Source organism: Mesocricetus auratus, unplaced genomic scaffold, assembly GCF_017639785.1.
Source record: "Mesocricetus auratus isolate SY011 unplaced genomic scaffold, BCM_Maur_2.0 Super-Scaffold_100008, whole genome shotgun sequence".
NCBI classification, from domain to species: Eukaryota; Metazoa; Chordata; class Mammalia; order Rodentia; family Cricetidae; genus Mesocricetus; species Mesocricetus auratus.
In genome coordinates, this window is record NW_024429192.1 from 9589762 (window position 1) to 10166477 (window position 576716).

General features: G+C 41.8%; 6 protein-coding genes, 2 long non-coding RNA genes and 1 other non-coding gene across 16 annotated transcripts; 5 read left to right on the plus strand and 4 right to left on the minus strand.

Moving 5' to 3' along the window:
- Positions 1-9780: 9780 nt before the first annotated feature.
- On the plus strand, positions 9781-9914 carry LOC121142081. Its single transcript, XR_005879094.1, has one exon.
- Positions 9915-10694: 780 nt separating this feature from the next.
- On the minus strand, positions 10695-49409 carry Map3k7cl (MAP3K7 C-terminal like). Of its 3 annotated transcripts, none has more exons than XM_013116165.3 (5): positions 49023-49409; positions 46490-46598; positions 33124-33185; positions 23119-23234; positions 10695-11847 (listed from the first exon to the last, which is right to left on the minus strand). In XM_013116165.3, the coding sequence occupies exons 2-5, from the start codon at positions 46557-46559 to the stop codon at positions 11667-11669; spliced, it is 429 nt and encodes a 142-aa protein (XP_012971619.1). In that variant the 5' UTR covers positions 46560-46598; positions 49023-49409; the 3' UTR covers positions 10695-11666. The 3 variants fall into 3 exon arrangements, with proteins under 3 accessions (XP_012971619.1, XP_040606475.1, XP_040606476.1); XM_040750541.1 differs by lacking the exon at positions 49023-49409 and adding an exon at positions 48761-48996; XM_040750542.1 differs by lacking the exon at positions 49023-49409 and adding an exon at positions 48635-48747.
- A 42963-nt stretch (positions 49410-92372) lies between these two features.
- Positions 92373-103614, plus strand: Cct8 (chaperonin containing TCP1 subunit 8). Of its 2 annotated transcripts, none has more exons than XM_005073852.4 (15): positions 92373-92529; positions 94035-94125; positions 94673-94752; positions 96081-96230; positions 96962-97142; positions 97244-97305; positions 98244-98381; positions 100207-100385; positions 101265-101331; positions 101403-101490; positions 101577-101692; positions 102160-102231; positions 102311-102475; positions 102731-102850; positions 103301-103614. In XM_005073852.4, exons 1-15 carry the CDS (start codon positions 92470-92472, stop codon positions 103376-103378), a joined length of 1647 nt encoding a protein of 548 aa, XP_005073909.1. In that variant the 5' UTR covers positions 92373-92469; the 3' UTR covers positions 103379-103614. The 2 variants fall into 2 exon arrangements, with proteins under 2 accessions (XP_005073909.1, XP_040606477.1); XM_040750543.1 differs by lacking the exon at positions 92373-92529 and adding an exon at positions 92920-93059.
- A 309-nt stretch (positions 103615-103923) lies between these two features.
- Usp16 (ubiquitin specific peptidase 16) lies at positions 103924-132710 on the minus strand. 4 transcript variants are annotated; one of them, XM_005073855.4, is made up of 18 exons: positions 132554-132710; positions 129446-129547; positions 125659-125834; positions 123119-123222; positions 121348-121451; positions 120011-120195; positions 119590-119685; positions 116679-116809; positions 116328-116415; positions 115135-115213; positions 113672-113763; positions 113111-113167; positions 111584-111757; positions 109540-110194; positions 108117-108211; positions 107277-107363; positions 104352-104508; positions 103924-104262 (listed from the first exon to the last, which is right to left on the minus strand). In XM_005073855.4, the coding sequence occupies exons 2-18, from the start codon at positions 129504-129506 to the stop codon at positions 104138-104140; spliced, it is 2466 nt and encodes an 821-aa protein (XP_005073912.1). In that variant the 5' UTR covers positions 129507-129547; positions 132554-132710; the 3' UTR covers positions 103924-104137. The 4 variants fall into 4 exon arrangements, with proteins under 4 accessions (XP_005073912.1, XP_005073911.1, XP_012971648.1 ...); XM_005073854.4 differs by having other exon boundaries at positions 120011-120198; XM_013116194.3 differs by lacking the exon at positions 132554-132710 and adding an exon at positions 132286-132436 and having other exon boundaries at positions 120011-120198.
- A 49-nt stretch (positions 132711-132759) lies between these two features.
- On the plus strand, positions 132760-143889 carry Rwdd2b (RWD domain containing 2B). Of its 2 annotated transcripts, none has more exons than XM_013116240.3 (5): positions 132760-133039; positions 140631-140857; positions 140944-141011; positions 141135-141497; positions 142557-143889. In XM_013116240.3, the coding sequence occupies exons 2-5, from the start codon at positions 140651-140653 to the stop codon at positions 142789-142791; spliced, it is 873 nt and encodes a 290-aa protein (XP_012971694.1). In that variant the 5' UTR covers positions 132760-133039; positions 140631-140650; the 3' UTR covers positions 142792-143889. The 2 variants fall into 2 exon arrangements, with proteins under 2 accessions (XP_012971694.1, XP_012971695.1); XM_013116241.3 differs by lacking the exon at positions 132760-133039 and adding an exon at positions 137101-137827.
- Positions 143890-147558: 3669 nt separating this feature from the next.
- Ltn1 (listerin E3 ubiquitin protein ligase 1) lies at positions 147559-201923 on the plus strand. The gene is made up of 30 exons (XM_005073857.4): positions 147559-147745; positions 153945-154148; positions 155123-155221; positions 155669-155899; positions 156669-156721; positions 158057-158237; positions 160255-160428; positions 161541-161731; positions 163402-163537; positions 165421-166227; positions 166492-166533; positions 169542-169728; positions 170241-170477; positions 172081-172234; positions 173205-173349; positions 174226-174412; positions 177536-177695; positions 178631-178735; positions 180579-180721; positions 182505-182640; positions 182810-182954; positions 184238-184451; positions 184803-185040; positions 185685-185759; positions 188347-188533; positions 194737-194908; positions 196238-196458; positions 197027-197221; positions 199218-199385; positions 200126-201923. Exons 1-30 carry the CDS (start codon positions 147611-147613, stop codon positions 200186-200188), a joined length of 5385 nt encoding a protein of 1794 aa, XP_005073914.2. The 5' UTR covers positions 147559-147610; the 3' UTR covers positions 200189-201923.
- Positions 190584-194740, minus strand: LOC121141906. Its single transcript, XR_005878852.1, has 2 exons — positions 194610-194740; positions 190584-190819 (listed from the first exon to the last, which is right to left on the minus strand). It is a non-coding gene; the product is annotated as an uncharacterized LOC121141906 (long non-coding RNA).
- Positions 201924-202116: 193 nt separating the features above from the next.
- On the minus strand, positions 202117-218028 carry N6amt1 (N-6 adenine-specific DNA methyltransferase 1). The gene is made up of 6 exons (XM_040750545.1): positions 217848-218028; positions 216096-216182; positions 215415-215505; positions 210181-210264; positions 207947-208088; positions 202117-206609 (listed from the first exon to the last, which is right to left on the minus strand). The coding sequence occupies exons 1-6, from the start codon at positions 217979-217981 to the stop codon at positions 206503-206505; spliced, it is 645 nt and encodes a 214-aa protein (XP_040606479.1). The 5' UTR covers positions 217982-218028; the 3' UTR covers positions 202117-206502.
- Positions 218029-219401: 1373 nt separating this feature from the next.
- On the plus strand, positions 219402-460951 carry LOC110341611. The gene is made up of 4 exons (XR_002383580.1): positions 219402-219440; positions 228126-228298; positions 456957-457191; positions 460745-460951. It is a non-coding gene; the product is annotated as an uncharacterized LOC110341611 (long non-coding RNA).
- Positions 460952-576716: the final 115765 nt, after the last annotated feature.

Here is a 576716-nt window from a genome sequence, read left to right on the forward strand (position 1 = left end):
GGCTATTTAAATTGTTTATCTGTTCTTTATTTAATTTTGGTAAATGACATCTATCCAGAAAATTTCACTTAAATTTTCAAATTTTGTGGAGTACCTGATGGTTCTCTGGATTTCCCTTGGTATGTCCCCTTTTCATTTCTGATTTTGTTAATTTGCGTGCTCTCTCTCTGCCTATTGGTTATTTTGGATAAAGGTTTGTCTCTCTTGTTGATTTTCTCAAAGAACCAATCTTTGTTACGTTGATTCTTTGTATTGTTTTCCTTATTTCTACTTTATTGATTTCAGCTCTCGATTTGATTATTTCCTTGCGTCTATCCTCCTGGGTGAGTTTGATTCTTTTTGTTCTAGAGCTTTTAGTTGTGCTGTTAACTCTCTAGTGTGACTATTCTCCAGCTTCTTCATGTGGGCACTTAGTGTTATGATCTTTCCGCTTAGCAGTCTTTTCAAAGTGTTCCACGCTGGGCGTTGGTGGTGCACACCTTTAATCCTAGCACTTGGGAGGCAGAGGCAGGCGGATCTTTGCGAGTTCAAGTCCAGCCTGGTCTACAGAGCGAGTTCCAGAACAGCCTCCAAAGCAATACAGAGGAAACCCTGTCTTGAAAAACCAAAAAAAAAAAAAAAAGTGTTCCATAAGTTTGGGTATGTCATGTCTTCATTCTCATTGAATTCTAGGAAGTCTTTAATTTCTTTTTTTATTTCTTTATTGACCCAGGAATGGTGCAATTGAACATTGTTCAATTTCCATGAGTCTGTAGGGTTTCTGCAATTTGTGTTGTTGTTGTATTCTAACTTTAAAGCATGGTGGTCTGATAAGATACAAGGGGTTATTCCAATTTTTTTTGTACCTGTTAAGGTTTGCTATGTTGCCAAGTATGTGGTTGATTTTAGAGAAGGTTCCATGTGGCACTGAGAAGAAGGTGTATTCTTTTGTGTTTGGATGGAATGTTCTATAGATGTCTGTTAAACCCAATTGGGTCATAACTTCTGTTAATTCCTTTGTTTCTTTGTTAAGTGTCTAGTGGTGAGAGGGGTGTTGAAGTCTCCCACTATAAGTGTGTGAGGTTTTATATGTGATTTGAATTTTAGTAATGTTTCTTTTATGAATGTGGGTGCCTTTGTATTTGGTGCATAGATGTTTAGAATTGTGACTTCATCTTGATGGATTTCTCCTGTGATGAATATGAAATGACTTTCTTCATCTCTTTTGGTTGATTTTAATTTATAATCTATTTTATTAGATATTAGGATTGCTACACCTGCTTGTTTCTTGGGTCCATTTAATTAGAAAATAATTTTTTAACCCTTAACTCTGAGGTACCATCCGTCTTGAAGTTCAGGTGTGTTTCTTGTATGCAGCAGAAGGATAGATTCTGTCTTTGTATCTTCTCTGTTAGCCTGTGTCTTTTTATAGGCAAGTTAAGACCATTAATATTGAGGGATATTAATGACCATTAGTTGCTCATTCTGGTTTGTTTTGTATTTGTTGTTGTTGGTGGTATTGTGTGTGGATTTACACCCTATTTTCTTTTGGCTGTTGGTAAAGTGGGATTATCTACTGCCTATGTTTTTGTGGGTGTAGTTAATTTCCTTGGGTTTAAGTTTTCCTTCCAGAACTTTCTGTAGGGCTGGGTTTGTGGATGTGTATTGTTTAAATCTGGTTTTGTCATGGAATATCTTGTTTTCTCCATCTATAGTGATTGTAAGCTTTTCTGGGTATAGTAGTTTGGGCTAGCATCCGTGGTCTCTTAGTGTTGGTAGAATATCTATCCAGGACCTTCTGGCTTTCAGAGTTTCTATGGAGTAGTCAGGTGTAATTCTGATAGGTTTACCTTTATATGTTACTTGGCCTTTTTCCTTTCCTGCTCTTAATTTCTTTATTCTGTATGTTTGGGGTTTTGATTATGTGGCAAGGGGACTTTTTTGTGGTCTACTCTATTTGGTGTTCTGTAAGCTTCTTGTACCTTCATTGGCATGTCTTTCTTTAGGTTGGGAAAGTTTTCTTCTATGATTTTGTTGAATATATTTTCTGCCCCTTTGAGGTGGTTTTCTTCACCTTCTTCTATACCTATTAGTCTTAGGTTTTGTCTTTTCAGTGTCCCATATTTCCTGGATATTTTGTGTTAGGAATTTGTTGGACTTAAGATTTTCTTAGGTCAATGAATCTATCTCCTAGTGTATCTTCAACACCTGAGATTCTCTCTTCTGTGTCTTGTATTCTGTTGGTTATGCTTGCATCTGTAGTTTTTGAGCGTTTACCCAGCTTTTCTATTTCCAGAGTTCCCTCAGACTGTTTTTATTTTTTATTGCCTCTATTTCAGCATTCAAACCTTGCACTGTTTGAATTGTTTCTTGCAATTTTTTGAATTGTCTTTTGCTCCATTTCTTGAGGTTTTTTGTTTGTTTTTTCTTCCATTTCTTTAAGGGATTTTCTCATTTCCTCTTTGAGGGTCTCTATCATCTTCACAAAGTTGCTTTTAGGGTTGTTCTTTGCTGCTTCATCTGTGTTGGGATATTTAGGTCTTGCTTGTATGGAGACCCTAGACTCTGCTGGGATCATATTGATCTTTCTGTTGTTGACTGTGTTCTTATTCTGTTGTCTTCCCATCCTTTCTTCCAGTGGGTACCAGTGGGGTGTCTCCATCTCCTGATGGGTATGGGAGCAAGGTTGTCTTCCAGTGGGTACAAGCAGGTCCAATACTCTGATGGCTCTCCTCTTCCCGAGGGTGAAGGCAGGACTAGCACCACAAGGTTGGCAGACTCTGGATGGGAGGTTCTGCCAGGATGGGTTCCCTGTGTGCAGACCCCAGGCCTCAGGAGGCTCCGAGCAGGGCCTTGTTTATCTTCTTTGGTCATAGCTTTGCATTCTATTTTACAGAATAGGTTGTTAATTGTTTAGAACTTGAGACTTGAAAAAATTTGATCTTGCTAGAGATGTGATTGATTGGAATAAAGTGTGGATTATATTGTCTGGCTTTATCTTTAAAAAAAAAAGGCCAAAAACTCAAGGCCACCATATTTCCCATTAGCTTCAATCAGGGGCAAGTACATATCCTGACATACTTCCTGCCCATGTACCTCCCACCCACATGTGATCAAGCACATCTGGTGCAGATGAGCCAAACCAACACAGGACAAACAGGAACTTAACTGTCTTAACTGAAAACACAACTTTTAACCTACAGGGCATATTTTCCTGTTTGATTTCACAGCACATTGGCCACTTAAAAATGCATTTCAAATGAACAGTAAGGTCTTAAGGCAGAGAGATATATCCCAGGCAAAATTGGGGGCATAATTGTACTAAAAGCATTAGCTATTGTCCCTGTAAATCCTAGGACTTCACTGAACAGCCTGTGGTTTCTTTGGCAACCCTACCCTGATGTCCTGAAGAGCATCTGCTTGCTGTCTTCATTCAGACTGGTGTATTTGACAAGGCGCTACTGCTAAGTCTGTCACAGGATCAAAAGTGACAAGCCTGAGCATCTTGCCTTTTTGTCTGCTTTGCTTTGCTTCTTGCAAGTGTCTCCTTCCCCTTGTAGTCTTCCTAACTCAGCCTCCGTGGTGCCGGAACTCTAACGGACACACCGCTGGACACAGCTGGGTCCTGTTGTGGTTCCTTGCCACTGAAGACAGTCCCCTTGTTGGAGTTGGTCCGTGCTATAGTGCCAAGTCGAGTAGCTGCTTGGGTTTAGCAACCAGGCTCCTGGCCCTCTTGCTTCTTGTTGGGCTTGGCCAATGGGAACCACCCAGAGAAGACGGCAAAGGGCAGGAATGAGACAGATATTCATCTCCTTTTCTCTTTGCAATGCCCTGATAAGCTGCAACTCTGCTCCACCCAAGGCCACGTTCTGGAGGCCAGTCAGCGCCAGGCCAGGGTGGGGTGGGGAACCTCTCCCCGTAGACACAGCTCAAGCCCAGCCCTCATGCAGCTTCCTCCTTTGTTTGCCCTTGAAGGTCAAGAAGCTTTCCCTGGTGGCCAGCCCTAGCCCTGGGGCCTTGCAAGCCCCAAAGCTTGCACAGCTCTTCTGATTTCCCTGGCTCTACGTCCTGTTCTTTAAACAGTCCCTCCCTGGGGTTGTCCTTGATCACCCCTTGTGATCACTCCTCCCCCTAACCAGACCCTGAATTTCCTGATGTGACATATGGACAACCAAGATTCCTGATCTCAACCTCACTCCTAAATCTCAAACTCACTCCTGGTGTTGGCAGAAAGTCACATACTGGGTTTCCAGAGCCTGGATGGCCAAAAAGAGGGCCCCCCCCCCGCCCTGCCCCATTTCTGAATGAATCAGAGACCCACAAATGCCCTTTCCATTGCATAGGCTGAATACAAAATGTTGTTACTGTGCTGGCCAGGGTTGTCACCAGCATCCTCAATACTAGACTGAATGGCTGCTGTTACCTTGGAGGTGGGGACCAGTATATTTTTTTAATTTTTTTATTCATTTTGTATACCAAGCACAGTTCCCCCTCCCTCCCCTCCTCCTGCTCCCCCACCTTTCTACAACCCCCCTATCCACTCCTCAGAAAGGATAAGGCCTCCCATGGGGAGTCCACAAAGCCTGGAGACCAGTATTTTTAAGTGCGGTCAATGAACATCTCTACAGAAAAGGAGAATGCTTGCCTGTAGACCTCATGACAGGCGCAGGCAGGGGTCAGGGTAGGAGAGTGAGCCTTGCCTCATGCCTGGGGTCTGAGATCAGAGCAGCAAAAGTTCAGTGCCCCTCGTCAGAATGCAGGAAGGCCTGCGATGTGGTTGTGAAGCTGTCAGCAGGCACTTAGACATGAGGCAATTTACGTGGAAAACTAAAACAAACAAAAGAAGCCATCTGAAAGTTCTCACCCTTACCCCCACACTCTCCACTAACCAGCTATTTTAATATAACCAAATCGCTGTAGTATCTGTGGCATTTTGGGGATTGCTGGGATTGTGAGTCATATCCTTTTTTACAGGAATGGTGGGGGAAGGCGGCTTCTTCAGCACTTACTCCGTTTATGAGATGCGAGCAGCAATTAAGAATCTGGGGGTGGGAGGAAGGTGCGGAAGGGCGGGGAGGGGGCATCTCTCATGCCCCACAGTCTCTCTATCTTTGCCTTCTCAGGACTGATCTGAGAGAAGAGCCACTGCCCAGGCGCGCTTGGTAACATGGTAGTGGCCTGCCATCCTGGAGTCTTGTCTCGGCTACAGAAGAAACTTTGATTCCTCCTTGGACACCCTGACTCAGTCTCTAATCGAATGTCATTCCTGACCGTCCTTGAACACATTACCTGTGAAAGTCCAACTCCTGAGGGGAAAAACTCCGTGTGCCAGTGTGTGTGACTCACGCGATCACCCCATGGCACAATCAGAGCCTCAGCAAACAGCCCTTGTAAAAGCAACCTTTATCTGCCGGCCTTCGGAGCTGCTGGAGCCGGACAGGCATGAGAGACATGAACACGGAGTTTCCAACATCTCACAGCAACACTCTCCTTTCCCCCAAGGCGAGAACTTGCTTTTACTATGAGAAATAAAAAGAGCGCCCCCCCCCACTTAGTAAGAAGAGGACGGGGGGGGGGAGGGGGCAGAGCAACCGAGGGGCAATGCCGCCAGCACTGGGGTGTTTCCTTAGCCCAGGCAGGCTTGAGTTCACCGGCACGGGATGACCTCAGACCCATCTGCACCTTTACACTCTTGTACCTGGGCTCATGTTTGATGGCGTCCGTGTTCCCGGCTCTGATGATCATCACTCTTCAGAAACAGCAAAGATGACAGCTGGGTGGTGGGGGGGGGTAGGGTGGAATCCCATTTGGGAAGGCGGGAATTTTTATGAGCAGCAAGACTATGGGTATGTCCACATGTAGCATGCTAATGGAAACAACAGAGACAAACCCAAGTCTGTTGCTCTACTAGGCAGTGTGGTATTGTTAAAGGCCGGTTTGTTCTCTTCTAAGAAGTGTACTCGGCAGGCGGATCTCTGTGAGTTCGAGGCCAGGCTGGACCGACAGCCTCCAAAACAATACAGAGAAACCCTGTCTCGAAAAACCAAAAAAAAAAAAAAAAAAAAAAAAAAAGTGTACTCGTTAAATGTCTCTACAAAATTCACGTCAGTTCGGTCTTCTGCCTGTCATCCCTCCCTCCATCAGAATATATGTAGTACAAATATGGCCTTTTAAGTAGTCTAAAATGAGGCAAATTATAAAAGGAAACCCTTAAAATCTACCACCCTAGCAGTGACCATGTTATCTTTGCAACGTAACACATTTAAATTCTCGCATAGTGCCGCTTTGATGTTAGGATTAAGACCAAGCAAAGCAAAAACAAACAAAAAACTCCCCCGCATTGGGAACTTCAGACGTGAAATGTGGTTTGATCAAATCCATCCCCCATTTGATGCCTTCCAGTTCTTCCTTCCCTCCCAACTTCCAACAAACAAAAAGCATGGAGTCGCTTCGGCGCCGCCCATGCGCACATGGTGGAGAGCCATCTGTGGCGAGCCGTCAGTTACCAGTGGCTTCTCAGGCAGTGAGTGGCTCAGGCAGGCCACTTACTGCCATCTTCTAGTTCCCGCCTTCACCCTCAGCCACACTGCCCACCTCAGTCTCTAACGCAGCGCTGGGCCTTTGCATGTCTGTGGGGTTTGGGGATTTTTTTTTGTGGTCTGGAGCTTCTCTGCCTCTGTAGCTCTTACTCATCCATCAGATCTTATCTCGTTACTCATTGCCAAGCCATCAAAGATCCCTCATCTCATCCCTACCCCCTTTTTATGCGCACTCATAAATGCTATCTTTTTCCTGTTTGGCTCTTAACCCCGCTTGGCATATTCCTTATCTTTTGCTGCTCAATCAATCACCCCAAAATTCAGTGGCTTAAAGCAACAAGCATTTACTGTCTCGAGCTTCCCAGGAACCAGGAGCTGGAAGCAGCTTGCCGGGTGGTTCTGGCTCAGTCCCTGATGAGATGCTGGCAGCCTGTAGTCCCCTGAAGCCCTGCCTAGGGCTGGAGGCTCTGCCCTGCTCACGTCTTTGGCCATTGTCAAGGGCATCAGTTCCGACTCGTGGGGCGCTCCCCTCCCACACTGATTCTTCACAATCCAGCAGCATACTGACCCCGGAGAGAGGGACAGGGAAGGCATAATACCATGCCTTCTGTGCTTTGTCTTCAAGCCTGGTGACTCCCTAAATACTTATCAAAAAGTTTTGTAGACTAAGAATTTCTTAGGAATAGGTGCTATGATAAAGAGAGGGGAACCTTGGTGGATTCCAAGGCAGGCAAGGGTGTGTAGGTGAAGAGACAAACACACCAGACAGACAGAGCTTAAGTGAGGAGTTTTATTAGGAAGGGAAAGGGGGGAAGGAAGGAGAAGAGAGGTAAAGAGACGCAGAGACAGAAAGTGGACAGAAGAGGGAGACAGGAAAAGTCCTGCCTGCCCCCAGGGGGACAGCAGGAAAAGAGAGCTGGAGAGAGAGAGAGAGAGAGAGAGAGAGAGAGAGAGAGAGAGAGAGAGAGACAGAGAGACAGAGACAGAGACAGAGACAGAGACAGAGCGGGCATAAGTGGGCAGGGGTCTTTCTTTTAAGGGGTCCTTTGTACCTGTGTAGTGTTGGAACCCTGGGCTGACTAAGGTAAGCCTGAGTGCATTCTGCCGGGTGAGAGGGGCGGGCCAGCATAATGCCTGAATCCTTACAGCAGGACCCCCCACACCCGCCACGCCCACTGTTCTCTGCCAGAGGACTGAAAGTGCGTAGGTATGTGTAATACTGAATGGATGGGGGAAAGAGGGATGAGTTGGAGGAGGGAGGGATGGGAGGCAAGAGAGATGGGTGTGTGTGGATGGCATGATTGGAAGTGGGGGCGGTGTCTTTGTAACTGAATCCCAGATCTAGAGAATTTTGTGTAAACTATGGAGCCTTAGTTTTGCTTTGCAGTCTCTGATGCGGCCGTATTTGTTACGTAATAGATCTGGGGGCAGGGGAGTGAGTTGTATTTGAATTTCAAGTCCATTCTGTTCCTTGTTTGTACAGAACTGATACTGTACCCAAGCCCTCTGTGACTTAGAGAAACAAGCTCTGCCAGTTCGGATAGACTTGACCGCTAGCCATGTTTGATCACATTCCTTTCACTTCTGCACAAACTAAATGGCCCACGGATAGCAGATCCTTTAGTAGAGCCATTGGAAGGCATGATGAGGTTTTCATCTTTAATGCTAGCTCGAAGGCAATCACCTTCACACTATGACTAATAAGGCCTCTGAGTTGATTTTCGACGTTCTGCAATATTAACAATATTGCTATGTTAGGAGTTCTTTTGTTCTACCTTTCCTCTTTGAGTTGCTGGGGATTGGTGGCGGGGTCTCACTCAGTGCCAGGCAAGTACTACCCTGTGGCTTTGTAATGGGAAGATGGCAGATTCTCAGTGATCTGAGGTTGGCAGGTAATATGCTAAGTAAGGTTTGTGGGAAGTTGTCAAAAGAATGACAAACTCTGCCTTGTAAGTTTCTCAGACATGCAATAAAATAGGTGATGCTTTGTAGATGGTAGTTTCTGTCCCGCCCAGTCCCGCCACCTTTCAGTCCCAAATAAACACACAGACACTTCTATTAAACTGTTTAGCCTATTGCTCAGGCTTATTATTGGCTAGCTCTCTCTTAACTATTAGCCCATCTCTATTAATCTGTGTATCTCCACATGGTCTTGGCTTACTGATGATGCCCGGATCTCTTGCTTCCTCAGCAGCAACATGGCATCTCCCTGACTCTGCCTATTACCTTTTTCTTTTTTTTTAATCCCTGTTTGGATTTCCCACCTGGCTAAGTCCTGCCTGTCCATTGGCCAAAACAGCTTTATTCACCAACCAATAAGAGACACATATGCTCACAGCACACAGAATTTCGTGTTTTAATAAACTGGAACTACTGAAAACACATACATTCAGGGCAGAGTTTGCTTCGGAGGAACAAATACGTATATTTTGGAAACATTCGGTAAAGGTTCTCATTGAGACTAGCAGGGTTTCAAGTGCTATCTGTACAATGATTCTGGGCCATACATAACCCCAGTGACATCCTGCGGTGGTTTGAATAGGAATAACCCTCATAGGTTCATAGATTTCAATGCTTGGTCATTAGAGAGCGGTGCTACTTGACAGGGATTAGGAGGGGTGTGATCTTGCTGGAGGAAGTGTGTCACTGGGGGTGGGCTTTAGGGTTTCAAATGATCAGGTCAGACCCAGCATCTCTCTTCCTGTGCCTGCCAATCTGGGTGAAGCGCTCTCAGCTCCTCTCCAGCACCACGTCTGCCTGCACGCTGCCACACTCCCCGCCATGGTGACAATGGACTAACTCTGAACTGTAAGCCAGCCCCGATTACATGGTTTCCTTTATAAGTGTGGCTGTGGCCACGCTGTCTCTTCACTGCAATAGAACACTGACTAAGACACATCCCCACAGTTTTACCTGCTCTGCTATCCCTCCTGCCAGAGTGGGGGCTTAGGAGCTGTTTCCCTGCCCCTCGTCCTCTGCATTAGGTCACGACTGCTCGAGTCCTACAGATGTCTGGGGTGGCTGAGCCCAAACCCAGTGCGTGAAGCTTAGTGAGTCACTCTTCTCCTGCCCCTCTGGGAGCCCTAGAACTGTGGACATTTGTTAAGATCTCCTTCCTGTTAGTACTTCTAAGCTTCACAGTTACTACAAAACAAACAAAAACAGCGTCGAGACAGAATCACAGAGTTTTGTTTGTTTGCTTGCTTGCTTGTTTATTTTTGCTTTGGGTCAAATATTAAGGCAACAAAAAGTGTTGCTGTTGGGTCTTTTGTCCATTGGGCTGTGGGGACTCACGTTCCTCCTCAGTCAGGGCTGGAGGCCACGATCAATCTGTGAGGAGAAGCTTCATAAGGACTTCCATGAGCAGGCAGCCTTGTTTTCCAGTCTCAGACATTGAAGAAAAAAATATTAAAAAAGGTGTTCCGGCTTCAAAGCGGTAAAGACCTACAGAAAAGCTTCATTGCTGTACGAGGGAGGGAGGAGGCCTCATAGCTTCTGAACCACACATGAATCAGCCCCTGGTTACCCAGTCTGTGCCCAAGATCCCCAGTGATTGGTTAAGCATGAGTAAGCATCACTCTTTTTCCCATAGACATGATACTGAATAGGATAACTCTTCTTAGGGATGGCTGCTCTGAGTGTGGTATCATTCTTGGGCTCTGGCCTTCATACCAGTATTGTCCTCTACCCCAATTGTGCCGACCAAAGAAAAGGGGCTGCAAAATGGCTCAGCGGGTGACTGCTGCCAAGCCTGAGGACCTGGGTTCAATCCCAAAGAGCTACAAGGTAGAAAAAGAGAAGTGATCCAAGAGTTGTCCTCTGACAATCACATGGGCCCATAGCCCTTGTGCATGCATGTGCACACACGCACACACATGCATGCACACAAACACACAGGTAAAAAACATACTTTTCAAAGGAAAGAAATGTCTCTAGACACTGTCAAATAACCCGCTAGATCGGCATCATGCCTGGTTGGGAACCACTGCTACATCTATGGTCAGTCATGTTAGCACCTCACAGTCAGTGTTAGTGCTCGGAATGTTTTAGATGTGGACCCTAAATGTTTGCCTGGGAAAGGACTTCACTTCTTTTTCAACGCATACTGCAGAGAATAAATTCTAACCATGGCAACTCCTAGCACAAAGGGCTTAAGAACGAGGCACGACACAGGGCTGCACTTTTGATCCATGTTTAATGAAAAAGAAGTCATGTAAATAGAAACGGACACAGGACAATGGGTGGGAAAGTGTGGCGGCTGGTACGAAGGGAAATCACTTTACCCCTGAATTCGCAAGCACATTCCTGTCAGTTACTACTGATCCAACACATTTCCAGAAACCCCACACACGGCAAGAGCTGTGTCACTCCACTGATCTTCCACAGACATTCAACCAAGTAGTGTCTGAACAGTTTCTTTCCACTTTCCCCAGGCCCAGATCCCCAAGACACACACAGCCATGGTGAATGTACCCAGTGTGTGCTCACACAGAGCAAAGAAAGTGCAGCAGCCCTGATTCTTTATAACACAGCTAGTCAGCACTGGCCAGTGAGCTTTGGGTGTGGGCGCAATGTCTGCTAACATTTTCATGAGAAAGCACTTAGGCTACGCAACCATTTATTCTTAGGGCAGTCAATCACTGGAGAATTACGTCCGACTCAACCAATTTCAGTTGTTCCTATGGTTTGTCGTTGAGCAGACTTGAAATATGAAAAGTCATAAAATTTTTAAATGCACGGATATGAAACTACAGTGAACATCCTACCGGCTTGTTTTATGACTCATGGTTTTCAGTGGGACCAGTCAATATTCTGTTTTTTATTATTTTCTACTCTAATGTACAGTATGATCCTATCTTTCTAAATAAGAAATATATATATATCTATAAATCTTTGGAAAAGAACTCTGATCTCTGAAAATATACACTGGTGGTGATAGCTTTGCATTAACGACCTCGCTTAAAATAAAATATCCCTCTCTCAAGCTGGAAGCTAGGCAGCACTAAACTCATTCTAGACATTTGCCATGTGGGTGATAAAGAGAAGCAGTAGATTTTGCTCTCTGTCCCTTTTCAGATACAAATCTCGTTGGCCAGCACATAGCACAGCAGCCAGCAACCTCGTATGCCCACATTCCATCAGCTGGCGCTAGGAGGACCCTTGCCTCTTCTGATACTGGATTCTGAGCTTTTCCAGTTGTTCCACACACTGAGACTGGGCCATCTTCAGCGTCCGGTTCTCCTCCGTCAGCGCCTCGAACTCCCGAACCAGCTGAGCAGCGTCCTGCTTCTCCTTTTCTGCCTGGTCCAGCTTGGCAATGAGCTCCTTTCTGAAATTCAGGGCACAGGGCGGGAAGGACAGGCTTCATGGCAAACATACCCAGCCATCCGCCCTCCACACTCTAACTTCTTGGTGTGTATGTACCCTTCTGGCCGCCAATGACACGCCTTTCCCTTTCCCTCCTGCTTGCTTTCTCTTCCCTTTTCTTGAGGGATCTCCATTTCTTTATTAGCTTACAAAGCGGCACGTTCCCTTCACATGGGGTTTGCATACATTTCTCACTCTTTCCTCATCTCCCCACGCTCTTTCTCCCTCTGTACCCTTTGTCCCCCAGGCCCCTTCCACTTTGTTCTGTTGTCTTCTCCATGCTTCTCTTAAAGCCTCTTCCTGCACTCTCATGGGCCACTTCCCAGATGCCTGGCCGTTACGTGTTTTCATCCTCCTGGATGTGCGCATTTAACAGTTAGAAACTAGGACTCACATATAGTGTTTGTCCTTCTGAATCTGGGTAGTTAGGCCTCACATACAGTGTTTGTCCTTCTGAGCCTGGGTAGTTAGGACTCACATACAGTGTTTGTCCTTCTGAGCCTGGGTAGTTAGGACTCACATACAGTATTTGTCCTTCTGAGCCTGGGTAGTTAGGACTCACATACAGTGTTTGACCTTCTGAGCCTGGGAAGTTAGGACTCACATACAGTGTTTGTCCTTCTGAATCTGGGTAGTTAGGACTCACATACAGTGTTTGACCTTCTGAGCCTGGGTAGTTAGGACTCACATACAGTGTTTCTGCCTAAGGCCTCTGACTGATCTAATAAAAAGCTGAATGGCCAACAGTGAAGGAGGAGGTATAGGCAGAACTTCTGGGCAGGGAGAGTAACTAGGAGGAGGAATTTAGGCTGGGAGAGGAAAGAAAGGGAGACGCCAGGGAGCCGGGCGGTGGTGGCACACGCCTTTAATCCCAGTACTCAGGAGGCAGAGGCAGGCGGATCTCTGTGAGTTCCAGGCCAGCCTGGTCTACAAGAGCTAGTTCCAGGATAGCCTCCAAAGCCACAGAGAAACCCTGTCTTGAAAAATAAAAAAAGGGGGGGGAGACGTCAGGGGCCAGCCAGAGAGGTATGGAGGAAGCAGGAAAGTAGGACACACAGAGTGAAAGAAAGGTAAAAAGCCCCAAGGCAAAACATAGATGAATAGAAACAGATTAAATTGTTAAATGAAGTTAAAAGAGCTAGAAGGACAAGCCTAAACCAAGGCTGAGCATTCATAATTCATAATAAGTCTCTGTGTATTTATTTGGGAGCTGGTTGGTAGCCCAAAGAAAATGCCAACTACATGATTTGTTTTTTGTTAAGTACAACAAATTAAGTTTTGGCTGCTTAAAAGACAAAACAGCTATGCATTTCTGTTTCTGAGAAAGCAAAAATCAAAGTTTAAAAAATTGCAACAAGTTATTGAAATTATCATTTTGCAAAGGAAGGAAAAGACCATCAGTTACTAATGCAGTCCACACTAAGGCCCTGCCCTCTGTCTTGTGGGGGGAAGCTACTTTGTCTCTTACTGGATCTTTGTCCTTGGAAGGCAGTGCTTAGCTTCCTCTGTTTCTGTAGATCTCAGTTTAACACATAACAAGTAAATATTCATGAGGGGTTGGAGCTGGAGTTCAGTGGCAGAACACTTACCAGCCATGCTCAACGCCCTGGGTTTGATCCTGAGGATTTTATTTTCCTTGTCTTTCTCTAGTCCCCACACTCATACAGTAGGCATTGGATCCAGGCCTCCCATGGGTCTGCTGATGCTCAAATAAAATAGCATAATATTTTTATGTAGCCTGCACATGTCCTTCTGTGTATTTAACTCTGGACACTTTACAATGCCTAACACCACGTGCATGCTATGTAAAAAAAATAAAATGCTATTTTGTATTGTTTGAAAAATGGGACAAGAAACACACTCTAACTACATAGCATCTTGATGTACAGTTGGTTGGATCATGGATGTAGACCCCCTGCACAGGAAGGACCACATTCCTGAAAGTCTCTTCTCTTTCTTCTTACACTAACCTGATACTATATAAGATAAGCAGAAGAATGGAAAGTATATTTCTACAAATAATAATATTCATGATTATATTGGAAATAAGTCAGGGTGACTAGAGCAAGAACATTTTCCGATCACAAACCCTGTCTGTAATGCTCCAATAACCCATAAACAGAAGATGGCCTGACTTTCATGTTCATTTATATCGCCTAAACCATTTGAGTATTTAAGACTATTAGTTAAAAATTACATGTGATGATGCATGCCTGTAACCCTGGCCCTTGGTGGCCTGAGGCAGGAACTTGTGGTCAGCTAGGTCACCTAGAGACACCCTATCTTAAGAACTAAAAGGAAAAAATTACTACTAGTTAAAACACAGAGAGAGAGAGAGAGAGACAGAGACAGAGACAGAGACAGAGACAGAGAGATTTAGAGAGATTTGAACACAAATCCAGACTATTTTAACAAATGCATACTCATTCATGAATTATGTACGTGTTAGTGTGTTCTGTATATTATAAAACATACTCAAACATGGATGTGTGATGAGATAACATTGGATGCTAGAACAAGTGGGTTAAAGAGAAGCTGACGAGGAGCAAATGTGTTCATATGTTCTAAAAGGGTAGAAGAGTGGGTAACGTCTTCAGTAGAATTACTACTGAGGAGAAAGACAGGTGTCTCATGCCCTGGGAGAAACATGCATTATATCTGTGACCCCGCCCACCCAACCCAAAATGCACACAATACATCTAAACATGAGGAATATTAGACAATACAAGAAAAAAATATCCCTCGTTGTTCAGAAAGAACAAAGTACATTTAGGGAAAGTTTTAATAGTAAATCCAGTAAAAGACCCATTTGGTGTTTTCAGTATATTCAAAACCATCAAAATGATCTCCAAAGGAGCTAAAATTAAATCAGAAGATGAGCAAAACCAGCATGGTTAAAGAAGGATCTAGCAGGACCGGGGTTGGGGTGGGGGGGAACACACAAGTTCTTCAGCTCCAACTGATTTCCGGGTCTTCAAAGATGTTTAAAATAGAACAGGCTCCCAATAAATACTTGACGAATGAATAATTGAAGAAAAAAATGAACTTCGGGGAAAGATGATTTATATCTTAAAAGAAAGGAAGCCTAACTCAAAGTACTCCATCTAATCAAAAAGCCGCACAGCTAATAAGGAAAGGCAGCCATGAAGCCCATTCTGATCACGCTCAGTGCTCTGTGTCCCTGAGCACGGTTAAAGCAGAAAATGCCGATAATTAATATTGATTAGTAAAAGTTCTCTTGCAACTATCTTAAAGAAATTAACGAGAGAGAAGAAAACAACAAAGCCTACATGGGGTTGAGAAAGAGAACTGCTGAAAATCCTCCACGCCCTAGGTCATCCCTGGTCTGGCTAGGGTCCCCTCCCCCCTTTAAATTACCATTTAGTTCTAAATAGAGTTCTGCTTTCACTGCATGGTCTGGGGGTGGATAGTACCAGGTCTACAATAATTGTCCTCCTGAATCCTTGTTTGACTTCAGTTAATCCCTCATGCCATCTGTCTGTCTTCTGTTTTGCTTTTTAGAGATGACCAACCACAGAATCACCGACTTTGTAACTGCAGGTGAGACCATCTAGTCCCATCTCTCTGCAATAGAGAATGTCAATAACAATTTCTTCTTTACTACAATCAAGAAGCCCCGGCTGATAGGTTTCCAAATTAGCTTCATGCAAGTAATTATATAGACAGCCAATAAAAACCGGCAAGATGTCTGCTGTCTCCTGTTTGGGACTTATTTATTTAGACACATTTATGTTCATCCATTAGCAAGTCATGAGTAAGCCTTAGCACACCAAACTACTGAAACTGTTTTATACACCTATGATTCCAAGAAGAATCATTATTTACAATGAGGTAAAATATGGTCCCGACTTTTGATTTTTCAGGTTACCACGTCTATCGCTCATTCAATGTCATAGGATGTGGGGTAGAGGGTCATAGCTATAGGAATCTTACTTTGATGCTAAGAACCTGTAGCATAACTCTATGTGATGCATCTCAGCAGTCTGAGGGCCACACCTGTAGGATCTATCACAGATCATCAGATGCTCTCAAGCTAAGCCACAGACCTGGAAAAGTTTTACTTGTGAAGAAAAAAGAGAGAGAGAGAAGTGAAAGTCTTAGTAAAGAGAAAGATGAAAAGAGTGTGGAAATTAATTTCAAAATGTAGGAAATTCTTTAGGTTCCAAAAAGCTGATTCATTGATGGCACAAATATTTTTGTGATCTTGAAAGATCACCATTGGGGTGGAGAGATGACTCAGACATTAAAGGCTAGGCTCACAACCAAAAATATGAGAGTGGGAAGATCACTATCAAGGTCCTCCGTGCTTGCAAAATTAACTGAGCATTTTGTTTTGAGAAAAAGTTAAAATTCTAGACGGTTTGACTCTGAGGAGCTAACAGGGTACACTTTATTTAAAAAAATATTTTGAATCCGTGGTTTGGTGGTACTTGCGTGTTCAGAGACCCATGTTTGTATAGGAGAGAAAAAGCAGATGCCTCAAGATGATTGAAGGATCTTACCTTCTTTTTTCATGATGGAAAGATGACAAATGGTGCTGAATTGAGGATGCCAAAATTCAGTCTGTCGACGGCACTGAAGGCTCATGAATAATAAATGCGTACATGATACTAAGATATGAGGAGGCAGACGGTGTGGGGTGAGACTGAGTCTAAGCAAGGGTTTGTTCAATTTTAGTATGACTGACAATGAGGCCTGAAGAGTCTACCCTAGACAATGGCCTTGGAGGAGCCTTAGCATCATCCTTAGCTTTCACTCACTAGATTCTGGATAACAACTTCCTCACATGCTGGCTGTGAAGACGGACATTTCTCTAGATATTAGCCAGGTCCTGGGCTGGAGATGGGAGATGAAAGGCCCCTTGTGAGAAACACTGCGTGAAATAAAGAAAGCTGAAGGACTCGCTCTGTCAGCCACCGCCCGTGAGCTTGTCCTGGGATGGGGATAAAGTAAAAGGCAAGATGTTTCCTTGTTCTCCTTCTCTGCAGATTGCGTTGGTGCTGCCTCCTTGGTAAAGGAAATAACAACCATGGACTCAGTAAGTGTATATGAATGCCATGTCCCTTTTAACAAGTTTCAGGCAGAGGGTAAGAGAATTCTAGTCAAGAGACTGGACAGCCCTGGGTTAGATAGTGTTAGAGACCCAATTGTTATGACTGGGGCATTATGACTGGAATATTGATATTCAACAAAAAATAGCTCTTTAAATGAAAAAATCCTTTTGTCCCTTCCTCTGCCTCCTCAAGCAAAGCTTTCAGGGTCCTCTAGTCACTTGCGCAACAAGTATTACGTCCAAGTGCAGACCAGGCAGTGTGTTTATCCTTGCTCGTGGGTTGGTCTTGAGAACCACATACTCACTGCTGGGAAATGGCCTCCAATTCCACACTTTACCCAGGAAGTAACCTGCACAAATCAGTTATCATGAGAAAGACAATGCATGTCTACGCCGTGTGCCTGCCTACTACTACAAACACCTGTGGGACACACCACTCTTACTGTTTCTTTATGACCATGAAGACCCAATTTCTACACTGAGTAAATGTGTAAGACCCATATGCCTGGAGTACAGTAAGAGATTGTTCACACCACACAAACTTTTTTTCAAACCTCACCCCCTGAGTAGAGTGGTTCAGGTAAAACTGGACTTTCTCTGTTCACTCTGTAGACAGTAACCTAGTGATATCCTCTCCATCCCCAAACTTTGAGAGACTTCCCCAGAACTTGACCTAAAAATATTTCTTCGAAAATGATCTAAGACAACAAATGTTTCTATTTAAACACAAAAATCTCTGTTAGCAGTTTCAGAATGAGTTCAATACCACGATGAAACGAAAACAAAAGGAGGGCGATTTTTACATTAAAGTTTTACAAGTAACCTGAGTACCCCTTCCCACATTTCAGTATTCCCCTAGATAAGCAATTGTTCTCCATAATCACTTTACATATTTTAATAAGACATAAGCATGCAGGTCTTAAAATGTTTGTAAGTTCCCAATACAAAAAACCCCTTCTAATGCTTCACTTGAACCCACTGAAGTTGTATGATCCTTTTATGCAATGACTAAAAAGAAAACCCTCTCAAAATTGGGCAATGTATCTAAATAAATATTTCCCCCAAGAAAACAGAAATGGCCCAGAAGTGCTCAAAAAGTTGTGCAACATCACAGCCATCAGGGAAATGTAAATCAAAACCACAATGACACATCATTTCCATCTACTAGCACGGGTATCATTGGGACAGAATTAGCACACGCAGATGTGTGCAGCAATTAGAACTCTTCACAGATGTTTACACTGGCATTACTCAAAACACTGAACAGTACAAACAACCCAAGTGTACATTAACCAACGAAAGGCATACAAGATGTAGACAGTAGGATATTACCCTCAGATAAAAAGAACAAAGCACTGCTGTGTGACACATGGACGGACTTGAAACATTACTCTCCGAGAGCCACATCAAAATATATTACATGATTACATTCACTTAAAAAATGGCCCAGCATCATTTGTAATAGCCAGAACTTGGAAGCAACCTAGATGCCCCTCAACCGAAGAGTGGATAGAGAAAATGTGGTGCATTTACACAATGGAGTACTATTCAGCAGAAGAAAAAAAAAAAAACAATGGAATCCTGAAATTTGCAGGCAAATGGATGGCACTAGAAGAAACCATCCTGAGTGAGGTAACCCAGTCACAAAAAGAGAAACATGGCATGTACTCTCTCATATATGGATTTTAGACATAGATCTGGGGAGTGCCAGCCTACAATCCCATGGCCAGAGAGTCCGGGAAACAGAACCTTCATTCAGTGGCTGATGGAAGAAGAGGCAGACTCCCACAGCTAAGCGCTGAGCTGAACTCTAGAAAGCCAGTAACAGAGAGGGAGGACTGATGACCAAAGGGATTAAGACTGGGCTGGTTTAACCCCCAGAAACAGCTGACCTGACAAGGGTTAACTCTTGAATCCCAGTCTGATGCCTGGGAATCCAGCATGGGACTGATCAAGCCCCCCTGAATGTGGGTGTCAGTGAGGAGGCCTAAGTAATCTATTGAGCCTTGGGCAGTAGATCAGTATTCATCCCAAGTATACACGTGGACTTTGGAATCCCATCCAACAATGTGAGATGCACTCTCACCCTGAACTCTTGGGGGAGGGTCTAGGCCCTGCCCTGGATGAAATGACAGACTATGGACACCCCAATGGAGGGCCTCACCCTCCCTGGGGAAATGAGGGGGTATTGGAGGGGTTGGGAGGAGGGCGTGGGAGGAGGGGAGGGAAAGGGAGAGAGACCTGGAATTGAAATGTGAAGCAACCTTGTTTCTAATTTAAATTTAAATTTAAAAATAAAAAATAAAAAAATAAATGGCCCAGCAGCAAGCTGATAGGCACAGGAAACAGGTTTGTTTGCTAAAATGGCTAGGAAAGAGGGACTGCTCAAGACTACAAGGTTTCCTTCTGGGCTGATAAAAATCACCTACAACCATGGAGACAGCTACACAACCCTGAAACACTGCAGAGCCCTGAACTGCCGGACAGAAAAGTTCATCTTCTGTAAGGATCCTTGTCTGGTACCGTCCGTCTCCTTGGGGTGGTTCATATCAAGATGGGAGAACCACTTTCTCCACCAGACAAGATAGGATCATGTCTAGAATTCAGCAACCTTTATAACAGGTTGTAGTTTAATCGTGTATTTTAAATCATTTCTATCAATCAGTGCTAGACTTCTAAAGCTACATGATGTACAAAAGAAGCTACGTATACTGTATGAAAATTCTTAGAAGTTGCATCAGAAAGATATGTCATGTTATAGTATATGCAATTATAAGGAATATTATCAAATGCAAAATATCTAGATGTCCAACTAACATAAGAACTGACTCTATATATCATTGGTCATAAGCCAGAAGTAAGTTTAAATAAATAGGACTTATCCCATGTTGAGTAATCCGTGAAAAGGTTTGACTATCTTTTATCCACCCAACGAACATGCATGGTTACAGTTCTATCAACTCTTCGCCTCTCGCTGTAAGTTCTCCCAAACTTGATCCAGGGAGACCTCCTCTGGAGAGATGAGAGAAGTTCAGTCTCAAGTTCAAACATTAGGCTGTGCACTGCACAAACAATTCCAATAAAGAAGACATCTCTTGTAAAATACTTTAGAATCTTTGCGTCTCACTTGCATGAGCCAGTTGTCAAAGGCATCAAAGTCGGCCACACTTTATGAGTGTTGGGAGAGAAATTCCCATCCGAATCATTTTTCAATGGAATGCTAATTGCTTGCGTCAAATCCATATGGCCTGATTTATCCTGCTTGAAAACAAAGACCTCAGAAAAGAAGATCTGTTATAAAAGGAACCACTGGTTCACTACAGCGTCATGAAAAACAGTACAGCTAACAGTCCTTAGAGGATGGGTTCCACACAGTGATGACTCCAGCCACAGTTTGTGATTTAACAGTTGTCTTAGTGACCCTTACGAGCATCAGCTCCATATTTTAAATACTGGACCAAAGCAACACAAAGAGAATGTGTTTATGCAGAGGACAATACTGAACCTATAATGGGCTACCTTAAATCAACCTCATTCATATTTGACATTTATGATCAGCTCCGTGGTGGATGAAGAGGACACAAAGAGATGCTAAAGATAGCAAGTGTGTGGCTGCCCGCTGGGGAGACAGAGTACCACAAAGACAGCATAAACTTAAACACGGTCACTGGTAGAGCTAACCTACTGAAGGCTCAAAGGGTCACTCGGCGGCTCTTCCATTGCTGAGGAAAAGATCTGATCACCAGGGGCAAGGGCATGGGCTTGTCTCACTTATAGGAATTGCTGCAGGTGGGGCAGACACAGACAGGACCCAGCTCCATCCTGGGAGAGAATAGACCTATGCAGTTGAGGCAGGGTCAAGGTAGGGAGTTCTAGAGAGGTTCCTAGGCATATTATGGCAGGTGGTGAAACCCAGGCCAGACTTGGGTGTGGGGACTGGGAGCCCAGGTCAGTTTGTAGGATGCTTGCCTGACACGTAGGAGGTTCTGGGTTTGACTCCCAGCACTTCATAAAACAGGTGTGGCAGCACATGCCTATGATTGAGCCCTTAGGGAAGTCAAGGCAGGGTGACCAGGAGGTAGGCCATACTTGGGCATATAGTAAGTTTGATACCAGTCTGAAACCATAGGACTGCCCCCCTCCCCAGAGAGAAGGAGCAAGGGAGGAACAGAAGAAGCAGAAACTGCCATTAATGTTAAACACAAAGAGAGAGAGAGAGAGAGAGAGAGAGAGAGAGAGAGAGAGAGAGAGAGAGAGAGAGAGAGAGAGAGAGAGGGGGAACAATTATAATATTATACCAGCCAAGATTTAAATCAAAAAATCTTAAGCCCAGATAGAAGAACTGGGAATGGAGAAAAGGAAACTTAAGAAACTTATGAAAGAGAAAAAAATAGTAAAAGATTTGTCCTTGATCTATATGTAGCCAACTAGAGAATTCAGATACAGTTGATGAAGGAATAAGGTCAGAAACACACGTGTCCTTGAGTGCCTGGAGGTGGGGGTGCTCCTTACCTCTTTGAGGTCCTGGAAGGTTATATAAAGTTTGTCCCTTAACTGGCTAGCTGAAACCGACTTAACTCTTTCTTACTTGGATGCTGTGGTGATACCCACCGCTTATCATTTTTCTCAACACAAGCAGCTGGAACAAACCCTGACATTAGCCATTCTTACGTCATTATCCTGTTATATTTCCAAATGCAGCACCTTAAAAACTTTTAAAGTGGGTGATTCTCACATTGCCTGAAATAAGCCACAGATGAGGTTAAATCAAATAACAAAGTCCTCCAGAAGCTGCAAACTGGAGTTTATCGATAAAGATGAACTACGTGGAGTTTATCGATAAAGATGAACTACCTGGGTGGGCTTTTCCTAGGGAAAACTATTGTGCCATCACAGTTTGCGTGTGCACAAGTAAACAGAGCCCAGGAAATACACTCACGGGCTGCTGATCCTAAGTCCTCCTGTGGCTACAACGCTGGACACTCTCAGAAGTCACACTGTGCTGACAAATGCAATCTAAATAATCTGGACAGCTTATTTAGACTCTACAAACAAAAACAGAGCCTTGGATTTTAAAACTTGTGTTTTCTGATTTCTTAACAGATTTTAATCCCAGATGGCCAAAAGTCACAATTTTTGTGACTGAAGTGAAGCAAAGCAGGGAATTTAGAAAAGGCTGAGTTGATTTGGTAAATGCAGTAGTCTGCTTACCAAATCCACAATGTGTAGATGTACAACCTCTATACTGCAGTCTTCAAGAGTCCTAAGATTTCCTTAAACGAAACACATTTCACCTTTCGCTTAGAAATTAAGCAATAAATACATTGTGTCACTGCAGTAAGATGAAGGGGATGAAGAAATATAATGTTAAAAACTGCCCTGCTTGAGAGTTCTGTTTCATGCCCAGGCAATAATGTGTATAGCATTTAGGTGTACATAATGGACAAGGCTTCGGGAACTCAACAGAGAGACATGCTTCTGTAGGTCTGTTTTAATACGATCAACTCTTATTAAGATGTGTAAATACTACCACCAGATCTCCCTGGTAAGTGTGTAAAAATGGAACTGGCCAGTGGATGGAGACACCGTGTTTACTTTGATGCTTTTCAGGAATAAAAAAGTTAGAATCACTGAGGACAGATGCTGGCAGAACTGAATGCAAATAAAATGGGTTTTGTGAAACAGTCAGTAAAATTAAAGTGCTCTAATTAATTGAATTGTATAACTTTCCACAGCAGACCTGTAATGATAATAAATGCTATCAGGATAAAAACTTACTAGAACTATAAAATGTAATTAGTCAACTAATACGTTTACATAACTCTAAAAGGGCTTTTCATTTAATGTGGGACCTCTACTGTTTAAACATCAATTAAAATTCACCCCAGCCCAAAGTGCCCTGAGGCTCTGAGTAGAGCCATGGGACATGGCTCTGGATGGCGTTTTGGCAGTTTTTAATTTCTTCAGCTAAAATCTCTCATTTAAAAAACAATTAGGCCCTGAGTGGAAGCATGCCCACAGCTCTCTTCCCTAGTCCATAGGCAGAAGCCCTTGGTCTACCGAAGGGCTGGCTATGGCTTGTTCCTCCAATGCCCTCCCTTCCCACCCGCCCACCACAGTCTTTGCTCGGCAGAAGCGACTGGGCTGGGAAGGACTTACTTCCTTTCCTCCAGCAAGGCGATCTCCTTCTTGACCTCATGGTACTCCTCTGCTATTTGGCAGTGCTGTTTAAACACCTGCATGGATTCTGCGGAGTCGTGACACGGCGGCAGAGGCTGCACAAACAAGGAGAAGCAGTCAGTCCACCGAATCGGAGAGCAGCACGGACAAGGCACGCTTTCTATTTGAGGGAGCCGGAGAGGCGAGATGATGGGGCTGACACTGGCTTCCCTGTGGCGACCATGGGCATCTTGTCCCAGAGCACTGAGACCGGCTACATGTCGGCTACCTGCCGTGTGTGGATGAAAAATACGTTTCCCACTGATCTGTGATTCTCCTTGGAAATTGTAAACTGCTTTAGAAAAGATCGGGGGGAAATACTCTAGTTGTCTGCTTCAATTCCCCTTTTTGTCTACGCCCGTGGTCCTGAGACACAAGCCCAGAACAGCTCTCTTGTGAGAAGCGGCTCAGCTCCGAGACAGGCTGCTGGAGAGTAGGGAGGAACAGACCCCTAGACCCTGCTTGTGACACATGAGGTTGAACAGAGAACACATTTGCGTTTCTTCTTTCCTGTCATTGATGAGGAAAACAGGTCCACGGGGCGAACTTTTCTACACACAGCATGAGAAAAGTTCCAGCCTCCAGAAATCGTTTTGGTTTTTTTTTTTTTTTTGGTTTTTTTTTTTTTTTGGTTTTTTTGTTTGTTTGTTTGTTTGTTTTTTACGAGACAGGGTTTCTCTGTATTGTTTTGGAGTCTGTCAGTCCAGCCCGGCCTCGAACTCACAGAGATGCGCCTCCCTCTGCCTCCCGAGTGCTGGGATTAAAGGGGTGCGCCACCACCGCCTGCAGAAATCGTTTTTTAACTATAACTGCCATGAGTTTTTTTGTTCTTATTTCTACATCAGCAACGTGTAATTTAAAACACTGTTGCCTGGAATAACAGTTAATTGTCTTTTAAAGAGTTTTTAAATCACCCTCTAATTACTTACGGGGAAAAAAAAATCTGAGAAGCATGGACGTTTGTTGTTGAACTAGTTCTTTGGTCTTGTCTGTCACTGTGATCTATGTAGGTAAACTGTGTAAAGTGTGAACGGATAGGTTTCTTACCTCACCATGTGGTACCACATGCTCAGACACACAGACGTCTCTGGGTGTCACACACATTCGGTAAGTAACAGCAATTCAGTTAAGTGTGTGCTCAGCCTGATAGCTAAGAGGATCCTTCTCCTCGAGGAAGTGAAATTCTAAGTAGACATTGGCACATCACACAGAACTTTGCTAATATGCGCAATGAATACATAATGGTCATAGTAGTTCTACAGTGTTCTCCAACTCCGATTAGGACAAGATTTCTCCACTCATGTGAAGTCCTCGCTGTCACTTCATTCATGTGGGACCTAGCGGCAATCGCTTCGTGTAGTGTCTTTCCCCAGATCCTTATGAACACATTAACACCAACCCCGCCCACTGTCGCTGCTGTCCTTTTTAATACGGAAATAATTGGAAAAGCAGGACACAGCAGTATGACACTATGATTCACCCTAGGAGGCGAGGCCATTGCCAAAGGGATTCAGAACTCCTGGCTCCTCCAGCCTGTGTCCCAGAAATTGCAACCCAGTCGCCCATTCTCACCTGTTCCCCTGGCAGGTCACCAGGTAACAGAGTAGAACAACAGCAACCTACCCCAGGCTCCCGAGCCAAGCTTTTAAAACATCTGTGCCCTGCTAAAGGACTTGCCTACTGGCAGCCACGAGGTCACACATGCCATCCTGCCCTCATGAAGCCACATTCGTTAAAGCGGGATTCAGCACGTCCCTTGCCACCTGCAAATTCAGCAGCTACCGAATGTCTTGGCCAAAAGAGTCTAACATTCTGCACAAATGGCTCTGCGTGTCTGGGAGAGCAGAGAAGGCAGCAGTCAAGGCAGGGCTGTCCTTTCCGCTGTGCTTTAAGAAGAAAACTGAGGGCTGGAGAGGTGGCTCAGAGGCTGAGAGCACCGGCTGCTCTTCCACAGGTCCCGAGTTCAGTTCCCAGCAACCACACGGTGGCTCACGGCCGTCTGTCGTGAGATCTGGTGCCCTCTCCTGGTGCAAACAGAACACTGTTCGCATAATGAATAGAAAACTGAAAATCACCAGCGCACTCCCTTCAAGCAAGGGCGGTCCCTCCCTCCTTCCTTCGCTTGGCGCCTTGCCATTCTTTTAAATAACTGGGATTTCCACCCCTCCCCATGACTTTGGTTTTGTGGGGGTTTTAATTTTATGCATTTTTCCCATTTACTTGCGTGTTTGTCTGTGCCCCACATGCATGCGATGCCTGAGAAGCCAGAAGGCACCAGATGCCCCGGAACCCGACTTAGAGCCCGCTCTGAGCTACCCTGTGGATGCTGGGAATGGAGCTCCCATCCTCTAGGAGAGCAGCCACTGTTCTTAAGTGCTGAGCTATTTCTCCGGCCCCTTTCCCTCTCTTTTCATTTGCACTTTAGCGTGCTTCCACTAAGCGACGTCTCTAGGCCTTTTGCACTTTTACTTTTGGACAGTATCTTGCTGACTCGCACAAACTAGCCTTGAGTTCACGCACTGTGTGTCCCAGGTGATCCTCAAACCGGTCTCCTCAAGCTTCAGCCCCTCAGGCAGCTGGGACTGCAGGTGTGCGCCACCGCATCTCGCTAACTGGTACCTGGTAATTGTGGAAACTGGATATTGTATTTTGGAAGAAGGGGGAGGCAGTCCCTCTGTGGGAGAGAGGAGGAGCACGTGAGGGTCATGGGAGGGGAGACAATAACCAAAGCGCGTTATGTATATCGATGAAAACGCCATAATGAAGCCTATTTTTTTAACAACTAATATCAGTTCTGAAAACTATCTGAAAGGCTATTTTTCTTCACCTAGGCTGTGCGGTCATACTACTAGACATGTGGGACTAGCTAGGCAGCTGAACTGTACACTGGGGATTGCCGTCCACGTGAACGCAAAGACAGATTTCTGTGAGCCTTTTCCCCCATCCCTGGCCATCTGAGACGCTCTCCTCCCAGAGTCTGCTGGCTGGGGCTCACCTCATTTCTACCCCGCTTTTTGTCTTCCCTGACCCTTTTGCCTGGAAACTTCATATTTCTTACCACTTTAAAATTTCAAGGCATTCATTCACTGCTAACCACAAGCGTTGCTGGGCAAATCAATACGTTTGCTTGGTCAGCAGAATCAACTGTCATCTGAAGACAGCAGACATTTATGCCAGCCCAGAAAATTCACTGAAGAATTTGTTTACTTGCATGCGGTTTGCATTCCGGAAGAAATTCCAATCGATGAAAGTCTTATAACTAATGCAATCTAGGATAATGGTGTGCTCCTCTGCCTCCTAATACTCATTGCCAAACTTTTTTTTCTAACAGGTTCTCAGGTCACCAAGTTGGCCCTGAACTGAACGTGTAGGAGGATGACCTTGAGTGTCTGATCTCCCTGGCCCTACCTCTGTGTGACACCACACCTGGTATATGCAACACTGGAGACTGAACATGCTTTGCTATGCAAGCAGGGTACCAACTGAGCTCCAACCCCAGCCCCTCTATTGCCCCATAAAATAGATGTGTACTGCTATTAGGTTCTCACGGATGGCAACTCTCTTTGACCTTCTCAGAGTTCCTCAAAAGAGGAGGTGATGTGACCAGCAGCGTTCACTAAATTAAAATTCTGCCTGAGGAAATACATTCCTAGCATCTAAGCACACAAATACGGTGCAGAGTTTAAAAACAGAGCTACCAACTCTCAGCTGAGGGCCATCCCATGCCAAGGCGTGAAGATGGTATCTGCAGAAAAAAAGAAGAAAAAGTCTCTGGAGTTGATCAATCCCAAGTTCGTTATGAAAACCAGAAAGTTCACGACTCTGAAGATGAGCAGATGGAAGAGAGTGAGACTGCTCATCCTTGCCAACTGCCCAGCTTTGAGGAACTCTGAAATAGAATATGATGCTATGTCGGCCAACACTGGTGTCCATCAATACAGTGGCAGAGAAACTGAACGAAACACAGCGTGTGGGACTACTACAGAATGAGCAACTTGCTGCCATGAGACTCATATCAGCACAGGCTGGAGAAACGCAAACCAGGGATGTTTCCAGTGAAGACTTATTAGAGTTTGTTTAGAAACAAATGAATATCTAAAATTTAAAGCAAAAACAGAATTATCAATAGACTTAAGTAATGGAGCATTTAAACCCAGGCGCGTATGACTTAATTGGGTTTTTTTTTTTTATCCTGCTTAACACACTTAGTTTAAATTGAAAACTAAAATATAATCTACAAGAATCCCTGGAAAAGCTAGACAAAAAGACAAAACAAAAAAATAATTAACTTTGGGGAATAAAAGTAACAGTTTCTGCCAAGTGTGGTGCACACCTACAGTCCCAGGACTTGAAGCTCAGGGAACCAAAAGTTCAAAGTCATCGTTGGCTACTTACTGAGTTCAGTACAAAACTGCTAGATAAGACTATTTTTTAAATGCAAAACAATAAAAAATGCAGTTTTTATCCCCAACACTTGATTTAAACCATTTCCATTAGAGGGATTTTCATTGAACTCCCATGCTAGGTGAGGGTGAACAGTAAACTAACTATGCCTTTGCTTTCGTCTTACATCAGGAGACACTTCCCTTGTTATCCTCTCTTTATTATGCTGGCTCTCTGCACTTTGATGCCTCCAGTCCACCCTCTTGTCAAAGGGATGAGGCTGAATTCCAAAGGAATCCCAGAAAAGTGAACAATGAGAAGGTACGGATATTCTCAGCATCCTAGAACAGCCCGGGAAGCAGCCAGCGGCAGAGCCCATGACTAGCATTTGGGAAGCCCTGGGTTCAACCTCTGGTAGCATGCCCCTCACCCCCACTCCCCATCACCGAGTGCAATTGTCTAGGATTCTAGAGCATAGCTGCTGTGTTATCATAAAAACGGCTCCAGTCTCTCTCCCCCCGTGAAGGTCTCCTACTGGAGTTTGGAGGGGGTAAATAAAGATGTTCTCCCAGCCCTGCTTCAAGCCAGCTTTGAAACACATGTTCCCAAGGCACAGATTGGGGCTTGGATGAGGTCAAAGCCTGGGGCGGTCACTTCCTCTTCACCCTGTTTCCTGAGAGAACGGAGCTTGCAAAGGCTTTAAATTACACCGCAGAGTCTGGGGTAACCGTCACGGCCACTGGAACCCAGCCCAATCACCAGGACTAATTTAACACGATGAAGTAAGGGAGAAACCAAACCGCAGGCTCCTGTTCCAAGAATGCGGCTTGAACCACACCGCACCATCTCAGCCATCGGTTCACAGCCTCCAGAAGTGTATTCCATCCTTTGGAAATGAGCCCGTGAGAAAGCATGCGGCCAAGCCCTCAGCAAGGGGCAAAGCCGGCTTAAGCGTTTCCGTTTTCTGCTTGGCTACTTCAGAAACTACTGGCCCTGTCCACTTCAAAAGCGCAAGAATTGAATTCTCCTACACCAGCTTCCCACGCAGAAGATATATTTAGGAAGCCAAACATTCTACAGTGGTTGAGTAGAGTTTGTATTTATTCCGTGATTCTCAGGATCACCTATTTGCTGGGAGAATAGGGGCTACACTCCATTTTAATGTCTCTCAAAACTAACAAGCATTGTCTGCTAAGTCTATGAGGAGAAACCTAGTCCAGGCTGGAGGAAGGAGGATCTAGAGTATATTCAATTATGGTCACTCAAATTTTATTATTTTAAGACATTAAGGGTTTGAAAGAATGTTATAGTAACTGACACTTCTACAACACAAACAGCAGAGCCTAGTAAGTGCTGAAATTTAGTAAGTGCTGGAATTTATACCATGCAACTTACATATTATACAGCTTTGTGTAAAACACATTTACATCCTTTCTGTTGGCCCAGAGGATATAAAAGAGAAAAGTAACTCAAGAATTCTCAGACTTTTCCAACAAGGTATATCCTACAAACCACTGACCAAGCTTTCAAAAAATTACTTTGGCAAGGCTCCCAAACATCTATGTATGTTCTCTGAATGGTCACCAAATCCAAAGGATACCCTAAGACATTCATCGATGTGTGGACAAGAGAGAACATGTTGGCTGCTTTCACTGTTCTACCCCCAGCCTTTCCCACCCATAGTTCCAGGAGGGTATTGAAGACATCATGGGGACAGAATCCAGGGATGCTGGGCTCACTTCATCTTTCAACATTTTCATTTCCCAGGTGTCAAGTGATATACTTAGGCAAGTACTAAAAGAAGTTTCTGGAGCGGCTGCCCGGTAGTATGACACTCAAGGGAAACTGAAATTGTCTATTTGTAGAGGTGACATCAGATTGTTGGGGACTCACTGGACCCTGTCTGAGAAAAGGCGAGTTCAGCGTGTACCACAGAGACACCTGTCGCTACCATCCCATCGGAGGAGAGGATGAAGGCTTTGAAGTCTTTAGAGAGGTCATGTTTTCCAAATGCCTGATGAAGAGGGCTTCTGAAGGAACCCAGAGGTGCGCATGCATCTTTGGTTTTGCTTTACACACATAAACATAAACAACAACCTCGAATTTTTCATTCAACCAAGAGTTTCATCGCGAAGACTATTTGCATTGACTGAGTAATTTTTTTCCAAGTGCTCCATTAGCGCTCCTCAGTACCATCTGTCATTCCTACCTCAGTGTGGGACAGCTACTGTTAACTCCAGGTACTGGCTGATGAGAGCGCGTTTTGGGGAGTGCAAGCTTTGAGTTAAACCATAGTGATCAAAGCATAACTCTTCTACTTGGGCTGTAGCATGGACTTGGTCTTGCCTTGGACCATGAAAAAAAGTCATCATCTTTCCAGGTACAGAAAAGAGAGAAGCCCGTCAACACTGTTCTAAATAGAAGAAAGCCACTATTCCCTAAAGTACATTTTCATTCACTCTTGCAGTGAACATAGAATTCCATCTTTTATTCTGTCTAGATCATCTAAACCTGCTGCACCAAATATTGCTCCTCATACCCACAAGGGGTTTGGAAACTTAGTCCCAAGAAAGGAATGCAAAATTAGCCTCCCACCTGTCCTTCCGCAGAGGCTCAGGGCCTAGAAATGAACATTACCCTGAGGTCTCTGACCCAGAATTTTGCATTAATAGAGACATCAAGAGAAAGGTTTGTCATTGCTATTCTTGCCCAAGGCTTTTTTTGGCTTCTGTGAAAATAGAAGCATCACGAATTACATGTTCAAACATGTCCACATTCTTGGCAAAGCAACAGAAAAATCTTGGGGGTCAAATCAGTGATAGAGTATCTACCAAATAGATACTTTATAGCTGCACTTTATAAATTACCAAGGAATGTGCAGTGGCTATCAGAAAGTCCCAGCAAGTTTTACAAGGTACTTCTTGAACTACATCACAGTAACCTTGCCAACCAGAAACAAAACAAAGCTCAACTTATCAAACTAATTTAAATAGCCCGTGTGTTCCACAAAAAGGACTAAGAGAAAGATCAGCAAATTGATTTGCACCAAAATTTGACCTCAAGTTTCTCATGTATAAATTGAGAATGGAACAGTTAGCTTCTATAATTATTGTAAGAACCAAATTAGATCACATGAAGGAAAATGGCCCTTGCCTGCTCCAGAGTCGACTTGCGGTAGTGAGACCTCATTCTGGGGTTTACAAAGAGAACTGGTAGTAATGTCTAGCATTGTTTGTTCTCTGCTTGGTGAGTTCTTAAGTCTCCTGTATAGTGACACCCACAAGGCCCTTTTTTCTCACTGGTGTTTATTTTTGAATAGTGGATTACAACAGTAAGCAAAAAAAAAAAAAAACAAGATAGAAGCACTCAAGTCTAATTCTAAAGAAGACCTCTTCCATGTAAAAAAAGGATGGTTCTAGACAGGGGTAGTCCTAACCAAAGTCTTGAGAGCTGGTATATGCTAATTACAAGCTCAACCTCATCTCACTTCTGACCCCAGGAAGAAGAGATATCAGAACCACATTGAAGGAGAAAATCAAAACCCCTAAGGCAGAAGCCATGCCTACCCCATCAAAGACAAATAAAGATGGAGGTTTCTCACTGGAGTAAAATAATTAAATAGGTTTAATTTCTAATATATGTCATTCAAATGGATGTAGTGATGCTCTAACAGAAAATTACCTGGATGCTCACCAGGGGTGCTGTGACTGAGCCACAAGCTAAGGAAGACCACTCATATTCTAAGTGGGAGGAAAATAGTTTTTCCAACACCACACACGCCAGGAAAAACAGCAACAAAACCCTTAGAACTCATTATCTACAATTTCATGGGGGAACAGGAACCTGAACTGACTTCCTGATTTATTTTCAAAACACGTTGACCCCTGTTTTCACATGATTTCCATTTTAATAAGACAGCTTTGAGGTGTCAGTATAACAAAGGGGGAAATATTCCCTTCACAATCCCTGATGGACTACCAGTAGTTCATACATAGACAACCCCTGGAGGACAGCGCTCAAGGAATGCCATGTGTGGTCTGTGAATAACTGAATGAAAAGGAGCCTGGCAGAGGGGACACTGGACAGATCTCCGTCCTGAAAAGACGCTGGACCAGTGTGGGAGTAAGCAGAGCAAAGTTAGCCATCGACGACCAGAGAGCCGGGCTGAAGAGCCTGCGTAGAGCACAGAGGAACAGGAAGATGTAGCTGACCGCTGGGGAGGGCATCCTTGGGATTACAGCACCGTCTCGTGATGCCTGTGTGGTAACCATACTACCTTCCCGCCTGCTATGCGATCTTCAGTGAGACCTGCATAAGTGCTCATGGTCTCTTAAGCAGGCTGGCTGCTGGAAGGAAGTAATGATAGCCCACATCTGAGTTGCTCTGTGTTGGTTCTGATGTGCTAACCTAGCAGCTAGGAGAAGTGACTGCTCTTCTAGAGGACCCAGGTTCAGTTCAACCACATGGAGGCTCACAACCTTCTGTAACCACAGTTCCAAGGGATCTGACAATACTGGCTCAAAGAAGAACAGACAGGTGTGTAAGCAGAAACCTTGTATACAGAAACATTTACATTAAAAATCTCCTTTGCCTGATGCCAGAATATTACATCTAGAAAAGTTAAAAGTAAATGAGCCTCTTTAAAAAGAAACTTCCAGCCAGGCAGTAGTGACATACACTTTTAATCCCAGCACTCAGGAAGCAGTGACAGGTGGGTCTCATGAGGTCAGCCTGGTTTCAGGACAGTCAAGGCTACACATAGAAACCTTGTCTCGAAAGAAAGAAAGAGAGAGAGAGAGGAGACAGGATAGGAGAGAGAGAAACATTTCAATGTGTTCTACTGATGTGGTCTCCTGGGATGACCTTTTCATATGTCATCTAGAAACTATTTTCTAATAGGCTGGACCAACACTTTACTGAAGGTTTTAATTCCCACTTGCTCATTCTATTAGAGCAGTTCTCAACCTTCCTAATGCTATAACTCTTTAACACAGTTCCTCATGCTGTGGCATCCCCCATCCATAAAATTATTTCATTGCTACTTCATAAGTGTAATTTTCCTCCTGTTATGGATGCTAGTGTAAACATCTGATATGCAGGATATATGATATATGACCCCAAAGGGGTTGTGACCCGCAGGCTGAGAACCACTAGAAGTTGTCATAGAACCGGGAAAGAAGCAGATAGCAGGAAAAAAGTATTATTCCAAAGACTTGGCAATATGGCAAATTTTCTCTGCAGGGTCTAATACTAAATCACTAAACCCAAAATGGAGCTAAAGTCCCATGGCCCGGAGACACCGTAGCCAAGGAAGGTGGGAGCAGGTGCATTCTCAGCTCCAGCTACTTCACTCTGAGCATCTGAAATCCAAGAATCACAGCTGGATAAGCAGGGCCATTCCCTAGCTGCTTCTTTCTGTCTGACCTTGGAGCTCTGAAATACACGTTTGTGACTTAGAAGCCCTCCACCCTTTGTATCAATCCATCTTTCCCACTTAGAGGCTTCCTGGTTCACTCTTTGTGGCACTCCAGGAAAGCAGGCGTATGTTTGCAGAATCCTTACCTGGAGCTGCTGCTCTAGCTCTGGGAAGACCAAAGGAATGGCATCTTCAGACGATGCATCATCTAAAACACGAGAATACAATGGTTACCCAGCATGCCCTGTACCTTCTGAGTATCACCCTCCATCTTCTGTGACCATGGAGGCATAGGGGAGCTTAACTGGCCTGACAGAGCTTTGGGGAGAAAGAGAGAGGTGGGAGGGAGGGAGGGAGGCAGGGAGTCAGGGAGGCAGGGAGGCAGGGAGGGAGGGAGGGAGGGAGAGAGGGAGGGAGGGAGGGAGGCAGAGAAGGAGGCAGGGAGGGAGGCAGGGAGGAAGGGAGGGAGAGTCCTCAAATGTCTACTCTCCTAGCTCTCCAATTTAAAAAGGCTACTTAATACTGTCACATCAGCCCAAACCAGGGGATAGGCATGAAAGTGTTTTTAACATGGTGCTAATGGGCAGTCAGAACAATGTCAGTGTGGAGGAGGACATGTGTGACAGACGGCAGCCTCACTCAGACAGTTTTGCCCTTCACAAACCACCATTTACAAGCAGCTCACTCAGGGTTTCTGTGTGTAACAGCCAGCCAGCAGCCCCAACTGGGACTCTCTCCCTGTAGTGTCAGGGCAACACTGACAACCTGGAGCAGAATCCACAGCTGTGTCTCCAAACTGGCCTGAGCCCACACAGCTATGGCACCTCTGTCCTCAGCGGCCTAAACATCCCCTCAAACAAACATTGAAGCAGCTTAGTTAACAGTAAACAGCTCCTGCCCCTTCAAAAGATACATCCTTGGAAGCCTGTGAGGAACCCTGGCAGGAACGTTGCCTCAGATACACGTTACCCAAATTTCTTCAAGAACAGGGTGCTAATCCAGCCTTGGTGCTTCGTTAAAAAAAAAAACCAAAAAGATCTGTTTGCCTAGAGAACTGTGGCTCCATGGGAACATTGCCTATTCATTTCCAAACCCTTCTCCAGTACATGCCTGAGAATACAACACACACACACACACACACACACACACACACACACACACACACACACACACGCCACTTCAAGTCATAATAAAGCAAGGAAATACATTAGTTTTTATATTCTCACTAGCATGAGCAAATTCACTGGTAAAACTAATTAATGATCATTTTTAATTAATTAGGTCATACACAGTAAAGAGACAGGGCAGTCATGGTTGCTATCCACGGATATTTATTTCCATGACTCCTCATGGATAAAAGTCTGAAGATGCTCACCTCAAAACCTTTATATTAAATGGAGTGTTTGCATATAATTTAAATGTGTCCTCATGCATACTTTCATCTCTCTGTAACTCTTAACACAATACAATGTGATTGCTGTTGAAGTTATTGTACTATACAGGTTAACGGGTAACAAGAAGAAGTCTATACTAGTTCAGTACTATATGATTTTAAGGTTTCCCTGCCCTTGGTTGAATCCAGATACAGAACTCACAAACACACAGGGTCAACTATATCCTTTCCCAGCTCACTGAGAAATAAAATGTAGTAAATACACAGGGCATTTGTGGCTTCTGGGGGATTTCAGCTCTTTGAAGGCATGGAAGACAATCACCAGAGAGAGGAGTTAAACAGGGGTAGTAGCAACCTCAACCAAACACCTCAGGGGTCTAGTCACTCAGCAGCAGATGGTATATTTTGGTCAAGAGTACTGAAATAATACTCCCACTCAAAAGTGATCCAAAATAACAGCAATACATCACCAACATGGGACTGATACTCCTAAACACGAGCTTCAAAGAAGGGTAAAGCCTGTGCCCCTTGGATACTCCCTTCCTATAAGAATAAGAACACCAAATTCTAGCCAGTTCCTCTGACTTTCTCAATCCACACCATCACTGGCCAAGAAACTGGATGAAATTATCACAGCCTGACACACTGTAGAGAAGCCTTCCACTATGATGTTTAGAAGACCAACTAGGGTCTTCAGGGCATTCAATTTGCTTTAGTATATTTTCAAAAGCCTAGACATCGTGATTATTTGAGCTCATCGGGTCCAGGACCAGAGTGATTTGGCACAGTAGATAGGAACATATTGTACTTTGGCATCCCAACCCTGATTACCACAGATGAGGAGGCAACAGGAAGGAGAAACCACTTCCATAAAATAAATACAAAAGACAGGGCATGCTAGAATTCTAGGAGATACTGAGGACTGGTTCTCAGGGCTTCCTGACATGTAAGTCATCCTGCCCACTATGCAGTCAGTCATACTCCTTCTTGCTTCATTATAAAGTTTAGAAAAGAGTGGAGGAGAGTTATCCATTCACTGCACTGCCATATTGTAAACAGCCAATTCCTGATATGACCCAGAATGAATGGAGTAAGGTAGAAATCAATGTCTTTATACGCAGCCACCCACGCTGAGACACATGGCTTGCGACTGGACCTCTTCGACTGAAATGAAAGTCTAATCCGACATAATGGATGTTTTACAGACAAGTAGAATGGAGGCAAGACGCTTGCTTCAGAACGGATCAAGCTGGATCAACCCAAGCAGGAAATAGCAGCGGAAACAAGAAAGCCGAAGACAGATGCAAGGAGTCTACCAACTCTGAAAGCCAACCGGCATCTCCCGCTCCATGCCATCTGCTTTAGCTGGCAGCCTCGCCTGCCAGAAATTTCAGGGCTTGAGAAGCTGCTTACAGAGCTACTCCGTGCCGGTGTGAGGGGTGTTTACTTTTAAACAGTGGCTGCCTTCTTTGACTGCTTTTAAAAATAGGCAAATATTCTAAAAGCAGAATGATGAATCACAGGACTGGGCCCAAAGGAAAGCAGGAAGGTGACTCAGACAGGCTAGTGGCACAGCTGTTGCACAAACACTTGGCCAAATCGTCGTAAGACATTTCCACTGCAGTGATGGATCCCAGTCCCTGAGAGTGCTCAAGTTTACTGTGACAATCCCAGAAGCACACGGCAGACTGCACAGTAGCTACACCAAGAGACCCCTGGCATAGTTAAACGCTATTTTTTCCCCAATGGAGAGAAAAAGAGCAGTTACTAGATACATTTATAATGGGACGAAATCCCCAAAGAGTGGATTTTTATTATGACTTAGCTGCAAGGTGTTTTACCGTCTACTGTGTGTACAGTAAGGACTCAGACTCAATGCTGAATTGGAAAATCACCTTATCCTAGTTTTTAACGCACTGAGAAAATAATACCAAAGCAATGTGAACTCCATAGACCAGATGAAGATGGGGTGAACCGCAGTGGTAGACTGTTCATCTGGTGAGCATGAGGGCCTGTGACCAATTCCCAGCACAACCTAACGGAAAGAGCAACCAAAGTCTGTCCTAAGGAATTTCTTCTTTCTTTTGAAAAAAGCTTTCAAACATTTTCGTCTGTTTGGTGTACCGGTGTTTTAACTGCATGTGTGTCTCTGTAGCACAGGCATGCCACAGAAGCCCACAAGAGACATCTGATCCCCTGAGATGGGCATTACAGATGGTTGTGAACCACCATGTGGGCTCTGAGAACTGAACCTGGGTCCTTTGGAAGAGCAAGGCAGTGCTCTTCACCTCTGAACCATCTCTCCAGCAAGAATAAGATACACAAAGCAAAGAGTTGGAAACGAGAGAAAAAAAGAATGTTTAATACACAGATGTTCACTGCCTGTTCGGCAGTTATGATGACTAAGCCAACGTGGTCCTCAAGCTGGAACTTTCTTGTTGGTTTTCCAGCCACACTGACACCACAGGGCATTTTGTGATGGGCTCATCTCAGCATCTATTGAGCAGCTGATAGTCGGATTCCAAGGGCATTCTTTTCAGATTCCCTTAGACCATTTTACCTATGCTTCTCCATGAAGCAGATAAAGGAAGTCCACCGAGCCTGTAAGACTCGATGTTACCTAGGAATTAGCTACTCTGTCTGAGTTATGACAGAATGCTGAGCTGAAGGGGCTGAGCGGGCGTCTGGCCCAGTCCACTGAGAGTGGAGTGAGGAACAAGCCCGAAGAAGGAGGAGCTCTATAAAACACCATGACTAGTGGCCTTGGGAGATGAGGTGTCTCCCAGCCCAGGGATCTTCCCACTGTACCAGTCTGTGGTTCACCTTCTGGACAGTGATTTCCCAGACTTGCAGTTCATAAACCAGAACAAATAGTCCTGAAATATTAGACTAAGTCATACCTTAGATTGCACGTAGGGTTTTATTTGACTTGTGAAGATGATTCACCAGTTTGCCTGTGCATCAGAGAGAACGTTTCAATATAAAAATGAAATGAACTTAGAATCAAGGAGTGGCCATCATATTGGTTTTAGCTTTGTATGCTAAAGCAATGTATTCTAAAACCCCACTGTTACATCTGTTTTTATTTTGTTTCAAGTGAGAGACGTGAAAACCCAATTAAACAGTTTTGCAAACCAACATTTAAGAATTGCTATCTTAAATACTCTCTTGATTGGGCAATAATTTTACTGGACTTTGGGGTCAATTATTCCTGCACAGACACTGTTTTCATGATAGATGTAACTGGAGTATAGACTAGAAGACACTAAATCCTTGTTATGAAGACCTCAAGTTTTCAAACAGGGAGCCCAGAGGGTCCACATTTAGAAGATGCTCCCAAGTCCATCCCACACCTCATACAGAACACAACAAGCTGTCCTGTTCTGAATCCTCTGAAAAACTCTATTTTGTGGGCTAGGGTGTTAGTATAGTTGGTACAGTACTTTTTGTGTAGGCACAAGGGTCTAAGTTTGATCTCTAGAAATGTAAAGGGATAGGCAATATGGCTCATGTCTGTAATCTGGGTACCTGGGAATTAATGAACTTCAGGTTCAGTGAGGGACCCTTCCTAAAAGAATAAAGGCAGACCAGGTGGTGGTGGCACACACCTTTAATCCCAGCAGGTCTCTGAGTTTGAGGCCAGCCTGGTCTACAGAGCAAGTTCCAGTGCTACACAGAAAACCCTCTCGAAAACCAAAAACTAATAAATAAAGTGGAAAGCAGTAAAGAAAGATCCTGGGTACCCACCACTGTCCTCCCCGCACACACATGCACACACATGCACATATGCACCCAGACGTATCTCTGCACATATCTAAATTAGCATTTTTATACCACACACAACACAAACCAACAACACAACACACGGATCATACCACACATACACCAGAAAGGCAAGACTGGGGCTGGAGAGATGGCTCAGTGGTTAAGAGCACTGGCTGCTTTGCAGGGGACCCGGGTTCAGTTCCCAGTACTGACATGGTGGTTCACAAACACCTGTGTGTTCTAGGAATACCTGTAATTCCAGGGATAAGTCTAGAGCTAGGAGACCCAGGGTCCTCTTCTGAGCTTCTAAGGCACCTAGCACACACATGATCATAGGTGTGCACGTAGGCAAAAATACCTACATACATAGTGAGTGCGGGTCTGTGTGTGAACTGAAGTCCACCTTAGGTGATGAACGTGAGCAGCTGGTATGATTTCTTTGAGAGTTGGTTTTCTTTATGCAAATGGTCAGAGTAACCTGTTTTGGAGACTTGTTATTGATGAAGCAATACACATGTCAATGACTCTTTCACATCTAGGAAATAATCATTAAGAAGATGAGTTCTTGATATAATTGAGTTTCATTCCCATTCCTTCTCCTTACAAACCCAACCCCTGAGCGGAAACACGGCAGATGTGTGTGTGCAAAGGCGTTGGGGACATTGTCATCGAAGACAAAGAAAGCATGTGGGTCAAGGTCTCAGTTTACCTCCTTCTCCCCTGACAGTTGAGGGGGCTTCCCAGGCGTAGTCTGCGCCTCAGTTCTTAGGATTTACTTTCTTTATCTAACCCTGAATGGAAGAAGTTATCTCTCCTCCATTCCCCCAGCAAAGCAGACACTTCCTTCATGAAATGTCAGCTGAAAAACTGAACTCATACAGAAGAGTTCTTTAAGTAGCTTCATTTAAAATGAAGATGGTTCACGTATTTCTGATCAACAACAACAAAAACTTTTTAAAAAATGGATACCCGGATACCCCAGCTCTTGTCAGAGCATCGAAGCTTCAAGTTGTATCAAAATATGTTTTAGGTTTTTGCTTCATGATTACCAAATGCTGCATGTGAATTTCATAATCTGTGCTGGGTTCTCAGAGCCGGAGAACTAAAGGCACAACATGAGAGATGGATGGGGTGGGCACAGCGACATGGTAAAGAGAGAAAGTTGGTAGGACAGCCAGTCACTGCCGGCTCTTTACCACCAACAAACACCCTGTGACACCGCGCAGGAATAAACAGACGCTGTTTCTCTGCAGAGGACTCGATGCAGCTTACAGCAAATTTTGCTTCTCAGAAGCACTCGTCTGCTTCCTGATATGGTCTCTGACAGGCTGCTAATGCCATCTTTTTTTTTTTTCCTTTTTCTTTCAGAATGTCTTGATGATGATCGAAGCACGATCTTGCTCAGACTGTTGGTATTCAGTTATCCAAGGGCATCAAAGGCAGCAGATAACAGACAGCTGGCCCTCTCTATATACATGTGTACATGTGTGTAAGTTCCCACACCTGGACGTTCAGCCAACCGCAGACTGGAAGCATGGGAGGAAAAGACTTGTGTCTGCATTGACATGTTGCTATTTCCTAAGTAATAAATATGGCAGGTGTTTACACAGCCTTCACACTGTATCCAGTGAAGTATCCAGAGATGAAACTTGGGAGGTTATACACAGGCTGTACGCCGTTTTCCAAAAGGGGCTCAGGCATCTGAAGAATTTGATGCTTTGGGTGGGAGGTCTGGAATCGAGGACCTCTGAAACCTCCAAGAGAGGACACTTACTGCCCAGCATGCCACCAAATACATCTTCACCTCTCCCTTTCCCTCCTACCTCCAACAGCTTACCAGGAGCAACCTGCCCACCCCCCCCCACTCCCATCCCCACCCCCCCGACTGCCGGGGAGCTCTTTGATGTCAGGGGCATTCATGCTTGAAAAACAAAACACTACAGGGTCTTTATTATCTAACTTGAGCTTTCCTGGAACTTGTGGAAATCTTCCTGCTTCCATCTCTCGAGTGCTATAGTTGACCGGTTCATTAGTTCCTCTCATTGCATGGACCCTACTTCTGACTGGGTAGTGATGCAAAAACACCCAGAACCTGGCTTTGAAGTGCTCCTATTTATTCATTGCTGGTTTGGATCCCTTAGGCAACATTTGCACAAATGGTTACAAAATCTCTATGGCATTGCTAGCGATATGAAACCGAGGTGACAACATGAATACAAACGTCCGCACCCCACAAACACCCGCTTCCTTTAGAGCCTTTCTTTGAAAACTTATGCCACAGACTCCAACCAAGATAAATAAAATCTACTTGCATCTCAAAGAATTTTCAAGGACAACGATGAACTGGGAGCAGCTGTAGATACTGTATTATCGATTTCATACGTGTGTAGTGAGTCTTTAAAGTTAGCAAATGGGTGCCGCGGTGCTTCTGTCCTCTCTGGGTTTGTCAGGCATCCAGAATTCTAGAACTTTCTCTTTTTGCTCTCTACTATATGGATAGCTGGAACGATTGAAGAACAGACTAGCGATAAAAAAAAAATAAGCCCCAGTATTCACTGTGGGTAGAAGTAACTAAGGTAAGTAAGTTTCCAGAGTCTTCCTGGGGAAAAGAGATTGGGTGTAGAGAGAAGAAAGTACCAGAAACATTCGGGCCCTGTGGAGAGAGGGGGATATAATATCCAAGGTAGGGGAAGTTGATGGGAGGAGACAATGGCAAGGGACACTGCATCTGAAACAGCCTGTCGGCTGGCCAAGCACACCTGGACCGAAGACCAAGCACACCTGGACCGGAGAGCCACCGCACCATGTCAGGGTGCATGCGGCGGCACCCTGTGTGAGAAGGCATGCAGCGGCACCTTGTCGGGGTCTGTGAGGCAGCACCATGTCGGGGTGCATGCGGCAACACCGTGTCAGGGTGCATGCCGCGGCACCATGCCGGGGTGTATGCAGCGGCACCATGTCGGGGTGCACGCAGGGCGCCATGTCGGGGTGCATGCAGGGGTGGCCGCTTCAGCTATTCCCACTGCTAGACATAACACTGGATTTTTGAGATAAAAAAATACTTTTAGAGACTCTGATATAGTGGGTCCTGGATTTTTATACTAAATCCTGTGTGGTTAATTTGTGCCCTAATGTGAAAATCCTAACAACTTACTTTTTTTTAAACAAAACATTAACAGCTCCCAGTCTAGGCTGATGCCAGTATCCTTGGAGAGAGTAGGGTAGAGAGAATGAACACAAAGTTGAAATGTATATGAGAGCATGTCACTCTTGTAACTCAGTTGAAGATAACGGAAATTCTGTATCCTAACATCTGCCCAATTCTAACTTCTCTCTCATTGGAAAGGAGCCTGTGGCCAGGTGGTGGCGGCACATGCCTTAAACTCAGGAGGTGGGGGGGGGGACTCTCTGTGAGTTAGAGGTCAGCCTGGTCTGATCTACAAAATGAGTTCCAGGACATCCAAGGCTACACAGAGAAACCCTGTCTCAAAAAAAAAAAAAAAAAGGAGCCTGTGATGTTCATAATAACTCAAGGTGAAGGGTTCATATTTCAGTGCATTCGCTATTGTGAAAACTAATCCAGTGGCGAGCCTCATTGAGGAAGTTAACATTTTGGAATTCCTGGTTTTGGAGATAATATTGAGCTTACTGAAGACAGGAATAGCCGCCTCCAGGAATTACAATTATCTAAGTGTCGTTTAGTGAAGGGCTCTGGCGGCGGCCTGGAAAAGGTGGCTGCACCTTATAGAACTCCATGTATTTCTCCCCAAAGCCCGCTTCTGTAGTGTAAGCCCTTGCAAGCCTGTGGCTCGTTTTCTGTCAACAAACAATCACCAGTTCTCACTCCCAAAAGCCAAGCTGTCACCCAGCTGTTCCAGTCCTTCTTTTAAAATCTTTTCCAAACTCCATCATTTCACCCTAAACCCAGACTCACATCCCTTTGTTTTGTTATAGAACATCTCTCCCGTTTACTCTTCTCTCCACATTCTGGACCCTGCTACCAAATTTCTACCCTTCTGTTACATCATGAGCTTTGAAGATTGAGAGGGAAACTCTGGTCTATGACTGTCTAAGCAGGGATCCTCCAGGGATCTCTTCTGCTCAGAGGTGATACGATCCCACGGCACAGCTTCTGTGCTAACAGACTGCGGTTTGGTGTTTGCGGAACACACCACGCTCTTCCTGACTCTTGGGTTTTACTCATGACTTCTACATTAGGGAAAAAAGGGAGGGGGCTGGAGATAGGTTTTCTCATGTGTGGACTCTATACCCAGAGATGGTGTCTTTCTATAATCTGCCTTTCAGCCCGATTTTATTGGCAGCTCTTTCAGACGACTCTGACAATTTCTCTAGAGAAGATGGGTGGTTAAGCAAATCACAACCTTCTAGATTTATGGAAGGGGTCATGCCTTGCCCCGCTGTGTGCAGCCTAACAGCCTTGGCAGAGTACTGAAGGCATAGGAAATAGGAAAGGCCCAGCTTCTTAGACATGTGATATAGCGCTAGCCACTCACTGGATTACCAATGCCCCAAGCAACAGCAGGCAGCTACACTGTGAGGTGTATCTTAGTGTCAAAAGCAGTGTGGAATGCCCATAGGACACATTCTCTGTAGCAGTTTTTATTTGTCTTGATATTCCACAATCAGTTACTGTAACTATGGGGTTACAGTACAACTTGAATATTTAATTTGTGTCAAGCACTTTGCTAAATGGCTTCGCCTCTAATGTGATGCTCCATTCTTACCTCCACAGGCAACTGAAGGAAAACTGAATTCCAACAAGGCTGAACAGCTGGCTTTATAATGATGAAGATAAGCCTCTAACTTCCAAACCCCTAAACTTCTATATTAAATGTCTCGGGAATATATGTCAAAATGGATGCAGTGCTCGCTATATTAGTCCCACGGGAAATGAATGCTTGGGGGCTAGACAGACGGATCACTGGTTAGGAACACTCTTGGGGGCTAGAGAGATGGGTCACCGGTTAGTAACACTCTTGGGGGTAGAGAGACGGATCACCGGTTAGGAACACTCGCAGTGCAATCGTGAGAACCAGAGCTCTCATCCCAGCCCTCCCAGTACACTGTGTCCTGGAAGTGCCTGTAGTTCCGGCTCTAAGAGATCCAGTATCCAGTCTCGGTTCAGCACACACACACACACACACACACACACACACAGGTGAACAAAACAATGGGAATGAGTGGATACATTTTACACACGGATAAAATTGTCAAACAAATGATCTTCAAAAAAGAAACAAATACCAATATTCACAAGCAGAGATGTCTCCCTGTCCCTTTGACAATAGTAAATCCAACAGTGAGGAATTACCCCTCAAAAGGCCAGGTTCCCTCCCCCACACATTTGCTATTGAAGTATAGGGTATTTCCCTTTTTTTTCTTCCTAAATAGGTGGCCCACAGGAAGCACACAGTGGAATTCAAAAGGCATGTATAGCTTGCATGATGGCAAATGTTACTGTGTGCCTGTGGGACGCTCTACACACTCCTTATTCAAGAATTCAGAGGGAGTGTCCCAAATATCTGCAAAACAGCCTTTGGTGAACTGACAATCCTGTATGCATGGAAAAGTTCCAAGTCCTCAGTTCTGTGGGACCCTTGAAATGCTGCATGTCTGGTAAGTATAAGCACATAAGAGGGCTTTTGCTTCTTCCGTAAAGAGATGTAGTGAATCTCTAGGAGTAATACCTTCATGTATGCATTCCTTTTCTTAATATTTTTATTTATTCTTTGATAATTTCATATATTTATACAATGTATTTTGAGCATATCCATCCACCATAACTTCCTCCAAGTCCCCCTAGTGTCCCCAACCCATTTCCCTCACAATTTCATGTCCTATTGTTCTTGTTTTTCTAAACATGTGTTCTTGATAGATGCTCTCAGGTGATATAATCAGGCAAGGCTGAGAAGCACTGAGAGCTGCCCTCTGCCTTAGATTCTATAAGCAGACAGCCTTCCTAAACAAATTAAAAAGCATTGATCATAAAGCTAAAATAGCCATGGTAGTTTCTTTTTGTTGGTTTGGTTTGGGGTTTTGTTTGTTTGTTTTGTTTTGTTTTTTTTGAGGCAGAGTTTCTCTGTGTAGCCCTGGCTGTCCTGGAACTCTCTCTGTAGATCAGGCTGGCCTCAAACTTAGAGACCCTTCTGCCTCTGCCTCCCTATAAGCCCATAACTATCTTTTTGTGGAAATAGAGGGTAAGAATTACTTAAAGTGCAAACTGTTTTTAAAGAAATCTATTAAGAAACATGAATTTCAAAAGTGGACATTTTGAAAACACTTAGAATTTTAAAAATAGACTGAAAACAAAATTAAAATGTATTGGTTAAAAATGTTCAAGATAAATTAATTAAAAAATGTTCACGAACTCTCAGGTAGGATCAAGAGAACTCAAAGACTGTGCCAGAAGAATCTCAAGTTTCCATTTTGGACGTCAAAGAAGAGTTTATTCGCTCAGCCCAAGGATAAGACTCACTTCTCTGTTTCTTTTCTGGTGTGGCACATTTCTTTGTCTTACTCAAAATTATGTAATACTTTTACTTGGTTGGGTAAAGCAAATTTATGGACTGAAATTTTTTGTAAACCGGTTTATTATAATGGGGCATGTCCCACTCCAATGGGACATGAGTAGAAGGGAATTTAGATTTGTTTCTTCTGCATTATAAACTTGCATGTGTGTGTCTTGAAGACTACTCATTGTATACAGAACATTCCTTGAAATTTGGAACTATGAAGTGCCTTACAAACTGGAAGGAATTGTTTTTTACACTTTTTAGAGAAGTAACAAGGCATAATGAAGGGACTTGGATTTCTAAGTCTAAGGACCTGTGTTTGGATAATAACCCCATTATTTAACTTACAGTGTGGTCTTGAGGCCCCATCATTCCAAGGCTCATGGCTACGTTGTATGGTTGTTTAACACAAATAACAAAGATGAGTTCCCAGTGCAAAGAGAATCAGAATGGTGGTGTTTATTTCTATGTTAGAGTGGATCTTCCTCGTGTGGAGGTCACTCCTCACCAGTGTCTCACAGAATAACCCTTGAGTGGGAGACACGGTACATCGAAACAGGTCATGGTTAGACTGCCAGAAAAACACACAACAGAGGGCCAACGTTCCACCTCTTCCTACTCTGGCACATCCCTCCATTGGTGACCATGGTCCAGGAAAGTTTAAGGCAGATGAACAGCTGTATAATCACCCAGCAAACGGCAGCATCACACCACAATTTCCAGAGCCAAATTTCTTACTTTACATTATCTTGCAATGATTCTGTCCCTTTTTCACGAATTAACTGTGCGGGGGGGGGGCAGAACCTTGGGTGTCATTAGTCAAGTGCCACCCACCTTGTTCTTTGAGACAGGTCTCTTGCTATCCTGGAACTCACTGGCTAGGCTGGGCCAGCAAGCCCAGCCATGCTTCTGTCTCTACCTCCCCATGGCTGGATTTGCCAGCACGCCCCCAGCTTTTTCACAAGTCTTTTAGGGAACCGAACTCAGGTCCACATGTTTGCGTGGCAAGCACTTTACTGGCTGAGCTATCACCCGGTGATAATTTAATCTTTAAAACATAACCCCTATGTGGACAGCACAGTGAAGGAAAAGGAGAGTATCGGAGAAAACAAGACCCCATTCTCAAAAGACCTGAGGCTTAAATGGTGATGTTTGACAGATGACGTTTAACTAGAGCTGATGCCAACGGTCATAACCCAGACCTTCCTTTCACAGCCATTGTGACCTCCCAGCACTTGGGCCCCTCGTTCAAGGGTGGTACAGTTCTGTATGTGTGTTACGAGGTCACTGAGGGGAGCCATGACAAAGGGCTCTAAATGTGGCATGCTCACCTCAGACCTTACTATTTAGAGAGGTGGCCCCTCCTCACCTGTCCCATTCATCATTCCCGGCGAAGTCTGTTTATTTAGCCGGAAGTATAGGAATACCAGCGAGAAACCAACATCACACACACGTGGCTGGAATGGGAACGGTGACATTTTTATATTATCTAACCAGCTGCCAGCTCTTAATAAGCATTTCCTCAAGCCATTCTTACAATGACACCATTGTCTATCCTTAGAAATTGCTATAGCTCTATGGTTCTTACCTACAAGAATGCTGAAAAGGGGAGAGGAAGAGGAGTTAAAACACCCCAATCAAAGTGGTGGTGGGGGGGACTGCCAGAGGTATTTCTGGAAGCCACAGTCTAATACTGTGTGGTGGAATATCACACGCTTCTCATCAGGTCACGCAAACATGCAATTTTAGACATTGTCCATGGAATCTCAAAGTGCGGTGAGAGTTCTGGAGGGCAGCCCTCTCCCCTGGAGCAAACTGTACCTGGGGCATCATTGAGACTAAAGGCGATGCGTACTGGTCTATCTGCAGGTACCCTGGCTGCGCTGATCATGTGGGCACCCGAGGCCCGGCCTTCTCCTGGGGCTTCCAGCTGTAAGGACAAGAGATAGCCATTGTCATTTTGCCCAGCACTGTACTTTGACACCCCATAGATCCTCGGAGCTTAGAAGGGGAAGTTAATAGGTTGCCTTCCCTCACATTGTAAATACCTAGCCCGTTTTAATTTTTTAAAGGCTTCTACAAAAACTACTTTGGTAATAGACATCCAGGATGAATGAAATACGTTTTTTTTTCAAATACAGTTTTTAAAATCTCTACTTCATATTTTCAATGTCTCTTCCCATTGGTCAGTTTAATCCTGGCTTTGAGGCTCACCTATAATGCTTTTATTTATGGCAACAATATAGAAAAGACACGGTATTGATAGACTGACAGAAAGATTTAGGCTTGGCTACTTTTCCATGCTTAAGAACCAAGTTAGGGAGTGAGGAGATGTCTCAGATGGTGAGCAAGCAGAAGGATCAGAGTTCGATACCCAGGTAAAAAGGAGGGGGCAGGTGCACGCTGGTGACTTCAGTGATGTAGCGACAGAGACAGCCGGGTCTCTGGGACCCCCAGGGCAACTAGCCTAGCCTTATTGGCAGCATGCCCCAGGCACTAGTGAGAAACAGGGTCTCACAGAACGAAGAAGGCAGGTCCTGAGGAACGACCACAAAGGTTGACCTGTGTCTTCTACATGGGTGTGCATACCTGCATGCCCATGCACACACACACACACACATACACACAGTCTAAATTAAATGCAAAGTTTTGTTTAGGCAGCAGTAAAGGATCAACATAATGGAATCGTTTAAAGCAAATCCCAAGCCATTCTAAACCCCCTTTACAGTTGTAGTATCTGATGACCTCGAAATCTATCAAACGTTTATGCCTAAGGCTTCACTTCTTAACAGCAGGATACGATCCAAACAAAATGTATCCGTGGGGCACACACCTATAATCACCAACCTTTGGGTGTGGCTATGGGAGGATCAGCTGACCCAAGGTAATATTTACTAAATAGTGGGTTTGAAACCAGCTTGGGCTACAGGAAGCCCTGTCTTTAAAACAAAACAAAAAAACCAAAGAAATGCCATGAATGTTTGGCTCAACCTATTAAATTATTATTTAGCTAATAGACTTAGAGATAATGAGTGGGAAAAACATCCTTTGCATAAGATGGCAAGAGTAAAAACTGTTCTTAGGAGAACTTAACCCAATTAGACATGCAATAATTTGATGTTCAGTGGAACTGAGAAAACATGTTATAATAAACAAATTATATGGCTTTTTAATACATATATTTAATATTTCTATTTTTGGTCATGCCTCCTCTAAACTCTTCCCCATGTCATGTAGGCAGAAAAGCAAAAAAAAAAAAAAAAAAAAAAGAACCCTGCATGATATGTTAAGGAAAATGTCTCCAAAAATGGCAAAATATAAATAATGTCTTTAGCCATCCTTGGCAGGATCCTGGGAACCGCTGTAGCAGAACATTTTCTCATGGTCAGGTTTTTTTTTTTTTACTCTTTCCCATAGCTTTTCTGTGTCTAAAAATAGTATCCAGAACACTGAATGTTGTTTTTACAATTACTTATGTGGACAAGATCAAGGTATACATTTGTACAAGGGCATTCAGATGTACATACATTTTGAACCATCTTAGGTACCATATGGAAAGAAAAGAAAATAGGCTTACATTAACCATTTCAGTAAGGCTTAAAAACACAGCAACTGTTTATGAGCCACTTAGAATTCTGTTGCACCCATTAAGTTAACTCTACAAACAGCTATGAGCACTGGACATTCTACACACCACAGCATGTAATTATAAGTTACAAAACGACGCTATCCTGAATTTGCCGTGACTTAACACAGGGCCTCTCGCTTTTACAAGAGCAAGCCTCTGGCACATTCTTGTGTAGTTTCCTCAGCTTTACTATCAAGTCCTCTCTTAGCCACCTGCTTTTTGAAGAAACAACACAGATTGTCCCAAACTGAACAAAACAAACAAAAGCTCCCCCCCCCCAAAGTTGTAGCTGAAAGGGGAAAGTCTTGCTTCTGGGCATCCTACAGTACCCAGTTCACCTGAGTGTGACTTCTAGGGATGGAGGCTCACTCCTCTCCAGGCACATGTCTTCACGCTTTCCTGAGTCAAGAAATGAAACAGGTGAGGTGAGGGGGAAGTCTGCCCGTGGGGTTTCCTGAACAGACCTCTGCTCTGGTCTCAAGCTAGAGCAACGACATGGATGAACACGGCTAAGCACGGCACAGCAGGAAATATCTGTCTGCCTCAGAGAGGGTGATGCCAGGGTCCCGCAGACAGTGAGCTCCACAGAGCGGCCACCACTTGCGTTTTCATCACACCTCCTGGGGAAACCGGCTGCTGGTCCCCTCTCCTGGCGCTGTTAACAGAGCCCTAGGTAAGCTGCTGGTGCTCGGAGCGGTTAGTGGAGTCTCACACCTGCTGCCTTACCTCACTTAGTTGAGAGTCTGCACTTGTGTAATCCAGGGCCAGCCACTGCCTTGGCCAGTCGTTGCGTGTGTGGAGTCAAGACTCAGAGAGAGACCAGTCTGCACCTGCTGCATAGCAGCCGCAGACGCTCTGAGGGGCAGGGACAGCTGTCCCGGCTGCGCACTACTACCTGCTCTGCCCCAGACCCCAGTGTCCCAGCCCACGGGACCTCCCTGTTCCGCTTCCTTACACAGCCCCTCTCTCCTTTCCATGCCACTCCAACAGCCAGGATGTTGTCATGTTTCTAGAAAAAGCGAGGGCAAAAGAAAAATCTTCCTCCTGTCAGAGGCATTGATAAACAGCGAGTTGTAGAGAGTCCAAGTGCTTGAATTCATTAGTCCTGGCAAACCTAAAATACAAACAGCCTTGCTTCACGAGACAGGAATGTCTTCGTGGTGACCCAATCCGTGTCTGTGGCTATTCCAGCAAACTGGCAAAGATAGCATGACTCTAGTCAGCAAAAATGTCAGCTCAGCTAGACCCAGCCAACTTGGACAGGCCACTTGCTGACTCTTGGATCGTAGTTGTGATGATCCCATTAAGGAGACCAGGTCTGAGGCTGAGCCCGGGCCGGAGCCTGATGACTTGATCCATTCTACAAACACAGACACTCGACAGGGGTGAGTGGTGAAGAGAGAACACGAGGATCCTTCAGGCTTCTTTTTACAACTGTAAACTTGGATGTCTTGGGCATTTCAAAGTAACTGAACCATGATGTTAAGGTTACATGGTTAAAATAACATGAATAATATTAACAGAATGCAAGGCAAGTCACAAACCAAAAGAAAATTTTTGCAAAATGCACGTGGGAATTCAAAGTGTGCAAGGAAATCTTAAAACGGAACAATAGGAAAGCAGTCAAGTTCAGAAAGGGAGAGGCAAGCGTTCTCAACAGACACGTCACCGGAAAAGGTAAATGGGTAACAAGTAAACCCATGACCAGCTTTTATGTCATCAGAGAGTCTCGTACTGAGACAATGGTGTATCACTGTGCACCTGTCCTCATGGCCCACGTCCCAAAACAAATGGTGAAGTGTATGTGTGCAAGTGTGGTACTTCTTCACATCTTTTTAAAGACTTACTTATTTATTATGTATATAGTGCTGTGTCTGCATGTACTCCTGCACACCAGAAGAGGGCACCAACTCCCATTATAGATGGTTGTGAGCCACCATGTGGTTGCTGGGAATTGAACTCAGGACCTCCAGAAGAGCAGCCAGTGCTCTGAACCTCTGAGCCATCTCTCCAGCCTTACCTCCTTCACTTCTAATGAGAATATAAAATGAGCCATCTCTCCAGCCCTACTTACTTCACTTCTAATGAGACTACAAAATGGTAAAGGAGCTTCAGAAAGCAATGTGATTGCGTCTTGCTAAACTAAACACATTCCTACCTTGTGATCCATCAATCCACAGGCTGTTTGATGGTCCAGTCTCTGGGGTCACTTGACATTAGATCGTAATTATCATGATGCAAACATTCAGCCTCAAAGGAAGAAAGGTTGTATGTCTTTTATGTGCCAAATGGGAATAGCTGTTGTGTCTCGAATTTTAAATGTCATCCAAAAGTCCATGCATTGAAGGCTTGCCTGGCTACCCACAGCACAACTGGGAGGTGATGAAAACTTTGGGGGGAGGTTTCTCTCTGAAGTGTGCCCTTAAAGGAGATTATCAGTGTCTCAGCCCAGACGTGTTCTCCTCAGTCTCTCTCTCTCTCTCTCTCTCTCTCTCTCTCTCTCTCTCTCTCTCTCTCTCTCTCTCTCTCTCTCTGCCTCCTGGACTTAGTGATTTGAGCCATTTTCTGGACCACATGCTCTGATAAATCCCCCCTCCACAGACCCAAAGGCAACAGGACCAAGAAAGTGAGAGCTGCAACCTTATAAGTTGACTTCTTTAGGTCCCTCTCCAAAACAATGAGAACTAATGCAACACCGTGTCTTTACTGATTCCCACCTCAGCCCCGCCCCCAGGTCTGCTTCTAGAAAGGCTGATGGTGACACTGAGGGCACTAAAGTTATCGGTAACTGATAGCATCTGGAGTCCAGTGAAACTGAAAGGGATGGGAAAAAGACAGACTGAGATAGCACCTTTCTTAAAGTGACAGTTCCTATTAAATGCTTGGAAATCACCTCCTTCCATGATCATGTAACTAGTACCTGATATATGTGGCATTTCTCTGTCCCAGAGTCACAAGAATAATCCCAGAGCATGGGCTGTGATGCCGATGGTTCCATCTTCTAAATGTCTAAGGCGACTTCAGGAGAGAGGTGGGGCAGATGCCATGGAGGAACAGATTTCCACAAAGAATAATTTGACAACAATGAGTGAGGAATAAATAAGAAAATGTCCAAATACTCTAAACGTGCTGTGTCTGAACCTGATACTATAAACTGAAACTTTTCCAACCATAGTACCTACTAACTCTTTGGTTGTCTGATGAATGATGATGCATTTCTGGACTTGTTACTCAAAACACATTCAAGACAACAACAAATAAACACAAATGAAATGCATTTCCATGACTGAAAACCAAAACAACGACAGGGCACTTTAGAAATGCAAAAGAGTTGGAGTAATTCAATCCAGAAAGGATATATGTGCACATGAAAATATTAACACATTAACAGTATGCTTCTGAGTGGTACCACTGCCCAAAATTTCCATTTTATTCCTTTCATCAATAAGCATTTCACTGTTTGTGTCAGTCAACTTTCCATACCCATGACAAAATACTTGAGATAAATCAGGTTAAAGGAGGAAGGACTTATTTTGTCTCCTGTTGCCAGGACTTCCATCCATGGCCACTTGGGCCCATTGATTGGAGCCTGTAGCAGAAGAGTGCATCATTGCAGGGATATTTTGTGGAGAGGATGTTCTCCCTCATGGAAGTAAGCAAGGTAGGAAATTCAACAGTCTCCTAAGTGCCCCAACTGAGAATCAAGCCTAGAACATACAGGTCTTTGGAAACACTCTAGACTCAAACTCTAAACTCAATAGAAAGTTGTTTTTAATAAAAGGGGACTTTTGGTTGAGCATAGTGTGCATGCCTTTAATTTCAACACCTAGGAGGCAGAAGCATGAGCATCGCTGTGAGCTCAAGTCTGGTCTATAAGGTATGTTCCAGACCAGTCACATCTGTACTGTAAGACTCTGCCTCAAAGGCGCAGGGTGGGGTGGGGGGCAGTAATCATAGTAGTTCCACATATGAGTTGTTTCTGAATTATGACTTAGGATATGCCCACAGTATAGACTATTATGATAATTTTGTGATATAAATTTCTCAATACAAAACAAGCATTCCTGAACTTGCTTGGTTGCTTAGGAGGCACGAAAAGGATCTGGTAAGGTCATCTTCAGACCAGCCTCTCCTCCTGCCCTGCCCCTGACCACGGCCAAGCCTCAAGTCCTCAGAGCCTCTTCCTGCTTCTTTCTGGCTTGTCACAGTAACACAGTGAAAATTCAAAACAAAATCCTGCAGGCTCAAGAGCAAACACAAGATACTGCCCAGTTAGCTTTTAGCTTGGCTTCTATCTTCTTAAATGGTGAACAAAAATTGCATAGATTCTCTCAATTGTGTGTGTGTGTGTGTGTGTGTGTGTGTGTGTGTGTGTGTGGTGTGCCTGAATGTATGTATGTGCACCACCTGTGTGGAGAAGCCCTGTATGTCAGAAGAGGCATTGAGTCTCTGGAATTACAGGCAGTTGTAAGCTACTGTATAGGTGCTGCAAACCAAATCTGGGTCATATGTATAAACATGTTCTTCACCACTGAGTGCCACCCTCCAGATTGCATAGATTTTTGATGTAAGAATTTCTGATTACAGCCGGGCGTTGGTGACTCACGCTTTTAATCCCAGCACTTGGGAGGCAGAGGCAGGGGGATCTCTGTGAGTTTGAGGCCAGTCTGGTCTACAGAGCAAGTGCCAGGATAGGCTCCAAAGCTACACACAGAAACCCTATCTCAAAAAGAAAGAAAAATGAATTTCTGATTATATCTTGTCACCACCTTTCACTTTGATGGAGGCTAAGAATTGATTTTCCTAATCCAAGTTCACTTGAGGTTTAAACTAAGTGACCAACATTAGGTGGTTGCTTTCCTCAAGCTCAAGGTTAGATGAGAGATGAGAACTCCTGAACTACTCGGTGGTTTCTCCTTCATGAACCTTACTAGAAAATGATGGCAATATCCACTAGATTTTCCGGCTTGGAGAAAGTAAGACAGATGGTGAAAAACTGTGGCCTATGAGCTCAATCCAGGCTGCTATCTGTGTAAATAAACTTCACTGGAACACAGCCACAGTTTAAGCCAGAGCCAACATAAAATATATAAGAATCTAACAATCTGGTTGTCTAGGTCTTGGTCTGGCTCTTCCTTTCAAGCTTCAGCTACACCAACCAAATAATCTATGCTTCAGTTTCCCCACAGAGAACTGTAGTGGTCAACCAGATGAGAAGCGGCTATAGGGCAGTGATATTTCCCATTCCTGATGGTCCGCTCTCAAGGATGCCAAAGTCAAGCATATCACTTTGATTACCAGTTCAAATGCACTTGGTGTCTTCAGAAGTAAGGTCAAGTGTAAAATCACATGGGTGGGGAAGGAATGCCTTAGCTGTTCACTAGTGAGGGAGAAAGTCATTAACATACAATAGAGAGAAGCCGAACTTCATGTGTGGCCTCACACTATCCCACTAGTCTTTCTTCTCGGTTTTGTCTCTTACTCATTTGGCTATATTGACACTGTTGCCTAGCATCTCTCGGCCTTGCTTTCTCTTTCGGAAGGGATATTTAAAAGTGATGGTTTACAACATTTCTTATAATTCTAACTTGGTTAAGTTTAGGAGACAGAGCTGGCCCTTAATTGAAAATGTGATTATTCACAGAATTCTTTCCCTGACTTGGAGTCAGTAAAAAGAGTGAAGTGGTTTGTAATAAACCAAAAATACATTTTACAGCAGCCATCAGGAAAAGCACAGAATGGAGATAATCCCTTCTTTCTATGCTGAAGCCAGCTAACAATACAACCTCCAACTTCTCTGCCAAGCCCACTTAGTCATCAACTATCTGGTACCCAAGCAGTATCCATTCTGTCTCTGATTATATCGTGAAACCTGAGGATGTCCAAAAAAAAACTGACAAGGAAGTGATTGTGTTTTGCTCATCAAAACACTTTTCAAATTAAGCCATCACATCCTAAAATAGTGTATTAGAATCATCCATCAGGACGTCTTCCTGAAGGCGGGTGTCAAGCACTATGCAGATACAAAAATGACTAATAGCAGAAGCCTAACAAGACACCTGTCAATCCGCCATTTTTAGCTTAGCTCCTTCCCATTCATCTGAGTTGCCTGACACAAACAGCATTTTACTGACAGTTCTGTGTGTGCTTGAGCAATGACACCATTCAAACGAAAATGGGGCTCTATATTTCCATCCACTTCTTAAAGGGGACATTTTGGGAATTACAGTATTAACCACAAATGAATGGCTGCCCAGCCTTTCAAATGAAACACACAGAAATAGCAATCGATGTTAAGCCCATCCGTGGAGGACCAGCTCCCCACTTCTGCTGCAGCTAAATGGGGCTGAGGATTTCCTAGAAGAGCCCAGGAATAGAAACTGACATTTTCCTGGAACAGAAAAACCCAGGGAAAGTCAGGAGACTATCCCGGGCAGGGGTTTAGGGATCTCAGATCTTTCCATCTGTGTGAGCCGTAGTGGTGTTGAGTAGGGGGCACACACCAGTGGCTAGGAGGGGTTTTACGGACGCATCTCTGCTGAGAGGGAGGTACAGCACTCAAGATGAACAAGGAGAGCACACGGTTCAAAGTCCCAGAGGCGTTTTCCGCAGGCCGCCAAATCAACCCAAACGATTTCAATTAAACAGCTATGCACCGTCCTCTCTGGCCTCAGTTCCATGGAAAGGAAGGTTATTCATGTCCCAGGGAAACATCCCTCTTGGACTAACTGTAGCCAATTCACGGCCCATGTGGTAAAATTGGTTACACATTCAAAATGTTCAAAGTGCTTTCTGCAGAGCCTAGTTAGCATAATTTTAGGACCTTCTTTCCGAATTTGGATTCTGAAATTCACAATGGACAAGAATAGTATTCCCTTATAGGAAAGTGTAAACACAGAAGAATTAGACTCCCTTAGTGATTTTTTTAAATGACAGTTTCAAGAAAATTTTATTACCCATTGATCTGAGGTTTTTAAGAATAACTCCTTTAAGGAGATATTAGAGCAAAACTCAGTAGCAACTCTTTAAGCCAAGCCCTCCCACTTGTGTCTGCATGAGTAGAACTGAGTATAACGGTATATCCAGAGCCAGCCTCTGTCAGCCCATTTCACCACCCCTTCATTTAACCTGAGAAGGCTCACGGCCTACCATTTTTACATATTTACACTTATAAGTTTTCTCCTGTATTTTGATACTCAAGCCTCAGTGACATTTTCCTCACTCTTAACTCAAGGAGCAACAACAAAAATCACATGGTGCTGGAGAGATGGTGCCGGGGTTAAAAACATTTGCAATTATTGAAAAGGACCAAGGTTTGGTCGTCAGCACCTACATGGTAGCTCTCATCCGCTTGCTACTCTACTTCTGGGGAATGTCACGGCCCATCTGGCCTCCATGGACATTTGCACGTACACAATGCAGATACATACACTCAAGCAAACACAAATATACACACATACACACATAACGATTTTTTTATAAAATGAATAATGGGACCATTAAGTAACAGGGTGATTATATCATGAGGTTTATTCCAGCATGCTATAGTAATGTAAATAAAGAATATAAATCACATAAGAATCATGAGCTACGTATGACCACTGTTCTTTATTGTGCATGGAATACAGAAAAGCATTCAAATGTGATGTCTGGGGAAATCACCATGATTGCAGAGGGCAGTGGACTATATTTGAGCCTCCAGGTACAGCCCAAGACCTACTCTACTGTCACACTGACCTACCCATAATCCTTCTGGCTCCCACAATATTTAACCCTCATTTTCTAGTTAGCTGATATTTATAGGACACAAAAGTGCCAGACACTACTTTTAAGGCTTCCAATACTAATCCACTGAATTCTTACAGCAATGGCGTAAACAGGGCCATCCTGCTGGGCAGCGACATGTGGTCTCACTTCTGGGGGTCCAACACTTGTGTGATGCTCCGATGAGGTCATCTTAAAATCTGAGCAGAGGACCCCCGATTTCCATTTTATTCCAATGTGAACTGAAGACTCTAAAAATGACGGAACTGGTCCTCACCAGGCTAAAAACTCTAGCTTTTTTTTACAGCTGGGGATATGAAGGCAATAGAAGCTGAGCAACCGCCTGAAGGGTGACTGTTATCAGACACAGGTTGTACCCCCACTTTATGCCAACCTTGACCGCAGCACGTAAGGGAGACGGTGGAAACCATCAGCGCTCAATCCCTTAGCATTTCCACAGAAAAGTTTGCTTCACCGCCAGTCCCTCCATCCGTGCCTTTCAGAGGGGCAGAACTGAGGTGGATAAAGAAGAGGACACACACTCATAGACAGGTCATATTTGAAAAAAAAAAAAAGATCTGCTTATCTAGATGAAAGGTGAGAGGGCTTTAAATGGCCGTGGCTGGGCTTAGCTATGTGGCTGACAAGCTAAACAGGATACCTTTGGGGCTATTTCAGGCTCTGATCCCCAAATTAGAGCTTTCAGGAGTGGGATCTAACGTCCTACAAGGGGAAAACCAAGTTAGCTACGAGTGGAGAGGCCAAGACTGAGCCGGTCACATCAAAGCATTCTGCAATGCCTTTTCTAGTCCTGCGAGAAGCCCAACCACCCTGTTGTCCCATGGGAAAACATAAATCAAAGGCTTGCATCAGCTGAGGACCAAATACTAAAGAAAAGAGGGCTCTGGGTCAAGGGCCGGGTCCCTTGTGGACAGCAGCATCCGGCCTCGGAGCAGAGTGTCTGGCCCAGCCCTTTGCAGCTCACATTCTACCTAAAGTAACTGTGGGTGTCTCACACTGACGACAATCTGTAACTCAGAGGGATGGAATGTGGACATCTCCATCCATCCAGGTCCCGATCTACCCTTCTAGACAGGAGAATTACTAGGATCATCATTACTACTTGTTACCATTTTGGTTTCTGTCTTCACGGGTTTTGTTTGGTTTTGGTTTTTAAAGATGAAGTCTCTGCTATGTGCTTCTGGCTGACCTAGAACTCACAGAGCTCCACCAGTCTCTGCCTCCCAAGTGCTGGCATTAAAGGTATGCACCACCACACCTGCCCCCTCCATGCCTTTTTCATAACAAAGCGAATCTTTCATCTTATTTATTGTGTCATAACTTCCAAAGGTCAATGAAACTACCTCCTAGATCTTGTCCAAGGAGAACCACAGAAATCTACTGTTCTAAACCAAACGCACTCTGTTGCCATATACCTTGCCCGGCACAGGCCAGAACCAAATGAGAAATGCTAAACAGACCAAGAAATGAGGAGTAAAGTAATGTGAGGTGAGTGATTTTAAAGATACTCTCAAGAGTCCTCCAGTAACACGTAAATAGTCAAAAGAAACCCAACCCTACTTATGCTATTATGATTTTCCAAATAGCCAACAAGGACCTCTTCATGTGTTAATATTTAATCAATTAGTAAATTTAAGCCACTCATAGTCTCCTTATGAGGTCTCCCAACATGTCACAGAACCCGAGGAGCGAGTGAGAAAAGAGTCTTTCCTGGCTTGAAATACACCTGCATTTGTCTCTTCTAAGACAGTCTAATGCAGAGTCCCCTCAACTGCATCATGGCTTTGTGTGTGAACAGAAGTTCTAAAACACTAACCCCAAAAGAGCAGGCTAGAAAACACCTGTAGTGAGGCCCTTTGGCAGGGTGGTCTCCCTGGATTTGCGGATGCTGAAGTCATCTTACAACAACACAGATCCAGAATGGATTTCAAATTGGGAAAGGCTCTCTGCAGATTCTTACCTGGTCCACGGATGCCGGGATCAGGGGGATGGGATGAAGACTACATGTACTAGCATCACCTTGTTCTTCAAGGAGGTCAGAAAGATGGAGTTGTGAGTAATTTGAATACTCGGGAATTCCGCAAATTATTGTCTATATGCTGCCTTGCGGACAAGTGCTAACTAAAGGGGGTGAGCAGATGAGAACAGGCCCCAAAGCCAGGTGTATACCAACTGTTTGTTTCTTGACTGGTATGTTAGTTACTCTTCTCATCACTGAGACAAAAAAGCGGCAAAGGCAGTGTAAGGGCTGGGCAGAGAGGCACACACTTCTTTAATCGGAGCACTTGGGAGACAGACGCAGGTGGATCTCTGTGAGCTGAAGGGCAGCCTTGTCTACAGAGAGAGTTCAAAGCCAGCCAGGGCTGCATACACAGTAAGACCCTGTTCACAAGAGGGGGGAAAAGGTAACCTGAGGAAGGAAAGCCTTGCTTTGGCGGAGAAGGTGTAATAGGGAAGTAGCTCTAGCTGTGGTGGCAGCCACCCTGTCTACAGTCAGGAAGAAGGGACGTGAGCGCTAGTGCTTTCTGTGTTTCCCCCCCTTTTATTCAATCCACAAGACCAGCCTCTGGGATCCTGCTGCTGGCATTCGGGGTGAGCTTTTCCTCCTTGCTAAATCTCTCTGGGATCCTCCCTACAGACATGCCCAGAGGTGTGTCTCCCGGGTGATTCTGAATCCAGTCGAGTTGACAGTGAAGAATAATCCTCACAGCAAACTTCACAAATCTTTTTTTTGTGTGTTTTATAGATGTTTATTTTGTATGTAAAATTTACTATATAATTTTCTTTTTTTATTTATTTTTTTATTTTATTTTCCAGTTTAAATTTAGATAAGAAACAAGGTTGCTTCACAAGTCAGTTCCAGGTCCCTCTCCCTTTCCCTCCCCTCCTCCCGTGTCCTCCCCCCAACCAGCCCCCCCCCATTATCCCCTCATTCCCCCAGGGAGGGTGAGGCCCTCCATGGGGGTGTCCATAGTCTGTCATTTCATATAGGGCAGGGCCTAGACCCTTCCCCAAGAGTTCAGGGTGAGAGTGCACCTCACATTGTTCTATGGGAGTCCAAAGTCCGTGTGTATACTTGGGATGGGTACTGATCTGCTGCCCAAGGCTCAATAGATTCCCTAGGCCTCCTCACTGACACCCAGATTCAGGGGGTCTTGATCAGTCCCATGCTGGATTCCCAGGCTGATGCCTGGGATTCAAGAGTTACCCTTTGTCTGGTCAGCTGTTTCTGGGGGTTAAACCAGCCCAGTCTTAATCCCTTTAATCATCAGTCCTCCCTCTCTGTTACTGGCTTTCTTGAGTTCAGCTCAGTACTTAACCAAGGGAGTCTGCCTCTTCTTCCATCAGCCGCTAAATGAAGTTTCTGTTTCCCAGACTCTCTGGCCATAGGATTGTAGGCTGGCACTCCCCAGATCTATGTCTAAAATCCATATATGAGAGAGTACATGTGTCCCAAGACTGAGATATCACAATCACCAAATCCCGAAACACACACATTGAAAGGAACTTTAAACCAGACTAGTAAGAATGCCACCTTTGTCTCCCCCGCCACAGAAGTCCCTTAGACTCTTCTTTATGAATGTATTTTTAACTGTGTGGAGCTTAGCAATGCGTACTCCCTTCCCATGAGCCACCAACTCTAATCCCTTTGTATCTTCCAAGCACACAATGCCATGTCTCACGTGACTGGGTGCAAGGAAGGTATTGTGCTTGTACTATTTGGAAGAGGAATTGGGATCAGTTTCTTCCCCCTGTAAGTTAACACAGAAAACAGGCACAGGAGGATACAGGCCTCCCTGTGGGTTGTGACAGGGCATGAAAATAGGCATGAAGGAGCCAGTTTGGCCTGCAAAACTATGCAACCCCCCAGGGAAATGATCTTCCTATACTCCAAAAGGCTAACTAGCCATGGCCTGGTAGCACAGGTCTACAACCCAGTCAGCCAGGAAGCCGAGGCAAGATGATCACGAGTATAAGGATTGACTAGGGGCTGGAGAGATGGCTCTGAGGTTAAGAGCACTGGCTGCTCTTCCGGAGGTCCTGAGTTTGATTCCCAGCAACCACATGGTGGCTCGGAACCATCTGTAATGAGATCTGGCGCCCTCTGCTGGCCTGCAGGAATATATGCTGCAGACAGAGCACTGTATACATAATAAATAAATCTTAAAAAAAAAAGCGTGGGTGTGGATCAGTGTCTATCCCTGGAATACAAACAGTCATCGTGTGCCTATAGCACAAAGAGGGATGCTCTCTCAGCCTGGACTCATAGGGGAGTGCCTGGACCCTACCCAGAGTGAAATGACAGACTCTAGATATCCCCTATGTGGAAGGATTTGGCAATAGGGTGGGAGGGTGGGGGGGGAAGGGGAGTGCGGGAGGAGGGGAGGGAGAGGGAACTGGGATTGACATGTAAAACAAGCTATTTAAAATTAAAATAAAAAAATGATAAAAAAAAAGTGTGGGGGGGGGGGTTGACTAGACTACAAAGTGGATTCAAGGCCAGCCTGGACAACTTAGTGAGAGTCTGGCTCAAAATCAATAAAAATATAAAATAGTGAAGACTATAGCTTACTTACTGGCAGAGAGTTTGTTTAGCCTATCTGAGGTATCTGAGGTCCACCAACTCTGGGGGAAAAAAAAAGCAGGGTAACCTAAGCTAACCTTGAACTAGAGTCTGGAAGAACGCAAGAAATGCAAAGGGATCTTATTCAAGCATCTCAGCAGTGAGCTGCCCCTTCTGATCTCTTCCACTTTCTGCCTGCCCATGAGACAGGGCTGCCAGCACCAGGAGGCCTGAAGGAATAAATGACACTACACCACACTTGAGAGGAAAGCAATAGAGGAGGAGGAGGCCCAGCAGTCAGAGGGAGGGGTGGGGGAGGAGGCCCAGCAGTCAGAGGGAGGGGCGGGGAAGGGGGCCCAGCAGTCAGAGGGAGGGGCAGGGGTGGGGGAGGGGGTCCAGCAGACAGAGGGAGGGGTGGGGGAGGGGGTCCAGCAGTCAGAGGGAGGGGTGGGGGAGGGGGCCCAGCAGTCAGAGGGAGGGGCAGCGGTGGGGGAGGGGGTCCAGCAGTCAGAGGGAGGGGCGGGGAAGGGGGTCCAGCAGTCAGAGGGAGGGGCAGGGGTGGGGGAGGGGGTCCAGCAGACAGAGGGAGGGGTGGGGGAGGGGATCCAGCAGTCAGAGGGAGGGGTGGGGGAGGGGGTCCAGCAGTCAGAGGGAGGGGTGGGGGAGGGGGCCCAGCAGTCAGAGGGAGGGGCAGGGGTGGGGGAGGGGGTCCAGCAGACAGAGGGAGGGGTGGGGGAGGGGGTCCAGCAGTCAGAGGGAGGGGCAGGGGTGGGGGAGGGGGTCCAGCAGACAGAGGGAGGGGTGGGGGAGGGGGTCCAGCAGTCAGAGGGAGGGGCAGGGGTGGGGGAGGGGGTCCAGCAGACAGAGGGAGGGGTGGGGGAGGGGGTCCAGCAGTCAGAGGGAGGGGCAGGGGTGGGGGAGGGGGTCCAGCAGACAGAGGGAGGGGTGGGGGAGGGGGTCCAGCAGTCAGAGGGAGGAGTGGGGGAGGGGCCCAGCAGTCAGAGGGAGGGGCGGGGGAGGGGGAGGCCCAGCAGTCAGAGGGAGGGGCGGGGGAGGGGGCCCTGCAGACAGAGGGAGGGGTGGGGGAGGGGGGCCCAGCAGTCAGAGGGAGGGGCGGGGGAAGGGGAGCACAATCCGTGAGTGTTCAGATTTAGCATAGCAGCAGAAATAGAGACAGAGGAGGATGCTTGGGGAAAACAATGAAGGAGGCCCAAACTTAGGTCTAAGAACATCCCAAGGCTAAAAAAGACAACATTATAAACTCCCAACTCACATTGCATGAAATGAGTTAAAAGAAAGGAAGACAATATTGTGAGCCCAATATAGTGGTGGAAAACATCTAATGGAATAAATATCTCAAAGCAAAAGTGAAAACATAACGAGGTACAAACGACAAAGGAACACAGGTTTGGAGGGGAAAGGACTGCAGGACATAAATCCTAGGTTCAAATCACCTGCCATACAAACCCTGACAACGGCTCTGAAGCACAGAAGAAAACAAACGGAGGAGAAGGAAAAGAGGTAGATGAGCAATTGAGAGAGAGAGCATGTGTGCGTGCGTCTGTGTGTGCGCGTGCGTGCGTCTGTGTGCGTGCGTGCGTCTGTGTGTGCGTGCGTGCGTCTGTGCGTGCGCGTGCGTGCGTCTGTGTGTGTGTGCGTGCGTGCGTCTGTGTGTGCGTGCGTGCGTCTGTGTGTGTGCGTGCGTGCGTGCGTGCGTCTGTGTGTGTGCGTGCGTGCGTCTGTGTGTGCGTGTACAGAATACATAGTGCCAGAAGATGGCTTATAAGAAAGATTATATTGAGATTCACATTAGTAGGGGAAAAGATACTTAGAGTACACATAGAAATCCATTCATACATTCATAACATCATAAATGGATAATGACATACACCTAGGAATGTGTAGAAAATATTAATGAGCCAATACTAATTTTCTCACAAAATCTCTATGAGGATGAGACCAGCAGTGACCCCATTCGCCAAAGAGGAAACTGAGGTACCAAGACATTAATTAGCTGAGCCATAGAAACAGAATCAGGGCATGGCAGAGCCAGGATCAAATCCAGATCACCTGACTTCAGACTCAATGTTTTTAAACAGTGTCCTTAGGGTATTCTTTATTCTCAAATAGAGGCATATATAGAACATGAAGAGATTGGAGGGCATGGGGTGCATTTTTACGTGTGTGCTCGTGTGTATCTGGGCCTAACGTTGATACCAAGTTCCTCAATCACTCTTGATGTTTAAATGTTTCTACATTTATTCATTTGTTTTATGCTGTATCTGTGTGTGTGTATCATGTGCGTGTGTGTTTGCGCATGGGCCATTATACACATGTGATGATCAAAGAACAACTTTCAAGAGTCAGTTCTCTCCATCTAGCATTGGGTTCCAGAGATTGAATCATGGTGTCAGACTTGTCACTACGTACTTTTATCTACTGACCCTTAAGAATTTTCTTTTTACAATTTATTTAGTGTGTATCTAAGTTACGGTTTCTATTGCTATGAAGAGACACCATGACCATGGCAACTCTTTTTTTGTTTGTTTGTTTGTTTGTTTTGTTATTTGGGTTTTTTTTCTTCCTTTTTTTATTTAAGTTAGAAACAAACTTGCATCACGTGTCAATCCCAGCTCCTCCCTCCCCTCCTCCTCTGCCCCCCCCATCAGGTCCCCCGGCCTCCCACCCAGTCTTCACTCCGATCCCCAGGGAGGGTGAAGCCCTCCATGGAGGATCTCCAGAGTCTGTCATTTCATCCAGGCCATGGCAACTCAGGGTTTCTCTGTATTGTTTTGGAGGCTGTCCTGGAACTTGCTCTGTAGACCAGGCCGGCCTCGAACTCACAGAGATCCGCCTGCCTCTGCCTCCTGAGTGCTGGGATTAAAGGCGTGCACCACCACCGCCCGGCCATGGCAACTCTTATAAGGAAAAAAATTAATTGAGGGGGCTTGCTTATAGTTTCAGAAGTTTAGTCCGTTACCATCATGGCGGGGAACATGGTGGCGTGCAGGCAGATATGTTGCTGGAGAAGTATCTGATACTCCCACATGTTTCGGACAACAAGAAGTCAACTAACACAATGGGAGGCGTCCTGAGCATAGGAACCTCAAAGCCCACCCTCATAGTGACATGCTTCTTGCAACAAGGTCATACCCAGTCCAACAAACCCACACCTCCTGATAGTACTACTCCCCGTGAGATTATGGGAGCCAATTTGATCCAAACTACCCCAGTGTGTGTAATGTGTTTGTGTGACAGTGTCCATACCATGGCATTCATAGAGAAGTGAGAAGACACCTTGTGGAAGTCAGTCCTCTCCTTCCAGCATGTGGGTCTCAGGGATTGAACTCAGGTCATCAGGGTTGACACCAAGCACCACCGAGCAATCTCACAGCCCCTCCCCCCCCACACACGCACTTTTCTTGAGACAAGGTCTCTAGCTTAACTTGGAGTTCACCAATCCAACTAGGCTAACTGTCCAGGAGCCCCAGGGGTCCTTCTGTCTCTACAGCAGAGGGTTACAGGCACACACCACTGCATCCAGTTCTTAACACGGGAGCTAAGGATCTGAACTCGGGTCTTTGTGCTCGTGTGATTTCTGCCTATCTCCTGTAGTATGACTTGAAATCGTGGATTGTGATGCCTTCAGCCCTACTCTGTGTGTAGAATGGTTCCGGTTTTCGTGAGGAGGGGCTATCTGTTGGGATTCCGTATTGTAAAGAGAAGCTTTTTCTTTGAGAGAAGCCTTCCCGCCAGCCTGGTTCTAGAGCCACATCAGTCCCAAATAAACACACAGGAGGCTATATTAATTATGAAGCTGTTGGCCTTGCTTGTTTCTTACTGGCTAGCTCTGACTTAAGTAATTACCCCATAACTGTTAATCTAAGTATGTCTCTTACCGGAGAATAGTTCCGGGCTTCCTACCCCATGGCGTCACATGTCGACTCTCTTGTGTTTCTCCTTCCCAGAGTCCTCCTGGACTCCTAGTCCCTCCTATCTAGATTCCCTATTGGCCAGACAGTGCTTTATTGACAAATGCACAGGACTTCCCCAACACCGTATGAATTTTAGGGCTGATCTTTTTAGTGTGATGAAAAATATCATTGGAACTATGGCAGAGATTACCCTGAACCTGTAAATGGCTCTTAATATTAACCCAGATGATCTATAAGTGCATGAGGTCTGTCCACCTTCAAGTGCTTCTTCAATTTTAACCTGCATTATTTTAATTTTCATTGTAGAGCCATTCTCCTCTCCTTGGTTACGCTTACTCCAAAGTGTTTTGCTTTGTTTGTGTCTGAAGTTACAATGAGTGAAATTATTATGGGTTTTTTTTTTCTCTCTGCAAGTTTATGGTCATTTTGTGTCTTGCCACGTTGCTGGAAGTTTTGACCAGATCTAAAATTTTCTGGTGAGGCCTTTAGGACTTTTAAGCACAGGATCATGTCCCCCACAAATAGGAACATCCTGGCTGTGCCTTCATAGTTTATCCTTTTATTATCTCTCCTGCCTGTTGCTCTACCTGAGAGCCCAGCAGTGAGGTGAAGAGTGGGAGGGAGCTCACTCTCTTGTCCGGCTCCTGCTTCACAGGGAATGCTTTTGACTCTTCCCCATTTTGTATCATGGGGGCTGTGAGTTTGTCCTCTGCAGGCTTTATTATGTTGGAATGCATTCCCTGTACGTCACAGCAGCTTCCACACTGTTTCTATTCCTGACATTGCACCTTCCATCGCAGATAGATTCTCTTTGTAGGGCAGACTTGACACAGCTCGGATTTGGTTAAGGCTGTCCTCCTCTTAGCAGTCGGCCGTAAAGTCCAGCACACCCTGGCTTCTCTCTTCCCCAATAAAGCAGACCTCGGATGGGGGCTTGTCAAAGCGTTCAGAAAGAGCATGGCAGGACCTGGGCCTTAAAGGCCTGGTGGCAAAGGAGACAGGTTCTCCACATGTGACCAAGAGACACAGAGTAAAGCTGACTCCCACTTCAACGGGCTTACCGCTCTGTGGGTGTCTGAGGCCCGCAAGAGCTTGAGTTCTTAAACACGCCGGAGGCGGGGACTGGTCTGGGACTGTGCACGCACGCACGCACGCACATCACATACACACCACACATACACACTCAGACTTGGTCCCTATGATTCCAGTCTCAGTTTTGAGTGCAGCAGGGAGAATCCTATCTGCTGCAGGCTAAGCATCAGCATGGCATAGCAGTGGGGCGTGGGGCAAAGGAGAGATGAACTTGTAGGAATTTTCCAAGGGAGCACACAGAGTGCTGGAGCCACACAGAGACCTGGGGTCGAGACCAGCCCAGGACTCATCAGCAACTGGGTCTCCTGGGAGATGCACAGATGAGCAGAAGTCTCATGGCAACCTTCCCAGCAGGAGACAGCCCTGCCTGTGGCCACCAGGTCTTTGCACAGTGTCCTCCAAAGGGATCCAGAATGTACCCCGGGGGAAGCTGGTTACCTAACAACTCTGTTTTAAAAATATTATTTCTTTTTTTCATAATTTATTTACATTTTTAATTTCATTTTACATTCCAACCACAGTTCTCCCTCCCACCCCTCCTCCCACTCCCCTTACCTCCCCCCCCCAAGCCCACACCTTGTCCATTCCTCCTCGAAGGTAACAGGGGAGGGATGGAGTGGAAGAGCAATGAGACAGATATCTTAATGCAGAGAGCCACTACGAGGTTAGAGAGAAACTTGGTGCTAGGGAAATTCCCAAGAATCCACAAGGATGGCCCCAGCTAAGACTCCTAGCAGTAGTGCAGAGGATGCCCGAACTGGCCTTCCCCTGTAATCAGATTGGTGAATACCACAGCTATCATCATAGAGCCCTCATCCAGTAGCTGATGGAACCAGACACAGAGATCCACAACCTAGAACCAGGCTGAGCTCCAGGAACCCCAGCTGAAGAGAGGGAGAAGGGAATACATGAGCAAGGGAGGTCAAGATCACGAAGGGGAAATCTACGGAGACAGCTGAACCAAGCTCGTGGAAACTCATGAACTCTACCAACAACTCCTAATGAACGTGAGGGAGCGTGGTGTGTATGGAGGAGGTGGTATCTTAGTTCCCTGTGCCACAGAGAACGGGCCACTGAATGTCCAAGGCACGAGAAGACTGCAGGAAGGGTGCTTTTGGAAAGGATGCACATGCATAAAGAATCTCACTAGGTGGATGGGGATTAGTGGGGGACTGACTGCAGGTCATAGCGGCGGTACCTTAGGCATGATGCTTCCTGGAGTGCTGTAACAGGAGAGGCACACATTCTGTACCCAGACAGGTCAACAACTACCCAGCCCTTTCCTGTGTGTAAGTCCAATGCTCCTGGCTCAGGACAGTGTCAAGTTTCCATCCTGGACTTTTCTAATCCAGATGGGCTTTCTTTGCTTGGGAAGGGAAGGAAGTTCTCAGATTCAAAGTGAGGCGGCAAGGCTGTTCAGAGCAGAGTCACGGACAGCCAAACCGGTCTTCACGAGAATCGCTTGTTCTGTCCACAGTGACACCGCCATGCAACAGGGCTCACGTGGAGGGTTGGTTTTGATTCTGGAAATGGAATGGGATGGGAAAGGGGAGAGGGGGAGGGAGGAGACTGGCCTCTGGGGACAGGAGCAGCAGGAGAGAAGAGAGAGGTGGGCGAGCAGAAAGACAGGCAGAGAAGCAGAAAGAGAGACATGGCTCTGCCTTTCCTCTGCCCAGAGGGACCGTCCCTGTGAAGCTCTCCACAAGGGGATTTCAGAGCACTGGCTCGCCTTGGAGTGCTGAGTGTTTGCATGATTGACAGCTTCCTTGGCATGGTGTGCAAATCCTGACTCTGCCATCCCACCCACCCCATTCCCCGTCTCTCAGTCACTTCCTCTGCCAGTGGGTCGTACACACAGACAGGGAGGGGGAACAGAGGAGGGGGAGAGAAAACCTTTGTAATGAAGCATGATGAGAGGCATACATACATACGTACATACATACATACATACACATATATCCACAGCAAGAAAGAAACTATGCCTTACCATTAGTTAGCAAACCAACACTGATAGTTTGTAATCATATATTGAAATAAGGGCTTAAATTTTTATTAATGCATCATAGTGAAGAACTAACTATTGTTTTATATGACCATTAAGTCATTGCTAAAAGCCCGGCGTTGGTGGCACACGCCTTTAATCCCAGCACTCGGGAGGCAGAGGCAGGCGGATCTCTGTGAGTTCGAGGCCAGCCTGGTCTACAGAGCTAGTTCCAGGACAGCCTCCAAAGCTGCAGAGAAACCCTGCCTCGAAAACCAAAAAAAAAAAGTTATTGCTAAAAATTACCACATTTGCTGTGTGTGTAGTCATACATATGTGTGTTGTATGTGGGCATGCACATGTCATAGCTCATGTGTTTTCAGAAGTTAGGTTTCTCCTTGTGCTTACAGGTCATGGGAAGAGATCACAGGTCCTCAGGAGAGGTAGCAAGCGTCTTTACCTGATTAAGCATTTTGCCATCCTTGATAAAAAAAAAAAATTTAAATGAGATCAAGTAGAGAACAGTGGCTTCTGGTGAGCATAGATCAGATCACCTGATCACGCCCTCAGTGTGACCCTGTGTCCTGGCTGGTTTTATGTCAACTTGACACAGGCTCCAGTCATCTGAGAGGAGGGAACCGCAACTGAGAAACGCCTCCGCGAGACTGGGCAAACCTGCAGAGCACTGTCTTAGCGACTGTGGGTGGGGCCACCCTGAGGTGGCGGTCCCAGGTACTGTAAGAAATCAAACCCTGATAAGCAAGCCTGTGAGCATCTCTCCTCCACGGCATATCACTTCCTGCCCCGTCTGAGTCCCTGTCCCGCCTCCCTTGATAAGGAACAGGGATAGTCCAACTCCATTTTGGACATGGTGCTGTATCACAGCAATAAAAACGCTGAGACACCCAGCATCGGATTCCAAATCAACAGTTATGCAGCAGGAATGCTCGCAAGCATCCCAACATGTGGTCCCCAGGGAACACACATCACCCCCTCTTTTCTCACCAGTAAGTGATGCTTTGTCATATATCCTTAGCCAGAGGTATCCGAGCGAACTGCACCCAGCTCCCCTGACCCACAGAAAATGGGAGACGGGAAACACTTGTTTAAAACGGCTGGACTTGTGGTCCTGCGTAACGCAATGATGTGGAACCAATGTATCCTTGTAGGTGACGCGCCCATTGTATCTCCAAGCCTGCAGCGCCCAGCGACCTCACCCAGGTCACACGACCTCCTTTTACAGAGGAGGAAACAGACTCAGATCACTTCAGTGAGATCCCCTAAACTCAGAGCAGCTTGGAACTTGGAACGAGGCTGTCTCCAAGGCAGCTCTTTTCCTTTCTCCATAGACTACCCCCCAACCTGGGCAAACGACTCCAGCCTCTAGTCTCCACTTACATGACTTTTATAGTAAGGAAGGCAGAAGAAGGAGGCAGAGGACTTAAAGAGCACACTATTTCACTGCAAAGCGGCTGACGCCCAAGGCTGTGAGACTTGTGCGCCCTGCAGCAGGTGTGGTAGCTCCCTGTGCGCCCTGGCGCTGCCACGTAGAGGATCCAGGAGGAAGAGCTGCTCTACAAGGAAAGGAAGCCACCTGTCACCCCAGCACTCAGGAGGCTGAGGCAGGAGGATACTCAGTTCAAGACCGAACTGGGTTACACTGTGAGACTCTTGTTTCAAGAATACTTGTAATACTAATACTAGTACTTATTATAGTAATTATTAATAATAAAGCAGGCTGGTAGAGGAGGGTTTTAGTAAGCTCAGGAACACCTGATATTTACTGAGATCTTCCAAGCTGCAATGAACATAACCAAAGGAATCAAAGATGCTTTTGTTACAAGTACACAACTCTGAGGACAGAGGGTTGGAATACATGGGACCACAGAGAAGGAGGTAACGCCATGCCGAAAAGGAACGGCATGGCCAACAGTGTGGTCTCTGTCACCGTGCTCACCTGCTCTGAAGCACTTTAGTTTATTCTGACTATCATCGGCTTTGTGTATGAGCTGCACTGACTCTCAAACTTCCTAAAGACAGGGTTTCTCTGTATTGTTTTGGAGGCTATTGGTCCAGCCTGGCCTCGAACTCACAGAGATCCACCTGCCTCTGCCTCCCGAGTGCTGGGATTAAAGGCATGGGCCACCACCGCCCGGCAAACTTCCTAAAGCTTTTAAGCTTCATCTCACACTAACAATGAGAAGACCAGCTTACTAGACCCTGGGAAAACAGGTCCGAGTTGTTGTAGGTGTGAACTCTACATAGACACAGTGTCAAAATTCTGCCTGCTACTTTGGCATCTTTAGTCTTTAAAGGACGCTCAAGGTCATACTCTAATCACAACTGAGGGTGTAACGTCCCATGAATGCACACGCAAGGCAGACACACAGGAGTCTCTGTCCTCAAGACAAAGGAACCCAGCAACAGATGTCCTTTGCCAGGCAGCCCAAGTTGCTACTTTTTAAACTTGGCTGTCATCGCTATCCTGCATCCCCTCCAGCTCTGCCAGCTCACGGCGGGAGAATGCAGATAAGCTACTTGCTTCCTCTGGAATTTAATTTCTGTCTTTGGGAAGAGGCAGAAATGATAGCATCTTTCTTGTGAATTATAAAGAGTGACAATGACTTATTTTTAAAAGCGTGCAAATTGATACCCACAGCCAAACTGAACTGAACTCCTGGAACCCAGTTGCAGAGAGGGAGGAGTGATGAGCAAAGGGGTCAAGATCGGGCTAGTGAAACCCACAGAAGCAGCTGACCTGAACAAGGGGGGAGCTCCCAGACTGGGAGGCCAGCATGGGACTGATCCAGACCCCCTGAATGTGGGTGTCAGTGAGGAGGCCTAGGCAACCTATGAGGCCTTGGGTAGTAGATCAGTATTTATCCCTGGCATACAAATGGACTTTGGGAGCCCATCCCACACTGAGGGATGCTCTCTCAGCCTGGACACATGGGGGAGGGCCTAGGCCCTGCCCTGAATGATATGACAGACTCTGGATATCTCCCATGGAGGACCTCACCCTCCCTGGGGAGCAGAGTGGGGATTGGGTGGGGGGCTGGGGGATTGGTGGGGGATGGGGGAGGAAGCTGGGAATGACATGTGAAGCAAGTTTGTTTCTAATTTAAATAAACAAAGATAAAAAGTTTTAAAAAGATATAAAAAAGTGTATCATGCTACAAAAAAGATATCTGCTATTAAAATGTTCTATAAAACTTTGGTAAAATAAAAAAAAAAAGAAGTACAAATTACTTACAGTGAAAATACAACGAACTTTTGATATTTTTATTGCATGATTCTTTTTCTTCTCTTTGATAAAAAAACCTAACATATGGTTTTTGAAATCCATTTCAAGTGTATGAAGACCATACACGGATGGAAATAATAGGAGAATTTTGAAGTTGTCTAGATTGGAGACTGTATTAGCACATTTTCTGTTGCTATAGCAAAAGTTTTGAGTCGGGTCCCTTTTTAGATAAGAATCTTATTAGCTTACGGTCTCAAAGATCCAAGATCATTGCAGCAGTTTGGTTCTCACAGACTCCTCCTGACTATATCTCACCATGGCAGATGACATCATGAAAAGAACCTGGGCAAGCCAAAGACCTTAAAGGATAACCCGGGAAGCCAGAGGCACTTGGGGACCTGGCTCGTTTTGCTTCTTTAACAACCTGCCCTTGAGGAAACTAATTAGAGTCCCACAACATATGTGCATTACATCCAGGGGAACACCTCCATAAGAAAGCCACCTTGTACCCCACATGTCCCAGGGTCCACCACGCCCAGCACTTGCCACCAAGATTCCAGCAAATGAAACCTGGAGCCACACTCAAGCCGTATGCAATTACAGCAACAGTAAAAATGGGCTCTGGGAGACTTGTTACCAGCAAAAGAGAGAGACGTGGCTACTTTGGAATATGTCATAAAGGGAGATTTGACAGTGCTTACCGTGTGACACAAGGAAAGAAAACCCCCTATCAAAAGCTTTATTGGGGTCTAGAAAGATGGCTCAGTGGTTAAGAAACACTTGTACTTACAGAGGACCCAAGTTCAACTCTCTTCCCCCGCACAGAGGCTCACAACCGTCCATAGCTTCAGTTCCAAGGGATGCAGTGCCCACTTCTGACCTTTGCAGGCACCAGGCACACACGGCGTGAACATACACACATTATGCAGGCAGGAAAAAAATATTTTGAATATTGTATTTAATAGGAGTTTTATTCAACTTCTCTTCAAAGATAAAGGGGTGGCTTATTGATGCTATCAGTTAGCACTGTCTAACAGAACTGTGTGCAATGAAGGTATTATTCAATATGGCGGATACTAGTCTGCACACCAAGTGTATATGCTAAAGCGTAGTCTCGGACGGTGTTGCCAGGACCTGTCTACTTTGGTTTGGTTTTGTTTTGGATAGGACCCTCACAAGGACCTTGGGTTCACCAATGAGGCTAGGGTGTCTGGCCAACAAGCCTGGGGGATCCTTTGTTTCTGCCTCTCCAGTACTGTGATTACAAGCTGTGTCACCATGTATAGTTCTTTCCTTTGGTTCTGAGAATCAAACTTGAGTCATCATACCTCCATGGGAAACACTAACGCAGCCATCTCCCTATCTCAAGAACTAGCTACCATATTGAGTAGGGCAGGTCTAAGTAATATGCAGCCTAGACGTTTTCCTAACGAGCCCCTTAAATTGGAGCTGTGGAAACCACTCATTGAGAAAGAGCGCTCGCACAAGCCGTAGGGACTGAGTTCAGATCCCCGGCAACTGCACAGGAAGGAGCCAGGCTTGACCACACGTGCCTGTAACCACAGCATGGTGGGAGGCAGAGACAAGAGCATCACTGAGGCTTGCTGGCCACCAGCCTATCTCCAGGTTCATGAGAAGACCCTGCCATGAGGGAATATGGGGAAGCAGCCCAGAGCAGGACACTGTGCATGCGTTCCTGACCACTGTCGTTACAAGCAGAGGTGCATGCATGCACCTGCATCTACACACGTGCACAAACACCACCCACACACGTGACACACATACTCTCACAAAAAAATAAAATAAAATAAAATGAACTCCCTGAATATGCAGACACAACAATTCACCAAGTCTACAGTTCGCTTTGATGGATACTTTCATGATTTTGTTCAATTATAACTATTCAGTGCATGATATCTGAGCTAAAATCTGGAGAAAAAAAAGATCAAGAGCTTGCCTACTTCTGTTAGTTCCAACATTATGGCATTAATGGCTATCCCCCTTTGACCAATTGTAAACACTGCGTAAATTACAGCTTTGAGTGTTTTAATTAAGTTGTAATACTGTTCCTCTGCCTAATTTATGAGAAATCAATTACTGTAACTACATATCACCGTATTTGATCATAATGCTTATGGAAGAAAGGATTGATTTCAAAAGAACTCGGAAAGAAGGCTATGACCTAAACAAACTCATAATAAATCTGTCTCCTCGCTGGGCGGTGGTGGTGCACGTCTTTAATCCCAGCACTCCGGAGGCAGAGGCAGGTGGATCTCTGTGAGTTTGAGGCCGGGCTGGACTGACAGCCTCTAAAATAATATAGAGAAACCCTGTCTCGTAAAAACCAAAAAAATAAAAATAAAAATAAAAATAAAATAAATCTGTCTCCTGGCCCAAGGACTTACTGCCATCACACTCGGGAGCTCAGCAGCGTCTCAAGGAAGTCACAGCAACGACTGTGATGAAAGCAAATTTTACCCTTATGCCATCTCTTCATGCTTTGTACATAACAATAACCTGTACAACTTACAAAGGCTTTTTTTTTCTCTTCTCTTCCTTCCCAAGTATCTTCCTGCTCCCACACAGTACAGATACTCTATCAGTTCAAAGCCAGCCTGAGCTGCCATATGAGACCCTGCCTGAAACAAACAAATATGTCTAATGTGTAGAGTAAAGAGATGCTCAATGGTTAAGAGCATCTAAAGAGGGCCTGAGTTCAGTTCCTAGAGCCCACATCTGGCAGCTCATACCCACCTATAACTCCAGCTGCAGAGCATCCAACACCCTCTACTGGCCTCTGCAGGCATCCACACTCATGTGCATAAGCCCCTCCACACAGACATGTATAATTAAAAATAAAAAAAAAATCTAATACCGGTAAAGTTCAATGTGTGGATACAGTGTGAATACTCCTTCCGAATTCCTACACATACTTTGTGGGGTCAGTCCTCTCCTTGTACCTTTACAGGGGTTTCAGGGATCAAATTCAAGTTGCCAGGCTTCTTCAGGAAACACCTCTCTCTGTGCTCTGAGGCTTCTCACCACTCGCCCCTACTGCTGGCTTGGAGCATATTGCTATCCCTCTGCCCCGTCATCACTGGTGACTGACACCATTTTCTCCATCGCTTATTACGGCATCCTTGTGACTCTTGTGGGTCGGGCAAGTCATTGGGTTAGGACTGCACATAGTACTCAAGACCCAGTCAGAATTCCGGGGCTTTTACTAACATACTCACTCTGGAAGACAGGAGTCCTTGATGTTTTTGTAGTATCGAGACTGGGCTGCTGTACATCGGGAGACAGCTGAGGTCACAACCTCTGGTTTTCCAACCACATGAAGAAGCGCTCCTCACAGAGGGCGAATGAGAGCAGCTCACCGAGGGACACAGAGGAGAGGAAGAGCGATCCTCACTTCTCCGTGCCTAAGGCTGCCAGCTCCATCCGTGCTCCCTTTACACAGCCAACAAACTTCCCTTTTAAACTTAAGCTCTGGGGCTGGAGAGGTCCTGAGTTCAATTCCCAGCAACCACACGGTGGCTCACAGCCATCTAATATTCAATCTGGTGCCCTCTTCTGGCATGTAGGCAGAACAGTGTATATGTAATAAATAAAGAAATAAATCTTTAAAAAAAAAACTTAAGCTCTGGCGAGTTGGTTTCTGCCACCTGTAATCACGTGTGTCCTGTTAAGCACTGCTCCACTCCAGACATCACTCCCTGTGCTCAGACTCACTCTCTGGTCACCATGCTTCATATCAATGGCTCTCTAATCATGCCAGATCCCAGCTTCAACACCACCTTGTTAAGAAGCCCCACCCCATCCTGCCCCACCCCAGCCCACCCCGTCCAGGGCTGGAGAGATAGCTCAGCTGTTAAAGGCACGTGCTGCTCTTGCAGCAGACCCAGGTTCGAGTCTCGTAGCTACATGGTAGATAGCGCACAACCATCCATAGCTCCAGTTCCGGGGGAGCCAGTGCCCTGTCCTGACCTCTATGGTACCAAGCATGCAAGTGACACACATGGATACATGCAGGCAAAACAGACATAAAATAATATCAATAAATCTAATTACAAAAATAAAGAAGGTCCCCCTCAAATCTTTAAAGAAAGATCATTCACCTATATCTTGGCACCGGTTGCTTTTACTATCTCTAATCCTCATATGTCAAATTCTCATATCGATAATGTGATCAAAGGTCATTGGAAACATGCATTAAAGTATCACGATGAAGCCTAGAACTTTGTATAATTAATGCATGCTAAGTGAGAAAAAATGAAGAAAAACAAAAGCCTTACCCTACTCATCATTGTTGCCTCTCGGGAGTTGGTCTTGGTCAGCCGACTCCAAGCTTCATGGGAGCAGGAAATTGCATCTGTCCCATTCCCCAGTGCCGAGAAGAGGGCTTGTCCCAGAACCAACACCTAACGAGGAAGCAATGGTGTTTGTTTGTCTTCTACTTTCTCGTTCTAAACTGACAACAAATCGATGCTTTTGTCAATATATTTTTGAAGCACAGTAGATATTTCTAGTCCCTAACAGAATCAATTTTATAGATATCAGGTTCTCAAGGCCCTCCATAACTCCTAACCCAGCTCACTTCTCACTATAAACATCTGCTTCCAAAGTGTTTTCTGTGCAATAATAATAATAATAATAATAATAAGCTCCACTGTGGAGTCAGGGTTAAGTATCACTACTGCAAAATGGACATATTTATTTCTCTTAGGAACAGCCACCAGTAGACTCAGTTGTTTTGCTTGTTTCTTTGTGGCACCCCCCTGAAAATCATTAGTTACTTCAAACTTTAGTCTTGCTACTCCAATCAAAGTCCCTGTTCCCGCACAGTCAGCATCACCCAAAGACACAGTCACAAGTGCAGACTCGAAAACCCCACTCCAGACCTACAGGGTCAGAAGCTGCTTTTTTGACAAGAACTCCAGATAACAACAAGAAATAGTTCCCACTTCTTTCTGGCGTAACAGGTCAGACAAGATACTCTGAACCATAAAACGCTGTTCACTGTGCTTGGGGTGGGGCCCCAGTGAAGAATAACAAGGATGGGTCAGGTGACATCAACAAGGTAGGAATCTACCTTTTGGTTGGTTGGTTTTGGGTTTTGGAGACAGGGTTTCTCTCTGTAGCCCTGGCTGTCCTGGAAATTGCTCCAGGCTGGCCTCCGGCTCACAGAGACTCACCTGCCTCTCTCTGCCTCCCAAGTGCTAGGATTAAAGGCGCGCACCACCAACACCCGGCTACTAATTGACTTTTAAGTAGAAAGAACCCCTAGAAGGTCTCCTGCCTTTCTCTATATAGATCTTTGGGCTTACAACAGAGGAGGAAGGGCTAGGAGCAGAAAATCAAAGCGGGTAAAAGTTGAGTCACGTGCCTGAGAGAACGTGGAGCCTGCGTCCTTGAGTGCACCTGTCTTCACAAACCTGTCAGACCTTGGACAGTCCCTTGTGGGGAGAGCAGCCTGCGCAGCAGAGCCCTGTGGCTCCCCACTTTTACTGGGAGGGTTTCGTTTTGGTGTTGGTCTCCTCGACTTCCTGATACAAAGTTTTCGCCATTCAGTAACTCGCCACTTTGTTCCGCTGCCTAAGCAAAGCACCCCATCAAATCAGCCAGCAGGCTGGGCAGTGTGGTGCACCCCATCAAATCAGCCAGCAGGCTGGGCAGTGTGGTGCACAGGTTTGGTTCTCGCTGACTACTCTCACCCAGGGCCCCACAGTCTTGGGTTCTTACGGAGTAGTACACAAAAAGGCTGCAAAGCCCGTGACTTTCGGAAAGTGGCTGGGACATCATCCCGAGGTGAGCTGGGGATTTCCACAGGCACAGTAATAGACCCTGGCGTCCGGGTGAGCGCCCAATCACGCCAACTCGCTGACCTTTGGATGGTCCTCCAACATGGCCAAACTTGTTGCAGAACATAAAACTAAAACGCTAAATAAAGATCAAGGCCAAGTCAAAGTCACGATGAGACCAATGACCTCACGCAAACCATTCCATGTCAGTTCTTTTTCGCTCTGCGAAGAATCTGAAACCTCTTGCTTCCTCTTTGGACAGCGTCATCAAACGGTCCTTATAAACTAGGGTTTAAATCTGGAAACGTTTCTAATAGACTGAAAGGGAACCAAGGTGGAGTCAACAGCCTGAGCTCCAATCCTGGAGGTTCATGGGAAAGCCACCCAGCCTCCCTCCATCCCAGGGAGAAAAGTGGGGTGTTTTTGTTTTTTGTTTTTTTCCTGAAAAATCAGAAAGGTCTGGCTATAGGATTGCTGAACTCTTGCCTTTCTTGCCAGGTAGAATAATCACCACTTGGGAGATTCCATTAGCAAAGCTACGGACCTCAGGTTTAGAAGAGTCCGTGTCCAGCTTGAGACCTGAGCTCAGCAATCTCCTACCTGGATTGTGTTGAGCAGCAACCCTAAGCCTCCCCTGCTTGTGTCCTCACCTGTAAAATAGAGGGGATAACAAAAATACCTGAAAGGACATTGTAAACAACAAATGGGATTTTATGTGTGAACAGTTAGCTAGACACACGCTCCAGCACACAGAAAATACCCAACAGACGGCAGGTGTTGCGCACTGACAAATGAATACTCAGGAGAATAAAGAGGGACACCACCTCAGGTTGTGAAAGAGGGGATTTTGAGCCACTGAAAAACTGACAGCTAAGAAATGCTACTTCCATCCCAGGGAAAAGATTACAGATGTTGGTGACTGTCACAGAAGGAATCAGGTTATTTCTGGTGTTTCCTACACTATCCGTACTGGTGGATCATTCAACATGAGTGGTTTCTGAATGCATAGTTTTTTTGTAGGACGCTGCTTCCCATTAGCATGGTTAGGGATGAGGCAAAGGCATGAAAGAAGGAAGTTAGAAAGATGCATTGCCCAGTACAGTAGGTAGTTTTTCCATGTGACTACTGAACAACCGAATATGATCATTTTAATTTGGAATGTGCTGTAAATGTAACTTATCCACCAAAAATGATATTCATTAATATTTTTGTATTGCCTATGTGTGGAAATGGTAAAAATATAAGTTAGAATTAATAAAATATATATAATTAATGCCACCTGTTTCCTTTTGCTGCTTAATGTGACTACAAAGACATTTTAAATTATATATGCATGTTGCGTTGTATTCCCATTGGCCCATACAAAAGGATGGACAAACCCAAGCCTATTTCAGCATGAAAACACAGAAAGACAGAGACAGTAAGATAAAGGTTGAGCATGGTGGCCCACACCTTCCATCCCAGCTTTCAGGAAGCAGGGGAAAGCAGATCTCTGTGAGTTCAAGGCCAGTCAGGTTTATAGCAAGTTCCAGGTGAGCCAGGGCTACACAGTGAGACCCTGTCTTGAGATTAAAAAAGAATGAACGCAGAGGGCGAGGCAAAAGGAAGTTCCAGGGAGGCAGTAGGTTGGAAAAGACTCGGTCCATGGATGAGGTCACGGTTTTGTTTTGTTGGGAACTTCCCACTTGGATACTGGATTACATCATTTCTGCCCTGCCCTCCCATTCTTTCAGCTGATCTCATGTCCCTCCTCCAGCTTTCACACAAATTCACGACTATCTCGGGCTGGATAACCTACCAAGGGTTAGTACCAAGAGAAGACCGGTTCTCCCTTACTTAGTAGCCGTAGATGCCTCTAACTCTTTCATCTAAGGGTGGAGTCTTTCAAGATTTCCCTCACCCATTATGGACATCAACTGCTGTTGTCTTGTTCAGATGATCACAGATTTCATTCTTGTAGTGTAGCTTCCCTACACTATTTTTGTTTGTTTGTTTTTGTTTTTCGAGACAGGGTTTCTCTGTGTAGCTTTGGAGCCTGTCCTGGCACTCGCCCTGTAGACCAGGCTGGTCTCGAACTCAGAGATTCGCCTGCCTCTGCCTCCCGAGGGCTGGGATTAAATATGTGCACCACCAACGCCCGGCTACCTACCATATAGTAGTACAACCACCCCTTCTCAGTGTCCCCTGAGACTTAGGGATTGTGTTGTATTGTGCTGTATGACACTGTACTGTACTGAACTGTAATGTACTCACTGCGCTGTATTGTACTGTGGATGTATCAGTTGGGTTAGGCACCACTACATGAACTGTAATGTACTCACTGCGCTGTATTGTACTGTAGACGTATCAGTTGGGTTAGGCACCACCACATGGCCTGTTGTTCTCTGCATTTTGACCAGCTGTGGATTTCCATGATGGAGACCACAGTCTTGAAAGGATATCACCAAAATTGATTTTTCTGTTATTGGAAAGATCTAATAAGAGACTTCCTTCACTGCTGTATACCCTTTTCATTTTCCACTTTCCAACACTTAATAAAGAGAAAGAAGTCGAACCCCCTCTACTAATCCACTAGAGAATTATTTTAATCTGATAAAACTTCCTGTTCCTTTGCTCGAGCACGAGGAGGTGTAAAGATAAGGAGAGTGCGCCCTCTGCAGGTTACGTAGCATACTTCAGAGGAAAACCAGGCACAACTGTGTGAACGTGATGTAAACAATGGAGTTGGTTACAGCCCGGCTGACCTTGAATTTCTCACCCTCATGATCCTACCCTTTGAGCGCTGGAATTACAGGCCTGGCTGGGGATGGGTCCCACAGCTGCGATCACTCGAGGCAAGTACTCTACCAACTGACTAAGTGCCATCCGTTCAAAGATTTGGGGGTTTTTCTTTTTTGTTTCCTCAGTGTTTGAGATAAGGTCTCATGAAGGCCAGGCTTGGGTATCTGAGGATGGCCTGGCTCTCCTACCTCCCCATGCTGGCATTAGGCACATGCACATCACACCTGGTTTTATGTGATACCGAGGACTGCACCCTCGGCTTCACGCACTCAAGTGAGCATTCTGCTGGCTGCGGCTCATCCCAAGCCCTACCAAGGCTTGATTGAGGGGCGGTATGTCAGAAAGAAATGCAGCAGTACTTCTCAAGTGTTGAATCTGAGAAATGTCTGTGCAGTCAGGAGAGGGCAGAGCTGCGAACACATTTCACTTATGTTAGGATAACACCCACTCAACATCTATCACCAAGGCAGAAACCATGATTGTTTTCACCGGTAGAAGTGAAACTCAAGTAGACGTACAATTTAACTCTCAAGGATTCATGATTTGAAAGTTTAAACATGAGCTTAAGAAAAAGCAAACAAGTCAGGTGGTGGTGGCGGCGCATGTCTTTAGCCCCAGTACTTGGGAGGAAGAGGCAGGCTGATCTCTGTCAGTTCAAGGCCAGCCTGGTCCACAGAGTGAGTTCCAGGACAGCCAGGGCTACACAGAGAAACCCTGTCTCAAAAAAACAAGAAACAAAAAAGGAGGAGGAGAAGTAGAAGTAGTTGCTATTCAAGGTCATCGTCAGCTACTTTGCAAGTTCAAAGCCAGCCTGAGTAGCATAAGAACTTGCCTGAAGAACAAAAGCAAACACATACACACATAAACGCCTGCCACCTTGACAGGAAGTGGTGGGACACACCTGCAATCTAAGCATTTGGTAGTCTCGGTAAGAAGCATCTTCAACTGAGGCTAACCTTGGCTACACAGTGAGACTTCACACACACACACACACACACACACACACACACAGAGGCATCTAAGCTTAAGTTTTTGTCTGTAATCTTTACATACTGCGGGTGTGGTGTCCCTATTCTCTTGGTGGGTGTTGTGTAGCAGGACGGTGAGGAAAATTGCCTGTTTTGAAAAGACTTACTTATTTACATATTATGTATAGAGTGTTTTGCCTGTGTGTACGCCTGCACACCAAAAGAGGCCACCAGATCTCCTTATAGATGGTTGTGAGCCCCATGTGGTTGCTGGGAACCGAACTCAGGACCTCTGGAAAGGCAGCCAGTGCTGTTAACCTCTGAGCCATCTCTCCAGCCTGGAGGAAAATTATCTTTATAGTTAATCCTACATGCATCTTGCTCAAATTATTTAGGTCAAATGCCCTAATACAAAAACATTTTAACCTGTTTGAACTTTCGGCTTTCGTCACCCAAACCTTGGTTCCAGGACACTTGTGAACTCCCGAATCTGCGGATGCTCAAAACTTCAGATTGGTTGTTTTATTAAATACTTACCATATCTCAATCACTATTCTAAAACACACACAGAAAGAGAGAGAGAGAGAGAAAGGAGGTAGGAGGGAGGGAGAGAGGAAGGAAGGACAGAAGAGCATTGCTGGAAGACATTGCTGACTGACATTGTTGGTAGAAGTCGCAGTCTACCTGACAGCTTTTCCTAAGCTTGGCAATATGGAAACTCCCTCCCTCCCTCCCCAGCAAAGCTTCCTGCTCTCCCCCTAGCCTTATCTGGAGGATGTCTCTAGGCCCAGGATGTCTGACTTATCCCAAGAGTGACCCTTGATACGGTTACCTGCAAATGCTCTTCCCCTAATGACCCATATGGCAATTAGGCAAGTGCTCTAGCCACTTTGATAGGACCCTACTGCCACATACAAAGGCTTGTGGTTGGAGCATGCCATTTAATGCAAATTAGGGTTTGTCCCCAGACTCCCCAGTCCTATACGTTCCTTATACTCTGGAATAAAGCTGGGCTGATTCACCGAGGTCCGTCTCCTGAAGGGCTGCTTCTGTTCATTTCCATGGGCCAGGTCAAAGCCTCCTGTCACTGCAACTACTTCCTCTTGCCCTCTTTACCTGTTGGCTAACGGGGGAAAGAGGACCCCCCAACACACACACACAAAGGAATAAAAAAAAAAAGAACATTATAATAATAATAAGATTTTTGCCCAAATTATCAGTAAGATTGAATTCCAACTGGTAGGAATAAAAAGATCTGTTGTTCCTATTATAAAGGAGGTAAAGGAGGGTTTGGGTCTTTTTTTTTTTTTTTTTTTTTTGGTTTTTTCAAGACAGGGTTTCTCTGTGGCTTTGGAGGCTGTCCTGGAACTCGCTTGGTAGTCCAGGCTGGTCTCGAACTCATTTTTTTGGTTCTTGATTTCAGGAGATATCAGTCCATCATGATGGCCATGGGAGCATGTCAGTCCATGACAAAGCGCTTTTAAGAAACATGAAGTTGTACTGGCAGATCTGATGGGGCGGCTCAACAGGCAAAAGCCTTGTGTGGTGATAGGGCTGTAATTCTAGCTATCAGAGAGGGGAGTGCCGGCACTAGAAGTTCAAAGCCATCCCCAGCTAAGCCTGATATTCCAAATCCAACCCTGAGAACCCACACAAGGAAGAAGAGAGCCGACTCCTGAGCATGACCCTCTGCCCCCCCCCCCCGCCCCACACACACTGCTAAATGTGTGCGCGCACACAAATAAATAAGTAGGTAATAAATAAATACAGCTTTTTGAAAAGAAGGGAAATGTGCTGGCTTACTAATGTCCCTCCACGTCTGCAGATTTCCCATCTGTGAGTCCAACCAGTTGCAGACAGAAAGTGTTGTTTTAAGTTGCATCTGGAGCAGACATTCTCAGGGCATTGGCAACTGCCAATAACAGAGATGACGCAGAATGTACAAGATGATTTGTGTTACAGCAGACGCTGTGCTGTCTGCTCTAAGGTACTGGACATCCGTGAATTTTGGTCTCTGTAGAGATGGCAAGGCCCATGCCTGCGGGTCCTAAGGGATGGCATGTTAGTTCTTAGAGTGGAAACAAGGCAAGGCGATATGAGAGAGACTGATGATACTTTTCAGACGGAGTTTCCAGAGAAATTCTCTGTGGTCAGGTGAGATTTGACCCAGCACCTAAATAACAAGAGGGGGTCATCTGTGGTGAGGGAAGCACAGCCAAGAGCCCTACGGAGGGAGTGAGTTTGAGAGGGGTGCGCGTTTCGAGACCACGGAGTCCGCAGCTCGGCTGTGCTGGGAGAGTGGAAAGCATCGCACACAAGAAGGCAGGCAGAGCTCACGCTGGGTCCTAGAGCCATGCAGCTCTGGTTCTATTTGAAGCAAAACGGGGGCGCGCTGAAGGCTCTTTGTCGACGTGCTTTTGAAGATGAAATAACTTGCACAAAGCCCTCAGCGTGGGAGCACTTGGCACTCAGTGATGCTGCCACCGTCATCACCATTACACAATAAAACCCTGAACTGTAGTACCATGAAATTCAAAAGCAGTCAGTCTTACATGAAGTGCAGGACCCCGTTATCACGAGATAAATGAAGTGAGAACAGAGGCTGAGGAGCAGGCAGGCGTCAACTGCTCATTACCATATGGCCAGATTACTGCGAGCACGATTTACTGTGCGTCTATCATCATTCCATCTTCAACATCGCCATCGCCATCAGTGAAACGGAAGGCCAGCGCTGCTCATCGTCTCTGTGAAACAGCAATTTGCCCGTGGCAAAATGACTCTGAGGGAACACTCCTAAATATTATGATCTTCAAGAAACGACATCATCTCGCTGGACATGGTGACACATGCCTTTAATCCCGGGACTTTGGAGGCCAAGGCAGGTAGAGCTGCATGAGTTAAAGCCACCCTGCTCTGTACAGGGAGATCCAGGCCAGCAAAGTCTATATAGTGTGCCCTGTCTCAATAGAAAAGAAAAAAGAAGCTGGGTGTTGGTGGAGCACACCTTTAATCCCAGCACTCGGGAGGCAAAGGCAAGTGTGAGTTTGAGGCCAGCCTGGTCTACTGAATGAGTTCCAGGACAGTCTCCAAAACAATACAGAGAAACCCTGTCTTGAAAAAACAAAAAAGAAAAGATACCGCATCATTGTTTAATAGTTAAGAGTGATTGTTGCTTATCCAGAGAACCTGAGTTTGTACCCTCATATGGCAATTCACAGCCACCTACTAATGACAGCTTCAATGGACCTGACACCCTCTTCTGTCTTCTTGGAGCACCCAAATGTATGTGTGCACAAACACTCACACAATTACACACCAATAAATAAGAGTGGCACCATCATCCTTCTAAGAGTATTGATGGTTAGCAGATTCCCACTTACAAGCTCAGTGAGGATCCTTCCACCCATTCTCAGGGCTGGTGGCAGCCCTCACTGGGATGCAGACATGGAGTTGTCCATTTCAGGCTGGAGGTTACCTTGATGTGCCAAGGTGGTTTTGTGTTTTGTTTTGTTGTTCTGTTTTGCTTTTTCTGACCTTCTCTGTTTGTAAGAACACCATACAAAGCTGCCTTTTCCCGATGGGTCATCTAGTTTACTAAATCATGGTTTATTTTTTTCCTCAGGATATCACTTGCTATTTTAGAGTCTGTTTTCGAAAGGTCTTAAATGACTTGGCTCAACACTGGTTTTTTATTAAGGGAAGGAACCGGTGTCCCAGAGCCTCAATCAACACCTAAACAAATAGGCTATGACCTCCCTCAATGTCTCAGAGGTTGCCAGCAGTGGTTAACTGAGATACAGCACAGGTTCTTGCCTTCCCAGTGACCTTCTACAGTTTTCCTGCTCTATTACCGAAAACCAGAATGCAGTTGGCAGTTGCAGGAAGGAGTGTGAGGAGGGCGGATGAGCATACTGTAAGACCAGCTGCCTTATCCTAAAGAACTTTCACAAGCCCAACTAAAGAAATTGACTGGGTTCTCTGGCATTCAGAGATGTAAGTGATTTAAATGCAATGGCTTCACTCACTGGGCTCAGTTATGTTCTCTAGCTTTGGGGTCTTCTGCGTGTATGACAAGCCCTTGTCTGGGTGCCTGTCACTACCTGTCACTACCTTACCAACAATCTTCTTAGCTCATGCATGCTGGTATCTGTTCTTATTTGTTCTATGTAGGGAAGGACACTCAAGGGTTATGGCAATTAAAAATATTTTACAACCATTCTTGGTCCAAAAGGCGTCAGTGAAGGGCCAATGGTGTATTCCATATCCCAGAAGAGGAAGAAGCCTTTCCTTGCTGTCTTCTTTTCTTCTCTATTGGGAGTCTTTGCAAAGTTGAGTGTCATCTTAAGGTAAGTGACTGTGATCAGATCTTCTGAATGTATGTCGTTGTACCTCTCCTTTCTCGCCTCCAGTTCCTAAAATAAAGGTTCTTTTCTTCTTGCAGAGTTAATTTCTAATTATTAGACTTCATTTTCCTATGTCATCACTGCGTAACAACATTAAAGAGACGGCCATCTTTGGGAAGGTAATTTTGCTAGCCATTACCCTCCATCTGCACGGGAACTGCTGGTGTGACTTAATAGTCTCCTCCGTGACACAGCTGGCCATGCGGTCAGAGGAGTGAGGCTCTATTAAGGAACAGGAAGTGGGCTGCCACATAGCAACGAAAAAATGTGACTGCTCTAGAAGGCGGCTTCCTAAATAGACACGCGGGTCCTTTCTTAATTTTACTCCCTAACTAAGACTAATGACTGACTCTGCTGAAAGCCCTAGTGGAAATCATTGCAACAAAAATAACCAAAGCATTAATAACAGGCCAAGTGAGAATGATAATGGCTAATAAGCATTTGAACCATCAAGCATCCCGACCAATCCAATCACAAAAACAAGTACCGTCTCATGGGTAAGTACCTAAAAGAAACTGTGGACAGCTGGACATGGGATATATGCTTACAATCCTAGCATTTGGGAAGCTGAGGCAGGAGAATCAGAAGTTCGAGGTGAGCCTAGGCTACATACTATGGCGGTTTCCAAAAGCAAAGTGCCGGCTGTAGCTCAGTGGTACGGCACTTACTCGGCATGTACAGGCCCTGGGTTTGATCTCCAGCACTGAGTAAATGATGGAGGGAATAAATCAGGATCTATCTTATATGCAGCAACTAATGAGTAGGGAAATTCAACAGTGGCCCTCCAGATTCTTTGTTTTTAATGACATCCATACACAATAATGTAAGACCCTCTCTGGTTTTAGACATTGGCATTGTATTATTCATCATGTGGTTGTGTTTCTTAGTTCAATCGAAAAAACTGTAAAATTTGGGCTGATAAGATGGACCGTTATCCTACCACTTCCAGCCAAGCCTGATGACCAGAGTTCAATCCTGGGGACCCATATGGTCAAAGCATAGCATCAACTCTCTAAGGTTAACATGAACACACACACACAGAAACTGAGCACACACACATACACAGAGAGAACACACAGAGAGCACACACACACACACACAGAAACTGAGCACACACACATACACAGAGAGAACACACAGAGAGCACACACACACACACACACACACACGAGAGAGAGAGAGAGAGAGAGAGAGAGAGAGAGAGAGCGCACATACACACACACACACACAGAAACTGAGCACACACACATACACAGAGAGAACACACAGAGAGCACACACACACACAAACACACACACACGAGAGAGAGAGCGCACACATACACACACACACAGACACAGAGACTGAGCACACATACACAGACACACACACACAGAACACACTCAGAGAGAATGAATGTAATTAATTAAAAAACAAATAGTAAATTCTCCCTATGTTAAAATTTTAAAGTTCTGAAATGAAGATTCTAACTTTTTTGTTTGTTTGTTTGTTTGTTTTTACGAGACAGGGTTTCTCTGTATTGTTTTGGAGGCTGTCGGACCAGCCCGGCCTTGAACTCACAGAGATCCGCCTGCCTCTGCTTCCCGAGTGCTGGGATTAAAGGCGTGCGCCACAACCGCCCAGCAAGATTCTAACTTTTTAAAATCATCTGTAAATCCATATACTAGTAACTTTGAAAATATGAATATCCCACTGAAATTCATCAAGGATTTAATCTAGCTTATTAAAAAAAAAACCAAAATCAGTCAAGATGTTTGGTTGTTGGGTAAGAGTGTCTTAGTTACTTTTTATTTGCTGTGACAAAACACCTTGACCAAGGCAATTTACAAAAGAATTTACTTGGTCCTACAGTTTCAGAGGATCAGAGTCCAAGATGGCAGGGCAAAGCTAAGAGCAGGAATCCGGTGGCAGGAATAGCTAAGAGCTCACATTTCTATCCAGTAGAAGGCGGCAAGAGAGCATACTGGGAATGGCATGAATATTTTACAACCACAAAGCCCACCCCCAGTGACATGCCTTCTCCAAGGCCAGACCACCTAAGCCTTCCCAAACCTACGGGCACCATTAGCATTCAGAATACCACATGGGAAATCACTCCACCATGGGACTCACCATGTTGCCTTGGCTGGCCTTGAACTTGTGACAATCTTGTCATAGCCTTCCAGTGCTGATATTATAGGCATGTATCACCGTGCCTAGCAAAATTGTTTTTAAACTTAGATGGTTGAGAGCCGGGCGTTGGTGGCGCACGCCTTTAATCCCAGCACTCGGGAGGCAGAGGTAGGTGGATCTCTGTGAGTTTGAGACCAGCCTGGTCTACAGAGTGAGTTCCAGGACAGCCTCCAAAGCCACAGAGAAACCCTGTCTCAAAACACCAAAAAAAAACAAAAACAAAAAAACAAACAAACAAACAAAAAACTTAGATGGTTGAGGCAAAAAGGGACAGAAAAGCAAGAAACCAAGAAGAATAAATGTTCAGAGTAATACAAAGAAATGTTGCATCAAAGCCCTATAGAGGTGGAGAACATCACATTAAAAACAATGGTTGAATGATGAAATACATTTTCCTGTATGTAAGAAAGATGCAATGTAATAAAATGATTGACAGTTACAAGAACAAGCATACAGAAAAGACAACAGTCCACTTTTATTTTTTATTTTTTCAATTCCTCTTGGCACATGCACCCATGTGTGTATGTGTGTGTGTGTGTGTGTGTGTGTGTGTGTAGGCCAGAGGTCAACAATTTCTCAGGAGCTGTTACTCTTGTTTTTTGAGATAGGGTCTTTCACTGCTCTAGAAGCTGACAATCAGCCAGCAAGCCCCAGCTACCCACTGCCTTCCTGTCTTCAGCACTGACGTCACATTCATATACACAGGGTCTGTTTTGGAGATGACTCTAGAGTCGTCAAACTTCCTTGCACTGAACAGTCTCTCCAGGCCCTTTACTGATAGGGAAGTCCTTCTGTGTTTATGTTGTCCTACTGGTTGATTAATAAAGCACTGTTGGCCAATAGGGAAGTAAGATGGGTGGGACCAGGAGTCGAAGAGGATTCTGGGAAATGTAGTCAAGGGTAGAGAGTTGCCATGTGATCCTGGGGAAGAGAGGACACATCAGGATGCTGTCCTCGGAAAGATAAATCCTTATAGAAATATATATTAGTAGCCATGGGTTAATGATTAAGACAGAACTAGCGGATGAGACGCCCTGGACATTGGCCGACAGCATTGTAACTAATAGTCTCTGTGTGTTATTTGGGGTTGATGCAGCACTGGGACCAGGCTGGCTGGAAGAATGCTCATTACACTTTACTGTTTCTCTTAATCTTCCATATTATAAGATATGATAGCCAAGGCGGTGATGGTGCGTATCTTTAATCCTAGGACTCCGGAGGAAGAAGCAGAGGCAGGCAGATCTCTCTGTAAGTTAGAGGTCAGCCTGGTCTACAGAGTTAGTTCTAGGACAGCCAAAGCTACACAGAGAAACCCTGTCTTAAAAATCCAAAACCAACCAAATAAACAAAATAAATAAATAAATAAATAAGAAAAGAAAAAGGGCAACTTGTGGCCTGGAGAGCTGGTTAAAAGCATTTGTTGGTCTTGCAGAGAACCTGGGTTCACTTCGAAGCACCCATATGACCACTGACAACTATCTGCAACTCCAGTTCCAGAGGAGCAAATGTCTTCTTCCAGCCTCCATGAGCACTGCAAATTTGTAGTACGCAGACAAAACGCCAGCAAAACGCCATACACATAAAACATAAAGTACCTTCTGAAGGACAATTTATCAAATCTGATTCTCCAAAGAACAAGACCTTTGGCGCCTGGCTTGATCCAAAGGCAAAATTATAAATTTATCATTGAATAAGAGGTCAGCACATGACACCCAGAGAACTTCACTCAACACAGACTTCTGCAAGTAGACTTCTAACTTGGATTGGAGGAAGGATGCTTAAAAGATGTTACCAAGTTCAAACCCAGGGTTTGGCCATGCCATGCTATAAACTAGGGTAAAGGAAACTGAGGCACACACAAGGCAAACGAACACATGCCTTTAGGAAGGGCTGCTAGGGCACCCTCCAGAATGTTCTGGAGTCTCTCAGAACATAAAGGCAGAAAAGAAAGACTACAGCCCACCAATAATGACCGCACTGGACTAGAAAGATGCAAGTCTAAGGACCAGAGCTCGGATCCCAGCACCAAGCACCAAGCAGGATCTGCATCTGTAACCCTGCACCGAGAGGGAGAGAGACGAGAGGGTTCCTGGGGTTTGCCAACTGCCAGCTCAGCCTACAGAATGACACAAGATCCAGACACAAGTCCAGGCTCAGGGAGAAGGCTGCCTCAAAGGAGTTAGGCAGATTGTGATGAAGTACCCACCTACACACACACACACACACACACACACACACACACACACACACACACACACACACACACACACACGCACGTACATTCATGTAGAGGAGCTGGAGAGATGGCTCAGGGGTTAAGAACACCGCTGCTCTTTCAGAGGACCCAGGAGGCAGCTCACAAGTCATCTCCAAGTTACAAGAGATCTGATGCCCTCTTCTGGCCTCTGTGGGCACTGCATGCACAGGACACCCAGATGGGCATGCGGGCAAACACTCTTATAACAACACAGTCTTGGTGGCTGAGAAATTGAAGATCAAAGTGTGGGCGGATACAGTGAAAGCTGATTCCTGGGTGGCATCACATGGTGGAAGGGCGACAAGTCCCCTTAAGTATATCTTATAAGGGTGCTAATCGGCTCCAAAGTATTTCCTCCTATAAACCAGTCAATACCCAAACCCCTAAACCTAACCCCTAACCCTAACCCTAAGGTTTCACCTTGTGGGTGATTAGGACCTCAGCATGTGGATTTTAGGGCACTAACACTGTGATTCCCATTTGTTGTGCGGTCGTCCACCTGGTAATTAGACATCGAGCTCTCATTCCATTCAATATCCAACTGTATGTTTAGCTCAAGCAGCGCTTACCTAACGGTCGAGGAAGACTTTTGTCGTTGCAACTATGTGGGATGCGATGGAGAAGGGCAGAGGGGTTACCAGGAAGATGACCAGGAATGTTTGGGGAGTAATCCAAGGCTTGCCGAGGGAACTATTATGCTTACTTACACGGAGCCAACTCAGCCAGAGGAGATGGAGAGATTTGCTAAGAAGGAGGACATCGTGAGCAACTGGTCTCAGGCCCCACACATTAGGACCACTGTAATTTCACGCACCGTGCAGGCCTCCAGAGAGCCCTGCTGGAACAATGAAACAAGGAATGAAGAAAACGTTGAGCTGTTTTGGCTACTGTGGCCAGAAGACACAGGGTAAAACCAAGCAGGAAAAGATACTAGTGTAACATGCAGAGGCTAGGGCATGGCTGGAGTCACACTAAGGGTTTGTTTTGTTTTCTTTTCTGGATGACACTTACTCTATTCAAACCCAGCAGGAAGTTTCCCTTTGGTATCCTGACTCTGTAATTATAAATACAGTGTAACCCAAATTACACAGAATTAACAAATCTTCATTTAAAAGGAATTACTGGCAATTAAGACCTAATTCCTTGACAAAATAACATACAGTTGATTTAAATTGATTCCAATTCTTCCAATTTACTGTTCATTACAATTAATACAAGGTCAATTCTTATTAAAAGCTTTTAATGAAAATTCATCAGTTGTCTTGAACTCGTTTGGTTTTTCATGACCTACTTATGCCAAGATTTAATTCCTCATAGTCACCTTTAATAAATCCAGTATCACTTTAAATCCCTTCTTTTTTTATTTTGTGTCAGTTATGCTCATAAATGATGTTCTCTGAGATATGAGTTTTAATTATTTTAGCTAACCCACAAGAAAATCTTGGACTATCCTGTCCAGATCTCAACTACATTGTAGTCATAGAACTCCTGTGTATACTTTAAAATATAGAACTCATCAATGACCTTCTGTTTATGTGTATCATAGTTATCAAGAGTTGTTAATATTATAAACCAGAAAAACTACTAGATGGTAACAGTGAACACTGCAGGCAAACACAATATTTTTGAAAATAACTTTTTGGAAGAGTGGCATTCAGTTTTTCCCAAGTATTTTATGTGTGTGTCTTAGTGGATGACAGCTCAGCTCTTATGCTGGCCTCATTCAGACTGTGAGATACTGAACACTTCGTCGGCTTCAGGACTCCCCCAGGAAGGCAGGAGACACCTCTGCTCTATTATGGAAACACTTGCAACCCAAAGGACCCTCAAAGGGTCCTAGTGAGCGCCGGACATGTCTAAACCCAACTCTGAAAACTGCTGAGCTCTTGTAGTAGCTTCCAATACAGATGGTTCCCTTACCAGGTCATGTTAGGTGGCAAGAAAGTATTGTTTTCATGATTACATATTTTTAAATGCTCAGTAGGAAAAACTCCAATTGATGGCAATTGCATTTACAAAAAGTTGCAATTATGTAAAAGGCACGATGAATCTGCCCCAATTTAAAGAAAACCTTCATTTCCACAAGTCCAGACAACTCACCAAAACGTTTAAAATTTTCTGCAATTTTTTTTTCAATTCCTCCCTCCCCCATCCCCGGTAAGAGTGTTTTAGGTTCTCTTTGAAAACTATTCCATTTACATTAGTTGTATTGATTTGGAAAGACATAGTAACGGTGTGTGAAAAAAGATTTCGGGGGAGTAAAAATGATTTTTTTTTCTTTCTGAAACAGGGTTTCTCTGTGCAGCCCTGGACCTCACTCTCGTAGACCAGGCTGGCCTCAAACTCACAGAGATCCTTCTGCCTCTGCCTGCCTCGTACAGGGAATAAAGGTGGGCAGCACCACCGCCTTGGTGGAAAAAAGAGAGCAAAGGGCATACAGAGTGCTTAAATCTGCACACTTCTTTAATCCCAGCACTCGGGAGGCAGAGGCAGGCGGATCTCTGTGAGTTCGAGACCAGCCTGGTCTGGTCTACCGAGCAAGTTCCAGGACAGCCTCCAAAACAATACAGAGAAACCCTGTCTCGAAAAAATAAAAAAATAAAATCTGCACACTTTGCAATCAGCCAGCCGGGGAAGGGAACCCTCGTCTTCACAATTACTGGCGTGTCACTTAAACGGGGGTGAAGTCCCTCTGTGCAAGTCTGACCGATAGCGAAGCTAACTGCGCTCGAGCACAGCACGCGGGCGAGCACAGCACGCGGGCCCCGCACACGCTGCGACCCTGGCGGGCACGCTCGTGACCACCCTCGAGCCTCCAGCGCTTCCTGCAGGGCCCGGCACACAGGGCGGCCAAGGGGAGCTCGCGGGGACGAAGGGCAGGCGAGCCTGCGCCGGCGCGGCACCCGCGGGACTGCGTGCAAACGACGGTTACCGGAGAGGGACGCCCGCCTCGGGGCGTGGTCGGAAGCGGGGCGAGCCCGTCGGCAGAGCGCGCGTGCTCAGGGCTCGGCCCAACCGTCCGACCCGATCGGCGGTCGGCAGGTTGGGTCTGGCCGCGGGCGCCGTTCTCGCGACACTTCCGGTGGGGCGGAGGGGCGGGGCGTGCGGGCACGCCGAGCGGCGCTCCCGGCAGGCTGTGCGCGCCCCTCGCTTCCTCGGAGCGCGTGAGCGGCGGATCGCGGGTTCGGCCATGGCGCTTCACGTCCCCAAGGCCCCGGGCTTTGCCCAGATGCTCAAGGATGGAGCCAAAGTAGGTGACCCGGAGCGAGGATGCGGCGGGACAGCGGCGGGGCTGCTCTTGGCGGCGCCCGCGCAGGGCCTGCGGGCGTGCGCCTGCGCGGCGATCCGGGCAAGAGAAGGTTCTAGAAAGCGGGTGTGCTCTGCACGCCTGGCCGTCTGCTGAGACCGGCGGGCGAGTATTCCCGTTGCTCCCCGGCCGGGATGGTGGGGGGGGGAGGATCAGGGCAGGGCTGCGGGTTCGCATCCCGGCTCCGCATGCCCTTGCCGGGTGGCGCTCCCGGGCCCCGCCCTTAACGGGGCCCGGCGGTGCGGCCGGCGATCGGACGGGGCTGATACCCGGGAACCGGCCGCGGGCGTGGGATGGGAGGGACAGGGGCCCGGGCGAGCAGCCGTCCGGCCTGCCTGCCCCTTCCAAGAAACGGGCCTCCCGTTCGACCCTCCGCAGATGGCTGAGCCCACCGCGGTCGTACTGAGAAGCCGCCTCTCCGGGTCTCTCTTTGTCTCTTCTGAGTCGAGGAGGCCGGGCCAAGAGACACTAAGGTCTCTGAATCCTGACTACCCCACGTTGTAGCCCCCAGCCTAAGTGAGGCCCCTTTTGCACACGATCCAGAAAGGAGTGTGTGTGTGTGTGTGCGCGCGCGCGCGTGTGTATGTGTGTGGTCACACTGCATATGCAGCCATTGGCCGAGATTCCAGAAAGGTAGGTATAGTGTGTGTGCGCGCGCGCGCGTGTGTATGTGTGTGGTCACACTGCATATGCAGCCGTTTGCCGAGAGGTGTTCAAGCTGCCAGGTAAAGTTGGTTTTGTCTTCCGTATTCCTAAGACTTGTAGAGATAGATAAGGGAATTGAATTTAAGGCCTCAGGGGAAATAGAGAAATAGAGGACTCTGTTTAACAGTGTTAAGAGAGCTAGGTGATAACCCGGACATACTAAAGGGATGTCAAAATTTAAGTTGGCTAGTTCTGGAAAATGATAATTGGCGAGATTCCCTTTGGGTCTGGGGCGGAGTGCCGTAGTTTCGGATTGAGGTCTACCCCCCTCATCTAGATTGAGAAAATGGCACATTTAAAGGCGTTTGTCACACTCAGACCAGTGCTTTAACTGGGATACGGTTATGTGACTCGGTACTGAGAGGACTGAAGTGAAGACAGCTCCCTTAAGTCCCCAAAAGAATTTCAAATTAAAAGCAGGTGCTAATTGATTGGGATTGTAGCATAATGGTAAATTGATTTTTGTGGGTTCAATCTCTGGGTAAGGGTGGGAGGGAAGAATAGTTCTTCAGTAGGTGGGTAGTTCTAAACTGTTAAGTAGAAAGTGTTAGTTATCCCGTTGTTTTACATGGAGAAAAAATTGCCTGGGCCTTGTACTAGTTGGGGGGGGGGAAACTAAGGCTATTTGGACTCCAGATTCCATGTGCTAAATGCTTATGCGATCCTGGCGCTTTGTTGGAAATAGGATGAGCAGGGACACCCTGTGTTTGGAAGCCTACTGCAACAGATGTTTTCTTTTGCAGCATTTTTCGGGATTAGAAGAGGCTGTGTATAGAAATATACAAGCTTGCAAGGAACTTTCTCAGACCACTCGTACAGCATATGGACCAAATGGTAAGGGCCAGTTTCATACTGTGAAAGACGTGTTAGCGTCTGTCTCCTGTTGGATGCTAAATGTACAGAGCAGTTCTTGACGGTTGTTTCATAGTTGACGGCACTGGTGGGCCCCTAGCTTTCAGTCAGAAACTCAGCTTTCCAGAAAAACTAAATGATGCTGTTATCCTAGTAGGTGATAGGAAAATTGCAGCACTTGAGTATTGATGTAGCTATTTATAATGGAAAAGGCTGAGCAGTTTCAAAAATTGACATAGTTCAAGGAAATGCTTACATTTAACCACCAGTTGAATTAAAGATACAGACCAAATGTGTCTCTGGCGTGTTAATTTTGTATGTGTTGATTCCCATTTATTGAGTGCTTTCTTTATTCAGCACATGTGGATGTGTAGTCAGGGAAAGCCTTTGGGACTGTGTGATGGAACTGAAACTGCAGATAGATGTGCAGAGGGTTAAAAATAGTACAGCTTCTTCATGTTTTTCCTGCCTTTGTTAGAAGGATGTTTGAATATTAATGCATTTTTTTTCTTTGCAACTTTTTTTTAAGGAATGAATAAAATGGTCATCAATCGCCTGGAGAAGTTGTTTGTGACAAATGATGCAGCGACTATTTTAAGAGAGCTAGAAGTAAGTTTTTTTTCCAAAACCATCCCCAAAAACCCTAATTCTAACATAAAGCACTATTTCACTTAGTTTATAAAGGGCTGCTTTTTCCTCAAGCTTATTGTGAAGATTTATAAGTGACCAAAACAGTGTGCTGTTGTAGCTACTCAGACTGTCCTAATTGTTTATGGAGGGGGTGTGGAATATTGCTCTGACTGGCAGATCCACTATTCTGGAGATTGATATTAATGCAGATTTTCTAGTGTAAAGGTATCAGTAACTATTGCTACTTTGTTTCTAAGAACCAGTTGGAACTTTGCCCTCTTTTGCTGCAGTTTTGGTGGCAGAGTGTAGAGCAGATTCTTAAAGAGGACACACAGTTTTGATGCTTTCAGACTTGGGCATACATTTTAGTTGGTGATGTGCCTGCCTGGGGCTTGATTCCCAATGCTGTATACACTGAGTGTGGAGACACACACCAGTAACCCGACGACTCTGAACCCAGAGGCAAAGGGATCAGAAGTTCAAAGTCCGCCGTTAATCCCAGCATTCAGAAGAAGCAGGCGGATCTCTGGAGTTAGAGACCAGCCAGGGCTGCACAGAGAAACCCTATCTCCCCCCCCAAAAAAAACCAACAACAACAAAAGGGCAAAGTCATCCTCAGCTATAGAATGAGCTGTATGTACCTTGTCTCAAAAAAAGGAAGACCAGGAAGTATTATGCTCCTTTTGATTTTTAAACAAGAGCGTGTTTAAGAATTTGATGCTGAGTCTCTTGAATTGAGTATTGCCTGTTTTAGTTTTTCCAAAGACTTGTTGGTTTTTGAGACAAGGTTTCTCTGGGTAGCCCTGGCTGTCCTGGACTGGCTTTGTAGATGTAACTGACCTCAAACTCAGAGATCTGCCTCTCAAATACTGGATTAGAAGGCATGGACCAGCGCACTCAGCTAGGAGTCTGTATTTAAACATTGAGAAGTCCATACATGGAGAGAACGGCAGGACACTGTCAGACATAAGGGATGGGAATCCGATGAAGCTAAAGTTTATGCCAGGTGGATGAGAAGAGAACAGTTGAAAGTGTGTGCCATCACGCCAGCTTCTCTTCTGAAGACTTGAAAATTGCTGACTCTAATGGTTGGAAATGCATTATTTTCTAAGTTAGGTGTAAATGCGCTAGGCTTGTGTGGCTGTGTGTAACGGATGCCTGTCAGGTAGGTGTGCTTTGACATTTTTATTTGTGCTGACAGGCAACTGGCAAGTTGGCCAGGTGGCATTTGCCTGTCTATTAAGAAATGGACGTGACTGTGTTGCTCTAAGGGAGAATGTTTTCTTTTGTTGATTACTGCATATCAGGTCCAGCACCCTGCTGCAAAAATGATCGTGATGGCCTCTCATATGCAAGAACAAGAGGTTGGAGACGGCACAAATTTTGTCCTGGTGTTCGCTGGAGCTCTTTTGGAACTAGCTGAAGAACTTCTGAGGATGGGTCTGTCAGTATCGGAGGCAAGTGTTCCTTTTACTTGTGTGTGTTGATGCTTGAAGTTTAAGGTTTGAGACCAGGGCCATGACTCAGTGGGTAAAAGCACTCGAGGGAAAGCACAAGGACTTGAGTTCAGAGCCCTCGGACCCGTGTATGGCTCAGGTATGCCTGTAGTCCAGCGTTGTGGGGGGAATGAAAACGGGAGCATCACTGGAACTTGCTGGTGAGCAGCTGAGCTTCAAATTGAGTCTGTCTAAAGGGAGTATGTCAGGGATAGAGCAGGACACCTGAAATCTCCTTCCAGCCACCATGCACATGTACACCTGGATATCTGTATAGGCTCACACTGTATCACACTTCCTCCCCTATGTGTACACTTACCAGATACAAACGAGTGATTTAAAGAAAACTTTAAATATACATTGCATAGCTTGTACTGTGCTAGGCATTGGCCGTAGGCCTCACATGTGGTGCAGTTTTTATCCCCCAGTGTCCCATTGCTAAGCCTTAAACTCATTCTGCCTCATATGAAGAAAGATTTGAAGTACAAATGTCTTGTTCGGGTCCTATAACTCATAAGTGGTAGAATCAGGATTGAAATTTGTGTTGCCATCAGAACCACATAATTCATAGCTACTGGCTCTGCCCTGTGTCTTCCACAAACACTTTTTGTCATTTTATGTTGAAAACACTCATAATTCTCTGGTTACCAGAGTCAAGTATGTTTACTGAAATATTTTTCTTCACGGTTTAGGTAATATCAGGATATGAAATAGCTTGCAAAAAGGCTCACGAGATTCTTCCCGATTTGGTATGTTGTTCTGCAAAAAACCTTCGCGATGCTGATGAAGTGTCGTCTCTGATTAGAACCTCTGTGATGAGTAAGCAGTATGGGAATGAAGCCTTTCTGGCCAAGCTCATTGCTCAGGCATGTGGTGAGTTATACCAGTAACAAAACTATCCACATTACATTATTTTTAATTGTGATAGAAATGGCCTCTTTGTTGTCTAAAAATACACTTCATTTTCTTGGCAGTGTCTATTTTTCCTGATTCGGGAAATTTCAATGTTGATAACATCAGAGTATGTAAGATTCTGGTAAGTTTCAAAAATGCATTCCCATTATCCTGATGGGTCTTAGAAGGGGGTGTTATTTCTTCAGTACTGGGGATTGAACCCAGAGCTTTGTGTGTGCTGGGGAAGCATGCTACCATGGAGCTACATTCCCAGTCCAAGACCAGTTATTTTTCCTATTCCCCTGCTCTAAATTAGTTTGCCAGGCATTAATGTCTGTACACATGTATGCAGTTCCCGTGGAGGCCAGAAGATGAGATCAGATCCCAAGAGGGGTTTGAGCTATATGAGTGCAGGAATCAAACCCATGTCCTCTTAATCACCGAGCTTACATAACTGCCATTTAAGGCAGTGGTTCTCAATCTTCCATGCCATAACCCTTTAATACACAGTTCCTCATGTTGTGACCCCCAACCAGAAAATTATTTCATTGCTAATTGATAACTATAATTTTGCTACTGTTATTAATTGTAAATATCTGGTATGTAGGATATCTTGATAGGCAACTCCCAAAGGGGTTGTGACCCATGGGTTGAGAACTGCTGTTTTAAGATATCACTTTATAACATTTGGTGGTAATAAATTATGATGTTGCTACCTAATATAGTGTATTGTATTGTGAAGTCATCATTTCCCCCTGTCTCGTAGATTAGAATACTATAATAGAATGGGGCTGTAGAAAGGGTTCCTCTGATGAAATCTTGTTTTTCTATTCTGTCTGTAGTACATTTGTGCCAAGTGCTTGGTGATGAGGCAAATAAATGGCTTGGTTGCTGTCTACCTTGCTTTCCCAGTATGCTGAAATTGAAATGTCTTCCCTCCATATTGGTAGCTTATTCTACTGTGCTTCCAGCCTTGAGAAGAATGGACTGTTGGTGCCCACCGTCTGATCCCATCAGCCTTGGTGCGCTGCTTCAGTGTAAACCTTAACTCAGTGACAGTTTCCGTGTTTGACTCCTTAGGGCTCTGGCATCTATTCATCTTCAGTATTGCATGGCATGGTTTTTAAGAAGGAAACTGAAGGTGACATCACATCTGTCAAAGATGCAAAAATAGCAGTATACTCTTGTCCCTTTGATGGCATGATAACAGAGACTAAGGTATGTGATTGAAATGTGTGTTTGGGTTGAGGTGGGATTGGCTCTTAGGCCAGCATGTACTTCATAATAAATTGAGAATTGTAGAGTTGTTTTTTCAGAGTGTGAATATTTGCTTTTGCTACCAAACACTAAAATCCTTATGTGGTGGCATTATTCTTACATATAGCTCTTCATATTCAAGCAGCATTAATACTATGGGCATCTTGTATGCTCTTGGTGAAGGAATAAAATTACTTTTTATGAATGTTGACATTCTTTTAAAATGCTAATCAATGTGAAAGTGATGAATTAGTCTTTAAAACTACGTTTTGGATGTGTGCCAAACATTCTTGGCAGATTCAAGTTGTTGATTTTGCAGGACTGAGGGGAGAACAGTTGTGTAGTCTGTGTTTCGAGGATAAATTGTTTAGGTGATACTAATCCATATTTGAAAAAGGGTATTTTTTTTATTTGTTTTTAAGTTTATTTTTAACCCGTTGGCATTGGCTAGGAGTTTTCAACATTATGTACAGTAGACACAATGGGAGTGGTAACTTTTGGTTTTTCGAGACAGGGTTTCTCTGTGGCTTTGGAGGCTGTCCTGGAACTCACTTTGTAGACCAGGCTGGCCTCGAACTCACAGAGATCCGCCTGCCTCTGCCTCCCGAGTGCTGGGATTAAAGGCGTGCGCCACCAACGCCCGGCACTTTTCATTTTTTTTAATTTATATTAGAAACAAGCTTGCTTCACATTTCAATTCCAGCTCCCTTTCCCTCCCCTCCTCCCCCAACACCCCCATCAGTCCCCCTACCCAATCCCCACTCCATTCCCCAGGGAGGGTGAGGCCCTCCATTTGGAATCTCCAGAGTCTTGTCATTTCATTCAGGGCAGGTCCTAGGACCTCCCTTGGGAGTCGACTGAGAGAGCATCTCTCACTGTGGGATGGGCACCTAAAGTCCATTTGTGTGTCAGGGATAAATACTGATCTACTACCCAAGGCCCTATAGATTGCCCAGGCCTCCTCACTGACACCCACATTCAGGGGGTCTGGATCAGTTCCATGCTGGCCTCTCAGCCATCACTCTGGGGTCCAAGAGCTCCCCCTTGTTCAGGTCAGCTGTTTCTCTGGGTTTCACCAGCCCAGTCTTGACCACTTTGGCCATCACTTCTCCCTCTCTGTCACTAGGTTCCAGGAGTTCAGTTCAGTGTTTAGCTGTGGATGTCTGCCTCTGCTTCTGTCACTGGGTGGAGGTTTAGGATGGCATATAATAAGGTAGTCGTCAACATCATTATCAGGGAGGAGCATTTAATGTAGTCTCTCCACTATTGCTTAGTTTGCCAGTTGGTGTCATCCTTGTAGATCTCTGGAAATCTCACTAATGCCTTATCTCTCCTCAAACCTATAATTCCCTCTATTATGGTATCTCTCATCCTGCTCTCTGCTATTCTTACCCGAACTCAACCTTCCTGCTCCCGCATGTCCTCTCCCCGCCATGTCCCCCATCCACTCAGGAGATCCTGTCCCATTCCCCTTCTCTGGGGTACCATGCATATCTCTCTTAAGGTCCTTCCTGTTTCCCAACTCTTTGGCAGTGGGATTGTAGACAGGTACTCCTCTGATTCCATGTCTAAAATTCACATATGACTACATACCATGTTTGTCGAGAAAGGATATTTCTAAGGGAGCGATGCTTCTTTAACTTTTCGCCAGTGTGATGCATTTGCTTTGAGGATAAGGAAGTATAGGAACAAGTTAAGGATCTAAATTTCATACATGTTATGTATTTTGCTTTATAATCTTACAAATTGTAAAGCAGTTTTAGAGGAGAGCTTGGTTGTTTTCCAGGGGACGGTGCTGATAAAGACTGCTGAGGAACTGATGAACTTCAGTAAGGGAGAAGAAAATCTTATGGATGCACAAGTGAAAGCTATTGCCAGCACGGGTGCCAATGTCATAGTAACAGGTGGCAAAGTGGCGGACATGGCTCTTCATTATGCTAACAAGTACAATATCATGTTGGTTAGGTAAGAGCTACACCTGTAAATGATACTAAAATTCTTGGTGGAATGCTGAGCAAATTCTCTAAGTTGAAGACAGCTGATGGAGGGAAAATGAACATCTTAAAAGAATTTATCAAGAAGGAACAGGTAGACTACATTTAGGCTGTGGGGGTCCAAGAACCAATGGGGGAGGAAAAAGCATTCCAGGCAAAAGGAACAGTTGTAAGGGTTAAGGTACCAGCTTATTTCATTGATAAATACAAGTGAAGCACATGAAACAACTTATCTAACTCCAAATCAGGTAGACACAGTAAGACCCCAGCTTTTTCTTACAGATATGCAACTGCACATATTAAAGAAGAAAGTCTTGCTTCCTTTCAGAGAAATTGCTTATAAACTAGCACCCTGATTAGAAGTCTATCAGACTAAGATAACATTGTAATACTTACTTATTACATGAGACAGGCTCTTACTGTGTAGCCCTGGCTAGCCCGGAACTCTATGTAGACTCTGTTCTACCTTCCTCTCCTCCAAGTGCTGAGATTAAAGTGTGCACATTTACACTGGCCCCAGCTTGTGTGTCCTTAGCCACCATACACTTCAAATGTAGCACGGTTTGCTAGTTTGTTACATCCACAAGGTCAGTAAGTAATCATCCTCTTGGCTTCCTAACTCAGTGCAATGCAGATGTGTTCCATCAGAATAGAGTAAAGCAATATTTCTTACTGGTTTTTTTTTTTTTTTTTTTTGAGACAGCCTTAGCTGGCCTTGAAGTCAGAGAGATCTGCCTGTCTCTTAAAGGCGTGTACCTCCTTGTCCAGTTTATTTTGCTCTGTATTCTCTGTATCTTATGTTCATATGATTGAATTAAAATTTCTATTTTTTTTTTTTTTCCTTTTGAAGGCTGAACTCGAAGTGGGATCTGAGAAGACTCTGTAAAACAGTTGGTGCCACAGCTCTTCCTAGATTGGTATGTATTTTGGAAAACAAAAGATTACTGAACACATTTGAATTTTTACTACAAGGATCATTTTCTTGTAGACTCCTCCTGTCCTTGAAGAAATGGGACATTGTGACAGTGTTTACCTCTCGGAAGTTGGAGACACACAGGTGGTTGTTTTTAAGCATGGTATGTGATAATGGTAAGGTGTGTTTTGTACAATTGTGAGGTGTGTTTTCTTTCATTTATTTAATCTACAAATTATTTATTGGCAGAAAAAGAAGATGGTGCCATTTCTACTATAGTTCTTCGAGGTTCTACAGATAATCTGATGGATGATATAGAAAGGGCAGTAGATGATGGAGTTAATACTTTCAAAGTTCTCACAAGGGTCAGTATTTGTGATTTCTTAAAAACACAGTTGGCGGGTTGGAGAGATGGCTTAGTGGTTAAGAGCTTTGGCTGTTCTTCCAGAGGTCCTGAGTTCAATTCCCACATGGTGGCCTGCAACCATCTATACTATAAAGAGATCTGGCATGCTGGCAGAACAATATATACATAATAAATCCATATTTTAAAAAAACAGTTGGCAGCTCAACCATGAGAACATGAAGATGTGTGGTTTTTTTTTAACACATCAGTTGCTAAGGAATATGTTACCTTCAAATACTAATTATACAAACTAGAAAATAGCAGACAGAGCTATTCCTGAGTGTGGACTGCCCATTGCGGAGGCACTACTGGTGCTGTATTTATGGGCTCCTAGTCTTGAAAGTTTGACATGGTCACTTGATTAGTGGTGCAATATAAACTATAGTCTGAAGAAATACTCCATTTTGGTGACTTGGCTTTTTATAGGATAAGCGTCTTGTACCTGGTGGTGGAGCGACAGAAATTGAATTGGCCAAACAAATCACATCATATGGAGAGGTAAACTTTTTCTGTGTAAATTACCTTTCTGTCCATTTCTTTTCCAATAAAATGCATTGATAAACACGTTTTGCTTTAGACATGTCCTGGACTTGAACAATATGCTATTAAGAAGTTTGCTGAAGCATTTGAAGCTATTCCACGGGCACTGGCAGAAAATTCTGGTGTGAAGGCCAATGAAATTATCTCTAAACTTTATGCAGTGCACCAAGAAGGAAACAAAAATGTGGGATTGGATATTGAGGTATTTGTTAAAATTTATTTTTTTGTGAAGTGTGTGTAAAGGGGGATTTGTAAATTAGCCAACTTGATTTAAAGTTAATTTTTCTTACTGATCTTTAAGTTTATCTGATAGGAAATTTTAGTTTTATTGACAACTTTGGGGTGAGGCTATATAAAATACTACCTAGTTAAGTTCATTTTAGGAGCCTTGTAAGTTTTTCATGTTGAATATAAACATTTTCATATGTAAGAAATTAACATAGTTTTGTGTTGACAGGCTGAAGTCCCGGCTGTAAAGGATATGTTAGAAGCCAGTATTTTAGATACTTACTTGGGAAAATACTGGGCTATTAAATTGGCCACTAACGCTGCAGTCACTGTACTTAGAGTGGATCAGGTGAGTGAAAAATGAAAATTGGATCTTGAAAAAGTGGTGTTACACTCCTTTAATCCCAGTACTTGGAGGCAAAGGCAGACAGATCTGAGTTGCAAACCAGTCTGCTCTACAGAGCAAGACCTTGCCTCAAAAATGAGTAGCTTTTCAGTTAGGGAAATGGCTCAGATGAGAAAGCTCTCCTTGCAAGCATGAGGACCTAAGTAAAATACTAAGTCAGGCGCAGCAGGTACATCCATAATCTCATTGTTTGGCCTGGGACAGACAAGTCCCAGAGATTCAGCACTGGCTAGACATTTCAGTTCAAACTTTTCCAGTCAGATTCAACAAAAGAAAGAGGCAGCTTTCATAGTAGATACAATTCTAACAAACAGTGAAATAAATGCTGACAGAAAATGGTCTTCACTGCAAAGCTCGCGTTCATTGTACTTAACTTGGATTTTTGTTATTCAGATCATCATGGCAAAACCAGCTGGTGGGCCCAAACCTCCAAGCGGGAAGAAAGACTGGGATGATGACCAAAATGACTGAAGAACTTTGTTGTAGGTGAAGAGTTTTATTTGTAGAGCAGAACTTCCCTGATCTTTTCTAGTCCTTAAGTTAAGTATTTGTGTTTATACTCTGCTGAGTGGTAAAATAAATGTGTTACTGTTACACCTGTCTCATCAATTGCTGCTTACGTCAGCACTATAATCAGAGCAAGTCACTTACATGACTTCTTTTCGTTTACCTGGCCTGCTTCTGAAAATAAATTTCTATAACCATCATACCATGTATCTATGTTGTTGGCAGTTGCTTTCTACAAGGGAATGGCAGTTTAAGTGGTTCTGACAAGAGACCAAAGGAGGCTGGAAAACATTTTTGAAAGCCTTTCCACCACATACCTGGCTGGCATATGGAGGCAGCACTTTGCACAGCTGTGAGATTGTATAATGTCTACTCAGATCAGCTGACTCATAGAATAGCTTGTGTAACTGATACCAGGATTTCACATTGCTCCCAATCACTGCTGCAAACATTAAAGGCTAGACCTGATGGTGGGTAATCCTTAATCCCAATACTAGAAAAATGAAACATTAGGGGATATCACTTTATTGATGTGTTGAGAACTACAACCCAGTCAGATTAAGCACAGGATGTTAGTAATTCAAATCTCTCCAAAAATGAAACAAAAATAAACATGATTTTGTCACTTACTTAGGTGAACATAATTTAGTTTGAGTTTTTATTGTTTTTTGTTTTGTAGCCAGTATAAAAGCCATAGGTGTGCTTCCAGAGAAAGTCCTGTTATTACAGAATCCTCTCATAAAATAGGAGATATGCTTGTGAGTTTAGTACTTTTGTCACGGGCACAGCTTGCACGTGGGTGTCACTAATGTGAAACCACTGCCCTTTGGTCGATTCCATTTCACAGTCTGTTAGGAAATAAAAAAGGAAAGATCAGTCTAGGTGATTTTGGCTTTGGCATAATCTACAAAAGTGTCAGTTATCCAAGATTACTTACCTTGTGGAATGTCGCCATGGAGAACAAAGTTGGAGAGATGACTGCTCACAGTTCTCGCCTTGGCGTAGGCAGTGTAGTGCCCCGACCTCATGGTACCACTGTGTTCTACAACTCCGTACAAGGAGTACAGTACTCTTGTACTTTCTTCAGCAACATTCTTCAAAACAACAAAAACAAAACCCAGTTATTCTTACCCATTTATGCAGATGCCCTCAGCAAGACATTCATAGCATGTCTTTATCAGAAAGTTGGAACTGCTGGTGCAAAAAACTAGGTCATGGGTCATGTGATGTAATCATTAAATGGTACAGATACTGAACTCAACTTGCCAATTAAAAGGCCTCAGGAGAATTCCTTAATACCCTTGGTTCTATCACCAATGTAAACCTTGTAAAAAGCTAACATTTAGGTGAAGCTAAAAACAACTTGGATTTTACTTTCCCTCCTAAGATGGAGGGCTGCTTATTAAGGCCCTGTGGGGTGAGGGGGTGGTGGCACACACCAGCACCCAGTAGTTCAAGGCAGCCTGGTCTCCAGAGTGAGTTCCAGGACAGCAAGCCCAGGTACTACAGGTCTTGACAAATGCGAATCCCCTCAAGGCAGGAGCTGTTTTCCTTTGTGCTCTTGTCGAAAGTGTCACTGTTCTAAAACAGTCATGTCTTACATTCTGTACCTGTACCTTACCAAGCCCTGCATTTCACTGGGGAGGTTTGTGCTCTGGTGACATTCCATTTTAGCCACTAAGGGAATGGATTTTGGACTTCTTAGTCCAGAGATCTTAACCTGCCCAATCTCTGTAGTGATCTATTCTCCCAACTATTCTACACCCTTTAACCTCAAGTATCCTTGAGTTTCAATTCCCCGCTGTATAGTCTGAAGTAGCCTGTGAAGCAGCAATAGCAATGCCTAGTAGTAAAAATGACAACTGACTGACTGCACACCAACTCTGGAATCATTCCAGAATGAGAAGGTATTCAGCACTTAGTGTTTCCACATCAAGGATTAATATGTTTATATTAACATAGAGCAAATACAGCAGCATAGCTTCTCTGATGCTTGAAATCCTTTTCTCAAAGACACGGGTCACAGTTTCTTCCCCTCTACCTTCATTACTCAAATGCTTTTTGACTCTTGGTTATGCAGTATCTGCCAGGCTCAACACAAATGACATCTCATTCTGAAAAAGCTTTGGCTTCTTTCTTGGGTTAAGTCCTGTACACTGGAAATGCTTCCAAGATGGTACTTGTTAGCGTTCTACTGCTGTGAAGAGACACCATGACAGCTGTTTAAAAAAGGAGAATTTAATAGGGGCTGGCTTACAGTTAGAGGCTCAGTCCATTATCATCATGGCAGGGAGCCTGGGAGCTGTGAGAATGGTGGCGTACAGGTAGACACTGCTAGAGAAAATTCTGAGAATTCTTACATTTTGACTGAAGGCAACAAAGTCTGTCCTGCTGGGAGTGGTTTGAGCACATGAGACCTCAAAGCTTGCCTCCACAGTGACACTTCAACACCACAGCTACTCCAACAAAACCACACCTCCTAATAGGCCACTGCACTTGGAGGCCATTTTCTTTCAAACCACCAAGACCCTTTCCACTCAAAACAAAAAGCAAAAAACAAGAGGGTTTCTCTGAAGCCCTGGCTGTTCTAGAACTCATTCTGTAGACCAGGCTAGCTTTGACCTCAGGAGATCCACCTGCCTGAGTACACATGCTGCCTGCCCCCATCTTTATGCCCTCTGTGTCCAGTCACTCAAACCTAGATCCAGAAATCCTCAGCTCTGTGCCACACTCTACATCCAATTTAAACGCCAAACAAGTCTCTAATTTTACTCCTAAAACATTTCTTCACCCTCTCCCCTGCCCTACGCTTTACAACTTCCTAACTGCATTGATTCAGTTCCCTCCTAAATCATTGCCTTTTCAGTTTTCAGATTCAGCTTCCACACTAGAGTAAAACCTGCATAGCACTCATACGGGATTGGTCAACAAATTGCTTTACCATTCTTCTGTGGCTTCCAGTTGCATGCCTAATAAGGCTGAGTTTCTTGGCATGAAAGTCCTCATTGCCATCTTCTTTGGGTTTTGAATGCATATGCTCTGTTCTGTGAGCTGTAAAACTGCTGGCTTTGGGGAGGTACCACCCAATTTCATACTGCTGCATTCTTGTACCTGCTCTTTTTTTTTTTTTTTTGTCTGAAAACTTGACTCATCCTACTAAATTTCCCCCCCTTTAAGTATCCGCTTAGGCATGCTCTGCTTTATATGGCCGCCTCTACTCTGCATACACTTGTATGCACGCCCTCAGCTATCAGGACAATGTCTGCCATAAAAATTGGTCAAAATAATTTTATGTGCACTGTGGTGTGAGTGAGGATGGCCCTTAGGCTCATGTGTTTGAATACTTGGTTCCCAGTTGGTGGAACTGTTTGGGAGAGTTGTCACTGAGGGTGGGCTCTGAGGTTTCAAAAGCCCACTTCATTCCCAATTAGTTCTCTCTGCCTCATGGCTGTCTCTCAAGATGTCAGTTTTCAGCCATGCCTGCTTGCTGTCATGGTCATGTTCCTGACCATGACAGTCCTAGACTCTAACCTGAAACTCTAAGCCCAGTTTTTTGTTTTTGTTTTTTTTGTTGTTGTTTTTTTTAATATGCTGACTGGTCTTGGTGCCTATCACAGCATAGAAAAGTCACTAAGACAATCTGGAACAATCTAATTTTCAAAATGATTTATCGTAGATCTTGAAATGATCAAAGTCCCACTCTATAAAATAATTATAAACAAGCACTCTTATCACTGAGCTACATCCCCAACCCTTTTTCAAGAATGGTATCAGTTTCATACTTAATGAAAAATACTGGAGGACTACTTGGTGGGTTATGATTTCTCTTTAACAACTTCTTTTAAAAACCATTTTTACCTACCTTACATTTAAGGGTACAAAAAGGAGCCAAATCTAAGATTTCCGGAAACTTTATGTGTTTGTTAACTTTGCGTAGGTTAAAACCGGCCTAAAAAAGGAGGATTACAGATTGAGTTCTTTTTCTGGAAAAGCTGTCCAGATTAAGTGATTGTCCCTCTAACATCCAAAGAACTCCCAACACCCAGCCCTAGTCACCTTTCTAAGGACACTTTTTCTCATTGCCTTGTTTCCAGCTAGTGTAGGTTTTCAAGTACTACACGTTACCAAAACTACTCTGATGAGATCTCCCTGACTCTGAGTCACCTCAAATGCCAGATAACTGGTTCAGAGATGCTGAGCAATAGTCAACTATTTTTCCGTGAAACACTCTTAAGCTCACTCATGTTCTAACCATGCTGACACAATTGCTAGTAATATGCAACCAGTAAGTCAAGCCAATGCTTGACTGGTATGAGGGAAAATGCCTATAAGATCATGAAGGATTTGAAAGTTGTAGTATTATACCAAATCTTCCAGAAAAGATCACTCACAAAAATTATGAAAATCCACTATATGCCATTTTATCAGGTCAGTAAAAATAAGATATAATACATAAAACAGAAAAACATTTAAGCAGTAAACCTGTGTTTTTCTAAACTGAAGTTAAGCTTAGGGTAAGGTGCTACAAATCTTAATGCATTCTAGAAACGCAGGTCGGTCTAAATTTCTCCACTTGGGCAAACCTATATATTTCTCTTGTAAATTTCCCACTTTTTTGAAGTTAGAATTAAGAAAAAGCAGAAGCAAATACAGAGAGAAAGTAGGCATTACATATGTAAACAAATTAGGGTTGTGAGGGTACCTGCTGAAACCTCTTCAAATGGAGAGTGAGGACAGGAGGAGCGAGGGAGACCAGCATCTGCTTCTTTGCATTGGTGTAAACATGTTTATTCTCACCTACGGAAAGGAGAGGCGCTAGCACCAAAACCCTGTTAAAAATCATCTCAGACTCTAAAACAGGACTAACAAACGTTCACAGACAACATGCTAATATTTGTGTTTTAATTAAACAAGCAAAATCAAGGGTATTTTCTTGGTATAAACACAAACTTGGAAACAGTAACTGGCTCTGAGTATACTGTGTCACAAGAATGCTATCTAATTAGGGTTGGACGTAAGTGTTCCATATCATCAAATCACTTATAAACACCACCACTACAAAATGATTTTGAGGGTGAGGACCCATAATGGTACACGCCTGTAATCCCAGTTCTTGGGAGGTAGAGGCAGGAGGATGGCAAATTGAGGACAGGAAGGGGTTACAGTGTCTCAAAAACCATTTTTTAAAAAGACTTCAAGTACAACTCAATAGTAAATAAAATGGATGAGGCCCTAGGTTCGATCCCTGACACCAAAAAATTAAGGTGTGTCTGAGAACTGGGATATCAGCAAGATGTCTGGAGGTACTTGGCATATCTCTCTCCATAAGAAGTCACTAGAACCAGAAAAACACATTTTAATTCAGACTATCAAAAACAGTATTAGGCCTATAGATTTTGGCTTGTTTGCCATTGTCTGCTCTAAAATAAAATCTCGCCGGGCGTTGGTGGCGCACGCCTTTAATTCCAGCACTCGGGAGGCAGAGGCAGGCGGATCTCTGTGAGTTCGAGGCCAGCCTGGTCTACAGAGTGAGTTCCAGGACAGCCTCCAAAGCCACAGAGAAACCCTGTCTCAAAAAACCAAAAAATAAAATAAAATCTCAAAAGGCAACATTACTTAATCTTTGTATATACATGTAAATAAGTGACTTTAAAACACCAGTGAAGATCTTTATCTGTAACCTTCTGCCACCTTTAATCCCACTTATTCAAGCATGAAGAAAACGGGCAAGGCAAGAGCGTATTATCAGTATCTCCGTCCCACATCTGAGGGAGAAAAAAAAGAAGCCTGGTCCTTTTACGATGAATGCGCCACGTAAGTGCACTGAAAACTTCAAGTGTGGCTTCTTCCTGACAAGGAAATGAGGACACAGAGACTCAGTCACTGCCAGGATGTCATGAGAGCACCCCAGTGAGGAGGGAGACAGGGAAACAAGCTGCTCCATGCACTCTGTTGCTGCTAGGTGCCAGTGTCATGCCAAGAAAGATTTTCCTTGTGTTAAAATGCTTACACACAAGAGGGCACTAGTAACTCTCCAGATCCCCATGTGACTATAATGCACAAGTATTCTACCTGCAAAATATATACTTTAATATTAACTTTTACAGCAAGAAAAGAATCTATACCTTTTATGTTTGCCTTTGGTCCATTACCCTGCCGTCTTGTACACACGTCACAAAGCAGTTTATTGGCATCTTGAAGTTTCTCATTACGAGTGAACTGATACAAGCAATGCTGGATAGAACACTCAGCAGTGCTGACAGCTTCCCGGTTAGCAAGGGTACAGAAAGCCGTTTCTGGATCCTCATTCATGACCTCACACACCTTCACAGGAGAATGATTGTCACTCAGAATCTCTACACTTATTTCATCAGGATGAATAGCAGCATTCAAATTAAGGTTTTTTAAACCATTGGTAATGTCAAGTTCTCCATTGGTACTTTCCTCCAGGAGGGCATCATTTAAATCCCTAGTGCATTCTGTAGCAGATGTCAAAATCCCCAGATCACTCTCACTTTTCACAGCTAAGACCTCTGGACACTTTTGACTATCAGTTGCATTTTCTATCATTTTCTCTTGGCCACTCAGATCTTTCTGATTAACGTCAACTTCAGTATGTATGCCCTCCTCTTGAGAAACATGGTTGGGTTTAATATCCACTTCCACCTCTCCTGGAAGTGTCATTTCAGCTTCCTGTTCATTGTCTTCAGTATGGTCAGTGGTACAGATATCATTTAAGTGAAGAACTTTCTCTTGAAGTTTTTGTTGCCTTCGTTGGTTCTGTGGAAAAAATATAATTTATATAACAAAGGACAGGAAAAGAAAGTTTACACACCACATCAGGTTTTGTTGCTTTTCAACTAAATCATTTCATAAGGAGTGTTTGCTTTCAAATTCTGATTTTAAAAATTCCTTTCTTACCAGAGTTCAGATAAATTATGACAAAACGTTCTTTAGATGAGATCAAGAATAACCACTATTCACCAAACATTGGACTACCCTGGAAACAACAATGCAAGAAATGATGCCTCCTCTTGAGAAGTGAGTCAGACAGAGTCCTATGACTTAGAACTGAGCAGCCAAGTAGTAGACAGAGTGATGGCTCCGACTACACTCTGGTGTGGGAATGAAAATGACCCTCCCTCACAGGTTCGTGTTTCAGTATTTGGTCCCCACTGGTGGAATTGTTTGGAAAGGAAGGATTAGGAGGTGGGGTCTTGTTGGAGGAAGTGTGTTGCTGAGGGCAGGCACTGAAGGTTCAAAAGCTGACACCATTCCCAGTGCTCTTTCTCTGCTTCTGGGCTAGGCGACGGTGGCAGAGGCATGCTGATCTCTGTAAATTTAAGGTCAGCCTGGTCTACAGAATGAGTTCTAGGACAGCCAGAGCTACACAGAGAAACCAGGTCTCACAAAAAAAAAAAAAAAAAAAAAGTGTGAGCTCTGAGCTGTTCCTTCACTCTGCCGTCTGAAGTCTAACCCTCTGAAAAACTGTAAGCCAAATCCAACACTTTCTTAAAAGTTGCCTTGTTGCCGGCACATTGTCACAGCAATCTGTGACAACAGGCAACTCTGCAGGAAGATGTATCTATGAGTTGTTATTACTAATCAAAATCCCACTAAAAAGACAACTAACTAACAACTTGTTTTGAATACAGGATAGATGAAAAGTCTAAGGAAAAAAATGGATATAATTTAACAAAGAAGCACAAGGCCACAAAAAAAAAAAAAAAAAAAAAAAAAGAAGAAATTCCCCACTGAATCCACCTTTCTGTCTGCATAGGGAGACAGGCAGGGAAGTAAGGGGCAAATAGGAACAAAGTATACACAGGGCTTAGGGAAGTGGCTGGGTGGTTCAGAGCACTGGCTGCTCTTCTGAAGACCTGGGTTCTATTCTAGCATCCTCAGGGCAGCTTGCAACCATCTACAACTCCAGTGGCAGGGAATTTGATGCCCTCCGCCTGGCCTGTATGGGTACCAGGCATACATGTGGTACACAGACAGACATGTAAACAAAACACCATTCACATAATGTAAATAAAATTTTAAATAAAACAAAAAATACAGTGTCAACAGCCACCTTCTACATGCTATTTTTTTTTAATTAAAGAGAACAAGTACATAAATCTACAATAAACAAAGGAAAGCATAACTTCCCTTGCAGCTACCCACCTTGGCTTGCTTTTTGGCTTGCTTCTTTGCTTTTTTCTGTATGTGCTTACTTGTTCCTGAGGGAATATCACTTCTTGTTTTCATGTAGCTGTCATCTTTTTCTTCCTCACTGTCTTTATCTTCTTCCTCCATTGTCTTTTTCATATTTTTATCATTTATATTTTTCTTACCACTCTTAAAATAAGGAAAAAAATATTACCACTACTGTTTTGTGAAGGAAAATTTATGTAGCCCGTTTTACTCCCTTATCATTTTTTTAAAGATTTATTTTTTGTGTACATAGGGGCTTTACTTGCCTGTGTGTCTGTGTGTGGGTGTCAGATCCCCTGGAACTGGAGGTACAGACAGTTGCGAACTGCCATGTGGGTGCTGGGAATTGTACCCTGATCCTTTGAAAGAGTTGCAGTGTTCTTAACTGCTGAGCCATTACTCCAGTCCCCTTTATTATTTTTAATTTCCATAATATTTGAGAAGTTATATAAAGACAACAATCATTACATGCTGAGAAAACATGAAACAAAGCAGCAAAAGTCAGCATCGGGGGCTGAAGAGATGGTTGAGCAGTTAAGAGCAGCACTCATGCCAGGCGACTCACAATCACCCCTACCCAGGGTTTCAAAGGCACCTGCAGTCAGGTGCACAGACACCCACAGACAGACAGACAGACAGACAGACAGACAGACAGACAGGCGGGCGGGCGGGCGGGCGGGCGGGCAGGCAGGCAGAGGCACAGGCACAGAGACACAGACTCTATCTCAAAAAAGCAGTATCACATGTAAATATATTAGAAACTAATGTAATGAATTGTATTAGATGCATGACACAGCATTTATATAGATGTCCTTTTTGTAAATGTGCTTTGTTTAAGTGGTTTCTGTATTACAACATAGAATTCCTCTTTTTTTTCTGAAGGGAAATGATAGTTTTATAGAAAGTAAATAAAGTTAGTTTGGTAAGACTTTCAATTATTAGCTGGGCGGTGGTGGTGCACGCGTTTAATCCCAGCACTCGGGAGGCAGAGGCAGGCGGATCTTTGTGAGTTCAAGGCCAGTCTGATCTACAGAGCTACACAGAGAAACTCTGTCTCAGAAAGTAGGGGAAGAAGGGAATGAGTAAGGGAGGAAGGGAGGGAAGAAGGGAGGAAGGAAACCAAATTAATATGGTATAAAACTAAGATAATAATTTCTATTTACTCTTTATGCACTTAAGACTACAAGGGACTTGTGATCAGCCTCAAATAGTAAAACAGAGAAAAAAACACTTCCCTGTGTGTAATACAATCAAGGTAATACCTACAAAGAATTTTAAACACAGCTTTTAAATAAAGAATATAGTGCATTTTTTTAAATCCTAAAAATTATTCCATCTCTAATAGACCCTGGAAAATTTCTTCATGGGCTGACTGGTAATATATACATCCTTAAAAAATATGAGGGTGTTCCTCATAAAATCTAAGGTAGGCAAATAAGTAAACAAGTAGATAAGTAAATAAGCAAATAAATGTTTGAAAAAATAAAATAGTCTTACCTGATCATCTAAAACTGGGAGAGACAAATCAAGGAAAGATTCATGCACCAAGGAGACCTTAAACAAACAATAGGCAACGTAAGGAAAACGGAAAAAAAAATCATGTTAAGTCTTACTACCAGATTATCCCCATCCTGGAAAGAAAGACACATTAAACATTACCTATTAAGCTCCTTTCCCACCAACCAGGGATGAAGGGTAGAAGGTGGGATTTAATAAGCAAAGGATTAAGAAAATTTGAAATAAAAAAATTACAGAATGTTGAGGACCTTCAACTGGGAGAAGAACTAAAATTACTATAATTTACCAAGGATTTTAGGGGTGCTGTATTTCCAGTGAAGAACCCTACCCTGTAGGGGCTGTGCATGGAGGTACACACCTACAATCCCAGCACTCAGAAAGCTGGGGCAGGGGGATCCTGAGGAGTGTTCCCAGCTAGCATTGGAACACAGCAAGACCCCATCTCAAAACAAACCAACCCCAGCCTATTTAAGTCAGCTTCAGGAAAGACTGGAGATTGGCTGTCCTCAGGAAGAGTGCACGCCTGAGTCCCCCACTTACAGTCCTGCACTCATCACACATGATTGTACTAGTTAGCTCGCCACCAAAGATGCGGTCCACAAAACTTGGGATTGTCTTTTTCTTTTCATATTCTGTAACAACAACAAAAGGTACAATTATTTCTTAAAGTTAACTGAGAAAAGTTTAAATTACTTATGTAAATTTTCATTTTTAATATCCTGACCCTAGACATTTTTTCCACTATTCATAATTATGTGTTGCATTTGTAAGCTGTGGAAATTAGCAGTTTATATTCTACCATGAAGCAAACAATTAACACAATCACCTTATTATAAATAAAAAAATATAAATGTTCTTATCTAAAGTCTATTAGTGAGCAACAAGCTACAAGTCAGTGAGACTTTCTATTGTGTCAGTAAAATGGCACTATCACACTCTGCTAGCTGATGATACTACCACTGCCTTATTCCAGCATGGACACTTGAATACAACAGTACTGATAAGAAACTGCAGTTTAGAGAAAGAAAAGAAAATGCATAACTTGGCTTGTGAACTCTAAAATTGGACTTTTTGAAACTAAAAACAAAATATCCTTCGACCTATCAGGCACAATGATCCCTTTGATTTTCTACAGTCCTAACAATACTTTTGACATGTTTAAAGCCAGGAGTATTTTATAATATCTAATCACTTAATTTTCAAAATTCATGAAACATATAAGCATTACACAAGTGGTATGTGCCCATACGCAGAAAAACACTGTTACAACAGACGTCCAGTTAGCACTGTTTGGTTACTGGCCTGGCTCTCCAGGAAGTCAAGGAGGCAGAGTTGTTATGAGCTGACTGGAACCTGAGCTGTACAATACTTTATCCCTAGTCACCATGGCTGCTTACACTAACACAAATTAAATACAAATCAGGGTGTAGTTCTTGTATTTCATCAGTCATGTGTCAAATACCCGGTAGCTACATTATGTAGTAGAGTCTCTACAGGAGAATCCAGTCATCACATTAAGTCCTACGGACAAAGCCAAGTGTGAGGCTCAGCCCGTAATCCCAGCACTCAAGAGGCTGAGGCACAAAGATCTGTAAGTTTGAGACCAGTCGGAAGTACAGTAAGACCCTGTCCTAATTCCTTAAATGACACACAAGAGCTAAGCCAGCTTTATGATTAATAACCAGCTATTGATAAGTCAATTAGTGTCAATCATTTACTGTTTGTTAATCACGATTCAATTTCAGAAAACTAAAATTGTGATGTTATCTTAATTCAATCTTTATAGATCTCAATATAATTAATGCATAAAAAGAATATTTCACAAGTTAAACGTCTCCAAAATGTTGACCATTGGAGGGCCAAATTAAATTTTAAAACTCATGGTGACATGGGTAAACTGTGTTTAAAATAACTCTGGGTTTCAAATATATGCGCCAGTAATCTTGTCCTAAGGTACAGAAGAATTCAACTATAGTGTTTTAGTTCAAAAAGTCAGACATTACCTTTAACTTTATTTTTTACTTCTTCATCCAATTTTTCAGTAGAATTACCAAATGCTTTAAGAATTCCTTTACTCACTCTCTAAAAGTAATAAAATGAATATATATACTATTAAATTTTAAAGTTATTTTCCTTAGAAAATATGTAATAAATTCAAGATGTAGCTCCCTGAATTTACTGAGATAATGATATTTTCTAAATTAATTCAAGGAGCTAAGAAAATTATGCCTACTGAGCCTGTAAAGCAAACTTCTGAATACAGGTAAGGTCTTAGCATTTTGAAACCTTCAATCTATTCAACACTGCTTTTCAGAACACTCCACTACCTCAGGAGGTACTTAGTGCTATCGAGGTCACACCACAGTTAATAAGAACCAGCTCTAACACTCACTGAGTGACTTGAACTACGCATAGGACATTTCTACATCAGCCTGTGGGGTAACAAAATAATCTTCCTCATAGGATGGCTGCAAGCACTAGGTAAGATAACTCATATTAAACAGAGATGTGCCTGGGATAAGTACAGAATTGAATGAATTATTACCACTGTTACTAATGCAATTAATTAAACTCATACTTCCAAACTGCATTATATATCCTAGTAATTAATAAAAGTTATTAGTTATAAAAACTGTCCCTGGGCTGGAGAGAGGCTCAGAGGTTAAGAGCACTGACTGCTCTTCCAGGGGTCCTGAGTTCAATTCCCAGTAACCATATGTTGGCTCACAACCATCTATAATGAGACCTAGTGCCCTCTTCTGGCATCCAAGGCTGAATGCTCTATACATAATAAATAAATCTTAAAAATTTTTTAAGCAAAACAAAAAACTGTCCCCAGACTCTTAGTAAAATGAAAATGCTTCCCAGATTCAGCACTTGTATTAAACCATACTCAGAGAAAGAATGTGCTGCAACAAGGACTGTTTGAGGAAAATGTTTTCCAGTGTTCTGCATCTATCCTGGTGAAGCCCAGTGTAACTGAGCCCTTAAAGATGGTACTGCTGCAAGTATCCGGTAAATGAAAACATTTTGATTAAGAGAAGGGTTTTAATCCTCTTCACTTATTCTAATGAAGAAGCATATTGGCTGGAAAACCTGGTGTGTGTAAATGTCTAAAAGCACAATGTCCTGTACTGGCGGGAAATGGCAGGTGAGCCCATGAGATTACAATACAGGATTCTCAGAGTATGCTAACTTGGTGTTCTTCTGCTCTCATCCCATCCAGTAAGTATCGAAGCAACTCCTGGCTGTCCTGTTGCTGGTACCCTTTAAAACGTGTTGCCCTGAAGAAAAAAAAAAAACGGAGAGAAAAGCACTGATGAGTTTACTGCTTTACAAAGACAATTTTAAAGTCTTAGAATTACATCCCATGTAACAGTGTCATAGAGTTTTCTCAAACTTGTGACTGCTATAAGAACACCTGAGGCAGATTAACTATCACAAGAAACATGCTACTTTAAACTGGAATGAGACATGTGTTCATTCAGCTGGTTCTGATGCTCTCAGCATCACTGATGCCCTGACAGCACAGTCAACCGATACTCACTTTTTACAGACCTGAGAAAAGAGCTCTTTAGGCATCACGATTCGCGTTTTGTTCTCTTGCATCTCATTAAGAAACTGGCTCATGGCTAAAGTGAGAGGACCTGGAGGTTCAAGGTTTACTTCTAAAGGTTCCTAAAAATAGGAATGACAACTTTCACTCAAATGTTACAATCACTTACTTGCCCAAAATGTAACAAGCCAATGATGATTATTGATGGAGCTGCCCAATGTAATCCAAAATTTACACCAAGAGACACAGAAACTACCCGTTCAAAAATTTAGCTCTGCGCCAGCAAAAAGGCTCAGCGATTAAAGTACTTTCTGGGCACGCCTGACAACCTGAGTTCACCCCAGCAGTTGGGGAAGGTGGAGGTTCAGAAGCCATGAAGTCATCCTCTGACCTCCACATGAACACCACAGCACACCTCACACGCACTCACACACACCTCACACGCACTCACACACACACCTCACACACACACACCTGACACGCACCCCAAACACACCTCACACGCACACACACCTCACACGCACTCACACACACCTCACACGCACTCACACACACCTCACACGCACCCCCCACACACACCTCACACACACCTCACACACACCTCACACGCACCCCCACACACACCTCACACACACCCCACACGCACCACACACACACCCCACACACACCCCACACACACACCTCACACACACCCCACACGCACACACCTCACATGCACCCCACACACACCTCACACGCACCCCACAAACACACACCACACGCACCCCACACGCACCCCACACGCACTCACACACCTCACACACACCCCACACACACCTCACACGCACTCACACACCTCACACACACCTCACACGCACTCACACACACCTCACATGCACCCCACACACACCTCACACGCACTCACACACACCTCACACGCACCCCACACACACCTCACAGCACCCCACACACACCCCACACGCACACCCCACACACACCTCACACGCACTCACGCACCTCACACACACTCACACACACACCTCACACGCACCACACACACACCTCACACGCACCCCCACACACACCTCACACGCACACACCTCACATGCACCCCCACACACACCTCACACGCACCCACACACACACACCACACACGCACTCACACACACCTCACACGCACCCCACACACACACCTCACACGCACCACACACACACACCTCACACGCACCACACACACCTACCACCACACACACCTCACACACGCACCTCACACGCACACACACCTCACACGCACCTCACATACACCCCACACACGCACCTCACACGCACCCCACACACACACCTCACACGCACCCCACACACACACCTCACACGCACCCCCACACACACCTCACACGCACCCCACACGCACCTCACACTCACCTCACACGCACCTCACACACTTCACATGCACCACACACACCTCACAGACATCACACACACCTCATATGCACACTACACACATGCCTCACATGCACACCCCACACACACCTCACACGCACCCCACACACCTCACACACCTCACATGCACACCACACACACCTCACATGCACACCACACACAGACATCACACACCTCACACAACTCACATGCACACCACACACACACCTCACATGCACACCACACACACACATCACACACCTCACATGCACACTACACACACACATCACACGCACCTCACAAGCATCACACATCTCACACATACATACTTCACACATACACACCTCATACAAATGATAATAATAATTTTTAATGGAAAATTGACCTTTTAGTTTTAAATGGATAGGAACTTATTACCTAGGAATTAAGAAAGCAAAGGCAAAATATGTCTAATAACAATGGAGAAGATAAAATTTACCTGACTACATAGCATTTAGGTCAAACTGAAAATGTCAAAAACAACAGTGTAGGCCTGGGCTTCACAATTATCATTATCAACACTCTCAAGATGGAGGTAGAAAACATACTCACACACACACATAAAACATAGCAAGTTCATAGCAAACAAGCATAAGCCTAAGGTTCTTTTTTTTTTGGTTTTACGAGACAGGGTTTCTCTGTATTGTTTTGGAGGTTGTCCTGGAACTCGCTCTGTAGACCAGGCTGGCCTCGAACTCACAGAGATCCTCCTGCCTCTGCCTCCCGAGTGCTGGGATTAAAGGCGTGCGCCACCACTGCCCGGCGCATAAGGTTCTTTTAACAGCTATTAGTTCTAATTTGTTCATCTTAGACTGAGATAAAACCAAAGAAAAAAGGCAGAGTTGAGTTTCAATTCCTCAAACCAACTTGGAACATGAATATTTACAAAGAAGATACTTAGAAGACAAGTTTTATTTATTTTTAACATGTATTTTTGACATTTATTTTGTGTATAGAAGTGGGTATCCATGCTGTGCTGTGGCAAGTGTAGAAGTAAAAACAAACGCCTGGGGACCTGGGGAGTGAGTGTTCACCTTTCACCATGTCAGTTCCAAGGGGTGAACTCACATCAAGGGGGAGTGAGGTCTCATCTCCCACTATGTCAATCCCAAGGGTTGGGCAGCAAGTGACTTTAACTGTCACAGAGACATCTTCCTGGGTCAGCTGTAAAAATCTAGCTTAGCATGGTAGCACACACCTCCAATCCCAGAACTGGGAAGGTTAAGACAGAGGCCTGCCAAGATTTGAGGTTAGATTGGGATTCAAGGGGACTATCTTAAAATGAGTAAGAAATGGGTGTGGTGGCACACCCCTCTAATCCCAGCACTCAGGAAGCAGACGCAGGTGGGTTCTCTGTGAGTTCAAGACCAGCCTGGTCTACAGAGCAAATTCCAGAACAGAGCTCCAAAGTGAGACCCTGTCTCAAAAATAAAAATTATAAAGTTAAATTGGATCAAATACATACTGTTAGTGCCAGATCAGGTGGTTCTATTTTTACAATTGTTCCAGACATTTTCACTTCTTTTAGTAGTTCTCTAAGCACTGGTGTTTGTGACAAATTCTACAATGCAGGATAGAAACAAAAGGGGCAGTTAATTACATAACCAAGTCATTCAAACAGTTAAGTGTTTACCCAAGTTGAAACAACCAACATTGACTCTTCATTATCTCTCCCTAGGAGAGGAAACATTACAACATGCTCTTTGCCCCACTCTGCATGGCTCCTGATCATGTTTGGGTGCACATATCACTTCTGCCAGGACTGGGATATAAGGACACACTGGTAAGCTCTGGTAGTAATGGAGTTTTAAGCAACTCCTCTGAACAGACAGACAGGAATTTACACAGGGAGGATACAGTCTGAGGGAAGAAGAGAACTTTGTCACCTGCATAACGGCATTGAAGAAACAAGTATTTCCCAAATTACTGAGTCCTTTCACAGTTATCTGGGAAGCAGAGTCCATGGGAATGTTTTCTTTAGCCATGTTTTCTGTTTTCTCTTTCTCTTGTTCATTTTTACTGTCTTTTTCCAATTTTTTATTTTCAAGTTCAATGTGTCCATTATCTTTCTCTGCTTTAAAAAGGAGAAAAAGAAGATTTGGCAAAGTATAGAATACACCCATGCCAAACATAAAGCTCATTTGAAATACTGTACTAGAATTTTTTATTTCAATAGGATCAATTACTGGCACCAATTTGGCTGATGTTTAATAAGCAATGGTAAACTCACAGAAGTGATGAACATTCAGAACTGATGACACCAGCAAGCTTGACAAGTGTAAAAGCAGCATATGCTCTGGTATAAAATTGTCCCTTTGGTACTTATGTTTCATACTGGAATGTATATTACTATGTAGAATTAGGACACAAAACAACAATGTAAGCATATTATGCTTAAATTAATTTTACTAACCGGAAGTTAATTCTGGCATAAATAACTTAAGCAAATGCTGCACACCATGCCAATTCATTTAATTCTGGCATAAATAACTTAAGCAAATGCTGCACACCATGCCAATTCATTTACTTCCCAAAAAGTATCTAAGAAACTGACTGTTAGAGAATGCCACAAAGGAAGTTAGGGATGTAAGTTAGAAGGGTTCCTGCCGCCAAACATACATGAAGCCTAGGGTTTGATTCCTAGCACCTCAAAAAACCGAAGAGTGGTGGTGCATGTCTGTAAGCCATGTGCTGACTTGAGAGGTGAAGACAGGAGGGTTAAAAGCTCAATGTCATCCTTGACCACATCTAAGGTCAGTAAGGGCTACAGACGACTTTACCTCTAGCCCGACATGGTGGTACACACCTTTAATCCCAGCACTTGGGAGGCAGAGGCAGGTGGACCTAGGTGAGTTTCAAGCTAGCCAGGGTTCTAGAGACCAGTGTCTCCAAAATAACAAAACACAACCTCTGTCTAAAAACCAGTGTGTGTGTGTGGTGTTCATTTTAATTAACAGAGACTGAAATTTTTCTATTTCAAAATATACCACTAAATACAGTAGAATTCAGTCTACAGCCCCACCTTTGTAGCAAAGCCTCTGCTCTGGCCTCTCCTCCCTCTCCCTCTTGCCCATGCCCAGGGGACTACACAGAACTCAGAGCACATCCCCCTTTCCTCTCAGCACCATCCCCTTCTAGCCCACCCCTATTCCTGTGAATGAGTAAATAAAAGTAGCTACACAAATGACCATCACTGTATCTATTAGGAAACAAATTGTTTTACCTGGCTTTGGAGTTGTAGTACCAGCTTGTTTTCTAACATAATCAACCACTTGACCCAATCGGTTTGAACTACAGTATTTGACTTCCTCATCACATTTGTAACACCTATAACCAGAGGGGAAAAAATGACAAACTGACAAGTACAAGAGGGGGAGACAAATCATTTACTCTGTAGAACCAAAGATGCTTAGCTGACAAATTATTCTATTAAAATAATGCAAGCAGGGCTGGCAATGGCTCAGTGGATAAAAGTGCTTGCCTCAAAATCCTGACGACCTGAGTTCAAACCCCAGAACTCAACGGGGCTGAGAACTATTCTTAAAAGTTCCTCTATCAGCCAGGCGCTTGTAGCACACGCCTTTAATCCCAGCACCCGGGAGATGGATCTCTGTGAGTTCGAGGCCATCCTGGTCTACACAGCAAGTTCCAGGATAGACTCCAAAACAATACAGAGACACCCTGTCTCGGGGAAAAAAAAAAAAAAAGTTCCTCTATCTTCTACACATGCACTGCGGCACGCCTGAGGCTGCAAAGAGCGCTCGCACATGTGCACACACACACACAAAACACAAACACATCATGAACATAATACCTAAGAAATGTATAGAAACTGAAAATAAAAAACTTTTCTGGAGGGTGGGAGACTCAGCAGTTATGAGTATGTACTGCTTTTCCAGAAGACTCAAGTTTGGTTCCCAGCACCCACGGTAGACAGCACACAACCACCTTTAATTCCAACTCTGGGAATCCTGTAACTTCTGGCCTCTGCAGGTCCCTGCACTCATGAGCCAAATCTACACAGACATACATGTATGTACATAGGTTAAAAAAAAATCTTAAAAATGTGCTCTCTTTAATACAACTAACTAGGTATATATTTTAGGTCTGATTTATTAATAAAATCCACTACAATTATACTACATGGAAATTCCAAATTCAGGGTACATCATTAAAATAAGTCTTTTTTTTTTTTTTGGCTCCCACCCACCCTCCCAATGAGGTTCTAGGAATGGAACATATGGACTCATGCATGATAGACAAGTGCTCTGCCTCTGATGTACTCTCAGTCCATTACGTCTTGTCTGGTCTGGAGAGATGGCTCCATGTATGTAAGAACACTTGCTATAAGCATGAGGATCTGGGTTTGACTCCCTATATGCCTGCACTGCCTGTAAGCTCCAGCATTGTCCAATGGAGCCAAACCAACCAACTAAACAAAGAGGGGACTTCATCAAGACTGCCCCAAGGCCGTAAGGTGGTAAGCAACGGAGGAAGACACCATCTGGCCTCTACATAAGCAACATGCACACTCACATGCATGTGCTACACTGCACACAGTTTCTTGTATACATCATTTACACACTTGTATACATCATGTCAGCAAAAATAATAAATTTTACAAGTGACATGATATTCAGTGAATATACACTGTAAAGATGGTCTTTGATGAAATAAAAGTGTTCTAACAATGTTACAATTTAGGAGACACAACATAATGGCCTGACAATGGTTTCATGGAAATTATCCTTTGACTACATTCTCATTGAGTTTGAATTTGTTATTGATGGCCTATCTTTAAACTAAAAACAACATCACAAGAAAAAGAAACAGAGTGATGATCCCTGTGTCTTCTAGGCATTTGTTTTGTTTGTGCAGTTCTAAGAGACAAATGAGTACGAGTTCAGTTTCCTTGCTTTTAAATATTTCCAGCAGTCTCATTGTCTAGTACTTTGAATAGTGTCTAGCCAATCGGCACAGGAGTTAAAGCTCACCAGACGCTCCAGTTGTCCAAACTAAGCACGAGGTAGTGAGGCTCAGATCTTGGTGTCGAGTAGTGCTTCAAGGCGTGCTGCTCCTGAGAATCTCTGCCACAGCCCTAGGGAGTCATCATCATGAGCCTCACGGACATGCACTCACCAGTTAGCGTACAGCCCACAGGGAGTGTGCAAATACTTCAAGAACAGGTGCTAGGGTAGTGAGTTCGATTCCCCAGGACCTACTGGAAGGGAGTACACATTCCTTCCCCCTGTCTTCTGACCTCCACTGGTACACCGGGGCAATATCATCCCTTACACAAACAAATACTCACACAAAATAAATAAAAACTAAAATGTGAAAAAAGAGGAGACTCCATAGAATCTGGCCTTTTTTTCTGAAACTCAAATGCCCATCGGCAACTGAGGCTACTCAAGGAAGAGTGTATTTTAGCACTGAAATTACTTCCTTTCCAACTACTGTACTTCCCAGACCTCATTAAAACCACACGAACACAGTGGTAGTACATTTCCTTGTGCAAGAAGCCCCTGGTTCTGTCCCCACCACACCCACCCACACCAAACCCACATAACTCAGATCTGCTTTGGACAACGTAAGAGTCACTGCTAGGTTCTCTTCAGCTCCCCCATCACATGCATAGTTTGCAGCACAATATTTATTCTTAAGTCAATAGTCTTTTTTATGTACCATTCAACTCAAAATATGAGTTGTTCTCTAAGCTCCTGAGAGTACCTCCCCCAGACCTCCTTCCCAGTTAACTCCCGTGTTCCTGTTTGGCTAGAATGTACTCGATGCTTCTTGAATGGTAGGATTTGGTTCATGTTCTTCCTTTAGTCTCGGAGTCCTTCACATCACTGCCTCTGAACAAACCCCACCCACAGACCCTGCTTCAAAGGTACCTCTGCCATCAGCCTAAGCTTACCCATCTGAGAAAAACCTATATCCTCTCCATACAAAATTCCTAGAAGCTTGGGGTGAGAAGGGTGCCAGTGGGATTGTAGAAATGTAGACGTGACTAGACAAGGGCAATACAACACCCATATGACACTGAAACTATCTGTACTCGAGCTGTGGATAAGCTGTCACAGGCCATGATATAAATGCAGCAGATAACAGCTAGTCTTCAACAGTCGGCCTACCAGATGAATAACTGATGGGAAGTCCCACTTGGCAAGGCTATGGGGTCACTGACTGTAAATGACTGGTTGTTTCTGTCTGTAGTTTTCTCATGTGCCAGCTGCAGGGGTTTTCCCACTGCTTGTATACACTCTATCTACTGGGTACACATATAGCTGTGGGCGGTCAGGAAGATGATTTCTGCTTAACTGTATAATTCTGATGAATACAAATAATACTAGGATATTTTTCATGACTCAGACTAACATAGAAAAGTAATGGTATTCTCAGTCTCAAAGGCAGCTAATTTTTTATTTCAGAACAAACTTAAAGCAAACTGGTTGTCCCTGGAGATGAATATCTGGTTGCTCCTGGAGACAAATACATGAGGACAATTTCCCAGTGTTTATTGCTGATCCAAGGTCAAGTACAGAGCAACTTCAGTAGATACAACGTTCTCAGCAATGGACTTTCTGTATGTACTCTCCCAACCTTAAGGTTCAGTCAACTAACTTTTATTAAGTTTAAGTCCTGAATTTCAATGTCACTTTCTGTCTGGGAATGCTGACCACTCAGAGAGTTACATGTTTACTCACTGACCAGTCAGCATGGCCTCCCTAGCCTGCGAGAAACTGTGTCATCAGTTTGGCTGTTTCTTATTGTTTACTCAAGAGGTGGTATGTAAGCTGGGTGCTGGTGGCGCATGCCTTTAATTACAGCACTCAGGAGGCAAAGGCAGGAGGATCTCTGTGAGTTCAAGACCAGCATGATCTACAAGAGTTGAGTTCCAGGACAGCCTCCAAAGCCACAGAGAAACCCTGTCTCAAAAAAACAAAACAAATATCCAAAAAAAAAGAAGTTCTGTGTACCCCCTGAAAACATGATTCATATTTGTCCAGAGGCTTTTGCTGGGAGAAGTAGTTGAGAAATTTGAGGCGTGTGTGCATGTGCACGTGCACACCGAAAGGGAGATGTGTACTGAATGTGCATGAGGGGAAGTCTGAGATGGAGAGAGAAGTGCGTGTAAAGAGATGAAGCTGTGTGGAGACAGACATTTTCAGAAAGGGTATTTTAAGTTGAAATAAAAAGAGAAAGTTACCATCAGGTGTGCTTGTTCCTTTTTTCTTAACTTACCATAAGAAAGCATGTGTTTCCTCATTTACCCTGAGAGAAATGTGTAGTCTTCACACAGAGAAATTTCAAGATGCAGTAATAAAGTAACCTTCAGAAGGTGTGAGCCTTTTCCTAAAGATCCTCAGATAGAGCGATAACCCTCACTACTTTAAAGGCTCAGAGTCAGGTGGCCCAAGAACATGACCCATGCCCGCTGGCATCAGGCAGCCAGACTGTGTTTACCTAAGATCTACTACGGCAAACTCAGAGCTCCCTACAGTGTCACATTATTAAAGTTCACACATACCTGATGGCCACATTTAAGACACAGCCAAACTGAAGGGTCTTCTGCTTCGTCCTCAGGGCTGTCTTTCACTTTATTGTCAGTCTTACAGTCTTGACAGATATTCCATTCCACATTCGCTAAGGCTTTTTTCAAGCTACCTTGTTCCAATCCTTTTCTAAGGTGTCTGCACATTGGTTCTATTGAAAAAAGAAAAAAAGGGGGGAGGGTAATACATAAGATCAAACTTAGCTTTTATTGTTAATAATGAATGTATACAAATTTCAACATTAAATCTACTTTGCGAATGAGCTTTCAGAACACTCATTTGCAGACTGACATCTGAACATTACATGATTACATAAGACAGACACCTGTGAGTGACGGTAAGTCAGGGCAGGGTTCTGTTAACTGAGTTACACGCCCTCAAAAACACAGGCCCCAGGGAAGGAAGGCCATGGCAGTGGCACGAGCAGCACTTTCCTATGTCCTTTTCCCTCAGTGGTGCAGGAGAGGCTAGGACCTCACACACCGGACAAAAACGACCACCAAGCTACACCCAAACTCTTCTAAGAAAGAGTTCACAAATTTTTTTGAAGACTTATTTTCTGTGTACATGTGTGAATGTGTTTGGGTGTGTATGCAGAGCTAACCCAAAGGCCAGGAGAGTGCTGATCTCGTGGAACATTTGTGGGAGACCTGGCTTGTTATGTAGGTGCTGCAATCCAGACTCCAGTCCTTGTGACTGCACAGAAGTACTCTTGACCATTTAAGCCAACTTTTGAGAACAGAAATTTTGTGTGACATCTACAAATTCATCCCCATTTGTCTGGCTATTTTCATTAAAGTAAGGCCTATATCATGTATCTATTTTATTAACCTTTGAAGGACATAAAAGAGGTTCTTCACTCTTTCCATAACATACCCATCATAGGCCAGACTCTATGCTAGTTCCCAGAGAACCTAGAAGTAGCCAAGCCACACCTCTTCCTTTTTGGGCAGCTCACTCCATCAGGAAAAGAAATTAAGGCAATACATACGAATTCCTCAAACTGACTATCTGACACAAAAGAAAAGTCTAATACTACAAAAATTTCAAGAGGCAGATAAGATGAAGTACTAAAAATTTACAGTAATCAAAGTTTCTGATACTGATTAAATATATCTTGTAAACTATTTTACACACATTCATCTCATTTAACCCTCACAGTTACCCAGAAGGAAGACAACAAACAGAAAACTAAGTATGTAAGACCAAGTAACTACTGAATAACTACAACAGGATTTGGAGTCAAGTCCTTTTAACCACATAACTCATACTGAAAACTATGCCCTCAATAGTGAAAGGCAACCAGGCTCTGGTGTACACCTTTTAATTCTAGCACTGAGGAGGCAAAGGCAAGTTTAGACCAGACTAGTCGAAACTATATAAAAGACCCTGTCTCAGATAGATAGATAGATAGATAGATAGATAGATAGATAGATAGATAGACAGACAGACAGACAGATAGACAGACAGACAGACAGAGGTGGATGCATGGATGGATGGATGGAGTGAACTGAAGACTAATCCCCGTATAAAAGTGTGTAAAAAAATGTGTGCTATCTCTCTAAATGGTAAAGTGATACATCATACAGAAATGACAGCCAGACTTGAGACTGGAAATCAGGTTAGAGACAAATAATAAAGGGCTTTGGAATGAAGGGTTTGAGATGTTTGATGGAAACTAGAGTCTAATAGCTAACCAAGTGGCACAACTGGCTTCCTGTCCAATGAACACACATCAAGATGTTAATACAAACGCAAATAAGGTCATGGAGAAAAACCACTGAATCCCAGAACAGAAACAGATTAAGGGGGAGGGGAGAAGAACAATCATTTAAAACATTAAATGAGCAAAGAGTTTTACAATCGATACTGACCAATACTAGCGAGTGCTCAGGAAAATAGGCATTTTATTGTGTTATTAGGGACCATTATTGCTCCACTGAAACAACAGAAGTTAAAAAAAAAGATTTCTACATCTGTAACAGTAAATGAGTGGCTAAATGAATTATAACATATGCAGTCATGGGCCTCTGTATCAATATAACATCCAAAGTGAATGTAAGGCTGGAGAGCTGACTCAGCAACAGTTAAGTGTACTCACTCCTCTTGCAGAGGACCCAGGTTCTATTCCCAGCACCCACATGGAGTCTCACAACAGAGTATAAATCCAATTCCATGGAATCCAATGCTCTGCTCTCTCTCTTCTAGCCTCCCAAGGTACCAGGCAGACATGTGATAAAAAAACACACATGCTAGCAAAACACCCATTAACAGAAAATAATTTAAAAAAGATGAATATAGAAGGCAAATGACACATACAACAAATATTAAAATAGGGCCAGCCTGATGTGCAAGACTGGTGCCCTGAGTTTGATTCCCCAAAACCCACAGTGGCAGGAGAGAAGCTATTCCTGAAAGTGGTCCTGACTCCCACATTCACACTGGGAATGTAGGCACTACCCCTCTTCTCTAACACACATATATACTGCCCACATACACAATAATAATAAAAGCTAAGCTGGGTGTAGTTGTGCATGTATTAATCTTAGCACTTGGGAGGCAAAGGCAGGCAGACCTCGGTGAGTTCAAGGCCAGTCAGAGCTACATAATGAAACCATGTCTTAAAAGAAAAGGGCTGGAGAGATGGTTCAGTGGTTAAGAGTACTGGCTGCTTTTCTAGAGGAGCTGTGGTTCCAATCCCAGCACCATATGGTGGCTCACAGAAATGTCAAACTCCAGCTGCCAAGGATCCACTGCTCTCTTTTTGTCTCCACAGGCACTCCCCAGATGTGGTGCACAAGGCATATGCAGTAAAAAAGATCCACACACATAAAATTAAAAATGTTTAAAAATAATAGGGTACTTGTTGCTCTTCCAAAGGACCTGTGGTTTCAAACCCAGCACCCACAGGGCAGCCAACAACCACCACTCCCCTACAATTCCAGAGGCTCTGATACCCTCTTCTGGCCTTTAAAAGCACTGTGTGCACACGGCACTAAGACACACCAGAGGGCAGTAAAATAATACAAATACATAGATATTTAAAACAAGCAGTAAGACCCTGATTACATAACAATACACACATCACCTCAGGGGCTGGAGAGAAAATTCAGCTTTTAAGAGCAAAGGCTACTCTTCCAGAGGTCTCGATTTGGGTCCCAGTGCCTACATAGGGGCTCACAGGGGGTATATGATGCTGTCATCTGGCCTCTGAGAGCACTGCATGCACACGGTGCAGACATACATACAAGGAAAAGCACCCAGCACCTTGGAACATTCCTTTACACCGTGTGAATATGTGTCACTGTGATTTGATTAATAAAGAAGTTCACTGGCCAACAGCTGGGAAAGTAGAGGTAGGCAGGACTTGCAGAAAGAAGTGTGAAGAAGGAGAGGAGGACTCTCAGAATCAGGAGATGTGGAAAAGAGATGAACTTGTCTACTGAGAAAAGGTATCGAGCCACATGGCAGAGTATAGATAAGAAATATGGGTTAATTTAAAATGTAAGAGTTAGCTAGTAACAAGCCTGAGCTATTGGCCAAGCACTTATGTAATAATAAGCCTCTGAATAGTTATATGGGAGCAGCTGGTTTGCCACAGAGGAACTCCACCTACACAATGTACACACAAATAAATGTAACAGAAAACTCATTTAGGTATAGAGTTCCAGGACAGGCTCCAAAGCCACAGAGAAACCCTGTCTCAAAAAAATCCAAAAAAAAAAAAGTTAACAGGCTTTAACAACGAATGGTAAAATATACCTGCAGATTCAGAGGAAGCCTTAACTGGAACACTTTTCCCCTTTGTTCGTTTCTTTCCCATGCTGGCACTTCATGGATTGCTCACTGATACAAAATTACAACCTAGAAAGCAAGATAAACTCAGTTTGATCAAAAAGACAAAATATGAAGGAAAAGATGGCTTACATGGTTTAGAAGATAAAAATTAACTGCGACACATCCAATGGTTTACATGTCTACTGTAGTTCCCAGCTCAGACACACCACTGGGAAAACACTGTCAAACTTTTCATAATGACTCTCAAGTGCATAGCACATGCAGTATCACCATGTTTCTCAGACCTTGGGGAAGTGACAACGTTAAGGGGTTTTCTATAAATGTAAAGGTCGAGTCCCAATCTTCCTATGCCTATCTTGAAATACTTCAATGCCTAACATTAAAAGGTATCCTGCCGGGCATTGGTGGCACACACATTTAATCCCAGCACTAGGGAGGCAGAGGCAGGCAGATCTCTGTGAGTTCGAGGCCAGTCTAGTCTACAAGAGCTAGTTCCAGGACAGCCTCCAAAGCTACAGAGAAACCCTGTCTTGAAAAACCAAAACAAAAAAGGTATCCAACTCCTCACTACATAAATTAAATATTGTTCTGAAAATAATCCGTTAACAGTGTCTGCGATTTTGCAAGATAATTTAGAAACAAACAAAACTATACAACTCTCTGTACTAGTCTTCTTCTGGGTATGGGTGAGAACTGACTGCCTATTTATTATGTCGCCAAGAAACCAGTTTGGAAGTCTACGGCTAAGCTAGCTACACATTAAATCTTTGCCTTTTTAGTTGAAATTTCTGTATTAAGAGCGGGGGGGTGGGGGTGGGGGTGTAATTATCCTCTCCAAGAAAGATCTTCGTCCAGCTTTTTGTTCTTTTCATGGCCGGATATAAATCCAAGCCTTGTGCATGCTGGACAAAATGCTAGGCAACTACTTGACTAAGCCAATAACCCTTCCTTTACTAAGGATCATCTAAAATGTTGTAAAAACTTTTTTTTTTTGATGGGAGCTAAAGATGTAGCTCAGTGTGTAGAATGCTTGCCCAGCACACACAAATCTCTATCTCAGTTTCCAGCCACACACAAGCCAGTTATAGTGGTAATACCAGTTTATCCCAGCATTCAGAAGGTGCAGGCAAGGGTGTCAAGAATTCAGGGTCATCCTCAACTATTACATACTGAGCTTGACACCAGCCCGGGTTATATCAGGCCCTGCCATAAACATAAAAAATAATAAAGGCACACAAAGTATGAAGGGCTGTAAAAATGCAATCTTCCTTTAGAAAAGAAGTTCTTGACTCCAATCTAACCCTGCAATCGGTACTACATTAGTGCAAGGTTCATCTTCAAATAACGCCAACTGTGTCATATCACTGCAATGAACTCAATAAAAGCCAAAATGTCCAAGTTTATACTCTGGTACTTGATTTGGCTGCAATGCACTAGCAACCCTTACTCTCCTGACTCCTCAATATAAACAATTAATGAATTCTAATTAGCTAGTGCCCTTCCAAACCCATCATATCCCACTCCATAATAATCTTTTAAATGAGGATATTCTCAAACATAGATGCCAATACAATTCCATTCTGTGAGTTCTGCCATTCTTTTTTTAGAGGAGGGGGCCAAGACAGGGTTTCTCTGTGTAGTCTTGGCTGTCCTGGAACTCATTCTGTAGACCAGGCTGTGCTGGAACTCACAGATAATCTGAATGCTTCTGTCTCTTTAGTCCTGGGACTAAAGGAGTGTGCCATCACCGATGGGTCAGTTCTTTGGGTTATGAAACTAAAACTGTTTTCCCCTTTTGACCAAGATCATCTTTTCAGTACTTCCTTGTCCCCTCGTCTGCCTGATAACTAAGATGCTTGCTTTCTCCTCTACCCAAATTTTACCAACCGCGTCCCTCTTCCATTTCAATGAAGACCTAAGAAAACATGTATCATCCCTTTTTTCCTTTACCTGTTTCTCTACAGCAGTAAATTGCTTTTCAAACCTATAATCTGTACTCGTGTGTGTGTGTGTGTGTGTGTGTGTGTGTGTGTGTGTGTGTGTGTGTGTGTTGTTTTTGTTTCTTCTCTTTGCAATCTGAAAATGTTGGGAAAGAACTGGTCCGGGCAGTACTTCTATGTTGCCTGTATCATACTGCCAGCACGTAATAGGTCCTCAAGAAAAACTTCCCGTGTTAATACATCATCAGGTACCTGAGCCTGGGGCATGGCGGCACACACTTTTAATGCCAGCACTCCTATAGCAAAGCCGCCGCCGCCGCCACCGCCACCGCCACCGCCACCGCCACCGCCACCGCCACCGCCACCACCACCACCACCACAGGCAGTGCCGTTGTGAAAACAGCACCAGAAAATCTGGTTTAGGGACGGCCTTTCCCGTTGAGTCAGCAAAGGCAAACCGGAGAGACACATTTTAACTGGGGCAGGCGGCCGACACCTGAGGAGTCGGTGGTCAGCCGATGCCACCGAAGCTACGAGGGCAACTGACAGCTCGTGGGGGTGAGGGTGGGGGTGGGGTCGTATAAAACACCCTGCCGAGCTTCCAGGTGAGCTTTCGGATAGGAATGGGCACCTCGGACCGACCACTGGCTGGGGATTCCGTCCGTGCCACACGGACACCCGAACCACTCCGATCCCCTCTCGTTCCCCGCCGGCCCTCCCTCCCTCCCGGTGTGCCTCTGCCGGCCGGGCCACCCGTCCCAGACGCGGGCGGAACGCCTGGCCGGCGGGTTTCGCCAGGACGTGGCTCTCGAGTTGGGCCGTGGGCTGTCACGCACAGGGGGGACCCGGGCCAGCCGCGCTTACAAACCACATGGTGTCCCCGGGCGCCGGCCGGAGCAAGCACGCCAGCCAGACAGCCCCGTCTCCCGGCCGCCCGCCGGCCCTACCAACTGCTCGGTGAGCTCGGGGCAGGCTGGCTCCCCAGGCCGGGCTGGCTGGCACCGCGAGTCCCCGGCCGTCCGTCCCCGGGACTGACAGCCCGGGCAGCCAATGAGGCCGCGGCGGGCGAGCCAGCCGAGAGAGAGTGGCGTGGCGGGGCGTGGAGGGCGGGCTGGGGGCGAGTGGCACTCACCAGGGACGACGGCGCCCATAACTGCCTTCCGCGACGGGTCCGGAGCCTGGGGCCAGCTCCGCTTCCTCCTGGTGAAGGAGAGAGAGAGCGAGCCAGAGAGAGGCACAGAGCCGAAACCAGTCGCCCTGCGGGAGAGGCAACTTCCGGAACGCGGCCTTGTGGGAAAGGGCTCGCCCCGCCCCCTGGGAGGCGTGTCCTTCGCCCCGGCCCCGCGCGTGCGCGGACTGCGGGTGAGCGTTTTTTTTTTCTTTTTTAGGCTGATCTATGCAGTTGTTTAGGTCGTCCTAGAGAGTGTCAGGCGTGGGGGGCGTCTACGGCTCGGGATGTCTTGGATGGCTACCACTAAAATAGGTTGCTTCTGCAGGACGGCCGAGAGCAACCTGTGAAGGCCTCTCGTTTCCCTTTAATTCTGCCCCATGCACTTCTAGAATTGAGCTCGTAAAATGCCTTGAAAGAGCCTCTCTGCACCCTGCGCAAATAAGAAAGGTAAGCAGCAACAGTGAGTCTTTTTTAAAAATTGTATTTGCCCGGCGTAACGGCGCATGCCTTCGGTTCCAGCACTCGGGAAGCGAAGGCAGAGAAGGAGCTCTGAGCTCGAGGCCAGCCTGGTCCACGGAGAAAGAGGGTTCCAGGACAGCCAGGGCAGCACAGAGTAAACCCTGCCTTGAAAAACTAAACAATAAAGTAATAGTAAGTAAATAACGAAATTGTGTTTATTTTGAGCACCAGTGCCTGTCTGCCAGGCAAAGGACAACTTTCTGGAGTTGCTTCTACCTACTATGTAACTCCCAGGGTAACCTCAGTTACATAGTGGCACCTCCCCCCCCACTACTAGCCATCTCCATAGGCTTAAGAGTGAATATTATCATCGTCGTCACTTTTTTGGCAAACGCCATTTCTAAGAAGCCAGAACAGTCCTCAGACTTAATTATCCTTCCAAACTCAGCCTTCCCTTTGCTGTATCGTAAACCAAAACTGAACGGAATTAAAGTGTTGCCGTGTGAACTATTCTGAATATTTACTGTTCGTTGATGAATTAGTAAGTGCACACTTTGTGCCAAGCCTTCGGGAACACGAATTAAACAGAGCTTAATAGAGACTAATCACTGAGAAGCCAGGCGTTGGTGGCGCTCACCTGTAATCCCCAGCACTCGGGAGGCAGAGGCAGGCGGATCTCTGTGAGTTCGAGGCCAGCCTGGTCTACAAAGCGAGTCCAGGACAGTCTCCAAAACAATACAGAGAAATCCTGTCTCAAAAAACCAAAAAAAAAAAAAAAAAATAGAGTAAGCAGGGGCAGGAGTACCAAAAGAGCCAGGATCTGAGCTAAAGGGGGCCAGGAGGCTAGTGTGAGGGCTTTAAAAATACACAGTGGATATTTATGACTGGGGACTGAGGGGGCCTGGAAGCTAACTTGGACTTTGATACACTTGCAGCTACAGGAGTATGCTATAAAGAATCATGTCCTTTCTGTCAGGGCAAGGGAAATGAGTACTTTGTGTGGGAGTGGGGGTGGGGACCTCATGTTTCTGAGGGATGCTGGCTCTTGTCTAACCACCAGAAATCCCTCTATAGTTCAGCTTAAACTCATTTCTGAATATATGGATATCCTGAGACCTAACAGATTAGAGATGAAATATTCAACATTAGTCATCAGATAAAACTATTAAGATAGTCATGCGGGGTTGGAGAGATGGCTCGGAGGTTAAGAGAACTGACTGTTCTTCCAGAGGTCATGAGTTCAATTCCCAGCAACCCCATGGTGGCTCACAACCGTTTATAATAAGATCTGGTGCCCTCTTCTGGTCCGCAGGCAAACATGCAGGTGGATGTGGATAGAGTTTCTGTCCCACCAGGGTCCCAAATAACCACACCGAGATTGATTTATAAACTGTTTGGCTGATGGCTTAGGCTTCTTACTGGCTAGCTCTCTCTTAATTATTAACCCATAACTATTAATCTATATATTTCTACATGGCCTTATCTTACCAGAGAATGCCCAGGCATCCTACCTTCCCGGGGGCTACATGGTGTCTCCCTGGAGGCTTCTCTGTGTCCTCTCCCCAGAATTTTCCTCCTCTGGTAGCCCCCCCTTACTTCCTGCCTGGCTACTAGCCAATCAGTATCTTATTCATCAACCAGTAAGAGAAACATATATACAGAAGGACATCCCCCATCAAGTAGAACACTGTATACATAATAAATAAGTAAAAATCTTAAAAAAGAGATAGTCTTGTGATAAATGGTTAAATTGGTCAGTGGAATGTTTATTTAAATTTTGGGTAGATCTGATCTTCTTGTTTTTACTGATGATAAAATGTTGTGGGTTTTATTTCACTTATTTTTGAAACAGGATTTCACTTTGTAGCTCTGGCTGGCTTGGAACCCCAGTGTGTAAACCAGGCTGGTGGTGAACTCACAGAGTTCAGCCAGCCTCAGGCTCCTGACAAATGAGATTAAAGATATGCATCACCATGCCTAGGCAGGAGATAAAAATTTAAAGCTGACTACTTTTAAGACCCAATGATTAGTTTTTCCCTTCCTCTTTCCCCAGAATTGCTTTGTCTGCTTCCTTTGCTTGGATTGTTCTGTCCCTCCATTTTATGTGCTTGGTTCCACTCACTCTCTACAAAGTATGCTCACAGGTAATAGTTAAGTAGCCCTACTACCAAGGTCAATGAATCACTAGCTTTTAAGTAGGAGAATCTCTAGAAGAAAAGTCCAAACCCTTGATTTTCCAATTAAAACAAGCAGTACTTTGGGGGTGCACCCAGCACTGGCCAACTAATTATCTCATCCTAAGTCAGGATTTTAAGAGAATAGCCCCTGCTGTCTTCTTGAGGTCCTTTTTTTGTTTGTTTGTTTTATTTTTATTTTTTTGAGACAGGGTTTTATCTGTGTAACAGCCCTGCCTATTCTGGATCTAGCTCTGTAGACCAGGCTGACCTAGAACTCAGAGATCCACCTGCCTCTGCCTCCCGAGTGCTGGGATTAAAGTTCTGGGATAGAGAAAGGACAAAACAAAAACATAGTGAGAGAAGCAGGAGGAGAGAGAGAGAGAGAGAGAGAGAGAGAGGGAGGGAGGGAGGGAGGGAGGGAGGGAGGGAGGGAGGGAGGGAGGGAGGGAGGGAGGGAGGGAGAGATGTTGTGCCAGGTTCACAGAGCCCCAGACCAACCCAAGGAGCAGATACTTCCCATGCAAAAGCAAAGGTTTCTTTTTATTGTTCAAGCTGACCAGCTTGGATCTCACTCTATGGCAGGGAAATGAGATGTTAACCAGCCATAAAGAGAAGCTTTTAAAGGGGAAAACCATAAGGTTGAAGGCCATGCATTTTAGAGTTTCCATGGATGCTTAAGGTAATACAAAGTACAGAGTAAAGCAATAACTATATATCTTAAGTAAGATAAGACAGGGCACAGGGGTTGCAGGGTTGCAGAGTCACAGGATCAGTTAGTTATCCCCTGGGCGGAGGGATCTTTACAACCGAAAGATTGTTGTGCCAGGTTTGCAGAATCCCAGAAGACTAACCCAAGGAGTCGACAGTTCTGATGCAAAAGCAAAAGGTTTCTTTTAATTGTTTAAGCTGGGCAGCTTGGATCTCACCCCATGGTGGGGAAATGAGATGCCAGCCAGCCAAAGACAGAAGCTTTTAAAGGGAAAACGGGAGAGGGAGTTCTGAGACCGCAAGTCTCAGTTCTCAAGGTTCCCATGGCTACAGAGATTACTTAGCACACAAAGTCTCCACACAAGGTTATCATGAAATGAAGAGCCTTGAAGAAGGCAGTAACTGCCACCTGGTTAGGTAAAATTAATTGGCACATCCTGTGATCTAAAAGTTTTATGACCTGGTAGGGCAAGACGCTTTCTGGTTCCCAGTTCTCTCAAGAGGAGGGGTCAGTTGTTGACACAGCTGCTGATGGGTTCGAGCTTCCTCTCTTTATGGGAGCTGTCTGGGGTCTCTAGTCACATAGCCTATGGTCAGAGGTTCCTTGTTTAGCTAGGATCTTTTCTTATTTTTTCCACCACAAGACCAGCAATTAGCAGACATAGGAATATTGAGACAAGTGGTGGACAGTCACCGCCCCTTCTCTGAGAGTGGCGCTCAGGCCATAGCATTCCCAGTTATTAGAAGTTCCCTTTCCAGGACCCACATTTTTAAACTTTTATAGATTTTAATATTTGTTCCTTCAGAGGGGGGAGAGGGAGGGGGAGAGGTAGGGAGGGAGGGAGAGACAGAGACAGCGAGAGAGAACATTGTGAATAATAGAATAATAGCAGGGCTTTTTTAAAATTTTAAATTAGAAACAAGCTTGCTTCACATGTCAGTCCCAGCTCCCTGTCCCTCCCCTCCTCCCCCCACCCCCTCCCCCAGGCCTCCAGCCTCCACCCAGTCCCCACTCCGTTCCCCGGGGAGGGTGAGGCCCTCCCTGGGGAATCGTCAGAGTCTATCATTTCATTCAGGGCAGGGCCTAGGCCCTCCCCCCGAGAGTCCAGACTGAGAGAGGAGCATCCCTCATTGTGGGATGGGCCCCCAAAGTCCATTTGTATGCCAGGGATAACTAGAATAGCAGGGTTTCAAGGAGGATGAGTACCTCCTGTGACCTGGAGAGCGTTTATATATAGAAGGGGAGGAGGTGAGAAGTCCTAGCATGGACTTTGACATCTGTAACTGAGGAAGCCTGGAGGTCAGCATGAACGTTGATATGCTATTAGGTAGGTAGCACAGGCAGCCAGAGGTAAAGGAAATAACTCCCTTTTGTGGAGGGGAACCGGGCTCACAAGTTCCTGACGAATGGTGCCTTTTACCTAATCACCAGACACAGTTAAAATTAAGCTTATTTGCGAATGAGATCATTCCTGCCTCTCGGAGTTTGGGGAATTGGAGTTTGTGCTCTAGACTCTGCTAAGGATTGGTTCTGGAGCCTGCAGGCTGATCTTTCTCGCTGCTCTGAGCGCTCCCACAGTCCCAGCGCCGGGAAGACGATGAGTCCGGGATGGAGAAGTGTTCGGAATAAAAACCCGGACCAGGAAGCACCCGCAGGGCCAAAGCACCCATCCCTTTGCTGTCCCAGACACCGAGCAGCAGCCTAAGCAAGCAGCCAGGAACTTCCTACTTCCGGGACTCGCGTCTTGCCGCGCAGGCGCCTGCCCGCTGAGCTCACTGGCTTCCCTCAGGGAGGGTTCAAAGGTCGCACCGCTCTCTTTGGTCTCTCTGCGGGTAAGACCTGAGCTGCGGGTGCCTCCAGCCCCGGGCAGTGCGACAGTCTCGGCTCTGGGTGAGTGTGGCATGGGATGTTCATGCTCAGCGGAGCTAAGAGCATCTCCCCACGGGAAGGCAAGGGGGAGGCTCGAACGGGCGGCCGAGGGAGCAGCACTCCCGCCCATTGGTCAGAACCGACCTCAGTGTTTCCTGGCCCCGCCCACAGCCTGCGGCCGCCCAGTCACGTGTCACTGAGCCTGCGCGTGGGGGCCTGAGCTTTGGTCTGTCCCAGGCCAGCACTTGGGATGCAAAGGAGAGGGATGCCTGAGTTCTAGGCTACCCTGGTCTACATAACGGGTTCTAGGCTGGCCAGGGAGACCCTTTCTCAAAAAGGAAGAGTGTCCCCATTGAGCAAATTCCCATTTTCATCCACCTTTTCACAGCGATTCCTTAAGTCTTGAGCCAGAAATTTCTTTTAAGCCTGCCTGCCTGCCTTCCTCTGTCTTTCTCCTTTTGTGTCTGTCTCTCCCCCCCCCCCAATCTCCTTTCGTTCTTTCTTTTTTAAGGGAGGAGGACAGGGAAATCTTAGCAAAAATAATTTGGCCAATCGCTGCGTTCCTGCAGCTGTCCACGCATGGATTGCCCGGTGCTACACTTGTAACTTCTGTTTACTTCAAACCCCAGACTGACCAGGGTCCTTCCCCAACTAATGTTACACAGGCTGTGACGGTTGGTGACTTGCCTAAGTGTTTGTATGCCCATAATTGTATACCTGACTGACTGCTGGATATCGATACTGAATAGATGTGTTAGTAGACACTATTACCTAACAAGTAAAAGCCAAGCAACACGCCCCCATAATTATACCCATCTAAATAAATGCTAAACCCATCCTTCCAGGAGTTTAAAGTTTGAGGACATTCTTTTTTTTTTTAAAGATTTATTTATTTATCACATATACATTGTTCTGCCTACATGCCAGAAGAGGACACAGGTTGAATTGTAGATGGTTGTGAGCCACCATGTGGTTGCTGGGAATTGAACTCAGGACCCCTGGAAGAGCAGTCAGTGCTCTTAACCTCTGAGCCATCTCTCCAGCCCCGAGGACATTCTTGCATAGCTATATAATTCATCATCAAATCCGGTTGATTCTACTCTTTTTTACCTTAAAAAATACATAAACTTAACTTAAAACATATATAAATATGTATGTTTATGTTTTGCCTGCCTGTATGTCTGCATGAGGATGTCAGATCCCCAGGAACAGGAGTTACAGACAGTTGTGAGCTGCCCTGTGGTTGCTGGGAATTGAACCCTGGTCCTCTGGAAGAGCAGTCAGTGCTCTTCACCCCTGAACCATCTCTCCAGCCCATACTCTCTCATTTCTAGGACCTGACCATCACTCCTGTTGACCACAGCTACTCTAACCCCCTAAAGAAGGTAACAGGGACAGGATAGATGAATTTTCACAGAGGGCAAGCAGACCAAGAACAGTTTTCTCCTTTCCCGTCTGTTTATCTGGGCTGTCACCAAAAGATGCCTCCCACATTTAGGGTGGGTTTTTACTGCTTGAAAAGAAACTGAGGAAGATCCCTCATGGATGTGGCTGGTAGCTTGCAGTCTGGTTGATTCCAGCCAGATATAGTCAACTTGACAGCCAAGCCTGGCCACAGGTTGCTTTTCCTCATAAACGACATAGACTCACATCCTCAGCTCACCATTGCTCATTATTCCAGCCGTGTCTTTATTCATCACAGTTACTCAGTGAGCACAACAGAACTTTTATTTCTTTTTTATGTCAAGAGCTCCTGTAAAGGAAAGCTTTTTCTTTGCTAGCCGCTTTGGTTTATCACCCACCAATCCCCTGGGCTCTGCCACGTTGTAGTCCCCAAATAACACACAAGACTCTGTATTAATTATGAAGCTGTTGGCCTTGCTTGTTTCTTACTGGCTAGCTCTGACTTAAGTATTTATCCCATAATTGTTAACCTAAGTATTTCTCTTACCGGAGAATAGTTCCGGGCTTCCTACCCCGTGGCGTTACATCTCGATTCACTGTGTTTCTCCTTCCCAGAGTTCTCCAGGAATCCTAGTCCCACCTATCTAGATTCCTATTGGCCAGCAGTGCTTTATTGACACAGGACTTCCACATCAAGCTCCTTTCACTTGATTAAACCTCTGGAACAACAACACTTTACTGACAGGAATCGTTTGTTTTATTTTTATTTGTCTATTTTACACAGAACCTCTCTGTATACACCACTGAGATCTTCCTACCTCTGCCTCCTAAGTGCTGGGATTAAAGGCGTGTGCCACCACCTCCCAGCTTCCTCTGACTTTTGACTACACAGTCTTCAATGAGACTGGCCATTGTAACTAGAAATGTCAGATCAACTGTCTAGACAGCCTACTGTCTAGGTATAGAAGAATAATTTACAGCATAGATTTTTATGAATTTCAATGAATTGTTTCTTAATAAAAATTGTATATGTGTGTGTTTGTGTCACTGAATGTCATATGTCTGCCATTACTCAAGGAGGGCATAGGATTCCAGGGACTGGAGTTACAAGCCATTGTGAGCCGGGCAACATGGGCACTGGGGACCGAACTGTGGGAGAACAGGAGCACTCCTAACTACTAAGCTGTCTCTAGCACTGCCTCATAGTCTTGGTCTTTAGCAAATAATATGGGAAGTAGAATAACATACAGTATGGAAATAGAAGTTTATGTATTAGACTATAACGATGAAAGAGGAAAAGACTTTGGCTGATGTTTTCTCTTATGAAGGAATTAAGTATTTTTAAAGGGAATGCCCTGTGGTTCTGTTGACTCCCCCTAAGACTGTGCGTGTATCCTTTCTCTTACCTGTCACTCCTCAGGACCTTGCAGATGTCTCAGCATGGTTGAGATAGAGTGGGCAGAGGCCCAGCTCTCCGAGTTAGACCTCCTGGCCAGTATGTTCCCTGGTGAGAATGAGCTCACAGTGAACGACCAACTGGCCTTAGCGGAGCTGAAGGACTGTATTGAGAAGAGGACAATGGAGGGACGGTCATCGCAAGTATACTTCACAATCAATATGAACCTGGACTTCTCCGAGGAGGCAGGGGTAATCCCGTTCTGCTTTGCAAAGACCTAGAGCATGTCAAGACTTAAAAGCAATGCTCACAGCATTCTTTCTCCTTCTCTTCTCAGGAGATGTTTTCAATGTCCTGCATTCTTCCCTTTAAGTACCCGACAGTCCTGCCTGAGATCACTGTCAGGTATGTTACAGAGACTGAGTCCGCTGTGCAGCTCAAAATCCATGTGAGAAGAAAAGTAACTCTTGCACTTACTTCCTTTTCCAAGAAAACTGACTATGTTTTTCCCCCTGTGTCTTCCTTCAGATCAGCGTCGCTGAGTAGATCCCAACAGACTCAGCTGAACACAGATCTGATAGCATACCTACAGAAGAACTGTCTTGGAGATGTCTGTATACTGAACGCCACAGACTGGCTTAGAGAGCATGCCTCTGACTATGTCAGCAGAGATACCTCACCTTCCCCCGCCAAGGAAAGCCCAGCCCAGCCCGAGGATCTCACCCTCACCAGGCTCTGGATTTATAGCCATCACATCTACAACAAATGCAAAAGAAAAAACATTCTAGAGTGGGCAAAGGAACTGTCCCTGTCCGGGTTTAGCATGCCTGGGAAACCGGGTGTGGTTTGTGTCGAAGGCCCTCAAAGTGCTTGTGAAGAATTCTGGTCAAGGTGCGCTTTCCCCTGTATCAGACATCACATCAGTAATTATAATTTGAAAGATGATACCAGAGTTGTAGAAATAGGTATGTCCCAGGGGAGATAACTTCATGGGGATTTAGTCTCAAGAGGATGGTAAGGTTGACGTCACATAGAATTGGCATTACCCTCCTCACCTAGTACAATGCACACTCTGTAAATCTATGTTGAATAAATTAAACTCCTCCCCTGATGCCGTCTAGGATCCATCAGTGTCCATGAATGCAATGAATATGATGATATTCAATAGAATATGATAATAATATGTTCCTTATCTGGTGAATATGATAAGCTTTCAACCTATGAAATGGGGATCTTTTCAAGGATTAGGATAGCCACTCGTTTTAATTCCTCTGTTTAGTTTCTGAGGAGTTCCTTAAGCAATTTGAGAGTTGGCGGTTTCTGCAGCTCTGAAATATGTGTAGCAGTGGCCGAGTTTGTAGCGCGTTTCGTAGAGTGCTTGGCTAATATGCACAAGGCTTTGGGTCTGATGCCCTCTCCTCAAATGCAGGCACATGTGCAGACAGAGTACTCTTACATTAATAAATAAGTAAAAGAAAAAGAAAGAATATGAGCCCCTATGAGATTACCTCTTTGTTTACAGGAACAGAAGCTGGCAAGAGGGTTCTCGTTGTTTTGGTATACTATACCTTGTTTTTTCAGACAGGGTCTCACTATATAGCTTAGGCTGGTGTGGGACACAGTATGTAGACCAGGCTGGTCTTTTTTTTTTTTTTTTTTTTTTTTTTGGTTTTTTTCAAGACAGGGTTTCTCTGTATTGTTTTGGAGGCTGTCCTGGAACTTGCTCGGTAGACCAGGCTGGCCTCGAACTCACAGAGATCCGCCTGCCTCTGCGTCCCGAGTGCTGGGATTAAAGGCGTGCGCCACCAACGCCTGGCCGACCAGGCTGGTCTTAAGTTCACAGAGCTCTGCATTCTTCCTCCCAAGTGCTGGGGTTAAATTCATGTACCACTGCTCCCAACTCTGAGAACTGTATCTTAATAGATTCTGCTTTGAAAACCTATTTTTCAGACTCAGAAAACTGAACTGGAAGAGAATTTTAATTCGCCATCGAGAAGACATACCTTTGGGTGGCACAAAGGATGGAATGGAAAATCAGCGGCGATTTGCCAGTTTCGAAGAAAAGGTCTTCAGTGTCCACGGAGCCAGAGGAAACCACATGGACTTCGGTCAGCTGTATCAGTTCTTAAATGCCAGGGGATGTGGGGATGTTTTCCAGATGTACTTTGGTGTGGAAGGACAGTGACCGAGCAGATGGGGCAGTCGGACCTGTTGAGTCACCATTTCTCTGATTATTTCTTCTCATTCTTTCCCGAATTCTAATTTTAGTCCCATCCTAGAATGTTACAGGGTTGGGAGCATATGACGACAATTAACATAGTTGAGATGCATCTGCTAAAGTACACTACGACTGAAAGAAGAACTGAGTTTCAAATTATAAATTACTAGCGGAGCAGACTGGGGAAGTGACGCAGAGGGTACGAGCATTCACTGCTATCACTAGGGACCTAAGTTCAGTCCCCAGTGGCCATGGTGGGCAGCTAATGATGCTCTATAAAACTCTTACCTCCACGGTGTCTGATGGCCTCTGCCCGCCTCCACATAGGTGCATGCACAAACGTACACACATACGTGAACTCAGGGCATCAGATCCCATGGAGTTGGAGTTACAGGAGGTTATGAGTTGCCCAGTGTGGATACTGAAACCAGTCTTGGGTTCTCTGCAAGAGGAATGCGTGCTTTTTAGCCGTGGAGCCAGCTCTTCAACCTGGTAGAGACTTCTTGATATGAGCTGAACATGATGGCACATGCTTCTAATCTCAGCACTTGGAAAGTAGAGAAAAGAGGATCTGGAGTTCAAGGCCAGCTTGGGCTACATAAGGCTGTGTCTTAAAAAACAAAAAGTTATTCACAGAAACTTTTGGAAGACAAATTATATGTGAAGGGAGCTTTGGTGGTTCACCTTGCTAGGCATTTCCAACACCCTTCTGCCTTTACTGAGGAACCTGGGAAAGCTGCCTGCCCTTGGCCTTTGTTGAAACTATATCTGGCTATGGGTTGCAGCTGCAGGATTTCTGGGGACGGATTTGCTTCTCTTTCTGCCATGAATCTTGCAGTGATGGCTGGAGCAGAGGAGGGATGGCCCAGGACAACTACAGAGGTGCCATTCCTACTTGCCATGCGGAGACCCAACAGTAATGCCTGGTGATCTTCAGACCTTTGGAATAAAATGAATTTTTAAACTCTCTGTGCTTGTTATCAGTAGCCAAAAAGTTAACCCTAAACCCCCCCCCAAGCTTTGACTTTGAAATTGTAACCTACAAACAGTAAATTTTTTTCCTCATCAGTGTTTATGGTTCATTTATAATTCTGGGTACTTAGACTCAGCTCCTATTTGTGCTTGTTTCACTGAAGACTGAGGCATGAGCAGAGCTCAAACGCTTTTTTGTTGTTATTATTTCTTTGGTTTTTTTTTTAGGACATGGCCTCAATTATATAGCCCTGACTGGCTTGGAACTTACTGTTATGTCAGGCTGGCCTTGAACTCACAGAGTTTTGTCTTCTTCGGCCTCCAGACTGCTGGGATTAAAGGTTTGTGTGTGACACTACAGCCAGTTTGAACTCAGAATTTTTCCAAAAGTCCTTGAGAGTTCAGATTCATAGAATTTAGTTTTTTCAAATTAGAGTTTGATAATTTTTCATTCTGGAAATGACTTTCTGTAATTTTATTTTATTTGAGTTGATAACCAATCATTTATCTTACAAGCAGTATATATGCCCACTGAATGAGTTAGCAGAGAAAATATAGTATTTATTATATAGCACAGTGTAGAACCCAGAGAGACCCAGCAAGGCCATTTGAATAGATTGGATATGAAGGAGGACAAACACAGATGAGAATCTGAGTGGCTGTTAAGCACAGTGCTTACGTCTCCTGCACCTCCTCGAGTTCCCCCTTGCTGCCCACTTGTCACTCACCCTGGAAATGTCAGTTACTCCTCTGCTGTTAACATACAGCCAGACCTGGGGGGGGGCTGCAGAGATGGCTCAGAGGTTAAGAGCACTGACTGCTCTTCTAGGGGTCCTGAGCTCAATTCCCAGCAACCACATGGTGGCTCACAACCATCTTTATTCAATCTGGTGGTGTCCTCTTCAGGCATGTATGCAGAACACTGTATATGTAATAAATAAATGAATCTTAAAAAAAAAAAAGAGGTGGGGCGTTGGTGGCGCACGCCTTTAATCCCAGCACTCGGGACGCAGAGGCAGGCGGATCTCTGTGAGTTCGAGGCCAGCCTGGTCTACCGAGCGAGTTCCAGGACAGCCTCCAAAACAATACAGAGAAACCCTGTCTTGAAAAAAACCAAAAAAAAAAAAAAAAAAAAAAAAAGAGCCAGACCCACTGTCTTACGTAGGTTTTTTTTTTTTTTTTGGTTTTTCGAGACAGGGTTTCCCTGTATTGTTTTGGAGACTGTCCTGGAACTCGCTCTGTAGACCAGGCTGGCCTGGTACTCACAGAGATCCACCTGCCTCTGCCTCCCGAGTGCTGGGATTAAAGGCATGTGCCACCAATGCCCGGCCTTACTTAGGGTTTTATTGTTGTGAAGAGACACTGTGACCACCAAGACTCTTACAAAGGAAAACCTTTAATTGGGGCTGGCTTACAGTTTCAGAGGTCTAGTTCATTGTCATTATGGTGTGACATGGCAGCTGAGCGTTCTGCAGGGGAAACTATCACTGGCCACACTCGGTGTAGCTTGAGCATGTATAAAACCTCACAGCCCCACCCCACAGTGACTCACTTCCTCCAACAAGGCCACACCTCCAGGACTGGCGTTGGTGGCGCATGCCTTTAATCCCAGCGCTTGGGAGGCAGAGGTAGGTGGATCCCTGTGAGTTTGAGGCCAGCCTGGTCTACAGAGAGAGTGCCAGGATAGGCTTCAAAGCTGAACAGAGAAATCCTGTCGGGGGGGGGGGGAAGGGGGAGGGGACACGACCAAAAAACAGCCACACCTAATAGTACCACTCCCTATGGGCCAAGCTTTCAAACACAGTCTATGGGGTTCACACCTATTCAAACGACCACACCAACTCTCTGTGTTTGAGAGTTCTGACTCTAGCAACTAACAAAGCTGGGTAAAATCTGACATCCCTATAGGCTGCTGCAAGGAATCTGTGCATGTGCGTGTGCGCGTGCGTGTGTGTATGTGTGTGTGTGTGTGTATGTGTGTGTGTTTAATGCATGTGGAGGTCAGAGGATAACTTGTAGTTCTTGACTTCCATCCTGTGGGGCCTGGGAATTAAACTCAGATCATCAGATGTGGAGGCAGACACATTTTCCTGCTGAGCCATCGCATTGGGCCTAATCCTGTTAATTTTATATTGAAATATTTACATTGTCTGGGTGTGATGTGCACACTTTTGATCTTATCACTCAGGAGGTAGAGACAGTTGGATATCCATGATTTTCAGGCCAGTCGGGTCTACAAAGTGAGATCCAGGACAGCCAAGGCTGTTACACAGAGAAACCCTGTCTTCCAAAACAAAAACAGAATCATACAAAAAAAGAAAATATTTATATTGTATAAGAAAGTCAATAAGACAATGAATGGCCATAATGTTACTGTCCAGTTTAAGAAACAAAAACTTTACAGAGTTTCCACTCTTGTGTTGTTGTTGATCCAGTCTAACTCTTGGATGGTTTAAGGCCTCTCATGAAAGTATATAGCACTCTTTTATTTCTCTCACGGCATATATGTGTTTCCGTATGTAATATCTTCCCTTGCCCCCAAGACAGGGTTTCTCTGTGTAAAAGCCCTGGCTTTTTTAAGGTTTAAGAACCCTTGCTGTGGCCAGGTTCAGCTCTAGGGGATGCAATACCATCTTCTGACCTCCATGGGCATCTGTACTTGGGCGCACACAGACAGTGACACAGTCACACACACACAGACACACAGTCACACACACATACACACGCGCGCGCGCACACACACACACACACACACACACTTAAAGTTAATCTGTAAAATAGAAAAAATATAGAAAGATTCAGTTTTAAGTTCACATTCCTCCAATTGGCATATAACTTGATTCAAACGAGATCCACACATTGCATGATCTGTGTTTGGTCTTATTAAATACATTATTTTTCCTTCCCCACTCCCACCAATATATTCGGTAAACCATTTTTGTAGAATTTCCCACATTCTAAATTCTTTGTCTGTGCCAATGTCATTTTATATATTCTGTAAATTAGGTCTGAAGTTTAGCTAGATTCAGTTTTGACTTTCTTTTGAAAGAATACTTAATAGGTCTCCAATACTTTCTGTTGCACTGTCTCAAGAACATAGTAGGGCAGATAGTCTTTTGGATTCTCAGAGGATGCCAGTGATTTATCCAGACTTCTGTGCATGCTAGGCAAGAACTCTCCCACTAAGCTTTATCCTGGTTGATACTGTAAAGGTCTGTCAGATACGACGTTTCATCCATCCCACTTACTAAGGGCTCTTTCCCCTTGAGCCAACTCCGGCCTCATTTTTGTATGGAAGAGATGGGGAGATCTACAAAATAACAGCGTAAAACAGTATCCAGATTTTAGTACGAATGGTAATCTTGTTAAATGGAGAATCCGACTCTCCAGTCATGGGCCTGAGAATCTGTTTTTCTTTTTTTTGTTTTTTCGAGACAGGGTTTCTCTGTATTGTTTGGAGGCTGTCACAGAGATCCGCCTGCCTCTGCCTCCCGAGTGCTGGAATTAAAGGCGTGCGCCACCAACGCCCGGCTGAGAATCTGTTTTTCATGCCGAACATCGCATCACTTCCCTAATAGCACTTTTTAGCACAGTTGCTACCAAACAGTTCTATGGCTACGTCATGCCCAAGTCAAATTCCCACACACTGCGGCGGACCCTAGGCCGGCTTCTCATTGGCCACTGGTGACGCCACTCAGGCAGGCGCGGCTGTCTCTGTGACGTCTCAGGCAGCGAGTGGTCAGAGTCCTGACAGAGAGGCGGGAGCGGAAGCGGGCAGCCAAAGGGTCCAGGTGGGCGGGGAGAAGCTGCTACCATGAGCCCCCTTCCGGCGCGACGTACCGGAAGTTGTGGCCCGGCGGTGTCAAGCTCGGCTCGGCTGACCGACAGCGCGGTCGCCACCGCGACCATGGGCGGGAAGAACAAGCAGCGGACCAAGGGGAACCTGAGGGTGAGGCTCGGGCGTCCGCAGGGCCGCGTGTGGCCTCCCGGCGTGTGCGTCCCCGCGGGTGGGCAGGCCGAGGACCCAAACGACGACTCGCGCCGGCGGTGTGCGTGCGCGAGCGGGAGCGCACGGCCAGGCGTCCCTGGGAAACGGTGTCAGCGTGCACCCGCTGCTGCCTGCCCCGGTGCCCCAGGTTGCCTGCGGGCTGTGGGGACAAGCGAGCGTACGCTTCCTTCGCTCGGGAGCGTGCAGTGGCTTTCCCGGCCCCTCCCGGCCGAGGCCGGAGCCCGTAGATGGTGTGCGCGCTGGCTGTCGGGGTCGCCCCATGGGCTCTCTCCGGCCTCAGGCCCACCTCCCTCTTCCTGCCTCCCCCTGGCCACCCTGACCTCGCCACGTCTTTCTTAGCCTGGCCTGGCAGGTCCCCGATGCCCATCTGTCAGACACCTCATTACGCTCTACCTCCAGTGTAGCCGTTCTCCTTAGGATCTCTCGATCTCTCTCTGTCTCTCTGTCTCTCTGTCTCTCTCTCTGTCTGTCTGTCTGTGTCTCTCTCTCTCTCTTTCCCTCCCTCCCTCTCTCTTCTCCCTCCCTCCCTCTCTCTCTCTCCCCGGTCCCTCTCTCTCTCTCTCCCCCCTCCCTCTCCCTCCTCTCCTCTCTCTCCTGTCCCTATCCTAATGAATGATCTCTCTCTCTCTGTCCCTCCCTCCCTCCCTCCCTCCCTCCCTCCCTCCCTCCCTCTCTCTCTCTCTCTCTCTCTCTCTCTCTCTCTCTCTCTCTCTCTCTCTCTCTCTCCCCCCCCCTCTCTCCCTCTCCCTCCTCTCTCTTCTCTCTCTCCTGTCCCTATCCCAATGAATGATCTCTCTCTCTCTCTCACAGGTTTTAGCCAGTTTGATTTTATAGAACTGTTCCACTGTTCCTGGGTCAGTTAACTTTAGTGATTTCAATATCAAAATATAACAATTACAATAGGTTAATTCCTATATTAAATGCTTTTCTTGTATTCTTGTCTTTTTTTTTTTTTTTTTTTTTTTTTTTGGTTTTTCGAGACAGAGTTTCTCTGTGGCTTTGGAGGCTGTCCTGGAACTAGCTCATGTAGACCAGGCTGGCCTCGAACTCACAGAGATCCGCCTGCCTCTGCCTCCTGAGTGCTGGGATTAAAGGCGTGCGCCACCAACGCCCGGCCAGCATAGTTTTTTAAATCGTTTTACTGTATAACTCGGTCTTTCCTCGAACTCAACTATGTAGACAACTAGGAACTCACAGAGATCTGTTTGCTTCTGCCTCGAGAGTACTATGATTAAAGACGTGTGCTGAACCCACAAACCTCCATATTTATTGAATCACCGACTATTAATATTTGTTCACATTTCATTTTCTCTCTAAATTTGTAAACTTTGCTGACCCTTAGGAGAGTTAAATTCAGTATTTAACACCTTATAAACTTTAAAAACAATGCCATTTTTCATATACCATGTAAAACTTTAACTGTGGTGGGATACTCAGATATGCAGACTTATAATTCTACTAACCTTTATAGTTTAATTCTGTTTTTAGATAATATTTTAAAAGCATTTGTGCCTGTGTCAAGTATCACTTGCTCCCCTTGGCTGCCATTTAAGTCTTTAGATTTAGACAGTTTCCCATTTCTTGCCCCCTTGAGTAGGTCTTTTGTGTCATAATAACCAGAAAGAGTTGGCCATTGCTTAGATATATTTAGACTCATCTGGTTGTTTTCTTCTGTCAATTCAGGTTAAGCCATTTTGACCAGAATACTTCATATGATGCCATTCTAGTACATCTCACCAGAAGTGCACAATACTTGCTTTATGTTTCTTCATCAGTGACATTGACTTAATGTTGACCATTGTAAAGTAATCTTTTTTCTATTGGCTGATAAAAAAAATGTGTGATGTTGTAGTTTGAGGTTGAATAGACTCATCTATGAACTTATCTCTAAAGGTTTTAGAACCTAAGATGATTCTTGCTAGGATCGGTTATTACCATGGTAGTTAAAAAACTTACTTTTGATATTGCAAACGACTAAAATAGTGAATTAATTGCTCTTACCTCACTTAAAAGATGATCTAAGTGGAGTTTATTTGATTAAGTTCGTACAGCCTGGAAGCTTCAGAGTTGGGGGTTGAAGTTTAGTTTTTTAAATGTTGTTAATAATGTGTGTGTAGGTCAGAGGACAACTTTCAGGGGTCCATTCTCCGTTCCCCTTTAAGTGACTTTCAGGATGGAACTCTGGATTGTCAGGCTTGCTTGGAACGTGCTTTTGCTCTCCTAGCCATCTTACTGGGCCTAGACTTGAATTTAAAAGTAGCATTTGTGGCCGGGCGGTGGCACACCTTTAATCCCAGCTCTCGGGAGGCAGAGGCAGGTGGATCTCTGTGAGTTCAAGGCCGGGTTGGACCGACAGCCTCCAAAACAATACAGAGAAACCCTGTCTCGTAAAAACAAAACAAAACAAAACAAAAAGTAGCATTTGTTCAGTAGGTACCACATGTATTTGTAGATCATAGATACATGTCTGTTCTTTGTTTTGTTTTTGTTTTTCAAGACAGGGTTTCTCTGTGTAGCCCTGACCATCCTGTAACTCATTCTGTAGATCAGGGTGGCCTTGAACTCAGAGGTCTGACGGCCTCTGTCTCCTGAGTTGGGATTAAACCTCCACCTGTTTTTTTTTTGTTGTTTTTTTTTGTTTTTACGAGACAGGGTTTCTCTGTATTGTTTTGGAGGCTGTCCTGGAACTTGCTTTGTAGACCAGCCCAGCCTCGAACTTACAGAGATCCACCTGCCTCTGCCTCCCGAGTGCTGGGATTAAAGGCGTGTGCCACCACTGCCTGGCTTTTTTTTTTTTTTTTTTGAGATGGAATTTTCCTGAGTAGTACAGATTGATCTGACTGAGACATCTTAAGTTAGCTCAGGCTGGTCTCAAACTTTAATCTTGTTGCATAGTCTTTAGTGGTGGGATTACAGGTTTGTTCCACTAAAATGGCTAACTGCAGTTCTTTTTGTTTTGAGACTGGGTCTCATATATACCAGGATGAACTTGAACTCATTATGTAGCTGAGTCTGGCACTGGCGTCCTGATTCTCCTACCTCCCCTTCCACATGCTGGAAATATGGGATTACAGATATTCGACACCACTCTGCTTCTGCTTGCTCTTCTTGAAGTATCAGTTTAATGGCAGACACAGATTTGTAAGAAAATACAATGTGTTAAGCTATGACGAGACAGGCATAAATGGAAAGAATAAGAGGAGAGAAGAGAAGAGAATGTTGGCTGGTCTGATGTAGAACAATGTTGCAAACACTAGTGTCTGAAGGATAGAAGGTTGCCAGGCATCCAAAGGAAGGGCCTTTAAATGGAAAGATAGATTATGTGATGATTGTGTTATGAAAGAGCATAGTAAGAGGCAGGCGGATCTCTGTGAGTTCGAGGCCAGCCTGGTCTACAAAGAGACACCAGACTTGTTACACAGAGAAAAAAGAAAGGAAGGAAGAGCGGACTTAGGGAACGTTGAGTGAAATTCACGGTATTGAATGATAGGGGAGGGAAGGATGGAGGGGCAAAGTAAGATAATAGTAGTAGGAGATGAACAGATGGTGGAAGATATTATCTGCTTCAGTTTGGTCTTTAAACCATAGACTCAGCCACTAAATCAAATAGCCTTAAAGAAGCCAGGTATAAAGAATGGACAGATATAGGTGTAGTCTATAGAAACTGCCAAAGATCCTTAAGTGTGTGTGTGTGTGTGTGTGTGTGAGTGAGAGAGAGAGAGAGAGAGAGAGAGAGAGAGAGAGAGAGAGAGAGAGAGAGCGTGCATGTGCACGAGTGCGTACATGCACAGTTGAGCAGAGCGCTTGTGTCCCTTTTGCTTGTTTCTTACTGACTAACCCATAATTGTTAATCTTAAGTATTTCTCTTACCGGAGAAAAGGGTCTGGACATCTTACTCCTCTGGCAGGCTACATAGTCTCTTCCATGTCTCTCTTTCCCAGAATCCTCCTCAACTCCTAGTCCCACCTATCTTGCTTCCCTATTGGCCAACAGTGCTTTATTGACATATTCACAGGACTTCCCCATCATACACCTTGTTTTTTTTCTTTTTTTGGTTTTTTGGTTTTTCGAGACAGGGTTTCTCTGAATTGTTTTTGGAACCTGTCCTGGAACTTGCTCTGTAGATCAAACTGGTCTCAATCACAGAGATTCACCTGCCTCTGACTCCTGAGTGCTGGGATTAAAGGTGTTGATGCACTTCCCAGCTTGCCCAAGGTTCTTAATTTGAAAAAAGAGTGCTCATTGTTAATTTGTGTATGTGCATAGGTGTGCCTGCCCACCTGTACTTGTACGGAGGTCAGAGGACATTCAGTTCTCTCCTTTCATTGTGGCATATGAGCCACGAACAAGTCCGAGGGATTTGGAAATGAAGGATATGACGTCCACCCGTTTGTGCTAAGAGAATTCGTCTGCCACCTTTATTACCAGAGAATGCGTGTGTCTGTGCCGCATCTGTGTGTCTGCCTGTTTGTGTGCCATAAGGTGTGAGCAGCCTTAGAAACAGACCTGGGAGAAACCCCAGGTGCAGGAGCCTGTGTTTGCCTCGTGTCAGTGCGGCAAGGCCGGGGCTGTCAGCCAGGACTAGAGAACAGGATGCACCTGTGGCTGTCAGCTGACAAGCAATGCACAGAGTTCTGTTGGGGTTGGGACCCAACATTTCACCATGTGGGTCCTCAGGCGTGGCATAAGATGCCTTTATCTTCTGAACCATTTTGCTTGGTCCTTAGCTTTGTAATTTCTATTTACCTATGTGTATAAATATTCAACCTGCAGAGGTCAGAATAGTAAAATATTTTATAGCCACAATAAAAGATACCATTTATACTTTAAGGAACTAGTTTTAAATAGGAAGCTGGGGTCTGGGTACCCTTTCTCTTGCTCCTAGTTGATACTTGATACTTTAGTGTTCAATGTAGGCTTCATTGGTTTAATAGTAGGAGTTTGTGCTTTGTTGTTTGGATTTTTGAGACAGGATTTCTCTGTGTAACAGTTTTGGCTGTCCTGGAACTCACTCTGTAGATCAGGCTGGCCTTGACCTCAAAGAGATCTGCCTGCCTCTGCCTCCTGAGTGCTGGGACTAAAGGTGTGTACCACCACCGTCACCAACACTGGCCAAAGCTTCTCTTGACTGCTGAGCCATCTCTGCAGGCTAAGGGTGTGTCTTTTGTCTTGATCATTATATTGATTTTTATGTGTATTACGCTAATTTTTGGCTTCCAGTATGGGGAAATGAGCTTATCTGCTCTCAAGGGATTCAGTCTAGCAGCATATGGCATTAGATCTCTCTTAGTGGGATAAATTTTATTGGCTGAATAAAAAGACTGGACTAATTAGTTTACATCAATATAAGATAATGTGGGTATACAAATATTGTCTATATGGTATTTGAAAATTAAAATTTTTATAAGTGTCTATTGTAGGCTTTAGACTTTCTTTTTCTTTAAAGTGTTCCCAGTGCCCATTATATTGATATCATCAGCCACAAATGTGTTATAACTATAGTTTTCAAAACCTTCTGATGGCATATGCTTATAATCCTAGCACTTGGGAGACGAAAGCAAGAGAGTCAGGGGTTCAAGGCCAGTGTGACTATATGAGACTGTCTCCAAAATCAAGAGTTGTTCTAATGTTTATGAAACTAGAATTGTGAGAGCATTTTTGACAAGCCCTTATTGACAGAAATACTCATCTTCAGTGAACATTTCAGGCTAGGGCAAGAAGCGGTCCAAGTTGTCAGTATACTTGTGGGGAGTTAAAGAAGTAAATTAGTTTCTTTGTATAGCTCAAATATTTGTTTTCTCTTTAGCAAAAGATCCTCTAACTTTTAGAACTAGGCCGGGCATTGGTGGCGCACGCCTTTAATCCCAGCACTCGGGAGGCAGAGGCAGGCGGATCTCTGTGAGTTCGAGGCCAGCCTGGTCTACAAGAGCTAGTTCCAGGATAGCCTCCAAAGCTACAGAGAAATCCTGTCTCGAAAAACCAAAAAAAAACCAAAACTTTTAGAACTAGTGGAATTGTATATTGTAAATTACCAGTCAAACCACCGATTATGATTCAAAACGGGTATTCTTTTAAAAATTACTTTTAATTTATGTATGTGTGGAAATGTGCTCTTTCTCCTGCTTTTCCTTCTTATCAGCCCTCAAACAGTGGCCGAGCTGCAGAACTCCTTGCCAAAGAACAGGGAACAGTGCCTGGATTTATTGGTTTTGGAACATCTCACAGTGACCTCGGCTATGTTCCTGCTATCCAGGGAGCTGAAGATATAGACAGTCTTGTAGATTCTGATTTCCGAATGGTGCTGAGGAAACTTTCCAAGAAAGATGTCACCACAAAATTAAAGGCAAGTTTTCACAAATAAACAACAACAAAAAAAAGATTTAGAATGTTGTTTTACTTGGGTGGTGATGGCACACGCTTTCGATCCCAGCACTTGAGGCAGAGGCAGACTGATCTCTGTGAGTTCAAGGGCAGCCAGGGCTGTTACACAGAGAAAGCCTGTTTCAAAAAAACCAAAACCAAAGCATAGTTTTGTTGGAGTAAATATTAGCTGTATTTATTGTAAAGGAAAATGTATACAATATGCATTTTTGGCACATAAGGTTTTTTTTTCTTCTCTGAAACATTTTGAACCACACTTTGGAATCCTGGCTATGTAGTTTTACTATGTAGCTCTTGGCTGGCCTGGAATTTGCTATGCAGACCAGGTTGTCCTTAAACTTGTGCCATCTTCCTGCCTCCACCTCCTGAGTGCTGGAATTACAGCTGTGAGCCACCATGCCTGGCTATAGATTTTTATTTGTGTATTTGAATGTTTTGCCTGAATGTGTGGGTACCATGTCCATGTGTGTGCCCAAGAGGCCAAGAGAAGTTGTTGGATCCGGTGGAACTGTAGTTATGGCCGTGAATCACCATGTGGGTACCTGGAACTGACCCTGGGTTCCTTTAAGAGAAGCCAGTGCTCATACCTGCTGAGCCGTATCCTCACACATCTCCTTATGTTGTTGAGATGCAGTGTTGAGATGACATGCAGTGTTGAGAGCTGCTGAGCTCGTCTGAGGTGTCTGTAGTCTTCTCAGCCTCTGTGTGGGCGCCACTTCTGACTCAGGTCTGTCCTTTTCATTTGTCTCGTTTATAGTGAAGTTTAAAAGTCAGTGCTAGAGTGGGTAAGGAAAGAAATTTTCATGTTTCCTTGTGGCACAGACGAAATAATGTAGTCTCCTTTTAAATAAAGCACACTAAGCTTCCAGAACAAAAGAAAGAAAATCAGTAGGCAGTGTCCCATTTGTTAATCTTGACGATGTTAATCACTTTCAGGCAATGCAAGAATTTGGGACTATGTGCACAGAACGAGACTCAGAAGCTGTGAAAGGGGTTCTCCCGTACTGGCCAAGAATCTTCTGCAAAATCTCGCTTGTAAGCATTAGAGTTTCTGAGCCTGTTGTGTAAGTGATTCATCTCTGTAGAGTGTCTTTTTTGCTACAGAAGGTTGGGAATGAGCTTGTAGTTACTCAGTCTTTGAACCCATTTTAGATACAATCTCATTGAAAAGGGGGAGAAAGGAAAAATTATTTCATATGATTGTCAGTAAAGAAACCCTAAATCCTCAGTCTTTCAAAGCAAATTTTTTCTTTTTCTCTTCTCTGCATTCTTTTTATTTAGTTATTTATTTATTTAATGGCTTGTAATTGAATCCTGAGCATTGTGATTGTAAGGCACACTCTCCACACTGAGATATTTCCTAGCCTGTCAAAAGTTAGTATTAGTTTGATTATGTGCATAGATAAATTCCAACTGTGAGCCATTGTAGAATATTTACAAATGTTAGTATTTGTTTTTAAACCACATTTCTGTTTTCAATAGGATCATGATCGACGGGTTCGAGAGGCTACACAGCAAGCTTTTGAAAAACTTATCCTTAAAGTAAAGAAGCACTTGGCTCCATATTTAAAAAGTGTCATGGGCTATTGGCTAATGGCTCAGTGTGATACATACCCACCAGCTGCAACGGCAGCTAAAGATGCCTTTGAAGCCGCTTTCCCTCGGAGCAAGCAACCTGAAGCCATAGCCTTTTGTAAGGAAGAAATTACAAATGTGAGTTTTTGGAATCATCCTGTACCTGTGTTTCTCAAGTGTCTGAAGGCTCTCAGGCAGATAATGGTAGCTCTTCTACCTCAAAACAAATTGTGTCACTCTTGTCGTACACAATCAACATAAAAGATTTCTGTGACCTCAGAAGGTATGGAGGGACCAGCAAGATGGCTCAGTGGGTAGAAGTGTTCCTTCCAACCCTCATAAAGGTAGAAAGAGCTGACCTTGCCGCTGTCCCTGACCCGCACGTGGGACAGCACGTGTTCTCTGTGGACCAGAGATGGGGCAGGAAAGCAAGTCCAATCTCCCTCAGGGTTACCAGCTGACTATCCCACGGTACCGCAGTAAGAGTAATGAGTAACAAGTGGCCACAAGCCTTTAGTGGGAAACTTCTCTTGGTGGGAATTGGAGCTGTCTTTACCACAGTAGCAGCCAATATAGGGGAGTAGATAGGAAGAGAAAACTGGGCGAGGTTCAAACCTCTTAGCTATCTGAGGTGGTTTGAGGGCATGGGAATTTTTATTTATTTAAATACTTATTTTTTTGAGACAGGGTTTCTCTCTGTAGCCCTGGCTGTCTTGGAACTCACTCTGTAGACCAGGCTAGCCTTGAACGTAGATCTGCCTGCCTTTACTTCCCAGTTGCTGGATTAAAGGTGTGTGTCACCACTGCCTGCAGAGTATGGGGAATTTTTAAAAAGTAGATTTTCCCTGTATCTGATCATCATAACAGTTTCATAAGACCTCAAGGTTTTGATGGTTTTCTCCTTCAGGTGCTACAGGATCACCTTCTAAAGGAAACTCCCGATACACTCAGTGACCCTCAGTAAGTTACATTGTTTCTAAGTAACTCACAGGTGGCATTTACTTTGTTGGTATCATGTGTAATTTCAGTGTTACATGTTCTAAGAAGGAATTTCAAATACAGGTAAAATTATTTCAGAGAATGCTATATGGTGCCTGCTATGTGCTTTTACTTGAACTTTGGCTGGCTGTTAAATTTGAATTTTTGTAGCTACGTATGTAGTTCTATAGAAAGAATTTTACTTTTTTTCTCAACATTGGTCTTTTGGCAGTCATAGCAGGAACTAATTTAAAGTTTGGCATACTTGAAGTTATTAAGTAGTTCTGTTAAAGAAGTAGTAAAAGGTTTTATATACTTGCATGGTGTTTTGTTTTGTTTTGAGACAGGCTTTGGAGCCTGTCCTAGAACTAGCTCTTGTAGACCAGGCTGGTCTTGACTCACAGAGACCTGCCTGACCCTGCCTCTTGAGTGCCAGGATTAAAAGCATGCGCCACCACCGCCCAGTAGGCATGTTATGTTGTGATTAAACTTTCAGGACTGCATCAGGTAGTCAGGTGCCTCAGCGCCCTTTGTAGAATTGCCAGCAGAGCTGCAGAGAGTACTGTCTGTGTTCCCTTCCTCCATGTGTGGGAGTGAAGCCTTCACTTTCACTTATTTAGCTGCAAAATGTGTGACTGAAGTCTGCTTGTGGGCAGACAGACGGCTCCTCAGGTAAATGTACTTTTGCAGTCAATCCTAAAAGGTGGAATTCGAGCCCTAGGACCTGCATGGTGGAAGGAGAGAAGCCACTCCCCAGTCTGTCCTGACTTTTGTTGTTGGTTGGTTTTACTCTTGGGAGGCCTGCCATCCAGCTCCCCAATAAACCACACATGGAAGGCTATTCTTAATCATAAATGCCCAGCCTTGTCTTGGCTTTTTCTAACCAGCTTATCTGAATTTAAATTATCCCCATCTACCTTTTTGCCTCTGGGTCTTTTCTTTTAAGTCTGTGTATCTTACTTTCACTCTTAATCCTGACTGGCTGTGTGCCTGGCCCCTGGTGGCCTCCTCTCCTTTTCTTCTCCTTCTCCTTTTCTTCCCAGATTTTTCCTTTTTATTCTTTCTGCTTGCCAGCCCTGCCTCTCCTTTTTCCTGCCTCGCTATTGGACATTCAGCTCATCAAGTCTAATAACACAGCTTCACAGTTAAACAAATGCAACATAAAAGAATGCAGCACATCTCGGCTTCATTAAACAAATGCTCCACAGCATAAATAAATGTAGCACATCTTAAATTACTATTCTACAACAGAATTCCATATGTGTATGTGCATTAAAAAAATCCAAAAAACAAAAACTATTTCTTTTTCAAATCCAGAACTGTTCCAGAGGAGGAGAGAGAGGCTAAATTCCATCGAGTTGTAACATGCTCCTTATTGGCACTAAAGAAACTGCTTTGCTTCTTACCTAACAATGAGCTGGATTCTCTGGAAGACAAATTTAAATCACTTTTATCGCAGAATAAGTTTTGGAAGTATGGAAAACACAGTGTACCTCAGGTATCGTAATAATTTTTATTTTAAGACTTCTTTTCTTTTCATTTTTTTACGAGACAGGGTTTCTCTGTATTGTTTTGGAGGCTGTCGACCAGCCCGGCCTCGAACTCATAGAGATCCGCCTGCCTCTGCCTAAGACTTCTTTTTTATAACGTCCCCCTGATTCACTGCATTTATGCTCATGTTCATTGATTGTGTTTAAAATTATGCAAGCACATCTTTGTAGTTAGTTGGTCATTCAGGACTTAGTTCCTCTTTTACTGCTACTCTATTTCCACCTTTGGTGGTGTTGGGTTGAACTGAGTGACATGCTTTAGTAGGTCTGTATTTTCACTGTTCATTCAGGCTGGACTGAATTAAAAGTAAACCACACTACGTTATTCAAGGCACTTTAGAGTTAGTGCTGTATGCAAGACTGGTTTAGTACATCTTACCCCTTTGGTTGCTTTCCCTTTCTCCACCTTCTAACGCTTTTAATGTGTGCATTTGGCTTGTGTGGGCCAGTGTCATTATCCATAGTAGTTACATTCAGTGTTTGTCAGCACAAACACTGAGTTAGAGATACTGAAACATTGTTCCTAGGAGAAATACAGGGTTAGGTTCCTGTGAGTTGTTAGTTGCAACAACTCTCCCAGCATCAGTGTGCCGGCTCCCTCCCCCTTCTTTCTGGGATTAAAGGCATGTACCACCAACACCCTATTTAACAATGTTTTCAAGAGAAAACTTTAAAGTTTGCTGCTTTTTTTTTTTTTTTTTTTTTTTTTTTGGTTTTTCGAGACAGGGTTTCTCTGTGGCTTTGGAGGCTGTCCTGGACCTCGCTCTGTAGACCAGGCTGGCCTCGAACTCACAGAGATCCACCTGCCTCTGCCTCCCGAGTGCTGGGATTAAAGGCGTGCGCCACCAACGCCCGGCAGTTTGCTGCTTTTTAATATGTCATGTGTGGTTAATACTTTGCTGAACTTGATTTTAATAATATTTTTGAAGAATATGCATAGATATTTTGGAAGGTCAAATATTTATATTTTTATTTTTTTAATTATTGAGATTATAATATAGTTGCATCATTTCCCCATTCTCTCTTTCAAATTTATAACCTCTTTGTCTTTGATACACATAAACACACGCACGCACGCACGCACACACGCGTGCTTGTGTTTAATGTTTCATAAATTCCTAAATACAACCTTCTCAGTCTGTAAGTTACTTGTATGTGTATGATTTCAGGCCTGACAATTGGTATTGGATAATCAGTTGCTTTGTTATTTTTGTTTATTTTGTATTTTGAGACAGCCTCACCATGTAACTCTGGCTGTCCTGGAACTAGCTTTGTAGATCAGGCTGACCTTGAACTCACAGAGGTCCACCTTCCTCTGCTTCTTGAGTACAGGGATTAAAGGCGTGAGCCCCTATGCTGAGCTGTCTTAATTGTTAATTACATTTATGAAGGTGATGTGCTTAGCTACCTCTACACAGCAGTTAGGTTTCAGCATGTGAACTGAGCTTGTGGGTGGACATTAGATGTAATACTGGCCTTGAACTTTAAATTTATTAGGTTAATATGTTTTGTTTTAGGAATTATGCTTCTCTTTTAGATCTATGGTCTCTTATCCTGAAAAATGATAGAACCCTTTTTCTGCAAGTTTCTTTAGATAAGCACTGTTAGGAAGTTTGCGGCTGAGTAATTTGACATCTGGATTGCTGTGCTTGCTGTCTTTCTGTTCATGTGGATGATGTTGCCCTGTTTGTGTTTGTTTGGCTGTGTAAGTTACCCTAAACGAAGAGCTGTGCTGTTAAATAGGATTTGTGTTAGAAATTATATTCTTTCTGCCTTTATTTTGCCTTGATAATTCCTAGTGTCTTCAGATTATTACTCTTAAAGATTTTAAAATTTATTTTTAGTGGTGTCTTTAGTTATAGGAACAGGAAAATTGTAAGCCATCTTAACCTGCTCCTACCATAGTTAATTGTATCAAAGGTCAGTAGGCCTTAATGTAATTCCACTTTCTGTTTCTTCTTTCAGATCCGCTCAGCATATTTCGAGTTAGTTTCTGCTTTGTGCCAAAATGTTCCCCAGGTGATGAAAGAGGAAGCTTCCAAAGTGAGCCCATCTGTCCTGCTTAGTATTGATGACAGTGACCCCGTGGTCTGCCCAGCTCTCTGGGAAGCCGTGCTCTATACCCTGACAACGATTGAGGTGTGTAAGGCAGGCCGTGTGGCGCTGTGGGGACAGCTTGTCTTCACACTTGTGTCTTTCATCCCCTCGGCCATATGAGAGATCACTCCATCATGCCATCCAAACCCATGGGACAAGTGCCAAACCAATTCAGCAGACATGCTAAACTGGTCATAAGATGACAAATATTATATTCCCTTCCCTGCCCCTTTTTTCCCTTCCTTGCCCCCCCTTGAGCTTTTGTTGTGTTTGTTTGTTATTTTTTGAGACAGAGTCTGTATACATACTTCTGGTTGTCCTAGAACTCGATCTGTAGACCAGGGTGGCCTGTAGCTCACAGACATTTGCTGTCTCTGCCTCCTGAGTGCTGGGATTAAGGGCTTTCGCCATTATGGGTATTTAAAAAAAAATATTGAAACATCTGTTCACTTTCTCACATCACCAGTGTTAAATCTCAGGAAAGCACAGCAGTGTGGAGTGGCTGTGGCATCATGAGGAGGCGAGTTTGAGTCTTCGGTCAGAGTTTATGACCTTAAACTTTACTTTATGCTTAGTTAACTTTACAACTCAGTCTCAACACTGCAGAAGTGTTTGTGTATAAGATCCCCTTACTCAGTCATTGTACCACTGAACTCTCAAAGGATTTCGGAACCAGAAGTATGTTTACTTTTAAGGAAACAGCTTAATGTTTAAAATGTTTTAAATCTTCCTGTTAGCATGGCAAATACATGGTTATTAAATGTAATACATTTAATTTTTTGGAGTTTTATTTTAGTTGTGGTGAGAGATTTTCTAGTTAAAATATTTAATATAAATTTAAAAAATTGTTTTTGAGTCTGGGTTTCCCCACATCACTCTGGCTGGCCTTGAACTTTTAGAGACTCACTTGCTTCTGCTTCTTGGGTCCTAGAGTTAAAAATATGTCCCACCATACCTGGCCTTATTTATAGTTTTTTGAAATTTTTCTTTGGAGGCAAGGTCTTGCCATGTAGCAAAGATAGCCGTATAGTCTCACAAGTGTTGGGCATATAGGTTATAGGTGTGCTCTGCGATTCCCAGCTAATTTTCAGCTTTGAGATTTGTTTCCTCTTAGTTTGGAAATATAATTTCTAATTTTTTATTGTTATTGTTAGGACTGTTGGATTCATGTAAATGCAAAAAAAAGTGTGTTTCCCAAGCTGACGACTGTGGTTCGTGAAGGTGGCCGGGGTCTAGCTGCTGTCATATATCCTTATCTTTTGCCATTCATCAGCAAACTCCCTGAGTCCATTACAGAGCCAAAGCTGGATTTCTTCAAAAATTTTCTCACCTCTCTAATTACTGGGTAAGCAATTAACATTTTCTTAACTTAAAAATTTGCATTTATTTCTTTATTGTCTGTGTGTGTGTATGTGTGTGTGTGTTCGTGTGCGTGCGTGCATTCACACGTGTCATGGTGTATGCATGAGGTTCAGAATACAGGTTGCAGGAATCTCTTCTGTCTTTCCATCACGTAGGTCCTAGGGATTGAACTTGAAGTAAGTAGTCAAGTTTGGTGGCAAGAGCTGTTAGCCACTGAGCCATCTTGCTAGCCTAAATTTTGTTTTTAGAAGCAAAAGGATTTTTTCTCGTTTTTATTCTTGTAGTTTTCCTTCTTATTTGAATTTCATCATTTTCTTCCCTTCCTCTATTTGCTAAACACGTAAAGCTTTCAGAGAAATAGGAACGATGAAGCAGGACAGGTCTTGCCATGTTGTCCAGGCTAGACTGGGCTCAGATGAGCCTCATGCCTCAGCATCAGCCTCAGCCTCTTAGGTGGCTAGATTAGAGGACATGGAGGTGTAGCCAACTCACTTCTCTTCGAAACCATCAGAGCTTCTCTGAAAAGATAAATACAGTTAAGTGCCTACATGGGAATAGACCATGTTCTAAATGAGTGATGGTATTTTTATATTGACAAATACAGACACCCACATTCATAAAATGAGCTAGTGAAGTTTTTAAATGTTCCGTACCATTACATGTTAGAGCTGTTTATGACCTAGCATGTAGCTCACCTGTCCACTATCATATGTGAGGTCCCAGGTTCTGTGCCCAAGTACCAAAATAAGTTACTTCTGTTTAACACTTTAAAAAGTTCCCCTCGATCCTGGCAGTGGTGGCACACGCCTTTAACCCCAGCACTTGGGTGACAGAGGCAGGTGGATCTCTGTGAATTTGAGGCCAGTCTGGTCTACAGAGTAAGTTTCAAGACAGCCAAGACCACACAGAAACCTTGTGTCTAGAAAAACTTTAAAAAAAAAAAAAAAGTTTGCCTCGGGCGGGCTGGACAGATGGCTCAGTGGTTAAGAGCACTGGCTGATCTTCCCAGAGGATCCAGATTTGGTTCCCAGCACCCACCCTGCAGCTCACACCTGTCTGTAACTCTAGTTCCAGGACTTCTGACATAGTCACACAGACACACTTGCAGGTAAAACATAAATGGACATAAAAATAAATTATAAAATTGAAAAAGTTCACTTTATTTGTTGAGCTTAACAAAATGTATATTTTTACCATTGTCACATTTTAAATATAATCTCTGGTTATGTCATCTTTCATATTTACAGATGGATTAGCATATAAGCAGGAACTGAGTCTTACCTTAGTTTTGAAAATAAGTTTTCTTCTTTTCATAATTGTTGATATTTACATTCTCATCAGCTGTATATTTCGGTTACCCTTAGTTCTTAGCTTTTTGCTTTTTGTTTGTTTTGTTTTGAGGCAGGGTATGTGTGTGTAGCCCTGGCTGTCCTGGAACTCACTCTGTAGGGTCAGGCTTGCCTTGAACTCGCAGAGATCCACCTGCCTCTGCCTCCTGAGAGCTAGGATCGAAAGACGCGCCCTATCATGCCCCACTAGTTCTTGGTTTTAAGAATTTGATTTTAAGTCTTTAGTGTGACACCCTTTTAATGTCTTTGGTGGTTCTGAGTTTTTGTTTTCTTTTGCTAGAATAATTCTGTTATTTTATCTTAGGCTGTCAACCGAGAAAACCAAAGCAAGCTTTTCCGAGTGCTCAGCTGTCACCTCTGCGTTTTTTGAATGCTTACGGTTTATAATGCAGCAGAACTTAGGCGAGGAGGCAATGGAGCAGATGCTTGTCAATGAGCAGGTACGCTTGCAAACCACCCATGCATGCATACACACAGAAGAAGACTCCCGCTCCCTGTGACCTGATGATATTTTTGGTAGTTAGCCTTGCATATAACGATTTCACTTTTAGAAATTGAATAGTGTATTTCTGACTAGATAAGTAAAAATTCTGTATTGTCGGTTGCTAGTGTAATATCCTTAGACTGATTTGCCATACCCAGTCTCTAGATTTAAATCCCTGACTACTTTAGAGGGAGACAGTAGAGAACGGATTTTGGGTGGTGCTCTTGGTGACGGCTAGTGCAGGTTTCAGTTATTTGGTAATAATCTTGTTATTCCTAAAATTCTCAGGTGCTTTTACCCCTTTGTAAATAGTTGTATTTGACTTTGAGATCCAGGATAAAGAACAGGGTCTGCAATTGTAGAAGCCTGGATGTTTGCTAATATCTTAGGTACTGTCTCTTTTTTAAAGACTTATGTGTGTCTGTGCATGTGAGGTAGACAAGTCTAGATGAAGGACTCAGAGCTCATGGACTAGAGTTAGAGCTGGTTGTGAACCACCTGTTAGGGTCCTGGGAACTGAACTCCAGGTATCTACAAAGGCAGTACATGTTCTTAACTACTGAGCCATCTCTCCAGCCCCATTGTTATCATCTCTTACCCATACCTACCTTTCTTTTTGGTGTTTTGAGACAGGGTTTCTCTGTGTAGCCCTGGCTGTCCTGGAACTCACTATGTAGACCTGGCTGACATCAAATTCAGATCCACCTGCCTCCATTTCTTCATGTTATAATTCAGGAAAGGTGTTCTGAATTTTTGGTGCTTAAGTGCCCTAATCTTCCAAATGAGTTATAGTTAGTCTGCTTGTCTGTCTGTCCGTCCATCCTTCGTTTTTTTGTGTTGTTTTGTTTGTTGTTTTTGGTTTTTCTTTTCTTTTTTTGGTTTTTCAATACAGAGTTTCTTTGTGACTTTGGAGGCTGTCCTGGAACTAGCTCTTGTAGACCAGGCTGGTCTTGAACTCAAAGAGATCTGCCTGCCTCTGCCTCTCGATTAAAGGTGTGCGTCTCCACCACACACGCCTGACCCCTGATTCTTATGGTTCTTCCACTTCCCAGGGCTACAATTGTAGGCATACACCACAGCACCTAGCGGGCTTCTGCTCTTGTGTGTTTCTTGTATCTTTTAATTAAGTGGGAAAAATGCAAAAACTGATTGAGTTTAGAAGGTACAAAGAAAACTGGGTTATGCTTATGGTTGATTACATCATAGAATTAGTTGAGGTGGAATAGAGTGAAATTGTCAAACTTTTCGAATAATTGAAAATATTTGAGTTAACCCCTTTTTCAGAGATCTGAGGGGAAAAATCAATCATTCGAGTGTCCATGTTCACGTGTGTGTGTCCGTGTGTCTGTGTGCATTTTTTTTGAGACAGGGTTTCTCTGTTCCTTTGGAGCCTGTCCTGAAACTTGCTCAGTAGACCAGACTGGCCTCAAACTCACAGGGATCCACCTGTCTCTGTCTCCCAAGTGTTAGGATTAAAGATATGGGCCCCCACTGCCTGGCTTAGTGCACATGTTTAAGTGCATATGTGAATGACAAAGGACAATTTCATGTGTCATTTCTCAGGAATCTACTCTTCTTGCTTTTTGAAGCAGGCTTGATATGCAGGTTTGGGTAGGCTATCTGGCAAGTTAACCCCAGGGATCTGCCTGGCTTTTTAAATTAATTTTTTTTCATTAACATAGAATTTGGAGATTGAAGTAAATTCCTTATCCTTGTATGGCAAGCGCTTCAGTGACTGAGCTGTCTCCCTTGCCCTCAAATAGGAGGTTTTGTGTGTGTGTGTGTGTTTTAACCTTGTTTACACTCTCTGAAGTTTTACATTTTTACCCTCTCTTTCAGTTGATCCCATTTATTGATACTGTTCTCAAAGACCCAGGATTGCAACATGGGCCTCTATTTAACCATTTAGCAGAAACAATAAGTTCTTGGGAAGCCAAAGCAGATGTTGAAAAAGATGCTGAAATTGTTTACAACCTGCAGAATGTTCTGCTAAATTTCTGGGAAAGACTATCAGAGATCTGTGTTGAGAAAATCAGTGAGCCGGAAGCGGATGTGAAGACTGTTTTGGGTGTGTCGACCCTAGTAGGGGTCCTTCAGAGGCCAAAGAGGTCGTTGAATTTAAATAGAAAGAGAAAAGGCAGGGTCAGGTTTGCCAGTGAGGAGCCTGAAGCTAAACAGGAGAATGAAAAGTGTGTGTCTTCAGGAGAGAGCAGCGAGGGCTCTGAAGGAGCCGCTGAGTCTTCTGCCACTCATAAGTCTTCAGACCTCATGTCTCCTTTAAGGAAGAAACCTCTGGAAGACTTAGTCTGTAAACTTGCCGAGGTCAGCATTAGCTTTGTCAATGAGCAGAAGTCAGAGCAGCACCTGCAGTTTCTCTCTACGCTGCTCAACTCCTTCTCCTCAGGCCAAGTATTTAAAGTTCTCCTCGGTGATGAACAGAAGGATGCTGTCAAAGCCAGACCTCTGAAGATAGGCAAATTTGCACAAGAAAACCCTGCAGTGCAGTTCCTCTACCATAAGCTGGTCGACTGGCTAAATGGGAGTCAGAAGACCCACGGGAGCTTCCTGGTGGACATCTTGTACAGTGCCCTCGGATGCTGTGACAGTGACATGGAAAGGAAAGATGTTTTGGATGATCTGACCAAGGTATTATGTCATATACCTTTTATAAACATTTTTATGATGATAAGCCTGCATGGGTGCTATCTTCAGATTACTTGAGCTGAATGTCAGTTGCAAGACAAACAAGATTCTCTTCACTGTTTTGGAAACAGTGTTACCACTGGTAACAAAAGAAATTTGGGCTGCTTAGTGTTGACCTTTTGCTTTGGGTGTGTTAAGCTACAGTTGTATTGTTGAAGCTTTCCCATTTGTCCTGTAACTTTCTAACTGTTTCTGTTTCTCTTCCAGGAGGACCTGAAATGGGGTTCTCTTCTTCAGGTCATTGAAAAGGTATTTTAAACCAGCCCCCCTCCCTTTTTTTTTCTTTTTCTGTTTTTGTTTGTGGTATAAACAAATTAAAACTAAGCCACAGTTGTATTTTCACACTGTAGTCAGGTGTCTGATAGAGCATGTCCTTATTCCTGTACACTACGACTTGGACTCTGAGGAGTCCAGTTTGTTTTTTAGCAGTTGATACAACACTGAGTTGTGCTCTAATTGAGACTGCGAGGGCTCTGCTCTTTGTGGTCTTGGAAGTGAGAGGACGGTGCTGCCTCTAACTTGAACATGTCTGCAAACTCTTGCTCTGTGGAGAAGTGTTCAGGATGTGAAAATTGTACAGTTTGCCATTTGATGAAACAAGAAAACCAATAAAAGATGAAATCAAGGATGTAATTTAGGAAAATTTCAAATAGCTTTAGTTTCCTTTCTTTTTTTTTTTTTTAATTTATTTATTCATTATGTACACAGTGTTCTGTCTGCATGTTTGCTTGTACACCAGAAGAGGGCACCAGATTGAACTGCAGATGGTCGTGAGCCACCATGTGGTTGCTGGGAACTGAACTCAGGACCTCTGGAAGAGCAGCCAGTGCTCTTAACCTCTGAGCCATCTCTCCAGCCCTAGTTTCCTTTCTTAATGATGGGTTAAGTGACATATAAATTTTCAACTGTAGGTGCTTATAATCAGTCACTTAAGAGACTTCCCCTTGTGGCATATTTTACTATTTTTTCTATTTTATGTTTTTCTCTTTTAAAATGGTAAAAGATACAAAACAAATTTAGCTATCATAATAATTTCTTTTTCCTTTTTCCTGTGTTGTGATTAAACCAAAGCCTCCCACATGCTAAGCAAGCACTTTGTCACTGATCTGAGCTACATGCTTCAGTCCTGTTGTGTTTTTATGACAGTTCAGGATAATAAGTATAGTCACATTGTTGTTTAAATCCCCCAGACTTTATTTTTGAAACTACATTGTAGTTGTTAGTGAAGCTCAGAGAGAGAACACTTGGCAAGTGCATTTGAGGCCCTAGGTTTGATTCTTAGCACTATAAAAAATAGAGAAAAAAACCTTTTTTTTTTTTTTTTTTTTTTTTTTTTGGTTTTTCGAGACAGGGTTTCTCTGTGGCTTTGGAGGCTGTCCTGGAACTAGCTCTTGTAGACCAGGCTGGCCTCGAACTCAAAAAGATCCACCTGCTTCTACCTCCCGAGTGCTGGGATTAAAGGTGTGCATCACCACCGCCCAGCCAAAAAAAAACTTTTAATTAATTATATTGATTTAACAATAATTCCCAGTTTCACCAATTGGTTTACATTTTATAAAGTATAAGTGCAGAATATCTTTGACTGTTTGCTGATAATTATAATAACAATTATTGACTGTGATTGAGAAGTATAACTTATCAAGCACACAATTTACATTTGCTTATTTAATATCCTGTAAGCAAGCTACATGATGAGCCAAATTAGCTGCTTGATAAGCCTTGAATCAAAACAGGGAGAGTCAGTAATTTTATAAAAGTGAACTGATACAGGCTCAGTGGGTAAATGTGTTTGCTGAGCCTGATGACCTGAGTTTGGTCTGAGGGACCCACTGATAGAAGGAAAGAGCCAATTCTTGCAATTTGTTCTGTGATCGCCACAGTTGTGCCATAGGCTGTGTGTCCATACATATACAGTAAGTCTCACACACACACACACACACACACACACACACACACACACACACCACAAATGTATTTTTTAAAAACTAAGAAAAGAAGGAGTAGACATCTATCCATGCCATTGATCCAGCTGTATCTGCCAGGTTGGCAGGTGTTTGTATTAGTTTAGAAAACCGTCTTTCTATGTACAGTGTTTGTAAGGTCCTAGTTCTCTGGGTTTCTGTGACTTCCCTGGCTTCTTACAGCTGCAGAGAGTCTTTCACTAGCTATGGTAATGCCTTGAGACTCCTAACTCTCATGTCTTGGTAACTTGAGAGGCATTTTATTCAGAAGTTTCTCTACCAGGAGAGAAACTTAGAGTTTCTGTATATTAAACCTATTGGTTTACCAATTAGAAAGTAGGCCCAGGTTTGTTGAAAGATTTGTCAAAGATCTTAAGGCTAGCTTAATGACAAGGCTTAGATGGAAGAGTAACCTCTGATTATCTATATACTTTTTTTAGCATAAGAGATAAGTTTTTAGTCACTACCCAACGTGCACTTGGGTTTTCTTTTTTTCCAGATTGCTTTGAAATGAACCAAGTTGCAAATTCTATTCTTCTCAGCCTTTAAAGCAAAAGAAGCTCTGGGAACATGGATCAGCATGGTTTTGGGGGTGGATTTGCAAGTCTTTTCTCTCACTTCCCCACTCAATGAAAATAAAAAAAAATTATCAGTAGATACTTGACCCTAGGCACTCTGTTTCAGAGACTCTGGGGAGATCATTTACCCCATTGCTAATATTGAAGTGGTTGACTAATTGTTCTTTAATTTTAGAAAAATTAATGAACAAAAGTATACTGTTAAGAGGCCATTTATAAATTTATCTTCAGAGTTCATTCACTGTCCATTGAACATATCTTCAGGGTTAATAGCAGGTATCAAAGAAGTTTAAAACTGTCTTCTGGCAAGGAACTCACAGTCTCATTGGAAAGACAAGACACAGAGATGAAACATTTATATAATAAGACATTTCAGTAAGTGCTTTAGAAAGTCAGAGAGAACTAGTGATCATCTGGAGCTAGAATGGCTGGGGAGATTTTGAAAAACAGGTGGGATTTGTGCTGATTTTCAAAGAATCAGTGGGATTTTGATATGTGGGAGTATGTGTGGTTGGGGGATAATATAACAGAGCACAGGAATGCTTATCCCTGGGGTTACTAGGGGCCATGGAAGACAGTAGTCTTCCCACCACTTGGGAAGGAGGAAGAGTAGAGGAGAGAGTGGGACCACATGATGGAGGGAAGCCAGTAGGAGCCACATAATAATCTGAATACACCTTTTGATGTTGCTTCTAATCTTTAATCTTATGGTTTTTAGGCATGTTCTAGCTCAGATAAATATGCTTTGGTAGCTCCTTGGCTTAAAGGCTGTATTCTTGGAGAGAAATTGGTTGCCTTGGCAGACTGTCTCTGTGGTCAGCATTCCGAGTCTACATCTTCAGAACCTCATTCCTCAGAACAGTGGACTCTGCTGAGACTGGCATTGTCACAACATGTTAAAAACGGTAGGGGCACTTCTGTGTTAAAAACGGTAGGGGCACACTTCTGTGTTAAAAATGGTAGGGGCACACTTCTGTTTTAAAAAACGGTAGGGGCACTTCTGTTTTACAGCGGGCTTGATGCTTCTTTCTGCCTCCTGGGGGTTCTGTGCTTTTAACTTGAATATTGTCGGTTAAGAGATGTTTTCTTAAATACATTTGTTAGAAATACTGTGTGTGTTACATGGTAGGACTTGAATGATATTAATATTATTAATTTTGATTTAAAGTTCTTTGAATATAACATAGCTGCCCACTCTTGGACTTTGTAGACCATTGTTGGGTTTTACTTTAAAATTGCGTTTTAAAACTTGAGGTATTAGAGGGCAGACTGACTTTTTAAATGTTTTGTTGTTTTATATTTATATGGCTTTACAAAACATCAGAAAGATCTATAGGATTGCTAGTCCAGGGTAAGATATTTCAAAATACATTGTTAATACTCTTTCTATTTGTCTGTTTGGATTTTTTTCCTGTAGATTACTTAATTGGAGAAGTATATGTTGGAAGAATTATTGTTAAACTTCATGAAACTTTATCCAAAACAAAGGATTTGTCAGAAGCTGAAAACAGTGACTCTTCGGTGTCTTTTGTCTGTGATGTGGCCCATAGCTATTTCAGCTCAGCAGGGGTCCTGCTAAGGCCGTCGTCTGAGGACTTGTTATTAACTCTCTTTCAGCTATGTGCTCAGAGCAAAGAACAAACACACTTGCCAGGTAATAGCCTACTGCTCAAATGCTTTGTTGGGGACTTCCGGCTCTGACCGTCATAGTGAGTGTAAGTGCCCAGGCTTTATTCATTGAAACACAATGTGTTTGGTAGTTTTAAGACTTTCGAGAAAATAGTACTGTCATGTTTTTAGTTCTAAAAGCCAAGCTAAAAATAAACATATAGATGTTGTTTATAAAGTGTATGATTGACATCAGAGAGACAGTGTGTAAGGGGTCATACTTGATGATTTAGAATCTTAGCCTCTTAGTAGCACTAACAGGACACTTCATTTCTTTAAAGTTCTGTTCATTCATTTTGTGTGTGTATACAGGTGTTTGTGGGCATTTGTGGTTCATGAGTGGGGGCCACTGTGTATGTGTGGAAGTCAGAGGACGACTTGTAGGAGTTGGTTCTCTCCTACCACATGAGTGTCAGGAGTAGAACTCCGGTACTTAGGCTTAAGGCCAGCACCTTTGTTTGCTGAAGACATTACCACCAGCTCGGTACTTCTTTTTTTCCCCTCCCTCCTTCCCTCCCTCCCTCCTTCCCTCCCTCCCTCTTTTCTTTCCTCTCCTTCTTTTCGTTCCTCTCCTCCTCCTCCTCCTCCTCCTCTTCTCCTCCTTCTCTTTTTGAGACAGAGTTTCAGTATTTAGCTCTGGCTGTCCTGGAGTTCAATGTGTAGACCAAACTGGCTTTGAACACAGATCTACCTGCCTCTGCCTCTCCAGTGCTGGGATTGAAGGCATGCACCACCAGACCTGCTGTACCTAATTATTTGTTGCCTCAGTTTCCTTATTTGGGAAGGGATAATAATAATACTGAATCTTTCTTACTAGAGTAAAAAATCACTGAGTTTTGATGTATGAAAACTGAAATTGAGAATTGCACTGTTAGGACTAAGTTTATTTAGGAAAGGGACATAAAAAGGAATATTGCTAAGGCTGGGCATTGTGTGCACATCTTAATCCCAGCACTAGGGAGGCTAAGACAGGAAGGTCTCTGAGTTTGAGGCCAACTTGAACTGCAGGCTAGCCTGGACTATCCAGGGAGACCATGTCTCAAAAAAGAACAATAAATAAAAATACTACTACTGGATAGCTCTCTTCCTCTAATTCTTTTTAAATATTTTTCTGTTGGAAAAGATAACTTGTTATTGTATCCCTTAAAGCTCAATTCCCACCAGGCAGTGGTGGCGCACGCCTTTAATCCCAGCACTCGGGAGGCAGAGGCAAGTGGATCTCTGTGAGTTCGAGGCCTGGCTGGACCAACAGCCTCCAAAACAATACAGAGAAACCCTGTCTCGTAAAACCAAAAAAAAAAAAAAAAACAACAACAACAACAACAACAACAAAAAATTCAATTCCCTTTGGTAAAAGAGTGCAGGATATGGAAAATAGCTGTCTAAGCATTTTGTATTATTATGGTACAAGGTAGCTTGTATTGTGTGAATGTTACAGTGCTTTTGGTAATGAGAGTTTAATTTTGTGTTTTGTTTTAAAATAACATTTTAAGATCTCACATCTGTGGCAAATTTTGTTTCAGATGTTTTGTACTAATAAGAGTTCGTTCAGTGAGATTACACATTGTTGCTAATTCCTTGATTTTTAGATTTTCTGATCTGTAAACTGAAAAGCACTTTGCTCTCTGGCATAAACCTGTTGGTCCATCAATCTTCAAGCACACATGGGCAGAGTACTTTCCTGCGTTTGTCTGCTCTGTGGCTGAAGGACCAGGTTCAGTCTTCAGCTTTGGACAACACGAGGTAACTGTTTTGTTCACAGTTGCACATTGCACATTGCCCTTTATATACGATGTCATTCTGGCTGTGACAGTGCATGTCCATATCCCTAGCACTTAGAAGAATCACAACACTGAGGCTATCCTGGACTCTACAGTGAGAACCTAGTCTCAGAACAAAAGTTCATGATTAGTGTGAGCTCCAGTCTGTTTAAGAAGGTTTCCAAAACTAGATAGTCCAGATTTTTCAGAAAATATTTTGTCTTAACATTTTTCATTTAAACTGTCAGTTGAGCAATTATTCATCTGCTAAAGTATCTGTGGTCAGTGGCATGGTTGTGGTATTATCTCTATTAAAGATTGTGGCTTGTTAACTGTGTGATCTTTAATGGCCACCATACATACTTCTTGTCCTTGGTTGTTCGTTTTTTTAAGATTCTGGATTACAAGAATGTTTTATATAGCTGAACATATAATGACCTTCAAACTATGTGTGTAGTATCATTGGAGCTGGTTTATTTATTTATTTATTTATTTGGTTTTTCGAGACAGGGTTTCTCTGTGGCTTTGGAGGCTGTCCTGGAACTAGCTCTTGTAGACCAGGCTGGTCTCGAACTCACAGAGATCCACCTGCCTCTGCCTCCCAAGTGTTGGGATTAAAGGTGTGCACCACCAACGCCCGGCTGGAGTTGGTTTAAATAATCATGCTTTTATCATTCAGGGAAGTAGTTTTGTTTCAAACATTCCACACCTAAAGATGGCCACCCATCTATTCTGAAATAGACACATCACTCAGCTTCACATTACAAACATTTGATTGTATCCCCAGTTTTGATTCTGTGTGTCTGAGGTATGGTGAGAGGTAGGAAGGATCACCTTCTCCTTTCTGTCTTTCTCTGCTCAGTATGCTATGTCTGTAGTTGGATTTGTCATATGTACTGGATTGCTGAACCTAGTTGTCCCGTAACTGCTGCAGTTCTTTGCATTGTTCTCAGTCTTCAGGTCCTGCTGTCTGCTGTTGGTGATTTGCTGAATACTCTTGTAGAGAGTGGGGACACTTCTCTTCTCGGAGTCTATATTGGAAGTGTAATGCCCAGTGACAGTGAGTGGGAGAAGATGAGACGCTCTCTTCCAATTGAGGTATGTTTAACTCAGCAGAGTGCCCATCTCATCCTGAAGGTTGTATTTCACGCATGCCCCAGTGTTTTATCCTGGAAAGGAAAAATAGTTAAAAGTTGTCTTAGGATTTCTGTTGCTGTGGCTCACTTACAGTTTCAGAGGTTCAGTCCATTATGATTTTGGCAGGAAGCTGCAGGCACATGTGGTGCTGGAGTAGTAACTGAGAATCCTACATCTTGCAGGCAACAGGAAGTTGACTGAGACATTGTACAGTATCCTGAGCGTAGGAAACTTCAAAGCTGGTCCCCAGTGACACACTTCCTCCAACAAGGCCACGCCCACTCCATCAAAGTCACACCTCCTAATAGTGCTACTCCCGATGAGATTATGGGGGCCAGTTACATACATTCAAACCATCCCAAAAGCAGTTTTTTTGTTGATTTTGTTCTTGTTTTTCAAGACATGGTTTCTCTGTGTAACAGCTCTGGCTGTCCTGGAACTCACTTTGTAGACCAGGCTGTCTTTAAACTCTCAAAGATCCACCTGCCTCTGTCTTTCGAGTGCTGGGATTAAAGGCGTGCGTCACCACTGCCCGGCTTAAAAGCATTTCTTGCATTGCTTTTATGTCTCTGAATATGAGGAACAGGTGTTATTAATGCAGATATACCATTTGACAGTGGTAGAGCCTCATTTGAAGAGGACCAGGGTCTGTTTCTGTCCTAGGGCATCCTAAAGAAGTGTGCACGTTAATGCTCTTACAAAAGCCAATCTCTGCTACTGAGGACTCCGTAAACTACATGTTCTAACAGCCTCGTTTGAACAAAGGAACTGGATGAATAATAAGCAATTTAGACTATGTAATGAATTTGCATATAATTTAGTGTGTTCTGTTTACAGTGGTTATACAGACCTCTTTTAGAGGGAAGATTGAGCTTAAATTATGAATGTTTCAAGGCTGACTTTAAGGAACAAGATACACAGACTCTTCCCAGTCATCTGTGCACGTCTTCATTATTGAGCAAGATGATCTTGATTGCCCGGAAAAAGGAAATAGTCCTAGAAAACAATGTCCTTGAGAAAATAAGTGAGTATTTATGAAGATTCAGATGGGTAAAATATGTAAATAAGCTGAACTTATGATTTGGTTTGAGCTTGCTATAGTATTGTTAGCTGTTCATCATAATTTGCTATAAAATCAGTTATTTTATTCAAGCTGGTGTACCATCAGAGTAAGGATCCTCTGTCACATGTCCTGAAGAAAGCAGGTTGCCGCTTAGTGTTTGTCAGGACTCTGAAATTCATCTTGGTTTTTGTACACACATACTTTTATACACAGGGCTCTTAATTATTTTGCCAGCAGGTAGAGGCTCAAATGTTGAATCTCAAGAAGATTTAGAACCCCAGCAAATTTCCCCATTTACAGTATTGTTGGTACTTGAAAACAATAGTTTTCAAGGTGGAAAATTTGCATACATGTGAGGGAAGCATACTCTGTGGAAGAAAGGTGAAGCTTCATTTGGCTGTTGAGTGCCACATTTAATTTACATAAGGCTAGAAGTTGATGATTTATTCTTGTTACCAGTTTTAAGTGGTTGTCCTAATTTTTGTGTGTGCACATACTGGTGCTCCTGGAAGCCAGAAGGCCACTTCAGGTCACCATCGAAGCTAGTGTTACAGGCACTATTGAGTGGGCCAACATGGGTGCTGGGAACTGGATTCAGTCTTCTGGGGGTGTAACAACTGCTTTTAACCAGTGAGCCACACCTCTAGTCCCGTCCCCCCACTTTTTTCCTTTGGAGGTGAAAATCTCAGCTTGCCTCAGCCTATCAATTATGAAGATACTTAACCGTTGTCATCTTTCTCTACCCAAGATGTTTTTTGAGTTGGGTGTCACTGTATAGCTCTAGGTGATCTGCAACTTGCTCTGTAGACCAAGTTGAACTCAAACTCAGAAAGATAGACTTGCTCTCTGTCTCCCAAGTTGCTGGGAATATAGGTCTGAGCCATTATGTCTAGATAAGGGATGCTCGTTTAGTCTTCTTGTTGGCTCTCAGTTAGATACTGTGATTGTTTTTGCTAACTTTTTTGTTTGTTTTTTTGGTTTTTCGAGATAGGGTGTCTCTGTGGCTTTGGAGGCTGGCCTGGAACTAGCTCTTTTGTAGACCAGGCTGGTCTCGAACTCACAGAGATCCGCCTGCCTCTGCCTCCCGAGTGCTGGGATAAAAGGCGTGCACCACCACCACCGCCCTGCTGTTTTTGCTAACTTAACGAGTGTTTGTTAAGGTAGATCGGATTCCATGGCCCCCATGGTTTTTTTAAAGAGTTTTTCTGTTTCTGTGCTAGAAACCTGTGATGGCAAGTTTTCTGCTAAACTCTTGATCCTTTTATTCTCACAAGAGATTTTACTGCAGAGCAGACTACTGAGACATGTTTACTTTTTTTTTGTTGGTTGTTTTAAGGCAGGGTCTTACTATATAGCTTTGGCTGGCCTCACAGAGATCTTCCTTTGTTTGCCTCTTGAGTGCTGGGATGAAAAGCATTGCTCTGTTTGGAAGAGGACGGGGCCTCACTAAATTGCCATACTGGTCTCTAATTTCTCCCACCTCAGCCTGGGACTCTAGGTACATGCCACTGCATCTGTCAGAAGTACTGTTTTATGACTAACAGCTTTTTGCCACTTTCCTATCTAAAGCAATTTGAAAACTAGCTGATAGCTGTTTTTTATGAGTGAGCACAGTTGTTAGAAATGGGTAGAGGATGAAAGTGCTCCAAGGCCCAGCCACCATGTGTCCTGTAGCGTGAGAGTCTATGGTGGCCAGCTTTACATTCTGAGTGAGCAAGTCTGTTAGCTGCATAGCACGCAAAGGTGGAAGAAGAAACGGCAAGTGCCGGATAGAAATGGCATATAGTCAGCAAGTGCCCGATAGAAGTGGAGTATAGTTAGCAAAACATTAAATTGAGCAGTCACGGTGTCTAGAAGAGGTGGCTGAAGTAGCTTGATAGAAAGTGTAAACAAAAGGTAACATCTTCAAATTAAGCTTACAAATATCTAGCAGAGGAGAAACCTACAGAAACAGCTGTCCTGACCAAGTGACAGCACACGAACCCTAGTCGTAAAGCTGGGGAACCAGCGTTGGACCGAACCAAGCCCTCTGAATGTGGGTGCCAGTTAGGAGGCCTGGGAAGTCTGTGGGACTTCTAACAGTGAAACCAGTATTTTTCCCTAGTGCACAGATGGAGTTTGTGAGCCCATTCCCTATGGAGGGATACTATTTCAGCCCAGATACATGGAAGAGGGCCTAGGCACTTCCCCAAATGATGTGCCGACTTTGATGATCCCCCTGGAAGGCCTCACTATCCTTGGGGAGTGGGTGGAGGGTGGGGTAGGGGGGTAGGGTGGGGGTGGTGGGGAGCATTGGAGGATGGGAGGGTGAGGGAATGGGGGGATTGAAGTGTAAAATAAGATTATTTCTTTTTTTGTTTTGTTTTGTTTTTGTTTTTTTGTTTTTTTTGTTTTTTGAGACAGGGTTTCTCTGTATTGTTTTGGAGGCTGTCCTGGAACTCACTCTGTAGACCAGGCTGACCTTGAACTCACAGAGATCCGCCTGCCTCTGCCTCCTGAGTGCTGGGGTTAAAGGCGTGCGCCACCAACGCCCGACAAAATAAGATTATTTCTAAATAAAAAAATTATAAACAAAACCCCAAACCAACCAAATGTCTAGCAGAAACCAACGGGGAAACAGTTGATACTGAGCGGAATTGCTGTGGAGCAGTGTCAGAGCAGTGCTGCCCCAGTATGGCTTGTACGTAAAGGAGTGAACGGCAGCAAATGACCCTCAGAGCAGGCACTTGGAGTCACAGGCCCAGGTGGAGGGTCCTTTTGGTTCTCGCCGTGGATGATGAGCTGCTCGTGTCCTTTCTCCATTGCAGGCATTTCAGATTGTGGGATAAACAAGAGTTATTAGATAACTTTGGGGAAACAGATTGCTTTCTCTTCTCACCACCTTGTTTTAGTGCCCTCAGCTGCCTGCTGACTTTCTCCTGGTTTTACAGTTAGGAAGCTAGCTTGCCCCTGAACAAGGAGTTTTAGAGGAGACCAGGGAGAGCCCTAGACTCCGCTTTCCATCGTCGTAGATAGTTGATGACCCTGAGTGAGCCTGGGGCTGCACACCGTGTGTCTGGTAACTGGCTGTGCCCGTCCTCTTAGTTGCAGAGCTGCTGTACTCAGTGCAGTGGTGTGAGGAACTCGACAACCCACCGCCTTTCCTCAGTGGATTCTGTGCGATGCTTCAAAGAATGGATGTAACATATGGCAACTTATCTGTGCTGGCTAATACTTCCAGCCTCTTGGAGCTGTTATTTAACAGGTGAGGCTCCCTTAAATTTGTTTTTAAAGCAGTCATTTGTGTATGGCTTTGCCAGTTTGTGCTTTTAATACTAAGCGCTTACTTTATAGCTTTTAAAGATGTGATTTAACCTTCTAGGGGAGGTACTTGTATTTTGCCTCTTACTTAATTCATGGATACATTGAGGTGGCAGAAGATGAAAGAATTAGAGGCCTGCAGACCCTGTTTAATTTGTTACATGAGACAAATTCAACCTGTACTTTAACTGTACCTGTGATTTAGATGTTTTTTAATGGGATAGCCTTGAGTTTTTCTTCCCTAGATGAGGAAAATGGATTATGAAAACAGCATTAGAATTGTTAGATGTTTAACTTTTTGAAATGACATTTTTCTTGTTTTAGTTTACCAGTATGAGGATACCAGACTTCCTCTCTGACACTGTTCCATACTAACATGATAGACATGGAGATGCAGGCTTTTAGTCCCAGCACTTGGGAGGTAGAGGCAGGCAGATCTCTGTGAGTTGGAGATAGCCTGGTCTACATGGCAAGATCCAGGTAGCCAAAAGAAGCCAAACCCTTTCCTCAGGGTTTTATTGGTGTTTCTTTGCCCTTCACTGAGACTCTCAGTTACTCTCTGGGAGACAGCCCTCTCCCAGCTCTGGCTTCTGATCTTCAAGTCAGGTGTTTAAGGTTATCTCTCCTCAAGGGTCTTGAGGTACTTTGATATTGCCCGGGAGTGAGAGCTCAGGTCCAGTTGTGAAGAAGTGCCTAAACTCCCAGTCCTTTGGAAATTAGTGACAGTTGGGTACAAAGTTTTAGATAACTCAGTGATCCAAATTTATTAAATTCTGTAAAAGGAGTCAGTGTTTTAAAATCCTAACACTTCAGAATGATTGATCCATAACTACTTCTATATATCTGTAGTTATCATCTGTGTTTTTGCCCTTTTTTTAGGTCTAGAAAAAATGGCACACTTTGGTCTCTTATCATTGCTAAGTTGATCCTTTCCCGAAGTATTTCATCTGATGACGTAAAACCATATTACAGAAGAAAAGAAAGGTATTCTCAATGAATATTCTTCCACTTTGCTATTTATTACTTTGAAGCTGACAGACTTGAATGGGTTTTGGTTGGAGTCACAGTTGTTCTGCAGAAGTAAAAGCTTGAGTATAGGGATTAACGGATTTTTTTTTAATGGAGCATTTCTGATTTGCCACATCATAAAATTTTATGCTTCTTTCAAAAGAATATTTTATAAAAGTGATTCCCTCAGAAATCCTTTGGTAGGGAGCTAGAGAGATGACTCATTAGTTAAGAGCATTTGTTGTTCATGCAGAGAACTTGGATTTAATTCCCATCTTCTGCTTGGCAGCCAACAACCCTTTGTAACTCCAGTTCTAGAGGATCTGACGCCCTCTTCAGGTCTCTGAAGGCACCAGGCATGCGAGTGGTGCACAAAGACATTTGGGCAAAACACCAGTACACATAAAATAAAGTCTTCTGGCCCGGGCGGTGGTGGCGCACGCCTTTAATCCCAGCACTCGGGAGGCAGAGGCAGGCGGATCTCTGTGAGTTCGAGGCTGGGCTGGACCGATAGCCTCCAAAACAATACAGAGAAACCCTGTCTCGAAAAACAAAACAAAACAAAACAAAAAAACCCAAAACAAAACAAATCTTCTGGTAGCAATACCTTTTATTTTCAACATACCCCTTTTTCTTTTTTTAATAGTTCCCTTTCTTGGCTTCTCTCTGGTCTCACAGCCTCTACCTTTTTGTTTCTTTCTCAGACTCATGTAGTTTTTATTTTATGTGTTTGCTTACATGGATATATGTGCCCTGTGTGTGTTTGGTGCCCATTCAGTCCAGAAGAGGTGGGTCCCTTGGACTAGACTGGAACCAGCCCTGTGGGTGCTGGGAACTGAACTGGGGTCTTCTGTATGAGCAGCCAGTGCTCTAAGCCTGAGCCATTTCTGTAGGACTGTTGTATAAAAGTATGTGCCAGAATCAAGTGTAAGACAGCAGAGTGTCGTGCCTTTCCTGCTAAACTCAACCTTCAGATTAATGCTTAGCTGTGGTTGACCAGCAAGCATTTTGAGTTTACTGACTTAACTAGAATTCTGTGTGTGTTCTGTCACTATAGAATTGTTAACTAAACTTCAAGACTTGATTGTTTTTCAAGATAGGGTTTCTTTGTGTAACTCTGGCTGTCTTGGAACTCGCTCTGTAAACCAGGTTGGCCTCCAACTCACAGAGGTCCACTTGCCTCTATCTCCTGAGTTCTGGAATTAAAGACCACCACATCTTAAATTTCAGTTTCTTTAAATCTTACAAAAAATTAAATTTAATTTGAGGTAACTTGATTCACTTATAGGATATAATACAAAGAATAAAAATAATGAAGAAAATGCCTTAATAATATATATGCCCTGTTACACCCATTGGTACTATTGTGAATAGTAAGTTTTGGGTTTTTACTGGTTTTGTTTTCTTGATGCTAGACATTGATGCCCGAGCTTTGTGAATGCTGGGTAAACACACTCCATTATTAGGTTATATGCAGCTTTGTGAATGCTGGGTAAACACACTCCATTATTAGGCTACATGCAGTCCAGCCCACTGGCATAATAACAGTAAAAGATTAAAAAAAAGGCATCAGATCTTGGAAAAGTTATAGATGCTCATTTCAAAAATGAGAAGCAGAAAAGATAAAAAGCAACAAAAATAAAAATAGCCATTTGGAATTAGCAATAATCAGTCTAATGTTGTTTTTGTTTTTTGTTTTTTGTTTTTTTGGACAAGAGTTTACACATTAGACTTACTTTCCTTTTAAATAGTCTAAATAACAGGATTTTGAGAAATAACTAATTGTTGAGTGACTATAATTACCATTTTCTCTCTGAAGTTTCTTCCCTCTAACAGAAGGTAATTTGCACACCATTCAGAGTCTCTGCCCATTGTTGTCCAAAGAAGAACAGAGAGAATTTAGCACTCAGGGTATACCTGCTTTTCTGGGCTGGACTAAAGAAGACCTCTGCAGTATTAACGGTCAGTTGCTGGGTAATAGTGTATCATGTTCATTTCTTGAGTTTGAAGAAGAGTGTCTTAATGTGTAAACCAAAGTTACCAGTGGCAAAGTGTATTTGAGCTCATTGTTTCCACCTTGTAGTTTGTCAGTTGTCAAGGGGGTAACGGTTAGGATGGGCGAATGCCTGCAAGAGTGACTGTCGCCTCTGTTTTGAACAGAAGTGCTAGAAGCCTGGAGGGAAATTTATTCCCCGAAGTATCCTATAATCATTTATTTTCATCTGCCACTTTTTCATGCAGTCCTGGGGTACCTAGGGCTTTCTGCATGCTAGACAAGCCCTCGGCTGCAGAGCAGCTGTATCCTCAGTCTTCCGCCTGTATAGCTTTTTAATGCTATGTCTTGTTTCTCAATAGTCAACCAACGGTTAGACATATGTATGTACAAGAATAGTTTGGGGGTTGGAGAGATGGCTCAGCCGTTAAAGGCTAGGCTCACAACCAAAAAATAAGAGTAGTTTTATTTACATAGTAGTATTTGAATGTTTCTGAACTCTCCACTGTGTTAGCTCACGTGTTTGATTTAAGAAGCATCTCCATGCTGTCCTTGCCTATTGTAGAGAAAATCCTGTTGTAACTGACTATAGCAGACCACTGTATACTGCAATGGGAATGGCAGGAAGGGGATTTCCACTGCTGCTCAGGGTCAGTGGCAGTTTCATAAGAAGGTTCATGTTGAGCATGTGTGAACGAGCCAGATGAGTGCAGATAGTTCAGTTTAGCCGACATTTAAGGTGATGTTGGATACTCAGAAGGTGGTTTTTATAGTAGGTTCCTTAGGAGTGAAGTTAATGAGCTGTTGGTATAGCATCATTCACATAGCCCTGTTTAGAAGTATTAAGTTAGGTAATGATCAAGAAACATTTTTGGCTTTCAAAATAGACCTTGTGTTTTTTGTTATTATGGCGTAAAATGTTTTAAATTTTCATATTGAATTTTACTTTATGAGGTTTGGACATCTTGCAATGTAAAAGCTTACCAGAAGGCATATATACTTTTTGAAAAAATGTACTAATTAGGAAATTCTGTAATTCTATATGTTCTATTTCCAACTTTAACTTTGCACTGGATAGCTTTACCCCCCTTCCCTCCCCCCTCTCTCTCCCTCTCCCTCTTCTTCTCTCCCCCCCTCTCTCTGTCTCTCTCTCTCTGTCTGTCTCTGTCTCTCTGTCTCTCTCTCTCTGTCTCTGTCTCTCTGTCTCTCTCTCTCTCTGTCTCTGTCTCTCTGTCTCTCTCTGTCTCTCTCTCTGTCTGTCTCTCTCTGTCTCCCTCTCTCTCTGTCTGTCTCTGTCTCTCTGTCTCTCTGTCTCTCTCTGTGTCTCTCTCTCGGATGTTAAGTACAGAAGGTGCCTGTATAGAAAAGGGCAGTGTGTAAAGTTCGGTACAGTGCATTCCCTGTGCCCTTCTCTTTTGTTCTGAACTACATGCTGGGTGGTTGTGGACACACACTTCTGCTCATAGCACTGCTAAGCTTATTGTAGACTAGCATAATACCTTTTAAGCAGATGTGTTTATTTGTTGATCTGTTATAGACAGAGCGTGTTGTGTAGTCCAGGCTTGTCTGGGTGTCAGCCTCCTCCTGCTTCCACCTCTGAGGTACTGATTGCGGAAGTGTGTGTCATGCCAGGCCCAGGCTCTTCTACAAGAGTTCAGCTTGTGCGGAACAGTTTTAGCTTTCCAAGGTAGACTCTTGTTTTTAGAAGCTGTTTAAGGTATATTTTCCTTTTCACTCTGAATTTTACTTTAGGAGCTTTTGGACATCTTGCCATTTTCAATTCTTGCCTGCAAACCAGAAGTGTAGATGACAAACAGCTACTGCATGGTATATTAAAAATTATAATAAGCTGGAAGAAACAGCATGAAGATATTTTTCTTTTCAGTTGGTAGGTAATACTTTATTTTTTCCCCCATATAAAGTGTGGACCCAGATTCTGTATTTTGTTTGCAGTTGTTTGGAGTTAACAAAATTTGAGTGGATACTTAAGACATCATTATGCATACCTGGTTTAAAATGGACTATTTTCTAATTGATTGTCTTTGCCTGTATCACAGTAACCTATCAGAAGCAAGTCCAGAGGTGCTTGGTGTAAACATAGAAATCATGCGGTTCCTTTCCTTGTTTCTGAAGTACTGCTCATGCCCTCTAGCAGAGAGCGAATGGGACTTCATCATGTGCTCCATGCTGGCTTGGTTGGAGGTAAATTAACCTGATGTGGCATCACCTCTGCTGGGTCTGCGTGCACACCTGTCTCTCTTAACTCCATACTCTGTCTCTAGTCATGATAGTAATTAGTTCCTCTGTGTAGAAAACATTTAAAATAGACCAGAAAAAGGATAGCAGTTTCATGAGTCCCAGGCATCAGATCTCCACTAGTTAGTTTGTTTGATCTTTGGGGTTGTTGTTGTTGTTGTTATTATTATTATTATTATTATTTTGAGACAGGATTTCTCTGTGTATCGCTAGCTGGCCTGGAAGTCAGAAATGGCCTGCCTTTGCTTCCTAAGTGCTGAGATCAAAGGCTTGTGCTACTGCTGCCCAACTGGCTGTGAAGTATGATCAAAATTATTTGTGAAAAATAAACATAAATTTTATAAAAGTATGTTTTTATATTTTACAAATGTTAATTATTTGTTTTATGAACTATTATTATAATTTATAGTTTTATAAATTGTTTATATTTTATAAATTTTATAAAATTTATGAAAGATAAAAGATAAAATTTATTGGGGGAATTAGTGTTTTTTTCATGAACCAAAGCAACTAGAATAATAGTAACTTGTGAGGGCTGAGAGATCCAGTGAGTCAGGGCTGATGTGGTCTGAGTCCAGTTTGCCTGGTTACTAGCTGGAGAGTTAGGATTTTAGCTCCCATCTCATCCTAAATTTCTTGGGCAGTGGTTGCGCACGCCTTTAGTCCCAGCACTTGAAAGGCTGTGGTAGGTAGATCCCTGTGAGTTCAAGGCCAGCCTGGTCTGCAGAGCAAGTTCCAGGAGGGCTACACAGACAAACCCTATCTCGAAAACAAAACAAACAAACAAAAGAGAATGTTTGACTTGTAGAGTTCCAAAGCATGTGTACTTAATGTATTATACTCGTCAGATGCAAATATTTTTTTCCATACGTTACAAATTTAAAAAGTTCCTTTCAGAATAAATTATTCATTGATAATTGTTTTATGTAAACATATATGACTTTCCTTTGTACTGTGTACTTCAACAACTACCTTTTCCTCTGCTTCCTCTTCTCCTTCCTCTGCTTCCTCTCCCTCCTCTTCCTCTTCTCCTTCCTCTGCTTCCTCTCCCTCCTCTTCCTCTTCTCCTTCCTCTTCCTCGTCTCCTATCTCTTCCCTTTCCTCTCCCTCTTTTTTTCTCTTCCTTCTCCTCTTCCTCTGATTCAGAATAGTGAAGATGTTCTCGGTGCTGTCTTGTTTGTGGTACTCTGGTAGCAGCTTGCTTACCTATGTCATTTCTGTTTCCTTAGACAGCCAGTGAGAATCAGGCACTATACTCTGTCCCACTCGTGCAGCTGTTTGCCTGTGTCAGCTTTGACCTGGCCTGTGATCTCAGTGCCTTTTTTGATTCAGTAACTCCAGATACCATCGGCAATCTTCCTGTAAATCTAATCAGCGAGTGGAAAGAATTTTTCTCTAAAGGCATCCACAGTTTGCTGTTACCTCTTTTGGTGACTGCTATCGGTAAGTGCAAAGGGGCATAATATCAAAGTGACAACTGAAGAATTAAATAAGCTTGGTTTCTTAGAGGCAGTGTCCATGCTGATGCTCCATGGTACAGATATAGGGAAAGATGACTTGGCCCCTAGAGACCGTTCATAGTTGAGCAGAGTACAAGACAAGAATTCCTCTTCAGAATTGTTTTTTTAAGAGTTGAGGGTAACAAATACTCATAATCAGCTTATTTCTAGTTAAGGTTGTCTCTAGTTGCAAGTTGTATCTAGTTTTCATTTGGTTTTGTTAGTGACATTTGATTTGGTTGGTGCACTTACGTTACTTTCTTTGAGGTGTGTATGTTTCTTCATTTGCTATCAGGAGAAAACAAAGACCTGTCTGAAACATCCTTTCAGAACGCAATGCTGAAGCCCATGTGTGAGACATTAACATATATCTCCAAGGAACAGCTCCTGAGTCACAAGCTCCCTGTGAGATCAGTTGCTGGGCAGAAAACAAACTTGCCAGAGCACCTCCAGACTTTGCTAAATACTTTGACCCCCCTGCTCCTCTTCCGAGCCAGACCTGTGCAAATTGCTGCTTATCACATGCTCTACAAGTAAGACATCTTCAACGGGATGAGTATTTTAGTCTCTAAAACATGCTGAGTAGTTATTTTATTATGTTTTATTCACCGAGCCACCTTTCCAGCCCCTGGTTGGAGTGAATGGAATAGTAATAGGGAGGACAAGTTTTTTTTTTTTTTTTTTTTTATGCGAAACCAGATGCCTTTATTGCAAGCCTCTTGTGTGCCAGGCCCTGTTCTCAGCAACTCCCATGTATTACCCTTCTTCACTCAGTTTGCCTTTGTGAGCCATAGACTTCAGATGGGTCATCTGTCTCTGCCCACTTCTAGGTTCCTCTATACATTGTAATTCCTTTCCTTTTTTTTTAACATTTTATTTTATTTTAAGTAGCTTGTTTTACATGCCAATCCCAGTTCCCTCTCCCTCCCCTCCTCCCGCACCCCCCGCCATCCCCCCATCCTCCCACCCTATTGCCAATGGGAGGACAAGTTTTTGACTTTATCGTTTTTTTGTCCCTGTGTAATTCGTATTTAGATAATCTTGGCCATAAGTAGTTGTTTTGGAAAATAATTATTAAAGATAAACTCACCACAAAGTGTGTCTTGTTGGCCTAAGGCACAAGTTAACAATTGACAGTTTGTTAGGAAGTATGTAAAAGTGTTGCTCTGTTTCTCAGATTGATGCCTGAATTGCCACAGTATGATCAGGATAATCTGAAGTCGTATGGAGATGAAGAGGAGGACCCTGCCTTGTAAGCATTTTTGGCCTGCTTGCTTTCATTTCACTCTGAGTTTGGCCTGCTAGTTGGCCACCAGCCACTGGGAATCTGTCTCTACCTCCCATCTTGCTCTGTGAGGCCTGGGACTACAGAAATGTGCTGCCACATGGAACCTCTTCTTTCATGTGCTCAGAGCTCCAAATTCAGGTCTCTAAGCTTGTCCAGAAAGTGCTTTACCCGCTAAGTCACCCCAGTCCCACTTTCCCTTTATGATTTGTCTTGCCGGATTGTTATAAAGAAATGCAGAAAACCTCTGACTTCAGGATTTATGCTAATTCTTTCTGCATACCGTTTGAAGTTCCATAAGGCAAATGAAATACAGAGTTCGTGTTAACTGTTCTCTCACTGTTGTTAAAACAACTTCACATGCATGGGTGTTTAGTTTATCACTGCACCACATGGGAGCCATCTGCCCTCGAAGGCCGGGAGAGAGCACCATGTCCCCTGGAACTGGAGTTACAGGTGATTGAGACTTGCCAAGCGGGTACTAGGAGTCAGACGTCAGTCCTCTGCAGTGGCACACAGTGCTCTTCACTGCTGAGTCTCCCCAGCCCCCGTATTTTCTCACTTAGTTGCTCATGAATCATAGTTCCGTGTGCTGCTATTCATAAAGACTTTCTTTGGCCATGTGGTAACTGATTCAGGTATCTCTTGAACCCTACTTTGTACACAGAATGCAAGTATAGAGGGATAGGTACAGTGTATGGTAAGCACATTGTGTTGTGGAATATTTGCTTACACTGTGTGAAAATGTGCCCTTCTGACTGGTTTAATAAAAAGCTGAATGGCCAATAGCTAGACAGGAGAGAAGAATAGGTGGGACTTCTGGGGAGCGAGAGAAACTCTGGGAAGAAGAAAGGCAGGGAGACGCTAACGAGACACTGAAGAAGTTGGACATACGGTACAAAAGAGAGGTGACCGAGCCGTGTGGCAGAATGTAGATTAATAGATTAATTTAAGTCAGAAGAGCTAGTTGGGAAAAAGCCTAAGCTAATGCCGAGCTTTCATAATTAATAATAAGTCTCTGTGTTGTTATTTGTGAGCTGGTGGCCCAAAGGAAAGTCTGTCTACAAAGGGGCTTATAATCTTGTGGGTGCTGCTGCTCTGTGCTAGGCTGTGTAATGTGCAACAGGTGCTGAGAAGCAGGGTGGACAGCACACTAGCATTGCGGGAGGCCACAGAAGAAACACTGGGTAAAGACACAAGGTGTGACTGTTCAAGATGCGCATGGGAAACTTTGAGTGTGTCACTGTTTCAGTTATCCAGCAAGCTCTGTGAGAGAAAGAATTTCTGTTCCCTGTTCCACTTCCTACATTGCCAAGAATGCTTCCTGGACTATAGCAAACTCACAGGTAGTTGTCATTTGTCCACTGAGAGTCAAAGTGCACTGCTGTGTACACAGCAGGGGAGGACATGGGGACAGAGCTCAGTTACAACAGTTAAGGAGCAGGATAAGAGGTGGTCTTAGGAATGGTCCTGGACTAGGCAGCTGGATCAGTAGGTAAGAGCCCTCTCTATGAAGCATGAGCACCCCAGTTGGAATCCCTAGTACCTACATAAAAGAGGCTAGATGTGCCTGGTATTCCAGATTTGGGGGTGTGCGTGTGTGCGTGTGTGTGTGAAGACACACACTTGCTGCCAGTCAGAGTAGCCTAAACAGTGAGTGTTGGGTTCAATGAGAAGACCATGTCTGAAGGGATAAGCTGGAAAGTGATAAAGGAAGAAGCATGATGTCCTCTTCTGGCCTCCACATGCATATGATCTGGGCAAACACATACATGCATACACCACACAGCCTGTGAAGATGGGATCATTAAAGATTTAGGACATCATTTGCTAGGACATGGTCTGCCACCAGTTGATTCTGACATGAGGGTAAGCATATACTGCAGAAAGAAGCAAGGCAGAGCCATTTCAGAAGTCAGATAAGAGTATTGGATGGCAGTGTGGAAAGCGATTTCAGACCTGATGTTTGTACAGTAGCAGTGACAAGAATAGGAAGGCTTGGTCCATGAGCTGGCAGAAGCTTGGAGAAAGCCTAGGCTCATGAGCTAGTGGCAGGGAGCCAACAGGGGAAACTAGCACCAAATGGAAGAACCAGGTTAGAGTGCCATGGAGAAGAGTTTGAAAGACCAATGAGGAGTAAGGTGATCCGGTAAAGAAAATGAATTAGTGTGATGTCCAGCTTCTCAGAAGAGATGCTCTGGTTAAAATGAAAAGGATCAGATAAGTTGTGATCATCTTTTTGACATGTTCTAATTGCAAAGTAAGTAGACAGTAGGAACCAGAAGTGGAAAGTAAGGCTATGCTCAGTGCCTCCTCCTTCCTCACAGTTCCCTGACCTACTTCTACATGAACTGCTTGCTTCTCTGGCCATTCTGACCTGCTTTCTTAATTGTACAGCAGGAAGTTGGGTGGGAGTCTTTGTCTACTGCAGTGTTCTGGTGTTTTGCCATCTAGAGTTAGTTTTATAGCATGGGAACACCTTTTTGGAAAACGGGACGTTTTCTTTTTGTAAGTATTTCTAATTTGTTGGTACTGTGTGATCATTGTCTCCCAGGTCACCACCAGCAGCACTGATGTCTCTTCTTAGCACTCAAGAGGACCTGCTGGAGAACGTCTTGGGCTGTGTTCCTGTGGGGCAGATAGTTACCGTTAAGCCACTGAGCGAGGATTTCTGCTGTGTTCTGGGATACCTCCTTACTTGGAAATTAATACTCACTTTCTTCAAAGCTGCCTCATCTCAGGTAAATGAACACAGGGCATCCTAGGGGAGGTGGAGGTGCTCTGGAATAAACCATGTGACAATTTCGGGCTGTTGTCCTATAATGTATTTCTTAAACGACCTTCCTTTCTGCCCCTTTGACTCAGAGTGTGGATGCCCTCATTTTAATCTAAACTTGTCCAGCCAGGTTCATCCACTTGCTGTCATGATTGTTGGTACTTTTTAAAAATATTTTTATTTCATATATGTTGATGTTTTACTTGCATGTATGTCTTTAAGGGTATCAGATCCCCTGGAACTAGAGTTACAGACAGGTGTGAGCTGTGATGTGGGTGTTAGGAATTGAACCTGGGTCCTCTGGAAGAGCAGCCAGTGCTCTTAACCACTGAGCCATCTCTCCAGCCCCCTGTTGCTACTTTCTTACTCTTCCAAATGCCCTCCAAATGCACGCCTCTTTCCCCTTGAGTGGATCTTGGAAATAGGTCTGGGCCATGTTCCCTCTAACAGAGTGTAATCAACTAATCTCTGCACTTTCGGGAAAGATCATGCTATGATTTGATTTTGTGCTGACAGTGATTAAGAGAATTGGAATTAGGTCTTGCTGTTTTGGAAGCCACCATCTTATTTTTTTTGTTGTTGTTGTTGTTGGTTTTTTGTTGTTTGTTTTTGCTTTTTTGAGGCAGGGTTTCTCCTTGTAACCCTGGTTATTGTGGAACTCACTTTGTTGACCAGGCTGGCCTCTAACTCACAGAGATCTGTCTGTCTCTGAATCCCCAGTGCTGGGATTAAAGTGTGTACCACCCAGTTTAGAAGCCACCATCTTGATGCAGATATTCAGTTGCTACATCACTCAAAACCCGTGTTGTGAGTTTGGGCTTCAAAAGACTACCCAGTGTCATGAGCTGTATTGCCTCTGCCAAAAACTTCAATCCAATGAAAATAGCATAATAATATCTAGTTACTGCAACAGCCACTAGATGTCTCTGTTATTTCACTTTTCAGAAGATCTGTTTCTCAGCCCCTCCTTTTCCTGCTCCTCTGCCTCTATCAGACTCTTTCCTTCTTTCATTTTTCAGATGGAATCTTGTTGTGTAATCCAGACTGCACTTCAACTCAAATCTGCTGCCTCAGCCTCCCCAGCCCTAGCATTACAGGCGTGTGCTATCCTGTACAATTTTTCCTTTTCTTTGGAAATACTCACACTTCATTTAAAAATAAGCAAACAACAACAAAAGCCCTTCTTTTTGTTTTGAGACATCATCTCTATCCTGTCTCAGCCTCCTGAGTGCTGGGGTCACAGGTGTACACACTCATTCCAGTGTCAGACTGGTTTGATCAGCTTTGGTAAGTGCCTTCTGTCATAGTCAGTACAAAAACACTTAGTTGAGGACTTCTTGTTAAAAGTGTGCTTAAACCAAGTGGTGGCCTGATCACAGAGATCCACCTGCTACTACCTCCCGAGTGCTGGGATTAAAGGTGTGCACCACCACCACCTGGCAAAATGGTCATGAGCTCTAGTTTTGATTCTCAAGATAGAAGCAGGAACTCAAGATTGTTCAAAAGCTTTTCTCTTTAAGACAAGGTTTTGTGTGCAGCTGTGGCCTGGTACTCAAAGATCTGCCTGCCACTGTCTCCAACATGCTACCATTAAAGACTTGCACCATGGGCCCAGCAACAACAGCATTGGTTTCTTTGAGATAATTTTTTTCATACAATATATTCTGATGAGGGTTTCCTTTGCCCTGCTGCTCCCAATTTCTCCCACCATCCCTCCCATCCGATCCACGCCTTTTCTGTTTTTCCTTAGGAAAGAAACAGGCATCTAAGGAATAATAAATATAAAGGATGGATCAAAAACAAATCAGAATAGGACAAAACAACCAAGCAAGAAAAAGAGCCAAAGCAAAAGCACAAGAAACATACACACACATTCAACACTCAGAAATTCCCTGAAAACTGAAAAACTGCAACCCATATTAGACACGACACAACGGACCTGTAAGGTAGAACAAAAGCAAAAACAAACAACAAAGTGCCCTGATTTAACGTTATGAGACAAACAAACAAAACCCTCCAGAGATGCCATTTGAGTTTATTTCTGTTGGTCATCTCTGCTGGATGGGATAGTTTGTTTACTCAGTGGGACTTTCTTAGAGAAAATTAAGGTTTTCATTTGCAAGTAGTTATCAATTGGAAATAACTTCTGGGTTAGAATGGGTATGTTGCCGACTTCTCCCAGCTCTAGGACCCAATCAATTTTGTGCATACCTGTGCAGGTCCTGTACATGAGCAGCATTTATTATTGAGCCTGAAATGTGAAAGGAGATGTACACATCAGTCAGAATCACACAGTGCATTATACCAATGAGCTGAATTCTGAAATGAACTGGGATAGGTTAAAAAAAAGTGTAATGGGTTTCAAATCCTGGATTGTCTTAGCTACTCAAAAAACCCTTAGCAAATTGGACTGAACTGGAAACAACCCCATGTACTTTCCCCGTCTGTTATTTTAACAGATCTATCTTCCTCCCTATTTAGTCCTCCTATTCTAGTCCTGGCCTATCTCTCCATAACACTATATTCTAGTTCTCTTCCTTCGGAGATCCTTTCCTCCACTTATTAGCTATTTAACCTCTAGTTGTTTGTATTGAAACACACAAATCTAAAGCTTTTAAAAGATAATGTCCACATATAATAGAAAACATGGGTCTGGATTACTTCACCCAGGATGGTTGTTTCTAGGTCAGTCATTTACTTGTAAACTTCAGAATCTGACTTTTCTTGGCAACCAAAATAAAACTCCATTGTGAAAAATATACCCTTTATGCATTCTTCCGTTGCTGGATCTAGGCTGTTCAATTTCTGGTTATTGTGAATACAGCAGCAGTGAACATGAATGGGCAGGTGTCTCTGTAGTAAGATGTGGGTGTGCCCTAGTGGGGTAGCTGGCTCATGTGGCAGGTCCATTTCTAGCTTTTTAGAAACCTCCACACTGATACCCGTAAAGGTTGAACAAGTTTGCACTCCCACCAGCAATGACCAAGTGCTCTTCCTCTCATCCTTGCCAGCGTCTGTCTCGTTTCTTTTATTGACCTTCGCCATTATGGCTGTGGGTAAGATGAAAACTGGCATTTTTCTGATGGCTAAGGATATTGAACATTTTTTTTAAGTGCTTCTCTGCTATTTGTATTTTATCCTTTGAAAACTCCGTTTTAGTTCCATACCCCATTTTTAATTTGGTTTTCTTCTTGATGTAATTTTAGTTCTTTGTATATTCTAGATATCCTTTATCAGATGTATAATTGGTACAGATTTTCCCCCCCATTCTTTAGGCTTCTGCTTTGCTTGACTGATGGTGTCATTTGTTGTACAGAAGCTTTTAATCCTCATGAGGTCCCATGTAATAGGTCTTTCTCATTAGACTTTCTTGGGCCACCAGCTCCCAAATAATGACATGGAGATTTGTTATTAGTTATGAAAGCTTGACCTTTAGCTTAGGCTTGTTCTCACCTAGCTCTTATAATGTAATCTGTTTCTATTAATCTCTGTTCTGCCACATGGCTTTTTACCTCTATTCCATTATGTATGTCCTACTTGCTCCATGTCTCACTTGTGTCTCCCATGAGTCTAGATTCAAACCTTTGTGTTCCTCTCTCTTTCTAGAAGTCCCATTTGTTCTCTCCTGCCTACCTATTGGTCATTCTGTTTTTTATTAAACCAATCAGAAGGTACCTTTCACACAATATGATCAAATATTAAGCAATATTCCGCAAATGATTATAAATTGTTGATCTTAGTGCCTGTGTTATTAGTGTACTATTCAGAAAGTCTCTCTCTCTCTCTCTCTCTCTCTCTCTCTCTCTCTCTCTCTCTCTCTCTCTCTCTCTCTCTTCCATCAGATTAAGCATATCTGGCCATCTGTCAAGGTCCTTGTTCTACTGGAGTTGAGTTTTTTGCAGTGTAATAGATATGGATCTATTTCATTCTATATACAGATATATGGGTTGGCCAATGCTATCTTTTCAAGATGCCGTCTCTTCTCCAGTATGTACTTTTGGCTGCTTTGTTAAAAATCAGGTGTCCATAAGTGTGTGGATCATCAGTTCTATTCCACTGACCAACATACCTATTTTTATGCCAGTGTCATGCTATTTTTATTACTATGCTTCTGTAATGCAACTTGAAATCTGGGATGGTGATATCTCAAGCAGTTCTTTTATTATTCAGGTTTGCTTTAGTTGTCCTGAGTTTTTTGTTTGTTTTTAATATTATGTTGAAGATCATTTTTTCAATTTCTGTGAAGGATTGTGTTAGAAGTTTGATGGGGATTGCACTGATTCTGTAGATTGCTTTTAACAGGATGGTCATTTTTACAATATTACTCCTTCTAATACATGAGCTTCTATCCAGTTTTTTAAAACGTTTATCTCATTTTTAAGTATGTATATATCAGTATGTGTTGTGGTATGAGCTTCTGAGTGTGGACACCTTTGGAGGCCAGAAGAGGGTATAGGATGTCAGATTGTGTGTAGCTGGAGTTACAGGTGGTTATGAGCTGCCTAGTGTGTGGGTTCTGGGAGTCACAGTCCAGTCATCTGCAAGAGCAACAAGTGGTCTTAATTGATCTTTCCAACTTTTTTTTTTAATGTCTCACTGTGCAGACCAGACTGACTAGGAACTTATTGTCTAGCCCAGGCTAGTTTTCAGCTTGTGGCAGTACTTTTGCCTTACATTTCCAAGTACCATGGTTACAGACATAATGTCACCACCACACCTGGACTTCCAAACTGTTACAATAAAATCACACCCACAGAGATGGAGTTACAGGCAGTTATGTGCTGCCTGACATGGTGCTGGGAACCAAACTGAGGTCCTCTGGAAGATCTGTGTACACTCTTAACCACAGAGCCATTTCTGTAGCCTCTTGATGTTTGTGTTTTGAGACAGTTTCACGTAACCAAGGCTGACCTCAAATTCACAAGGTGGTCTAGGATAACCTCGACCTTCTGAACTGCCTCTGCCTGTCAGGTGCTGGAATTACAGACGTGTGCCACCGCACCTGGTTTATGCAGTGTAGGATTGAACTGTGAAGCGCACATGAAGGGAATGCACTTCCTTGCTGACTGACCTCTGTATTTACGTTTATCTGTTTATTACTTGAAAACATATCATAGGCATCAGGATGCTTTATAGAGGCAACTGACCATCCGTTTTCATGTTGCACAAGCGGGGTTTATCTGATTGCTTTCTCCTCATTCATTTTCATCAGAGGTACTTGCCACGAGTCATGTGGCATGCTCCCTTAGGAGGCGTATTAGTGCCTGTGCTGGTGGGTTGTTGGCTTGGTAAAGGCTCATTGCGAAGGTGTTTTGTCTTTATGTCTTAACACCCCGCTTTAAGCTGTGAGGTGTGCAGCACACAGAGAGGAACCGAGCTGCGCTGTTGCAGAGACCAGAGTGCTGAAGCCGTGGAAAGCACGGCTGGGTTGTTCACAGGCAGGTAGTTACCAAACATGAGTACCACGCAGGGTTCTGGGCGTGCTCCCAGGGTGACAGGTTTTCCTAATTTTAATAGGCACTAGAAGTCCATACTTATAGAATTTCCTGTTTGGTGGTGAAGCAATCATGAAGACAATTTTGGGTTACTCATTCTTGTGCTCTGTAAAATATTTGATATAAAGTTAACCTTGAAAATTAGATTAGTTTTACTGAGGAATTTGCAAGATTAAAGACTGTGGTGTTGAGGGAATATGTGGAAGGGTATGAGTTAGTCATCTGTGGGAATAGCAACTACATATTGCCTCAAATAGAGCCTGTGAACCAGTTGTCTGTATTGATGGGGAGATGATTTGACAACTTATTAGAAGTATATATCTATCTAATAATAAGAAGGGCACACTGCTAGTTTATAAGGAAAAGTACAGTGCCATGTCATATAGCACATTTGGGAAATAAAGACATAGGTATCATTTCTAGGAGTCTTCCTGTGGTGGCGCTGTCAGTCACTCTCTGTTGCTCTCTGTCTTGTCAGTGTTGGAGAAGAGCCTACCATTTCTGGGCATGCTAGTGCTCCTCCACTGAGCTACATCGCAGGCTCACCCTTAGAATTCCAGATGTTGAGATGCATACACTTTGTGGTCTCATCGGATAGTCTATTGCAGTTTGACTTGTCTTTTGTCTTGGTTTAGTTGAGTTTACTAATACACTCTTTGATTTCCACCACCAGCTTCGTGCTCTGTATTCAATGTACCTTCGGAAAACAAAGAGTTTGAATAAGTTACTCTATCATCTGTTCAGACTCATGCCGGAAAACCCTACTTATGGAGAGACAGCTATTGAGGCATCAAATAAGGACCCCAAAACATTCTTCACTGAGGAGCTTCAGCTGAGCATTAGAGGTCAGTGTTCTACCCGTGTGCATCTTTCTTAAGAGACTCAACTGAGACCAAGTTGTCCTCAACTCCTGGAGGTGTGAGGATAACCCCAAGTGAATCCTCATCTGTGAGGGTGCTGAAATGCAGGCTTTTCCAAATTTACCTAACAGCTCAGATAGCTGGATCTTATGGATAAGGTTGGGAAGAATTCCATTTGTGTTTGAGCTTAGTATTCTATATGAGTTTTTGTTTATTTGTTTTGTTTTTTGAGACAGGGTCTCACTGTGGCCCTTCCTAGCCTGGAATTCTGTAGGCCAGGATGACCTCAAACTCACAGAGATCTGTCTACCTCTTTTGGGATTAAAGGCATGTGCCACCATGCCCAGCTACCTATATTTAATTAATAGAATAAAAATAAGTTTGAAGTTTGTGTTTACCTGGAGACTCACATTTTAGTTGAAGAGAGACATGTAGTGCACCTGGCTACTATATTGTCATATTATAAACTTATCTATGAAGAAGATCTACTAAAAAATCCTGGAGGATGCATCATAAGGTGTGAAGATTGGGGTGTTCCTTTTTTAAAAAAACTTTTTTAGGCTTACTTTTATTATATATATGTGTGTATGTAAGTATGAATGTATCTATATATACATGATGGTTTTGCCTGCATGCATATGTGCCACATTTCTGCCCACAGAGGCCAGGAGAGCATGTCTATTCCCTAGATTTGGAATTACAGACAGCTGTGAGCTGCCATGTGCATGCTGGAAATCTAGTTCCTTTACAAGAGTGACAAATGTTCTTAACCATGAAGCCATGTGTTCAGATCCTGGGACCCTTTTTGTTTGTTTTGTAAGTTAAGGTTTCTCTGTGTAACAGTCCTGGCTGTCCTGCAACTCATTTTGTAGGCCAGGCTGGTCTCGAACTCACAGAGATCTGCCTGCCTCTATGCCTCTACCTTCTGAGTCCTGGGATTAAAGGCGTGTACCAGTACTGCCCAGCAGCAACTTTGATAATTAAAAAAACAACAACCTTAATTGTTTCTTTTTTAAAAAATATACGTGTCCCATTTCATTTGTGTGTGTGTGTGTGTGTGTGTGTGTGTGAAACAGGATATTTCTAGACTTTTCTGTGTCAGTGTGATTTCCACTTCTATGTCTTGTCATTGTTGTGGTTCAGGTTGAGTGTGGGGGAGGATGCTAACACTCTTTGAGTTGGGGTCTTTCTCTGTTTTATGAGCTAACACATTGTGTTGAGTGATGATGGTGTCTTTCTAAGGAATATATTGTAGTCTGCTCTTCTGGGTGAGAAATACATACCCCTAACTTAGACTTTGTTTTTTTTCCTCAGAGACAGCAACTCTTCCATACCATATTCCACACTTGGCATGTTCAGTCTACCATATGACTTTAAAAGACTTGCCTGCCATGGTTAGACTGTGGTGGAATAGCAGTGAGAAGCGTGTTTTCAATATTGTAGACAGATTTACAAGCAAGTATGTCAGCAATGTTCTTTCTTTTCAAGAAATATCTTCTGTACAAACAAGCACACAGTTATTCAGTGGCATGACGGTTAGTATTGTCTTTTTCCAGAAAACAAATACCTTGATATCTCTGATTGCTTATGTCATAACAAATTGAAACCTTTGATTCAGAATTTATAGAAAATTATCTGCTGCCTTTTCTGATTCCTCTGTGTCAAGAAAGACATCGTAGGCATCCAGCTGACACTCAATACTTTGGGTGCCTTTTGACTGTTTAACAATGCTTTGGTGTATTAAAACCTAATACAGTTAGGTGCTTTCTACGAGCAAGTGTAAACAAACTACAAATGTCATAAAATGTCTCTAAATGTCATAAAGTGAGAGGCATCACTTGTAGCCTTTGCTCACCAGAAACACAGTATGTATGTGAGTCTAGAGCACAGACATCCATCTGCCCCTGCCTTCAGAGTGCTGGGATTACAGGCATGCACCGAAACACCTACTGTTTACATGCCTGGTAGCAGATAAATGATGTGTTTATCTCCTGTATCCTCCTAGGTAGTCATCAGCTGTAAGTAGATCTAACAAAGTGTTTTGGTTTTGGAATAATAGGAAACTATTTGCCAAGGAAAAAAACCACCTTTCTTGTATTGTAGGTTAAAGCACGAGCTACTACTCGAGAAGTAATGGCTACTTACACCATTGAAGACATAGTCATTGAACTTATAATACAGCTGCCTTCCAATTATCCCTTGGGTTCGATAACAGTGGAGAGTGGGAAGAGAATTGGGGTGGCTGTGCAGCAGTGGCGCAACTGGATGCTGCAGTTAAGCACTTACCTCACCCACCAGGTGTGTTCTCCCTACCGTTTGCCTGCCAGAGAAAGCGTAAGAAGAGCGGCTGAACTCCGTGTAATTGCTCTCTCTGCTTAATGTGCAAAGGAAAAGCTCTTGACCTGACACAGACGCATTCCTAAGGACGCGGAGCTGCCGTCTCGGCTGTAGTTTTCAAAGCTCTGTGGTTCATTGTCTGTTGGTTGGCGGGGATGGGCTTTATTGCACTGACCTTGCAGAGGATGCAGAACAACACTGGGATTAAAGAAGTCGAGGGAGTCTCTCAAGAGGGTTAGACTTATGCTCGCTTTCTCAGTTGCTTTTATTCCCGCATTTCAACATGCCTTTGAGCCTTAGCCTAATTGCAAATCTCCAGTTTTGTGTGTATGTTATCAAGTATATATTTTAAGTACCCTTCAGTAAAGGAAGTTATTTTAAAGCAAATTTACATTCATTATTGTAAATCAGTTGAGGTCAGATGATGCCACTACTGTCTGTTGAAAATTAGAAAAGCTGTTGTAAATGACTTAATTTCACTGAGAACCCAGAGCATAACAATTAAAAGTAGTGCTTTGGAAGGCTTTAAAGTCTTTTTCTATTTTTTAAGAATATTATTTTTCCAGTTTCTACATGTATACACTGTATGTTGAGCATACGCACTCTCAACTTCCCTCCCCGACTCCCTGTCCCAGACACCCGACACCCTCAGCCACCTCTCCTCACCTTTCATGTCTGTAGTCGAGTCCCTGTGCTGAGTCCAGCTAACGCTGCCTGCTGTGCTCGCTGCTGACTGAGCTCGTTGGCTTGACCTTGTGCAGTGAGTTCGTAAGTGCAGCAGCCATGCCATGTCCAGAAGGCAGCATTCCTCATGTCCTCTGGTGCTTACATTCTTCCTGCTCCCTTTCCCAGGGTGTTTCTTAAGCTCGGAGTGGTTGATTCAGATGCCTCACTGAGGGTTTAGCAGTCAAATGTCATTATTCTCTCAGCATTTTGACCAGCTGTGAGTCTCTATATTGCTGCCCACCTGAGAAAGGGCATCACTTACCTGTGTGTTTGAAACAAAATTGTTTGGAAGGAATTTTAGAAACATGCTTGTCATTTAGCAAAATAAAAGTAATAGGGCCGTGAGCTTTTGCTCAGGGTTAGACGCTGATGTGAATTCCCTCCCGTGAAGCAGTCTACCGAGCCAGTGAGAAAGCTGTTGTCCCCCGACAGTCTTGTCACTACTGTACCAGTAGACTGTCACAGCTTTCCTGGGAAGTCATTCGATAGCGAGGCCAGTGCTGGGTAGACCTGTGATGTCCTTCCTCTCTCAGCGGCCTGCACATCACCTTCTGGCACTGTGAGGCAGTGTTCAGGGCAGTTCTAGCCAGAGTGTTCTATGTTCTGCAACCGAGTGTGTATGTGTGTCATGCCTTATTTTCTAGTTCTGGTGGGCAGCCAGGGGACTGGTAATGGCCTTTGTTGTTTGGGCGCCCCTGGGACCTTGCTAATAAACCATTTATGCAAAGGCACAATTACATTAGATCTTTTAAATTACTTTTCAAAGAGAATACCAAGTTTGGGTGGGGTAGATAGGTAGAGGTAGATCTGAGTGGAGACTAGGGAAGAGCTGGTAGATATGTCCCAAATACACTGTGTGACATCCTTAGAGATGGATAAAAAGCATGTGCATCTATATATAAATGGTCTTAGAGGGTGTGGGTTTCTGTAAGGATTTCTCATGCTCCCTTAGCTTTGGTTCACCCACTTCCAGACTCCCGCTTTTCTTCTGTGCCCCTGCCTGAACTTCACTTAAACCTTTAACCCCAAGAATTTCCTATAAGCACTGTCTTTATCGTGAAAACTTACATTTTTTTCCTAAAAATTTAGAGATTATTTGAATCAATGTTTAGGAAAGCTAGGAGATAACATAACCAACCATGCTGTCTTCCTTCAGAATTAAGTTATCTGACTAAAAGTAGCCTCTGGAAGCCTTCAGTGTGCAGTGACGCTCTTTCCTCTTCACTAACAGAATGGAAGTATTATGGAAGGCCTAGCGCTATGGAAGAATAATGTAGACAAGCGTTTTGAGGGTGTTGAAGACTGTATGATCTGCTTCTCAGTTATTCATGGTTTCAACTATTCTCTTCCAAAAAAAGCCTGTAGAACGTGCAAGAAAAAGTTCCACTCAGCTTGCTTGGTAAGGCAAATTTCTTATATTTTTATGCTGTGTACATATGTGATACTTATTTGGAAAATGGTATGTAGGGCTGGTAAGATGGTTCAGCGGGAAAGGAAAGGCATCGCTGCCTAAGACTCGGCAACCATGGAAAGGTAGAAGGCGAGAACAAGCCTGATAAGAGTTGTTCTCCAGTCTCATGCCCTAGTCACTGCACATCCCTGTCTCGCAGACACACACAATTTAAGGGAAGATCGTATATGCCTATAGGAGGCATTAAGAAGTGAAGTTTCAAAATCTGTAAAAGATTATTAGTGATTTACTGAGGTGGAACATCAAAGCACTTTAATGAGTGGGTATTCTCATAGACCTCTTAGCACTCAGGGATTGACAGTTTTGTGAGATGTAGACCTCCTTTGCAGATGTGACTTGGGCCGTCCATATGAGAGGCTTAGTTTGCTCTTCGTAAACATCATATTGAGAATGACATTGAGTTCATTTCTTCATAGATCTTCCTTCTACCTTAGTTTTATGCGTGAGCCTAAGTATGTAGGGCCAAGAGATCACAGTGTAGCCTAGAAAGAACATTTACTTATGCTAATTTTGGAGATGGGAAGGCAAAATTCTTAGTATGTTCCCATTTTCATTTTCTCATTTACAGATTACCATATATATGTATGAATATATATATGACAAATATATTTATATATATGATAAAACCTTTAAAAATTTGTTCTAACATAAAACCTTTTCTTTTTCAGTACAAATGGTTTACATCTAGCAACAAATCCACTTGTCCACTCTGTCGTGAGACCTTTTTCTGAGTGTTTTTTAAGTTGTACGTTGTCCCTGCGGTAGGTCAAACCAGAGGCAGCGGGCTTGTCTCCGTCTTGAAGTACTGGCGTGCAAAAGGAAGCCAGTGAGCATGACAGAATTGCCATCTCTGTCAGTGTGACCTGCAGTCGGGTTCACTTCTCTTGAGGCTGCTTTGTAAATCTTTGGAAACATTTTTCTTTTACAAGAGAATATTACATATTTGAAAGAAAATATTTATATTAATGGTTAATCTCTTTGTATATTTAAAAATAAATATATCTCTTCTCAAAAATACCCTAAATTATAGAACTGAAATTTGTGAAAGCATTAGCTATATTATAACTTATAAATCATCAAGTTTGTTGGTCTGTGTTGTAGAACAGTCCAGGTGTAAAGCAAAATGAATTGAGAGCTGATTTACATGTATAGATAATACTTAAGATTTGGTAGTGATGGTGGAAAAATTAAAAATTATTCTGGGGGAGGGGAAAATTATTCTGGTTTTCACAGCTTGTTTTAAGGATGAAGTGACACTAAGCTATTTTAACATCCGTACTCAGCTGTTTGAAGCACACGCTGAAACATCACATGGAAGAATGAACTGTACTCAAGGAGCTCTGTCGAGAATTGTGCAATTTATAAATTATACCCATGACATTAACCTTTTGCTTGTGAAAGAATTATTTCTATATGTTAATGAGGTTCGGGTTGTAAATTTGTGAGTGAATTTGTTACTCAGTTTAGTGAGTCTCCAGAGTAGAAAGTTGAGGCAAGCAGTTATTTGATTGTTTGTGAAGTAAAGTGGTAGTTATCTATCAGAAAGGAACAGACAAGCATGCTTACTACAAGCATGGTAACGTGGGAAAGCCAGTAATTAAAAATATTGTAGGAGACTTTAAATGTTGCAAACAAAATTTGCTATCCTTACTGGCCACGGTTACACCAAATCAGGAACTGGGGAAGCTAACTAATTCTATGAAGGATTTAGTATTAAGTTAAATTAAGTCTTTGGTTTTTTGCTTTTGTTTTGTCTTGAGACAGGATTTCACTGTGTAGCTCCAGGCTGGTCTGGAACTCACTATGTAGACCAGACTAGCTTGGAACTCAAGAGATCTGCCTGCCTCTACCTTCCAAATGCTGGTATTAAAGGTATGTGCCACCAATCCTGGTGAAATGAAGTTTTAATAGACTGAAGTGTGTAAACAAGTAAAAAATTGCCTTGGCTACAGTATCATTGTCTTTAAAAACTATATCCAGAGTATGAGGTATGGAAGTTTGGATCTTAGACTAATTTTATCACAGTCTTCCATTTCATATCTAGTAGTTAGGGCACCTAAAAGGTTGGTTTATCTCTGCAAATGTCTGATTAGAAGGGTGCAACTCTTGTCAAATAAAATTGCTGCTTACCGTCAACTGGTCAACACGGCTGTTATTGAAATAGTATGAATTTGGTCAGGATTACAGTTCAGAGTAACAACTGTGTGGATTACAGATGCAGCATCGGTTTGTCTATCTTCTGATTTTTTTTCTGTGTAGTACTTATCTTACAGTCTTGAGGTTCAGAGACAGAGTGAAGTGTAGATATCAAAATTCTACTACCTCTTCTTAACCCCTTAAAACATTGTCTTACCTTTCTGTCTGCCTCTGACACAGTAATCTCAAGGATTGTGTAATCCCCCTGTAAAAGTTATTCTTTGCCTTTAAAAGTGGTTTTACAATAAAATTTTGTTTATAACCCTTCCAGTATTGGTTCTTCTTCTGACCCAGAGTCCAAGTAGAAGAAAGACAAAATAGCAGGGTTTTGGCTTCCAGCAGCCATGGGAGGCGGCAGGTTAAGGTAGGACTCTGAATACATTCTGTAAAACTTGTGTGAAGAGTTGGCAGCTCACTACTTTTGCTATGCTAAAGAAAGCCTAGAAGCAAGACAAATACAGAATTCCACATTCAGGTTTTATTTAGTTAGTTTTGATGGTACTTATAGACAGGATACGAGCCTGAAAGTTTAATTCTTTTTTCTCTCATGATTTAATATATGAATATGCTTTTCTGTGGTTTCAATGTTAACACTTGATAAGTTTTTATGGTGTGAATAATTATTGTGTCATTAAATTCTTTCAGATTACAAAATATTTCAAATATTCGTAAAGTAGTAATTAATATAAGTTCTTGTACTCTTCCCATACTGTTTTGCCATATTTGATTCTGGTTTTTAAAGAAATAAAATGTTACTCTTTTGTATTCTCTGACCCATTCTCCTTCCTTCCCCAGAGCTAGGTTACTGTTCTGAAGTTTGTGCACTTCCTTCCTCCTGGAGGCTTATACTTGATGCTGTGTTTTCACTCATAAATAATATGCGGCTTTCCTACTTGTCTCATCTTTTGCTACTCGCTCCTTCACTTAGCTGCTATTTAGCATCATCCCGACCAATCCTCCTAATGCCTATTTCGGCCATTTTTGCTAATTTGAGCAAGTGCTATAGGGTATATTCTTTATCACCTTTCTTCAGCAAATGCAGCAGGTGCTCTGGACGCAGGACTTACAGTAGAACTCCAGGTAGCAGGATGTGTAAACTGCTGGTTACATGATGTCACATTGCTCTCTCACTTGACTACATGGGGCATCTAGTACAATAAGAGGGTTCTGGGTCATACTTGTCAGTCGTGCTTAGTCTTAATGAAAATTTCCAATTTCTAGTGGGAGAGTTGTGAGCTAGGCAAGCATTGTACACCTGCACTGCATCTCCTGTCATCTTTGTCATGATTCATATTTCCCTAACTATGGGGAGACCTAGTTTCATTCATTCTTGCTGGTCATTATTTTACAAACATGTCCATAATTTATGCTTATTTTTCTATTAGGCTACTTGTATTTCTAAATTAATAGTCACATAATGCTCTACTATCTAGTCAGGCATATTTTAATAGCTTGTCTTCAACATGGTGTGTAACTTTAATTTTACAGAATTTTCCAATTTAATTAAATTGATCATTCTTTTCCATTTTGTTTCAGCCATATTTTTCATCTTAATGTTTTTATTATTCAGGGTTCTCTAAAGGAACAGAACTTATAGAATAAATGCATAGTTTAAAATGGCTTATAGACTGTTGTCCAACAATGGCTGTCTACCAATGGGAGGCCTAGTAATTGTTCAATGCATGTGACTGGGTGTCTCAGCTGGTCTTTAGTCTGTGTCAGAACCCAAAAGTAGGCTCTCATGCCAGTGAAGGAATGGACTTGCCAGCAAGAGCAAGTGTCCTCCTTTCCGTGTCCTTTATGTAGGCCCCAGCAGAAGGTGTGGCCCAGATTAAAGGTGGATTTCCCATCGTAAAAGATCCAGCTTTAAAGTGGGTCTTTCTACCTCAAATGATTAAGAAAAATCCTGCATAGCCGTGCTTACCCACTTGAGTTTTAGTTAACTCCAGATGTAGCCTGTTGACAGCAGGCATCACAACATTCTAAAGTTTTGTTCCTTCCCGGCCACTAGCTCTTCTGTCCTCACCCAGCTTTACCTTACAGGTCTATAATGCAACTCTTCTTTCATTTTTTCTTTTCTAATTAGAGGAAGAAGGAATGTTACCTTTCTGTGGTGAACACCTTCAGTGTCTATAATTTCTCTTTCCATTTGTAGGTGTTCCTTACAAAAGGTCTTATTCGGGGCATTCATCTGTTTCTGGTAGCTTTGACTTATTTACTGTGAACTTTAATATAGACTCCTTTGAGTATCACCAAGGCATCCTGTAATTGTGTCTTTGATAGATTCAATAGGGTACTTGAGGGTAAGAAACAGCTTAGTTTCACTGAATTAGCATATGAAGTCGTGGTTAACTATGGCATTTTCACGTGTCACTACACTATTTCATTTCATTTCTTCTCAACATCGGCAGGAGACATGGAAATGCTTTCTCTCCATAGCAGCCTGGTGAACATAATGCATACCAGAGGAGGCATGCCAGGGCTTTCTTTCTCAGCTCCTGTTCTCTAACACAGCACACACTTGGTATGGACCAGGCCAGGCCCACACTGATGGAGACACACCAGTGTTCCTTCCAGCTGCTGTGCTATAATAATGTGTGCTGCTCTTGGGCAGGCGCTTGAGTCTACCTGCCAGCTGTGAAACTGTAGCTGACATAGGTTGCAGACAAGGTAAAATCATTGATCCTGTACATTCTTGACAGTTCAGTGTGGTGGAGTTTCCCCTTTGGAGCCTCCATTGGGGCAGCTTGCCAAAGCCAACAGGTGTTCACGCAGCTGTCCACTCCCCAAATGTGGCACATGGGCAGCAATACCACAGGTTGAAAACAAGTGTTCCTGAGCACCTGAGAGGTCTCACCTGCAACCTCCTTCCCCACTGAGCTGTTCTGGCATTCTGGCCATGTGGTCCAGCAAATTCAGTGGAAATGGCAGACAAGGCTCTGTCAGGCCCTAGGATAAACTGCAGTTGCTGGTCTTTTGGATTCTGGAGCAAGACCCTGCTAATATCACAACTGCTCTTGCTTTAAGCGATGGCTGTCAGCCTGACACTGTATCTTGGCAGATATGAATAGAGAATATTGATCACCATGTTATCCTCACTTTACTCTATCAGGAACTCTGAGGATTATCATGTGTATTATTTGAAAAATTTACATATATATATATATATATAATGTATATTAGTCATAAACACCCCTCACCCTCCTTATATCTCAACTTCATTCACACCCTACTTTTCAAATTATAGACACATGACTGGAGAGGTGGGTTACTTGCTAAAAAGCACTTACTACTCTTCAAGGGGACCTGTGTTGGGTAGCTTACGACCACCTGCAATCCCAGTTCTAGAGCATCTGACACTGTCTTCTGGACTCCGTGGGTATAGGCCCACATGTGGCAGATACTCTCACATACACATCTTTACAAGGTTATATCTGGCTGGGCATTCACCACGCCTTTAATCCTAGCACTTGAGAGTTAGAGGCAGGATCTCTGAGTTTGAGGCCAGCCTGGTCTACAAAGTGAGTTCCAGGACAGCCAGGGCTGTTACACAGAGAAACCCTGTCTCAAAAAACAAAAAACAAAAAGGGGAAAAAATATTTTGTCTGTGTATTCATTTAAGTCACTGAATTCAGTCAGTGCGTCTATATCCATATGGATACAGGGTTATTCACAGGGTGTAGGCAATGTACCAGTAGCCACCCCTAAAAGAAGTATCTCAGAGAGGGAAGGTGGCCAGAATCCCTGCAAATTGTCATCTGAGGTCACCTCCATAGGCGTGTGTGGCTGGACTTTTTGGATGACATGACTGGCTCTGGTGGGCTTTTATGGATGTCTAGAGAGAAAAAGACACCTTCCTGACAGCAGTCATTGAGTGATGTTACTTTGTCCAAAAAATGAAGCCACACCTGTCAGATGCAGTTTTCATCCTGTTTATGGTACTGTTTAATATTGCCACTGTATAAAACAAACGCCATCACAGGAGAGTGAAAGTTCTCTTATTCCTGCAGCTTCCCTCCCAAGCCTTTGTTATGTGCACACATCAATTCTCTGTCCCAGGTGGCTTTTCAAAACAGCATGTATGGGATAAAATTCATCTGTTGCTTCTTTGCACTCAGTTGTAACTAGGCACCATGGAACCTCTGGCTCAGGGTCTCCAGTGACCGGTTTCATGACTGTATTCTCTGGACGTAGAATGGATAGCTGAGGTTTAACTAGTATCCTTTCTGATGGACATTTAGGGTGATCTTATTACTTTGCTATTGTAGCTAATGCTAAATCAAATATCCTTTCATATGTAAACATAATAAAACGTAAATTATAAATAGAATATATACATGTACTTGCACACATACAGAAATATCCATATACCTGAAAACCACATGGCCCAGCTTAACATCTTTTTCTTTTCAGGGTTTATTTTGTTTTCTGTGTGTGTATGTATACCACGTGTGCCTGGTACGATGGAGTTACCGGTAACTGTGAGCCATCATGTGGCTGCTGAAGACTGGACCCCAACCTCTGTACTAGCAACCAGCGCTCTTAGCCGTTCATCCAGCCTCACCTTTTCTCTTCTTTTCTTTTCCTTTCTTTTCTTTTCAGACAGCGTTTCTCTGTGTCGCCCTGGCTGTCCTGGAACTGTAGACCAGGACTCTGTAGACCAGGCTGGCCTCAAACTCGGGTCCGCCTGCCTCATCTCTTGAGGGCCACCACCACCCCGACTCCACCTTTTTTCTTTGTGAACAAATTTATGATAAAATTTCTTGGTCAAAGAATGGCATCGGTCTCAGACCTAGTGAGCGCATTCAGCTTCAGGCAGTTCTCGTGTACTTTGGTGGCTCTTGGGACACTAGGGCTTGCTGAATCTGAGGACTGATAGGAGTTCTTGGCCTGCTTGTCTGCAAAGTGCTGTGGTCCCCTGCAGACCTTTTGTCTTCAGTATTTTAAAAATTTCTTCTAAAATGAAAAGAAAAGATAAAATTCAATCAAATCATTGGTGATATATATGATCACCAATCAACTTAAGATGATAAACACATCAAATTCCTCTGATTAAACAATGTATATCAAATAAATGCTGACTCAAGCTTGAACTTCAGAGAAGTGAGACTTATTTTTAAGATGTTCTGGGGATTCTGAACAGACTTTAGGGCCCGGTCTGTAGTGGTGGCCATTTCAGACTACACAGGACCATTAAGTTACCCTGGTTATTACAGCAAGCGATCACATTTTTAGCTGGTCAGTGCCAATTGTTGCCATATATCCTTTCTGGGAAAGGTCACTGAGAACATGGACAACTGAATTCTGACAGTACCCAGAGAGTATAAATAAGTTTACTTCTTTTGGAAATAAAATGTAGGCTGGAAAGATGACTCAGTGGTTAAGAGCACTTCTGGCTCTTCTACAGAATCTGGTTCAAGTCCCAGCACTCACATGATAGCTCACACCCATCTATAACTGTACTTCCAGGGGATCCAGTGCTTTCTTCTGGCCACCTCAGGCTCTTGTACACACCTGGTACACATACATACATTCACATGTGTACACACACACATACAAATACACAACTAAAGAAAAACCTAGAAAAGACAAAACTGGACTAAGAAGACTGAACTATAAAAATAGCACCAAATAACTCCTTCACACACAATGAATGGGTTATGTCTTTATCAGTTAGCTGAAAGGATCCATAGACCAACTCCCCCAACAAACACTGCAGGCCAGTGCCAAAGCTATTGTTTACCCTACAGTCCTGAGGGTCAGACTGTATTGCTGGAGACTCCAAACTCAAGAAACCTAACTGGTACTTGACTGGAAATTTTGTCTCTACTCGCTAGTGTTCATGGTGCTGGAAGGTCTACACCCTTGCAGGGGAAAGTAGTCTTCAGTCTCCTCCAGCTCTAAAGCCTGGGAGCAGCCTGCCTGCAGCCTCTTGTACTGCTGCACGTGATGGGAGTAGCGTCTTCTCCTTCTAGTCTTGTGATTGCTGGAATGTAAGACCTGCCCAGGAGATGGAACGCACGCATGCTGAGGGTGAACTCACAGAAGCCAGTTTGTGTGTGAATATTAGTTCACGAGGGGCGAAAACTGCCCTGTCCTAAGGAGACAATAGTTTTAAAACATGAACGTTTTACCTCTTTCAAGTCTTTCTCCTCTTTCAACATGAACTTCTGCTACATTAGTTGTCAGTGATTATACTGTTCAACAGCCCAGGCTACTTTATAAATTACAGGTTTCTACACATTGGTTGTCAGCAAAGCAAAGCAGTTTTTTGTTTTTTGTTTTTTTATTACCTGGGTTGTTTTCTTTTATGGTAACTAAGTAGAACAGCCCTCTTGGGGAGAGGAGTTCTGAAGCCAGAGGGAAGAATCTGTCCATGACTTCCCGACCGTTTCTGCCACCAGCCCAAGCCGCTTCTATTCCGTGACTTCCTACCTGTCACCAATCAGAGACTTGATTGAAGTTTCATTGAGATTACAATCCTTTTGACATAAAACATCACCAAACAAGAACATATTTCCAAACAAATGAACCTTGGCTTCTAAATTTTTTCTTCACTGACTGGTTTTCTGAGAATGAGACCATGAACTAACCACCCTTGCTGCACACACGGGCTCACGCTGTCATTATAAATATATAGAATGTAATGAACCTTTGTCCATTTAGTTTTTAGCCTCTTATTGGGTGATTTGTGTTTGTGTGGAGACAGGGACTCACTGTGTGGCCCTGGCTGGCCTGGAACTCAGAGATCTGCTAGCCTTTGCCTCCTGAGGCATGCACCGCCACACCCAGCTATTGAATGATTTTTAAGACTATATCTTAAGGGCTGGAATTATTGAATCGAGACACTTTTAAAAATTGTGCTTATTGATTTGTTTTGCGTGCGTGTGTGTGTGTGTGTGGACAGAGGACTGTCTTTCGGAGGTTCCTTTCTACGTGTGGCCCTGGGGACTAGGTTCAAGGGCAAGCACCTTTACCCACTGAGCCCCCTTTGGCCTGGACTGAAGCATTTTTATCACAAGGTTCATTTGAGTCTTAAGTTTGTGTGTTAGAAACTTAATCCCCTAGTGATATGCCGATGGCATTTGGAGGTGGTTCAGTAGGTGGGGTAGGAGGTCATGAGGGTTAGTGGTCATTAAGAGAGCCACGCTTTTGGAATGTCTCTTTCTCAGCATGTGATGTCTCCATCATAAGGCAGCACAAAGGCCTTGGTCACAACCATACCCCAAGACTGGTCTCAGCCTCCAGACTGAGAGGAATCCACACATTAATTAGACAACCTGTGGTATTTCATTACAGGAGTAGTGAACAATTCTAGACGCTGTAGTGCTGTCCCCTCTGTGACTGACTGAGGAATAGCACTGTCCCCTCTGTGACTGAGGAATAGCGCTGTCCCCTCTGTGACTGAGGAGTAGCGCTGTCCCCTCTGTGACTGACTGAGGAGTAGCAATGTCCCCTCTGTGACTGAGGAGTAGCGCTGTCCCCTCTATGACTGACTGAGGAATAGCGCTGTCCCCTCTGTGACTGAGGAGTAGCGCTGTCCCCTCTGTGACTGACTGAGGAGTAGCGCTGTCCCCTCTGTGACTGAGGAGTAGCGCTGTCCCCTCTGTGACTGACTGAGGAGTAGCGCTGTCCCCTCTGTGACTGAGTGAGGAATAGCGCTGTCCCCTCTGTGACTGACTGAGGAGTAGCCCTGTCCCCTCTGTGACTGAGGAGTAGTGCTACCTTCCACCTTGGAGTGGAAGTGAGTATGACACTTAGAAGTTCTGCCAGAGAACCATCACCCAAGAATACAACAGGCGCAATTAAAGGGGCCAGTGGTGTAGATTTGGCCCAACTCCTCACCATGGAGATTCTTAAAAGGCCGGAATTGGTTGCACACTTTCAATTTCTGATAATGTAAAGGGATCAAACCCATGACTTTGAGGAGGACACCACTGGTGAGTTTATAGTTGATTAGAAGTATGTTAAAATTTGCTTTATCAATTTGTTATTTATGGTAATGGATCCTTTTAAATGCCGTGACTGATCTGGGTAAGAATTCTGACAAAATGAACCATGCATTGTACTTCCATGGAGTCTGACAAAATGAACCATGCATTGTACTTCCATGGAGTCTGACAAAATGAACCATGCATTGTACTTCCATGGATTCTGACAAAATGAACCATGCATTGTACTTCCATGGAGTCTGACAAAATGAACCATGCATTGTACTTCCATGGAGTCTGACAAAATGAACCATGCATTGTACTTCCATGGATTCTGACAAAATGAACCATGCATTGTACTTCCATGGATTCTGACAAAATGAACCATGCATTGTACTTCCATGGATTCTGACAAAATGAACCATGCATTGTACTTCCATGGGTATTCGTTTCCTTCTGTCACTCACAGTATCTGGTACTGACAACCTCTGTGTAGTCAGAGGGGTGGTGTTAGCAGATACCGAAGCCAGACGAACTTCATCTTGTCTCACAAACAAAACAGCTGGAAGCCATGCCTACTTTGCGATGGGCCTTACCTCTTCAGGAGGAGTCACTACATAGGGAGGGTTAAACACCAGCAGGTCAACTTTCCCCTTTAGTCTGGGCAGCAAGCCTTGGACCTGAAGGCAGCAACAATACAGGTTAAGTTGGACTCTGATTTAAATAAGTAAGTCTTTAAAAATACCCTCAAGCCTGGCAGTGGTGGTGCATGCCTTTAATTCCAGCACTAAGGAGGTAGAGGCAGGAGGATCTCGGCGAGTTCGAGGACAGCCTGGTCTACAAAGCAAGTTCTAAGACAGCCAGAGATGTTACCCTGTCCCGAAAAACCAAAAAAATACTTCATGTTTTCAGTGGAGGAAAGTACTTATAGACAAAATATTTTAATTTTTTTATGCAGATGCAGTTTATATGAACTTAAGCTAATGATGAGTAAAGTTGTGAGCGTGAACAGATATTGGATATGGCTTCTTCTCAACAGCTAATGTGTTCACACTGGGTTCACTTTTAGAATTCTGTGAAACATGTTCCCTGTAGATCTGTGAAGAGCTTTACACCTGTCTCTGCTAACTCACACAATGATTTCTTGTAACTCATTGTAACTTGTGTGTGTGTGTGTGTGTGTACACATATGGAGGTCAGAGGACAACCTTGGTATCTTTCCTAAGGAACTTGCCACCTTGTTTGAGACAGGGTGGCCTGGAGTTCACTGTTGGGCTAGGGAGGTCAGCTGGAAAGAGTCTAGTTGTCAACCAGTCTCCACTTTCCATTTAGCGCTAGGTGGAAGTGTAAACAGGACACCATGCCTGGGATCTCAGTTAGGTCCTTGTAAGGCTATACCAACTAAGGCAGCTCCCCAAATCCCAAGGGAAATGTTTTATACGATGACATAGAATGTATCTGAATAACACAAAACACCAGGGATGGACTCTGTTTTTGCTTCATTTACTTGTAAATATTTGACTGGCATCAGAGAAGGAAGCATTGGGCACAGCAGTCAGAGACTGCAAACAGCCAGCATTTGGTTTATGAAGATCTTTGAATTTTTCTATGGCTCAGTTTTCTATGGAACAAGAAAAAAAGAAAAGAAAAAAATCCACAAATTTGTGTTTGTGTGTGTGTGAGAGACTCTAAGCTACTCCATTTCCAATGACACCATCTAAGCACTGGATATATGCTGAACTGGGTTATGAACACTGGTATTCATATATTATGAAGTGTTATCTGAGAATTTCCTGATCCAGATTCCTATAACCCTGTTTTAATTACCCCGATAAGCCTGGTAACCTGTAATCCAAAGAGGACCCCTAAGACCTGTTTTTTGAGGCTATGCTTGTAGAAGTAATTATTTTTTTGGCTTCTTTAAAGGGGAGAACAATAACCTGTACTTGTGTGTGTGTGTATGTGTGTGCGTGTGCGGGTGCACGTGCTTTGTTTTCAATTTCATAAAGAAATTAAGTTTCTTAAAAGAACTACAATTTTCCATAAATCCATAAATGCTGGATAAGGAAACTAGAGAAGATTTTGCTTTGTGACTCACAGTGGCTCCTGAAATACTATCCAGCTATCCAGTAACAACTGTAGGCTGGATATTACACAAAGAAGAGAACAAAAATCTTAAACTGTTGTGGGATATATGCTAAGGCTCTGAACCCTAGTCTGCATTTGCGTTAATTAAATAAACTCCACCTTGGGTCAGGAGGTAGAGCTAGCAGATAGCTGACACAGTAATCAGAGAGAGGCCGAGGGCATCTGGGATATGGGTAGAGATGCACAGGAAGTAGTAAGGAGGACTCTGCGTATGGCAGCAGGGGTGGGGTGTGGGAGGCTGGGTGTGTTTGGTTTGGTAGAGTGGAAGGATGCTGTGTTTGGAGAAGCCAGTGAAGAGGAATGGTCAGCTAGTACTTCCTCACCCTCTCTGAGTTAGCAGGTTTTCACTCCAGCCTCTGACTCCTCAGTCTTATTGATAAACAGAACAATACAGCTTTAGTTAAAACTACATCTGATGGCAGGGGCAGGAGGCACCTGCTGGGCAGCTACCAGAGAAGTGGACCAGTGACTGTGGAGCCACAATTATTGTCTGAAACAGCAGTAGACTCAGGCACAGCTGCTGTGCTGGAGATAAAACAATACACTGTTGAAATCAAATTTATTTAAATAAAACCAAGGGCTGAATGTCTAGTACAGGTTTCTCTAGCTAGGCCTAGTCAGTTTCCAGCCTTAACATCTCCAAGAACTGAAAAATGAGGGGCCCCCGGCAAGTGTTAAATTCATGCAGCAAAACACAGACTTTATTAGCTGTAGAGACACTTACGGAGGGCCTTTAGGTTAAATGAGTCAAAGCTGTGGTTTTCTCGCATGAAACACGATATTTTGCCAACAGATAACATGAAACAGGACAGCATGATGTCAGCAAAAAGACAGATGAGGACTATCAGCTACTTCACACAGCAGGTAACTGAGCAGGCCTTACTACCATACAACTCAGAATAACTGACACTGAGGAGTTGTAAAACGTATTTGGTATGCACTAACAATGTAGAGAAATAATACATAATGTGCACCTTTAAACACTGTATTCTAAAAACTAAAAGTGAAGAACAATAATTCTGCCTTTTTAATTTTCAGAAAGGGGGTCATACTATGTAGCCCAGGCTGGCCTTAAACTTGAAATCTGTCTTGCAGTCTTGAGTATCTGAGTAAGCCACCATGCCCAGCTGGTTGCTACTTTTTAAACATGTAGTCTAAGCTAGAGAATGGGTTCGTTTCATGTGACAGCTGTAACAATTTCTGTAACTGGAATGTTAAAGAGTTGACTGTAACACGTCTGCCGAAGCCTGCCTCTTACTTCTTGCTTTGCCAAGTCACAGTTTAGTTCAGAGTCAACATTACTAAGGAATTAGCTCCAGGTGGAGATCCTCCAGTCATGTCCCTTAGCTGCTGTGTGGTTTCTAGAGCTGGACAGGAGGCCCATGCTGTAATCCTAGAGATATTTTTAGTAACATTTCTGCTTTCAAAGACACCTCAGTGTCCATATCTGTTTCAAAAAAAAATTCTGTCTGAAGTTTTGCTATCCCATGAAAAACCAGATGTAATGTTATTTACAGACAGGGGAACAAGAAGTCCTACATCACCATGCTGATCTAGTGTGAGTAACCTAAGCCCCTTTCTCGACACTAGTTTTTGTTTGGTAGGAAAAGAATTTCTGGTCTCTTGGGGTTAATTCTAAGATGCAAATCTTTTGTAAATGTGGACCAGCAGTAGGGAAGCAGCCTGTCCCCATCAGGGTAAGAACACGCTGGTCAAGAAGCACACAGAGCCGAGTGTGATGGTGCACATTAGTAAACCCGGACCTTGGGAGATGAAGGCAGGAGGATTGGTAGTTCAAAGTCATCCTAAACAAAACACAGTTCAAAGCTACCCTGGACTTTTTGAGACTTTTATTTCTCATCAACCCCAGAAAAGCAACACAAAAATCATTTTGTATCTTGTGTCCATCTGCTGTACGCTATTATGAGTTTTGTTTCTGAACAACAGCATTTCACTGTTATAACTAAAAATACTCTGCAAATATAAAATTATCCAAATCCTACTAATACCCTTAAAATATTTTAACTGAAACTTTAACAACTGAACTTCTTTAAAAAAAAAGTGGAGGGCTGGAGAGATGGCTCAGAGGTTAATCGCACTGGCTGTTCTTGCAGAGGACCCTAGTTCAATTCCCAGGACTGACATGGTGACTAACAACCATCTGTAACTACAGTCCCAGGGGTCCAATGTCCTCTGCTGGCCTTTGTGGACACTGGAGGAATGTGGTGCAGACACATACGTGCAGGCAATATTCCCTTTCCCTCAACACACACCCCCACGACAAATAAATAAAACTTTTTAGAGTGGGGATGTAGTGGTCTGCTGGGGAGGTAGAGGCAGGAGAGACTAGAATCAAAGGCCGTCTGCATCTACACGGAAAGTTCCACGACAGACTGGCATACGGTGAGACGCTGTCTAAATAATGAACAGCAAACGGTGGTCAAAGCTGCCATTTGTTTCACTTGTCCCCAGGACCATGTTTCCGTGTTTCTGCTTACGTCTCCTTTGAGTTGATAGGACCATAAGTAGTCTGAATAAGGTTGGCATCATAGGCTCATAGGGCCCTTTTGGAGATGTGTCACTGCAGGTGGTTTTTGGAACTGATGTTTCAAAAGCCCAAGTCAGTCCCAGTCTCTCTCGCTGTCTGTCTGTCTCCTCTCTTCTCTGCTTTTCTCTCCACCCCCTCCCCCTCCCCCACTTCTTCACAGCAACAGAGAAGTAAAAATAACTAAGACGGATACTTTATCTCTTCTCAGTTTCCACTCCAGCCTGGACAAGATCTGTGTGGAGTGGGACTGGGGGACTATGACCCAGGTCAAAGCCACTCTTCATATGCCAGTCCTCAGACACGGGACCCAAGATGGCCCAAACAATCCTCATTCCAAGTATAGTATTGAGATGCTGCTTCTCACAGGGAGTTGCTAATAAATAAGACACAGAAATGCAAACATCCTGTTACCATGAGGGTTACCATGAGGGTGTAGAGTGCCTAGAGACACCAGAGAGACACTCAGAGCTAAGAAAGGATACACTGTATCGTTCCTGTGTTAGCTGTGCCTAAAGCTTTTACAATTTAAGCACGTGTGAACTGGATACAATATCACATTTGGTCCTGTTGATGGTCAGAAGTTAATTACTTGCGGGATGCATCCTTCTTAACTCCATTAACTCCAACATCTACCTAATACCAAACGGTCATGTTTAAAAAGATACAAGTAGCATACAGACTGAGCTGGATTTAGGAGGGAGGGAAGAAGGGAGTGAGTGAGGGTGTGTGTGTGTGTGTGTGTGTGTGTGTGTGTGTGTGTTTGTGTGTGTGTGCATACAAGTGTTTGTATATAGATGTATATATACATATATGTATGTAACAACAATAAAAAAGGTCATGAATTTGAAAGAGCAGGGAGGGGTATATGGGAGGGTTTGGAGGAAGAAGGGGCCGAGGGAAATTAGGTAATTATAATCCCAAAAATAAAATTTTCAATTAAAAATAAAAATAGGTAAAAAAAGAGTTCAGGTCATCTTCAGCTATATAGTAAGTTTGAGGCTAGCCTGGGCTACATGACTCTGTAAGACTTGTCTCATAAAAACAAGAAAAATTAATTACTAACATTTATTTGCACTGAAACTTGTTGGCCTTCAGTTAAGTGAGAGGTACTACTGAAGAAGGATTAAAGCTCACCAAATCTGTAATTACTGGCTGAATGTGGACTCTGTTGCATCGTGCTGTCTCCAGGGTACAGGCAGCTGCCTGGGGGTTGATGTCAGTGCACCTATAACAGAGAAAGAGTTCAGGATAATGTGCAGAAGCAAAGCTGTTAGTTATTAGGAATGTCTTGGTTAATTCTACGTGGCACAGACAAAAATTAGGAAAAGAGAACAAAGGCTTGTTATACTGATGACAGACACTGCTAAAAGAAAATCTGTTTACCCTCACCCAAAGGAATTTATTAAGTATAGTTTAAGCACCCCGCAAAATGGAAATGGAAAGAAATTACTGATAGGAAACTGCTACACAAAATACATAGGAAATAAGAAGCACATTTGTTCTGTGTACAGCAAAATTTTCTGATGTCCATTTCCTGGCCTTTGTCTTCTCAAGTTCTCTGCAAAGAAATTTAACTTTCCAGCTATTTTCTAACTATTTACCTGAGGAAAAAAAAATGATTCAAAGCAGAGATAAGATTATGATGCTTCTAAAATTACAAAGCTTGTAATAAACATGGAATTATAACTGGGGGTGAACATAATCTGTGAGTTAGGTGATTACTGACACACTATCAGAGACATTGTCTACTTATCGCACCCACGCTGCCACAGTCTTAGTAACCCAGGATATTACCAACGAACATCACGTACTTACATGTACAAGGCCTGAGGACCTATGATGGAGGCCAGGAATGCAGACACCACACCAGACCCTGCTCCTACTTCAAGGCATATTTCCACTCTAAGAACAAAAACCAAGATACTTAGCTCATTCCCGTAAAGACACTCTCATGCTATACAATGCATTTCTCCAGCAGCATCATTCAGTTGCAAATACACGGGAATATAAGGGAAATTTACAATTTCTGGCAACCACTTGGTGCTTACTATTGCATAGCTAACCCTGGTAATAGTTTGGGTGTGTTACAGATTGTCAATCACCTTGAAGTACTTAAATAAACCAACCAGCATATTCTAGGAGTAAAAGTCCTCCACCTACCTAAACTGACATAGAACAGACATTCTAAACTTAAAAATCTTTATATTGCTTTCCAATAAATTTATTCCCTCCATCAGTGTACATGCATCAAAAGCACCACTTAATTGCCATGACTAACGGCCTTGATGACATTTATATGAATTCCTGGCACTTAACTTTTCAAGCAATACTCAAGAAGCAGTTACAGGGTTTTTAGCTTTGGAACCAGCCACATATCTGAGAAGCCATTAGTGGGTCATTCTACAATCTGTGAATCTTACCAGGTGGCTTCTTCTTGGAAATAACCATTACGGTCTCATAAATAATTAGAATTCCAAGCCTTTGTAACAAGGTCAGCGCCATTTACAGCACAGTCTGCAATGCAATGTGTAGTTGTAAATCTTTCTGGGCTATTCTGGGCATACAAGTTACGACCCAGTGTCCCGTAAGATAGAAATGCTCCAGTGTCTATGCCGAAGGACTGATTTTAAGAGCGTTTCATAGACGAGAAACATGACAAAGCTTAAGAGGGATAAACATGTTGGCTACTTTGTTCTGGAGAAACCCAGTTCAAATCTTGGCTATTAAGTTAAATGACCCAAATCCTTTCGGCAAGAATGTTTTACTAGATTGTGTGTGTGTGTGTGGGGGGGGGCATTCACGGTCCTCAGTATTGCAACTGAACGTCCAAGGACACCCTGCACGAGTCACTTCTGCCTGCCTGCACGAGTCATTTCTCCTTCTGCCATGTGGGTCCTGAGGCCTGAACTCGGGTTCACAGGCTTGGTAGCAAGCACATTTGCCAGCTGAACCGTCTTGCCCGCTCTCCACTCTATTTCTTCCACTGAAAAGTGAACATGTAGGCATTCACTACTTTTGTCATTAAAAAGTTATGGGCAATACTTCAAGTCAAGGCCAGTGAGGCTCCCACACGAGGATGCAAGCAACTACTGAAATCTTTCAGAGTGGTTCCAACTACATTTCTAACAGCTCAACTGACTATTCGGGTTCTCGGTTGCAGTAACATTTCAGGCGCCCGGTAGTTAAGACACGGCCACCGGCTGTCCCTTGAGAAGGCTGAAGGGGGTTTAACATTTCACTCCTTCATCGCCCGTGGGAGGATGCTCTTCGTGCACTAGGGAGGTCACTGAGTATCGGGAAGCAGCAGCGTTTCCGGACACGCATTGATTCTGGCCGCTGCAGTACGGCTGCTCTCAGAGCACTGCGTCCTTCAGAGTAACAGGGCAGGGTGACCACGGGCCCCGAGCACCACCAGAGCCGAGCACCAACGCCCGCACGTTCACCTCGCTCTGCTGTCAATCACCAGGAAGCGGGCCGACCCACCACTTCCGGAGGAGGCAAGACTTCCGGCTGCCGCCGCTAGGACACCCCCGCTCTCTCCCGCTGCGGCGCGCGCCCTCCTCGCACCCGGATAGCTCGGCCGCCGCCGCCTCGAGCGCGTCCAGTAGCAGGAACGTGTCCTCCGAAGGCTCGTACACGTCGCTGAAGGCTCCGTGACCCACGTGCCCGTACAGCGGCGTGGGGAGGCTCGGCGCCGCCATCTTCCCCTTCCGCGTCCTACCGGCCTGCGTTGAGTGCGCACGCGTCAGGGGTTGCGCATGCGCTTTGGTCGGACCCTGGAGTGGTTTGAGTCGCGATGTTTTTTATGTCAAGTCAACCTGCAGGGCTGTCTTAGAACTTTTAAATAGTTACAGATTCTGCAACCCCTAACATCAGCTTTCAACTTCTGGACATTTTCCAACTACCTTAATATTGAGCCTCCTGCTATTTTTTTTATTAAGGTGACTGCCGATTTATTCTAATATTTGGAAAATTTCTTTTTTTTTTAGTTTGTAAGGATTTGAAAAAAATAAAGATTACTAGGTTTACTTTTTGTTAAATATCTGAACTGTAATTTCTGATCTATAAGATTACAACTACTTTTAATTGTTTTATTTTGTTATGCAGTCTCACTCTGTAGCCACGATTTTCTTGGAACTCACTCTGTAGACCAGGCTGGACTGGAACTCACAGTAATCCGCCTGCCTCTGCCTCCCGAGTGCTGGGGCTAAAGGCTTGTGCCACCGATGCCCAGCTGAGATTATGATTTTTAAAATTTATTATTTCTTATTTGATTATTTCAAGCATGCATAAAATTTATTTTGGTCATTTTCATTCATTAAGATAGCTTGGAAGCCTGTCTTAAAAAAAAAGGCTATAATTTGGAAGTCTGAAGAAGTGCTTAAGTGGTTGAGCTCTTGTACTGCAGAAACCCAAAGTTTGGTCTCCTGCACCCTTGTCTGGTGGTGCACAGCTGTCCATAATTCCAGCTCCAGGGCATGGGTGAGATTCCCGCGTCAGTGGAATGGGACCGCTGTGTATCTACATTCACGCAGGCGTGAAATAATAATAAATCTTTTTAAAATGGTGGGGCCTGGTGGGCGGTTCTGCAGTTCAGAGTGTTAGGTGCTCTCCCGGAGGGCCAGCGTTTGGTTCCCAGCACCGAGTCAGGTGGTTCACAACCGCCTGTAACTCCAGCGCCAGGAGATCCCACATCTTCTGTCCTCTGCTAGCGCCTGCACGCACGGGTGCATAAACACACAGATACACACGGGTAAAATTCAGATATTTTAAATCACATTTACTAACATTTCCATGTTCTTTATTACAAAAGTTGCCATTTTAATTTAACTTGCACCGGCTGGTTTTGTGTCGACTTGACACAAGCTAGAGTCATTAGAGAGGAAGGAGCCTCAACTGAGGAGATGCCTCGGTGAGATCCAGCTGTAAGGCGTTTTCTCATTTAGTGATCAGTGGGGGAGGGCCCAGCCCATGGTGGGTGGAGCCATCACTGGGCTGGTGGTCCTGGGTTCTGTAAGAAAGCAGGCTGAGCAAGCCATGGGAAGCAAGTCAGTAAGCAGCTCCCCTCCATGGCCTCTGCATCAGCTCCTGCCTCCAGGATCCTGTCCTGTTTGAGTTCCTGTCCTGACTTCCTTCAATAATGAAGAGCAACATGGAAGTGTAAGTCAAATAAAATCTTTTCTCCCCAACTTGCTCTATGATCATGGTGTCTCTTCACAGCAAAAGAAACCCTAAATAAGACATCACTTACAAGGTTTTTTTTGTTTGTTTTTCAAGCAAGGTGGTATAATTTTCTTTTAAAACTGTCAGAGCTGAAATGGCAGCCACACAGCTGTTTTGTTTTGTTGTTTCCTGGATTATGCAGTCCAAGTAGGTACAAATTTGACATTTTCTGAAACATTTGTTGGAACTCATCCCAAGCTGGCTTCCCTTGATGCCTTTTCTAATGGATGTATTGCTGGCATTTGCGACATTTTCTATAGCTTACATGCTTCAAGTATTTTGTACTTTTTTTTTTTGCAATTTCTGAAGTTGGTTTAAAATTAAACATTATAACCTAGCTTTTAAACTTGAGGAATAAACTGACAGAAATGAGGATGGCAAGAGGCTCAGCAGGTAAAAGACAGGCACTGCCAAGCCTAAGCACCTGGTTTGGGTCCCTGGAACTCACACAGGGAAAGGAGAGAACCTATTCCTACAAGTTGTCCTCTGACCTCTGGGGGTGTGGTGGCACATGTGTGTACAAACAAATGTCAAAGCTACAGAAATACCTTTAAAAGTGCCACTAGAATCGGCTATTAGTATTTTCTCATACATCCGTAAAATACCTTTCAAATGCAAGAAATAAAATGAGATGGCTGTTCTTTTTTATTGAGACAGGATTTCTCTGTATTGTTTTGGCTGTCCTGGAACTTGCTCTGTAGACCAGGCTGGCCTCGAACTCACAGAGATCCTCCTGCCTCCGCCTCCAGAGTGCTGGGATTAAAGGCAAGCACCACCAATGTCCAGCTGACTGTTCTTTCTTACTCAACTTACTGTATTCTGTGACCTGAATTTTTCTTGAAGTTTTATTTGCTTTTGTATATATGAGGGTTTTACCTGAATCTGACCCTCTGGAACTAGAGTTCCAGACAACGGTGAGCTGCCATGTGGGTGCTGGGAACCAAACTCAGGTCCTTCGGAAGAGCAATAGGTGCTCTTTACTGAGCCATCTTTCCAGACTCTGATTTTTATTTTTTTAAGGTTTCAGGTTTTAACAACTTATTTATCATACTTTTATGTGTGTTACTGCTTTGCCTGTGTGTATGTGTGTGAACCGTGTGAGTGGCTGGTGCTGGAGTAAGTCAGAGAGGGCTTTGAATCCGTAGGAACTGAAGTTATTGATGGTTGAAAACCATTGTGCGGGTGCTGGGAATCAAATCTGGGACCTCTGCAAGAGCAGTAAGTGTGCTTCACCACCGAGACATCTCTCCAACACCTGAATCAAACAGAGATATTTTAATTTTATGCAGATGGGTGTTTTGCCTCCATCTATGTCTGTGCATTTGTATGTGCAGTGCCCAAGGAGAATGGGTCCTCTGGAAGTGAAACTACAGGCAGCTTTGAGTAGTGGGAGCTGAACTTGGTTCCTCTGCAGGAACAGCAAGTGCTCTTAACTGCTGAACCATCTTTCTCATCCCTAACCTGAATTTCTTGGAAGCTTCTTAGGGATATAGTGTGTAGTCATTTAACCCATTCTTTGTACTTTTGCATTCATACATTTGTAAGTAAAAAGTTTTGATAAAGTGTATTTTAGGCTGGGCGTTGGTGACACATGCCTTTAATCACTGGGGAGGAAGAGGTAAATGGATCTCTGTGAGTTAAGAGACCAGCCTGGTCTACCGAGCAAGTTCCAGGACAGGCTCTAAAGCTACACAGAGAAACCCTGTCTCTAAAAACAACAAAAAAAGCGTATTTTAAAAGTTGTATAACTGGTAAGAGGTTGCATGTACACACACAAACACACAGAAAATGTTTTAAATGTGGGTGGGTGATTTGACTGCATGTATGTCTGTGTAATGGTGTTGGATCTTACATCTCCAGCCCTGCACACATTGTTTTTCAATTTCTTTTTCACTCAAGATTCGTAAAACTCGGGATTTTAAATTGCTTTGTGTCTGTTTGCTCTGTATACGTGCATATGTTTGTGTAGTTGTGTTCCATGTGTGTATGGATGCAGGATGAGACCAGAAGATCCTCTGGAGCTGGCGTTTAAGGAGGTTGGGATCCGCCCCACGTGGGTGCTGGGACCTGAATGTGGGCACTCTGGGAAAGCAAGAAGTGCTCTTATCCTGAGCACATCTTCAGCCTCAAGTAGTGTGTCGAGCTCAATGCTTTTAGCCACCATGCAGTGTTTTCCTGTACAAAATCCTCCTGTCTGGAATGCATAAATGCTTGTTGACAAACATTGACTTTTCCTCATGCTTGTCTGCTATGATTCTCATGAATAACTTCTTAATTTTCTTCTACTGCGGTACACACAATTTCTGGTGTGAGATCAGTTAGTTTTCAGTTCTGGGTGTTGCCCCATTTCACTCTAAACTAGCATACTTATTTATACTCCCACCCTCTCTCGGTAGAAGATTTCATTATTTGATTTAATAGTGTTAGTACTTGTTTTAGACTGAATTGTTCTGGTCACTGATTGAGGTTAAGCATATGTTCATATGTCCATCATGGGCATTTCTTCATTCATGACACATCTGTACTTTTGTGCTTACTGGACCCTTTTGGTGGTGGTGGGGTAGTGAGACGGGTATCATGTCTCTCTATAGCCTTGGCTGACCTGGAACTCACTACGGTAGACCAAGCTGGCCTCCAACTCAGAGAGATCCCTCTGCCTCTGCCTCACAAATGCTGGAATTAAAGGCGTACATCACCACGACTGGCTGCCCCTCCTCCTCCTCCTCCTCCTCTTCCTCCTCCTCCTCTTCTTCCTCCTCCTCTTCCTTCTTTCTTCCCTCTTCTTCCTCTTGCTGTTGACTACTGTGTTTTCTGATCTGTTGCAATCATGCCATATTTAAAGAGGTTTAAAATTAATCATTGTAAGAGTATTTGGCTCCATCACTGGTCATGATTTTGGTGACATGGTGTTAAGATCACATACCAGTTATCCATTAACTGTGGTTAAGGTTTTAGTTAGGAATATATGTGTATATACATATGTGCGTGAAAATAAGAATGAAAAAAGAGGCCAAGAATGAAGCAGAGTGGGGATGGGTACATGAGAGGATTTGGAGGGAGGAAAGGAATGGGAGAGATGTAATCATATTATAATCTCAAATATTAAAAAGATTTAAAAACTGCCAAAATAGCCCCCAAAAGAAAAATGTACAAATGACCTAACGAGATAGCTTATTAAGGAAAATGTGCAGATGACAAGCATATGAAAGGCATTCTCATGTGTCATTAAAACTGCAAATTAAATCAAGCACAAGACGCTGTGAGTCAGGGTTCTCTAGAGGCACAGAACTGATAGAGAGAATATATATTAAAATCCTTATTAGATTGGCTGACACTGTACAGTCAGGTTAGTCTGATAATATCTCCCTCCACTCCTGAAAGACTGAGAGCCCCAGAGCTGCTTGGTCCCTGAGGCTGCATTCCTTAACAGTGCTAACCTGGAGAGCCGGGTTCTGATACCAGTGAAGGAGCAATGGAGACAACAGGGTAGGGCTTGTTAATGACACTGGGCCAATGCGGGCAAACACAAAGCCTTTTATTTATCCTACTATCGGGGCTGCTACCAGAAGGTTCTACCCACATCTGGGGTGAGTCTTCCCACTTGAGATAACCCGATCAAGAAAATCCCGCACAAGTGTGCTTAGCAATTATCTTAGTTTCTTCCAGATCCAGTCAAGTTAGCAAGCATGATTAACCATCATAGATACTATTACACACTTACAAAGAAGAAAATAAAATCAATGACAGCAAATGCTGGCGGGGATGTAAAATGGCATAGCCATTTGGAACACTGTTCTGCAGTTTCTTAACAAAACTGAATTTTACTGTGACCCAGCGATGACATTCTTTGCTATTTACCTCAATGCCCACACCAAACATGCACACAGATGATGTAGCACCTTTATTCACAATTCCCAGAGCTAGAAGCCAGCAACATCATAAAAAAAAAACCTGCAGTGAACGTCTATCCCCTCATACATCAAGAGAGATACAGATGTACAGTTTTGCTTGTATCAGCCCCTGAGATTGTCAGGATGAGTCCTCATCTACCGCACAACTTTACAGCCCCATCTTGAATATCTGGTTGCTTTGTACATACTCCATCTCAGAACTTGAATCTGGGCTTTTTTTTTTTTTTTTTCGAGACAGTGTTTCTCTGTGGCTTTGGAGGCTGTCCTGGAACTCGCTCTGTAGACCAGGCTGGCCTCGAAATCACAGAGATCCGCCTGCCTCTGCCCCGAATCTGGGCTTCTTAACATAAAGATATAATAGCCCCGTGTCCTTTTCTCTGCATGGTACCTGTGGTGATACATAGGCTCCTGCTCTGAAGAAACAACTCTGCAAATTGAAGTGTGCATTCAGCTCCCATTGGCACAACAGATAGTCACGTAAAAGCGGGAGACTCTCAGTGTGTCCATACTTGGAAAATTAATTCTTTAAACCGAGTCTAAAGATCTCTGCAGGTGGTCAGGTCTTAGGAATTTAGGAGCCGGTGACGTCACTCTTGGCCGATCTAAAATGTTGTCTTTGGCTCCTGTGCCCTGCATGAAATCCTGTTAATTATGATTGCTTTTCCTACTTATAATTCCTTTTGGAGATTTTTTAAATGAAACATTTATTTTTATCACTTACATAACCACATAAAATATTTTCATTGGTGTGAAAATGTCCAGTCATTGCCAAGCTGATTTCATTTCAATTTCTTGAAGCTATTGGAAGGTTAATACATTTCAATGGTGCTTGTGCTGTAATGTTAAGTCACGGGTTACTAGAATTCACAGTAATTTTCATAATTCCATTGTCTTTGTCAGAACAACGTATGACTGACCATTAATCGCCTTCTCTTTAAGAAAATGAGTGGAATTCATTTTTCTGAAGTTAACGTTTTCATGAAAATGTTCTGCATGAGTACCCATCATCTGCTTTTTAGCACAGGGGTATTTTAGTTCAGAATTCACTAAGTGAAACTCTACCTGCTTATAAAACTAATACATTTTAAAGAAAACTAGAAGTGTCTCTTTTTTCCTCCTGAGATGGGGTTTCTCTGTATTGTTTTGGAGGCTGTCCTGGAACTCACTCAGTAGACCAGGCTGGTCTCGAACTCACAGAGATCCACCTGCCTCTGCCTCCTAATTATGCCACCACCGGCTGACCTAGAAATGTCCTTAAAAGTGAAATTAGGCAAGAAAGTTATCTTATTACTTAGTCGTTTAGTTTATCCTTATGGATATCATTGAAGAAAACAATCCGACAGCCAGGCATTGTTGTAGAATATTATTTTAAGGTGTGTTACTTTTGTTTCTTCTCTGAAACGTTTGTTTAATGATGCAAAGATGTGCTTGATTAAATAAAATCCACCTGCAGTCAGGAGCCTGGGTCAGTAACTAGCTGACAGGAAGTTCTAGGGAGGAGCCAGGCAGAGCCAGGGTGGGAACCAGTCAGAGAAGGGCAAGAATGAGCAGGAGGACTTCTTGAGAGGCCTGAAGAGGTGAGCTAGGTGAGCTGCTTGCTGTTCAGCCTCTCTGAGAAGCAGGAATCTACCTCAACCTTTGAATCTTGAGTTCTTTTGCGGGACAGAGATTTAAGTAAGTTTCCTTAGTTGCTTTGAAAGAGTCAGTGCCTTAGGGAACAGAATCCCCTCAGGCCTCGGCTCTTGGGACCCAGTATAGGCAGAGTTTGCAGTTGCTGAATAGGATAGCAGTAGCTTAAAAGGCAGCAACAATTAAAAAAGAAAAACAACAAGGCATGGCGGCTCGCATCTGAAATCCCACAGTTCAGGAGGCTGAGGAGAAAGGTCTTTAAAAGTTTGTGTTCAGCCTGGGCTACAAAATGAATTCTAGGCCAGCTTGCTATAGGAAGGCCCTATCTGAAAACCATCAAACAAGCCATATATAGTCTCTCCAGACATCGTCTTGATTGTTTAGCTCCAAAGCTATATTTTGAATTCTCCTGCCTCTTTTCCCTGGAGTCGTGGGTTATCCGTGTGCATTGGGTACAAAATGCCCGTTGGATGTTGTACATGAAGGACACATTTCGAGGACCCGAGGAGTAAGCTTCGGTAGAAATTACATTCTGTGTGGTCAGTTTCACGGTGCATGGAAGTCACCATTCACTGTAGAGGAGCACTCACGGGAGGGGCAGTGGGATTTCAAATAATCATCCGGGTGAGTCAGAGAAGCATGCTTTAGCATTAGAATTATTGCTGCAGCCATCTTTCTGAATACGTAGAACCTCAGCGTAACAGACACTTGCTAAGAAAGCAATAACCCAGTGGAATCACGTGACTTTTGAGCCTAGCCTTTAACGGCTGAGCCATCCCTCCAGTCCGAATCACCTATTTTGTAAGCCAACGTAGCGGTTGCCCATCCTGATGTGATAATGAAGAGAAATATTAGAAATAGCTGCTGTTGTTGTAATACCCTACCACATGATCTAGCAATTTTACATTGGGTTTATATCCAAAGTAAATGAAATCCTTATCCTTTCAAGAGACTTGTGCACCTATGTTCATTGTGGTACTATTCATACTAGACGTAATATGGATCCGACCCAGATCCAGTGAATGAGTGAATGAAGAAAAGCATATTTATAGGACAGAAGGCTACTAGGTCATATAAACAAATGAGACTGTCATTTTTAGCAGTGTGGATGGATCTGGAGGTCACGGTATTAAATGAAATGGGCCAGGTACAGAAAAATCCCACATGTTCTCACTCACTCACACTTTAATCTCCTTCCAGTTTCCGTGACGATGCTCCGACAGAGTGTCTTGGAGGAGGAAGGGTTTATGTTAGCACACAGTTTCCAGCTACAGCACACTAGAGCAGGGAATTCAAGGCAGCCAGCAGGGACTTTTGAAGCTGCCCCTCACATCCGCAGTCCAGAGCAGTGGAAGAAAATGGAGCGACACTCACTTGTGAAAATCCAAGAAGGGCACCAAACCCAGAACGAGGGCCTCCATTTCCCCCTTGAGGCAGGCTCCTTCCTGAAGCTCACATCTTCTCAGCTAGGCTGGGGGACCCTCCTGTCTCTCTCCTCCTTGGAGCCAGGGGTCACAGGGATGCATTAGATACCTAGTTCATTATGTGGGTTCTGAAATCCAAACTCTGGCCCTCATGACTGCACCGCATGTGCTGTTAACCACCGAGCAGTCTCTCCATTCTGTTTTTTTATCTTATTTTCTTTTGCTCTTTGTTCTTTGCTCTTTGGGGGTCCTGACATCCAGCTGTCAAATAAATCGCACAGGGGGCCTTATTTTTATAAATGCCTCCCGCCCAGATTTGCTTGGCTTATTTCTAGCCGGCTTTTCTTCAATTATCCTGTCTACCTTTTGCCTCTGGGCTTTTATCTTTCTTATTTCTGTATGCCTTTCTTTCCTTTTTACTCTTGGCTTGCTGTGTAGCTGTGTCCCTGATGTCATCCTCCTTTTCTTGTTCCTGTATCTCTTGCTTCTCCATCTCTCTCTTTCTCCTTCTGTTTATCCTCTCTGCCTTCCAGCCCCACCTCTCCTTTCTCCTGCCTAGCTATTGGCCATTCAGCTCTTTGTTAGACCAGTCAGGTGTTTTAGACAGGCACAGTAACACAGCTTCACGAGTTAAACAAATGCGACATAAAGAAAGCAGCACATCTTTGCAACATTAAACAAATGTTGCACAGCAGAAACAAATGCAGTACATCTTAAAATAATGTTCCACAAGTCCATCCCCTGCCGGCTTTTTAACACAGCAGCAAGAGTTGTCAGTTCAACACAATGAATGTAAGAATTGACTAGTTGGGTGGTGGCGGCGGCAGCACATACCTTTAATCCCAGCACTTGGGAGGCTGAGGCAGGTGGATCTTTACAAGAGCTAGTTCCAGGACAGCCTCCAAATCCAGAGAGAAACCCTGATGAGGGAGGTCAACTCAATATAGAAATTAATATATTTATTTACCAGAGAAAGGACTTATGCACAAGCTGGATGATCAGAAGTATGGCAGAGAGAGCCTACTTTTTCTTTCTCTTCCTTTTATTCTCTCCTGTGTCCATAACTTTTTGTCCACGCCCCTTTTGGGTGTGGACTATATTGTGAGCTCACCGCTACAAAACCCCTGTCTTAAAAAGCCAAAAAAAAAAAAAATGACTAGCATAGCACAAAATTCCCAGCATGTAAAAATGACTGACAGTTGAAGAGATGGAAATACTTCTATATTGAATATCACTCCTTGTACTCGCATATTGAATCACCGTAGGATAGTCCATAAGTGTACATATCATGTTTCAGTAAAAGCAGAACTCTTTTGTAAGGTGGACTTAACAGTTTAAGGTGTGAATAATCTGAGCTGGGCACTGCTTTTCTCATAATGCTAAGTATCTGTTGAGTTGCTTGTTATTTTTTTAAAGTTTTTTTTGTGTGTTGTTGTTGGTGCTTTTTCTGAGACAGGGTTTCTCTGTGTAACAGTTCTGGCTGTCCTGGAACTTGCATTATTGACCAGACTGCCCTCGAATTCACAGAGATCTGCCTGCCTCGGTCTCCTGAGTGCTGGGACTAGAGGTGTGCACTACCACACCCGGCAGGAGATTGTTGTTCTTAACGTATGTGCATGTCTCTCTCTTCCCTCCGTGTGTATGTCACATGTATGCAGGTACCTGAGCAGGCCAGAAGAGGGCGTCAGATCACCTGGGACCGGAGCTAAAGGTGGCTCTAAGCTGCACCGTATGGATGCTGGAAACTGAGCTTGGGTCCTCTGAAAAAGGAGTCACCTCTCCAGCCACTGTGGTTGATTTACTTTGACCCTCACCACCCCCTGCCCTCCAGGTATGACCTGCTCTCTTAGTCTGGCTCTACTGGCACTAGACAAATGCCACAAACGTGCAAAACCTTTCCTTAGCAATACCAAAATACTGAGAACATGATGAGACAATACTAGGGTGTTAATAAGATATTTTCCATTTCTTTCTAATGTGGCTATGAGAAAATATAAATATGCATGCTTTGTTTCTATTGGGCAGGGTTCTTCTGAGTACATGATTCTGTGTATGATCTAATATATATATATGTATATAATTAATTCCATATCAGTTATGATCAACTAATGATTGGCCAGTGGCCTTATCGGTGGAGTTAACAGATTTATTTAAGAGCATTGTATGAATTTCAAAGAGAGTATCTCCATTTAGAAACCTTCATATCCTCTCAGAATCTGGTCTCCACAAATCCTAAATTGAATTGTGGCTGTTAAGCCAGATTTTGAAAGTTAAAGACCTGGAGGGAAAGCCTAAGGGGTTGTGAGAAGTACTTTTGGCAGTGGAGAGGTGGCGGTTTTGGATGAGAAGCTGGGAAGGCTTTCTGTGGTAGAGGAAGGTGATCTTTGCACGTGTTTTGCTGATCTCCTTTCCCCCAAAGGATGGAAAGGTGGTCTGTAATATGAAGACATTGTTACTAAGAAAACATTAATCGAGGTAATGTTTCTTTGTAAAATCAAAAACATATTTTTCCTCTGGCATAGGAATTCTCACAGGCAAGGCGTAGAATTAAAAAAAAAACAGAGGAAGATTGCTGGATAAAATATCCTAACTGAAGTCGTTAGGAAAAGGCCAGGGGCTTCTGGATTCATTAACACAAGTGTATCTGGATGGGAACAGTGTAAGCTGTCAGAGAGGTGACTAAGTCAGAGCTGCCTAGACAGTGCCTGTCTGTATGGTTCAGGGGTACAACTGGTAGGGTGACTTGGACATTTGGCCTTTTATTGACAGGCTGCCAGGGTAGTTTTGAATCAGTTTAGATGCTTTTGCCTTCTTGCAAAGGCTTCTGGGTATCAACATCTTTCCATCCTGAGGAAATACACTACTTTTGAAATCTAGTTATTATTTCAGGCACCCAGCCAGTATACATTGTTAGACAATTAGTGTTATCTGTTTATATGGATAAGAAATTTTAGGACTATAAGGAGGATTTGAGGAATTATATTTTGGATGGGGGGTTATCTTAACATCTAGAGTAGAAAAAGAATAAATGTATATATTATATATTTGATATAACTATATGTGTATGAACTGCCCTGCAGGCTTGAATCTTGGGTTCTTGTTCTCTGGCTGCTGGTTCTATTTTGGGGACTATGGATCCGGTAGGAGGTGAGCCTGGATGGCAGGCGTAGGGCACTGGGGAGTAGGCCTGAGAAGGTTAAAGGCAGGCCCTGGTTTGGTCCTCCTCTCTGCTCCCTGGGCCACAGTGATCTCAACAGTTGCTGCAGCTCATTGCCCATGGACTAGAACGCTCTACCTTGCCTTCCCAGTCACGGTGGACCTGCAGCTGTCTCAAACAGTGAGCCCAGGGTAACCCTTCCTCCCTTAAAGTGTTTCTGTGGGATTTTGTCACAGAAATAAGAAAAGTAACTATCTTAATACAGTGCACGAACAAATGCTTAATATAAAAACTACAGAGGCTCACAGTCTGACAACACACACACACACACACACACACACACACACACACACACGAGAGAGAGAGAGAGAGAGAGAGAGAGAGAGAGAGAGAGAGAGAGAGAGAGAATTGTACCAACCTCATACCTTCAGTGAATGCATGCTGTAAATGGCTCTCAGTGGCAACACTTCTCCCCACTTCCTGCTCCATTGCAGTCTTTTCCGCGCTGTGGGTACTGCACACAAAGCACCTAGTTGGTGTCAGCGTTGACTTGCTTGGCTGCTCTGGAATGAAAGGGAACCTGGAAAGGTTCCCACGTCCTGACAACACCTGTGCACCTTTACCGCTGTGGCACACGAACAGGGAAGCACGCTTGTCTCTTCAAGGGGCACTGTCACTGGACGGAAGTCAGCTGTCAGACACAATATCCTGAGTAGACCTCCGCCGGCATGTCTATTTCTTGGAAATGGGTGGTAGCATGTGCATTTTTTTTTTTTGGTTTTTCAAGATTAAGAAAGCATGCCGTCCATTACACCCATTTAGCTTTCATGCTTCAAAATAACTGCCCCGATTTCTCAGCAAACCTGAAAGTGCCTGTCTCAAATCTAGGACGGTTTTGCAGTTTGGAGACTGGGCACTGCGTAACTGTCCTCCTGAAGTGGCTAAGGCATGAGGCTACTCCAGGACACACCGGCTTACCTGCCTCAGGCACTTCTGGGACTTGTTGGCTTCCCCAGAGCCATAAATTTTTTTTTAATTTTTCTACATATATCATGCCATGAACTGTGTGGCCTTCTGGGACTTCAGCTGCTTGTAAAAAGGCACCACATTTTTGTTGGCTGAGGTACAGGGTGCGAATTGCTCATCACTCTTATATAGCAACTGGAGACCTCTTTTGGGGTCATTGGTTAACCTGCAGCAAGGGCAGTTAATGAACCAGTGACAGAAATGCTAACATTACTTTTAAATATGTGAACAAGGATTTCTGAAAGCAACTGGCAACCTAGCCAGGGTGGGAACACTGAGAGCCAGACTAGGAAATAGCAAGAGCTTTGTTCTTTTCTGAGGCACACAGGACTCATCACTATCTGTGGAAAGAAAGTGATCGGGGTCAAGCACCTTGAGTAAGGCAGAGGTTAGAAACCCTGGCTCGGCTTGTCCTAGGCAGACTTCATTGCGTGGGCAGAGGAGTCTCTGAAGAGAGGCTTGCTGGCTGCACTGTGAGAACTTGAATTGCTTGCACTTATAAGCCCTACCATGCATTTCTATCATTGTATTACATTTAAAAATTGAACTTCTTGGTGTTATAACAATTATGGATTCAAAAACACCAATGACAAGTCTATGCTGGAGAGGATGTGGAGAAAGGGGGACACTCCTCCATTGCTGGTGGGAGTGACAACTTGTAAGACCACTTTGGAAATGAGTATGGCAGTTTCACAGGAAAATAGGAATGAGTCTACCTCAGGATCCAGCAATTCCACTCTTGGGCATGTACCCAAAGAATGCCCATTCATACAACAAGAGCATATGTTCAACTGTGCTCTTTGCAGCATTGTTTGTAATAGCCAGAACCTGGAAGCAACCTCGATGCCCCTCAACCGAAGAATGGGTAGAGAAAATGTGGTACATTCACACAGTGGAGAAAAAACAACGAAATCTTGAAATTCGCAGGCAAATGGATGGAACTGGAAGAAGCCATCCTGAGTGAGGTGACCCAGGCACAGAAAGACAAACAGGGTGCGCACTCACTCATATATGGATAGTATACATAGAGCAAAGGACTACCAGCCTGCAATCCACACCGCCAGAGAAACTAGAGAACAAGGAGGACCCCAAGAGAAGAACACATGGTCCCCCGAAGAAGGGGAGGAGGACAAGAACCCCTGAGCAAATCGGGAGCACAGGGGGAGAGAGGAGAGAGGTGGGAAGGGGGGGAGAGAAGAGGGAGGGGGCGGAGAACAGGAGGGATCAGGAGGACTGAGACAGGGGAGGAATAGAGGGGAGGAATAGAGGGGAGGACAAGAAAGGAGATGCCTTGCTAGAGGAGCCAGTGCAGGTTTGGAGAGAGGTCTGCCACTGGGGAAATGGTAGGGGATCCACAGGGAGGACCCCAACTAAGAATTTAGGCAGTGGTGGAGAGGCTGCCTTTGAAGCCCTTCCCTTGGTTACCATTCCTAGAGCTTTCATCCAGTGGCTGATTGAAGCAGAAACAGGCACCTACAGCTAAACACTGAGCCCTGGAATCCGTTGTAGAGAAGGAGGAGGGATGAGCAAAGGAGCCAAAACCGTGCTGGAGAAACACGCAGAAACAGTTGACCTGACCTAGTGAGAGCACGGAGACCTAAGTTGTAAAGCTGGGGAACCAGCATTGGGCCGAACCAAGCCCTCTGAAGTGGGTGCCAGCTAGGAGACCAGGGCAGTCTATGGGACCTCTAACAGGGGAGCCAGTGTTTATCCTTAGTGCACAAATGGACTTTGGGAGCCCATTCCCTATGGAGGGATACTATTGCAGCCTAGATACAGGAAAGAGGGCCTAGGCCCTTCCCCAAATGATGTGACAGATTTTGATGGCTTCCCGTGAAGGGCCTCACTATCCTTGGGGAGTGGGAGGGGGTAGGTTTGGGGGATTGGTGGGAAGGATGGGAGGGTGGGAGGGTGAGGGAATGGGAGGACTAATATATAAAATAAGATTGTTTCTAAAATAAATTATAAAAACAACAACAAAAACCAATATGGATTCATTAAACTCAAATATTTAAGACTCATACTAGAATTACAGATCATGACCTTTTCTGTGAGGTGAGCTCTGATCTGTGCAGACTAGTTTCTGACACTAGCTAGGGGAGAATCTCAACTGTGAAAACGAATCCATAAGGTCAGCCTGTAGGTAAGTGTTGGTTGATGACTGATGTGGACAGCCCAGCCTATCGTGAGTGGTAGGACACCCTGGGCAGGTGGTCACGGGGTGTGGGAGAAAACAAGCGGAGTAAAGCCAGGAGCAGCAAATGCATAAGCAGCACGCCTCCCTGGCTGCTTCTTCAGTTCCTGCCTTGAGTTCCTGCCTTGACTTCCCTCAGTGATGGAGCATGACCTGACAGTCGCACGCTGAAATAACCCTTTCCTTCCATCTCAAGTTGAGTCTGCTCGTGGTATTATTAAATGGAGCCAGGGCGCCAGATGTCTTTTCTTGGCAAGTCTCCCTGAATCCTAATGGCTGCAGCTGTACCCGCTGGCCTGTTGAAGGATCAACAGGCAGTGGCCCCTGTGGACCTGGCTGTGGAATCAGCAGAGCAGATACTCAGTCCTCGTTCTTTTTTTTAAGATTTATTTATTTATTATGCATACAGTGTTCTGCCTGCATGTATGTCTGCAGGCCCAAAGAGGGCACCGGATCTCATTATAGATGGTTGTGAGCCACCATGTGGTTGTTGGGAATTGAGCTCAGAACCTTTGGAAGAGCAGCCAGTGCTCTTAACCTCTGAGCCATCTCTCCAGCCCCCAGTCCCCATTCTTTTAGGCATTATTTGACAGACAGGAATCATAGTGTGGAGACTATCAATGGTTCAGGGCTTCGTTCTTCTCATTTGGTTGTACAGAATAGTCATGCATTGCAGTAATTACGTCAGATAACATACTAGCATACTCATATTGCTTTAGAAGGTCACTTGTCAGCAAACCAAGAGCAGAATTTCCAGTTGAACAGTCCATAGAAAATGAAACGGGGTATGGAAGTGATTTTGAATTCAAGACCTGGCCTGGATCTTTAAGAGTTTTAGAATGTATCCTACATTGAAAGCTTGGTATAGTCAGTGTCTTCTCTCTCTTTTTTTTCTGGCTACTAGATGTCTTGCTTATTTTTTGTATTTGCCATTTTTAAAAATAGTCATTCTGTCCTGATGGGTAGGGATTTGTTGATCTTACTGTGTCCCAATAGTCAGTCTATAGGTGGGCGAGCCTTGAGACAGGTCTTTATCCATAGGTAAATCAGAAGTAGTCACGAAGGGAGCTGCCTCTTTTGTGTGTGTGTTAGGTGTGACTGGTGTAGTGACTGATTTGTCCAACAATCCCAGGGAATTTGATATGGCAGATCAGATCTATATAGCTCTGTGTTCATTCTGATTACATTTCTCCACCATTAATGGGGCACAGGTAGGGAATGAGACTCTTATGAACAAACCTGGTCTGTAGAATGAGATTCAGATGCCTTCTCCACATAAAACTCAAGGCTTTTAAATTGCCCCCCCCCCGAGAACTATGAAACGGGGTTATCATATAGGTAAATGGCAAAGTGTAGCCTGTAGTATCCAGGGTTCAAGTGGGCAGTATGCTTTTACTGTAAGGCTTATCTACATTCTAGCAAATCAAAGGCAGTTGGAGTTTGGTAGGAAGCAGATGCGCCAGTGTCAGGAGGGTCTCGGAGATCACACCTTGCCCCATAGCTTAGCCGTTTGGGGAAACAAATGGTCTCCCTTAGCCTTGGTTTCCTCACTGTCCTTGTTAATATCTGCTGCGGGCTGAACGTGTCCTGTCCCCAACTCGAGTGCTGGAAACTTAATCCCTGCTGGGACAGTATGGGAGTGGGACACTCGGGTGGTGTTCGGGACACCAGGGCTTTGTCCTAGTGAATGGATGGGACTGTTGTATAAGGGCTTGACGGAAGCAGTTTTCCCCCGCTGCACCTCTGACTTCTGACGTGAGGACAGGGAAGAAGGCCGTCACCAGGCACCACACACAAGCACCTTGCTCAAAACTTGTCATTAAGGAAGTTACCCCAACTCTGTGAAGTTATAGCTTCTGCTTGTTTCCAGTGAATTAGATATATCTTTATAATTAGACTGAAAGCTAATGGGAAGCTTTTTTTGTTTTTTAAAGAAGTTGTTTATTGGAAAGTGGCCATACCCTGGATTGCTGTGTGTGCTGGTGGAACTTGTATTCCAGCTTTAACTCAAGTCTTGGAGGAATGAGACTCAGCCAGGAGGCCTGTGGTTACCTTCTGGGCATCGAAGGCCAAGGAGCAGAGCCAAGGCTTCTAACTGGCAGTCAGACGCTCTGGACTAAAACGCCGTACAACTCGAGGTGGTCTGGCCTCACCTGGCTGAACATCACAATCCAGAAGTGAGTTCCTTGCCTTACATTCCTGTGCCACACAAGACAAATGTGGTGCATTAGGGTGGAAACTCTGTGTAATCTATTCTATTTTAAACTACCAAAGAGCTGACTTGTAAGAAATGTTAAATGACTAGGTTCCAGATCTTCTTAGCAGAATACAATAGGCTTTTTCACATAATTGTTGTTTTCTTTGCCCAGGAGTACAAGATTTTCCAAGCATGCCTTTCTTCTTCTTACTATACTTTTACTCACAAATTCCGAGGGTCTGTTTTGCACCAAGTACCATAGACATACAAATGATATTTGATGCACTTTCCATTAATGGATTTTAGTTTCTGGTTGCGAAGAGAAGGGGAGGCTCCGTGAAGTCTAAAACCTCGTCTTCAAACAAAAACAAATAGAAAATTTAACTGACGTGTAATATTTGTATAATTGTGGGTGTTCTTTCTTGCCTACTTCATCACTGAACTCTAATGACAGAGTGGTGTCTGACAGAGAGCAGAAGTTGAGGAACTCTATCTCAATGTCTTTGTGGTCATCCTGACTGGGTCCTGACTCTCCTAGGGAACATACCTCTGGGTGGGTCTGTGGGGAGTTCATTAGGACTAAGTGAAGAGAGAAGATACACCCTGAGTGTGAGCTGCAACACACTGTGGGGTGGGGTCCCAGGCTGAATTAAGGGGGAAAAGGAGGATGCCAGCTAAGCACTTGTTTCTGCTTCTTGACTGTGGGTGCAGTAGAACAAGCTTCCAGAAGTTCTGCTGACGAAGCTCTCTCATCTCTGTACCTCTCCAGCCATGAAAGACTGTGCTCAAACCATCAGCCAAAACAAACCCTTTCTCCATAAGCTGATATGTGCCAGGAGTTATGCCATGTGAAAAGTTACTAATACACATACAGGCAAGGCTGGTCATCCTATCCTAAGGATGGTTATTTGTCTCCTTTGATTCATACAGTTCTACAAGCTAGACTACTACTAGTCAGTTTACGGATAGGGAAACTTGAAGGTTAAAGTTGTCAGGTGACATGATCCTGAATTTATCCCAGAGTCCTCTGGCTCTGAAATCTGCCATCCTAGTTGTTATGTTCTTGTGTCCCTGATTGCTAGTTTGCTTTCTTAAGGGCAAGTACATTGCTTACATGTTTCTAGGACATACAGTGTACAGAGAGGTGTTTGTAACAGTACCTCACTGGAGGCAGAACAAACTGTGGACTAGGAAGGTTTATGGATTCTGAACTAAATGTAGAATTAAGGCTGCTTTCGGGGATAGGAAGGCTTTGAACAAGAGTGGAGTTCACTTCCATATGACTTGAAAATTCCTATGGTCTTAATAGTTTCTGTAGTGCTTTTCATCTTTTACCTGGTTTCACTTGAAGTAGCTCATGTAGGCATGAATCTGTCTGGTTCAGATTTATTCCCTCAGTCCCTTCCTCCATCCATCCTTTCCCCCATCCCTTCCTCCCTTCCTCCCCTTTTCCTTCCTTCCTCCCTCTTCTTCCTCTCTTCCCCGTTCTCTCTATTTTATTTCTTTGTTGACACATGGTCTTACGTTCCCTAGGTTGCCCATGAACTTGCTATATTGAACTACCGATCCTCCTGCCTCTACACACTGAGTTTCAGCACAACAGACATGTTGACCACACAGTTCTCCCCTCACTTCTTTCTCTCTCTACCATACGCCCCTTCTCCATATCCCCTCTTCCTTGACCCTTCTCTCTTTCCATAGACTTATGGAGCCCCAGGTCTATAGCCAGGGTTGGCCTTGGCTTCAAGACCCTCCTGCTCAACTTACCCAGGACTGGGATAATAGCCTGTGTCACCCATGCCACCTTGCTCATGCTTCTCTACAAGCTAGATACTCAGCATAGTCTCTTTCTCCTGGATTGGCATGAGATTGCTTTACCATTGGATGATGGTTCGGGAAGTCTCATTGTACTGGGATACTTCTTGCTGAACACTGAATTTTGGTAACATTTCTCTAGCTCTAACTCAAATTTCTCATGATGGTTTTCACTTTCATAAGAACCTTTCTCCATGCTTCTAAGATTTACGTTTTTATGTACTTGCATAAGTCAATTTAAAATCACTGATTGACTTGTCATTGTCCCCTGAGTTCTAGTAACTGAAGCAACAATAACATACAAGTAAAAGTAGTGGGAATAGAAAATGAGAAGATAATGTGTATTAAGTCCTTTCTACCAAGGTGAGCGCCTCATTTACAGTAACACCTGCACTGTTGAGGAGAGGAAATCAAGGGTTAGCATCTCAAAGCATATTGAAATTGCAAACACGGCCAGGGATAATAATGGGAGGGAAGCAATTTCTTGAAAATTCAGCAGAAATGGCAAGGGGATCCACCTGGGTATGGTTTTGTTTTGTTTGTAAGAGGGGACATTTTCACTACTGTTTCAATTTCCCATTTTTATTGTTTTATTTTATGTGTTTGCCTACACGTATGTCTGTGTACCTCTTGCATGCCTATTGCGAACCAAAGAGGGTGTCAGGTACCCTGGCACTGGAGTTACAGCTGCTTCTTAGACACCGATGTATGTTCTTGTGGTAGTTTTTAAACACTTTGTCCCCAGTTAGTGGCCCTGTTTGGAGTTGTTTAAGAGGTGCAAGTTGCTGGAGGGTGCTGGGTATCAAACCGGAGTCCTCTGGGAGAGTAACCAGTGCTCCTGAAGGCTGAGCCATCTTTCCAGCTTCAGTTTCCTGCTTTTAACTGGATAAATGTTCTTCTCCAGGCTTAGAAGCTATATATTTTCTATAGTTTGCATATGAAGTGTTTCCCAAAGACTGGTGTTAGAAGGTTGGTCTCCAGGGATGTTGGAACCTTTAAGAACCAGGGACATGGAAAGGCATTTAGGTTGCTGGAGGTGGTGGGGGAGTGTGGTCTGCCCACCTCTCCTCACTGTCTTTTTCTCCTTGGCCATGAGATGAAGAATTTTGTCACCCCCCTCCAGTTATGATATGCCGTCTTGAGATAGAGCCAAAACAAACCACTGCTCAATGTAAGTTGTTTATTTCATGTATCTGTTATAGTACTAAACTGATTAATATTACAGTCTATTTTTAAACTTATAGTGGTCAAACTTATTGTTGTGATTGCTTTTATTTCCTTTCATTTTTTAATTCTTGTACTTTTCAATGTCCCTATTTCTCTTCCTACAAACAAATAATTTAGGGTACCTCAACTTATTTTGTTGTCTTTCCCCAACCACTACTTCACATCCTGTTCCTTGGAATAATATAATGGACGTGTGTTACCTTTTACTTTGCATTGGTCATGGTCTTTTAAAGACCGTGCTCTTGTTCAATCCTCTGGGCCCCTACTGATTCTCCTCTTTTCCTATTTATTCCATTATATACAGAGAGAGGTTTGGTAAGGTCTCCCATTATGATTGTGGCTTACCCCTTCCCCTTTCTGCCTCCTCCTGTCTTTTACCTTTTGAACCTATGATAATAGATGACAAAATTTAATATGATTTATTTGCATAGTGAATTGGCTGGTTATTGTGAAATGTTGCTTTTAGTTTTGTAAAGCTTCTGAATGAAAAGTCCATTGTTACTTCTTTTTCTCCTTTTTTGTTCTGTTTTGTTTTTGAGACAGGATTTCTCTGTGTAGCCCTCGTTGTCCTGGAACTCGCTAGGTAGACCAAGCTGGTCCCAAACTCACAGAGATCCACCTGCCTCTGCCTCCTGAGTGCTGGGATTAAAGGTGTGTGCCACCACCCAGCTTAAATGTCCACTCTGTGTGATATTATTCTTGACTACAAGTGTTTTCTTTATGTGTCACCAGTAGATGTCTCAGGCAATTCAGGTGGCTGTATCATGGAACTATAGACTGTGAGGGGTGCATAAATGACAGGGATTTAGTTCCCAGTTCTAGTAACTAAAAGTTTGAGATCATGGCCCTACGATGGTTGGGTTTGGTGAGGACCCTTCTGTGCAGTCTCCCCTCAGGGTGGCAAGAGGAATAGAAACTGTAGGGTCTTGCGTGAGGGGTGGGGAGAGTTGAATGAGAAATGTCATCATAGGCTCAGGTATTCAAACACTTGGTCCATGGTTGGTGGCTCTGTTTGGGGAGGTTTAGGAGGTGCAGGTTGCCAGAGGAAGCATGTCACATGACCAATTGCTTTACACTCCTACTGTCACGTCTTTCCCAGCATGATGAACTCTACCCTCAAGAATAAACCATTCCTTTAAAAATATTTACTTTTTAATTATGTATATGTGTGTGTATCTGTATGTCGGTGTATGCATATGAGTTCAGGGGCACATTAGTTCAGACCAGAAGCATTAAATCCCTTTGGAGCTGGAGTTATGGGAGATTGTGAGCCGCCAAACATGAGTGCTAGGAGCCAGACTCCGGGTCTCTAGAAGAGAACTTTGTACCTTAAACACACAAGCTATCTCTCTAGACCCTAAACCCTTCCTGCTTTAACTTGCTTTGTGAAGGATTTTGCCACAGCAGCAAGAAAAGTAACAGCACGAAGTCCGGGGTTGGGGAGAATCCTTTCCTGTCGCTTAGGGAGACCTTTTGTCTGTGTCTCATCATTCATAACCACTGGGTTATATGACCCTTTGAAGCCAATCATTTGCAATGGAAAAGAAACCACCACAGCACTGGTTTAGCCCATTCAAGACTCATGCAGAACTGGGAACATTGTTGGTGAGTGAGCCAGATTCTGCAAGCAAATACTTTTCAGATACCATCATGCTGTAGCGTGCCGAGACACGAGGAAGGCAAGGCTGAGGCACAAATGCTCTCCTGTTGATTGCTAGTGAACATTCAGTTATCCCAGTGCACATTTACATGCTTTAGTAGTTAGGATTTCGGTTCCCATGTTCACTGGAAGGTAGCTAGAGCTACAACAGACTAGGGAGGTAAATAGATGTTTAAAGAAGAATAAGGAAGAAAGAATCATCTCAACCACTTGCTAATCATGCAAATAGTCTGTGTAGTACTTTTTACAATCATAGGTGATATTCAGTTGTTGTGGGGGAGTGAATGTATTTTACTCTGGTATGAATGAGCGATCATTTCATGAGCATGACTGTGTCAAGGACACACAAGGCCTCAGCCCACAAAGAGTTGGGCCAGTCTCACTGGAATGGCAAAGCCTTCCCCTTAGTTAAGATGTTGACAATAGCCGGGCATTGGTGGCGCACGCCTTTAATCCCAGCACCCGGGAGGCAGAGGCAGGCAGATCTCTGTGAGTTCGAGGCCAGCCTGGTCTACAGAGTGAGTTCCAGAACAGCATCCAAAACAATACAGAGAAACCTGGTCTTGAAAAATCAAAAAAAAAAAAAAGATGTTGACAATATGTGCAGAAAGTATCAAACACAACGCAAGCCCTTGACTGCCTGGGATTCTCCCATACAGAGACTGCCTATCAAGACTAGTTAGCCCACCCATGGTTTTGTTCAGCAGAGCATGGTAAACATGCTGAGTTTCCAGGCTGCTGGTGCGTCTTCACCAGAGTGCACATCCCAGCCACCCTCAGCTTTTCTGCACATGCGTCTGTCATTTCTTCATCCCCGTCACCCCAGTCAGGTCAATCCCAAAGCCGTGCAGGTTACTGCCAAATGTGGTATTAATAACTCTTGGCTCAGACATTGTATTGAGCACTTTGTACACCAACAGAAATACTTTGCTTGGCCAAATACCAGTCAGGCTTTTGAAATTGCTAAGTCCACCAGGCATTTTCTTATAAAATCTAGTTTTAGCCAAAAGTACTGCTAAGCGAGCTTAACAAAACTCCCTTATTAAAACTCCTCTATATCTAGGCACCATAACTGACTTTGCTCCTCACCCTCCATCATCCCACAAGTGACGTCAGATAACCGTAGTTTGTCTTCAGCAAGGATCCTGTTAGGGCCGTTCAGACAGAATATCCTTTACCATGATCATCTTCTCAGTAGTTTTCCATCACTGTTCCTTGGCCATTAACTTACACTCATTCATTCTGTATTCAGAGTGAGCCTAGTCTCCCCCTCTGCCAAACCTGGTGTTTACCATCAATCACATTGTTTGCAAAACTGTCCAGACAAAACAGTACAGTTTGGCTCAAGGCTCCGAGTGTGCAAAACAGCCTTAGTTCTCAGGACATCCTAGCAGTTCAGTGTTCGGGAACTGGCCAGGGGCCATGAACACAAGCCCGTGTTGGAGATGTGCTAAATCTGAGTAACTCAAATGTGGAGTTAACTCTTTCCTGTGCAGTAAGATATTGTTGACATGCCCATTCGACAGATGAAGCATAACAGAAGTTCAGTGGTTCTTATTGTCACTCTGCTATTGCTGTGACAAAAACACCCCAAGCAACTTAAGGGAGAAAGGGTCTATTTTGGCTCATGGTTCCAGGGTACAGTGCCTTGTGATAGGGAGGCCATGACAACAGGAGCATGAGGAGTCTGGTCACATGGTGTCTATATTTAAGAAGCAAAGAATAAAGTGCTATACCCAACTTACCTCCTCTTTTTTTTTTTTTTTTTTTTTTTTTTTTTTATTAATATTTTTTTATTTTCCATTTTAAATTTAGATAAGAAACAAGGTTGCTTCACAAGTCAGTACGAGGTCCCTCTCCCTTTCCCTCCCCTCCTCCCGTGCCCTCCCCCCATCCCCCCCCGTTATCCCCTCATTCCCCCAGGGAGGGTGAGGCCCTCCATGGGGGTGTCCATAGTCTGTCATTTCATATAGGGCAGGGCCTAGACCCTTCCCCAAGAGTTCAGGGTGAGAGTGCACCTCACATTGTTCTATGGGAGTCCAGAGACCGTGTGTATACTTGGGATGGGTACTGATCTGCTGTCCAAGGCTCAATAGATTACCTAGGCCTCCTCACTGACACCCAGATTCAGGGGGTCTTGATCAGTCCCATGCTGGATTCCCAGGCTGATGCCTGGGATTCAAGAGTTAACCTTTGTCTGGTCAGCTGTTTCTGGGGGTTCAACCAGCCCAGTCTTAATCCCTTTGATCATCAGTCCTCCCTCTCTGATACTGGCTTTCTTGAGTTCAGCTCAGTACTTAACCAGCCAGTAAATGAAGTTTCTGTTTCCCAGACTCTCTGGCAATAGGATTGTAGGCTGGCACTCCCCAGATCTATGTCTAAAATCCATATATGAGAGAGTACATGCCATGTTTCTCTTTTTGTGACTGGGTTACCTCACTCAGGATGGTTTCTTCTAGTGTCATCCATTTGCCTGCGAATCTCATGATTCCATTATTTTTTTCTGCTGAATAGTACTCCATTGTGTAGATGTACCACATTTTCTCTATCCATTCTTCGGGTGAGGGACATCTAGGTTGCTTCCAAGTTCTGGCTATTACAAATAAAGCTGCTATGAACATAGTGGAACAGACATCTTTGTTATATGAATGGGCATCTTTTGGATATATGCCTAAGAGTGCAGTTGCTGGGTCTTGTGGTAGGTTTATTCCCATTTTTCTGAGGAATCTCCATACTGCTTTCCAAAGTGGCTGAACCAGTTGGCACTCCCACCAGCAATGGAGGAGTGTCCCCCTTTCACCACATCCTCTCCAGCATAAATTGTCATTGGTGTTTTTGATTTTAGCCATTCTGACAGGAGTGAGATGGTATCTCAGAGTTGCTTTGATTTGCATTTCCCGGATGGCTAAGGATGTTGAGCACTTTCTCAAGTGCCTCTCAGCCATTTTAGACTCCTCTATTGAAAACTCTCTATTTAGTTCTGCAGCCCACTTCTTAATTGGGTCCTTTGCTGTTTTGGAGACTTGCTTCTTGAGTTCTTTGTAAATTTTGGAGATCAACCCTCTGTCAGATGTGGGATTAGTGAATATTTTTTCCCATTCTGTGGGCTGCCTTTTTGTCTTGCTGACTGTGTCCTTTGCCTTACAGAAGCTTCTCAGTTTCAGTAGGTCCCATTTATTAATTGTTGAGCTCACTGTCTGTGCTACTGGTGTTATGTTCAGGAAGCTGTCTCCTGTACCAATTCTTTCAAGGGTACCACCCACTTTCTCTTCTAAGAGGTTCAGTGTGGCTGGATTTATGTTGAGGTCTTTGATCCATTTGGACTTAAGTTTTGTGCATGGCGATAAACATGGATCAATCCGCATTTTTCTACATGCCAGTCTCCAATTATGCCAGCACCATTTGTTGAAGATGCTTTCTTTATTCCATTGTATATTTTTAGCTTCTTTGTCGAAGATCAGATGTTCGTACGTGTGTGGGTTAATACCCGGATTTTCAATTCGATTCCATTGGTCTGCCTGTCTATTTTTGTGCCAATACCAAGCTGTTTTCAGGACTATAGCTCTATAATAGAGCTTGAGGTCAGGGATATTGATGCCTCCGGACGTTGCCTTGTTGAACAGGGTTGTTTTGGCTATCCTGGGTCTTTTGTTTTTCCATACAAAATTGATTATTGTTCTTTCAAGGTCTGTGAAGAACTGTGCTGGGATTTTAATGGGGATAGCATTGAATCTGTAGATTGCTTTTGGCAGGATTGCCATTTTTACTACATTGATCCTACCTATCCATGAGCATGGGAGATCTTTCCATTTTCTGAGGGCTTCTTTAATTTCTTTCTTTAAAGATTCAAAGTTCTTACGATACAGGTCTTTCACTTGTTTGGTTAGCGTTACCCCAAGGTATTTTATGTTGTTTGTGGCAATTGTAAAGGGTGATGTTTCTCTGATTTCTCTTTCAGCCCTTTTATCATCTGTATATAGTAGGGCTACTGACTTTCTTGAGTTGATCTTGTAACCTGCCACTTTGCTGAAGGTGTTAATCAGCTGTAAGAGTTCCCTGGTAGAGTTCTTTGGGTCACTGATATAAACTATCATATCGTCTGCAAACAGTGAAAGTTTGACTTCTTCCTTCCCAATTTGTATCCCCTTGATCCCCCTTTGTTGTCGTATGGCTATAGCTAGAACTTCAAGTACCATGTTGAAAAGGTATGGAGAGAGTGGACAGCCTTGTTTTGTTCCTGATTTTAGAGGAATTGCGTTGAGTTTCTGTCCATTTAGTTTGATGTTGGCTGTTGGTTTACTGTATATGGCTTTTATTATGTTTAAGTATGTCCCTGTTATCCCAGATCTCTCCAAGACCTTTATCATGAAGGGATGTTGGATTTTGTCAAAGGCTTTTTCAGCATCTAGTGAGATGATCATGTGATTTTTGTTTTTCAGCTTGTTTATATGGTGGATTACGTTGATGGATTTTCGTATGTTGAACCATCCCTGCATCCCTGGGATGAAACCTACTTGATCGTGGTGAATGATTGTTTTGATGTGTTCTTGGATCCGATTTGCCAGTATTTTATTGAGTATTTTTGCATCAATGTTCATGAGGGATATTGGTCTGAAGTTCTCTTTCTTGGTTGTATCTTTGTGTGGCTTGGGGATCAAGGTTATTGAAGCCTCATAGAAAGAGTTTGGCAAAGACCCTTCTGCTTCTATTGTGTGGAACACTTTGAGAAGAATTGGTATAAGCTGTTCTTTGAATTTGTGGTAGAATTCTGCACTGAGGCCATCTGGACCTGGACTTTTTTTGGTTGGGAGACTTTTGATGACAGCTTCTATTTCCATAGGGGTTATAGGTCTATTTAAATTGCTTATCTGTTCTTGATTTAGTTTTGGCAAATGATAGCTGTCCAGGAAGTCATCCATTTCCTTTAAATTTTCGAATTTTGTGGAGTACAGGTTTTCAAAGTATGACCTAATGATTCTCTGGATTTCCTCAGAGTCTGTTGTTATGTCCCCCTTTTCATTTCTGATTTTGTTAATTTGCGTGTTCACTCTCTGCTGTTTGGTAAGTTTGGACAAAGGTTTGTCTATCTTGTTGATTTTCTCAAAGAACCAACTCTTCGTTGCATTGATTCTTTGTATTGTTTTCCTGGTTTCTACTTTGTTGATTTCAGCCCTCAATTTGATTATTTCTTGGCGTCTACTCCTCCTGGGGGAGTTTGCTTCTTTGTGTTCTAGAGCTTTTAGCTGTGATGTTAATTCTCTGGTATAACTGTTTTCCTGTTTCTTCATGTGAGCACTTAGTGCTATGAACTTCCCCGTAGCACTGCTTTCAAAGTGTCCCATAGGTTTGGGTATGTTGTGTCTTCATTCTCATTGAGTTCGAGGAAGTCTTTAATTTCTTTTTTTATTTCCTCTTTGACCCAGGGATGGTGCAGTTGAGCATTATTCAATTTCCATGAGTTTGTAGGTTTTCTGCACTTTGTGTTGTTGTTGAATTCTAATTTTAAGGCATGGTGGTCTGATAAGATGCATGGAGTTATTCCAATTTTTTTGTAGCTGCTGAGGTTTGATATGTTGCCAAGTATGTGGTCGATTTTTGAGAAGGTTCCATGTGGTGGTGAGAAGAAGGTATATTCTTTTTTATGTGGATGAAATGTTCTATAGATATCTGTTAATCCCAGTTGGGTCATTACTTCTATTAGACCCTTTGCTTCTTTGTTGAGTTCCTGTCTGGTATTCTTGTCTAGTGGTGAGAGTGGTGTGTTGAAATCTCCCACTATAACTGTGTGGGGCTTTAGATGAGATTTAAGTTCTAATAATGTTTCTTTAACGAATGTGGATGCCTTTGTATTGGGGGCATAGATGTTCAGGATAGACACTTCCTCTTGGTGGGTTTCACCTGTGATGAGTATGTAATGACCTCCTTCATCTCTTTTGATTGATTTTATTTTAAAGTCTAGTTTGTTAGATATTAGGATTGCTACCCCTGCTTGTTTCTTGGGTCCATTTGATTGAAAAATTTTTTCCCAACCTTTAACTCTCAAGTAATGTCTGTCTTTGAGGGTGAGGTGTGTTTCTTGTATGCAGCAGAAGGAAGGGTTCTGTCTTCGAATCCATTCTGCTAGTCTGTGTCTTTTTATGGGTGAGTTAAGGCCATTAATATTGAGGGATATTAATGACCATTGATTGCTCATCCTTCTTCGATTTGCGATGGTTGTTGTTGGTGGAATTATGGGTGGAATTTCGCCCCTTTGTTCTTTTGGCTGTTGGTAGAGAGGGATTCTCTAATGCTTATGTTTTTCTGGTTGTAGTTAGCTTCCTTGGGTTGGAGTTTTCCTTCCAAAATTTTCTGTAGGGCTGGGTTAGTGGACACATATTGGTTGAATCTAGTTTTGTCATGGAATATCTTGTTTTCTCCGTCTATAGTGATTGAGAGCTTTGCCGGGTATAGTAGTCTGGGCTGGCATCCATGGTCTCTTAGTGTAGGTAGAATATCTATCCAGGACCTTCTGGCTTTCAGAGTTTCCATGGAGAAATCAGGTGTAATTCTGATAGGTCTGCCTTTATATGTTACTTGACCTTTTTCCTTAGCTGCTCTTAATATTCTTTCTTTATTCTGTATGTTTGGGGTCTTGATTATTATGTGGCGAGGGGATTTTTTTTTGTGGTCCACTCTATTTGGTGTTCTGTAGGCTTCTTGTACCTTCATTGGCATGTCTTTCTTAAGGTTGGGAAAGTTTTCTTCTATGATTTTGTTGAATATGCCTTCTGCCCCTTTGAGGTGGATTTCTTCTCCTTCTTCTATACCTATTATTCTTAGGTTTGGTCTTTTCATGGTGTCCCATAATTCCTGGATGTTTTGTGTTAAGGATTTGTTGGATTTAAGGTTTTCTTTGGTTGATAAATCCATTTCTCCTAATGTATCTTCAACACTTGAGATTCTCTCTTCCATCTCTTCTATTCTGTTGGTAATGCTTGTATTGGTAGTGCCTGACTGTTTGTCCAGCTTTTCTATTTTCTGCCTTTCTTCAGATTGTGTTTTTTTTAGTGTCTCTATTTCAGTTTTCAACCCTTGCAGCATTTGCATTGCTTCTTGCAATTTTCTGTTTATCTGTTCGTCCGTTTGTTGCCTTTTATGAATTTTTTGGTTTGTTCTTTCTTCCATTTCTTGCATTTTTTGGTTTGCTTTTTGTTCCATTTCTTGGATTTTGTGCTTTGTTTCTTCTTCCCTTTCCTGCCTTTTTTGGTTTGTTTCTTCCTCCATTTTTTTCATTTTTTGCTTTGTTTTTTCTACCATTTCTTGCATTTTTTGCTTTGTTGCTTCTTCCATTTCCTGCCTTATTTGGTATGTTTCTTCTTCTAATTCTTGCATTTTTTGCTTTGCTTTTTCTTCCATTTCTTGCATTTTTTGCTTCATTTCTTCTTCCATTTCGTGCCGTTTTTGGTTTGTTTTTTCTTCCAATTCTTGCATTTTTTGGTTTGTTTTTTCTTCCATTTCTTGCATTTTTTGGTTTGTTTTTTCTTCCATTTCTTTGAGGGATTTTCCAATATCCTCTTTTAGGGCCTCTATCATTTTCATGAAAGTGCTTTTAAGATCGTTCTCTTCTGCTTCCTTCGCGTTTGAATATTGGGGTCTTGCTGGTGTGGAGTCTCTAGAATCTGGCGGTGTCATATTTGTTTTTCTGTTGCTGACTGTGTTTTTGTATTGTCTCTTTCCCATCTCTTCTTTTAGTGGGTGCAGAAAGAGCCCCTTCCTGGTCTGGGGACCAGAGTTCCCTTTGGTGGGTGCTAGTAAGTCCAGTAATCTGGTGGTTCTTCTATGCCTTGTCCAAATGCTGGTCCGTGGGTAGAGAAGAAGAACAGGAATCTGGGGCGCTTAGCCTCCTACCTGGTCCCCTGGACCCTATGCTGGGTCCTGTTGTACCTGATCCGGAACAGCTACTCCCCTGGTCTCCCTGGTTCCTGTAGTTTCCTGGTCTCTTTGGTGGGAGAGAAGATCTGGAGTCTGGGGTGCTTGGCTCCCGCCGGGATTGGGAGCTCTGTGCAGTTCCCAGGCGATCTGCAGGCTCTGGAACTCAGGCTGGGAAGCTGGCCTGTTTACCTGATGATGCCAGAGGGACAGCTACTTCCCTGTACTCCCAGCCTCCTCTCCTTTCCTGGAATCGTTGGTGGGAGAGAAGATCTGGAGTCTGGGGTGCTTTGCTCCCGCCGGTATTGGGAGCTCTGTGCAGTTCCCAGGCGATCTGCAGGGTCTGGAACACAGGCCAGGAAGCTGGCCTGTTTACCTGATGCTCCCGCCGGGATTGGGAGCTCTGTGCAGTTCCCAGGCGATCTGCAGGCTCTGGAACACAGGCCGGGAAGCTGGCCTGTTTACCTGATGCTCCCGCCGGGATTGGGAGCTCTGTGCAGTTCCCAGGTGATCTGCAGGCTCTGGAACACAGGCCGGGAAGCTGGCCTGTTTACCTGATGCTCCCGCCGGGATTGGGAGCTCTGTGCAGTTCCCAGGCGATCTGCAGGCTCTGGAACTCAGGCCGGGAAGCTGGCCTGTTTACCTGATGATGCCAGAGGGACAGCTACTTCCCTGTACTCCCAGCCTCCTCTCCTTTCCTGGAATCGTTGGTGGGAGAGAAGATCTGGAGTCTGGGGTGCTTTGCTCCCGCCGGGATTGGGAGCTCTGTGCAGTTCCCAGGCGATCTGCAGGGTCTGGAACACAGGCCGGGAAGCTGGCCTGTTTACCTGATGCTCCCGCCGGGATTGGGAGCTCTGTGCAGTTCCCAGGCGATCTGCAGGCTCTGGAACACAGGCCGGGAAGCTGGCCTGTTTACCTGATGCTCCCGCCGGGATTGGGAGCTCTGTGCAGTTCCCAGGCGATCTGCAGGCTCTGGAACACAGGCCGGGAAGCTGGCCTGTTTACCTGATGCTCCCGCCGGGATTGGGAGCTCTGTGCAGTTCCCAGGCGATCTGCAGGCTCTGGAACTCAGGCCAGGAAGCTGGCCTGTTTACCTGATGATGCCAGAGGGACAGCTACTTCCCTGTACTCCCAGCCTCCTCTCCTTTCCTGGAATCGTTGGTGGGAGAGAAGATCTGGAGTCTGGGGTGCTTTGCTCCCGCCGGGATTGGGAGCTCTGTGCAGTTCCCAGGCGATCTGCAGGCTCTGGAACACAGGCCGGGAAGCTGGCCTGTTTACCTGATGCTCCCGCCGGGATTGGGAGCTCTGTGCAGTTCCCAGGCGATCTGCAGGCTCTGGAACTCAGGCCAGGAAGCTGGCCTGTTTACCTGATGATGCCAGAGGGACAGCTACTTCCCTGTACTCCCAGCCTCCTCTCCTTTCCTGGAATCGTTGGTGGGAGAGAAGATCTGGAGTCTGGGGTGCTTTGCTCCCGCCGGGATTGGGAGCTCTGTGCAGTTCCCAGGCGATCTGCAGGGTCTGGAACACAGGCCGGGAAGCTGGCCTGTTTACCTGATGCTCCCGCCGGGATTGGGAGCTCTGTGCAGTTCCCAGGCGATCTGCAGGCTCTGGAACACAGGCCGGGAAGCTGGCCTGTTTACCTGATGCTCCCGCCGGGATTGGGAGCTCTGTGCAGTTCCCAGGCGATCTGCAGGCTCTGGAACTCAGGCCAGGAAGCTGGCCTGTTTACCTGATGATGCCAGAGGGACAGCTACTTCCCTGTACTCCCAGCCTCCTCTCCTTTCCTGGAATCGTTGGTGGGAGAGAAGATCTGGAGTCTGGGGTGCTTTGCTCCCGCCGGGATTGGGAGCTCTGTGCAGTTCCCAGGCGATCTGCAGGCTCTGGAACACAGGCCGGGAAGCTGGCCTGTTTACCTGATGCTCCCGCCGGGATTGGGAGCTCTGTGCAGTTCCCAGGCGATCTGCAGGCTCTGGAACTCAGGCCAGGAAGCTGGCCTGTTTACCTGATGATGCCAGAGGGACAGCTACTTCCCTGTACTCCCAGCCTCCTCTCCTTTCCTCTCCTCTTTTTTTTTTAACAGTCTAAGCTTCTCAGCCTAGAGGATGTTGCCACTCATAGTGGGTGGCTTTTTTAAATCTCTAATCAAAACAATCCCCTGCAGGCATGCATAGAAGTGCATCTGTGAGGTGTACTAGGTCTCATCAAGTTGACAATTGAGATTAAGAATTACAGTGATCTACTTCAAATACAATGAGAAAATGGCAGAAATCAGACTTTGTATCTGTGTGTCAGTGCCTGAGCTTGCAGCTGCTATGAAATAATGCCATTCACAAAGATAGTCAGCTCAATATGTGTGCAGTCGCTTGTCAATAGCAGAATGGTCAGTCTGAATTGCTCTTTCCTTTGCACTAGGATGATTAATGAGAGGAGACTCATTTATGATGGTCCAAGAAAAATTACCCAAGGAAATTATTTAGAATCCATGTAAATAGCGCCAGTGCCTTCTACTTTAGATAGAGAGCAATGATTCAGTAAGCAAACGGGGAAGAAACAGTGGCAGCTCCAACCCTCCATGCCCGGCTCTGTGACAAACATAAGTCCTTTGGCTTGTGGTTAAATAATTCATGGTATATCTGTAGAATGGAATACTACAGATCATTTATAGAGGACCATAACAGATTTATAGATGTCAATATAGAACTATCCAAAACATTTTAAACAGGAGCATTGTGAAGTGTGCTTGTATTTGTGAGAAAGGAGAAACATTGATGGATGCAGATTGTGCGTACAGTGACATGTACATACTTATCTGTGCAAACATAGAATGTCTAATAAATGTATGCTAAAGGTTATAAAATCAAGGAAATTGGAGGAGATACATGGCTTCATACTCATTCATACAGTTGGATCTTATTTGAAAAAAATCAAGGTATTTATTTGGCATTTAGAATGTTACCATTTTTTCCCCTAAGCACTTTCTGCTCATATTATGGGTGAAGAAAATGAAGTTCATTGTGACAGTTGGCTTTGATATTCAGCTTTCCACAGCTTAGAACTACATGGGAAGAGAGTCAACACAGGATTGTTCATATTGGGTTGTGTGGGGGGAGCATTCAGACATGTCTGTAGGGAATTGTCTTAACTACTTGGGAAGAGAGTCAACACAGGATTGTTCACATTGGGTTGTGTGGGGGGCATTCAGACATGTCTGTAGGGGATTGTCTTAACTATTTGGGAAGAGAGTCAACACAGGATTGTTCATATTGGGTTGTGTGGGGGGAACATTCAGACATGTCTGTAGGGGATTGTCTTAATTACCTGGAAGAGAGTCAACACAGGATTGTTCACATTGGGGTTGGGGGGGTCGAGGGAGGTGGGGGGAAAACATTGATGGGGTGGGGTGGAGAAAGGGGACGATGGACATGAGGGCATGTCTGTAGGGGATTGTAATAAGTGAATTGATGTGAGAAGACCCAGCCCACAATTCCCTAGGCAAGGCATCCTGAACTATGTGAGTAGAGAAGACAAGCAAGCAACCAAATAAGCAAGCATTCGTTTCTCTCTGCCTTTGACTGTGGGTGTGATCTGGACAGCTGTCTCAAATTCCAGTCTTCACTTCCCCACAAGGATAGACTGGAGTTATATGATGAAATAAAACTGTTCTCCTCTAAGTTCCTTTTCATATGGGTGTTTTATCGAAGCCACAGAAATGAAACTAGACTGCCCAGTGGAGAAAGATGCTTACGTTTTCTTTGCTGGAAGCAGTGGAGTCAGCATCTGAACCCTGGTGGGCTAGCCCAGAACATGTGTCGCTACTTATTGTGTGTAGTTACTACTTACCACAAATTAAGTAAAATGAAGTTAAAAACCTCCCCAAGTTGGGCTGAAGAGATGGCCCCTGGGTTAATAGCAGCAGATACTCTTCCAGAAGACCTGGGTCCATCCTGAACACCCACACAAAAGCTCACAACTGTCTCTAACTTCAGTCCCATGGGATCTAACACCCTCTTCTGGGCATCCTCAGCAACAGGCATGCATGTGGTATGCAGACATACATGCAGTCAAAACACCCATACACATTAAACAGAGTATGAAATTGAAAAAAAAACTTACCAAGTGAAAAAGTTAAAATTGCCGATCAAAGAAAAGTATAATTTGATTCATACTGGCTCAGCTGGGAAATAGTTTATTTCCTGCACCGGGCAGTAGTGGCACACACCTTTAATCCCATCACTCAAAAGGCAGAGGCAGGTGGATCTATGTGAGTTCCAGTTCAACCTGATCTGCAGAGTGAGTTCCAGGACAGCCAGGACAGAGAAACTCTATCTTGAAAAAAAAATTATGGGCTGCATTTGGTAAAATCACTCATGGATTGTTTTTTGTTTTTGTTTTTTTTTTTTTTTTGCTGGTTGGTTTTAACAGTCAACTAGATACAATGTAGAGTCACCTGAGAAGAATCTTAATGATGCATTACGCAGATCATTTTGACCTGTGGGCATGTCTGTGCAGGGCTGTCTCCATGGTTAATTGATGTAGGAAGCCCGGTCCATGGTGGCACCCACCCCTTGGCTGGAGCCCGCACTGTGTAACAGTGGGCAAACAAGCATCTATGCATTTGTGCTCTCTCTGCTCTTGACTGTGACTGTGATGTGACAAACAGCCTGAGTTCCTGCATCGACTTCTCTGAAGTGGTCAACTATAACGTGGAATTGTAAGTCAACTAAGCCATTTCATCCATAAGTTGCTTTTTGGTAACAGGCCTTTTATCACAGCAACAGAAATGAAAATAGAACAGTCTCAGGTATGTCCTAAGAGTTGCCTCCAAAGGTATTGAAAACACTCATATACCCCCTAATAGCAACTGTCACATTTGTCTGTCTAGGTCACTGCTGTCAAGTCATTAGTGGTTGCCCTTGGCCCCCATTAAGGATTAGATGAGAAAACACATCAAAGTATCCAGTCCAATACTTACTGCATAACAAATACCTTCATGAAATAAAATGTTTTTAGCCCAATACCTCACATGTGGTTGTCACTTAGAAAATAGAATAGAACCTTAACGTGAGTTCCTGGAGACCAGTCTCTCAATTCATAGCTGCTGCTTAATTGTGCGAATCAATAAATACAGCTATTATATGTCTCATCTTCTAACATGGATAAGTGAGACAGGCTAAGAATCCACAGTATTAATATTGCCATGCAGATCACGAGACTAGGTAAGTTAATGGTTTCTATGGGAATATGATGTCTTAGGAGAGTTTTAATTCCTGCAATGTATTGAATTCAGAAGTTTCTTTCCCAATTTATATCACAATATAAATTCCTTGTAATAGAGTATGTCAACTCAATGATTCATTTATTTTATTACCGCCATAAAATTTGGGTCCAAGAGTGCACACCAGTGATTTTCCTTCTGGCTTTCCGTACTAACTGTTTACATCAGTGGTAACAGATACACATGGTGAGTCAGAGTAGGACAGAGAGGACAGGAAAGGAAGACCCCAGGTGGCAGGGGCACACACAAGACAAATCGTGATCGCTGTTCCCTTTGTCAGTCTTGCCTTGTGAGTGTATCACTGTCACCACACCCTGAAGTTTGGCTGTGCTTCTTTGTGAGACTCCAGAATGTCTGTCCTACAATGGGAGGTCTTGTGTCTTTCTAGCGAGGGATGCTGAAGTCTAGCCCTGATAATTAGGCAATGACTCCAGGGGAAAAATGCCCAGTGTCTGCCCCCTATGCTGGTTCATGATGAAAAAACTGTAACCCAAAAGTGTTACCCGTAGGAATGGTTGTTTTACAGTGTAAGAGTACTAGATAAGTATCCGGTCCTTAAAGCAAAACAAAATAAAACATAATAAGTTTTCTTGAGCAGTTTGTTACTAAATTAAGTCTGCTCACTTGTAAATAAGCTTTTCTAAAAGTAAACAACTTTGGTATATACATTACATTTAAAAAAAAGTCTGGACTAAGCAGTGTTTCTTCAGTTCCCTGTCTTCTTCACAGATAGGGAAAGTGACATTGATTATAGGCATCTGTGGGACATGAGTCTAACCATTCTTGGCATGGAGAGATCAGTGGCCAACCACCATTTGAAAGGTAATACTGTTCTGTTTTCTAACTTTTAATCTCCAAGCATCTGGGGTTTACATAGTCATGACATCATGTTGTATTCTCTCCTGTCCCCACAAATTGAATTATACCCATTTACTGAATATCAGTGCTCATCAATTTATGAATACTTAAAGCTGAGTCCTAAAAAAAATAAGATTGGAAAATAAGATTGGAATACTATACGGATGACTTTAGAAAAGGACACCTCAAAAGGCTACCATAATTATCAACAGTAGCCTGCATGCACTTCTTTATGTTGCATAATAAGTAGTTTCTGTCCATGGAAGAAACCCAAGATGCTTCCAGCATGCTAGCTTATAGCACTAAATATCTTAGGGCATCCGCATTCCACGAGAGAATTCCTTGCATTTAAACATTTTAATCATTTTGACATATGTACTTATTCTAGGTAGCTTCTTATTATTTTTATGGGGAGACCAAAAGACTACGGAATATTCTGCTAATATTTACAAACGTTATCTTCCCCTGGCTGGACTGTGTGTATCGGGCCCTTTAAGGCTGTACTTAATGAGATCTTAAGTGTGTGTGATGATTGTCAAAAGGCAGTGAGGACGACTTCCATCTACGGGGTGTCTGGCTTGTTCTGTTTGTACTGAACTATTCCACTTTGGGGAGTTTAGAAAAACTGCAAGCCTAGGGAGTTGTTTAACATGTTTTGCCCATTTAAAGCAAACACACTTCAGTATTACAGGCCATATTTCTGGGCACCCTGTTCCTCTCGCTTGGAGGCCATATGCTATAACAAGTGTCCTGGCTCTCCATCTCTCTTTAGCTGGATCCTTCTCTCCCCACTCAGATTGTCCCCTTTTATGGTGGATCCACAGGACTAGAAGACAAGGGTGGATGTAGGTTCCAATCTCCTAAGACCATATTTGAGGTGAACAGCTGGTTTGAACTGAATTTCCAAGGCACTTAAAAATATATATACATATACATAATTTATTTCTATTTTGTGTTCATTCGTGTTTGCCTGCATGTATGTCTTGTGAGGGTGTCAGAAGCCCGGGGACTGGAGTTACAGGCAGGTGAGAGCTGCAGGGTGGGTGCTGGGAATCGAACTAGGGTCCTCTGCAAGAGCAGCCAGTGGTCTTAACCACTTGGCCATCTCTCCAGCCCTTGAATTTCCCAGGCTCTTGACTTTCAGTGCCACAATTAGGAAAGTTTGGGAAAATCAGAATGGTCAGCCACCCATTTTTTGATCCTTGCCTGGGGATCTTGAAGAGTTGCTGATTGAGTAGCTCTCCACTGGATAGGTGTTAAGCCCATGCTGTTGGGTTATTGTTCAAATATGGAATTTTCCTTTGTTTCTAAGGCTACCCTACCTTTCACCTACATCCCGTAGAAAGGTCTTAGCCATGAATCTTTCTGATTAAGGTCCTTTTCTGTTTTTCTCTGTCACACTCCAGCTTTTGGTAGCTGGAGTTCCACGCTAGTTCGGATTCACTCTGGTTTTTTGTTTTTTGTTTTTGGTTTTTTTTTTTTTTTTTTTTTTGGTTTTTCGAGACAGGGTTTCTCTGTGGCTTTGGAGGCTGTCCCTGAACTCACTCTGTAGATGGATTCACTCTGGACACACCTCTCATCTTCACTTAACATAGCTTGCCTCTCGCTCTCTGATGCTGAGATAATACCCACCACTTGCTTCCTGGGCTCAAGTGCGGGTCTTCCTAGCACCAGGCCCAGGATCTAAGTGTGACCCTGAGATCAACAGCATGGGTGTACGAGGATGTGCGGGAAATACAAATTCCCAGGCCCCTCTCCAGACTCACTAATCAGAAACTGTTGGTGGGGCCAGTGATCTGTGTTTTAATATGTCCTCTGGATGCTTCTGATGCCCACACACTTAAGAGAACCATGGGCCTAGATCCTGCATTGTGCCAAGCTCAGTCTTTTGATTTTGATGGTGGCTGTCTTACTTCCTGTTTATTTTGGCAGTTTTGCAGCTCTTCAACGTGTGGCTTTGCTTCCATCTCTGATGAAGCCTTTTTTGCATGGCACAGAACAAAGTTTACTAGGCATTGAGCATGCCCGTTAATGTGCTCAGCACTGCTGCCTTACAGAGAAGTGGGGAACTAGGATTAGTGTTCCTTCATCTATCTCCCTTACAACCCAAAGAAAAGATATGCAGTTATGAGGGATAGTGGTGTCAGTAGTAAAATAAATAATTATGAGCATCAACCAGAACTGTCCAAATGTGCTTGTTCTGGGAAGAAACTCAATAGAGTTTGACTCTTGGAATAGACTTTGCTGTGTGTCCTCAGGAAAAAAATCCTGTTTGTTTGCTCTGCAATTTGGGTAGTAATAAAATTTTCTTCTAATTACATTTCAGGGAACGAATTGATGATAAATGAGATTACGAGTTACCCATAAAAATATTCTACGTCTTGGATGGATGCTGCATAAATATGCCATTTTATTAATAATAACACACCCACACTCACTCTCCAAAGAGAACATAATGTCTTCTTTGAGGTACAAGAGAGTGGCAAATGTAGGCTCTGGCCACTATAGATCTTCTTTCTTGGATATTTACAGTATTTATAGCCCAAGACTGTGGTTCTCAGTCTTGGATGAGTCTTAGGGTTGCCTGAAGTTCTTAAAACAAGACCTAGCTGACTAACAAAAAACCCAAACCCAACAAGCAACAGCAAGAACTCATCTAGCCTTCTCCTCTTCTTGAGGGTCTGATGCAGTTGGTCTGCTGTGGTACCAGGTCATTGGAGGTTTAAAATTTACTGGGTTTTTCAAATGCGAAGCCAGTTTGAGACTAAAATAGTTCTCAAACACTAGCTGAAAGGGTCATCGGGAATGTAAGAGATGCAACGAGTGGCCACCCCTCCCATCTGGTTAACTAGATCTGGGGTGAGGAATCTACTTAATACACAAGCTTACTTGAGGACTCCAATGGGAGTTATTGGGCAGCCCCCACCACTTTTGGAAATGTTCAACTCTGCTATTCATTGATTTTGCATTGTGTTAGTACAGTAGTTTAAATTTTTTAGATTGACTTATTGTTTCATGCATATGAATGTTTTGCCTTTGTGTATGCATGTACACCATGTTCTCACGTCTTGTACCTGTGAAGGTCAGAAGAGGGCAATGGATCCCCTAGGACTGGATGGTTGGAACATCATTACAGACAGTTGTGAGTCACCATGCTGGTGCTGGGAATCAAACCTGGGTCCTCTGCAAGAGCAACCAGTGCTCTCCACCACTGGGCCATCTCTCCAGCCCAGTTTTTTTTTCTTGTTCTGTGTTAGAACATCTGAGATGAGCTCCTTAAAGGGAGGGTAGGACTTTTTTTTTTTTTTTTTGGCTTACAGGTTGAGGTTACAGTTCATCATGGCGGGACAGTCATTGTGGCAGGAATGCTAGGCAGGTGGTCACATCGCACTTGTAGCCAAGCAGAGCAGGATGACCACTGCTGCCCACTCACCTTCTCCTTTGCATTCAGCCCAGAACCCAACCCCGTGGAATGGTGCTACCCACAGTTCCGGTGGGTCGTCCCTGGGAGCTCCCTCAGAGACACACTTAGGATGTTTTCCCTAGATGATTCTAAATCCTGTAAACGTGACAAGACCCCTATGACATGCAGTTTAGCATTGCAGACAGACACTTAATAAATGCATATGGACAGAGATTATTGATTTCTATCAATTTATAGTGGTTTTAGCACTTAAGGGTACAGGACACTAAGCTCCTGGATTTGGGAGGGGAACTTCTAAACTGATCTGTGCTTCTTCGGTTAAGTCTGACTTAGATGAGGTAATAGAAGAGCTCCTGACACCTGTCTACGGAGCACAGATTGCTTCTTCTTTCGGGGAATGTCCCAACAGTAGGTAGATAACACCACATTTCCAGTTCACTTGTAATGTAGTTTTCAGGTTTCAGTTTCTGCTCCTGTTCGGTGGAGACAGATCTCACACAAACTTGAAAAGAGCCAGTCACAAAAGTTAGCAGAGTACACTGAGATACCCAAATCAATGATCTTACATAAAATGTTTTTTCGCCTACTTTCTAGATTTCAAGTCTGTAGACAGTGGACCATTGAGCTTACTAAGTGTTATCACTGCCCCAGAAATGAGAGCTCAGGTGCACTGCCAAGCTTTCCTGTTGAAAAAGTCACCTCAGAAAAGCAAGCCTTTGGAGACAAAATCGTCCCGTTGGCATTTTAACAAGGCCCACCGTGTTTGCAGACAAAGGCTGGAAGTCCAAGACACGGAAGCCGTTAGCAGTCGCTCCTGGAATCGGCCTCATTGCCCCGAGTTTTTGTCAGGCCCCATAGCCATCTTTCCTGGAGGTACTAACTTTTTTTGTCGTTAAGTTGACTTTTGTTTTCTGAGCCATGCCAACATTCCAGCCACATGAGAGAGCCTGAACCGACTTAAACCGTAATTCAGAGTACTGTGTGTACTACAAACAAGTTACAGTTGTCAGCCAGCAGTACACAAACACATTAGGGGGTGAGGGCAGTGGAAATTGAGCAGATGTTATTTCCTGGGGTTGGCTGCCAGGTGTAATGGCATAGTTGGGAAAATTTGCCCAAACTGTAATTGGCTTCCCCAAAGTCAGCTATGTTGAATCCCAATGGGACCAAGTTTTGTGGATGCAAATTACAGCAGCTCTGCTAGATAATTAAGTCAAACCTTCAGGAACAACCGAGGACAGGCAGGGTTCCAGCTGGAATTCCTGGACTTTTTCACAGGAAAGCCAGTCTAACAACCCAACAATTATGAGGGCTCAGGGACATTCGCATGTATATAAAATGCACTGGAACCACTTTTATGGTGTGGTTCATTTTAGGGAAATAAACTAGAGAAATTCCTCACATATTTTATTCCACAAACCTATAAAATTCCTGCTGCACTTGGTCTCTTATTATATCTTTTTAGAATAAGAGCCAAGAAATCTGGCATTTTAAAGCAAATTACTATTTCATATGATTTGTGATTTTCAGATTGTGCTTCCTTTAATACAGAATACAATTGCCAAATAATTAAAACAGTATTACCTCATTTTCTGCTTAATCTGGGCCGATGCCATTAGGTAAATTTGTAAGGGCCAAGGAAGTGAAAATAATAAAGAAAGAGAGAAAGAGAGAGAGAGAGAGAGAGAGAGAGAGAGAGAGAGAGAGAGAGAGAGAGAGAGAGAGAGAGAGAGAGAGAGGAAAGAAAGCTTTCTCACACACGAACCGTGTGATAACTCTCCCCATGCTTCTAAACCCATTGGTTACGGGGAATCAAGTAGAAAGACGGCTTTTCCAAGTGTGTCCAGTCTGAGGACTGGCGTGCTGCTGCCGGGAGAAATGCCTGGGAAGAGGAACAGATAATTGGATGAAAGGGCTCTCTGTTGGGACAGTTGCTTTTCCATGTACCCCTCTCAGTTACTCTACCTAATATCGGTGCCTCTCTCTCTCTCTCTCCCTCTTTTTCCTTTTTGGTCGTCCAGTTGGAATTTTAGTGAACTAGTATCCAGCTCCAAGGAGGAAGATGTTAATAACAACTAGATTATTAGTGTTCCACATAGTAAGTAGAGATGGACAAGGTCTTTAGAAACCTGGCACTCTGTAAACAAAACCCTTCTCAGACTTGAATACATTGATGATATTGAAATTTATTGACGTTTGAGCCACCAGTTATGTTTCGGCAACAAGCAAATAACAGGGCTGTGGTAATATCATTAGAGGCTGAAGGGCGCACAAAGAGAAAGACACTCTTGGGATTTTGGAGTCTGTGGAAACTTGGAAGAAGATTTTCAGTGTTATTTTTGAATTTTTTTCCTCCTCAGGCAAATGTTTTAGCCCCTTTGGGAGTCTGCCACTAATCTTTACATTGTTAAGAATACTTATGATGGTTAAGTGGTGTTACAGATGTTGTTATTTTTTCCGAGTTGTTGTTTTTATTCCTTTGTGGTGTGTGTGTGTGTGTGTGTGTGTGTGTGTGTGTGTGCATGTTCTTATTCATGTGTGTTTAGGTGTGTGTGTGTGTATGTGTGCATGTTCTTATTCATGTGTGTTTAGGTGTGTGTGTATGTGTATGGAAGACACAGAATGAGCAGCGTCTAGGCTTTTCTCAACCATTCTTCACCCTTATTTTCCGAGAGGATTGCTGTCAAGACTGAGCCCGGAGTCAGATATCCAAGTCAGTGTGGTGGTTTCAATGAGAATGTCCCTCGTAGGCTCGGAGGCTTGCACACGTGGTCCCCAGCTGGTGGCATAGTTGGGCAGGTTTAGGAGGTGTGGCCTTGCTGGAGGAAGTATGACCCTGGAGACTGGGCTCTGAGGTTACAAAGCTCACTCTCTTCTTTGTGCCTACAGTTTGAGACGTGAGCCCTCAGCTTCCTGCTCCGGAAGCTTTACCTGCCCCCCCGCTCCAATCATGGACTAAATTTAACCTGCTGGAACCCAAAAGCCCAGACAGCAGACTCTCTCCTTCTTAAGTTGTCAGGGTCATGGTGTATTACTCCAGCAATGGAAAAGTAACTAATACACTCAGGGACCTGCCATGGCCTTTTAAAGAAACCACTGGTGGGCTGGAGATTTAGCCCAGTAGCAAGTATGAGCTCCTGGTTTGTGTTCCTGGGACAAGGAAAAAAGAAACAGAGACCATGGAAGGCTAAGAAGAAAAAGAAAGCTTACTCACTTTCTTTAATATCCCACTAACTAAAAGGAAATTCTTTAAGATAAGTGACTGAACAAAACATTCGCATGTGTACATTTTACTTGGGTTCTGTGACTTCTACTGTATTTAAAACTTGAGAACCTGAGATTCTTCATATGCCAAGCATATGAAATACTGTTTGTATGCATATGAATGACATGGATCTAATGACTGGAGCTGTTTTTTCCCCCCTTAGCTAAATAGTTGCTCTTTAGTTCAAATGGCACATTTGACTCTGCAACACAAAGACTCTGTGTGTCCTTATGTCATGGGTACCCAACAATACCCATCTAGCCTGACTTGAGGCTTTTCTATACCCTGCTATTTGCTGGCTTTTCCTTGAGTGACTACCAGAGCTTTGAGAATTCCCAGTCTCTTCAATTATTTGCTTGCTGAGGGTAACTAAAACATTAATGACAGATTATAGAGAATCCATAGAACTTAGGCTTTGAAGTAGGAATGAGGGCACATGTAGAAGATAAATTTATAACAAAACAACAAATATTGATGGCAGGTCAGCATACCAATAATCATATTTTTCAAAAAAATATTTTTTATTTATTTTTATCTTATGAACATTGGTGTTTTGCCCACCTGTAATGTATATGTATAAGGGTGACAGATTCCCTGGCACTGGAGTTACATACAATAGTGAACTCCATGTGGATGCTGGGAATTGAACCCAGGTCCTCTAGGAAGAGCAGCCAGTGCTCTTAACTTCTGAGCCATCTATCCAGCCTCCAAAAATCAACTTTTAAATTAGCCAAGAATACTCCTCTGTATTTATAAGCTTATGTTTTTCAGTTTCAAATCTAGTTACTGAATAAACATTACTTCTAAGCAAGAGCGGAATTCTCTTATTTTAAGATATAACCTGTCATATTGAATTTGTGATTCTCATTATATATGATTATTAAAACTATGAAGCATGGGATGGAGAGATGGTTTAGTGACTGAGTGCACATACTGACCTTCCAGAGAACTTGAGTTTGGTTCCCACCGCCAACATTGGGAGGCTAACAACCACCTGTAACTCCAGCTCTAGGAGATCCTATGGCCTCTTCTGGCCTCCATGGGCACTTACACACAGACACAGACACACACACACACACACACACACACACACATGCATGCACGCACATACACAGAGGAATAATAAAATACATCTTAGAAAATATGTGCCTGGGGTGAGGTCACTCGGTAAATGCTTGGGTGAAGCCCTGAGTTTGAGCCTCAGTACAGTAAAGCAGGCATGACAGTGCGTGCCAGGAATCCCAGCACTTTCAAAAGTGGATATAAGGAGCTGAGGGTTCTCTCACACTGCATTGTAAGTTTGAGGCCGGTTGGGCTACATCAGACCCAGTCTCAAAAGCAAACAAAAAGTTTATTGACTTTTTGATATAGCCACTTTTTCTTTCCATTCCACGGTTTATTGCATTCGACATCTATTGTAGGTTGTGTTTTTACTCTTTGGGCTCTTTGTGTGGGTCTGCCTCCCAGCTCCCAAATAAATACACACAGAGTCTTATTTTTACTTATGAACGCCTGGCCTTAGCGGTTTCTAGCCAGTTCTTTCTTTCTTTCTTTCTTTCTTTCTTTCTTTCTTTCTTTCTTTCTGTCTTTCTTTCTGTCTTTCTTTCTGTCTTTCTGTCTTTCTTTCTTACTGTCTTTCTGTCTTTCTTTCTTTCTTTCTTCCTTCCTTTCTCTCTTTCACCAGCTTTTCTTAAATTATTCTGTCTTCCTATTGCCTCCAGGGTTTTACCTTCCTCTATTTCTGTATACTTTTTCTTGACTTCTTATGCCATGACTGGTTGTATAACTGGGTGGCTGGCCCTGGAGTCCTCCTCCTCCTCTAGCTTATAGATCTTCTATTTGTTCTTTCTGACTGCCAGCCCCGCCTTTCCTTTCTCTGCCCAGCTATTGGCCATTCAGCTCTTTAGTAGACCAAACAGGTGTTTAGACAGGCAAAGCAACACAGCTTCACAGAGTTAAACAAATGCAACATAAGGAATGCAACACACCTTTCATCATTAAACAAATATTCCATAGCATAGACAAATGTAACATACCTTAAAATATCACACAACATGCGTCTTCTTTTCATTGATATTATCATGTTTTGGGAAGCATCCTTGACAAATTATTTCAGAAAAGGTGAACAAATCTGCATCCTTGATATCTGAAAATGTATTTATTTTGTGTTTGAAATTTAAGTGAGAATAAGGTTCTTGTTTCAATGCTAGTTTTTCTTTAGGGTTTTAGATATGGCACCACCAACATCTTCTATCATTCAGAGCTGCTGTCTAGGTTATATATATATATATATATATATTCATTAAATTCCCAATATTAGTAGATGCCCTCTCATACTCACTCCTTGTAAATATGTGGGATGTAAAGAGAAGCTTTTTCCTTGAGAGAAGCCTTCCCGCCAGCCTGGTTCTAGAGCCGCATCAGTCCCAAATAAACACACAGGAGGCTATATTATTTATGAAGCTGTTGGCCTTGCTTGTTTCTTACTGGCTAGCTCTGACTTAAGTAATTACCCCATAATTGTTAATCTAAGTATGCCTCTTACCAGAGAAGTTTCCAGGCTTCCTACCCCATGGCATTACATCTTGACTCTCCTTGTTTCTCCTTCCCAGAGTTCTCCTGGACTCCTAGTCCCACCTATCTTGGTTCCCTATTGGCCCAACAGTGCTTTATTGACATAATCACAGGACTTCCCATACCAGTGGGATTTTCTTTTTTTCATTGGCCAGCATGATATAGACATTTGCTGTGATTCTTGTATTCATTATTCTTTCCATTTGGTCATTTATCTTATTTTTGTTTGCATATGTATATGTGTATGCTTGCATTAGTTTGACCACATTAAAACTAAACTCAAAACTACCAATAATGCATGAGTGTTGTATTAAGGAATGAGATCAAGCACTTTCTCTTGGTGTCATTTAACCAAGAGCAAGCCCAGATTTGAAGTCTTTGCTCTTCCTGTGTCTTCCTTTGCTCCTAACGAAGGGCTTCTGCTGTTCCTTGTTGAGTGGCATAGAAAGCATCACATGGGGAAGAAGTGACACTTTATAGAAATCCCTAACAGAGTCTTAACAAGGGGTCAACTTACTAACTCCAGCTGACCCTAACTGACTCAGATAGCAAAGATCAAATACTGTGGTATCTGAATGATATTTTGGCATTTATGGTGGATTTTCATTTTATAAAGCTGCTTTCAGCCTGTTTTTTTTTTTTTTCAGATAGTGGTTATCATAACACACATGAAAAACACACATGCATTACTCAGGGACAGGGGCATGGAAGGGGACATAGATTGCAGCTGTGTATCAGCTTGTTGTGCCCAGATTCTGAACCCCCAAATCACAAGAGACCCGTTCTGATGCAAAAGCGCAGAGTCTTTCCTTGTTGCTGTTTAACAAGCTAACTGTATTACCTTGGGCCTTTCCTACATTCATTGAGGCAGACGGGGGAAGAAAGACCCTGGGAAACCGAGAGGTGGGGAACTTATGGAGCAGTGTAAGGAGAGTTTCTAGGGGTGCACAATAGTCTCGGGATTGGTGAGCTTCCGGCCTTGTGGTGATTGGTCAACTGGTTGTTATGGCCTATAGGCCCTCCCAGGGAGGTTGCTATGCTCTGCACATCACTGTTGGGCACTTGTACTGAGTAAAGCAAATACCCAGAGCCAGAAAGCACAGTATCGCCAGCCAGCTTCTGATTGGTTCCTTGCCACAAGGAGGGCATCTGACCTCCCAGCGACTAGGGCAGGAGGGGCAAGGTCAGAAGAGCACATGCTGAGTCTTTTCTGTAGCCTGTCATGGCTGCTAAAGCAGGGGCTGGTCCCTTCAAGCTGGACTTGGCGCCGTTCTTTCATGGTGGTTTTGTTCAGGTGTTTGGTAGTTTTAGGCTGTTGCTATGAGCATGGTCACGTGGAAACCCCTTCCCACGGGTTTTACTGTGCTTACGTGTGTAAGAAGAGTAAACAGTGAGGTCAGTCTCTGGAATGCTTGACCTAGTGCCTGCAAATATGGTTCTTTGATTTTTTTCACCTTTTGTGAATCATCTCCTTGATAGCTATGGGGCTTTTCCTTTTCTGTTTTCCTTCCAACATGCTGGGGAATTCTTTCTTTTGTTCATTTTCTTAGTGCACTTTTTCCTTTTTTTGCAATTTGTGATAGTACTAATAATAGGTGCATACACATGCATCTAAATATGAGACAAAAGTTGGATTTCCCTTACATTATCATTCAGTAACATCGAGTATTTACAAGTTTTAATATCTACAGTTATCCAATACCATTAATATCTTTAGCGAGATCATAAATACTTGTGGACTAATTTCCCCAAATCTCCAATTCTGTCTTCCTAGGATAATGGGGGAAGTACTTCGGTGTATATGTAAACAAAGCACTGTTGGCCAATAGGGAAGCAAGATAGGTGGGACTAGGAGTCAAAGAGGATTCTGGGAAATGTAGTCAAGGATAAGTCAAGGGTAGTTAAGCCATGTGACCTCGGGGAGAGGACGCATGAGGCTGCGTTCTTGGAAAGATAAGTCCTTCTAAAAATATATATTAGTAAATATGGGTCAATAATTAAGTCAGAGCTAGCCAATGAGAAACAATAGCAAATGGCCAACAGCTTCATAATTAATATAGTGTTCTGTGTGTTATTTGGGGGCCAAAGTGGCAATGGGACCCAGGCAGGCTGGCAGGATGACTACACGTTACACTAGGAAGTTTTTATTTCTGATGTTTCTATCTCTACAACATTTCTTCATAAATTAGATATGTGGTGTTTGAAGTAACTGAACAGTGTAAGCATAAGAATATTAAGTAGCCAGCAAGAGATGTGACAGATACTTTTCAGTCTTCATCTTAGCTTTCTGCTTGTTCATGAAAAGCCTACTATGTAGTTGATCTCATATTATGTACCAGAGAATCAAAGATTTTACTAAACAGTGGCACTTGCACCCAGGTCATTCCAGTGAGGGAGTCAGCACACAGAGTCAGGCACGTGTGCCATAGAAGAGATGTACTCTCGGGGTCTGGAGGAACGAGAAAAATTCCTCCAGAGGTAAAGAGGATCCTGTCTCAAACCTGTCTACTCCGTGGGTTCCCCTTGTGTTGGAGTTGATGAAGTGCTGTACACACTTCTGGACGTTTTGTTTGTTCTTGGCTTGTTCACTGGAACACTCTTTGGTATGTATCGCATAACCTGCTCTTTTCATGTAAGGGGATTAATCTTGGGTTTAGGGAAAATGTCTCCACATGTGTACTCTCCCACCTTTCCACCCACAGTGGCTTACACAATGTTGTTTGGCCTCCGGACCAGTGGCTCTTTGGAAGATGAGGTGTAGGACTTACTGGTTTCCATGGGGGAAGCAGAGATGATTAAAGGAAGGACCAGCAGAATGTAGAACATAGAAGGGGACTAAGCAGACTCAAAGGGAGAATAGCACAACACTGTTCTTCTATGTCCTATCCAGCCTTGTAGGGCAGAAAGACTAACATATTGCGTTATGCACGTTAGCATCATTAGCAAATTCCAGGCTAATTCCCTCAGCGTGAGGCATGAGTTAGGGATTTGAGAAGACAGCCTGGAAGACACATGTGTCTACATTTGCAGTTATAGGCAGCAGAATGGGGATTGCTGATGAAAGACGTAAGGTTTAGCCACTGGCTACCCAGTGGCCTCCCGAGAGCCTGCTAATGGGGGCTGGTGCAGAGTTTCTTGGGACACTTGCCTCTTTTGATTAATTGAATTGAATTTAAATAGACACTCACATGACTATTGATTTCTCAGTCCACACAACAGCTCTCTATGTCTGAGTCTCTTTAAAGTATGACTTGGTTGAAAAACCCAGGGTTGCTTCAGTTTTCCTATGGACTCAACTGAGCAGGCATAAATGGCTCTCATTTGAGTGATCAGGAATGATATGTGAGTCACCAAGTACCCACCCTTCTAGAGACAGCTTCGGCAAGAATGAGTGAGGCTATCTCAGAATGAGGGGGCATGTGTTCGTGGCAGCATGGCTTTGACACTGTACCAAGGACATCTTTGCTTCAAAACCATAGCCAGCCTCAGATGTCATGTAAGTGGTTAGACCATGACATTATGTGAGAGACCAGGCAATGAGAAGACTCGAGGCAGTCCATAGCCAGATTATTGGTAATCCTATAAGGCTTGGGTCTCATACCATTCATTCTTTGAAAGCATTCTCACTTGAAAACATTTTTGTTTTTGTATTTTTTAAGCCCACCCCAGAATATTTTAAATCTGAAATTCTCTTTTTGCTACCCTCTTGGTAGAACCAACATCTTGTGAATTGTACTCTTGAATAGCTTCATGATGAGTTTGCAAAAAAATATAACTAACTACCAAACTATTAGAATTCAAGTTATCTTCTGTTGCTATTCAATAACAATTTAATTCACATAGCAAGAATTACTCACTGAGTTTAGAATATTAAGTGTGTATTTGACATGTATTAAGTCCGTTTTTATAACATGATATGATGAGGTCTTCCAGCTGTTGTATTTAAATGAAATTATTAGCATGGCTTCAAGGACATCTCTTTGTCTATGCAAGAGAAAACTCAACCAAACAAAACCACAAAGCGTGTTCAAAGGTAGGAAAACTATCCAGCCTCACAGTTGTAGTGGTGTTTGTATGAGCTATCTCCTTTCAGAGGTCACAGTCTTTCTGTGATCTTGGAATGAGTTTTCTTCTGATACTTCACTATGTAAAAACCTTCAAGCAGAGCATTAAGCTAGTAGTCCACTGTTTGGGGCATTATGTTATTGGCTGTCTGTACTCCTCAAGAAATTTTTACCTGTGTACACTCACATGCTTTATTCATCTCTATCTTCATGTTTGTCCTTGCTCTAGTCCTGTATCTTTTCTACCTTAACCAGAGCATCGAACTTTCTTCAAAGGCTGGTTTAGATATCCTATATCCAATATAATTTTATCCACCCATCTTTTGCAGTTACATTGTATAGGTTGACTCCAAAATGTGACTATGAATTCCTTTAGCGCAATTCTCCCAAAATAAAGTCTTATTATGTAATACTACCACTCTTTGAACAAAAGTTAGCAAGCGAATTAGATAGAATTTGCTGAACGCAATGCATGTTTTAATCTTAGTTGGGCATGGTGACTCATATCTGTAATCCTAGCACTTCTGAGGTCACAGGGTTGTCTCAGAGTTCAAGGGGTGGTTTAGGCTACACAGTGATACCCTGTCTTGAAAATGTGTTTTATATACATGGTAGAATTTAAATTTAATTAATTAATTTCTCCTTGCATTATGTGGGTTCTGAGGATTAAACTCAGGTCAATTAGACTTGGAGGCAAGCATCCTGTGAAGCCATGTTGCTAACCCACATGGAATTTGAGTTTATTTAAATATATGTAGAACATGAAAATGGATGGATTTGAAAAGCATTATGTTAAGTAAAAGTAACACAGACTCAGACAAATATTACATATTCTCTTCTAACTTGTGGACCTTAACTCTTTGTGTGTGTGTGTGTGTGTGTGTGCGTGCGTGCGTGCGTGCGTGTGTGTGTGTGTGTGTGTGTGTGTGTGTGTGTGTGTGTGTGTGTGTGTAGAGGCCATAAAAAAGGATCGTAAGAGGAAAAAGAGGTATTGTAGGATGGGAGAAGAGAGTAACATAACACAAGTAACACGGAGACAGACGAGGCTCCTCAGAGTGGAAGCGCTAAAGGAGGTCAGGGAATGATGAAGTGGACAATGGGAGATAACACAAACAAATCATGTTTGAAAGTCTCGTAATGAAACCCAATTCTTTGCACATTTATTAATAAAATTTAAAAAGTTTTAATTTGGCATTCTTGAATGTATTGAAAAATGAGTTACCTCATATGAAAACTAATAAACCATTCTTAGTTAAAACATTTTAATTCGAATCATTAAAGTGCTTTTTGTTAAAATATCAAGATCAGAAAGGAAGTTAAAAAGTATCCTCAGTCCTGAATGCTGTGGTTATCTGCATTCCTAAAGCATCTTTTGCACAACCACAAAAGCACATAGCAATTCAGTAAGGTCATAGGACATAAAGCTAATTAAAAATAATCTTACTTCATGTCATAGCAGCACATAACATTTCTGTCTGTTTTCACCTACTGTCTTCTGTGCATGTCGATGTCTGTTTCCAGATTTCCCCCGTTTATTTTGAAATTTTATTTAAGTTTTTTTTTTGTAGTGGTAAGGATTGAAGCCAGGATCCCAATGTCAGACAAGCAGTCTCCCATTGAGTAACATTCCCAATATCTTCCCCCTCTTTTTTTATGTAAACAACAGTCATATTATTAGAGGGTTCATCCAACTCCAGCACAACCTCATCTCAAGTAAGAATATTTGGACCTAATACTGAAAAATAAGGTTTCATTGTGAGATGATGGAGGTGAGGACTTACGTATATATTCTTTGAGGTACATAATGTAATCTGTGACAGTCTCCTGCAGCATTTCCCCATGAAGTTCCCCCGAGTTAAAAGTATGTTGTCATATGAGGATGTTTCTAAACACTTTCTTACATTTTGGTATGGAGTTATGAACTTGATAACTTGGTAAAGTGAGATATAAAGCTAATCGTGAGGGAAGATAAATACTTTTACTAATTAAACAAGGATATTGTCTAGGATATTGGTCATGTTTCATATGGCATTTATTATTTCATATTAACTGTCATGCTGCGTTCACCAAGCTGAGTAAGTGATGGCACAGGGTCCGTGACATTTTATCAGAAAGTCAATGTGGAGAGCTCCAGGAAGCTTGCACTTGCTCTTGTTGCGACAGTGAGTCTGGGGGCCCTGGAGATGGGATTCCTGGAAACCAGCCTTGGATTCCATGACACAGTACTTTACCAAATTTGTAGATCATAGTTGAATAGCTGACTCATGCTTCTGGAGTTTTGGAAAACAGACGCTACGCCTCAGGACACAGTGATGTGTACACTCAGAAATAACCAAGAGGCAAGAGCTCACCAAACCGCTGCCGAGTGGGCTGAAACACTATGTACTGCTGAGTTCTTGGACAACCTCAGTTTCAGCTTTCTGTCAAGGTTTTGCTTAAGTGCCACATCATTCCTCACAGTGGCGTGCTTTGGAAGCACACGCCACCTATAAATACGCGCACGGAGATAAGGAGGCAGAACTTTTAAACAAGAGACTGTAAAGCCAAGAAGTGTCTGTGGTGATATTACCCAACTGAGAGATTCCTGCACTCAGACCCTGTTTTGTTTGAGAAACAATTCGCTGGCAGCAGCCTTCAAGCTCCTGACACATTGCCGCGATGAGTTATGGCTAATTATGATTCCCAAATATTTTAGTTTAAGGCAGCTTTGTGTACTTTATGGAGATATGGCTGAGAGCAGCTAGCAAACAGGAATGTGGCACCCATTGGTTCATCCCTGTGCTGGAGCTACTGAGCAAAATTATAATATACTAACTGTGATGGTTTTAATTGTCAACTTGACTCAATCTGAAGTCACCAGGGAAGTCTCAAAGAAGGAATTCCTAAAGTTGGTTGGTCTGAGGACCTGTCTGCAAGGGATTTTCCTTAGCTGGATTGGTTGAGGCGGTCTACCCTGAATGTGAGTCCCATAACTTCATGGGTGGGCTGAGGTGAACAGGGCAAGGCTGAAAAAAGCATGCGTGCATTCATTCCTGCCAGCTCTTGACGGAAGGTGACTGATCATTTCAAGTTCCTGCCTTGACTTCCCTAAAATGGAACCTGGAACTGTAAGCCAAACACACCCCTTTCCACCTGAAGTCATACTTTACCACATCCATAACAACGGAACTAGACACTAACCAGCAATACAATTGAAGATGCCATGTGATGTTGGTTTCTGGGAACAGGCTATACAGGAAGGAAGGAAGCGCAGAGGAGAGCTAGTGTGCTACTGAACTAGGGATTGAGCCCCCTCCCCCTCCTTTTCCTCTCCTTCCTCCTCCTCCTCCTCCTCCTCCTCCTCCTTCTCCTTCCTCTCCTTCTCCTCCTCCTCCTTCTCCTCCTCCTTCTTCTGATACAACCTCTTTGTGTAGCCCTGGTTAGATTGGAACTAGTTATGTAGATCATATTGGCCTTGAAACTGCAGCACTCTTCCTTGCCTCTGCTTCCTGCGTGCTGGGATTACAGGTGTAGCACATGATAGATGCACGTGCCAACATGGCCATCTGAAGCTGTGACGTTAGGCAGAGATACTGAAATACGAAAGGCGATTTGCTGAGTCGTGGCCTGGTTCAGTGATAACTTTAGCTTTGGAGACAATATGCTTGACACTGAACATCTAGCTTTGTCCTTCGTCCTTGGAAGGGCCTTGACAAATTGTTTAACTTTTAATGTTTCTGTAAGGCAGAGGCAATGAGAAAGCATGTTATAGTATTGCAACGAGAACAATATTTTGTTAAAACAGGTAGCTGAGTCGCAACCTAGCTCAACTCTGTAAGGCATGTCACAGACAAGGCCAGTCAGGAGCTCCTACATGGAACAACCCAGCTCTCTGAGAAACATGAGCTTTAAATGGTACGTAAGTGCCAGACTAGGTCTTTGTGTACCTGGCATTCAGTGAGTGTTGACTTTGTTCTGACCTTTTTTCTTTTACTTGTGCAAGGGTGGACGGCATGTGCCTCTGTCATGTGTCACACACTTGGACAATGAAGTGGGGTCATTCTTCCCATGTTCCTATGTTTCCAAGTGTTGTGAGTAATAGGACATTTGGATTGGATTACTTGCTTGTGACCCATTGGCCTACTAAGCACTGTGATCTTTCTGCCACAGGGCGGGAGGGAGATCACCCTTAGGGGGCACGTGCTACCTTTAAAAACAGCCTCAGCGTTTCATCACGTGACATAGTCAGGCTGATTGCTGGAATTACTCTGCTGACAGACTAAAAAAAAAAAAAAGCCTGGCTGTTCTTATCTTTATTTCGAGTCACAAAATGTTCAAGCCTTGTCTGTGCTTTTTGTTTTTTAGCAGTGTATCTGTAGTTAACGTGAAGTGCTCTTGTCAGTGACTTGACTGGAGGCGCAGTTCAGTGCTGTCGCCGTGTGGGAGACCCATCTTCAGGGCTGACTTCCCCGCAGGGAGGAGTTTCAGGACAGGTCAGCATGGGCAGAGCTGGAACTGATTGGGAAAGAGTTTTAATAGAGATTTAAGCACCGAGGGAACGGAGGAGGGAAAGGTAGTAGGACATGCCTTGTTGTAGCATGGGCTCAAGGTGTGACAGGTCCCCAGACATGAACACAACGGACTCCCTGATAGAAGTACCGTTCAGGCCATAAAACTCAGCATGTAGACAGCACCACCCACCAAAATTAAAGCAAAGACACAATCTGTCAATGTCCATAGTTCTGGGAAAGTCTCTAGATGCACTGACTTTGCTTTTTGGCATCTGCAGCCCTGTTTCTGGCTAACTGTTCTTGTTAACGGAACTGTGTCAGCCCAGAACATGGCTTTCATACTGAAAAGCTCACCCTGAGAAAGGCTGAGTGCTACATTGGGTTTCTGAGCACCCAGGGTCGTCTCCAGTTGGCTTGTGAAGACTTTCTATTGACTTAAATCCATAGCTGAGCACTCTTCTCTGATGGACGCCCCACAACAAAGGCAGGCAGTCATATTTGTGTCTTGATAATAGCAACACACACACAACTTGGTAACTTCAATTTTTATTTATTTATTGCTTGGTGTGTGTGTGTGTGAGCGCGCACGTGTGCACGCGCGTGTGCATGTGGGTGAGCCTGTGGAGGTCAGAAGACAACTTGCATGTTGAAATGTGACTATGGAGGTCAGAGATAATTAAGTACTCTTCTTCAGCTTTTAGACATCTCACAGATCTCACAGACTTCTACTATTGAGCCAGGGGTGTAACCCAGGTGGTATACTGATGCCGTAGCATGCATTAAACTCAGCATGGAGGCCCATGCCTAGAATCTTGCACTTGGGAGGTAGAGGCAGGAGGGTCAGAAGTTCAAGTACATATACGTACACACATATGTATACACATATTCAAGTTTATGGTAAATATATGTGCATAGTATACATAGAAAACATACTATATTGTTGGCTAAAGGGGCCCCATGGAAACCCCAAAACAACTCATGCTATTGCTCTCCACAAACTGATATTTCAGCCCTATTGCTGAAGACAATGTTGACATATCTCACTGAACACAGAGAAGTCTATCTGGTATTTACCTATAGCCTTCACCCCCTACTGACTAGTATAATGTCCAGGGATCCACAAAGATGACCCCAACTAAGAATATAAGCAATAGGGGAGAGGCTACCTTAAATGCCCTTCCCCCATAATGAGATTGATGACTACCTTAAATGCCATCATAGAACCTTTATCTAGTAGTTAATGGAAGCAGAAGCAGAGATTCACAGCTAAGCACTGAGTGGAACTCCTGGAATTTAGTTGTAGAGAGGGAGGATTGATGAGCAAAGGGGTCAAGACCATCCTGGGGAAACCACCAGAAAGAGCTGACCTGAGCTAGTGGGAGATCACGAACTCCAGACTGACAGCTGGGGAACCTGCATAAGACTGAACCAGGCCTCCAGAATGTGAGAGTCAGTTGGGGTGCTTGGGCTGTCTATGGGACCGCTGTCAGTAGAACCAGTATTTATCCCTAGTGCATGAATTGACTTTTTGGAGTGCATTCCCTATGGAGGGATACTCTCTCAGCCTAGATACAGGGAGGAGGGCCTCAGTCCCACCCCGAATGATGTGACAGACTTTGATGATCCTCTCTGAGGAGTAAATGGGGGTTGGGATGGGGAGAAGGTGGGGGAATGGGAGGGTGAGAGGGAGAGGGAACTGGGATTGGTATGTAAAATAAGAATGTTTTTAATTTAGATAAAAATTAATAAAAAAGATAAAATTATTATTCTATTGATTTGTTTTTTATACCGATTCTTGTCATTATTTCCCCAAGTAATTCAACAACTATATAGATAGCATCTATAGTGTATTACATATTCTAAGTAATCTAAAATATGTACAACATGTATGCGAAAGAGATAAATACTATGATGTAGAGAGTGGGTTTGAGCATCCAAGCATTTTTAGTATACCTTAGGGATCCTGGGGCTGTGGAATGATTGCACAGATACTTGTTTATATTCTAATGATATATACATATTATTAATGTCCATGGACATAGATGAATATCAGTATATACACTCAGTCAGGACCAGAAAAAATGAAGATATACACAGTGCATGGTCTGGGAACTCCCCGCAAAAGATTTGATGTCCTTCCTGCACCCTCCCTTCATTGTTAATACTTTATTAGATCTTGTTTTAGCTGAACCTTACAGTGTCTGGGTTGGTCCAAACCCACAATGCTACCATGTAAAAGACACAGAAATATTGCTCTAACAAAATATTAGGCTAAGTATTTACAAAGAGAAAGAACCCCATGAGTCTGGGAGGGTAGCTCATTCAGTAAAGTGCTGGCTTCCCAAGGAAGAGGACCTGCATTCAACTCTCAGAACCCATGTAAAAAATCAGAAGTGGTATGTGCTTATAATTTCAGTTGCTGGGGAGAAGGACTTAGGTGGAGCTCTGGGACTTCATGACCAAGTAGCCTAGCCAAATTAGTAACCTCAGGTCTCAGGGGAAGACCTTGTCTTAAAAACCAAGATGGATGACTTTCAAGGAAAGGCATATGAAGCTGACCTCTGGCGCGGCGTGACACACACACACACACACACACACACACACACACACACACACACACACACACACACACACACCCTTCCCCTAACCCTACACAAAACATGAAAGAAAAGGAGTTTCTTTCACTTACAGATTTGGAGGCAACAGAAGCAACATGGAGCTTCCTTATCGTGGTTATGTCTGGGAGAAAAGAAGAGACCCTATGACAAGATAAGCTGGATAGTGAGCCAAAGAGTGAGGGACTCTGGGGTTAGGCTCACTCATTTGTAATAACTTCCTCTCAGGAGATAACTAAATGTCACAAGAGAGCAATGTTAACAACCACTGAGGACAGTGTCTAGTGACCTAACTAACCAACTCCTACCAGACTCAAGCCTTTAAGGTCCTGCCATCTCTTGGCATTTGCAGCACTGGACCAGGCTCCCAACACATGGATTCTGGGGGACACACTCAAAAATATCCAAACTATAGGAGGCCACATACTTTCCTGCTACTCATGGTGACTGGCTTTGGAGTTTATCTGAAAGAGGTCAAGAGACAGGAGAGCAGTGATTTAAAACACCGGATTAAAGACAGAGAAGCCTGGGCAGTGGGCAGTTGATGAGTGATGAGCTAGGAGGAAAGAACCCAAATCAAGCCTCCAGCAAAACTGGGCCGCTTGCTTGGTTGAGGGAGCCTTAGAACTGGCTAGCTCTTGACAGCCAATATCGATGTCAAATTCAGATATCCCCTGGTTTATACTGGAATGGCTTCCTGATAAATTCATAGGAAGTTGATAATGTGTTTCATATGCCAGAAGTGGAATCCATATATGGGTATCTTGTAGACAGGATGGCATATGGAAACATAACAATACCAAAGATACCAGCAACACAGTAGATCTCAGAGAGTCTGTTGTTTTTTCTCATGCCAAGCATCAACAGAGGATCATGTTACACATTGCTAGCCTGGGAAACAAAATCAAAACAGGAATTTCAATTATATTGTTCATTAATTCATGCCACCCTCACACTACCATAAAAGGAAAAAAATTGTGTGTCAAAACATTGTAAACTAGGAACTCTTTATACCCTGAAAAGCCTATTAGTAGGTCCATTGAACACTGTGCTTCCCAGAATCCCTTGTTTTTCCCTTAGGAAACAACTGGGAGTGTCAATTTGTTGTCTGTATACCCATTTCCTTTTTCTATGGGCCAATTTTCTTCACTTATTATGAAGTTAAGATTAATCCTCAAATGTCTATTGCAAACTTTTAGCTTACTATTTCCCTCCACACTTCAATATTTACAATGGGAATTAACAAAAATTCTTCTTTTGTATATTGCATCCTGACAGCAGTCTCCCAATCTTTCTCCCCACATTCTTTCTCCCCTAGCCTAGACACAGAGGTGTGGGGGGTGGAGAGGTGCTTTAGTCCTGCCTCAACTAGATGATGGGACAGACTTAGTAGACTTCCCAGGGGAGGCCTTACCCGCTCTGAGGAGCAGATGGGAGGTGGGGGGGGAGTGGGGAGAGCAGGAGGAGAGGAGGGAGGGGGAACCGTGATTGAATTGTAAAAAATTAATAAAAAATATTGTACATTAAAAAAAGAAAACACTTCTAAAATGTTCCTTCTTATTACCCCCCACAAACTCTTCACCTTTTTTAATACCTTCTATCTGTTCACCTAGTGAACACTTACTTCTTATTACCCCCCACAAACTCTTCACCTTTTTTAATACCTTCTATCTGTTCACCTAGTGAAAACTTACTGGGTGTCTTATGGATTATCACAATGCTGAGTGTTATGGTTAGAAGGATGAAGAGACAAGTTTTAGTCAGTTGGAATGGGCTTAGGGAAGCACTTGGCTGGTGGTCAGTCCATTAAAGAGAGTCTTATTCGAGGCCCTTATTAGGCAGCATTTCCCCATTAGCCAGGGAGTATCACAGGCTTTGCAAAAAGAAGCCTTGCTTCATTGGTTATACGGCTTTGGGGGCAAATTCTTCACATATTCAGAGGACTCTGGCTGCCTCCATGGCTGTGTTATATTTCCGTCAGTGTAACAAGACTTGAGATAGACTCAGCCAGGAAGGTTGGTTCTGATGGACGTGTTCAGAGATTTCTGTCCACAGCCACTGGGCTGTGTCCCCTTCTTGGTCTGTGGGACATCAGGAGCAGGGACAGCTGCTGAACGAACTGGAGTTGAGAAACAGGGAGAAAGGATTAAAGGAGAGATAGACTGACTCAGTCCAAGGTCCCAACATACCCTTAAAGGACATGCCTCTCCCAGTGACTTACTTCTGGGCTATGAAGTAACACAGTGACAGAGCACTTGCCTAACATTCTCAATGTCCTGGGTTCAACCACAGGTACACTCAGTGCCACCCAAACCCAACCTAAACCCGAATTAAAAACAAATTACAATGATAAAAATACTCACCATCCTCAATGTCACCAACTGTAACAGTGTCTTCAACCTAGAAATTGTGGGGGACATTTGGAAACCGAACCATACAGCTACTGAGGGAGAAAAAAAAATCAACACTACTTCCATGAATTCAAAAATAAGAGCCATTGCTGTCTAGAGCAATCTAACTTTTGGTATGTCCAGACAGAGTCTAATGGAGTCCAGCTGGCCTCCAGATGAGACTGAAGCCCCGAGCCTCTAGCTTCCACCTCTGGCGTGGCTAGGACTGCAGGCAAGGCTGGGGATCACACCTCGTTTCTCTCCTACGCTAGGCGGACCTTCCACCCACCAAGCTACGTCGCTGTCGCCAGCGACAGCCATCACTGTCAGAGAACTTCTTGTTCTCTTTTCTTATTGTATCTTAAAACACTGAAAATAGGCCGGGTGGTGGTGGTGGTGCACCCCTTTAATCCCAGTACTCGGGAGGCAGAGGCAGGTGGATTTCTGTGTATTAGAGGCCAGCCTGGTTTACAGAGCAAAGTGCCAAGATAGGCTCCAAAGCTACGCAGAGAAACTCTTTCTTGAAACAAACAAGCAAACAGACCACTGAAAATAGGGCAGGTTAAAGATATGGAATGAATTTAATGAAGGCAGTACTCCCCGTGTCTTGTGCATTCTTTGTCTAAGCACCCACCTACGTTCCCAGGTAACTTAAAAGTCCATGTAGTATTATATTTGGGTATGATTATTGTTGAAGTTATGAGAATCTAACCCTTGGACACATGTTGGTACTGCATCTTCAGGTGTGGACTTCAGAGACACCCATTTGCAAACTCTCCAAAGTTATATCAACATATATAATGGGCTTACCTTGTGGGCATAAGAGAATTCACATTTTCTACTTGAGCCTTATATTGCATAGAATCCCCCCTTTCCCTAAAGGGAATACAGGCTCTACCATGTCAGACATAAAATAGAGGCTGCTGTTGGCTGATCCATTGCCCTTCTGTGGTTACTTGTGGAATCTGAAGTCACTGAGTAATTTGAAACAGACCCCATTGTGCGTTGTTTGGGGGAATCCAAACCTGTGATATGACGTGTGGATTCTACATGTCCTGGAAGGACTTAGCTTACCTTTGATTGTTTGTAAATTTCCCTCCTTCCAGTTCCCAAATATTTAGTTATTATCTGCTGATCCAAACAACATTTTTATGACTGCCTCCATTCAATTGTACTGACACTGTTGCTCTCTGTGTTCACATAGCTTTCAGACAGCTCATCTCATGGGCAACTCATGAACATTCCTCCTGCATTTACCATGTTGTCCTGGTTGTGCTTGACATTTCAATGATTCTAATTATATGTACCCAGATTTAGGTAAAAATCTTATTGCTTCACTTCCAACCCTAGAATGGGGAATGTTAGTTGAATACTCTTGTTTCAGCTATTTTTGGGAAAACATCTTAAATGAAATAGCTGATATCCAAAATGCCTTCACAAACTGTGTATGCTGTGAAACATTTTCTGTTGCTAGTTGGACAACACCCTGAAGCATTCAGTAGGTTCACATGTGTTCTGCTGAAAGCTTGCCAGTACCAGAGTTGTTTTCAAACATGAGGATGCTGAAAAAGAAGGAGTGTTTTTTTTCCCCCTGAGGTCTTCCATAATGAATTACCACTAACTGGATGTCTTAAGACATCGAAAATGTATTCTCTCACAGTTTTGCAGGCCGGAAATCGGAAATCAAGGTGCCAGTAGGATGACATTCACTCCGAGGCTCCGGGGCAGACTTAAACTTTGTCCCTTCCTGCTTGTAGGTCTCTACTGCTTTGTCCATGTGACAAAGACCTTGTTCCTTCCCCCAAGTCCTCTCCCCTCCTTGTCTCACTTAAAGGTCACTTAGGACCAATTTGGATAATTTACTATGAGCTGGCTTCAAGTTTCCTAACTCAATTACACAGACAGAGACCCTTTTTGGCAAAAAGTTCACATATAGAAATTTCAAGGCTTGGTATATGGACATACTTTTTTCAGGGTTTCTCTGTATTGCTTTGGAGCCTGTCCTGGAACTTGCCCTGTAGACCAGGCCAGAGACCCGTCTTCCTCTGCCTCCCGAATGCTGGGATTAAATGTGTGCGCTACCAATGCCCACTGTTCTTTTTGTTTTGTTTTGTTTTATGTTTTTTTATTTTTTTGTGTGTTTTTTTTTTGGTGTGGACACAACTTTTTAAGAGCCACCATGCAAACTCAGCACACGCTAAATATTGCACATTGGGTATGTATAAATATATTATTTCCTTCCTTTTAATTATTTTAAGTGTGTGTGTGTGTGTGTGTGTGTGTGTGTGTGTGTGTGTGTGTGTGTGAATACAGGTGCTTGTGGCGGCCAGAAGATGGCCTCAGCTCCCTTGGAGCTGGGGTTGCAGGCAGTTGTAAGCTGCTTGATGTGGGTTCTGGGAACCAAACCTGCATCTTCTGCATGAGCACTGTGTGCTTGGAGCCACCGAGGCCTCTCTCCAGCCCCAAGCCATGCATTTCATAACAGTAATTTCATCTTATCAGCCACATAGCCCCTGAATTCAGCAAAACAAAGATACTCAGCGGAACCAAGAAGCTGGCTTTCCTTTAGACGTTCAGCATGATGACAACAGTTTATTCCTGGGTTTTTTTCACATGGATTCTGCGTTAGGCAAGGAAGTTTTGGAACCATAAAGCCGATACCTCACACTTTCAATTCAAAGGTAGTTACCACTAGATGGCAGTCTTGGCTCATCAGGGAGGGAGTGTCAATCCCTGCTAGTAGTGTTTACTCCAGGGATAGATTGCACAGAGACCATTAAGACAGGGTTTTCTTCCCTTTAAATATGACAACAGCTAAAATGCTCAAATGCATATGAGTAACTGTGGAGTTAAAAATTCGAGGAAAACAGAGTTCCCAGACACTGTGAGAATGCTTCCTTGGTTTTTTCTTATTTTCTATTTCTTTTTATTTTAGGAAAAGGCTGAAATTATAAACCCAGGCTGCTTTCCATGTGCCACGTCTCCTCTCCTCCATATATTTTGGTACCGTGGTTCTCCTATGTGTTTATTCTTCCAGGGACTTTCAGAGATGCTGCTGCCTGATGCCTAGGTACCCCAGAGGCGATTATAATTTGCTGGGACCCTGAGAGTAAATGCTAGGACCTAGAAAGAAAGAGTGACCAAGGCTCATAGGAACGCATGGGGAGTTGTACTCTTGACTAACCGTGTATGGGGAGGTCAAGGGATGACACTGTGTGCAAGGGAAAAGAATCAATGCATAGCAGCAGCTACTGGGGGGCGGGACACTGGGAGGAGCTTCTGACACAGAGGACTGCGAAGACCCTCAGTAGGATGTTTAAAAACAGCTGTTGCTGAGAGATACAGCTCGGCGTCTCCGTGGAACCCACACTTGTAGTGCTGCCCCACGTAGCCACGCAGCACGTTTTCACAGCTTACAATTCACCGGGGGCTCTGTTTCTTACAACCACAAAAACAAAGGCACCAGAGACCTTAGCTGAGGCCCTCGTGTCTTTCACTCTAAGAACAGTAGCTTGGTTAGTCGTCCTCCTGCTGTTGGGCACTACCGATGACTGCTTTGTGACCAACCCTGCCTGTCACTAGGGCAAGTGAAGATGGCTCAGCAGAATGGCTATCAACTTGACTTTGGCTAGCACGAAATCATGTTTCTGCCTGCTCTTACATTCTTACTGCTTGCTCTTCTGCTGGGTCCCCGGAGCCCCGAGAGGAGGGATTTGATAGATACACCCCATTTAGGGCCGAGTGGTCCAAAGTCTCTCTCTCCCTCTCTTTCCCTCTCTCTGCATATTATCTGGCTGTTGGCCTCTGTGTGTGTTCCCATCTACCATAGGAGGAAGCTTCTCTGATGATGGCTGAGCAAGGCACTGGTCTATGAGTATAGCAGCTTGTCATTATGAGTCATTTTATTGTTACGCTCTTATCAGAGAAAAGTAGTATTAGGTTTCCCCTAGGTCCCTAAGCTATCTAGTATTAGGTTCTTACTCACCCAAGAAGTGTTGGGTGTGGTTGGACATTTTCATCAGTACTGCCAATTCCTCAGTAATGGCATGGAGACTTACTATTAATTATAAAAGCTTAGGCTTGTTATTAATTAGCTCTTACCACTTAAGTGAACCCATTTCTATTAATCCATGCATTGCTACATGGCGTGTGGCTTTACCTGTCCTCCAGCATGTCTTGTTCCCTCTTCATCTCCTTGTGACTCTGCCTTTTTTCTTCCCAGCATCCTCTGTGTCTGGTTATCCTACCTATACCTCCTGCCTAGCTAATGGCCATTTTGCTTTTTAAACCAATAAGAAGGTGCCTTGGCAGAGGCACATCTTCACAGTGTACAAAAAGATTATTCCACAACAGTTGCATATGGGTTCCATCTTGTGCAGCAGACCTTAACTCAAATCAGCCTATTCCCACCAGCCTTGTACACCATTGCTCTAGCATGCCTTGCTTGAAGGGCACCATTGTAGACCCAAGGCTTATAGGGGTGCTTATCTTTCTTCTTTGGTAGCATGCAGACTACCTTCTAATACTATGAATACTAGTCTGTAGGGGTGAAGGCTCTAAGTAGGCACTAGATTGACTTCTCCGTGTTCAATGAGTTGTGAAGATATATTCAGCAACAGAATGCTGCCATCAGTTGCTACCTATAGTCTTTGTAACAGCCTGAGTTGTTTGTGGTTCCCATGAGGCCCCTTTGGCCACAACTCAATTAGATGTAAGCCATTCCTGGTACAGGAAGCCTCGTTTGGTGACAAGAGATGTCCGGGAAAGTGGGGAGGCTCTGAAGCCTCATTTGGTGACAAGAGATGTCCGGGGTGTGTGTGGGGCTCTGTATCTCCCATTTGGTGATTTAATTTAGATCGCCTTTGTATATGTACATATTGTAGAAGCTTCTACGGTTTTAGGTTTCTATGCGCTCTCTCAAAAGGCCCTTACTTTTAGCTCCCTCTCCCCACATTCTCTGCCTTGTTGCCCTCTTCCTTCCCCTTCTCCACTTGATCCTCCTATTCTAGTCCCCCCATCACTCATTAGTAACTATTCTATTTCCATTTCCTAATTTTCCTTGATGCGGTAGTCATATCAAGAATCTCTTAGAGTCTGAAGCACATCTCTCCAGGCCCTTGTGACTTTTAGAATCTCTATTGAGAAGTCATGTGTTAATCAAATAGGTCTGCCCTTGTATGCGACTTAGTATTTGTTTTCCTTGTAGTTTCTAATATTCTTTCTTTACTCTGTATGTTTAGTGTTTTGATTATCATGTGCCCAGGAGAATTTCTTTTTTGGTCCAGTCTATTTGGTCTTCTATATGCTTCTTGCACATCAATAGGCATCTCCTGTAGGTTGGGGAAATTTTCCTCTATGATTTGTTTTGAAAGTATTTCCAGTAGAATTCCTGGTGGAGTTGGGAGCTGCTGGATAAAGCAATGAGTGGGGAGAAGAAAGTCTGGAGGGTGAGAACTGTGTGGTCCATTAGAGATGGGGGCAGGGAGGGAAGGGAGGCTGCAGCTTATGGTCTGCTACAGAGCTAGGAGTGAGACTGGGAGATTGGATTTGGAGGAGAAGAGGGAGAGTGAAGATCTGCACTTAGCCTCCCTGCCCCCCTGGCCAGAGTCTTGAATCTTTTAAGAGACAAATGCCAAATTTCTCCCCTTGTAGCCTTTGGTTGGATGGGGGTTCAGTAAGTCTGGGAATGGATATTCTGAAAAGGCATCTGAGGTACTATTTTCATGCAGCCAAGGTTGAACTCAACAATGGAAACACACAATGTTCAGAAAAGAAAGGATCAGCAAAATATCTGAACTCTGGTACTCCCATGGCTGTTTACAAGATGCTTGAGGAGTGTGTGATCCCTGATGTAAATTTTCTTTGAGTAATATGAAACACTTTTTATTCCAGCAACATTCCCACCCCAAATCCTAGGCAGAGAGTGCTTTGATGTGTAGGGGAACTGAGAGTACGATTTGGAAAAAATGTCCTTGTGTATTGCAGGTGTCCATTGTCAAAAATGGAACCCTATTTCCAACTTTTTGTCTTGAAAGTTGGGATTCAAAATGATTAGGGAGATGTTTTATGATGTAATTCATCTCTTCAAGTTACCAAAATTCCTTTCATTGATGTAAATGTATTCTAATGTGATTAGGCACAAAGTAGTCATAAAATAACCAGACTCGTTAAGTTACTAAAAATGCAACTATTTAGTCAAGTATGGCGAGCATGCCTGTCCTCCCAGACCTAGCGTTACTGAGGCAGGAGGATCATGGTGTTAGGGTTAATTGGACCACATAGTGAGATCTTATGTCAAAAATTAAAAACAAAGCAAAACCCTAAATTAAAAATTGAGTTGTTTGAGATAAATGTAAAAAGGCAGTGAGTTAACAGGGCTAGGTGGCATTGAATGCAATGGTTAAAACTGATAGCAAATCTTCCTTATCTGGATCCTTTTATAATCTTCAAAGAGTAGACTATCATCAGAGCCCCCATCTTTGAGTGGATAATTTAGTGACTAGTCCTGTCTGGCTCCAAACCCTCTGCTCCAGGCACGGCGGTTGTCCCTTAAGCACCAACTGAATCCCCGTTCATTTCGGTTCACATTTATCCAGAGTGGTTTTGCATACTTGTCTGTTAAAGGCTGAAGCAAGGATGTGAAGACTTGTTCTTGTTTGTGAGATTATAACCGTTCACTTAATCCATGTGTTGTCTGTGTAAGCATGCTCATGCTTGTGTGTGCATGACAGGCAGAGAGAGGGAGAGAGGGAGATGCTGAGGTTTTGCAGCCGGGGCTCACTTCATCTCCACTCTTTGCAGATGTGGTGGGAACTGTTGCCACCTCTTCCTGGTGTCATTCCTTCTCTGCCACGGCAGATTGTATCCCCTCAACAAACGCTTGATTCCTCAAGCTGCTTCTTGTCACGTTTTTAATCACAGCCATGAGTTAGGTAACCAAAAAGATGCTTCAGTGAGAAGGCACACTGGGAGCTGTACTCATGTGTTCAAGGGTTAGAAACTGGAAGTCAACTTTGAACTTAACTCTCCCAGCGTTTAGCTTGGGATGGTTGGTGAAATGTCAGGAAACTCTAAAATGTGCTGCGGGTCACATCTGCTTCTGGAATTAGCTATGGAAATGAAGACTGTGCTCATCAGACATGACAACTTATTTCTCAGACTTAGGACATTTCAGGGAGTAGAAAGAGAAGCCAGAGTTCAAGATTTTTCACAAGCCTTTCTTGGATATTTTGATTCAGATCTCACAAATGATAGTGTATATAAAATTCTTATCATGGTTTAACATCAACACATTCAGAGAGGTTGACTTCAATTATGCTACCAATTGCCACTTTAAAAAACATTAGTATAAAAGGCACAGAAGTGATAACCTAGGCCAGCCCTAAATCTTATTCCTATTGAGTGAGATTTAGAAGCCAGGAATGAAATGTGATCAGTTACAGTGTTGGTTTTGGTTAAGAAGGTAAGTTTTTGGCTAACATTTAGAATGCCAGAAACAAGTAGATATTTAGATATCTACCAAAACGAGTCCTTCAAAGTGTCTGTCACAAATCAACATAAAGTACCATTCTGTCTACATGCTGATAAACTAATGAACCACAAAAGAAAACTGAACACAATTCAAAGCCACGTGGAGAACTATAGCACACCATCTCTGCTGTAAAGAGCGAGTGTGTTGTTTCCCAAGAGGCCAACAGGGTGGTATCATTGCCTTGGTAGATTTCAGGGTTTGGCCCGGGCTTTAGCCTCGCAGGCTATGAAACTAGTTCTTGGCAGAACATGGAGAGCAGAGCCGTCTCTGATGAGCCGGCTTGTTACGTAAGCTCATGTGGCTGGAGAGTCCTCTTCCCCACTGCTGCTTCTTTCCCAGGGCCACGGTTTGTCTCTTGATCTGGAATGTTCTGTGCTTTTGAATTCCTGTGCATATATTAGCATGTTTACTCTTCCCCTTTCCAGGGATGTTCTCTGCTGTCATCTCTGCATCCCTTACGGTACTGGCCTCCAGTTTATGCTGGGTCCTTCGTTTCCATCACTGTCCTTATGCATGAGGTTGCTATTTATATAATTATTTATATAACGTCTATGAGGACAGGCACGGCAGTGATGATTGCATAATGGCTACTGAGCTAATGGAAGAATAAGGATACATGCACATCAGTGCCTAGTGCTGCTCTACTCAGATAGCTAAGACATGAAACCAACTGAGACATCTGCCAGCAGATGGATGGATAAAGAAAATAGGGTGTCCATACATACATATGTACACAAAGGGATTCTATTTAGTTAATAAAAAAGAAATCATGACATTTGTAGGGAAATGGATGGTAATGGGGATCATTATGTTAAATGAAATAAGCCCAACTTAGAGAGACAAACACTGAATGTGTGTGTGAGTGTGAGAGAGTGTGTGTGTGTGTGTGAGTGTGTGTGTGTGTGCATCATGAAAGTAGAAAATAGTCTATGAGAGGGGAGGAACAGATTATAAGGGGGAGGCAGGGAGAAGACAAGGGCATAGAATACCTAGGTTATGAAAGCAGAAGGGAGGTCTGTTTGTAGGGGGGGAAATGACCAGCAAGAGGGGCTGGGGGGGAGGGGGATGAGTGTAGGTAGCAGGGGAGGAGGATGAACAACAAAGTAAAACAATATTTGCACATATATATATGCATAGGTACATATGTATATCATATATATATGCATGTATGTGTACATATGCCATAATGCAGCCCATTATTTTATACACTAAGTTAAAAATCCATAAATAATAAAAAGCTAATCATAAGAGCTATGTTCTCAGCCCTATGAATATTCCTACTTGATTCAAGCCATCACTATGTGCTTCTCTTTTGATATTTGTCAAGAGAGATTGACATTTGCTTCTTGCTCAGTGTGCTATTCTGCCCATATCCTAGACCCCATTATAGTTCTTGGCACATAAGAAACATCTATGGAATTATTACTGATTTTCTAGCCAGGCATGGTGGTGCATGTCTTTAATCCCGCGCTTGGGAGGAAGGAGAGTGGATCTCTGAGTTCCATGCCATCCTAGTCTACAAAGTGAGAGTTCTAGGACAGCCATGGCTACACAGAGAAACCCTGCTTAAAAAAACACAGAACCACAAAGACATTCCTGATTTTCATAAGATTGAATCGTTAATACCTGCCACAAAGGCTGCTGTGAGCATTAGGGAAAACATGTTCGGATACCAAGTCCCGAGTCTGGCCCATGCAGTCATCCAACAAACACACGTTCTCCCTCCCCCTCTTTCCATTTCTACCTCAGACAGTGATGCATCTTCCTGGGTACCATAGTGATCTTCCTTCTTTCTCAGATGCTTTTGAGAACACAATACATTTTCTTCTGTTTCAAACCATCTCTTTCCCTTCCACTGGAGAGTGATGGTCAATACCGGGTGGTTGTAACGACCTGCTTGTAATCCAGACCCTGTGATTTTTTAACACAGTTCTTCATTCCTTCCATTTCCAGACATTCCTTGTTGATATCTTGGTCCTCAGTGAGTTTGGGTTCCTTTATTTGTGGGTCTCATCTATACCATTTCCTTCTCAGCAATCCCAAAGGCTATGAAGACTACTCTTTGAATCTTTTTCCTGGCTCTTCTGTAATTTAAATATGTACATGCTTCCCAATGTTTAAAATTATTATATTTTGAAATTTTTCTTTAGCTGCTTCATAGAAAACATTGTCAATTCATCTGCTGTGACTTACATGTGCATGTATTTATTTATTTAGGCAGGGTCTCGTGTAGCTCAAGCTGATCTTAAATTTGTAATGTAACTGAGAATCTTCCTGCCTCTAACTCCTAAGTGCTAGGATTAGCATCCAACCACTTTAGGTAGCATGTATTGAACTGCCTGGACCTGAGTTCCTCTTACGTGGAAATTCTAGATTAATACATTATTATATTTTGTTAATAATGAAAGAGTAAGAACCTTATAGCGCAAAGTTGCCTTTTCAGGGATTTTGAAAAATGTAGTACTGAGACTTAACTGTGCAGCATACAAGTCTGTAAAATTACAATGAGATATATAGGTAAGACTAGACATTAAGTGATAGGATACGAAAAAAGAATACTCATGGAGCAAGCCACTGACACAGGTGTGCTGAGTTGGATCTTCAGATGCTCTTCCGTGTCCTCACAGTGCTGTGGGAGGGTGTGTGGTGACTAGGAGCCTCTGCAGGCTTTGTTTTCCTTGGGGTTCTGGTGTATGTAAAAGGTAGTTTCTCAGATCCTCACAGCGTGCTGTGGCCTCTTCAGATGCTGTAGATCCAGAGAATCAGGAATTTAATTAGATTTTAATGAGGATAGCTAAATGTTCCTACAGATAACGTGCGTATGGTAATATTACCTCATACTTAGTAAAACATTAAAAAGCATTATTCCTTCCAGCCACCCTGTGAGAATAAGATATAAGATGCCAGTGTGAAAAGACCCATGTGGAGGATGGCTCGCCTAAGAGATGAGATGAGAACCAGAGTTTAGAACTCCTGGTCCTGACAGTGCTCATCCACTCTAAAGTAGAAGGGATTTTAACACAGGGTCTCTGTCCATAGGAGTTTGCTGAAGGGAACTACGTGCCTACCATAAGCATGTGAGACAGCAAAGAAAGCTTGACCAAAAAAGATAAAAAGTATTCTTGTGTGTTTAGAAGAGTTTACAAAGACTTCCCAGATCAATAAGGCATGCATAAAATCATGTCAACTTGTTTATGAAGTGCCTGGGAAATTAGTACTTCAGTCTCTTAGGACTGTGTGTCTTTGAGGACTTCTTCGAAGAAAACTGTGGACTGCCCACAGGCAGGTAACATCATCCAATAGGGCTAGACCTTAATAAAACGTCAAAGAAGAATGTGATAAATGTTGTCATTGGTGTTTGAGCAACTTTGACATTTGGCTCTAATGAAACTACATTGTAAAGTATATTTGGAGCAGGAGAGTCATCCTGCATTTGCCCAAGAAGGTTGACCTTTGGTCCTGGGAAGCAACCCGTAAAGGATTTTATTTTTAATTATTTTAAGTTTTTTTTCATTTTAAAAACAGGGTCTTTCTTTACAGTACAGGCTGATCTAGAATTTGCTGTGTAGCTCAGGCTGGCCCTGAGCTGATGGCAATCCTTTGACATGTTGGCGTTACAGGTATGAGCCAGAGCTCCCAGCTGAAACAAATGTGATACCCTTGGGATATCCTAATTGCTAAACATAACTTTCTGAGAGTTGTTCTCTTGGATCGTAAAGCATTTTGCACAAAAGGAAAGGGGTAAATTAGACCAAAAGGAGTTTAAGAGGTTTGCATCTGGAGTATGTATGATAAGATGACCAAACATCAAATGATCATTTGGAAGGAAATATTACACATTGTCATGGCTAATGCTGTTGTCAACTTGGCACATCGTGGGAGAATCACCTCCACCGGATTGGCCCGAGGCCATGACGGTGGGTGCATTTTTGACTGGTGTAGGCAGGACAGCCTACTGTGGGTGGTACCATCCATAGGCAGGTGAGCTAGAAAGCAGCGTCCCCCATGACTTCTGCTTCAGGTTCCTGCTTTGAGTTCCTGCTTCTCTTAATGACACACTATAACCTGTAAAATGAAACAAACCCCTTTCCTCCCCAAGTTGATTCTGGTCCTGGTGTTTATCACCACAATAGAAAGCGAACTAGAACACAAAGCAAATATAAATCACAACTTTGTATCCAGAACACATAAGGAGCCTTTAAAATGTAACTAAAAAGTCAATTAGGGAGGAGGGAAAGACTGAACAAGCTTTTTTTTTGTGAAGGAGGCATGAAGATCACAAACAAGCGCAGGAGATGTCCATCATAACCATTAGGAAAATGCCAGCTGAAACCACAGTGGAATTCCACTCCATGCTTACCAGGACAGCCAAAGCACGGGGACAATATCAGATGCCGGCAAGGATTCAGAGACTCTCAACTATCCCCAGTAACTTGTGGTGATGTCAAATGGTACAGCCACTCTGAAGATATTGGCACAGTGGTTTCTTATAAAATGAGCCCTGCCATTACCATGTTACCTAGCAACTGCACTTTTGGACATTTACTGCAAAGAAAGGAAAACATATGTTTCCAACAAGAAGCTATTAATGAATACTTATGGAAACTTTGTAGTAGCTTAAGCATGAGCCAGGTGTCTTTCCTCAGGTGAACGGTGTATGCATGGGGTATCTGCACCACGGAATGCTACCCAGAAAAATGAAATGGAAGATTGAATCTCCCAGGAGTCATACTGAGTGAAACAAGCCAGTTCTGAAGAGCTAAACATTACACAATTTACTTATATAAGATCTTAGAAGTTATGAAAGTTTAGAATTAAAAATAGGCTGGTGGTTGTCGGTGGCTGGGGTGTAAGATGGGGTATGGTAATACTCTGAAGTTACAAAGCAACATGATTGACACTTGTGGTATGGAGGCTTTTCAGTGTCCTGGCTGTGGTAGTATATACACACCTCCAGATAAAACACCACACAGTACTGCACACACACACACACACACACGGAGATGCATACCCCCCACATACACAAGCATGCACAAGCACACACAAGCATGCACATACACACACAAATGTACATGTACACAGGCACACATGTGCACACTCACCGACACACACATGCATACACACACACCGACACACACATGCATACACACATAACTTAAAACAGGAAAATCTGGTTTAGAGCAGTGGCTTGTCATTATCAACATCATGGCTATGGTATCATACCATTTTACATGCAGTAAGAAGCTGTATTGTACTTTTTCTTGCAATTGCTTATGTGTTATAGATGTATTGATATAAATTTCAATGAAAATTTTCATCTTTATTCACATTGATTTGAACTTTCAAAATTTTTAATGTATTTTGCTTCTTTATGTAATTATACTTATTTCTAGATATTCTACTTCTGGCTAGACTTCTCTTTTTTCTTTTCTTAAAATTACACACACACACACACACACACACACACACACAAATAGTGGTCAGAGGTCACAGGCATCTTGCCAGAATTTGTTCTCTGTTTCCACCATGTAGGTTCCAGGGATCTTTTTTTTTGAGACAGGGTTTCTCTGTAGCTTTGTAGGCTGTCCTGGAACTTGCTCAGTAGACCAGGCTGGCCTCATACTCACAGAGATCCACCTGTCTCTGCCTTCTAAGTGCTGGGAATTGGCTGGAATATCACAATTCTCCAAGTATAAATAACATCTTTGCTTTTGAATATGACCTTCAAAATCCCCTGCCACCCTTTATTCAAAGAATAAATAAGTTTTTTTTTCCATTTTCAAATCATCCTTATCCTTGGAATGTGGTTCAGTGGTAGGACACTTTCTGTCTTAGTTAGAATTTCCATTGCTGTCATAAAACTCCATAACCAGAAACAACTCTGGAAGAAAAGGGTTTATTTCCTTTTACAACCTGTAGCCTATTATTGGGGAAGTGAGGGCAGGAACTCAAGAAAGGAACCCGGAGGCAGGCGCTGATGTAGAGGCTGGGGGGGGGGCTTATTGGCTTGCTCCCCATAACTTGCTCAGTCTACTTTCTTCTAGCACCCACACTACCATCCCAGGGATGGTAGGGTGTCACCCTCAATGGGCTAGACCTTCCAACTTCAGTTACTAGTTAAGAAAATACACTATATAATTTCCTGGTCTACAGAGCAAGTTCTACGACAGGCTCCAAAGCTACACAGAGAAACCCTGTCTTGAAAAACAAAAAAGAAGGAGGAGGAGGAGAAGGAGGAGGAGGAGGAGGAGGAGGAGGAGGAGGAGGAGGAGGAGGAGGAGGGGAAGGGGATGGGGAAGGGGAAGGGGAAAGGGAAGGGGAAGGGGAAGGGGAAGGGGAAGGGGAAGGGGAAGGGGAAGGGGAAGGGGAAGGGGAAGGAGAAGGAGAAGATCTTCCACAATGCATATCCTACTTAACTTAGGTGACTTAGATAAAACTTTGTTTGAAATCACTCTTTTTTTTGGTAATTTTATGTTGACTTGTATCCAGAAGCACCATCTTCTAGATGTGTTCTTTAATGTGTGACAGTTTGATATCCCTGAGACATACAAGTTTCCTTCTTGAGATACCCCCTATTTTACAATTCCTTGAAATTTATCTACAGGGTACTTTTACATTCTACCTATTTTCCTCTTCTATGACAATAAGCTCACAGCTTCAGAAAGATTTGTTTCATATGTGAGAGTTGTAAGCAGAATTCTAGCCACAAATTACAGCATGGGAGGTATTTTCCTGCTACAGGGCAACAGGTATTAGGCCACGAGGAAACAAAACTAAACCTGATTGGAGAGCCTGGATCCTCCCCGTGTTTTTCAGAGTGTTGTGGCTGGGATTTCCCTAGAGGAGACCCTTGCTTTACATTAACTGTTGCACTGACAGGCTGATGAGGGAATTGAATCTGGGTGAAGCCTTGAATAATAAGAATTTTGGGAGTCTGGGAAGATTAATACAAGATATCCAAGGATCAAAGAAATATGAGAGTAAAAATTATCCAAGCATTGTAACTTAAAATGAGGACACAATAATGATAACTCATTCTATACTTTCCTTTGACACGGAACATTTGAGAGCATTCAAAGGGATAAATAAACATCACTGACAGTTGGATAAGAAAGTCTTGGAATGCTTTTGAAAGAAACAGACATGATGATTAATGGTGTCAAGATAGAGTGATGAGCTTCCCAAACCAGACACCAGCCAAAAACCACTCTTCACAAATTGTTTTCTCCGTAGATGAATACTGTAAAGGCAATTAGGATGTTTTCTTGGGTTGATACTGTTTTTACAATGCTTGTGTGTTGCTCCTGTAATATAAACCATGATACTCTCCTCCAAGCTGCCATGTCCTTTAACTTTAGAACTTCCTCACTGTTGGGACATAAATTTATTACTGGAACCCGTTGCGTTTATCTTCTGGCCAGTAGCGTTTTGATTTCTTTCAAACCACGGAGTTGCGTTTTCTGTGCTGCAGCGCCCCTGCCTCTCCTGCAAACAGCAGAGAATGTGCCCCATGAGTAGGTTGGGAACGACTGTGCTTAGGGTGCCTGAGGAGCTCTTGGGACTGGCATCAGGTTATGGGTTTGTTGTGATTTTCTTTTGCTTTCTCACTGTGAAGGCATGTTCCCTGGCAACCACTCTTCCTATTCCTGAGCACTTACTGGGGACAGGCAGAGTTCCAGGAAGTACCAGCTCTGATAGTGATGGCTAAGTGAACGCCAGACAGTTGGCCCCTGGGTCACTGTTCTCAAAATAGTGTTCCGGGAACATTTTGCGCCAAACAAGGTACTCACTTACTCAAGAGATTCTTTGAAAGTCACTTTCTCTTTTAACTTCACTCTGCTTCCTAAAAGGACTCAGTTTCACTCAAAAAATATGGCATAAAGAAAGATCATTAAAAGGATATAGGTGATAAAAATCCATGAAGAACCAGATGGGCATTAGGAAACAACCAGAACAAACCCTCAGTGCTACTTTGTGGGTCTTGGCATGTGGTTCTTCCAGGTTTGGAAACTCGGTTGGGGGAGCTTCTCCACTGCAGGATTCAGAGAAGCATCCCTGACTTCTCCCCAGCAGATGTCAGTAGATGCCCGTGCTCAGTTGTAAGAGCCTCAAATACCTCCATACATTGTCAAGCATTCCTCTTGGAGGAGAAGTTACCCTTAGTTGAGAATATCTGCCTTAGATGAACAGGGGAATATCAAATGTTGTACTACAGTCATGGCATCTCTTCTGAAATGGTAACTAGAGAGATTCTGAGTCTCCGTGTTGCATTATGGGGTTCCACCTGTCTGTTTGGTGGTGGACATAGCAGTGAGCTGGAACTGAACTCCAAACCTGGGCTGCCTCTTACTGGCTGTGTGGTCCCCATGTCTCAATGTCCTTACCTGAAAAGTGGGGGTAATAGAGTTGTTTGCGAGGAGTCACCAGCATAGTTCTTGAAGAATGTCTACAACGTCTGGTATGTAGTAGGTACTCTGTAAAGTCTAGGCAGTTGGGGCTGGGGTTCTGTTTTGTTTGTCTTATTTCTCCATGCTGAGTCATGGCTAGAGTGAATGAAGGGAGCTTTGATGGGTGCAGAGGTAGAGATACAGAGCATTAACAACAGCTTCCCAAGCATTGAGTCTTGGTTCTGGGAAGGTCTCAGTGTCTTCAGATGCTCACTGCACTTCCAGACTGGAAATCCATGAGGTGGAATAAATGGAAAACAAAAACAAAACCCAAAGACAAGGGAAATGCAGGGGTTTAAAGGGACTAAATGGCTAGGGGGTTGAGACAAGAGGGAAAAGCCTATCAGGAATGTATTTTCCCCACCAACAACCATGAGCACAGCAGACTGTGGATGAGTCCAGCTATGGATGGGGCATTCGAACCGTGTGAGGTGGAGTCCAGATGTGGATGGCGTATGAGAGCCGCATGAGGTGGAGTCCAGATGTGGGTGGCGTATGAGAGCCGCGTGAGGTGGAGGAACTCAATCCTCACCTGAGGTCTCCTGCATCACAAAGCCTTGTTCTGGGGATAAACATACAAATCACCCATTCACGGTGCTACATGAGGACAAATTTGATGAGGACACGCTTACTGTCTGTGACTTTAGAAGCAGCATTTCCATGTGCTCAGGGTGCTGGGGGTGACCTTGGCTATGCGAATCTAAGAAGAATGCAGCCCATTAGTCCAAGCCCAAAGGAAGGCAGAGGTCATGGCATTTAGAAGCAACTCACTTAGTGAAACCATTGCTCAAAGGAAGTCTGTTTAGAAGTAACTCTAAATAGAAGATTGTAAGTGTTGGAAAGCTCTGGTTTTTCATTCCTGGGACTGGACAGCTAGAGCTTGAGCAGGATAACTTTAGTACATACAAGGACTTTTCCACTTTGAATAAGAGAGCCTTCAGCTGGTATGTTTTGTGGAGAAGATTTTTGGGTTCACTGGTGTAACGGGCGTTCTTCCTGCCAGCCTTGTCCCAAAGCTGTGTCAGTCCCACATGAACACGCAGGATGCTATATCAATTATGAAGCTGTTGACCATTTGCTATGGTTCCTTATTGGCTATCTGTGACTTAATTATTAACCCATAACCGCTAATCTGAGTATTTCCACATAGTCTTCTCTTACCAGAGAAAGAGTCTGGACCTCTTACTCCTGGGGAATTGTAGGGAGAGACCTAGACACTTGTGCTGCTGACCATGCCGGTTTTGGGTGTGGCTACAGGTGCATATGGGTGTGTGGAATAAAGAGCTGAGGATAGAGGCACTTGCTTTCTTTTCAAGATTCTGGCACGGTCTTGGAAAGCTGCAGAGACTGACCTGGGTTGCCAGTTTCTCTTGTTAAGTAGTTTCCCACAATAAACAGCCAACAGTATCCTTATCACATGTACTGTTGGTTACATTTTCCATCTACACACTGGTTTCCTGTTCCAGTTACTACAGACAAGCAGGAGACAAGAAGATCTCTTCTAGCAGGAAATACTCACATTTGGAGGGATTGAAATGCCTGTGATGAATTTGCATCCCACAGGAACTCATGTCCACCCGCAATGGAGGAGATAGCAGAGTCCCAAGATGGGTTGCCCGGGCATACTTGTAAGCCGCCAAGCTTCTCGCTTTACTCCGTTTTGTTGAAGGTTTCATAGGACCCTGACCTTCATATGGAGGAGAGAAAGAAGTGATACCCTCTACATGCATGAATTGAAGGACAAGCTCCAAACTTCACGCCACCTTACTGATAGTTGCATGAAACTTCCACAACTGCACAAAGTACTAAAAAATTACCCAAGGGCAATGTCGGAAGCTACATGAAAGAGACGGTCTTGGTTTGGAGCTTACTATTCCCAGTGGGCTTTGGATAACTAATGTCTGGAGCCATCTTGTGTCTATTACTAGGGCAGTTAGAATCCTTCCTAGTGTATGAAATGCAGCTGGACCTCTGCCAGCCTGTTGGGGCTTCCATAACCAAAAAGGCAGCACAGGCAGTGGTTTAGACACTAGTTTTCCCTTTTTGCTCTTTTCCTCCCATCACTGTGTGGATGCTCGAAGCTCCTCCCGCGCCCTCTCTCCTTGGCACCCTTGCTTTGCCCTTACATAGCCTTTGCTTTCTCTGTGCGTGTTCCCACCAGGTAATTCTTCCTTGGATAACCCAGTTGCTGTTGGATTCAGTTCCTTCCCTTATGACCTCATTTGTTAATTGCCTTCTTAAATACCCATGTCCAAATAAAGTCAGCTTCAGCACACGAGTTTTAGGTGGATGCAGTTCCGTTCATAACAGAACCGCACAGCGGTGGCCCTCATCCATCAGGATGCTGGTGGGACTCTGGTGGACCTGTGAGGTAGTCCACAGACTGTGCCCCAAATGAGATGGAGGAGAAGTTCATCTGCCTCCTGCTGCTATCTAGGGAGGTTGGCCATCGGGAGAAAGACCCTTCTTGGACTAAAATCAGGAAAAGAAAAGCCCAAGGTTCTTGAGCTTGGAAGGCATCTATTTAATGGTGAGACTGACATTGTATTTCCATGCTAGGGGCACTTAAAAGCCCCCTAGCTTTACAGACACCCCGTGGGATTAAGTAGACAGAGTCAGGGTGGACACTCTGAGCGGCTGCATGTGTATGATGGGCTCATGCAGAAGAAATCTCACACTTTCTCCAGTTGTGTCTGTGGCAGGAAGAAGGAAGGGTTATCCTTTGGATAGGCTCTAAGAGTCAGACTATGTCGAGAGTGTGGCCACACTCCCCTCTGCTTCCTCAGCCTCCAGTGGTCTCACGGCGCCATCTCTTTTCATACACGCTAAGAGAGCAACGTTCAGGTCAAGAGAAGCATGTGTTGTCTGTGTAGGGAGGCAGCACTTCTGTGAGGAGGCCACGCCCAGAGTGTGAGAGATCCCTGCTATCTCAGAGGTGGATTAGATGGACCGTCACCTCTCTCTGTCCTACACTTTCTCCACACTCTTGACTCATCGCTTCGTATCCTTAGCGGGACTATCTGGATAACAGACTGGAGTCTGAGATGAAGAAAAGGCAGCATGCCGGGCAGGGTGTACTGAGGAATTAAAGTGACTGAAGGGCCCGTGAGAGAATTACCCACACCGGCCCCCAGACTGGGTTACCATGTGAAGAAGGCAAATCAAAACGCCCCTGCCTCTCAGGGTGTTGGGCACAATGAATTTAGTAAGGGAAAGAAACCACCTGGAGTCCTCTGAACTGTTGGCCACCACAGCGACACCAGCTTCTCATGCATGTGAGGCTGTGCTTGAGTTGGAATAAAACCCTGTTTGGATGCTCTGTCTGCTCCTGTGTGGTTACAGAGGAGGCAGGGACATCCATCTGTAATGGGTTTTACAGCCGTGCTCTTTCCTAGTGAAGGTGCTGGGGTGGTTAGTATTATGCTGCTGATATTGTGGGTTCACCCACAGCTGCTCTTTACCAGTCAAGGCTGTGTGCAGGTGACAGTCCCAAATATTCCTGAGATTTGATGGCTGAGTTACAGCCTTACCAAGTTTTCAGGAACACAGTTTGTCCACCCCCTTTGAGGGTTTCAGCTCTTAATCGAGATATCGCTTACAGCTTCAGCTTTCTATTATTTCTTCAGATGGTCAAGTTTGAGAAAAGTGGAGGCAAGTTACAAACATTTTATTTTTTCATTTGCTTTTTCCCTTAAAATTAAAAAAATTGATATTACAACGTAATGACAACGTGTCTTCCTTCCCTTGGCTCCCTCCAAACCCTCCCTTATACCTCTTCTTGCTCTTTCAAGTTTTTGGCTTTTTTTTTGTTTCATGCATATGCACATATTTCTAACTATAACCTGCTCAGTCTATTTAATGTGATCCCTATTTATGTTTTCGGAGCTGACCTTTTGGGATCGGATAACCAATGTGTTCTTCCCTTGGGAAGACTGTTTCTCCAGCACCCAGCATTCCTTATTTGCCTGTAGTACTTTGTGTAGAACCAAGGCCTTTGTGGGCTTTTCCCTATGCATTCTGGCACGTCTATTGGTGTGGTCCTTGTATAGCTCAATATTTTCTCATGTGGACACTGATGCTGACCCTCCAGCCTTCTTTCTCATTTCAAAGAAAAGATTTTTCTTGTTATCTTTAGTGTGTGTGTGTGTGTGTGTGTGTGTGTGTGTGTCTATGTCTCTGCCTGTGGGTATGTTCATGTGAAGGTGAGCATCTGAGGAGGCCAAAGGCATTGGATATCCTGGAGCTGGAGTGACAGGTGGTTGTGAGCCAGCTGGAGTGGGTGCTGGGAGCCAAACTCAGGTCTTCTTCGAGAGCAGTGAGCGCTCTTAACCACCGAGTCATCTCTCTAGCCCCTCGCTCTTTTGTTGAGATAGACTTTTGAGCTATGATCACAAATGTAAAAGGACAATTAAAATAAAGTAAATATAAAAACATATGACCCTCCCTCACTCACATGTATATTCCCCCACAGTTTCTGTAGGGCATGGCTTAGCTTAGTCTTATGGTCCCTGGATTCATAAGACTGTAATCGTGATGTCAGCAGGAGTTGCACTCTGATCTGAACTGTGTGTAAACCTCAGTTTCTTGTGGCATATTATACCAAGAACCTCAGTTTCTTGCTGGATATTGTCTAGCTATGTAGCCCAGGTTAGCTTCCACGTTGCTGTGAAGCTTGGGTTGGACTTGAACTTAAGGATGTAATGTTTTAGTGTCCCCTCCCCCAGTGCTGGAGTAATGAGTGTATACCGCCATACCTGCCTTATTCCCTGGTTCTTGAAGGATATAGGTGATTTAGAGAGACGTATTGAATACACCCGAGCTACTTTACTTTTACTGAACATGACAGTTTCCAAAAACATGGTCACTAACTGGGTTGTGCGACACGTTCCAATGAGAAACTGAGAGGGCCCCGAATCGCTAGCATTAATAATACATAAAACATAAGGTCATAAAGACAGTAATAAATTAATAGAATTGGGAAAGTGTCAATCTGTAACTGTTTCAGTGGGAGAGAAGAAAGCTAAACTTAATCAAGAAGGAAAGAAACTTCAAAGTTTCAATTCAGTTTCATAAAGTCAATATGGGAAATATCAAACTTATGGAATTTAAGGTTTTCATCAATTCATACTCAGCAAATTATTTTTATAAAGTTGAAAAAATCTGAAAAGCAAAAGCGCTTGGGGCTGGAGAGATGGTTCGTGGTTGAGAGAATTGATTGCTCTTTTTCTACATAATGAGAGACTGTCTCAAAACAAAACAAAACAAAAACGGAATGTAACAAAATAGAATGGCTTGCTGATTCGAGAGATTGATGAGAACCTTGAATTTCATCCCTCATATTGATTCTAGGAATACAGAATTAATATTAACTGCAGTTTCAACCATGTACAGAGGTACATGGATTTTCTTTTTGTCAACATGCTTATCTAGAAAATGGGAGTTGTTTGTGCAGTCTGTCACTTTTGTAGTAAAGAGTCCCATGCTCTCTTAATTGCTCTGTTGTGAATTCTATATCTTGTGTGGTAATTTATACAACAAGGAAATACATCTACACAGGAAGCTGTCCAGTGCAACCTCAGATCATACGGACATCTCTGCTCAGCCCATGTGAAGCAACAGATCCTCAGAAGAACCAGCTATGTCATTTGTGATGGTCAGTGCATGATGAAAGCACGGGGCTCTGAACAAACAGACAGAAAGACAAAGGAATAAAGAGACAAACGCTGACAAGCACTTCAGAATAGCAGTAGCGGAGCTTAAACCATGTGCAGGATCCGTCAGCACACAGGGACTTGTGCAAATTTGTAGGTTGCTTGCTAGGAGGCTGGCTTGGATCCTAGGACCTTGGAACTCAAAGGGACAACAGAGGATATCGAGTCACTGATGTGCCCGTTTCATGTTGAGATCCGGTTATGTCAGTTTCTCAGCTGCCTAGGAGAACAAGCGCTCTGCAGGGTCTGGCAGCCTCAGAGGGACCCTACTAGGCACTCTTGCTTCCCCATGTGGACACAGCCGCTGGCTTGTGAGCTTTCTGGATCTCAATGTTTAGCATTTTTGGACCCACAGGCCCCTCAGATCTTGCCTGCTGGCCAACTCTTTCCCCAATACCTGGAAGCTATTTTTAGGTGACCTACAGTGGAGAGATTTGACATGTAATTTTCATGCCTGAGGGGTGAGTTTGACAGGAAATGTTACAAAGAATTTAATTCAATGCAACTCACACATTAACAAGGGTACACTGATTTTATTTCTCTTGACTGCCTACTAAGACTCTCTATTTTTAGTCTTTTCCTTTTTTCAGTGCCATTTTCTAAAAGTTTCCCCCGACTTTGCAGTGCTCATTTGCCAGTACCTTGCCCCTCACTGCCTGTGGATTTCCTTTCTGTCACCATCTCCCAGCCTACTTGGTTCTCCATGAGTGAGTGAGTGTGGTTGCCAGCGCCCTCTCTGCCAGGTTCCTTTATGCGTTGACTTCTTGGCTACATATACTTTCTCTTCCTAATGCCTAGACCTTGAATATAAGAACTGGATCACTTCGTCCTACCCAAACTGGTCACGGAGGACAACTCATTCTTAATCTCCCGTCCTTTTGCTGCTTGACTTTCTCTCCACCCCTCCCCATCTATAGTAGATTTCTGGAATGTCCAGACGTGTAGCCCTACAGTCTGAATGCCTTACCAGCGTTTCCCCTTAGGACCAGGCTTTAGTGGTAGTTATCGTTCCATTTCCTTAGAACCCTAATGTGTGTGGTAAGTGATGTCTAGCCCACCAGGTCCTTTGAAGAGTGGGTTGAAATGATGGATAAAGTACTTCGCAGTGGCAAGGGGGACATTCAAGTACGAGACAAAGAATACAAATAAGCAAGCTTCTGCCCTGTGAGCAGAGCGGATGGTTTGTGGAGACTACTTCCTGTAACATGTAATAAAGCAGAAAGAGCACATTTTAAAAAGGTTGTCCGAAATCAAAGCGAATGGTTAAAGAGAGATGAGGGAAGAAGAAATATGCTCCCTTTGCATAGGAAGGTGCAACTAGGAAGTCAAAACATTAGATGGATTAGCGACTGGCTGGAGCTGCCATCCAGGCCCAGCTTGGTTGGGGTATTAGATGGCCACTGGGTGGGCAGGCACAAGGAGTGTACACTTGGATGGTTTATTTTCTACTGCAGTAACACGGTATGTCTGCAGGCTCTGGGAAAGGCTCAAAGACCCAGAACTTCCCTCGCATCTTCTTCTTCTACTTGAATTTCTATTCTTGCTTTTAGTGTACAAAATAGCAAGTTTATTATAATATATGTACTTTTCTCATATCCCTCCATTCACATTCCCCCTATTCTCCCTCTTCCCCTAAATAGTACCATATATATATAAAATCAGTGTTTTGATTTTAGAGACCACTCTTGAACACAGTACTAATGATTGGACAATCCTCAACTTAAGTTGCTACAACTGGGGCCCATCTAAGCACCTTGTGTATAGCATATTTTCCATAATTAATTTGTGGAATCAAATTGCATTTGGTGAGTGTTTAAGCATGAGAGGGAAAACCCACCTTATATGGCTTATAAATAAACAAAAGCCCTGGGAGAAAAATCGCCCACCGTGGTAAAAATAGTCGAGCATCAAGAACCGAGGCTGCGGGGTTACTTCTTGCACAATGAAGTTGTGTCATTTGGAATTTTTCTGGAACGCATATCAGACTTTCCATTTCCTGAAGATCTTGCTGTTCTAGCATTTTCTCCACATGCTAAAAGGCATCAGAATAGACTTTGATAAAACAGAATATTTTTAGGCATTGGAATCAGCCCGACTCTGCCAAATTCCTGGCCTCCGGTATGTGCTAGAGAGCCACGTCAGATGGCCTCACGGACTCACACTGACATTTACAAGGCAGGAGGTAGGCTCTGCCAAGTCCAGAAGCATCGCCCTTTTCATCAGCTCACCGGAGCTGCCTCAGATGCACCTCTGCATTTGCTGTTGGCTCCGGAAGGAGGGGCATGCAACCGATGGAATTCTGATTGAATTTCTTCTCTTTAAGTCTTTTGGTAGTGGGACAGAACTCTGCTGCAACTGTACTGAGCGATCTTAGAAAATCCTAGAGGAGACCTACTGCTTTCTTTCTGTAAATGTTACTTACCTTTTATCTAAAGCAATGCAAAAGAACAGAGAACATTGTCTTGTTCTTTTGCATTACATAAAAAAACCCACCAGTAATCTCTTGAATTTCACTGACTTTTTAGGTGGAAAATGTCAATAAAAGTGAAATATAAGGAAACAGAGGAAGTGGTGTGTTTGTGTGTATGTGTGTGTATGTGTGTATTTAGAAGGACTGACTCTTTCTAGACAAATACTGAAGATAGGTAGAACTGAATTCTATTTCCAAAACAGTGCTTCTGATGGTTAATGTTGAGTGTTAGCTGGATTGGATCAGGAGAACTTAGGATGTTTTCGAGGCATACCCTTTTGGTATACCTGTAAGCTGCTTCCAGGGTGGGTTAACTGCAAGAAAAGCACCCATCCTGAGTATGGGCAGTGCCACCCTAAGGACTGGTGCTGGGAAAGAATAAAAATGGAAAAAAAGCGAAGTGAGATGGTCACTAGCGTCCTCCCTCCCTGCTTTCTGGTCAACTGAAGTGAGCAGTGCTCCTCTTGCTGCTGCAGTTGAAGTTGCTCCAGGGGCTGTGTCTTCCCCGCCACGAGGAACTACACCTTTAAACTGTGGCTGAAATAAAGCCTTGCTCCTGTAGGTTGTGTTCTGACAGGTGTTTGATCATCACAGCAAGAAAAGTAATGAGGTCATCACTGTTCTGTCACAGTATGTGTTTTTTCATGAGATTGGTGTGTACGGCTCCAGCCCCCGAGACAGTTGCTGCTGGGAATTCAAATCACCAGTCTCTAAGACTATGTGGGATGCGAATGTGGGATCATGTGTATGTATGCATGCCTCTGTGCGTGCCACATACATGTGCACACACACACGAGCACGTGGAAGCCAGTCTCCATCTTCTATATCTAGAGAGTCTCCTGCTGAACTGGAGTCCCCTTTTCAGCTGGTTTGGCTAAGCAGCTTGCTCTGTGGACTCTTCCTTGTTGCTGGGATTCCAGATGGGCTGCCATCCTTATGTAACTTTCATATGGTTTCCGGGAATCTGAACTTCTGTTCTCATGGTCCCTGTCCCTTACAGGCTAATTTAGTATTTACGAGTAAATGAACAGCCTTTTCTCTTTAAGGCCCAGAATACTGCAAACTGCACCTTCCTCTAATAACGCTGAGAATGTTGACCTTTCTGCTTGCAGAAGGACCTTGCGGGTTGGGCACGAATTCTGCAGGTGCTGGAGGGTCTATTCTGCCCATTGGCGGGCACTCAGGACTCAGGAGCAACCAAGGAACTGTCCGCTTCGTGATAAAGGGCCATTTATGAAGCTGTGAAGTCACACTGTGAATACCAGACTGCAGAGACACCAGTCACAGATGGAGGAGGAGACAGTCCATTACATGGGGCTCAGCTGTTCATGCCTGCCCTGCGTCTACAGGCCTCTGACATGTGGTGCTATCTTAGTCAGGGTTCCTATCGCTGTGAAGAGAAACTATGACTATGGCAATTCTTATAAAGGAAAACATTTAATTGTGGTGGCTCACTTACAGTTTCAGAGGTTTAGTCCATTGTCATCGAGGCAGGAAGCAAGACAGCATGCAGGCAGACATGATGCTGGGGAAAGAGTTTAGAATCCTACATCTTGACTTGCAGGCAACAGGAAGTGGTCTGAGACGTTGGGTGAGGCTTGAGCATATATGAGACCTCAAAGCCCCCTCCACAGTCACACATTTCCCCCAACAAGACCACATCTACTCCAAAAGGCCACACTTCCTAATAGTGCCACTCCCTTTGGGTGGCAATTCTTTTAGACCACCACAGGAGCTATACTGATAGGCTGTTGCTGGCTCTGTGCTTTGTATTGTGACAGGAGCTCCTTCCATCTGATAGTGCTTTCTGGTGTTTGAATTTTGTCGTCTATTTTCTGCCATTAACTCTGGAATGCTTAAAGAGGTAGCCTCACCCCCTGTCCCTAAATCAGATGAACTTGTGTGGTGACTTGCCTGAGGACCTTTGATCAGTAGAAGACTTAAGAAGAGAGTGATTCTGGCCCTCTTGAGATGAGCCTAGGACTTTGCATGCTATTATGACACCCTGATCCAGTAGTGGGGCAGGTCTATCATGAGATAATGAATACAGAAGAATAATACAAATAACAGGGTGTAATTAGGACATAATTTATGTATCTATACTCCAAGAATAATGACTTTTAAAGAAACAACTAAGGAAGCAGTTTCAACCTTACTGTAGGGCATTTCTATGTATATGAAATATGCTGAAAGCAAGACCTCCATACCTAAACTAAGTCATTTTATAAATACTTCATGATATAGGCAATGTTAAGCTCAGTGTGGCCTTTGCTTTCTGAGTGGCATCTGTTAGGTTTATGAGACAACCACAGTACTGATGTTATGGACGACTGTTTTGCTTTTCTTTAAGAATAGGCATTTTATTTTCTTTGGGGCCTCTAACCTAAGAAAGTGCATCAGTTCCTCTTTTCATCACTGTGATGTAACTCCTGGAAAAGACAGCTGAAGAAAGGAAGGGTTTATTTGGGCTTGTAGTTTGAAGTTCCAGTCTATCCTGGCAGGGACAATGTGGCAGCAGAAGGGTGAGGTTGGCTGTCACATAGCCAGGAAGCAGAAAGCCATGACTGTGGTGCTAAGCTTGTCGTCCCCATGTTACTAGGTGGGAACCCCAGAGCCTAGGATGGTGTGACCCCCCACACAGAAAGCAGCATATTCCCATCTCAGTCAAACTGTCATGGAAACGTCCTCACACACACCCCATACAAGGTTTGTTTCCTAGGAGATTATAAATCTTGTCAAACCGATAATAATGATTAATAATTACAACAGGCAACAGGAACTAAAAACAGATTAAAAGCTGGATCTAAGTCCAGCTTTTAAGCTTAAATACTGTAGGGTGAAAAGGGTCAAGAAAAAAAACAAAAACAAAAACAAAAACAAACCCTGTCCCTGACTAGACCCAAGATCTGGGCCAAGGAAAACACCCTCAACCTGACTTGACTCCAGGACCAGGGCTTAAAATCTCACCAATCCCCAAGCTTGTCCCAGAATCAGGTCACAAAAATCCACCAATTCCAACTCACTTTGGAATACCCCCCCATAAGCACTATATGAGATCTGTGCCCTGTTCCGTTTGCTGCTGCTTCTCATCCTAGAGGCAGCCACTCTCTTGGATTCTTCCCAATAAATCTCTTCAGTGAGGTTTGTTGTGTGGTGTGACACTTTCTCCAGGTGGAGCCCAACTGTAATAACTTTCACTAGAGCTGTAACACTTTCTTTTCTTTTCTTTACTTTTTTTTTTTTTGGTTTTTATGAGACAGGGTTTCTCTGTATTGTTTTGGAGGCTGGCCTCGAACTCACAGAGATCCGCCTGCCTCTGCCTCCAGAGTGCTGGGATTAAAGGCTTGCACTACCACTGCCTGGCTTGAGCTGTAACACTTTCAATGGAAAAACTTCCCTTGCAGAGATTGTTACACTCCAGGGGACCTGAGCAGAGTTCTAACACTTCTCTAGCAGAGCAGACAGAGCTGCTGGGAAACCCTTCTCTGAGGGAGCAGAGTTGTTACATTGGGGAAACATTTTCCTAGAGCAGGGCTGTAACTGCTACACTTACTGTGACCTGCGGTATTCCTTGGCACCCACCTGCCAGGATACCTTTCCATCCAAGCTGCAATGCTTGCAAATATAACAACTAAATTGTAGATTAAAACAATCACAAGCCAGAGACTAACCAGATGGTCCTTCTCCCAGCAAAGGACTTTTATGTTGTTCACTTTTTTTCCTATTTCCTTTCTGTGAGACAAAACTTCTTTCTTCTCCTTCAAACAGATACTTGCATGTGATAGTTTTGAGCAAGGCATGGATATTACAAATTAGTGTTTTAAGTTAATCTTTATTTGTAACATTTCTGCCTACCTGACTTTCAGAAAAAAAGAAAAGAAAAACAAATCAGCCCACCTTTTCTACAGTCATTTATGAAAGAACACATTAATCTTTCCCCTTTTTGATCATTCTAAGTTCAGCAGAGATGCTCTGAACAGCCATCATGCAAAATTTCAGAGCATGTAAGAAGAGCCCATCAATTTGGTAGAATGCCAACTATTCTTGGATGCATTAGGTGAAGGACAGCCCAGGACTCTCCTTTGCCATGGACTGAATTAATGTGTCTTAGTAGTCTTTGAAGTCTCTGAAAATGTGGATGCATTAGCATCTTGCCTTGCCAGTGAATCTGCGTTAGTGGCCACATCCCCTTGGGCATGGCTTCAGGTGCGGACATGACCAGAAGGTAGGGAAGCACAGGGCGGGCTCTGGAGTCCACTGACACAGATTCACTGGAAAGGTGAGATGCTAAAACATGTGGGATAGCAAGATCTGGATGAAGGGCTGTGTAGCACAGTAGTTTAGTCTCATTTCTATTGTCAAAATCCCTTCTTGATTTTTTTTTAAAAATATAGGTTGAACAATATCTTGTCTTAGCTCAGGCACTAGGGAGTTGTATCAACCTGAAAACATCACCTGACTTCTCTGAGATGTTGTCTCCTAATCTATGAAAGTGAATCTTGGCTGTGGGTGCCCCATCTAAAAGGTTTGTGCTTTCTACAACAAATGGTGCTGGCATAACTGGATTCTGGTGCATAGAAGACTGCAGATAGATCCATGTCTATTGCTATGCACAAAACTTAAGTCCAAATGGATCAAAGACCTCAACATAAATCCAGCCACACTGAAAATCTTAGAAGAGAGAGTGTGAGGTACCCTTGAATGAATTGGTACAGGAGACAGCTTCTTTAACATAACTCCTGTAACACAGACACTGAGATCGACAATTAATACATGGAACCTCCTGAAGCTGACAAGCTTCTGTAAGGCAAAGGACACAGTCAACAAGACAAAACAGCAGCCCACAGAATGGGAGAAGATATTTCCCAACCCCACATCTGACAGACGGATGATTTCTAAAATATACAAAGAACTCAAGAAGCTAGGTACCAAAACACCAAATAATCTAATTAAAAAGTGGGAGTATAGACCTAAATAGAGAATTCTCAATAGAGGAATCTAAAATATCTGAGAGACATTAAAAAAAGTGCTCAACATCCCTAGCCATCAGGGAAATGCAAATCAAAACAACTCTGAGATACCATCTTGCTCCTGTCAGAATGGCTAAAATAAAAAAAAAAAACACCAATGACAGTTTATGCTGGAGAGGATGTGGAGAAAGGGGAACTCTCCTTCACTGCTGGTGGGAGTGCCAACTGGTACAGCTACTTTGGAAATCAGTATGGCAGTTTCTCAGGAAAATGGGACTCAGTCTACCCCAAGATTTAGTAATTCCACTCTTAGGCATATGCCCAAAAGATGCACATTCATACAATAAGGACATCTGTTCAACTATGTTCATAGCAGCATTATTTGTAATAGCCAGAACCTGGAAGCAACCTAGATGCTCCTCAACTGAAGAATGGATAAAGAAAATGTGGTGCATTCACAACAATGGAGTACTACTCAATGGAAAAAAAAAACAATGGAATCTTGAAATTCAGGCAAATGGATGGAACTAGAAAAAAAAACACACTGAGTTAGGTAATCCAGTAACAAAAAGGCAGGCATGGTATATACTCACTCATATATGGATATTAGACATAGAGCAAAGGATTACCAGTCTACAATCCACACCACCCGAGAAGTTAGGAATCAAGGAGAACCTTAAGCTAGACATACATGGTTCCCCAGAGAAGGGGAAAGTGACAAGATCTCTTGAACAAATTTGGAGCATGGAGGGAGGGGAGAGGGAGTTAGGAAAGAGAAGGGAAGAAGAGGAGGGGAGAGGAGGACATGAGGGAGTGTGGCGCCAGCAGCACAATCAACTCCAAGGTATCAAAAAAAGAGAGACCAGACGTCCAGCTGTTTGTACTAATAGAATGCATGTGTGTCAGGTGAAGGCCTGGAGATTTAATCCAATCCACCCTCCAACTGAGGGCAATCTCTCAGGGTCCCCTTTCTTTCCTGACCTTTGTCAGGCGAAGGCCTGGAGATTTAATCCAATCCACCCTCCAACTGAGGATGATCTCTCAGGTTCCCCTTTCTTTCCTGACCTTAGTGTCAGGCGAAGGCCTGGAGATTTAATCCAATCCACCCTCCAACCTAGGGTGATCTCTCAGGTTCCCCTTTCTTTCCTGACCTTGGTGTCAGGCGAAGGCCTGGAGATTTAATCCAATCCACTCTCCAACCTAGGGTGATCTCTCAGGGTCCCCTTTCTTTCCTGACCTTGGTGTCAGGCGAAGGCCTGGAGATTTAATCCAATTAATTTTACTGTTAGAAGTTGAGGTACCTGTTTAATTATTTTCTTTCTCGAGTCTCTCCTCCCCTGAGTCTTCTTTTTGGCCGATCTTTCCCAGTCTTTCCAAGTCTCTCTGGATCTCGGTGGAACCTCCAATTGTGGCGCCACAAGCAAGTCCAGGGTATCAGGAAAAGAGAGACCAGACGTCCATTTGTTTGTCCTAAGAGAATGCATGTGTTGCCTTTATTGCCAGGAGAATGTGTGTGTGAGTGTTCATTGCAAGTGCTAAGAGGTCTCTCCCTTGTAGGAGGGAGGAACTTTTTATACAGGTTTACAGCACAGTGGAAAAAACCCCAGGTAGAAGAGATCGTTGTTTTCCTCCTGCTGGATGTTAATGTCAGAGGGTCAAGGCCAGGGCAGTAAGCCAGGACTAGAAAACAGAAAGCACTTGGACTGGAAAACAAGTTGCACTTGTAGGCTGACCAGCAACTCACAGAGACCCCATGGGGCTGGGACCCAACAGAGAGGAGAGCAAGGAAAGAGATACCATAATACAGGGAGCTATTATAGGTTTGAGGAGAGATCTGGCACTAGGAAAATGTCCAGAGATCTCCAAGGATTACCCCAGCTAACAATCTAAGCAATAGTGGAGAGGATGCCTTTGATGCCTTTCCCTTATAATGAGATTGATGACTACCTTATATGCCATCCTAGAGTCTTCATCCAGTAGCTGATGGAAGCAGAAGCAGACACCCACAGCTAAATACTGAGCCAAACTCCTGGAATACAGTTGCAGAGAGGGAGGAGTGATGAACAAAGAGGTCAATACCAGACTGGTGAAACCCACAGAAACAGCTGACCTGGAGGAGCTCATTGACCTGAGACTGATGGCTGGGAAACCAGGATAGAACTGTTACAGACCTCCTGAACGTGGGTGTCAGTTAGGAGGCCTGGGAAATCTGTGGGACCTCTGGTAGTGAATCAGTATTTATCCCTAGTATATGAATAGACTTTGGGAGCCTATTCCGCATAGAGGGATACTTTCTCAGCCTAGACAGAGGGGGGTGGTGGGGGATGAGGGGGTGGTGGTGGCTAAGCCCTGCTCCAAATGATATGACAGATTTTGAAGATCCCCCATAGAAGGCCTCACCTTCCCTGCGGAGCAGAAAAGGGGTGGGATAGGGGGTCAGTGTGGAGCAGGGGAGTTGGGGAGGGAGAGGGAACTGGGATTGACAGGTAAAACTGACAGGACCCATAAATGTGAGTCCATCCCACTTTCCATGAATTTAGAGAGCTTAACTAGCTCTTATTGTCATTAAGACATTAACTTAAAGATGCCCTGGCTTTGGTGGTAGCTCCTATCCAAATAACAGTAGACTTGGGCCCAGGCACGGAGCCGGAGCCTTTAGAGTCCCATTTCTTCATTTTTGACACATGGGATTGTGGGTCCCTGGTGAGCGCAATGGCAGGGTTAGCCATGCCATTGTCAGGATACTGGGAACCCCACTGTGGGTCCCCTCAGGCCAGAGGAGCCTCCCGTAGCCGGGCATCCCTGTCAATTCACCTATGCCGCCCCCTTCCGTGAGTGGCACGTTTGGTTGCACCTGCGCTGTGTATGCCATTCCTTGGGGCTTACAGCTGGGCTCTCCATCTCTCAGCTCTATTAAAGGTATTCGTGGCCTCTCCACTAAGCCCGGTCTCTGCGATGGCAGCAGAGTGATTCCCCCGCCCCAGGGTTCATGCCTTCTAAAACCCTCATATCTACCCCTCACATAGTCTGACTTATTGGGGCCTCTGTGTTGTGGCTGTCCCCAGACACCTCCTTGCTCCCTCTGATGAATGTGATTTTCACTCTCCAGGCAGCCAGATGCCTCCGCTCTCGGGATGCTTGCACCAGCTCTTCGCTTCCTTCTGGAATGTTCTCCACAGTTCATCGCACGAGTAGATTAAATACTTATCTAGATTAGCCAGAGTTTAATTTCATCTCTCCGCAGACTGCCCAGTGCAAAACAGCCCTCCCGATCAGCACATACTGTAACAGGAAAAGATCCTTCCTGTTGTATGGCTGTCTGCCTTTCAGGGGCCAGCACTTTAAACTATTTTTTATTTAGTTGTTTGTTTGTTCGTTTTTCCTGTGTGTATGTGTGTGTGAGAGAGAGAGAAGGGCAGGTGTGCAGAGGTCCGAGGACAACTCTTGGGGGTTCTCTCCCCTTGCCTTGTGGGGTTCAGGGACTGAACTTAGGTCACAGTGCCTCCACACAAGCACTTCTTAATTTTTAGACATTTTTAATTCTAAAACAATCTTTTCTCATTTTACATACCAATCCCAGTCCCCACTTCCTCCCCTCCTCCCACTCTCCCCACCTCCCCGTACCCCACGCCCATCCACTCCTCAGAGAGGGTAAGGCTTCCCATGGGGAGTCAGCTAAGTCTGGTACCTAGGCCCTCCCTCCCGTATCTAGGCTGCACAAGGCATCCCTCCATAGGGAATGCACTCCAAAAGGCCAGTTCATGCACTGGGGACAAATCCTGCTCCCGCCGCCAATGGCCCCACAGACTGCCCAACCCATATAACTGTCACCCACATTCACAGGGCCTAGTTCAATGCCACACAGGTTCCCCAGCTGTCAGTCCGGAGTCAGTGGGCTTCCACTAGCTCAGGTCAGCTGTCTCTGTGGGTAACCCCAAAATGCTCTCGACACATTTGCTCATATTATCGCTCCTCCTTTTCTTCAACCGGTCTCTGGGATCTCAGCCGAGTGCTTGGCTGCCACAGGAGCACTTCTAACACTCGGAGCCACCTTGCTGTCCCCAAAGCAGCAGTTTTTGCCGAATGGACACAGGCTGCCCTGGTTCTCACCACACAGCACCGTGCTTCCTTGTTGTCGGCTAACTTACCGGAGAGGCAGGGTTCACCCAGTGTCAGCAAACATTGACTCTGATGTCACATGCCGCAAGGCCACTGTAGATGTGTGGCTTCGGACCAGGTGACCTTCAGGGACTTTAATTTCTTCCTCTGTGAAAGAAATAGAAGTCTGGAAGGCAATTTAACAATGTGTACATATATCGACAGAACCCCCTCCATATTAAAAGCTCCCTGTGAATGTCTGCTCTACCCAGTGTAGGGTGAGTATGTACCTCTGATCACCGTGAGCTTTTATAAGCTGTTGTTACATACCTGCAACAGGTATAAGCATTAACTGTTTTCGTCTCCCTATAATTTGATTGAGTTACAAAGAAAACATGGGTTTTGTGGAATACAGTAAGCTAAACGCCAGCCACTTCTCTCTTAGCTGTCCATTACGAACTCCCACCGGGTCACCCTACCGGGGTAAAGGCTTTTGAAGTGGCTTTACCACAAGTTTCCTGAGAGTGGCAGTGGAGACCCAGCATTGGAAAATCACAGGGCCAGCTAGGATAGGCCCTGAATAGTTACCCATGGGCTTAAGATTCCTTTCATTACTATTCTTGCGGAGAAGATGTGGGTCATGATAAGTTGGGCACCCAGTCAAATACAAACGGTATCTGCTAGGATAATAAAGCGCTCCGCTGTTATAGTCTTTAAGACCTCCGATGAAAAAGCATCGCGTAGTAGTTGGAGGCAGTGAAATGGAACTGGCGATTTGGCGACATGGAGGGCGATGAGGCCACATGGAGGGCAGGCAGCAGGGAGAGCAGGGTGGCCTCTTAATGTGTGTGGTAGTGTAGCCGGAAGGTCAGAGAGGAGCTCTCTGCGGGGCAGGCCAGAGTCGTTTCCCTCTGCCCCGCCCCCTGCCTCACGTCCTTATTCAGAGAAATAAGCTTCTTAAGTAATTTCAACCACTAATCTGAGAGTTTAGAGCTAATGGAGGCATCTTAGGAACACGGTTAGTTTTTGTCTCTAAGTAAATTGACATACTTCACATGTACCACCAGGTGGCAGTAGTGCACCACAAAAATGCTGCAACTTGGGTCCAACTGGTAACCTTTTAAAATTTTGTTCTGTTTCGTTTTGTTTTCCGAGATAGGCTTCTCTGTGTACCATTGTCTGTCCTGAGCTCGCTCTGTAGAACATGCTGGTCCTGAACTCACAGATTCCCCTCCTGCTCAGCCTCCAGAGTGCTGGGATTAGAGCTCCGGAGTGCTGGGATCACGATTTAAGGTGCACTAAAATCACGCCTACTCCATTCCTGCGTGTTGGAATCACGCTTAGAGGAGCCGTGACTCTGTTCTTGCCGTCTTCATCAGTGATGGACACATTCTGCCAACAGTGACTACTTGAGTTCATGCTACAGTTCTTTGGGGCCTACGGAAATCTAAACTTTTGAATGATTCATAATGGGAGTTTTACGATTAGAAAATATCAGCAGAAACAAAACACCTAATCTGCGCGGAATGGAGGCGAAGCATTCTCGTTGTTAGACTGTGTCGGCTGCTATGGAGTAGCAAGGCAGATGTTTGGTTCGTAATTTCCGTCTTTTTGGCTTGCCGTCTAGAAGACTTTCTAAAGGCAGCAAACTGTGTGGTGGTGAGCTCCAAAGTTAGTTAGCCTTAGTTATGTAACGAAGTTAGTTAGCCTTAGCTACGTAATGAAGTTGAGACCCTCTTGGGTTTCAAGAGACCTATCTCAACAAGACAAAACAAGGTTTATGTATTTATGATCAGTCTGTCTAAGATTGCTTACAGGAGTTTGAAGGTTATTATAAAATAAAATATCTGTAAACTACCTGGCACACACCCTTACACGTGGAGGGATTATAACAAACAGATGGTTGCTCAGTGTATTAAGAAAAATGACAAATTCGTGGCTGAGGGGTACGGTCTCCTGAGCGCCCCGTTTTCAGTGCGGAGGACATGAGAAGTGGCTCTAGGTTCTCCCTTCCTTGCACACTGCCCAGAAAGTGCTCAGCAAGTGGGCTGTTAACAGTGTCCAGTGACTGCGACATCACACATTTTAGTTTCCCAGCTTGACAAGCATGTCTGGTGCAGGCATGAGGGAACACATCCGGCTCAGTGTTTACTGGGATGGACTTCTTGTGTCATTTCTTCCACAACTTCAGAGTTATAGGATACTCTGCGGCCTCACGATGGAGACCCCGCTGCCTGGTGGTCTCAGATAAAGGGTTTAGCACCAGCTAGGTACAGAGCAAAGACCCTGTGAAGAACATTGAGAACGTGGCCACCCATGACCTTGATCTTTGATGGCCAGCCTCCAGCATAGTGAGAAACAAACCTCTGTTGTCCATGTCACCCACTCTGTGGTACCCGCTCGAGGTTGCCCTAGCATCGGAAGCATTCTCCTTGGTTTCTGTTTAGCTGTTGAGCATGAACTCCTAATAGTGTGTTTAGCATCCTTGTTTCGGGGATGTGCTGGTGTGAGTCATCTCAATTTTATTGTCCAAGCTGCTGAAGCAAGTAAGCACTTCTGAGCAGAGTCTTTAATCTTCCAAATTGACCCAAATCTCCCTCCCCTACCTCAAAAAAAAAAAAAAACCAACCCTGACTTTCTTGACTTCTAGGACTCACCAGCCGCTTCTGTGGCTGTACCTTAGCCAGTAGGACATTTGATGAAGGTGATTACTTTTGCATGTGGAATGAACGCCCCATCATAGCATTTTTAAATGGCACTGTTGCATTTCTAGCAAGCACAGCACAACAATCCATTTTAGTGTTTACTACCACCGTGAGTGCCCAGAGAGCTCTCAGGGAATAGAACAAACCCAAGAGCTGTCGCATGTGTGGGCAAGAAATACAGCTGTGACCGAAGGGAACATTTTGGTCTAAACCTTTGTCTTCCTGTTGTGCTAGCAAAGCTTTTCTCCCTCTGGGCGGCAGGCACATGTCTGTAGAGGTCACTGAGATGCCAGAGTGTGGCTTGAGCACTAAATGCTGCAGATGGCAGTAAGACATCGCACATGAGAGTCCAATCGCAAAACCACAGTGTCATCAGCCCCTTTTTTTTCCTAGTGGGTAAGTTACTGGAACATTTTGGATGATGATTATTTATGGTGAAAACTTGGAAAAGCGATTATGCCTGAGTGTTGAAGTTCACTCCTACGGCTGTGCTGTGAAGTACCAGGCAGCGGCCTCCCCTTGAGGAGCCCCCGAGCAAACTCATCGCTGCTCGGTCTCCCAGTACGTGCAGAACCCCAGTGTCAGACTGACACAGATTTTGAATCCAACCTCAGAGATGTTCTTAACCTCCTTGCAAGTTTCTAAAGATGTGTTTACCAAATGTCGACCAGTACGGAATAATGATCCTCAGCCTATGGTGAAGAGTAACGGGACTGAGACATCCTCCGGATGGAGGCATGCACACTCTACACAAGATAGCAGGGGGGACTTTCAGGAACTTGATAATTACTGTTTTCAGCAAAACGTAACTCTAAACCAGAGGCCAGCAGAGTTTCTGGACAGGCCCAGACACCGGATCCTTTCTGTTTTATGAACTTCCTGGTCTCTGTCACGGCTACCCAGATCTTGACCTATACCCTAAGAGAGCAGCCATTGGCAGAACACACACACACACACACACACACACACACACACACACACACACACACACACACACACACACACACACACGGTGCGATCTCTTGAAGCATAACCTACAAATACGGGTGACTTCTTTCATAGTTTGCTGATCTCTGCTTGCAACCTAGCCTAATTGTCCATCTTGCTGTAGTAGAATCGAGCTCTTTCGAAGATAAGTTTCCTCTTTTGTATTTTTGAAAAGTTAAGTCTGTTGCCTTCTGTGTCTCAGACAGGACTTTGTGAAGTTGTGCCTCTTTTCTTTCTAAGAGATAAAATGTGGAGTTGGGCTGAAACAGGAAACCTTATCCTGAGCTTGCCATTGGAGATAGGCCTAATCATCATTTTGGCTTAGGCATGCTTCAGTCTATCTCATTTTCTGTCCTGTGGTTCAGATGGCTTGGGTTGAAGCTTGGAGTTGTGCTTGCATTGGAACCGGCCCAGCCTTGCAGAGAGACTGATGCTGCCCAGGTAACGTGAAACAAAATGTCTGCATGTCACGCAACCAGGCTGACACAGGGAGGAAACCCTGCTTTCACTGTGCTAGACATAGAGTGTGGGTACCCTTCAAAGCCAAGGCCTGTATCTGACAAAACAGCTAGCGATTCTCAGGGAAGTGATGTGTTTTTAGTCAGGTCCTTTAGGAGGTAATGACAGATGAAGCTCACTGATAGCCACTTGCCAATGTCCGCTCCTGGGCTTGTGATAGTCCGGGTTTGCACAGTAATGATGAATGAGTAAACTTGACCACAAAGACCAGAAGAAGTGAGATTCCAAGGGCTCCCTCAAGGCAGACCTAAGGCCACTGGTTAATTCTGGACTCTCTCTCTGTTCCCCCTCTCTCTGTATATGTGTGGTACTCTTGTGTTCCAAGTGTGTATGAGGATGTACTTGCCCACATGGACACATGTGGAAGCCCAAGGACTGATGTCAGGATGTCTTCCAAAATCACTTTCTTCCTTGTTATTATTAGTTTTCAACTTGAGAAAGGTTTCATGTTTAGTTTTAATATCCGTGTATGTGTGTGGGTCAGTGTGTGTGCGCGCATGGGCAGAGGTCAGAAGAGGGCGTGGGATATCTTGGAGCTGGGGTTCCAGGAGGTTGTGATCCTCCATCGGTGCTGGGGACTAAGCTGGAGTCCTCTGCTTCGCTGTGTCCCTGGCAGGGTCTCTCACTCAATCTGGTGCTCACCCCTTCATGTTGATTGGCTGAACACCAATCCCCCAGGATGCACATGCGTCTGCCCCACAATTATAGGCACTTGCAGTCATATATTTTATTTTTAAATTTAAATTAGAAACATGGTTGCTTCACATGTCAATTCCAGGTCCCTCTCCCTTTCCCTCCCCTCCTCCCGTGCCCTCCCCCCAACTCCCCCAATATCCCTTCATTTCCCCAGGGAGGATGAGGCCCTCCATGGGGGTGTCCATAGTCTGTCATTTCATCTAGAGCAGGGCCTAGACCCTCCCCTAAGAGTTCAGGGTGAGAGTGCATCTCTCATTGTTGGATGGGATTCCAAAGTCCATGTGTATACTCGGGATGAATACTGATCTACTACCCAAGGCCCAATAGATTAACTAGGCCTCCTCACTGACACCCACATTCAGGGGGTCTTGATCAGTCCCATGCTGGGTTTCCAGGCATTAGTCTGGGATTCAAGAGCTATCCCATGTCAGGTCAGCTGTTTCTGGGGGTTAAACCAGCCCAGTCTTAATCCCTTTGGTCATCAGTCCTCCCTCTCTGTCACTGGCTTTCTTGAGTTCAACTCAGTGCTTAGCCGTGGGAGTCCACAGCAAGCTTCTAATGTGGTCCACACACTTGTGAAGCAGGCACTCTACTCACTGACTCATCTTCCACAGTCCCCATTTGATTCTGTAGAAGGATTTTTTCTGTCTTGAGAGAGATTGCCTTTTCTAGTCTCTTTCCTGCCCATCTAGATGGCATCAGCCACTGGAAGAATGAAGGGAATCTTCTCCAGGACACACACCACCCCACCCCATAGACTTCAGGGCATGTAGAGATGGAGGGTGACACTTGAAGCTTTTGGTCTCCCTTTGACTCTAAGCTTATCTACTTGTAAAACATTGTAGCATGAAGCCGAGGCTGGTGAAGGGAACCTGTGTCATAAACTTCAAATGGGATTTGAATTTGCACACATTAACCTATGAATTACCGCTGTTATTCACATTTGAACTACAATGTTCAATTGACTGAAAAAGTGGGCATAAAACTAGTGATTGGTCCTTGGATTTTGACTAATGATCATCTGAACCCTTGCTTTGTGGCAAATAACGACATTGTGGAGGTAGACCTCTACATCTTTCTGGCTGGCTTAGAAATCTTACTGTGTGGCTTGGGTTACAGAAAGAGAAGCAGATGAAGAAATTTGCCGCAATGGACAATTGTGGAGAATGTAGTTGCTAAGATAGAGGTAGGCTTTATGTAGGGAATTTCCATGAGAATATTCTGGAAAAAGAGATTTAAGTGAGAAACCTACACTAGGTCCTTGGAAACAGTCCTGTGTATGGACAGCGTAAGGCTCTGCTCACCTGTTTAATTGTTGGTTGAAACTTGATGGAAAGAGGGAAAAAAATCCTCCAAGTGATACAAAGTGGACCTTTTGTGGGTGCTTCATAGAGGCCTTTTGAGAAGCACTTCCCATCCCCACCCATGTTTGGAAAACCTTGGCAGTGTATTTTCACTGCCCACCCAAATGTCTTTCATAGGTCACAGACCGTGCTGTTGAGCTGGGTGGGCATTGACCACATGTAGCTACCGAGTGTTTAAGATACATCAGCTATAACTGAGAACTGAATTCTTAATTCAGAATTTTACATAGAATATTTCTATTATCATAGAAAGTTCTAGTTAAACAGCTTTGGAGAGTGACTGGTCTGAATTTCCTTTCCTTCCAGCTCTTTCTTTCTTCCTTCCTTCCTTCCTTCCTTCCTTCCTTCCTTCCTTCCTTCTTCCTTCTCTTTCATTCTTTCTTTCTTGCTCTTCCTCCCTCCCTCCTTCCCTCCCTCCCTCCCTCCTTCCTTCCCTCCCTTCCTCTCCTTACATAGACTTGACTGATTTTGAACTTGCTACACAGACCAGCCTAGCCCCACGCTTACAGAAATCCCCCTGAGTCCACCTCTTGGCTGCTGAGAATGTACACCCTTAGTTATGATTCATTCTGTTTTTATCCATAGCACTTTATACATAGTTTCTTCTAATGCAATTAAATAGCAATACATTGATTTCAGGAAAGACTTCTTCAATGAATTGTACTTGAAATGCCCCCTACTAATCCTTAGTGTAGGAAGAACAGATGGCAGAAGTCTCTGAAAGGCACACTCCAGTGTCCGGGGCAGACAGGTTTAGCCATCGTCACGTTTGGAAGATGCTTGGCTCTATGAGGATGGAGAGGAGAAGAAGCAGGCATGGTAACAGCCAGTTCTCTCCCATCCCCCGTATCCTGTTTGATCCTTACATCTCCAGAGCATCAGCCCCAGCCTCCTCACACCCTACTCACAAGTTTGCCAAAACCGTCTCCAAATCATAGTGATCAACATATTAATAGACTTCAGCTGTCTTTTTGGGAGGACCTGACAACAGGCTTAACTGTAAGAAAGTCATTAAAAAAAAAAAGAAAAGAAACATTGCTTTATGGCTTAAATGTGGAAATAACACAGACCACCAGCTAGGCTAATAGTTTTGCAAAAAAAAAAAAAAAAAAAAAAAACCCCAAAAAACAAAAACAAAAACAAAAAAAAGGGAGAGAGAGAGAAAGTTGGTCATGTCCAGGTCTACTTCAATACCATATACATAAATGAAAGGGGACAAAAGATCAACATTAAAAGGGTCCCACATTTGCCAGCGAACTATTGCTGTTCTTAGCATTCCACCCACAGCAATGGCCTGAACGTTGTCTAAAAGGAGCTAAGGGTTAAAGGTCAAGTACCTCAAGCAAAACACCACGGAAGCCATTTTCTGGTGCAGTTCCTAACCTGCTCTTTGATGTGTTGGCCTCTGAAGAGGGTTCCTTACCCTTTCTGGATTCTCAGGGTGTGTTACTGGCTGGCCCTCGCTCGCCAATGGAAACTTTAGTGCGTTCTGGCAGACACAGGCTTGCAAAATTATGTGGAGCTTCATCTGAGATGTGAGACCAGCGAAGTGCCCTGTGTGGAAAGACGCGTCTCCTCAGGGTCAGAGAGAGTCTCGAGGAGCAGTGCATGCCCCCTACGGATTCTCATTCTGTATTTAGTGTGGATCTCTGAGGAGGCTGGGGATATCACAGTGGCCCATCTTTCCTTTATATCTTTTTTTAACCTTTGGTGAAGTAATTAATATCTGAAAAATTTAAATACAAGCAAGCCGTTATTTCTACAGCTCAAAAAATTATATATATGTATATATAATACATATACATATATATATATACATGAAGGTAGGTTTTTGAAATCTTGTTTTCTTGGGCTATGGCTTCAAAACCTCAAAAAAAAACATTTAATGATTATAGGAAAATTTTCTCCTTTATTAACTATTTTGTCTTTGGCTTTCTTCACTTCTTAGTTATGAAAAGATGGTTTATGAAATCAGTTCCTTTTAGTCTTTTTTATAATTTTTTTATTTAGGTTAGAAACTATCTTGTTTCACATGTCAATCCCAGATCCCTCTCCCTCCCCTCCTCCTCTACCCTTCCCACCAGGCCCCCCAGTCCCCCACCCAATCTCCACTCTGATCCTCAAGGAGGGTGAGACCCTCCATGGTGGATCTCCAGTGACTGTCATTTCATCCAGGGCAGGGCCTAGGCCCTCCCCCAAGAGTCCCGGCTGAGAGAGCCTCCCATATTGTGGCATGGGCACTCAAAGTCTATTTGTACGCCAGGGATAAATACTACCCAAGGCCCCATAGATTACCTAGGCCTCCTCACTGACGCCCACATTCAGGGGGTCTGGGTCATTCCTAAGGGTCATTCTTATTCAAGGCACTACAGTCTCTCTCCTTATCCTGGAACTCACTCACTGTCTAGACTGGGCTGACTACCGTGACACATAAGACTTCTCTGTCTTCCCAATACTGGCACAGCAGATCTTTACACGAATGCTGGGGATTTGAACTCAGATCCTCTTACTTGCACAACAAGCATTTACCAACTGAGCCTTCTCCTTAGCTCTGGAAATCTGTGGGACTTTGGTGGCTTTTGCTCTCCCCTCATTTTAATCTGGGTTTGTTGGCTTTTGCCTTTAAAATGACTAGATGTGAGCAGGTCTAATCTGGGGGTCTGCTGAGGGAGAATGCCATAACATCCCAGAATGATCCTTACTCCGGAAGTCTTCTGTGACTTGTGCTTGTATTATATCATGTGATTAGAGGGATGTGTGGGTCTGGTTAGCTTTCCAAAGCAGTTCAGCAATGGCTGAACTAGATACTGAACTAAAAACTTGCTTTAAAACACGGAAGTGGTCCAGCTGGGCCTTACGTGGTCACATGGCCCTTTTCAATCTAGAAGGTCTGGAGGTCACAGGTGGAGGCGGTTGAAGATCTGAAGGAGTTGGGTGCCCTGTCTGGGTTGGGGAGAGATGTCAACAAATGCGTGTGTCCTGTGGAGAATGCTCTCTGGATGAAAGCAAGGAAAGAAATGGATACTTTGACCCTGCAATTTTGCAAAGAAAAAGATTGGAAACATGTTTTTATTCTCTCACAGCCTTCAGACTCAAACGGACACCTTGATTTCAGCCCAGTGATAACAGTGTAGACGCCCCCTTTGGCCCGTCACGCGGGGGCAGACTTCTGACTTAGGGAAGTGTGCAGGGAGAAATGAGCTCTCTGTTACGGTATTGAGTTCACAGTGGCTCATCCCCAGTACTAGACAACTAACAAAGCCTCTAAAGGCCTCACTCCCTTCTCTGTTTTGGAATCTGGACACTGTCTAGAACCCACACCCAGATCAGCCTGCTGGAGAATGATTGAGCCGGCATGGAGCAGAGCAGAGGTACCCTGTCCACAAGCGGCTGGTCTCCAGAAGCAAAGCCTCCTAACCAAACCACATTTGATACACAGAAGCATCTCACTGATAACGGAGGTAATGTTTCGGAGCAGCCACCACACTTGCGGGTCTCCCACACAATGCTGAGCACAGTTACTTCTAGAAAGCTGAAAGCGACCATGTTGAGGATATGCAAGCTTTTCTCTACCCACGGATAAAGCCCCGTTTCAGCGAGATCCTCAGATTGCACAGTGGTTCTCCCTCCTGTACAGTTTTTCTCTCTGCTATTGCAGTTACCCACAACCAAATGCTTCCAGCAATAATACTCATGACTTCCTCAAACAGTAACTTCTAAATTGTGTGCTGACTACACAGCACATTCAATCTCACGCTGTCCTGCTTTGTCCTACCAGAAATGTGGATCATATTTTTGTCCAGTGTATCCAACAGTATCTATGCCATCCACCCAAAGTCACTTAGTGGGTGTCTCTTTGTTATCAGAGAGTCTGGTATGATAGCATAGTGCTGTGACCTGGTAACCCTGATGCCACTGAAGAGTGGGTTCAAAGCACAAGGAGAGTGCTGATAGCAATTTGTACATGCCAAAGAGAAACCGTAGGTCGCTATCATTAAGGAAAGAGGGAACTTATGTCTGGAGGTTGCTAGAATTTATGATATTATTGATAGTCTCATTGTATCACTAATACAATGGCTAATTAACAAATTAAACATTATCATGGGTGTGCATGTTTAGGAGAGAAAATATTTTTCCTAATGCCTGTAGGATTCAGCATTATCTGTGTTCTTTGGTGTCCACTGGGAATATTGGAAGTGGTCAGGATTACTACACAGGCCATATGGAATGCCTCATTGCATCTCCAAAGTAGAAGCCCCATCATGACATTCTATGATGAGGATCTTGGGGTGAATACTAAACTAACTGTAAATATGGCTCCAGATTTGAAATAGGTGAAAAATAAATTAGTGGTCTTGCGAAGGTCCTGATTATGGTCAAAGGCAGACATGCTGTGGTAGATGACAAATGTAAAAATTGCAGATTAAAACATCTCAGTGGTGTCCTTACGCTGTCATCGTTTAAATACATATTTCTAAATATATGCATTACGTCTCCACGTGTGCGTCTAAACAATCTTTCAGTGAACTTGGGAGACTGCTTTACACCATTGGGTCTCTTATTGGGTCATCTACAACCTACTTTGTGTACTGAAATGAACAGGCAGTCTGTGGAGGAAGACAGAATGTGAATACCTCAACTGCACCTTGCATGATGCTTTAGAGGGACCTTGACTTTGTAAGTTTAAGTTTCCATGTATTCCGAGCATTAAATGTTAATATCCTTGTCTCCCCACAAGAATCCCTGTGCTCCCAGCGTGCAACTCTCGAGTGCAACTCTCCTGTTTTGTTCTCCCTCAGTAGATACCATAGAAACAGACACTCAAGCGTCATAGAATAAATGACACTAAATATAACAATGCATCTACGACCATACAAAGTAATTTTTTCCCCATTTCCTTAGTGACGAAGGTAGACATGAAGAGACAAAGATTCCAGGGGTCATAGTTGGTTGCAGCATGTAGGGTTAGAAATATCTATTGTATAGACCCTGGACCCCACAGGCAGCTGGAAGCCTCTGTATCTTAAGTGTAGCCTTTGTCAAAGGACAGAATGGCAGAGACACCAAGTGCTTGGGAAGCAGTGATCTTGTTCCAAGTGCAAAGCAATGCTGGTTTCCCCTTGTTATGGTTTTAGGAGTGACACATCCCATCCAGTCACCTGGGTAAACCTCAGCTGCATGGTGGGTCACAAACTCTTGGCAACTCTCGGGAAAGCACGGGTCACGTAGTGATGAGGTGTCCGTAGCCAGCCCGAGCGGCCGGCAGTTGGCTCCATTGTTGGATCCTCTCTAAGCTGGGTGAGGATTTTAATTTTATTTTAATCACTCCCATAAAACTTCAGATTTAAGGGATATTTAAGGACATGGAAGGCACAATGGAGTATCACTCTTGAAATGAGATATCTGTGTTGGCAATGGTCAGTGCCTTTGTCGCATGGTTGGGTCAATAAAATTATAATAGAGATGTGGTACCATCACATAGTTTCGGAGTGACCTTGGGTTGCTTGATTTCTCTAAGCTTCTATGAAAATGAGACACTATGCTGTAACAGGGGTTTCTGTCAGGGACCTCTCATCCCTTGTCCTGATATTCCCCCCTGCCTTTGTCAGTGTAAGGCTTGTAGCCCCTCTACACCACGACCCCCTCATTCTTTCAAGGCGCACCTACCCACCTAGCGGGGTGTAAACGAGTTTGTTAGGCAACCCCATCCTCTACACTTCCTGGCAGCAATGCTCTTCTCAGTTATTCGTTTATCGGCTTTTCTGAAGTTCCATACTCTGCATGTGATGTTTCCTTCTCGGTCCCCACCGCCCCTTAGCATTCTTCCCACCGACCCCACTTCGCACTGTGCTTCTTCCCAGCGAGTCCCACGGTGGGTGGGAAGCTTCCCACAGGGAACGGAGTGGGCAGGGATGGCCCTGGCACCCGGCGGGGGGAAGGGGGCTACCTCCAAGGCAAATTCACAACCCTGCAACACTCCCGACTCGACTCCACTGCTGGCTCCTGTCAGAACACAAGGAAACCCAGTTTGGGCATCCCAGTGAGAGATTCCATTTCTTAAGCAAAATAAATTCACAAGTATTCGTCGGCTGAGGGTTTTTGTTGTTACATAGAAATTAGGTAACTATTACCTTTGGCTAATTTTTGTGTTCATTACTTGTACCACGTGCCTCAGATGTAAGGGCCTTTTATGGCCTGGTCTATATTTAGCAAAAAGACGACATTTTGTCCTCTACCTTGCGTCCTATGGATTTATTAATTAGAAATCCTACCCATGGAGAGGTGTTATTCACCACTCCCTCTATCATAAGCCCCCCCAACCCGGAAGTCTCTTTTGAGAATTTGGTTCCCTTGAAGAGTCACTGTGGGGATCACTGCAAGCGAGGCCGCCCGGATAAGCTTGGCCATGTCATGGCTTTCTTAGTCCCTCTGCTACTGTAAACATGCGCATGCGTGCTTTCCCTGCGCTTCTCTGGGACTTGGCAGAGACTTATGAGCTCAGAAGTCCCTTTACAAATCCACCAACTTAAAAAGCTACTGACTTGACTTAGTCATTTGCTCCTATCAGAATTTCCCCAGTGATAACCAAAACTTTTGCAAGGAGGTTTCAAGTTCACACGAAGTTAGTATATGGTGTGTGTGTGTGTGTGTGTGTGTGTGTGTGTGTACGCACAGACACTGGACTTGGTGGTCAGTTTCAGAGAAGAATTCTTCCTGGTCAGAGTGGCATACTTGTTACTTTAGGGAGAGGCAGTGAGCGAGTCTAGCATATTCTCAAATACTTCCATACCCTTCAGAAGACATGGCATTTAGGCATTTTTCACTGCATCTCAGTTCAGTGAAAACAAGCCAGTGCACACGTGGCTCTGATGCTTGACTCTGCCCGGATGTCTTTTATGCATGGTCCAGGAGTGGACGCTGTCTGAACGACCTCTCATGTGGTGGCCTCTCCCTGGGATTTTTGACACTGAAAAGTCGCATGAGACCGTGACATGGCAGCTTGAGAAGGTTGAAACACACCATCCCAATCTCTCCCCTTGCTTCTATTTCATATTCTGTTAAACAAGTATTTAGAACAGAAGAATGGCATTTGGATTTTATAAAATACAACAGATCAAGTCCTACTTGTGGTTTTCCCCGGAGCCTGGCATGGAGAACCGTTCTAACAGATATTTTTCAAAATCATTAGGCTTACCAGAATTCAAGCTGGCCTGACATTTGGATGGGATCCATTGTTTCAAAACTAATGCTTTCTACCCCCAGTGGTCTCTGGCCTTCCATCCTGCAATCTACAACACGGATTTAGGAAAACCCAAGAATTTGTCCACTGAAGACGTATTTAGAGTTCTGTGTTCACAATTGCTGGGTAAGAACAACCCTTTGGAGAGAAATGGGAAGCAGGGTCAGTGCATGTCTGCACTTTGGGGAGGCCCCACAATATTAATAAGCCCTGATTTCTGCCACCCTTCCCTGCTTTTGAGCTCCTTTGGTCTTGTCTTCATGATACATTATTTTCACATACTTCCTAGATTAAATCTAGGTAATTAAGTCAAGAGTGGTGGTTATTAAAGTTAGATTTTAGTTAGGAGACTTTTGTACTTTTAATGCTTGTTGATTGTGGGAAGTGTCTGCCTAATTATTAAGAAAGACATTGTTCTCTCGTTAGGGCTCTGTATTAGTTTCTTATGGCTGCTGTAACAAATTGGCACACATGTCACATTAAATTCAGCAATACTGTTGCATCGTTTTGGAGCTGAGGCCTCTGATATGGTTTCACTGGGCCACAATGACTGTTTGCAGAGCAGCACTTCTTCTGGAGTGCACAGAGATTGAATGTTTTTGTTTCCAGCTCCCTGGGCTCAGGGCACCATTTCACCCCAGTCCCTAACTCTGCTTGTGGTTACCCTGAGCACCCAGCAAATTCTCTTCGATTTGAAGACTGAAACAGCTTTCATCTGCAAAGTCCATCTGCCATCAAAGTTAACATGTTCACAAAATTCTAGAGCTGAAGTGTGTGCAGGTGTCTTTTTGAGGAAGGTGGGCCATCATTTTCCTCGCCAAAGGTGTTTTCAGAATGGTTTCTACGTCTACATCAATCACTGGGTTATCAGGGACACCGCTAGAGGGTTAGATGACCCCTAATCTGGATCTAATCTCTTCGTTTCCTGACCATGAAGCAATGTAGCAGGCTTTCTTCACAACCACAGACAGGAGCTTTCCCCCAAACTCTGCTTTCCTTACTGCGATGGGCTGTAATACCAAAAGCAATCCATCCCCTTTTAAGTTGCCTCTGGTCGACCATCTGTTCACGGCCACGAGAAAAGCCACGAATAGACCGAGGCCACTGAGAAGAATTGCTTTAGAGGCTTTCAAAAGTGAGGATTCTACTCCGATAACAACTGAGCTTAGGGGATGAGAGACCAGCAGGGGCTAGCAGGACCTCTGTCCCCCACTCCTGTTTGGTGTCTCTGAGAACCTGTTGCATGTGGAGGGGAGAAGGCAATAGAAACAGTTACAGCAAAGGCCCCAGATTTCACGTGGTTCCCCTGTGCCCCTCCGTATGGGAAGCTAGCTTGCCTACAGCTCCGGATTTCACGTGCCCCCCCCCCCCCCGCACCCCTCCGTGTGGGAACCCAGCTTGCCTACAGCCCCGGATTTCACGTGCCCCCCCCCCGCGTGGGAACCCAGCTTGCCTACAGCCCCTGTGTAGCTTCATCGTCTTCCAGCCCCACCTTCTCCCATCGCCCTGTTTGTGTATTTTGACGTTCTCTCTTAAAAAACTGTCGCGTGGGAGTTCTATCTTAGCTTCTGTATCTAAACAGAGATGAGCGCCACAGGTTACTTTCTTAAATACAATCAATTCCGATTCATCAGCACCTGCGTGCATTGTAAACTGACTTTAGTAACGGGCAGGTGATCAATTATTCAGCATAGAATGACTGAAAGTTATCAACTGACCTTCTCTACTGAGCATGCGTAAAGAAATCTGGGAAAAAGCAAACTTGAAGAAATCAATCTAAGAAAGCAGTGTGTGTGGCAAAGGAGCGAATCTGTAGGAAGCCAGGGCATGAATGCGAACAGGCACAATAAACTGAAATATTTAGGGCAGTTCTTCTGGAATAACTGTAATTTCTCAAAAAACATTTTTTCCTACTTATGAAATTTTCTGCTGCTCTCTTGTTACAACCAGGAACTATAAAAGACATCAACTGTAGTGTCTGGTTTTTTTAAAGTTAATCTTTATTTGTAAAGACAAATAAGACTCATGCTCTATTTTAAAGCTAATTGGAAGTATGCAAGCTTGCCCCCTCGACTTTCATTAATTTCCTTGTGTCTAACAATGTTTACATGTAAATGTCTACTTAGGGTTTGAGTATTACCTTCCCGATTTAGATGTAGGATTATAAGATGTCTAATTTGCATATTACATTTTGCCTCCATGGAATAAAGTTTTAGTGTTAGTTTATAGCGAATTGTGTAAGGTAGAGGCTCTGGCAGTGAGAAAACATTAAATGTTATCTAGCCTTGAACTTTGAACAAGGATTATGTTTACAGCCATAACCAGAGGAAACCAAAATGAGAGGAAGTTAATAAGCATGTTAATAACTCCTGGGAGTTATTATCATGCAGATCCAGAGAGCTTGGAGAAGGAGAGGAGTGTCTGGTCCTCTTGGATGGTTCCTTGACAGACGTGGTCACCAGAAAGCATGTGCTCTCTTATTCCCTCTGAAGACGAAGGCAACCTTTCAGATGTGTCATCTTCGCTGGGGTATTGGTACCAGCAAGTCTGCTGTTTGATGCTCAGAATTTCTGAATAAATTCTTCCCTAACCACCAAGTTGCAGTACTTTAATAAGAGGCAGGCTTGGACCAGAAGAAGAGACACTCAGGAAAGGCAGGGCTGCTTACATATGAGAATGACTAGGCTGCAAAGAAACTTAATTATCATCTATCCCAGTGGTTCTCAACCTGTGGGTGGTGACCAATTTGGGGGGTTGAATGACCCTTTCACAGGGTTGTCTAAGACCTTTGGATAACACAGATATTTACATTACCACTCACTACAGTAACAAAATTACAACTATGAGGTAGCAATGAAAATAATCTTATAGTTGGGGGTCACCACAACACGAGGAACTGTACTAAGGGTCACAACATTAGGAAGGTTGAGAGCAACTGAATTAAATGTTAAAAGTGATTTTTTGACCCCTACTTGTGAGTCTGTGTCTCTTAGTATTTTCAAAAGCTATACCCATGAAGTCTCACCAATGTGACTGCCTAAATATAAGTTAAATAAGCATCAGACATGCGAGAGTGGATAGTGAACACTCCATGAGACCTCATCTGTATACAAAGAACTGTAGGGAACCAAAGAATGCTGAGAGTGGGAGACATAGTCTGCTTTAGGGAAGAACACACCGCATGGTTATCCAGTACCAAATGATCAGCCCTGAAAACATACGTACAAGTAACAGTATGCCGATCAATCAGGTTGTATTTATATATTTAGGAGTCTATATATATGTGTGTGTGTGTGTGTGTGTGTGTGTGTGTGTGTGTGTAGACTTGGGTACATATAGCAACAATTAATAACACAGAGAACATGAATTTGCAAGAGAGTAAGAATGGGTATATAGGAGAGTTTGGGGGAAAAAAGGGAAGGGGAGAAATTATGTAATTGTATTATAATCTCAAAAATAAAACATACAATAAAATATTAAAAATACTGATTTTGCACTATACACCAGGCAATATGATATCAAATACCTTCTTAGAAATAGTCTATCATGGGAAATGAGGCTGAAACCTTAAACAAGAAGTTGCAGTGAATGGAGCTCAACCCTGCTGTTAGCATTTTTAAGCCCAGTGTAAACCTCTGTTTCCTCTTTCCCCTTTAGAAATGGGGCTCTGGGAAGCTTTGCCATGGGCAGAGGTCCCTGAAGCAACAGGAGACAGAAAGACTCAGTAAGGTCTTCTGACTCCAGGACTGTGACTTGGCTCCACACCTGCCATTAGCAGCCCAGGAGATGGCTGAGTTGCACATGTGCAGTGCACACAGACTAATTCATATCAGAGTGTTATACTGGTGTCTGCCAGGCCTAGAGAGGCTTGGAGATGCAGAGCCCTTGGACATAAGGAGTTTATCTTCTCGCCCCGCCTATCCTGGATGCTGCCCTTAATAGGCACAGCACGGGAATGAGACCCGCATCCCCGCACACCTGCATCCCTGCGCTGGTATGTGGAAACGATGGTTAGTTACTCTTTAAGCGCAAACAACCCATTCAGAAAGTTTCCAGGTGACTTTTAGAACAAATAAGCTGCTTTACACAGATGACTCAAGCAGTTTTATTTGTAATTGTGTAGTCCATTTATCCAGCAACTTCCTGCCCCTTTGGTGAGCTTTCTTTTCTTGATTTGTTGGTTCTATATTTACCTAGGAATGCTTATCTCATCTGAAAATTTGAGGCTATAGTACACAGTTTCTCATTTAAAAGATTTTTTAAATTTAATTTTTGTTTACTACCAAGCATCCTGGAATTTCCCTTTAACGACTTTTTTTATTTGGAAATTTAATATGTGTATTCAATGTACTTCTCACCCTCCAGCTTTTCCCTACACCCCCAATGTATTCTCTACCCTCACAACTTCTCTCTTTCACTATCCTTATTTTTCACTCCTTACATCTTCCTTCTGCCTTCGACCACTGTTTCTACTCTACCTTTAGATCTTCGCCTTCTGCCCACAAACCTATGGGGATTCATTTTTGCCAGATTTTGTTAAAGAATGTTTAGAAGTTAGTCTTTGTCACTTACGGACATGTTTGTTTATGTATCCAGTGAACAAAATTAAAGACATAAGCTCCATTTCCCTTCTACCAGTAAATAAGTTTAATATCAAGTGATTGATGGCTGCGTCAAATTGACACTTGTTTTTAAGTGCACATTGACACACAAACGTGTATGTGTGTGTGTGTGTGAGAGAGAGAGAGTTAAGAATATGATCTAGTTTGTAGATGGAATCTGGTGTGACCTTAGATAATTAATTTAATCTTTTTTTCCCTCAGTTTTCTCAGCTACAAAATGGGAATAAGCATTGGAGGTCCTCCTGAAAGGATTTTAGTGAGGGTCCAGTCGGGTTAGTACATACAATGAATTGGAACAGTGCAGGTCTCAGAAGAAGCCAACTGTGTTTGCTGTCACACAGCAGCGAAAGTCAACAACGCCCCCACCCTTCACTCCAGATCGATCAACACTGTCGAGTACAAACAAAATGCAAGCTGCATGTTCCCTTTAGACATTTCTAATAGTCACATTTCAAAACACGGGAAATAACTATGACCTCAACTTTGATGATACATTTTTCAAAGCAGGCCACCACCCAAAAGCACCTCAGCAGGTCAGCATGGAACTATTGATTAGCAATTTCAAACCATTGTTACACTGTGTTTGGAATTAGGTATACTTGTCACTTAGAGCTCATCTGAATCTGGGCTGACAATCTTTAAGGGCTCAATACTATATCAGCCTGGATGGAGGAGTTCCCAGAGTTGAGAAGCTGGCCTAACGGTAAGACCAACATTGTGAAAGAGCATCTCTTTCACCCTTATAGTTTATGAGGTGGTGCTGTGAGAATAGTTAGTGGTTTTAGTAACCTTGGAACAGCATTGAGTTTAAGAAAACTTGGTGGGGCATGCCTATAATCCCAGCACCCAGGAGCCTGAGGCATGAGGATCTAATGTTAGAGGATGGCCTGGGCTACATAGCAAGACCTAACCTCCAACACACACACACACACATGCATGCGTTGTTCCTCTAGTCCCAGAGAGTTTTTTTTCTTTTTTCTACTTTCTAGGGTTGTCTGGTTCTCAAGTTTAAGTTCACTGTAGCAAACCTCTGTTTTCCACATTCCCGTCTGTTTTCTATCTCATTCCTCTAGGACCTTAGTGTGACTAAATTATAGTCAGTCCTCATTATTCTCAATAGTTACATAACTGTTATAGGCACTGAATTAGCAAACATTAAACCATAGTTCCCAGGGGAAATGTAAAATTAGATTTCTGTAAACCTCTAGCCACAATATGACAGCAACACAATGTTATTTTATGCATGTTTCAGCATATAGACACCTAAATATAGTTCTTATCCATCACTATTAAATTCACAACCAACCATACTATAATTTATGGTCAAATGAAACTTTTCTAATACATATGTATGTATATATATTAGACGACACTTCAGCACTATTCCTTTTAACCATGGAAATCATTGACAGGAAGCCCACAGATGTAAAAAAAAAAAACAGGGCAGTCAGTGTCAGTGGACTTGTAAAAGGACACTTGTTTTACAATTTGAGAGTGAAAAGGGGAGGCGGAATGTTGCCTTGTTTGACCTCAGCTGGGATCTGCTGCACTGTGCGCTTCTATGAATGGCCAGGGAAACAACTGAGAGTACCGAGGCTGAAGTCACGAATAAATGTCAGTGAACAGGCATATCTGTGGATAATGAGGATCAGCTGGGCGGCTCACTTTTTGACAACATTTTCATTTCCAGAAATGCCTTCAGTATACTTGGGTGGGCAGTTGTGAAACTGCTTGTGTTCTTTGAGCCCGCCATGTTCTGCAGCAGAAAGCCAGCCGCCCACCCTGGGAGTAGCATAAGCCAGGTAGGGTATCCAGTGGTTTTCCCAGACAAAGTCAGGTATAAACGGCTAAAGCTAGAGAAGGAGCCAGGCTCTCACTTGGGACAAAACAAAAGCAAAGGGTCTAAGAGGATGCCGGCTGACTCGTAAGCTCATCTTCCCCACCGTCTGGGATAACGCATGAGAAGTAGAGGAGACTTGGATAGATGGGACGCATCACCGAGTCAGCGTCAGCCAAAAGTGAGCTGCGGAGGCCAGGGTTCTGGGTGAACAGGACTGGGGTACCCAGAGTTACGTCTTCCTGTGAATCCTGAGCGTATTATTGTGAGATAAAGATGCAGGATTTGAGTGAAGACAATTGCTGGCTCACACCTCAGCTTACACAACCAGCGGCGGATTGTGCAAGGAGTTTTGATAGTTTGATATTTCCATCTAGTTATTGCTAATCTCATCATTAATCAAGTTGACCCAATTTCTTAAATTCACTAGGACCAAACTCTTTGTCTCTTGTCAGACTGCTTCCCCCTTGAAACAAGGGAACATGTGTGTATGTGTTGCAAGTGGTTCTTAGTATATAAAAAGAACTGGAGCATCTCTGAAATGTCCAGTGACTCTGTTACCACCTAAATCTGCTCATCCCACGGCATTCTTTTTATAAAGTTTTGCAAAAACAGCACTTTTTTCCTTTCTTTTCTCTTTCTTTCTTTCTTTCTTTCTTTCTTTCTTTCTTTCTTTCTTTCTTTCTTTCTTTCTATAAGACAGGGATTGGATTTCACTGCAGAAATTCTCTGAGTCAGGTTTGTTCTTTTCGTTGGAAGTATTCTCTTGTTTCCCTTTCAGCCAAAGGTTTATTTTATATATAATTCAGCCTCATTTCAAACTCCTCCCACCCTATTCTGAAAGTTTCTATACACAAGGAGACATGTTATATATTATTTTTTAAATTAGCTTTAAAATCTACAACTTTCCTTATGGAATTTTAGACAGTTTGGGTCATTCCTCACCCCTTGGCCCCATAACCTACTCTTCTCCTCTCTCTTCCTGCCACCCTCCATTCCCTTTAATTTTTAAGAATGCATATAATATTCTTATTTAATTCTTTTAAAAAATTTCATAAGCTGGGCCGTGGTGGCACGTGCCTTTAATCCAAGCTCTCAAAAGGCAGAGGCAGGAGAATCTTAGTGATTTTGAGGGTAGTCTTGTCTACAGAGTGAGTTCCAGGACAGCTAGGTTGTTACATAGAGAAACCCTGTGTCAAAAAACCAAAAAAAATCATATAATGTAATTTGCTCATTCTTCCACACTCTTCCCCTAATTCATTCTAGATCTATTCCAACTTCACTCTTCCACCAACTTAGTTCTCCACAATTAAAAAAATAACCCATCCAATCCAATTTGTGCTGCCCATATATACTTCTGGGTGTAAGGCCTTGCATGGGAGTGAGGCTGGCCTATCGGTGGCTTGTAGAAACTGACTCTCCCTCTCGCAGAAACAATCAACTGTCAATAACTATTCAGTTAAGGGTGCTGGCTCTTGAGCTCCTCCCCACTCCATGCTAAATGCTGGCTGTTTTGATCTTGTGCAGGCACCCACAGCCTGTGAGTTAATGAGTACAGGGGCCCTATTGTGTGCAGAAGAGACCGCTTTGCTCCCTCCTCAACCTATGACTTTTGAAATCTTTCCACCCCTTCTATCATGATGGCCCTTGAACCCTGTGATGGAAGATGTGGTATAGATGTCCCATTTGTGTCTGTGGCTCCTCTGAATATTCTTTGCTCTTAGACCACTGACCCCCGCCCTTTTCTTAAATCTATGAAATGTTTCATGAATGCATGTCATCTTTGGGAGAGGAGCATCCTAATCTTCTCTATCTTTTTGACTTTAGGGGATGTACCACGGAAGCAAGCACCATAGTTATATTTTGAACAACATTAAGAAGCCCCCGTGGATGCGTTTTTCTGTTTTACGCCAATTTTGTAAAAGCTGGTGGTGAACACAAAGACCAGGAAAAGCTCGTGGGATGCTCTAATGTGACACCGCAGGAAGGTCAGCTAGGGCGGGAAGGTGCTAAGATGTCAAGCAAATTAGAGTCTGGATAAGATGAAGCTTAGAAAAAGTCCATCTCATAGACACAGAAAAGAATCAATGACTACTAATGGGGAGGGAAGAGGACCAAAAGAAGGCCATTGGTGGGTACAAGAGTGTGAAGGGAAGGGAAGAACAAATAGTTTTTAATGTTGTGATGCTCATTATATAGTAAGAAAATTACAGTTGACAGCAATGAATTGTATATTTCACAATGGATAGAGAGGATGGTCACTGTCCTCAATACAAAGACGTGATAAACATTTGAGACAGTGAAAATGCTAGTCATCCTGGTCTTAGTATTTTACACAGAATACACGTGTTGCATTATCGCACTGTACCCTATAAACATGTATGATAATTATGCCTCAATTAACACTACTAAAAGTAAAGAAGACAAAGCTGCAATTTTTCCAGTATTTAGATCAGTCTCTTATTAAAGAGTTATTAAGACAATTGCAGACATGCTGCCATACCTCTTAATGCTGACAAAACTCTACAAATATTGTGTTCATTCTTGATGCATAAGGCAGGCAGGGATGGTTGGCTAAAGCAGGAATTAAGAGTAACTTCCAGGTCCACCAATCCTGTGGAGAAGGTTACTTGGCTTTGCTTTTCTCAGCTGGATACAGACATAAATGGATAATGTGTAAGATGGTGAGCAAAATACCGACGTAACTTAAGTATGTGTTCTATGCTGTTCCAACACTTCTGAATGTCCAAGAAAACAATTCCTAAGATACCTCATTCTAGTATGAATTTATAGCCGAGAGGCCAGACTTAAATTTGTTCATAGCATGTCCTCCTCTAGACTGATGGTTTCCAACACCGTTTTGGACATTTTTCCTTACTAGTAAATATCACTGAGATCACCTCTTGTTCAAGAGAAGCAAATGCTAAGACAAGGAGATGAGCTCTTTATTAAACCCAAGGGATCTAGCATGGGAGGTGGCAGTTGAGAAACTTCGGAGCTGTTATAGTTGAAGGCTAAGATTCTGTGGAGATTGTCCTTTGCTGTGGACATCATGTGTGTAGCAATCTCTTCATTCATACATTGAAATTTAATCTCCAATGAGATGAGATTAGGAGAGCCCCCAGAAATAAAGTTAATGTTCTTATCATAGGGAGCTCAGACAACTCATTCTTTTTCTGCCACATGAGGACACAAGAATGTAGCAACCCCCCAGACCCTGGTCGCAGTGGCGGCACTCTGAGCTGAGACTTCTAGCCTCTGGAGATGTGACACACACACACACACACACACACACACACACACACACACACACACACACACACACACACACACACACACACACACACACACTGATCTGTACAGTCTGCTCTGGACGTCTGAACTAAGATATTCCCAGATGTCAGTCAGCGAATGGCTGAAGACTATGCCAAGGATCTTTAACTTCTCCAGGGCTTCTGGCCTGGACTGACATGCTCTGCTCCTGAGCCAGGATGCTCTGGCAGCTGGAGGGGACCTCAGGCGGAAAGCTGCAAACATCTCAGATTGCAAAGACAGTGCAACGGTCTTCGTGCTCTGCACTCTTTCCATACATCGACTGTTTTCTTATTCCTTCACCATACACAATACTGCAAGCTCCTCCTGCTACCTTCAAACAATGAAGAGGCCAGGGTGTCTGGAAAGGAAAAGGGTGTGTGACCAGAGGGGAGTATTACAGAGATCTGCACTTTAAAAAAACTTAAATGTAGTTTCTAGCTAATATATTTTAACCGCGGGCCGTATTAAAAACCAGGGTCTAGAATTTACAGTGGATGTTGAAGGAGGAAAGAGAAAAAAGTAACAGTGCTCCTGAGTTCAGCGAGTTCCAGCACGTAAAACCCCAGCAGAGGGGGAGGGCTGTAAAACCTGGGATAGAAAACACGAGGCATTTAACTACACAGTGAAAAGAGTTTTCTTGTGAATGATGCGATGTAAAACCCGTTTAATGAAGAACTTAGGTGGGAATTTACTTTAGGAATGTATTTTCTGGAGTCTTAAAAGAACTGCCCAAGTGTTTTATGTGAAGTGTACACATGGAGGTAGACTCCTTTGAGAGCTAACAAAAGGGAGAAGGAATTGGCGGGTCATCTTTTTCTGTATGTTCATCAGAGTGCACGCTCTCTGTCCTTGGATGAGCTCCTCCTTTCTCTTCTACTTTTGACCTCAAGGCGATCCTTCTGTCTCGGTTTCAGGGATCTGGGGATTGCAGGCAAGAGCTGCCTTACCCAGTCCTTGGGTCATTTGCTATGGCACTTTTATTGTCCTTCCTCTCCCCATCTCTCAGTGTTGGGTACTCCATAAATAATGTGCTTTCTGAAATACTTGAATTTTTAAAAAAATGAGTCAGCAAGAACATCAGCCAGGTCAAAAAGTATTTAGATGACCTGTAGCCAACAAAAATGGGGAAAGCATCTTGACTTCAGAAAAAGTATAGATGTCTTTTTACTCATCGCCATCATCCGGCCACAAATACCATTTTAAAAGTAAGGGAGGTGAAGTTTGGTGAACTTGTGTTATTTCAAATTACTTTCAAGAGCAAAATCAGACTTCTCATTGGCTGGTTCTTCTGTTTTTAAATCACATTTCCAGCAGGGTGCCAATGCAGTCCAGGAGTTTAAGTCATTATTATCCAAAGTCCAAGTGAGTGAAATTTTAATCTCTACTCCTAACCACTTGATGTTGGTTTTATCTGTAATTAACTTAGTGAAGGCCTCTGATGACAGATTCTTCCTTGTGCTCTAATTGCCTAACTCAGAAGTTCCTCCAAGGCGTTCTTTTTAACCTGTTTCTACAGAAGACGCCATGTGGTAATGTGGGAATATTAAACAGGAACAAGGTGTTTTACCAAGGCATCCCAAAGATATTATTGGATGAACTCAAATGCAAAATGTTTATACAACCTTGACTTGTACGGTCAGGTCTTGGGTAGTATCATGGTCAAAGGAACACAGGACTGAAACCGAAACGAGCTTCCAAGGAAATTAAATCCCTTACAACTTTCAAAAGCATGCTTTCAAAAGTTCCTTTCCCCACTCCTTGTCCATCTACCGCGTATTCTCTGCTGGTATCCCTGGGCTTTTATTTTCAAATGTCCTTCACCCGGGGAAACCTTTCCTCTAACCTCAGTCCCCCACCCCTGGTTTCTTATGCTTTTAGTCCCTGCTTCCTGCAAATTTCTCCCTGCATGTTGTCCCTGAGAATTAGTCTGCAAAGAAAAGGGTCACTTGGCAGGTAGAGAAAGAGGGAGATAGGCTAGGGTAAGTTAATATCCATTTAAAAAGATTTGTTATTGCTTTTAAAATTAATTAATTGACTTATGTGTTTGTGTATGGTGTGTGTGTGTGTGTGTGTGTGTGTGTTGTTCGCTTGCATGCATACTAATGAACTCCTGTAGATGCCAGAGGACAACTTTATAGCATCATTTCTCTTTTTCTAACTTTTTGTGGGTCTTGAGGATTGAACTCAGATCACCAGGCTTGCATGGGCAAATGGCAAACACCTTTACCCACTGAGCCATCTTGCTGGCCTTAGAATCCTCTCAATAGGTTTGAAGTAATGATGTAACACGAGGGGACCTCATATAAGAATATTAATATTTGAAGGACAGTAGTCCTTCCTTATCTGAGGACCATATGTTCTCCTAAAAGATGCCTGTCACCCTGGATACCACTGAACTTTATATCTGCTATCCTCCCTGGACATGCAGACCGACGATAATGTTGAATTAATGGATGAAATGAAGTAAGAGATTAACAATACTAAGTGAAAAGAGAATTGTTGCTGTTGTGGGAATATGATTTATCTCTCACGATGTCTCTTTGAACAGTACTTATCCTTCTTGGAATGATGTATAGTGATGTAATGTTTCCATGAAAGGAAGCAAGGTAAATGCTGTAGATCTTACAATGTAGATTTGTTAGATCACTGTATAAGAGTTACCAGAACACCAGCACTGTGACCTGAGAGGTCCTATGTGATCTATAGGCAGTTGCACACATGGTACGGATGTGACAGACAAAGATATGATTCATGCACTGTGTGGCATGGAGCAGAATAGTGCATGATTTGAATATATGGAATATTTATGAAAATTGTCACTCAATATTTTTGAATCTTTGTTGACTGCAAGGCACTGAAACTACTGAAAATAAAACTGTGGATCAAAGTGCCCACTGCATGTAGATAAAGATTTAGGAAAATTGATGATCTCATAGCTTGTAGGAGCATTGCATTAAGAGGAGACATTGATGTCCTCTAAAAAGCTACCTTGAGATATTTGAGGGACGCATCCCATAATTCTACCCTTCTTTGTGCTATTCATGACTTTGGGAAGTGAGCAGGCCATGAGATTAGGGTCCTCATGATTGGGGTTGATGCCCTTATTAAAGGGCTTCAAGATTGCCCACTCTTGCTCCTTCATCCTTCTTTTAGTGTTTTCCTTTGAGAAATGCTGTCGTTTCCTGAAGCCTTTTAGCTAACTTCTTGAAGTGCAATGGTTGAGATTACTTAGGAACCCAGTCAGCATTGTGTGTATAATTTACTTTGAGGATCCTGTGTTGATGTTCAAAATGGTTCTTTTTGTAGCTTTTCAAAGAATCAGAATATTTAAAACCATTTTATGATTCCCACACCATTTTTTCTGGTCATAACAACTCTTGAGATCATTGACACTTGTGATAGTTGGTTTTCACTGTCACCTTGATGTGATTTAGTGTCACCTGGGAAGTGGGTCTCAGTGAGTGACTGTCTAGATCAGGTCGACTGTGGCGTGTCTATGGGGAATTGTAGCGACTATGTTAACAGACGTAAGGAGACCCAGTCAAATGTTAGTGACATTGTTCCCTGGGTTTGGATCTTGGATTGCACAAGGGTAGAGAAAGGAGGCTGAGCAGTAGAAAAGCATGCATTCATTTTTCTCTGCTCTTGTTGTGGATGTCATGTGATTACCTGCTTCAAGTTCCTACTGCCTTGATTTCCCTACAGTGATGGATTTGTAACCTGGAACTGTGAGATTAAATAAACCCTTTCCCTCAAACTTGTTTTATGTCTGGCTACTTTAACACAGCAACGGAAACAAAAACCAGACAATACTATACTTTTTCGTAATATGGTTCAAATTAATTGATGCACTGGCCTAGCCTGTATCCACAGAGATCTTATTTTCTGTCTTTACTCTGGGGTTATGATTCAAAAACAACTTGATGGAAATTACAAGATAAATTATATCACTGGCAATATCATCTTAGTAACACCATGTAGAAGGCAAAATGTACTGAGAAGGGCGGGTAAGAAAAGATTTATGGCAGGAGGACTAAAAAAAAAACCTTCAGTGCTCTCAACACATAAATTTAAAATAGTAGCATGATTTATGGAGAGGAGAGACCTGACTAATTGTAGGAAGCAGAGTTTATTTACTAGGAGGTAAGTTTCTTATGAGTCTGGTTGGCTTCTATTAAGTCATATGTTAAGTATGTTTTAAAAACATTTAAAATCAGAGGCTGGAGAGATGGCTCCCTGCTTACAAGTGCATGCTATTCTAGAAACCTAAGTTCAGTTCCTGTACCTACATCAGGTGGCTCACAACTACCTGTAACTTCAGCTCCAGGGGATTCAGAGCCTTCTTCTGGCCTCCAAAGAATTGCACATATATCATTACACATGTGCGCAAACACACACACAGACACACAGACACAGACACACACACACACAATCTTAACATCTAAAACAACCCCATCTTTTCAGGTTTTGATCTAGCTAAGACGAATGCCAACACCACTGAAGCAAATAGTGAGCCTTTGAAGAAGTGAGTAATCACATACACAGGTTGAGTTTGCATTCTCAAACATCCTGGATTTCTCAAAAAGCTTTTTTTTAACCTGAGTATCCCTTTACAATCTCAAAAGCTATTAAAGACTCCAAAGAGATTTAACTTGTGTGGATCATAGCTAGTTGTATTTCCAATCACAGAAATTTAAATTTAGAATTTTTCCTTTGGAGAAAACTAATATTTCCTTTTTGAGGGGTTGGTACTTGGAGATGGCTTCTGCATTAGAGATGGGGACTTGTGTCCACTGCCCCTTTCAGCACTGGGATCCCATCTGTCTTGGTCCTGTGTAAGCCCTGTGCATGCTATAAGGCAGCTTTTTTGAACTATATTTTACTTCTCTGTACTACTCTAAGAAGATTCAGTTAATTTAGCAATATCTAAGGCAAAAGAAAGACCTGTGAACTTGACCTCTCCAATGGTGTTTGTACACGGTGGGGTCTGGGTCTTCAGTGCTTACCATCGTATCGGTTAGTTCAATCTTTTTCTCAGGCTTTGTGTTACAGGCCCCTGCCACCAGTTAGAATTCACCACGATCAAATAAACATAAACTCCTGACAGCTGGGGAAGGGTTTAAGCCCTAGCTGAAGAGAACACTGCCAAAATACCCAGAGAAGCGTGCAGCACCTTCCTCAACAGAATGTTAGCGCTTTGTGATTTTTTTCTGTGACTAACTCTGAATCAGGGCATGCAGTACATTTCACACAGGGTGAATGTTTTTTTCCAGTGTTCTTTCCTAAGCAAGACGGGACTGATAACATGATGAGGATGGGAAGATAAGATAGGAGGTGACGTGCTCCCTTTGGTTTGGAGCCATGGACACAGCAAGAGAACTAATGTCAGGAGGGCTGGGCTCTGGCTTCCGCCCCAGCTACAAGATAAATGAGGTCATTTATAATGTTTCTTATTTTTATTTTTGACAGACTCACACTATGTAGACCAGGCTGGCCTCCCAACTTGAGGTCCTCCTTGCCCCAGCTCTCCAAGGTTTTTGTTTGTAGATGTACACTATGATACCCAACACTTAAATCATTCATATAAGAATCTCATTGTGTAAACTGGTATATATAACAACTTCCCTGAACATTATTTGAAAGACAATGTTAGAAATAGGATGTGAGACTTCCAAAATGATGCCTGACACACTGGTTTTTAATGTGGTTGGCTTCACTCTTTAGCCCTGTTGGAGTTGCCATATAATGGAGGAGACAATTCCCCAACTAGACATCTCATGCTACCAAGTAAAACCTCTGGAGCCAGGAATGGATTACATCTTGTTCAGTCATTTACCAAAGGAGTTCCATGGATCCTTCCAAGATTATAATGTTAAGCCCATATCTTTCTTTGCCTAGCTTGAGGGCAAGGCCTTATTGATGAGAACAACACTGACTTATGCCATCACCCATGAAGAAGTCCATCTTGTGACCAACCAGAAGTTTCACCTCAATTGACTGCTATTCATGGTACTGCAAGGTATTTTTTGACACCACTGGATTGGAAAGCTAACCATCAATATTACCCAACCACAAAATTTGTAACCTACAACAGAGACCTGCCTTCACTATATATTAGTGCAAGGGTGGCACAGATGTTATAGGACACCCAGGTTCAGGGGGTCTGGATCAGCCCAATGCTGGGTTCCCAGCCATCAGTCTGGGATTCAAGAGCTAACCCTTGTCAGATCAGCTGTTTCTGGGGGTTAACCCAGCCCAGTCTTAACCCCTTTGCTTATCAGTCCTCCCTCTCTGTCACTGGGTTCCTTGAGTTCAGCACAGTGTTTAGCTGTGGGAGTCTGCCTCTGCTTCCATCAGCCATTGGATGAAGGTTCTGTTTCCCAGACTCTCTGGCCATGGGATTGTAGGCTGGCACTCCCCAGATCTATGTCTAAAATCCATATATGAGTGAGTACATGCCATGTTTCTCTTTTTGTGACTGTTACCTCACTCAAGATGGTTTCTTCTAGTGCCACCCATTTGCCTGCAAATTTCAGGATTCCATTGTTTTTTTCTGCTGAATAGTACTCCATTGTGTAAATATACTACATTTTCTCTATCTACTCTTCAGTTGAGGGGCATCTAAGTTGCTTCCAAGTTCTGGCTATTACAAATAATGCTGCTATGAACATAGTGGAACAGACATCCTTGTTGTATGAATGGGCATCTTTTGGATATATGCCTATGAGTGGAATTATTGTGTCTTGTGATAGTCTGAGTCTCATTTTCCTGAGGAATCTCCAAAGTGGCACTCCTACCAGCAGTGGAGGAGTGTTTCCCTTTCTCCACATCCTCTCCAGCATAAACTGCCATTGGTGTTTTTGATTTTAGCCATTCTGACAGGAGTGAGATGGTATCTCAGAGTTGTTTTGATTTGCATTTCTCAAGTGCCTCTCAGCCATTTTAGACTCTGCTATTGAGAATTCTCTATTTAGTTCTGTACTCCACTTTTTAATTGGATCCTTTGGTGTTTTGGAGACTTGCTTCTTGAGTTCTTTGTAAATTTGGGAGATCAGCCCTCTGTCAGATGTGAGGTTAGTGAATATTTTTTCCCATTATGTGGGCTGCCTTTTTGTCTTGTTGACTGTGTCCTTTGCCTTACAGAAGCTTCTCAGTTTCAGGAGGTCCCATTTATTAATTGTTGACCTCATTGTCTGTGCTACGGGTGTTATGATTAGGAAGTGGTCTCCTGTACCAATTCATTCAAGGGTACCTCCAACTTTCTTTTCTAAGTGTTTCAGTGTGGCTAGATTTACGTTGAGGTCTTTGATTCATTTGGACTTAAGTTTTGTGCATGGTGATAGACATGATCTATCTGCATTCTTCTACATGCCAGTCTCCAATTATGCCAGCACCATTTGTTGAAGATGCTTTCTTTATTCCATTGTATATTTTTAGCTTCTTTGTCGAAGATCAGATGTTCATACATGTGTGGGTTAGTATTAGGGTGTTCAATTCAATTCCATTGGTCTACCTGTGTATTTTTGGGCCAATACCAAGCTGTTTTCAGGACTACGGCTCTATAATAGAGCTTGAAGTCAGAGATGGTGATGCCTCCAAATGCTGCTTTGTTGAATAAGGTTGTTTTGGCTATCCTGGGTCATTTGTTTTTCCATCCAAAGTTGATTAGTGTTCTTTCAAGGTCTGTGAAGAACTGTGCTGGGATTTTAATGGGGATTGCACTGAATCTGTAGATTGCTTTTGGCAGGATTGCCATTTTTATTACATTGATCCTACCTATCCAAGAGCATGGGAGATCTTTCCATTTCCTGGTGTCTTCTTTAATTTCTTCCTTTAAATACTCAAAGTTCTTGCAATACAGGGCTTTCACTTGTTTGGTTGGCATTTCCCCAAGGCATTTTATGTTGTATTTTATGGCAACTGTAAAGGGTGATATTTCTCTGATTTCTTTCTAAGCCCTTTTATTAATTGTATATAGTAGGGCTACTGATTTTCTTGAATTGATCTTGTATCCTGCTACTTTGCTGAAAGTATTTATCAGTTGGAGTTCCCTGGTAGATTTTTTTGGATCATATATGTGAACTATCATATCATCTGCAAATAGTGACAGTTTGATCTTTTCCTTTCCAATTTGTATCCCCTTGATCTCCATTTGTTGTCTTATTGCTCTAGCTAGAACTTAGAGGACAATATTGAAGAGGTATGGAGAAAGTGGACATCCTTGTCTTGTTCCTGATTTTAGAGGAATCACCTTGAGTTTCTGTCCATTTAGTTTGATGTTGGCTGTTGGTTTGCTGTATATAGCTTTTATTATGTTTAGGTATGTTCCTGTTATCCCAGATCTCTCCAAGACCTTTATCATGAAGGGGTGTTAGATTTTGTCAAAGGCTTTTTCTGCATCCAGTGAGATGATCATGTGATTTTTGTTTCTCAGCTTGTTTATATGGTGGATTACATTGGTGGATTTTCGTATGTTGAACCATCTCTGCATCCCTAGAATGAAACCTATTTGATCATGGTGAATGATTGTTTTGATGTGTTCTTGGATCTGATTTGCCAGTGTTTTATTGAGTATTTTTGCATCAATGTTCATGATGGATATTTGTCTGAAGTTCTCTTTCTTAGTTGTGTCTTTGTGTGGCTTGTGTATCAAAGTTATTGAAACCTCGTAGATAGAGTTTGGCAAAGACCCTTCTGCTTCTATTGCATGGAATACTTTGAGGAGAATTGCTATAAGGTGCTCTGTGAATTTCTGGTAGAATTCTGCACTGAGGCCATCTGGACCTGGCCTTTTTTTGGTTGGGAGACTTTTGATGACTGTTTCTATTTCCATAGGGGTTATAGGTCTATTTAAATTGCTTATCTGTTGTTGATTTAATTTTGGCAGGTGATATCTATCCAGAAAATTGTCCATTTCCTTTAGATTTTCGAGTTTTGTGGAGTACAGGTTTTCAAAGTATGACCTGATGATTCTCTGAATTTCCTCAGAGTCTATTGTTATGTCCCCCTTTTCATTTCTGATTTTGTTAATTTGCATGTTCACACTCTGCTGTTTGGTAAGTTTGGACAAAGGTTTGTCTATCTTGTTGATTTTCTCAAAGAACCAACTCTTCATTGAATTGATTCTTTGTATTGTTTTCCTAGTTTCTACTTTATTGATTTCAGCCCTCAGTTATTATTTCCTGGTGTCTACTCCTCCTGGGTTTGTTTGTTTCTTTGCGTTCTAGAGCTTTCAGCTGTGCTGTTAATTCTGTAGTGTAACTATTCTTTAGTTTCTTCATGTGGGAACTTAGTTCTATGAACTTCCCTAGTAGCACTGCTCTCAAAGTGTCCCATAGCTTTGGGTATGTTGTGTCTTCATTCTCACTGAATTCTATGAAGTCTTTAATTTCTTTTTTTATTTCTTCTTCGACCCAGGAATGGTGCAGTTGTACATTATTCAATTCCCATGAGTTTGAAGGGTTTCTGCAATTTGTGTTGTTGAATTCTAATTTTAACACATGGTGTTCTGATAAGATGCATGGAGTTATTCCAATTTTTTGTACCTGTTGAGGTTTGATATGTTGCCAAGTATGTGGTCATTTTTGAGAAGGTTCCATGTGGTACTGAGAAGAAGTTATATTCTTTTTTGTTTGGATGGAATATTCTATAGATATCTGTTAATCCCAATTGGGTCATAACTTCTATTAGCCCCTTTGCTTCTTTGTTAAGTTTCTGTCTGGTATTCCTGTCTAGTGGTGAGAGTGGGGTGTTGAAATCTCCCACTATAAGTATGTGGAGCTTTATATGTGATTTGAGTTTTAGTAATGCTTCTTTTATGAATGTGGATGCCTTTGTATTTGGGGCATAGATGTTCAGAATTGAAACTTCATCTTGGTGGATTTCTCCTGTGATGAGTATTTAATGACCTCCTTCATCTCTTTTGATTGATTTTATTTTAAAGTCTAATTTGTTAGGTATTAGGATTGCTACCCCCGCTTGTTTCTTGGGTCCATTTGATTGGAAAATCTTTTCCCAACTTTTGACTCTGAGGTAATGTCTGTCTTTGAGGCTGAGTTGTGTTTCTTGTATGCAGCAGAAGGATGGGTTCTGTCTTCGAATCCATTCTGTTAGCCTGTGTCTTTTTATGGATGAGTTAAGACCATTAATATTGAGGGATATTAATGGCCATTGATTGCTCATTCTTCTTTGATTTGGAATGGTTGTTGTTGGAAATACGTGTGGAATTCCATCCCCCCCTTTTTTTTGGCTGTTGGTAAGATGGGATTATCTAATGCCTATGTTTTCCTGGTTGTAGTTAACTTCCTTGGGTTGGAGTTTTCCTTCCAGAACCCTCTGTAAGGCTGGGTTAGTGGATATGTATTTCTTGAATCTATTTTTGTCATGGAATATCTTGTTTTCTCCATCTATAGTGATTGAAAGCTTTGCTGGGTATAGTAGTCTGTGCTGGCATCCATAGTCTCTTAATGTTGGTAGAATATCTCTCCAGGACCTTCTGGCTTTCAGAGTTTCCATGGAGTTGTCAGGTGTAATTCTGATAGGTTTGCCTTTATATATTAGTTGACCTTTTTCCTTAGCTGCTCTTAATATTCTTTCGTTATTCTGTATATTTGTGTCCTTGATTATTATGTGGCTAGGACACTTTTTTGTGGTCCACTCTATTTGGTGTTCTGTAAGCTTCTTGTACCTTCATTGGCATGTCTTTCTTTAGGTTGGGGAAGTTTTCTTCTATGATTTTGTTGAATATAGTTTCTGCCCCTTTGAGGTGGTTTTTTTCACTTTCTTCTATACCTATTATTCTTAGGTTTGGTCTTTTCATGGTGTCCCATATTTCTTTGATGTTTTGTGCTAGGGATTTGTTGGATTTAAGATTTTCTTTGATTGATGAATCAATTTCTCCTAGTGTATCTCAAACTCCTGTGATTCTCTCTTCCATCTCTTGTATTCTGTTGGTTATGCTTGCATTTGTAGTCCTGACTGTTTGCCCAGCTTTCCTATTTCCACCATTACTTCAGACTGTGTTTCTTTTATTGTCTCTATTTCAGTTTTCAACTCTTACACTGTTTGAATTGTTTCTTGCAATTTTTGCTTTGTCTTTTCATCCATGTGTTGCATTTTTTGGTTTGTTTTATCTTCTATTTCTTGAATTTTCTGGTTTGTTTTTTCTTCCATTTATTTGAGGGATTTTCCTATATCCTCTTTTAGGGCCTCTATTATTTTCATGAAGTTGTTTTTCTCTTCTGCTTCATTTGCATTGGAATGTTGGAGTCTTGCTGATGTGGAGTCTCTAGAATCTGGCAGTGTCATATTTGTTTTTCTGTTGCTGAGTGTGTTTTTGTATTGTCTCTTTCCCATCCCTTCTTCTAGTAGGTGCAGAAAGAACCCCTTCAGTCTGGTGGTTAGGGGACCAGAGTTCCCTTTTGGTGGGCACAAGCAAGTCCAATACTCTGGTAGTTCTCCTTTTCCTGGTCCTAGTCCTGGTCCCATGGGTGGAGAAGAAGACCAGGAATCTGTGGTGAGGGTGCATAGGCTCCCATTGGTGGTCTGCAGGCACTGGTCCTGGTCCCCCGGTCCTGTTGGTGGAAGAGAAGACCAGGAATCTTGTTTGGGTGGCACCCGCTGGGAGGGGAGGCTCTCCAGCAGTCCCCAGGCACTGGAAGGCAGGCCCGGATACAAGGACGGGTTTACCTGGTCCCCTGGTCCCGTTGCTGTTCCCGTTGGTGGAATAGAAAACCAGGAATCTGGTAGATTTTATTGAACAGCTCGATGAGCTATGGAGAACATGCTAGGTATTTTAGTGGTTTAATGGCAATTTTGTATGAAATCAATTTGGGTGAGGATTCTTGGCACACAAATGGAGTGTTTACAGGTCCTGTTTCACTGGGCATGACAAGGAGCCTATCAGAACCATCTGTTCCTGCCCAGCTGAACAGTCTCAGAAGTGAAAAGAGGACAGACACGTCTATGCTTGCACACCAGTCCTTAAATATGGGTAAGGCGAAACTTACATGGCTGCTTTTAGCTCTCATCCATTTATTAACTGTTGGCTTCATCACCCCATCCTCTTACTGACTGCTGTCTTCAGCACTCCATTCTTTTATTTAACCAAAACAATGTGTCCTAAATCTAATAAAGAGTTTAAAAACTGTTTTCTATAGTCTTTGTAGTTTTAAATTTTTAAGTTTTGGTTAATGTACACATTAGCAGGATCTAGTGTGATGTGAATTTATCATGCACAGCCCAAATCCAACCACTCTCTCCCTGTATATCTTTAGTAATATTCTACAGTCATATCTTATTTTTTTCTAGAGTTGCATTGAACTTCATCTCTACAGGCTAGCTTTTCATAGTGTTGGAAGGTACTATGCATACATGTTGGCAGATAAGAAAAGTAATCATCAGTTTTGCTCAGCTGTGAACTCTGTGAGTTACAATAACTATTGGCCAGGAAAGTCATATCCACAGGTCCAGTAGTGGCACAAACATCATGGGCGTTAACAATCAGCTTCTGATTGGATTTGAGTTCTGCTCCACAAAATGAAACCCATCCCTGGCACAGTTGTTGGGCCAAGAATCTATGAGTATACAGGTCATAGGCCCTAAGGGAGAATATTCTTCTGCTAAATGGACATAGTGTTTAAATAACTCCTTATGACTTACCGTCATATCCATAGATTAATGTATCCTTCAATTATCATCAGAGAAGTTTTTATTGTAACTGGTGGCAATTAACGCCAAAATTTCTAACTGGCCAATGAACAGAGAATATGGGACTCTGAATGAAGTCCTAAATGGGGTATCTATATCACATTTCTTCTTCCCAAGACTCAAGGATCATTGTGGAGGAGAGGACAGAAAAACTGTAAGAGCAAGATGTAGTAGATGACTACAAGGAAACTGTGTCTTTGAATACAGCAAGGTAGTTGCACATATGAGTACACAATATTTGTCACAGCACACACAAAAAAATCTGTACACACTCAAGACAGATCAAATCTTGGCATAGATAGGAGAGTTGAGCATAAAATCCCATTCCTCGTTGAGGAGTGATTGCCAATTTATAGCTTCTGGGAGAGGGGAGTCAGTTTTCTTTAAAAATGTTGCCCCTTATAAGTTGATCAGACTCCGAGGAAAATCACATATCCAAGAATATATGGGCAGTGTAAGTTGGACATTATAGGTGAAAATACAAAGTTGAGTAATTTTTGAAAGAGGGAGGTATAGGAGGAGTTGGAGGAGGAGGTGAACATGACCAAATTTATTGTACAGAATTCTCAAGAAACTAAAATGAACAAAAACCCTGTCCAATTATGAGTGAGAATATACAACATCTGTGCCAGGATTATTTAACTTAACACAATGTCTTATATTCTCATATATTTTGCTGCAAAGGATGTAATACCATTCTTATTCATAAGTGAAAGCAGCAGTTTTACCTTTCTCAAGCCTTCAAAGTCAATGGCAGTTAAAGACATGTTTTCTGTTCTCGTTTTTGTTTGCTTCTGTATTAATACTTCTTCTAAGGATGTTTAAGCTCAGTAGGCTGAAACAAGTAGCTATAAATCTTGGCTCAACTTATATAACCTTCAACATCTTCTTTGACAGTTCCAGTGTATTTACTATTTTTCCTAAATGTGATCACAGGGTCACCCATACTGTTCCTTCTGTCATGGTCATTGGCTTTGTTTCACTGTGTTTTGGGAAATTCTGTGATGATCATTCAGTGACCTTTGATAAATCATTTTAAAGGGATGTTTGTAACCCCAGAGTAAGCATATTCTTCTGAGTTCAGCTTATCTGAGATCTGATTAATACATGCTTTCATTTTGATAGCAAGTGCTTCGGAGCACAATTACATCATTGGGCCTGAAATAACTTGGTATTTGTTTTTGTCTTCCATTCCCCATGGCATTGCTTTTTATGATAATTGTGCCATGTCATCTACTTTAAGATAGTTGCTTATTCAATGATAGTATTAGAGTAAATTCTGTATTATATACATGTTTAGTATAAATATTAAGAATTGTTTCCTAGAGTTTAAAGAAAGAGGAAAGTCATTAATGTTAAAGTTATAAAGAAGTTGATTTAATTTTCAAATCACTTTTAATTTACTTTTCCTCAATAAAAACCTCAACTTTTTAAATCATTGAGTTTTGATCATATTCATCCTCCTTCCCCTAACTATTCTAAGACCCGCCTCTTTTCCTTGTCACCCAGTTTTGTGTCTCCCCCTCCAAAACCCATCAAGGCCAATTTATTCTACTTAAATATTCTTGGATCTGTGGCCTTCCACTAGACAGTGGTCAACTTCACAAGGTCTTTAATCTTTAAGAAAATTTACACTTCCTTTCCCAGCAACTAATACTTGCCAATAGCTCTTCTGCTAAGGGTGGGACTTCATGCCCGATTCCCATCTCCATGTTGAGATTTGGTCTTGCTTGGTCTTGCACAGATTTTGTGCATACTTCCTAGCTCCTGTGAGTTCATAGGTGCAGCTGCCCAACTGTGTCCCAAAGACACTGTGTGTTGCAGTCATCCATCACTCTGGCTTTTATACTTTTCTACCTTTAGGGTCCTCAAACCTTCAGAAGCGGGACTATAATATATCCTTATCCTCTTGGGATAGTTGTTCTGCAGTCTTATTCTCTAGGCCTTTTCTGGTTAGTGGTGGGCATCTGTCTTAATCACCATCTACTGCAAACAGGAGCTTTTCTGGTGAGAGTTGACAAGTACTGTAAAATGTTATCTTGATCAGTTAGTTTAAGCTAAGTTATGATACAGTGTCAAATCACCTTAAAAATCTCAAGTGTTTTTAGTAGCAGAGAATTATTGCCCTACCATACATTGAGTGTGGCTAGGTGATAGCTCCCTTCTGTGTTTTCCTTATTCTAGTTGACACAGAATATTAAGCGATGCCAGAAATACACACAGAAGTTACATGGCCAAGCCTGATGTTGACAAAATGAGTGTCATAATCCCCAATATCCTAGGCAGATGTATGGAGGGCAGCAAAAAGTTTGAAAAAAATAATTCAGTCTACTCTAGGATCTGTGTAAGTATGTTCTCATGCAGACAGACAGACAGACATGCATGCATTATTGTAAAGCAATGAACATTAAATATGTTCCAACATTACTCATAGGCCTGCGAATATTATTTGAATATCCTCAGTCCTCTAATGGTGAAATTCAGACATGGTTAGAGCTAGGATGGTCATTGCTGAGGTTTGGATATGTGTATTTTTCCAGTGTACTCATGTTCTAGGTCATGCTTTGAGAAGTGTCTTAGGGTTTCCATTGCTGCAACAAAACACCATGACCGAAAGCAATTTGTGGAGAAAAGGGTTTATTTGGCTTATACTTCCATGTCTTTGTTCATCACTGAAGGAAGTTATGACTGGAACTAAAACTAGGTAGGAACCTGGAGGCAGGAGCTGATGCAGAGGCCATGGAAGGGAGCTACTTTGCTGACTCCCCCTGGGAGGCCTTACCTTTCTGAGGGGTGGATGGGGTGGACTGGGGGCAGGTGGGGAAGGGAGAGGGAGGAGGAGAGGGAGGGGAACTGTGGTTAGTATGTAAAATGATTGGCCACCCTAATTGAAAGGGAACGTGACTGGCTTAGCTGGACAGCACAGTACACACCGCAGCCCCAGCAAGGCTAAGGCAGGAGGATTGTGAGTTGGAGTCCAGCATGGACAAACAAGAAAACAACAAAACCTAGAAAATTTGATTCGGTGCTTGGCTTAAAATGAACTTGTTTGGCGTCTCAAACCACTTAGCGAAGTTGTCCCAAGAGCTGCTGGGAGATGAACTGGAGGCAGTAGCTTTCCCTGCTCTGGGGTACTTCTACCTTGTCTTTCCTGATAGGGAATTTTTGGGGCTCGTTTACAGCTCCATGACCTTGTAGCACTATACTGGGAGATGCCCTGTATCATCCTTCATTGTGTTATCCCCCCATACCTCATAGAATATTTGAAGGTGATTCACGTTTTAGATAAACAAGGTGATATCATAGAGATTGAATGATTCAGGGTGAGGACGTATTTTAGCTACTGAAAAATAGAGGAAAGAGAGAAAACAAATTACATAATATACTTGGTATAAATGTCCAATGCTCTTGAGAAACACAAGTTTCTCCAAAATATTGGCCAGGTCAGTGATTACAAGAAGTACCCTACCTTAGAACACTAATCCTGTCATGTGGCTAAGTGTATAATATCTGATAATTATTTATCCTTCATTTGTGTGAAACAGTATTCCTAGGTCAGTAAGCAAATCTTTAAGTGGGTGCATTTTCTGAAAATATTTAGAGAGCAAAGCTCTTTGATTTTACAAATGTGGAAGTGTAAAATCCATGTTGGAATGTTGATTCAGCTAAACACTGAGTAATAACAAACAAGGCCTTCGTACTTTCCGACAGTGTATGAAAGATGATTGATGCATGTGATCTCCGATGGATGCGATTGGAGACATGTAACAGCCATGCTCGGAGCAAGGGATGTTATGTAAACCAGTCGGGCTCGCTCTGTTTAACACAAGGAAGATGTGTTTTTCTGCACGTCCTGAGAATGCAAAATGACGTGATTCCCAAAAGATAAAAATGTTCTTAGCCTCGATAGGCTGTGGCTTGCCCAGTTGGTATCTTTTCAACATTAACTGCTGCAGAGTGAACATGGTGAAGGAGAATCAGAGATGTTTGTTAAGTAATAGATGTAAAATTCTGTATTCTTTTGGAGGCTTATTAATAGTCAATATTCGTCAGAACAATTTAAATTCACATTCATGTGTCTTAAAGGTAAATTCTTGTTTGGTTAAAAATGGTGTATGTGATGGCAGCCAAATCTTTATTGCTGTGGCAGCATTAGCCTTAATAACTTGCCTTCCTTGATAAAACTTGGGCAGAGAGTAACATGCTTCTCTGCCTGAAGACCTTTGCAAATGCCACTCTCTTTATCAGATGTTCCTATCTATCCTCACCTGTCCTTTTTAATAGTGCTTTACAAAAACTAAATACTCATTGAATGAACTATCAGCGTTGATATTGTGCATACATAAATATATATCTTATTTTACTAGACATGTAATTCACCACCACAAAAATCTCTGTCAAAATACATGTCAGTGGTTTCTAGTAATTTTATAAAGCTGTGCAACCATCACCGCTATCTAATTCCAGAGCATTTTCATCAAGCCACAAAGAAAACCAGTACTCATTAGTAGCCACACCCCTTCCTCCCTTCCACAAGTCCCTGGCAAAAGGCTATTCTACTCTATTCTACTTCCAGCCTCTATGGATTCTTCCTACAGATGTAAACATCCAACAAGAAGTCTTTAGTGGCTAGCCTCTCCCATTTAGCATAAAGTTTACAAAGTTTATCATGCTTTGGTGTGCTTTAGTTCTTAATTTTATTGTAAAATGATACTCCATTTCTTTTTGAAATATACTGAATTTTGTTTAGCCATTATTATCCATTCCATGTTTAGGTGTTTGTACTTTTGGATTACAATGAACAATATGCCTGTAACATTTATGTCCCAGCCTCCATGTAAAACAGCTTATGGATTTAAATGTATTAAAGTAAAAACTTATGAGCAATAAAAAATTTATTAAAATACTATAGTATAAACACTTTAAATGCACTAAAATACTATTAACATTTGAGTTCATCTCTTTTTAAGATGTCTCTGGCTGTTTTTATAATACTTAAGTTTTAATTATAAGAATTCTATCCTCTATCCTGTATCCTTCATATACTTGTGCTATAGAAAAGTACATGTAATGTGTACACAAGAATTTCTATAGTATTTTTTCTAATCATTGGATACACATTCATATTTTATTTAATTATTAGGCTGCCCCCTCCTTCCCCTCCCTCCCTCTCTTCCTCCCTTTCTTCTTCTGTCTATCCTCTCCTTATTCTATCCCCTCTGAATTGCTTCATTAGTAGCTAAGCCAAGACCAGCCTAGAACTCTCAGTCTCTCCTATTCAGTCTCCCAAGTGCTGGGATTATAACTGGATACTAACTTGCTTGGTGAGAATTATATTTCTGTACACTGTAACTATATTCTTGAAGGAAATTATTTGGCTTTGCTCCCAATTTCCACCCTTTTCTTATAATCCCTTAGCATCTACTAGGTATTTGGCATAATGGTCACTCAGATGTTTCCTGAAACACATTTATAATATATATGGAACCTCACTGAACTTAGAGATCAGTCAGTGGTAATGTGAGGAAAATGGGTGACAATGCTCCATTTCAAATTTGGTTTCCTTTAGTGTCTATAATATCAGTTCTTAAGCTTCCATATATAGCCACTTTGTAACATTCTTGAATTAAATTGTTTGGGAAGATTGAGAGAAGAGCAATAGGGAATTTGTTCTTAAGTTACATCATGAGCAGGATTGTAAAAATTCATGTATTCTTGTCATAAAACTGGAATTTAAAAAGATGCACATTTTTTGGCTAATTTAATACTTCCTCAATGAGAATGCATGTTTTCTGAAATTATGAAAATTTCAAAAGTCATCAAAAATTCTGTCTCTGATGTTATCTCATTAGACATTCATAGGTTGTGTCCAAAGAGTAGAATGCATTAGTTTTGCCTGCTGGGTCTAATCATCATATTCTAGTATCGATGTTTATCATGTCTTCAGCTGAGTCACAGTGGTGTCACTATCTTATATTGCCAAAGCAAGCTTGTTCCAGTTTTAAAAATATCACCAATCCTGGTTCTATACATAGTGGTGTGGAATTGAAATACTATTTCCCAGTCAAAGAAAGAATGAGGCAATCAGGGAAATGGCTGATTCTAAGTTTGGGGGCAACATAGATCTGTATAGACTCTGCCTGGAGCACCTTGTCAGAACAGACTTCAAGGAAGCCCCAGAAACCATTTATGCTCTTAGGAAAAGACTCCAGGAACCGTCTTAAGGAGGCCTACTGATGGGCCCAACTCAGGGCCAGAACCTGAGCTTTAATGAAGATTTTCATAGAGGTATATGATGGTCAATCTTTATTGTCAGCTTGACAAGATTGTGTCATCATAGAAACAAACCTCTGGGCATGTCTGTGAGGGGGCTTCTAGAGCAGCTTCATTGAAGGGGAGGCCCATCCAGATGTGGGTACTCCTGATTCATTGTCTGGGGGCTCTGCAGTGTACATGAAGGAGAAAGAAAGCTGGGCACTGGCTTTAATAGTCTCTGCTTCCTGAAGATGCAGCATGACCAGCTGCCTCCTGCTGCTGCCAGCCCCGCCATGATGGACCGTGTTGCCTTGACCTGCGAGTCAATGTAAATACCTACTCCCTCAACTTACTTCTTGTCAGGTATTTTAACACATCAATGGGAAAACTGGCTAACACACCATGGCAATCCTGAAATGTATCAAAGCCTTAAAAATTAACTTATTATCGTAAGATGCTAGGGGATCAATGCTCTGAATTGAAAATCAGATGAAGCAAGGGAGAAAAAGTGTAATGCCTGCCTCTGTGCAAACACTCTCTCTGATTTTGGAGTGATGACGAGGATCTCAATCTGCTTCTGTGGTGGTTTGAATAAGAATGGCCCTTATAGGGTCATGTGTCTGACTGCTTTGTCACCAGGCAGTAGAACTACTTGGGAGGGACTAGGAGGTATGGCCTTGTTGGAGTAAGTGTGTTCTTGTTGGATGAAGTGTCTCACTAGGTGTAGGCTTTGAGGTTTCAAAAGCCTAAGCCAGGCCCAGTGGCTCTTTTCTCTTCCTCCTGCCAGAGGATCTGGATGTAGAACTCTCAGCTATCATGTCTATCGGCAAGGTGCCAGCCATGAAGATAATGGATTAAACATCCAAAACTGTAAGGAAACCTCAATTCAACACTTTCTTTTGTAAGAGTTGCTGTGGTCATGGTGTCTCTTAACAGCCATAGAAAACTGTCTAAGACAGAAGTTGGCACAAGGGAACAGAGTATTACTGTGAGAGGTTTGGCTGACCTGCTTGTTGGTGGCATGTGGACTTTGGGACCTTAGATTAAGAAAGCAGTTGAACAATTTACGTGGGGCTTAATGGAATGATTTGTGTGGGGCTTACATGGGCTATACTCAGGATCATGAAAGACAGTGGTTCTGAGAGCACTGGGGGAAGTCCTGTGTATATGTCTCTTTTGGTTAATGAATAAAGCACTGTTGGCCAATAGGGAAGCAAGATAGGTGGGACTAGGAGTCGAGGAGGATTCTGGGAAACAGAGGCACAGGCAGTCACAATGTAAGAAGCCGGAGAAGTAAGATAAGAAGTCCGGACCTTTTCTCCGGTCAGAGAACACCACATGGAAATACACAGATTAGCAGTTATGGGTTAATAATTAAGTCAGAATTAGCCAATAAGAAACCAAGCAAATGGCCAAGAGCTTTACAATTAATATAGTGCCTTGTGTGTTATTTGGGGGCTGAGATAGTAGCCAGACCCAGGTGGCTGGTGGGAAGACTACACGTTACAAATGTTTCAGAGGACAAGAAGATAAGGAAGTGGGCCAGAGACCATTCTTGTGATATTTTGCCAAAGAATGTGGCTGCCTTCTGCCCTTTTAAAAATACCTGCCTGAGGCTAAACTGAGGAGTTTTGGATTAATGATGTTGGCAGAGATTTCAAGACCGCTTGGTATTGACTGTGTGATGTGTTTATCAGTGGTGACTTTTATGCAGATCTATAATAAAAAATGCAAGCTTCAGAGGGCTAGTCCATAATCATGGTGCAGGGAAGGTGATGACAGGCAGGCAGACATGGTGCTGGATAAATAGCTGAGGGTTATATCCTGATCTGTAGGCAACAGGCAGAAAGAGGGGGACACTGGACATGGCTGGGCTTTTGATACTTCAAAAACCCAGTCACACACCTGCGATTAGACCATCTTTCTCCAATAAGGTTACACCTCCTAATCCTCAAACAATTCTACTAAGTGGGGATTGAACACTCCAACATATGAGTCTAAGGGGCTCCTTCTCCTTCAATCCACCACAGTAAATTCCTTGCACACTTCTGACTGGGCAGTGGATGTTCATCTGTTTTCTACTTGAGGATTCATTTTAATAGTCTTGATTACAGAAGTCAAAATTCTCCATGTAATGAATGGTATACCATTTGCTTGGTGGAAAATATGAAGGTGATTACCATTTTCTCCATCTTTGTAAACTCCTAAGGGAAGCATGGCACCCTAATGTCATACCACAGTCATTATAGAGTGGAACATTGGCAATTGTTCAAATGAACAAGACAGATGGTGGGAAAAAGACAGGGAGACAAGGACAGGACTTAGCCTGAGGAAGTTTCACAAGATCCATCCATCCACCTACTCACCCACCCACCCACCCACCCACCCACCCACCCACCCACCCACCCACCCACCCATCCATCCATCCATCCATCCATCCATCCATCCATCCATCCATCCATCCATCTATCTATCTATCTATCTATCTATCTATCTATCTATCTATCTAGAATGAGAAATAAGTTGGCCACAATTTGAGTTTATGCTTCATCCTGGGGTGTTTACTTTGCATGAGGACCTATTTATACCATATGTGCTCTGTTGTTCAAAAAAGGGTACACATTCAAAGTTGGTATGGCTGGTCATATGACCCATGGGCCTAGAGCTGTTCAGCTGTACTATAAAATAAGTTACAGACTTTGGCTTAAAGGTTTTGTAAATGAAATCATGAATATTAGCTTTGTGGCAGAACTTATGTGTGACATTGAAACCAGCATTTCTAAAGGGTGGAAATGATTCAGACGATTACTGGTTCAGACGATTATGTCTGTGATGGTGGAAGCAACAGTCAGATTTAATTAAAGAAGCCAAACATCCCGGTGACTAAGAGTGTAAATGAGATTTATGGAAGGGTGATGTCTCTGGTGTTGCTATATTGAGCTCGGCATTTTTGGGAAATTGCATTAAGTACTCAGTCTTTTCAACATGTGATAAGGGTAGGTAATCCCCCCACCCCCCACACTGCCAGCTGTACAGACTACTATTTACCGTCACAGTCCCTCAGGCCGGGAAATAATCCATCTAGTCTGTTAAACTGTAGATTTTAGAGGGAATGAACAATAGTTTGGTTCTTATTTACCTCCATGACTGGGTTTCTCCCCTTTCCAGTGTCCAACAGGAATGCCTAAAGGGGAGGATGCGTGCGCGTAGGATTTTTCCCCTTCCCTTGCTCCTTCCACCCACTTCCTTCTCTCCGCCATCTGCTCTCATGTTCTTCCCAAGACGTGACTAACAGTTGCCTCATCTATTTTTGGCCTTTTAAAAGGCAAGGATGAAGTGCAGGTGCAGTACACACATCACAGGCAAGACTAAGAGCTGATCATGGTCTCTACAGCAGAGTCCCTTCACGAAGGGCCTTCTCTACTGTATACAGTACGTCTCTAGTCTCCATAGCAGGGTGTTTCCACTAACTTACCACCCAGAAGGAAAGATAGTCCCAAGCTTCGGCCTTTCTAATAGGGCAGATCACCTGTGACACGTCATCGAGTCACTGGTTTAGGAAGATCACTGCCATGCAAGGCTAGCCACCAATGGTCTCAGGAGGATGCAAGCTGCCATGTGTGTGTTCTTCATAAAGGTTTGAATAGGGAGGAATCATATTCATATAACCTCAAGACAGTGCACAGCATCAAGGCAGGAAAGTGTCCCTCCCCTCAGAACTCTAAAAGATAGCTCATAGCACTTAGTTAAGTGAAAGAATACACACTCCTCTGAGTTGTTTTCATTTTACTTTCATGAAATAAAATGCAGAGGCGTTTTTAATGACACGTGGGACAAAGCCATTGGCATCACATCTTTTGCACATTTAGCATGCAGGCAGACATGATTTTGCAAAAACTATGAATTCGGTATTCAGTTTGAGAAGCCTATTTTTGACTGAGGTTAACACAGCATTTAAGTTAATGGAAAACAAGCTTTGGCTGCAGAGTGTTTCCACCAGAATTTCTGGATACTGTACAAGAATCTGTTTCTATTTTGAAAAAAAAGTGATGCTTTTGTGTGACCTAAATATTCATGTTTCTCTCTTCTTTTATTTGTCTGAATTCTCATGCACGTCTCCAGGTATATTTAAATAAATGGCATAGGATGAATTCAGATGAAAATGTTTCCTATATATGCATATGTGTATACTTGCCTGCATATACGCCTGTTCAGAAGGCCAGAAGAAGCAGTAGGATGCCCTGGAACTGGAGTTACAAATAGATGTGAGTTACCATCTGGGTGCTGGGAGCCAAATCCATGTTGTCTACAAGAGAAACTAGCACTCTTAACAGCTGGGCCATCTCCAGCCACCAATGGTATACATATTTTTAATAGTTCATAAAAATACAGAAGAGCCTTAAATTTGAGTTTAATTTCTTCATAAGAAGCATGAGCTCCCACTACTTCAAGCCAAGTTGTATTGGAACAGGAGACTTAAAAGAAGAAAATTCTTCGATAGTGAGTAGTGGTCTTATATGAATTTGCCTTCAGTGAGTAACAAATCATCCCCATGTCTATAGAAGCAGACACTTTTCCTCTCATGCCCATGGATTTCAGAGGGAGACTGGCTGATGTAGTACCTGTTAGAAGAAGTGTCCGAGTATACTTAGTTCCTCGGACCCCAGCCTCTCAGTGTGTGATGATTGGGGTGCCCACTTACGGGGCAGTAGCTACTAGGGAAAGATTTTCTCAACAGATTCAGGAGGTAAAGTGGGATCCTACTGCAAGTTTAGAGTGACTTCATTCTTATTTCCATCCATATTTCATTGGCTAACGTAGATCACATGGTCCATCTGCTACTTTTTCTGTTGCTGTGATAACATACCCTGACCTAAGCAAGTTAAGGGAGAACTGGCTTATTCTGGTTCATAGTTTAGGGTAAGATCCATCACAGTGGGGACATTCCTGCTGCAAGAGCATGAGGAGTCCAGGTTACAGCGCATCTGTAGCCAAGAAGCAGAGAGTAATGAATGCCTGTGCTCAGGCAGGGGGTTCTCAGGCATTGTCGGTGTGCTGACCCTGTCAAGCGAACAATATAAACCATCACTCAGGGTGAGCCGTACTGCTAACACGATGAAGGAATTGACCAGGAAGAACTGAAAACAACAGCAGAAATGTGGAGGAGGCATGGGATAGGGGAGGACCAGGAAGTAACGATTCATTCCCTCAGAATCCCATTTCATTGTTCTTCTGTCCTGTCTACAAGCAGAGATGTTGCCATTGCATGATTCTGCCTTCTTGAGAGGGGGGTGGAGGGTGGGTCTGGGTGTGAGTGGAGGAGGTGGGGGAACTGAGGGTTGGGTGGGGGGGGTGGCATGTCTGTCGGGATGAGGAAAGCAGCTGTTCTAGGAATATTTGGCTGACCCTATCTGGTGTAAGATGTTGATTCCCAGTGAGTTTGGGAGCTGTAGAGCCTAGGTCTTATTTTCAAGTTTACTAAGTACGAATTACTGTGAGAAGGCATGTGCATCCCCTTTTTGTTATTATAATGTCCAGGTTGTCTAACTGTAAAAATGTGAAGAAGTTTATAAACAATAAATTTCTGAAACCAAAGCTCACAGTTTTGGAGGTTAAAGGTCCAAATAGTATTGGGATGCTCTGGTCAGGGGATATGAGGGCTGGTGGGAGGGGTGTGAGACAGGCAGTTAAGGAGGTTGTCAGGTCAGAGTCTCTTTCTCTCTCTCTCCCTGTGTGGGGCGTGTGCTCACAGGCGTGTATGATATATGTATGATATATGTATGTTCATGTTTCCATGCTCATACGTGTATGTGTGGATTCAGCATTGGGTTTCTTTCTTTCTTTCTTTCTTTTTTTTTTTTTTTTTGGTTTTTCGAGACAGGGTTTCTCTGTATTGTTTTTGAGGCTGTCGGTCCAGCCTGGCCTCGAACTCACAGAGATCCGCCTGCCTCTGCCTCCCGAGTGCTGGGATTAAAGGCATGTGCCACCACCGCCCGGCAGGTTTCTTTCTTTATTGCTATTTATTTTTGACCTGGGTTCAGATGCCCAGCACTTATGTGCAAATGCTGAAATGTGATGGAGAATGTCTATAATTCTGTAACTGGAAGATAGAGAGAGGCCAGAGGACTGGTGAGCTCCAGGTTCTGTTAGAGACTCTGCCTCAAAAACAGAAGAACAAAACAAAACAAAAAGAATACAGACTACTGCCATAGGCTTCTTCTCCCCCTTCTTTTCCTCCCGCGAGGCAGGTTCTTACTATGTAGACCAGGCTGGCCTTGAACTCAGAGATCTTTCTCCCTCCCTCTGCCTTCCAAGTGCTGAGATTAAAGGTTTGATCTACCTTACACAGATAGATTCAGCCTTTTACTAAAAACCTTTTCACGAGAATTAGGGACTCATAAGAAGTGCTCAGTACTGTTGGAATGAATACCACCACTGACCCCAGAAATCCTTCTAGGCCCTTCCTCATTTTTAGGTTGTTGTATTTTTTGAGAATTATATATATTTATTTCTTATAGTATATTTTGATCATATTCTTTCCCTCTTGTCAATGGATTAGCCTACTGATGAGGATGGCATGTTCGTACAGTACCACCAGCAGTTAAGGAGGAACCCTCTAACAGATGAGTCCTTTTAGTCAATATTTCATATCCATACATCCTCAAATACTCTAAAGATTTAAAATTAACCCATTTTATTTTTATTCCCATTAAACTTTTTTTTGTAAGCTGTACTAACAGCTGTTAATACATGCCAGATAGTCATGTCAAATACTTTCCATGTTTTATTTTGTTTTTCCAAACAGCTCTTTGGATTCTTCCCTGCAATTGTCTTTAGTTTATAAGACACCAGAATTGTGTAGGAACTAGCTATTAAGCCCGCAATTTAGAGATTTGAATTCAGAACCCATTTGATTGACTTCCTTAAATATTTCCTCTAGAATATTTTTTTAAAGAATGCACTTAATACCTCAATAAAAAACAACAGAAATGTTCCTACTAGAAAATGAAGTTGTCTCATCTTCACCTACAGTAGAAAGACTCCATACTTCTGAGTTAAAGTGTGTGAACAACACATCCTTGAAGTTGATGGACTGTCCTGGATAGCCCTAACTGTGTATTTGACACAGCCTATAGTCATCTGACCATAAAGCCTCAATCGAGAACTTGCCTAGATCACCTGTGCCTATGGGCATGCCTGTGAGGGATTATTCTGATTGTTAATAGATGTAGGAGAGCCTTGCCCTCTATGGGCAGCATAATTCCCTAGGCTGGTAGTCCCAGCCTGTAGAGGGCATCTAGGTAAGCGTGGCTTGAGAGTGATCTTGCTAGTAGCAAGCTGCATCCTCAATGGTTCTCTGTCTACTTCCTTTACCGTGAATGAGTTTCCTGTTTGTGATAATGCTGCATAGGCTAGCAACAGTGTCGTCACCATGTGCCTGTCTTGAATTCCTTCCCTGACTTTCCTCAGTGAGGGGCATAGAAATACGAGTCAAATGAACCCCCTTCTTTTGGAAACTAGATCAAAGAAAACTGGCTACAGTATTTGTTTCTTCATGTCTGAACTCCTGTCTCTTTTTTGAAGTTTTCCTTAGAATATCTTTATAGTGTTCTTCCCCGAATTCCTTAATGAAAGAAATAGAAATTATATCATTTCCTTTTACTTTGACCAAAAAAATCAGGCAGTGGATTTTTACAATTTTAAGGAAAGGATTATAACATAACCCATCCAAATGATATATTTTTAAAAATCTACTCAATAGGTTTATGGCATTGACAGGTTGAAGGAGTAATTAAAAAACATATAAAACAATATAATCTAGACCTACTCTGAGGCATTATCTTTAATTCTAACAATAAGTCAGCAGGGAAGTTAGGATTCTCCTCCTTTTCCTTCTCCCCTTTTAGAGATGACCTCACATAGCCCAGACTGGCCTCCGACTTCCACATCTGCAGTATTGGGATTATATGCATGCTTTACCACACCTGGGTCACATAGCACTGTAGATGGAGCCCAGGACTGTGTGCATGTTAGAGCAGTTCTCTAGCAACTGAGTCACGTTTCCATGGTTACCTAATCTTATGACAAGGAGTTTGGGCCTAGGTGACAGAGACAACATTTGAACATGACTCTAAACTCCATTGCCCGTCCGCACTTCATGGTTTAACCTTCTTGAAGAAATGATTCTTAAAAATTGCAAAACTAATGCAGCATGCTTAACTTTTCTCACTTACAGCCATGAGATAAAAAAAGTCAGTGAATTTATTTCTTGCACTTTCCTTCCACATTGTATGCCTAAGAGATAGGATCGGAAGTAGAAACTATACATCTCAGTCTTTCCTGCACAAAAGTTATTTTTACATGAATAATTAGATAGGATCTAAATGTATTGAGAGGGATCTTGTTCTCTAAAGGTATGTTCCAGGCTACTTAATGCTCTCACATTTCTGTTCCAATCTAGGAAAATACATCATAAATCTATGGGACAATTTGCCCTTTGGCTTTAACGAACCTTTAAAGGACAGAGTCCCATTTTTCTCAGATATTATTGTTTTATGTTTCTATCCTACATAAAACAGAATCTTATCTTCACAATTGTTTCTCAGTCTAGCTACTTACCATACTGAGAAGACAATATCTTCAGAAGTGAATACTTTCTTGATTCCTTGTTAGTATTCAAAGACACATACTAATATCCTCAATTTCTTTTTGGTATTAATTTCACAATAAAAATTATTTGAGCACAAAACTATGTTAAATAATTTTAAAATTATAGTCGGAAGGGGTAATAACAACTTAACATAGAAAATACACTGTACAAATTTCTCACTGAAGCCACATACTTTCCTAAATATAAAAAAAAATGGGAGACAGAATAAGAAGAAATTAATTTCCAATCTGCTTTCTTTTTAAAGTCCAGACAAATGGGAACAAACTCAAACATTCAGGGACAGCAGGGGATGTGAAACTAGTAGACTTTTCCATATATATATATGTTTTTTTCTGTTTGTTCCATGATAGGCCGTACAGATAGGTCTACCCGTCTAGCTTATCGACTCCGTGAATTTACCTGGGTTGCTTTCCTAGTTATCGTTCCGTTGCTGTGGTAAAGACCAAAAGCACATTGGGGGAATGGGGTTTATTTGGCCTAAACTTCTACATCCCGATCACAGTCCACCATTGAGGGAATCCAAGGCAGAGAGTCAAGTGGGTCCGGAACTTGGAGCCAGAACCTCAAGCAGAGCCATGAAGGAGCGCTGCTTACTGGCTTGCTTCTCCCGGCTTGCCCAGTTTGTTTCCTTATAAAACCCAGGGCCACTTGCCCAGAGATGGCACTGCCTGTGGTCAATTGCCTCCTACACCAAACAGTAATCAAGAACATGCTGTGCAGGCTTGCCTACAGTCATTCTAATAGGGGCATTGTCTTATTGAGGTTCTCTCTTCCTAGATAATTGAGGTCTCTCCTCCAAGATGGCTCTAATTGTGTTAAGTGGACAAAAACTAGCCTGCACAACTGTATAGTGTGAATGGAGGGTTACTTATAGTTGGATGCCCAAAGAGCCCACCCAAATATGGGGAATGACTCATGAAATTTCTCTCCTTGGAACTACCTCCAGAACTGGCAGGCAGTTTGGCCAGTCTTCTTAATGTAATAATTTTCCGTTTTCTTCTCTGTCTCCGTCAATCCCTCTCTTCCCCCTTCCTCTCTTTGTAAATGCATATGTGCATATGTATGCATGTGCACATGTAGGCCAGAGGATAACAGTATGGCCTTGCATCTCATTCCTTAGGGAGGCCATTGTATTTAGTTACTTTTCCATTGCTGTGATAAAAACATGATCATATGTAACTCATGGGAGAAGCAGTTTGTTTTGGCTTATCATTTCAGAGGGTAAGTGCCTGTCATGGCGGTGCGGCATGGCAACAAGTTGCAGGTATGGCACCAGGAGTAGGAAGTTGAGAGCTCACATCTGAAAACAAAATTGTGAAGCGGAGAGAGTGACCTGGAATTGACACAAGTCTTTAGGCTCTCAAAGCCCATTTCCAGTTCACGTTCCTTCTAAACTACCCCATACAATGCTACCAACTGGGGACCAAGTGTTCAAATTTCTGTAAATACTGAGGATTTTTTTCTCATTTGGGTTACCACAGTCATCCACCTTGTTTATTTATTTATGTATGTATTTTTCTATCTATATATGTATCCTTGTAACTTGCATGCATGCATTATGTATGTATGTATGTATGTATGTATGTATGTATGTATGTATGTTTTGAGACAGGATCTCTCACTGCCCTGGAGTGTTGGCTGGCCAGAAACCCCAGCGACTTGTCTGTCTCTGAACTGGGACCATAAGTATGCGCCATATAACGGGATTTTTAAATGCGGGTTCTGAAGATAGAACCCGTGTCTTTACGCTTCTAGGGCATTTTCCAGTCTCAGTTGTTTCCCCAGACCTCCCTAGCAACTATTACTACTGATGTGACTTTGAGGATGGGCCTTAGGAACCTCCTACATTTCAGGAATTTCCTGGAACTTGAAAGTTTAATTTACTTCCTGAGTCGTCAGAAGTATCTTTCTGTATACACTTTTGTTAGGGTAAGATTGACACTTACATTGTTTAGTTTTGAGTAGAGTCATAGTCATGAAGTGATGGGCCTAATCCAACCACTTAAGACCTAAAAGGAACACAAGAGCAGCCTCCTCAAAAGCAAGAGGGATTTCAAATAATTGTGGTAAACAAACAAACAAACAAATCCTCGTGGTTGACTTGTGATGTACAAAAACCAATGTTCTAGTTCATGTGCGTGAGAGATCTGCTCCAGGACAAAGAACCGGTCGTCCAGATGAAGTCCAAAGGCTGTTGACTGCAGAGTTTCTTTTGTGGAAGCTGATCTTTTGCTTTTGAATGCCTTTAGCTGAATGGATGAGGCCCATTGCTTTGTGGAAGTCAATTAATTGTATTCATAACTTGATAATTTAAGTATTAATCTCATCCAAAAATAACTTGCCAAAAACAGCGAAGAAAAATGTTTGACCAAATTTCTAGGCACTATGGTGCAATTGATTTGGTATCCAACATTAACGTCACTGTGGTCACGTAAAGGATTCAGTCCAGTTTCCAATGCAAGTCCTGTCTGTCTACCTGCACACTGTATGCCATTGTAAAGCTACAAATCTTAAGTCTAACCATTGTAAGCAGAGGGCTGCTTGCATGTATAACTTTATATTCTAGAGATAAATTACTAGATTATTTCAAAATTTGATAGTGATGCACCCAAATTTATAAATACTATGTAAAATATTTGAAGAAGTCTAAATAAAAAAATTAAAATGTTTTTGTGAATTACTTAAGCCTCTTCAAAAATTATTTTTAACATCTTGGGGAGGGACATACAATTTGAATTAACAAGTTTGTATTTTGAATTTAAATGTTTAATATGGAATAAGACATACATTTGTTTCTATCATAAATATTAATTCCAAAATTTTGAGTAGCCTTTGGAGCTGAAATTACTTTTGAAGCTATCAAAATTTTCATTTAATGCTAGTAAATTCTGTTTTAATCTGAATCTGTTTTTCCTCTTTGAAAATTTCACTGTGAAACTGTTATTAAGGACAGAGGTACACAGGATTTTCTACAAATCTATAAATGTAGACTTAACACAAAACTAGTAGATTGTATTAGGAAAAGCCCTAAATATTACCTGACTAGATTTCTAGTTTGCATGGGTTTAGCACATACAGGTTAAAAATTTAAAAGGCAAAGTTGTATGAGCAAAAAATCTAGGACATATGGCTTCCCAAATGTCCCTATTTCATCAGAATAAAACTGTAATTTTTATTACAGTTGCACTTGTTTGAATTGAATAGAGTTAAAGAAAGAAAAGAGAAAAATATTGGATCTGGTGAAACATGTTGCTCATAGCTCCTTTAAACCATGGGTCAATGTTGTGGTTTTTTGCTGATGAGAAAGAGAAAGTAAACACTAGAAAACATATGAGACAATTTATATAGTGCATGTATGTATATTTATTTATGGCTTCATCTGAGCCCAAAGAGAAATTACATAAGTTTTGCAGAGACCACAAGTCTTTTGCATAGAAATCAAAATGTCTATTCTGTGTGGTTTGGGAATATGCATATGGAAAAAAGTTTTTTTAATGCACAAATGAAAGAGTCAAACATCAAAGAACCAATCAAAAGACTGGGCAACACAGATTCTAAAACTTCCAAGTTCTTGTTTGAATGTACGCGCATTTTATTTTGCACTACGCTGATTTTGTTTTTCCTCAGAGTTATAGGGTTTTACGTGAGACTGTATTATATTACAATGTAGATACAGTCATATTTGTATGTATATATGTATCTAAATATTTTCATGCCTATGAATGCTTTGACGAAACTGTTAGTAATTGCATATTGTACTCGAAGCCTGGATGATGGACTACTGGTCTCCCAATGAAACCAATGGAATGCCAACTCTCTTGAAGCAAATGCCAAACCCACAGAATAATTATGTCTGATTTGTACAATTTACTTCCCTCAGAATGTCCCTTTAGATGAAGCCCACATTGAATTGAGTGATCCTAGTAGTGGCTGCCAGTGTTGGGTTAGGCTGACCTTACCTTCCTGTCTGCTGTGGTAAACTCGGGGTTGGTGGGTGGGGCAACAAAGAGGAACCAGGGCCGCATTAAGACAAGGATCATCCTGCAGTATTGAGCTGGTGTTCTTCCCTGTGGGCGCCGGGGAAGGACCCTGAGATCCATAGTGTGCTCTTATCCCCTGTGGTCCACACGCCGAGCCTCAGAACTCCCAGGCTCGGCCTCCAGGCTGGATTTGGGTCACAGCAGTGCTTCATTTGGCTTTTACAATGCTTACAATAGTTTACACTCGCATTTTGAAATTGGAAGCTTACGTTCCCACCCCCCCCCCCCCCGCAACTCCCTGATTTCTGGCATCTCTCGAAAAAAAAAATCAGGTTTGGGAACCCTGAGTCCACATTAATCCACTTCGGTGTATACATTAATCATTGCACTTCATTGATTTCTCTGACAGGAAGTTATGTCTCTTGATTGAGTTCTCTGACAGGAAGTTACGTCTCTCTACCATTGTCTTCTTTAAGAGTATGCAAACACGTGACAAAGTTGTACATTTGAGTCACATTCTTATGTACTCTGTTACCACCTTGCATATTTAGATATTCTACTGCCATGCCTCCCACTGTAGATACAAGAAACTGCTGGTCGTTCTAAGAACTAACGGTTGTACGTCGTGATGGGTTGTTAATTTTTTTTCTCCTCACCACTGCTGAGCCGCGGTGCAGGGGGAAAGTGGGAGGGGCGGTGAGTGGAGAAGGACTGTGCCAGTTTCCGGCGTGAAGTGTGGGTATTGCATGGCATCTAGGAAGGAGACGAGCAAAGAGTAGTCGTAGGTAAGAGGAAGTATGTGATGTGGGAAAGGGACACAAGTTAATTGCTTTTCTGGTTTCATCTTTGTTATTTTTTCATTTTTATTTATTTATTTATTTTTTTGTGGTGGGTGAGTGTACTCAAATGTGGTTGATCGTGAAAGTACAAAGCCAGTGAGATTCCACAGCTCCAGAATGGCCATACGGAAGGTCATTGACATGCATAGAGCATGAGACCCGCAACTGTTCGAGTGGCTACCTTAACTAGCTGTGAAGTGTTTTACTTTGAGTTTGTTACAATAAGGTGCTTCTCATTTAAAAAGTGCCAGTGTTTGATTCTGAATTCAAATCCCAACACTTCTGGAATTGGCTTGCTAGATAGTGAAATTACCTTTTAATTTATCAGCTGCAGAACAAAAGCTATAAAGACAATAGAATTCATCAGAGAACAAATGTAATACAGAAGACAATGACACAAGCTAATTATCTTAAAACATAAGGTTGGTAAACCTCTATGAAAATGGGTCTGGAGAAAAACATGAACAGCACGAAAGTAAACAGCAGTAAAAAATACAGAGAGCACGAGAGAGGGCAGAGCAGTGGGCACAGAGATGTTAGGGTAACACTTTGAAACACCCAAAAAAGCCAATAAACTTGAAAATTTAGATGAGGTAGCTGTATTCCAGAAAGATCACCAAATTTGTCCTCCAAAAGGAGACCATATTATGACCTGCTTTATTATTCTATTAAGATTATTAAATAACTGATTCATAAATGTCTTTCTTCACTCAAGGATAATTACAGTCCCAGATGAATTGCTTACTATTTCTGTCACATTTTAAAAACATTAAACATCTTTGATAGTGTTATTCATGAATGCTGTATTATATAATTTATCTCCACCCTCTCCAACTTCTCTCATGTCCACCTATCTCCCTCTCATATTCATGATCTCTTCTTAAGTATTTTTATATAACACACACACACATACACACACATACACACACACATGCTTCTGCACCCATTTTTTTATTGCTGATATGTATATATGTTAGGGCTGACCTCTTGGGAATGGATAATTCACCAGGATGCTCATCCCTGGACAAGACTAATTCTGCCTGTCTTAGTAGCCATTCATATACTTTAAAAAGGCTTGATGGAAATCATTCACAAATTTTGCCAAAGAGTAGTAACAGGGAAATAGCCCTCCATACTCTCTCATCAGGTTCTGTACATCTTTTTAAAAAATTAATTTATTTTAACTATATGTGTTGTGATTTTAAAAAGTGGTGTGCAGGAGAAAGACACCATGCGACAGAGTTCAAGTGGAGGGGTTTTTTTATTAGGGGAAAAGGGTCGTAAAAAGGGGGAAAAGGAGAGGGGGAGACCATCCTCTGGGGACAGGAGCAGTGAGAGAGAGGAAAGCAGAGGTAGAGAGGCAGAGAGGTGCAGAGGGAGGGAGAGAGAGGGAGAGAAAGAGAGGAGGATGGGAGGTGGGCAGGGCCCTTTTAAAAGGGATCACAGTGAATGTGCACAGGTGGTGCTCTTAGTGGCTGCAGCTGAGGGTGTATCTTGTCAGAACCCCAAGGACAGGCCGTACAGATGCCTGAACACTAACAATATGTATGAGTGTTTTGTCTGCAAGCATGTATAAGCACCACATGCATTCTTGGAGGACGAGGAGATCAGAAGAGGGCTTTGGGTTCCCTAAAACTGTAGTGACAGATGGTTGTGAACTGCCATATGGGTGCTTGGAACTAAAAGTGGGACCCCTGCAAGAACTCTTAACGCAGCCATTTCTCCATCCCCAGGTTCTACAAATATGACCCTGGAGTTAAACAAATAATAAAGAAATATAGTTTGCTCTCATATGACAATTGTCCCAAACTCCTAAACCAGTGGTTCTCAACCTGTTGGTTGCAACCCCTTTGTGACCAAATGACTCTTTGGCAGGTGTCACCTAAGACCATCAGGAAAGCACAGATGTTTACATTATAGGTCATAAAAGTAGCAAAATTACAGTAACTATGAAAATAATTTTATAGTTGGGGGTTGCCAGATCACGAGGAACTGTATTAAAGGGTCGTAGCATTAGGAAGGTTGAAAATCAGTGTCCTAAACAAAACAGTACCTAACTGAAGCTAATGACTGTTTTATGTTTCAAGACTGTAAATTACTTTATATTCTTGGAGATAATTCAGCATAGTCATACTTTAAACATAATTACCTATTTTATATTTATAACACTATAAATATAAATGATAATTATAAACAGTTTGGAAATTTATGATTGAAAATTGTTAGTATAGATCGAAGAAAACAAATCCAATCCAGATAAGGTTATTTACCAAAACATTACAGTAAACATGTTCTACTTTTTAAAAATTTAAGTTAGAAACAGGCTTGTTTCACATGTCAATCCCAGCTCCCTCTACCTTCCCTCCTCCCCCGCCCTCCCCACCAGGTCCCCCAGTTCCCCACCCAATCTCTACTCCAATCCCCAGGGTGGATCTCCAGTGACTGTCATTTCATCCAGGGCAGGGCCTAGGCCCTCCCCCAAGAGTCCCGGCTGAGAGAGCATCCCTCATTGTGGCATGGGCACTCAAAGTCTATTTGTACCATGGCCCCATATATTACCTAGGCCTCCTCACTGACACCCACCTTCAGTGGGGTCTGGGCCAGTCCCATCTTTCCACACAGCCGTCAATCTGGAGTTCAAGAGCTCCACCTTGTTCGGGTCAACCGTAAACATGTTCTTAAAGTTAAATATTGTAAGATCTTTCACTTCTTAAAAAATTATTTATTTTTGCTTTATGTACATTGGCATTTTGCTTGGACGTATGTCTGTGTGAGAGTGTCAGATTTTGGAGCTATAGACAGTTGTGTGCTGCCATGTGGGTGCCTGGAATTTAACCCGGGTCCTTTGGAAGAACAGCCACTGCTCTTATCCACTGAGCCATATCTCTTTCTTTTTAAGGTGAGGATCAAAGTTATTGTTCACTGTGAAGATCCTAGTCAGAAAAAATAGGAAAAATCTACAAAAAACTAAAAAGAAATAAACAAAATTATAATTACTAAATGGCAGTAGCAATGTTTAGGAAGAAGAATTTAAGAACTTATTAATAAATTATTAAAACTGTGAGTGTTTCAAGGTCTATTTCAACTCAATTATTTTTACCTTATGCATCATGGTAGAGCTAATTAAACATTTGAATGTTGAAAAGGAACTCACCACAATGTATATCAACTATCTAAGAAGAAAAAGCCTATCAATAGCTATATAAAACTCAATTTGTCATTAAGGAAAAATTAGTAAGATATAAATTGACAGGATAGTGCATCCTTCAGTATTTCAGTTCCTTCCAAAACAATTTAAATTCAACACCAAACCTATCAAAATGCCAGTATCTTTTAATGAGCGTTTACATATTGCAACCACACAGAGTAATTTACAATGTATATTTCAACTCAAAACACCACGGGCAAGGCAATGCTGATCATTCAGGAAAGGGGATTACATTGCCAGAGGCCAAAGTTATATATAAAGATATGAGTAATCCAGCTGGTGGATTACGATAAATGCTATCTGTGGAGATCAGTTTGAGATGCTTCATTACTTATTTTGTTTAGTTAAAAATATCCTTACCATCTCATACTTTTGCTTTCTTATTTCAATGTTAAATCCAGGATCTAAGAATTTAAAAACACTCCTGTATGAGTATCACTCATTGGTTTCTAAATTTTCTTGAGACCATGATAATTAGTTTCTCCATTTTTTCACATTAAAAATGATAGAGGTGTTGATAAAGTATAAGTGGAATTGTTGGGGAAGTCTTATGTCAATAAAGCACTGTCTGGCCTATAGGGAATCTAGATGGGAGGGACTAGGAGTCCAGGAGAACTCTGGGAAGGAGAAACACAAGAGAGTCAACATGTAACGCCATGGGGTAGGAGCCTGGAACTATTCTCAGGTAGGAGACATACTTAGATTAACGATTATGGGGTAATTACTTAAAGAAGAGCTAGCCAGTAAGAGACAAGCAAGGCCAACAGCTTCATAATTAATACAGCGTCTTGTGTGTTTATTTGGGGACTACAATGAGGCAGAGCCTAGGCGGCTGGCGGGGGATAAACCAAAGCGGCTAGCAAGGAAAAAGCTTTGCTTTACAGAATGGTGTCAGAAGTGGGATTGAATTTCCATGCAAAACAACAAAAGCTTTAAAGGAATTTTAGAAACAGAAGAACGGAGAGAAGCACAGATTTTGATAGCAGCATTTTCTCAGGTGTGCTCTGTTTTGCTAGCGACAAGCCGAGATTCACGTGGCTCGCTTACCGGAGTCTTCCTGACTTGGCATAAAAAAAAAAAACCAACAAGGTTGTTTTAAGAGACTCTGCTAACGCTTGAAAGGTGTGTACGTACAGCTGGAAGTGGCAGCTTTTGCTGGATGTCAGCATGGACTGAGGCGGTAAGCTGGAGTCACGCTTATGCCCGCCATCTTAGAAAATACGGCAGTTTAAAACAGCCGCGGTTTTAACAGATAAGACACGTGGCCAGAAAAACAAAGATTTACAGTAAAGTCAGACTTGGATAAAGAAAAACCTCTAAAGGTTTACAGTGTGTTTAAAAAAATACGTAAGATCGAGAGAGAAAAAAACAAAACAAAACAAAACAAAAATGACAAAGTGGTGAATAAGTAGAGAAGCCGGCTGTGTTGGCACACGCCGGTAGAAATTGCTCCAGATTTCCAAAGAGAAACCCTGTCTCAGAGAAAAATAAATAAAAGTAAAATAAATAAAGTAATAATAGATAAATAAATAAGCCACGTAAAGATGGAAAATACACAGAGAGTCTGGATACTGTATGCTATTGTGTTTTTCAGTTTTTTGATTGCTAAGGAAGGACAGCTGCTAAAGTACACTTGATTATAAATGCTGCTGAATCAATCCAACTTCTATCTTTTGAAAATGCCTTGACTTCAAAATTTAAGTATAAGGATATGTTACTCGGAAAAGGAGTTTTTGCTTATGTTTCTACAGAAAATGAAAAGCTGAGGATTCCTTCCAGGCTTCTGTGGTTCGACGAACCAAGACCCCCAGAAGCAGTGGACCAGGTGTTCCAACAATCGAAACAGCTAAGATGATACAGTTTTACAGGCCCCGAAAATACGGACTGATACAGGTTTCTGAGTTTTGTCATGATCCCCATGGTATGAACAGCGCCCCCTTCCAGCAGGAAGCAGTTTGGAATGAGCGACGTCCTGATTCCCATCTTGTTTATAAATCTTTGTTTTCATTTCAATGGGATTGTTTATAATTGGTTAATGATCACAACCAATCGTTTTTACTGGTAAAAAAGGGAATTATGGTATAGGTATTGTTTTTCATTATTTGATACAAATTCAAGGTCAATTTTGTGATGTGTATATTTCTCCTCTTGATTAAGTATTGTGCTTATACTGATCTTTTACAACGTAATGCATAATTGAATACAGATTATAGATAGTTACTTATAATAGTCAGAATTTATAGTTAGGTAAGTTAGGTTTTCTAGATATATAGAGATGTATTTGAGACAGATAGTCTTCAAACCTTTCAAAGACCTTCAGAAAATGGCATTTAAAATGGTTTAGGGTTTTTCTTGACAATGAGAAATGTCTGCTCTTGGCAGCACCAATTACGTCTGAGAGGAAAATGGGCATCGAAGAAACTTGTTATGAAGTTTGCTTTCAACATGGCAATATTAGCCATTTGGGCAAGAAACTGCTCTTGCCTAGACTGTTTGACTTTTGCTGTATAAACTTGACATGCAGGACCTACAGGAAAGTGACTGCTGAACTCAGTCTTACAGGGTTCCTGCTTCATGGAAGAGTCTACAAGACTTTCTGCAGGACACAGAGAAATGACTGACAGACTGCCAATGTAGGTGGACAGTTTTGAAATTTCCTGCTTTGCTGAGAAATCTTCTGGATACATTGTGGCCTATGGGCTGAAGATGGATGCCCCAATGTTACAGAGGAACTTCGGGTGACTGTCCAGGCAGTAAGATATCTCTGTCAATCCTAGTGTTTATATATTATCCTTCTGTGGTCTTTGATGGAGTTGAAGACAGATAGTTATAATTATAGTTTTCCTCAGTTATGATAAGAGATAAGCTACATATAGGACTTTGGACTCACAAGAATGAGAAAGATGATATTTTCTTTAAATCTTGCTAAAATATTGTAACTATGTTCTTACTTGATAACTGTTCTGTTATATACAATTTGACTGTGTTAAAGTTAAGACCTTTCTTTTTGTTTAAACAGAAAAGAGGAGATGTTGGGGAAGTCTTATGTCAATAAAGCACTGTCTGGCCTATAGGGAATCTAGATGGGAGGGACTAGGAGTCCAGGAGAACTCTGGGAAGGAGAAACACAAGAGAGTCAACATGTAACGCCATGGGGTAGGAGCCTGGAACTATTCTCAGGTAGGAGACATACTTAGATTAACGATTATGGGGTAATTACTTAAAGAAGAGCTAGCCAGTAAGAGACAAGCAAGGCCAACAGCTTCATAATTAATACAGCGTCTTGTGTGTTTATTTGGGGACTACAATGAGGCAGAGCCTAGGCGGCTGGCGGGGGATAAACCAAAGCGGCTAGCAAGGAAAAAGCTTCGCTTTACAGAATATTCTAAAACGTGTGTTAAAATTCTTACTTAAGATGGACATGGGCTGGACCTGGTGGTTGAGGCTTGTAAGCTCAGCTACTTGGGTAGCTGAGGCAGTAAAACGATAAGTCCAAGGCCAGCCTGGGTTGTAGATACATTAGTTACGTTTTTATTGTGGTTACAATACAATGTTCAATACAACTTACAGAATAAAGAGTTCATTTGAGATATGGTTCCAGAGAGTTCATAATGGAGAAGGAGGCATGACAGTGGGTAGCAGTGATAGCAGGAGAAAGAAGCTGAGAAATCATGTCTTTATCCACACACGGAAATCAGAATGGGGGAACTAGAAGTGGACTATGATTAGAAAGCCTCCTCCACCAGTAATGCACTCCTTCAGCAAGGTTCCATATACTAAAAGTGTCATAATGTCTCAAATCAGTGCCACCAACTGGCACCAAGGGCTCAAATACATGAGCCTATGGGGGACATTTCTTATTCAAATCATAACACAGAGTGAGTTTAAGGCCAGCCAGAGCAACTTTATGAGAGCCTTCAAAATAAGGTAAAAATAGGTTAAAAAATAATAGATCACTAGAAGAGTGATATAGAATTTGATAATCAATTTTGGGCAAACTATTTCAACAGATTAATTCATACACATCTTTGAGTAACTTGAGAAAGCAGAACTGATTGCTAGGGGTTATTATTTACTTATAATTATTAACTTTCAAATTTGTTCCTTAAATAGAGCCTCAAGAATGGGTGATCAAGAAAATGTTAAACTATAAAGATACATTTTTATGGCCAAATAAACAAATGTGATCAGAATTACTATATCTATGAGAATTTGTAAATCTTTGAATGATAGATTAAATTTAAAAATATTTTGATCTTTAGTGGGCAACAAGTATTTAAGAAAGTTCACACTCATTGTTGGTGTGCTTAGAAAGTATCACACAGTAAAACTAACCAGACCCTAAGAATACATCTCAATGAACTTCTATAGAGTTAGAAGAGTCAGTCTGAAGCTGCAGAAATTCACATCACACTTTCACTATGGGAGACATGGCATTAACATGGACTTTATCCAAGGTACTGGGTGACGTAAAAGAGATCTAGAATCAGGCTGCAAACAATCGAGCTTAACAAGACAACATATGGTAGGAACTCTTGTAAACAGCCTCAATAAATCTGTATAAATATAGAATGGGCACCATGTCTCTAACATTAACTTATAACACAAGAACTATGGAGCTTTGTCCATCATGAACTTGGAGTAAGTCAGTGATATGATAAGTTTGTTTAAAATTTGCTAATGCAACATAAGGCATAGACTTACCTGTTTTCTTCAAGGAAGCTACATTGTCACACATGGTATTTGTTTCTAGAAAAATGGAAGTCAGAAGAGAAACTAAGGTAGGCCTGTCTGAGATAAGCAGAACTCCATTCACATGATCTATTCATGGCATGTCTTTTTGGTATCACAACATATTTTAAGCATGCCACTATTTATTTCTAGGATTTTGTACAAGAAAAGATTGTTTTAGCCCAGAATTATTAGTAAGTCAGTATCCTCAAGTCTCCATAAAATTTTGTGTTATTTATAAGTTAATTTAAATCATTTGCATATTTTCTTCCTTTAGTTTGCATGTTATACAGTTAACATCCCTAGGGCAAAGAGCTGTTTCAATCCAAGTCTGTCTAGGAAGCTATTCCTAAGATAACGTCATTTATGGTTAAGGGAGATAGCTATTGTGCTTAGTAATTTCTTGTGGTTGGGATCTGGGATTGCTGGTTGGTTTAGGAATATGGTACCATATGGATGGATGTGTTGTAGGACAAACATTTCAAAAACCCTGCCATATTTCGTCTAAATGAAAGAATAATTATCCAAGATATGCAGAGCTATATCCCACATGTTCTCTCTGAGTTTTTATTTTTGTCTGTTTTATTTTTCCAGTTCCAATTTTCATGGTGTTGTGTTAGCTTTCCAGTGTTAATATGTTTGTGTGTGTGTTTCATTTATTTTATTTTTTTAAGAATAATTGTGTTGGAATTTCTGCCCTCTTACCAAAGCCATAGTATTCAAGTTACAAAATTTGGGTTTGATCTTTGCGAGGGATAAGGCTAATTTCTCCCTGAAGTCACTTTTGGCCTCATTTAGATACTGAAGGATTTCTGCTTTTTGGATAGTTTGTTAGTTTTCTCCCATTAGCTGCATGTTACAGAATCTCTGTGTAACTCAGGTCTTTTTCCTTCCCTTCTCATAGGCTGTGCTGCCAACTCTTGTCCATTATTGACTCTTGTAATTTTACATAGAATATTCCCCAACATTTCATCAAAAATGTTTATCTATACTCCTTAAAATGAATACCAATAAACACAAACATTTGCTGAGCACTTACTGTGTGCTATTGATGTAATAAATATCATTGGCAACTCTCAGTAGTCTTAGGAGTAGATATTTTCCTCCTGAAGAACTAACAACCAGAAAGTTAAACAACTTATCAGGAATTGCGTAATGATGAAGTAAGGGGGCTAGAATGTGATCCTAGGTTCTCCTGACACTGCAGTCCTTGGTCCAGTTACTTTCTAGATGATAAAAACTAGCATGGAATTTCAGTTATTTCATCTTTGTGGCAGGTGATGAGACTATTTTGAGTTGCGTGAGAAATAATTATATTAGCCTAGGTATATGTAAGGTGCTGTCATTATCCTGATTGGAAAAATCCGAAGATAGTTATGTGTCGAATGAGTGTTGAGTGAGAGCTGACAGGTTAGAGAACACACTGGCTGTTTGTAGGCAAAGGACCACAGCTCCATGTATCTATTTCCTTCTGTGGCGCTGGGCTAAACTTTGCCTTTGAGAGGAAATTCAGTGAGATTTGGAAAGCTCACGTGGGATACAAGCTATGAAGACCACTGTTAGATCTGGTTGTACTGGAAAATTCTGTACTAGGCCCTGGTACTTCCTGGAATCACCCCAGACCATATTTTCTCTAGGTTGTGGCAGAGAATGTGACCTGCGAGATTTTCTGCAAGGTCTACTTCATGGATTTGGTCAGCTTTATGTCCCAAGGACAAATAGTTTGCTGCTTCTTTATCAGGAGAATTTCCAGGTGCCATCTTCCAGATCCTCACTGCTACATCCTCTCAGAGCTTGTATACCTTGACTTTCTAAATTCCATCCACTTTCCCACAATGCTGACATCGGCTTAGTCTTTCTGATTAAACTCCTATTGAATAGAAAGTCTTTCTTTTGATACATTTAAGCAGACTTCTGCGGTGTATCATTGTTTCACTGTCCCCAGGAGTGAAGAGCAGGATATCAGAAATGTAGGTGAGAAATTAGATGCAGTCTCAAGCTTAGAAGCATCTAAAGTTGGCCAAAGTTCTGCTAATTGTGATAGTTCCATACACAGAAACTCATGCTTTAGAGCATGAATATAGTATTCAATCTAATTTTATTCCAAAAACATCCACTGGGGATTCATTATTGTAAGACTGCAGCTTCCTGTACTTGGAGTTACAAGTAAGGCCAATTCTTACTGGGTTCACCATGAGTCAGAGGCTTTAATTCAGGAACCATGGTGGTGGTGGTGGTGGGGGGTTAAGCAACCTGGCAGAAATCACGGGATGGTGAAAATTCCTGAGCTAATATTCTGATTTGTCTGATTTTCAAATTTCAAATGTTCTTTTCATTGGCCCGAACTACTTCCTGCCTTCTCCTAAGCGTTTTTTAATTGGAAGGGACATGAACAAGTAAAGTATTTATCCCCTATCATCCTTGATGAATTTAAATGGATTACTCTAAAAACCACTTAGAGTCAACTTCTCTTTTCCTAACCACTGGCAATTTTTATACATTTATACACAGTCATGGCCACAGTCAATTGCCCCGTGCATCTGACCACACGGTTCTCATTTGTTCATATTTTGAGTCCCAAGTTTGGTTTGTCAAAAGCAAATTCCAAATAAAGACATTATATTACTATACTCATAAAATTGGTGAAAAGCCAGAAAAGAAGAAAAAAATGTAGGAAGGAGAAGCAATTGATCATTCTTCAAGAGAAGAGAAAAAGAGAATGACAGGAGAGGAATACTCTCTCTGTGGAATGGCCACAAAGCACATCTTGAGAACACGTACTGCTTTTCCATCTGAGCTTTTTTTTGGGGGGGGTGGAGGCAAATGTTTAAATCCAAAGTAAATTAACTTTAGGTAAACATTCAATACATGCTAAAGTTGGACACTTATGTATGGGATGGGTTCCCAGAGAAGACAAGGATGTTGGTGAATGCACATGGCTTATACTTTGCAAAGTAGAGGTTAAGTGTGCAGGTCAAAACTGGCTTAAGTGTTTAGCATTTGATATCCTTGGCGTAAAGAATTCTAGAAGAACAACTCACCTGACAAGTGGAAGACATGTACTGGACAACTTTTCTAAAATTCAGCATTTGTGTTAGCACAGCGTAGAACAAGTGGATTTCCTTTACTCATTCCAACGAACCTGGTCCAATAGCCGGGATTTCGTTTGGTCAGCAAGGGATTCTAAGGGAAGAGTGCTACAGTTGTTGTGTGCTGATTGTTCTGTAGCAGGACCGTGGGCACCTGAGTTGTGCTTAAGAAAGCCTCTGCTCAGAAACGACCTGCTTGCTTTTCTTGACTCGGGGTGCTGGCGGGGTAACAAGGCCCCTGTTTATTTCAAGTTAAACTTGATTCTCCTCTCTCTCCTGAATGAGCAGAGAAAACAAACAAACAAACAAACAAAAACACTCTGGAGAAAACTATGAAGGAAATTAGGGCATGTAAATAGTTCCGGGAGTGTGGGGTAAGATAACGAACCTACTTGCTCCAAGATTTAGTTTCTGTTTAAAATGGCCTCTTTCACACGGGGTGTTGGTGGCACACGCCTTTAATCCCAGCACTTGGGAGGCAGAGGCAGGCAGATCTCTAGGAGTTCAAGGCTAGCCTGGTCTACAGAGCAAATTCCAGAACAGCCTCCAAAACAATACAGAGAAACCCTGACTCAAAAAACCAATAAATAAATAAATAAATAAATAAACAAAATAAAAAATAAACAAAATGGCCTGATTCCACCACTAGTAGACACATTAGACCCACTGTAAGCAACATGTGGTATTTCTAAAGTCTTTTGAGTGGGAATGATAGATATGCAGAGAAATATATTTATCAGGAGGCAATGATACCTTCAGAAATGGACACTTTCATTCATCTCAACAACTGAAATGGACAAACAAAAAGCCATACAGGTATAAGATTAGCTGGCTGAGGATCTGTTTTGGCTTAGGTGATTGAAGGAGGCACCATGAAAAAATTTCATTTAAAGTACGATCTGAATTCAAAGACATAAACCATGTACAATTTAAGGAATGTACCTCTTAGGAGACAGCAACGACCTTAAAATATGAGCTGATGTGCCCAAGGAAAAGAGATTGCATACTATTTGAATTTACTGAGACAAGAGTTGTTGGCAATGTCAGGGTGTATGGCAGGGTGACACCTTTGTCAGAAGCTTGGGTGTTCTTCCAAGTTTGATGCAAGACACTCTTGGATATTAAACACTGATATGATTATAGGAAGGCTCTGTTTTCTGTGGCAGATACTTGTTTTAGAGGCATGAGCAAGAGACTCAGCAGAGAATAATATAGGAGAGAAGTAACTATAGTGACTGCATTAGGATATACCAGGAGAAAGCCTTGCACTTAAGCACGCTGAATCTCTTTGATCATGAGACTAAAAATACATAACCACCCACAGAGCATGGTATACCTGAAAAGATAATCACGTATCCTTGGTATGACAGGCCCTGGAAGCTTTACTATTTTTATTAGGTTGTATTTGACACATCATTTGTCCTTAATGGGTCTCTGACTTCTCAAACGTGCTAGAAATATGTGCCTTACAACTGTGAGGAAAGAGGAAAGAAAATAATGCCATTTTAAAGAGCAGGTAAGTTACCTGTCACTCAAGAGTCTTCTGGCTGTAATAGTGGAGAATTTCAACTTGAATGGCCTTATGCCCTGGAGGCTATTATCTCCTTCCATTTCTGGCATTTAGAGGGATATGACTCAGATATAATGAAGATCATCTCTATAGAACCATCAACAATTCAGGGCTTTTGTGTATTTCTATCCTGCCATCCTTTACCTTAATACAAATTCATCTTATTTAGCTAAGATGGCCCTTTGTGACAAGAGGGACTTACTTCATGCTTTCCTGTCCATGTGTAGGAGAAGTGAGGGAGACCCAATATAAGCCTCTTTGCTTATCTAATTAGGCCAACTTTGGCCATGGACTAGACTGGGATCTATAACTTTTCCTGGGCAATGACATAGTTAAGATTGGATTAGTCTAATGTAGAATTTCCCTAATGTAGAAGTTAGGACAAATTCCTTCATAAGGTAGGGTTCTAGGAGGAAAAATGGAAGAAAAGAAGGAATGTTGTTGGATAGGTAATCAATAGTATCACTGAAGATTACTAACTTTTACTCTTTTCTTAAAAAAAGCTAGAAAACACTATTTATACCTTAAGTTTAGAGAACCAAAAATATAGTGTGGAGAACTTGAAATAATAACAAGCTCTGATGTCATAGAGGAAATGTAGTGAAACAATCCAAGACGTGGCTATTCAACTTAAACTCAAGGTCTTCAGTAGAGAGATACAATTATTTAATTCTCTGTCCTTCACTGAAGGAAACTTTGCTAGACATGCCGTGGGCTGTTGGGATTTGGTTGTTTTACTAGATTTTCATATTTTGATGTTTTCTTTCTTTAAACTACCTAGTTCTTTTCTCTACATTCTCATTTCATATTTCCTCTTTTTGCAAAATAATAAGCAAACTAACCACAGGGCAGACTTCATGTTCTATTTCTCTTTAATGATACTAGCAGTGATCCTTCGGATGATTGATGTCAGAGAGAATTTTAAGAAAATCAATGTGTTTTGAAAATCATGGTCTGACCTTTGTGATAATGTACTTCATACCACAGTTTATCAGTTTGGTAACTATATAGCCTAGAAGAATATGAAAACTCATAGGAATTAATTTGGATTTAGGTCAGTCTGTAATGAAAGCTCTCCCATCGATGGTTATCTATTTAAGAAACAATGGCTAAAAACTAAATAACACTCATTTACCTCAACTGAGTACTTAAAACAGGCATGCCATTTTCTATTTTGTCCCAAATACCCTGTTTCAAACTGACTACGATCTTATTTATTTCCTTAGAACCTGAATTCCACACAGAATAGTTTTTATAATTCGTATGTTTTGAAATGACTCTCCTAGTATATTTTATTATGGCTAAGCTGAAAAGTATGGTGATTTATTAAATTGCTAGATGATCTGTGTATACTTTGCATGAACCCTGGGAGGTAAATGAATGCCTCTAACTGGGAAGCAAGCAGTGCCCTATGAAGTTTTTAAGGTACTGGTATTTGGCGTTTGGGAGGATTTTATTGAGCAGAACATGATGCATTTTGATCTGCAGAATTTATACTCTTTTTTTAGACGAGCAGGGTAGGTTCAACCATGTCCCGAATACACATTCCCTCAATCCACAGAACATAACTCCAGTGCAGGCTCCTCACCTCATGACAGAAGCTCTCACATTCTTGACTCCCTGCCCCTGTTCTCTTCAGCCACTGCTCATTTCTAATCCTCTTCCACTCCTTCTACCTGTCTTCTGTTTCCTTTACTGGCTACTTTTTTTCTTACCCTTAAATAAAATTGTTTCTTAAGGTTCACTTCTACTTGAACTTCTTGACTTCTTTCATCCAACCCTTTGTTTCTTAAAGTCCCCTTCACCCTGTGAGTAGCTTCAGCCATCCCCATGACTCAGTTCTCGCCCATGACATACAGAGATGTGTTGTTATCACTTACAGTTAGTCTTCAGCCCCTGTTGTTTCTGGCTATTCTGCAGATGTGTCCAACAATGACAGTTAGGCTTAGTTGTCAACTCAATTGAGTCAACACGTAGAAAACTGGTAAAACATATTTCTGGGTGCATCTGTGAGAGTGTTCCCAGAAATAATTGACCAGAAATAAAAGACCTGACCACATAAGTGATGTCATTCCATAGTTTGGGGACCTGGATAGAGCAAAAATTAAAGAACACCCGATCTTATACAGGTGTGCATGTTTTTTCTTAAGAGTGTATTGCTTTCCTGCTGTCAACACTTGAGGACAGTCAGATATCAGTTCCTTACAGCAGAAAGTGGGCTCAGAGCAATGACTCTCCAGGGGCTTCTAGACCTTCATCCTCAGACTTGGGTTATGTCTTTCCTCCCTCCTGTTCTGAAGCTTCTAGGTTCTTGGATGAAGCAGCTAGTGTTTTCGACAGCCTTCTAGCCTTACTGCTTAGGACTATTCAGCCTCTGATATGACAAGCCAATCTAATACCCACCATCCACATACCGATGCTCTCCCTGCACTGGAACCTCAGCTGTCTTCTAAATACAGCCTCACCTAAGCTCCTCTCACAGCATTGCTCACTGCCCCTCCCCATGTCACGATTGGCACCTCACTCCACCCTTTCACAATCTGGAAGCTATGGAGCCTTTTGATTGGTTCCTTCTCTCAACTCCTATCTCTACTTCCTCACTGTACCCATTATTATCCCGCCTCTGAAATTTTCTTCCTTCCTTTTCATACCCAAAGTAATACACATTATTAACGACAGCACTGCTGTGCCCTCTGTCCAAACTCTTTATGCTTAAGTCTACTCTCTGCAGTCATCCATCCCAGCACATTTCTCAATATCTGAATCATCTAGGCTATCAAATGTCCTTTTCAGCCCCCAGCCTTGGTCTTCAGCCTAATTTCCATGGATGCACGGATCACACCAGAATTACTTGTTTTTAAACATGCCATGCACTTGAATAGTTATTCTCATTACGATGCTCTGTTCCTTCTAGCATTTTGCTCTGCGTTGATTTCACTCTTTAAGTCCCCCAAGTCTTACCACACCACTTCTTTTGAACTTGCTGTTCCCTTCACCTAGAAAAATATTTTCTTGAGCTTAGAACCACAGATTTCTTGTTTAGACTCTCTCAGGAGTCACCTTACTTCTCATTTCCAGGGAGTTAACCACATGAGAGCATCAAACCTGCTTTATGCTAGGCTGCGCATTACTGCCAGAAATACTCTTGTCCCTCACACGAGATATAATACACTTATGGAAAAGGGGGTTTCCTCATTTTTTTTTATTTTCTTTTATTTTCCAGTTTAAATTTAGATAAGAATCAAGGTTGCTTCACAAGTCAGTTCCAGGTCCCTCTCCCATTCCCTCCCTTCCTCCCGTGCCCCCCCCCATTATCCCCTCATTTCTCCAGGGAGGGTGAGGCCCTCCATGGGGGTGTCCATAGTGTGTCATTTCATATAGGGCAGGGCCTAGACCCTTTCCCAAGAGTTCAGGGTGAGAGTGCACCTCACATTGTTCTATTGGAGTCCAAAGTCCGTGTGTATACTTGGGATAGGTACTGATCAGCTGCCCAAGGCTCAATAGAATCCCTAGGCCTCTTCACTGACACCCAGATTCAGGGGGACTTGATCAGTCCCATGCTGGCTTCCCAGGCTAATGCCTGGGATTCAAGAGTTAACCTTTGTCTGGTCAGCTGTTTCTGGGGGTTAGACCAGCCCAGTCTTAATCCCTTTGATCATCAGTCCTCCCTCTCTGTTACTGGCTTTCTTGAGTTCAGCTCAGTACTTAACCAAGGGAGTCTGCTTCTTCTTCGATCAGCCACTAAATAAAGTTTCTGTTTCCCAGACTCTCTGGCCATAGGATTGTAGGCTGGCACTCCCCAGATCTATGTCTAAAATCCATATATGAGAGAGTACATGCCATGTTTCTCTTTTTGTGACTGGGTTACCTCACTCAGGATGGTTTCTTCTAGTGTCATCCATTTGCCTGCGAATCTCATGATTCCATTATTTTTTCTGCTGAATAGTACTCCATTGTGTAGATGTACCACATTTTCTCTATCCACTTTTCAGGTGAGGGACATCTAGGTTGCTTCCACGTTCTGGCAATTACAAATAAAGCTGCTATGAACATAGTGGAACAGACATCTTTGTTGTATGAATGGGCATCTTTTGGATATATGCCTAAGAGTGGAGTTGCTGGGTCTTGTGGTAGGTTTATTCCCATTTTTCTGAGGAATCTCCACACTGATTTCCAAAGTGGCTGGACCAGTTGGCACTCCCACCAGCAATGGAGGAGTGTCCCCCTTTCACCACATCCTCTCCAGCAAAAATTGTCATTGGTGTTTTTGATTTTAGCCATTCTGACAGGGGTGAGATGGTATCTGAGAGTTGTTTTGATTTGCATTTCCCGGATGGCTAAGGATGTTGAGCACTTTCTCAAGTGCCTCTCAGCCATTTTAGACTCCTCTATTGAAAACTCTCTATTTAGTTCTGCAGCCCACTTTTTAATAGGGTCCTTTGGTGTTTTGGAGACTTGCTTCTTGAGTTCTTTGTAAATTTTGGAGATCAACCCTCTGTCAGATGTGGGATTAGTGAATATTTTTCCCATTCTGTGGGCTGTCTTTTTGTCTTGCTGACTGTGTCCTTTGCCTTACAGAAGCTTCTCAGTTTCAGTAGGTCCCATTTATTGATTGCTGATCTTACTGCCTGTGCTACTGGTGTTATGTTCAGGAAGCTGTCTCCTGTACCAATTCGTTCAAGGGTACCACCCACTTTCTCTTCTAAGAGGTTCAGTGTGGCTGGATTTATGTTGAGGTCTTTGATCCATTTGGACTTAAGTTTTGTGCATGGCGATAGACATGGATCGATCTGCATTCTTCTACATGCCAGTCTCCAATTATGCCAGCACCATTTGTTGAAGATGCTTTCTTTATTCCATTGTATATTTTTAGCTTCTTTGTCAAAGATCAGATGTTCGTACGTGTGTGGGTTAATACCCGGGTTTTCAATTCGATTCCATTGGTCTACCTGTCTATTTTTGTGCCAATACCAAGCTGTTTTCAGGACTATAGCTCTATAATAGAGCTTGAGGTCAGGGATGGTGATGCCTCCGGACGTTGCCTTGTTGAACAGGGTTGTTTTGGCTATCCTGGGTCTTTTGTTTTTCCATACAAAATTGATTATTGTTCTTTCAAGGTCTGTGAAGAACTGTGCTGGGATTTTAATGGGGATTGCATTGAATCTGTAGATTGCTTTTGGCAGGATTGCCATTTTTACTACATTGATCCTACCTATCCAAGAGCATGGGAGATCTTTCCATTTCCTGGTGTCTTCTTTAATTTCTTCCTTTAAATACTCAAAGTTCTTGCAATACAGGGCTTTCACTTGTTTGGTTAGCGTTACCCCAAGGTATTTTATGTTGTTTGTGGCAATTGTAAAGGGTGATGTTTCTCTGATTTCTCTTTCAGCCCTTTTATCATCTGTATATAGTAGGGCTACTGATTTTCTTGAGTTGTTCTTGTAGCCTGCCACTTTGCTGAAGGTGTTAATCAGCTGTAAGAGTTCCCTGGTAGAGTTCTTTGGGTCATTGATGTAAACTATCATATCGTCCGCAAACAGTGAAAGTTTGACCTCTTCCTTCCCAATTTGTATCCCCTTGATCCCCCTTTGTTGTCATATGGCAATAGCTAGAACTTCAAGTACCATGTTGAAAAGGTATGGAGAGAGTGGACAGCCTTGTTTTGTTCCTGATTTTAGAGGAATTGCGTTGAGTTTCTGTCCATTTAGTTTGATGTTGGCTGTTGGTTTACTGTATATAGCTTTTATTATGTTTAAGTATGTCCCTGTTATCCCAGATCTCTCCAAGACCTTTATCATGAAGGGGTGTTGGATTTTGTCAAAGGCTTTTTCAGCGTCTAGTGAGATGATCATGTGATTTTTGTTTTTCAGCTTGTTTATATGGTGGATTACGTTGATGGATTTTCGTATGTTGAACCATCCCTGCATTCCTGGGATGAAACCTACTTGATTGTGGTGAATGATTGTTTTGATGTGTTCTTGGATCCGATTTGCCAGTATTTTATTGAGTATTTTTGCATCAATGTTCATGAGGGATATTGGTCTGAAGTTCTCTTTCTTAGTTGTATCTTTGTGTGGCTTGGGGATCAAGGTTATTGAAGCCTCATAGAAACAGTTTGGCAAAGACCCTTCTGCTTCTATTGTGTGGAACACTTTGAGAAGAATTGGTATAAGCTGTTCTTTGAATTTCTGGTAGAATTCTGCACTGAGGCCATCTGGACCTGGGCTTTTTTTGGTTGGGAGACTTTTGATGACAGCTTCTATTTCCATAGGGGTTATAGGTCTATTTAAATTGCTTATCTGTTCTTGATTTAGTTTTGGCAATTGATAGCTGTCCAGGAAGTCATCCATTTCCTTTAAATTTTCGAATTTTGTGGAGTACAGGTTTTCAAAGTATGACCTAATGATTCTCTGGATTTCCTCAGAGTCTGTTGTTATGTCCCCCTTTTCATTTCTAATTTTGTTAATTTGCGTGTTCACTCTCTGCTGTTTGGTAAGTTTGGACAAAGGTTTGTCTATCTTGTTGATTTTCTCAAAGAACCAACTCTTCGTTGCGTTGATTCTTTGTATTGTTTTCCTGGTTTCTACTTTATTAATTTCAGCCCTCAATTTGATTATTTCCTGGCGTCTACTCCTCCTCGGGGAGTGTGCTTCTTTGTGTTCTAGAGCTCTCAGCTGTGATGTTAATTCTCTGGTATAACTGTTCTCCTGTTTCTTCATGTGAGCATTTAGCGCTATGAATTTCCCCCGTAGCACTGCTTTCAAAGTGTCCCATAGGTTTGGGTATGTTGTGTCTTCATTCTCATTGAATTCGAGGAAGTCTTTAATTTCTTTTTTTATTTCCTCTTTGACCCAGGGATGGTGCAGTTGAGCATTATTCAATTTCCATGAGTTTGTAGGTTTTCTGCAATTTGTGTTGTTGTTGAATTCTAATTTTAAAGCATGGTGGTCTGATAAGATGCATGGAGTTATTCCAATTTTTTTGTAGCTGCTGAGGTTTGATATGTTGCCAAGTATGTGGTCGATTTTTGAGAAGGTTCCATGTGGTGGTGAGAAGAAGGTATATTCTTTTTTATGTGGATGAAATGTTCTATAGATATCTGTTAATCCCAGTTGGGTCATTACTTCTATTAGCCCTTTTGCTTCTTTGTTGAGTTTCCGTTTGGTATTCCTGTCTAGTGGTGAGAGTGGTGTGTTGAAATCTCCCACTATAACTGTGTGGGGCTTTAGATGAGATTTAAGTTCTAATAATGTTTCTTTAACGAATGTGGAAGCCTTTGTATTTGGGGCATAGATGTTCAGAATAGACACTTCCTCTTGGTGGGTTTCACCTGTGATGAGTATGTAATGACCTCCTTCATCTCTTTTGATTGATTTTATTTTAAAGTCTAGTTTGTTAGATATTAGGATTGCTACCCCGGCTTGTTTCTTGGGTCCATTCGATTGAAAAATTTTTTCCCAACCTTTAATTCTCAGGTAATGTCTGTCTTTAAGGGTAAGGTGTGTTTCCTGTATGCAGCAGAAGGAAGGGTTCTGTCTTCGAATCCAATCTGCTAGTCTGTGTCTTTTTATGGGTGAGTTAAGGCCATTAATATTGAGGGATATTAATGACCAATGATTGCTCATCCTTCTTCGATTTGCGATGGTTGTTGTTGGTGTAATTATGTGTGGAATTTCACCCCTTTGTTCTTTTGGCTGTTGGTAGAGAGAGATTCTCTAATGCTTATGTTTTTCTGGTTGTAGTTAGCTTCCTTGGGTTGGAGTTTTCCTTCCAAAATTTTCTGTAGGGCTGGGTTAGTGGACACATATTGCTTGAATCTAGTTTTGTCATGGAATATCTTGTTTTCTCCGTCTATAGTGATTGAGAGCTTTGCCGGGTACAGTAGTCTGGGCTGGCATCCGTGGTCTCTTAGTGTAGGTAGAATATCTATCCAGGACCTTCTGGCTTTCAGCGTTTCCATGGAGAAATCAGGTGTAATTCTGATAGGTCTGCCTTTATATGTTACTTGACCTTTTTCCTTAGCTGCTCTTAATATTCTTTCTTTATTCTGTATGTTTGGGGTCTTGATTATTATGTGGAGAGGGGAATTTTTTTTGTGGTCCAGTCTATTTGGTGTTCTGTAGGCTTCTTGTACCTTCATTGGCATGTCTTTCTTAAGGTTGGGAAAGTTTTCTTCTATGATTTTGTTGAATATGCCTTCTGCCCCTTTGAGCTGGATTTCTTCTCCTTCTTCTATACCTATTATTCTTAGGTTTGGTCTTTTCATGGTGTCCCATATTTCCTGGATGTTTTGTGTTAAGGATTTGTTGGATTTAAGGTTTTCTTTGGTTGATAAATCCATTTCTCCTAGCGTATCTTCAACACTTGAGATTCTCTCTTCCATCTCTTCTATTCTGTTGGTAATGCTTGTATTGGTAGTGCCTGTCTGTTTGTCCAGCTTTTCTATTTTCTGCCTTTCTTCAGATTGTGTTTTTTTTAATGACTCTATTTCAGTTTTCAACCCTTGCAGTGTTTGCATTGCTTCTTGCAATTTTCTGTTTATCTGTTCGTCTGTTTGTTGCCTTTTATGAATTTTTTGGTTTGTTCTTTCTTCCATTTCTTGCATTTTTTGGTTTGTTTTTTGTTCCATTTCTCGCATTTTGTGCTTTGTTTCTTCTTCCATTTCCTGCCTTTTTTGGTTTGTTTCTTCTTCCATTTTTTTCATTTTTTGCTTTGTTTTTTCTACCATTTCTTGCATTTTTTGCTTTGTTTCTTCTTCCATTTCCTGCCTTTTTTGGTATGATTCTTCTTCCAATTCTTGCATTTTTTTCTTTGTTTTTTCTTCCATTTCTTGCATTTTTTGCTTCATTTCTTCTTCCATTTCCTGCCTTTTTTGGTTTGTTTTTTCTTCCAATTCTTGCATTTTTTGGTTTGTTTTTTCTTCCATTTCTTGCATTTTTTGGTTTGTTTTTTCTTCCATTTCTTTGAGGGATTTTCCAATATCCTCTTTTAGGGCCTCTATCATTTTCATGAAAGTGCTTTTAAGGTCATTCTCTTCTGCTTCGTCCGCATTGGAATGTTGGGGTCTTGCTGGTGTGGAGTCTCTAGAATCTGGCGGTGTCATATTTGTTTTTCTGTTGCTGACTGTGTTTTTGTATTGTCTCTTTCCCATCTCTTCTTCTAGTGGGTGCAGAAAGAGCCCCTTACTGGTATGGGTACCAGAGTTCCCTTTTGGTGGGTGCTAGCAAGTCCAATAATCTGGTGATTCTTCTATTCCTTGTCCGAATGCTGGTCCCATGGGTGGAGAAGAAGAACAGGAATCTGGGGCGGTTATCCTCTTACCTGGTCCCCTGGACCCTATGCTGGGTCCTGTTGTACTTGATCCTGAACAGCTACTCCCCTGGTCTCCCTGGGTCCTCTGGTTTCCTGGTCTCGTTGGTGGGAGAGAAGACCTGGGGTCTGGGTGCTTGGCTCCCGCCGGGATTGGGAGCTCTGTGCAGGTCCCAGGCGATCTGCAGGCACTGGAGCACAGGCTGGGAAGCCGGCCTGTTTACCTGATGCTGCTGGAAGAACCGCCGCTTCCCTCTACTCCGGTTTCCTCATTTTTATTGTTCCTCGATATTTAAAAATGTTTCTGCTATGCAGTAAATACTCAGTAATCATTTTTGATTGCATAAATGGGTAAAATTTTATTCACAGAGGTATAGAAGTGTTTTTTGGACACACACACACATATGCACAAAATGATCACTGAGCCAAGTAAGAAAATGACCTCTCCTCATTCTATTCTAATTCCTTTTTTTTCCTATCCAAAGTTGCCTTTTGTGGAAACTGTGACCAACTTATGAATCTCTTTGTTAGTTAAATTTACATGACTTTGAGTGGAGAAGGCAAAAACAAGGAAGTACTGTGGATGTGATCTTGGAGTCAGAGTCAGTCTGTCAGGTCATCGGCAGTCTTAAGTGGCGCAACAGTGAGGTATGTGCGTTGACCTAAGGAGCCTTCAGGTACCTGGCTTGGCTTCTTAGAGCAACATCTCTAAGATCCAAAACACTGACCTCAACTTGGAGACACTCTGAGCTCAAGTGCCAATCTTAATACATTAGCAAAAACCGTGGAGCGAGGCAGTATTTGTGCCATTCTTGGGAGCCAAAATTAGATTTCCAGGATCTCACATTGCTTGGTCATCTCAACCAAAGACCAAGTCATTACTTTGTGATTACCAATATAGGAATTGATCCACCAAAACATTTCTAGCAGTTAAACTTCACAGAAAGAATTAAGATATTGAGGTTTTTTAGATTTTTGGGAAGTAGTATTTAATATTGTCTCCTTTGATTTTCTAAATGAACAATGATGAGGCAGGCTTAATGAGTTTTCAATTCTTGTCCTGGCACATGAAATGGGCTGGGCATCTCCTAAGTGGAGTAAGAATGAATGCAAATGCTACATATGGTCCATGGGATCTTATATGCAATTCATCAAGTCATCACTGGTTTAACAGAGGGGAGGATAAACTCTTGAAACACAGTACCACCAGATAGGAGGAGACCACATTATGGAATCATTACATGGGACAGAATGTCTTGGTGAGCCTACTGTTAGTTGTGCGAATTAATGTCATAATCAGCTTATGCAATTACAAGAAACTAGGATAAGTTGAGTGGCTTATTACAACAGAAATTCATTTCTCACAGTTCCAGGGACTGAGAAATCTAAGATCAAAGTACCAGCAGATTTTGGTGTCTAGTAAAGCCCTGCTTGCTTACTTATGGATGGCTATCTTTTCACTGTGTTTTCCAGTCTCATTGTGATGCCTTTTTATCAAGACATAAATACCATTCATGAAGGATCTGAACTCTTAAAATCCTAACATGGTCACCTTAAGAGTGAAGGTTTCAACATAAAAAAATTTGGAAACTCGTAACTGGACAAATTGAAGAGAGTAATATGAAATTCTCAGCCATAAATCAATCACTTGTATCACCTTCCTTCTAAGGCCCTGGGAGTACTGTAGAAGATGATTTGTTAAAATTGTAAGAGCCTGAGGTTGGGGAGGATCAGGATTAAAACTGTCTTCTGGACATGCCGGTACTTATGCATCCATGAAGTCACATCAGCTGTGGTTGCCAGTCAGCGTTCTACCATGGAGGGGAGGCTCTCCTGAGGCTCCACCTCTAGCTGAGGAGCTATTGACAGTTGATTTGCTTTGGTGAAGGGAGAACAATTTTTCTTTAAGGATGTGTTGTCATTTAAGAAAAGTAGCACAAGAGAGAACGACACCATTAGGGAAAAGGATCATAAAGGAGGGAAAGGAAAGGAGAGAGACAGACCTCCAGGAACAGGAGCAGTGGGAGAGAGGAGGGAAGAGAGAGGGAGAGACAAACACAGAGAGAAACAGAGAGAGAGGGAGAGAGGGGGGATGGGAGGTGGGCAGGGCCCCTTTAAAAAGGAACATAGTGAATGTACACGGGTGGTTTCTTAGTGACTGCAGCTGAAGGTGTCACTGTCAGAACTCCAAAGGCAGCCCAGTACAGATGCTGGAGTGCTAACAGTTTGGTTCCCTGCTTGGTCAATCACACTCCAGTGGAAGGCTCTACTCCCATGAACATAAGAGCAACACAATTTAGATTCAGCAGGATATTAAAAAAGAGGACACAAAGCTGGGATTGGTGTGGGGAGTGGATGTGGGGTGGTGACTCAGGGATGAATGGGAAGCTGATATATTGTAAAGGCATTGTAGACAATACTAATATCAATAAAACATTAAGTTTGGGATAGGGTAGTGACACAAACATTGGGTCTAATGTTCTAAACAAATCATTGATGTCTTTTTCATTGAGATTTTGGGATTATCTTTATCTCCTAAAGATAACCTCATTACAAATATGTCAGGAGACCTATGTCTTCAATATATATATATATTTCAACGTGCACTGTAAGAGCTTGAATCTGATAGGTTATCTACTCATGGAATTCATATCTCTACATTTAGCTGATGTATTAGACATATCAAAACTGAAGATAGTTTTTTTCAATCTCATGGGGAAATTTTATCTGCATAGATGAGATGTATGTAGGAGGATAACCCTGTGCTAGGAACAAAGCTGTAGATTAGGGAGGGAAGGGACTATTCTGGAGATGGCTGCTTGCTTTTGGATTCAACTTCTGACCCCTGTAAAAGAAACAGAAGAAAGGTAAACTGACCTCTTCACTTATGTGTGAGATAAATCCTATTTTTCTAAGTGAAGTAAATGTTATAGTTCATGTCCTCTGGGGTTTGTGGAATATTCAAACATGTCTTTGGTTTGGTAATCATCTACTTCACCCCAGGGCTTTTTCACTGGCTAAGAACTTTCTTAATCTATGGAGTTGGGATAAGATCCTCTGGTCTCCGCCCACCATTGTCGATTCAGAAGAGTCCACTGTTTTCAGATAACTCTTTTATGTGAAAGTGGATGCAGTGCTCTTGGTTAGAAGTCTTTTTTGGTGGTCAGCCTCAAGCCTTACTACCAGCCTTTCCTCAGAGGTCCTGGTGGCTTTGACTGTGTGTACAGGGAAATGCAGCTCTGTTTTCGCTGGAGATTTGTCACAGCTGGCTTTGGTTAACACACAAAATCCAGGCCAGGAATTGACTCACCGCTTGTTTTCAGTTCAAATCACCACCTGCCCTTGCTTTCCAGGACGTTTGTTTTTGCGGGTCTGACATACAGAAGTCGTGGGCTTTCCCTGGGCACTGTGGCTGAAGCAGAGGACAGGTTTTTAAAAACAGAAATGTGTCATCCATCTGAAGTGAAAATTGGAGAAGAGAAAGGGGGAGCTCTTCTATCCCTTCGAAAGGCTATGTCAGTAAAATGAGATAAAAAGGAAAAGTGATAATGAGATACTACTCAGTTTTCTTCTGGCCGGTGTACTTCATTGCAATTCTTTGAAGCTTGTCTGGGATTCAGAGGTGAATTTTGTTACTTTTTTAGTATTTTCCAGAGTTTTTAGATTCGATGGTTTTTGTGACTGCTCAGGTCTCTAGAAGAAAAGCCAGGCAGATGCTGACATGCCATCTAGAGATGGGTGTGCCCCAACCAAAAGTCTGAGTGCTAGAGATTAGTTATGTCACGGAAACCTGGGCCAGGCATAAAATAAACATCTGATAGGTGCTAAGTCCTATCTGAAGCTCACATAGGGACTCCCAGAAGTACCTTGATGTGGTGACTGAGGGCATGGTTGTGGTATTAGAAAACTTTTCAATCATTTAAGACATCTGAGAAAAGCAGGGATTTCAGAGACTCCAAGATTGCATTTGGAGTGGACATTTTTTCGTGAGTTTGTGATAACCTTGATCTCACCTTATCCCCATTCCAGTTGTTCTCAGGATCTACCTGTTGATAGAACCCTTCCACAATCTTACTGGATCACTACATAAACAGCTCCCTTGCTGGAGGACTGGGTGCCCTTCTTATTCTCGGGGACCATGTGGATTCTGTGCTTTTGTGAGGGACATGTAGGTAGAGGTCTCCTGTTCTGAACCATGTCTGTCCCAAGGTTGTCCATCTTTCCCCTGGGTACTGGGTAGTATAAGAAGTCAGAGGGAAGTACTTCATGTTTATTTCTGCCTCTCTTCTTTTTCTAGTTCCAGCCTGTAAGGTTCTCACAGAAAGGCGAACTATTATCTCCTGTTTCCATGACCTAATTTGGTTTCATCTGCACCTGTTAATTCATTTAAATGTCATTATTTACCATATACTCAAGAATGTGTTTCCTTTTACCTTTGTTGTTGCATAATTTGAATGAATTTTCCTTCTGTCCTAGTTTTATTATAGGACCTTGCTTCCAGTGACATAGCACAGCCTCATCTCAACTCTGCTGGTTTCCTAATATTTCACCTGGCTCTGCTCCTAGCATACCTTTGTGGTGGCTTGTTGGCTCACAGTTGGTCAGGTTTTGACAGATTTATAACAACCAGAATTCTGAGCCCAAGAAATAATGGGTAAAGCAGCTTAATCAAGGTTTTCATCTGAATCACAGCATAGAGAACATGATTGGAATGACTATTATCTCAGTTATACTAACAGTAGACTATTGAAAACAAGGCATTGTAGATTATGCCTCGTAGTCATATAGATTAAACTCAGATAAACTCATATAGTCTACCACATTTACAAACTATTTTGGTTTAACAATTTTAACTATCTTCAGATTTTACCTTTGCTATGAAGACTTCTTAGACTTTTCTAGACTTGACTTCTCAGCTTTCTATTATTTTTATTTTTATGACACGTTTTGCCATTTGATCAATTACTATTTCCTGTTGCCATCTGGTTCCTTTTGTACTTTGTTTGTTGAACTGAAGAAATATTGATTTCATAAAGGCAAGGTCGTTACTTGGCACTAAAACTGAGAGTGTTGAATTAACATGTGATGACCTGAGTTGATCCATACTCTACATTCATCTTGAGTGCCTTGGTTCTGGAACAAGGACTGATCATTTGTCATTATGCTGTTAAGTGAATTCAGTGAATACACAAATATTTAATTACTTCTACTTGTTTTTACAAACTAGAAATTTCCGTTTCCCATCCAATCCTTCATGAACTGAAACCCTTTCAGTCATTAAGGTTTCTTAAACTGATCCTCCTTTATCATTGCTGTACTTTCTGTGAGTTTTATTTTTCTCTTTCCTAATGAGTTGTGTGATCTTTGACTGAAAAATCTTTTGTTAGCTTTAGCTAAAGAAGTGAAGCATTCACGTGGCTAGATGAAAAATGTCCAATATTATGTGATTTTTTTTTCAGATTTCCTGAAAGAAATGTAAGTTTAGTAGCCCAAACCTTTTTCCTTTTTCTTCTCTGGGCTGGTAAGATAACTCATCAGATAAAGGCGCCAAACCCAACAGATGACCCAAGTTTAATCTTTGGGACCACACGGTGAAGCAAGTGTAGACGCCCTTAAGTTGTCTGATGACCTCTACATATCTGCCAAGGAACATGCCTGTACACGGTGGGGACACACATAAAATTAAATAAAAAGTTGTTCTGCTGTGTTAAGGCAATTACTATCTATTGCATTAATAAACTAAAAATCTATCAAAACTGATCTGTTAATCCTCTTGATTCACTGCATTGCATAACTCTTACAAGTGATAATTCATGAAGCCTTTATGAGATGAAAGTGTGTGAGAAGAGAGTCCAATCCAAATAAGGGAAATTAAAATCCCTCAGGGTTACTACCCTAATATTAAAAGAGGAGTAAGATAAACACACAGCAAACGTCTACCTTTTCCACAAAACTGGCAAACCTGAGTCAGCCAACATACAGAAAGTGATGCGAATATTCTGCCTGGATTTCCAGTCTGAAAACAAAGAGAGGAAGTGACTTACAGAGAGATTTGCACATGAACTACCCAGTCCTCTGTTGGATCAGCAGTTGGGGATGAATAACGTGTCAGTGTCAGTGGCTTCCGTTTTTTAAACACTATAATACAACGATGATGTCATATTTCAAAGCTTCAGTTTTGGTTTTCAGTTTATCCGTGGGGTTTCTTTCAAGAGTTTCCTAGCAAAATTATTCCAGTAGTGATTTTGAAGACGAGTCTTAGAAACGCACAGTGCAAGTGACACCGTGCTAGGGACTTGAACAAAAATGGCGGTTATATTCTCAGCCTGATTATAAGGGAGGGTGATCGCTGTTTGGCTGGAGTGTCATAGTTGAGTTTGAACAAAACAATAAAGCCCAAATGGGGATGATAGTGAACAGAAATTATTTTTTTTGTTGCAATATAGATTTAACTCAGTAAAAAAGAAAGCACGTGTTAGATGATTTATTTCCTTTGAGTGTCTGAGCTTGAACAGATCAAACTCAACAAACGACAGGGCTGTAGTAGGAGGGTAGATGCTACAAAGTAAAGGAATGTCCACTGTAACCCTCTGGGCTCATCCGTGGAGGTTAGTTCCATGAAACAGAAGGAAAGAGAAACCATAAATAATGGATTAAAAGAAAGATTGCTGATGTTATGTGGGAAGTGTCATGGTTTTTGACTGTGCCCATCAAGACTCCCTTTTCAGTTCAGACAAGAGTGAAACGTTTTCTAGTTCTGCAAAAGAGAAAAAAACCCCAGCACCTCTGCACTATCTAAAGGAACATGTTGTGAAAGGTCAACTAGTGTTGGGATTGTCCATGTCTCATTTAGACAGCTGTGCGGTTGCATTCTCATGGCTGTAGGTTCCTCGTCATTCTAAGTGACTGACTTTTAACTGTAGCATAAAACTCTAATCTGTGCTGTATTGTCTTGTTCTGCAAATGATAGACAATACATGTTTGTTTAAGATTTAACCCTGAATTTAAAGAACGGTTTACATGTAAGTTTTACAGTACAGTTGATCACCACAAAGTACTTGATGCATACATTTCACAATGCTACACACCCACCATATACATGTGTAGCTACTTTGCAGGTATTGAATCAATGTAATCCTCGGTTACCTCTATGAGAAAGGTGCTGTTATGAACTCATTTTATAAATGCATAGGGTGAGGCTCAGTGAGGTTCAGTAAACCACTTAGGACTACACAGCTAGTTTGTAACAACACCAACATAATGGGATTTCACTGTTGTTCCTAGTGTCTGTTTTTATGGATGGTATACACACTGCCTTTCACTATAAAATAGGAGAACACGCTGATAGTTGATCTAGAAAGGCTGCCTAATGAGTGCATAATAGATACTGGCTATTGGTGCTCTGAATGCAGAAACCCAGGGAACTTTATTTCATAGCTTCTGAACAGGCTACTTAAACAAGGCTATTTCAGGTCTGCATGCTGTGTGAGCATATCCTGACTCGCCCTTTCCTTAGGGAAACCGGGGAGCTAAGTATACGTAGAAACGAGCCTTTTGTTGCTGTGCCAAATTGGGCAAGGATGGTGATCACAGACTTCTAGCAGCAGACGAGAACGTCCCTGCCCGTAAGTGAGCGTGACTTTCAGAGTCAGATGAAAAGCTCTTTGTGCACACCTGATGGCCCTTTCCAGCGTCAGCTGCGTCTCTGTGAGAAAAGGAAAAGTGATGTGTTAAAGGGGTCTGACCTAACCAGAGATGGACTATCTTTGCAAATCTTAAAGTAATTGTCAATGAAATAAAGCCTCCTGAGTCAGAGGATATGACATTCTCATTTGCATGATTCAGAATGGCAGTGACGCCACAGGCAGCCAGTCAGTGGGGAGGAGTTCCTGAACATGGAAACGCCGAACAATTAAGCGGCCCCAGCAGTTGGCACCGAATGAATTGTCTTGGATAACTGAAGCCTGTTCCATTGGCCCTGCACAGGAAACCAGTGGCTATCAGAACTTCACAGTAGGTCATTCCTGTTACCACCCTCATTTTTTTTTTTTTTTGGAGTATGGTCCTGACAGCAGACAGTTTTGTGAGGTGAATTGAAATTCTGGGCTTCTTTTAAAAAGTATAATGCTTTTATTAATTTTTAGAGAATTTCATACATGCCTAAAATGTATTTTGACCACATTCACCCTTCCATTCATCCACAAACTACTCCTGGATTCAATTCCCTACTCCCACCCCTAACCCAACTTCATGTCCTATAATTTTTAAATATTTCCCTGAGTCCAGTTTATGCTGCCCATACACACATGAGTGTGGTTTATGCCCTGAAGCATGGTCAACCTATCAGGGGCTAATCCATGAGAAAAGAGACTTCACTTTCCCTAACAGCCATCAGCTGTCAAGAGCTCCTCAGCCTGGGGTAGGGGTTCATGAGATCCTCCCCAACTGCATGGTATGATGTTGACTGGCTTGATCTTGTTTTGGTATCATGCAGGCAACCATGGCTGCTGTGACTTCATGAGTGTAGTGATCCCTTCATGCCCAAGAGACACTCCTTGTGCTCCCCAATCTCTGACTCTCACAATCTTTCTGCTTCATCCCCTGTGATGTTCCTGAAGCCTTGTGGGGAAGGGTGTGATACAGATGTCCCATTTGTGTCTGAGTCCTCCTCCATAGATGCCAAGTCTCTCAGTGTCGGTCCGTTGTGAGATTTTTGTGTTAACCCTGTCTACTATAAAGAGAAGTTTCTTTGAGCCGTACTCATCTGTGAGTAAATGCTGCTTATTCAAGGCAGAGTGTCTTTGGGACAGCTCTGAACATACTCATTGATTAGAGTGAACTTTATCACTTGGTCACAGAGGTAGAGAATAAAAGGTCTTTGGGGAATCTATGAATGTCGTTAGGTTGATAGGACATCAGGGGCTGATTTTCTGCTATGGGAAAGTGATCCAGTGTTCTCACAAGAGGTCTTTGAACTCTTAACAGTTACAACTGTGCTCCTGGCAATTATAGTTTAGAGATGACAAATAGACCTTTATTATAGATCATAACCATATAGAATCTTAAAATCTAGACTTTGCTAATGAAGTAGCAACATTTTTACTCTTCGATATAAAACACCCCATTTTCCCATCAGTTAGCATTTTTTATATTTTATTTTTTAATTTAAATTTAAATTAGAAACAAGGTTGCTTCACATGTCAATTCCAGGTCCCTCTCCCTTTCCCTCCCCTCCTTCTGCACTCTCCCACCAACCACCCCCAACATCTGCTCATTTCCTCAGGGAGGGTGAGGCCCTCCATGGGGGTTTCCACAGTCATTTCATCCAGGGCAGGGCCTAGCATTTTTAATGAATTTTTCCATATACTATATTTTAATCAATTCTTTCCCCTCCTCCAACTTCTCCCAGATCCTTCCCACTTCTCTACTCATTAGTATGTCAGCCATACTTCAGGAAAGGCCCCATGCCTAGGAATTGGCCAACACAAAATAAACACTGTGTGTGTGTGTGTATGTGTGTGCCTGCGTGTGTGTGTGTGTGTGTGTGTGTCTGCGCATGCGTGCGCACAAGCATGTACTTTTCATTTAGGTATTGGTGGGTTTTTTGTTTTTGGTCTTACTGAGTTAATATGTTTTAAATGCACAGGAATATGCCCTGCTGCCTTTGCAAACATGGCTTCTGTCACGCCACTGTCCTTCTCAGACTGGCTCTTCTGTTCCCGAAAACCTAGCTGTGATTTGGAGAGGAAGCAGACCACAGGAAGCGGTCTCTGTGCTTTGAATGGAAGACTTTCTGGCATAGTAGGATTTAAACCCGCCTCTGGGTTGCTGTGTGTAAGTGGTACTCGTCAAAGATGAAGGAGCTCCTGAGCATCCTTGCTCCTGAATGATGCTTTCTGAGGGCTGACAGCTGCATCCCTGGCCTTTAACCTCTAGAGAGACTGATCCCTACCAGCACACAGATTTAGATGCACTTCTTCTCAGGCCGTGGGGAGCAAAACTCCTTACACAGTGATGCCACTCTCCGTAGCTCTATCTAATATGTAAACATGCCATAATTTGGGTCCAGACGGTACTGCTACCAAAGTGCAATGAATTTACTAAAAATGGGCCAAACAAAGTGGCAATTATTCCAGGAGTCACAGGAATGGGAAGAAATGGGACTCTGGGTCAGTGTTCTTTTGTGCTGTGCTGACAATTGAAATAAACGATCTTCATCAAGGGAAAGCCCATCAGGACTGCATCCCCTTGCCTCCCTGTTCCTCAGCCGCACTGTTCCTTCCTCTGGTGATTCATTAATCAAATGCTTGTGGCCAAAACATCACAGATTTTGGCTTTCAGTTAATTACCATCATTGGGAAAGCCCAAATGTACAGCAGATACTAGAAGCGTTAGAAGCAGGTATTCTGGCATTTTCTAAATATAACTTCCTTCCTTGTAAACCATTGCTGCAAGAACAAATTTGCTCAATTTCCATTTTTCTGTGAGGACAGTAAATGAAAGTTGGTAATGCTGACATAACAGACAATGAAAACATGTTCTGTTTTGGTTTTGCCCTGCCCAAAACAGCTTTCCACTGAACACAGGAACAGTCTGGAAAAACAGAAATAAGCATTCATTGTTATCAAGAAAGATTGCCTAATTCACTTCTGCTTAAATGAAATTACTTAATTGAAGATTAGGATGCAAAATATCCCTTAATTTTAAACAGGTTGGCATGTAAGGTGCTGTGTGTCCCAGGTTGACCTTGAACTCATAGTCATTGTTTAGATTCAGCCTCCCTCCCAAGTGCTAGTACTTACAGAGATAGGTCACCATACCCAATAGAAGAAAGCCCATTTTTAACTACAGTTTTATAGACACAAATGAGAAGAAGATGATACAGTAAGGATTGTGTTTATGTCATCTTACATTCCTGAACTCATTAGGAATTCAAATTCTTTGATTCCATTTTAGATATCCCGGAACTACAATCAGCACTGTAAGAAGACTCTCCAGGGGGATTTACATGGATTTATATCAAGAAGCCATGGATTCAGATACTATTTCACAAGATCAGTTAACCACCCTAGTCACAAGCATGGGGCTCTTAAGAAACACAGACCCTTCATGTGTCTTTTCAGCCCACCCTCTACCTTTATAAGCATTCTACCTAGCTCTAGCGAAAGATACACACTGATTTGATATATTTGGGTTTCTATTACATTTGTTCCTTTCAGTGCTAAAGGTCTGATGTAAATAATGTAAACCAACAATCTGAAACTATCTAGTTTAAGCCATGCTCTGGTTTTTTTTTTTTACAAACCCCTCTAAGCCTTTGCCTTGCAAGTGTGGAATATATAAAACAGCTTTACTGTTTAATCAGAAGACCCATGTGAGATAAGAAATCAATAATCCACGCTCAGTTTGTGTCAAATTGATGCATGTGCATGTTATGGCTTTGTGTGACGACGTGCATATGCTGTACTTCTTTATCCCTGGTTCCCTTACTTGATGGAATTTTTGTGCTGAACACATTGAATGCCAGATATAAATTTGTTATGGCTTTTACTGCATATATTCCTGGCTTTCTTCCTAGACCACTGAATTCGGGTGGGGCTTGGAATATGTATTTTAAAAGTGACCTGGCAATCATCAAGGTTTGGAAATTATTGAGCTAGTGGATTCTGAGGGACAAACCAACACTATAATAGTAGGAAAACTCCAACAGGCTTAGTTATTTTAACTAAATGACCAGTTTATTATTTAGTTAACATAACTAGATTGTTAACTGAGAAGTAGTAACTAATTCTCTTCTGCTTACTAACACATTTGCTACAGAATTTCCACATATATTTCCATATATATGTACATATACATATTTCCATATATATGTATAAACACACACACACACACACATACCTCAGCTGATAATACAGATAATCTTTTAGAAATGGTCTATACTTTCTGGTATGGTATTTTTGAAAGAAATTTCTCTGAGGTTGAACCAGCTAGTATCTCTGGAAAGTCAATCTATAATAATTAAGATAGAGAACTTAAATAGTATTCAAAATTACCCTGCATCACTTCTAAATATTTAAACTCTATAGAGCATAGGCAGGGGGGGATATACACCTTTTCTTTGGAAAGAAAATGCTTTGTAGTGGTTTTCAAAGGTTCTTTTCTTTTCTTTTCTTTTTGGTTTTACGAGACAGTGTTTCTCTGTATTGTTTTGGAGGCTGTCGGTCCAGCCTAGCCTCGAACTCACAGAGATCCGCCTGTCTCTGCCTCTCGAGTGCTGGGATTAAAGGTGTGTGCCACCACCGCCCGGCTTCAAGGGCTATTTTCTTTTTTTTATTATCATTTTTTATTTTAATTTTAAATAGCTTGTTTTACATGTCAATCCCAGTTCCCTCTCCCTCCCCTCCTCCCACACTCCCCTTCCCCCCCTCCCTCCCACGCTATTGCCAAATCCTTCCACATAGGGGATATCTAGAGTCTGTCATTTTACTCTTGGTAGGGTCAAGGCACTCCCCTAAGAGTCCAGGCTGAGAGAGCATCTCTCTTTGTGCTATAGGCACATGCAGACAGTTTGTATACCAGGGATAGACACACTGATCCACAGCTCAGGGCCCCATAGGTTGCCCAGGCCTTCTAAGGGCTATTTTCAAACAGTGCTCCTCCCTGAACAAAGGAAGCATGGAAATTTTGAGGAGACTGTATGCATTTTTATAGATGATTTAGGGGTATGTAAGCTTTCAAGCAGGCTGAGTTCAGGACCTCATCTGTAAGCAGGCTCAGCTTAAGAAGGAAAGATGGCAGATAGGTCTTTTGTTTATGTTTTTGTTTTTGCATGGTGAGTCCAAGATCACAGAGCACATACTCAGAAGTTCATAGTGGACCCAGAAGGGCAGGAGCCCCTCAGATATGCTCAGTTTTCTCCCAAATGTATTTTGTTGAAACAAAGGCCAAAGATACTTAGAAAAAGGCGTATTACTACAGCAGTTTGCTCTTTGGAGTTAGTTGCCTGGTAATTAACTGTCCACTGAGATACTTCACTACTCTTCTGTTCTCGAATGGTTCTAGGATGAAGGCCATTCTTGTGAAGATACTCAGGCCTAGATGGGGATACTGTGTCAGTGAAGTGCTCTTAATTTCAGCAGGAGACAGGTTTTGGGGTCAGGAAGAACAGTCTATGATTAAGTAGTTTGAGTTTCTCTTGTAAGCATCTTATAACATATGAAAGCATATATAATTATGATATAAACCACAAATAAATCAGTAAATTAGCATCTCAATTTAAATTGCCCACAAAGTATGGATTTAATATTCTGGGGAATACAGGCTAAGCCACAGTTAAGCAAACATACTGATTAATTGGATAGTATGGAAGCATTATTTAGTGCTGCATCTAATTATTAAACTGTATTGCATTTTAAGTCTGGTAAGCCACAAGGCAGCACTGAAAGGCCTTAGAATAGTAAAACTAATTAAGTGAACAGACCAATAGTAAAACAGCAATAAAAATCATTTACTACTTGACTTTGATGATTATTAATTTTGTTACATTCTTGTTGTTGTTGTTAGCCTTTTTAAAGTGGGGGTCTCTTCTGTATTTGTACTGACTGTCCTGGAACTTGCTGCGAAGAACAGGTTGGCTTTGATCTCACAGAATTCCATCTGTCTCTGTCTTTTAAGTGCTGCCATTAAAGGAGTGGGCCTATATGCCTGGCCCCAATTTTTTCTTTATCCTAAATGTGAGCCATGGTTTTGGTTCACAAGAGCAGGCATTTGTAGGATCACACAAGTCTTCTAATTCTTATTTGCATTGGTATGATCAGTCCAGGGAGTCATACCTTGCTCCAGATCTACAGGATAGAAGTGTTTTCTAACATAAGAAACCATTGGTAATCAGGACAGAGATTTCTTGCAGTTTCAGACCCCTTAGAAGCTTCGTATGGTCAGATATTCCTTGACTAATACCTGTTTCAAGCTGGGGACTCTTTTTAATCTGCCTGACTTCTAGTGTCAGACTCTCTTTATCTCTTTATCTCTCTGTCTCTGTCTCTCTCTCTCTCAGCCTTGTCTAAAATCTTTGACAGTCTTGTTATGATTTTTAAACCCGTATCTTCTCTGTACATATTGATCTCTAGGAGCTCCTGCAGAGAGAAACAAAGGATTCTGAGCAGCTAGAAGTTCACTCAGAAGCCACAGTGACAGTATGTGACCAGGGTGTCAGGCCTGAAGAGTACATTTTTCTTGCCAGCTCTAGATCTGTTTCCACCATTGCAGGGAGTGAGTGCAAGACACTGCATTTCTTTGTTGCCCCCCTTTTTTCAGGAATCAAGTAGAAAACCTCCACAAGCCTCTAAAAGCAAATTCCAATCAGGGTTACCGATTTGTAATCCAGTGGAATGTATTCGTAGCTGGATGAATATAAAACTCCATGTAGAAGTAGCCAAGAAGGAAAAGAGTGGGTAACAATTGACAGAGACATTTCATTTGAAACATTGAAACAGTGGTTTACAATACTCCTCCTAAAATAGTAGAGAATGATTTACTAGCTCTAGAAGGTTTAAGAAAGTCTGAAAATTATTTCTAAGACAGTACTCTCTACCTGTTTCTTTAATTAATAAAAAAACGAACATGGGGAGCTGAAGAAAGGGGGTATTGTAGAGATTAAGCCGTATTGACCGTTACTACATTAATGGGTTCTGGATTTGTTTTGTTGGAGCACAGTGTGTGGATTCTCAGGCAAACCTGGATGATAGTAGGCTGGAGATGACAACCGTGATTATTGCTGGATCATATTTGAGTCTTGTCTTTAAGGTTTAAGAATGTAGATTTTTAAAATGATTCTTTAAATGAGCTGTCTATTGGATTTGATATACAATCTGGAGCCCACTGTCATAAGTGCTTTTCATATCCCTAATATTTGACTCTCAGCTGTATGTTCAACATCCAGGAACACCTTTCTTACCTCAGGATCTTTGTTTTGAAAATGCATATGATATAATACACACAGTGTATGGATTGCAGGGACCTATGTTGAAGTCTTTGAGTGATGTAAACAAGATTGCTTGAGAGTAATGAACCTAGGCACACTTGTAACACGAGATAATGTCACAGTGACTTAAGCCTTGCCTCTAAAAGCTGTTTCTCTGGCTGCAATTTGCCACCTACCTCCTCCTTTCTAATTACCAGGGAGATGGGAAGAAGGAATGGATGAATGGAGGGGGAGGGAGAAAGGGGTTTATGGGTGTGAGAGAAACCTGAATTCAAAGTTTATTAAATGCATCAAAGATCCTTGGAAGCATTTGCTGAGTCTTTGAGGTAAACTATAGTTTCTCACATTATGCCTCTGTTTCCCAGACTTGGCTCATCTTGACAGTCATTGGGTGTGAGGAAGATAAGGGAAAGTCTAACTACAAACATAGGCCCTAAAAGATTTCTCCTCTCTAGGTCTCATGGGAGAGGGAACAAGAGATCTTATGAGCAGACAAGTTTGGGATTGGAACTTTAACTAATATGCTCAGATTTATTTACTTCTGATGCCCTGTAAGTGCTCAGTAAATGATGCCCAGTAAATGATGACAGCAATTACACAATGCTGAGTGCAAGGGTAATATGAGGCAAATGTTTCTTGCGATTCTGTGGAAATCAATAGTGATACATAACTCAGTCTAAGCAATGAGACCATTGGGAAAACAATCTGCAGCCTTATCTGGAGCCATGAGAATGTAATTGGAACCCAAACTGGACTCCTTTATAATAATACATCTATGATAACAATAAATAATTCCCAAGTTACAGTGTTTGAGGAGAAAAATTAATACTATATCTTTATGGAGTAAAAGTACTAAATATTGAGATATTTTAAATTACATGCATTGATAAATTAGCATGTCAAATAATAAGGAAGTAAGCTTCTTATAAGCTATCTATACACATATATACAGACATATGAGTATATGTAATGTATATGTATATCTATATATGCATGGTGTTCTCTACATATATGTGCACAGATGCTACTAGGTAAAGGAATTTATGGATTGTGCCTGACTTACTTTATTCTTAGAACTATTCTACTGGAGGAAAACTGTTTTCAATTGTGTTATGCTACCCATCAGGTTGCTGAAGCCTTGGAAAGCTAAAATGACACAGACAGTTATATTTGGGGCATAGCTAAGGACTGCTATGTTGAATAAGTCTGTAGTTCAATAAATCTCTGTCTCGGGCTGGAGAGATGGCTCAGCATTAAAGACTAGGCTCACCACCAAAAGTAAATCTCTGTCTCGCTGAGGTAGGTGTGTGTGTGTGTGTGTGTGTGTGTGTGTGTGTGTGTGTGTGTGTGCACTTGCCCATGTGTGTGCATATGGATGTCAGAGATCACTGAGGTCACTGAATTGCTGTTGCAGCCAGACTGGCCGGTCAGTAAGGTCTGTGTGTCTGGCTGGCTACCTGTGCCTAGTCTCACAGCACTGGTGTTGTACGCATAGACTGCTGTGCCGGTTTCGTAGGTTCTGGAGATCCAGGTTAAGGTTGTCATGTGCTCACAAAACACTTTACTCCCATGAGTCACCTCTTTAGCCCCACATTTCCACTTCCTGGGGGCCAGCCTGCAGCAGTGCAGGGCTCAAAGAGAAACTCACAGAGTCCGAGTACTGCAACTTGTTTATTTTGTCTGCTGGGGTAAGAGAAAAGACACTCACAGGCTCTCCTGATGATTTCCTTCTTTTTTCTTTGTCTGTATTCTCTCATTCTTTATCTCTCCTCTATAGCTTATGCACCTCAACAAAAACTTTCAAGCAATATAGAAATTACAGCATGGTCACATCTATTTTTCAAGTGAATGATTACAATGAACACAAATAAAAAAACAGCATGTTTTCCATATCCCTTACATAGTTAAACATTTTACGTATTGCAGATGTAAAACAAGTTATCCCCAGGAACCCATGTGCGTTCATACCCAAGCAACTTGTAGATTAACAGAGTGTAAGCAAGCAAGGTGTTCTTCTCAGCCAGTGCTGTTGCTGGCTGGCTGCATCTTGCAGTTACAAAGACAGAACCAAATTCTTATGGATGTAAGCAACCATTCTCTGATTGAATTTGAGGAACATGCTAAACAAACAAACAAACACCTACTATTGTAAACTCCATACAAAATGAAGAGGTCTTCAGTCCCAGGAAAAACCTAAGACTACTACATAGCTAAATTGAATTAACATCAAACCTTCTAAACATCTATATTTTATCCACAGACTAAGGATATTTTCAGCCTTAAACGAGGAAATCTCTCCCTGGCAGTGAACAGAGGTAAATGCAAAGCCCCAAAGATGCACAAGATGCTGAGAATTAGGGATGACCGCGGGTTCAGACACAAAAAGAAGTATAATTTTATGCCTTATAAAAGATGATTGACTCAAATTTGTATGCAATAAGAAATTTTATGGATAAGATTATGGAATATTTTAATGCATGTAGGAGGCTACTTGAGTTTGTCATTCAAATCCCTGTGACTGATTTTAGTGTAAACCTTTTCTAAAATCTAAGGTATGATCCTAATACAAATTCCCCCATACTTCTTTAAACTAGACACAAACATTTTTGTTGTCATTGAATTATATCTTTCTTATAGAAGGGTCATGTTAACACATCTATCAAGACAAATTAAAAACTGTTTTGATAATAAGACAAAAACCTTCTGAATCTCATAGACTCTAGGATTTTGCTTGCTCACAAGTCTGAGATGCTGGCATTGGCCTTGGCACTGTAAACTGACATTAGAGTTTTAAGAGACGTTTTCGAAGACTGAGTCATACGGTATTTATCTCGGGTTATGGTTTGTGGGAATAGCACTTCCTTGATGTTGTATTGATTTGCATGCTACCCTTAGTCCTTAGCAACCCAAACTCAAATGAAAGCCACATTACTTTAATAGGATCATTAATTACGGCTGACAATGCGGGAGAAAAGAAAGCGTTGAAGATTTGGTGGTTCTTTCAGTCTGCTCTTTTATAATGAAGATGAGTTCTGTACACAAAATGAGAACATCCCAAGGCAAGGTATATTAAAGAAGAACGTGAATAAGATGGTGGGTTTGTTGCCAGCCAGTGGTAAGGGAGCAGAAGAGCTCTTCTGTGTGTCCTTTTTAGTATTCCTGAGAGAAACACCAGTGTGTGAATAGATGGCCACTTTACAGATGCCTTTTGTACAAGTCTTCTGATTTTGTAAAACGGAGCCCATTTACAGAATGGACATTATAGTTTGATTTGACCTCAATTTCTGACCTCAGTGACCTTACTCCAGGTTAGAGTGTTTACTCTTACGATGCCCTTAAGGGTGTGTAGCCAGAATGTAACTTCTCAGAAGCCCTTAAGTTAAATAAGCTGTCTCTAATCTGCACAAACTCTTAGGGCAACTGTACCACTGTACCACCATGTGGACAACAGCAGCGTGATTTCCCAGAGTTCTCCTGGAAGGAGGCTGCGATCAAGTTGTTCACCAGGCTTGTTTCTTTTGAGGGTTGCGGAGAATCTTCTAGGCCTGTCTCCCCAGTTTGTAGCTGGCTGCCTTTTTCCCATGTCTTTTCCCATCGTCTTGCTGTGTGTGTGTATACTCTTACAAGTGAATTGGTTATATTGTGTTTGGGACCATTGTGATGGCTCCATTTTAACTTCGTGCCTTCTGTTAAAGCGTTGCCACTTAATATCATATTATGTGGAACTGGATATTAAATTTCACTTTAATATTTTTAGATGGATACAATTCAGTCTATATCAGCTGGAATACATTTCATACCCCACCAAAGTTAGTTTTTCATAATAAATAAGTGGTGTAAGCTCATAAAATATAAGCAGTCAAGCATGCTTTTCTGTACTACACTAGTAAGTGTTAAGAATTTCTCTAATCTTTAGGGATATGTATGGCATTGTACTGTCAAAGATTTTAAGTACCCAAAGACAGATATTCTTAGCAAGTTCCAGGAGGGCTTCTGGGACAGCATATCAAAGGCCCTTTAGCATATTAAAAACTAGCTTTTCACCAATATCAATTTACATAGTCATTAGTGCAGAAGAAAGAGTTAAATCCAAAATACAAATTGAATGTGGTTCACCTTGGAGTCAATATTATTTAGCTGATGAACTTAACTTTGACTCAATAATCAATTAAAAACAAGATTTCAAGTTCAGTTTTAATACAAATTCTTATTTCCATTGGAGAGTATTTAGAAGTTTTCAATAAACCGTGAACTCTGTGTCAACATGTATGCCATTAATCAAGGAGTAATTGCATAGTAATTGAAAAAAAGGTCAGCAAAGTCTTCTTGTTCAAAGTTCAAGCAAAAAACATTTCTGTTTTTGTGGATATAGGATTGCATGTCACGGAAACCTGCACATTTTATTTTGAAAAGGGAAGTGACAGAGAGAAAGACTGAGGGCTTTGGAATTCCTGAATGCTGTTTCATGTAAAACTAATTTTAGTAAGCTTATTGCACTACTCAAACTATGAAGTTGTTTGATACCCTGCGATTTTTGCTTTTCCTGATTTATTTTCTTTTTATCTTTAAGATACTTAGGAATTCCAAATGCCAGAATATTAGATGTTGGATAGACATTCCAATTTTGTCATTTCTAGAAATAGCCTACACTTTAAATTTAGGATTTCAGAAATGCTGCTTTACTTTGCCATTCAATAAGGAAGTGCCTTGTGGTGGGCTGCTAAAGAGACAAGAATCAGTGGATTTTTTGGATTGTGGAAAATGATTTCTATGGAATTCTGTATGGCAGAAATTGAGTGCTTGAGAGAGAGAGAGAGAGAGAGAGAGAGAGAGAGAGAGAGAGAGAGAGAGAGAGAGAGAGAGAGAGAGAGAGGGAACTTGTGACAGCAGACTGTAGAACTTGTATCAAGGGTTGAGTGTTGGAAGTCACAGGACTGGTTATGGACTGTGAAAGGGATGAGGGGTGAGGAGTGTAGCGTCAGCACGGAACAGTTAAGGGTGCTCACAGGAAGTCAACTCACTGCTAGCATGTGACAGAAAACCCTTCATTATTTCACCTCTGTTACCTCTCCGGCCGTTTCTGTGCTGTTCTGTTTCCTTGTCTCTGTTTCCATCCTGCTGGACTTGCTTGTGTTTCTCCATGCTAAACTGTTTCCCTCCTCAGGGTCATTCCTCACGCTGAACCTCCGCACTGCATAACAAGTTCTAGACCTTGGCATAAATGTCACTTTCCTAGCTGGGCTGTTCTGACAGCAATGTCAGTTATTCACCAAGCCGCGCGTCTGCCCTGTGACTACGTACTTCTCTGCTTAGTTCTGTGTCTGTTCCATATTTTCTTATTTTATTAGAAGCTAAATGTTTGTGGCTACTCCAGTGGACTCTAAACTCTGTGCGAACAAGATCTTGTCGGTCTTGTTCTGTTTGTTATTTAACTGCCTGCCACACTGGTTAGATCCTATTGTGACTGATGTTTTATGTGCAAAGGATCAAACTAGAAACTGCCCTTAGCCAAGAAACCGGAATTACAATGGATATTAAAGTTATATTGTGAGAGGAAAAGGCAATATTCACCTTGGAACATCTTTGAGGGACCAAAGAAAGTTGCAAGTGCACAGAATCAACTTGCTAAAAGACATTATTCAATGATTCTTAGTATCAGGCATCTGTACAGGTGTGACTTTCGGGTTCTGACAGGATACACCTTAGCTGCAACCTCTAAGAGCATCACCTGTACACATTCACTGTGTTCCCTTTTAAAAGCTCTGTTCTCAGCACTCATGCCTGCAAGTTCATGATTTCCTGTTGCTCCAGCTCTGGGCTCCATGGACACTGGTACTCTCCTGTGCATACTCCCATACAGGTTCAGGCAATTAAAAACAATATTAACGAAGTCTTTAAAAATGTATCATTGCTTTTGCTTTGGGAATAGCCACAAGGCAAATCAAAGTCTTACATCATTGACTTTTTGGCAAGACTTTATTATACTTTTAGTCCGTAATCTGCTCCTGTTCTCTTACACTCTTGTTGGTGTGGTGCTGGTGGTGGAATGGGCATGTTTCTCACTGTCAAAGAAGGAGATTGGGGAGAGATAGAAGAAGGAAGAGAAGAGGAGGAGATGAGGACTGGAAGGAGGGAGGGAGGAGAGAGATATATATGATTGTAGTAATACCTTGAAAAATACTCTTTGCACACACTTTCCTTTCCACATCTCTGTACTCTGTTCTGGGTCAGGAAACACATACAAATCTTTCTAAATGCCCTGTGAGTGAAGTCATTTGGGGGTAAGGACTAAGTCGGTCTTAAATGAAAAGGAAAGGATATTTCCCTGAAAGCTACCTGTACTGGAAGATCTACATCTCAGAAGTTTTGTCCTTGAACAAAGGATATTCTCAGACATGAGTTTGAAGAGACTCCCAAAGGTTAGGAAAAGATTATGGAGTCCCAAGTGTGGTGGGAGGAGACCTCACTGAAAAAGTAACACTCACACGACTGGTCACCTCTCAAAGACCTGCAATATGTCTGAAACTCAAGGCTGCTGTATGGAGTCCATGAGAATTCTGTCAGAGTGTCTCTCTAGGTGAGGTTGTGTCACGTGCTTCACCGAGCCACTGATGCTGCTTTGGAGAACAAAGGTCTCAGATGGGTCTTAAATTCCAAATCCTAGAGGGATTGTATGTTAGTAAAATATCACGACAATCTAATTTATACACAGACATTTTCTTCTGAAAAACATGTTGCTTAGTTTTACAAATTGCCTATCATGTTTTTCTTAATAGCCCGACATCCCAAGAAAATGGTGACAATTCCAGTGGAAATCTTGGCTTTGCTTTAAGTGATTTGATTGTATTTTTGTTCTGAAAACTTCTGGAAAACTTTTATTTTGAGGTTTTGCTAAATTATGAAATGTTTGATGGACACATTTCAATATTTTCCCCCTGGAGGTGAAAGCCAGTAAAATGAATTATAAGTAGCAATCTTAACCAAAAGTATTCTCCTTAGCCAACATTAAAAAAATGTAAAAGGACCACAGTGGAAATTAAAAAACAAAGGTATAAATAAAATATAAATTTAGCATACAGGATATTTATATATATATAGGTGACAACAGGCAGTTAAGATGGTTCAAAGTTTTCAACCAGTATGAGATTCATCTTTTCTGAGATTATTTTCTCACATGTTTAGAGCATTATATATATATTATATATATGTATGCATACACATATTATTAGTACAATTCTGGATTCATATTGAGGTGAGAGAGGAAAGGGGGAAAAGAGAGAAGCAGGGAGAAGAGAGAGGAAGAAACACACACACACAGAGAAAGAGAGAGAGAGAGAGAGAGAGAGAGAGAGAGAGAGAGAGAGAGAGAGCCCTTTTCCATCATCAACTACTGGCTCAATGGGGCCTTTAATATATTTTATTAGTTCTTGGAGCATTTTTGTACAAGGTGTTTGGGTTATAATCATCTCCTCTTCCCAACTATTCCTAGACCTATTTCTTGCTCTTCTCATGCAACTTTGTGAACCACACACATTTTTAAAGGCCCCAAGACCAACTTTTGCTAGCCAAGTATTCTTCTATGTGTGGTCTTCCACCGGAACATGGTTGGCTTAAGTATAGGTTATACTCTTAGGGAAAACCGTCTCTCTCTTCCAGCTAAACACTGCCAATAGCTCTATGGATAGGTGTGGGATTGTGTGTGCAACTTCCTTCTCCATGATGGGGTTTGGTCTGGCTTGGGCTTCCACAGGTATTGCGCATGCTGTCTCAATTACTGTGGGCATTTGCCTGACTGTATCCAGAAGACAATGTTTCCTTGTAGTCATCTATATTCTCTGACTCTTACTATTTTCTGGCCTCCTCTCCCACAATGATTCCCATGAAGTGGAGGGAGGTGTTGGTGCAGTATCTGTGTTTCTTTTAGGGCTGAACATTTGTTACCCTTATCTGCATTTTGGCTAGTTACTATTTATTGCATATACATGCTTCTAAGATTAGGGTTGAGAATTGCAGTGGCCTATGGATATAGCAATAAACTACTAGGAGTTGGCTTAGGACTATGTTCATATTGCAAAACAAACAACAACAACAAAACAACCAAACCAAACCAAACCAAACTGAGTGGCAATTTCTCCACCATATTCTATGATCTGTCTAGCCACATTATCTTGGCCCAATAACAGGCTTGGGCTTCCAATTGTGAGGCAGTACGTAAATGCAGCTAGAAAGTGGTTGGTTACTCCAATGCTTGTGCCTTATTGTAGTTTGTGGGGTTCACATCAGGTGTGGTCAATGACTGCTTTTCTGCTCTGGTAGCATAGTAATTGCCAGCACTACGGAAAGACTTTACAAAAAGGAAAAACACTTTGCCTTAACAACTGGTTCAAATATAATTCAATGTACTTCAAAAACAGTCACTAACAGATCAGTACTTAAATTTCTTGTCCCAAACACTATAGATTTTCTTTCTTAAAATTAAATTTTATGTGTATGGGTGTTTTGCCCGCATGTATATCTGTGTACCATGTGATTTCCTGGCGCCCACACAGGGCTCAAAAGGCATTGGATCCCCTGGGACTGGAGTTACAGGTGGTGATGGGCCACCATATGAATGCTGGGAATAGAACCTGGGTCTTCTGTAAGAGAACAGTCAGTGTTCTTAGCTGTCAGGCACCCTATAAAATGCTATGATGCAAAATAATTATTGTGGTTTTATTGTTGCTCTGTATGTCTACTCTTGAAATAGAAACATAGTTATGGCATGTATGTGTAAACTACATGGAACTTTCCATTCAAATCACCTTGACACAAATGCTTCCATACATGGCATACATATATAACAGGCACAAATAAATCTGGCGCCTACATTATCTCACAAAGATATGCACATGCAGAAAGTATATGTATTTGTATATAAGTATCAAAATCTGAACAAAGGAAAATTTGGACTATCCAATATGATAATGGGAAAATGTTTTATGATTGAACAAAAGCTTTCAGTTGTGCATTTAGTTGTGCTTAAAGAGCTGAAAAGTTGGGCTAGTTAAAATAAAACAGCAAAAACCCCTCAAGCAAGGAAGCAAGCAAACACACAAAACCTCCCCAAACCTCTCAGTCTCCATGGCCTTTATTCTTAATCAAGACACGGATACTTGACACATTTCAGGTCATTTGACTTGAAAAATAGTCAAGCTGAGAGTACTGAGGAATGACACATGGGTATCACTCTCAGCCTCACCCCTCACTCCATCTCTGTCACAGACATCCATCTCCCTGACTTCAAAGACAGTCCTTCAGAAAGAGACCTCTCCATAGCGAAACAGTCTGCCACCTGTCCTCCTCCATTGCATTTGTGACTTGTCATTAATATCTGTGACAACTGAGTCCATTGAGACCTAGAGCATGGAAACATGCCCATGACCATGTCCCACACAAAGGAAGTGCTTTGCAAAGCTTCTGGTTACTAAACAGAAATCTTGACTAGCCGCAAGAGAGGCCCTGAAGAACCAGGAGCAAGCTCAGATCAAGGTGTGGTCAGTAAACTTACATATGTTTTTTGTTGTTGTTGAAGTATCAGCATGAGTAGAGTATTCTGGGATGTGGTCTCTCTTCAGTACAAAGGAAAGGCAATTATTTCCCCTTAAGGCAGTTACACATACAGTCTATACAAGAAATCAGCCAGGCCCAAGAGCAGATGCCTGGAGGTCAGCATGGTTCTAGTGCATTGACGAAGGCTTCTCTTCTGACCACTACCCTGCATCACCAAGACAGCCTGTTAGAAACAGACATGTTAGGGAGACTTATGCAAAGCTGGAAAGAAAATGGCATGGAACAACAGGACAGTAGGATGTTGGATGTAGGCTCTGAGAGCAGATGGGCTTGTGTTTGAACCCTGGACATAGCCTTTGCCACACAGTCCTTGGGCTAAGTCATTAAAACTTACCTTGATTTTATTGTCCAGTAGCTGATCAAAGCAGAAACAGGCACCCACAGCTAAATACTGAGCCATACTCCTGAAATCCAGTTGCGGAGAGTGAGGAGGGATGGATGAGCAAAGGAGCCAAGACGGTGCTGGAGAAACCTGCAGAAACAGTTCACCTGACCTAGTGAGAACATGGAGACCCTAGTTGTGAAATGCGGGAACCAGCATTGGACCGAACCAAGCCCTCTGAATGTGGGTGCCAGCTAAGAGGCCTGGGCAGTCTAAGGGACCTCTAACAGGGGAGCCAGTGTTTATTCCTAGAGCAGAAATGGACTTTGGGAGCCCATTCCCTATGGAGGGATACTATTGCAGCCTAGATACGGGAAGGAGGGCCTGGGCCCTCCCCCAAATGATGTGATGGACTTTGATGGTCCCCAGTGGAGGTTAGGGTTAGGGTTAGGGTTGGGGTTAGGGTTAGGGCTAGGGTTAGGGCTAGGGTTAGGGCTAGGGTTAGGGTTAGAGTTAGGGTTAGGGTTAGGGTTAGGGTTGGGGTTAGGGTTGGGGTTAGGGTTGGGGTTTGGGTTAGGTCCCTGGGGAGTGGGTGGGGTTTGGGTTGAGGGGCCAGTCGGGAACATGGAAGGATGGGAGAGTAAGGGAATGGAGGATTGATATGTAAGTAAGAGTGCTTCTAAGATAAAAAAAAAGTATTTGAGAAAAAATTGTCAGGATAATACATTTCTTATTGCTCTGTCATGAAATTTATAATAACTCTCAGCACACAGTAGTTGTTCCTATCAGAATTCTCTAGACAAATACATCCAACAGCACATCTGCGGGTATGTGTGCATACATATGTGCATGAAAGGAGTTATAAGGACTTTGTCACATGATTATTGAGACTGGCAGTGTTTGAGATCTACAACCTTCAAGGCTGAGACCCAGACTCAGTTGATATTTCGTCTCCTCTGAAGGTTTAGGAGAAAACTGGTGTTCCAGAGTAAGTTATCAGCAGGAATAAATGGTCCTCTGCTGGAGGAGGACCAGACTTTCATTATATTCACTACTTAATCTTCGCTATTTTGACTGGGGTTAGATGAAGTCTCCGAGTCGTTTTAGTTGATAAATACTGTTTACCCACAGAGATGGGGACTACTGTACTTTACTCAGTGTGTGTGTGTGTTCATGCGTGCGTGTGCGTGTGTGTGCATGTGTGTGTGCATGCGTGTGTGTGTGCGTGTGTGTGCATGTGTGCGTGTGTGTGTGTGACAGAGATGGGGACCACTGTACTTTACTCAGTGTGTGTGTGTGTGTGCGTGTGCGTGCATGTGTGTGTGCGTGTGTGTGTGTGTGTGTGACAGAGATGGGGACCACTGTACTTTACTCAGTGTGTGTGTGTGTGTATGCGTGTGCGCAGATGTGCATGTGCCAAAGCATGCATGCAGAGGTCAGAGGCCCCCCTCAGGTGCCAGCTCTCAGCTCCTTGTTTGGGACTGGGTCTCTTGTTCACTATTAAGTGTGCTGGCCTGAAGGCTTCTAAGGACCTTTCTGTCTCCATTTCCCAGGTCACCACAGAAAGCCTCGGAAGATTTCTTCTACCACATTTGTCCAACATGGGTTCTGGGGATCTTAGCTTAAGTATGCACACTTACATGATAAGAACTTTATCCAGGGACCCGTCAATCCCGCCATTACTCACTCTATTAATTTTAATATTTAGCTTATGAAAAATAATTGCAGAGAAATGTTCTTTGTAGTGTTTGAAACAAATTGATATATAAAATTGACCATTATAGAGCTCTACAAATATGGTCTTTTAATAATCTATGAGTAGGTATATGCTTAGCTTCCTTGACTGAACTCTCATTCTATTAATTAAAAATTCTGCCAAAATTCAAATGTAAGATTTTACCATCTCCTACAATACTTAAAGATTAAAAAATGTAATTTATTTTGATTGTTACTACGTATAATAACTTTGTTACTAACAAAATGATTGTTCGAAGTCCATAATCTATTAGGAATTGAAATAATAGACATATCTAAGTCAGTTAATGTTTATTAATTTATTTTTGAGATATTCAATCATAAAGAAAACAATATAGTGTTCTTGTTTGTTCAATCACAAAAATTCTGTTGCTCAGGTAATTGCAATGCTATATAAGCAGTTTCCATTTTACAGTCTCAGGTATTTATGCCCTCCAATATCCCACACCTTGCTGGGAATTTGCACATTAGGTCATTCACTGGTCATCGTGCTATAAAATGGACACTTCAACCTCTGCCACTCTAGGCATCTGCCATGTGAAAAGATAAACTGTGACTCACCTGGAAGGTTTCCATCTCTCTTTCCCGCAAAGGGAGTGGTAAAACCACCAGTGTCACAGGCAGAGACTTGAAGGGCCTCTTTGAATAGAGGGAGAAAAAAAATCTCATTGGATATTAAATAGAGTAGACTGAGAGTCTGGATACCCTGATGCTAATCTCAGAACTGGCACCAAAACCAGGTGTAACCTTGAGCAGACCCAGAAAGTAGAGATTAGACCAGAAGAGCTTGCATGGTCTGCTAGCCACAACTTCCTTTAAGTCTAATGGCTGTCTTCCCTTCCACGGTAGCTGACCTCAGAGCTTACTACATTTCAAGTTCAGACAGGCCCCTGTGAAGCTCTCCATTGTCCTTGGAAGACACGTAATCTTAGCGTGAACTAGGTCAGAACCTGTGAGGACAACTCTGCCATCACCCACCTTTAAGTCGAGAGACAAAGCACACTTTTTGTAAGTGCTGACACCAACCGAGTGAAGTGATTGTACAGCACAGAGCTCATTCCGAGAACAAACAGTCAGGAAACAGGAACCTTTTATGTATGAAGCAGAGATGCAAAAGAGTAAGACAAGTAAGGCTATTGGTTATCTAAAGCTCTTATCCGATGTTTTTCTTGAAAACAAAACAAAACAACAACAACAAAAATCCCAAACATACACAATCGTGGGTGTGCATTTCCCCAGCAAAACAAACAAAAACACAGCCACAGAAACTCTCTGTAAGTTGCTTCTTTGAAAAACAATGTTGCCCTTTGCTGTGTCAGGAAGGAGTTGTCTATGAACTTTCTATGTCAGGATAAAACAAGGAAAGGGCTTGTGGTTACAGTTTGGTTTTACTGTGTCTCGGTAGTCCACCCCTCCTCTCCCAGATCATGAGTCGGAATCAGGGTCCCTTTAGGAGGTGGAGCTTATGGGAAGGGGGTCTTTAGATCATTGGAGACATGCCCTCTGAAGTGGTCCTGGGATTCAGCTTCTCGTGGTTTTATTCTCGATGTGATTTGTCTCTTCAACATTTGCTCTGGTCATTGGCACCTTTGGCGGTAAGGTTCTCACCAGAATCCAGCTGATGCTTGAGTATAATAACTAGCCTGTTTTAGACGTTTCATTATAATAACAGGGAAAGGGGACTAATAGAGGGGAGTGCTTGAAAGTGATGCCAATAAACCTGACTTCGACTGGGTTTCCTAGATGCGGATTTTGAGACCATTTTGGCGGTCAGTCATATGTGAACAATAGCATTGGTATGACTTTACAGGCAAGCTCTGGTGTTGAATCCTTTATGGAAACTCAAGGTGCTGTGCTTTCTTTACTGGGACAAGGAACCCTTAGTACTTTCTGCCCCCCGAAAGGCCTGTGGCCAGATGGGTTCCATGATAAGTTCAAATAAGACTATCAGGGCTTAACAGAAAGCTCAGCCAGTAAAGGTTAAGTTTCACACATTAACTGTCAAATAATAGTGTCAGAGGCCGACTGTTGGAAGAAAATGTGGACACAAATCCTGGAAAAGGTAAATCGGATACAGGAAGGTATATGAGGGAGTCTGTGGGTGTCCACCTTTGTCACTGCTCAGACATACTGCATGAGGTTCACCCCATCCAGCTGTGATTTCTTCAATGCGATGATGATCAGAGAATGGGCGGATGACTCCAGCTGTTCCTTTCTCCATGGTTGGTTCCAAGGCTCTTGTTAAAATCTGTCAACATTGCCACCCACCTAAGATTCCTTTCATCCTGTTGGAGTCAGATGGCTTGCTTCTAGACGTGACTCAGATTTCCCTAACACGACCCAGACTTTTATTCCTGAAGGTTAATTTAACTCCTGATTATTATTGTCTGTCCAGGCTGTAATTGGGATCTTCCATTCTAAGTAAAGTCTCTATAGTTGGAACTCTAGAGATGACCTTGTGGGTTTATGGAGATGTGGTCTTAGAAAAGCAATGACCATGACTTTCTTTAGGATTCATGCACATGAAAGCAGATTATGACAAAAATATCTCTTATTTAAAGAAATTAATATTTCAGGCTAGGTATCTTTTGCTTTATGTCTGGTATCCACTTATGAGTGAGTGCATACTATCTTTGTCTTTCTGGTTTTGGGTTACCTCACTTAGGCTGGTTTTTCTAGTTCTGTCCATTTGCTCCAAATAGGAAAAACAATGAGATAAGCCTCTTATAAGGAATTTTAATACAATGAATATTTCAGTCAGTGGTTCAATAACTTGGCAGTGGTTTGAAGTACTCTTACTTTTGTTTATGACATGTCACTATGCAGTTCAGGAAATGATGTATTCTACCTCACACTTTAATAAAAATGAAGATTTGAGGGGATGTAGTATGTTTGATTATCAACTTGTTTGTCTTGAGAGATATCTGTGTTGGTTTCACTGAGATGAACCCCACAGTCCCTAGCATCTGAACACTTGCTTTCTTGCTGGTGCTGTTTGAGAAGCTTAGGGGATATGGCCTTGGAGGATGGATGTCACTGAGGTTTCAAAGCCATTTGCCATTCCAAGTTTTCTTTCTCTGCTTCTTATTATAGCATCTGTGTACTTTCAGAATTGGAACAGACTACTTACTGGCAGCAGATGGTGAGAGAGTGAACAGTGAAGCTAGTGGGAAAATCACATTCCTGGGGCATACCTACTGGCTCCCATCTCTTCTTTTATCCCTTCCTTCTTTTTGGTCACCATAACATGAACAAGTTGTCTATGCCACATGTTCCTCTGTCAAGTTCTGTCTTCCTTCAAGTCACCCTCAAATGGACCCAACTGACTTTAGGCTGAAACTTTGAAACTGTCAGGCCAACCACATCTTTCTTCCTTTCTTTTGGTTATTGTCTTAGGGTTTCTGTTTCTGTGATAATGCTGTAACTAAAACAACTTGGGGATGAAAGGGTTTGTCTCAGTTTACAGTTGTAGTCCACCATGAAGAGGTTTGAGCAGGAAGTCAGAGGGGGAACCTAGAGGACTCCCACGTGTAGCATAAATCAAGAAAGTGTCCTATAGACTTGCCAAAAGGCAGATCTTATGGAGGCATTTTCTCAGCTAACATTCTTTCTTCTGAGATATGCCTAAGTTTGTGCCAAGTTGACAAAAATGAAGCAACAAACTTCTAGCAATGTATCACAGCAATTAAAAGCAAACTGGGACAAACCACATGCATATCCCAAGTAATCTTATTTAAAAGGAAGGCAGATGACTCGAACTGTTGCTTTCTAATTGTTTACTTTTTTATATTAAACATGTACTCTACCACCAAGTTAGCTCCACCATCACATAAAGGATTATAAAATCATCAGCCAATTGCAAGACATCTGCTAGATGAAAGGAAAGACTTGGGCTTGTAAGGGAAGCACTGTGTGGAGAGAAGTCCAGTTATTAGAGTGTTGGTAGAGCTTTCTGGTTTCTGCATTTCAGGAATGGTCATATTGGTCTCTCCTGCTGAAACTGACCATCAGTGGTTATTGTGGTCATGGTTTTCAAAAGATCAGGCACTGGTGGTTTAAGCAAATAATTCTAATTGTAGGCACATGAATGTGGTGGCTTCTCATCCCTGAGAAATTATAGCCAAATCAAGACACTGTGGTTCTTAATTACGCTTTTAGATTTTTTTTTAGAAAATTATGCAGGGTGGTTTATGCTATGATTTTTTTAAAAAAACTCTTCTGTTTGGTTATGGTCAGATGTACCAACTATCCAATTCAGATGAGGCATGGAATACTTTTATTAGTATACTCCAATATAAACCAATGCTGATTATATCTTGTGAATGGAGCACTCTGTACTCATGTCCTGTTACTTCTATAAGATTGCACTTATCTGTTTATCTATCTTTTCCTCTTTCTTTCTCTCTCTTTCTTTGTATCTATATCTATCTGTCTGTCTGTTTGTCTGTCTATCCATCCATCCATGAGAGTGTGTGCATATGTGTACATGGAGAGGCACTGGATACATCTGTACTGGAGTTACTTGGTATTTGCAGAACACTCAGATTATTGCATTTGCATGGGAATCTGAACTTAGTTCCTTTTGCTCGGGCAGTCAGCACTCTTAACCATTGAATCATCTCTGCAGCCTCAGCAGGAGATTGCTCCCCAGACTTCCGAATACCCAAATTTGCAGAAGCTCAAGGCTGACATAAAATGATATGGTATCTAATTTATGTCCTCCTTTTATTTCAATACTTAATGTAAATTGTATGGAAAATGTTTGCTATATTAGATCTATGAGGTAATGATGGAGAAAATAGACTGTACAAAAGTCAGTACAGATGCATTGTTTTAAACATTCTCAATGTTCAGTTTGTTGCATTTGCAGATATGGAATCTGTAAATATGTGAGTCTGGTGACATGTGTATATATGAATGTGTATTAGGTTAAGCATGTATATAATCACATACATATTTCTTTGTATACCTTTGCATTTGTTAATACATGTGGAATTGTTATTGTGTTATGTTCTTAGGTGAATAATAATATTACACAGATATTATGATTATGTAGAAAATGATGGATGTCCTTATCTACACAGACGACTTGTGTATGTATGCATGCATGTATGTATTATTATAATAATTATTAGTAGCATTTGATTTGTTTGTTTGAGACAAAATCTCCTTATGTGGCCTTACCTGTCTTAGAACTTGCTGTGTAGATCAGACTGGCCTCACAGTCAACCACAGACACTGGCCTGCCTCTGCTTCTCAATTGCTAGGATTAAATCATGTACCATCATGCTTGGTCCAGATGTATTTTGTGTTGATGCAGCATTGTCTTCAACCTGATTTCTAATGTGTCAGAATTTTGACAGTTAGTGAGTCCAGGTGACCAATATGTGATGTTCATGATATGAGCCTTCTATTTTTTTTAAAAAATTAAAAAATTCAAAATAAATGTAGAGTGAAAAGAAGAAAACAATATGAAATTAATTCATTTTTCTAAGTGTTAAAGTTGTAATTGCAGTAAGACTTTCCTCTTGACTCAGTTAAGGTAGACCAAGACACTTGGTAATCATTCATAATTGTAGAAGAAATTACCTTTATGTTCCAACAAGTGCAAAACCCTTTTTCTGGCCAAAACAATTGTCTTGGATAACCTAAAGTAAAATTAAAAAAACATTAAAAATGAAAATACAACAATAGTAAAAATATTAGAAGAAAAGTGGAGATAAAGAAGGCTGGGATCACCTTCCTGCCAGGCTTACTTCACCCCAGATCAACTATGGTGTTTTCATTCATTGTAACTGTTTGCATTTATACATGGAGCCATCTCATGCAACATCTGCAGTAGACAGAACAGTTCATTCTCTTAGCAAAGAGAACATGATGTTCTTCTGGGACCCTGGGGCTCTCATTCTAACACTCTTACTGCTCTCAAATTTCAGTCTTGACAAATACTGTCTTCTTCCTTCTGTTAGCTCTTTTCCTCTTTATGATCTCATGCTTCACAGCCTTTTATGCTGCAGAATTTTGCAAATTTCCCAACTCTTCCATTGTCTACCAATCTGAGAACTTCAGAGTTGGTTTTCTCGTGAAACTCAGTCAAACAAATTGAAGGGTAGAACTCTTGTTTAACTTCTTATCATCTCCTAGGTGAGAAGACAATCTCTTAACTGTCCAGTATCAATCAGGATTGTTGTGTCAGAGAAATCATGTGGATGGATATATGACAGAACAAAGTAATATCCCTACATGGAGCCCCTCCAATGGTTGCTCTTTGCACAAGGCTCAGGCTATAAGGGTCACAGTTTTCCATACAGCTGAGAAGCAGGAGAAGTAAGCAGCTCCATGGGACCTGGCAGTGCACAAATTTATCCTTCTTGCATTTTTAAACTGTGTGTAAGTACTATATCAAGAAAGCAGAGAGTCCCTTTTTAACAATGTGAGAATTTTATTTGCACATGATTTATGAGTCCACCTTTCAAAGACATAGGGGGCTGCATTTTGAAATCTGCAGATTTTCAAGAGTTTATATTAATCTCAGATGCTCATTAGGGAGACAAAGAGAACACCCCTGCATTTAATAGTCTTAGTTTTTCTGCCAGCCCCAGCTGGAGTTGGCATGTGAATTGTGTTGCAACAACACCCTTTCCTTGTTCCTTTGCTAAATACTCCTCAGTTATTTCCTGCACATGGAGAATACCAAAGGAGACCATGTTTAATTTCTACAAGAAAGTGAGTCACCTCTAGGGGTGACTCTGGCAGTCAACAAAATTTGGGCCATTCGAGTGTTTGCATTAGAAGAGTTTCTGGGAAGTATGCATTTTGAAATTTTGGAATATTTATTATATATTAGGCAAAGGGATATGTTTGTAAATGGAGGATTTTTTCATATTTAAAAATCCAAACCCATTGACACTTGTAGATTGTTATAAATGCCATTAAATGAAGGACAACAATCAACCGTTAAGTAATGGGGCTGGGCATAACCCACCGGTAACCACAAGCTTGTGGAGAGGAAGGAAGAGTAGCTTACTTCACAAGGAAAGTCAAGTTTGCACTTGTGGTAAATCACCTTTGTAGATCACCTGCTGGTGATGAATATCCTAGCGATTTGTTACATTGCCTTCAGTTAATATATCACATCTATAATTACCATACACATATCCTATGGCTGCTACAAGGATGGGAGTGAGATAATCGTAAGCAAACAGCACCACTCACTTACAATAAGCAAGTGGATATTCCATGGAAAGCATTAGGGTGAACGGAGGGTGCATACAGGAAGCTGTGGAGCTGTAAGCATTGGTTTGAATTTCAGATCATCCCTTTAGCTGAGCTTGCACTTTCATCTGTTAGTAGGACAGTTTACTCCATAATTTGGTATGAAGCCACTGTAATATATTAAACAGGCAGTTTAGAATGTGGCTTTTAGTATGTGTTCAATAAATATTGCAAAGACATTAGAGGAAAAATGTGACTCATATATGAACTTTTGCTCGTTTAGAGGGAAAGGAAACACAACACGTCTATAAGCAAATTACTCGGGAGGAACAATTAATTCTAACTTCAGTGTTCAGAAAATTCAGTGAGGCTTTTGACTGTAAATTACAAAAAAAAGAAGGCACCACACAGTCCCAAAAGTTTTGTCCAGTCTGTATTTTCCTATAATGCACATATTTTTATCTTGCAAAAGAAGACAGATATCATAGAAGTTGTTAAGTAATAGTATGACTGTGGTGTAAGCACAGCTTTCTTAGGAAGACTTCCAGGTGTTTTATGAAGTCAGTATGATCTTTGAAATTAGTAAGACCCCTGGATGTGTTCAGAATTTGAGATGACAGGTCCACGAAGCTACTGAAATGTACCTTTTGATCCTGGAGTATTCTCCCAACAGTCTGTTTCAATTCTGATCCCATTAGCCACCCATGATTTGCTCACTTACTGGTCAGCAGAGGGAAATAAGGGCTAATTCTGCCGGTAAATGTTTTGGCTGAAGGGAAAGCAGGAATTACTGGAGATTTTTATGTCTTGAGTCCTGTCACTATGCCTGATGTTCTAGAGCCATTGGATGTCATTTGTCCAAAATCCAGTTTGACATATCTCCATTAGTACATGTACTGCTATTGAAAGAACCATGCCAATCACATTATGTAATGATGCCATATTTTTATTCTACCTAAAGGTTGTTACTAAATGTGTGTGTGTGTGTTTGTGTGCGCACGCGCGCGTGTGCCACACTGTACATATGGAGGTCAGAGGACAACTCAGTGAGTCAGTTCTCCCCTTCTAACTTTATATGGGTCCTGGGGATTGAACTAAGATAGTTAGGCTTGCATGGCAAACACATTTACCACAATAATGAGCTGTCTTATCAAATCAAATACTTTTATTTCAAAATTTTCATTTCATTGTATTTTATGTAGGTAGACTATATTGAGGGATTTATTTTTCATTATCATATTTTAACTATATAAAATATTAATATTTGACAAAATTTGCTCAAAGAAGCTGCTGGCAAATGCCCTTTGAGATGCCTTCATATGGTAAGCAGCTCTTCAGATAAACTTTTTAACTCAGGAGTCTTTGATGTTTGCCAAAAACATCACCTGTGTCATCAAGAATGTTGGCAGTACAGCATGTACTGTACTGTCTTCCCCCTTTTTAGAACGATTGCTATCACTTATTTTTGTAGTATTTGAAAGTGTTTTATTTTAAGCTGACACATAAGAAGTGTACATGTATGAGATGAATTGTGACATTGCAGGGTATGTCTATATGTGTAATGATCAGACCGGGGTAATTATTGAATAAATAATCTCTGTTAGTGGTCAGTTTTTTGCATGGTAGGGAGATTCCAAATCTTCTTTGACAGATACTTTGACTTTTATAATCAATTGCTATAAGCCACAGTCTTATGTGATAAAAAAAGAAACTAGAAGTCACTCTTTGAGCACCACCCTTGGTATAATACATTAATTTAATAGTGGGATTGACAGATTACACAGTAGCTTTTATGGTGTTTCTGAGGAAATTCTATACTGTTTTTTATAGTGGCCATTCTTCTAGAAATAACACAATAGTATTACACTTATTTACATCTTCACTGACATCTGTTGCTTTGTTTTTTTTTGATAAGTTGTACATTCCTGTCTTGGAGTGTTTTTCTATATACCTTTTGGAAATTTGTGTGTCTTCTTTTGAGAAGTACCTATCAGATCATTTGACCCCTTTTTATAAATAGGATTATTTGTGTTCGTGTTTTGTGTTCCCTGTATGTAGTGGATATGAATCTCTTCAGGGACAACGTACTTGCCAATGTCTTCTTTTGTTATAGTGTAGTGCTATTACCTGAGGGTGTTCCCTTGTCTCACAAATTCTCTCTTACCTAGATCACCACTAGGATTCACACTGTCTTAATGCATGTAGTCACCAAGATTTATTAGCAGCGTCAGGACAAGTATTCACTCACATATAAACAATGGTAACTGTTCAGAGAAGACCCTAGCCTCTACTGATTAAAAAATAGGATGACACTTGCATCTCTTGGTCAATGAAATCAAGTATTTTATGTGAGAGTCTACAGTGTTTTCTCCTAATGTTTCCAAATTCATCATCTGCCTTACAGTCTTAACTTGAATTTCTTAATCCTTTGGTCAGACTTCATTCTTACACTGACTGTTTTGCTCTCAGACTGAATTCTCTGGCATGCTGTCTGTAGAACACTTTCTCATAGAATTCTTACCCTGAAGGGCATGGTACATTGGCCAAATGACATTTTACTGGTAAAATGTACTTGATTACCCAGGTAACTTAAGAGGAAATTTCAGTTTCAAAGTACAATATGACACCAAATCAAAGAAAGTGGCCTTGGGAAGATCATCATCTAAGGAAAAATAATGTGATATTAATATGTCCCTTCTGGGTTAGGTTATATAATCCAAAAGATGTCCATGTGTGTGATCTGGACTACTGTCTGGTACTGGAACAAAGTGAGACCAATAAATTCATTTAAAGTGTCAACTTCGGTTTAAACTACATGAGCTGAGTGGTCCCCAAACAGAAAACCTGATAGCTCAGCCTTTCGCTATCCCGGTTTCTATTGCACTCAGCAATAAATGAATTCCCCACTGGTAGAGTAACAACTTCAGTGAATTTTTTTTTTTACTCCTTTACAGCGAGTTTGAATTATATGCTTCCAGCTATTCTAATAAAAAAAGCATAAAAGAAGACAAATTTAATTCACATAGTTTTTCAAACATTCCCTTGATTTTATGGAGGGATTGATCTACTATGTATTGTTAATAATGGTTTCAGGTCATTTAAGATTCTCGTCCTCCCCCCCCCCCCATTTCCTGCTCTATCAGCCATACAAGTTCCTGGTTGTGAATTTACCATGCTCACTAAGCTCTACTTTTCTGGAATGATATAAAAAATGCAGTCTCCAGGTAGCCTAGGGGCAACCATTTATCTCTTGCTCAGAGTTCTCTAGAACAAGTATACAATGCTCAGGGAATATAATACCCAGTGATAGCTAAGACCTACCTGGGATAGACCGGCACTTGTTTATGTTCTTCAAAAGGAATGCAGCCCAGTGAGTCATGGAGCATGTCCTGGATATCTTAGACTTTGTTCCCTTATTCCTTGGAAGCAGAATGTCTTTCAGAGTGTTAACCCAGTGAGTCAAATTGTAGTTGACACACATTGGTCAAGATTATTGCTTTCCAGATCCCCTCAGTTATGGTGTAAGTGGAGTATGCATGGTGGAGACTCAGCTGACTGTAATTTTCTTGAGTTTTGTGGAGCTGCCTGCCATGGACTATGGGTTTCTTTTGTTTTTCGATGGATATTGAATTGAATTAGCTACCATGTGGCTAATATTATGGTGTGCTGTCTCACTAAGCTGGCACTTATGGACTTATGGCAATCATGGCATGGTGAATATGTCTTGTAGACTTTTCTTGGTATGAGCAGGCAAGATATTTACTCTTCTGTTCACGTAAGACTCATGGATACCAGGGGGAAGACCATACTCCTACCGGAGATAGGGGTACGATAAAAGTATTATTCAACTTTTGTTTACATAAGAACAGGTTTTGATTAAGGTCAGGCCAGAAATGGGGAAGAAAGAGAAAGAGGCATCATTTCCCTCTGAGTTTCCATTTTAGAAATTCATAAATCATAACAGCACCAGAATATGGTCATAGCAGAATGGAGGTGACAGTCACAAATGTTCCAGGATATCCAGTAGTTTTCATGGGCTGATAATTGCTGACTGTTGGGTTGCAGGAGTTTTCATGGAGCAGGCCAACTGCATGGCAAGATTTTGGTGACATTTTCTTCTCCCTGGCTTCACAAGGAACAAGGAAAGCTCTTGTGTTACGTGCTGTAGATTCCTTTGCCTCATTAGGGATGTATGCTGTAGCAAAGCCAGCTGCACTTGGTAGGAGTGGGTAACATGATGCACCGGGAGCCAGGGAATGCTGTCATTTGTGCTGGACTGGGTGGGGATGCTGAGCAAGATTCAGCAAGCAGCCTGCTGGAGAGTTCTTCCCTGCCCATCCTAACCCTTCCCCTGGGTAACATTCCTCCTCAGAACCACCTGACTCGGCAGAGCCCTGTTCGGAGCTGCTCCCTGCCCTGAGGTGGTGGGGATGGGAACAGGCTTGTGTGAGCCAAGTGGTGCTGTTCTAGGGTCTTCTCACGGTTCTCTGACGGAGAGTGGCCTATGGTCTTCCTTCCCACGGTTCTCTGACAGGGAGTGGCCTATGGTCTTCCTTCCCACGGTTCTCTGACGGAGAGTGGCCTATGGTCTTCCTTCCCACGGTTCTCTGACGGAGAGTGGCCTACTTCTTTTGAGGACCTTTTCTGCCCAGGTGTACCCTGCAGGCTCCGCTCTCCACCATGTTCATTTATGTTCAAGCTGTATGAAGTGAGGAGATAAGTTACATGGAAGTGTATTCAGAAATTGGTGATGTTTGTTTTTGGCCAGAAAAATCTGTTTTTTGCCTACTGTCAGATGTCTCCATTTCTTAGAAGTTCAAGAACAGTGGTAAAGCAACCATTTGTTTGTACAAGGAAAGTTGCTGTCTTGTTTCTTTTATGCTTTGTCAGTCAAAGTGACACTCGAAAGTTTAGGCATGACTTAAACTACTTTCAAAGTAAAGAGAGCTTGGGAATTAATCCTTTGCAAAGAAAGTTTGCTCACCAGAGTCAATAGCCAAGCCATGTAAGTGAAGGAAAACAAAGCCAGGCCTTTCCATTCCCCATGGTAACATTTTTCACCATTACAGAGCAGGGAACTAGACTAAGGCTCATGTTCCTGCTATTAACTCAGACTAACAAAGATGTAAAATTTTAACTAAAAATTACTTTTCTGTTCAATTTCAACTGTATTGAGGTATACTTACATAGCCTTCTTAAGGATTTATAATTTAAGTGTACAAAACATAAATGTGTATTTTATTTATTTTAACTTTTTGTATTTTTAATTGAATTCATGTTTAATAATTACAGGCACCGTGCCCTGCCCTTTCCCCCTGCCCAGGCAGCAGCAGGGGCTGAGGCATATGGCCCCAGCAGTGAGGACAACAGTCCCAAGAGTGATTTCAGAAAATAAAAAAGGACCCTAGAGACAGGCGGTAGTGCCTCCCCTCCAAGACACACCATATTTCAAGACTTATACCTCTTTGGGGGGAGCGGGGGAGGAAGGGAGAACACTTGGTAGCATCCTGGGGGGGGCAGGCAGCACCAAGCCATCCTGCCTCATCAGCCACTCTATTAGCTCAGACACAGCGCACTACAGGCACCCATTGCCACTGCCACCGCCGCCCCCTGCAGTCCAGGCAGCTAGCTGGCTGGCTGGGCCATCCACGTGTCCAGTGTCCATGGCTCCAAGTTCCCAGCCCTGCCCGCCATCAGTTGTGATCAGACTCCTCCTCCTCAGCCTTCAAAGCCAATTGAAGAAGGCTGTGACAGATTTAAGGGCCACACCCTTGGCCTGCTGGTCAGGAGAGTCCTTGCTGCTTTCCCAACTGTAGAAAGCGTCTTCCTGTACCACATCCTCCTCATGCAGAGCATCAAAGGACAACATCCAAAGCAGGTTGGCAGGCTGTCCTAAGGTCACTGCAAGGGCCTGGAGGGCGCAGAGTGCCTGCAGCTCCTTCTGCTCATCTCACAAGTATTTCTGTAGCAGCCTCGCTCGCACTTTCAACACTGCAGCATGCACTCGGAGAGGAGTCTCAAAGATAATTGCAGAATAACCGACGGTTGTCACGAGGGCTGGAGCTAATGTACTGGATGCTCTCTGCTGCTCATTCAGGCTGGCCTCTGTCCAGTCAAACACCCGCTGGTTCCTGCTGTCCTCCTTCAGCAGCTTCTCCAGCTGCCTTCGCAGCCCCACAGAGGCAAGTGCCCTCTGGCCAGGAGCCTCAGTTTCTCCCCAAGGTATCTCTACCTTATGTTCAGCCTCAAATGTGCTAACGTCTTGGCCCATCTACTAGAAATTCCCTCCAGCTCAACCCAGCCTCTCGCCACAGCATTTCTACCTTTTTGGGACCCAGGCTCTTGCATAAGAGACCCAGGATTTCCAGCAACAAAGAAGTAGCTTTGCCTATGGGCCTCAAAGGCTTCTTAATTTCCCTGAAGAGCTCTCCCACGGGCACCCCGTCTTTCCTGGAGAAGGGGTGTTATTTGTTCTGCCAGGTAAAGCCATACATGAGGGATGCCAATTTCCATGTCCTCAGCTAATTTTAGTGTTTCATACAGCCCTCGATAGTACTGGGCAGTGAAGCGGTGTCCTGCGCAGAGCTGCTGGTGCAGCAGTTGCCCCATCTGCTCACGAGCAATGGTGCTACGTTCCAGTGTGGACCCAACGCCATGTGCACAAAGATGAAGGAGGGTGAAGCCAGCTCCTGCACACATTGCACTGCCTCCTTCAAGTCACTGAGATGGAGATATTCCTCCATGATGGCCTTAGATTTCTTCTCCACCTCATCCCCAGAGAGTGCAGCCTTTGGAGGGCTCACCGGAGGTGGAGTGGCTTCCCGTTTCACAGGATCCCGACCACGCTCTTCTGTGAGGCTGGCTGCCTTGGGCACTCCCTCAGGCTGGGAAGGCCACTCTCTACTCCCTTCCTGCGCTCCTCCAAAATGTGTATTTTAAAACAAAGTATTAAATACTACTTGCCTTCCTTCATTGCCTTATGCAAGTATACTTTTTTCTTTTTGATTTTTCAAGACAGAGTTTCTCTGTGTAGCTTTGTAGACCAGGCTGGCCTTGAAGTCACAGAGATCTGCCCAACTCTGCCTCCGGAATGCTGGGATTAAAGGCGTGTGCCACCACTGCTGGTCTTGCAAGTATACGTTTATTGTGTGTCCTGAAGTGGTTTCCATTAAGTTGTGGCTTATTTTAAATCATGTTTACTGGAACATAATTTTCAGAAAGAAAGATAACCTTCATACCCACGAAGACATCTATATGCATTAACATGTCATTAAACTGTATTGTTGACTTTTCTCATTATTGTGACAAAATGTCAGACAAAGGCAATTCCAGGAAGGAAGTGTTGGTCTTGGCTCACAGTTCAAAGGTGCAGTTCATCATGTCAAAACTGCTTGAGGTGGCTGGTCACATCGCATCTATAGTCAAACAGCTGTGAGACTTCAATGCTAATGTTCAACTTGATTTCCCTTTTTCATTCAGTTTGGGACTCAGTCCAAAAAAGGGAGCTGTGTGGTGAAGGTGTGTCTTCTTATCTCAACTTATAACCCAGGTAATCTTTCCCAGGCTATCCCAGGAGCTTGCCTCCCAGCTGATCCTAGATCCTGTGAAGCTGGCCATCATGCTAACCATTACACACGTACACTAATTGTTGAGAAAAACTTGAGATGTCCAAGCACATTCAAAGGATAATCACAAGGATATGTAGATTTATGTATTTCAAACATACATACATACTCATATATTTATATAGCAAGATTTGTATCCAGATTCCCCAAGTGAATGTTATGAGAAATTGCAAAATTGGCTAATACGTTGTCATAAAATGCAGTGAGGTATTATGTAATGATATATAAGTGGGGTTACTTGTGGGAATCAAGACAACTGCCAACAAAATTCATTATGTTGATGGGGAAGAACCATTCAGATGACTTTTGGCTTTCTAACAATTGATCTCTAATTCTACTGAATTTAAAGTATCATCATCATTGAAAACACAGTCAAGAATCACAGTTTAGTGGGACTAGAACCCGTAGACCTAATCAATCCACAGAGAAGATTGTTTTCCAGCTCTCAAATCTTGGGCAACAATTTTGACCTTATGCTTCACTACAATTCTAATCTTCAAGAAGGAGACATAAACAGGCACACATTTTTACACCTCTGTTAGCAGTGATAACATTATGCATAAGACCAAGGCCGAGAGTGTTGTGCTGAGTTGATATCTGATGAAACTGACGGCATGGTGAAATATAATTACTCTTCTGTGATGACTATTCTTCAGTTTCCAATTGATTAAACTAAGAAGCATGAAGTGCATTAGCAAGGCACACCTTTGAGCATATCTATGAGAGAGTTTCCAGAGTTAGTCAAAGGCTTGCCCTGAATATAGGCAGTACCATCGCATAGGGTGGAGTCCTGGACTGATAAAGGAGAAATACAGCTGGCATCATCTGCTTCATGACATCACTAGAATTGAGCAAGCAGCTGCACACTTTTGCCACCATAGCCCAAAGCCAATCCTGCATTCACGCTTCCCTGCCATGACAGAGTGTACCCTCCAATCAGGAGCTAGAGTAAATTCTTCCCTCACGTTACTTCTTGCCGGTATTTGACCACAGCAGTGAGAAAATTAAAATACACATGCTTTACTGTTCCCCATAAGCTCCCCCAGCCTAAAGGCCTTCTTATCAAGGGGATTAAGAAAAGTTTCTGCTTACAACTGAGTAGGGAGTTCATAACCCTGGCAGCCCATATAATTTAAACAAGTATCTACACTCTTCCTTTGAATCTTGATACTGTCTTGTCTACTCATCCTGTAATGCCTGCCTCCCCCAGCCTCTGGTTGCCTGTCTCTCTGAGGATAGCTCCTGTGTGACTCCCGTGGCCTGCACTGTCCTTAGAAGTGTGACTTAGAAGGCCTGCCAATCTCTTCTGTCCAGAGCCATCTGTCAGATGTTCTGTCATCCTCAAAAGCAGGACAAAGGCCACATGTTTTTGTGGAGAGTTGAATCAGAATAAAGCAGGAATAGATCTGATAGTGAACAGACCAAGGCATAGCAGAAGGATTAGTGAGATTTATGGGATCATTTGGAAGAAAATTCATATGTATATATTAGAACCAAAGGGCAGTATCTGAACTTTTTGATTGAAAGTTTCTTCTGAGGGGTCCCTGACCACAGGAACAGTCTGTTTATCCCTGGTGCATGAACCAGCTTGTTGGACCCATTCCCTATGGTGGGATGCCCTGCTCAGGCATCATGAAGGGGCGGGGGAGGGGCTTGGTCCTGCCTCAACTTAATGGGACAGGCTATGTGGACCCTCCACGGGAACCCTTACCCTGAAGGAAGAATGAATGGGGGTAGGTGAGCTGGGGGACCGGAGGAGGAGTAGGAGGGAGAACTGTAGTTGAAATGCAAAATAAAACAAAAACTTGAAGAAAAGAAAGTTTCTTCATAATGGAAGGGTGTATGGAGTGTGCACAATCCTGACTGCTTAGAGAGAAGCTGTGGAGATAAGTCAGCCGTGATGACTGGCAAGTTCAGGAGCTTAGACTTTTTTCTAAAAACAAGAAGAGGAACTGAATGCATAACATATGATGAAGATTGTGCTTGAAATTATTTTGCTTTTAACAGAGGGTAAAGGGAATTGCAATTACAGTTTGTGAGCTAATTAGGTGTTCACTGAAATGGAGTATGAATAAGGTGTCTTCATGGGGGAGGGCCTAGGCCCTGCTCCAAGTGATGTGACAGACTTTGAAGATCCCCCATGGAAGGCCTCACCTTCCCTGGAGAGCAAAAAGGGATGGGATAGGGTGTTAGTGGGCAGCAGGGGAAGAGGGGAGATAGAGGGAACTGGGATGGACATGTAAAACAAGCTTGTTTCTAATTTAAATTAAAAAAATAAGGTGTCTTCTTTAATAGTTTTTTTCCTGAAGACAGAAAAAGACTGATTAAGATGGAAAAGGACTGGCACAGACAGAAAAGGACTGATTAAGAAATTATCAATGAGCTAGGATTTTAGAGCGTTTAATATTGTTGGATCATGGGATGAATTCCCAGATAGAGAAAACAAGAACACACAGTTATACTTGCATTCCAGATTGGTAGCAAGTATGTTTTTTAGTATAAATTTATTTCATGGAATATTTGGAACATGCATTATAACTCTTTGGTTTTATTTTATTAATTAACTTTATTAAATCTGTCTTTTCTTACTGAAATCCAAATATAATTCAGTGGCCTGGATTGTACCTGCAACCCTAGTTGTTGAGGAATGAAGAGATTAGAAGTGGACTTCCTGGTGATAAAAGAATCTACCCAGAAGACCAAGGTCTGTCATGAAAGTAAGCTTAGGGAGCAGGGTGAGAGGCCAGGACCTTCTGACCTTGACTTGTTTTGATGTCAGAAGAAAACAGCTTTATTCATCATTTCCTCCTGTTTTGACTGCTCATGAGTGCTGTTTTATATTAGTGAAGTTGTCTTGCTTGTCACTATGGCAGTATTTCTTAATTTTTAAGGGCAAATAGATTCTGAAAGTTAATCTCTAGGTAATGGTCCAGAGGAATTAAATTGGGAGGAATCACAGAACAAAAAAGACAAAATAAATATATGAAACCATAGAAGGAAGCCTTAGAGGGTATCTGCACCATCAGAAGGCAAACAAAAACTTCCAAGATTAAAAAAAGCATAAAAGAAAGAATAGCTTTGCTTTATAAAAATTAGTTTATCAAAGATGCCATTAATAGACAAAATAAACTTAGCAAAATATTAAGATACATGTATCCACAAAGGAGTTAATCATATTAAAAGAAACTCCAAATACCAATAATAAAAGATAAATCAACTTTGAAGTATGGAAAAGTAGAGCAAAAGGAGCTGGTCCACAAGAGAAAACATACAGCTAGCCAGTAGGCTCATGAGAAAGTGATCAGTCTCATCAGCTGTTGGAAAATACCTTTTCCTGAATTTTATTGTGAGGTTGCTCTGCTCAATAGATGGGTAAAATTTCTAATGCTGAGATTACTGTAGCCTGGGATATGGGAGGATTATAACTTCCTATACTATGTATATGTTATCATCTGTATCTTTAAGGTACCTTGACATATTGTGGCTTTTCTGTAAATGTTTATTCTATACTGGCCCAAATTGAGCCTCTGATCCAGAATAGCATCAGAACACATTCCTGATTTTTTTTTCTCTTAGAAGTTGAAAAATACACAACCTAGGGATCTGGTGCTGGATGCTCCTTGACTTATCCTGTCACAGTTTAATCATCTTTAGGGAGAAGAATGGGGTTGTCTTGTCTAGGATAGAAGAAGCAAAAGGGAGTTTGAAAGAGGTAACAGCATAGTAAGCTTTTTCCCTTGGAAGAAGATATGCTATTAAATGTGAGCTAAGAGAACATGTTATCATGGAAATGAAAAAGAAATATCCTGGTTACTTTTTCTGCTCTCGGTTACCACACTCAAACTCACCACTTATTATGTTTATATAACATAATAAAAGTTCATTTAATTTACACTTATGTAATGCTGTTAATAATCAATAGCTCACTGATTTTCATATTAATATTTCTTATTACAAATTTGGCACCAGTTATCATGTTCACACACACAATAGAGCAAGAATGGTTCCATTTTTTTTGTTATGTGCAGAGAGCTGCAGTCTTCACACATGGAGATGTGAAGCAGAGGCAGAGAGCAGTCAATGGCCGTGGGAAGGTTCAGCAGTCTCCCCAGATAGTGCCAGCAACTGGAAACCTAATGTTCCAGATGTGGGATCCAGGGAGACACCAGCTCCAAACTGGAACGAGCTACTCCAGTTCTGAACCCTTTCATCTCTCTTCTTATTTGCCCCAGTACCTTCCCCATATTCATATCTGTCTCAAGATCAGCCAAACACAGTCTCCAGAGGACGGTCCCGTCTGCTTTCATTCTCTTTGGGCTTTTCCTACTTAATAGTCTTCAGCTTCAGCCGGGCGGTGGTGGCGCACGCCTTTCATCCCAGCACTTGGGAGGCAGAGGCAGGTGGATCTCTGTGAGGTCAAGGCCGTCCTGGTCTACAAGAGCTAGTTGCAGGACAGCCTCAAAAGCCACAGAGAAACCCTGTCTTGAAAAACAAAAAAGGAAAAAAAAAACTTCAGCTTCCTTTACTTTCATGATGATGCAGAAGCAAGTTTAATTCATGTGACATCAAGAACCTTGGGTTTCTTGAGTAACCAATCACCAGCGACATTCTGGGTGCTTTTTGAACTCCTTTTCACTTCAGGGAAAAATCAACAAGTTAATGGATGCTGGAAAAATTTCATTGGAAACCAACAGTGTCGTATGAGCACTTGAAAGTCATTTTAATTATTTAATGAAACCACCATAAATGATGCTGGTAAGGTCTCCTTTTACATGTTTTCAGTGTCACAAGTGGCCTTCTGTGTCTGGTTAGATTAATTTCAGTTTTGAAATAATCCACTTCTTTTTTGTTTATACTCACTTGCTGGCTTTCTACAAAGCCTTCCTCGCAACTTTCTACAGAGCAGAGGACTTAAGGGGTCACACTGACCCTGATTTATTTAAGTGTTCCAAGTACTCTGGCCCATCCAACAGTGCCCTCTATAATTCTGTGTCTACGCAGCATTAAAACATCACTGGTAAAGATTTATCCGGAAACATTGTGAGGCGGAGACTGCATTTGTTTTGTGTAGTGAGTTTTTGTCCATATGAGATAAAGCAAAATTTAAATTGATCCAAACTGAAATAGAGGCAAACTTATTCATCCAAGTCATGATAAATGCATATATTTTGAGATGTAAGATATTTATATAAGAAATGTGATCGAATAAAATGCAATAATAAAATAGATTTATAAATAATTTATAACAAATATAACACTGTGTAACATGTTTGGTGATAAGACATTGTATATAGCTACATAAAATTATAAAATATATAATATGTAGAAGTAGTTACAAAATATGCTAAGATCACAGTGCATACCTGAAATATAAACTATGTCTTTTTCTTCACAGTTATACCTATTATAAAATTTAATTTCTAAAATGTTTCAGTGAAAAATGAATAATAATGACTAATAATAAAGCAAAATGATTGAGATAAAATTGCTGGTACCACTACTCATGTTTTAGAGATACTATTAAGTAACATGAGGGCTTCTTGGTTCAGAACTGGGTTGTAGTGACAGCCATCTGGTGACTGAGATGGCTGCTGAGTGACTAAGAAGCAGGTAGCATATAAAACACAGCTACCCTGAACAGCAGTGTATTCATAGCCAAGGCAGAATGGAATGGGATGGCATTTCCACTTACCTCTCTGAAAAGCTCTCAATCTGCACTCTGTGAATCGGGCATTTGTGAAAATTTCCATTCAGTGTTTTCAGAGGATGGCCAAGCTGACGAGGGTAAAGTTGTGGAAAAGTAGGATGGCTGTATGTGTTATATAATACGTCTTTCATTACATATGTTTGACGTAGTAAATGCCATAAGAAGAGAAATAAAATTTTGGTTGCTCTCTGTCTCATAATAGAACCTTGTATGGTGGAATAGCAGGAAGGTACAAACGGCTCATTTTTATTCCCTTCTCACGCTACATTTATTTGCCTAAGAACATCAATTTATGCTTGAATTTAAAGATATAGAAAAGCACACATGAGGAAGTAAAAATTGTTGGTAATTTCACTTCTTTCAACCTCATGCAATTTTACAGAAAGAAGTGAAAATATATCCTCTGTCTTTAAAATAATGCCTATCAAAGTGATCATTATCACAATCTATTTTCAAACAATATTTGTTGCTGTGACTGCAGTATCACACCTAAAGCTCTGGATTTACCATGACATATATATATATATATATACATACATATATATATATATATATATATAGTAAAGAGGATTATATGAGTCAGGGGTCAAGGACATTACAAGAGAACCCACAGAAACAACTAACCTGGGCTCATAGGTGCTCATAGAGTCTGGACTGACAGCTAGGAAGCTTGCATGGGACCAGCCTAGGCCCTCTACATGTGAGCAACAGTTGGGTAGCTTGGTCTACTTGTGGGACTCCTAGAAGAGAGAGAAGGGGCTGGTTCTAGAGCTTTGCCTGGCTCTTGGGAACCTATTGCATATACTGGGTTGCCTTGCCTTAATACAAGGGGAGGAACTTCGTTAGACCTCAACTTCTTAGCCCATTCTTAGTTGACATCCATGGGAGCCTTTCACCTTTATGAACTGAAATAGAGGAAGAGTGGATTGGGGGGTGGAGGCTGGAGGGGATGCAGGGGGAGGGAGTAGGAAGAGAGGAGGGGAGGAACTATGGTCGTGATGTAAAATATATGAATAAATTTAATTAATAAAAGCAATGAAGCTGAAAGTTAAATCTGAAGCACAGATATGATGCAAAGACAGAGCTCTTATTAACTACTCATTATTACTTTCTGTCATATACATGGGAGTTCTGTGCACATCTCATTCTCAACTACTTGGATTCTGTCTTTCCAGAAATTATATATATATATATATATACATATATATATGTGTGTGTGTATAATTTCTATATTTAGAAATCATATACAGCTATTTTAAAATCATATATATGTAAATATATAATAAAATATATATAAAATCAGGGAATCAGTACAAACAGTAAATTCCTGGAGCAATTGATCATAGAATGTTGTTATTAATACAAGAACTCTAATATTTCACATTTCTGTGGAAGTTGCTCCTTTTTTCTCTTTTTCTTCTGGTAGATCTGGGTTTTTGGGTTTTCTCTTATTAGAAATTTCTTACTGAATCCAGTTCACAGCAGTGACATAGGATGCTATCAAAGAGACAACATCCATACTTGATAAACTATATATACTCAGATATTCATTACTGTGGTTTAAATATTTGTATTTTTCCAAATTTATGTTGAAATCCTAATCCCTAAGGTGACAGTATGGAGCAGAAGTGAGGGATGACTTGATGTCAGGCATAGTAAAAGTTTCCTCAAGTTTAAACTTCATCAAATGCCAAATCTGATGGTACTTGTAAGATTTATTTCTGACAACTTTTACCACTTTGAAGAATAAGATTGTATGGTATTTTTGCAGGTTTTTTAAAAATGGGTCTCATTTATCCTACAGTGTCTTCAGATCCATTATAAAGTAGAGAATGACTTTGAATTTCCGGTCTTTCCCTCACCTCCTGAGTTCTGGGTTACAGAAATGTATCATGAATACTCATCTTATGGAGTACTAGGAATCAAAGCTTAAGTAGAAAGCATGCTAGACAGCTGAGCCGCATCACCAACCGTTGGTAGGTTCTAGCAGTGTGAATGGCATGAAGCCACAGTGGACCAGGTGAGGCCTGACCCTAGAGTGTAAACCAAGTATCTTTGTCCCTAAAGATTGGATTATCTTGTTTTAGAGGAGGTTTTTTTAAAATGTGAAATCATCTCAACAACCGCAAGTAGACTAAGTTGGGAGCATACAATCTAAAAACCTATATGGAAACATATAATCTTGTAACACAAGTAAAAATGTACTTACAGGAGATCATAAGACACAGATGACATGAAAGGACAGGAGAAGAATTCTCCCAGTTAAAGATTCAAGTGAGGTTGGGGACAGAGGATGAGAGGAAAAAGGGGTAGGGAGTAAGTTAATTAAAGCTGTGGATGTATGAAGATGTGTCATGGAAATACACTAGTCTGTAAGCGAATTAAAAAACTTTTATATACTAAAGGAGAGCTTAATCAGAGATATCCTATGTGGATGGACAATACTGCTCCCAGGTACGTAGTTTATATATTGAAACTATCAGTGCTAGACACAGGGTATTTCCTTAAAAATCTTTTGGTCAGGGAGGCTCCCGAGGTAACAAAACAATATAGCCTACTCCACAACTCCATAACTACATGGTAAGACCTTATTATTGAAGAAAACACACACTTTGGTTGCACTACATTGTTAAGGAAGAAAAAAAACCATCAGCAGTCTTACCCAGTGCTTAGCAATCTATGCTGCAATACCAACCTGTCAGAAAAATTGTATCCACTGTTGTAATAGCGGCAGGATGGTTGTGAGGGAAACCCACTGCTTTGTGACTGGACTTGAGGCCTACTCCACAGGAAATTCGTGACTGGTACTTTAAACTTGGCCAATAGCTCCTGACCAAGGAAATCATAGGGCGTAGGGAGAACTCTACTGACATTTTAATAAGTGGTCAAGCTGCTTTCTTAACAGTTAAGAGATTTATGCTGCTCTGAACCTTGGTTCAGAGAACCTTATTTTTTCAATAGGTAGTGGTTAGTGAAGAGACTCATAATTGGACAAAGAACTGAGATTAAGTGACCATGAGTACTCAGCTGTAGACGGGTCATGTATATCAGCCTATGCAATTCCATCTCAGAAGAGTGGGCAGCAAGTGTGTAAGGATAGGAAGAAAGGGAGGAGGTCTGTGGCATTCTCTCTCCTGGGAGTGACTTTACTGATGCACACATCAATGCACCTCTGTGGTTGCTGACACAAGACCTGCATAAGATCAAGCCACTCGTGATTCTATCATGGACTGTGCAGAGGATCCTAAGACTGTGTGTCTAGCTGAGGATATTGATGGTTGCTGAGGGAAATGGAGCCAGTCTTTCTTTGGGGATTTTGTTTGTATGTATGATCTTCATTAATTTGACAAGGGGCTCTTAAAAATAACAAAAGAATATAAAATCAGGAGAGAGATGGGTAGGGACTTGAGGTGGGAGTTGGATGAAGGTGATGGGGTGAATGGAATTAAAACACATGTTATACATCTGAAAAATTAAAAGAATAAATTAAAACAGTATTTTTAAAATAAAGGAACACAAGTCATTTGAAAAGGCTACTTGTGTTTAGATTTCTGCTTTAGAGCAAAGTTATTAGATACAGCAATCTATGTCTTAGGCATCAGATTCTATAGTACCCAGAAAAGTAAATAAAGTATTAGTACTTTATAGAGGAGGCATGCTGCTTTGTATTTTCTTGTTTTTGTTACTTCTGTGGGACTTATGCATCTGGAATTAATTGGTTGAGTGGAAGTGTGGGTGATATCCTGGAGACTGCTTACCATTGAGCTGGGGAAGTGTGGGTTGGTGACTTAGTCAAGGATCCAGGGACCCTTTACTTGTCAGTATCAGGAGCCAGTGGGACAGCAGAATTTTAGGTTCAGTTCTCAGAGATGGTGGACTATTTACTTGGAAGCATTGGAAGTTGGGGAGAGTGGAATTTTGGGCAAATTTTCAGGGTCCAGGAACCAATTATCTATCAGTACCGTGGGCTGGGAGGATAGTGGAAATCCAGACCCAGAGCACAGGGATGTCTTTCTTGTCTGTCAGAAGCCAGTGTGTAGTAAAAGTTTGAGCCAAGTGCACGGGGCCTGGGGACTTGATAATACTAAGAGTTGGGTGGCCAGAGGAAGGTTGGACTCAGTGATAAAGGTCTGGAGTTCTCCTACCTTTTAGTACCAGGAGCTGTGCCTGCAATCTCATTGTTTTCAAAACCATGCCAAACTTTCAATTGAGATTATGCCCATTTTACATGAGAATAATTTAAATTTGAAGTCACACTATGGTTTATCAGTCTGTTTTGGACATTTTGTGTAGTTTATAATTGACTTATGTGTTGGCAGAATGAGCCACTATATTGGGTGTGTCTATAGAGTGAATGTTTAAAACTATATCTTCTTTGTAGATTGTTTTTACGAAGCTTATGAAGTGATTTTCCTTATTTCTTTTGACTATTTTTAGTTTGAAATTCATAAAATTCACAAAGATATATTTTAAGTAAAGCTATATTCCATGAAATGGGAAAATACAAAAGGGATGCATGAATCTCTAGATGCATATGACATACTAAATTATAACATCCTAAATATGTAGGCACAACATGCTCAGTCTGTAGAATGTCACATGTATGTATATGATTTCAGGGCTGACCACTTGGTATCAAATAACCATTGGGGGCTCTTCCCTGGGGAGTGATGATTTCTCCAGCTCTTAGCATTCCTTTATCTCTTTTGAATGTAATAGAAGTGTATGTCTAACAGAAAAAAATTCACAGCAGCTTCTGCTCTCCCTTTGTGTGGTATATATTTTGTTGTTTCATAAGTATCCACAGTACTTGGTAGTACCCATGGGTCATATTTCACCAATAAGCTAGAGTTTCACAAAAACAAAATGACTTGAGAGAACATGAGAAGCAAGGTCATAGGGAAGAATGGGGCATGTCCATAAATCAAGTAAGGGTGACAGTTAGGCAAGTGGGAACCAGATGAGGGAGAGAGATGGCCTCTACAACACAGTTGTAATAATTTCCAAACACTTAAGTAATCCACATTTCAACCCTCTCAAGTAGCACACACTAATTTTTACAAATGGCATGTTTATCGGTTCCTTTATTGCAAAACAAGGATTCCCAGAGTATTATTCTGAAGGTACAAAACACATAAGGAATCAATAAAGTCCTGGGTCTACAAGAGGTACATAGCCATATAATCGTACTAATCCAAAACTGCATGGTTCAGGTAGGACAAGTAGGATAGCCAAGAGAGGGCAACTCAGACGTGCTTTGGGTCTTGACCAAGACCTCATGGGGAGAGGATGCTGCTTTAGAACTATCATGCAGTGTTACCAGAGGAGAATTTTGCATTCTGGGGAAATTGACGTTACTGAAACCACCTTTTGTGGAACACGGTTTTGTGGCAATTCTTTAACAATTATTACCTTACTTGAATCACAAACCAATGAAAGAATATATTATATTTCCATTTTTGAGCTCTTGAAATGCTCTTAAAGGGCAAAACACACATTCTTACATTATTGACTAGAGGTAGAGATGACTTCTGAGCCTGGGGTCTTTTTGATTCTACATCTTCCTTTTATTCATTCCAAAACATTTTCCTGAGGACATTCTAGGGAAATATCTTCAAGTGGCCCATTTATGGTATTTTGAAAGAGAATCACAAGTTAAATGCAGTGTAAATGGGTCAGAGTCACTACAGCATGTAGTTTGGTGGAAAGCAAATGCCTCTGTAATAAATGAAGCTGGACTCTGTTGGGGGAAACTAAGGACTACGCCATTCGGATCCCTCTACAGGACTCTCTTATTCTCTTTGGTTTCTAGTTTTGTGTTTCACTTTGGTTATACAAACTTATTTGTACTCATGACTACCCGTCTCCCCCTTCCTCATACACACCTTACCAAATATCATGAATCTACCACCCCATGACCCTAAATGCAGTCTCTCTATTCTTTTTACCCTGAGCATAGTCTCTGAATTTACACAAGCATTACCCTAGTTGCAGATTTTCAATCCCCACATTCAGATCTGGAGGCACAGACATTGTTTTTCCAAACTCCAGAATCCATCTTTATCTTGAAGCTCAGATTGAATATTAAGTGAACTATGGTAATTTATATGTAGTTTCACACTCTTGGGAACCAGTTTATGGGCAACTTCAGTCTTGATCTAGGCTGCTCATTAAAGGGTCCATGGCATTGATTTTGAATGAGTCTGTCAAGTCTAGCATTTGGGCCAAATTCCAGATTAGGTTATTAGTATACGCCTCTTAAATTGTGTCTTTTGATGGTACTCCTAGTTATTTTCTGGATCCTCATTTTAGAGTTTTGGTAATCCATTTTCAATAGTCGAGTGTGTATACTTACTTGTTCATGGTACTGCCATCTAAGCCAAGCCGGTCAATAGGTCTGAGATACTGCTACAAAGTTTCCTTTGTATATTAGGGGGGGAGTCTTTGGACATCCCTATTTTCCAGTAACCTGTTGTTAAGTAACAAAATCACTCAACAAACTTTTTGGCTTAAAGCAATGGCATATAACATACTCTTATTTCTGCAATCTAGAGGAGGCTTGTGGATATAAATGTCATTACTCCAGTTGGCATTAGGGATTAGAATTATCTGGTGGCTGGCTCACTGGTATGTGACACTAGCCTCTGGCTGGGATTTCTGTAGGATCTGTGGTTGATATATGGTTTTCTATTGGGGTTACTTAGCACTTTTGCAGTGTGGTTCCTGTGTTTTAAGGATTCCTCCAAGAATTAGTTTGGAATTGAATTTTCTTTTCTAATTTAGCCCGGGGATGTCTGTGGCATTCTGTTTGTGTATGAAGAGTCATTATGTTCAGTCCATAATCAAAAGGGAAGGAATGAATTGTTACTTTTCAGAAAATATGTTTTTATTAGTTGAAGTCAGTTTTGACAATTTCATTCATGTATGTAATGCTTTCTGATTACCTTTGCCTTTCACCCTATTTCCTTCCCACTCCCATCAACTGTCTCTTTCCCCTGTAAGTCTTTTTCTCTCATTCATGCTTTTTTGTTTTGTTTTGTGACCCATTTAATTTAGTGAATTAAATATCCACTGGGCTTTCCAGTGGATATACAACTAAAGACAGAGCCCAGTTGGAGGAATACATACTGACATACACCCAAATACAGTGAAAATACACTTGAGGTGAAGTACAGGGATTATTGGAGGAACATTCCATAAATTCTCAGAGTCTATATGCGTTCATCCCACTGATCCTTATTTTCTATTCTAAGCTTGCTGATAATGCTACAAAACCCAGGTGACCAAGCAAGAAGTCTGTGGTATTTGCGGACTTTTCCTTGTTCTTCAGTTCGTATGTCTCAAGTACCCATTCTACCTCTTAAAGTCTAAACTTTTCCTTCCAACTGTCATCACAGTCCGTGAGATTATTACAATGGCACAGTGTTTCAGGGTTTCTTGGTCGTTTATTCTAATCTTCTTCAGTCATCTTCCTTACTGCAATAACAGCAGGATGTCTAAAGAATAAACATGGTCAGCTCCAATGAGATAATTGACAATCTTACCATACTGAATTGGTGTTAAAATCTCATATCCGCATAGTGCACAAGACCATTTTAATTTGAATTTGTAGACTTTGGTCATTCTTTCCTGACACGGAACACTGAATCTTACTTCATGTGACTAGAGGAATTCCCACCTTCTGAGTTTTTGTGGGAGGCACAAACTAGTTCCTAAAAGAAAGAATTTAAACTTTAGATGCCACATACTCTGGTTTCCCTAGATGGGGAAGAGTTGAACACCTAGATTTATGCAAGTATTGTGAAGATCAGAGATGGTGTGTCTAATGAACAAATGATATTTGTACTATCTTGTCTTAACACACTGTGTACAGTACTATATCCCTGGTCACCAAAATGTATATTTTATTTTCCCCTCATACCATTTCTTTAATTGATACCAATTTCTTCTGATTAGAACAGTAGTTGGGGTACCACTGTTTGCAGTTTCTTGGTCTGCGATTCAAGGTTATGAAATGAAAGCCTACACATCTGCTAAACAGCAGGCAAACTCTATTTTCAAGTAACATCATAGAAGAGATCATCCTATAGTTCAACTTAATTCTGACATTATATGTCTGGATTAAGTTTTAGGTCCACTGGGCTAAGGGAATAAAACCATCAGAAACAGGAAGAACTCTTAAGGGTTCAGGTTCTCTGAGACCGAGTTCATGGTTTATTCATGTTTAATGTCATGATGGCTACTCTAAGTGCAGTGTATGACAAAGAACATACACTATTTTCCCGAAATTAGGCAGCATTAGGACATAATTTATAAACCAAATATACTGTTTTAAAAATTGCTATAGCAATCATTCAAATTACTCAATCTTTTAGGATGTCATACAAGTTTCATTATGGTGTTTTCATATACATGCATAGTTGTATTTCATTCATTTCCCTTCCTTACTGCTCAGTATACTGTTTTTGTAACAAAAGTTTACTGGGACTGCCTCCTCCCCACTTCAGATGACAATCACAAACCCTAGACCCCAGTAAAGTGTCACAAACTGGGTGATGTAAATAAAAGTTCACAGTTTAGGAGGCTTGAAGTTTAAGGTCAGAATTCCACCAGGGTGGCCTTCTTTTGAGGGCTCAGTGGGAGAACATATCTTATGCCATTTCTAGTTTCTGGTAGTTTTCTGACATTTTGTGTTTCTTGTCTTGAAAACACATCTTTCTAATTTTTAATTTCGTGAGTTCTCCCTTTGTGTATTCTTATGTTCAAATTTCCCCTTTTTACAAAGACACCAACTAGCCATATTGGATTAGAACTCACCTCATAGCAGTGTGTCTTTATCTTAGCTAAATTTATACACAGCGATCTTTACTACAAATGGGGGGGGTCACATTTTAAGAAACTATGGCTAAGACACCACCATGTGAATTTCTGGGGACAAGAGTGTATTCTTGACTATTGTGTTTTATGTTATGGACCTTAGACAAGCACTGTGTCATTAAGAGGCTTGTGTTGGGGCTGACATATCAGCAAAACATGCTGTCTTTCCCATCATACTCAGTGTCAGACATAGCATTTAAAGAGAACTGCATGCCATTGCATTCCAAATACTTGCAACTGTTAGTAGAAATGTGCCAGGAAATGTCATAATTTGAAGGATAGATAGATAAAGAATACAAATAGCATAGGTTTTTCTGGTATAGGGACAAATCTGAAGTTACTGTCACTTAGCAGTCAAGGAAAATGGAGTTGCCTGAAAATCTGTTCCTTAAAGATCAACATATGTCCAGTCTGTCAGTACTCAACAGATTTCTGGGTGGCCTTGAAGGCTGATGCGTCATGAAATTCTTTTTGACATAGATCTTCATTTATCAGAGTAATTTATTTCTCCACTGAACTTTTGTACATACCATTAGAGAAAAATGTATAATGACTCAGATACATTAGTAACCACAATGGAAATAAAAGTTGCTGTCAAAATGACCATTATAAGCATCATTTGGAAGATGAACAATCTAAAATGATATCTCTCTTGGAAGTTTCAGTTACTTTCTCTTCTCTGTATTTCTTCCCCTCTTACTGTTAGCATGTCAAATGTTATTTTGAAACTGTAGTCAGCGGGACCACACTAAAAGTTTTCTTTCGTGTTTAGCTTCTTGTCTCTCTTGTCAGCCATTAGTCATCATGGTTGATGACAAAGCCTTAATGTACAGAGATCTATTATCTTGACTCAGTGGATTAGACTATACCCAGTTTGTTGGCCACTATTTTCAAACCAATTAGTCCTACTAAGCAGCTGACATTAGTGACTAGGGACCATCAAAGGACAAATTGCTAAAGGTCAGTTTATAGTTTTTCTTAAGTAAAAATAGGAGTTGAGGCGCTGGCAATCTATGGGGCCTCTAATAGTGGATCAGTATTTATCCCTATCACACGAATGGACTTTGGAAGCTCATTCCACATAGAGGGATACTTTCTCAGCCTAGGCACATGGGGAGACCCTAGGTCCTGCTCCTAAAGATATGACAGACTTTGAAGATTCCCCCATGGAAGGCCTCATACTGCCTGAGGAGCAGAAAGGGCATGGGGTAGAGGGCTGGTGGGGGGCAGGGGAGAAGGGGAGGGAGAGGGAACTGGGATTGACATGGAAAACAGGCTTTGTTTCTAATTTAAATATCAAAGGAAAAATAGGAGGTGAGTTTGCATTGGCATTTTCTCAATGCTGTGCCCTCAGTTCTTAGACTTATGTATTCTGAACTTCTCACCACGTGGATCCTACTCTAGGGAATTTGAAAATAGTATTTACCTATTTTATTTTCACCCCTCCCTTGTTCTCACTCTCATATCTGTCAATTCTCACTTTGATTGTCAGCATATTATCTGTGCTTTTCTCTATTGATCTGATGGCCTTCTGGTTTTATTTTCTTTCCTATTTTTTTTTTTTTGCCAGTGATTAGTGTCCAGTGTTTCCAATTTCTTGGCATCTGATTCAAGGAACTAAAATAAAGCCCATATACATTTTTTTTTTTGGCAAAAGTAGCAAGGGAACTTTATTTAAAATAAAGAAATACAAAAGATCAGGATACACTTTGTGGGAGTACCAGGCCACATGAATGGAGATACTCAAGGACCCTGATTACTTTAGGGAAGTTCTTTATGGAGTTGAAGAGAAGGGATAGTAGGATGCCTCTTTGTTTGCACTGATGAGTTAGGTCATATGATCATTTATCTACTGTGCATGTCCCTTCCCATCTGATTTTAATCATATGTCTGATGAATAGACTTCCCATTTTGTCAAGGTAATGTCAGTCTCCTTATGGTCTGATCTGATTGTCAAAGAATAATGATCAGGTATATTTCACATGCATTATGTGACTTTTGGATTCGAGTCAGATACTATAATTAAATTCTTTGTTACATAGTTCTGATGAAAACCACATTAATAAAAATTAACTATTAGTTATTTCTCTTGGGACAAGATGCTGCCAAGAAGTGAAGAAACGAGGTTTATGTTGACATACAGTTCATGTGATATGCATTCAGTCATGGTAGTAAGGATAGTAGGGAAGACATGTCAACTGTAGACGTGAGCAGCAGGCGGCAGGAGAATAATGGACGCTTTCTCAGTGTGTTTTTCTTCTTCTTACACAGTCCACAACATCCATTCAAGGGAATAGTTATGGTGAGTCTTCCACCCCAATTTACCTAATCTAGATACTCCCTCACAGATATGCCTATAGGTTTATTTCCATGGTGTTTTTAAATGCCATCAAGTTGACAAGAATAGCCATGATACTGAATATAGAATTTATAATCAACCTGCTTTTGGACATATTTAAAATTTTCTCATACACACTTGTTTATTAATATAATTAGTTCAAATAATTTGTTAGAATTATGTTAGCAGATTTGTTTAAGTGACATGGTTGGGATGTTGCTCACTACATACATGGTGCTCTGTTCTTGAGAACTCATGAGAGAAACCTCCTAGGTGTCTCTATTTGCACAAACGCATTTCTAAGGAATGGGTTTTTCCTACTCTGTTTTATACAGTAGAAAACTTATATTCCAATTATGGAATAGTTATATAAACAGGATTCTATGTCAGTTACTTTAAGATATAATTTATACCTTAAAATTATTTCAAATACTTTTTTTCTTCCTCAATTACTTCAATTTTCTTTTTTCACTTTCCTTTTTTCTATATCTTCTATTTTAGAATAAATCTTTAAAATAATCATAAACTAATTATATAAATAAACAAGAAATATACAGAAAGACTGACTTCTGAAAGTATCTTTAGGAAAGCCAGAGGTTTAAAGTGTCATTTAGAACAAGGCTATTCTGTTAACCTTGCAATGAGAAAAAAAACATTGTAGAGAGTAAAACTTGGAATGAAATGATAATTGGTTTATCAAAAATATCTGCCTAAATTGTTCAGGTCTGATGATCTGTGGATTTGCTAGCAATTTGTTATGTAGCAATACAACAGTTATATGAAAACAATCCAGATATACTAATATCATTGTATACTTCTATCTACTCGTGATAATCTTAATAAAAGTAGTGTTTGAAATCTTAGCTAAGTGTTTTATTCTGGTAGATCAAGCTACCATAGTCTGGTTCTAAGTTTACCATATTCATTAAGCTTTGAGATTAATGGAGATTAAACTTTGTGGGAAAAATACAAAAGGCAAGTTTAATTCTTATAGATAAGCTCTTTTTTTATTTTCATATGGGGATAGGTAAAGCATTAACAGTCTTACAGAATTTCCATCTGTGCAGAAGTTTAAGCCTTCCGTTTGGTCCGTGTATTAATCAAATATTTATTAAGCCAAATGAGAGAAGAGTTCAGAAATAAGAGTTCACTGTATCAGATCATACAAAGTGTAAATCCATAGAATTCATTGCAAATTCATAGCACTTCTCTGGGAGAGTAAAAGAGGAGGAAAGAAGTTATTGTCTAAATAGTGTTTCATGTCAAAGAAGCCATTTAGTGGTTTAAAATAAACTATCTCATGATACCTCTAAAGTTTACAGCTGAGTTAGATTGTTGTTATTTGGGTCAGTAACATGCAATATTTGTTAGACTTATCCAAGTGTCTCTGTTGAAACTTTGGGGTGCCTGAAATTGGCATATTAAGAATGATTTCAACGGGAATAACTTGGCTGTATTCCACTTGGCCTTTTGTCTATCCAGTGTTCTTCAGGTTTTGTTCTCTTGAAGGGAAAGGAAGAGGGAAGGAGGAAAAATTTGGGAGGAAGAAAGAGAGAGAAAGAGGACAGAAGGAGGAAGGGAGGGAGGAGTTTAAGCAGACGGGGAAAGGGATACTAGATGAAGCAAGTTACACCACACTTACCGAATTTCAAGGGACAGGAAAAAAAACAGTTTTTGGTGAAAAAACTATAAATGAGTTACTCTTTTAGCTTTTGTAACATAATTCCTGGTAAAAAGAACTTAAGAAAGTTCACAGTTTGAGAGGTATCATGGTGGGGAATGTATGATACTCCCAGAGGCATTAGTTGTGGAAGCAGAAACACAAGGCAGCTGGTCCCACTGCAATATTAGTCATGAATTAGAGAGAGATGAATGCATGTTCTCAGTTTTTTATTTTTAAATTTTCACCCCTTTTAATCAATGTCATATTCCAGCCTATGGTATGGTACCACGTATATCTTGGTTAGGTCTTCCCATCTCAGTTAAACCTCTTTGGAAATATTGTCCCAGTCATGCTCACAGGTACATCTGTTAGGTGATTTTAAAACTCATCAACTTGGTAATAAAGATTAACAATGTAAACTACAAAACCATGTTAGAATGTTGAAAAGGGAGAGGCAGACCATTAAGGTCATTTGTGCAATCTGTTTCTTTGATAGTTTGATCTTGTAAGGAGAAGGCACAGTTCACCTTGACTTTTAGGGAGAAAGGTCCAAGAGGAACTTATAGTAGGCGGCACAACTTAAGTGAAGCCACAGCTAGATGTGAGTAACGGGAACATGGAGTCTCCTTTTAGAATGTTTGATACATGGCTGTGCGTGGGTGAAGCTGCTCAAAGGGTAGACAGAATTGTTTATATTTAATGTAAATCAGAATCTCCATAAGATGGATAATATGTGCATCAAGTAAAATACAGAAATAAAAGTACATGTGTTGTTGAATTTCTCTATGACCTGATGCATATAGTTTATTTGATGTTAACATTTTTAGTTCAGACCTACTTATTATTATACAAGAACATTATCTTCTGAGGTTCCTTTCTGTTTATGGTCTACAACAAGGGTGTAGGTTGTTTACAAACCAATCAAGTCTCAAAGTTTTGGAGATAAGAATTGTGCAGAAATTCTGTCCCTTGATAGAAATGTTGTAAGTAAAGCCTGAGAAAAGGTTTCGTCTGTTTCATCAATTCTTAGATTTTTGGTTTTAGGCTTCTTTTATATGAGTAGATTGAAGAGCCCCAAGAACTCTTGCTTGGGTTGGACATATACATATGTATATTTGCTATGTTGGAAATTAAAATGGTAGCACATTTCAAATAACAGTAATAAACAGTAAAAATAAAAAATAGAAAGATTGGAAGAGGCAGATGACCAGGGCACTTACTAGTAGTGTCTCCTGGATAAGACATGGAAGCTGCATCCATGACATCTCAACTGTATGATTGTTTACACAAGACATGTATAAAGACCACACCATTTGACATTCCTGTGTGAATGAAGGACATTTTACAGGTCACTATTGCTTGATGAAGAACTACAGGTCTTCAAGGCCATTGAGAATGGGAGAATTTGTTTTCTCTGGGGATAATTCCCCTGATACATTATCTGATCATAAGTGGTGAGCTCTAAAATGTGTACTTACAAGCAACACTAAATGGGCTCAGCGTGTTATATATAGGTAATAAGAATAATTGTATAAGAGGAAATGATGGAGTCCAGAGGGAATGTTGATGCTGGGAGGGAAGACACTGGAAGACTTTGACAGGCAGAGAAAGAAGTGGAAATGGTGTAAATACAGTACTCATGTGTGAAATTGTAAAGAAATAGAATTAAAAGTATCCCGTGAAAGATATATTTTCCAAAAACAGTAAGAAAATGTTGGTATTATTTTATACATTTCAAATTTCTCTCTGTTTTTTTTCCATTTGATTTGTTTTAATGTGTTGTTTGGTTGAAATATAGAAGGAACTTTTATTCCATGGAGCTACGTAGATGGAAAAAAGTGGCAACTGTACTGATACCTCAAAAGGGTCCTAGAGATGTTTAGGATCTTCACAGCAACATTTGGGGAAAGAACTAAGAACAGGAAAAATATAGAACAAGTTTGGTTCCCCCATTCCTACCAAAATGGGCTATTCACTGTGAATTAAAAAATATTTCCTCTAATTTATTAATTTGTTGTAGTACAACAACAAAAAGCCACTATGGTTTTTGGGTCAGTGCCCCAGATCACTTTGATACCATGCCAAAATTGGAACAAGTGACCAACTTTAGTCATGGAGAAAGTTTCAAAGGATCTGGTTGAATGTTTAGGCTGAATTTTATAAAACCGTGGTCTTACTGCCGTGTACCTAGTTTTAGTCAAATGTTACCTTCTCCACATTAAAAAAGACTTATTATATACACAGCTCTTTCTCAAAACTGGTCTTTCACTCCATGGTGACCTGAGCAAGAATTTCTCAGAAATCAGAAGCTGGGTGGGGAGTGGCACTTCCTGAGGTTTGGAATAGAAAAGAAACCTTGAGTTCTAATGGATTCATTTAGAAAAGAATGAATTGAAGTTGCTCTTGCCAAAAGTTACATGAAGTTCACTACAGATTCTTAACTGAGAGTATCACAAGGGATGAAGGAGGTGAATGTTAAGGTCTGGTTCTAAAAATCTTAAATCACTCTCATGGTTATAGTCTGCTCCAGAAGTTGAGTTGATGTGTGGTAAAGCCCTCCATGAAGGTTACATGCTGTAGAGTTAAGTGATTTTAAATTAAATTATAATTCAGTTGTAAGTATATAGAATGTTTCTGAAAAGAATAACATCGACAAGGGAGGATAAACACATATCGAGCCTTCTCCAAACACCACTGCTGTTACTGATGAGTCTTTTTGCATTGTTAATAAAAAGGCAATTTATGGAGATTCACAACTTCCTTTTTTACTTAAAATATGTGCTATTTTTCTTGTAATCAACTATAGAAATAGCTTTTTGTTTTAATTTAACAAAGATACAATATAATTTTTGAGAAGGATCTTATGAACAATGAGTTTAAAAACTGTTACAAATGACTTTCATGGGACAGAGGGGAATAAATGTCCAGGAAGCCTTAGATCCTTCAAGGGTGCTGTATTTCCATTTCCTTCCTACTCCCCTTCTGAGGGAGGTGAGGGGTGTGCTGTCCTCCTGGGAGAATAATTCTGTCATTTCCATTAGGAAGATGATTTATTGAGGGCAGTTCCTTTTCTTCTTTTAGAACTGGATCCAAAACATTAAAAAAAAATCACCATTGCAACGTGACAGTGTGCTTCCTTTGAAAAACCGTTCTCTGTTAACATTGTAGTAATTACTTTGTCCTTGATCTGAGTCACAGACACCTCCTGACCCTTGAGGTACCCTTATCTGGTAGCACAAAGCAGTGGCTACTGTGCATTGCTGGTTTGTGGGGGCTGAGGAGAGAGATGCAGTTTACGCAGCTCCTCAGTTTCTCATTAGAGATCAGTTAGCCCCCAGGGCCATCACAGAGTAGCTGGATGCCGAGGGGTCAGGACCACAGACTCAGTTGTTAAAATGAATTCCACTGCAGCTGGAAAGTAACTTTTTCAGAAGGCGTTGGGCAAAGCATTTTGTTTCCATGTACCAATAATTCTGCAAGCCCTCTTTAGTCCTCGCTGAACCTTGGGGGACTTCTAACAGTTCAGGGTGTCTTTTAAAAATCACATGACCACATCCCAGCAGGGGTTGGTTTCTTCAAACCTAGAGCAAACCTTGTCTTCTCAGAAGCTATTCACACCTTGTTCTCAAGAAAAATAAATTTGTAGTCAGTCATCAACCTCCTCATGGAGCAGCTTGAGTCATGTTAACTCAGTCATTCCCATGGACACTTCCTTCAAAAAACCAAGTGTGGCTTGGAAGAAGGAGTACCACCGAGAGGCAAGAGACCCAGGTTCTGGTCTTGAACTCGTCCCAAGGCAGTTATGTGACATTAAGCAAGCTGCTAGCTTAGTTCTGTATTTCAAGGACGGTGTTTCAGACAGCAGGCTTTAAAGATTTGAGATACAATAAACATTTCATAGACCATCTCTAGAACCCAGATGAAAGCATTTCCAGATGGGGATTCAAAGATGAAGTAGCTGTGATTTCTTTTTGCCACATGAATCAGGCAGTTATACTGAATAGGGCACAGGTACTATCGGCGTTCACCTCTCCGCCAGAGGTGGTCTGAGTACTGCTTCGTTTTAGGAAATTACAACCAGACATGGCCTTCAGTACTGAGAAAGACTGCGCTTTCAACCTGTGTTGGCTTCTTTTCAGCCAACTTCAAATCCGACTTCAAATAATGTACTTCAACCCTCTGTTCTTCAGTTTTCTCATTTGTAAAATGAAAAGATCATGTTTCTCCAAAGTGGACCCATGATGGAGTTTGGGCAAATAGAGAAGATACAGTGGTCAGTCATGCCCATCACTGACTCTTTCTCACAGATAGTCACATATATTGATTAAGAACTGCCAACCTGGCACAGCCTTGTGGGTGGTAGTGAACTTCATTCCAGTTAGTGCCTGGTCTGGAACAAATACCAGCTGTAGCTATGAAAGATGCCTCTGGCATCTGCCAGATCCTGGAGGAGTACAGAGAGGATGAGTATCAAATCCTTGCTAGTTCATTGGTAGGTTCAGAAATAGGGCAATGCTTTCACAATGTTTTTTTTGTAGGGGTTCAGAGATTCTTTTAGAAAAGTATGTATATATTTTATAACTTTATTTTTATTGTGCTCTAAATGGGCTCAAGCATCTTTCTTTCTTGTTCTCTTTGAAGCAACCAGGAAAAGACAGAGTTGCAGCTCTCCAATTTCATCTGAACTCTATGGAAGTTGAAACATTTTTTTTCTGATTTGAATAAAATACAAATAACTGTTATTATCTTATAAGTTCAAATTTTTAGTTTGAACTTCCTGTTTAGTTTATGGTTTCCAGTCCATTGAATATGCTTGATTTCTGTCTACTTGTTTGCTTTCTGTTGAAATGATTTATAGCCCCGGCAATTATATTAGTGGGTTCTAGTGGAAAAACACGGAGAAATGGATAAATGAAAGCTGCTATTTTTATAATAATAGGATGGCCTTTTTTGAATACTTCAAAAGCTTCAGATTTCATGTGTTTCCATTTCTGGTGAGATATTTGAACAGTGATGGCTCTCAACTTTGCAGGCAAGCCTCAGCTTAACTTCATTGTCATATTTACCTAAGAAATGCCTTTTCAACTATTTGAAATTAAATTCCCGTTTAAGGAATTATACTTAAAATTAATTTAGTGTGTGTGTGTATGTGTGTGTGTGTGTGTGTGTGTGTGTATAATATAAATAACATCTGTGAGCTAGAGAGATGGCTCAGTGTATAAAGTTGGCTGTTGCCAAGACTGATGACCTGAGTTGTATCCTGGGGACTGCTGTGGTAGGAGAGGTAATGAAAGGATAGGAATGTCGCCCAGTACGAGGAACTTACAATGTTGGAAAGCATGCTTAGGGTACTTTTGATATTCAAGGAGAGACCACTGAAAATATAAACCTGACATGTTTCACATACTAGATTCTTGACTTTGGCAGGGACTGTGTAGCTCCTGTGGCTCAGCTGCCAATTTAGTGTATGAATTTTCTCCTTCACCTCACCAGCATAGTGTCTTGTAACTCATGTCTGGATGTTTGTACTGATGGAGACTCAAAGTTTCCAAATGTTCTACTAGAAATGCTAGAAATGTATTTCAGTAAGCCTAAAATTTCTCTCACTGTCATTTACAGCATCTGTTGGTCTGTATGTGTGTGTACATTGTGTGTATGTGTGTGTGTGTGTGTGTGTGTATGCATGCACACACACGTGTACTGAATATCCAGAATCATATCTATGGTCAAGCCTGGAAGTGATTGATAGCATTGTATTTGTTCATCTGATTGTTCTTATTTCCAGGCTAAATGATCTAAAAGCCTCTTTGCTATCCCTCACAGTCAATGAGATCAGCTGAGATTTTGAGCGCTGTCACATACATTATTTCCGCTGATTTCTGAAAAACATGTCAAATATGTGAGGGTGTGTGAAAATTTACACTTTACATTGGGGAAACTGAGGGACAGCCATTATTTAGCCGATAGCTACACAATTTTTATTACCTGTTCATTGCCATCTCTTCCTCTTTTTAAGTCTAACATTTGTAACAAAAGGTTTTTTTTTACTTAAGTATAGTTTGATGTAATGCTATTGCATTAAATTTAATTTAACGTGCCTTAGTACTTAACCAGGCATACACCAGGACTTCTTAGTTTTAAACTAAAGTATGAGATGAGGACAAGAGAGAAATAATCAATTTTATCTATTTAGTGCTTGTTAAAAAAAAGAACTCCTTCAATTAGTTCTTCATGCAGCTAGAAAAACATCTAGGCTCAGTTAACAAGCTATACCATTTCCATACGTCCATTTGTCCTTCCTTACTCTATTTCTAATTTCTACAGTTTTTATTTGCATTGCTCTCCTCCTCCCATTAGCTGAATATTTTATGAATGAGCTCATACATTTCCAGTCACTTATTCTTGATGAAATACCAAAGGAATACTGTCTCTTTTTAAGTAGAAAGTGCACTTTCTCATGGGAAACATGCTTCTACCTGAGAGGTACAATCACGTTTTGTGTACTCCACCTTCTAAATGTTACCTTTCATGCTGTAATGAATTCAAGAGGAAACACTACCCTTTCCTCTAAATGACTCATGATGTAATGCCTTACAGATTAACGGTAGAGTGTGACTCATAGGCCCCTTTCTTGCTGGTAAGCCTCTACACGTCTATTTCATGGCACTCACTGGAAGGGACATGCCACAGACTACATAACTCTTTCTAAAAATAGAATTCATGAAAAGGATTGCTTCAAGATTCAGAAGTCTCATTCAAATCAATTTACTAGGCTGGGGTATAAGTATCAAAATTAATGGGTGCTGCACTCCAGTGCTTTAGAGATAATATTATGGGTGGGTAGTGCCAAAAATGTAGGTCACTAACATCAGTATTCAATGTACACATGGAAGTACTAATGCTTCTAAACTATCCCATAGGAAACAGAAGCTACAAACCTATTTATAAAATAAAGCGTCCTGTAGAAACACCAATTATTTTGATATTTTAAAAATGTTTTATTAACTTTCTTGTGTATTCCATACATTGCATTTTGAACGAATTCATCCACCTCCCCCATCTCTTCGAAGATCCCCACATTCGGTACCCATAAAACTTTGTATTCTTACTCATTTTTTCCTTTTTAAAATCAAAGAATGGATTAAGTCCCATTAATGTTATGTAAATATTTTCGGGTGAATGTGGCCATCCACTGGAGTGCATTAGACCTACCAGGACAAACCCATAGAGAAAACTAACTACACTAACTCTCTCTTCCCAGCCTCCTTTGATCACCTGCCTTCTCCATGCTGGGATTTTTCCTGGCTTGACTAGTGTAGGTCATCGAATGCTTCCACAAACACTGTGAATTCATGTGTGCAGCGACCCTGTTGTGCCCAGAAAACACTGCTTTCGTCTCTTACAATCAATCCTTCTGCCTCCTCTTCTAAGATGATCCCTGAGTCTTTGGGGGAGTGTGTGACACAGGTGCCACATTTTCCTGGAGTGGTAACCAGTTGGGAGCCTTTGTATTTAATTTCCACAAATAGGCAGCAGTGAAAGAATGAGAATTATATTCAGATATAAAATGCATGTAACACTATGAGTGTTTTGTTCCAGGATTGTCCCAACTATAGCGGACAGCATAACAAACAATTGTCATTTATATTGGGTGGAAAATTTTGTATCACAATTACAAGAGATGACAGCTTTGGTGTTCTTCTATAAGAGAATAAGTTTGTAGGGGTGTGCCTGTTACCCTTACTATGCCTGGAAAATAATTTCTATTTATCAGGAAGGATTTGGAAACTTCTTTGAAAAGTTGATAATGTCAGAGTATCAATTGCTTGTTAGTAGTCTGCTCCCTGTTGAAACAATTGAAACCTCCAGGAAACTGATTCGTACAAAAGGAAAACCCTACCTGTCCCCTCCCTTTTTATTAGGTCTTTGGGAAGGGCGAGGACAGGAAGAGAAATGACAGGTATTCACCGTATTTGCCAGAGTGGAATATAAAACTGAACACTGTGTTCACGTCTGAGCATGAGTGGTAATGGTTCTACTCTATTTGACCTTTAGAGGAAGCGATAAGAAAAGCTGGATCAGTTAGCTCTTGTGCAGTATGGCAGAGTTCCCACACCTTTGTTCTGAGGTGTACCAAACAGAGCACATTAACAAGCCATGGCCAGTAGTTGCTGCTTTGATTACCTTAGACTATTAGGCATTCTATTTTATTTTATTTCAAAATCACTATTTTCTCTTCATTCTTTCACAAGTGACATGGGAACCACATTTTTATTGTTTGTTCTTTGACAGTTTCACAAAAAGAATGTGTATAAAAATGTATTCATACTACTCTTTCCACCACGCTCTCTCTTTGAACCCTAACACACACACACACACACACGCACACACACATACACACACTTCTTGAAACCATCTCTGTCACTAAAGGGTAGCCAGGCTGTATTATAAACTGTACTCAGCCCAGAACCAACATACCTACATGCAAGTCAGAGAACTGTCATTAATTAACTTTGAGTACGTGACTGCATTTTTCTCCGTTGGATTCTTACCTGTAGCATGGAGACGATAGCTTTGATATGTATAACAAAGCATTCTATGCATTCAGTAATCCTACCTGCTTACAATTTGCTCACAAAAATCCAAACAAAAAATGTCGTGAAATTCCAGTTTGTTTATCTGAGAAAGGAGACTAAAACACTTGTGGTTTTCTGGAATGCTCAGCATCGTCTGTCCATGATGAAAGTGATGTTGCTGATTGTCATAAATCAGTCAAAATAGTCACAGACCATATCTCGAGAAACAACACCCACACACCCAGTACTATCAGCAGCAGCCTCGTTTTGCTAGGGAAAACTTGATTTTCCAGTGTAAGTCATGGTAACTATGCATTCACATTTATTAGGTTAGTATTTAATTTTTGCAAACTGACGTTTTTCCCTTTCTTATTTCTCTTTTTACTTCTTGGGAAGTAAAGTCAATTTACTCTCTTTATGCATCCATAAAGCCTTGGAGTCAAGGGTCTGGATGCCTGACATTGAGTGGCCCCAGCATTTTATTCCCTAAGATGAACCTTGCATGGGGTGTGTGCTCATGGGAGAGTCCATGGAAAGAGAAACTTCACTCTGGCATCTCCATGATGTCCCTAGAGATGGCAGAATGAATAAACAACCATGGTGACAGAGGCAGTGCGGGTTCTAAGAATGGCACAGGTATCCACTTAAGGACACACCAGATGGAGGCAGCAGTAGGGAGAACTCCCTTCATGAGGGCGCCAGAGCAGTTCATCAGGATGGCCCCTCTACGACGTGCGAAATCCAAATCATAGTCAGCCAGGCAGAAGGTTTCGCAGATAATTTAATCTATTTACGATTGTTTCAGATGGAACAGTGACTATCAGTTGGAGCAGTCTTCCTTTCAAAGGGACCTTTGCAACGATGGAAAAGAAGACTAGCTAGTTGTTACAGATGGGGTGAGAAGTTGTGCTATAGATGCCTCCCGGGTAAAGTCTGTAGATGCTGTCTCATCTATCAAGCAATGGAAAGCTCCATAGCAAATGATTATATGACACGAAATGTCAACAGCCTGAGGGGAAGGAGCACTGATCCAGCAGAAGGTATTTGCAACAGTGAACATTTTGAAACACAGAAAACATTTTGTGACTATATTCAAAACAAAGTCAACAAACTGTCAGTTCGGACATACATTTTTATATAACTAAAACTTAATTACATCATTTCCCCTCTCCCTTTCCCCCCTCCTCACCTATGTCTGCCCCCACTTCCTCCCAGATTTAGTCTTTTCTTTAACTATCATTTATAGAAATAAATACAAATGAATAAACATGCAAATTTCTCTTCACTTTTAAAAATAAAATCCCAAAACTTACAGTGAGTTATCAGCACATGCTTTGTAACTTCTCAAGCAATCAGATAAATTGTACGTTGCTTTCTGGGGTTACCTGGGGTACTGGGTACTGGGTTTGGATATGTATGTATGTATGTATGTATGTATGTATGTATGTATATTCTTACTGAGTAGTTCAGATATAGGGTTAAAACTTTATGTTTCAAAAGATCTAGATAAAGCACATTTTCTATCACGTTAAGAACGTCAGTGTGGGAGATGCAGAAACCCAGCAGTTAAGGGTACTTTGTGCCCTTGTAGAGGACCCTGACCCATTCTCATCACACAGATGGCTACTCACTACTGATTGTCACTCTGGATCTAAGAGAGCCAACGCCCTCTTCTGGCCTCAGCAGGTACTGGTCATGCATGTGGTGCACATCCACACAGGCAGGCAAACACACATGAGATAAAAATATCTTTAAAAATGAGAGTTGACCTGATTGACATCATCCTCTGCTGCTTACGAGCTGATTGCTACGTGGTTTTCGCAGCTGAGTGCCTCCTGGATACGTAGAAGCTAGTGCTGCTCTCCTACATTCTGCATCTATTCAGAGCCTGTGTTTACACAAGGACCGCAGGGGCTTTGGGATGCTTTGAAACATGTACTTAAAAAAGTGTTTTCTTTCTTTTCCATTGTTTTCATTTTAATTGAATTCCTAAATTTAAATTCATTTTTAGTCAACAGAAAAAAAAACCATGAAAGTTATGCAAATGAATGGGATAGCATGGAATGTTTACATAATACAGGTATATATAATATGTAAGTCATATTAAATATGTCAGTATCTTTGGATTTTTTTTAACATTTTAAAGGTTTCCACATTTTAATGTTGAAAGCTTTTTTATGTGAACTATTTATTTATTTATTTATTTTTTATTTACAGAATGAATGAATCATGTTGCCTCCCAGAAAACCACTATGAGCAGGAGCAGATTTACATGTTGTACTGTTTCTGTACTTGGAGATTTTTTTTTAATTTTATTTTCCAGTTTAAATTTAGATAAGAAACGAGGTTGCTTCACAAGTCAGTTCCAGGTCCCTCTCTCATTCCCTCCTCCCGTGCCCTCCCCCCAAACCCCCCCCCCCCCGTTATCCCCTCATTACCCCAGGGAGGGTGAGGCCCTCCATGGGGGTGTCCATATCTGTCATTTCATATAGGGCAGGGCCTAGAACCTTTGTTTAGTGGCTGATCGAAGAAGAGGCAGACTCCCTTGGTTAAGTACTGAGCTGAACTCAAGAAAGCCAGTAACAGAGAGGGAGAACTATTTATTTTTTAAGTTTCATTTTACATTCCGACATCAGTCCTCCCTCCTAACCCTCCTCCTGCCCCTCTCCCACACCTCCCTCCCAGCCCACCCACTGTCCACTCCTCATGGGTAAGGGCTCCCATGAGGAGTCACCATAGGCTGCAAATTAAGTGGGGACAGGACCAGGCGCCTCTCCCATGCATTAAGGCTGAGCATCCCATCCCACCATAGGGAATGGGCTCCAACAAGCTAACTCACATACCACGTTTGTATTGTGGTCCTACTCCCAGGGGCCCCTTAGCTAGTGCAAGCTTCACTACTGTCTCCCACGTATGGAGGGCCTAGTTCACTCCCATGCAGTCTTCACAGCTCAAAAGCTTTTAATGAACTCTTTTCTATTGCTTGCTTTCAAGTATGCAAAGTGTGCGCCCGTGCAGACTTGAGGAGATACTCAGGAAGTCTGTGTAATTAATCTGAAAAAAACATTTGTTGTATTTCCTCTTTTGCCCTCCTAGCCTCCTGCTGACCCCTCTCTCAAAACACATTCATATTTTTTTGAATAATGTTACTGACAAGGAAATGGAGTGCAGAGATGAAGTTCTCAAGATTGCACAGGAAATCAGGGGCTGACTGAGGTCATATTTCCAGCAACGAGTTCAGAAATCCCACCTAAGAAGTCCAGTCCAGAATTTTGTAAGTGCAATCCATGCCAACGGATTTCTAATGAAAGAAACCACAGGCTGGTTTGCTTATTTGAAGGAAACACACTCAGACCTGCATCCATGCGCACAGAATGATACAACTTTTTATTTTGATTCCCTCCGCTGTTTTGCTTTTGGTTTCTACAGAATGTTCAAGGCAATATCCACCAGACACAAATGAGCCCAAGGTGGTATTTTTCCTGTCTGCCTGAAGTGATGCAGTTTTCTTTTGTTTTGTTCTACTTCTTGTCCCGTCTTCAGAAAAGATTTATTCCCTAATATTACCAGTGACTAGAGATTGCTGAGAGACGTCTTAAGCATTTTGAAAGGAATTATTTTCAATTTAGCTATTGACTCTGAAGAAGCATACTCAAATTGCTTCAAGGCCTCTTCATCTGCATGGAGGAAAGGACTAAGATTAATGAGGGCTTTCTGAAAATTTTGACGACAAGTTTATTGGGCAATATGAATATGGAAATGGCTATCATTTGTGTCTCTCAAAACGATGAAGACAGTAAAAAGCATTACTAAGGTCTCAAAGTTATGCTTTTACAATGAGGAGTGAAAATGGAATAAAGAGGAAAGTAGACATGAGTGTTACGTGCTCCAAATGAGTTTTTAACCACATGATCACAGAAGAGGGAGGCAAGATTCTGAGAAATACATGACAGAGATTGAGTAAATCCAAGCTGTAAACACTTCACAAGTTATCAAAATAGCCATATTCTACGTGGCGACTCTGGAACATTGTTAGCCAGCCAGTATAATTTATTGCCAAATGCTGAAGGGGTTGTAAGTAGCAGAAATATTTACCTTTTGTTCTTGACTCAAGGAATGATGAATAGACCAGAGCATGAAGACTCACAGGTTTTACTGGGCTGTGCTTTCACCAATACTGCCCTGATGGATAATGTGACCACGGAGGTTTCTCAGCTTCTGGTATCAGTTTCCAAATAGTAGAAGGCGCAGGTAGAAGCATATGAGCATTATTGAGCTTAGGGAAAAGTTTGCAGTAATCTCCATTTATACAATGTCATAACAGTGGCAGTAGGGACTAACAGCAGTGATACCTGTGATTGTAACACACAATGGGTACACAAGCAAGTAACAGATTTAAGCTTCATTAATACCATGACTTTAGTAACAAAAATCTAACTCAGTAGGAACATTTTTTCCAGAGGGCGAGTCAAGGCTTTTATGGTACCTGTTTGGTGTGATGTGATGTGATGTGTGGTATTGATAATCATGTTCCATTAAGGTTGAGTACTAGTCTCTTATGCTTTGACTAATTATGTGTCTCTGTGTTGACAGTTGTCCACTGGACATAAACATAAATATTTAGAAGACATTTTCAAAGCATGACCATTTGACAAAATAACAACAGTATTGGATACTACAGTCCCAAGAATGAAATTCTCTGCTGTGGCTCAAGCTCCAAACTCAGACAGTTGTTGGCACTGTTACACCAATGATCCCATCTGTCTGGCAGAGCTGTCTTACAACATCAACATCCTGCACCCGGTAAGACTCTTTCTTTTCTTTCCTAGCTTCCCATATAGCACCTCCAGACAACATGATGACTAGATAACAGGGAGGAGACTTCTTGTTGGTTTGGAATTGTTTTCTCTTTGTCCTACAGCCAAAATATGTGGTGTCTTCATCAATAAGGTCTTATTTTGCTGTTACATATTTTATTTGTTCTATAGGTTTTTCTTATGTATGCATTTTCTATTATGCAATGAATTAAACATACATATGTAAATATATATATATATACTTCAGAAATTTATGTCTTGTATCTTACAGACACAAGACTGATACATACATGAACTCACAGAAACTATGACAGTATACATAGGACACACACAGCTTCAAAACAGACAAAAACCCAACATTGAGTTCTTTCCACTCCTAAACAAGAAGCGATTTGCTACCTTCCTGATGCTGTGACCTTTCGATACAGTTCCTCATGTTGTGGTGACCCCAAACCATAAAATTATTGTGTTGCTACTTCACAACTGTAATTTTGATACTGTTATGAATTGTAATATAAATCTGATATAGAGGATATCTGATATGCAACTCTCATGAAAGGGTTGTTCAACCCACAAAGGGGTTGTGACTCACAGTTGATTTTGTGTGTGTGTGTGTGTGTGTGTGTGTGTGTACTTGTGCATCAAAGAGCAACTAAACACTTGGCTTATGGTCACAAACAATTTATCAATAAGAAAATAAGAATTCAAATGCAACCTAAAACAGATGTGTGTGGTATTATAGTAACATACTTATAAATTACCCAACAAAAAATTTTATGAATTCAAAACCTTGTGGGGTGGAAAACTCTAAAAAGCAAATGGAATTAAGACAAATATAAATAATATCTTCTAGTCTTCATATCAATAAATGACCAGTCTGAAGATTAAAATACAAAACTCTACGGCTTTTCCTAAATGACATCTCTAGGCTATGAAATGAAAAAGCTACTAGAAAAATTTTTGGTTGATTCAGTGGCACAGGTTTGTCCTTCCTTTTTGTGGGTCCAGTGCCCAAATATTTTAAAAATGACTAAGTGGATCCATGCTAAGGGAAGCTATGAGCTGACTGTAGGTAAATCTTAATAGTTTAGTCTATATAAATAACAACATATGGGACATCCTTTTATTACTGGCCATCCATATTTCACCATGTCTTAGTTTAGACAGGACATGGTTCATTCACTTACTCTCATGTGCATGTGACGGGGTCATCATTGTGCCTTTAAAATGAAGAATCAAATAGTTGTTATAATTTACAACAGCTATTGTCACAGGCAGTTTACTTCTCTAATTTCAATGAGTCCTGAGTTATATGTAAGGACTCATTGCTTGATCAACTGAGTTAATTTTCAATTTGGACGCAGAGTATGATGAAAAATAAAATAGCTTGAATCACAAGACCCAGAAGTCTCATATGGCGTAGGTCATAGATTAATGCTACTTCTGTAAGCCTTGCAATTTTATGGTTTTTTAAAACCGGGTTTCTCTGTGTAACAGCCCTAGCTGTCCCAGAAATAGCTCTGTAGATCAGGCTTGCTTTGAACTCACAGAGATCTACCTGCCTCTGCCTCCCGATTGCTGGGATTGAAGGTGTGTGCCACCACTGCCCGGTAATTTGTGATGTTAAAGACAAAATGTATGCTGTGTTTTCTTCCTACAGAAGATCTTAGAAAAACTGACTACTCATTCACAAAACCAAGAGCCACATCTAGTCTTACTTCTTAGTCTGTGTTACCGAAGCACAGTTTGTATATCATAGAAAGAATTTATGACTGTGATATTCCCATAGAGGAAAGGCAAAAATCAACCCAGAACATCAGTATGAGTTTTCCACCAAAGAATGAAGTTTCTGGCTTATCCTGTTAAATCCGTCACTGTTTACTGTTCTTCTGCTCAAAGACAATAAGATACTTACATTAACAATACACTATTGTTAATGTACTTGAGGTGTCCTCAAACATTCAGATCAGTGAACTGATCTGCACAGAAATGTGGATGCAGATCTGTTCTGAGTTTGCATGCTAATCTGTGAAAACATTTGTTTCGTATACATTTATTGTTTAAATAGTATACTTATTGAAAGTATTATTGGTTAGAGTTGGCTTCTTGAATTAGTTGCAACACAAGAAAGCATAAACACCTGAAGAATTTTGCAGGGTGCAAGTTATACAAATGCTCCTGTTCCCTGTGTTGTTTAGGGAGAGCGGCTTTGGAGATGCTGTGCAAACTCCTACTTTGGTGTGCTGGCAAGAGATAGATTTGATACTATACAAAGGTATTTAGACAAAAGTAGCACAGAAATATTACCAGAGGGCAAAAACATTTATTTCACATGTGAGAAATCTAGAGATCATTGCTTGGAAGAGGCTAGAAAACAAACAAGATATAAATAATGTAGAGAGAATACTATAGTCCATATTTTTAATTTGCGTATTACAGCTGAATAATTAAGTTTTCCTCCATTTCTGGGATTATGTTGCTTCTGAATTCCAAAGTTCTAGCAGGGACCAATTGATTTGATTTGTTAATATAGAAATTCCATCTTTAAAGAGGTAATTGCACAATTTTCCTTCAAGACAGTTTAAGACTGCCATTTGTGGGGTTTGTGAGGTGTGCATTGTGTAAAGACCCTTGCCACTAATCTTGATCACAGTTGATCCCTGGGATCCAAATGATAGAAGGAGATAATCCACTTGCACCAGCAGCTCTCTGACCTCTACATGTATACTGTAGCATACATGTGCACATACATTCACACAAAATAAAATAAGTGTGTGTGTGTGAGAGAGAGAGAGAGAGAGTGAGTGAGAGAGAGAGAGAGAGAGAGAGAGAGAGAAGGAACTCACGATCTTGCTTTTAAAGTGGTCACAGAATGTAATATTATTGGGATTCATTCACTATTAGGCACACAGAGGGGGGCATACTCTAAATTTTTAATATTCTATAAAAAATTCAGAAAGTTTTGAGATAAAGCAGGAATTGTATGTTACTTAAAACAAGAGCCTATATCAGTATATTTGTTACTATTGACTATTGGTGTATTTGTCAGTAGAAAACTAAGGAAGGTAAAAATTATGAATGACCCTCTGGTATTTCTATATGGGAGTATATCTGAGTTACTAACCTGGAATATGAACACATGAAGCAGGAGATAAACCTGGAAATAACTTGGAACAGTGATTACAAAGTTTCCCAGGAGAGAGAAGGATGATATCCAGAAATAAGTAGCATATTGCTGAGTTGTTGAATAACATGTTTCACTTCTCTGCAAAGCCTTTGCTCTAATTCATGTCAGTGTATTGTGTTTGCCAAGTTTCACGTCAAGAGCACAGTGGCAGCTTGCTGTATATTTGCTTCTGTGACAAGGACAGAGGTTATCCAAGAGACAGATTTCAGAGACCCCAGAGATTGTTGGGGTTGCAGCAATGTAGGGCCGAGCTGCCTGCCAGCTATTGAGACTGCGAAGTGTAACTTTAGCTTGGATAAATTCTTGGTGGAGAATATGGCATAAGAAAAAGGGTTATGGTTGTATAACAATGATTATCTTTGGTTTAAAACGTTTACTTACAAAATGATCTCCAGGGCCATGTAATCACTGTGAAATTATAGAGTGCAACTTTCCAATCAGGCTGCGTATGATCATCAAAGCAAAGAAAGGAGTGAAGTCAGTTGACTCAGTGAGCCATGCTTATAGGAAAAGAGTGGATTCTAGCAATACCTTATCTTACTGACTCCAAGTTGACAGTTAAATCACACAATTTCCATGTGTCCCAGTTTTTCGCTGCAAAATCAACATCACATTATGAATTTGTGGCCCAGAAGATCCTTTCAATGGAGGACTAAGAAAGTCTTTCCTTAGGCATTTTATTCTTAAAGAAGAAGCAGTTCTAAAGACATAACGTCATCATGGCATTGCTCTCAGTCCAAAAACTATGTCATGCTGTTTTCTCTGATATTTCATGTGAATTTTTCATGACATTGATTTATTATTGGCACTGTATATTGTCTATGGTTCTTAGTATAAAATGTGCCTTGTTAAATGTTTAATAGTAAAATAACAGCGGCAGCAATTAGCTATGAGTCATGTTGCACTGGTGTGTTGGGTAATAGCTATTTTTATGTGTGTTATTTTATTCCTAAAGAGTTTTGCAAAGCATTCTGCTAAACTGATATTACAGTCTCTAGTTTTGTAGATTAAAAAATTAGTTTTGAGGCCCTGAAGAAGATGCTCATGTGCTTTGCAAGCTTCAGATGCAAGGATGAAGCTTATCTAGTTTGATTCATGGCCCCTGTTCTTGTCTATCTGGTGGCAAAGAATTGTATATAGAAATCCCAATAGTCAACTGGGTAGAATGTAGATATCAGGGTGCATCCTAATTCAGTGTGGCTGCTGTTTTTATATGAAGGACAAAGTGTGGCTAGATAGATGACCATTTGTAGATGCAGCAAGAAAACACCATCTGTAACAGAAGAAACCCACTCGACTGACATCTTGAATTTGAACCTCCAGCCTCCAAAGTTGTGAGAAAACTAATTTCTGTTTCTTTTAAACCAACCGGTCTGTCATTGTGTGTGTGTGTGTGTGTGTGTGTGTGTGTGTGTGTGTGTGTGTGTGTGTGTGTAATACATATTGTAACTACAGCAAACGAATACTACTTGAACTTCTGTCTTAGAAACCCATGGTGAGCTAAATTGAGCACATCTTTTTACTTAGAGCAGGAGCCCAGCTTTCCTCAGTCAATTTACAGTAGACTCTTAGACCTGCACATTAGATTTTTATTCCTCTATGTTACTTATATTTGAGATATATATTGCTTTTTTGTTTGCAAATGACATTGTTGTTTCAATAGATTATGATTATACTATGATTTTATTCTGTTGTATTAATATCCATATAATATCTGGGCCAGGTGGTACAACTAACATTTCCTTAAGTGTATTTTGTTTGATTTGGGAAGACCGTCCATGTTGAGCCTTCCCTAAACATTCCCTATATACCCGGAGCTTAATTTGAAAATTCACTAAAATTTTAATGGCCTTCTGGAATCTCTTTCTAAAGGGAAGCTTGGACAAGAAGTAGGTTCCAAGTACCAAGTTAAGGAATGTCATAGTAATGCGTGAGTTGCTAAGTCAATTCAACTATCTAGACCCGGTAAGAGAAAAGGGAAGATGAAGATAGGCAACAGTAAGGGCAGGCTTCACTGTCTTTCCTCCTTTGGGAAATAACCAAGGATCCAGCATCAGCAGGGTGAATTAATACAGGGTAATAATCTGTGTCCAACCAAGATGGGATCTGGCACATGACTTGAATAATGGCCCCTTCCATATCCATATATTAAAGTTCCAATTGCCAGATTGCAAAGATGAGCTTCACATGTTTACAGGTAGTGTGGTCAAGAAGTCACAGTGGGGTGGAGGTCTTTCCTAACCCAACATGATTGGTATGTTCTTTAAAAGGACAGTGTGATAAAAAGGGATGCACATTTCATGTAAACACTAATGCAGAAGGCAAGAAGGTCTAAGACAAGAATCTTACAACTAACCATTAGGGGCCAGAAGGGAGGCATAGCCTGAAACAGAAGACAGTCCTGTTCACACTCCCATCTTAGACTTCTGGCCCACAGAACTTCAAAAAAGTGAATGTGTGTTGATGAAGCTATCCAGTTAGTGTCACTTTAAAACTCACATGGCCATGAAATTCAAGGACTTCTGTAACAAGACATAGGACCCCCAGACTCATAGACATCTCAGGCAAATTTCAGCATTAGAAATTCATGTATAAATGTCACACAGAAAGAAAACTAGTAGACTTTCCTATATTAGGAAAAAGCAGGAAATTTTGTTTCTAGGAAAATTAGAAGACCAAATCACCTGGGAATACGTTCATTCTCAGCCATAGTAGTTACAAGAAGCATGCCTGTTGGGGAAGTCCTGTGTATATGTCAATAAATTACTACTGGCCAATAGGAATCTAGATAGGTGGGGCTAGGAGTCCAAGAGGATTCTGGGAAGGAGAAACACAAGAGAGTCGAGATGGAACGCCATTGGGGTAGGAAGCCCGGAAACCTCTCCGGTAAGAGACATACTTAGATTAACAATTATGGGGTAATTACTTAAGTCAGAGCTAGCCAGTAAGAAACAAGCAAGGCCAACAGCTTTATAATTAATATAGCCTCCTGTGTGTTTATTTGGGACTGATGCGGATCTGGAACCAGGCGGGTGGGAAAGCCTCTCTCAAAGGAAAAAGCTTCTCTTAACACATGCCCACTCTAAACTATTTTGACCCTTGTTGTTAGAATTTTTACATTTAATTACATGCATGCTGTATATTTATTTATACTGTTTATTTAAAAATATTGATTGGGAGAAGCAGTGAAGGAAGAGGTTGAGATTAGAGGATTTATAAACAGCAGCTTATGTTGTTAATGAGTTCCTGAGAAGAGGTGTAGAACTGAATTCATAGCATGAGCAGTGCTGGATTTTGGTAAGAGGAAGGGTACACTTAGTGCTTGTCTGACAAAAACTAGATATGAAGGTTTGTGAAAATCCATCCATCATGACTTCATTAGAGTTGTCTTCTTTATCTCAAGTGAAAACTGAGTTTACTATTTCAAAAATATTGTTTTTGGCAAACGTCTTTGCATTTAAAAAATAATTTAAAACATTGTCCATGTTTCTGGTAAAGCCAGGGAGCCCTCATGTCTATATGACACAACTCTGGTTGCCATGGGTAACCGAATGTTTACTAGAGAAAATATTACCAGTTAATAATAGCCTGTGTGGAAATAATAGCCACTGCTAGGATCTCAGATTTACACACCATCAATTTCCAATTTGCTGAAATAGGTGCAATTTGCTCTCTAAGCTTGCATGCATGACTTTTTCCAGGCCTCTATGGTCCTTCACCAGTATTGGTGCACCACAGACCCACACCCTCATACCCATATGCTTCCAAAGAATGTTCTGCCTGTCTCCAACAATGATCCAAGCAAATTGTTATGTTAGAGGCTCGTCCCGACTTCAACGATAGGGATAATAAATGTGTTATAGGGTTGTTACTTATTTGCTTTGGTTAATAGCAAACTCGCAACAGCATAATCACAGAAGGAGCATGATTCGTGCTACTTCTTAGACTCAGCACTTTGCCAGTTTCTTGTTCCCAAAGAGTGTACCAAGAAGCACGTTTGAGTTATTCTGTGAGAAAGCATGGCTATGCATAACAAAAATACTTTTCAAACAACGCAGCTCACTCCCTTCCTGAGTCTGGGCTGTTTATGAACATATTAACGCACTTTTTCTATTATTAATTTATTCACTCATTCAGGGGTATTTCTTTTATTTATTTTTTTAAGTTTCATTTTACATTCCAACCACAGTTCTCACTCTCACCCCTCCTCCTCCCCCCATCTCCCCTAAGCCCATCCCCCATTTACTATTCCTAAAGGGTAAGGCCTCCCATGGAGAGTCAGCAAAGTCTACCACATTAAGTTGAGGCAGGACCAAGCTCCTTCTCCTTGCATTAAGCCTGAATATGGCATCCCACCATAGGGAATGGGTTCATGCACCAGGGATAGATCCTTGTCCAGCTTCAAGGTGTCCCTTAGATAGACCAAGCTATACAACTGTCTCCCACATACAGGGGGCCTAGTTTGGTCCCATGGAGGGTCCACAGCTGTTAGTGTAGAGTTCATGGGTTCCCAAAAGCTTGGTTCAGCTGTCTCTGTAGGCTTTCCCATCATGATTTTGACCTCTCTTGCTCACATATTTTCTTTTTTTTTTTTTTTTTTTTTTTTTGGTTTTTCGAGACAGGGTTTCTCTGTGGCTTTGGAGGCAGTCCTGGAACTCGCTCTGTAGACCAGGCTGGTCTCGAACTCACAGAGATCCACCTGCCTCTGCCTCCCGAGTGCTGGGATTAAAGGCGTGCGCCACCAGCTCACATATTTTCTCCTCCCTCTCTTTGGCTAGATTCCTGGAGCTCAGCCTGGTGCTTGGTTGTGGGTCTCTGCATCTGGTTCCATCAGTTACTGGATGAAGGCTCTATGACGATAGTTGGGGTATTCAACAATCTGATTATAGGGGAAGACCAGTTCAGGCACCCTCTCCACTATTGCTAGGAGTGTTAACTGGGATCATCCTTGTGGATAGCTGGGATTTCCCTTAGCAACAGGTCTCTACCTAACCCCATAATAGCTCCCTCTATGAAGATATCTCTTTCATTTCTCTCCCACTCCATCCTTAACCCAATTTGACCATCCCATTCTGTCATGTTCTCATCCCCAATCCCCTCCCCTTTATCCTCCCCTGCCCCCGCTGCCCTGAGTTTACCCAGGAGATCTCATCTAATTCCCCTTCCCAGGGCAATCCATGCATCCCTCTTAGGGTCCTCTTTGTTACCTCTCTTCTCTGGAGCTGTGAATTGCAGGCTGGTTATCCTTTGTTTTATGTCTACTATCCACTTATGAGTGAATACATACTATGTTTGTCTTTCTGAGTCTGGGTTACCTCCTTCAGGATTTTTTTCTAGTTCCATCCGTTTGTCTGCAAATCTCATCATGTCATTTCACTTTTTTTCTATTATAAATTTATTCATTAATTCAGCAGATACTCTTTTAAAGAATCACTAGCCTAGTTCCTAGGGATCCAGACCTTGTCATTATGGCTTCTTTTCAATGATCCTTCCCCACATGACATCAGATATCCCACTGACTACCATTGAGTGCAGCTCAGGGGGACAGAGTTCATGACTTGAACTCTACAACCTCACTTAGCCTCCTTCCAACCACGCACAGGAGGTTGTGTACAGGAACCGGGGTGGGTAGACTGGTGCCTAGGCTTGAGGGAGGAAAATATCCCCTCTAACATCATGGAAACAAATAGCACCCTTGAGAACTTTGGTTTATGCTGCCAGACAAAATCTGGAGAAACACCCAGCTACCATGGCAACCCATTCTATCACATGTTCCACAGGTCTACAAGGGCAGAAAATCCACTGAGTCGACCACTTTGACTCTATATAGGATTGGAATATATTCCTATATAGAATATTTGGAATATGGAGTAATAGGTAGAGGCCAGCTGTGGGGAGGGGATCTTTATTTTTTAAGCCAGAGATTATTAATATACAGAGTACATGGGAATGTGTAGGCAGGAAAGAAAAGTTAACATATGAAAAGCTAATTTTTTTCAGTTTGACACCCAGAGATTGCAATCCAATATTTCCCAAAGTAGAGCTCAGGAACCAATGTTTTAATAAGCCTTCCAGACCATCTGAACGATTGGGCACTCTAGGCCATATGCAGACCAAAGAAACGAGGAGCCTGGCATTTCATATCAAATCTGAGCAGGCACCAAAGCACAGGAAACTGAGGACCAAGAAACATCAGTGTGACAATGTTCCTCCCGATAGATGAGAAGCCTGGTGTAGCAGCAGAGGATGTAGAGAGAAGAGTGTGGTACCTGGAGAAGTGCTGGACTTAGAGCCAACAAAGCCTATAGGAAGATGAGGAGGGGTGGGAAGTCAAAGAGTTATAAGTATGGCTGCCCACCTTACTGTCAAAGGGATACCTTAAAAGAAGGACCTGGTCTGTGTGAACTGTCCTCCAGTTCAGTGCCTTGCCATGCCTTCAAGAGTCTTCCATGACATAGGATTGTGTGAGATGATATGCTGAGACCAAGGTGTTGTAAAATTTTATTTACTTTTAGTGCTTTTTATTTCTATAGGCATTATAACACATTAGACCAGGCACCAGTGTTTGGATGGATATAAAAGGACATAGTAAAAGTCAGAGGTGGTCAATATGCCAGAAATTAATTGTGCTCATTTGGGTCTGTCAACATAGGTACACTAGCTTAAAACTACTTATCCCTAGGGTAATGTGTCCTAACAAATAAATCAAATTGGGATTTTTTTTTGTCCTTTAAGATCTCTTGGTGTGTCCAGCTCTTCCCAGTTAGGGTTAAAACTAACAAAAGAAATCCTTCTGCGGTGGCCACAGAGGCAGGGGGCATGGGCAGTAGCTGGTAGGTAAATGGGCAGTGAGTGTGCCGATCTTTGGAGCACTCAGCAGACTGAATGATGGTACAGTAGTAAGGGCGAGAGTACTCTGAAACAGAAAAGCTATAGCATAGAAAGTTTTTTTCTTTTGGTAAAGGAATATGCATAGCTGTATCCTTCCTCTAGATATGTATCCCTTTATCGTTTACCTGGAGATAATAGTCAAGGGATATGTTGAGTAAGCTGTCTCTTCCCCAGGACCGTCGGTGGAGCCTTGACATCATCTGGGCCAACCAGCAAACCTGTGCTACCAGGTAGTGGACAGTATGTGACACTGCTCTGAAAAGTTGTTGTGCCTTGCAGCCTGTTTTATAGTTACTTGATAAATAATTTTAGGGTGGTCACAGTCAAAGATACAGAAAGAGGTATTGGAAAAGGCATGCCCTTTAGAAGTAGGGAAATTGTTAGTTTAAAAATAGATATCTTGGCCGGGCATTGGTGGCGCACGCCTTTAATCCCAGCACTCGGGAGGCAGAGGCAGGCAGATCTTTGTGAGTGCGAGACCAGCCTGGTCTATAAGAGCTAGTTCCAGGACAGCCTCCAAAGCCACAGAGAAACCCTGTCTCGAAAAACCAAAAAAAAAAAAAAGGTATCTTGGTGTGTTATAAAAGAGAACCTGGGTTTCTGTGATCCACAGGTGAAGGTAATTGTCTGTTTCTCTGTATGTTACCTGTACCAGACATTTCTAGTTGCTGGAAAACACTGCCAATCCTTTATGTGATTTTACAGAAAAAGCTCGCCAATACCTACATAGAAACAATACCCATGTTGAAAGGGACCTCTGAACAGATGGAGTTGGTAGGAGGTACTTCCCCAGTGATTGACATGAGTCAAGAAAATAAGTGTGGTAGTTAAGGTGACTGGTGTCTGCAAAAATGTTTTTACAACATTAGTCTAAAGGCTTCTGTGAAAGGGCTCTGAGCTGGAATTCTGAATCCCCATTTCTCAGATGAATTAGTGGAGGGGATGTAAAACAATTTGCTTTCACTTTGGTGGATGGAACTAGCATTCCTGTGTTCTTAGCCAAAAGGCATGCAGCTTCCACTACTCTGAATCCACCTCAGAGCTAAAGGAATGTGATTACAGAGAAGGCTCATCTAGAGGAGTTTCAGAAATTCCGAGGGCACCCATGAGCCTCTAGACTACATCTCAACATTGTAAATTCATGCCTGTGGACCAGCAAGATCTTCCTTGAAGACACAAAGAGCCTTGAGCAGCGTGAACATGCTTGTGTGTGCCTCTAAGTTCCTTACATTTCCAAATAATATATATCAAAGAGCACCTTTATTCTAAGAAGGTAATGTGCTGCTCTGAGCAGTGGGAGCTGTGTGACCATGGGCATAGCAATGAGGATGGAGGACACTATTTCCAAGCTTGTCCAAGACATCTAAGACACAGATGGTAGATCTGGAATGGTCACTGGGCCTCAGGAGGACAGAAAAGGACAGGAACTCAGATGGTGATAAATCCACTCATGTCATTCATGAATCTTGCTTAGTTGGTGCTACAGAGAAAAGAAGGGTAACTAGACAGCTAGATCATACAGCTGGTTAGTGTGCTGATTCTTACATTCATAACATCCTTTCTTTCTAGATCATACAGCTGTTTAGTGTGCTGATTCTTACATTCATAACATCCTTTCTTTCTAGATCATACAGCTGGTTAGTGTGCTGATTCTTACATTCATAACATCCTTTCTTTCTAGATCATACAGCTGGTTAGTGTGCTGATTCTTACATTCATAACATCCTTTCTTTCTAGATCATACAGCTGGTTAGTGTGCTGATTCTTACATTCATAACATCCTTCCTTTCTAGATCATACAGCTGGTTAGTGTGCTGATTCTTACATTCATAACATCCTTTCTTTCTAGATCATACAGCTGGTTAGTGTGCTGATTTTTACATTCATAACATCCTTTCTTTGCTGCCTTAAGACCAGCCTCCTGTTTCGTCTCATGGTTGCCTGGATACTCACAGTCTGGGTGCTGACACGTTCCCAATGATGAGAATCTTGGCTCCGTGAGAACTCTAGAGTCATGTCTATAAAGGCATTTTTCACTCATAGAGTGTCATCAGAGCAAATTTGTGGTCTCTTAGTATTCGCTAGTGGACTGTAAATTTTGGACGTGTCACCATCAAAGGGAAAATGGGACTTCAGGAAGTGTCAGGAATGTGTATTTTCCTGTTAGAATGGAGTCAGTGTGACATTTTGTATGATACACACTGTTCCCTGCTCAAAGATGTTCCTGGGACATAGAAGAAACTTTGTGAACTTTTATGCCGAGTTATGAACGAGGGAGAAAATGGATGGGAAGGATCAGTCTTGTATTTCAATGCTGATAGAAACTGGAATTGTGACCCCTTCTACTGGCAGCCCCATTTTCACAACATGGAATTGACAATGGTTTCCAGTGTTACTTTTCGACAAACAACAGAAAATCCACTGTGCATGTGATATGAAAATTTTCTATTTGGAAAAAGTAACTTTCTTCATGACAATAGAATTCAGTCACAAACCTTCTACCTCCTGAGATCTACGTTGAACTCCATAATGTATGGGTATTACATTTTAACACAAATTAAAAAAGAAGCAAATATAGAATGAACTTTTTGATATTAATTTAACTACTTATGGTTTTCATTAGATCGAGAGAGAGCCAAAGCTTTCATAAATGAGCCCTGTAACCATCAAATCTTTCCAGTGGTGTGCTCTGCCCTTGTTTCACTAATATGGTAGAGAATCTCTCTTTGTAATGTTGAGAGTGAACCAAATTGGGACTACCATTTTGGAGGTTCCATTTTTCTGCTCTTTATCATAGCTGGGTATCTATAGAAGGAACATTGAATTTTTGTAGCTCACTTTTCTTATTGGTAAAAGAAGAGACTGAATTCGTCCAAGTTTTCCTTCAGCTCGCAGAAGACCCTTGTCATTTGTCTCTGTGCTTCCTCTGGCCCTGCATGGTGGTCAGCATTCTGCCTTTTTCCCATGGATCCTGGATCTTTTCTCTAGTCCTGACTATTTTACTTCCTCTCCCCTCAGGATTATTCTTCGCAGTTTTTTCCAACTTCTGTATTGGTTTCATGGAATTTAAAGATACAAAGGTTAAAGTCTCACCTCTTAATCAAACCAAGTAGCTACTGGATCCATACTCACCTCCAGGAGCAAAGAGCCCATTAGTTCCAAAGCATCACATATTTATTTATGTTGGCTTCACTTTTCCTTGTGTCAAGTGTGGCCAAAATCTTATGTAACTCACTGACACATTAGATTTATGTAGGGATGCAGCTATTCTATTTAAAACATGTTTCTCTGGGTAATAGAATAGCCAACCGACTCTGCAAGAGCGTGTCCACAGGCTTTCCAAGCAAAGCTTATGGATCATGATGATTTCATCAAGCTTGAAGAAAGCAATGACTGATTAGTGGTATGGATCAATGCTAGCAAGCTCACAAAACACATAGCTGTGTTTTTTTAACATTTCCGAAAATGCTCTATGGCCAGTTTTGGTTTAGAAAGGAGAAGGAATGGAGTATGAAGAGGAGAAGATGACAGGAACAGGAGAAGGAGGGAACTGGTCTGACTAATGGTGTGCATATGTTCCAAGGAAGGGAAAGTGGTGCTTCTGGCCGAATCCACTGGAATGGGGACATAGTTTAGTTTGAACTGATGGAATTTTCTTTGTTTTATCTTGGTTGTCTGTAGAGCATGGAATAAGATGACATTCAGTTGCAAGCCAGCAGCTATACAGGAGGGCAGGCTTTGCAGCATACAATGGCTGTAAGTTTCCTTGGGAAATGAAGGTGAGGCAGGGAGTGGGAGTGTGTATTTGAGCATTGGCCAAGCTCTTGATAACAAAAAAGTTCTGAAAATAACAGTGGTGTCTTGAGGCTGCGAGGGTGTCATGGGCTGTTAGAGGAAAGATCTCTCCTGACTTAGTTGAGTCAGGGCGTGGCTGATGCTGGTAGACTATTGCAGCTGTATTCAGTCATGCTGACTCACTTGAAGATCATATTAGATCCTAAAGTCTTACATATGGTGTCAATCATTATTTGAAATAGTATAACTAAACCACAAATAGTCAAGTTTTAATGTTAGTACTTGAGGTTCAATTTCTAGAGGCACTGTTTCTTCAGGACCCCCCCCCCACACACACACACTACAACATACCAACAAAATAAAAAAATTATTGGCTAAAAAATAGCAAAATTAAAATTTAAAGAAAGGAGAAGTCAGGAGTCTGTATTTTTTGAGTTAAGTCTTAAAAAACAGCAAGCTGAAACACACAGGACAAAGGCATCTGTGACCTTAACTCCTCCTAATTTATTTCAAATGTAGCTGTTCCGGTAACAACAATCCAGGCTTCCAGATCTTCCTTCATCCCACAAGGGTTTCCTGTGCTAAAAGTGGGAGGCATCTTGGATGTGTGTGGGGGGGGGTTGTGGAAGATGGTATTTCCAGAAGTTTTTTTTTCTACCTTTTAGTTTGTTTGCAAACTTTGTTACTATAATCAAGTCTTGGTGTGCCAAAGTCATTTGCTCCCAGAGTGACGTTCTTTGGAGTGCTCATCTTAACCACAAGCAGATCATCTTGGTGGCTCCAACTGGTCATCCCCACAAAGAAGGATCCCCAATAAACACACATGTGATCACTGGTTTCGGCAAGCCCTCTAATCTACCAAGCAGATGCTTTCTCTGTCACAGATTTTCTTTTAGAGTATAGTCTGAAATTCTTCATCTGAAAAAAAACTGCTTTAATGGCTACAAAAATTAGAAGTGATGACTTAAAAAATGGGATTCATGGCTTGACTTAATCAGTGTTGAATTAAAGGCTTGGATATGACTCACAAATTTGGAGGGCAGGTGGCCATTTGCATTATATGCAAGAAAATTTTGGATTTTTCTCACTTTATGATTGTATTAGACTGAAATTGCGTGATATTTACATATGGGGTGACATGGCTGATAAAGACTCTTTAGCTGCAGCATTGGCCTGTGTGGACAATGGGCTGTGTGCACTGGCGTTTTGTTGTTGCTGTCATTACGAGAGGTGGATCTTAGCTCCTTTTGCTGTTACTGTGGTGAAACACTCTGACAAGAGCCGCTTAAGGGAGAAAGGATTAAATTTGGCTCACAGGCCCAGGGTACAATCCACTGTGGCAGAATGTCCCATAGAACTGGAGCCTGGAACTTCCAAAATCAATGATTTTTCAGGAACAAGTTGCCTCTGAACCTGTGCAGTAACCCTGCTTCATGTGCTTTTAAGAGTTTCCAGGAAAGTTTTGGTATTTTTTTTGTTGTTGTTTGCAGGTACATCCATAGTACAAACTCCCTGCCATAGTGATAGGAGAGGCTAGTGCAGAGGAATCACTTGAGCTCAAGTTCTAGACACCCTTGGGTGATGTAGTGAAACCCGGCATGAAGTAATGTAATCAAGGCTGTAATGGAGTCCTGTGGCAGTCTGGCCCCTAACATTACACAGCCACGTGTCGATGTATGTTTTCATGTCACATTTGCAAGTAAGGACATATTATGAAGAACTGGAGTTAGTGTGTCAATACATGTTTGGGGGTTCATTTAACCCAGAACAGGGACATTCCTTGTCTTTTTATAAACTGTAAGACTTTCTTTTTTTATTTTATTGTTACCTCTGTAGTCATCCCCCATAAACAGATCTCTCTATTTTGATCAACAATCGAAAAATGACAAGTTAATGAATTTTAATTTATAATGGTCCCTGAAATTTGTAGGCATTGAGAAGCACAGGGAAAGTGGCATTAGAGAATGCTGCAGCAAATATCCAAAAACTTTAACCCTGTATAGGAGTAGAGAGAGCTCATTTGATTTTTGAGGAAGCTAGTCAAAAAATTTCACTCAACTTGTCACATGTTTTGCATTTGAGTAAAATCCATTTACTTCTGCTCCATTTTTTCCATGAGAGAAACAGAGCCCAGTGGCACTTGGTGAACAAGGGAGGTTGAGAAGACAAAGGAAGCTTTTAGAGGCTCTGGAGATTAGGGGATACTGAGTGCAGATGGTCCTTAGCTGCATTGTGTGGGTCTGTCTCTTGACTGTGGACACAGAGTTATCAGTAATACAATGACAAGTCACTCACAGCCCATCCAGGGCTTTCCAAGCCAATCTACAGGCAGCAGGTCTCTGCCTCTCTCCCTCCCTAAAGTTCACAAAGGAGCAAAAGAACTTGAATGGCAAAGGGACTGCATTTAATGCTTTCAAGTATGTGTTTTCATCCTGGATATAAAAGAAAAGTTTCCTACTAGGTTTCTATATTTTAACGCCTGTCACTGTTTTCTTTGCTTCAACTATATTTATTACAACATATTAACCTATTCTTTGAAAAAAATTTATACTCTGAATATGATCATAACCCCATTTCCCCAAACTCTTCCTGGCATGTCTCCTCCCCCCTCTCGCTCTCGGTAGCACACTGAGTCCAGTCCATTTAATACTATCCACATGTGCCTGAGTAAGGGGTCATCCCCTGGACCATGGGCAATGAACTAGTGACCACCTCTGAAGCAGAACAACTTTGCCTCTCCCAGAAACTATTCACTACTAATAGCTCCTCGGCTATGGGTGGGACCATGTAAGCTCCTTGCATATCTATGCTGTAATTTTGGCAGGCTTGATCTTGTATGGGTCTTGTGTAGGTAACCACAACTGCACATCTGTAAGCTCAATAGCCATGTCATTTCTGGAAAACAGCACTTCACATCATGTCTTCCTATCTTCTGGCTCTTACATTCTTTCTGCCTTCTCCTAGGCTATAGAACATGGATCTTGGTGAGGGGGCTGATATAAAATGACCCATTTAGGACCAAGTGCTTACAGTCGTTTGTTCTTAGCTCTTTGACCAGCTATGAATGAGTCTCTTCACTAACTGCTCACCATGCATTCAAAATAGGTTTCTCTAAGCAAGATTGAGAACAGTTGGGCAGTATGAGCACTCTCTGTGAAGCCAATTGTGACCTTTCCACACCTCTGTGCACAATGTACATCTGAAGTGAATCCAAAAGATGTCACCATAGGGGTCCTGTGTGTTGGTGCTTGGGTAAAAGATGCAACCTGCCACCAGGTTAATATTTGACCACTCATGACTTGTTCCTTCCGTTAGAGACGGGCCTTTCAAAGCAGAGTTTGGATGACACCAGGCTATTCCTTCAGAGGAAAGGCTGCAATTACAAATCCACTTGTTTTCCAAAGTGGGGTGACTCTTGTGCTTCAAAACTGAAAGGACAATGCTTAGGCAAGGATGGTGTTTCCACTCAAATCTGGAAATCTATGATTTGCTCCTCATATGCCAACCACACTGGGAGCTTACATAGCCTGGAAGTAACGTGTGTGACAGTGGAAACTTTCTCCTCACGTTTCTGTTAATGTTGAGGCAGCCATTGTTCCCAAGCTGGCCTGTTATTATAGGTCCTTAGAAACTACAGTAAACTACGGAACTAAGAGGAGAGAGACAGAGACAGAGACCGACAGAGAGAGAGAGACAGATAGAGATAGACAAACACATACACAGAGGTACGTATAGACATATAAACATGGGATGTTCATCTCCTACATCTTTGTACTTAATAATTCTATAACGTGATGTAAGTTTCGGAGAAAAAGGTGAAATGGTTTTTCAAAAGATTATTGGCTATTCTCCAAAAGCCTCCAGCAAGAGTGGTCTAAAAAGAGCCAACCTAAGGTTAAGTCATTTGACGTTCAAGTCAAGACATGAAACTCAGTCATTTCAGAAGCATAGCAGGCTGAAAAAGAACAAGATACTTGCATCTGGTTTGAATCATATAGTTTCACTTTTGTGAAATGGGTTCTAAAGGATGTTGACTGGAGCCAGTGGGAAAATGCATACTCATAGTTGCAGTGTGTGGAGTGCTATACAGTAAGTCTAGGGAAGGTATCTGAAAGTAAACCAGACACACCTGAATGCTTGGTTTAGTATTGGAGGTTATATTAGGTCAGCCTTTTCCATCTTCTACATGTAGAATTACCTTGTATGAGGGTTCTGGACAGTTGTCACAATCTCTCTCTGTCTCTCTCTGTCTCTCTCTGTCTCTCTCTCTCTCTCTCTCTCTCTCTCTCTCTCTCTGTATAGTGTAAAGACAAAAGCACATGTTCTTGTGTGGGAGTCATAGAATATTTTTTCTTTTTTAATTTAAAATAGAAACAAGCTTGCTTCACATGCCTAGGCCCTCCCTCATGTGTACAGGCTGAGAGAGCATCCCTCCATGTGGAATGGGCTTCCAAAGTCCATTCTGATGCCATGGATAAATACTGATATAGTACCTGAGGCCTCAAAGATTGCTGAGGCCTCCTCACTGACATCCATATTCAGGGGGTCTGGATCAGTCCCATGCTGGCCTCTCAGCTATCATTCTGTGGTCCGTGAGATCCCCCTTAGTCAGGTCAGCTGTTTCTGTTGGTTTCACCTGCCCAGTCTTGACCCCTTTGCTCATCACTCCTCTCTCTCTGCAACTGGTTTCCTAGAGTTCAGTTCAGTGTTTAGCTATGGATGTCTGCCTCTGCTTCCATCAGCCACTGCTTGAAGGCTCTAGGATGGCATACAAGGTAGTCATCAATCTAATTATTGGGGACGGGCATTTAAGGCAGCCTCTCCACTATTGCTTAGATTGCCAGTTGGTATCATCCTTGCAGATCTCTGGAAACCTCATTAGTAGCAGATTTCTCCTCAAACCTATAATGACTTCCTCTATTATGGTATCTGTCATCCTGCTCTCCTCTATTTTTTGCCAGACTCAACTTTCTTGCTCCCCCATGTCCTCCTCTCCCCTTCTCTTCTCCCACTCACTTTTCCTCAGCTCCCTGTCCCCTCCCCCCATGCTCTCAGTCTGCTCAGCAAATCCTGTCCCCATTCCCTTCTCTGGGATACCATGTATATCTCTCTTAGGGGGCCTCCCTGTTTCCCAGACTCTCTGGTGGTGATATTGTAGGCTGGCACTCCACTGCTTCATGTCTAAAATCCATACCATGTTTGTCTTTTCAAGGCTGGGTTACTTCACTCAGGATGGTTTCTTCTAGTGCCGTTCATTTGCTTGCAAATTTCAAGATTCCATTGTTTTTTCCCCCACTGTACTCCATTGTGTAAATGTGCCACATTTTCTCCATCCATTCTTCAGTTGAGGGGCATCTAGTTTGCTCCCAGGTTCTGGCTAATACAAATAATGTGACTGTGAACATAGTGGAACAGATGTCCTTGTTGTATGAATGCGCATCTTTTGGGTATATGCCTAAGAGTGCAATTGCTGGATCTTGAGGTAGACTGATTCCCATTTTCCTGAGAAACTGCCGTACTGATTTCCCAAAGTGGCTGTACGAGTTGGTATTCCCACCAGCAGTGGAGGAGTGTTCCCCTCTCTCCACATCCTCTCCAGCATAAACTGTCATTGGTGTTTTTGATTTTAGCCATTCTGACAGGAGCAATATGGTATCTTAGAGTTGTTTATATTTGCATTTACCTAATGGATAAGGATGTTGAGCACTTTCTCAAGTGTCTCTCAACCATTTTAGACTTCTCTATTGAGAATTCTCTGTTTAGTTTTGTACCTCACTTTTTAATTGGATCCCTTGGTGTTTTGAAGACTTGCTTCTTGAGTTCTTTGTAAATTTTGGAGATCTGCCCTCCGTCAGATGTGGGGTTAGTGAATATCTTTTCCCATTCTTTGGGTTGCCTTTTTGTCTTGCTTACTGTGTCCTTTGCCTTACAGAAGCTTCTCAGTTTCAAGAGGTCCCATTTATTAATTGTCGATCTCAGTGTCTGTGTTACTGTTGTTATGTCCAGGAAGCAGTTTCCTGTACCAATTCATTCAAGGGTACCTCCCATTTTCTCTTCTAAGAGGTTCAGTGTGGCTGGATTTATGTTGAGGTCTTTGATCCATTTGGACTTAAGTTTTATGCATGGTGCTAGACATGGATTTATCTGTAGTCTTCTACATGCCAGCATCAAGTTATGCCAGAACCATTTGTTGAATATGCTTTCTATTTTCCATTGTATAATTTTAGCTTCTTTGTCAAAAATCAAGTGTTCATTGGTGTGTGGGTTAATATCAGGCTTTTCAATTTGGTTCCCTTGGTCTACCTGTGTATTTTTGTGATGAAGCCTACTTGATCATGGTGGATGATTTTTCTGATGTGTTATTGGATTCGGTTTGCTAGTACCTCCTATATCTTATCAGACCATCATACTTTAAAGTTAGAATTCAACAACAACACAAATTGCAGAAACCCCAGAAACTCATGGATATTGAACAATGCACAATTGCACCATCAAGGAAGAAATAAAGAAAGAAATTAAAGACTTTCTAGAATTTAATGACAATTAAGACACAATATACCCAAACTTATGGGACACTTTGAAAGTAGTACTAGTACTTAGTAGTAGTACTAAGTGGAAAGTTCATAGCACTAAGTGCTCATGGGAAGAAACTAGAGAGTAGTCATACTAGAAAATTAATAGCAAAACTAAAAGCTCTAAAACAAAAAGAAGCAATCTCACCTTGGAGGAGTAGATGCCAGGAAATAATCAAATTGAGGGTTGAAATCAATAAAGTTGAAACAAAGGAAACAGTACAAAGAGTCAATGTAACAAAGAATTGGTTTTTAGAGAAAATCAACAAGATAGACAAATCTTTAGCCAAAATCACCAAAAGGCAGAGAGAGAACATGCAAATTAACAAATTCAGGAATGAAAATGGGTATATAACCATGGACACCGAGGAAATCCAGAGAATCTTCAGGTCATACTTTGAAAACCTGTACCACACAAAATTTGAAAACTTAAAGGAAATGGACAATTTTCTGGATAGATATCACTTACCAAAATTAAATCAAGAATTGAGAAGCAATTTAAATAGAGCTATAATCCCTAATGAAATAGAAGCAGTCATCAAAAGTCTCCCAACCAAAAAAAGTCCAGGCCCAGATGGCTTCAGTGCAGAATTCTACCAGAAATTCAAAGAAGAGCTAGTTCCAATACCTCAAACAACAGAAGCAGAAGGTTCATTGCCAAACTCTTTTTATGAGGCTACAGTTACCTTGATACCCAAGCTGCACAAAGATACAACTAAGAAAGAGAACTGCAGACCCACATCCCTCATGAACATTAATGGAGAAAATACTCAATAAGTCATAGAGTATTACTGAAATTGATAAAAGAGATGGAAGTAGACTGTTCATCTACTTTGGGCAGAGTCAGATCATCCTAGATCTGGATGGATTGTTTTCCTTTTCTTAAATTAGAAGAAACAAGTTTGTTTTGCATGTCAGTCCCAGGTCCCTCTCCCTCCCCTGATGTCCTATCCCCGACTGACTCCCTATCCCATCCCCTTTCTGCTCCCCAGGGAGGGTGAGGCCTTCCATGGGGGATCTTCAAAGTCTGTCATATCATTTGGAGCAGGGCCTAGACCCTCCCCCATGTGTCTGGGCTGAGAGAGTATCCCTCTATGTGGAATGGGCTCCCAAAGTCGAGTCATACACTAGAGATAAATACTTATTTACTACCTGATGGGAGAAGTAATTCTGGAAAACTGTCTCATATTGGTTTTTGAATAAAACACTGTTGGCCAATAGGAAAGCAAGATAAGTAGGACTAGGAGTCTAGGAGGATTCTGGGAAAGAGAGGCAGAGTCAGACACGATGTAGATCACCAGAGTAAGAGGTCCGGACTCTTTATCCAGTAAGAGAAATACTTAGATTAACAATTATGGGTTAAATACTTAAGTCTGAGCTAGCCAGTTAAGAAACAAGCAAACGGCCAACAACTTCATCATATAGTTTCTTATGTGTTATTTGGGGACTGCAACTGTGGCAGGGCCCAGGCAGCTGGCAAGGAATACTACAGGTCACAACTACCATAGGCCCCATAGGTTAACCAGACCTCCAAACTGACATTCATGTTCAGGGGGTCTGGAACAATCCTATACTGGTTTCTCAGCTATGAGTCTGGGGTCCATGAGTTCACCCTTGTTCAGGTCAGCTGTTTCTGTGGGTTTCTCCAGCCTGGTCTTGACCCCTTTGCTCATCATTTCTCCCTCTCTGCAACTGGATTCCAGGAGTTCAGCTCAGTGTTTAGCTGTGGGTGTCTGCTTCTGCTTCCATCAGCTACTGGATGAAGGCTCTAGGATGGAATATGAGGTAGGCATCAATCTCATTATCAGAGAAGGGCATTTAAGGTAACCTCTTGACTATTGCTTAGATTGTTTGTTGGGGTTATCTTTGTAGATCTCTGGACATTTCCAGAGTGCCAGATTTCTCTTTAAACACATAATGGCTCCCTCTATTATGGTATCTTTTTTTCTTGCTTTCCTCTATTCTTCCCCTGACTTAACCTTCTTGCTCCTTCAAGTAGTCCTCTCCCCTTCTCTTCTCTCCTGCTCATTCTCTTAACTCCCGCTCCCTTCCCCCTTTGCTCCCAATTAGCTCAGGAGATCTTGACCCTTTCCCCTTCTTCAGGGGACCATGTATGTCTGTCTGATGGTCCTCCATGTTTCTTAGCTTCTCTGGCAGTGTGGATTGTAGGCTGGCACTCCTTTGTTCAATGTCTAAAATCCATATATAAGTGAGTACATACCATGTATGTGTTTTTTGTGACTGGCTTATCTCACTCAGGATGGTTTCTTCTAGTTCCATCCATTTGCATGGACTTTCAAGATTCCATTGTGTTTGTCTGCTGAGTAGTACTCCATTGTGTAAATGTACCACATTTTCCTCCATTCATTCTTCAGTTGAGAGACATCTAAATTGTTTTCAGGTTCTGCCTATTACTATTAATGCTGCTATAAACATAATTGAACAGATGTCCTTATTGTATGAATGCACATCTTTTGGGTTTATGCCTATGAGTGGAATTGCTGGATCTTGAGGTAGACTGATTCCCATTTTCCTGAGGAACTGCCATACTGATTTCAGAAGTGGCTGTATGAGTTGGCCCTCCCACTAGCACTCCTCTCTCTCCACATCCTCACCAGCATAAACTGTCATTGGTGTTTTTGAATTTAGCCATTCTTACAGGAGGAAGATGGCATCTCAGAGTTGCTGAATATTGCCTTTATTATGTTTAGGTATGTTCCTGTCATCTCTGCTCTCTCCAAGACCTTTATCATGAAGGGGTGTTAGATTTTTTTTGTCAAAGGATTTTTCAGCATCTAGTGAGATGATCATGTGATTTTTCTTTCTCAGTTCGTTTATATGGTAAATTACTTTGGTGGATTTTCCTATGTTGACCCATCCCTACATCCCTTGGATGATGCCTACTTGATCATGTTTAATGATTTTTCTGATATGCTCTAGAATTTTATTGAATTTTTTTGCATCAATGTTCATGAGGGGTATTGATCTGTAGTTCTCTTTCTTAGTTGTGTCTTTGTGTGACTTGAGTACCAAGGTTATTGAAGCCTTGTAAAAATAGTTTGACAATGACCCTTCTATTTCTATTGTGTGGAATACTTTGAGGAGAGTTGATTTTAGCTGTTATTTGAATTTGTGGTAGAATTCTGCACTGAAACCAGCTGATCCTGGGCTTTTCTTTTGGTTGGGAGCCTTTTGATGGCTGTTTCTGTATCATTAGGGTTATAGTTCTATTTAAATTGCTTATATGTTCTTGATTTAATTTTGGTAAGTGATATCTTTATCTGCCCATTTCCTTTATATTTTTGGATTTTGTGGAGTACAGGTTTTCAAAGTGTGACCTGATGATTTTCTGGATTTCCTCAGTGTCCCTTGTTACGTCCCCCTTTTCATTCCTGATATTGTTAATTTGCACGTTCACACTCAGCCGTTTGGTAAGTCTGGATGGGTTCCCCAGTCCTGGATGGATTTTATAACTGCTTATGGGACCTCAGCTCCTCCTTGCCTTAAGAACGCTCTTGCACCTGCCATGATGTGCTACAATTAAGGAGAGCTTCTCAGATCTTGTGACAGGCTTTACCAGAGTGACGCCACCCGAAACTGTAAGCTGAGCCAACCTCTTCAAGCTCCCGTATCACGTATTTTTGCTTGTGTTGTTGCAGCGGGGTCTCAGTGTTTAGCCCTGCTTGGCCTGGAACTCACTTTGTAAACAAAGCTTTTTGATCTCTTAGAGATTTGCTGCTTCTGCTCCTGAAGTACTGCTATGAATGGTGGCTACTATGCCCAGAGGCCTTTTTAAATTTTTATTGTAGTGAAAAATGGGTGATTAGGTAGGATGCAGTATGCCAGCTTTTTGGCGTGAGAAGCTGAAAGGAGGTTTTAGCACAGTAGTGAAAGGACAGTGATATGTCAGGTGGAAAGCCACTTTGCCTTTTAAAAACACGCAGGGAGTTATTTACTCCCACTCCCAGAGGTGTTGCATGATTATACTAAACAAACAAACAAAAAACACCCAAACCAAACACCACAACCACCACCCTAACAACGACAACAATGAACACTTACAACATGCACAAATACACCACCCACACAGATATATCAAATACACGCAGAGAAACACACATTCCACATGCACACTTGTACACATGTATACACAGACACACACAGATATGCACATATAAACACACCACACACACAGACACATCAAACATACTCAGAGAAACACACATACCACATACACACATGTACACACACAGAGACACCACACAGATATATATATATATATATGCACATATAAACACACCACACACACATCTACTGACACATAGCTATAGACATAACAACGCCACACATAGACACTCCCCCCTACACACATAGTTCTTTCCAAGCTCTGTGGTTGAAGACTCTTCTCATTCCTTGTCAAACTCCCTCCTCCCAACTGCATCCCTTTTTGTCAAGTAACATTTAAGAGACTTCTCTTTCCAATTAAAACTCTTCTTAGACATTATTTCTGTGTATCCCTAGTGCACAAATGGACTTTGGGAGCCCATTGCCCATGAAGGGATACTCTTTTAGCCTCGATACACGGGGGAGGGCCTAGGCCCTGCCCCAAATGACTTGACAGATTTTGATGATCCCTCATGGAAGGCCTCGCCCTCCCTGGGGAGTGGATGGAGGATGGAATTGGGGGTTGGTTGGGGACATGGGAGGAGGGAAGGGAGAGGAAACTGGGATTGATATGTAAAATAAAGCTGTTTTGTTTCTAATTTAAATAAAAATTATATCTGATACCACACATGTTACTTGCCTCTTGCTGTATTTGTACTTATCACTGTTAGGTAACAACCCTGGGAAAGAGATTCTGTTCTTTCACTTTTATTATCAGTGTTTAGAGGAGTGTGTGGCATACAACAGGCACTCTAGAAATACTGGCATCAGCACTAAAATAACTCCATTGCTTCAGTGCAGCCAGCTTGATTGGAAAGAAATTCCAGAAAGAAGCAATAGAGACCATAAAGGCAGGGAAGTGTGCAGCATGCCCAGACTTACCTTCTCAGGGCCTTGAGAGACTTAGCAACTGATTCAGCCCACTCCAGAGTCTGGCAATTTCTGTCCCGGAGAACCCAGTTCCAGATAGAGACTTGGTTTCACCTTTCTCAGGATGAACTTTGAAAGGGGGCAGTTCCCTATTTGCGATGAAATAGCGTGTCAAAATGGCTTGCCTTTCTTCCATTCACGGTTTACAGGCCTCTCATGACCAGGGGATGTGATATGTATTGGGATGGTGACAAAAATATGGGATTGTTTTCAAGACATTTCCCTTGGTGAGTTTTTCAGAATGTGAAGTCCACTTAGGAGATTGAGACAGTATTTAACTGGACTTAGGAGTTTAGAAGGTTCTGGTTTCAGTGGATTGATGGCATGGTGCCAGGCCCCTGGAACAATGGCTCAGTTTGCATCTCATAAACAGGAGGCAAAGAGAGATAATTGAGAATGGCATGAGTTTTTTGAAACCCTGGAGCCTTCTCCCAGTAACACATCACCTCCAACAAGGCCACACCTCCTAATTGTCTCCAAACAGTTCCACCAACTGGAGACCAAGTATTCCAGCCTGAGCCCATGAGGTCATTCTCATCCAAGCCATCATGAAGGTGTTCCAGTATTAAGAAAGACTGTATTAAGGTGTTAACAACTGTTTAGACTTGACGACTTTGTGCTCTAGTTTATTTCTGTTGTTGTAACAAACACCGTGGCCAAAAGCAAGTTGAGGAGGAAAAGGTTTATTTCATTTTACAGGTTACAGTCCATCACAGAGGGAAGTGAAGGAGAGAGTTCAAGGCGTGAGCTTGAAGCAGAAACTGTGGAGGAATACTATTTGCTGGCTTGTTCTCCATGACTTGCTGAACTTGATTTCTTATACGGCCCAGGCCTATTTGCCTAGGGATGGTGTTGCCCATGGTAGACTAAGCCCTTCCATGTCAATTAGCAATCAAGATAATGTCTCTTAGTCTTGACCACAGGCTAATCTAATGAAGATTGTGTTTGAATCAAGGTTCCCTCTTTCCAGGTGACTCTGATGTGTGTCAAGCAGAAAAATTAAAACCTACCAGTATACCTATCTACATGTGGGCACATAACTACTTCTTACTCTCTCAGGATATAAAACTCTTACTGTGATCCCAGCTCACATTTTGTCCTCTTTAGACTCTTCCCAAATAATAGAGGTCTATATTCTACAGACATTGGTCATCCATCTTTCATGTTCATTTTCATTCATTGTATTTCCAAACTGTGTTCGGGTGCTCTGTGTAAGGATTCTGCAGAAATCCTGTGGTAAGTCCCAGGGGTAGTTGACAAATTTATAGTTGACACTATTTTTGGGGGTTGGCTCCAGGACTCTCAAGGAAACCAAAATCCTTGTATTTATATGATGCACTGTAATTACTGTAAAGATTATCTATAATTACTCATTTTTTATACAGTATGGTTTGCTTTTTCTTTCAAACTTTTGATAAATTTCCTTTGTATGTCTGATAGTTATGATTGAACATCATAAATTTTGTATATTGTCAAGATCATTTGAGGGTTTGGCTACTGTTCCCATCATCCAGAAGAATTTAGTTTTCTTTTGGTGGATTTAGAGTAGGAAAAGGTTACTTTAATCCATGGTGGGAATGAACTGGTTTGAAGCTGAACTTTAGTTTTAGTAAACAGGCCCATAGCCTATGCTTGAAGACTTCCAAAGAACTTCAAGAATTTAGCTTTTTTGTTACTGTCTTCAAGACCATGAGAAAGATAAAATTTCTTCCCATCTTTAAAAATGACTGACTTCCTTCTGTTGGGTTTCTTTCTTGCTTCACTTAAGATTTGGAAAACAATGATTAGGAGGTTAGAGAAACTCATTTGTAAAGTTCAATTTCTTTCCTTCCACTTTCTAACACTTCAAGGTTTGTAAATTTCAATATCTCTTTAGTACTTTGAAGATATATAAACATACACACAATATTTTATTCTTATTTCCTGTTATTTAGAGAGATTTGAGTTGTAGTATGTGTACTTGTTGTATTACCAAGTGAAGAATTAAGCCAGATAGTTTCTTTGTTAAATTCTTGGCATTGAAGGGTATTGAATCATAAATCTAATCTTGACTATAGTGATTCTACTGGAAAAAATAACTTAATTTGTAGCAATAGCTAACTTCTTCACAGGGAGGTCTTTAAACATGGGGCTGATGGTGAGTCAGTGCACAGATGCGTCCTGACGCAGATTTCTTACACCCGTCTAAGGCTCTTCAGCAGCAGAGCCAAACCAAAGGCTATTCTGGAACTTCAGAGCAATATATTTAAAAGGTTTCTGAAACTTATTTCCTCACCACGTTAATGTTTTTTTATTGCTTAAATTTAGCACTCAGCGCTGTCTTGTAGAGTAGTAAACAACATACACACAGAACCTCCAGAAATTATCTAAGGGTATGCAGTTATATTTTATTTTTCATGCTACATTACGGTTGATTCTGACACACTTGAATACAGTGTCCTAAAATAGAAGGCATCGTATTTTGTAAGATTAGTACAACATATGGTTGTGGTAATTAAAGTCATTATAAATAGGAAGTGTTCTAGAGCACATAGCACAAAATTCTAAAAAGCCAAAATGACAGCACATTCTGGAGTGTGAAGATTGAAAAAGATCAAATCCAATACTAAATGGTCTTTTCTGAAAACATGCATTCAAGGAAAATTATATAGACTAAGCAGGATATGTGTGTGTGTGTGTGTGTGTGTGTGTGTGTGTGAGCATACAAGAACAATTAATGAAATGGGAGGCCAGGAATTTGAAAAAGAAAGCAGGGGTATATGGGGGGCCCTGGAGGGACAGAATTGAAGGGGGAATGTAATTATAATTTCAAAACTTTAAAGAAAAAGTATAAAAGTATACTTATTCTTTTCTAAGGCAAAATGTATTGCTCTCTGGTTAACTTGCAAGTGGCTTCTTTAGACTCTGTTTGCTACAACTGTATTGGGAAGTGTGAAGGACAGTAGTCAAAGGATCTGGTAGAACATCCATTGATGTATACTTTACTGTAAGATTCTTGTCATTATTTGTAAAACATTAGTCAGTACTGATGGTTTATTACATCAGTGACTGCACAGATGAATGCCCACACCTGCTGAAATGTCCAATAGTCACACCACCCTTTAGTTTCAAAGGTTTGCTTTATTTTCATTTTGATGTATATTTGATGTATATTAAGGTTAGCAGCAAAGACAATCCCCAGATTCCACATACTGGAAGGATTAGTCCTCAGAATTTTAAAATAGTACCAGACTATTAGTGACCTACATCTCTGACCTAGTTAGACTTCTTTCTGTTTAATGTCTTTGTGATTATGAGCTATCACATATCACGCCTGTGACCTCAGCAAGCAAAGACTGTGATTCTGTAAAATGGAATTCAAACTCTGTGTTGGTTCATGGTCATGTGATTGCTTTCATTTTCAACAAATATTTCTTCTTTTCATGGAGAATTTATATCTCCCAGTTTTATTGAGCAGTTTTTGTTATTCATGTAGAAGATAGTTCATGAGAATAGCTTTTGTTTTGTGAAGGGACATGGTTACTTCTCTATGTCTGCTTAGCCATGCTTTCTAATGCTTTTCTTTGTCTGGATCTTCTAGTCAGAACCTGGGATCTGAGTACATCGTGTTGGATTAGTTGGTGTAAACTTTCAACTCCAGTTTCTCTAGTGTGAATGCTTTTACACCATTTTCCCTTATTCTGGCAAGATTAAGTTCAGTCAGTGTACTTGAGAACCCCAAATGTATATTTACATATAGAGGGGTTATTCTGGTGCTGTAACAATTATGGTACACTGCCTTAAAATTATTAGCTCATCATTACTTCTTCCTATTAAGTCTGAATTTATGTGAGGCAAAGACATGGCTGTACTATGGCTCTTGGAGTTACTGATATTATATTTGGCATTAGGCCCATATAAATAGTTAAAAAACACTTGCTGGACAAAATAGAATGAATCAATGTGGAAAGCCCAAATGCCAGCATTTCTTTCAGCATAGTATACCTTATATTCAGTTTTTCACATCTCCTTTTATTATTTAATTAAATGTCTTAAGGGAAGAACTAAAGTGTATTGGTATCAATGTGAAGTTCTGTAAGCATATACAACTTTAATTTTTCTTTATTACATATGCATTATAAATAAATGAGTTTAACAGAATGTCTATGTGAGTTTTTTATGGTTAGTCCAGTTTCTTATCCCTTTGGTAATCATTGTCATTACCAAATCAAGTGATGAGAACAATGCATTTATTGATTCAAATCTTAGCAGTTTCCCATGCTGTCTGTCCGAATTAAATCCCTGGGTGTCAAATGGATAGACTTTATATCCCTTTGACAGGAATGTTTTTCTGGTGTCCCAGTGCTCAGCCATATTGATGTAAAGGATGAATGGGATGTCTTTTCTCACTGTGAATCAAGAACTTGCAATCATTTTCCCATTGTAATAGATCCTTCTTGTCAAGGAATTTCATTTGAAGGTTTTGCTACCATACCTAGGTACAGCTAATCATGCTTGTTTACAAAGACTTACTGATCACAATGGTCATGTATAGTGTTAACTAAAGAAGAATTTAAAAACCAAATATGAAATGACTGAAATGAATAAATAAATAAATATGGTTTCTTGCAGTAAAGATATTGTCTTCTTAAAACAGTGAAGGCTTGTTTTGAGGGGAAATGTCCTGAGATTGATTAAATATTCTTTTACTCAGGTAGAAAATACTGTCTGTTTACTTTTTTTTTTTGCTCAATACTACTGTGCTTAGATAATGCCTCACCAATATATTAACCCTAGATTCTACTCAAATTCAGTCAGCAGCCATATTCTTCCACTTTGAATTCTCCACAGCTTGTAACAGTCCTCATACATTCTACGTCATTTCAGGTAATTGTCCATATCCATTGCCAAGTCTAGCAAATTTATTAAGCCCTTCCAGGCTTCCAACTGTGTTTGTTACCACAAAAATATTCAGTTCCTAGAAATTAAAGATGTATGTTTAAGCAGCTCATAAATTCTGGCCTCAGATTGAAACCTATGCCATATGCCAGAGTCAATAACTCTTTCAGTCGGTGTGATCTCAATTCCTTATGGCCCGATTAATCCACTTGATCTTTAAATAAAAACCTGTATGTGGGCAATGACTAGACTCAGGCCATCCACACAAGGAAGCAAAGGGTCTTTAATTTAGATGCACATAGGGCCTTTGTCACTTCCAGGCTATCATATTTAAAAGAGTTAGAAATACTCAGAATGAGTCTAAGTATTTCTAGATTTCAGTGGAAATCATGCACAATAATCGGCAGGGTCCCATGCACACTGGTTTGAATGTAACTGGCCCCCATAAGCCCGTAGGGAATGGTATTATTAGTAGGTGTGGCTTTGTTGGAGCATGTGTGGTCTTGTTGGAGGTACAGAGCCAGGGTGAAGATGGGTCTCATGTATGCTTAAGTGACACCCGGTGAGGCAGTCTACTTCCTGTTGTCTACACATCAACATTTAACAGCTACCTCTCCAGCATTGTGTTTGCTTGAGAGCTGCCAGGTGCCACCAAGATGATAACAGACTTAACTGCTGAACTGTAAGCCAGCCCCCACAAATGTTTTCTTTTGTAAGAGTTGCCATGGTCTGGTGTCTGTTCACAGCAACAGACACTCTAAGACATCATCACACGATAATTTGACCTTCCATCATACGCAATGATGGGATCATGACCCAGCTGGTTAGAAAATCACACTTTTGTATCTTATTTGCTTGAGAATGTCATATATGGACATTATGCTAATATGATATCATATATGATAATATTGATCAAACCCCTCTCCTTTCCTTCACTTCCTCTCTTAATCTTCTTCCTACTTTTCTCTCTCGATTTCATTTTTTAAAAATCCACTGAGTCCACTTATTTAGAAGAGGCTCGGTCTATAGTGATTATTTATAGCAGCATCCAAATGGCCTTAGAACGGAACCAAATATATGATGCTTTGTTACAGTAGAAAAAAATGGACAGCAACTTGTTGGCATCTGTCCTTGAGTCTCTTTCCTGAGACAGGTGTGGATTCTCAGCTGGTGCCGTGGGAAGCCACTGGGCTTCTTTCATGAGTAATCTAGAGGAGCTGATGCCTCGGGCAATGCCCTTGAGCTACCATGGGGAAAAGGGAACCCCAGCCATCATTTTCTCTACTGCTACGTTGCATTTCATCACTCTCAGAAGACGGTTAGCATGCTGTGCATTGGCTGGCCCTCTGTATTGTTTTCCCTCTACTTCAGACCCAGGGCTCCTGAACTTCCCTTCTAATCCTCGTGAGTTCCATTTGCACACAGATCCTTTGTGTGAAAACTGTTGTTTTAGATACTCATTTTTTAAACTTTTTATTGATTCATTGTGGATTTTACATAAAGCATCCTGATCCCACTCATCTCCCAGCCTCTGCATTTGTGATCTCCCCTCAAAAAGGAAACACAACTTTAAAGTATAGACTAAAACCAAACCAAACCAAAAAGCCAAACTAAAAGACAATAAAAACAAAAAAGAAGGGAAGGAAGGAAGAAACAGAAAAAAATTCAGCCTGGAAGCTGTAGCGTGGCCCAGTGGATTATACAGTATACCTGTAGTCCACTTGTAAGTGTTCTTTGAAATTGTTCATTGGTCTGGCTCGAGGCCTCTGGCTTCTGTTGTTCTGTCAATGCTGGGCCTTCCATGGGACTCTTCCTGGATATCAGGGTTAGGGTAGGATGCTGCAGATGTTGTTTTGGAAGAACTAAGGCTAAATCAGGGGTTCAAGTCAGTCCAAACAGCAGGGTAGTTTGGTAATTATGTGTCTGCACTCTGAGTTTCCAATTCAAGACTCCGTAAGATTTTCCTGTGAGGTACATAGATTAGAAGCACTGTGTAATAAGCTGTAACAATGCCGTTAGTCAAGCAACATTAGCCTCGTTTCTACCAGCAAGTAGTTCTAAGATTTGGGAACAGTGATATTTCCCATTAGTACCTCCTTTTTTTCCTCACCAAGTAGAGGGAATGTCCATGGTTGTAACTTTATAAGTGTATGGAACAGAGCTTGACAAGCACGTGATACATGCTTGAATCACCACAACCTAAGGTGTCTTAAACTCTGAGGAATGAGAGGTTTTTTTGTATTATCCTTGCAAATCAGCAGTTTATCCTACCACAGATTCATAGATGCAGGGAGACAGAGAGCTCCAGGGTAGAGATGAAGGCAGTTTATTATCTTCAAGAGGAGCAGGACCCCTAGGACTAGCAGCTTCCTGATGCTTCCCTAGGCTGAGTTCACCTTGGGGGAATGCAAACAGGACAGAGGCAGGAACTCTGAACTTAAGGAGCTTAAATCTTTTGTAACCAGGTGGGAAGATGCCCACTTTCTTTAGTCCTAGAATAAACATTTTCACTGTTTATCTAAAGTATATCTAAGATATACACTAGACAGAAACATCGTCTTGATTATCCAAGACAGCAACAGACCTGTACTTTATTTGACAGAGAGCTTACATGTCTCTCTTTTAAGGTTGTGCAAAACACAAACTTCTTTGAAATGCCAAATATCTGTATATATGAAAGTTGATGAAGATAGTTGAGGGGTGGGGGTAGAATAGGGGGAAGAGGGACTCATAGGATCGAAGACAGATCAGGCACCAGAGTGACCTCGAGTGATCTAAAGGTATAACATCAATTGGCAAGCTAAGCAATAGAGGAGGGACCACCTCGAATGCCCATTCCTGATAATGAACTTGATGTCTATAACCATCCGGGAGCCTTCATCCTGTGACTGATGGAAGCAGAGGCAAACACACAACTAATCACTGAACTGAACCCAAGGAACCCAGTGACAGAGAGGAGTGATGAGCAAATTGGCAAAGAATGGGCTGGCAAAACCAGCAGAGACAGCTGATCTGAACAGGGGAGTGCTCTTGGACCCCAGACCGACAGTGGGGAGGCCAGCATGGGACTGATCTGGACCCCCCAAATGTGAGTGTCAGTTAGAAGGCCTGGGCAACCTATGGGGCCCTGAGCTGTGGATCAGTGTCTATCCCTGGTATACAAACTGTCTTCATGTGCCTATAGCACAAAGAGAGACGCTCTCTCAGCCTGGACTCTTAGGGGAGTGCCTTGACCCTACCAAGAGTAAAATGACAGACTCTAGATATCCCCTATGTGGAAGGATTTGGCAATAGGGTGGGAGGGGGGGAAGGGGAGTGCGGGAAGAGGGGAGGGAGAGGGAACTGGGATTGACATGTAAAACAAGCTATTTAAAATTAAAATAAAAAATGATAAAAAACCAGGTATACATGTGTAATTTATCTCTTGTGGAAAATCTGTACTGTAATCACTCTACAAGTCATAACAAAGATGCATATGAACACTATTTGAATAACATTCATGGAGGAGAGATGACAATGAAGACAGGATAAATGAGCTGACCTTGATGCTCAGGGCTGAAGATTTGGTGGTGATAACTAATAAATGGAATCATAGCTCAAGTCAGGATGTCAGTGGCTGGCCTACTTCATAGAGTCACACAGTAGTCACTTCTCTGGGTTGCCTAATATCTAATTGGAATGGATATGCTATTAAGGCTAGAATCTGATGGACTAAGGGAACCTTATTTTGTGGTGTAAGAGATAAGCCTATTTGATTCTGATACCTTGAAATGATAGGCTTCTATTCTTGAGGATATGTTAAATACTAAATACAATGACGCTCTTTGGACACGTAGGTGAAATACATGGGTGTAGGATCCAGGGAGTGGGTTAATTCAGCTTTCTTTTATTCCTATAGCTCACTTTGTCTATCTGTAGCTTTATTCCTTTTCAATTTAGGCTCTCTGCATCTGAAGGGCCCTACTGTTGGAAGTGAAGCCTTTTTAACAGGGTACACAATGGAAGGATGTGAGGAATTCTAATCTGCTACTGCTGCCTGTTCATTCCTATAGCAAACAAATGGACAGACAAGAAAAGAAGAAATGAAGGCAACTTAGTATCCAGAATAGAAATAGTCTCTTTTTGACATTAGAGGTACCACTGATCCACTGATGTGCTTCCCTCTGGTACTCTTCTCTCATCTGTGTAAGATTAGAATAGACAAACAGTAACTACAAGTCAGAAACGAAATGTTGATCAAGAACCCATATTCTTCAGAGACAGGCTATGCGTCACCAAATGCAAGTAAACAACCAGAGCAACAGAGGAGCAGAGAGAGCACCTACAGAAGCTACAAAGGGCAGTAAAGCTGAGGACAACTTCAGTCTACAGAGCAGGTCTTACTGACAGGGTGGCTATGCATCTCCTTTGAGTTACATTAGAGAATGAGAGAAAGTAGAATCCTAAATGAGAAAAACTTACTATAGACACTATGGTGGTTTGAAAGAAAATGGCCCCCAAAGGAAGTGGCACTTTGTTAGGAAATGTGGCCTTGTTGGAGTAAGTGTGCCACTGTAGAGGTGGGCTTTGAGGTCTCCTTTGGTTAAGCTATGCCCAGTGTTACAACTCACTTCCTGTTGCCTGTGGATCAAGATGTAGGACTCTCAACTCTTTTTTCAGTACCATGTTTGCCTGCAAGCCACCATGTCCTAGCGTGATAACAGATAAACCTCAGAGACCATAAGTCAGCCTGATTAAATGTTTTCCTTTATAAGAGCTGCTGTGATCATGGTGTCTCTTCACGTCAATGGAAACCCAAACAAAGACAGACACCACTCAGAACCAAGTTTCTTAAGTGAGGATTGATTGTAGGAGATACCTATTCTCCAATCCTGAATATGGAGGCTGTGATGGAGCCTAGCTGAGTCTCTTTCTAGAAATTGCTTAGGGTTAACCATTCACTCAAGTTTATGCTCACATGCCATCCTGACAAGTCAGGGTCTGGTGAGTAGTTCAGTTAAGCATTCAAATACTTGCAACAATGTCTCATTTAGGATCTTGAAAAGTACCATTCCATGTGCATAATTCTCTTTCAAAAGAATGGGCTAAAGCCTTTGCTATAATAGTGACCACAGCTCATCATTTATCTCCACAAATTCTTGCTAGCATCACTCAAACATGTGATTCCAGGGAAGCCAGATGAATAAAGCTGATCAAAGCCAGGACAACAGTTCACTTTCCTCTAAGTCAGTTTAGGGAATCTGAACAATAATTGCATGCTTGTTAAGAGAAGCTTTTTCTTTGCTAGCTGCTTTGGTTTATTCCCCGCCAGCCGCCTGGGCTCTGCCGCTTTGTAGTCCCCAAATAAACACACAGGAGGCTATATTAATTATGAAGCTGTTGGCCTTGCTTGTCTCTTACTGGCTAGCTCTGCTCTAAGTAATTACCCCATAATTGTTAATCTAAGTATGTCTCTTACCGGAGAGGTTTCCGGGCTTCCTACCCCAATGGCATTACATCTTGACTCTCTTGTGTTTCTCCTTCCCAGAATCCTCCTGGACTTCCTAGTCCCTCCTATCTTGGTTCCCTATAGGCTCAACAGTACTTTATTGACAAATGCACAGGACTTCCCCCAATATCTCCTCTTTTCTGTTTAAACAAAAAGAAAGGTCTTAACTTTAACACTGTCAAATTATATATAACAGAACAGTTATCAAGTAAGAGCATAGTTACAATATTTTAGCAAGATTTAAAGAAAATATCATCTATCTCATTCTTGTGAGTCCAAAGTCCTATATGTAGCTTATCTCTTATCATAACTAAGGAAAACTATAATTATAGCTATCTGTCTTCAACTCCATCAAAGACCACAGAAGGATAATATATAAACACTAGGATTGTCAGAGACATCTTACTACCTGGACAGTCACCTAAAGTTCCTCTGTAACTTTGGGGCATCCATCTTCAGCCCATAGGCCACAATGTATCTAGAAGATTTCTCAGCAAAGCAGGACATTTCAAAACTGTCCATCTGCATTGGCAGTCTGTCAGTCATTTTTCTTTGTCCTGCAGAAAGTCTCGTAGACTCTTCCATGAAGCAGGAACCCTGTAAGACTGAGTTCAGCTGTCACTTTCCTGTGGGTCCTTCATGTCCAGATTATACAACAACAGTCAAGCAATACAGGCAAGAGCAGTTTCTTGCCCAAATGGCTAATCTTGCCATGTTGAAAGCAAACTCCATAACGACTTTCTTCGATGCCCATCTTCCTCTCAGACGTAATTGGTGCTGCCAGGAGCAGACATTTCTCATTGTCAAGAAAAACCCTAAACCATTTTAAATGCCATTTTCTGAAGATCTTTGAAAGGTTTGAAGACTATCTATCTCAAATATATTTTTGTATATCTAGAAAACCTAACTTACCTAACTATAAATTCTTTTATAAGTAACTATCTATAGTCTGTATTTAATTATGTATTATGTTTTAAAAGAACAGTATAAGCACAATACTTAATCAAGAGGAGAAATATAAGCATCACAAAATTGACCTTGAATTTGTATCAATAAATGAAAAACAATACCCATACCATAATTCCCCTTTTTACCATTAAAAAAATATTGGCTGTGATCATTAACCAATTATAAACAATCCCATTGAAATGAAAACAAAGATTTATAAACAAGATGGGAATCAGGACGTCGCTCATTCCAAACTGCTTCATGCTGGAGGGGGGCGCTGTTCATACCATGGGGATCATGACAAAACTCAGAAACCTGTATCAGTCCGTATTTTCGGGGCCTGTAAAACTGTATCATCTTAGCTGTTTCGATTGTTGGAACACCTGGTCCACTGCTTCTGGGGGTCTTGGTTCGTCGAACCACAGAAGCCTGGAAGGAATCCTCAGCTTTTCATTTTCTGTGGAAACATAAGCTAAAACTCCTTTTCCGAGTAACATATCCTTATACTTAAATTTTGAAATCAATGCATTTTCAAAAGATATAAGTTGAATTAATTCAGCAGCATTTATAATCAAGTGTACTTCAGTAGCTGTTCCTTCCTTAGCAATGAAAAAACTGAAAAACATAATAGCGTACAGTATCCAGACTCTCTTTGTATTTTACATCTTTACGTGGCTTATTTATTAATCTATTATTATTATTACTCAATTTCTTTCACTTTTATTTATTTTTCTCTGAGACAGGGTTTCTCTTTGGAAATCTGCCTGCCTCTGCCTCTGGAGCAATTCCTACCAGCGTGTGCCACCACAGCCGGCTTCTGTATTTATATACCACTTTGTCGTTTCATTTTCTCTCTCAATCTCACGTATATTTTTAAACACACTGTAAACCTTTAGAGGTTTTTCTTCATTTAAGTCTGACTTTACTGTAAATCTTTATGTTTTTCTGGCCACGTGTCTTATCTGTAAAACCGCGGCTGTTTTAAACTGCCGTTTCAAGATGGCGGGCGTAAGCGTGATTCCAGCTTACTGTCTCAGTCCATGCTGACATCCAGCAAATGCTGCCACTTCCAGCTGTATGTACACACCTTTCAATCGTTAGCAGAGTCTGTTAAAATAACCTTGTTGGTTTTTTTTTTCCTTTTATGCTGAGTCAGGAAGACTCCATTAAGCGAGCCGCGTGAATCTCGGCTTGTTGCTAGCAAAACAGAGCACACCTGAGAAAAATGTTGCTACCAAAATCTGTGCTTCTCTCTGTTCTTCTGTCTCTAAAATTCCTTTAAAGCTTTTGTTATTTTGCGTGGAAATTCAATCCCACTCCTGATCACCATTTTGTTAAGGGAAGCTCTACCTTGCTAGCCGCTTTGGTTTATCTCCCGCCAGTCGCCTGGGTTCTGCCGCTTTGTAGTCCCCAAATAAACACACAGGAGGCTATATTAATTATGAAGCTGTTGGCCTTGCTTGTCTCTTACTGGCTAGCTCTGCTTTAAGTAATTACCCCATAATTGTTAATCTAAGTATGTCTCTTACCGGAGAGGTTTCCGGGCTTCCTACCCCAATGGCATTACATCTTGACTCTCTTGTGTTTCTCCTTCCCAGAATCCTCCTGGACTCCTAGTCCCTCCTATCTTGGTTCCCTATAGGCTCAACAGTACTTTATTGACAAATGTACAGGACTTCCCCCAACACATGCTACTTTAGGTTTTGGATTCACTAGCTTTGGAATGAAGGTGAGAAATTTCATGCAAGAAAGAATGAAGATATGAGGCAGCTCTGTATCTTCCGAGAGTAGAAGACCAAATCAAGGAGGAAGTACGTTGTCTTCCTTTTTAACAGTTACTGAGCAAGGCATGGGAAGGTGCCCTGCCTCCCTTTTCCAGAGCTCCATTGCCCTCTGAGATGTGAAAGGAAAGCCCCACCACCCAGGGCAGGGAGGGACTGTTGTGTTTTTAGGATGCACAGGCCAGTATTGGAAAGGCTGCTCACTGCCTTCCCTAGCTGTTGGCTCCCCTTCCAGGCAGGCTTGCCCAGTCCTTAAGGCTAATGAGCTGTGCTGTTGCTTTGACTCTGAGCAGGCCACACACATTGCAGGCTGGTGTAAGAGGAGAGCGATGAAAAGGAGTCGCCAGGAATCACCTGTTTTGTCCTCTTGCAAGTCAAGAAAGGCTGGGTAAAGACCCCCCTCCCACCTCTTTTAAATCAAAGCTACTTCTGACCCTCATGATGAACAGACATGAAATCGTGACACTTTCCTGAATTCATTTATGCATTAGGTATTCTCTCACTGTGGCAATGCGCAGCAGTGGCTGGCAGCCCAGAACTACTCATTCTCCATTACCCCACTCCCCCATGTTTCCAGGAAGTAGCACACTGATGGTTAACAGACCAGGCTAGAGAAAGCTTCACTTTCTCAAAATCCCTGTGACTACATCGAATTGTCTGCCAACCATATACATATGGATATCTAAGACTGTGAGAGGCATGTATTTTTCCAGTCACATTTAATTGCATCAGCTTGGAGTTCTCATTGACTTTTGTAGCACCAGCTAATGAGCCATAGGCGGATGAGTCCAGATGTTTGGATTATATGCTTTTCCAATCCATTATGCAAATGTCCGTTTATGACAGCATGTGGCACTGTGTGGGAAGAAGGGCTGCATCACCAGTGAGGAAATCAAAGTGGAGGTGAATTATGCTGTTGCTGTTTGCAAGTGGGATCTTCTTTCCGAGAGTGTTGTTTTCAATGTGACACGATGGGCTGGAAGAACGATTGGTGGCTTGTGTTTTCAGGGACCCTTTTCCTTGTTATTGTTTATGTAGCCATGTGTCTGCTCTGGTAGCGACAATAACTGTCACACACACAGAGAAAAAAAGTGTGGAATAATAGAATGGATATAGAGTGCTCTAAGTGTGTAGTGACTTACAGCATCCCAAAGGGGCTACGGGAGCTAAACATTTTGATATCTGAAAATGTGGGATGGGTGTAATCCTAAATGGGAAGAATCCAGTGAACCAAAGGAACATGGTGGCCAAGGGCGAACTGTTTCAAGCGGGTACTGCATTATTATAAATATCTACATGATGGGGCTCTTTAAATGGAAGCAGGTATGGAGTATTTCAAAACTCAGTTTGCATTCTAAGGATATAAAGGATATAAAACCGAAGGCCCTGTATCCTCTAAAAAAGCTTGCTGTTTTATGTCAAAAATAAAGTGCTCAAGCGTCTTGTTGAGGCTGCCTACTTTATTTGACTAATAGTCTGAAGAAGTTGAGAAATCCAGGAATTCAGGTTCCTGATCACGAGCAAAGAAAGGATAACATGGATATAGGAGACTGAGGAGTAAAGGGAGAAAACAACTTTGTGGTGGCTTGGATCCAGGAAGGTTGGGGCAAGAAGTTCTTGGATTATGGTTATTCTTTCTGGCTGGTTTCCTTGTAGTAAAAGTTAAATAAATAGTGTTGGCTTTCTTCTCTAGATTACTGTTTTTACAGAAAGGAAGAGAGATTGTTTTCAATTTTATTTCATTTAATTTAAATTAGATGAAAACTGGTGTTTAATTTACTTAGTGTGTGTGTCACTTCACTTATGAGAAGGTAGTAGGAGTCTGTTATCTCCTTCCTCCATTTGGATCCCAGGATTGAACTTAGGTTTTCAGACTTGGGTACCTACTGGATCATTTTGTAAGCCCTAGATTGTGTGTGTGTGTGTGTGTGTGTGTGTGTGTGTGTGTGTGTGTGCGTGCGCAAGCGCACGCATGCTTGCATGTCTGTCTGTCTGTATTTCTCTCCCTTTCTGTTTCCTATTTAGAGATCCCTTTTCTCTCTTTTATCCTATCAAATAACTTATACTCTACCATTCTCCTCTCTATTGCTCACCCATGCTCTATTCTGACAATTATCCTTTTTTACTTTCTTGTTTTCTATAGTTACTCCAGGATATGTACTCCCACCTGAAGACTGGGAGCCAGGAATCACACAGTGGTAAAACTGCTAAAATAAAGGAGAGGAAAGAATTAATTCAATAAATTTCAGGGTTAATGTCAACTTCTTTCCCATCATATCTTATAAATGGAAATACAATAGCACTGGTAACACTTGGCTGTAATAGAAGAACAAATTATGCTATTGGATGCCTTCATCCAATGGTTAAAAAGATCAACAAGAGATGCTCCCATGGGCACTGACAGGGGAACTGTTATCCACAAGGCACAAGACATGATGGTATGTGCTTTCTTTGATCAAAGAATACTTCCTCTCTTAGGTTCTCCATTGTTTGGAAGAGGCACTATCACAGCTCTTATAAAGGAAAACATTTAATTGGTACTGGCTTACTGTTCAGAGGTTCAGTCCATTATCATCAAGGCAGTCTTTTCCTTTTTATTATAAATCTACATCAGAGTTAACACTAATAACCCCAGCTCTACTAAGGTGTTTTGAGATTTTCTGGCCCATGGATTTAACCCAAAACTCTTCCTCTTAACCTCAGGCAGACTTTTTGAACAAGGGCAAAAAGCAGCTACATTCTTCACCAAAAAGACATGAGCATGATCTCTAGGCAACATACTAAAATACTCCTCTGAAACCTTTTGAGTTAGCACCCCACAGTTCAAATAACTCTTAGCACCATTATCTCCCATGCTCCTACGAGTGTGGCTCATTAAGCACTGGGTAAAACATTCCACTGATTTCCTAACCCAAAGTACCAAAGTCCAAATTACTCCAAAACAACAATATGGTCAGACCTAACAAAGCAATACTCCCATCCCTGGTACCAACTTCTGTCTTAGTTAGGGTTCCTATTGCTGTAAAGAGACACCAAGACCACAGCAACTCTTACAAAGGAAAACATTTAATGGAGTTGGAAGCTTACAGATCAGAGGTTCAGTCCATTATCAAGACAGGGAGCATGGCAGCATTTAGGCAGACATAGTACTGGCTACATCTTGATCAGAAGGAAACAGGAACTATTACTGTCACTGGGGCCATGACTATGCTTCATGACCTCATGGCCAGTCTCCCCAGCTCCTTGTTCTACTATTACAGGAATTGTGTGAATTGGTCAAAGCCATCAGCCAATTGTTTTCATCTCAGGAGTTTGGTGGCTCTCCATTCTATCACATGGAAACTCGCCCTTACAATGAGTGGTCAGCAATCTATAAAAGCTGGCCATCCATGCCTGTGCTTCTCTCTCTACCTAATCTCACTTTTACATCTTTTGTGTTGCTGCATGGTTCAGTGACAGGAAAACTAGGAATCACACAGTGGTAAGGAGATTTCATCCCTAACTCTTTCATTTCTTTATCCCCCTTTTGAATAGTGCTGCCAGAAAGAAGTATTCTGTGTAAGTCTGAAAGAGCTATAAATTGAAAATAAGAATTTTTTTCTTCGCAGATATTAAAGGCTTTCTATTAAGCTACTAGATGAGCATTTTCTAAGGGAAAAATGGTTTGTGTATGTGGTTTGGAAGCTAAGTATTGACTCTGTATTATGTGTGTGGAGAAGGCCAAGCAGTGTCTGTTAACACTCAAATAATCACAATGAAAAAAAAGAAAACCTGGATCTAGATTGCTAAATAGTGCCACATGGCTAGAAAAACACAGCACACCAAATTCTTCTGGTGCTCAAGTTTATTCTCCTTGTTACCCACCTGAATAGGTTTTCCCAATCTATGGGTTTTCTTGGGTTTCATGATTGTATTTCAGATCCCGTGTGTATTTACTTTTGCCCAGTGCTGGTCCTAGGTGACATTAACCAACACTCCAGAAGGCAAAGCACTTGAAATGATGCTTTTTTTCAGGAAGGAATGTCATAGAGACTTTATGTGGCATTTCTTCTTGCTTTAGGGATTCATTATTTTGTAACACAAACAATGACGGCAATATAAGCTTTGCGAGACTGACTCACCAAGGAAATGGTACAGGTTTGGAAAATGAATCTCCTGCCATTGACGCACATGGGAGAACTCTTTAAAAATGGTAATTCGAGAAAGTTCATTGCCTTGCAACAGTCCACATAAAACTGCTACTATCAGTGCGTGGATCGTGTTAAGTACTCTGCGTGTAGGGCAGATTTGAAAGGATTGCATTTCACAACCAGGCCTTTGGATTTCCTGAAATGAAGTGAATGAGTTCCCAGTGATTCAAGTGTCATCTGTTTCTTTTAAGGAGTCAGTCTGTAGAGCTGAAGCGAGTTAAAAATGAGAAGACACCCTCAAGAGATGGTCCAGCAAGGAAGTAACGTGTGTCTGAGGTGGACTGCCGATGTGTCTATCATCTGCGGTTGATGTTCTTTGACTTTTAATTTGGGAGGGGCCCTTCTGAGGACAGCTCTCTGAGAACTCCCAGAATGCCTAGAGTAACTGTGACAGACACTACAGGTAAAGCAGCAAACTTGGCCTCAGTAGTACTAGTTTGTTTTGTTAGGCTCCCATTGATTCTGCACAGATTTCAAGTACAAGGAGGAAATACCGTTTTTTTTTTTTTAATGTTGGCTTGCTAGATGTTTCCTGATCTTGGAGAGCCATAGTATTCAGCAAGTTGCTGCTTTCAATATTTTATAGATGTGCTGCAGATAGAAGAAATATGGAGAAGGAAGAGAATAAGGATGTCGACTCAGCTATCAATCTTTAAAGAGAGCTTCCTTTCAGTTTTTCTTCTGATATCTATTTACTGAATTAAATCAATTTTTAACATTAGTTGAAATTTATTCTTCCATAAATCATGTGACCAAACAAGTAATGCTAAGTGGACCAGTGAAACTCTAAAAACAAGTAAGAGAAAAGTTCATGTGTTTTCTCTAACTTAACATTGGTGCAGGAAATGCGTGACCATGCGTATTTATGTATTCTCATAATGTCCAAAGCAATGTGTATTAGGTGGAAATATACTAAAGAAAAGTTTCTACAAAATGTACTTATTCTTTTCAGGTTTGCTTCCTTGGGTCATTCTTCATTTTAATGATGACTTTCTGAGTTAAGTCAATCACCCGTGATGTATGCATGTGCCCGTCAACATATGCCTCATTGTTTCTGGAGACTGAACACAACACCTGCGTGTTCTAAGCATGTTCTCTTCCACTGAGTTGTATCTTTAGAAATTAAGTAAGCATTTAAAAATTTTCATCATTCGTGTTTAGTACTCAGGAAAGTCAAGCCACAAGTCTTGTTCTGTCATTCTATTGGCTAAGAAGTCCTGTTACCTAAGCAACCATGAAAGCTAAAATTTATGCTCACATATACTGATCAATCTAAATATAAAATGAAATCTATGAAATATGTATTATAGATATAAAATGATAACACTCTTACCCAATTTTCTTACAGTAGGCATAGTCCTGGACTTCTGTTTCGTCTTGGGATGGCAATGCTTTATAGGAATGATGTTATTGTCGAATTTTCCTCTGTTCATTCTTCCTTTGAGTAAGTCTGGTGCAACATTTCCAGTGCAGGGTTAAGGACATGACGATGGATCTTTCCCAACCTTGTCTAACAGGAAATTCTGACCAATTGTGATGAAGAGAACTACATCTACTCACTTTATATAAACACGGGGAAGGCTTCTTCACACCATTTGCTGTTAGAATCCATCTCTATGTGCCCCAGATGTTAAGAGAGAACTCTCTCCATTTTAGGCTGCTATGTCAGAATACCACATATTGGATGAATTATAATAATTGCAATTTAGTTAGCTTAACATTTTGGAGCTTGGGAAGCCCAAAACTGAGGAATTGTCATCTTCCAGGGCTTTGTTGTTGAGCCATTCATGTAGAGGACAGAAGGGAATCATGGGAGCCACAACTGACCCTCTCTTCTCAGCGTCGTTTGCATTCATCTGGGTGGAAGATTCAGACTGCCTTCATGTCTTAAAGATTTAACTGTTAATGTTACTAAAAATCACAATTCAATTATAGTATAAGTTTTGGAGTAGCAAAATTAAAATAGTACCAAAATGTCTATCAGGTTTGAAGGAAAAGTGGTTCTTTTTTTCTTTTTGTTTTTTTATCTCTCTCTCTCTCTCTCTCTCTCTCTCTCTCTCTCTCTCTCTCTCTCTGTGTGTGTGTGTGTGTGTGTGTGTGTGTGTGTGTGTGTAAGAACACACATATGAGTTCAGGAGTTCATGTGTTCTTTCGATCTACAGGTGGTTATGACACGGATGTGCATGCAGGTACCTGAACTCTGGTTCTCTGGGAAAGTACTATACACTCTTAACCATTGAGCAATTTTAATAGCCTCATATTTACCTAGGAATTTAACTCAGTTCCTCATACTTTTTCAATAAGTAGTCTACTGACCAAAATGTCTCTTCAGATCACCAAAGAATTTTCTTTTATTTGGTTGTTGTTGTTGGCTCCACTCATGCCTTTAGAAGTCACTGTTACTTATTAGAAGTCACTGTTATTAAGTTTTATTTAAATCGTGTTAATCTTGATGTTCATTTTTATTACTGTTGAATAAACAGAGCACTGCATTCTATTTGCTTTCAAAGATATGAGGGAGAATTTAAAAAATTAGTCACATTAACTAGCAACAGAAAAGGGATGAAAATGAAACGAATTATGGAGGAAGTCGGGGGGGGGAGGGAATAAATGAGAACCAAGTATCATGACACATATTAAAAATGATGAAATGAAATCCATGGCTTTTTATACTAATCTAAAAATTAATTTAAAAAGGCTTTAAAAAAATTCTGCTAGCATATGTTTCATGGTTATGAAACCAAACAGGGAACTTGGAGAAGACATCAACATGGTACTAATTGATCTAGTGTGACGTTGAGGTTTTTAGGCCCCAAGAAGCTACTGTATATAGCTTACATATGGTTCCTGTATCTGTTTTCTTTCTGTATTTTAAGTATTCTTGATACTGTGTTTCATAAATGAGATCTTGAACTTTTGTCAAGATTACCTAATTTCTGTTAGCTCACCAAGAGATAGATGTAGTTACAAATAGTTTCTGCTTTTGCAGGAGTCCAAATGTAGAATATTCTCCATATTGGAGGATTCATGCTTTTATACTTAGGACATGTGTTCTCAATCAAAGTTAAATTTTCCATAATGTTTCTAAAAAGTCTCTCAATATTTCAAAGAAGGCATGAAGGGGGAAAACCCCCTAAAAAAGAATAAAGAAGGCAAACCAAGTCTCATATTCAAGAAGAGTTAAGACTAAGATATTGATCAAGCAATTATCAATGTTTTATATGCAAATTCACCTAACACTTTTCCTTGTCCTGTTAAGTTCACGGTATACTTGGCAACTGTTTGGTTTCTGTTTTTCAAGCTTATTTTCTGCAGCTCTCTTAAGGTCATGAATATGAGTATAAACTGAATATAATGGAATAATCCATCTTTTATGTTTTAAGATAGATTTCTGGATCTTTGAAATGGGAATTTTATAATCTGATGGGTAGAAATAAGGTGGTGAACATTAGATCTTGAAAGTAATAAAATTCTGTTAAGTATAGATTACTTTTATTAAAACAAAAATTATGGAGATAGCCCACCATGCAGTGAGAGTACTCATGCTGCCCATGTACCCTTTGGGGTTAATGTATAGACTGGGTACATTTTCACTTATGATCTGTAATCATCAGAACCACCTTTTCAACATCTTCTTTCTCAGTATTCTAAATATCGATTATAAATTAGTAACAGAAATTTGACACTGTTAGCACATAGGACCAAAGGTTCCCTATGTCCATACACCACCTGCAGTTTTGGGGCCTTTCTATTCATGACTTGAATTTACTGTTTCGAAGTGTTATTTCTTATACACACAGTCTGAAATGAACAGCAAACATGAGGAGGTCTTTAATCATTCCACAGTGTAAGACTCAATGGTGTTAATTCCCAGCATAACAGAGCAAAGTGATCTCTCCACATCAGCCTTCAACCCCAGGGATGTTTCTTTCCACACAATGGGAACTCAGTGGCAAGGCTGCTTCTCTCGATCGTCTTTCTTTGGTCAATCCCCATTTCTCTCTCCTGCCATTTTATTACAGTTTCTCTTCTTTTTTTTCCTGTCTGAATATTTATTTCCATTTTCTTCTTGCAACTTCTGGTTTCCCATTTCTCTAATTATTTATACCAGTAAAAAGTGTAAATTCATGTTAATGGAGAGTGGATGTAATGCACAGTAGAAATCCCTCCTGTCCTCAGATTTTAGATTTTACAGCTGTGATTCATTTCTATGCATCTCTCTCTGTCTCTCTGTCTCTGTCTCTCTGTCTCTGTCTCACTCTCTTTCTCTCTCTCTCTCCGTGTGTGTGTGTATGTGTGATTCTATGCTTTTTTAAAGTGTAATCTTGCCTCTTCCCCAACCAATCTTTTTATTTTTGACTGACTGAGAAATGTGTATTTGTCTTTTAGGGATAGAATTAAATACCATTTCCTCTATGTACACTTTACCAGATGTGTTAGGTAAAATTGGTAATCTCTCCAAGGCCATATGTGTAGCTCTTTTGCTTGGATTATTAATTTTTTTTGGTTTTATGAGACAGAGTTTCTCTGTATTGTTTTGGAGGCTGTCAGTCCAGCCTGGCCTCGAACTCACAGAGATCTGCCTGCCTCTGCCTCCCGAGTGCTGGGATTAAAGGCATGCACCACCACCCCCAGGCTTTTTTCTTGGATTATTAAGTGAGAATATTTTTCTCCTTCACTTTATATTAGAAATAATGGTTCTGGCATAAGCATACATTGTAGGAATAAATGCATGTTGAGTGAATGAAATTTAGCTATTTGAAGGAGCACATTCAATGATTATTCACTATTCACTAGACTATTCAACTAGACTAGTTCAATAGCTGGGGACCAAAACTAATTTAAATATAATTTTGAACTTTTTGTCAATAAGTCACCAAGTCTATGACAACAGAATCTGTGGGTCTCATCCTTGCTCTTGTACCATCTATTCCAGGTTCCTGGAAACCAGGAGACGCTTGGTGCATCTTTATTGCATTTTCAAGTGAAGGATAAAGGGATAATGATATAGGAAGGGAACAACACAATTATGTATCTTGTCTTTATTTTTTTAAAAGATGGCTGTGAGCACAGTCAATCCTATTGCCTTCTCAGCCTGAGCTGCATCTTCATTCACTGCTACTGTTGTAAATAGCTAGGCATGGAAGGCATTGAAGTATGTAGACAGGGGAGCCATTGCTGAGTCAGTGTCAATAAGAAGTTTTCTGTCTGAAATGTGCCCTTCAATGCATAGTTTGAAAGAAATAGTTTGAAACAAAAATGAGCCATTGGGTGGAACTGCTTTGCACATTAAATTATTCCAGAGGAGCAATCCTGGCAAGCAATCACTTCTTTTTTGTACGTTCCCACAAGTTGTATGTTCTTGAGGGAAGAGGAAAGGGGGTATGTAGCTCAGAGAAAAGACATTTTCCCACCATGCATGCTTATCTTTCTTAATTCTGTTAACATTACTTTGGAAAAGTTCCAAGCCTCTTGGTGACTCTAAGTCTTATAGGATACCTATGGTTGCAGTGGTATATGTGTGAAAGGAACACAGATATCAACAAGGCAGCACATAGTGTACTCACAGCCAGCTACACAAAATGCACATGCTTGCATCTGTTGCTTATTATTTTTTCTGCTATTTGCATCATTCTTTTGAAGAGTCTCCAGAGGCCTGTTGCTTTGCCCAATTGTTTATAATGATTCTATAAATCAGGGGCTTGAACCAAATAAAATAACTAGGTTGTGTTTTCAAAGTATATGGATATTGTGGTTCTGGTATTTCCCCCAGCTTTCAAAATACATAAATCAATTTCTAATTGAAGCTTGTATTTATTCTATTTATTCCTTTTTTAAAAAAGAAAAACACTGATTACTTTTCAGCCAATAGATTCAAATTCTATATTTATGTATTGTTATGTTTAAGTTTCTGCTATAAATGTTAACAGTTTTTGTAAGAGACATATAAACAGGAAAAACAATTTTTCAAAAGCAAAAACATGTCAAAAACAAAGAAAAGCAAAACACGAATGTATCGATAACATCCTTAGAAGTCATGTAAAATTGTCAGCATCTTCTAGCTCATGACTTTACTATTTAACTATGATGCTTTAGCAACCATAGTAAGTGATTAAACTATATTTGAAATTTGTGTCTCCATGAGCTGTAGTTAAGATACAGAAGTTTCTTTTAGGACCGGGGAAAGTGACTATTAAATGAAGAATGAACTCAAGATTTCATGTGTTTGTTTTATTGTCCTTCTGTGTCAAGGCCATAAAATACACCCAGAATCTGCAGGTAGGTTAACAATGACTCCATATTTGTGTCACAAACATTGTATCCAGTCCGTTCTCTTCATTTCCCAGCTATGGTTTTATAGTCAGATATAGTAGATGGGAAATCATAACTAGTGGTAATGAATTAGTTACATAAGACATTTATGAGATGCACTGAAAAGTAACAGCTGGGGTGGGAATTTCTACATGTTTCAGGAATTAAAGGTAGATACAGGTGCTGGATACTATGGGTCTTCATGTTCAAAGATATCCTATCTCTATGTCAATGTAGAATTACATGAATTCTATTCCTTTATTTTAATGTAGAAACATATACAAAATATTTTAGTTGCACAAAATGTTTTGTTTCTAAATTAAAGGGTTGTTTTGGTAAATACTTATACACAATGCTTAGTATAGTCATTCTCTTATATGCTCTCTCATCTCCCTGTCTCTCCCACCAGCCCTCTTCCATCCAAGTAGTTTCCCCTTCTACTCTCATGTTCCTTCTTTCTTCCCAAGACCAGGGACCATTGCAGGCGCAGGGTTGAAAGATTGGAAGAGCTAGAGGTAGGGGAGGACTAGACTGAAAGTGTCTCCTAGGTGTGACAGGTCTTTTGTGTTTGTGAACTCCTAGTAGTTGTGGTTACATGCACAGGATGGGCACAAAGTCAAGCCAGGAAGCGTTCCACAATGAAAGGAGGAGGTTCTCACCTTCTAACTCCCTTCCCCAGTTGAGGAATTGATGATAGTCCAGTGGCTTTAGGGAAAAGAGACTCATGATAGCAACAGGAGGTAGGAATCCTGGGGAGGATTAGTAGAACATCTGATTAAAGGACTAATTATTCCTCCCACTTCTTTATCATGGCCTAATCTGGATCCACCTTCCTCAGTGTGGTCCCTTGGTCAGATGATTGACTGGCCCAACCTAAACTGAAAAGACAAAGCCACCATGAGATAGGTTCCATGAGGTAGGTCTCCACTGTGAGGTAGGTTCCATTCTTTTGTGCAGGAGGCAATAGCATTCTTTAGTGAGCTTCAATGCTACTGTAACACTGGGAAGGGTTGAATTTGGGAGGAGGCAGGAGAAATAGTGGAGGTTGAATATGATCAAAATATACTATATGCATATATGAAATTCCCAATGAATTAAAATATTGTATTAATTTAAAAAAGGGAACAGTTTCTGAAAATCTGGATTTCTATGTCTTACCAAAAAGAACAATTTGAAAATAATTACAAGATGGAAATTGCCAGAGTTGGCCTTCAGTATTCTGAAAGCAAGATATTGTTCTCCCCACAGAAAACATTTATTTAAGTATATTATGTGTGGAACATTTTTTTAGGAGTAATACCAAGAATTTACCAGTGTGGGAGATGGTAGGTTGTGTCCCAAATATCTACTTAGCTCCAAAATATCTAGTTTGGTGAACAGCACCAGCCAAGTTGCTTGGTTTCTTTAGAGTATAATAGCAAGTGAAAACAGTCTTCCCAATGGTAAATAATTAAGTGTGGGCCATACAGGAAGATGCCAGTAGGCATTTCAAGGACAAATCATTCGGGACCAGGCTTTCCAGGAGAATACTAAAAATAGATCATTCCATTCTCAGAAACTAAAATGGCATTAGATCTGAAGAAATGAATCCTGTTTTATGTGCTTTTCTTAGTTTCTCTCAAACTTTCTGCAACATATACACAAACAGAAGAAGAATATATGTTAATTTAAGAAGCAATTGGGGGTTCTTGGAAAAGACATTCTGTTTTTGTGACTGATGGTTTCAACTTTGCATTATTCTACCATTTGTAACACACACATTTGATGAGGCTATATGGTTATGAAATATTATTATACTAAAATTAAGTTATATGTTTAAAGTGCAGGGAAGCAGAGGTTTGTAGCACAGTTGAAAATCATTCCTTTTCTACATGGTTAGTCCTAGATGATGTCACTCTTCTCACTTAAATCATCTTTAGGGCCTGAAGATTTATTCACTTCTAATCCTCTGCTGCCTGGGCCCATCTGCCTTTTCAAACTACTTCCTTACTATGTGGTCACAACTGGAGTAATATCTAACCTTCCTTGCTCTCTGATGGGATCTAAGCCCTTTTAGAAATAATTCCACTGGCGTCCCATGCACATTAAAATCTCAATGGTCAGGAAGCAGCAGATATTGTCCATCACTGCTGATACAGGATTTGATGGTGCAGCACTGAAACCCTCCGAAGAACAGCTCTTCATGGAAAGGCTGTCTGCTCATTTTCCTGGGGATGGCTGACTCACGATGTTCCGTGGCTTGTCTTTTATTCCTTCACTGGTGACTCAGCTCTTCCAAGCTTTGTTTCTTTTAGCTATGACCTGTGTTCCTGGCTTGGACTTGGCATGTTACTAAACTTAATATATTTTTAAGACTTATTTTTCCTTTTTCCTGCTCCTGACTTATTACTGGTAGGTTTCGGTGCTTTGCCTGGTGCCCTGTGTCATGACTAACTAGTTAGAAATTGCTTACCAAAGGGAGATAGATGACAGACATTTTCTTGGGTTCTTTGACCTGTGCAGCAACTGTGCCACAGGGACCGCTCAAGCGTTGCTTCATTGATTATTGCTTCTCCTTTTAATCATCAGATATTTTTCCCGCAGTCTCTCATAGCTGACTGTTTTAAGATGACTTTCCATTTCACTCATGCTTTTGCTTCTTTTTTCCCACTCCTAAATTCTGAGTTTCACCTTCGACAATTGAATCTCTAACATGGAACTATCTGAAACCTCCCTAACATTTGGTGATCTTACTTTGAACTTCAAAGAATCTTTCATACTCTCAGATTATTAAATGATTACCACATGACTGTGTGTGTGCGTGTGTGTGTGTGTGTATTATTGAACAGAATAACCACAGCAAGATAAATTCTCTAACATTTTTTTGTTCAGTTACATAATCACTTAATATTGGACAGGAACATCCAGCTCTTATTGGCAAAAATAGTTTTTTTTTTTGCCAAAGGTTTATCCTGCCTCTGTCTTTCACAGGTTCCCTACTTTGTCAGAGTGCTTAGCTGTCCCATTCCCCAGTTTGCTAAGTCACAACATCCTGATGCTGGCTCACTCCATGATATTGTCAGTTCTCAATCTTCTGTGTTGTCCTGTGCTATGCTACTTAGTTCCTTTAAGTGAGGTATTTATTATTATCATTATTATTTAAATATTATTTCAAAAATCTATTCTTTTAAAAAACTACTTAAAATTCCCATTTAACCTAAGGATACCTTTTATTTCTCTACCCAGAAAGAACTCATTGATATTTTAGCAAATACGTTTTGTAAAGGTCACCTTATTGTAATGAACTCATAAATGAAAATATCATAAAGGAAGTTTAAGGAAACCAAACATATGTCCATTCCTAGAATCCAGGCATCTGAGTGAACTATTGGAGTCAAAGGAATTTTGCTTGGGGCTTTTAATTTTTGTCATGTATCTATTACAAAAAAAAGAAAAAGTCTACAACAGAGATGAAGCTAGAAAAAAATATCTTTACATTTTTTTCCTGACTTACGTGTCCTTCCTTCTAACCTAAATTTACCCTTACTCTAGATATGGTGTTATACCTTCATTCTGTTTTCTTACATGTGTCTACACATAGAGGCTATGGTCTGTATGTGAGGAAGAAAGAACACATGGCTGTGTGGGTCACCTCGCGCAATGTGCTCTTCAATCCCATTCATTTCCCTGAAAATTTCATGATTCCATTTTCTTATAGCTGAGAATACTCCATTATGTGTGTGTGTGCCAGAGTTTCATTGCCAATTGACTTATTGTTAGTCATGTCAGTTGCAAAAGTATAATCTGAGAAATAGGAAATTGCTTATCTCATATATTCTCTATTTGGAGTGGTCAGGAATCTTGGCTCAGTTGAATTCTGCTAATGCTTATAGCAATGTCCAAAAAATGATTGCTAAGTCATTGATCAATAAATATTAGTGGGCTGAGATGTGGACAAAAGAGAGAAGAGTTATGTAGGTACAATTGTTTGCATAATAAGGAATGTGATGCTGTTGAATTCAAGTAATTTTGAGCATAAGAAAACGATTCATAAGCTTTTGGCAGCCTTTATTTGTAAGACACACAGGGTAAATACTTTCATATTTAAATTATATCTTCAATAAATTAATCTGTTTTACCCGCTGGGTGTAGTGGCGTATGCCTTTAATCCCAGCACTTGTGAAGCAGAGACAGGCAGATCTCTGAGTTCGAGACCAGCCTGGTCTACAGAGTGAGTTCCAAGACAGGCTCCAAAGCAATTCAGAGAAACCCTGTATCAAAAAAACAAAAAAATATGAAGTAATCTGTTTTAAAATTATTGAACTATATGATAATATATTTCTCATTTCTATTCTGAATTTCTTCAGTGAAGACATTGTGCAAATTTGATTTTGTCTCTTGCCTTCTAAGTCTCTATATATTTGTAATTTCCTATCACTAAAAAGATACATTTTTTGCCCTCATCATAGTGAATTCTTGTCTTGTATGTGCCCCATGGCTGACAGGTTGGGAAAGGCAGGGAATTCTGTTTTGTTTCAAGTTACAAGTTTGCCCCCACACATGAGAAATCTTACTCTTCTCTCCAAATATAAAGGATTGCCTAAATGACTTTCCTTAGATATTGTCACTATCTTTAAATGGTATTAGAGTCTGGTTGAACATCTCTTACCCAGACAACTGTCAGTGGTGTGGGGTCTCTGAGTGCATACATATATTCATTGGCTATTCTGTCTTGTCAGAAGGAAGGGGTTGAAATGATGATGTCTGGTGATAAGGAAATATAAATCGTATACTTGATGAGGGTATATGAGATTGTTGGTCTCAGTAGCTTTCTGAGACCCAACCTGAACCCTGAAAAGAGGCCGAGTGCATCTCTACACAGCTCTTTATTCCCCTCTTCCGTACACACCGTTAGCCATGTCCAAACGGGCATGGTCAGCAACACAGGTGCCTAGGTCTTTCCCTACAATTCCCCTTTTAGTCTAAAGAAAAAATTCAGACTTAAAACAAAACTGAATTGTGTCAATATACAAATGTCTCAAACATATATAAAGCATACATAGAAGATGATAAAGGATATTTATGCATCAAACATCATGGATAGAAAGAAGACTTTACACATTAAGATGAATTGCAATAAACAAATTATAAATCACCAGAAGATATAATAATTTGCCTATATCCCATCCTAAGCATATCTATCCTATCTAAACCCTAAACTTATCTGAAAGAGTCTGAAGCCTGGACTTGGAGCACACATTTCCACTTAACAAAAGCTTAAAAGGGGATTTTTAAAAACACAAGAACAGAGAGAAGCATGGCTCCCTGGTAGCAGCACTTTTCTCGGGTGGGCTCTGTTTTGCTAGAGAAAAGCAGAAGACTCACAGGGCTCTCTTAAAGGAGTCTTTCTGACTTGACATAAGTGGCAAAAAACCGCAGGGCTCTTTAAGAGGCCCCAGTACCAAACAAGAATGGTGTGTAGGAGCAGCTGGCAGTGTCAGTGATCACATCTTCAAGCCGGCAGCGTGCTGCTCGATGTCTGTATACACCAAGGCAGTGAACACAGCTCCCATTGTGGGCAGTAAACTTACACCCACCATGTTGGAAAGTCAGTGACTGAAACAGCTGCCGTTTTAATTTTTGCAATATTGTTTAGCAGATAGAAGACACGTGGCAGGAAAAACATAAAGATTTACAGTAAAGTCAGATGCAGATGAAGTAAAAACCTCTAAAAGGTTTACAGTGTGTTTAAAAATATACGTAGGCTTGGGAGAGAAAAACAGTCTAGTGGTAAAAAGAAAAAAAAAAAAGACTAGCTGGGTGTGGTGGCACATGCCTTTAATCCCAGCACGCGGGAGGCAGAGGCAAACAGATCTGTGTGATCTCAAGGCCAGCCTGGTATGCAGACGGAGTTCAAGGGCAGCCAAAGTACACAGAGAAGCCCTGTAAAAAGTAAAATTAAAAGAGATAGAGTAGTAAAAAAGCCATGTAAAGATGGAACATACACAGAGTCTGGATACTGTATGCTCTTGCGTTGTCTTTGAATTGCTTGATTGCTGGGGAAGGAGCACCAAATGCTAAAAGGCATTTCATTATCAATGCAGCTAAATTAATACAACTAATATATTTGAAAAATGCTTTGACTTCTAAATTTAAATATTAGGACAGGTTACTTGGGAAAAGAGTTTTTGTTTGTGTTTCCACAGAAAATGTAAAGCTGCGGATTCCTTCCAGACTTATATGGTTGATGAAGCAAGACCCCCTGAAGCAGTGGCCCAGGTGATCCAATATCCCAAAACAGCTGAGATTATACAGTTACAGACCAATAGAGTCAGGATTTCTGGGTCTTCTTAGGATCCCCAAGACAATACCCCTAGCAGCAGGATATAGTTTGGAGAGAAAGATGCCCACATTGCCCACATTCCCAAATATTGTTTATAAATGTTTGTTTTCATTTATATAGGGTTGGTTATGAATGGTAATGATCACAGTCAATGTCTTTCTAAGGGGAAAAAGGGAATATGATATAGAAATGAATACTTTGTATTGGTATGGATTTTCATTTATTGATACAAATTTGAGGTCAATTTTGTAGTATATGTATTTCTCCTCTTGTTTAAGTATTGTGTTTATACTGATCTTTTAAAATGTAATGCATATTTAAATACAGATTGTATATAGTCACCTATAATAGTCAGAACTTATAGTTAGGTTAGATAGTTTTCTAGATCTACAGAGATATATTTGAGGTAGATCGTCTTCAAACCTTTCAAAGACTTTCAGAAAATGGCATTTAAAATGGTTTAGGGTTTTTCTTGACAATGAGAAATGTCTGCTCCTGGCAGCACCAATTACATCTGAGATGGGCATCGAAGAAACTCTTTATGGAGTTTGCTTTCAATGTGGCAAGATTAGCCATTTGGTCAAGAAATGTTCTTGCCTAGACTGTTTGACTGTTTCTGTATAAACTGGATATGCAAGACCCATAGGAAAGTGACTGCTGAACACAAACAGTTCTTCAGGGTTCCTGATTCATGGAAGAGTCCATGAGATTTTCTGCAGGACACAAAAAATAACTGACAAACTGCAAATACAGATGGAAAGTTTCAAATTTCCTGCTTCACAGGGAAGTCTGCCGGATGGATGCCCAACATTTCAGAAGAAATTTGGGTGACTGTCCAGGTAGTTAGATGTCTCTGTCAGTTCTAGTGTTTATATATCATCCTTCTTTGGTCTTTCATGGAGTTGAAGACAGATATTATAATTATAGTTTTCCTTAGTTGCGATAAAAATAAGCTACATATAAGACTTTAGACTCACACAGATCAAATAGATGATAAAATACTTTCTTTAAATCTTACTAAATATTAATGAACTAAATATTGTAACTATAGTTCTTACTTGATAACTGTTCTGTTATACAAAATTTGACTATGTTAAAGTTAAAACCTTCCCTTTTATTTAGATAGAAAAGAGGAGATGATGGGGGAAGTCCTTCTGTGTATATATTTGTCTTGTTGTTTGATAAATAAAGCACTGTTGCTCAATATGGAAGCAAGCTAGGTGGGACTAGGAGAGGTGGAGGATTCTGGGAAATGGAGTTACAGTCAGTCACCATGCAGGACTAGAGAGGAATATGAGGTCTGAACCCTTTCTCCTGTAAGGGAAGACCATGTGGAAATACTGAGATTAGCAGTTATGGGTTAATAATTAAGTCAGAGCTAGCCAACAAGAAAGCATAGCAAACGGCCAACAGCTTCATAATTAATATAGTGTCCTGCCTGTTCATTTGGGACTGACGCAGTTCTGGGACCAGGCTTGCGGGAAGAATCTTGTTATAGTCTGGCATGTTGATCTTGGATATAAATGTTAAGATGGTTAGCCTGAGATCTGAAGTAACTCCAATGTATGCATTTTGAAGTTTCTTCTGTTTATTTTTCCTTCCAAGGCGTTCAAGGTGACGGTGGTACAGAAGCTCCCGTAAGCACTGTGGGTTGAAGAGATTAGTTTGGCATATTTCTATGAAAACTATTTTAACATTTCTTTAAACATATTTTAAAAAGCCTAAACGTTGTAGTTTAGAAGCTGCAGATTTGTATATGTTATTCTTTCCGGGATGTGAAATGAGTTTTGAGACTCAGAAAATAACAGCTATTTAAAAGACTGGGTTACTCTCAGTGCGTATTGGTTTTCCTGGTGCTGAGAATTGTTATATAGCTTTATACCAATGTGACTTTCCTGAGGAGATAAATGAAACTGGATTTACGTCAACAGAAGGGTTTTGAGGGAAACGAAGATTCATGTGTAGCCCATTTCACTGTTTACTGTTCCAGTTTCCCACTACCGGGTCTTTTTCCCAGCAAGAGGAAAACACTGATCTCCAAAGCAGGTTGTGTGCTTGTTCTCACAAGCACACAAGAGTCTCCAATTTACTTTCCCTTACACTGTGCCCAGCTAACCCTGGCCAGTAGTCTCCTCTGAAATACCCCTTCCTTACCGATGATCTCTTTAATATATTTTAGGTCACTTAGATCCAACGACAAGAGACCACTGCCTTCTCTTCTCTGTCTATAACATTTAAAAATTGTGTCATGTATGATGTTGTCTGCAAACTACGGGCACAAATTGCTAAGAGTAGGGGGTTGCTTTCGTTTTTATTTCTATTACCCTGGATTATATTGATATTTGTTTTCTATGGCTGCATAACAGACTAAGAATGATGATTTTTGTGTTCCAATATGCTGCCTTTCCATCAGGGAATGATGGTCACTGCCTGAAACATTGGTGATGGTGGCTTGCAGAGCATGCCCTGTCCGTGTGGCCCCTGATGATATTCCAGAGCTCCTCTCACGCATTGTTCTTGTACTTGTGTCTTGTACCATTTCTGTGTGACATTTTTCCCCTAGTGCGTAAGCATGTTTGCTTGCTTGCTGTTGCCTCTCTGAAATACAGGCTTCCTGGATGGAGAGCAGCACCCGTCCTCATTTATCACAGTCTTTCTTCCCTATCCCCCCCATACTCCCAGGCCATACTTGGCGTTCTAGTACAACATCATTTTAGATGCTTTTGTAAGAGGTTTTCCAAACTGCAGCCCCTGGGAAGTCAGGATCCAACATCCCAAGGAAAACAAAGACAGAAAAGACACTGTTTACTCTCAAATCCTTAGCCATCTTTTCTTGCAGTTTTACCCTTTCAGCTTGTTAAGGTCTAATTCACTTGCAAAGTGAAGTCGGTGTGGCCAGAGATATCATTTAGAAGAATACTTGGTGGAGACCAGTGTCTGTGGAGTGCTCAGCCATAAATGGGATATCTGTATCACGTTCTGTCTCCTGAAAGCTTAGGGGGAAATCATGGGAGAGGAATAGAAACCTGAGAAAGACCCAGAAGTCAGAGTGAACTGTTGTGAAACAGTATCTTCTGGAAATGACAGGGCCGTTGTAACCGTGAATCAGAGCAGTTGTGGTCGACTGGGTAAGACCTAGCTAAGGAGGCTGTTGGTGGCAACAGTGGGGAGGAAAATAAGTTTTCTTCAAGGCTGTAGCCCCTAGCAGGCTGCCCATGCTCTCATGGATGCCCTAACATTTGTGTGCACATAGAATTTCTAACTGGACTCAATGGATTATCATAAAAATAACAGAGGGCATGAAGTTGGGGGTCTGTATGTGACTATGGCTGAGTCTGGTAGGAATTGGGTATGGGGTTTTGATAGGTGAATAGTGACATAATAAGTTATGTACAAATATGAAATTATCTAGGAATACACAAAACCGTTACATAAAACTAAAAAATCAAATGAAAAAAATTAAAAGGATGCTTGCTTGGTTGTTCCTCTTCCCATTATTAGATTTATTATGATTTACTTTGTATGTGATGTTTCCATGCTGTGATGGAAACATCAGGAATGGGTTATATTCGTGGTGTATGAGCCATTGTACAAGTATTGAGGCCGAAAACAAGTTTGTGGTACTAGTAGGTTCTCTCCTACCAACTTCATCTGGGTTCTGGGCTGCATGTTGATGGTTATTAGGGTTTCACAGCAAACACTTTCATCTTCTGAACCATCTCACTAGCCAGAGATAAAACTGTTTTATACCTTAGTTGCAGGATTTGTGTTTGAGGCGTGTTGATAGGTGCTGGGAGCTTCATGATTATTTGTTGCAGGATTTGTGTTTGAGGCATGTTGATAGGTGCTGGGAGCTTCATGATTATTTGTTGCAGGATTTGTGTTTGAGGCGTGTTGATAGGTGCTGGGAGCTTCATGATTATTTGTTGCAGGATTTGTGTTTGAGGCGTGTTGATTGATAGGTGCTGGGAGCTTCATGATTATTTGTTGCAGGATTTGTGTTTGAGGCGTGTTGATTGATAGGTGCTGGGAGCTTCATGATTATTTGTTGCCCCTGTTTTGATTGGTGCTGATTTTCTGTAGCGTTCTCCTTCTGATTATTGTTATTTTTTGTTCTTTGTTTCGTTTTCTTTTCAAGACAGGGTTTCTCTGTGGCTTTAGAGGCTGTCCTGGAACTAGCTCTGTAAATCAGGCTGGTCTCAAACTCACAGAAATCTGCCTGCCTCTGCCTCCCGAGTGTTGGGATTAAAGGCATGAGCCACAACGCCCGGCTCTCCTGTTTCAAAGAGAAGCTTCGCCTGTATGTAAGGTTCAGGGAACATTGTGGAAGAGGGGGGCAGAATGAGTGCAGGGGCAGAGGACCAGAAAAGCTGCTGTGACATATTTTTAAAATTTAATTAACATTTTTTCATTTATTTTTCATACCGACCACAGTTGTCCCTCCCCACTCCTCCCATTCCCTTTCTTGTAAGAAGCTTCATCTCTGAAAGATTCCACCACTTCCCAAAAGCAGTATAGACTGTAACCAGGCTTTCAACCAATGAGACATTCAAGATCCAAACCATATCAGAACATAAAACACAAATATACAGGACCTAGCACCCACATGGTAACTCACAACCTGTAGCTCACATCTGTCTGTAACATCATTTCAGGGGATTTTATGATCTCTTCTGGTCTCCATGGGCACCAGACAGCTACTTGGTGCACATACATACATGCAGGCAAAACATTTATACACATAAAATAAAAAATAATTTAAAAATCACAATTATACAGTTGTATTCCTCCTTACAAAATTATATATACATTTTATCAAGATTTAATAAGTTGCACAGCTATTCTTATGAGATACATATCATTTTATTGAGTATATAAAGAATTGTATTAGATGAATAAAATCTAAAGGTCTTCCTAAGCATCACTTGATTTTAGATTAAGAAGTGGGAAGGCTTGAAGGAACCAATAGAGATGGTTAGTTAATGAAGACCAAAGGTTCATTGTTAAATCAATTTCCAGTAAGTGACAAATGCATCTGTTAGTTTAAAAAGTAACTTTAAAGATGAGTAACTAGCAGTTCTGAGATCAATGTTCCAACTTGAGCACGTTTTAGTTACATCTGCAGTCCTTTGATAGTTGCTGTATGGAATTTGTTTTACCTCCTGGGTGTACAGGGTACAAAACAAACAAGGGGTGTATGAATGGAAACATTTGCAGACTGTTTTTCAATCTGAAACATTTTTAAATTTCTTTTATCCTTTGCTGCGATTCTTGTAGCTGTCATTAAAGTAGCGCTTATATGAATTAGCAGTTTAGTCTTCCCCTCACTTGCTGAAGCTCTAAACAATACATATTTAATAAGAAACAGAGGCTAATTGTTCTTCAGACTTGTGTTGTGGTTCTTTGATTTGATGAAGAGGAAGAAATAAAACCACTAGGCCACATCATAAAGTGGCTTATTAGTTCTGAGTCCTCAGTTATTTTCACTGTGGATGGTACACATTCATAAGAATGGGCATGTCAGAAGACAACCTCATTTCATGATTCTTAATTGTGTATTAAGTTTGGTTGTTCCATGAAACATTAAAATTTAGAGACTGAGCTAATACAATTTTAAGGAAAACCTAAACATCTAAGTCAAGTTGGATAGTAAGAAAACAAAATAATTGAAGACATGTGTATATTACTACTATTTGACTTTCATCCTGAAGACATGCAAGTTGAGCCACTGAGTAATATTTCAGTCTGAACATGAATTGGTGGTATTAGAATTGAAACAGTGGAAGATGTATGCTTACATGTGTTCATGCATATATGTACATGTGCATGTGCATATAATATACATGAATGTGAAAAAAGTATAATTGACTCCTCACGTACATGTGTTTTATATGCATGGAGCCATCCAAGTGTATGTAAATAGAAAATACTGGGGGAGAGAAAGCTTTATCTACATTAAACATGTGCAGATAGTTTTTCTTACCATTAGTCTTTTAACAACTCATAATTTTAAGTAGTTAAGCATTTATAATGTGTCAGACATTAAAGTAATATAGACATGATTTAAAATGTGTGGGAGGGTACATGTAGACTATGTATACTATAGACTTTTATATTGGTATTGTGTTTGCCCATCTCCAGATAAAATAGTTATATTTTATATATTGTTTATTTACATACCATGTATACTTAGACTTTCTACTAATCACTGGTGAAAATCTTCAAACACTATTAGTCACACCTTCTACACATTCCTGACACAGTGGTTTAGAGGTAGTGAGCATCTCCCTATTAGGCCAACTCAGAGATATTTGGGAGGGATAAATTAGCTATTTTTTCTTGCTAGTATACTGGTTCTCAATCTTCATAATGCTGCAACCATTTAATACAGTTCCTCATGTGATAATGATGCCAAACAATAAAATTATTTTCATTGATACTTCATAACTGTAATTTTGCTACTACTATAAATATCTGTGTTTTACAATGGTCTTAGGTAATGACCTGAAAGGGTCATTCAAACCACAAAATGGTTGGGACCACAGGTTGAGGACCAAGGAGCTAGTGGGCTCATAGAAAAAGGAGGTCTTTACAGGGTGTTCTTCTGTCCATTCTCTAGCTACCAGCATCCAAGATGCAGGAGTGGAGGAGGTGGTGGTCTTTTTTTTAAAATCAGGTCTTCTAATGTCAAAATTACATCTCTCAGTTCATTATCTTCTCAAGTGATAAGAGGAATCATGTTTGTGTGGAGGTCCTCTGTCTATTCTCAACTTTCAAATCAGATAATGATTTCTAACAATAAAATGTCTTTGAACAATTCATAATGCTCTGCCTTTTAAAGAAAAACAAGAGTCAATTTGTGCTTGACTAGGATGTAATTCATTGGTTTCCTTGAAGTGGTCTTAAAAATCAGATCTAAAACTTCAAGTTCCAGATACTCTGTGAAGAAAGAGGATCATGAAGTTATTAAAATAGAAAAATACTCAATGAACCTGATGGTAACAGTGCATTTTCCCCTTTCTGTCTGTACAAGGGGCTTATAAAGTCTGAGGAAGCAGACAGTTCAAAAGACATTAAGTTCTCCACAGAAAACTCCTTGGAGCCTATTCAAAGTAAGTGCTGTCTGAGTTTGGTTAAAGAGATGGCTCAAACAATTGCCAGCCATGAAGCAAAGTTCTGGCTTGGAGAAGCCAGACTGACACAGGAAAAGGCTCTTGAGGATCACTGGGCTTAAAATAAAATGAGCATACTCTGTGTCCTGGTTTGGTTTCCATGGGAATCGGTGTTTATGGGGGAAGCCTGAGTTCATGTGTTCCTGGCCAAAATAAGTGGACAGTTCCGTCAGTTCAGCAATCCATACTTCAACTAGCTGGATGTTTTGTCTTCATGATTGATGTGAGGTGCTAATAGGATTGATCAGGTGAAAAGCCACAGAGTTAGGGTACCTCTAGAAAGCCACTGCTTGTCCCCTAGGCTGGTTGGTGACATCACCCATGTCTGGAAGGAGAAAGACAGTCTTAGTAGTGGCTGGCATGAACAATGAGGATTGAATGAGTTTGATAGGTTTTGAGTAAATCAGAATATTTCTACATATTCATTTATATCATGTATTATTGATTATTATTAGTTATTTTTATTTAGTGTCTGTCTCTCTCTCTCTCTCTGTGTGTGTGTGTGTGTGTGTGTGTGTGTGCATGGTGTCACAGTGTAATATGTATGTGGAGATCAGTGGACAACTTCAGAGAGTTAGGTCTCTCCTTCCATCGCAGGTTCCGAGAATCACATCAAAAGTGGCAGTTGCTTTTACCTTCTGAACAATTTTGCCTAACCTAGAATATTTCTTAACCTGAATTCCTTGTGACTGTTAAATGACAAGCTTTTTACGTTTCTTATTTGTTCCAATGCTCACCAGTCTGGATAACACAGCAGTGTGATGGGTAGTCCATCATGTTTTTTTGTTACGGGAGTAGAAGTGAAGGAAGGAGAATATTTAGATTTTTCTCTCTGATTGCTGTATTTTCACTGCACTTTCAATACTTTTCAAGTTGATTTAGCCCCATTAAAATGTTCAATGTACACCTAATCTGTGTAATTTACTGTGATATACACTGAGTTTTAAACACATATACCTAGTTGTAACTGACCATGGTGATGTGGTGGATTCACTGGACTAGCTCTGGACCAGAATCTTAGAAAGAGCACTCAGTAATCAGAATTGAGAGCTATCCTTGGTAGAAGAGATAAGCATACACACAGCATATAGGAGGTTAAAATGAGACTGGCATAAAGCTTTTTATCATGCAAACAGCTTTTCCCCCTTAAACTATCTTTTGTAAGTATGCAAATTCTATGTGACCTTCAAGTAAATTCTACTTTGTACTTACTGCCATAGCCTTTTGCCCTTTCCAGAACCCATGTAATCTCATCTGTAATTACATGCCATGCTTGGTAGAATAGACATTCAGGGTGAATAAATGCACGTTGTAGATGATCAATGAATAACTTCTAATTGTGTGGATGAATAACCACATAAAGTAAATTATTACACTCAAGCCATTAATTATTACTAGTGAGATTCTTACCAATATTCTAGAGTCACAAGCCCTCCCTAAACAATGTTATCAAAATGTATGTAGCAAAAAAGAATATATATAGCAGTGGGCATAAGCACAAGGATACAGAGCTCCTTAGAACTATGTACATCACTCTTCAGGAATGCAGTGATAAAGTGACTACTCTTTTGTGTCTTGAATTTGTTTTTATATACAATTCTAATTTAAAATTGTATTACTATTTCATATTTCTCCAATACTATACAAAATAACGTCTTTGAAGTTAAAGCTTAATCGTTCCATTATCAAACTGCTGTCTTCATTATTTGACACATATTAAAATTTCATTTGTGTTAGAAACTCATTTCTTGTGATCTAGAGAGAGGGTTCAGTGTTTAAGATCACTTGGTGCTCTCCTAGAGTAGTTGAATTTCATACCCATACCAGGTAGTTCACAACCACTTACAATTCCATTTCTAGAGGATCCAACACACTACCTGGTCTTTGTGGTACACATACACACACACTCACATGTGCACACATACATACACACATATATACATTTGCACCCACATGTAAATACAAATCTAAAAAAACTTAATTTCTTACAAATTGGTTACTAAGAAACACCATTTTTTGCATTGTGTGCCTTTGTATAGTAGTGATAAGAAGATTGTCAAGTCAGATGTGTGCAATAATCAACTAATCCATACACCCCTCTGCTAATTAGACTTAAAATCCAAAGACTATAGCTCAGTATAATGCCTTATCTTTTCATTAAAGCAGCTGACACTTTAGAAATTGTGGTCAGATGTTGGCTCAGTAGTCAAAGTATAAAACTCCCGAAACCTCAAACATTTTTGGTGGAGGCAGAGTAAACCATTAGCTAAGGACACAATGTCCTTGAATTTTATACACATGCTAATTGTTTCCAGACTCAGATACACATATATATGACGATGGGAAAATCTGACTCAGAACAGCTACTTGTACACTCACTTTTGTGTAAGTGACTAAGGGTAGGAATGTTAGGTATGCTGTATAGACATATATACCCCCAAGAAGTTGCTGCATGTATGTGACTTTGTTAGGTAGAATGTTGGCCAAGAGTATAATATCTCATATTAATACCACAAGACTTACAAAATAAACAGAGGTCACTATGACCAAATTCACAGACACCTGCTGTGGAAGCACACAGAGCTGGAATAGGGCTGACCTCCAGCAAGCCCATCAGCTTCATGACTCATTGAAATGAAAATATGGGTGTTTCAGAATGAAGAGAAAACATGTTCACTGATTAAAGAAAATCACCTTACACTGCAGTACTCCCTGGTACCCGGTCTTAAAGGAAGACAACAAAATTGTCACTATTCAGTTGCTAACCATATTTAAATCTTTGGTGATATGACTAGGAAATTCAGATAGCCTAAAAAAATCCTATGTAGCATCCCATGATTTTTAACTGTTTTCTTATTAAAGGAGCTTGGCATGGTGGATAAGTATCTGGATTTTGGGGATGAGTTGAGCAGGTTCAGGTATCTCCTCAGGGCTTACAGCCTCTTACCATGTAGACAAGAGACCTAAGTCCTTTAGATTGCAACTTCCCCATCCTCATAACTATGATAACCTTTGACCCCAGGGAGTTGTTTTGGGAAGTAAATTAGCTGATGTGTACAGAATTCTCAAAAGTGTTGTATCTGTTAGTAAGAGAATGTGTGTAATTGTTTTCTTATAGGCGCAGTCTATTAGATACACATAGTGTCTGTCTCTCCGCCTTACAGAAACATCTGAAAATCCTCTTGAGTTTGGACAGGGAGCCAACTATGTGGCGAAACCAGGGCAGCTCAGAACACACAGATTCCTTTCATACTTTCCCAGGAGAAATATTTCCTGGGAGCAAGATGGCTTGCTCTGTAGTGTGACACCAATAAAAAAAAATCCTAGTCTGATAAGATGAATCCTATTAGTGTAGTAAAGTACAGATAGCAGAAATAAGGCAGTTCAGAAATGTCGCCAAGCCTCCATTCCTTCTGAGCGCAATTTCTCACGAATGTGGAGCTTCTCATATGTTACCTACTCTCGTGTGTCTTCTGAAGATTCTCTTCCATGCACCTCTTTGGCAGGATGGAGTTAGCTCCTGTCCACCTCTGGCCCCACTCTAGCCTGCAGCTGTTATCTTCTGAGGCCAGACATTTCATACTATGTCGGGGTCATCCAGTGTCACAAGATATGAACTCAAAACAAGTCTTTTTTTCCCCAGCCCTGGCTGTTTCCGTTCCACACACCCCAGGCAGTGATTCCAAGCTTCTGTCCTCCCCACTCCCCTGCTATCTTTGCCTTTGTGTTTTTCAGTCAGAAGCTAAGGCCTGTTTCCTTTCTCCACGCTCGTCTCCTCTGCCCCTCTGCTCACTCTCAGCAAGGACATATTCACCGTGATCTGCCTCCTTCTCTTTCACACTTCTTAACTCCTTTTGGGGGAATCTTAGCACAGTCATCGTTTCTTCCTGTACTTTAATCTGCCACCTATTGATCCCATCTGCAGTCTTTGTAAAGTTTGTCTTATTCATGTTTGATATGAAAGACTCCAACCATCAACTGAAAGTTCTTCATCTAACTCTTGTCTAGATAGCTCTATTCCTTATCTTTCAATGCTAGTACTTACTATTGAGCTTTGCACTCAGATGCTACCACACCAGTGAGTGTCTTTCTAGAAGTCATCATCAGTGCCCTCCCAAGAAGAGAGGTTATAAGCAATGAAAATACATATTCTGCTTTCCTGATTCCTTATGAGAGTTTGTTTATTTCTCTCCATCTTCCAAATTTCATCTTTAGGGTGTGCAGCCTTTCTGTTTTCCTGCTTACCAGTCAGGCTTCTTCTTGTCTTCAGCACGCATTTCAAACAATACAGTCCACCAGTGTGTTTTCTTCAGTCATATTTTTATCTCCTGCCAGGTTATTTTCAATTTCTGAATTGCATTCAGTTACTACAAGTCAGAAATTGTCTCTCCAATCACACCTTTTTGCTTGAGCTCAAAAGACAGCCCTCAGCTTCCACCTGGCCATCTCCACCTTTGCCGCTTTTCTGTTAGCCCAATCAACACTTCCATTTTGTCCCACGATCATTAACTCTGTCATCAAGTCTTGCTACTGCGACTGCTCAGATTTGGCTTCCCCGGCAGATCTGTTGTAGCAGCCACTCCTCATCTTAACTCTATGATTATTATACAATTTACTCTGGTTTTAATATTAATGTTTCTTGGCTAGTTTCACTGTCCATAAGAATTCTTTCTTGCCACAGAACATAAAATGACCTGCAATTACCCATAAATAGACTAGAAGTTACTCACCAGACTCTGATAAGTTGTTCTGCTCCAGTTTGGATCCAGAAAGCCTTATACATGGACATATATTAAAGGATTGGTAGTTAGCATGGCACTATTGTAAATCAGTGAAACTTTTAAGAGATGGGGACCTGTGGATACTTAAATGGTGAGCATACCTTTAAGGAGAATTGGAGGATGGTTAGTTCCTTTCAGTCTCAGACAGGAGATGACTGCTTTCCTTAGTCACACACTTCTGTCACGATATGCTGTTAACTTTCCATAGACCCCCAAAGCAATGGGGCCAACCATCAACTGAAACTTCCCAAAACATGAGCCTAAAGTAATGTTGACTCTTCTAAGGTTAATCTTGGAAGATACTTTGTTACAGCATTTGGAAGCTGACTGTACTAGTTACTTTTCTTGTCAAGGTGACAAAAGACCTGACAGAGAGCAAGGGAAGGAAGGTTTCTAGATTTCATCTGTGCAGATAGATGTGGGATCGAGACTAGTCTTCACTATGATGTCAGGAGTGTGAGGTAGCTGGTCGTATTTTAACATGGCCAGGAACGGATGAAGACTAGTGCTCAGTCAGCTTTCTTCTTTTCTCTTTTTTTTAAAGTCCTAGCCTATGGGATGCTGCTGACCATGTTCAAGGAGGATCTTCCCTCCTCAGATATATATTCCTGACATTGCCCTAACAGATGCATCTACAGATGCATCTCCTAGGTGATTTCAAATCCACTGAACTTAACAGTGAAGATCAGTCATTACACTGATACTTTCCTGCTATTGTGTTTTGATATTTAAACCTCAAAACCTCTGTTAAACTCTTTTATAAACACCTTCATACACTGTCTCCATTAGTATGTGAGTCTTATGGTCTGAGTCTCTTCTCTTTCTTCCTTGTTCCTTTCTTCCCTTTCCTTCTCTTTCCCTCCCTCCCTCTCTCCCTCCCTCCCTCCCTTCCTCTCCCCTCTCTTCTTTCTTCCTTTATTGAGGTACTGGATCTTCTATGTGCTAGAGAAGCACTGTGCCTTCAGATACAATCTAGCCCCCTTTGTTTTTTATTTTAATTTTTTTATTCATTTTACATACCAACCACAGTTCCCCTCCCCCCCTCCTCCCATTCCTTCTCCAACCCAGTCCCTCATCCACTCCTCAGAAAATGTAAAGCCTCCCATGAGGAGTCAACAAAGCCTGATGCATTAAGTTGAGGCAGAACCAAGCCCCCCCCCGCCCCAAACATTAAGGTTTTGCAAGGCATCCCACCATAAGGAATGGGCTCTAAAAAGTCAGCTCATGCACCAGGGATAGATCCTGGCCTCATTGCCAGGGGGCCCACAAACAGACAAGCTATACGACTGTCACCCACATGCAGAGGGCTTAGTTTGTTTTCTTGCAGGCTCCCAGCTGTTGGTCTAGAGCTCCCATGAGCTTAGGTCAGTCTAGCCCCCTGGAAAAATAAAAAAAAATAAAATATTTGGAACCAAGGTCTCATCAAGTTTCCCAGGCATGTCTCAAACCCATTATCTTCTTACATCAGCCTCTGAGTTGGGGGCATGGAGTGTTGCATGCTACCACACCTGGTTTTCTGTTTTCTTGCCTTATAACATCTTTTCCTATCTGTGTAACAGAAGCACACTTACCATCCAGGTTGATATTCCTAAAGGTTTTTCTCTTGTTCTACTGATGTTCACCTGATATCTTTTGATGGATCTGGACAAGTCTTCTCCAATGTGGTAGCATTTGGGACAGCTCCATATTAGCCATTGTCTCATAACAGTCTCATGACTCATGTCTGTGTCTGTACTCCACACTCTAGCCTCTTGAAGAACCATGAGTTTTCACGTTTGCTTCCTCGGCTTTGGGCAGGAACACAGGTGGGTAAGAGAAAGAACAGAAGAGCTATTGGCATATAGGTAGCATAAACTTTCACTTTTGAGAAAGAGAAAATGACCGTGAATCGTGTAATTTACATAAACTGAAAGAGTGACTCCTCCTACAAGGCTCCTTCCATTGCATAAGTTTGGAACTCATAAATAAGAGCAAACCACATAGTAGACAAAAAATGTAGTAGGCATGGGGTTTAACAAAAATACAAAGGTGGTCAGAATGGTCTCAGTGTTTGAAGTGGCGACTGTGATTGAGAATATGAAGACAAATTCATTGTGAACTACTCATAAACGAAAACTTAGTTTTCCCCAGTAGAATCTCATTGGGTATACAAATCACTCTTAAGGACAGACCCTATGCCCAGAAGTAGATGGGCATCATAAAACGAACTCAATGCCATTTTTGTAGGTTCTTTGTCTCATAATGCTGTTTACTTATTTTCCTTACAATTACTTTGTGCATATATTATGGTTTCTGAGTTTGCGTTTTTATGGGATTTCTGTGTGTGTGAAGACATATGTTAAAAGCTCCCAATATAAGATTTTTCCTTTAACACACAGGGCTCAGATGAAGAAAACTGAATGAATATTGGGAAATAGTCTCATTCAAGGAATCTTAAAGGATAATCAAAACATAATTAATGAATTGGTAGGTCTTTAAACAAGCCACTTCACTCTGAAACACTGAAAGATAAGAGTAGACACAGATGATGAGCAAAACAAAAGAGTAAACTCAAACCAGCCCACCCAAACCAAACTAAACACACAAGCACTGCCTTTCCCCTTCAAGCTACCTGAAATTTAATATTGAAAGACTGAAATTAATTAAAAATCATATCAAAGCATACAGCATGACTTGGAAAAGTGTTAGGAAAAGGAGTTCATGGCATTGGGAGGGAACAGGCAATGGGGATTCTAGCCACAGCTGGCTCACCCAAAGCTCCATTACAAACACAGTTCCCATGTGAACCAAAGGAAAGGAAACTGGAGGCTGAGCGTATTAGATTTCTTTTAGGTCCTGGATGTAATTTCCATCAGGCCCACCCTGAATTCTTTCAGTCCCTGGACCTATGGGATGGGTAGTTTGTTTCATGACCATTGTTGCCTGGAGTTACAAGAGATTGTTTAGACAGTAAATGGTTTCTGGATCATTTATTATGTTCCTGTTATCATGGGTGCTACAGAAATGCTCACCGTGGGAGCAAATATCGTCAGAGTAAAGAGTGATTGGAGCCAGTGAGGAAGAACTACTTAAGGCTTATAGTATCCACGAGAGGAGCACATGACGCCACCAGAAGCTAGTAAAATCTTGTGTAATATCCTTCTCCTAGCTAATCCAAACAGTTCACACATTGGCAGGCATCCTAGCTCGTAGCTATAATTCTATCACTTTGGAGATGGAGGAAGGAGGGTAAGAAGTGCAAAGAGAACTTCGGCTACATAGCAAGGTCAAGGTAATCTAGGCTCATATAACAACATCTTCTCTCAAAATTAAAAAACAAAAGAAACAGAAACCTTCACATGAGTTTCATATTATTGTTAGTCTTAATGCTGCTAATATGTTGGATGAGATAGCATATGTACATCTTTATTGGTCAGTGCTGTGATTCGTATATGAAGTGTCTCTCCAAAAGCTTAATGCATTGAAGGCTTGAATCCCAACTGGGTAATGCTTGGATTCCTCAGTGAGCTGTTCCCTTAGTTTGTAGGGGGATAGGCTATAAAGATACATCTTGCTTCCTGTCTGTTGGTGTCTTGCTTGCACCAGCTTAGCAGCTCTGCTCTACCACATCCTTCTCACAGAACGTCCTTCCTTTAGGCTCAGAAACAGTATAGCCAGCTAACAGCTATGGGTGTAAACTGCTGAAGATGTGAGTTGCAACAGTCCTTCCTCCCATGTGTTGTCTTCCTCTGATGTTTGTCACAGTGGAGGGGAAAATTAACCAACAGTAAGGAAAGCTGCAGATGCTGCAGGGAATTGCGTTGGGGTCAGACCAAAGTAGGACGTAGGTCTGGTACACCGAGGGCACAGTGGTTCAGGCAGATCTTAGTTTGGGATCAGCCACTGTGTTCTCACCTCGTTTCTCTGAAAGAAGAATGCAACGGCCAATCTCTGTTGTCAACATGGCTACACCTGGAATCAATTAAAACCCGAGTGGTTGGGTGACAATTGCGTGGGGTTTTTCGTGATTGGAACTTTGGAGGAGATTGGACCCATCCTAACTCTGGGCAGCCCAAATATAAGGTCATGGAGGAAGGCAGCTTTGGTTGTTTGCTGTTACTATCACTGGCGCTGTCTTTCCTGATGCTGAAGCATTACTCCCTCATTCTTCAGACTGTGCGGACTGAGAGCCAAGTGATACATCCAGCCTCACAGACTGAAAAACTACTGAATTATTGGAAGCCCCACCAGGAGACCCGCCGCTGCTGGACTAGCAAGACCATAACCCATAAGGCACACTGACAAATCTCCTTTTAGTATATGTGCATAGGTTCGTTATATCAGTTCTGTTTCTAGAACTGCTCCCAGAGAACCCTGACTGATAAAATAATGTGGCCATTAGCCTTCCCTTCTTTTGTGAGTTGCCTGGAAAAGTCTGACTCCAACTTTAATAATTTATGGCTCCCATATCTCTAACATGGGAAACACGTTAAAGAGTTGGAGCAGTAGCTTATACCTGATAACATTCCAGTGAGAAGGAAAGTGAAACCCTGCTTACCCCTCAGGTGTGCTGACCTGTTCTTGAGGAAGCTGGCATTCCACTGTAGTTCTGCAGTAGTAGTTCTGGCAGTGATGCTTTAAACACAAGTACACTATTTTCTGCATTTTAAATTGAGTCTGTTTCCTGCTCGTATCTTTTTCTCTAGAAGCTGTAAGGCATAGGGTTAAAAGAGATAAATGAAACAAAAAGCCTTCTCCTGGAACAGTGTATTGATGGAAATCATAAGCAGAAATACGTGGTTTATGGTATTATGTGACCAGTATTATTAAGTTCAAATTTGAGAATTCTAGCTGTCAACCAGAAATGAAATATATAGAAGCAAGTTTAAAGGAATGTATAAGTTACAGATGTTGAAAGTGGATGCAATAGAGAAATTACGGTAACATCTAACATACGCTGAATGGTTGCTATGTTTTAACCAGTTTGATAATTCCTTTTTTTATTAAATATATATTTTAATCTTAATTTGTTGTGAAGGCACTTTCTTCTATATTGGCCCATGAGAAAAAAATGCTATAAATAGTATCCCTGAAAATTTCAGAGTTATTACAGTAAAAAGTGTAAAGGGTGACATTCTCACAGGGCCACTCTCAGCATTTTAACCAAATAGACTTCAATGATTAAACAAGGTATTTTAGCTACAGATCACTACAGTGAAATTAAATTATTTGAAATAAGTATTCAGTATTCAGATTCACAAACATTGGCATGCTGTCTTTATTAGAGGGGAGATGGAATTACTTAAATTCGGTAGATAAAATTGGAAAGAGTAGACACATTAGTTAGTCTGGGGTAGAATAACTGTTATGATGTGGATGTAAACTATTCCACAAGACACATATTAAATCTTAACTCCCAATGAACGTCCACTCTTTTGGGGAGTTTGGAACTCTTTGGAGGTGGGCCATAGTTGGAGGGAGTGGTGGGTCACCACAAAGTAGACCTTGAGAATTATGAACTAACCCAGTGCTGCTTCTGTTCCCAGCTTCTCTGCTTCTTGCTGTGTCTAGATATGAACACGACACTGCCATTCCTCTCACCACCACATACTTGTCACCCTGGCGGATTATTCTAACAATGAGTGAGAATCCATTTTTCTTCCCTTCAGTTGTTTCTTGTTAGATGTTTAGTCACAGCAATAGTCAAAGCAACCAATGTAGCTCCTTAGTTCAAATGTCCTGAATAGTCCTTAGGGGAATGAGCACATAAGTCTTGAATATCGCAGTGAAATATGAGATACGAAGTGATAAGAGATGAAGAATTCGCAGTTGCTTTGGACATTACGGTCACCATTATTTTCTATGAAGGAGAAATATCTTGGTTGGAAAATGTTTGGTTACTCCCACACAGAAATCCTTGGTCAACTGTTGACACGAAGGGAAAGCTAATGAAATGAGCCTGATCTTTAAATCCATTCTCCTTTCAAGATGAGATGTGGAATCAATATTTTTCTTCCATTTAAAATTACTTGTGATATAATGAGTCTCCTTCACCATCTTTCAGTTTTCCAGTTCTATTCTTGTTAGCCTGCTTTTTGGCCAGGAAAAACAGTCCTAGGAAAACCACGTTGTACAGGTTATGGAAAGGGCAGAGGCAAAAGTCTTAACGAGACACATTCCCTGTGAAAGTGCAGATTTTCACTTTTCATGTCTCTTGAATTATTACAGAGGACACTAAAGCTTTGAAATGCCTTTGTCCTTAATCTTACATCCTACCACTTTTATTGGAGTTGAAGCCATAGATAGCTTTATTTCTTTTAGAACCTCCAACTTTTTTTTTATTGAGCTATACATTTTTCCCCACTCCCCTTCCCTCCTTTACTCTACCCTTTCCCCCGTCTCCAGTGCTTCCCCCTCCAAATTTACTAAGGAGATCTTTGTTTCCATTCCTTGGTGGATCCATGTATGTCTCTATTAGGGTCTTCTTTGTTGCCCATGTTCTGTGGGGTTGTGGTACAGATAGCTTTTATTGCAAATTATTGTCACTTAGATCATGGAAGTAAGTTTAAGGGTAAGTTTCCTTCTGTCCTTTCCTCTGTCCCCTTCTCTATTCTTCCCTTCCTTCCTTCCCTTCTCCTCTTCCTTTCTCCCTCCCTCCGCATTCTTCCCTCCCTCCCTCCCTGCCTCCCTTCCTTCCTTCCCTCCTTCCTTCTTGCATCTTTTCCTTCCTACCCATTCCTTCTTTTTTTAATTGGCTAGTAAATACATCATTTTTCTTCTTATCTATTTCTTTTTTAATGTGATACTAAATATCCCTTTCTTTGCAAACGAAAAGGTTCTTGAAATATTTGTAGTAATTTTCCATGCACGTTGCATAAACTGTGTTCATTTTGATACCTGGGCTTCATTTCATTTGCTCCCTCAAATAATGAAAGAACATTGCAGAATATGTGTCCTCAAATTTTATCTGACTTGGCCTGAAATAAATAAAAAAACCCAAACCCCCTAAAACAAGAGTTGTAGCTTAATCATTTGGTATTAGTTATCCTGATACTTATTAAATTGAAACTCAATTCCCAAGTTACTCATAAGTGTTTTAAAGCCCAGATTGGAGATAGGAACATATTTCAGTGATTTGTTTAGTCTGGTGATTATCACCAACCTTTCATATGGGTTGAAGCAACTCTCTGTATGATTGGTGCTCTCATCTGTTACACTGTCATGAGGCAGACGTGTTCTCAAAGGAAATAGTAGGGAAAGTTACCCCAGGGCTTGGATTTTGATGTCTGTTCAACATTTTAGTCATGCAACTGGACTTGGGATTGTCATCAGTGTCCTTCCTTTCATCTGTCCTTTCAGCGTACATAAGGGAACAGGATTCCTGTGAAGAAGCACTGAGAAAATCCAAGATGCCACCCTCTTTCCATAAGGGGGCAAGGATGTGTGAAATAGGACCCCAGTATTGTCTTCTCCATTGCTACCCTATTATAAGTCCAGTCACTTTTCTTGAATTCCTACCATATCGAATGAAGTCTGGGCCGTAGCCTTGGGCATCTCAACCCAAGCAAACAGCCATGAATGCTTGCTATGAGAAAGTTATTCTGGGATCTCAGCTGGCTCAGAGTTGGGGAGGATGAGGTTGGGAGACTCACATTCAAAACTACTATACTGGTACGTCTCAATCTGAACTCTAGGGCAGATGGGGCTATCATTCAAGGAGTTCATTGCATCAGTGAGAAACAAAGGTTACTTGTCTTTAATTTTTTCTATTTAGATTTACTTATTATATGCTGCTGTTTTACTTGTGTGTAGTACGTTCACTATGTGCTTTCCTGGTGCCTGAAGATATCAGTGAAGGGCATTGTTCCTCTGACCCTGAAATTAAGGGTGGTTCTAAACCCTTACATGGCTGTTTGGAGGTAGACTGGGTCCTGAGCAAGAGCAACAATTGGCTTTAAATGTTTTGCCATTTCTTTAGCCATGATGACACACATCCTAATAGAAACTTTTTAGGGAGTGAACAATAATTGGCAATAATTCTGAGATGTGGTAATGTTTGATAATTGAGTACAGCAGGTTTAAGATTAGGAGAATTGGACCCGACAAAGAATAATTTGCACGTAGAAGACAAGAACTCGTGAGAAAGGTGGGCTGGAAGGCGCCTGCCGTGCTTGAATCACTTGTCATGGAATGAAGAGATCGTGATTGGATATCATGGGTCAGAAATTGTTTTGAATGTTGGAGGAAAGAGAGAAGCAATTATTGTCATTCCAGTGTCTCTGCAATATGAAAAGGGAGACAGAACTTTCAAAGTCAACTCTAATCAGGAAAAAAAAGAGGCACAGTTGCTTAACTGAAGCAGGAGTTACACCAAGAGAAAATTAAACCCGAGCACAAAAGATAATAGCAGACAGTAGAGATCCACAGCACGAGAAAGGTCATTCTAGGTGGAGAGAGGCTCCTGCAAAAGAGTGGGTGCAAGATGAGACCATGTCAATCACTCCAGCCAATTCTTATTTCCTCTGGGAATTCCACACTGGCTAGAGGGTTGAGGACAGCAAGAGAATGGGGGAAGGATGCCAGGTCTGAGTGTAGAAGTGATATTCAGGGAGAAAAGGAAAGCCAGTTGTGCATACATCGTATGGTGCTGTGGAGACAAGCTACAGACTCAAGGAGCCTTCTATAGGCATTATTTGATAAAGCCTGGGTAATTTTGGGCAACTGCTACATACATAGGCACAAATTCTGTGTATTAACAAAACAAAACAACCCCCCCAAACAAACAAACAAACAAACACACACACACACCCAGAAAGACACTCGTTTATATTTAAGTATGCACAGAAATAGTTCTAGGAAGGAGGGGCAGTCAAGATAACTACTAGTGATAGTAAGAAGAGAGAAGCTAAAATAAAAGACTATGGCTCAGCTATAGACAAAACAAATGTTAAAAGAGAGCCGTGTAACTGAGTTCTACAAAATACAATGTGCTAGACAGGCACCTGATACGTCAGTCTTAAAGTTATTGGTGACCTTTATAAGCAGACACTTGGTACATTGTTGGAGGCAAAGAAAATTACAGGGGTAAAGGTGCAAGCAGATAGACAGGAAGTAGATGTAATGGGTACAGAAAATTCATCTGAAAAATTTGGCAGACTTTTCCCTGGCAGTAGAGGGCCAAAGACAGAACACAATTAATTGCTAAATGAGGAAATGTGTTGTCATTTACTCTGATACATGAGCCATGTGCTTCAGCCTGGTTTGACTTCTCTTCCTTCCTGAATTGGACCTGACGTTTCTTCATCCGATCTTTGCTCCATTCCCTGAGTTATGAGGCACCATACCTCTTTTTATATAAAGTACAACACTACTCGCTCACATACTCACTCGCTCACACACTACTCGCTTACACACTACTCGCTTACACACTCATTCGGTCACACACTCACTTGCTCACACACTCACTCGCTCACACACTACTCGCTCACACACTCCTCGCTCACACACTCATTCGGTCACACACTTACTTGCTCACACACTCACTCGCTCACACACTACTCGCTCACACACTCACTCGCTCACACACTCACTCGCTCACACACTCACTGGCTCACACACTCACTCACTCACTTTCAATCCATGGATTGAACTGATTCAAAAGTTTCCTTCTCATTTGTTTTGTTCGGTGATGTAATAAACATAAACTTGTCCCAGGAAAAGGAATAAAAAGAATTAATGGCACCAGACACCCTGGGAAGCATAGACATTTAATGACTCTTACATAGGTTCCACTTATAGGGGTCTTGTAGTGAACTTGTAATGGCCTCTGGCCACATATTCCCCCCCGCCCCCGCCACACCACACTCCCCTTGGGCGTGGCTTCAGGCAGATGGAAGCAGAAAGGGAAGCTTGAGGCATGGCTTTCCTTTGCTCTTTTTTTCTGGTGGGTCAGCTGAACGGGTAGGAAGGGCAGAGAAACACTCCCTCAGTTCTTTGTATTTTCTGTGTAATTGTTCCCCAATAAACACCCATTTATCATTTATCTTGGGTCTAGTGAAATAATTACAACCTCGCTTTCAGTCACTCAATCTTATCATATTAATAGTATAAGCGATTTCCCTTCCTACTACCAAGTGCAGTTTTAGGCTGTTACCCATTCAGGAAATGTGAAGATTCTGTTCATAGATAGAAGTTTTTGCTTATGGGATGACTACTCTCAGGGATCTAATACACAACCTGGATGAGTGTCATGGATAATTCTGTATTTATTGTTTATGTGTAATTTGCTACAGGAGCCCATTCTCAGTGTCCTAGCAGTACACAGAGTTGCAGAGAAGATCCGTGTGTTGATTAGTATTTTGACTATGGCAATATTATGATGTATATCAAGTCATTACACTGTACAGCTTTAATACAGATAATTTCTGTCTGTCAACTAAATGTGTTTTAGAGGGAAATGTTTCAAAATTGTTATTGTTCCCTACTAAATAGTTTTGTTCCCAGGTTTATTTTTAAAAGTCACAAAATCTTATTACTTTTGTAAAACAACAGCTTTCTGTAAATTTTTGGAAAGCTTAAGAGGAAAGAAAAAAATGAACTCAGCTGTTATATGTCATAGAAAATAGAAATATTAACATCAAAAAAGAACGAAAGTGCTAATGCTGACATCAGACATCACTGCATTTCATCCTGCGTTGGCGTTTTTGCTTCATGTGTACCCATTCCACAGTATAAAACTGAATGCCGGGAAATCCAGGCCTTGCTGGAGTGTCATTTATTAGGGCGTTCTGGCTTGAAAAGCATGCTTAAATCTACAGGCTGGAGAAACTGCTTCTTTCTCTCACAACCTGCCAGACATGGACCTGCAACAGTATCAGAAGAAGACAGAAAATGGAGTGACACAGGGCAATCTCACATGTTGGAGATTCAACCTTGGAGTGTAAAAACTAATCTCTCAACATGATTGCATCCATTCCTTCCCCCACATTACAAAACTGACAGAGCTCATAACTGAAAATATGATTCCCAGTTTGGGATGACTACCCACAGTTCCCTCATCAAAGTGTTTGAGAAAGGTTAAGGCAGCCCATAGTATTTACTATGTGTTCCAGTCAACACCTGACAACGGGCCCTGGGCAATCATGTCTCAGAGCAGTTACGCAAAGCTATTACTCAACAGCTGTGAATACATGTATCTCCCACAACTTAGGGATGTCTCCTTCAAGAACAAAATTTATGTATTTAAAGTACAAACTCAGGGAAGGAGAGGGGCTTCATCTTCTAGAACTCAAGGAGAGAGAAGCCCAAATTGGATGTAGCAGACATGCTGGATCCTCTTCTCAGGGTAACAGCACATTACTGATTAGCATCAAGTTCTTATTTTCTAATGACCTTAGAGTCTGTCATTGTATACTTTTGATAGATGTAAGCATTAATTTTGAAACATAGCTTTTAAATGATGAAATATCAAAGTTATAAGCAATCTATGTCCCCATCAAAGTGAAAGTAGGACATTGTTTCCACAAGGTTGCAATTACTATCCTCTAAGCAATTTGCCAATATTCCCCACACTGTGGTATTTATACTAATATTTAATTGCTGGTCAGTGATAAGAGGCTGAGATATATTGCGTCACTATTCATAAGTGGAATATGATAGAGGTCATGGAAGTCACTTCTGAGATTAGTCAATAAAACACTATGACTTACATTTTGGGTATGTGTTGGCTCCACTGGGATGACACATACTGTGGGAAGTTATCTTTATCAATTGTTTTGAGAAGTTCAAGAAGGATCACTGCAGAGCATGTCTTTTAAACCATGTCTACAGCCACATTACTAAGCTTTGAGAAAACTGGAGCCATCTCAAATCAGTGTCTGACACCTTGACTATAGTCTTGCTTAGACAAGTTGCTTCTATATTTTTGACCCGTAAAAATGTATGATTAAAGTGTTCGCTGGATTAAGCCATTAATCTTTGGAATAATTTGTATGCATCAATGAGTATCTATCACAGTAACTTGTTATTTCTTATCCAGATTTGGAGTAAAATATTCCTATCCTTGCATTATTATCTCACAATGAATTGTGACCTTCATACATTATCATGTCTAAAGATAATGTCTAAAGAAGATCACTAGGAATTAGCAGGGTTTTCGTTTAGCACAGACATTCTTCAACTGACTGCAACAGTAATAAGAGAAACAATTTGTACTTACAATTCTTCTGAAGACTTTCCTTCTGTTTGGATATACCATGGGTATTTACCTCCATATAAAATTTGCAACTCTACTCTTCCTGACAAAATAATTTCCTAAATTCATATGACTTCTGAGTGAATCCACTTTCAAATACCATGTGTGACAATTATTACTTTTATTTTACCTGAGCTATTGATTAAATACAAGACAGAACTTTGCATTTTCATTTTTCATTTAGTTTATGTACAGATTGTTTTACTACTATTTCAGGTGGATTTGCTGTGACTGATTATATTGTTTTGGGCATAGGATTTTCTTGTACTTATTTGCTGTCATACAGCTTGTCATTTTTGGCCTGCAGAACAGATAGATGTTATTTTCAACTTAATTTTTATCAGAGTGCAAGGAAATTTCTAGAATAAAATGCTTTGTATTTGCAAACTCTTTCCATGCATCTAAAAACCATCTTGCACAGAATATAGAACAAAAATTTTAGAGGGAACATAATCAATAGTTGCAAAAAGAAGTAACTTTCTTTGACCAGATGGAAATGCCTGCCCACATTTATGATAGGAGAACTATCCCCACCATGCAGAGAGACCCATGTCCTAGTTCCCAATACCCATAAATATGTTAGTTTACATGGTAAAAGGGATTTGGAAATGTGATCAAGTTGAATGTCTTGAGATAGGAAGACTACTTTGATTTCTTCAGATGGAACCAATGTAATCACAGGGGTTATTGTGAGGGGTAGGAAGGTCAGAGTCTGAGAGACAATGTGATGTTATACTTCTGGTTATGAGGGTGAAAAAATTGTCTAAGTTTAGAGATAAATTGATCAGGTTCTTCTCATTTGAAACCAAGAACCAAGGGGTTTTGCCAACACTTTTATTTCACTCTGGTGAAACTCTTTTGGGACCCTTGAACATTAGAACAATCTGAATATAAATCTGTGTTGTTTGAAGCCACCAAGCTTGTGGCAATTTCTAAGAACAGCAGCAGTAAATTAATGTACCTGTCTATATAGGAGACCTAAGGATGGATTTTCCCATGTTGAAAAATTTAAAAACAAGTCCATCTTTGGTTATGTCCTGGGGAATATCTATTTTCTTCATCTTGAACTTAGTTGCTTTTCCCTTACTTACTCTTTTATTTCCTCAATTCAACAATAGAGTTACTTGTGAGTGGTTGCTTTTGTTTTAGTATTCCATAATTTCAATTCTCTAGTGCATTACTCCCACATAGAGGGCAGTATATGTGATTTGTTGATCTCATTCTCTTATCACTGTTTTCCAGATACAATATTTTAAATGTCCTGGAAATATGATAACTGCAAAATAAGTCATGATTTGATCCAAAAAAAGATCCCTTTCTTTTTCTCATGGTTTCAAAACACTTAAGTTTATTTTAATTTATGTAAGAGGACTCTCATACCAAAGCAATTACATAATCTAAGAAGTACATGTTGAGAGAAAAGTAGCATTAAACAGATACTTCTTTATCTCCAGAAAATGCCTTTTCCCAAATGTGTTTCCTTGTGGATCTGGTGGAACACAAAATCTGCTTTCAATAATATTCAATATACAATATGTTATCAGCTATAGTCACAATAATTTTCAACAGGTCTCTTGAACTTATTCACCCTACATAATTGAAATTTTGTTCCTTTGACCCACATCTGCATAAACCCTCACTCTAAGCTTCTAGTAATTATGATTTTATACCCTATTACAATGAATTATATATATATATATATATATATATATGTGTGTGTGTGTGTGTGTGTGTGTGTGTGTGTGTGTGTATCTCCATGGTTAACCTGATTTTATAATTTGTTCAGAGATAGTTCTAACCTGCACAATAATTGCCCCTTCAATGGAATTGGAAAAACTCATGATATTATAAATATCATGTAAATCATGTTACAAATAATACAGCATTTAATAATACCTGATAAGATAATGAGTAATAAATGTATATATTATATACTAAAATGTATATCTTGCATTCTAAGGTCATTTTAAAGAGAGATTTCTTTTAATATTTTAATTAGCTGTGATTTCTCAAAGTGCTTTGAATAATCAGTTTAGTACATGTATTGTTTCGATGTTGATAGAATTTTTGATTCTGTAGAGTGAATTTGGTTATAATATTTATGTAGGAAAAAGATAGGTTCTTTTTTTTTTTGCCAGTGCAGTCACCTTGTTTGTCTTTTTTCTTCTATGCTTACCTTCTTACAGAAGGTAGAAGTGTCAATCTTGTTATGTTCTACAGCCAATCTTTTAAATTGGTAAGAAGCTGAGCATAGGTCTTATGTCCATATTACCATCTTGACTGAGAACCTGCAGAGAAAGCAGAAGGGTTTTAATGAGCAAGCACCAAATCACTGTAGAATCTCTAAAAGCCACCCCAGTTTACACAGATATGAGAAAAATAAATCTTGATTTTGAAGAGTTCTAAATTATTGTGGTGTAAATGAGCAAGGAAAAGTATAGGCCAGCAGTAGTCAAGATAATGACCAGCTCTTGTGAGAAATGTGTGCAGGGATAACATGGTGACCCTTTGAACCGGTGTCATTGAGTACCAACAATGTGACTTACTACAGGAATAGCTGGGAGACTCAGAGGAATACTCCAAACTAACAAGAAGCACAAAGAGTGGCTCTTAAACTATATATCACAGAGGGACAGAATGAGAAGAAGAACAAGATTAGGTGAGCCTCTTCTCACTGGGACGGTGGGTGGAGTTACTAATAATTCTACTGATTCAAGAGGCAGAATGTGAAACCAGAGGACTTCTCTGTGCAGGCCACAGCAACGTCCTCTTCTGCACCTCTGCTCTGAGTCATTTGTGGTCCTGTGTCTATCAACACTGTTTTATCTGAACACTGATTGATCTGAACCTGAAAATGAGATAGAAAAGGCTCAAATGTTGAGTAAGCCCATGTCTCTTTATGTTTCTACTCTGTGGGTTTGGTATTCCCAATTAATCAATAGATGTTCACTCAAACTGTAGTTCAGGAGAAGATGATAAGAAGTGTTGAATGTGCAATGGTAAGTGAAAAGCTCTTGAACAATATGTTTTTAGTATGTCAAACAATCTTGATTTTTTTCTTTTCTTTTTTTTTAAATTTTATTTTCCAGTTTAAATTTAGATAAGAATCAAGGTTGCTTCACAAGTCAGTTCCAGGTCCCTCTCCCATTCCCTCCCTTCCTCCCGTGCCCTCCTCCCCCCCCGTTATCCCCTCATTTCTCCAGGGAGGGTGAGGCCCTCCATGGGGGTGTCCATAGTGTGTCATTTCATATAGGGCAGGGCCTAGACCCTTTCCCAAGAGTTCTGGGTGAGAGTGCACCTCACATTGTTCTATTGGAGTCCAAAGTCTGTGTGTATACTTGGGATGGGTACTGATCTGCTGCCCAAGGCTCAACAGATTCCCTAGGCCTCTTCACTGACACCCAGATTCAGGGGGTCTTGTTCAGTCCCATGCTGGCTTCCCAGGCTAATGCCTGGGATTCAAGAGTTAACCTTTGTCTGGTCAGCTGTTTCTGGGGGTTAAACCAGCCCAGTCTTAATCCCTTTGATCATCAGTCCTCCCTCTCTGTTACTGGCTTTCTTGAGTTCAGCTCAGTACTTAACCAAGGGAGTCTGCCTCTTCTTCGATCAGCCACTAAATAAAGTTTCTGTTTCCCAGACTCTCTGGCCATAGGATTGTAGGCTGGCACTCCCCAGATCTATGTCTAAAATTCATATATGAGAGAGTACATGCCATGTTTCTCTTTTTGTGACTGGGTTACCTCACTCAGGATGGTTTCTTCTAGTGTCATCCATTTGCCTGCGAATCTCATGATTCCATTATTTTTTTCTGCTGAATAGTACTCCATTGTGTAGATGTACCACATTTTCTTAAAGGCACTTATTATTATAGTAATTATTGGGTTATAGACTGAGTTTGTGGAATTTACTCCATTTCACATTTATGTGGTTTCGTTTGTCATTTGTTTTCTATATGTACTTCTTTATCTTTTCTCTTCTTATCTACCTTCTGTCTGCCTACTCAAGCAGCCACACAAACAGATTTTGTGTTAGTAGAATCCTCTTATCACTTGGTGAGTTAATAAAAATGATTAAGATATATAGAAAAGAAAATCAGTCTGTAAGATATTCCAAATGGTAGTTTCTTGATTTGAAAATTTGAAAGTCTCAGGGAAGTTCCTGTTTTTCTTTGTTTGTGTGTATGCAAATAAAGCATGTCATTTATTATGTAGTTTTGTTACATATCAATAATTCAAATACTTCACTATTAATATTAACTTTATTCATTTTCTTGCCTGAGTTTAGCTATATCCATATAGCTAAACATGAATATATATCTTGGTGAATGGCTCAATTATATTTAATCTACCTCTTGCAAAATATCATTCCACTAAGCAAATGAAGTCAAGAAATATTTGCCCAACAATGGATAAGTGAATTATGTAATGGTTAACTTACAATCCAGGCTTCTTGTAACTTGATTACTTAATTTTGGCAAAATAAAATTTGGAGAAATTTATTGAAGAATAATACTAACCACAAAGATATTAAGTGCAAAATATCTTTCCTCAGACTTCTGACATGATGAAAGTTTGTTGGCTTATAGAAGACCCCACAGAACCCTCTGTTGCCTGACATTTGATATTCTAGCTTCAGATTTTTAATTTTCAATTACTTCAACATTTTCTGACAAATGTTGAAATCATTGTATAAACAATAGTGTGTAAACAATCACATTTATGCTCTTTAGCTCATTTCTAAGCTAACAGAAGAGGATTCTAAGGCAACACCTTATTATTGTAGGTGGGATAACTGAACATCTTCTTCATGAATTGATTCTTCAGACCAGTAGTCACTTGTATGAACCAAGTAGACAAGGAAATGTTGGAGAACACTGTAGTTTTATCTTTTTGTATCAAAAGCTGAGTTCTTCTGCAGAGTAAGCTCTAGATGTGTGGACTGAGGTTCACTGGACTAGGTTCAATATCGGTTAATATAATTTTATTTGGGGAGTTGGCACTTACACAGGAAACAGATGACCTCCGCAAGTTCCCGCTCCAAAGATCCACACAGGCTGCTCTCTGTGACCTGACCAGAAGCAAGAGAAAGCCACCTGTGCCTTGACTCTGAGCTAAAACCACTCTCCTTCATGTCTGCACCTGTGACCACACCCAAAAAAGGTGTGGTCAGTGCTACAGGTGAGGGCAGGGTGAATATCTCACTACAATTCCCCTTTTAGTATAAAGAAAAAGATTTAGGCTTGTTACAAAACTATACACAAAAATAGCAAATATCAAGTGTTCTCTAGGAAGAACATACACACTTAAGACCTATAGCAAGTGAAGCATCTAGAGCAAATGGAAAGAACTATGTATGCGGTCCTAGCTTGTCTTAAGCTGGAAAATTTAAGCCTTGTACATAATATTTCTACCTAAGAAGAGAGATAACAATAATTGTGACAGTCTAATCTTCAACCTCATCAAAGACCTGAAAAGGAGGATAACACTACTAGGGTAGGCAGGAAGTGCAGGTGAGCAGCTTCCAAAAGGTGCAGTGAAGACAGAAACAGCAGGCTACCTGGCCAGTCACCCAGAGTCTCACAGTAGTGTAGGAGCAGCCAACTTTGGCTGAAGCCTAGAGTATCTGACTGATCAACACAGAAGCAGGGAGGTTGAAAGACTGTCTTACCCTGACTTGGCAAGGTTCAGCAGTCTTCTATGTTGTCTCCTGCAAGCACAGTAGGACAGCATATTGAAAGTCAGCGAGCAAGGTAGGGGAAGTTCCTTGCCCAAGAGGCCATTTATTGAGGAGAGAATGAACTCCAGAAGCAGTGTCATCAGTGCCCAACTTATACTCGGGAATAGCTTGGTGCTGTCAGGGTTAGTTGTGTTTCAAGTCAATGGAGTACTAATATTAAAACATTTAATTGCCATATTCTGTAGGTCTATGAAGTGTTTGAAGATCAAATATCTATGTTTGACTAATCTCATAGATATAAAAAACATGGGTGATAATTATCTGTAATTCTCAGAAACATAGTTGTACAATGGCTGAAGTTTCCCAAAATAATTTAAACAATCTTAAAACCTATATGTAGCAAGGACAATGACCTCAAATATATATATATATATGTATTTCCCAAAAATAGAGATAGAACTGAAATGTCTTGGCTAGAGACAGAACTGTAAAGTGCAAAATGATAAAATATCCTAAGTTGTATCAATACACAAAATGTGTATACATCAAGATATTTTATATTTGTGCATAAAACATCATAAACAGAGAGAAGACCCTAAACAGTCAACAAACAAGAATCTATCTAACAATTTAAGTTATCAATAGGTAATAGTTGCTGAGTTAGTTCACGAGAAAATATGGTAATCTATCTATATCCCATCCTCACCATATCCTTAAACTTATCTAAAAGAGATACCTGAGTCTGAGCATAATCTTCCATACCCAGCCCCATACAACTCAAAGCTAGCCATATGTAAGTGAATATTATCTCTTAATGCCAACACTAGGGAAAGGGGGTGTTGTTTTCTTAGGATTATTTCCTGCTGAAATGGGATGAGGATGACTCAATGTGATCGTGTAGGATAAATATTAGAGTAACAAAATATCTTAAGAGGACTATCTGTAACATTTCTCTGTGTGGCAGGAGATGCTTGACTGAGGATCTTATCTGAAACACTGACCAGGATGTAATAAGAAGGTGCACCATTTCAGCTAGCTAGTTTGGAGTTGCCTAGAGAATTATAGTCCCAAACCAGTTTTAGGGTGGTGTTTGCTAGTTCAAAGGTAACTGGTTGAAACAAGTGGAATTGATGAGTGGGGCCCATCTTCTATCTGGAGAGTTTAAAGGTTGCTGTTAGGAAATTTTTTTTGTTCACTGTGGAAGACTTAAACATTAATATCAGCATAATAAGCTTAACATCAATAGGTAAACATACAGGGAAAGGTAACAATAAGGATGAAATTAAGAATGAGGAAAATTATGGTTTTAGAGAAGACAGAGTTAACATAATAGTAGATCTATATTTTGTTTTCTTCTGTCTTATACCAATGACCTCTTGATATGTGACAGAAACTCTGAATTAATTTCCTTTTTTTATTTAAGATAGAAACAAGTTTGTTTCACATGTCAATCCCAGCTCCCTCTGCCTCCCCTCCTCCCAGTCCCTCCCCACCAGGCACCCCAGTCCCCCACCTAATCTCCACTCCGATCCCCAGGTAGAGTGAGGCCCTCCATGGTGGATCTCCAGAGTCTGTCATGTCATCCAGGTTAAGGTATAGGCCTTCCTTCAAGAGTCCAGGCTGAGAGAGCATCCCTCATTGTGGGATGGACACTCAAAGTCTATTTGTATGCCAGGGGTAAATACTACCCAAGGCCCCATAGATTACCTAGGCCTCCTCACTGACACCCACATTCAGGGGGTCTGGGTCAGTCCAGTGCTTCCCACACAGCCATCAATCTGGGGTCCAAGAGCTCCCCCTTGTTCAGGTCAACTGTTTCTGTGGGTTAAACCACCCCAGTCTTAACTCCTTTTCCTATCAGTTCTCTCTTTCTGACACTGGATTCCAGGAGTTCAGTTCAGTGTTTATCTGTGGGTATCTGCCTCTGCTTTAATCAGTTTCTGTCTGTTTCCCAGACTCTATATCAATAGGATTGTATGCTGGCACTCCCCTGATTCATGTCTAAAATTCATAAACGAGTAAGTACAGACCATGTTTCTCTTTTTTGTGACTGTGTTACCTCACTCAGGAGGTTTTCTTCTGGTGCCAATCCAAGAAACTCTGAATTTTATTTAAACAACATGGTTGAATTTGGAGAAGGAGGGCCAAGTCCAACTCCAAAGCCAGGTTTGATTTTTATGTGAATTGGGACTATGATTGTGCTGGGAAGTAGGAAGACAAGAGTTTAGTATAAGTGTTTTACCATATGTCAGATTCTTCTTTGTATGATGTTCTTTCTGGATAGAAATCCTCTTTTCTTTAGGGATCTACACCTTTGGTATCTTTTTGCTTTTTGGAGATGGGCTTTTATTTCCTGTAAAGACAAGAATAAAACACCGCCTCCACCTTTGTGAGGTCTCCATACAACTCGTGGGATATACTTTGGTGGGTGACCTATCATTTCTCCTCATTAACAGGTTTCTCCTGTTCAAAATGGATCTTGATCAACTTTGTTGTTATCCAAAGCTTTTCTTCTCCTATAGAAACAAAGGCAAAACCTCTACTCCAATGTAACACATATCCTGGTTTCCATTTTGAGGTCAATACATCCTTGAACTATACCTGCTGATTTTTTTCTATTGTCCAGTGTCTTTTTGCTGTTGTTTTCCTTTCTTATTAGCATTAAGAAAGCTTAATGTTAGTAAAATGTTATCTAATATGTGTTTGGGGGTTCTTTGTTTCCTCTGCCTGTTTATAGCACATTTCATTTAAAGTACAATTAGATCTCTCAAACATTACTTGTCCTATAGGATTGTGAGGTTTACCAGTTATATGCTTTATGTTATAATTTTTAATAAAACTGTTTAAATTTACTGGAGACCTGTGCTGGAGCATTGTCAGTTTTTATTTGTGCAGGTATACCCATGATGGCCATTATGTCTAGTATGTGTGTAATAACAGAATCAGCCTTTTCAGAGCTCAGAGAAGTAGCCATTGATACCCAGAAAATGTGTCTATTGTATGATGCACATATTTTAATTTTCCAAATTCTGCAAAGTGAAACACATCAATTTGCCAGATTTCATTTCTGTGTACACCTTTTGGATTACTGGTAAAGGAATTTGGTTATAGAATGAACAAGGAGGACATTTTTTATTATTTCCTTAGTTTGTTACCAAGTGATGGAAAAATCCTTTCTTAAGACTTTGCTATTAACATGGTGTTTTTAATGAAAATTTGAGGCCTCAAGCACACTTCCTATTAATAAATGATCAATATCATCATTGTCTTGATCTAGAAGATCTGACTGACCCATATGGGATCTGATGTGATATATTTATATGATGAATCCTGTTCCTGATTGTTTCTTGTAATTGTATGAAGAATGAAATTAATTCTGTATCATCAGGAATAAATTCTGCAGTCTCAATGTGTAAGACAACTCTCTCTGCATATTGAGAGTCTGTCACTATATTAAGAGGCTCTGTAAAATCCATAAGTACCATGAGAATGTCATACAATTCTGTCTTTTGTATAGAGTTATAAGAGCTTTGAACTACTTTACTTATATTTCCTGATTTATATTCTGCCTAACCTGATTTGTTTGCATCAGTGTAGAACATAGGAACTCAAGCAATTGGTGGTTTTTTTACAATGTGTGAAGGATCCAATTCTTTTTATTTATGGATTTTATTCTCTCAATTTTGGAATAATTGTTGCTAATCATTCTCCAAAAGTTGCTGTAAGCCTTTTGTCAATATTTATTATCTTTCCATAAGGAGGGATAGTTACTGTAAGCCTTTTGCCAATATTTATTATCTTTCCATAAGGAGGGCATTTCTTCATTAGTTAATGGCTCTGTGATTTCCACTGGGCCCTTTCCTGTCAGTTGACCATGTCTTAATTTACCTTTTAAAATCAAATAAGAAATCTTTTCTATATATGTTTTTAGTTTTTACTCTGCTTATGTGGAAGAAATATCCATTCTAATATGATATCTTCCTTATGTATCATAATCCCTGAAGGGTATTCTCTAGATGGTCATATAACCAGAATACAGTTTAGTTTTGGATCCACACTGTTCACATGTGCTTCTAGTATTCTCTTTTCTACCCATTCTAATTACTTTTCAGTTTTCTTGATAATATTTGTGAACTATTTAAGTCCTTGTCCCGTTTTAGGGTCATTTTCAAGTTTATCAAATCATGTTCTTCTACTCCCATAGTAGTGTGTAGTTGAAAAAAATCTCTCTTAGAAATTTTTGAATACTATTAAGAGTCTGGTATACATCTCTCTTGATCTGTACTTTTTGTGGTCTAATTTTCTGTAGATCATTTTATAGCTTAAGAAATTGTTATGATCTCCCCTTTGTATTTTTTTAGGGGCAATTTTCAATCCCCAGTGAGGTAAAATTTCCTTTACTTCCTCAAACATTTTTTCTATCTTTTATGCCTTAGAATCAGCCAACAATATATCATCCATATAATGGTAAATTATGGGTTGCGGAAATTGTTTACAAATTATTTCTAATCGTTTTTGCACAAAATTGTTGGCATAGGATGAGACTAACAGTCTCTGTGGGAAGACCTTCCATTGATATCTCTTGACAGGCTGAGAATTATTGTAAGTAGGCACCATTAAAGCAAATTTTTCCCTATCTTTTTCTTGTAAAGTTATGGTGAAAAAGCAATCTTTTAAATCAATCAATAACTATAATTGGCCATTCTTTTGGTATCACAGAAGGCCAGGGCACTCCAGGCTGTAGAGAACCCAATGGATGAATTACTTTATTGATGGCTCTCAGGTCTGCAAGCATTCCCCATTTTCCAGATTTCTTTTTTATAATAAATGCAGAAGAATTCAAAGAGCTGGTAGACTGTTCAATGTGTCCAGCATTTAGTTATTCCTGAACAAGCTTTTCTAGAGCCTCTGGCTTTTCAGAGGTCATAGGTCATTGCCCTAACCAGACAGGTTCATCTGTTAGCCACTTTAAGGACTTATGGTTCCTCTGTTAGTTTGGCACTTGTATTCTGTTTTTGTACAGCCTGCATATTTGGTGTCTGTCTTATATAGTGCTTTACAATATTTTTCTACAACCATGAATTTGTTTATGGTTCATATCTAATACTGGAGAAATGTAAATATGGGTATTCCATTGCTGCAATAGATTATGACCCCAGAGATTTACCACTATATCAGTCATATATGGTCTCAGCCTTCCTCTTTATCCTTCTGGTCCTATACATTCAACCCATCTCATTCTTTGTTTTACTTGAGATAGAGTTCCAATCCCTAAGAATTGAACATTTACCTCCTATAGGGGCTATCTTAGAGGCCAAGATTTTTGAGTTATAATGGTAACATCACTTTGCATGTCAAGGAACCCCTCAATCATTCTGTTATTTATTTGTACTCTTAAATTAGGTAGTTGATAATTTATAGAAGTTTGCCAAATATATATTTTTTGTTTTCTCCATGTATGTTTGATTTATCATCCATAGCTAATCTACCATCTGGAGTGGTATGATTTTTTTACAATAGGAGCTGGATTTTTAATCATCCTGGGGAGGATAGTCCTCCACAGTGACTGGGAATGACTGGACCACTTTCAACATGAGGGCCTTCAAGAGGCCACCCAAGGAGTTTCTCGATTGTAAAGGGTTTCCTTGTTTGTCCCTGGTCGATCTACATTCATTAGTCCAATATCAGCCTTTGCTGCATCTTCTGCATAATCCAGAAGGTTTAGGCCTTCTTTTTGATTCATTCCTAGAAGAGGCATTATTTCTAGGAATGCCTTGTCTACAATTTCTTCTTAGATGTCCTACTGTATCACAATTAAAATATCTGGTATTTTGATGTCTTTTCAAACCTTTGGAGATTGCTTCTTTTACACAAACATCAGTGTCCCCACAATTAAGACAACTGGTTGGGACCATGAGACCCTTAGTCTCAGGGTTGTAGGTTTGTTCCCCACATTGGGCGCCAGAAGTAGACACTTGATTGAGATTCTCTGGACTAGGCTCAATATAGGTTAATATAATTTTATTCAGGGAGGATGCACTTACACAGGAAACAGATGACTGTCATAAGTTCCCACTCTAAGGATCCATACAGACTGCTCTCTATGACTCAACTGGAAGCAAGAGAGAGCCACCTGTGCCCTGACCCCAGGCCTAAAATCACTCTGTCTTATCTGCACCTGTAACCATGCTCCAATGGGCATTGTCAGTGCTATAAGTGAGGGTAGGGTGAATATCTCACTACAGTAAGCTTTTGAAGAATTGGGTGGAGGTAAATGATGAAAATATGTTTATGAAAAAAGTTTTAGTAAGCAAATTTAAAAATGAAATTCAACTCAACATAAGAAAAGACACTTGTTAGCCGGACGGTGGTGGCGCACGCCTTTAATCCCAGCACTCGGGAGGCAGAGGCAGGCAGATCTCTATGAGTTCAAGGCTGGGCTGGAGTGACATCCTCGAAAACAATACAGAGAAACCCTGTCTCATAAAAACCAAAAAAAAGAAGAAGAAAAGACACTTGTTACAAGCATAAAGCTTTTATTTTAATTCCCATGTCATGAATACTTTTATATGAATAAAATTTTATATAATAAAGTTTTAAAAGATGATAGAGATATACTTGTTGGGGGCACAGATCTTTATTAGGGAAACCAGGAGGGTTAAGCATGCAGGGTTATCTCCTCAAAGGAACATATGTATAACTTGTTTATTTCCCATAAGGCTGTGAATGGATGTTGAATAATATCCTCGTCACCTCTGTGCTATCTGCATGGCTACTATCCTCTCTTGACAGTTATTTTGAGCATTGTTCCTCAGTCAATGGGACCCATCTTTATGGGAGATATCACTTTACAAGTGGAAGCAGAGGTGGTTAAAACCGGGTAACCTTTGCACTATCTGTCTGACCAAGATCACACCAGATATTCCCCAGAATCTTAAGATGTCATATGTAGGTCAGTTTGCAAAACCCATATTTATGTAAGAGGTCACACATACTTTAAAATAAGTTTCAGTATAGTCATATCTTAAACTTTATTGTGTACACAGCATTGAATTAGTTATCACCAGGAAACTTTTGTTCCAAATTGTGTTGTTCTTAAATATGCCTATAATAAACTGCCTGGTGTCAGACTTTTGAAGATTGAATCAACTCTAGCTACTGAATTATGTGGAACTGGGTTTCCTTCTTGCCTTTCATGAATAGACACTCTACTGGCCTTGATAGTCATAGAGACATGCCCCTCCCCACTCGACAAATACTGTGTCTGAAAGGACTTTATGTGGGTATTAGTATAACCAGATAATTTTGCAAAATCAGTAACAACAGAAGGTCACATCTGTGGGGTTTGAAAGGAAATGGCTCCCAAAGGGAGTGGCACGATTAGGACTTGTGGCCTTGCTGGAAGAAGCATGTCCCTGCGGGGGTGGACTTTGAGGTCTCTTTTGCTTAAGCTTCACTCAGTGTGACAATCAACTTCCTGTAGGCCTCTCAACTCACATCTGTCTGCATACCAACATGCTCTCTGACATGAAGATGATGGACTCAACCTCTCAAACTGTAACTGAGACCTCTCAATTAAGTATTTTCCTTATAAGTGTTGCTGTGGTCATGTTGTCTCTTTACAGCAATAAAAACCCAAACTAAGACGAAATACCAAGCCAATCATGAGAAACATTGTGCTTAACAGCTTGGGCATAACAAAATCATCTTATATATTTTTCAATAGTTAGGGTTTCATGTTTTTGGCACTTAAAGAATACTCCTACATGTGAAGTACACTGTATTTAGGGAACAGTTTTATAGCAAACAAATTTAACTGCTGTGCTTACTGTGTTAAGGTAAAAGATAATAACATGTTAGAAAATAAAATCAATCATGGCACAGGACTCTCTCAGTCTACACACACACACAGAGTTACCATGTATATGACCATGCCATGAAGTAAAATCATTTACATATACCATGTTATATATGTATGCATACATATGTATATATCTTTCAAATAAAATCCCATCTTGAGTATTCACTAGATTTTCTAATGTTATTAACTCTACATGTAACCTGTCAAATATTTTATTATCTGTAGTTCACAAAGTTTTTTAATATTGAGAAATACTTTCCTCCCATGCACCTAATTTGTGGATCAATATTTAATACAGCAAAATAGTGAATTAGATAGATAATGTTTTATTCTTTAAGAGATGGAAGAGGAGATTGCACAGAAGCAATGGTTTGTCTTGTGGGTCTGGGGCTTAGTTCTGTATTCTCTGTCTTATATGGTGAACAACAGTTTGGAAGCCTGCGGACATACGATACTTGTCAGTCTTGATATCAGGAAGCTTCATGCAGCAGTAGCCTTGTACCTGCTGACACGGCATAGAAACTTTACCCCTGTATTAGTGAACTTTCCATCACTACAGTGAAACACTGGTGGTAATTGACTCAGAAGAGAAAGCATTTATCTAGCTCATAGTTCAGGAGACTCCAGTCTAAGTTTGGTTTCTCTCACTGATTTGGATCACTGTCAGAGATACAAATGGCAGTAGTTGAAAGTGTACAGTAGAACTGACTGCTCATTTCACAAGCCACTTAGCAGTGGGCCCCCAGGGAGCATACTTCCTCAATCCACCCTCAGTGAACTCTCCCATTACCTAAAGACTTTCCATTAGGCCTACATCCTAAATGTCCTACTACTTCCCAAATACCACTGTCTTAGAGACCAAGCGCTTAACACATGAACCTCTGGGGGACAATTATCCAGATCATGTAAACTCCCATAGCCCACAAGATAATTAGCAAGCAGAGGAGCTTAGCAGTTAGTAAACTGATCTATTCCTTCAAGAATGTGGCTTCTTCTCCATGTGGCAATGATTACATATACACAACAACTCTTTGTTAAGATAATTTAGTTCAATGGTCTATCCAGTTTGGTTTGCTTTTTGCTTTCAGAGTACGTGAGGAAGTCAGCTGTGTCTCTTACAGCTTCGCAAGTTCAATCGTTTGCCATTTACTTTTTCATGGCTTTGAACGCCTTCACTTGCTGACAGTCTGTCATTATCCTTCTCTTTATCTAGGTCCCTGCATTTTTGGATCTTTTGTTTTGTTTTGTTGTTTTCAAGACAGGGTTTCTCTGTATTGTTTTGGAGGCTGTCCTGGAATTCACTTTGTAGACCAGGCTGGTCTCAAACTCACAGAGATCTGCCTGCCTCTGCTTCCCGAGCGCTGGGATCAAAGGCATGCACCACCAATGCCTGGCTCACTTTCGGATCTTAGGATATTTTTGACCCTGTGTTTCCTCTCGCTCTAATTTCATCCTATCATTTCTTATGAACCAAGATCTTTTGTTTTCAATGTTGTCCTCTGTTCATACACATTTCATTTTACTTCTAAGTGTCTCCAACACCCCATAGCCACATATCCTAATTCTTGACTAAGACATGGGGATTAACCAGTGGTTAAAACTGATGTTACTACAACACCACTTTCCCAACCATGACAAGTTATGTCCTCATCCCAGATGCCAAAATGAAGCATTAAGTTTTCCTTGTCATGTGTTTTCTCATAGCAATGGGAAACTCATTAAAACACACCCCCAATGAGTATACGGCATGCCCACTGACGCCCTAGTTTCCTGGCTCATTGGCCAAATAAAGTACAATAAAATAACATACTCTACAATGTTATGCTGCAGTGGTAGAACACAGATGAAGGAAGAGTTCATCAGAGAAAAGCTGGGACACCACTGAGCAGAGGGAAGTCTATACAAGTCGCAAAGAGAGTATGGCTGCTCCTAAGCTAAGCAGAGAGTCTCAGGAGAATGAAGAGGCACTCACGCCTTTTACCATGAGCTTTTGGCATTTACAGTGAGAGCCGTTTTAGCATGCCATGTTCTGCATGGCAGACTTGATAAACTCACTACATCCTGTAAGGAAACTTTGTTTCACTAACATCCTTATCAGACCCCCTGGGCAAAATTGTGTTTTTTTTAATTAATGTTTTTTTTACTTAAATTAAAACCAATCTTATTTGACATAACAATCCCAGTTTCCTCTTCCTCCTGTCCTCCCATTTCCCCCAGCATCTCCCCATCCCCCTCCCATCCACTCCCCAGGGAGGGTGAGGCTTTGGTGGATGCCTTGTTGCAATTCCCAACATCAGGAGGGGCTGTGAATAACTGAGGATGGATGAAGAGATAGGAAATTACAAGTCAGCTGAAGGGTGAACTTGTTATCTTCCCAGAGGCTACTGTGTATGTTCCTCTACTTAATGAAAGTATACTGCGGTACATGAGAAATTGTTAAATCAGCCTGATGCTCTTTCTTATGCCATTGTGTAGCCAGTAGAGAGGCAGGAGGCACAATGGAGAGACCATAGCCACAGTGCTAGCTCAGAACCCATTATACCCTTGAAACCAGCTCAGGGAGTGGCAGGGCGTGGCCATGACCTTTAGTTAGATGGAATAGTATAAGCTCCTATACTAAATAATTTGCGACAAGATGGTGCACCACGGCCCCATATCAGTGTCTTTGGTCATGCAGATCGATGAATAAGGTAGTGGCCTTATCCATATCGCTGTATTGAATGCTGCTCCTTTGATACAGTGATGGGATCTTTTTATACTGTATAGCCTTTCTTGGATCCTACTATTTGTCTATTTAGTGACATTTTTCTGTCTGTTGATTTTATTACTGAACCTTGATATGTCATGTTTTGTTGATACCCATGTGAGACCTGACTTTATCTTCTTCCTTTTAGTTATAAAAATAACTCCCCAAGTCCATTTTGTATTTCTCAGATGTGTGTGAAGTTTGGCCCATCCAGTGATCATGGGAAACAATTTCCCAAAGGCCAAATTCCCAAGGAGGAGTGATTTTCTTTCCTTCCATAGCTAACAGCTGTCGACAGCTCCTTGCGGGTGAGGTGGGGGCAAGCTTAACTCACCTATGACTGACTTTATCTCGTGAAGGCAGCCACAGTTGCTATGAGATAGATTATAATCTGCTAGCATTCAAATTGCAAGCCAATTGTCATTTACTTGGGATAGAGGTTGATGAATTCTCACAGAGTCTTCCCAATCTCCATAAAAGGTTGCATAGAATATAAAATACTAAATCCTACAAGTTTTATAGCTTTGCGGAAAACACCTAAAAAGAGCAGTAGAAAGAGATGTCATATCGTTTAAGGAAAGATATCCTGCATGGGTGGAATAGGCACATGCAGCAGCTTTAAATATTACTGAGCAAAATTCCAGCACCAGGGGTGGGTCACATCCATATGGCCAGGTGGGAATCACAGACTCAGGGTGAGAGGCTACTGCAATGTGCCTGTCAATTGCCATTTTAATATTTATGTATATTCATGCAGATAACTGGCACTGTCTGTATTGTATGTAGAGAGGTTCCTTTCCATTTGGATATGATCACTGGTAGAGAGATATAATCAAACTTTTAAGAATTCATGACAGCTTCTGTTGCATTGGTGGCCACATTGCACACATAAAGGATCTAACACATTACAAATACTTCAAAGGCTCAGGGAACATTGCAGAAGGATACCGAAGGGTATCAGCATCCAATCAAAGTCCAGGTGGTGGCGAGAGACAAACAGGGTGTCCTTCAGGCTTGGGCTCAGTGTCACCTTTGGCCCCCATGGATTAGAAGTTGCAGTGGTGACCTACAGAATGTGTGGTCCCATAGCCATGGGAATAGAATGAGGAGAATATAGTGATAGCCAGGTCTCTGTTGATAATGGCATCCTTAAGGCTCCCTAGTGAAAACAGATAGAGGAAGGCTCACAGGATCCACAGCTGGGATTCCAGCTGTGACACTTTCTTGCTTCTCAGATGAACATGATCTTGGGAGTCTTAAATTACAACAGGACATGTAAAACTAACTGAAGGAGGGTTCAGTGATGGAGCTTTTGTAAGGTCGTGTCCATGATTATTTCAACTTTCAGTGACGGAGCAGTTTCTGAGTCGCACAAACTCCTGCAACTGTCTCCTTATCCTCCATTCTACCGTATGGAAGCCCCAGTAAATTCACTGATTCATCAAATTGGAATTGGGTGGATCATTTATTTAGCCATTGTGCCCTATGTGGGGTGAGTAGATGTTTATTTTCATCTCTCTAAGAAAAGTAGTACGATAGCATTAACAACATGCCTTTGAAGCCAACTTCCATTTGATTTATAACCCTTCTACCTTTCAGATATTTTGTGCTATACCACATATAGAAACAGCAAGTGTAATTTATGAAATAATAATTTCCTTTTTGTCTTACTCTTCTCCTCCTCTTCTTTGGCATGGTCTTCTGCAGAATAGCCTGGATCTGGTCTTGCTTGCTGTTTAACTGAAGATGATTCTTTACTGATGTTCCTATTGCCTCTATTTCCAAAGTGCTGGTCTTTCAGTACCACAACACCTGAAAAAAATCTATTGGCTTCTTGTACTTGCATGCTTACCAAGATATGAATAATTCTAGAATTATTACAGTACAACCTAACCTTTGGGGAACAAAACCCCTACTTTTATAGGGCAGAGATATAGTGGCTCATTGTGGTCTGGAGGGCCATGAATACTAAAAATTCACAGTTCCCTTTTCTGTGTTTTCAAAGATTTTCAGAAAGTAAAGAACACAGGGGGTACAAAGAACTCAAGAAGCAAGTCTCCAAAACACCAAAGGACCCTATTAAAAAGTGGGCTGCAGAACTAAATAGAGAGTTTTCAATAGAGGAGTCTAAAATGGCTGAGAGGCACTTGAGAAAGTGCTCAACATCCTTAGCCATCCAGGAAATGCAAATCAAAACAACTCTCAGATACCATCTCACTCCTGTCAGAATGGCTAAAATCAAAAACACCAATGACAATTTATGCTGGAGAGGATGTGGTGAAAGGGGGACACTCCTCCATTGCTGGTGGGAGTGCCAACTGGTTCAGCCACTTTGGAAATCAGTATGGAGATTCCTCAGAAAAATGGGAATAAACCTACCACAAGACCCAGCAACTCCACTCTTAGGCATATATCCAAAAGATGCCCATCCATACAACAAAGATATCTGTTCCACTATGTTCATAGCAGCTTTATTTGTAATAGCCAGAACTTGGAAGCAACCCAGATGTCCCTCACCCGAAGAGTGGATAGAGAAAATGTGGTACATCTACACAATGGAGTACTATTCAGCAGAAAAAAATAATGGAATCATGAGATTCGCAGGCAAATGGATGACACTAGAAGAAACCATCCTGAGTGAGGTAACCCAGTCACAAAAAGAGAAACATGGCATGTACTCTCTCATATATGGATTTTAGACATAGATCTGGGGAGTGCCAGCCTTCACTCCTATGGCCAGAGAGTCTGGGAAACAGAAATTTATTTAGTGGCTGATCGAAGAAGAGGCAGACTCCCTTGGTTAAGTACTGAGCTGAACTCAAGAAAGCCAGTAACAGAGAGGGAGGACTGATGATCAAAGGGATTAAGACTGGGCTGGTTTAACCCCCAGAAACTACTGACCAGACAAAGGTTAACTCTTGAATCCCAGGCATCAGCCTGGGAAGCCAGCATGGGACTGATCAAGACCCCTTGAATGTGGGTGTCAGTGAGGAGTCCTAGGGAATCTATTGAGCCTTGGGCAGCAGATCAGTACCCATCCCAAGTATACACACTGACTTTGGACTCCCATAGAACAATGTGAGGTGCACTCTCACCCTGAACTCTTGGGGAAGGGTCTAGGCCCTGCCCTAAATGAAATGACAGACTATGTACACCCCCATGGAGGGCCTCACCCTCCCTGGGGAAATGAGGGGATAACGGGGGGGAGGGCTCGGGAGGGAGGGAGGGAATGGGAGAGGGACCTGGAACTGACTTGTGAAGCAACCTTGTTTCTTATCTAAATTTAAACTGGAAAATAAAATTAAAAAAAAAAGAACACAGGGGGTGATCAATATGTTCAGATTTACTGTTCATTACATCATGTCACTTGCATTTTTTCATTTTGACTTTACATAGCTGACTTTCTTTTCTGCTGGCAGACTAAAATGATTATAATGTGGGAAATGATAGCTTTGTATCATTTGGAATCTGACTGGTCATTAGTTGTTTCTTGATATTCATGTCAGTGTTCTTTAGGCAGTGAGCAAAATGTATCCTTTATTATGAGCCATGTTCATTCTAAGATTAATAAAGATCTTTAATAGTATGGAGATATCATGTAATTATTAGTCTGAGAGCTCAAAAGACCCACAATGCAGCTATCTCAGGGAATTCCTTCAGCTCACTTTGACTTTCTTATGGAAGGGAAAGAAAAGAAAAAAATCTCTTTCAGATATTCGTCCCAAGGTAAATTAGGTATTACCACATTTATTGCCATATGTTCCCTTGATATTGCTAAGTAGTACTATATTCTGGCATAGTGGTACTTGAATGTTTATCCCATTTTTAAAGGAAAAGATTGCTGGAAGGATGCAGATGTCTGAGCAGTTACAATCATAACCTTCTTTGGTTGCCAATGAAACAGAAAAACTTGAACTTTTCTGCAAAACTAATTTGCAAGCCTGTGTGTGTGTTTCCATGTGTGTTGTAACTATCTATTGGCTTTTGTCTTCACAGCCCTCAGGTTTCTCTGAATCTGTTTCAGCATCTTGGTCTCTAAAGGGATTATAATAAAAGATGCATGACAGGTACCATCTCTCTTGCTTTCACTTAATTGCTCACTTCAGAATAACAGGGCTTGGGAGAATAAGAGCAGGTTTTTCCTCACTGTATTTCATGTTGACAATAAGTACTTTCCCAACCCATTTGTATCGGTGTAGTCCAGTGTTGTATAAAACATTACATGAAGTTCATGACATTTTACCTTAGTTGTTTTCCAATATTTAATTTGTTTCATCCAGTTCTAAAGGAAGTAAGATCTTCATGTGGTTTCCCCATCATCTACTTGCTTTAGAATAGTCAACATTCTTACTCAACAGCATCAACATCATATTTTGGGGCCATTTTTAAGTCTGTGGACTATATATCCATCACAAAACTTTTCCTTGGGAGTATCACACTCTGGAGAAGGACGAGGGGTATAGGGAAGGAAGGAAAGTTCCCAAGAGTTCAGAAAGGCAGGTGAGAAGTGTGGTATTCAAGAGTAGAGATGATAAAGCAGAATTCATGCAGTCAAAAGGAAAAACCTGGGTTTAATCCATATCCACCACTTCTAGATTTGTTTGATCCCAGACAAATTTTCCTGAGCTTCAGTTTCCTTATCTAAATGAAAAGTTCAGCATTGCTAATTCATAAAACTAAGACACCTGCATGAAAGCATGCACATGCCCATGTATGCTCTTGCATGTGTTTGCACATGAATATTTACACAGATCTTAAAGAGGACTCTTTAAAGTTTTGTTTCTTATCCATCAGATTAGGATGAAATGTGCACAGTTTTTGGAGACCGTCTAGGGTCAAAAGGACGTGGAAGCTTTGACTTTGCTTTGGTTTAATTTATTTTGTTGCCATGTGCTGTGGACTTAAGAGCTCACTTCTTACTGTTCAGCTGCCTACTTGTATCTCTTAGTTGACTTAAAGCTTCTCCAGTATAAAACATTACAAATGAACTTATTCATGGTCTTTCCTGTGAGCTTGTCTTCCAGCATTTGCTGGTTTGATAACCTCCTCCACTGTCCTTTTCAACATGCAAGCCAGAAATGGAGATGCTGTTAGGGTCTTGGAGAAGTCCCATGAAAGACCGCTATCCATGTGTGCAATCAGCAAGAGTATTTTTATCCCAAAATGCTGGGACCTTCCTATCCCACACAAAGGCCAGATAACAAAGACCCTGAGAGAGATGTGCTGGCTCCTTTTAAGCTAGCATAAGGGAAGTTCCTAGGGCAGTGAGGTCAACGTAGATATGTTGGCCTAAGCAAGTAGCAATCATATTATTGCATTCAAATTGACCAGGGCTAGTCGGGGGCTGGTCAGGGCTACAGTTTCCCACTCTTAAGCAAGCCTGGACAAGTTCCAGGTCCTGTCCTTAAGCCGTTGTGGAGACCGACTGGCCTAGTACCTACTGACTGTGGGGGCTGACTCTGTGGCCCAGGGTTGGTGCATCCAACCTCCCTCGTCCCTGTTGTCAGGGACGATTAATTGCTCTTTGTTTTTTGCTCTTTCCTAAACTGCCTTTTCAGTGTCAGGAAACTGAAATTGGGGCCTGTTGTCTGAGAGACGACCAAGCAGCCTGTTATGGCATCTTTTTCATTATCTCAGATGCCGTCCTTAGTATCTTGTTCCTTTACATTGCTAGTCTTTTTGCTAAATCATTGGCATGTCCTTTTTAGAGGAGGGTTCCCATTTTAAAGATTCCCTGGATCCCATTTTTTTCTATATAGTTGTTTATCCGTTCTCAATTATTGCTGTAAATAATTTTGTAAGTCCAAAAAATTTTCTTTCTTGTTTTGTATTTTTTTGAGATTATAATATGATGACATCATTTCCCCATGCCCTTTCTCCCTTTAAAGCTTCTCCTGTATATCTCTCATTTCTCTCTCTAACTTTTATCTCTTTTAATAAGTGTTATATGGTTTCTATAATTTCCCATTTTCCTTTTCTTGGGAAACTACCCCATTTGAATTTTCCTAACTGTGCTTTGTACAGTTTGTGCTCTGCCAAACTTCAGTGTTTGCAAATTCAAAAGTCAGTTTTCAGTCTACATCTCACTGGGTGGGTGTCACTCGGTCTTCTGCTCATTTTGTCCCCAAATCTGCTTCAAATTCATGAACTGTTCATTATGCCCATGAAGTCTATTTAGTGTTGCTTGTATACATATGATGTCAGAGATGACCACTTTGTATTGAATAATCAGCAAAGGGGTCATCTCCAAGGAAGACTAATTTACCCTCTCTCGGCACTCCTCAGTTGCCTGTGATTTTTCATCTAAGTACCATGAGATTGTCCTCTTATAAGTTCAAATGTCTATTATGTCATTCTTGCTCAGGTCTTCCTCAGGCAGTCATATTACTAGCTCCCAATATTCAGTTATGAGCGTATAAACTTGAGTAACCAAAGAAAGAAGGAAGGTAAAAATGAACCAAAAGCTGGAAGGTTTCAGAAAGCAGAATAGAATTTTAACTTGTTCTTTTTGAAATAGGTCTGTAAGAGCAAATGTATTCTTTTTTTGAAAAAATCATAAAATCATCTGCTCTCCTATACTTCTGCCTTGGCCATGTCTTTCTGTAACTTGGATTAGTTTAAGCTGTTGTCACCTGTCACTTGGATTCCTTCAATGACCTCCTAACGTATCAACTTGTCTTCCTTCTTGCTTTTGCTATTCAGTTCTCTCTACTCAGCCAAAATTCTCTTTCAAAGTATAAGGTGCTCTTCAGGCCCTACTTATATCTCTTCTTCCTGTTAAAAATAAAGTATGGGGGAGGGCTGGAGAAATAGCTTAGTGATTAAGAATGCTGGTTGCTCATCCATAGGTCCTGAGTTCAATTCCCAACAATCACATGGTGGCTCACAACCATCTATAGTGGGATCTGATACCCTCATATACGTAAAATAAATAACTTAATTTTCAAAAATAAAAATAAAAAATAAAAAATAAATAGGTCTGTAAGTCACTCCCCAGCCCCTTCTTTTCATTGTTCTGAGGCACTACTACTAACTCCTTCAGATTCATTTGGGGATCCCCATTTATTACCGATTTCTCAATATTAGAATGCTTCAAGCAAATGAATTTGAGTTTCTTGAAATCCAAAAAATTTTTTCCCTAAAGAATTCCTGCCTATACAATATTAATGTGCTATTTAATTAATGTTGAATTTCTCTTGTTCTGTAGGCTTGTTAATGTGTGACAATATTCTGGAATGATATAAGTTCTCAGCCAACATAAAGATATTTTTATATGTATTTTGGACATGCTAGCAAACTCTGTTTCTTCTTAACACAACAATGCATTCAAGGTAACAAATGTGCAATGATTGATGATATAAATTTTATGGTAGACATCAGTCTAAATTATGTTCTAATTAGAATAGTATTATTTTCTTCACATGCTATCTAGAATTCACAATTCACTTAAAACTTACCGTTATGCATAATTGTATTTGCCAGTTGGTTATTAAGTGACTAACAACATGCCAAAAATAATGGGATGTATAAAGAAAATATGAGCCATAGTGTTATTTTAAGAAACTATTTTTTTAGTATGACAAAGCACAAATAGTAAATGCAGTAAATGCTCTTAAAAATTTAAATGTCTTTTTAAAATATCACCATAGGAGACTAGAGAGATGGTTCTGGTTCAAAGCACTTGTTGCATTTCCAAAGGACCCAAGTATTGTTTTTCAGAACCCACACTGGGCAGCTTCCAACCTTCTACAACATCAGTTTCAGAGGTTCTGATATCTCTTCTGGTTTTAAAGGTATCTGAATGCATGTGAACATGCACACACACACACACACACACACTCATATACACTATACATGCATAGACAAAAAGTGAAAAATAATATTAAAATATTAAAATAAATATTACTGTTAAGGATAGGATTTATTTTATGATTTGGATAGTAGGTTTAAGTTTCTAAAGTAATCATTTACCAAAACTAAATCAGGATCAGATAAACAGTTTAAACTGATCTATAACCCCTAAAGAAATAGAAGCAGCCATACAAAGTCTTCCAACCAAAAAAAGTCCAGGGCCAGATGGCTTCAGTAGAGAATTCTACAAAAAAGTCCAAGGAAGAGATAATACCAGTACTCTTCAAATTGTTCCACACAATAGAAGCAGACGGATCACTGCCAAACTCTTTTTACGAGGCTGCAATTAACTTAGTACCCAAACCACACAAAGACATAACCAAGATAGGGAACTACAGACCAACCTCCCTTATGAACATTGATGCAAAAATACTCAATAAAATCCTGGCAAATCGAAATCAAGAACACCTCAGAAAAATCATACACCATGATCAAGTAGGCTTTATCCCAGGGATATAGAGATGGTTCAACATACGATTTTCAATGTAATCCACCATATAAACAATCTGAAAAAGAAAAACTACATGATCATCTCAGTAGACGCTGAAAAAGCCTTTGACAAAATGAAATATCCCTTCATGATAAAGGTCTTGGAGAGATCAGGGATAACAGGAGCATACCTAAACATAAAAGCAATGTACAGCAAACCGACAGCCAACATCAAACTAAATGGACAGAAACTCAAGAGGATTCCTCTAATATCAGGAACAAGACAAAGCTGTCCACTGTCTCCATATCTCTTCAATATTGTACTTGAAGTTCTTACAAGAGCAATAAGACAACAAAAGGAGATCAAGTAGATACAAATTAGAAAGGAAGAAGTCAAACTTTCACTATTTGCAGATGATTTGATAGTCTATGTAAGCAACCCAAAGAATTCTACCTGGGAAGCAGGGAGGACCCTAAGAGAGATATGCATGGTAACCTAGAGAAGGGTTATGGAACAAGATCTCCTAACGATTGAGAGCTGGGGGTGGGGGGAACGACAAGGAAATGAGAGAAAAAGAGGAGGAAAAGAGGAGAACATGGGGGAATAGGAGGTTGAGCCAGGGTAAAAATAGAGGAGAGAAGGATGGGAGATACTGTAATAGAGGGAGCCATTATGGGTTGGAGCAGAGATCTGGCACTAGTGAGATCTTCACAGATCTACAAGAATGACACCAACTGGCATTAAGGCTACCTTAAATGCCCTCACCTGGTAATGAGATTGATGACTAACTTATAAGCCATCCTAGAACCCTCATCCAGTGGCTAACAGAAGTAGAGGCAAACATCTACAGCTAAAAACCAAACTGCAACCCAGTTGCAAATAGCAGCGATGAGCAAATGAATCAAGACTAAGCTGGTGAAACGCATAGAGGCAGCTGACCTAAACAAGGGGGAACACATGGACCCCAGGCTGATGACTGAGAGGCCAGCATGGGACTGATCCAGACATACCCCCTCCAAACCTGGGTGTCAGAGAAGAGGCCTTGGCAATCTATGGGACCTTGGAGAGTAGATCAGTATTTATTCCTTGCATACAAATAGACTCTAGGAACCCATTCCGCATGAAAGGATGCTCTGTAAGCCTTGACACATGGGGGAGGACCTAGGCCCTGCATGAAATGATATGACAGACTCTGAAAATCCCTAATGGACAGAAGCCCTTACCCTCCCTGGGGAACAGACAGGGCATGGAGTGGAGTGGGGGATTGTGAGGATTCGTGGGCTGGTGGAGGAGGAGAGAGGAAACTGAGAGTAACATGTAAAAAGTTTAATAAAAATCACATAAAAAATAAATAACTACAAAAATTTTAGTGCAAGTGGAGAATAAGGAAGGTCTGAGTTTAAATGCAAAACTGTAGCTTGACTATGAAGTACTAAGATGGACTTCAAGATTATTTAGAGGAAAGAGGCCCTAACTTTAAGAAACTTGAAACCTATTGTTCATTGAAAGTTGATTATCAGTCAGGCCTACACAGTGATCCACTGGGGTCTTATTATTTCTGAGGTTGCTCTTATAATTTTCATTTTATGAGAGGAAATAAAAAGAGCTGAGATAAAGTAGCTAGTACAGGAAGTACATAGAGTTTCAGGTCAAATCTGCCTTCTCTCTGAAGTACACCCTCGGCTCTATGCTTTTATGTCTACCAGTTGCTTTTGAAATCTTAGAAGGAAAACGTCCTTAATATCATTATTGGCTTTGTGAACCAAGACAAATCTTTTAAATTCTCTGGTATGTAATCCTGTGTTTTATCAAAACAGAAAAAATCATATAAATGCTCAACTTTACTGACAAGACTCCAGTGCTGATAAAACACGATAAATATTTAAAAGTCCATAGTACAGACACTGAGAAAACACAAATGTATGAAGATAATTTGAGAAAGACTGGAAACAAAGCACTTATTAGCAACATTTTGAGTACTGGCATTATTATTGGCATTCAATGAGATGGCCTTTCATAGTATCTGTTAATGATATATTTTTGGGAACAAACTGTTGTGGTTTGAATGAAAATGGTTCCCATAGGCCCACAGCGAGTGGCACTATAGGAGGTGTGGCTTTGTTGAAGTAGGTATGGCCTTGCTGGAGGAATTGTGTCACTGTGGAGGTAGGCTTTGAGGTCTCATATGCTCAAGCCATGCCCAGTATGAAAGTTCATTTCCTGTTGTCTGTGGATCAACAAGCAGGACTCTTCAGCTTGTTATCTAGCACCATGTCTGCCAGAAAACTGCCATGAAGATAATGGGCAGTAAGCCAGCCCCAATTAAATGTTTTCCTTTATAAGAGTTGCCGTGGTCATGTTGGCTCTTCACAGCAATAAAATTCTAAGATACCAACATAGCTATTTTTGCTTTTTAAAAAAGTAACCATGTTTATGTAACTTCGTGTTGCTACCTAGAACTTGCAAGCTGAGTGCAAAATGTGGCTGATATGATTATTTGATCTCAAATAGACCACATAAATGATTGGCAGAATTTTTATCCTTCAGATGACTGTAGAATCAGTGTAATAGCCATGTAAACTTTGTGGGTGGGTTCACTCATGTGCACTGACAAACTCATTAAAAAAACTTTCAGTTAATTGTTTTATGGGGATTGTGATTTAATATGGTAGAGTTGGCTTTATCAAGGAGAATTAGAAGGATATATTCATAGTATAATAGACTTTCAATGTCTAAATATTCACCTTAAGACTTCCCTCCCTTTATTTTTGGGACTTGGACAATTCATTTGGTCACATTTACCTTCCTTTTAGTTCTCATGAAAACAGTTTAATTGTTCTAAATATTCCTGACCCATAGTGTCTAGAAGCTTTTAGAAGAGAAAAATGCTATTTTATCTATTTTGGCACCTTAAAAAGAAGTACCTTGGCTAGCAAAGAGAAAAGTTCTAGAAATGGAAAAGCAAGGCTTACTTTGTAAGTCTTAACATTTTCCATCAACTATTCAAAAGCATTTCAGGTTATCTACAATCCTGTCTGTTTTCCTATGACTCGGAAATACATGACATGAAACTGTTACAGTGTCTTAATGCAAACTGGGTTGTCATCTTGATGGAGTGAATTTACATCACACATGCATCACTTGCTTCTTCTTTCAGACTGTCTAAAATGTCAGCGCCATCAATGAGTGGGTGATATTAAATTAGTACAATGCAAATAGTGTAGCTGGAATCCACATGGTTTTCAATAAGCCATTACTCTTTTCAAATGAGGCCTAGCATGATGTCATCCAAGGACCTAAAAAAGTCCCTTAATATGTGAATAGTGGGCTTGTGTGCAGCATGGTGATATCTGCTTCCTAAGGATTGTATAATTACTCCAGCCAAATTTAATATTTTCAGGTTTATCTTTGAGCTCATTTCTCTAATAATCACCAAACTGTAATTTCTGCAAACCAAAATTTCCTAAAACCAGATTGTGATTATTAAATAAATCTGACTTAACCAAAGAATCACATTTCATATGTAAATAGGTTCCCTGTTTCCTTTAGATACCATAGCATTTGCCTGAGCAAAGCAAAATTTCCAGATACCCCATCTGGAAGAAACAGACTAAAAAATGGCCAGAAAGACAAAGAATGTGTGCTTTAACAGAGTGTATCTTGTGTTCTGAATTAACTTTGCTTAGAACTCCTTAGGACATAAACTGTTCTGCAGAATTGATCCTGAGGGTGTATCAAAGGAAATGTAGCCACGGGGAATTCATATTTGATGCCCAAGATGCAGGGAATGCATGGACCATGCTTCAGTCATATGGGTCATAGACTTGGTACAAAATTGTATCTTGATTTGGATACAATGTGCAGAGCTTGGAAACAAGATCAGACTTTGTACACCAAGAAGCCCTGGGATAAGGTTCAGTAGAGATTGTGGATTTCTTTTTCTCTTTGATTCTAGACATTTATAAATGATGTCCAGTACTGAATTCTGACTCAATCTTACATGTTATTTTTATGTTTTGAAAGGAAATGACTGGCACAGATTTGAGGGATGTTGGAAAATGGAAAAGATTTTTCAATAGGATATAAATTTGTATAACAAGAATTTGTTGCTATCCAGTGAACTATGATACAAGTTTCTTAGTTACCTTTCTGAACATTTATAGATTAATAATAAAGTCAGCAACAAAAACAGATAAAAAACAGCTCAAAGAATCTTAGCCAGTGTATTTCAAAGGCCTAGGGATTATCCAAATCTATTTTACCAATTCAGTTTTTGAGTTTGGGAAAGACTTGAACATTTAGATAAAGCAAATGATAATTTAAATAAAAGAAATTAATAGTGTAATATCATTAAACATCAGTTTCACTGGAAATGAAGTTAATGGTGGTCTTGGTTAAGGGCATCAGGCGCCTGCCTGTTTTAGATGGTACCTGAAGTTTGGGAAATGACTTTGGAACTCTCATGTACTCTGTGGGAACACAAGCTTCTCTTTTTGTTGCAAGAATATTTGTCTATATTTATCAAAATATCTTAGAACTCTGACAAGATAAATCTGTGTGTGTGTGTGTGAATGTATCCTGAGGAAAAATTAACTTGCATTTTTTGCTCTCTATTGCTGTGGTAAAGATCATAACCAAATGCTGCTTAGAGAGGAAGGGGTTTATTTCTGCTTACAGTTTATTGACCACCATGGATACAAGGCAGGGCAGGAACTCAAGGGTAGGAACATGAAGGCAGGAATGGAAACAGAGGCTGTAATGAAATGCTGCCTAATGGGTTGCTCCTTATGGTTCATCTATCTTTCTCTTTTATACCATCCATGATGACCTGCCCAGGTGTGGCACCACTACCAGTGGTCCCAGCCTTCCCAAGTCAATCATTAACCAAGAAAATGTCCCCACAGACTTCTCTGCAGGCCAATATAGTTGAGGTAACTCCTCCACTGGCATCTATTCTTTCCCTCAGATTCTAGTTTGTTTCTGGTGGACAAAGAACTAGCCAGCACAAACATATACTGAAATTAAAATATATGTATAACATTTGTAAAAGTAGGCTTTAATTTTTTCAATTTTAGTTTATATGTGTGTTTTTCTCAGATGTATGTCTGTGCACCATGTCCATGTCAGATGCCCAAAGAGTCCAGACGAGGGCGTTGGATCTCCTGGAACTGGAGTTACAGACAGTTGTGAGCTACCATGTGGGTGCTGGTCTTCTGGAATACAACAAATGCTCTTAAACACTGATCTTTTATCCCCAGAATTATTTTATAAAAACAAAATTATGGAAAACAAATAGTTAAATAAGGAATGATAACTGTATGGTATTAATTTCTTAATATCATTAGGCATCCTACCTTTGATTGGAAATACATTTAAAGCCATTTAATCAGAGAGTTGGTTAAGCAGCAGCAGAAAACCATATTTAGGAGAGTATACATCCACTTAGAAACAATGGATTTGTGTTATATCAATTAACTGTTTTTTTTTCTGTGAGGCTTAAGTGGATAAAAAAAAATTAAGACTGGGAAAGTATTTATCATGAGATCTCATCTAGTTAGGACTATACATGGACAACAATGTCAAATCTTATACATATTTGTGTAATTGAGTTATACAGTGGCAGAATAGGATATTGAAGGATGACCAATGGTATGCAATTTGAATTTTCCTTAGGCAAAGGAAAACTGGTATTAAAGAGAAGACAGAACAAAACAGAAAAATGATTTTTAGGAGAATGCCACAAGAACATGACAAGATTTTAAAACCATGTTTAGATAGTTATGCAAATAAAATGAATGCAGAATTAAGCCACCTTCTGAGTGGCATGTTATAAGGTAGGGGATATATAGGGAATGTTAAAGAGAACAGGATGCAACACCCTATGTGAGTTTCAGGTCCCATCTTTACAGAGGCCATTCCCACCAGACTCACTCTTGAGCTCTATGCTATTAAATTCAGCAAACTTACACTGTAAATCTTGAAATGTCTCATATTGGCTTGTCTGGTTCTATATGTCCCTGATTTTCTTTTCAATTCTCTGATGTCCTTTCTGATCTTGCTTGAGTCTCTCTCTCTCTCTCTCTCTCTCTCTCTCTCTCTCTCTCTCTCTCTCTCTCTCTCCTCTCTCTCTCTCTCTTTCTCTCTCTGTGCATGTGTATGTTTTGAGTATAGAATCCTGTAAGATCTCCCACAGCAACTGATAGACATGTGTAATTGTCAGTCTAAATAATTTGTCTTTTACTTGACATTGCCTGGTTCTTGTTAATCCTCTCTTTGAATATCCCATGAATAATAATAATTGTTACTGGCACTAATATTCTCTGATCAAACCAAAGATTCAGTGTGGACTTGCATTTTATTTTTTTCCCTTTATCCTGAAAATCAATGCTGCATTCGTTAAAACTGGAAATATTAGTAACTTTAAATCTATTTACTCCAGCCTACGTTTTTCTACCCATCTTTAGCAATTTTGAGGGAATCCTTGACTGATAATGAGTATATCTATTGGGTTTTAAGAACAAGGGCACTCGGGGTTTAACTTGGGAACTTCCTGTGTTATCTCATTTTAATGACTCTCTAAACTTTATCCCTAAAGCTTTGAGTCTTTACTTTTTTTTTCTTTTTCTTTTTTTTTTGTTTTTACGAGACAGGGTTTCTCTGTATTGTTTTGGAGGCTGTCGGTCCAGCCCAGCCTCGAACTCACAGAGATCTGCCCGCCTCTGCCTCCTGAGTGCTGGGATTAAAGGCATGCACCACCACCGCCCGGCTGAGTCTTTACTTTTTTATGCTAATAATTACCTAATAAACTTTGAAGGTGTCTTATGGAGTACATACAGGAATTTAGATAAATGTTATTTCCACCCTTTCCAACTTTTGTATGTGCAATTCAGATTCCCACCTGCCAATATAAACCTCCTTCATGTTTTCAGTTTCAGCTAAGGGCTGAGTCTGAGGGAATGCTGTACCTGCACTAAAGCTCACTTACTTCTGATAGCAAAATTTACAAATCTCATTTTAGAGCAAACAATATTAACAGAAAAATCCCATACACATACACATGAAATTTTTTAATTCTGCAACACAGAAGCAGTTAATGTACTGTGGTTTTGAAACATAGTACAAATTATATTTGTTTAAATATGTGTTTATATATATATAAATATATATTTTTATTCTTTGAAAATTTTATACATGTACACAACATAGCCTGGTCATCTCTCCCTCTCTCCAGGATTCCCTATCACATTTCCCTAACAACTTCATGTATTTATTTTATGAGTTTTGTTTATTTACTCTTTGAGTTAAGCAGCATTGTCCATATGTGCATAGTGTGGGATCAACCACTGGGAAACTGGGAATTAACCAATAGAGCCATACTCAAATATAAATTAATCTCCCTACTTAATAACCACTAAATGCCTGTAACTCTTCAGCTAGGGGTGGGGTCACTAGAACCCCTTTTTCCTCTATGCTGTAACTTTAATTGGCTTGATCTTGTGCAGGTTTTGTGTGGGTAATCATAGCTGCTGTGAGTTCATGTGTGCGGCAGTCATGTCAAGTCGAGAACAGCATTTCACAGTACCACACTCCTTCCTCCTGCTCTTACATTCCCTCTGCCTCTTCTGTGATGTTCTCTGAGCTCTGGATCAGGAGTTGGGGGAGCTGGCAATCACGAGGGGGAGAAGAAGCCCAGAGAGAATGTGTAAAGAGAAGATGGTGTCCCGATGAGTTGTGTATTGTTGACATGGGTGTGGCTTTGCCAAGGAATCATTTGCCTCATCCATAGGAATTTGGCAATCCCCTCCCCCCACCCCCAAGTGGGTAGATGAAGCTCAGAAGATGGTCAACCTACCTCTGGTTTGAGTATAAACATTGACAGTGACATGGTCATTTAAATTTATTTTCTATGATCAGAATTAAAATCAGAAGTTCTTTGTTTCAATAAATTATAGTGTTTAATATTTTATCATTTTACTGTTGAAGTTGCTTATTCTTTTTCAATTATTTGAAACTTTATCTAGATTAATATTCATGCTGTTGGAGGATAAAAGGTAACCAGTATCTTACCAAACACTGCAAATTCTACAAACTATAATACAAACCTGGCAGCAAGATGTACCCAATTGTGTAATAGTGACATAACTATTATGAGGGAGGCAACTTTCTAATTGGACATCAGGCTTTCTTCACAAGAGAGAATCCGCTTCTGTAACTGTAAATTCTGGTTAAAAATATCCATGCCCATGAAGCAATAGGTCCAAGGAAGTGATATACTAATGTTGTTTGGATTAACTTTCACTTATGTCAGGCATAAATAAGACATTTCTACTATACCCCCAGGGGACACTGCAGAAGGAATGGAAAGAATGTAAGACCCAAATTATAGGAAGAAGGACTTAGAAATGCATTCTGTTGGGCATGATACAGCCATCCCAAACATGAACTCAACATAACTATGCTTGCCTAATTGGACTTAAACAATATGGGGCCAGTGAACAGCCAACCATAGGTGAAAGAAGGTCCCAAGGGGTCCCGAATCCCTGTGTCCAGACTCCTGGCCACTTGTAGATTCTGAGACTGGGGCATTATTGTCATCTATTGTTTACCCCTTTGTGAGGCCACCAGTGTATATTGAAGAGTTCCAAACTGTGGTCATTCAGAAAGCTCTGCTTAAACTCATTCTGTTTCAAAGCAAAATATAGACACATGGATAAAAAAAAGAAAAAGAATAACATAGAGAATGAGAAGATTGATATGAGTGAGCAAGAGACAAGGAGGGTTGGGGAGAGTAATTAGAATATATGTAAGAAAATATCAAAGAAGAAATTTAATAAAATTTTAATCTCGTAGCTATATGTAAATAATCTTCCTATTTTTATTTCTTTTTAATCTCAACATAATATTATCAATAAGTAAGCATTTATAATTTCCTAGGTGACATTTTAGTTCATTTTGTTTCTTTTGTACTAGTATATGAGTTCCCCTTATTCTTTATATAGTTCTGAGGAATAAAGATAGCCATGCTTGAAATAGTTGGAGACATCAGCACACCATTTCCAATAGCGGGCAACCAGCTAATCACAGGATGAGTAAGGAAAAAGAAGACATGGCTAAATTACAGACCTAATAGACCCAGTACATATTCAGAACATATCCAGACTAATAGCTATAAGTAAATAAAATCACATGTGTGTGGATGGGTGATTAAATAAGTCTTGAAAACTATTAAAATATTAAATTTATAGAAAATATCTTTCTGGGCACAGTGGAATTAAGGCAGAAATCAATAGAAGATAGACCATGAACATTTTTTTCTATTTTTTTCATTTAAATTAGAAACAAGCACGTTTTACACGTCAATCTCAGTTCCTTCTCCCTACTCTCCTCCCCTGCTCCCCACCTGCTCCTCATCCTCTATATATTTCTTTGAGAACAGTTGGGGTCATTTTAGCAGTCACATAGGTGCCCAGGATAATATCTCTATATTAAGACTTGTCACTTGCTTTTCTTTTGCCTTGAAAGGCAATGGCTACAGGACCCAGGTATCTATACCTAGTAATTTTGTGCTGATGTTTATTCATCTACCCATGTCAAATATGATGTATTTATATATTGTTGATGACTAATTCTCAACTGCAACATCAGAATCAAGTGTTTCTAACAAACCAACAAAGCCCTAAAATAGATACATTAAGTTTTTATAGGTCAAATTTGCAGTATCTTGCTCTAACAAACAGAGTGTTTTCCAGCATGACTGAAGACCAAAAGTGAGTGGATTAAGTCAACAAAGGGAAGCCAGCTCTCTTCATGTCTAGCTACTCATGAGTGCAGCAGCCGTATATATTTTTTCAATCATCAGGAGGGATGTTTTTTTCTTTCTGTTTCTTCACATTATCTAAATCTTCATTCTGACACACTAAAGGAAATAACAGTCTAGAACTATATGAGGATCAACAATGTACAAAAATCCAAGCTAGGCTGATGGTATGACCAATAGTTTCCATTGGTGTTTGTCAAATAATGAAGTCAATAGTTAGAGATGCTCATGTTTACACAAAAGTCTTTTTCATTGTTTTCTCTTTCTTTCTTGCCACTTTGAATCCACATTATGTCAGTTTTGTTATTGTACAAATGGAAATTTAAATTTCAGCCTTGCATACTGTTTATGCTCCAAATAGCATCATAACTGCTATAGAAGCACACAAAACCTCTGGGAGACTATAGTTTTCATAGTATTACAACAAAGCTGTTAGTAAACACATAATTATATCGGACCAACTTTCCAATACTGGCAGACAAAAACACGGAGCCTTTCCATGCAAGGGTGGTTCATGTGGCTGATATCTAGCTGTGCAGAGAGGACCGAGTCATAGAGCTGCAGTAAGGAAAGGAGTCCAGCATCTGTGCGAAGGATTCTATTTGCATATAGCGACTTGGAGTTTTGCTTTTTATTCTTATTTTTCAGTCAATGGCAGTTTAGGGGTGGTAATAGTCAATACGGGTTTTCATTGTGTGAGCAAATTTTAGTCATTGACAAACTATACCTGTAACAGAGAGTGTTAGTGCATAGCTATGTAGTAGGTGATACTATCCATTAGGTGATACTACCCAGGCATGTATAAGTATACTCTTTCATGCTCCTACAATGATCTGCCTACAAAGGCAGAACGTTAGTAATACACTCATGTAAAGCTTCCCTTAGGCCAGGGGCCAGTGTGAGTATCCCGTGTCTATTAAGGCAATCAGTTCTTTCAAACATAGCTGTTAGTCCTTCACTGAGAGAAAGTGCAGGAAGAAGGGGATTAAGTAATTCACCAAGATCATCACTAAATGTCATAACAGTAAGAATTTGAAGTCACAAGAATAAACACCATCATCTTAACTATGTCACTAATATTTCTCATATGCATCTTTATGGCAAGACTCCTGGTCACCAGGATAGGCAGAACACATTAAATAGAGTAGTGAGATAGTCCACCTTCTGGGATAGAAAACTTAAAAGTTTCTTCTTCCCCTCCTTCCTTCATAATTTCTTCTTTCCTTTCCAACACCTCTTTGTTTCATTTTGGAGACTGAGGTTGGTGTCTAGCACAGAGCTATACCCATAGGTTTTTTTTCCTTTTTATTTTCAAACAGATGGCTTTTCTTCTAAAATTTGATGAAAGCCTCTAATAAAGTGTTATAGGCAATCATAATATATAATACACTTATAATTCATTTAAGACTCAGTTTAAATGAGCTTTCACTCAGCAGCTGCCCATTAGAATCTCCTAGGGAACTATTAAAAATACCAATGTTTGGCTTCCCTCCAGGCCAATTAAATCAGAATCCCTGAGAATGGGGTACTCTTGAAAACTCTCCTGGTGGCACTGAGACAGCTAGAGCTCAATGGTCACCACAGGCTCTAACTCCTATCTCAGATGTAGCAAGGAGGCTGCAGATGACTACCTTAGAAGGAATTAGGAGTTTGGAGTGAGAACA

Bases quoted from the DNA above. Each gene is read 5' to 3' on its own strand.
- Map3k7cl (XM_013116165.3), bottom strand. From the start codon at position 46,559: ATGATCAGCGCAGCCAGGGTACCTGCAGATAGACCAGTACGCATCGCC. The intron at 33,186-46,489 runs GTACAGTTTGCT...CTCGTGTTTTAG, and splicing joins TAGTCTCAATGATGCCCCAG to ATGATGCATCGTCTGAAGAT. The intron at 23,235-33,123 runs GTAAGGATTCTG...TTGTTTGTGCAG, and splicing joins AGCTAGAGCAGCAGCTCCAG to CCTCTGCCGCCGTGTCACGA.
- Cct8 (XM_005073852.4), top strand. From the start codon at position 92,470: ATGGCGCTTCACGTCCCCAAGGCCCCGGGCTTTGCCCAGATGCTCAAG. The intron at 98,382-100,206 runs GTATGTGATTGA...GTTGTTTTCCAG, and splicing joins GCATGATAACAGAGACTAAG to GGGACGGTGCTGATAAAGAC. The intron at 101,491-101,576 runs GTATGTGATAAT...ATTTATTGGCAG, and splicing joins GGTGGTTGTTTTTAAGCATG to AAAAAGAAGATGGTGCCATT.
- Usp16 (XM_005073854.4), bottom strand. From the start codon at position 129,506: ATGGGAAAGAAACGAACAAAGGGGAAAAGTGTTCCAGTTAAGGCTTCC. The intron at 119,686-120,010 runs GTGACAAAGTTC...CCTGCATTGTAG, and splicing joins TCTTCAATGCCGTTATGCAG to AATTTGTCACAAACACCAGT. The intron at 116,416-116,678 runs GTGAGTATCGGT...TTTTTTCTTCAG, and splicing joins TTTTCTCAGGTCTGTAAAAA to GGCAACACGTTTTAAAGGGT.
- Rwdd2b (XM_013116240.3), top strand. From the start codon at position 140,651: ATGGTTGAGATAGAGTGGGCAGAGGCCCAGCTCTCCGAGTTAGACCTC. The intron at 141,012-141,134 runs GTATGTTACAGA...GTCTTCCTTCAG, and splicing joins CTGCCTGAGATCACTGTCAG to ATCAGCGTCGCTGAGTAGAT. The intron at 141,498-142,556 runs GTGCGCTTTCCC...CCTATTTTTCAG, and splicing joins TGTGAAGAATTCTGGTCAAG to ACTCAGAAAACTGAACTGGA.
- Ltn1 (XM_005073857.4), top strand. From the start codon at position 147,611: ATGAGCCCCCTTCCGGCGCGACGTACCGGAAGTTGTGGCCCGGCGGTG. The intron at 147,746-153,944 runs GTGAGGCTCGGG...CCTTCTTATCAG, and splicing joins GGACCAAGGGGAACCTGAGG to CCCTCAAACAGTGGCCGAGC. The intron at 160,429-161,540 runs GTGTGTAAGGCA...TGTTATTGTTAG, and splicing joins ATACCCTGACAACGATTGAG to GACTGTTGGATTCATGTAAA.
- N6amt1 (XM_040750545.1), bottom strand. From the start codon at position 217,981: ATGGCGGCGCCGAGCCTCCCCACGCCGCTGTACGGGCACGTGGGTCAC. The intron at 215,506-216,095 runs GTAAGTACGTGA...TCTCTGTTATAG, and splicing joins GGTCCTCAGGCCTTGTACAT to GTGCACTGACATCAACCCCC. The intron at 210,265-215,414 runs GTGAGCTTTAAT...TGCTGCCTTCAG, and splicing joins AGCCAGTAATTACAGATTTG to GTCCAAGGCTTGCTGCCCAG.